Genomic DNA, 483,978 nt, shown 5'->3' with positions numbered 1-483,978 from the left:
ATATTTAAGATCCTAAATTAAGTGACCTGATTTTCAAATGTTAAACACCCACTACTCCTGAAGTAAATAGATGCTCAGCACTCCCTAAAAATCAGGCCAGTAATATCTACGAGAAAAACTAATTAAAAACGTGGCCAAAAGGTGCAAACAAGGCTAATGGGAACGTTTTGCTCACTCTAGCAAGTGGCAGATCCATCTGGCATAATCTATAAGTATTTTAATTAATACACTAGGTTACTAAACTGCATTAAGGAACAACATACAAATAGTTAACTATTTGAACACTCCAGCAGCGTTCTTGAGATGACAGTTTGTTTACACAGCCCTTAAATCCTCCTCCTCCCCAAAAGCCGATGAGAAGGGGGGAGGGTGTCTGTGTGTGTCTGCCTAGAGGCCAAGGGGAGCGCAGGGGGGTGGCTAAACCTGATGGCTGTAAACAAGGCTGTAGAACAAGTCCAGCACGTCCCTTGCGAACGGATCCTCCCCAGTCCTCCACTCCGCCCCCTTGTAGTCAAATAGAAATTGAATGTGTATGGACAGTGCTGCACCAGGCCCCTGCAACTCCTCCCTTCACTCCCACCATACTCCCCTTGCTACTGCCGTTTCGTGAACGAGATCAATCTTGTGTTCGTGTTCTTTGTTTAAACGCGAATATGCAAACAATTTTATCCTGGACCTTTCGAAATGGGGAAGGGTCTTCCGGATCATTTCTCTACAGCTATTAAGCCAAACTCCTAGCCCTGCCCGCTAAAGGGTGTTAGACAGACTTGCCCTCGGGATATTTTTAAAAACCATTTGCCTTTTTTTGAGATGTAAAACGCACAGGATTTGTTAGAATGGTTCTGGGGGAAAGAGAACGAATAGCTTCAGTGAGCAATATGTAGGGATTTGCCAGAGTCCAAACAGTTGATGTTGGGGGAAGGGGGACGTCTTGGACGCCCACCAATAAAAACAAACCAGAACCCACAGCTAAAATGCCCACGATCAATCACCCACCCCACCCCTATTTTCTCAGCTTTCAGTGGCAGGATTGCCGCTTCCCCCATCTCCAATTATTGCTGGTGTGCCACCCAGACCGGACATGCAAGGAGTTACAAGGGGTGGGGAAGGCTGAAAAGAGTTCACACACACTGCACCTCCAGCATATCAATCATTTGCAAACACAGCTGCAGTGTGCAGCTAGACCCAGGGATCCCCTGCTAGCTGTCTCTCCTGCCAGTTCGTAGGCATTCACTTGCCCAGGCACCACCCCTGTTTTCCTCTTAGCAACACGCCTCAAGCGCTTGTTTGTGCTTCCACCGGCCGTTAAGCACTTTACGTACACGCTGCAACCTAGGCAAGCTCGGGGTGGAGCTGCGCAAAAAAATCCGAGTGTAGGCGAGGGTTGTGCATGGAAGTCACACAGAATAACTCGCCTGGAGTTGGGCCAAACCAATATTGTGTAAATGCAAAAAATGTAGGGGGAGAAGCAAAAAACAGCACCGACACCCCATGCCGATGCGTTCCTCCTTGCCTGGCATGCAGCATGTTGGTTTTGCATGTCGATGCAAGGGTTTGGAAGGAAAAAATATTCGTTGATGCACACACCCCCTCCACAGTGGCTGCTTTTGGACTGCTCCATGTCCTGTACATAAGGGGGTGTGGACTGGAGAAGTACTAAAGAGTCAGCAAGCAAAATCCGGAGGGTGGTGTGTTTGTTTTCTCGGGGCTGTGCAACTAGACAGTCTCAGCGGCAAAGAGCGTCCGACGCGACCTCCCTGCTTCTCTCCCTTTCTCCTTTTGTCAAACACACCCACTGTCCTAGGCAGTTGTTATTCTGTGGCGGTTTGCACCGGGATAACAATCTGCTACAGAAGGAGGCGAGATAATCTCTTCTAGGCAGCAGCCTAAAGCTGGTCAAGCTGCCCCCCAGCCTGCAGCAGCTCAGCCAGGCTATGCACTGTAAAAGGGCTCTGGTCAAGAAAAAAACAGAGCGGATTGTGAAAAGGTAGAAGCAGCAGGAAAGCCCCTTCGGCTGGGGGGAAACCGCAGTGCTTTACAAACCAGCAACGAACAAGCCAACCCAGAAGGGGGGGAAACGCTAAGAAGAAGACGACGACATTGAATTTGCGTCTTTGGTGGTGGTTGGCAGCTGTCCAGGGCTGCAAAGAGTATGTGAGAGGGTTACTATGTTGAGAAGAGAAGAGCTGATCACGTGTGGCACAGGAGCCAGGGGTGCCCCCTGGGAGCCTGCTAGGGCTGGGAAGGAGGAAGAGGTCCCGGAGGCCTACCAGCAGCAGCTGAAGGAGGGAGCGCCCCGGAGGGGCTGCAGCAGAGCTCGCTGGCACCACAGCTGGCGTGGAAGGACCCCCACCTTCTCCAGGAAGCTTTTGGGAAGTAGGACGCGCGCCCATTACCACCAGCAGCAGCAGCATTGCAGGGCCTCCCAGCGGTGCTACCGGCCCACCCGCCCCAGAGTGCTCCTCTCTCTGCGCCCCGTCAACATGATGGGCAAGCGAGCCCCGGGCATGCGGGCCCCCCGCAACACCAACCAGTTCCTGATGCGGGAGAAGTACCAGCTCATGCACCTGCGGTCAGACTCGGTGGGCACCGAGAGCGGCGGGTCGGACAGTGAGATGAACCCGCTGGATATGGACTCTTACCTGGGGGTGCTAGAGAACTCCCGGGGGGCGCTGATGGATTTTGCCGAGGACTCTCGCTCCTCCTCCTGGTCTCCGCCCGCCTCCTCGGCCGCCACTGACTCTGAGCCCTCTTCGCAGCAGCAGCTGCGGTTTTTCGGTGGCGGCTTGGCGGACGTGCACCAGGAGGAGAGCTTGCAGTACTTCCCCTCCGAGGACGATGTGATCGAGAGCGAGACATTCATGGAGAGGGACTTCCACGAGTTCTGTAGCAGGATTGCCTGAATTGGGGGGGACCTATTTATTTGATACAATTACCTCCTTCCTCCCCTTGCGTTTTATACTTGGCTGGGTTATGCGGGTGATCGCATCTCCGGGGCACAGCTGGATCCGGTCGGGCTGGGTATGTGGATTCTCATGAGTAAAATGGTTTTCCAAACGTTAAGTCCATCTATTGGCATTTGAACTCCGCAGCCCGGGGAGGGGAGGAGGTGGCGGGGCATTTTGTCCCCCGGGGGAAAGGGATATGGGATTACATACTAGGCCTTGTTTGTTGGAGCGCTTTATTTATTTTACCGCCACCCTTTTGCGTTGTTGTCAAGGGGGGCCAGGTCATTTTATATTTAAAAACAAAAAACATGCTCCGGATTGTAAATAAAAGGAACTTTTGTAAATTAAAACAAATCGACTGTGCGAAGCGTTTGTGCTCTATCTGGGAAAATGTGTCTGTGGGAGGAGGGTGGCTCCTGCGTAGCTATGCGGAGTGTGCGCCTAGCGGAAGGAAGAAGGGAGGAGGAGCGCGTCTAGTGCAAGGGCGGCGGGCAGGATGGGCGTGCGCCGGTTTAGCGCAAAATCCGAGAAGCCACCGCAGTAGCGGTTTGTTTCTCCTCCTGTTGACAGCAGAGGCACAAAACACACTCCTTAGAGGTGGGATGGGACAGAGGACGGACGTAATCCGCTCCCAGCTCAGTGCAAGGGGCGGGCCTCAGTGCGGGAGGACCTTGCCTGGTAGCCACCAAGAGGGAGCCTCTGGAGGTTGCAGAGTACATGGGAATATGAGCATGGCTACAATAATCGCATTCATCATACTTAAGGTTAAGATTTTGTCACGGTTATTTTTAGTAAAAGTTAGGGGCAGTACACAGGGTGGGGGGGAAGCTCACAGCCTGAGCCCTGCTGCCCAGGATGGACTGACCGCCTGAGCCCTGCCACCAAGGGCTTTACTCCGCTGCTGGTGGGGGGAGAGCTGAAAGCCCATGGTCCACTGACAAGGACAGACTGACAGTCTGAGCCATAGGTGCCGACTCCGTGGGTCCGCCGGGGCTGGAGGACCCATAGGGAAAAATTGGTGGGTGCAGACAGCGCCCCGCCCCAGCTCACCTCCGCCGCTGCTCCGCCTCTTCCCCTGAGCATGCTGCATGCCCACTTTTCCCCCCTGGCTCCCAGCCCTTGCGCTGTGAAAGTTTTGCAGGGGCACGTGCTGGGAGGAGGGGGAAAGAGGTGGGGCTGGGGTGGGGATTTGGGGAGGGATCCGATAGGAGCAGGGAGGGGGTGGAGTTGGGATGGGGACTTTGGTGAAGGGGTTGGAATGGGGGTGGGGCGGGGCAGGGATGGAGTTGGGGCAGGGGGGTGTGAGCACCCACTGGTGCCAGGAAAAGTTGGCAGCTATGGCCTGAGCCCCACCACCCACGGCTCACCCTGCTGCTAGGAGGGGGTGGGGGAGCTGGTAGCCTGAGCCCCACTGCCTGAAGGGGGAAGCTGCTAGCCAGAGCCCACCTGCCTAGGGCAGACTGGCAACCTGAGCCTCGCTATCTTTTTGCTCAACCAGGGCAGGACTCAGCTTTTTTTTTTTTTTTGCTCTGCCAGCAGGCACCTGCCCCCCCCCCCCCCCCCAAGTGTCCCAATATTTTTTTCCCGTCATCTGGTCACCCTAGGGCAGACTGACAACCTGAGCTCTGCCGCCTAGGTGGGGGGAGCTGACAGCCAAAGCCCTGCCACCCAGGGCGGACTAGCAACCCAAACCCCACTGCCTGTAGCATTGCCAACCCTCCCAGTTTGGCTGGGAGTCTCCCAGGATTGGGCTCTATCTCCCGGAGACTACTGAAGCCAATCCGGGAGATTTTAGTCTGCTAAAAGTCCAGCGGCGCAACAGGGCTAAGGCAGGCTCCCTACCGGCCCTGGCTCCGTGCTGCTCCCGGAAACGGCCGGCATGTCCCTGCAGCCCCTCATTGGAGGCACAGCCAGGGAGTCTCCATCCGCTGCCCCCGCCCCGAGCACCCACTCCTCAGCTCTCATTGGCCGGGAACGGGGAACCATGGCCAATGGGAGCTGCAGGGGTGGTGCCTGCAGGCAGGGGCGGTGTAGAGTTGCCTGACCACCCCTGAGACTAGGAGCCACTGTCGGACATGCCGCCATTTCTGGGAGCCACCCTGCCTGGCTGGAACTTGCACCCCAAGCCCCCTCCTGCACCCCAGCCCTGAGCCCCCTCCTGCACCAAAACTCCCTCCTGGAGCCTGCACCCCTCACACTCCCCACCCCAACTCCCTGTCCCAGGCTCAGCTCTGAGTCCCTCCCACACCCAAACTCCCTCCCAGAGCCTGCACCCCCCTCCTGCACCCTTACCCCAGGCCCAGCCTGGAGCTCCCTCCCACACTCCAAACCCCTCAGCCCCACCCCCCAGCCCAGAACCCCCACACCCTCCCAAACCTCAACCCTCCTGCCCCAGCATCCCACCAGTGGGAGATGACAGACCAAGCCCCGCTGCCCAGGATGGACTGACAGCCCAAGCCCTGCCACCCGGGTGGAGGGAGCTGACAGCTGGATCCTCACTGCTCAAGGCTCATCCTGCTGCCCAGGAGAGGGGCTGACAGTGAGAGCCCCACCGATCTAGGGTTACCACCTTTGAAATGGAAAAAAAAAGGCACCCACCCCCACACACAAGGCAAGTCTGACGGAACCCCAACCACAAGGCAACTCCACAGCCTGCGCTTCAACAGCCACTTATAGTAATTAGAGAACGAACACATACAGATAAGACTGATAACATCATTTTCTTACTTAAACTGCAGAAGTGGGAACACTGCCCATCTTTAGCTGGACACAGAAACCTTTAACATTAGATATCCAAGTGTATTGTGATAATGCAAATCTTTAGAGCCACATAAAAAAAAACCAGCAGATTAAATTATTTTTCTAGCAACTGGCAAATCCATTAAAAAAAATGGCCAGGTCGGTCAAATACAGGCCAGGTGGTAAACCTTCGCCACCCAGGGCTCACCCTGCCACCCGCTGACAACCCTATTTCCATCGCCTAGGACTGACACTCAAAGCCCTGAAGTTGCGGAGGTCACCAAAAAAAAAAAAAAATCACAGAATCCGTGACCTCCATGACAGACTCGTAGCCTTAATCATACTGAATGTGAAATGGTGAACAGGCATTTTACTGTGAGAGTGAACCACAAAACCAGACCAGAAACATTATTGATCTTATTTATATCATGAGCCAGGGGGAGCAGGACTGATGGTAACATGGGGGCGGGGAAAATAAAGCAATAGATATCTTTGCACTCTCAGATTCCAGCCATGAATAGTAGGGAGGAATGAATGTCTACACATCCCCTCTTCCCCATTCTCACACAGGGGATCAGATGTGAGACATATTTTAATAAAATATGACAGAGAAAAGACGAGCCCACATGTCAGACAGAGGATCTGTCATACCCCAGTCCATTTGCAGCTATTAAAAATATAATAAGCACCAGCAGCAAATGGGGACTCTAAACAGAAAGAGTACTGGATTTTTATGATTAATAAATATTGCTTGTCTAGACCCTTTTTACATCTAAACACAAAAAAGAAAACTTTTACCCACACACCAGCCCACATCTTGTTTTCTGGCTCCTTAAGGATAAAATGTTTAATTAACAGTGCAGTTAGAAGTTAAGAAAACAAGAAGCAGAGCTGGCCTTCTACAAGAATAACATGGAAGACGGAGGCATCTACAAATTTTTGGTGGGGGGAGAGGAGAAAAATGAGATTAATCAATTCTACATGTTACTGGAGATCAAAACTCCAGGAGGTTTGGAAAGCTTTTCCTGAGTTCTTCCTTGGCATTGCACAGCTCAGTGCAAGGCTCAGTGCGCAGGCAAGAATGTTCAGTAGAAACACAGCAGCAAAGGTAAACAGTGTAGCCTGATTCTGAAGCTTTTTATTATCCCCTTCATTTTAAAGAGGGCAATCATAGCAAAGTGGCACATTGGGCATGAGCTACTGAATAACTTTAGCACCACAGTGTAATTTTTTGTACTCTATATAATTAAAGTATTATCATGCCTGCCTTAAGTGCTTGATAGCAGGCTTTTAGTCCTACTCTGCTAGATACTAAGGTGATAGAAATACCTAGAAAGATACTTTAAGGATCTCTGCACACTTAAAAAATGTAGACACCTAGCAAACGAGAAAAGTTATTTCAGTTTTCCAGGAATGGGTTTGTTAGGGGGGTGTTGTGTATAGCCCTATCCTTCCAAACCACAAAAAATATACTTTTTTTTTATTATTATTATTATTTTGGCGTTGATCCTGTACCTCTAAACTTAGGGTAAACTCCCACTGAACTATATGAAAAAAGCATTTAGAAAATTTAAAAATATATATTGAAGACAATGTCTGCACCCTTTATGTTTGTTCCAGTATTATGAATATAGTTGTTCAACACCTTAGTACATGCATACTTAATCTATCACAGTCTATTTGTTCATAGATTCACTGGGAGACATTTGAAGCTCAGGGTTTGTCTGTTCGTGAATGGCACCTTCCTGTACTTGGAAACAGTTTGGGGCTAATTTTTACCATCATATTTACTAGGTAAAATAAAACTAAGTAAATTCTTTTAGAATCTTAACACATCAGTTGTAGCTCTGTAAAGTATAATTTATGGTAATGGGATCTCTGTGTTTTTGTCTTTCCCCAAAGCTGGGCTGTCTAATTTCAGGAGCGCCAAAATTACTTGATTTTTTTTTTTTAAATGAAGCATGGGCTGTGGCTGTAAGTTAAGGCCCATATACAGTCAACCTCTTGATCCAAAGCACAGGTCTAACTGATAATGGGAGGTTTGCAATAAGACCTTGCCTACAGTGGACATTTGTCCCCCTTCAAACATGAGTGGTCAGTCACCATTGTAGTTGCACCTATGCAAATCTCTAGTGTAGACAAATCAAGCTGCAATGTGCATCAAAAGAAATTAGTGGCATGAACAGACTTGATCTTCAGAAAGTTTATATTTTATTGGCTAATCCAGAACTGCAGCAACATGTTCAAACGAATGATTTGATGTATGGTTTTTCCGACTTGACATTTAAATGGTATGATGAAAGCTCACTAGTAATATTTACATGAAGGTTTGCTCTATTATTGTTTTATAGGGTGGCAAAACAATCAATGTAAATTATATTTATGTTTCATATTGCAGTTTTTATCTATTGAAAACAAAGTATAATTGGAATGCAAATTAGTAGAACAGTGTAAAGAAATAATTACAGGCCACATATTGCCTGCCAGAATTACAGAGGTGGATTCACATTAATAAAAGAGGCTCTCTGTGTTCCCATCACTAATCAATGGAACATTTGCTGCCCGCCCTCCCCAGCCCTGGGCTCCCCCCCCGCCCACACCCCCTGCTGCCCCAGCTCTGGCCCCCACCCGCACTCCCCTGCTGCCCCAGCCCTGGGTTCTTCCCCCCCCTGCACCCTCTGCCACCCCAGCTCTGGCCCCCACCTGCACCCTCCTGCTGCCCCAGCCCTGGGCTCCCCCCCGCCCACACCCCCTGCTGCCCCAGCTCTGGCCCCCACCTGCACCCTCCTGCCGCCCCAGCCCTGGGCTCTCCCCCGCCCACACTCCCTGCCGCCCCAGCCCTGGGCTCTCCCCTGCCCACACCCCCTGCAGCCCTAGCTCTGGCCCCCACCTGCACTCCCCTGCTCCCCCAGCCCTGGGCTCTTCCCCTCCCCCCCCTGCACCCCTTGCCGCCCCAGCTCTGGCCCCCACCCGCACCCCCTGCTGCCCCAGCCCTGGGCTCTTCCCCCCCACCCGCACCTCCTGCCGCCCCAGCCCTGGGCTCTCCCCCAAAGAAGGAATTGGGGGGACTAAATGGACGGTGCACCTCTCTATCTGAAGCCTAGCAAGGGAGGTATGTGGATCCCACTAGAATTTAAAATGAAAAGTAAGGGAGGGGAGGCTCTGGACCTGGGCAGCTTTAGATACAGTACCAGGCACTTAGGAGGATTTCCACTTCTGAGCCATGGAAGCAGAAATTGACTTTTCCTCTCCAGATATAGCTAATATTCAGAAAGGGAATCTAGCACCTGCCTTCCAGATTTGAACACCCTCAAAATTCAGGAGTGCTCAAGCTCAATTTGGGCAGCTGTTACTTCATTTCCCCCAAATCAAATATACTGATCCACTGTAACTTGCTGTAGAAAAAGTAGAATAAATTGAGCAAGAAATGCTTCCCAGTGGTTATTAGGAATGGAATTGCTATTTTCAACAGCCATTGCTTTTTTTTTTTTTTTTTTTTAAGTTTTAGTTTTATTTGTTTAAAAGGAAGACCGTGATAGTGCATTCCCCATAGAAACAAAGAATGGAACAAAAGAATAATAAAGGCACCTCAACTTTTCCTCATTTATGTAGGACAGTCTTATAATATGCATCCAGATATCCTCCAGTCACACAAGCTGAAAATTGTTCCACTTTACTGCAGTTCTGTAACCATATGGGAACCAATCCTGTCTGTGTTCTGTGCACATCCAAAATTCCTGCTGAATGACCCGCCCTGGGAGCGAGTTACCAGTGACCCAGGGCTGGGGCAGCAGGAGGGTGCAGTTGCGGGGGGGGGGAGGGGGAGAGCCCAGGGCTGGGGTGGGGGGGCAGCCAAAAAATTTTTTGCTTGGGGCAGCAAAAAACCTAGAGCCGGCCTTGTTCTTTTGACTGTTCCTTTTAAATTTCTGTTTAACTAGCTTCCTCATTTCTGGGTAGTTGCCCTTTCTGAAATTACATTATACTGTTGTTGGCTTCTTTGGTATTTCCCACCCACCCCTCACATCCTGAGAAAAGTATATTAAATTTAATTATAATATGGTCGCTATTAACAAGCAGTTCAGCTATATTCACTTCTTGGACCAAATTCTGTGCTCCACTTAAAGACTAAAACAAGAATTGCCTCTCTCCTTGTGGATTTCAGGACTAGCTGCTCCAAGAAGCAGTTAATTATGATGTCTAGAAACTTTATCTCTGCATCCCATTCTGAGGTGACATGTACCCAGTCAATATGGGGATAGTTGTAATCCCCCGTTAGTATCAAGTTTTCTATTTCTATAGCCCCTTTAATTCCCTAGAGCATTTCACAATCACCATCTTGGTCAGGTGATCGGTAGTATATTCCTACTGCTATATTCTTATTATTTAAGCATGGAATTTCTGTCCATAGAGATTCTGTGGTACTGTTAGATTCATTTACAATTTGTACTTTATGCTTTCTTTCATATATAGTGCCACTCTCCCACCAGCACGATCTACTCTGTCATTCCTATATATTTGGTACCCTGGTTTTACTGTGTCCCATTGATTATAATTGTTCCACCAAGTTTCTGTGGTGCCTGTTATATCAATATCCTCATTTAATACTAGGCACTCAAATTTACCCATCTTAGTATTTAGACTTCTAGCATTTGTATACAAGCACTTATAAAATTTGTCACTTTTTAGCTGTCTGCCTTCATGTGATATAATTGAATGGGAGTCTCTCATTTGACTGTTACTCTTCAGTTCCTATATGTACTTTATCAACTTCTATCCTTTCCTCTTTACTAAGACAGAGACTCCCCATTAATAGATCCTCCTTTAAGGGATGTCTCTGTCCAAACCATGTGCTTCTGTTGGATTTCCCCCAGCATGTAGTGGGTGCTAGGCTACCACAAATAACCTTTAATCTTAAGGTTTGAAAGTACTTTACAGGCTGAAATTCAGCAAGTTACACAGTGAATCACTGGCAAAACTGGGAATAGAAACCAGGAGTTCTTACCTCATAAAATCACTAATCTGACTACTAGCCAGCAATCCCACCCACATTCACAAACTTCTTGACCACATTATTTCAGTATGTATCATTACCTAGTTGTTGTGCCTCTTCCCAATTTTCCTCCTCTCATACACAAATTTAGAGGCAAAATGTTAAGGTAAATCACAAAACTACTGACAAGTTTTATAAGATGTAGCACGCGTACAGGCACTTTTGAGTCTGAATAGACAAGTTTCAGCTTGTTTCAGTCTTTAATCATTGTACTTTTACTAGGACATGCATTTTGCTCTGATATTCTTCCTCTTGATAACTGGTTTGATTATTTTAGTATTTAGTATGATCAGAAAATCAAATTTGTTAATTGGTGAGAAAGACATTAAAGATGGCAAGTTGTTTAAATTTCCAGTCTCACTTCCTCATTCCCATTTTTCAATGCCACAACATTACTATTTTTTTTAAATATTCAGGTTCCAAGCACACATGAGCTTTATTATAGAGCTCCTGAACATGATTTTGTTTTTGAACAGAAGATGTTATGGGCTTCACCATTTTGAATGCCAATTAAAAATATCACAAGAATGTGGAATTTTGTAAAGACTATAATTGGGAGTTCATTGTAAAATATCTATATACCTAATACGAACCCTATGCACCCATTGTATTCAGTGGCAAAATGGGAGCAAAGACTGAGCCCTACATCAACGATGATACGCTAAAACAACATTAAGGGCTCAATTGTGGCTTGCAAACTTCACTGTCCTTGCCTGCCACTATACAGGGATGGTTGGGGACCTGCTCAGTCCAGGCAGGGAGAATGGTCTTCGTAATATCAAAAAGTGAGCAGAGCTTCAGCTTCCTTAAGCATTAATTCAAATTGCAAGAAGAAAAGGAGAGGGACAAAAGAATACACTACTACTATATTCAATCCATTATAAATGCAGAAATATTACTTGTAATCACTCAAATCATCTCAGCAGAAAAGTTCAACACTTCCCACCCAAATTAAGGTAACAACATCAGCACAATCTCATATTGTGCAAGAAATTTAATAAATATTTAGCTTAAAGAAGTAATTTTAAAAATGCAAGTACCACAAAAATATATGAATTTCAAAATTTTCTGAACAAATCAATAGCCTATGGATTGATCAAAAAAAATTCAAATTTAAAATTTTATTGAAACACACGATGTTACAATGTAGTTTATATTAAAAAGGACTTCCTTCCTACAGTACTATTAAAATTCAACCTTATGAAAAACCATATGTTGCTGCCGCATTAATATCAAACAGACCCTGTTTTTAATTTATATAGACTAAGTTAAATTCCTTCTACTCCTACTCCCAAAAAATTAAGGCGATATACACGTATAACATTTAAAAACCCACTTAATTTGAACAGTGCTATTATTCCAATGGGAAATGTTAGGACATCAGTATCTCATTAGTTATTTCTAGGGCTGTCAATTAATCGCAGTTAACTTCAAGCAATTAACTAAAAAAAAAAAGACTTGCGATTCATCACACTTATAACAATAGAATACCAATTTAAATTGATTAAATATTTTGAATGTTTCCCTACATTTTCAATATTGATTTCAATTACAATACAGACTACAAAGTGCACAGTGCTCTCTTTATATTATTATTTTTGATTACAAATATATGCACTGTAAAATGATAAACAAAAGAAATGGTATTTTTCAATACATCTCATACAAGTACTGAAGTACAATCGCTTTATCGAGAAAGTGTAACTTACACATGCAGATTTTTTTTGGTTACATAACTGCACTCAAAAACAAAACAGTGCAAAACTTTAGAGCCTACAAGTCCACTCAGTCCTACTTCTTATTCTGCCAGTCGCTAACAAACAAGTTTGTTTACATTGACGGGAGATACTGCTGCCTACTTCTTATTTACAATGTCACCTGAAAGTGAGAATGGGTGTTCACATGGCACTTTTGTAGCTGGCGTTGCAAGATATTTACATGCCAGATATGCTAAACATTCGTATGCCTCTTCATGCTTCGGCCACTATTCCAGAGAACATGCTTCCATGCTAATGATGCTCGTTAAAAAAAAAGTGTCAATTAAATTTGACTGTGCATGCTTTTAGAAGTCTTAAAAGAGCAACACTCCAATGTGGAAACTACAATACCCGCACCACCAAAAAAGAAAATCAATCTTCTGCTGGTGGCATCTGACTCAGATGATGAAAATGAATATGCGTCAGTCTGCACTGCTTTGGATCATTATCAAGCAGAACCCATCATCAGCATGGAAGCATGTCCTCTGGAATGGTGGTTGAAGCATGAAGGGACATATGAATGTTTAGCACATCTGGCACATAAATATCTTGCAGTGCCATGCAAACGCGTGTTCTCACTTTCAGGTGACATTGTAAACAAGAAGCAGGCAGCATTATCTTCTGCAAATTGTAACCAACCTTGTTTGTCTGAGTGATTGGCTGACTAAGAAGTAGGACTGAATGGACTTGTAGGCTCTAAAGTTTTACATTGTTTTATTTTTGAATGCAGTTTTTATTTTTGAATGCAGGCTTTTTTGTACATAATTCTACATTTGTAAGTTCAACTTTCATGATATGATTGCACTACAGTACTTGTATTAGGTGAACTGAAAAATACAATTTGTTTTTTACAGTGCAAATATTTGTAAAAAAATAAATATAAAGTGAGCACCGTACATTTTGTATTCTGAGTTGTAATTGAAATTAATATATTTGAAAATGTAGTAAACATCCAAAAATATTTAAAATAAACAGTATTTTATTGTTGTTAACAGCATGATTAATTGCGGGGAAAAAATTAATTGCTTGGCAGCCCTAGTTATTACATTTTAACTAGACCAATAATGAATTATGACTTAAGGACAAATACTTAAATAACTAGCTCTATCAATCAAACCTCACCTTGTTCCTAAAAATATTCTTCACTGAGAACAGAAAGCCTTCAATTCTAAAAAATATAAAAAGAGCCTAAAGTTGACCATGACCAGTTTACACATCTTTAGAAGTGTTAAAAGCTGTCTCCACTAGTGTTCAAAAATATTAGTTAAAACATGGTAGGTAACAAAAGCTTAAACTTTTTTTTTTTTTAAATTCTAGACCTGGTCTGAATCACTAGAGTAGGCCACACCAGTTTAACTCCCACTTTATTTCAGTGCAGCATGTCTACCTCAGGGGGTTTCACAGAAGTAATAAATGTACTAGTTACACCCGTGTTAATTTTAATAATATAGACAGGGCCCAGGATAGTTTTTTCTGCAACTCCCGGCCCTAAGCCTGGAATGGGGGCAGAAGTGAATCAAGTATGTGAGACCAGATACAAGATTACTCTAGGATGATTCTTCTTCTAACCAAGGTGGTGCCAGAGGATCATGAATCTCAGGTTGCTAAAGGTCAGGTGAAAAATAGGAATTCAGATCCCTTTCCTCACCCCCACCAAAATTCCAAGTAAATTCCACATCTGCATATTGTTCAAATCTATAGTGTGAAATTTGTAAATGTAAAAGTCATAAATAGGATATGAAAAGCATGGACAAACATTACAGACAAACTTCCTGTTAGCCATAAAACATGACAACTATTATGCTGCTTAGATTTCACAATTTCAGTTTAATGTAGATAGATCAGAGGTCCCCGAACTGTGGGGTGCAGCCCCCCACCGGCGGCAGGGAGGATCATTTGAGGAGATGCAGTGGGGCCCAGGCCAGTCCCCACGGGGGGTGGGAGCGCCCCACTCCCAGTTGTGCTCCAGCCCCGCCCCCAGCTCCGTGCCCGGCTCCACCCATCCTCAGCCCCCAACTGCAGCCTAGCCGCAGCTCTGCACCTGGCCCTGCTGCCAGCCCCAACCCCAGCCTCAGCCTCGGCCCCCTTACCTCTGTCCGCCCCCCACCCTCGGGAGCTAAAAATGGGGTTATGAAGCCTGAAGGAGATATTTTGAAAACAAAACAAAACCAAAAAGAGTACAGACAAGACTTAATTCCTTAGTCAATAAGATCTAAATGTGTAATGTGCCTATGCTGGGTTTTTTGTTTGGGTTGGTCTGGTTTTTTATTTTGGTTTGGTTGTTTGCACTCATGCTGCCAGAGGAGTGCAAACTCCGAGCATAGATGTACTGCACTGGTGTGAGCCATGAAAAAACTAAGGAACACTTTACGCCTTGGCATTACCTTACCTTTGCATTAGTGCAGCTACATTGATGTAGCTGTACTAGCATGGAAAACTAGCACAGGTAAGGCCTTAGGATTATGACCTCACAAGTATCAAGAATTTGACACTTGATTAAATGAGGGAATGCTTTTTATTCAGACTGTTCCTTAGTTTTGTTTGTTTTTGTGTAAATTAAATAGTAAATAGTACACATAGTGAGAAAATAGCTCTTTGCCACTCTTACCCCTTGACTTAAAGGCTGAGAAAATTCCCAGTATACATTTCCGATGATCAAGACTTCACATATCTGATATTTCTAAGAAAAAAAGAAGCAGAAAAAAGCCTTAAGGAATACCCTTTGTGTCTTCTCTGTTTGTCATAAAGAAAAAAAGGCACAAACCCATTTTTCCCCCTTGGCAGGTAACCTTTAAACCAGGGGTGGGCAAATTATGGCCCACAGGCCAGATCCAGCCTGCCAGCCATTTTAATCCAGCCCTCGAGCTCCCGCTGGGGAGTGGGTTCTGGGGCTTGCCCCGCTCCAGCTGGGGAGCAGGGTCGTGGGCCGCTCTACGCAGCTCCCGGAAGCAGCGGCATGGCCCCCCTCCAGCTCCTATGCATAGGGGCAGCCAGAGGGCTCCACTCTGCATGCTGCCCCTGCCCCAAGCACCACCTCCGCAGCTCCCATTGGCCAGGAACCGCAGCCAATGGGAGCTGCAAGGGCGGTGCCTGCGGACAGAGCAGCATGCAGAGCCGCCTGGCCATGGTGCTGCATAGGAGCCGGAGAAGGGAGATGCCACTGCTTCCGGGAGCCGCTTGAGGAAAGCGCCGCCCGGAGCCTGCACCCCTGAGCCTCTCCCCATGCCCCAACCCCCTGCCCCAGCCCTGATCCCCCTCCCGCCCTCTGAACCCCTCAATCCCAGCCCAGAGCACCCTCCTGCACCCCAAACCCCTCATCCCAGCCCCACCCCAGAGCCCGTACCCCCAGCTGGAGCCTGCACCCCTTCCTGCACCCCACTCCTCTGCCCCAGCCCGAAGCCCCCTCCCACACCCTGAACTCCTCATTTCTGGCCCCACCCCAGAGCCCGCACCCCCAACCAGAGCCCTCACCCGCTCTCACAGCCCAACCCCAATTTTGTGAGCATTCATGGCCTGCAATACAATTTCTATTTCCAGATGTGACCCTCGGGCCAAAAAGTTTGCCCACCCCTGCTTTAAACACTGCATACATTTGGCAGAGCATGGGTATGAAAATCTCATCCACAGATATTCACAAAGATTTGCCAAACAGTGCAACAGTAGAGGTACTGTTTTTACAGCATACTAAGATGCCCTCATGTATCCTGATAGATCAGAAAGAATCCATATATGCAACATCTTGGTGTATGCCTTTTAGTATCAGGCATGTGCTGTATATTCCTGAATCACACATACCGGGCCAGAGTTTCAGCTGGCCCTTGCATAGGCATGGAAGGAGCAATGAATGTTTTCTTGAGTTTAGAGATTATTCCCTGCTAAGAACACCTTGGAGGCAAGGCACTCCAAAAGGGTCAGGGAGGAGGTGGGGCCATGGAACTACCCCACCTTGCCAGTGGTCAGTGCAGCCAGGCACTGTTGTGCACGCCACTCTGCCAGGCAAGGGAGCATATGGTGCTTCTCCTTAGGGATGCATGCAGTATTGCCAGCTCTATGCTTTCAAAAATCATGAGACTTTTCAAAAATAATAAATGTCTGGGTTTTCTTATTTACCATCAGGTTTTTGAAGCTTTAGGGGGGAAAACACCCTGGGCTGCCCAGAGGATTCAGGGGGCCTGGGGCAAAGCAATTTTGGGGGCCCCTTCCAAAAAAAAAGTTGCAATACTATAGAATACTATATTCTCGTGGGGGCCCCTGTGGGGCCCGGGGCAAATTGCCCCACTCTGCCCCCACCCCTCCTGGGCGGCCCTGAAAACACCTGCCCTAAGTCCCACATTTGTAAGGGTATTTAGGCGTTGCCGCACTTGGTGGTGCAACACCTAACTGAGTTAGGAGCTTGGGTTTAATTTCCAAAAGTGATTTAGGCACTTAGGAGCCTAAAGCCCAGTGGCTGTCTGCATGAGCTTCTAAGGGTCAAAATCCAGCCTCAAATACACATGCAAAAATGTGTCCTTCCCAATGGCGCTTGCAAGGGATTCCTCTTTCTATCACCCTCAGGTTGGGGTCACTGCCATTCTATCCCTCTTCATTTCCCACTCCATCATTATCCTCTGGACCCCCTTAGTCTCCTTCTGCGCCACTTCACTCTTCTTCCAGCTTCTCATGTTACTCCATTCTCTAGGGTTGCCAGGTGTCTGGTTTTTGACCAAAGTGAATAAGGAAAAGTTATTTACTTGTTCCCATAATATAAGAACTAGGGGCCACCAAATGAAATTAATGGGCAGCAGGTTTAAAACAAATAAAAGGAAGTTCTTCTTCACACAGCACACAGTCAACTTGTGGAACTCCTTGCCTAAGGAAGTTATGAAGGCTAGGACTATAACAGGGTTTAAAAGAGAACTGGATAAATTCATGGAGATTAAGTCCATTAATGGCTATTAGCCAGGATGGGTAAGGAATGGTGTCCCTAGCCTCTGTCTGTCAGAGGGTGGTGATGGATGGCAGAGGAGAGAGAGAGAGAGAGAGAGAGAGATCACTTGACCGGAATGCCTGGTCGAAAACGGAACCTGGCGGCTCCGGTCAGCACTGCCATCTGGGCTGTTAAAAGTCTGGTCGGTGGTGCTGCAGGGCTAAGGCAGGCTAGTCTCTACCTGTCCTGGCACCGTGCTGTGCCCCAGAAGTGGCCAGCAGGTCCGGCTCCTAGACAGGGGGGCCACACGGCTCTGCGCGCTGTCCCCGCCCCGAGCACTGGCTCCGTACTTCCATTGGCTGGGAACTGTGGCCAATGGGAGATGGGGGGCAGTGCCTGCAGGCGAGAGCAGTGTGTGGAGCCTCCTCGTCTTCCCCCCTCCCCCCGCCTAGGAGCCTGACCTGCTGGCCACTTCCTGGGCACAGCACAGAGCCAGGGCAGGTGGGGAGCCTGCCTTAGCCCTGCTGCGCCGCTGACCGGGAGTCCCCGAGATAAGCCTCTGCCCCAACCCCGAGCCCCAACCCCCTGCCCCAACCCAGAGCCCCCTCCCGCACCCTGAACCCCGCATTTCTGGCCCCACCCCGGAGCCTGCACTATGGGTTAGAGCCCTCACCCCCTCCGGCACCCCAACCCCCTGCCCCAGCCCAGTGAAAGTGAGTGAGGATGGGGGAAAGTGAGCCACCAAGGGAGGGGGAATGTAGTGAGTGGGAGCAGGGCCTCAGGGAAGGTGTGGGGCAGGAGGTGGGGCCTCAGGGAAGGGGCAGGGCTAGGGTGTTCGGGTTTGTGCGATTAGAAAGTTGGCAACCCTACCATTCTCCTTAGTCTCCTCCTGCCCTGCACATCTCCCTGCCCTCCCATTCCCCTGCAACCCTTATATCAACTTCCTGCTTCCCCTCTTAGGCCATGTCTACACCAGCGAGCTTACAGTGACAACTGTACCGATGCAGCTGTGCCACTTTAAGATCACTCATGTAGCTGCTCTATGCCATAATTAACCCACCTCCAATGAGCGGCGTTAGCTATGGATATAGCGCTGTCCAAACTGGCACTTCTGTCAGTGTAACTTATGTCGCTCAGAGGGATGTTTTTTTCTCATCCATGAGTGACATAAGTTATACCGACAAAAGTGCTAGTGTAGACATAGCCTCAGTTTCCGCATCCACCTTCAGTGTCTCCAGTGCCCCTCACAGTCTGTTTCCTAATAGTGTCTTGTCTAGCCCTGCAACCACACAGTGGCAGCCGTCTGGCCTGCAGGCAAGGCCGGCTTTAGCAGGTGCGGGGCCCCACGCCGGGATGCAAATTGTCTCGTGCCCTCCCCCGCCCCAACTCTGCCCCGACTCCGCCCCCTCCCTGCCCCATTGGATCCCTCCCCAAATCCCCGCCCTGGCCCCGCCCCCAGCCCCGCCCCTCACTGCCCCATTGGATCCCTCCCCAAATCCGCGCCCTGGCCCCGCGTCTTCCCCAAGCACGCCGCATTCCTCCTCCTCACCCCTCCCTCCCAGGCTTGTGCTGATCAGCTGTATGGCGGCGCAAGAGCTGGAGGGAGGGGGGAGAAGCAGGACGCGGCTTTTTTTTTTTTTTCCCCACTCCGCCGGCAGCCCCGGACGTTGCGGGGCCCTCTTAGGCGTCGGGCCCCATTCCGGGGAATTGGCCAAATCGGCTTAAAGCCGGCCCTGCCTGCGGGTATGGCTTTGGTCTCAATGAAAACAGCTGGAAATGGTAGGGCTGCTATATTGAACATCTTGCTGGCTTGGCTTCAGCCCAATTGCCAGTAAATAGACATGGTGGCCATTTTGAATAAGAGAAAATTAATGAGTTGGTAGCTTTTCATTGCATTTTCATGAGACAGGTAAAACACATCTCAAAATCACTAGCCTTGAAATAAAAATTGCAAGAGATGGCAACACTGTCACATTGAGAATTGTTACCAGTTCTCCCACAGCTAGTTTAGTATTCATCCACGCAAAAACTCTGATAGAAGCATTAGTGTAAACCAAAAACAGGCTTAACCACTACTCCATAGTCTAACCCTGAACAAAGCAGGCCTGCACTAGTGCTTCCACCTCCATACAACAACACTTTGAACCAAATTCAACCTTGGCACAAATGCAACTCCCACTGAAATGAATAGGAGCTGTGTCTGCACATGTCAGGGCTGACTTTGTCCCTTTATGCCTGAGGCTTTCCTTTGTCTGTGTTTCCCAAAATCCTACACTGTTTTTTTTTGTTTTGTTTTTTGGCAGAGGATTGTTGATGAAGGAGTATTTATTAAATAAACTATAAAAAGCTTGTATCTTAGAGGTTTGCACAGCAGTTGTCTGTACCACTCCCATTATGGACTGGCCTGGCCATTCAGCTCTTTGCCACATCTCAGTGGAGTGAAAATAACTGTGAGTGTTAGGAAGCTGATAGCTCAAGGTGGAGACTAAGGGCTTGTCTTCACTACCCGCCTGGATCGGCGGGTAGAAATCGATCTCTCGGGGATCGAATTATCGCGTCTCGTCGGGACGCGACAGTCGATCCCCGAATCGACGCACGTACTCCACCAGCCCAGGTAGGAGTAAGCGCCGTCGATGGGGGAGCCGCAGCGGTCGATTTGCCGCTGTCCTCACAGTGGGGTAAGTCGGCTCGGATACATCGAATTCAGCTACGCGAATTTGCGTATCTTAAATCGATCCCCCCCCGTAGTGTAGACGTAGCCTTAGAAACAGATCTGGGCAGGAAAATGTTTCCTTTGAGAATAAACTGATGCTTACACGAATTATTTTTTCTTGATTTATTCCTCACAAAGTAAAATGATAACTACAGTAATCAGGAATTAATCACTAATCACTCCATCCCACATACAACATTTCACAGTTGACTTGCTGCTTTATGTAAGGGTGGAGTGACAAAGGAAAGGTGGATGCAGTAACCGGTACTGGCTATTTTTGGCATCATAATACCAGACTAGCTGAGCGAATGATATGATCTGGTACAGCAAAATCCAATGTTTCTCTGACAAATATGCATTTAAAAATGGTTGCTCAAACTAGCTCATTTTTATTTATAATAAAAAGTCTCTTATTAAATGAGCTAATTTGTGTTAAATTAATTTATATTGAATAGCACAATTAAATCTTTAATTGCTACTGGGACTACAGAATAGATATTTGTGTAACCAATTTTAGAGGTAAGGAAGGTTCAACTTCAATAATTTTGATATTTCAATGATAGCTGTGCTTTGCTTTCAAATACTAAATAGGCAAAGATAATCATACGCCCAAATGTAACCTCTGCTGGGCCTGGTTTAAATGCATAACACAACACTTCCATCATCTGTAACAGAGAAAGATAGAGTCTGACACACAATTTGGCATGAGCACTTATCTATTTTTAGGGCTGCACGACTGTGCAGGACCTACTGCAGTATGTGCATACAGAACAGAAATTGGAACCAAACTACATTCTGATGTAGATGTTTTCAATATACTGAGAGTCTGAAACTACTTTGTCAAGGAAGTAGTGGAATAAATGCAGGGAAAACAGAAAAAGAAAAAATGTCACCACCACTACATTTTTACTATTAGTAATATTTAGTCAATACCTGAGGCCAGAATTCTCCTCCAGCAGGAAACAAGTAACTTCTACTGAATTCATTGGGAGTTACTTGTAAGCTGGGAGGTTGGGGATGGCGGTGGGAATAAGGCCCCTTAAAGTGCTAGCAAAGTGGACTAGCTATAAGTGTTAAAGTGTTAAGGCCTCCGCGGGAGGAGGGGCTGGCTTGGGGGGGTGTAGGGGGGAAACTGCCCCCCAGCACAAGCCAGCAGAGCGGGTTGGGGCCGGGTTGCTCCACTTCCTGCCGCCCGGTGAGTGAAGGGCAGGCCCGACCCCACACTCACAGGGCGGTGGGAAGTGTAGTGACCCGGTCCCAACCCACTCCGCTCTGCTCCCCTGGCTCCCAGCCTTGGAGGGCAGGGGGAACCGCCCCCCAGCACTCACCAGTGGCGCAGAGCGGGCTGGGGCCGGGTTGCTCCACTTATTTCCGCCGATGAGTGCAGGCCCGACCCCTGCTGCAGTCCTCAGGGGAGTGGGGGCAAGGCTGGGGCAGAGCAGGGCAGGAAGAGGCGGGGTGGGGGCGGAGCAGGGGCAGGGGCTTTGGGGAATGGGTGGAGTGGGGGTGAGGCTGCGGCGGAGCAGGGGTGGGGGCAAAGGGGAAGAGGCGGAGCAGGGGCTGGAGCAGCATGCAGCTGCGTAGGGCACCAGGAAATTTAGGGCCCCAAATTTCCTGGTGCCCTACACAGCTGCTTACTTTGCATATGGGTAGGGACGGCCCTGTATGGCCTCATCTATGCTATAAAAGCTGAGCTGGGAGACCAAGTTACCACATGGTAAATCTCCTAACATGCCAAAAACATAGTTTCCTTAGTTGTCATAGTTCTTTAGTATTTCAGATTACTTTTTTAAACACACACAACCTTCAGCTAATGTCCTTGTGATGGGGTTCAACTCACCACTGCAATGCCTCCTGCTGGCTGTCCTGGGGATTAGTTCTGTATGTCAGTGCACCCTCTTCTGGTGATGTCTCGCCATCATCACTTTTGCTCCAGGGACCCATGTCACTCCCAGGACCGCAGCATCCTCTTCAATGACACAGCCCCCGACTGTGCCACACTCTGTGCTCCCCCCTTCCGGGGGAATGTCACAGTCCCTTAGTCCAGCCACTTCCTCAGTGGTGAGTGGGGGCTGGGGGGGGAGGGGGACCCAGGCCTGCCCACTACTCCAGGTCCTGGCCCAGGGACCCTGTAGATGGCCTCTGCCTGCGACACCCCCCTCTGACTCCTCAGTAGATTTCCCTGGGCCACTTCCCCGTGGCCCCAGCACTCTCTTTGCCCTTGCCTCAGGGCCTCAGCCTGCAGCTCCCTGCAGCACACCAGGAGCTGCCTTTAGCTTCCCAGGTCTCTGCCTGCAGCACTGCTCTGTCTTCAGCCTGCAAGGCAACCCGTCCACCTTCCTCCTTAAGCTCCAGGGAATGACTGAAGCTGCTCTGTACTGCACTTGTTCTTATATGGGCCTGCCCGACCCTGATTGGCTGCTCCTATAAGCCCTTCTGTGATTGGCTGCCTCCTGCGCAGCCTCCCTAGGGCTCTGTTAACCCCTGGGAGATCCCAGTGTGGAGCAGGCGCCCCATCACAGTCCTGGATTTAAAAGTCATGTTATGCATATGGAACAGTACACCATTAAGTCCAGAGCCTTATCCCTCAAGAAGAGCCATATAGTTAAGGAACAGGACAGGGAGTCAAGAGATGTGAATTGTATTCCTGGTTCCTCTATGTATGTGATCTTGGTCAAAACCAATTAACCTCCATACTCCACTTACAGGACTTCACATGGTGAGGAAGATTTTTTTCATAACATATTTTGAAGTAGTGTCTTCTCTTGGTGCTGACTAATACAGCTCTTCAGAACCTCCTACATCATGTTACTTTGGTTCACAAACAGAGGCCTGGTCTACACTGCAAGTTAAGTAGTAAGCTGTCTTTCGTCAATCTAGCTGTGGAAGTGTCTTCACTTAAATTTGGCTCCCATTGACGTAAATGCCTCTCTATGCCGATTTAGTAACACTACCTCCCCGAGCGGTGCAGAGTCACAGTTGATATAATTAGGCTGATGCAGTGTCAGTGGCTTTCAGGAGCCATCCCACAGTGCCCCACACTGACAAAACAATCGATACAAGCACTCCTGGTGAGGCTGAGCATCGCCAAGCATACGCACACACAAGCGATTTTATAACTACAGTCGCTGTATGCTGACGTAAGTTAGGTCAACACAATTTTGTAGTGTAGACATGGCCTCATTAGCTTCCCACTAATGTCACCATGAATAACTTTTATTTCCAAAATATCTGAGCTTTGCTTCCATCCCCCTCCTAATCTTTTTGGCCATTAAAAAAAAATCACTGTATTACTTATATTAAAATAAATATCCTTGAAACCAAGAAATCAAGCTGTAACATCACATTAGCAGGCGAAAATATCAAGAAAATAGCACAGTTCATCTACCTTGCCAGCTCTACATTGGCAAACAGAGACCTCAAAAAGGAAGTGACATCAAGGATGGGAAAGGCATCCACAGCATTTACTTAACTTAATAATTTATGGAAATCAAAGATAAATAGCATTAGGAAAAAAGCTGAGAATTTTCGATGCAAACATAACCTCACTGCTAGTATACAGCTGTGAAGGCTGGAGATCTACCAAAACAGTGTTAAGAAAAATTTGATGCCCTTGAAAATAAGTGCTGTTGTAACAATTGGGCCTACAAGTATACCTGAATTGTAAGCTTAACTGTAAGAAAGTTTATAAAGTGTCACAATAAACAATACCAGTAAGCATTAATGGGTAAAGGTGCAAAAGGAAAACAAAAAAAGACTAGATTAGCTTAAACAAAAAAGCCCACTAATATAACTTAAGAACTGTGTAAAACTCAGGCCTGGTAAACCTGAGAAATGTGGAACCAGTCATTAATGAACCCAAACTGGTGTGCTGGAAATTAGGCCTAAATGAAGGACAAAATAAGAAGATGGGCTATTACGCCCATCACTTCTTTTTGGGGAACTTAAAAAATGACTTTTAGGGGAAAAGTTGGCTACCGCAACCCTAGCTGGCTGAAAGACAAGAAAAAGGGAAGGTGTGAGCTTCACCATCATGGCTGCCACCCCACCATTTCCAGGAACCCCATGATCCAGTGTGACACTATTGTGCCTTCTTTGTCCTGGATCCTGAGAGATGTCCTAACCAGACTGGGACAGAGAGAGAGAGAGACCCAGAAACACCAGTTCTTCCCCTGGCTTCAGCTAAATCCTGAACATCAGCTGGGTTGTGAGATAGGGTTGCCATGGCTCTCCCACTTTTTGAAAGTGGACTTGCCTGTTTTTGCTGTGGGCAACAGCCCCCCCCCCCCACCCTGCCCCTCCTCTTTCCCCCCAGGCCAGGCCGGCAGCTGGAGCCAGGCCAGGGAGCCCAGGCAATGGAGGGCGCCACACTGTGGGAGGGCCAGGGGTGGAAGGGCCGAGAGCAGCCCCTGGCCCATGTCCCCGCCCAGGGCAGGTGGAGGCTCTGCAGCTCTTACCATGGCTGGGCTGTGGCTCTGAGGCCCCATTCCCCGGCCGGAGCCGGGTTGGGATAAGAGCCATATGGGCAGCTGTGGGGAGCTGCAAACCCCCCACCTGCCCCGGGCAGAGGGCCCACAGGGCAGGGACACAAGCCCAGGGCTGCTCTCGGCCCCCCCACCCCATCCCAGGCTGGTGGAGGGTCCGTAGCTCCCGGCCTGCTCCAGCTTCTGGCTTAGCTGGGGGCAGGGCCTCGGGTGGAAGGGGTGGAGGTCCTGGCCCCCCCACTTTTGGGAAGGCTCCTCCAGAGCTGCCTGGCAATGTATCTTTTTCCTTCCCCACTTTATTTCTTCTTGTTCCTATTTCTCTCCTTCTTTCTTCTGTCTAATAAGAGCCTGGCTTAGCCCGCCAAGACTGCATATTTTACTATATTGCTATAAGCCGGTTGCCATAAAGGCAGCCCTAAGCAGTCTGATACTGATTACAAGTTTGCCAGGTCTCAGAGTGGCTGATAAGACCATGTGCTATGCCTGTGTATTTCCAGCAGTGAGGTTGCAAGTGAGTCAATACTAGAGACAGAAGCTTCATTTTTTATTGTTTGCCTTCCCCTTTTGTGTCTTGTTTGTCTTGTTTTTTCTTCTAGGAAGCAGGAAGAAACTTTAACAGCAGCAGCAATGACAGCTCCAGCCCATTTCAACTAACCACTTTTCTTTTCCCGAAAAGGACAATTATTGCCATCTAAAAGACCGTCAAACAAGGGGAATTTTCCTTCTACAGACTCCCTCCGACTAAAGGGAAAGGGAACAAGGAATGTTGTTAAAATGAAACCCTTACTTAATATTTTACATTTCAAATGCTTTAATTGTTTTTCTTTTATTCCTGTTTCTTTAGTAAAAGGGTAAAAGGATTTTTAATAATGTGTTTGCCATAGTATTAAGCACAGTACTAATGATGACAGTGACAGGGTCATGTTAACACCTTTATTCCATCTAAATTAACACAACTGTGTCTATTAAAGATTCTGGACATTGGTTGGAAAAACTTCATTACCAACAAAGAGATCTGAGAAATCACCAACCAACAGCTTGCTTCCACCTGAATCAGAAGGAAGCACTCAACATATTTGGGACATGTTTTCCGAATGCCAACACACAGACTCCTACATGGAAATCAACTGGTGCGAGGAAACAAGGGCACCCAAGAGAAAACTCACAAAGGACTCTTAGCAGGGAGGCATTCTCAACATCAAAGAGCAGATGGAAGCAGCAGCAAAAGACAGAGAGGAATGGAAGAGACTAGTTTCCAACCTGATCACCAACATTGTCACAGGAAGAATGCATTAAAGAAAAGTTAATGTATTTCTTGAGAGCGTGGTATCCTCCATCTCACTCAACTTCCCATCACCCTAACGTGGACAGCCCTTGAAACCAAGCTCCTCTTTTGGCTGTTATCTGGATCAGGACAGGAAGCAGCATTGTAAGCTTCTGAAGCATTGCCTTGCTAATGTGCTCCAGCCTGGCCTGAAGGGTTTGCATCTCTAGTGGTGAGAGGGTAATTCTACCTCTATGCCTAGTTAGTCTATGCTCTCTCTGCTGACACTGCCAATAGTAATGGTGTTTTGGGATGTGAGCATCTGTCTACAAGGAGCTGGGCTACGACCCATCAACTCAATTCACTATATGCTGCTGAAAAACATGACCTACACTTAAAACTCAAGGTAAAAGGCTCAATATATCCCACTTGAACCATCCAGTCTCCTGACTGTTCCTATACTGACCAACAGAATGTGACCAAATGCCAAAAATAAGATGGTGAGAAAAAAGGGAGGGTTTGACACGACTGTATCACGCTGCTAAGGAGGAAAAGGTTTCAGCTTTACATTGGAATAATCCATATCCTCTAAAGGCAGATTGTGCCTTTTTCCATAAGAGGTACTTTCCATTTATGTACCCATTTTGCGCCATTGGCAATAGCTGCTGAAGTTTTAAATTAGTTTACTAGTTTCCCATTACAGTAGCAACTGTGAGTGAGGCCTGGTCTACACTATGACTTTAATTCGGATTTAGCAGCGTTAAATCGAATTAACCCTGCACCCGTCCACACAGCGGAGCCATTTATTTCGAAATAAAGGGCTCTTAAAATCGATTTCTGTACTCCACCCCGACGAGCGGAGTAATGCCAAAATCGATTTTGTCAATTCAAATTAGGGTTAGTGTGGCCGCAATTCGATGGTATTGGCCTCCGGGAGCTGTCCCAGAATGCACCATTGTGACCGCTCTGGACAGCAATCTGAACTCGCATGCACTGGCCAGGTAGACAGGAAAAGCCCCAGGAAAATTTGAATTTCATTTCCTGTTTGCCCAGCGTGGAGAGCACAGGTGACCACAGATACCTCAGCTCATCAGCACAGGTAACCATGCAGGCTGATAATCGAAAAAGAGCACCAGCATGGACCGCACGGGAGGTACTGGATCTGATCGCTATATGGGGAGGGGATTCAGTGCTAGCAGAACTTCGTTCGAAAAGATTAAATGCCAAAACTTTTGAAAAAATCTCCAAGGGCATGATGGAGAGAGGCCACAATAGGGACTCAGATCAGTGCCGCGTGAAAGTCAATGAGCTCAGACAAGCCTATCAAAAAACAAAGGAGGCAAACGGTCGCTCCGGGTCAGAGCCGCGGACATGCCGCTTCTACGCCGAGCCACATGCAATTCTAGGGGGGGCCGCCACCACTACCCCACCTGTGACCGTGGATTCCGGGTCGGGGATAGTCTCATCAGCTACACCTGAGGATTCTGCGGATGGGGAAGAGGAGGAGGAGGAGGAGGAGGACGACGAGCTTGCAGAGAGCACCCAGCACTCCGTTCTCCCCAACAGCCAGGATCTTTTTCTCAGCCTGACTGAAGTACCCTCCCAAGCCTCCCAAGCCAGTAGCCAAGACCATGACCCCATGGAAGGGACCTCAGGTGAGTTTACCTTTTAAAATATAAAACATGGTTTAAAAGCAAGTGTTTTTTAATGATTAATTTGCCCTGAGGACTTGGGATGCATTCGCGGCCAGTACAGCTACTGGAAAAGTCTGTTAACGTGTCTGAGGATGGAGCGGAAATCCTCCAGGGACATCTCCATGAAGCTCTCCTGGAGGTACTCCAAAAGCCTTGCCACAAGGTTTCTGGGCAGTGCAGCCTTATTCCGTCCTCCATGGTAGGACACTTGACCACGCCATGCTTGCAGCAAGTAATCTGGTATCATTGCCTGACAAAGCCTGGCAGCGTATGGTCCCGGTGTTTGCTGGCATTCAAGCAACATCCGTTCTTTATCTTGCTGTGTAATCCTCAGGAGAGTGATATCGCTCATGGTAACCTGGTTGAAATACGGGAACTTAATTAAGGGGACAGAGGTGGCCGTTCCTACTGGGCTGTTTGCCTGTGGCTGAAAAGAAATCCTTCCCTGCAGTTAGCCAAGCACGGGGGGGGGGGGGGGGGGGATTGGCCCTGAGCTTTTCGCATTTGGCTAGCAGGGATCTTCCCTGTTACCAGCCACGCGGTCGGGGGAGGGGTACATTGATCATCCCAGGGAATTCATGGCGGGAGGGGAGGGCGGGGGGGGGTTAGTTTGGTTTCTGCAGGGATCTTCCCTGATACCTGCCACGCGGTGGGGGGAGGGATAAAGCGATCATCCCAGAGAATTGGATGGTGGGGGGGTTAGTTTGTTTTCTGCTGCTGAAGGTTAACAGGAAAACCGCAGCAGTCAACAGGCTTTGCTTGGTATGTGGGAAAGGAGGGCGCAGAAGCCGATGGATTTGGATTTGGATTAGGTAGGGACAATGGCTTACCATGGCTGCCTGCAAGCTGAATTCTGTTGCCCGGACCTGCGTCTGTGATCTCTAACACCAAAGCCACAGGCACTCAATATTAAGATGGAAAATGCGACCTTGTACTGAAATTACATGTGCTATGTAATGTGAATAGTGTTTTTCACCATGAAAGAGTATAAGCATTGTTCTGTAAAATGTATCAGTTTAAAAACTTCTCTCCTTTCTTTCAACCCTCCCTCCAGCAGCTGCAAATTTTTCAAGCCTCCCTCCTCCGTCCCGAAGGCTATCTCAGATAAGGCGGCGTAGAAAGAGGACGCGAGACGACATGTTCACAGAAATAATGGAATCCACCCGCAATGAAAGAGCTCATTTGAATGAGTGGAAGGACACTGTATCTAAATTTAGGAAAGATGCCAGTGAACGTGAGGTCTTGTGGGACGCTCGAGATGAGAGGTGGCAGGCTGCAATGCTGGGGCTGCTGCGTGAGCAAACGGACGTGCTCCGGCGTCTGGTGGAGCTTCAGGAACGGCAGCAGGATGACAGAGTGCCGCTGCAGCCGCTGTATAACCTCCCTCTCACCTCACCATGTTCCATATCCCCCTCACCCAGACGTGTAAGAACGCGGGGGGGGGGGAGGCTCCGTGCACCCTCCCACTCCACCCCAGTGGACAGCCCAACCAAAAGGCTGTCATTATATTGAATTTGTTCAGTGGCCTTTTACTTCCCTCCTATCCTCCTCCCAAACCTCACCCAGATTACCTTCTTGGTTCTCTCCCTATGTTTATAATCACTTAATAAAGAATACATGATTTTTAAACGATAGTGACTTTATTTCCTTTGAAATATAGCTGGGGGAAGGGGGAGGGTGGGTTGCTTACAGAGAATGAATGAGTCAATAAAGGGGGCTGGTTTTCATGAAGGGAGAAACAAACAGAAATTTCACACTGTAGCCTGGCCAGTCATGAAACTGGTTTTCAAAGCTTCTCTGATGCACAGCGCTTCCTGTTGTGTTCTTCTAATCGCCCTGGTGTCTGGCTGCGCGTAATCAGCAGCCAGGCGATTTGCCTCAGCCTCCCACCCTGCCATAAAGGTCTCCCCCTTACTTTCACAGAGATTGTGGAGCACACAGCAAGCAGAAATAACAATGGGGAGATTTCTTTGGCTGAGGTCAGAGCGCGTCAGTAGCGATCTCCAGCGACCTTTTAAATGGCCAAATGCACATTCTACCACCATTCTGCACTTGCTCAGCCTGTAGTTAAACAGCTCCTGACTCCTGTCCAGGCTGCCTGTGTATGGATTCATGAGCCATGGCATTAAGGGGTAGGCTGGGTCTCCAAGAATAACTATTGGCATTTCAACATCCCCAACGGTCATTTTCTGGTCCGGGAAGTAAGTCCCTTGCTGCAGCCCTTTAAACAGAGTAGTGTTCCTGAAGACGCGAGCATCATGAACCCTTCCCGGCCAGCCCGCGTTGATGTTGGTGAAACATCCCTTGTGATCCACAAGTGCTTGCAGCACCATTGAAAAGTACCCCTTGCGGTTTATGTACTGGGTACCCTGGTGCTCCGGTGCCAAGATAGGGATGTGGGTTCCATCTATCGCCCCACCACAGTTAGGGAATCCCATTGCAGCAAAGCCATCCACTATGACCTGCACATCTCCCAGAGTCACTAGCTTGTGTAGCAGCACCTCAGTGATTGCTTTGGCTACTTGCATCACAGCAGCCCCCACAGTAGATTTGCCCACTCCAAATTGATTCCCGACTGACCGGTAGCTGTCTGGCGTTGCAAGCTTCCACAGGGCTATTGCCACTCGCTTCTCAACTGTGAGGGCTGCTCTCATCCTGGTATTCTGGCGCTTCAGGGCAGGGGAAAGCAAGTCACAAAGTTCCATGAAAGTGCCCTTACGCATGCGAAAGTTCCGCAGCCACTGGGAATCGTCTCACACCTGCAACACTATGCGGTCCTACCAGTCTGTGCTTGTTTCCCGGGCCCAGAATTGGCGTTCCATGCCTATAACCTGCCCCATTAACAGCATGATCTCCAAAGCACCGGGTCCCACGGTTCGACAGAATTCCATGTCTATATCCTCATCACTCTCGTCGCCGCGCTGCTGTAGCCTGCTCCTCGTCGCCTGGTTTTCCAGGTTCTTGTTCAGCATAAACTGCACGATAAGGCGCGAGGTATTTACAATGTTCATGACTGCTGTCTTGAGCTGAGCGGGCTCCATGCTTGCCGTGGTATGGCGTCTGCACTGTTCACCCAGGAAAAAGGCGCGAAACGGTTGTCTGCCGTTGCTTCCTGGGGAGGATATACCCAGAACCACCCGCGACAATGTTTTTGGCCCCATCATGCATTGGGATCTCAACCCAGAATTCCAATGGGCGGAGGAGACTGTGGGAACTATGGGATAGCTATGGGATAGCTACCCACAGTGCAACGCTCCAGAAATCGACGCTAGCCCCGGTACATGGACACACACCGCCGAATTAATGTGCTTAGTGTGGCCGCATACAATCGAATTTATACAATCTGTTTCCCAAATTCGAATTATATAAATTCGGATTAATCCCGTAGTGTAGACATACCCTAAGTGGCAATTAAGCAGACACGAAACACTTTAAAATCAGGTCTTATACATACAGTTCTTACTATACCACAAAATGTTCACTCACTGCTAGATTCTTTGAGTATGAGTATTCTCACATTGATGTGACTCCATTGTCTTCCGTGGAATTCCTCCTGATTTACACCACTGTATGAGAGAGGAGAATCAGGTCTATGTTGTACAGCTATCCCTAGTGCAAAACTACTACACACTGGTTGCCATTCCGTTACAAACTCAGGGCCAGAAATACCCCATGGAAATACTACAGGAAGGCTAATGTTATTGGAAAAGCTCCAAGCTCCCAAGATATCATATAGTCATGATGGCTCGAGTTAGCCTCCATGGAGAGCAGAGACCAGACCCTCCAACCATGAATACGCCTAGGTGCAGCAGTGTCTCCAGGCCCTCCCATCTTATCTCTCCTCTGGGGTTTGAATCACAGAGCAGGAACCAACAGGAATCACTACTAAAGGGGACACTATAGGTTTGCCAATTGATGATGCCGCAGAGACAAACTCTTCTACGGTACTATCCCTACCCACTCATACATCCCATAGCCAGAGAATCTCAACCGGGGTGTTCAGGAAAATGGGTTTTGAAGAGGTAAGAGAAAAAGGGAATAACGCTACTTAGGGTCAGCTCTAGTCCCTGTAAAATAGTATTGCAAAAGTCAAAGCTGAGCACTTTCTTAGGGATCTGCATTTATACCTCTCTATGGTATATCTTGAAAAAGTTGGTGTTTCTACCCATTTTAGGTTTAATCTGAAAGCAGGTTTACAACATATTAAGCATTTTAAAAAACTGAGATAAGATATCTCTAGGTGGGTTTTCCTCTGTGCCATCATATTATAAACATTAACATGGAAAGTATGGATAATGCAGTCTATAAAACTTGTATTATTATTTAAACCAATGAACGGTTGAAGTCAACTGAGAGCTTTTAAAAAAGGCTTAGCTTCTGTACCGCTTTGTATTTGGTTATCGGTTTGGTATAACAGACTATTCTAAGTCTGTTTCATACACACATCAGTGCCTCTATAATTAGCTCTGAACTGAATTTGTCTGCCTCTTCTACCTATTTCAATGTGAATGGCTCATCCGATCAAGGGAGGCTTTTAAGCTGATACTCAGGCTGCTGCCAGGACTCAATGATGATAACAAGGCTGGACAATTTAAAACCTTTCTATTGTCTCTGCTTCAGGCCCAAGTTGGCACCCCACTGAGATCCTTCCTCATTTGCCTAGCCTTTATGGTAATGTAACAGGCATGGCTCATCACAAACAATGCAACATTTTTCTACTGGGACCATTTGGACACTACTATTTGCCTAATTATTGCTCTATTAATTAATTCTATTGGCAGCCATGGATCCTTTGGTGACATAGACATTTTCCTGTGTTTGGTCAGCTAAGTGGGAGGATTTGTGAAACCTAATAGGTTAACAATGAGTTAAAACAGCAGCATAACCACCATCTGAAACAGAAAAGTTGAGTACTTGGCTTCTGTTGAGACTGCTAAAAAGGGTGCCAAATGCAACAATGTGTTTGTGTTGTGGACACTGCTCCAATAGAAACTAGACTGAGAGAACCATCTTATTTACCTAGATCATAAAGCCTACAACTTTCAGTCATTACCAACCGGGTCTCAATTATAGGCACAGCTCCATATCCCATTACTAATGTTGTAGATGTGTAGTAGAGAAGTAATTGAGTCTACGATTTCCATATTTAAAATATGTAACAGGAAAGCTCTGGGAAGATTCTGTCCATGTTTCTAATCAAGACATAACCCAAGAAGAAGCCCTTCCTAAACTTTCCATCCCAAGTTGTATATTGGGCCCACTGCATGCTGGGACAGGACTTTAGAAATTAACTTGTGTGAATATAAACAAGTTAAAGAAAGCAGATTAATACAATAAATATCCTTGGATACCTCGCTGACCCATCATTTAGGATTCCTACCTTTTCCAAAGTTTGCAGTACTACCCTGTTTTGTCTGGTCCAGCCTACAGGTTGCAAGGCCAGTTTTCAGGATGTTTAAAAATAATGTTAACAAGTCCTAATGTTACTTTTTGCCCCACAGGACAACAGACCAATCATGGAAACTTTGCCTATGGGATGGGGATGGGGATTAGCCAGAATGATATGCTACCAAGCCAGTAGTTCTATGAGCTACAGACAGGACCCAATCCTGGTCTTAATTGGTGACATTTTGAATTTGGCCATCGAAATTTCTAGGACCCTTAAAATTCTAAATATGTCTTGACAGTCAGCTAGAAGGCATTTGAATAACTAGCTTTGGTCATTATCTATGGAGTTAGAGTGTATTGGATCACAGATTTGCAGTCTAAAGATATTTAGTAGACTGATGGAAATGGGTTAAATGAGTTATTACCAGGGCCGGCTCTGGCTTTTTTGCCGCCCCAGGCAAAAAAACCTCCGGCCGGCCGCCCCCCCCCCCCCCCACGGGGGTGGGGGGGAGGGCGGCCGGAGCCGCGGGGGGGGGGGGAGGAGGGCGGCGAGCCCCGGCGGGGACTCCGCTCTCCCCCCGGCAGCCGGGGGGAGGGCGCCGGGGGGGAGGGTGGCCGGAGCCCTGGGAGGAGGGCGGCGAGCCCCGGCCGGGGCTCCGCTCTCCCCCCGGCGGCCAGAGTGCAGGGGGCAGGGCGGCGAGCCCGGCCGTGGCCCCGCTCTCCCCGGCGGCCGGAGCGCCGCGTCGCCCCCCTCCAGGTGCCGCCCCAAGCACAAGCTTGGGGGGCTGGTGCCTGGAGCCGGCCCTGGTTATTACTGACTATGCAGTGTTGTTGTAGCCCTGTTGGTCCCAGGATATTAGAGAGACAAGGTAGGTGAGGTAATATCTTTTATTGTACCAATTCCTGTTGTATTTTGTCTTTGTATTTTGTCTTTAAAGAACGACATCTGACTTGGCAGAGTATAAATAATAATTCATAATGTTTTGATGATGGGGAAAGTGAAGGGAAAAACAGAGTAGAATTAATGTTTGAGGAACCAAGAGAGTGGCTTATCAGATCCTTACCCTCTTTGGGGATTTAGGAAAATACAGTATGGGGGCTTTTTTGTATGTAGAATTACTATCACATGGATATTAAACAGGAAGTATTTATACTGTACACACTAGCTTGGTATTTTACAAAGCGTCACTCTCAAATGGGTAATAAGAAACCCCCCCAGTTTTTAATAAAGTAAAACAACAGAAGGAAGTGTGCTGCAGTGGCGCAGGGAGGCAGAATCCTCAGCTGCCACACATAGGATCCAGGAGTTGGGAGTCCACACCCTGTCTCAAAAAAAACCCAGCTGCTTCTATGGAAATGTGGGCCAGGGAGCTTTGCATTGTTTAATTTAATTTTTCTGGCCCCTCTTGTCCCCATCCTTTGGCTTTTTCCAGTGGGGCAGTGAAGGAAGGAGATCTCTACCTGGATTGTTTTTCATTCATTGTAACAAAGCAAGGAACTTTATCTGCCTGCTACTAATAATCATAGTCACAGCAGGATATTGCTAGGCTGCACTGGAAGTCAGTGCTAAATAGAATATATTGTTACTGTTTGTACCCAGTAATAAGTGCTGCATCACTACATCAAAGAACCTGTTTATATTAAATTAAGCCCTTTGGCCAAAATATTGTAAATTTTCATTAGAACACACACATTTAAACAAAGGACCTTTCTAATCCATGGCATGCCAAGATTCCAGCTGTGAATTTGTCAGCAATCACCCAGCAGTAATACCAAATTTAATAGGGACATACAGTTGAATCTGTGTTTCTTGGCACATATCTGCAGATGGAGAAAATCTAGCTAAGCAATTGTGCTAGATAAGAGGGTAATTAGGAAAAAACCCATGCCAATTAACCAAATAACCTTACAGGATAGCAGTATTTAAACCCGTTCTCCAGCAAACATCCCAAGTGTCCTGTTTAAGTGACTGACAATTAAGTCGATTATGTTATATATTTATAAGAGCTTTCCTTTCTGTCTGTTTCTGGAATTATATATAAAGTGTTCTTGTGAGTATTGTCCAAAAGTGAACACCTGTCCACAGTAGGCTAAATGGTGTATTTTATATATTAGCTAATACATTTTAACTAACATGTTTTAAACCCCTACTGTAGACAAAGCAAATTGTACATTAACACACTTTATAAAAAAAAATGTTTCTTGCATTTTCATCTGAATACACAGGATTCAGAAGCAAAATGCTGACAGTATAACCTTCATTATGGTTAAGTAATCTCTCTCCCCCCACACACACTATAACCTGCAGTTTCAATGAGAATAATTCAGATTGTCCTTGTTCTGTCTTCATGGCAAAGACCTACGCTTAGTTCTTAAGACAAGGTGCAGACTTGTATCTTGCACTTCTCACTTCTTCCCTTTGAGTCTGAATATAATATAAATCTTGGTTCTGAAGCAAGTACAGATAACATATCCTTCCCAATGCCATTTGCATTTCCATTTGTTCTGATAATTTCCTTTTTTTAAGCTTCTAATGCATTAGTGAAGAAGCACAGAATAGTGCAAATACATTATTCTAAAATCAGGTATTTTTAAACAAATGCTACAGAGTTTCAAGCATGCTGCATTGAGCAGATCCATTCCTCTGACCTGTTTACATCTGGGTTCCCATCTCCTTCTTATCCCTGGTGTACAACTGAAACTTGTCTCCTTCAGTCCAATATCCAGTTCCTCAGGGACATGCAAGTGTAACTAACAAAAACTAAACAAAATCATCAACAACTTCTTAAATATAAGGCCCAAATCTGCCCAAATCTTGGCTTTGGAAATACATTTTTCCTGCTAATATTTATGTTATTTATTCATCCATCTATTTTTATATGCAAAAAGACTCTTATCCCACCCTGACAAAATATTAAAAATACAAGTCATGACAGAAATAACCATTAAAAAAACTCTAGAAAAACACCAGATCCCACAAAACAGAGCCCATCTGAAGAAAGCATATCTAACATCCCCATCCCTGAAGTCTCCACAACCTTCTTCACAACCCATATGCTTCTGTTCTTTCCAAATGTCAGTCCAAAAAGACAGGCTTTGCAGCATGCCCTCTAGCTCAGCATATAACCTTCCTGTTTTACAGCCATACAAAATTCCTGGACTCATCACAAATGTCTATTTATTATTTTGTGAATTTGGTGCTGGTATAAGATTAATAGTTTTAGATATTGGAGTTCTGATTCCAATGGACTAGATACAGTATAGGCAATGGTAGTGAAAGTTTACTCAGTACTTCTCTCTTGATCTTGACTGTTGGGGAGAGTGGGGAGCCCAGTCTCCAGACCACTCTGTCCTCTGCTACAGCTAGGTAGTTAGTTATCCATTATGGGGGTGACTTTTGGGATGTGGATCCATATCTATGGCCCTCATCATCATCACATCTCACAACTGTTAATGTTTATGCTCAGAACACCTTGGTAATGAAGATAAGTATTATCCTCATTTTACAGATGGAGAACTGAGGCACTGGGTATTTTAAATGACTTGTCCAAAGGAATACAGGAAGTATATGGCTGACCCAGGATTTGAACCCTGATCAGAGTACCAGTCTAGTGTTCTATCCACTATTATTTGTTTGAATTACGTAGATGCCCCAGTCATAGCCCCCCATTGTGTTAGGTGCTATACAAATTCAGAACAAAAAGATGGTCCTTGCTGCTCCAAAGAGTTTACAATCTAAATTCTTAAAGAATAAGACAGCAGACCACAGGTGGACCAAGAAAAAGGCAGAGAAGCACAGCACAAGCACCAATGAGACAATATTAGTCAGCACTACACCATCCTTCTTCCCCTATCTACTAAGCTATGAACTGAAACCACGAAGGTCATGTATACACTACAAACTTTGGTCGACACAAGTTACCTTGGCATAAAGCTGCCACAGTTAGTCTATCACTTGTGCGCATGCACACTTGGCATATTGCATCAGCGCTGCCTGTACTCAGCAGTAGTGCTTATGTTCATGCACAGTGTGGTGCACTATGGGTAGGTATCCCCAGGTGCAACCTACCACCATCGAGTGCACTGTCTTTTGGAATGTTTTGGCAATCCATGGTTAGATAGAAATGAGTCATGCAGGGGTGAATGGGAGCAAGGGGTCAACTTTCCAGCATGAAACGATCTCCATCCCATTATGTCATCTCTATCCCATAATTTTTGCGCTTTTTTTAGAAATCCCATGAACCCATGCAAGCCTCGTCATTGCCATCTCTGACAGAAGCATGGACCCAGGGACAACACTACCCATACATAAAGTACGCAGCTATGTAGGGCACCAGGAAATTTGGGGCACCAAATTTCCTGGTGCCCTGCGCAGCTGCATGCTGCTCCAGCCCCGCCTCTTCTCACCCCTGCTCCACCCCCACTCCACCCCTTCCCCAAAGCCCCCGCCCTGCTCTGCCCTGCCCCTGCTCCACCCCATCCCCGCCTCTTCCCGCCCCTGCTCTGCTCCAGCCCCTCCCCTACTCCCCTGAGGACTGCAGCAGGGCTGGGCCTGCACTCACCGGCGCAGCCTTCTCCTTTGTATCTTATTGTCAACTGCTACCAAGGGATAGGGCAAAGAACCGTCTCTTACATAATCTCCTTACATCCTGATGCCCTCTCTGAGAATGAAATTAACATTGAAATGCTGCACCGCCTTATGTAATGGAAAAGTTGTATAGAATTGAGAGAATTTTTTATTAATTTCTGTGGGCTGTTCAAAAATATAGAAAAAATATCAATCACTGTTATGAAATTCTATAGGATGGTTTTTAAAAACTACATAAAGTTATTTTCTATTAAACTCAGTTGTAAAAGTAATCTCTATGCAATGTTATTTTACAGAGCCCTACTGGTTTAATCCCTACCAAATTCCATTGGAATTTCAAAAAACTGTAGAAAGGATATGACTGTCAATTCAGTAGGTACAGTAATCTCTATTCAATCTTATTACATTTCTACAGAGCTCTGTTTAATCTGTTTCCCAAAAGGGTGTGGGCCACAGATTTATCTCTCTAGAGTTTCAGACCAGCCCTGACAGGTATTAAATATTTACATTTTGAATGTGGTTGTTTGTTTTCCCTGACTTGACATGGCTTTTTTAAAATGCACTGCTGCACTTTTGAGGCACCCGTTTCAAAATGCTGCATATCCTGAAATTTATACAAAATATATCCCCACAACATGTATTTCTCTATCCAGCTTTGTTCTGTCTTGTTTTTGCACAGTGAGTTTGTATTGCTGAAGTATGAGGAAGTAAAATAAGACTAAACCGTCCTAATTGCTCTGGGAGTCATTTCTGTTGCAGAGCTCCCTCCAAGCTCCAAACTCTAATGCAGGTAATCACTTAAGGCCTCACTATCACTATCTTAATGTACCAATATATTAATGTACTGTACATGCAGCCAGTACACAGAATAAGAGCCTGTTTTTGCTTCCATTATCTTCAGTGGGAGCAGGATTAAGCCCTAAATCTTCCCTTGTGTTATAAAATTACCAATAGTGCAGCTCAGTGGTTGTTCTCACTCATTCCTCCCACTCTTTGGAAGAGAAGGAAAAGCAGATTCCTCTTATAGTGATTGGGAAGGATAAGCTAAAGGCTTGTGATGAGTTAGAGTCAGCATTTTAAACATGTTGAACATACGTATTTTAAGTTTCTAAATAAGGGGTTGCATACTTTTGTTAAAAATTTAAAAAACCTGAATATATCTTAAGAATGTAACTAGGGTAAAACAGGATTGTAACCACTACAAAATATATCTCCACTGACCATAAAATACTGGTAACTTGAGACACATGTCTAATAAATTGATTGTAATGTAAGAAATCGGTATGGCCCCTATTCTGCAAACATATACCTAACTACCCTTATGCCTTTGAGTAGTCCCGTTGTACTCAAGCATTACCATTTTTCAGAGTTAAACTTTAACTAGACATATAAGGTTATTTTTTAATGAAGTAAATTCCATCCTGTGTGACAGAAGGTAATGAGCTGTCCTTTCCTTTATATAGTAAACAACACCTTTTGTAAGAGTAAGCCTTTTCCAAAAGTCCTGTAACCTTTTGCATTTAAATCACTACTGTAGATGAAGGATTTACATTTGTATGTCTGTTGCTGTTATAAGGCCCCACTTTTTGACTGTTTACATCTACTCTTGGTCTACCCTACAGAGTTAGGTTGCTCCCCCTGATGTAAGTCACCCACAACACTGACCTAATAACTCCACTTCTGCAAGAGGCATAACGCTTAGGTCGATGTAGTTAGGGCAACGGAGTGTCTGTGTAGATGCTGCGTTACTTACATCACCTTTTGGCTGTCAGCCCCGCGCAGGGCACACAGCTGGAGCCCCAGCCCCGGGGGGGAAAGAAGGGGGCTCCAGCTGTCAGTGCCCCACGCAGTTAAGTCGGTGGAAGTGCTCCTGGTGAGGATGTGCACCACTGACAGAGAGGATGTAGTGTGGACATGAACCACCGCAGTACTATAATTACTGCAGTGACTGTAGGTCAACCTAACTTAGGTCATTATAATTTTGTAGTGTCGAAAAGGCCCTAAAGTGTAGAAGTAAAGCTGCATTCCATCTGATCAACTCTAGAAACCACTGTTCCAGAACAGAAGGGTTGATTCTTTATGGAATTATCACTGTTTATAGTACCTGCAAAGTAGCTTGTTTTACTTAAGAAAAGCAAAGGAAACTTAAAGAATTACCTAAATAAATAAATATGGAACTAGACATAGAAGCTTCTCCTTTCTTGTTGTTGCAATTTAGTATTGGTTTAAATACTGGGATTGGGGATGGCTGAGCCTCATGGAGTTAAAAGGTGTGTAAGGCCTTCAAAATATATTTGTGGGGGGAGAGGGTTCAAGAGTTTGCAAAAAACTAATTTGAATTCATAATATTTTTTTCCTTTGCTTTAAGCATCTCTGTTTTTAAATGGAAAATTCATTTAAATTAAAAGGGGTTTCATACCAAACGAGAAGTCTGTGCTATGTATTATGGACAAGACCCTTCCCAAGAGCTAGGTTGGCACAATGGGTTCCAGGTGTATGCTATATGGAATAAATACACAGATTACATCAATTAGTATATTTTATTTTGCTTCTCCACTTCTTTTTTCCCAGAGTTTCTCCTACTGAGAACACTAGAGATACAGTCAAATTTCCAACCCACACTATTCCAGTAGGTTTGGAGTTACGCAAATAAAGTTTGTCCATGCATAACTGGAGTAACAACATAAGCTTAGGACACGAGATACATTCTTACATTTTTGCGGTTTGCATAGGCTCTTTCCATATTCTCTCTTTAATTAATCTCATGTCACTAGCTTTTCACTTTCTCCCACTAGTTACCTAATAATTCCATTTTCCGTTATGAGCTTAAAACATGAAACAAAGCAGAGTTTTAGGATATTGCTCTACAGTAACCACCACATACAATAGGGATTCTCAACCTTTTTCTTTCTGAGGACCTGCCCCTCCACCCCCCCCCCCCCAACATGCTATAAAAACTCCATGGCCCACCTGTGTCACAACAACTGTTTTTCTGTATATAAAAGCCAGGGCCAGCATTAGGAGGTACCAAGCAGGGCAACTGCCTGTGGCCCCATGCCATAGGGGCCTCCGCAAAGCTACATTGCTCAGGCTTCGGCTTCCACCACAGGTGGCAGGGCTCAAGGCCCCAGGCTTCAGCCCCATGCAGTGGGGCTTCAGCTTTCTGCCCTGGGATCCAGCAAGTCTAATGCTGGCCCTGTTTGGCAGACCCCCTGAAACGTGCTCGCAGCCACCCAGGGAGCCCCGGACCCCTGGTTGAGAACCGCTGATCTACAGTATTAGTTTAGCACACTCTATTCCTCACGCATTGAGATCTGTTGGAAGTTGTTAGACTAAATATTCATATTACAAAATCTGTAAAAAAAAATATATGAAGGGTGAGACTAAAACAAATAAATGCACAGTTCACAATTCAGACTAATACATTGCAAGCAGGTGCAGAAAGGTAATTAAAAGAGGTTTTGTATTGTGCTTAATCCATTAATTTGCTTGCTGTTGTAATGGGTTTCTTATAACAGTAAGTTATTTAGTATAGCTTTCTAAATATAGCTTTTTTTTAACTGAACAAGAGGAACACCACAAAGGAGACAGGACAGAGTAAGCAACATTTTAGGAACGGCAAGCAAGGTTGCAATTAGTCATCAAGTTAGGCTGTCTGCACCCTAGTCTTCTTTCTAAAAAAATTGCTTCCCACCTTGGCTAACACTGGGGCAGCTATACTACATGTTGCCTCTGGGGTAGTGCTAGTGTTTGCACAGCCCCTGGTGTTTTAGCCATGTGGTCTAACACTACTCAAAGCCCCCCCATACAACACTGTGGAGAAAATAAAATGCTGGTGGCTCCTGCTGATACCACTGGTGGAAAGCTTTTCAGAAAAATATCTTGTGTAGACAGCATTTAATAAGGGTAAGGAAAATAGCATATCCTTAAACAAAACCATCCAAAACAAAATAGGTCTCACACACACATACCTGAAACTGCTTCCTGAGAGAGACACCTTGTGTACACTGGTATCAGAACCATTTTAGCTACTACTGCTTGATGCCATCAGGATTCAAGGATACCAGAATCATGGAAGATATTTATTTTTGTCATACGACTATACTTTAAAACAGTGGTATACACTACCAAGAGAGGCGGGTGAGATGGAGGGGGAGGAGGCAGTCTATCACATAGCTCGGTAGTACAGTTTTCAGGTGGAAAAAATCCCTTTTCCTTTGTTGGCATAGAATGGTGTCTTGATGACAACGATGTATAAGAGCTATCATTGCTCTACTGTGTACATGGTATTGTATGCAAGTAACAAAATAATGAAGAAATAGTTGGTGACTGTCTCATATACTAAAATCTAAAAAAACAATCTTCTTCCTCCCCCCCCTTTTTTTGCCCCCTCTTACTTTCTCAGCTTGCCCTCTGCTTTTCCCATTCCCTTTGTGTGTGTGGGGGGTGGGGGGGAGGGATGACGACAACTAGCATTTCTATAGCACATGCCATCCTAAGGGCTTTCAAGCCACCTCACAAATTACACTGCTCTACAGCCAAAATGCTTCTGAAATAAATGTAGTCAAACTTTACTAATTCTGGGTCACTGAGAACGAAAATGATGCTTAAAATTGTTGATTGGCTCTAGTTTTCAAGATATGCTATTGGGTCAGTATATACGACCCTTGACTTGGGAATTCATAGATTCATAGATTCTAGGACTGGAAGGGACCTCGAGAGGTCATCGAGTCCAGTCCCCTGCCCGCATGGCAGGACCAAATACTGTCTAGACCATCCCTGATAGACATTTATCTAACCTACTCTTAAATATCTCCAGATATGGAGATTCCACAACCTCCCTAGGCAATTTATTCCAGTGTTTAACCACCCTGACAGTTAGGAACTTTTTCCTAATGTCCAACCTAGACCTCCCTTGCTGCAGTTTAAGCCCATTGCTTCTTGTTCTATCCTCAGAGGCTAAGGTGAACAAGTTTTCTCCCTCCTCCTTATGACACCCTTTTAGATACCTGAAAACTGCTATCATGTCCCCTCTCAGTCTTCTCTTTTCCAAACTAAACAAACCCAATTCTTTCAGCCTTCCTTCATAGGTCATGTTCTCAAGACCTTTCATCATTCTTGTTGCTCTTCTCTGGACCCTTTCCAATTTCTCCACATCTTTCTTGAAATGCGGTGCCCAGAACTGGACACAATACTCCAGCTGAGGCCTAACCAGAGCAGAGTAGAGCGGAAGAATGACTTCTCGTGTCTTGCTCACAACACACCTGTTAATACATCCCAGAATCATGTTTGCTTTTTTTGCAACAGCATCACACTGTTGACTCATATTTAGCTTGTGGTCCACTATAACCCCTAGATCCCTTTCTGCCGTACTCCTTCCTAGACAGTCTCTTCCCATTCTGTATGTGTGAAACTGATTTTTTCTTCCTAAGTGGAGCACTTTGCATTTGTCTTTGTTAAACTTCATCCTGTTTAACTCAGACCATTTCTCCAATTTGTCCAGATCATTTTGAATTATGACCCTGTCCTCCAAAGCAGTTGCAATCCCTCCCAGTTTGGTATCATCCGCAAACTTAATAAGCGTACTTTCTATGCCAATATCTAAGTCGTTAATGAAGATATTGAACAGAGCCGGTCCCAAAACAGACCCCTGCGGAACCCCACTCGTTATGCCTTTCCAGCAGGATTGGGAACCATTAATAACAACTCTCTGAGTACGGTTATCCAGCCAGTTATGCACCCACCTTATAGTAGCCCCATAAAATTGTATTTGCCTAGTTTATCGATAAGAATATCGATAAATGGCAGTGGATGGCAGAGGATAAGTGAGTTATAAAGGGAAGGGATCTCAATTTAAACCAGAAATGACTAAAATACATCTTTGACTGGATCTATGAATAAATCTATGACTGGGTTTGGACAGTACTTGCTTTTTAGGCAAAACAATGAATGATGCAATCTGATGCTGGTATTGCGTCATACATGATATGAATTGCATCATGTTATTCCTAGACGTCATGGATTATGCAATCATAACGAAGCTTACATCACTCTGCTGAACAAATTGCCCTATATCAGCTCTAGAAATCATACAGTGTCGTGCTCTCTTATTTGTCAGTGTTTGATTTTGCAAAGGGACACATTTCTGTTTAGCCAAAGTGAGCATAGATGCCTCGTACTTGTGTGAACAGTGCAGATAACTTCTGCTATGTTTGTGGTGAAGTGACTTTTGCATCACAAAAGCGCAATATAACCACTATGGTTAAGAAAGCCTATCACCTTTATTTTGGCTGCAAAATTGGAGATCAGGACAAGAGGTGGGCCCCACACATATGCTGCAACACTTGTGCAACAAATCTTCGCCAGTGGTTGAACAGGAAAAGGAAATCTATGCCTTTTGCAGTGCCAATGATTTGGAGAGAGCCAACAGATCATACCAGCAATTGTTACTTCTGCATGGTGCCTCCAGTTGGGAAAGGTGTGTCAAAGAAGAAAAAGTGGGCTGTGCATTATCCAAACATTCCATCAGCTATACGCCCAGTACCCCATGGAGAAGGACTGCCGGTTCCTGATGCACCAGAATCATTCTCACTTGAGTCAGACGAGGAAGAGGAAGAGGATGAAACTTCTGGTCCTGAACCATCAATGTCACAGGACCCACATTTTCTCCCATCCTCCTCCTCTGAACCACACCTCATAACACAAGGTGAACTGAATGACCTTGTCAGGGATTTGGAACTACCCAAGAGTAAGGCAGAGCTGTTGGGCTCCAGACTACAGCAGTGGAATCTCCTGGCAGGTGATGTTAGGGTTTCCATGTTCCGTGACCGTCAAAAGGATCTTGTCCCATTCTTCTTCATGGAAGGTGATCTTGTAGCCTGCAACAACATCGATGGTGTGATGGCAGCCCTCAACATCGTTCACGATCCAGATGAGTGGAGACTGTTCATTGATTCGTCGAAGACGAGTCTTAAAGCTGTTTTACTGCATAATGGCAATGTTTTGCCATCAATTCCAGTTGGTCATGCAGTCCGTATGAAGGAAACCTATGACAACATGAAACAACTTTTTTGGTGCATAAACTATGACCAACATCAGTGGCAGCTTTGTAGCGATTTGAAGGTTGTTGCTCTCTTGCTTGGTCTGCAGACTGGATACACGAAGTACTGCTGTTTTCTCTGCGAATGGGATAGTCGTGCAAGATTCCCACTACATCAAGAAAGATTGGCCACTCCGACAGTCATTAGAGCCTGGGAGGAAAAGTGTTCAGCATCCACCACTTGTTGAATCAAGGAAGATTTTGTTACCACCTTTACACATCAAGCTGGGTCTGATGAAGAACTTTGTCAAGGCCATTGACAAAACACAAGCAGCTTTCAAGTACCTCCGTGGAAAATTTCCAAGGTTAAGTGAAGCTAAGATAAAGGAAGGTGTCTTTGTTGGTCCTCAGATTCGTGAACTTCTTCGAGATGATGCATTTGACCATGCACTGCGTGGCAAGGAAAAGACGGTATGGAAAGCCTTCCAGTTAGTGGCAATAAATTTTCTCGGAAACAACAAGGCAGACAACTACAGGTTGTTGGTGGAAAACCTCCTCAAGGCATACAAAAGCCTTGGTTGCAACATGTCACTAAAGTTACGTTTTTTGCACTCTCATCTAGATTTTTTTCCACCGAACTGCGGAGCAGTGAGCGACGAGCACGGCGAGCGATTTCACCAGGACATTGCAACAATGGAGAAACGCTATCAGGGCAAATGGAGCCCATCAATGCTTGCAGACTATTGCTGGACAGTGACAAGAGATGCTCCATTTAATGAATACAAGAGACAAGCCAAGAAGCGCCGAGTAGACACTGAATAGGACTAAACTATGTACATAATAGTTTTTTGCCTTTTGTTTCATAATAAATTTTATTTATATAACCCTTTTGCTGATTTTTAAAGTGTTACATAAACAGGACAGGTGAAATATTCTCATGTAAAGCAACCATAAACACATGAAAAGACCTAGGTTTACAATTTATGATTAAAACTCTACTATCTACACAATATACATAGACATAAAATGTAAAAACTTAAATATCTTAGAAACAGTAGCCAATCAGTTGTTTTAATTGTCATATTTGAATTCAGCACATCAAAATACATAATAAATAGCACATTTTATCTCTGAAGCAGACGACTTCTCAAAAATTGTAGACCAGTGTTATGGATCCAGGGCTGCTCCCAGTGATTTCAATGGCAACATTCCTACTGGATTTCAGAGGGGTCAGAATTATACACCTGTGTATGTATACAGAAATAATTTCAACAATCTCTAAAATACAGCTACCTGTGCAACAGGAAACATTGAAACTGTTCAACATTATGCAGCAACACTACATAAAAAATGTAGGACAGAAAGTGAAGAGGAAAATCATATCCAATTCAAAATGCAAAGGGAAATTAGGTCAGAAGTGGCTAACAATTTGTCCTGGACACCAGTATAACATCTCTCTAAGTCCTACAAAAAGTGCCACGGGATCTTTAATGACCACATATGGACAGGTGTTCGATTTTCTCTCTTATCCAAAAGCGAAGCTTTCAACAGCACAGAAGACATTTTGACAAATGGTATACATTGCTATATGAGGCGTGGTTTTCAGCAAGTTTGCAGAGGACTGAAGGAATTTATTTTGCCTAGAGAGACTTAGCTAGAGCTAAACACAGTAGTTATTTTGCAAAATCCTTAGAAGAGCCTTAGGTGAATTCTTGGTGCATGTTTCAGCTGATGACACAGTAGTGTGAAAGCTTTAAGATTTCATATTTTTCACTGGAGAATTCAGACTGAAATGCTGCAATACACAGGTATCTGGGTGTTTAAATTACTGTCTTTGGAGGGCATAACCCCCTCTAAATACTTTCATAGCCCTGCAGGAAATCATTAGTCCCAGCTGATCAGAAACTATTTCTCATAGATGATAGGGCTTAAAGAGAATTAGGACAGTGCTTATTCTTTTAGGCTACTACCTCAAAAAAGAGGAAATTGGCCTTTAAAATAAAGTTAAAACAAAGCATCAGTCTAAAATGAGAGGTTTTGAAAGTATATTTTCTAATATAGCTTGCCAGATAAGATCATAACCATGTACAGATGTTTGTTGATCTGTGCGAGCTAACAGGTTTTAATTTTAACATTTTTATAACCAAGACTTATAGAGCAATGTCTGTTAGTATACATGAACATGTCCTCTGACTCTTCTACCCTCTCTCTCCTAGTTATTGGTCATTGCCTAGACAACAATGTAACCCTCTTTCAGAAATGGCATACTTTCAAAGGTAAACTTGATGATCAAAATTTTTTTTAATCTGCTAACACACCAAGTGCTGGTATTTGGTGTTAATCACACCGATGTCAAATCCAAGTAATAGAATTATTTACTAATTCCCCTCACAATTAAAAAAAGACAATGACCAGAATACAGGTTTCCCTTTCTTATGTTTTGCTACCAAAGCACGTTTCACAAAGTGCTTCCTTTTGGCTTGACGCTACCTATGTGACACATAACATAAACACACACAGTATGGACTTGCATATTTGGTACATCCCTAATGCAATGGCAGAATATGATGGAATGCTCGATCCACAGTTGTGGTCTGGATCAAAGGAGTAGAAAAGAACATCTTTGGGAATTAGTTTGCCTATTTCTGACAGACTTTACAAGCGACACACACACACACACACACACACACACACACAGAGAGAGAGCAGGATTTATGGCTATTGTGACTAACAAATAACCTAAAGTGAATCTCAAATAAACTGGTGGGGTTTAAATTTAAAAAAAAATCTAAAGGATGAGTTGCTTTCAATTAGAGAAAGTGGGTCAAATTTTGCCTCATTTATACCTTTTAAGACCTTCCTTAAAGGCTGCAGGATCAAGGCTTTAATTTATTGTTCAATTCAAATTTCAGCTGAAGGCTAGATTTGGAGAGCATTAAGATATTTGCTGTTTCAGACTGCACCTGCAAACTTCTCTGATAAAGTTAAATGTCACACACAAAATAGCCCTGTTGAGGTATTCCCTGAACAGAGGCCCTCTGCTCAAAAGCTGCTCTGTCTGTTACGCTCTCCTCCCTTGCAATTACTGCAGTTCGCTACTTGTCTGTATTCATAGCCCATATGCAAGCCAGCTAAGGCAGGGCATTTTTAAGACACATAATGTGTTATGTCCTGTTATTTCTGGAGTCATAAACAAAGCAACTTCATAAATACCCCTGTATGAAATACAGGGTAAATGAACCCACTGAAATAAGCCCTTACATACTGGATATCTGTTATGGGATCAGATTTGTGTGGTAAAAAAGGTGCTGCATCACCAGTGGTAAAATCATTTAAAGACAGAATCGAGGGGAAAACTTTGTATTGTATGCCCAGGCACTGTGCAGCAGTGGACAGGTGAGCCCAAGGGACTAAACCCAGCCAAGCAAGTGTAAGTGGCCATCCTATATAAACACACAAGAGTACATGTGAAAGACACAAGGACAAAGGCCATGTCCCTTCAGTCACCTAACACATTGGGTATATAATACAGGTAATTGCATTTATTTAAGTGTCACACTGATTTTATAAAATGTTTGCAACTGATGGATAATATCCTGATCTGTGTGGCTGCTTATCCCTGCTATCTGCACTTCTGGAACTTTAGAAAACTATTTTTAACAACATGTTTCTTTAACTAAAGTTAGCCACTTAAATTATCTGTGGCTGTTTTTAGATAAGATAGCTCAGTGCTCCCCATAACTGTACCTTGACATCTTTTCAGAGGCTGTGACTGTTGTGGATGTAAAAGAGGGCTCAAGTGTGTGCAGAAGCTAACTCTTAGCTTGTCTTTCTGCAGCTGTCTCTCTGCTGCACTGCCAGGAAAAAGCAGAATGCAGTGAAACCGGACACCAGATTAACCACCGTTGAGTGATCTCAATAAACTGTGAAACAGGAAACCACAAACATAAATGCATAGGAGTAGTCTCCAAGAAAGGGAAAGGAAGGCTTCCCCAAGAACATATTTAGGCACCTAAATAAGTGGCCCAATTTTCCAAAGTGCTGAGCACCCAGCGCAGTGTTGCCAACTCTAGATGTAGTGGTTTCTTTAAAGTCCCAGCTCCGAGAATCATATGACTACATGAGAATCTCAGCTTTCCATTAAAAATGTTTCAGAGAAAAGCTTGAACTCCGGAAGGAAAAATCTAATCTATTAATCTAAGGACCCCAAATTTTATTTATTAAATCATTGTTTTAAAATCAATTTCATTATTTATTAGGGCCTGATAATGATTTCTGACTGCTTGGGTTTGGCAATATTGGGCGGGGAGGAAGTATTTAAAAAAACTTTAATAAGCAATATGCTAGGTGAGTGGCAGAAACCACTGATGCGGTTGACTTAATGTACCCTTTCTAAACACACACATATGAAAGCTTATTATATCTACTTTAAGATGAGGTATGATATGGAGCTGTCAAGTGGTGCCGTTACCATAGAGATGGGAATAAACAACCACACCATGAACATGTTAAAATGATCACTTGAAATATTTGCATTAATTTCTGTTAGTTTAATGACTCCATGTTTCTTGGAGCAGTTCCTCCAAGCAGTTGCTCCAGCTTCTGGGAGGTAATGCAGCCCCCCAACCACTTCATTTCTTGCTCCTCCTTTTATGAGGATCAGCCAGTTAAGCCTGTAGGGCTTTTCCCAGGTGCAGGGGCAGGGCTAATCAGCCAGCCAGGTAGCTGCCAGCCTCTGACTTCAGTGGAATGGTATCCTTATATCTTCACAGACAGTCATGGCATCTCTGATGTATACTCTGCTTTCTTTGTTGTGTGCTCTTAGCTTATGGAGTTTTTCAGCTTGAGCTTTCAGCTGATGCCTTAATTCAGTTTTGTCTGTTCTTCCCATTGTTCCATCAGCATGGAAGAGGGACATAGTTACAGGTCCTACCTGGGTGAATAAGAACAGTTGCCATTGAACCATCACCTCTGAATCTTGCTAAGAACAGGGGTCTGCGGAAAACAATTTCTGGATTGATAGTTGCTGTGATAGTCCCTGCCTTGCCAGATTTAAATTTTGTCTTCTTGACCATGTCCACAAATAAAGTGCCCCTCTCACAAACCTCACCATTTGTTCATTACCATCATCTGCTGCTGTCAATAAAGACTCTTGTACGTCTGATGTTACATGCAGTCCAGCAGATATGTTCATAAGCACCTCTGGATGTGACTCATGGTCAAATGGATTTGTCATCCTGTTGATGACATGGTTGGAAAGAGCTGTAACATGCTTTTCATCCCTCTTCAGTGCAGAAGCAATGACTTGCGTACTTTGTCTTCACTACTTCTTGTTAGGCCACTTCTTTCTATCATAGCTTTTGCCTATTCATAATATGAAACGGTGTATTGTCATCTCTAATACTAATACTAACCTGTGCATAAGTGTCACTGAATTAAACTACTTTCTAGAATATTTTAAAGGCTAGTACTGCATGCATAGGCAATTACAAATTAAAACCTTCTACCAGGCAGACTAGATGCTACATTGTACGTACAAAAGCTTACAAATGGAGAAGCATTACATTAGAAATTCACATACATTTATATCTATCCACTATGCAGTATACACCGTGGTACACACTCTACTGCTACTCGTGCAGAGTGAGACTATCTGATCAACAAATTTCAATTGAAAATATAGAAAACTATTATAATCACTTGTGAGATACTTTGACAATAAGAATATGCAATTTGAAAACATTTCATATTATTATATTACAAAATGTTGATATTTGCCATTTTTGCCCCGCACTAAACAGCTTCATAATTTCTGGGAGGAAAAACTTGCCCATGCAAAACTAATAAAAATCTTTTAATTCATTGTTGTTTGGTAGCTTTCACTAGTAAACACCACATTAAGGTGTTGAAATTAACTTAATAAAAACTGTGGTCATAGTCACGTTGCAGTCTTTCTGGAACAGGGCAAAAAACTGACATTTTCTTCTTTTGGGTACCATTATTTCATTTTGCCTACAGGCTTATGTCACCACTTGATAGCTCCATATCATTCCTCATCCAAACATACATAGCTTTCAAATTATATATGATGTGGGTGTGTGTACGGTGGATACATTAAACTCCAAAAATATGGCCCTTTTTGTATAATTGCCACCTACCTACTCTACCATAGTTCAATGGAAGTCCAAATAATTGTTAATGAAGATTATTAGAATGAGGTTGAATGAAACTGGGTGTATGATGCACTCATATTGTTATGTTAGGGCAGAAAGCCTGGTCTCAGAGTGGGTAGTGAGATAACAGCTTCTTATGGATTCTCTCATTTTCATCTAAACCAATGATATGGAGCAGCATTGTGTACTACCACCTTAGGCTGACATTAACAAACACAATGAAGAGACCACTTGTGAAACCACTCCCTTCTTTCTGCAGCTGATCCAAGCACCCCCTTTCTGTCAATGAAACAATGGAGGGGATATCTGCAGTGGCAGTTCAGGGCAGTGCTTGGCACACAGACAAGAGGCAGGAGAGCTAAAAACTAAGTGAGGGGAAAGTGAAAGGGAGGTTTTTAAAAAGATCTCTCTGAAATTTAAAGCAGAGAAGGGGAATTAAGAGCAATGAAAATGGGTTAAAAGATTAATCTACCAAAGTATATGTGAGAACCAATGTATAAAGCTTCAATTTACCAGCCTCCACTCTCTCTTACTGTTTGTTTAGTTGTTGTAGAGATTACTAATTTATATTCTTATGTTGAGATTCCAGCTGCTCCAGTCATTCCAAGTTTCATGTGACTGGGGTATCAAAATATATAATTACTTTTAAAGCTCCAACTTCACTGCTGCTTGTTCCAGTTTTAGGTCAAGATGGTAGTCCTTACGAGCACCCAAGAGTTCTCCTTGATGCTCCCTACTCTGAGATCTCTCCTGAATAGTGTCTGTTGCTATTGGCATTTCTGTTCCTGCTGCTCATCTCTAGTCGGTTAAATGTTGGCAATTAGCCCTCCATATTTGTCTGAGGGCATTATTGTTCTTCTTCGAGTGATTGCTCATGTGTATTCCATAGTAGGTGTGCATGCTCGCCACGTGCACCGGTGCCGTAAGTTTTTCCCTTAGCAGTACCCGTAGTGGGGGAGCCCCGTTGCGACCCCTGGAGTGGCGTCTCTATATCGTGCCATAAAGGGGGCTGCACACTCCCCCCACCCTCAGTTCCTTCTTGCCGCCAGTGAAGGTAGTCGGAACTTTGTGCTCCAGCATTGCTGTAGTATCTATCCTTAGTAGTATGATCTTCGACCGTAAATAGTTTTCTATAGTTAGTGGCCTGGCTCGGGGCATGCCCCGAGCCCCAGGCTTCAAGTCATGCGACTCCTGTCGCAATTCCATGCCCAGAAGCGATCCATACTCTCAGTGTCTTCGCTGTCTGGGCGAGGCTCACAGAAGTGAGCGCTGCAAAATCTGTAAGTCGTTCAAGCCCCGGACTAAGCACGAACGAGATATCCGACTCTGGGCCCTGCTTATGGAGTCGGCATTGGCCCCGGCACCGGCGCGCCGACCCGACCCAGCGCCGGGCACCGCATCCTCGGTGTGGAGCAAAGCCCCATCCACCAGTCGGCACCGCTCCCCCACTAAGAAACAAGGCAAGACCAAGCGGCGCCGAGACAAGGACAGGGGTGAGGCCGGACCCGAGTTGGGCAGCCCACGATCCCTCTCGGGACCCAGACCTCTGACTCGCGTTGAGCGGAGTAGTCCGGCCCCGTCCGCGCCTGCCTCTCCGGTGGTGAGGATGCCATTGACGCCGGAGGCAGCTCAGGCAGCGTGTGATATCCTCATCCTGCCGGTGCCAGGCGTGCCGCCCGAGTCGGGCCCCCGGTCCCGAGGGAAGCCGCCGCTGGGCACTCACCAACCCTCCCTTGCCAGGTCGGAGGTTGATGTCCGGGCTCGATCTGCTGGGCCTTCCCATAGCCTGCGGCAGATCTCCACTCCGTTGACTCCACTCTCCGCTCGTCACCTGAGAGCGAGTCTCTGGAGTCTTCCTCTGCCCAGAGGGGTCGCAGGCGCTGGGACAGAAAGCGTTGACGCTCCTCTTCCACTCAGAGTGATAGCAGATCTCGACATCATCGGCACCGCCACTCATACCACGGCGCGCGCCATACTCGGAGTGCATCCCGATCGGCACCGGCACCGAGGCGTCGTAGCCACGGTCGCCGAAGGGATTCCAGACATAGCTCCTCCGACATGTACATCTCCTCATCGTCGAGGTCCAAATCCCGCGTTCGGGGCCGACAGGGCAGGGACCGGTCCAGCCACTCATACGGCACTGTGCGCTCCTCGGTAACTTTGGCCTCGGCTCCCAGCTGTCCTTCCCTGGGCCGCATTGTCCCTCAAGAGCAAGCAGCTCTCCTAGGACCTCAGACGGCCCAGTGGCAAGGGGCGCCCTGGCAAGGACAGTGGTGCCAGTGGGCACCGTGGCCCCAAGCGCCCGCACCGGCGAGGCCCCGTTCAGTGGCTGGGGCGTCCCAGGTCCACTTTGCATCCCCGTCTTGGCATCGAGAGCAGTCCTTGGGTACCGAACCACCGGCACCGCACCCGGACCCAGACGCAGAGTGCGACCCGATGGTACCACCCAACGCCCTAGGGGCGGTACCGGTCGTCTCGTCAGCACTGGACGAGTCCATAGCGGCGCCGCCCCCTCCTTCTCAGGAGGATTTTAAGGCTCATCAAGAGCTTCTCCGACGCATAGCCGCAAATCTCCAGCTCCTGGCTGAGGAGATGCAGGAGCCGTTGGACACTTTGTTTAATGTCCTGTCCTCCTCGGCACCGGGCCTTGTGGCCCTGCCGCTTCACCAAGGGGTAGCCAATATTTCTGTCGAGCTCTGGCAAACCCCTGCCTCTCTTCTGCCCATTTCTAAGAAGGCAGAGCGGAAGTACTTCGTGCCAACAAAGGGGCATGAGTACTTGTACACTCATCCTGCCCCGAACTCACTGGTCGTGGCGTCCGTCAACCACCGTGAAAGACACGGCCAGCCCGCGGCCAGCCCGCACCCACCCCCAAGGATAAAGACGCCAGGAGACTAGACACTTTTGGGAAAAAAGTTTATTCTTCTGCGAGTTTCCAGCTCAGGGTGGCAAACCATCAAGCACTCTTGAGCAGCTATGATTTTAACTTGTGGGGGTCTCTGCCGAAATTTGAGCTTTCCCTCCAAGAAAAGGACAGGAAGGAATTCAAGGCTCTAGTCGACGAAGGTGCGGTAGCAGTGAAAGCTGTGCTCCAGGCAGCGTCGGATGCGGCCAACACAGCAGCTCGTTCGATGGCCTCGGCTATCTCCATGCGACGGGCGTCGTGGCTCTCGCTGTCGGGGATGTCCGTGGAATCCCAGTCCCTCATGCAGGACCTGCCCTTTGACGGAAAGGCCCTGTTTGCAGACCAAACGGACACTCGTTTGCACGGGATGAAGGACACCCGCACCACCCTGCAGACTCTCGGCCTGTATGTCCCGCCAGCCAAGGACAAACCCAGGCCGCAGCCCTCGGCTCTCCCCATAAGGGGCAGATACGAGCCCCCGCCTAAGAGGCCTAGGGACCAGAGGCGCAGGTCACAGCACCAGTCCCATTCGGCCCCACGCCCTGGCCCCTTGAAGGGCAAGAAGCAGGGGAAAAGGCGTTTTTGACTCTTTGCGGGGGGCCACCGGGCCTGTTGCCAGGGAAGCCCCCCAGTTAATAAAGTTGGGTTTTGGCAACTGTTTATCTGCCTTCCGAGTGCAATGGTCCCGTATAACGTCAGATATAACGGTGGGTCCTCAGTACCATCTCCCAGGGGTACATGCTGCAGTTCGATTCACCCCCACCCCGCCATCCTCCGTCCCGTGATGTCCCCGGAGATCCGGAGCACGCCCTCCTTCTAAATCAGGAGGTGACGAGCCTCCTCACCCTGGGCGCGGTGGAGAGGGTACCTCACGAATTCCAGGGCAAAGGGTTTTACTCCGGTATTTCCTGATCCCGAAGGCGAAAGGCGGGCTCAGGCCCATCCTCGACCTGCGGAATCTCAACCAGTTTCTGGTCCGCTGCAAATTCTGCATGGTGTCCCTGGCCTCTATTGCTCCATCCCTAGACCCGGGGGATTGGTTCGCAGCCTTGGACCTCCAGGATGTGTATTTCCATATCCATATTTTTGAGGGCCACAGGCGCTTTCTCCGCTTACTGGTAGGGAGAGACCACTATCAGTTTACGGTCCTTCCCTTTGGCCTTTCCACGGCCCCCAGGGTTTTTACCAAATGCATGGCGGTAGTGGCAGCCCACCTCAGGAGGAACGGATTGCAGATCTTCTCCTACCTGGACAATTGGCTGCTCAAGGGCAGGTCTCGGTCCCAGGTGCAGGCGCAGATGAAATTCCTGCTAGATACCTGCACGAGTCTAGGCCTAGTGGTAAACAAGGACAAGTCCACGTTAGTCCTGGTTCAGCGCACACACTTTATAGGAGCGCTGTTAGACTCGGTGGGGGCCACGGCCTCCCTCCTCCGGGACAGGTTCGAGACGCTCAAAGGTCTCATCGCCTCGGTCACGGCCTTCCCTGTGACGACGGCACGGGTGTGTCTTCAAATCCTAGGCCATATGGCAGCATGCACCTCAGTGATGCGACACGCCAGGCTCAGGATGAGGCCCCTCCAATTCTGGCTGGCCTCCCAGTACTCCCAGTCCAGGGACAGCCTGGACAAGGTTGTCACGTTGCCACCCAATGTAGTGGCCGACCTGCAATGGTGGTCCCTCCCGAGCAACATGCTTCACGGTATCCCCTTCCGGGAGACCCCACCCTCACTAGATCTGCTGTCGGATGCCTCAGACCTGGGCTGGGGAGCCCATGTGGGGAGCTTCAAAACCCAGGACAGATGGTTGCCCTCGGAATTGTCCCTGCACATAAATGTCAGGGAGCTCAGGGCGGTACGCCTGGCATGTGTGGCTTTCAGCCAGCACCTAGGGGGAAAGGTGGTCAGAGTCCTCACGGACAATACGACCGCGATGTATTATATCAACAGGCAAGGGGGCACACGTTCCGTGGCCTTGTGCCAGGAAGCCCAGCTCCTGTGGGAGTTCAGTATAGCCCACAACATCTATCTGAGGGCTTTTCACCTGCCCAGCAAGCGCAATACGCTCGCGGATCACTTAAGCAGGGTTTTCTTCCAACAGCACGAGTGGTCTCTACACAGGGAGGTGGCCAAGAGGCTCTTCCTGGAGTGGGGCACTCCCCAGGTAGATCTTTTCGCCACCGTCCAGAATCGCCTCTGCCCTCGGTTCTGCTCCAGGGTGGGAGAGGGTGAAGGGGCGATATTGGACGCGTTCCTAATTCCATGGTCGGGCCACCTGTTCTACGTCTTTCCGCCTTTCCTCCTGATAGGCAAGGTCCTACAGCAGGTGAAGGCAGACACGGCGCCGATTATCCTGATAGCCCCGGATTGGGCCCGTCAACACTGGTACGGGACCCTCCTGCAACTTTTAGTGCCCCCCCCCCAACGCAGGCTGCCGCTTCGACCGGACCTCCTCTCCCAGGAGGGAGGATGTCTCCTCCACCCCAATCTGACCGCGCTTCACTTGACAGCGTGGCTGCTCCATGGTTAAACAAGGAGGAGGGGAGGTGTTCTGAGGATGTTAGACAGGTTCTGCTTGAGAGCAGGAAACCGTCCACACGATGAACCTACCTGGCCAAATGGTATCGGTTCTCCATGTGGGTGAGGGAGAGAGGCTCCTCCCCCTCCTCCGCATCTATCCAGCTCATCCTCAATTACCTCCTGTACCTTAGGACCCAAGGGCTGGCGCCCTCCTCAGTCAGGGTACACCTTGCAGCCATTTCGGCTTTCCACCCCCCGATGCAGGGCCACTTGGTGTTTTCTCACCACATGACATCCTGGTTTTTAAAAGGGCTGGATCGGGCATTCCCTTACGCCAGACCCCCGGTCCCGCTCTGGGACCTGAACCTAATCCTCTCCCGCCTCACGGGTCCCCCCTTTGAGCCCTTGGCCATGTGTTCCTGGTCCCACTTATCTTGGAAAGTGGCGTTCCTGGTGGCTATCACCTCAGCTCGCCGGGTCTCAGAGCTTAGGGCTCTGACCTCTGAACCCCCATATACAGTCTTCCATTGGGATAAGGTCCAGCTCCACCTGCACCCGGCTTTTCTGCCAAAGATAGTCTCGGCTTTTTGATCAGGACATTTTCCTCCCAGTCCTCTGTCCTAAGCCCCATTCCTCCAATGAGGAAGGACGCCTGCACATGCTAGATGTGCGTAGAGCGCTGGCTTTTTACCTAGACCGGACCAGGCCATTCCGGAAATCCCCTCAGCTTTTCATTGCATCGGCCGAGCGCATGAGGGGGCAACCGGTTTCCACCCAGCGGATCTCCTGCTGGATCGCCTCGTGCATACGCACATGTTACGACCTGGCAGGGGTTCCCCCGCCTCTTATAGTGAAGGCTCATTCGACGAGAGCTCAGGCCTCATCGGCTGCCTACGTGGCTCATGTCCCTATTCAGGACATCTGTAGGGCTGCTACATGGTCCTCTGTCCACACCTTTTCATCGCACTATGTGATCATCTCCCAAACGTGGGATGACGCTGGGTTTGGTAGGGCAGTGCTCCGCCCTGGTAACCCTTAAATTCCTACCCACCTCCATCAGGTATAGCTTGGAGTCACCTACTGTGGAATACACATGAGCAATCACTCGAAGCAGAAAGGACAGTTACCTGTTCCGTAGCGCGTTCTTTGAGATGTGTTGCTCAGGTGTATTCCACATCCCGCCCTCCTTCCCCTCTGTCGGAGTTGTCTGGCAAGAAGGAACTGAGGGTGGGGGGAGCGCGCAGCCCCCTTTATGGTGCGATATAGAGGCGCCACTCCAGGGGTCGCAGCGGGGCTCTCCCACTACGCGTACTGCTAAGGGAAAAACTTCTGGCACCGGTGCACGTGGCGAGCACGCACACCTACTGTGGAATACACCTGAGCAACACATCTCGAAGAATGCCAGTTACGGAACAGGTAACTGTCCTTTGCCAATCCGTGTGTGGCTCCTCCTGCTGCTGTTCTTCCTTTCTTCTGTCTCTGCTCTCCAGGGCAGAGAGGGTCACAGGAGGATGTTGGAGAACTGGCCCAGTGTCACGACTCTGACTGGTCTCCTCCTCTGTTTTCCAAAACTTGGTCTACTAACACATTCTGCTTTAGGGTGCTTCTGTGTGGCTGACATGGTTGCCTGGGGAGGAATCTAGTGGAGTCTGAAGATCAAATACAACAGTATATCTTCTAGCCAGTTAAAACGCACCTGCAACATTTTTGCTGGCTGACCCTCAATGAGGCACAGGGTGGATAAATTGTCTGATTTTTTATAAAGGAATTTTTTTTGGGGGGGGTGATGGCCCCTTTTTTGGCTGAAAACTCCACTTCCTTGTGGAGAAGTAAGATGCCCATCAGCAGGGGACAAGGATTTTTGGAACAGCAGTGTGGCTAACATTCATATTGGGGATGGAGGTGGTGGGGAGACCCCCCAAAAAGATAGGAATAATGGGGTCTTTGCAGGGCCCTCCTGGCTTCTGCCCCCACTGAGCTGAGAAAGTCACATAGAGGCCTTGGTGCAGTGCTCACCTGGTGCTTTTATTTACAGGTTGTGTTCCCACCACCTTTCCATCATACACATAGTACCCTTCTTACAGTCCACCAGCAGGAGAGAGGGCGCGCGCATCCATCCCTCCATCCCCCCAACTCCTCTCCTGGCTTCCTTCCCCTGGGGCTTTTATCCAGCCCCAGTCTGATGAGGCAGCAGCTGTTCCAGCTTCCCCAATCAGGGCCAGGTGGTCTACCCAGCTCCAATTCACCTCCCTTAATTGGAGCTGGAGTGACAGAGGGTTGGCTAAGCAGTTTTCTGCTTAGCACCCTATCACAATAGGGCTTTCTGGGGAATCAGGAACTAGAGCCCCCAAGAGACAAGAAGAGGTTTATGTTTGGAGAGACAAAAATTTCCCCCCTTCAAAGAATGATTCTAGGTTTCTAATAGAGAAAGATAAATGGGTGAATGGGAACCCCAGTACAGAGAAGTGGGAGACACTTGCCCAGAGGGTATGTGAGAGCAGGCAGATATTCCAGATCCCCAGGTCTCATGGATATTAGACTCTGATCTGTTTTCAAGGTGGATCTCTAGATCACTTCGGCAGTTCGGGCAGGAGTCCGAGCGGTGCTTTTTTTTTTTTTTTTTTTGTGTGCTTGGGTGCGGCAGGGGGTGCACGATCAAAAAAGTTTGGAGACCACTGCTCTAGATCTCTGTGCCAACATGTTTCTCTCGCAGTAACGACTGTTTCTGTCTGACCACCATAATACTACGCTTTTTTACAGAGGGAGTAGATTGTGATCATCCAGAAGGGTTAACACTAGTGCAGCAAAAGCTTTACCCATCCCAGGACTGTGTATGTTTTTGCCAAAGTGTTGTTGGCGCAGGGAGGAGGAGACTGGTCCCTATACAAGAGAATAAATGCTATTGCTGGATCATCTAGACAACGCAGGTGAGGTTTTAGTGCTAGTTTTTAAAATCTAACATCAGTTACCTGCAATAATCAAAACAATAAAATGCTAAAAACAACCTTCCTTTAAGAGTCACTTGGCAGAACTGGCTTTCCTTTGAAAAAACAAAAAAACCCCAAAAAACAGACACTGCAGCCAGAGCAGGAGATATGATAGACAGTGACCTTTTCTGCACGGTGGAGTTAGCTACTTCAGTTTGTAAACACTGAAAGATCTAATTTTCACTCACTGATGAGCCCATCAGTCAAATGCCAGCAAAATATTACAGACCCCATGATGTAAAGTCTGGATGCTAGATTAATAATTGCTTTTAGAGAGTGCACCTCGCTTAAAGTAACACAGTAAAACCTGGCATATTATGTTATATTGCAGCCTCTGATACTCAGTTCACATTATTGTTCATTTGGACTAATAGCATTTTGTCTGGCTTATAACATCTGTGGATGTAATGTTCATTGTGGATATAAAATGGCTGTTTTCCTTTTCATTAGTACTGTGTGGCTTCATGCATGTCAGTAATATCACATGTGGTTATATCTTTTCATCTTCACCTAGCGGCCTTGCTGATTATTGAGAACTCTATGGCATGAAGGAAATGCAAGATGGTATTCTCAACAACAATCATGCTGAATTACAGGTCACTAATGCAAGCCAGCCTATTTCCTTGCTTGAAATAATGTGTCTATAAATGCAGCCTTGCAAAAATGTCACATGCCAGCCCAGGTAAAAAAAATCTACTTGCCTGTCCTTTACCACGATGATAGCAACGAAAGATTAATTCCATTTGCTCATTTAAAAAAAGGCTACTCATTCTATTGAAATTTTGAAAGAGTGATACAACATCCCATATTACTGAGTGAAATTAACAAAAGGACTTACTACAGCATATTTGAATAGAAAATTAAAGAAAATTAAACACCAGAAACATTGCTCATAACCTTCAGTTAACATGCTCTTTAGAGAAGGGGAATGTTCACTTCTCACAAACAAATCAGGAGCAGCACATTATACTCAGTCACAACCATGATATTCTCACACATTCTGAAGCCTGGCTGGCTGAGCAGCAGGCTGCCATTTTAATCTCTGGGGCAGATCACTTTTTAAAAACAAATGCAAATGGATATGTGGGGCAAGAGATCTCATAAACTTGAACTGAAACCCTTGCCAAAAACAGCAGGTCATGTTACACAGGCAGCATACAGGGGGTGTCTGTTTAACAACTTGTCTGTTTCAAGAGATAACATGGAGATCTTCTCTGAAAAGTCAACTGCTATTACTCAAGGTTGGACTTTGTTACTGAAACAAAGAATCAACAGAGTTGCTACCTGCTGCTTAGCTCCCCCTGCCTTGTCAAATGATTCTGACAGTTAAGGTGGGGGTGGAGTGAAGGGGTGTATGTGGTTAATTTTTGAGAGCAACTGAAAACATCATTTTTTTAGAAGCTAAGGGTCACTTTATCTCTGTCTGAGAACTAATGTGGTTGGGTGAAGGGACTAAGGGCTCCCCCAGTCGCCTTCTCGAGCGCATATGACTGTCTGTGATCCCTGAGTACAAGGCAGGTGACGCTAAGAACAGACAATTTCCCAATACAAACATTTAGAACTTGCATTACTCACTTCCTAGGTTGCCTCACTTCCTTCCAATGCAAGGATTACTGTGAGGGCCAACTGCACTAACCTCCGAACTCAGGAGCCCCCGTGGTTGGGGCACCCCACTAAAGCTAGTGTTATGTTCACTGCTCATGCTCCACTGTCATATGGTGTGAGGCATTAGTTTGTTCTTGTGGCACATAAATTCCCACATCTCCTGATTCAATAGGTTGCAATAGAGGGATCAGGCTGTCTCTCCCCTAACTGTAGCCTTGTTAAATCAGGAAGAGTGGGAAGCTGCAATGAGGGCCAGCAAAACCTTCATCCACTACCTCCTCTGACGAACATGCATGCATGAAATTCTAGGTACATTACTTTGCTGACCCCTGCAGCTTGCAGGGCATAGGAATTTAGGGCAGGAGGGGTAAGTCACACATAGTCTTACACCTTGCAGACATCATGGCCCACAACTGAAAGACTAAACAAGTTTGGCTTGAATTGTTGACTGCTCTTTCTATATGGTGCTTAAATTATATAGCACAAAACACACTCTAACCATAATTAATTTCCTTGAGGTTGAAGTGGAGGAGGGGACAAAAATAGGCAGATTATAAGGGGAAAAGGAAGTGAGACAAATGCTTCCAACTTTAACTTGTCTATGCTGATTGGTTGAAAAAGCTGTTGCTACACAGACAAACTCAGTCTCCGTGCAGTACCTAATAATCACACACGTCCTAGCTGACTAAAATGCATATTTCCTTTCTGTTGTACAAAGCAGCAGTGTGGGAAACTCTACTTGATTTGAACTACCCAGTGACTAGTTTCCTTCCTTGATTTTTAAAAATGTTTTTATCTAACACATTTGCCTGAAAACACATTAATATATTAATTCAAGCTCTATCTACGTATAAGCAAAACCCTTGAAGTATGGACCTTTTACGTCAACCCATTCAAAGTTATCTTGCTTTAGTTCTTGTTTCCAGAGCAACAGAAGAATACATTTCAAATACCTGCTGATGTATTATCAGATAAAATTCTTTTGAAGCTGCTTGATCACTGGAAGAGGGAAAGAAAGAAGACAGGGCCAAGAAAAGACTATTTCAAAGCATTCTGAATTGAAATTAGCAAGCAGACAAAACACAGGCAAGTAGCTTAGCAAATGCACTTCAACGACTCTTTTATGAAATCAGCTCTCCCTATTTCATGTGACACACACATAGTAAAACTGGCACTGGTACAATTGTTACCTGAGTGCCTGACATTGCTGCTGCTTCCCCTATTCTGTTAGTATATTTGCGGAAAGTCAAGGGTATGCCTTGGCTAGCGAGGGGAGGGGACACATTGCTGTTGGTTCAGCTATGAAATGGAAAACCTAACACACTTCCTCTTCTGCTCCTAATCAAGTAAGACTCAGAGTGTCTGAATGTTGGACAAACAACATAAAGATCCAGTAAGAGGCCTAAATGTATATCAAGAGAAATACAGATGTCTGAGGCTGTTTATATGAACCTTCAGAAGGGTCATGAGAGTCACTGGTGTATTTTGATCTGACATGAGGAAAACATTCATGTGACTAAGCCTGGGCAATGTGACACAAACTACATGGAAACCAGGGAATAAATGAATAAGGATGTCTGGATAAATATGATCAATCACCACACTTCAAACATAACAGTATTAGGGAGTCAATTTTCAGAGGTGGGAACATAATGTACGTATGACAACCAATGATTGCATGTATACAGATATCAGTCATGAGTGGGGTTTGAATCAAGATCTCCAGCACTGAGGGCCCAATCCCATTGCAGTCAAAGGAAAGACTTTCCACACAGCCCTTAACCTAAAAAGAGTAGTAACCTGCCTGCCAGTAAGTAGCTTAGTCACCGGGGCCCACAAAGCAAGTATATGAAAGATGCACCCAGTATGCATGTACTGCACCTGGAAAAAAAAACATATATAGAACAATAAAATAAGAAACTGCATGTGCAAACAAAACACTTAAACTCTCCATTCAATAATGTTGCTACTAGTCCAAATTCTGCAGTCCTTACTTAGGCAAAATTCCTCACTGAGCTAACTCTACTTGGGAATTATAATTGGATAAGGACTGCCAAACTGAATCTTCAATAACCCTATTCTAAGTTACAGTGTCAGGGGCCATTATTGTACAATATTATGGTGTTTTAGATGGGCCAAATTCTGCCCTTGCATGTACATGAGACTCCCTTTGAAACCAGTGGAATCCATATGGTTCTGTGAGCAGAATATAGCAATAATCGTGGAACTAGATGGTGCAGGTTAGTCCCTGAAAAAATATGTGCATGTATTTTTAGTGCTTTCTCCATTTGGAAGTATTTTGATCAAATGTAAGCATAAATCCTTAATGGAAAAATATAATCTGAGCCACACAAAAACCTAGCTATAGCCAGTTTTCAGGGTAGATGAGCTGAAAAATCACTCAGAGACCTGTGCTAGGAAGGAAATTTTGCAGAAATAAAAGTTTAAGTTAATGTTGGAGCAGGAAAGAATTCTGAATGCCTAAGCGGAGTGTAAACAGAAAAGTAAACAAAAATATCCTTCCTTTGCAAGGGCTAAATCCAAATAAATGGAAGCCTCCCTCTGCAAAGGTACAAGACATGGCTTGCTGCATCCTAGTTCGAAGAGTGTAAGTTCAAACAATGGCCTATTTCAGCCTAATTCTGAACTACTATCTTGGCATAATGTTAGAGGATACTGTGTTACTGAAGATGCTATTCTAACAATGAGGTGTAAAATGGAGGTCCTGACAGGATCTCATGGCATCTTCCACAGGAATAGGTATCCTGGCCAAATTCCTATTGATTAAACTCTGCCTACCTGGAAAAAAACCCCAAACTAAACCAACTAAATCGTGTAGCTTCAGCTAGAAAAAAACGTTTACTTCCTGACTAAAGCGATATGTATGAGTTAAACCTGTTTCCCTTTACCCCAAAGTTGGCATTTGTAATGTATATATTGTTTAATCAATAGGTCGAATGTTTGGGTAATAGGCAGCATATAAGGATCAGCTGTTTATCTACATTTCTTGAAGGACTTTGAAACTTGTTTTTGTCTTTAAAATTGTTTTTGTAAATGATCTTCATTCAGCTGCTTGCAGTCTTTAAGGGCCTTATGCCTGTTGACATAGCCTTGAATATGATAAAATAATATAATATTCCTAAAACAAATGGTAAAGCTACCTGTTCCTAGCCTGTAGGTCCTTGACTGTGAGAGGGTTTATATATTCTGGTACAACTTGCAAGTAAAATAAATAGGTTACCCAATTAAACATTAACCTTAGGATTGATATGCTCACAATGCACTACAGTATGTTCAGTACTGGCAGAAACAGCTATCATTCAGTTTGCTAAATGCCTTATCCTAATATTTCCCTACCCCTTCAACCTGCATTAATAACTGCATTGAAAATATGCCTCTTTGTACTTTTTTTCTACTTGCTTCTTAGTTACTTTGATCTGGTTAAAAAAAAGTTTAAGAGGTACCATCTGTGTTAAAGAAGGGGAAAAAGCTTCAGTTTATAATTCACGTTAACATAAAATATCGTATGGGAGTAGGGCTGGCTCCAGGCACCAGCGCCCCAAGCATGTGCTTGGGGTGGCACCTTTCAAGGGGTGGCATTCTGGCCCTTTGGGGCGGTACTTTTGTTTGCTTCGGCGGTGGCACTCCCCCCCCCCCCTTTTTTTTTTTTGCTTTGGCGGCAGCACTCCGGGCCCCCCCCCCTTTTTTTTTTTTTGCTTTGGCGGCAGCACTCCGGGCCCCCCCCCCTTTTTTTTTTTTGCTTTGGCGGCAGCACTCCGGGCCCCCCCCCCCTTTTTTTTTTTTTTTGCTTGGGACAGCATAAAACCTGGAGCTGGCCCTATATGGGAGACTCAGACATCACACTAGGTTCTTCTCAGTAACATGGCACAAATGATAGTGCGGTGCACACTACAGAACTTTCAGATAATCCTCCTCAAACTATGGAATCTTATTCAAACCTCTGGTTTCCTTTCTACCTTCCCTACAACCAACTTCTTCACTCTTTCTCAGCATCTTGCTCAGGGTCCAACTGACTGCCATATTTGGGGTCAGGAAGAAATTTCCCCCCAGGTCAGATTGGCAGAGATATTGGGGGTTTTCCGCCTTTCTCTGCAGCATGGGGAACAGGTCGCGCACAGATTTAAACTAGACCAGGGATCTCAAACTCAAATCACCACGAGGGCCACATGAGAACTAGTACATTGGCCCGAGGGCCGCATCACTGAAACTTTTACATACAACGATACAAAAGTATAGTCAAAAATGAAAAAAATGAAGAGTAATATAGTATGCTATTAAAAGTCAATGTATTAACTTTGTTAAAACTGTAATGCAAAGAGGGGTTTTAATAAAATATAAACACCTGTAACTATTCCTTATGTGGTCAGTAACACTGATGATGATCTACACTAACAGTCTATCAACATAGCTGTAATGGCAGGAACTTTTTAAAGTAACTATTCATACAAAATACATTGCCACTTTTAACAAACATTCTTCCCAGCTACTCACAGCAAAGAATCATACATGCTGAACTTCATACCTTAGACTGCTCGTAAAGTCCATGAGGCCCCGCCCCTTCCCTGCCTCTTCCAACCCCTTCCCCAAAGCCCCACCCCAACTCTGCACCCTCCCTGCCCCTATTCCAACCCCTTCCCCAAATCCCCACCCCGACTCTTCTCCGCCTCCTCCCCTGAGCGCCAGGGCCGTAGCAACAAAGAACGTGGCCCCCTCCGAACGGTGGCCGCCTCCGAACATATGTCCGGGCGGGGCCCCTTACAATGCAGAAACTGGAATGCTGTATTTATTTTGCCACTTTTAGGGGCCCCCTTCCTTGCGGGGCCCCCTCCGGTCGGAGGGTACGGAGGGCGCTCGCTCCGCCTCTGCTGAGCGCGCTAAGTCCCCGCTCCTCCCCTCTCTCTCCTGGAAAGTCCTAAGCACTGCCAAACAGCTGTTTGGCGGCGGGAAGCGCTGGGAGATAGATGGAGGAGCGGGGACCTGGTGCGCTCGGGGGGGGGGAAGTACAGGAGGGGGGCCCAGGGAGCTTGGCTGCCGGTGGAGTCAGCACCTATGGCAGGCCACAGGAAATAACTCCACAGGCTGCCTGTTTGAGACCCCTGAACTAGAATAAAGAATGGATTATCAGTAACTTGAAGTCTTTAAATCATGATTTGAGGACTTCAGTAACTCAGCCAGAGGTTATGGGTCTATTACAGGAGTGGATTGGTGAGGTTCTGTGGTCTGCAATGTGCAGGAGGTCAGACTAGATGATCATGATGGCCCCTTCTGGCCTTAAAGTTTATGAGTCTATCTTATTCCTTCTTCTAGAACCTTAACAGGCCCTCAGTGGTATGAAAGGATTTTCTTTACTACTACTAATAAAAAAAAATCCTCTCTCCATAGTCTTGTTCCAGCCCCTCTGACAATACATATTTCTCCCTAAGCTATTTGTCTAGGAGTGGCTTCATCTTCTTTCATAGTAATATAGTTGTCACTGTGATGGTGCTTTACAGACACTGGACCAGATGAGAAGAGAAACATCTGTGGAAGATGTATCATAGAGGGGCTATAATGGTGGAAAGCAGCTTTAATATTCCCAGGCTGGGGGGTGGAGCCGAGGGGTTTGGCGTATGGGAGGGGGCTCTGGGCTGAGGCCGGGGTTGGGGTGTTGGAGGGGGTACAGACTCTGGGCTGGGCATGCAGGTTCCAGGGTGGGGTCAGAAATGAGGGATTTCAGGGTGCAGGAAGGAGCTCCGGGCAGAGGGTTGGGGTGGGAGGGGGAAGGGCTCTGGCTGCGGATGCAGACTCGGGGGGGGGGGGGGGGGCTGGGGATGAGGGGTTCAGGAAGGTGCTCCGGGTTGGGACTGAGGGGTTTGGAGGCCAGGAGGGCTGGGGCAGGGGGTTGGGGCCTGGGAGGGCGTCAGGGGCACAGACTCCAGGCAGCACTTACCTCAGGCGGCTCCTGGAAGCAGCGGCATGTCCCCCCTCCGGCTCCTACATGGAGGCGCGGCCAGGCGGCTCTGTGCACTGCCCCATCCGCAGGCACCGCCCCCGCAGCTCCCACTGGCCATGGTTCTCAGCCAATGGGAGGTGTGGAGCCGGCGCTTGGGGTGGGGACAGTGTGCGGAGCCCCCTGGCTGCCCCTACGCGTAGGAGCCGTAGGGGGGACATGCCGCTGCTTCCGGGAGCCATGCGGAGCCACGGCAGGCAGGGAGCCTGCCTTAGCCCCACTGTGCCGCTGACCGGACTTTTAATGGCCCGCTCAGCGGTGCACACGGAGCCGCCAGTGTCCCTTTTAGACCTTGCATTCCGGTTGAAAACCGGACACCCGACAACCCTACTAGGGTTCAGCAGATCAAGAAGAATCTACAGCTGCACTGTTACCCACTTAACCACTAGGAAGGCCTGCTAATTGCAAGATAGATAGTCAGACCTGCTGATTTCCACAGATAAAATCCTGCAGAAGCTGGAAGCCTTTTGACACCAGAGGGAAGATTATTTATCCGAACCTTAAAACGTTTTGATAAAGAATATCACTCCAGCAAAAATAAATAGATTTTTAAACTGTATGCAATTGAGCAGGACACTTTAAAAATCATGCAGCATTAATGGAAATAATAATGATAAAATGCAACCAATCCTCTGCTAAACTACAGCATGTGGGATTGATACTGATTTATTATCCCAGTACTTACCATTATAAATAGTCTGACTGTGGCCACGGGGGAAATGAATTTCTACAGAACAGAGATATTCCAAAACTTGCCAAGGTGGTGATTGACTAGAGGAATTCTTGGGTGGCGGGGGCTAGAAGGAAGCTGCACACAAAAGGTTTAGCAGCTGCAGCCTCAGCTATACTGGTTCATAAAATAACTAGTAACAGAAAATGCAAACCACAAATATATAGAGGAGGAGAAGATACATGCCATGGCTTGAAGTTACTAAACATTCCATGCCAGGAAACAGAAATAATGGAAGTTATTGCTCGTAGGAGTGGAAATCACTTGGCTCCTGTTCTTACAAATAAATCATTTAGTATAACCTATACACCAGCATATTGTGCTCCAAAACTTGCCAACCCTATTGATTTTCAAGCCATTCTGCATTCACTCTAGCACCATTATGATTTAAGCTGATTTAACAGAGCTTTAACACTATTGGTTTCCTTCACTGAACTCTGGTGCAAGCATGATGAGTTGCTTAAGTACAACATCCTGAAGATAAACAAGGGCACTGCATGTGTAATACTGGGTTCTAAGGCAGCTGACAAATGCTAGTTCTGTACACCTGATTGGCTGATCAGGGGGTGTGGGGAAAAGGAAGTGCTTGAATTGTCACAAAGCCAGGCCATGAGCTGCAAATGCAGAACCCAATGGAAAAAGGAGGGGAGTTAGTGAAACACCAGCCATCAGTAAGAAGGGAAGGAAGTTTAGAAAACAAATACAAGCCCCTTGAGCCGCCTCTCTTCTAGCCAAACTTTTTTTCTGGCAGTGGGAAGCAACAAATCAATTCTGTTTTGCTCCAAAGGGCAGTTTGTGTTTAATTCGTTGGTGCTGTTACAAATGAGGCAGGAAAATCTGGGAGCTGGAGTTCTGTCTCTGTGCCAGCGTTTTGGTTGGCAAGCAAATTTTAAAACCTGTGTGAAAATAACATAAAACATAGCTGCCCTTGTGTGACTGCAGCCTTTGAACAGAAATTGGCACCTTCCTCACTCATTCCACATCCTTACAGAATTTCTCAAGGGGCTTAACTTAGGTAACAGATTTTGGGTAATTCTACAAATGCATTTTTTTCTCTTCTCGTCTCTTTTAATAGATATCGAGATATCTCCCCAGTTCTCACCTTTACGTTGCCATTCTCAGTGTTTCTACTGCCCATAAAGACCATTTCTATACTAGAAAAAGGCTAGCTCGTGTGTTAAAATTCTAGTGTAGATGCGGCAGTTGTAGTTCAAACATACGAACTGTTCGAGATAAAATCCAAGGATGAGCACAGGGTTTAAAATCGACCAGCTAACACATTAAAACTTCAGCTGCCTTGGTCTATGTTAAGATTTTAACATGCTAGTTAACATATTAAAAAACACCTTTTTTTGCAGAAAAGACAAAGCTGAAGTCTCCTGGTAGAACTTATCAGTAAGTTGCATCACACTGGATGTGTTGGAGTGTGAAGATACCCAATTTCATAGTGAATGGCAATAGCCCCCTAATGACAATTTATGAGAAAATTGACAATGACTAACCTCACTTTTCTCACTTTCAGAAGGCTCTCTTAGTACAGAGTAAAACAACAGCCTTTCTAGGATGACAAAACTACAGCTGTCATCTTCCTTCTTAGTACAAGGCACTGTACCACACTGAGGATTTTTGCTGAGGATAATGTATTTACTAGTGTTGTTAGGTAAAAAGCAAGTCCTTACTCACCTCTCCAGCACCCGAGTTCGTGCGGAGTTGGTATGGGGCTCACAATCTGTCAGAGACCAGACACCAATTCGTTGATCAACGGGCTCACACTATCCTTAGCTTAAAAGGCTTCGGAGTAAGTGTGGCGAGTTTATTAGAGGTGAGCATCAATATTTATACACAGAAGTAAACAAAGTGATTAACAGATCATAATGGTCATGCATAATCAATCAAGATTCTACAGGATAAAACAGGTTAAAATGTAAACTCAAAAAGACAAAAGGGGAGATGGCTACTTAAGGGGAGGGTGGTGTCATGAGTAGTTAGCAGGTCAGAGCTTTGATTAAAACTTTCAGACAGAGACATCAAGTCTGGGTTAAGTTTAAGCTCATCAAAAGTTCAGACTCAACATTCCTCCATTTGTAGCTTTGGGATAACTATTTACCAAAAGCTACACCTCATTTTAAGGAGCCAAGGGCCGCTTGGCAATTTCAGCCTGGGCCAACTCGAAGAGAGTAAGGCCTTTGGCTGAAGTAGGAAAAGAATAAACTGACCCACATGAGTCTATGAGGGAGGGGACACACTGAATACAGCAACACAGTATTATAAGGATTACTATGGCCCCAACAATACCCACCAAGAGTTTTTTAACCCACCCAAATCCAGGCAGCCAATTCCATAAGGCTCCCCACCAATCATAAGGTGGCTGGCCAGAGGAGTAGTTCTTAGCCATTTCCCTTAGATGTTTGGTACGTTGAAAAGTGTCAGGGTAGGTGTCATTTACAAAAACACAACATTCTTCATTTATGAGGGCGCAAGTTCCTCCCTGGGCTGCTAACATTATGTCTAAAGCCATTCGGTTTTGCAAAGCTAACTGGCGCAGCTGGGACATTTCCCCGGCCTGATTCTCAAATAGGGTCACAGTTTCATTGGTTAAAGATTCTAGTAGTCCCTGTAGACGGATGACACCACCCCTCAAGCTAATGAGACCAGCCCACCGCTGCCACGACAAACCATCACGGATATTAATATCTCTGAAGGTTTCACGGATGTTACGAACGTGGGGAAAATGAGGGGGAGTGAGGGAGATGCGAGAAGGCGGTGTTAGCCACGCTAAATAACATGACCCTGCCCAATCAGGGGAGAGAAAGTAATAAGCTTTGGGCCTGCACACCCAGTATGTTCCATACAGTGCGTTTCGGGTATTCCATTTCTCAAAGTAGGAGGTAACCCACCACCCGTTGGACCACTGTTCCCCTGGTAACGCAGAGGGGTCGTTGTGCGAACTGCAGAGGCACAATTTGGTAGTGGTGTTTTCAAAGTGCAGTGTAGTACTGCTTGAGCAGTTGTAGAAGGCAATCGTATATCCCTTAGCAATTAGTTGGACACCCTCGTGATCTGAGCAGGGCTTCTTAAAAGCTGACTCTTAAAAGCCCACCCATGAAAAAGTTGGATCGGGGTGAGGGATCCACATATGGGATAAGTGGGATGCGCAAGGCTTGAAGCCAAGATTTTTACTAAAGGCGGTGCCATTAAAATACATGTTGCATTTACTTGTTCCCACAAAAGTTGACCCCTTTTCTTTAACAAAACACAGTGATCCTGTCTGATTGGTTACCCTGAGATATCTGTTAATTGGCACTCCTGTTTTGTCCCACGTAAGATTGTGTTGGACTGGATCTTTTACTCTAGCCGGTGGCATCCAAGTCATATTAGCAGTGGTCAGAGGAATGGGTGTGAAGGGGAGTCCCTGTTCTGCATTTACTGGAAATTGAGTACATACCCAGCAATTACTTCTATTTCCTAAAATACGAGTTTTAACCTCGTGGGAATATCTAATAAAAGCATTATCTTCATAAGCAGAAAATAAACTAAAAAGGCATAATAAAAAACATACAGTTGTCAGAATAAAAGGTCCTCTCATTTTTTCCGAGTCAATTTAAGTCTGATGTCTGAAAGAGGTAAGCTGGTCCACTGGTCAGAGGCAGTGTCCTCAGTGGTGGCAAGAGCTGCTGGTCCATCACTGTGGTCCACTACGGCTGGCTTGACGTGGGAGTGGTGGATCCAGGATTTGCATCCTTCCAGGAACACTGCAGTCTGGGTTGTTAAAAGAACCTGGTGGGGTCCAGTAAACCTCGGCTGGAGGGTGTCGCCACGAACGAACTTTTTGGCCCAGATGAAGTCCCCTGGTTGGAACGGGTGGATCTGTTCTTCCAGCGGCACGGTCTGGGAAAACTGCGAGGCTTTCCAAAGGGTACGGAGGCGAGCCTGTAGGGAGAGAAACTGGCACGCGGTCATATGATCCCCTCCCAATAGTGAAACATCAGCATGTGGTAGCGCCCCGCCTTTGAAAGGGGGGTGTCCATAGAGCAGTTCAAAGGGGGATAATCCCAATACACGGGTTGGGCGAGTACAAAGGTGAAACAGGACCAAGGGAAGTACCTGAGGCCACTTTAACCCTGTTTCCTGACAGTATTTAGCCAATGTAAGCTTAAGCTCCCTATTCATACGCTCAACTTTCCCGCTAGACTGGGGGTGGTAGGGTGTATGAAAGGAGTGTGAAATGCCCAGTCCTTGTTCTAAACGGCCAAGGACATGACCAGTAAAGTGTGGTCCGCGATCTGAGTCAAGCACGAGAGGGATGCCAAAACGGGGTACAATGTCTCTAAGGAGAATCTTCGCCACTGTGGCAGCAGTACAATTAGCAGTAGGAAAAGCTTCGACCCATGAAGTCAGAGGGCAAACCAAAACAAGGAGGTGCTTTTTCCCAAAAGCCTTTGGCATATCTGCAAAGTCAATTTGAAGATGTTGAAATGGAGCAGCAGGCGGAGGTCTTCCACCCTTAATTTTGTTAAGAGGTGGAGCAGGTCCATTACGCTGACATGTGCTGCATGCTTTCACTATTGACAGGCAGTAGGGTTGAATGCCTGGAGCATACCAAAAGCGAGCGATGGTGTCCACAAGGGCGTGCGTGCCGTAGTGACCCCCCTTATCATGGTGCCAGCGAACTGCCATGGGGTATGTGGAGCGAGGGAGGCAGGCTCGGCCATCCGGCATAAGCCAGGTCCCTTTGACCAGAGTGGCTCCGAGGCTCTCCCACGACTGTAGTTCAGCAGCGGGTACTGGTACGGGGTGCGGTGGAGTAAAGGAGGAGGTTACAATAGCCAACGTGGGCATGGCTAAGGGTAAGACGGCAGCCGTCTTGGCGGAGGCGTCAGCCAGGGCATTCCCACGGGTGACGGGGCTATCATCTTTAGTATGGGCCCGGCAGTGAACTACAGCCAGGACCGAGGGTTCTTGGAGGGCGTCCAAAAGCTTGTGGATGAGGGGGAGGTGCTGAATGGGTTTACCGGCAGCTGTCTGGAAACCTCGAAACTTCCAGAGGTGGATGTGACAATGCACAACTCCAAAAGCATACTTGCTATCAGTAAAAATAGTAACGGTCTTACCAGCGGCCAACTGGCAAGCTCGGGCCAGGGCATAGAGTTCGGCGGCTTGGGCTCCCCAGTTGCCTGGCAGTGAGGCGGCCTCTTGAATGTCCCATTCAGAGGTGACTGCATAACCGGTGAAACGCTTGCCATCAACATAGAAGGAGCTTCCGTCCGAGAAGAGGATGCAATCAGGGTTGTCCAGTGGCACGTCAAACAGGTTGTTCCTTATCTGTAAGATGCTATGAACTACTTCCACACAGTCGTGATGATCCTGGAGGACTGGCAGGTCAGGAAGCAAGGGAGCTGGATTAAGGGGCCCACACCTTTCAAAAATTAGGTTAGTGTCTTCTAAGAGTTCGGCCTCTAGCTGTTGCTGACGATGGGCCGAAAAGACTTGGGTTGTGCCCCTACGCAGAAGGGCTGACAAGGCATGAGAGGTCCAAACCGTGGTAAAATGACCCAGGGTCAGGCTCTTTGCCTTTGTGATCAGCAGGGCAGCTGCTGCCAGAGTCCGGGTGCAGGATGGGGTTCCCTGAGTGACAGGGTCGATCTGCTGAGAGTAAAAAGCAAGCGGGAAATGGTGGGGCCCGCTCAGCTGGGTAAGGACGCCACTAGCAATTCCTCCCCTCTCGTGGACAAAAAGGTGAAAGGGTTTGCTGTAATTGGGGGGGCGGAGAGACATGGAGGAGGCCACACTGTCCTTGAGTAACTGAAAGGCTTGGATCGTGTCTGGGGACCACTGCAAAGGGTCAGGAGCAAGGTTAGCAGTGAGTCGGTGGAGCGGTTTGCTTAACTCCCCGCAGGACGGCAACCAGGGGCGACAGAAGCCAATTAATCCTAAGAAACCTCGAAGTTGTTTCTTGGTGTTTGGCAGAGGGCAGTTTTGGATAGTCTTTATGCGGACTGGGTCCATTTGTCTCCCCTCTGGGGTTAACAGGAAGCCCAGATATCGGACCTTCTGTGAGACCCACTGAATCTTGTTAGGGTCTACCTTGTGGCCTCTGGTGTGTAGGTATAATAAAAGTGCCTTACCATCGATGCGGAGGGCAGCTTCTTCGCGGTTACCTAATAGGATGTCATCTACGTATAGGACTAACGTGGATCCCTGTGGACTGGTGAAGCCTTCCAAGTCGTGGCGGAGGCATTGGCTGAAAATCATGGGGCTGTCTCTGTATCCTTGAGGAAGTCGTTGCCAGACATAACTTTGTCCCTCCCAGGTGAAACCAAAGAGATACTGAGAGTCTGGGTGCACAGGAATGCTGAAAAAGGCTGATTTTAAGTCAATAACAGTGAACCACTCAGCATCCCAGGGGATTTGGCTGATGATAGTAGCTGGATCAGGAACTACTGCATGAAGAGGGACCACATACTGATTAACAACCCGTAGATCCCGTACAAAGCGCCAACGAATAGGGTCTCCGTCCTTTTTAGGAGGCTTTTTGACAGGCAGTATAGGGGTGTTACAGGGAGTGCGCTGAGGGCGGACTAGCTTTTGTGCAATGAATCCCTCGATAATGGGGCGGATGCCCTCCCGGGCTTCCAGCAACAGGGGGTATTGAGGGACTGACGGGGGGGTTAAGGAGGGTTTCACTTGAATCCTTACTGGCTCTGCCGAAAGGAGCAGGCCAACATCAGTGTCAGAAATTCCCCAGAGGGTTAAAGGCAAGTCAGTGAGGTCAGGGGAGAGAGGGGGGGGGGGGTTTCCCAATTACCCTGAGTTGGGGCCGAATCTCCTAACACTGTCATCAATAATCCTACCCCTTCAGGAGTGCAGGTTAAAGTAGCCTCAAGCTTACAGAGTAAATCCCGGCCCATCAAAGGGATCGGACAAGCTGGGGAAAAAAGAAAACGGTGAGAAAAACATTTATCAGCATAAATAACATTTAGAGGCAAAGTGAGTCCCAGAGACTGTGGGTTGCCCTCCACCCCAGTTGCAGTTTTAACCTCAGAGGATAGCCAGGGAGAGGGGGCATGATTTAAAAGAGAGAAAGTAGCTCCAGTATCAGTGAGGAAAGAGACAGGCAGTCCTTGGACTGAAAGGGTTAGACGAGGCTCTTTGCTGAGAGGGGAGAAAGTGAGGAAGGAGCCGGCTAAAGACATTAAGGAAATAAGACCATCACATTGTTTGCCTTCGCCCCCGAGGTACCGTCATTGAGGAGGCTGAGTTTGCTGCAGCTGCTGCTGTTGCCCGTAGTTGATCCAGGCCTGAGGAACGGGCTGGGCTGGTGGTGCAGGGGCGTATTCGTCCCTGGTGTAAGTATCTGCGGATGCGACCGGACCCTCTGGGCGTCCCCAGGGGCATTCACGTTTAAAGTGACCGGGCTGTCCGCACTGAAAACAATTTCCTGGTGGCTGGGGTTGCCAGGACCCTCTTCCCCGAGCACCCTGAAATCCCCTGCCACGGCCACGGCCTCGAATACCACCGCGAAAAGCTAAAGCCATCAACTTATATTCTTCCTTTTTCTCTTTCTTTTTACTACTTTCCCTTTCTTTCTCCCATGCAAAATCAGCTACGTCCAACACTGAAGTGACTGACTCACCTCCCCAACCAGAGCGAAACTTTAAGAAATAATCCCTTACAGGGGGCACTGACTGATTCACAAAAAACGAAATAAGAGTAGGGTGGTCTGCTTCTCTCTCAGGATCCATCTGAGTGAACATTCGGGCCCCCTCCAATAGCCTCGACCAGAACTTTCTGGGTGGCTCATCAGATTCCTGCCGAATCTGCATGAACTTAGCCTGATTAGGCGAGCGACGAGCCATTTCTTTGAGTCTCTCTAACAATTGCTCTCAAGCTGTTCGCAGCTGAGTCAGCCTTGGCTGACTCCAGTCTAGGGGATTCCAGCCAGCGGCTTGATCCCGCCTATCCATCCAAGTGGTATTAACCGCATCGCTATCCCCCCCATGTCCTTTCTGCCATCCACAATCTACTACGTTCCTCTCCGGTCAAAACTCTACTTAACAACTGATCTACATCCGTATAAGTAGGATTATGACTTGAAAACAATCTTTCTAAAAGTTCTGTGATCTTTCGGGGATTTTCCCCAAAGGACCCTGACAACCGTCCCCACTCTTTCAAGTCCCATTCTAGCCATCCTTTATATTCCACAATATTAGTATGTTGTAACTGGCCATTATTGTCCACAAAAGGTTGGTCGTGCACCTGTAAAGGCATTTCTCTACTTACACCTTTATTACTCACAAAAGGTTTGGTGGAGGCAGCCTCTGGGCTATCCTTAGGGGAGGGATATGCATCCTGCTGCATTTGCTTGATCTTTTGCCTAGTAATTACTCCTCCCGAGGTGTGCCCTTCCATTTCCCCCTTATCCCTCTGCAGAGATTCCGATCTGGAGTCCTGCAGATTCCCCTCTGCGCTCTGGAGAGAGTCCCCCTGCGGAGGAATAGGGGCAGGCGCAGTGGGGACCAACTGACGAGTCAAAACACGCCGTGGTTTACACCCTTCATCGAAATAACATGGAGGGGATTCACTCTCGGGAGAATACCTGACTGCCATAATTTTTAAAGATTTCCACAGCTCTGCTGCTGTGTCCCAACAAAACCAGTAACATAACTGTTCCGGATGGTCTTTTTCGATCTGGCTCCTTACTCCTCTTAAGGCAGCCTGTTCGAAAGAGCCATACGAAGGCCACCTCATCTCCGGGTCAGCCAATACCGCGGTATACCCAGTCCAATTCCTTACACACAGTGTGTACAACTTCCTCCTAGACATTCCTGTCTGTACTGGGAGTTTCCCTTCGTTCCATAACTTATTTACAATCCCCAGCAGACTCTCAAGAGGCACGCTAGTCCCTTGACCCATGGTGTCTGACAGGAGCCCTCCAACTGGCGTTTATCCTGCTGTCCAGTACACGACCCCTCAATACTGAATTGGCTGGGAGAAATCTCCCGTGGCGCCTGCCAATTCGTATATGAGTGGTCCGACCACTGGACAGAGGAACTGCACCAGAAGGAAATCCCGGACGAGCCCCCAAATTGTTAGGTAAAAAGCAAGTCCTTACTCACCTCTCCAGCACCTGAGTTCGTGCGGAGTTGGTATGGGGCTCACAATCTGTCAGAGACCAGACACCAATTCGTTGATCAACGGGCTAGTGTGGCCAGTTTATTAGGGGTGAGCATCAATATTTATACACAGAAGTAAACAAAGTGATTAACAGATCATAATGGTCATGCATAATCAATCAAGATTCTACAGGATAAAACAGGTTAAAATGTAAACTTAAAAAGACAAAAGGGGAGATGGCTACTTAAGGGGAGGGGGGTGTCATGAGTAGTTAGCAGGTCAGAGCTTTGATTAAAACTTTCAGACAGAGACATCAAGTTTGGGTTAAGTTTAAGCTCATCAAAAGTTCAGACTCAACAGTGTCATAGTTATAAAATTCTTTAGAATTTGCTGGTTATTTAAACTGCATGTTGATAAATCTGCAGTACTGAAATACCAAGTTAAAAAAAAAATCTTTCTTTCCAAAGGAGAATATTGGCAGCTTCTGTAGACAGATAATGAGGCAATTCCTAAGATGGTATGCTCTCAACTGATTTTACAATGACACTTCATTTATAAGTCCTTTAGAATGTGTGTGAGGGACGGGGGTGGTGGGGATATGGGAGGTGGGGGATTCAGAATACCATTATATAACACGGAGCTAGAAGCTATGTCCAAGCAAGAATTGGACCCTCCCTCTTCAGCTGTCACATGCTACCTCCTACCCTGTTTTGTTTTCTCCTTTCCCCATCTTCCACTACAGCGATTAAAACCTAGGGACTGTACAACAAATCACGTGGACTGAACTAATAATGGGAGGATTTTATTGTAATGTTTTGGTAGTTTTATTATCATTAACTGCCTGACTTATAGTCACTAGACTCAGGTTTAGGGAATAATATAGAAATCTTGAAAATTTAGCCTGTTGCATATTTGTCTTTGTGCACAGAGCTCAGATGCAATAAAGCCAATTTAAAAGTGAAAATCAAACAGGCTGCTTGAAAACGTGTTAAATCCTCAAGATGGTGTTAGATGGCTCCAGGCACAGAGATGCTTATGCACAGCAGCTCTGAAACACTCATAGCTGAATCTTTTCATGCTAGTGCCTCCATATTTCCAGTCTGATCCCTGCAGGGACTGGCAAAATTTGAGAAATCAATAAAAACAACTGGCTTTAGGAGTTGGAATTTATGGCTGTGGAAATGCTGATGGCGTACTGCATCATACTAGGCTCACTATTTCTAGCAGCTTGGTGGCTACCTCCCACCCCCCTCCTGCTTTTCCAGTCTGGTTGCTGCTTTCTCGACATCTGTTTTCCTTCTGCATCACAGTTCCTACGGTGAAAACTGCTCAATGGTGCCATCATGAGGGAGACATTGGTACATCACCCCACCAACTTCCCATCAAGTAAAATGCTTCCAACTTTGCAGGAAGAGAAAAACAAAAGATTGATATCTTAATATTGACAAAGAAGAGGTGTTTCTAATGAAACATCTGAAGTTCCCATATCTAACAAGTGAACACATGTAATATAGTATATATTTGACTTAAAAAATAATGCAAAAGGAACTACATGATCAAAAGAAAAGAGGAGGGAAGAAGTATTATAATAAAGGGGAAAGTGTCCAAATAAAGCCTCTGAACATCCGTGGGCCATGTCTGTAATGCTCAAGTATGACAAACTATAATGTGAAAAATACAAGATGTGGTTTAAGATGTTGAATTGTGCCCTTTTCTTCATTTTAAAATAAGCCAAATCCTACATCCAATGTGTCATTAACACTTGCTAGGTCAGGCTTTTTTTCTGTTACCAGATTTTAATAGTATGTGGCTCTGTACAGCACACTTCACAACTTAATGAGTTGGGTGTTAGATTCAGGTAGGGCAGCCATTTTGTGCTCAGCAATCACTTTCATGCAGATCTGTATATAAACATCTGCATTTACAGGGAAAAAGAGTGCCACTGGATTTTATATTCTTTCCTAAAAAGCAACAGAGGGTCTTGTGGCACCTTTAAGACTAACAGATGTATTGGAGCATAAGCTTTCGTGAGTGAATGCCCATGTACATGCTTCTGACGAAGTGGGCATTCACCCACGAAAGCTTATGCTCCAATACATCTGTTAGTCTTAAAGGTGCCACAGGACCCTCTGTTGCTTTTTACAGATCCAGACTAACACGGCTACCCCTCTGATACTATATTCTTTCCTGTAAACCAACAGAAACTGGTAGATATGACACTCCAACAGAAAATGAAATCCTCTCTCAAATCATCTATTAACCCTCATTCCTTCCAAGAATTTCTCTTCTAACTTCAAGTTATCCAGCACCAGCATGCACATGGCGCAGATGCTTGCACTTACAAACAGCCCCACTGACGTCAATAGGGTTCTCTGCAGGTATCCTCTATCCTGATCTGTTTGCTGGATGGGAGCCTTCAAGTAAAAGTTCTTAAGGGCAGGGACATGTACTAAGGGTATGTCTACACTACGGGATTAATCCGAATTTATATAATTCGAATTTGGGAAACAGATTGTATAAATTCGATTGTATGCGGCCACACTAAGCACATTAATTCGGCGGTGTGCGTCCATGTACCGGGGCTAGCGTCGATTTCTGGAGCGTTGCACTGTGGGTAGCTATCCCATAGCTATCCCATAGTTCCCACAGTCTCCTCCGCCCATTGGAATTCTGGGTTGAGATCCCAATGCATGATGGGGCCAAAAACATTGTCGCGGGTGGTTCTGGGTATATCCTCCCCCCTCTCCAGGAAGCAACGGCAGACAACCGTTTCGCGCCTTTTTCCTGGGTGAACAGTGCAGACGCCATACCACGGCAAGCATGGAGCCCGCTCAGCTCAAGACAGCAGTCATGAACATTGTAAATACCTTGCGCCTTATCGTGCAGTTTATGCTGAACAAGAACCTGGAAAACCAGGCGGCGAGGAGCAGGCTACAGCAGCGCGGCGACGAGAGTGATGAGGATATAGACATGGAATTCTGTCGAACCGTGGGACCCGGTGCTTTGGAGATCATGCTGTTAATGGGGCAGGTTATAGGCATGGAACGCCGATTCTGGGCCCGGGAAACAAGCACAGACTGGTGGGACCGCATAGTGTTGCAGGTGTGGGACGATTCCCAGTGGCTGCGGAACTTTCGCATGCGTAAGGGCACTTTCATGGAACTTTGTGACTTGCTTTCCCCTGCCCTGAAGCGCCAGAATACCAGGATGAGAGCAGCCCTCACAGTTGAGAAGCGAGTGGCAATAGCCCTGTGGAAGCTTGCAACGCCAGACAGCTACCGGTCAGTCGGGAATCAATTTGGAGTGGGCAAATCTACTGTGGGGGCTGCTGTGATGCAAGTAGCCAAAGCAATCACTGAGGTGCTGCTACACAAGCTAGTGACTCTGGGAGATGTGCAGGTCATAGTGGATGGCTTTGCTGCAATGGGATTCCCTAACTGTGGTGGGGCGATAGATGGAACCCACATCCCTATCTTGGCACCGGAGCACCAGGGTACCCAGTACATAAACCGCAAGGGGTACTTTTCAATGGTGCTGCAAGCACTTGTGGATCACAAGGGACGTTTCACCAACATCAACGCGGGCTGGCCGGGAAGGGTTCATGATGCTCGCGTCTTCAGGAACACTACTCTGTTTAAAGGGCTGCAGCAAGGGACTTACTTCCCGGACCAGAAAATGACCGTTGGGGATGTTGAAATGCCAATAGTTATTCTTGGAGACCCAGCCTACCCCTTAATGCCATGGCTCATGAAGCCATACACAGGCAGCCTGGACAGGAGTCAGGAGCTGTTTAACTACAGGCTGAGCAAGTGCAGAATGGTGGTAGAATGTGCATTTGGCCGTTTAAAAGGTCGCTGGCGATCGCTACTAACTCGTTCTGACCTCAGCCAAAGAAATCTCCCCATTGTTATTTCTGCTTGCTGTGTGCTCCACAATCTCTGTGAAAGTAAGGGGGAGACCTTTATGGCAGGGTGGGAGGCTGAGGCAAATCGCCTGGCTGCTGATTACGCGCAGCCAGACACCAGGGCGATTAGAAGAACACACCAGGAAGCGCTGTGCATCAGAGAAGCTTTGAAAACCAGTTTCATGACTGGCCAGGCTACAGTGTGAAATTTCTGTTTGTTTCTCCCTTCATGAAAACCAGCCCCCTTTATTGACTCATTCATTCTCTGTAAGCAACCCACCCTCCCCCTTCCCCCAGCTTTCTTTCAAAGGAAATAAAGTCACTATCGTTTAAAAATCATGTATTCTTTATTAAGTAATTATAAACATAGGGAGAGAACCAAGAAGGTAATCTGGGTGAGGTTTGGGAGGAGGATAGGAGGGAAGTAAAAGGCCACTGAATAAATTCAATATAATGACAGCCTTTTGGTTGGGCAGTCCACTGGGGTGGAGTGGGAGGGTGCACGGAGCCTCCCCCCCTGCGTTCTTACACGTCTGGGTGAGGGGGATATGGAACATGGTGAGGGGGGAGGGAGGTTATACAGCGGCTGCAGCGGCACTCTGTCATCCTGCTGCCGTTCCTGAAGCTCCACCAGACGCCGGAGCATGTCCGTTTGCTCACGCAGCAGCCCCAGCGTTGCAGCCTGCCACCTCTCATCTCGAGCGTCCCTCAAGACCTCACGTTCACTGGCATCTTTCCTAAATTTAGATACAGTGTCCTTCCACTCATTCAAATGAGCTCTTTCATTGCGGGTGGATTCCATTATTTCTGTGAACATGTCGTCTCGCGTCCTCTTTCTACGCCGCCTTATCTGAGATAGCCTTCGGGACGGAGGAGGGAAGCTTGAAAAATTTGCAGCTGCTGGAGGGAGGGTTGAAAGAAAGGAGAGAAGTTTTTAAACTGATACATTTTACAGAACAATGCTTATACTCTTTCATGGTGAAAAACACTATTCACATTACATAGCACATGTGATTTCAGTACAAGGTCGCATTTTCCATCTTAATATTGAGTGCCTGTGGCTTTGGTGTTAGAGATCACAGACGCAGACCTTCAGCAGCAGAAAACAAACTAACCCCCCCACCATCCAATTCTCTGGGATGATCGCTTTATCCCTCCCCCCACCGCGTGGCAGGTATCAGGGAAGATCCCTGCAGAAACCAAACTAACCCCCCCGCCCCGAATTCCCTGGGATGATCAATGTACCCCTCCCTCGACCGCGTGGCTGGTAACAGGGAAGATCCCTGCTAGCCAAACACGAAAAGCTCAGGTCCAATCCCCCCCCCCCCCGTGCTTGGCTAACTGCAGGGAAGGATTTCTTTTCAGCCACAGGCAAACAGCCCAGTAGGAACGGCCACCTCTGTCCCCTTAATTAAGTTCCCGTATTTCAACCAGGTTACCATGAGCGATATCGCTCTCCTGAGGATTACACAGCAAGATAAAGAACGGATGTTGCTTGAATGCCAGCAAACACCGGGACCATACGCTGCCAGGCTTTGTCAGGCAATGATACCAGATTACTTGCTGCAAGCATGGCGTGGTCAAGTGTCCTACCATGGAGGACGGAATAAGGCTGCACTGCCCAGAAACCTTGTGGCAAGGCTTTTGGAGTACCTCCAGGAGAGCTTCATGGAGATGTCCCTGGAGGATTTCTGCTCCATCCCCAGACACGTTAACAGACTTTTCCAGTAGCTGTACTGGCCGCGAATGCATCCCAAGTCCTCAGGGCAAATTAATCATTAAAAAACACTTGCTTTTAAACCATGTTTTATATTTTAAAAGGTAAACTCACCTGAGGTCCCTTCCATGGGGTCATGGTCTTGGCTACTGGCTTGGGAGGCTTGGGAGGGTACTTCAGTCAGGCTGAGAAAAAGATGCTGGCTGTTGGGGAGAATGGAGTGCTGGGTGCTCTCTGGAAGCTCGTCGTCCTCCTCCTCCTCCTCCTCTTCCCCATCCGCAGAATCCTCAGGTGTAGCTGATGAGACTATCCCCGACCCGGAATCCACGGTCACAGGTGGGGTAGTGGTGGCGGCCCCCCCTAGAATAGCATGCAGCTCGGCGTAGAAGCGGCATGTCCGCGGCTCTGACCCGGAGCGACCGTTTGCCTCCTTTGTTTTTTGATAGGCTTGTCTGAGCTCCTTGACTTTCACGCGGCACTGATCTGAGTCCCTATTGTGGCCTCTCTCCATCATGCCCTTGGAGATTTTTTCAAAAGTTTTGGCATTTCGTCTTTTCGAACGAAGTTCTGCTAGCACTGAATCCTCTCCCCATATAGCGATCAGATCCAGTACCTCCCGTGCGGTCCATGCTGGTGCTCTTTTTCGATTATCAGCCTGCATGGTTACCTGTGCTGATGAGCTGAGGTATCTGTGGTCACCTGTGCTCTCCACGCTGGGCAAACAGGAAATGAAATTCAAATTTTCCTGGGGCTTTTCCTGTCTACCTGGCCAGTGCATGCGAGTTCAGATTGCTGTCCAGAGCGGTCACAATGGTGCACTCTGGGACAGCTCCCGGAGGCCAATACCATCGAATTGCGGCCACACTAACCCTAATTCGAATTGACAAAATCGATTTTGGCGTTACTCCGCTCGTCGGGGTGGAGTACAGAAATCGATTTTAAGAGCCCTTTATTTCGAAATAAATGGCTCCGCTGTGAGGACGGGTGCAGGGTTAATTCGATTTAACGCTGCTAAATCCGAATTAAAGTCATAGTGTAGACCAGGCCTAAGATAAGGGCATGACCATAAAAACACATACTGACTGAAATGCTCACTATTGTGAGTAGTTCTATTGAAAACAGTGGGCCCACTTGTCCTAGAGGACACTAGGTGCCGTAGTAAATGTTTGAAGGACCCTTGTCACTTCCCTCCCACACCCCTTTTTAATATAATTATTACTAGATAAATTCTTACCCAAAGTACAGTAACTTTATAGTACAGTAATGTCCTAGTACTGTATTGCATTGTCAACAAAGAGGTGGAGCCCAACTCCTGGTTTTTAATCCGATTAGCCATAAGCACACACATGGTCTACACAAACATTAGGAAAGAAGGGTCTGCCCACTCAGCCACTCTCTTTTGGGGAGAAAGCAGTAACATAATTCAGAGCAGTGACTCAGAATCTTTACCATCAAGCCGCACATTATTCAAAGCAAGTGAGCTTAGGCCCCTACCTTCATGTATGCTAGAGAGAATATTGGCTATATCGACAACCATAAATGTAATTCTAAAGTATAGGGAATGTCTCAAGTGGATGATCATGCTTTTTGTGAATGTAGATTATGCAGATGTGGAAAGCCTGATCTTAATTGACCCTGGAATGACCCACAAGACTGCACAAGAACAAAATGGGGCTTGGACTCAAGGGGAGCCTTCTTCCTCTGCCCCCCACCACCTCCATTCTGTCTCGTCACATGTTTCCCTTTTGAGTCCCTGTCTCCCTCCCATTTTATTTTCCTCAGCCTTTCACCCTGCACTTCCTTGAGGCCTGTTATTCTTTTCCCCCCACTCTGTCCTTCTCACATGCCTGCCAGACCCTGAGGCAGCCAGCGGCACTCACTCATCTCCTCCATTCTCAGTCAGTCCACACTAGCTGGGCATTTCTGGGTCTGGGAGAGGTCATGGAGAATAGAGGAAAAGAAACAAGCTCTCTGCCTTCAGTGGTGCTGGTGCCACAGCGGCCTCCCCACAGTCCGATAGTTCCTCCATCTTATTTTAGACCAAAAAAAAAAAAAAAAAAGTTTTGTTCTTTATGTACATTATTTTCCCTGGTAAATCTAAGTTGTATTAGGTCACAAATCTTTGATTACAATGGACTCAATTTTGAAATCCTTACACAGGTAAAACTCTCACTTAAATGTCTGATGCAGGATTTAGCCCCGTGTGATTAGTGGAAAGTTTTACTAGCGTTTAGCAGATGGCGGATGCTGTGGAGCCAAAGCTATGAATATGAGAGATGTGTTGGAAGAGAGAAGCCTGTTTCTTCCAAGATACAGTGCAGTGGTTTTAAATTGTGAAATTAATTTTGAAACATTGCTTTTAAGTGCATGAATACAGAGAATAAAAGCTAATTAGTGAAAAGGCAGAAATGGCAGTTAGATATCTTATTCCTGTTGGATGTCAATAAGTTAGGTGCCTAACTGCCTTTTATGCCTTGGATTATCTCCCCCTGCAACTTTATACCCATCCCTGCCACCCCACAGAAGGAGGTTCACCCTGCAGTCAGTTTAAAAAGCAAAGACAACGGGGCTTTAAGTAGCTATAACAGAGTTACCAGGGTTTTTGTTTTGAGTACCAAAAACTGCTCAGTCTCTATGCAGGAGGAATGCTGATTTATTGTAACTCTCCTAACTGTCACTACAGACAGAAATATGACACTCATGGATGTCACCTCTCACTTCGAGAGGCTTATGTTCAGAAAAAGAGTATGAAAGTAATATAGCTAAATTTGATAGCATCAAAAATGTTGGTAGAAAAATATCTTATTTCCCAATTTGCTTTGTCTTCTATAAAACACTGAAGTGTAACGTAGTTTTATAGTACAAGTAGAAGCAGATCTTTCCTTTGCCACATATGCTTTGCAGAACTGTTGATGCTTTCGGCTTGCTTTTTAAATTTGTGTTGCTTTTTTGTGTAGTTTATCATAGCTTGAGGGCACAATCCCCTTGACTTCACTCCTTAAATACTAAAGGTTCAATTTGTTCTTTATTGTGCTGTTGCACCGACATCTCCCCTTGCAGCAGCATGTCTTTCAGTCTAAAGTAAGATGACAAACCTATGGTTCTTTTAAAGACTATTTTAACTCGTTGGGGTAATTCTTTCCTTTGGGACTTAAGTAGATGTCAATTAAGTTGTATTTTTGGGTTGTTATGTTTTATAATGAACATGGACTCAGATGAACTTTTAATATAAACAATGTCTCCCCCTTCCCCCCACCAATGCACTTACGGTCAGAAAAACAGGTCTATGACATCTTCAGTCTATGTACAGTCATCTCTGCTTATCATGGTGACAAGGAGAGTTTTTACTTTAACTTAATTTTTGTTAGTTTTGCAGAGTATGGTTATATTCTCACTGCAGAGTATTTATTATTGGTGAAGATGCAGACCTGGAAAGAATCCATCTTGACTTTCAGACCACTTTTCAGAGTGTCTGGTTAGCTATAGTTAGAAAAAAAATCTTGATTTGACTTAATTAAAATGTAGTAATTGTTTAAAAAACAGCTAACGATGGATACCTAGTGGAACAAGCAACCTCAACTGTACGTATGTAATATTCCCGCACCTGTTGCCCAATGTCATCGCTCCCCTTGTGATGTCTCATTCAACTCCACATGGCAAAGGTCTGTCAGTTCTTCAAATAAAGCAGTAAGAATGCCTCTGGCATTATACTAGTCAAGGATGGTCTAGGCATGCTTGGTCCTACCTCAGTGAGATGGACTAGATAAGCTCATGAGGTCCCTTCCAGGCCTACACATCTATTATTCCAAAAGACAGTCTATTATTCTAATATTCTAGTACAGGGGTCGGCAACGTTTGGCACGCGGCTCGCCAGGGTAAGCACCCTGGCGGGCCGGGCCAGTTTATTTACCTGCTGACGCGGCAGGTCCGGCCCCCATTGGCCCAGGACGGCGAACCGCGGCCTGTGGGGGCCGCGATCGGCCGAACCTGCCGCGTCAGCAGGTAAATAAACTGGCCTGGCCCGCCAGGGTGCTTACCCTGGCGAGCCGCGTGCCAAACGTTGCCGACCCCTGTTCTAGTATTATTCTAATACGTTTGCTTGAAAACTAAGTACTGAGCATTCTCTCTCTCAGGTGCTTGACTGGCAGTTCCTTGCTCACAGACTCGGGGCTAAATGATTGTGGGGATGAAAAGGAATTTCCCCCCAGGTCAGATTGGCAGTGACCTTGAGGGCTTTTCACCTTTTTTTGCACAGTTTGAGTATGGGTTACGTGCCAGGATTATCTGGGTATATAATTTCCCTGCCATTGCAGAGATCTCAGGCATTGATCTCGGTCCCTCCTATTCTCAGCTTGCAACATATAATTGTCTAGTCTTCTGTAGGTTGTAATACTTTGGGCTAATTTCAGTTGTTGGGTTTCTGGCCTTAAACTCTATGACTAAGGCCTGGTCTACACTAAGAAATTAGGTCAGCATAGTAATGGCACTTAGGGGTGTGAAAAATCCACACCCCATAGCGACACAGTTAAACCAAGCTAGCCCCTGTGTAGACAGCGCTAGGTTGATAGGAGAATTCTCCCATCAATCTAGCTACTGTTTCTCGCAGAGGTGGACTACCTATGCCGATGGGGGAACCCCTCCCATCAGCACAGGTACAATCTTCACTTAAGTGCTACGGTGGCACTGCTGCAGAGTTTTAAGTGTAGAGAAACACTCAGTAGCAGATAGTGATTCTGATAAAGGAAAACAAATTTCCATGATCCCCTCGCTAGTGAATATAATTATACTTCACAGAATAAATTTAACATAGCCCTTTTCTAGGATTACATTTTGTCTTTTTTTTTTTTTTTTTAAATAAAGCAAGCTAGTTATCTAAAGCATCAAAGGAACTGACCAACGCGCTGAAGTTACCTATAAAGATATCTTCCTAGATATAAAGCTGAATTAAATAAGTGGAGCAGAATTACAGCAGGTAAAACAGAAAACTACTTAATATTTTTCATAAAAACTTCAACATGGGAGCTCCCAATAATGCTTACCCATCATGGCCAGCCCCAAACAGACACATTGACATATGTTGTAAAGACTATGTATTTTTCCTATTCCCTTTAAAACTTATCTGCTCTTAAAGTTTTGCTTTGCCCTTTTTTCAGTCACAGCTTCAATTAGATTAGAAAGCTATTTCAACTCCTTCACATTTAGCCTTGTAATTTAATGCCAAACTTGTGATACTCTAATAGGCTTTAATTTTCGAAGAGCAGGTCTTCATTACTTGGACAGTTTCCTTTCTTTAAGGTGTCATGTTTGCCTCAATTTCTAGATGTCCATCACAATCACTAGGTGCTTCTGAAAATCTGGGCCCCAGGTTCTCATCCTGATTCTATCACTGACTTGTGCACTCTCTCTCTCTGTGCTTCTGTCTAAACCTTGTAGCAAGTGTGGTCCTGTTTCCTCTGTGAGCAGGGTCACACTTCAATTAAGATTGATGGAGATGACTGATGAGAACACCATTACCATGCACTCCTTACAAGGCACCTGAAGGATAAGAAACAGCCATAATTCAGTACCAACAACTGAGAGGATGTAAAAGTTGGAAACACCAGAGATCAAAGTGCAAGATAAAAAAATGGCATCTCAAAACCAAAAATGTCCATATTCCACTTTTTGTTTTTCCAGCTTGCCATCTTGTTCAGATTCAACATTTTGCAAATAACGCCATGTACAAGTTAAACAAATGTAACAACCACCTCTCTGTAATGGGATGCAAGGAAGATGTAGAAAAGTCCAAGTAGTACATCCTTGCAAAACAAAACAGCTCTCTGCCCCTGGCCCAAACTAACCAACCAACCAAAAAAAACACAAACCAAACCCAAGTAAGGCCTAAACTGTTTCCATGTCCATTAAGTACTAGTAGCATTGTGCGAAGGGGACCACCTATCAGAGTGATCATTGTAGTTGCTCTGACCAACATGCTGCCTATTGCCTGAAAGGCAGCATCTGTGTCTGGATGCTAACGGAGAAGTAACATGCCTGCTCAGTGGTTTCTGACTCTGTGGTAATCAGCTCTCCACAGCTCACTGTAAAAGAAGCTGCACACCTTCTTAACTGTTTTCTTGATAGCCAACTCCAGCTGTGGACTCTGAAACTGTTGATGTGGCATATGTGTAGACTACTCCCATGCAGCGACCATAACATGCCTGACTTGTTCATTATTGATTCTAGTTATTCAGTAACTTACACACCCCCACCTCCAGGCATTGCAGTATCAAACTGCCTCCCAGGTACTGTGTGCCATATAGTTAAAAACAAAGAAACAATATTTCTTTCCAGCTGTAGGAGAAATAGCTTGGTTACTTCCTAGGGTTTTATTAATTTGTTTATATAACTGGGTGTGTTGTGTTGTTTCAAGAAACTAAGGGGAAGCCAAATCAGAAGAACATTTTGCTTTTATTTCTGAAAGCAGGCATGGAACCTATTCACATACTTTATTCTCATGTAACTATGAGCCATGATTCAGTCCTCAGAGCAGCTCATTTTACACCACTCTGGAAATATATCCCAAGATGGTTTACCCTACCTGCCATCTTTATAAGTAATTTGTACTCTGGAAAAAAGTGTCTATATTGCTATCTTTCCAGAATGCACAACAATGCAAGATAGAAGAAGTTAGAAATAGATATTTGTATGTCAGGTGATTTAAATCTAGCATGGGATATATACATTCCCTTAGTGGAAAAACCACTAACAAAACTCTTCCTTTTACCACAATCTCACACAGAGTAGGAGATTACTTAATTTAGACTTTGAGAAGAGAAATATTGTTGTATCTTTGCCTCTGCTTGGGTTCTTTGGCATACTTGACAATGCTTCTGATTTTTTTTGCTTTAACTCATCCAATGCCAGATTGTCTCTTGGCCTCTAACATTCCAGCCAGAATAGGCTGGCTTGGCTCTCCCTTTAGTCTATCACTGCCACTGTTTAATAGGCCGCAGACCTTCAGCTGTCCCTTATCTTCTGTCAGTCCAGAAAGAAGCTAGGAATTGAAACCAAAGCATTTGTCTCTAGTCAGAGCACAAGGATGCTCTATGTCTCAATTTTCACTATATTAAATGAGTTAGATTCCTGATAGTAATTTGAAATTCCTGAAAAGCAGCCGCTCCTCTTAAAAACCTATGTTCTATATAATTGTATGTGATGTATCATCACTCAAGAGCAAACACAACCCCACCAAAAGTGGTCTTAAAGGTTTATTAATCTGTAAGACTTATTTTAAAAATGGAAAGGTAGGTTTTGTGCAAAGGATTAGAAGTCCGTACATACTTTATAAACCTTTCCAGTTACTTACACATTTTCATGAACTTCCTGTACAATTTTTTACTTTGATAATTACAGTAAATATTTTGAACGTTAGCAAAAAAAAAAAAAAAAAAAAATCTTAAAGGCCCTGTATCTTGCTAAACTCAGAATGCCAATCCCACAAGTTGCTGACAACCTCTATGTTAGGAGTTGAATGCTTTCAACTCCCATCCATTTCAATCACAGCTGTAGATTCTCAGTCCCTTGCAGGACTGGACCCAGAGAACATAAAAAAAAATAGCCAAATACAATCTACATTGCATTAAACATTAAGAGTATCTGATAAAGCAGCAACATTACACTTGAACCAATTTTCAAAAAGAGATTATATATACACACACACACACATATATATATTTTTGAATTAACAGATATCTCCACATAACAATAAAAGTGCAACTGTACAGATAAAAATGGCCATATTTACTGACCTGTTATCTCGACAGCTGTTCAAAATTTGAAAAGTTTCTAACAGTTTATTTTCAGTTCAGCTGCAATATTTTTCCCTGTTAAACCTTTGAAAGACCACAAGTCTGAAGCCAGACATTTTCATTTTGTTGTAATTCAATACACATTTATCAAAAAACATTGCTGGCTAGCACTGTCAAACTTATTGTTTTGCTTTAACTTTTCTTCTTGCATCCTTATGTTTCTTCCGGCATTCCTGGAAATATTAAAATGTTAAATGGCATTAAATGCAGTTTATAAACTCAAAAATTGCTCTTTTAAATCTGCTTTGCTTTTATATTTAACAGAAATTAGCCAGCTCTGGCAGATATAAGGAATCAACAGTTTAAGTGGACATCAAACACAAATTGTACATATTATACAGACAGTTAATTTTTATTTTACAAAATTCCCTGGTCTTGGTATGATATTAGGCCATTCTGAAAGTCCAAATAATTCATTTTTATTAAAATGAACAAAATAAGCCACTTCTTTTAACAAGCAACTCCTCCCCTCCCATCATAATGAACTCTCTCAATTGTTACTGAATTACAGCTTTAATCACTCACCTCAAGTAACAATCTACGTCTGTTTTCCCAATTATCTTTTTCTTCATTGAGGTTTGATGATCTGCAGAATAGCTTAGGACCATCTACACAAGAGATACATCGGAACAACTTTGAGCCAGGTTAAACACAACTTAACTGTTTTCTTTCTTATAAGCTTTTGTTTGAAAAAATTGTAGTAACATTATGAATTACCGTATATTCTCATTCATAAGCTGAATATTTTTCATTAAAAAAATGACGCATCAAAGAGCGGGGGTTGGCTTATAAACGGGTCTATGCCAAAATTTGATGATTTTAAAGTCTATGGAATCATTAAATTGAATATCTAATACATTGTCATTTTGTTTACCTGGAGAGTCTGCAGGCATGGAGCCCCTCAGCTCCCTGTGGCCGCGGTTCGCCGTTCCCAGCCAAGTGGTTCCCACAGCTCCCATTGGCTGGGAACGGCAAACCGCGGAAACCGGGAGCTGAGGGGCTCCGTGCCTGTGAATGCTCCAGGTAAACAAACGTCCAGGCCCTCTAGCGGCTTACCCTAACGGGCCAGGAACCAAAGTTTGCCAACCCCTGAAATATAGGGTCGGCTTATGAAAGGGTCATACAATTTTTTATATTTTTACCTAACCATCTTGGGGGGGGGGGGGGTCGGCTTATAAAGGAACGGGCTAATGAACGAGTATATATGGTAATTTGAACTTGTGTATGGAAAGTTACCAGGACAAGCTATTTTGAATTTATAAGAGAGACATTGTTTTAGCTCAAATTTTAATAACAAACCATTGGTGAAAATATGGACTTGTGTCTTTTTTAGATTTATTCACCTTAAACCCTGCTTCTAGCAGTCTATTTATAATGCACCTAGCAAACCACGTAGGTGCATTAACCATACATTTTTAAAAAACCCAAACATGTCCCAAGACAATGGAAACTCCACACTACGCAATCCTTTCAAAAAAGCAAACTTACGTCACTTTCTCCAATAATGCTTGGGTAAGTAGGAGAGCCTTGCAATTGTTCCTCAAGCAGATGGCTGGTTTTACAGCGTAAAGTGCCTTAACGGTTCTCAAAATGTAGCTTTAACACAAGACTTACTAATTCTTTTTAGGTGACACATCTGAGGAACTGTCCCACATTGAGATGTCCCACATTAGAGGTTTTTCAACAAATTGATCAATTAAACAGTAATAAGTCACCAGGACCAGATACTGAAATACTGAAACATTCTAATTAATCCTTATACCACCCCCTATGAATTAAATATTATACGAATATAATTTGTTACAATGCCTCTTTGTTAAATTCTATCATCCAGTAGGAAAAATTTGGATAAGTTCAGTTGTACCTCTTAATCTTTCATCATCTTTGGAAAAGAAGAAAAATCTACTCGTCTTCATCTGCGGTAAAGACTGAGACCTGGAAAGATAAAGAAATTTTAGTCTCAGACAGACGAACAAACACTACTATCCCATTCCAAGTGCCAAAAATCATCCTCCATGAAAGCAAATCATTTTCTAAACACTTAAGCATTTTAAAGAGGAGAGGCAATTATTGATTTAGTCCTAAGTGGAGCACCTGGTCCAAGAGGTGAATATACCTGGACCGCTTGGTAATAATGACCATAATATAATTAAATTTAACATCCCTGTGGCGGGGAAAATACCACAACAGCCAAACACAGCAGCATTTAATTTTAGAAAGGGGAACTACACAAAAATGAGGAAGTTAGTTAAACAGAAATTAAAAGATATATTGCCAAAAGTGAAATCCTTGCAAGCAGCCTGGCAACTTTTGAAAGACACCATAATAGAGGCTCAACTTAAATGTATACCCTAAATTAAAAAACAGAGAACCAAAAAAGTGCCACCATGGCTAAACAACAAAGTAATAGAAGCAGTGAGAGGCAAAAAGTCATCCTTTAAAAAGTGAAGTTAAATCCTAGTGAGGAAAATAGAAAGTATCAAACTCTGGCAAGTGAAGTGTAAAAATATAATTAGGAAGGCCAAAAAAGAATTTCAAAAAAACAGCTAACCAAAGACTCAAAAAGTAATAGCAAAAGAATTTTTAAGTACATCAGAAGCAGGAAGCCTGCTAAGCAACCAATGGAGCCACTGGACATTCAAGATGCTAAAGGAGCACTCAAGGACGATAAGGCCATTGCGGAGAAACTAAATGAATTCTTTGCATCGGTCTTCACGTCTGAGGATGTGAGGGAGATTCCCAAATCTGAGCCATTCTTTTTAGGTGACAAATCTGAGGAACTGTCCCACATTGAGATGTCATTAGAGGTTTTTCAACAAACTGATAAATTAAACAGTAATAAGTCACCAGGACCAGATGGTATTTACCCAAGAGTTCTGAAGGAACTCAAATGTGAAATTGCAGAACTACTAACTGTGGTTTGTAAATCAGCTTGTCTACCAAATGACTGGAGGATAGCTAATGTGACACAAGAGGTGATCCTGGCAATTACAGACCAGTAAGCCTGACTTCATTACCGGGCAAACTGGTTGAAGGTATAGTAAATAACAGAGTTGTCAGACACATAGATGAACATAATTTGTTGGGGAATAATCAACATGATTTTTGTAAAGGGAAATCATGCCTCACCAATCTACTAGAATTCTTTGAGGGGGTCAACAAGCATGTGGATAAGGGGGATCCAGTGGATATAGTGTACTTAGATTTTCAGAAAGCCTTTGACAAAGTCCCTCACCAAAGGCTCTTAAGCAAAGTAAGCTGTCATGGGATAAGAGGGAAGGTCCTCTCAGGGATCGGTAACTGGTTTTCAAAATGGAGAGAGGTAAATAGTGGTGTCTCCCAGGAGTCCGGGACAAGCACTATTCAACATATTCATAAATGATCTGGAAAAAGGGGTAAACAGAGGTGGCAACATTTGCAGATGATACAAAACTACTCAAGATAGTTAAGTCCCAAGCAGACTGCAAAGAGCTACAAATGGATCTCACAAAACTGGGTAACTGGGCAACAGAATGGCAGATTAAATTCAATGCTGATAAATGCAAAGTAATGCACACTGGAAAACATAATCCCAACTATGCATATAAAATGATGGGGTCTAAATTAGCTGTTACCATTCAAGGAAGAGATCTTGGAGTCATAATGGATAGTTCTCTGAAAACATCCACTCAATGTGCAGCGGTGGTCAAAAAACCTAAGGCCTGGTCCACACTAACCCCCCACTTCGAACTAAGGTACGCAAATTCAGCAGGCAGGCTCCCCCGTCGATGCCGCGTACTCCTCTCGCCGAGCTGGAGTACCGGCGTCGACGGCGAGCACTTCCGGGATCAATCCGGGATCGATTTATCGCGTCTAGACAAGACGCGATAAATCGATCCCAGAAGATTGATTGCCTGCCGCCGAACCAGGAACTAAGTGTAGACCTGCCCTAACAGAATGTTGGGAATCATTAAGAAAGGGATAGATAATAAGACAGAAAATATCATATTGTCTCTATATAATCCATGGTACGCCCACATCTTAAATACTGCGTGCAGATGTGGTCGCCCCATCTCAAAAGAGATATATTAGAATTGGAAAAGGTTCAGAAAAGGGCAACAAAAATGATTAAGGGTATGGAACGGCTTCCATATGAGGAGAGATTAATAAGACGGGGACTTTTCAGCTTGGAAAAGAGACGACTAAAGGGGGATGTGATAGAGGTCTATAAAATCTTGACTAGTGTGGAGAAAATAAATAAGGAAGTGTTATTTACTCCTTCTCATAACAGAAGAACTAGAGGTTACCACATGAAATTAATAGGCAGCAGGTTTAAAACAAACAAAAGGAAGTATTTCGTCTAACAAAAGGAAGTATTTCGCCAGAAATGTTGTGAAGGCCAAGACTGTTACCAAGTTCAAAAAAAGAACTTGATACATTCATGGAGGACAGGTCCATCAATAGCTATTAGCCAAGATGGGTAGGAATGATATCCCTAGCCTCTGTTTGCCAGAAGCTGGGAATGGGTGACGGGATGGATCACTTGATGATGGCTTCTGATGCTGGGGTGGACCTGGGGGGGGTGCCAAATAAAAGGATTTTTTCCTAGCTGCCACATAAATCCTGATATTCAGTAAGTACTTAATAGCCACAAAATATAAAACCAGATTTACATTTCTTTGCAGTTTTCACTTTCAGAGGCTTCTGGCTCATCATCTTCCTCTGAGCTGCTGTCCTGGAAACGAGGATCCTCTTGCCATGCTACTCTTGCAGGTCTTATTGTTTCAATTATGTAGGGCTCTGCAATAGTACCACCAAAAAATCTCATCATTCCCCTGACTACAAAGTGAAACTTCTGTTTAGATAAGTGTGAAATATCTGATTTGGAAAGGACCCTTTTTGTGCTTTCAGAAGAATATGCAGATTTTCCCTATCTTTCTATAAAAACAACAAGGAGTTCGGTGGCACCTTATCTTCTCCGGTGGCACCTATCTTTCTATGTTTTACATTTCCATCCTCAAAATCTACAGTCAGTATCATTTTGGCTTAAGTAGAGAACAGCAGATCTCCTTTGAAGCCAGTCAATGTTACTCCTTATTGGCCAGGGAGATTGCTGTTAAGTATCCTGAGGATAAGCATAGTGCCTAGGTAGAATTCTCAGCCTTTGCGGATCTGTCAAAGAAGAGAAAAGGACAAGAATACAACTGTTTTCCCTGTACGATACAACACACCACCCAAAACCAACAGCATAAAATTCCAAGTAGAAAGCAATTCTTTACATGCAGATTGTGACGCTGGTAGACCAGCTCACTTGTATGTAGTGTTCAAGATAGATGTTAGATTTGTAAGAATATATTTAGATTCTATATAATTCTTGTAAGTTGCTCCACACATTAATCTTACTTGTAATGTCTGTATACCATGCTATAAGGAAATATTCAAGTTTTGCTTAATTGTAAAAATTTGCTTTAAATTTTGCTCAGATCTGTCCATGAGTTTTGTTTAATCTGTTTGACAGAAGGATGATTTCATACAACCTGGTGTGTCATCTTATTAAATATAATCTTAAGTGATTCAAATGTTAAAACAAATAAATGCCAGTAAAAGCAAATTATTAAAAAAAGTTCTAGAATCTGCAATGTTACCTTCTTTCACAGCTGACTTGTTCATATCATCACCAAAAAAGGAAAATGTGAAGCCACTAGATTTTTCTTCTACATTGCCCCCAACATTAAGTCTTAATATATGCTGGTCAGCCAGAGCTGATTCTTCCACATCATCATGTTTGTCCCAGGGTATTATTTCACTTTTTTCAGCTGCACATTTTGTTGATCCAAATACCTCTTTTAAATCCACAGCAACATCATAGTATATTTCTTTAGATACTTCAGGCAATTTCTCTGCCTCCTCCCTTTTCTTCTTTCTTTTAGCTTTACTGGAATTATATTTATTTAAAAAAAAACCAATTATGCACTGGAAAAACATTTGAAAGGTATGGGGTTTTCTTTTGGCTGATCTTTGAGGATTATTTGTATTACTTACAGGAGACCTCCTATCCAGGGAAATATTTGAATCCACTAGCAAGTAGTTTGCTTTTCTGCATTCCTGTTTTCTCGTAATTTCAGTTTCTGGTAATAGGATGTCCTAAGAGTTAAAGGATTACATACCAGTCTCATCAATTTGAGCTAATTTTTCAACTATTTCCTCTCTCCAGATCATACAGATAAACACAACCTACAGAAGGGAAAATTTCACGTTTGACCTTAAGAGACTGGTGACAATTCTGATCTATTGCTAGCATCATCACTGCTGTACTAAAAGGAATCTTTATAGAGTCTACATTTTACTAGGGGTGGGGAGACTTGCAAAGGGGACAGCAGAATAAGCAAGGAGTGTGACAGTATTTGGCCTCCAAATACTTTTGAAAATCAACCCTCAAGGGGAAGAAAGTTTGTCTTACAACTATCAAGTGATGAGAAGATATTACCTCTCTTTTTCTGTAGTATCTGTTTTCCTTTCAAAAACTGCATGGTCTTGCCTTGTGGGGTCATAGCGTAAGGTATTAATATCTCTGTATGAATAAGAGGAAGAAGAATTTAGCAATACTGTAACTAAATGTCTAAAATAAAATATAACCTCACTGACAAGTGCAATGACATTTTTGGCTCATCTTATTCGTGTTCACAAGCAGATTGAAACTCACTATTGTTTTTATACAGTAAAAAAAATTATTAGCATTAGGAGAGCAGATCAGCGTGTGTTACAGTCTGTACTGTGAAGAGAAAGATTCCACACAGCACTCTTCACATCAAATTATTCAAATATTCAACATTAAACACCTGCCCATCATTCTTTAGGAAACAAAGTTAATACACAGATATGTTTTATCATTTGGAGATTAACTGAGTTTATGGTTATTACATCCAGAGATTCAGATTTCTCCTTAACTTCCAAATATACCAAAAATGGAGATTTTTTTTCCTTTTTAAAATTGAAAATGTTCTTGAAATTAGCTAATGAAGTCCAAACTTTAGATCAGAGGAAAATAGCCTGATTGCAATATTCCATCCAGCCTAAAGACAATATAAAATATTCAACCAAATATTCTGTTCCCCACACAGGCCTCTCTTGCCCTGTGAAATTAAAAGTTGTTAATTTATGCTATTACAGAAGTTAACCCAAACAAAATAGGTGATTTGACTTCTGTCAAGCAAAAATACCAGGAAAGGAGGCCATTGAATCTGTTGAGAATATCGTTAGGAAATACATAAAAATCTTTAAGATTCATACAATTGTAAAATAAGCATTGTGACACAGTTGCCTACCAAACCGGGCTATACGCCAATAATGGAAGTTGGAATTGAAAATATACTATTTGAAAAATACCTCAACACACCACCATTAAAAATAATCATTCTTGTACTAATTCAGCCCACAGATGGATTGCTCTGCCAAATGTATGGATTAAAGATACAGATAAGAGTTCAATTTTTGAAATGTATTATTAAATGCACTGTATCTAGAAATTGTGGCTTCCTTGGACAGTGAAGGTTAGAACATGTGGGATGGAGGTAGAGAATCCACTCCTAACACACAGAAGAAACATCCCAACAGTAGTAAGGACAGGCTATAAATGAGACTGTATGTTTTTACAAAACACTGCTGTCTAGGGACAAATTTGATGTTGATGAAGAGCAGAAATGGCAATTGCGTGCTGCCAGTAACATCCATCGCAGTCTCCAGAAATCAAAGTCTAGTCTATTAACCCACTATTCAACTTTTCAGTATAATTAGCCATTTTGAGTTTGTCTCTTTTTGGAGGGGAAAAGAAAATAAGGAAGCACACAAATGTGGTAGATTTTAAGCTGTTTGGGGGCAGGGAGATCATTTTATTAACCCATAAATTCTCATGCACAATGGCACTATATAAATAATGATTATCACCAATAATATCTATTGTCACACTGGGATGGAAAGCCTGAATTCAAAGGGGACTTTCCATGCACGTGATAAGGTGCTAAAGCAGGATCCATACTTGAATTTTTTGGTATTTGTTGCCAGTTTGCTTGATTTAGGATGTTCTAGGTTGATCTGCAAGAGACTTCCCAATATCTCCAGGTTTTTCTTTTTCTCAGCAGCAAGTTCTCCTTCCTCATCTGTCTTCACTTTCTTTGCCTCTTCTAGGAAAAATATATAAAAACCGCTATGAAATGACTCCTTGAAGCATTCTTCCAATATTTAGACCACTAGGAAGTTAGTTAAGAAGCTCACAGAATTTTACGTTAAAAGGTGTGGGCCATGTTCTCTATTCCTCCTTATTTTAAAACTTTTTAAACAATCCATTTTGTTTTCCCCTCAAGTTATGGTCAAGCTTTGTTTATGAGGAGGTATGGGCATTAATTTGACACGAAAGATAAAGATTTAATCATTTTCTGTCTCATGATTTTCTTTTATTTGATAATCATTACCCAGCCATTGTCATTTAAGGCCGTTAAGGGACATTTCTTGGGTTATAGACAAAAATATCCAAGTGAGAAGTAGGATTGGCTGAAAATTTGAGGTTTTTTTTTTTAAACAGGGTTGGTTTGTTTGAAATGTATTTGTTTTGTGTTGATTGGGTTTTTTTGTTTTGTTTTTTTGCCAAAAAATTTTCTTTTCAGGAAAATATTTTTGCAATTTTCAACCAGCTTAATTGACAACACTCCCCCTTGTGGTTATTGAATAGCATGGTACTGCAAGATACATAAAATCCAAGTATACCCAAGGGATAAAAAAGCAATAAGCAAGGTTACTCTGGTTAATGGTATCCCCTTATCTTGTGAAAGATGCAATACATTTATTTTGGTATCATCCTATAACAAATAATTTTTTTAAAATGTTGACCTTCTAACAAAGAAATACACCCCCACATACACCCCAAACTAGAGTTTCCAGTAGCTAAATGGGGCATTTTATAAATATGTTCTCTAAATTACAGACGGCAGTACTACTTACTTTTACATTACCTCCCCATGAGGCTAAATCCAGAGAAGAGAAATGTGTAATAAGTAATTCTAAATATTCAAAAACTTACACCCATCATGCCTCTCTATTATTACTAATTAGTTGGGACTACAAATTGCTATGGAAGAGCAAGCCCTGGAAAATAAGAGAAAATGTTTACCTTCCTCTTCACTGCCACTTTCAAGGAACCGAGCATCCATACGAAATCTTTCATCTGTGCCAAAGCGTGATTGTAAATGCATGAGCTACATTGATAACAAAACAAAAAAATTAAGATTAAATGTATGCAGTCCAGCAACTTTATAACAATCAGACAAGCAGTAACAGTTTTAACTTGAATCATGGCCATGAGTTAACATAAGCTTTCACTGTAGAGGTTCTCAGGAGAAAATTTTTTAGTGACCTCAGAGTGCGGCCACCAACTCTTGCTAGTGACTGTTCTCACATTTTTTCCTAAAATACTTAATTAGCTTTAGGAAAAGCAAATAAATATGCACATAGACACATCCAAATCATTGTAATTTATTCATTGCTAGCTAGTAAGTCTGTTGTGAAAAGTGATATTAAACATACAAGTATCACTTTTCACAACGGGCTTACTTAGCCCTGGCAAGCCTGGGGACAAATTAAGCCCTGGATGGGGGGCCAGGGGAGGCAGTGGGGGGCTAAAGCCTGAAGCCCTGCTGCCGGAGCCTGGGGCCTGCTGCCACACAGCCAGAGCCCGGGACTGGAGCCCGAAGCCCCGTGGTCAGAACCTACTACCCCACCACCCCAGGGCTAAACCCCAAAGCCTGAGCCCAACTCCCCTTGGGAATGTGGGGAAACTCACTGGGTGCCTGCTTCTCCAGCGTTGTGCCCTAGGTGTCTCCAGAGGGGGGGCAGGGCCCAACCCCCGCTGGTCACCCAGTAACCAACACCAAGGCAGGGCATCCAGGAGCAACAAGGAGGGGCCGCTACTTGGCCCCTGCCCTTCCAGCCCAGGAGGCTGTGGCCACAAGAAAAGTCCCTGGTGGCTGCATTTGGCCACGGTGGCCACATTTGAGAAACTCTAATAAATCTCTTTTGAAAATACCATTTGACTTCAGCTTGGGAGGTTTGGGAATGAGCAGTTACATCATGGAGAAAACATTATTTCCTCTACATCTAAATGGACTTTTCCAACTCAGGTATTACCATAACTTTGCCAACACCATCCTATTCAAGTAACTGCAGATATTATTAAATAGGTTCACTAACCTTCTCACCAGCTTTGCCTTCAAACTGGGGTTTGATTTGGAATCTGTCATCTTCACCTGCAGCATCTTGCTCATCGTCACTGCTCTCAAACAACTTCCCAGAAATTTTACTAGTAAATTCCTTAATTGTTTAATAACAAAAAAGCAAAACAAACTGAGGAAACAGTTATAATAAGTAGTTCTAAGAACACTATCAACTACTACCCACTTGTTTTGTATTACTTTCCCAATACAGCTGGAAGCCAACAATCTTTCATGATATCGCATTTACTTCTACTAATTACTGATGTCCATGAATCCTTGTAAAAAGATGTTACAGCTGCTTTACATGTTCTGAGACAATTCTTTGGTAATTTTATTTTATAGTTGTGATCATTCAAGTGTGGCAGGAGCACATTTCTGTATACAGTAACCGCACTTTTCCATATGATTTTATCCTATAAGTTACTGTGATGCTGAGACAGCAAGAGTTAAGCAACCAGCAGGCTGGGTGACCTGAAAGCAACTCTTAAGGACATATTAGAAGGGTATTGAAATAGTAAATATGGTCATTCCTTGTAGATAGTTATTAAAGCCATGTCAAGTTGACTAGAATCCTTGATATGGTTAGAGAATCAAGAATAAATACTAATCATATTTGTCTATTTAACTATATCTTGTTAGAAGTTTAACAATGTGATCTAATTAGCTGTCTATGTTTCATACCTGAATTCTATTGATTCAGAGATCAAAAGGGGGAAATTATAATTTAGATAGGACTTGTGATATAATAATGTTATTGGCCACACTTCTCTTTGAAATTTGTAGTAAACTACCTGTGAACTGTTTGATAGTTAATTGCCTTATGCTAATAAATATAACTAGTTACCGTTGTATACCTAGGAAACACAGATTAGCTTCAAAGCAACAATGTACATTACCTGTTCTTCATTCAAGGAAGGCCAGCTGTGATCATTTGCTGTCAAAAGGCTTATTCACTTAACTTCAGCTATAAAGAAAGTGTTGGGCCTGATCCTATTTTATCGCAGATCTGTTTAAAACTTTGACAGGGAAAGTCTAAGCCTACAAGAATGAGGTCTCTAAGTCTACTCTCGATTAAGCCTGCAAGTCTCACGGAAGCATTTGAACAAACTCTGCACATGGACTGCCTATTTGACTATAGGCTTTTAAATTGACTACAGAAGGATTTTTACAAATCAGCAGCCTCACTATCTCTGCTATGAAACTGATCTAAGAACTTTGTTCATATCTCTATGTATATTGATCTTTTAACCATAGCAACTTTTTCTTTTTATTAATAAATCCTCACTATATTAGACTTGGCTGTCTGGGTGGGAACCAAAGGGGACTGTATTTTGGCTTCTTGGTAACCAGTAAGGTATTATGGACGCTGTATGGTTACTGGCTTGGTGAAATGTCATTATAAAATAAACCACCAATTGTGGGGATCATCTGCCCTATTTGCAGTTTGCCCTGAAGAAACATTCTCAGTGTAGCCCCTCCAGGCACCATGGGCACAGTTACACACTTCACATTCTTGCAACTGTGTATCTGCTTAGTATTTGTGAAATACCTTTAATGAAGGTGTTTCACTGGTGATGCAGATGACACTTTACCCTCTCAAATCCATATATTCAATAAAAACAGTTTGATACTTATTATGAAGCAATATTTCATTTAAACTTGCTTTTCTCTAGGTTTCATAGTGGCCGTTAGGCTTTCATAAAAAAGTTAATTTGGATTTTGAAAAATGTTATTCTAGGAAGGAGTTTTAGAACCAGTTTTTAAGTAACAGCCTCCACAGACTGCCTTTTGCTTTATGAAATCTACAATACAATGGAAGTTACTTGACAAATATAATTGAAATGATAAAAGTCAAGAGAAATGTAATGCAGTTGTAAGTGACACTCAGCAGCAGCAGCCAAGAATGTCACAGCCAAGTCTTCCAGAATAATTATGGCTCCCCATCACAGAGTTTGGGCCACTGTACAACAACTCACAATGTGGAGCAAGGACCCCAATGTAGTAAACTAACCTCTAAATAGAAGTAAGGAAAACAAAGGGATGGGAGGGAGAAAGGGTGTTTTACACTGAACATTGACAGTGGCCCTAATTTTAAAACACCTTTGAAAAAGAAAGAAGCTTTCAGTTCAGGCTTTAAAAGTGGATAGAATGAAAGATGTCAAGGGAGAGGAAGTTCACTCTCATCAAACGCATCATCAGCTGCTGACCTACTGCATGATGGTGGAACCCCTGAAGAGAGGTGGTGTTACAAAAGATATTGATTAAGTGAAGTTCTCAAAATTTACTCAAATTCTACACCATCAGTCATTTTAAAACCCAAGAGGGCCAATTTAAAATGTATCCTCCGCTTTATAGGTAGTAAATGAAAAGGATCCATGGCAGATGTAATTTTACCACAGTTGCTCAATTAATAAGCAAAAATCCCTCTGCATTCTGAACAGTGGGTAACATAAAAGAATATGCCTATTGTTCAGATAGCAAAAGCCCATTTTCGTCTAGTATACAGTCAAAATCTTACACTACAGTTAAAAACAATAAAATACATTTCTACTCAGTTACCAAAACCAATACCAAATTAAAACAAGGCTCCAATAAATTGGAATGCATGACAGGCTTGACATTCTGACTTATTTTAAGAAGCATAACCTAGCTCGTGTATTTCAGTGTCATTATTTGTTGGTTTTTGAGTTACATTATTTGGGATGGAGTGAGGGCTAGTGGTTAGATGATAGAATCTTGAACTCCAGATTTCCAGTCCTTTTTCCACCACTTGCTCTCTGCACAACACCGGGCAATTCAAATCTTTTCCTTTTATTTAACTGACAACAGTGGGAAGTGGAGTTCTAGCATAACCACATGTAAGCCTCTCCATGAGACCATTGCTCATATGGTTTGTGAGTTGTGATATTGTGTGAAGAATGCACGGCAATCAATTTATACAAGTTACTTTATCTAGTAGAGTGCCTGATTTTTTCAGTTTCCAAAAAGATACTCCAAAATTTGCATCGTCTTTAATTTATAAATTCATGTTTTAACTCTACGAATATGCACCACTTATTTTGCGTCATCTATTTTATATCCATTAGTACAAAGGACAATATTCAAGATTTGATCTCAAACTCTGAATACGAGTAGGTGTTGCTCTTCAGTACAATACATACTAGCAAATTGGGTAGGTGAATGCCCTCTCAGAAATTAGGCTGGACTTGTTTCTAAGCCACTTACTTTTCCAGGCAGATTTCCTATAGTCGCTTCTTCCTTAGACTGCTCTTCTACTTCAGCTTCACTTTCTCCATCTGAATCAAATACAATGTGCTTATGTTTGCTTGCTGACTGGCTTTCCTGGAAAAGGAGAGACATTGTTAAGTTTAACATGCCAAATATTGGTTATATACCGTGGGAACTACTGCTGGGCACATTTACAACAGTAGAGAATGTAACACTGGTCTACAATTTTTGAGAAGTCGTCTGCTTCAGAGATAAAATGTGCTATTTATTATGTATTTTGATGTGCTGAATTCAAATATGACAATTAAAACAACTGATTGGCTACTGTTTCTAAGATATTTAAGTTTTTACATTTTATATCTATGTATATTGTGTAGATCGTAGAGTTTTAATCATAAATTGTAAACCTAGGTCTTTTCATGTGTTTATGATTGCTTTACATGAGAATATTTCACCTGTCCTGTTTATGTAACACTTTAAAAATCAGCAAAAGGGTTCTATAAATAAAATTTATTATGAAACAAAAGGCAAAAAACTACTATGTACATAGTTTAGTCCTATTCAGTGTCTACTCGGCGCTTCTTGGCTTGTCTCTTGTATTCATTAAATGGAGTATCTCTTGTCACTGTCCAGCAATAGTCTGCAAGCATTGATGGGCTCCATTTGCCCTGATAGTGTTTCTCCATTGTTGCAATGTCCTGGTGAAATCGCTCGCCGCTCACTGCTCCGCAGTTTGGTGGAAAAAAATCTAGATGAGAGCGCAAAAAATGTATCTTTAGTGACATGTTGCAACCAAGGCTTTTGTATGCCTTGAGGAGGTTTTCCACCAACAACCTGTAGTTGTCTGCCTTGTTGTTTCCGAGAAAATTTATTGCCACTAACTGGAAGGCTTTCCATGCCGTCTTTTCCTTGCCACGCAGTGCATGGTCAAATGCATCATCTCGAAGAAGTTCACGAATCTGAGGACCAACAAAGACACCTTCCTTCATCTTAGCTTCACTTAACCTTGGAAATTTTCCACGGAGGTACTTGAAAGCTGCTTGTGTTTTGTCAATGGCCTTGACAAAGTTCTTCATCAGACCCAGCTTGATGTGTAAGGGTGGTAACAAAATCTTCCTTGACTCAACAAGTGGTGGATGCTGAACACTTTTCCTCCTAGGCTCCAATGACTGTCGGAGTGGCCAATCTTTCTTGATGTAGTGGGAATCTCTTGCACGACTATCCCATTCGCAGAGAAAACAGCAGTACTTTGTGTATCCAGTCTGCAGACCAAGCAAGAGAGCAAGAACCTTCAAATCGCCACGAAGCTGCCACTGATGTTGGTTATAGTTTATGCACCTCAAAAGTTGTTTCATGTTGTCATAGGTTTCCTTCATATGGACTGCATGACCAACTGGAATTGATGGCAAAACATTGCCATTATGCAGTAAAACAGCTTTAAGACATGTCTTCGATGAATCAATGAACAGTCTCCACTCATCTGGATCGTGAACGATGTTGAGGGCTGCCATCACACCATGGATGTTGTTGCAGGCTACGAGATCACCTTCCATGAAGAAGAATGGGACAAGATCCTTTTGACGCTCACGGAACATGGAAACCCTAACATCACCTGCCAGGAGATTCCACTGCTGTAGTCTGGAGCCCAACAGCTCTGCCTTACTCTTGGGTAGTTCCAAATCCCTGACAAGGTCATTCAGTTCACCTTGTGTTATGAGGCGTGGTTCAGAGGAGGAGGATGGGAGAAAATGTGGGTCCTGTGACATTGATGGTTCAGGACCAGAAGTTTCATCCTCTTCCTCGTCTGACTCAAGTGAGAATGATTCTGGTGCATCAGGAACCGGCAGTCCTTCTCCGTGGGGTACTGGGCGTATAGCTGATGGAATGTTTGGATAATGCACAGTCCACTGTTTCTTCTTTGAGACACCTTTCCCAACTGGAGGCACCATGCAGAAGTAACAATTGCTGGTATGATCTGTTGGCTCTCTCCAAATCATTGGCACTGCAAAAGGCATAGATTTCCTTTTCCTGTTCAACCACTGGCAAAGATTTGTTGCACAAGTGTTGCAGCATATGTGTGGGGCCCACCTCTTGTCCTGATCTCCAATTTTGCAGCCAAAATAAAGGTGATAGGCTTTCTTAACCATAGTGGTTATACTGCGCTTTTGTGATGCAAAAGTCACTTCACCACAAACATAGCAGAAGTTATCTGCACTGTTCACACAAGTACGAGGCATCTCTGCTCACTTTGGCTAAACAGAAATGTGTCCCTTTGCAAAAGCAAACACTGACAAATAAGAGAGCACGACACTGTATGATTTCTAGAGCTGATATAGGGCAATTTGTTCAGCAGAGTGATGTAAGCTTCGTTATGATTGCATCATCCATGACGTCTAGGAATAACATGATGCAATTCATATCATGTATGACACAATACCAGCTTCAGATTGCATCATTCATTGTTTTGCCTAAAAAGCAAGTACTGTCCAAACCCAGTCACAGATTTATTCATAGATCCAGTCAAAGATGTATTTGAGTCATTTCTGGTTTAAATTGAGATCCCTTCCCTTTATAACTCACTTATCCTCCGCCATTCCCAAGTCAAGGGTCGTATATACTGACCCAATAGCATATCTTGAAAACTAGAGCCAATCAACAATTTTAAGCATCATTTTCGTTCTCAGTGACCCAGAATTAGTAAAGTTTGACTACATTTATTTCAGAAGCATTTTGGCTGTAGAGCAGTGTAATTAATTCACCTATTGTGTTTTCTGGAAAAAAATCCCATGACATCCCAGTATACACCTTTTTGGACATATCCTAAAAATCAATCTGGCAAAGAAGATAGGCGCTGCTCTCAAACACGATTCAAACCACAGTAACATCTTAGAGAACACATACTGGAGATACTTATTAAACCAGTATTCTTTCAGTACTGTTTTACTGTTCAGAGACAAGTTGAAAGCATACTTACCAGGTTCAGAAGAGCCCCTTGAATAAGTTTCTTCTGTAATTCTCTCTCTTTCTGTCTCTCTTGTAGAGCTGCCAGCCTCTTCTGATTATCCTGCAGTTGTTTCTCCTTTTCATCTGACTCACTTGAGATAGCAATAGGAATGCAAAACTCTTCTTTACTTTTGTGAACACTTTTCTTATGGTTCTCACTTTTCTGAAATTTAGAGGCTGAACCTTTACTGCTTGCATCCTTCTTTGGTTTCTCAGCAAGAGATTCTGGGCTTTCCAATTCACATTTAATGTGTTTCTGTGCGACAGATAAAACACTATCTGTGTCAGTGCTTTCCTCCTCGCTTCCAATGATACTAGTTGTGGTGCAGTCCTCACTGTCTCCTCTGTTTGCTGTTTGATCTTCTGCATGAGAATTCAAGTAGTTATTCTCTTGTAATGAAGGTGGTTTCCAAATAGGCTTTTCACTTCCACCTTCTGAGTATTGGGAATTTGACACCTTCTTGAGCTGGTTGCTGAGAGTATTTTGCTTCTTTTTCACACTTCTGTCTTCAAGTGAACATAATATGGAACGAGTAGACTGTCTGGGAGCTGAGTGTTTCCCATAACAAGAACAGTTTGGTTTTGAAACCTCTTCTAAAGATTTCTTTTTCAAATCAACAAGACTTGAGGAATTCTGGTTATATTTTCTTTTACAGCTGCAAGAACCTTCCTTGCTCATCTCCTCAAAATTCTGATTGTCACATAATGACCCTATTCCTCTGAAAGGCTGAAATTTCAAACTGGAGGTATTTTCCATTGGCTTCTCATCATCAGCACTCTCCTCTCCCTCTAAAATGGCAGCAACTATATCTTCAGGATTAATAGATGTTTTAGTTGTAGAGTCAATTTCATAAGTCTTTGTACTATACTTGGTGTTACTAATATTACCGTCAGTTTTGCACTGACTATCCCTCCGCTTGCCTTCTATATCTCCTTGTGAAGATTCAATACTTGTAGTGGCTAATGCTTCTAACTCATATAACGTAAGATCTAGGCGGTAACAGTTTTGCATCATGTCTTCATAATCAGAGTCAGCTTCAGATTCACTTGCTTCAGGCTCTGAATCAGAACTAGTAGACCCAGACTTGCTGTCAACTCTGTTGTCCTGTAGTTCAGAAGCCCGGACTTTTGCTGTTTTGTTATGCACTGCTTTTTTGTTATTTTTTTCTCTTAACTTATCTGGTGACAACACAAAGGAATCATTTGCAGAATCAAAGCTTTTGTTGTTTTTGAAAGTTTCATTCCTAACAGTATCCTTCCTTTGCATTTTCACCAGCTCAGAATCTCTTGGAATTTTAGTTTTCACACTGTTTTTATCTGGAGTTTTAGTCACAGCAATAATTTCATCTGTATCTGCTGAATCATAATCCGTGTCATTTTCAATAGTCTTTCCTTGTCTGTTACATCCCTTACTCACTTTCTTCATAATATTTGGATTAGTTAAAGACCAGTGAGTGTTGTATTTTAGCTCAAAATTATCCCCCACAACTTCCAAATGATCACTTTCAGATTCAACATTTGTTTTAGCTTTCTTTATTTCCTTTTCTTTCTCTATCATAACCCTGATTTCTTCTTCAGAATCAATATCACTGTCTGAAATGCTGTTTGTATTCCTGTTAGGCTTAACACCAGATGCCAGGTTCTTATCCAGAAATAATTCTTTCCCTTTCACGTCAATACTATTAAGACTAGGTGTCTGAAGTAATTTAGACAGACCAGTTGATTTGGAGTTTGACATTTGGACTAATTTTGTTTGTGTTAAGTTTGCTTTTTTTGATTGCAAGTGGCGACCTGGTGTTTTATTTAAATTTTCACTACTCTGTATCCTCATTTTTTTAGGTGTTTTTTTAATTTCAGGGAACTCTCCTCGTCGTTTCTTGCTCATGCTGTCATCTCCACCTTCCAACTGCCAAGTGAGCTTCGATATGGGAACTGTGTCAGTCAAGTCTTGCTCCAGCTTTCTAAGGTTGTGGCAATATTTTGATGGGTCATATTTCATTATGTTATAGTCAGAGTTAAGGAATAAAAATAAAACCAAGGAGGCTTCCACTTTTCAGCAAGTAACAACTTAAGTTATAGGAACAAGGACAATACATGTTGTCACAGTTACTGGACTAACTGCACCTCTGAACCCTCCTTGTTCCTTTGAGTGCAGCTCCTTTAGATCTCGAGCTTCACCCATCACCCCCCTATAGGGGAGGAAGCACAGAATTCTCCGTCTCTCAGACCAGGCTTTGGGATGCAGTCCCCTGTGATCAACTGTGACTATGTGAACAGACCTTATGTTCACCACCTGGTAGTTTTCTTCCATTTGGGAGCAATGACAGTGGTGTCAATTAACCATTAGCCCTTGTAAAGCAAATAATATTTTATAACAAAAGCATTAAAAAATATCTTAGAACAATAAAGCAGTGTATACACATGCCTGCCTCTCCCTAAGGCTTACTATTCCCTGGCTCTGGGAAAGGCCCAACTCCTTATGAGAGCCTCTCTGTGTGTCAGCCTGTCTCTCAGCCATTGAGTATTGACCCCACCCTTTCCCTCCTGAGAATGGCTTTTAACTATTTAGTGTCCTTTTGATCTCCAGGCTCCCAGCCCAGCAAAACAAGGCTTGCATCTTCATTGGAGACAAGATATAGGATCCTCTAAGCTCATAACTCCCCCTCCGCCCCGCACATTGTGCAGTTGCCCTCCAGTGTTTGCTAGGAGGTTATCTGTAATTGTTGTGCTGCTTTCCTTGCTTTTACCCCTGCAACCTCCTATTAAGCTAGATCAAAACATTCCTGCAGATGAGTCTTATAACCCAGTATACAATAACTTCACCTTACCGACCAGGTCACGTACATTGTTCATAAAATTATTACATCTGAGTATTTATATAGCAATTCCATATCCATCACAGATGGTTATTTTTAAAGCTATGTTTTCTGAACTTTTTAAGTGAGTTACATGCAACCTGTAACTATCCATCAAACTGATGCAAGTTTGTTGCAAGATTTAGGATGAAGCCACCAAGTAATCAAGCACCGGAGGAACACTTTTCTGTTTTTTAGCAAAAACATATTTAAGGTGAGTCCATTTGTTTTTTGCACTCTGATCCTTTCCATAATGGCAAGAGAACGATTTGGAATTCTAATCATTAGCCAATATATACCCATTCTTTGCCAAGCGTAACATTTTAATTACCTCCACATAAGAAAGACAGTAACTGCACTGTATTTTGTATCACTAATATGAAGACTGTTATGCAAATACCTCCTTCCCCCAATAAAGATGGTAAACAAATGGAGAGAATAATGGAACTGTTTCTATGATCATTCAATGTTTACTCAAGCAGTAGGAAAGGATATTTTGCTTTTGTGTCGACCCTTAAGGTGAAGGATGGGTAAAACTCTGCCAAATTTACTAACGACCCAATCCTGTAAGAAAGAAAAATATACAATTATATCAGAGTGAAAAAAATTATATCAGAATGAAAAAAAAAAAAAAGGGGATTAAATGTATCACAGTAAATAAAAAAAAGGTAGTGCTAAAACAAAATGGATTCTGAATTACAGGAATACTAATACAGTAACTCCTCACTTAAAGTCATCCCGGTTAATATTGTTGCATTCCTGATCAAGTAGGGAACACGCTCATTTAAAGTTGTGCAATGCTCCCTTATAACATTGTTTGGTAGCCACCTGCTTTGTCCACTGCTAGCAGGAAGAGCAGCCCGCTGCAGCTAGCTGGTGGGGGCTTGGAACCAGGGTGGACCGGCAGCTCCCCCCCCATCAGCTCCCTGCTCCCCTAAGGTCCCTGTGTGGCAGCCGCCCAGCAGACTACCACTTGCCGGCAGTTCAGTCCCTCCCCCCACTGCCATGTGCTGCTCCTGCCCTCTGCCTTGGAGCTACTCCCAGGAGCCTCCTGCTTGCTGTGCAGGGAAGGAGCGGGGCTAATGTCAGGGTGTCCCCCTTCCCCCACTCCTGTCCCCCGCTGCCCTTTCTCCATATATGGACATGACAGGGCTCAGGACGGAGATAGCTTGCTGGCCGCAGCTACTGTCTTAACTTCCTGATCTACTTAAAAAGGCAATGTACTTAGAGTGGTGTCAGCCTACTTAAAGGGGCAATGCGCATCTCTCTCTCTCTTTCTGCCATGCTGTCTCCCCCTCCCTCCATTCATGCTGCCTTGTAGAGTGTGAGGCTATAGTAACAACAATGTGTTAACCCTTGAGGGCTCAGCAGAATGCTAGATCATCATTTAGCAGTAAGGCATTCCCTGGGAAATATCCCACCCTTTGACTTCACCACTTCAACTAAGCTTCACAATCATCATTGCTGAGTACAGTATTAAATTGTTTAAAACTTATACTCTGTGTGTATGTGTGTGTGTGTATAACCATGTGAAGCGAATCCAATTTCCCCATAAGAATTAATGTAAATGGGAGGGTTAGGTTCCAGGGAATTTTTTTTCACCAGACAAAAAACTTTTTTTTTTTTTTTTTTTTTTTATATATATAATATATATATATATATATATTAAAAAAAAAAAAAAAGTTTTTTGTCTGGTGAAAAAAAATTCCCTGGAACCTAACCCTCCCATTTACATTAATTCTTATGGGGAAATTGGATTCGCTTCACATGGTTCACTTAACGTAGTATTTTTCAGGAACATAACTACAACGTTAAGCGAGGAGTTACTGTAAAAGGAATCTGGCCATAGCTAGCCTTTTTGTTCTATTATGTGTCACATTCCTGTATTAAACTACTATGCTAATTTCTTTCTAGAAAGGAGGGAACATCTCAAATGTTATATTCTCATTGTCAGGTTACCGACAGACTATCGTAGAGAGACCAAAAAAAAAAAAAATCTGATTTAACTGAAGAGACACCAACCATTAACTGACTCTGCTCTCACAGCAGCTAAACAGAAAACCCCAAGATCAAGCTGAACACTAAAAAGGAAACTTTGAAACATCTAGTTAAATGAATACTTGTTTTACTTGCGTAAATCTTGATGTAGTCTCACTTAAACTTTATCCTCTCCCTACAATATGGGCTCTAAACCTGCAACAATTTATACTCGTACTCAATGCCAAGCATTGTGAATAGTCCTACTGATCACAGGGCCCAAAATGAGTGTGTTGTATAAGGCAGCTCATATACAAGATTTACATGTTTTAGAAAAGCTAATTCTAGACATTGCTATGAACTTTAAATGACGACAATACACATACGCAAAGATAGCCAGCTCTATCCCCTCCTAAAAAACAAACTGGTATCTATGCTCATATTTTATAAGGATTATAAAATTGAAGCTTATTTTGTACAAGTCAAAGCTACTCTGCCACCTTGTATGTATTGTCTCCTGTAATCAAATATACAAATCTGAAGTAAACTTAATGTGAAGGCAGCTTATTAGAAAGCTAAATAAAAGGGTGCCTGATGCAGTTCTCTTAACTCAGCAGAACGGATACCCCACAACACCTTATGATCCGGTACTTCTGTTCCTGGCACTGCTTTCATATGAAAATTCACAACTCCAGCTTTATTCAGTGATTCCAACAGATTTCCCTTGCCATCCGCATGTGGCTTTTCCTTCTTCAACCTTGCTTCTTGTCTCTCCTGTGCCAATCTGTATCAGACAGTGCATGGTTTAAGCTTGCCATGACATAAAAGCAAAAATAAAAAAGTATCTGTGTGTAAAGCCATCATTAGTGATGGATCTCTTACACTTATGGACAACCATTCACTCTGAGCCAATGTGAAACATATCAAAGATATGTTTTGCCAATTCCCATTAAAACCAGGAACAAGGCTCCCACCCAGCTAACTTTTTAATAAAGATGAATATAGCAGGTATGATAAGCATGCCGCAAACGTACCAGCATGCTAGCAGTTTCAATGAAAAATAAATAAACATTTAAAGCAGCTAATGGAGAACATATAGGAAAAGGGTAAGGGAAAACTGCAATGTGGGCAAAACAACAAGTATAAAAAATACAAAACACTGTAGTACCCAGACTATCTTCTTAGAAGTTATTTCTTTATTATTAAGTCTGTTAAAAATCCCATTTACTTGGATTTGAAGGGAAAGCAATATCCAGTGGCTTCTGCAGGTTCATTATAGAAGAGCATTCTTTAATTAGAGCCCTCTTACAAACAAGCTGTCAAAAAGTTTACTTAATACAGTATTTGACAAATATAAAGGTAAAAACTCAGGCCATATACATTTAAAGTTGGTAGGATGAATTATTCAAACACTGGTTCATTTGTAATTTGCACAATTCTAGAAAAATGATCTATCTATCTATATATATATATAGGGCCCTACCAATTTCACGGCTGTGAAAAACGTGTTGCGGACCTTGAAATAAGCCTTTCTCCATGAAATCTGATGTCCCCTTGTTCCTACGAGTGCCCCAGCAAAGGGGGCTTCTAGCTCTGGCTGGGCAGGGGAGGGACAGGACTTGTCCCTCCCCTGCACAGCTGCTCAGGGTGTGGGGAGGGAGGAAATGATCAGACCCACCTCCACCTCCGGGAACATCCTATGGCTGCAGGAAGCTCTGCGGTTGCTGCCTTCAGAATCCAGCTCTGAAGGCAGCTCCTTCAAACAGGTTTGTGACACCCTCCCCCATCCCCTTTTGGGTCGGGACCACCACGGTTACAACACCGTGAAATTTCAGATTTAAACATCTGAAAACGTGGAATTTACCAATTTTCAAATCCTATGGCCGTGAAATTGACCATAATGGACCATGATTTTGGTAGGGCCATATCATATATATATATTTGACAATATTAGTGTGACCAGACGTCCCGCGTCCTGACCGATCTCTGGTCGGGACGCAATTTTTGTCCCGATATTTTGCGCGGCCGGCAGCACTCGGCTTTTTTTTTTTTTTTTTTGGGCCCCCCCGTGTCCCGATATTTTCTTCATCTCATCTGGTCACCCTAGATAGTATGTGGCAAAGTAGTTTGACAGCAACAATATACATTTGTATATTAACATTACCTGTGCAAAAAGCTTTCTTTGGCCAATTCAATTTGTAGCGTTCCACCTTTCCACCTTGTTTTATTTAAAATGGACATACCTAGGAAACAAGCATTAGACAGAAAATGATTATTGCCCACATATATAATATTTAAGAAATGTTTTTAATCATGTCTCTTTTTGCTATATTTTATATTTTGGAGCATTATGAGACTGATCCTGCACCCAATTAGACTACTCTGTTGATTACGGGTAGCAAATTTAGGATCTAATATGGAAAGCAAAAGATATTTTCAACATCCAAACCCTATTTTGACTAAGAGTAAGTTAGCCAGTAATAAACAAACACTGAAAGATCAAATAGCTCATTCCAAATAAGGATTCAAAAATTCAGATACATCTACATTCTTAGGCCAGGTCTACACTACCGCGGTAGTTCGACAGCTGGCAATCGAACTTCCGGGTTCAATTTATCGCGTCTGGTCTGGACGCGATATATCGATCCCGGAAGCGCTCGCCGTCGACTGCGGTACTCCAGCTCGGCGAGAGGAGTACCGCGGAGTCGACGGGGAGCCTGCCTGCCGCGTGTGGACCGCGTCTGAACCGCGGTAAGTTCGAACTAAGGTATGTCGACTTCAGCTACGTTATTCACGTAGCTGAAGTTGCGTACCTTAGTTCGAATTTGGGGGTTAGTGTAGACCAGGCCTTAGGTTCCCTTCACACTCTATCCAGGCCTTTCACACTATCTTGAAATAGGATTTACTTTTCTTTCCCTCCTTCCCAACAGATCCTACAAGCACTGGCAGACACATTGGCAATACTGAGAGATGGAGATTGGGAGGGAAGTCCTTATTCCATATAAAGAGATTAAGGGAAGCACAAAATTTTAGGCTGATTCTTAATTATGTTTAAATAAGATGGCCTACCCCTAAAAAGAAGGTTTCCCTTGTCCTTTTTCAAAGGTACATTATCAACCCCCGTCTTCGGGTGCAGATGACTGTGCTGAAATAATCTCAACTGGTTGACTGCAGATTACACAGGAGTTGAAGTTTTGTAATGTTCATCTGCCTACCAGAAAAGATTGGGAATCTGTATTTCCATTCTAAAAGCATTAAAACTGACCTCCTTAAGGAAAATAAACTTTGCTTAACCCATCATTCTTTATTCCCTTTAGTCTCAGTCAATTCTAATGTTATATACAAGAATCAATGTATCAAAGAGAAGAAAATATGTTTAAACTCATTTTCTAAACCTTCTCACTAAGGCCAGGTCTACACTACCGCGGTAGTTCGACGGCTGGCAATCGAAGTTCCGGGTTCGATTTATCGCGTCTGGTCTGGACGCGATAAATCGATCCCGGAAGCGCTCGCCGTCGACTGCGGTACTCCAGCTCGGCGAGAGGAGTACCGCGGAGTCGACGGGGAGCCTGCCTGCCGCGTGTGGACCGCGTCTGAACCGCGGTAAGTTTGAACTAAGGTATGTCGACTTCAGCTACGTTATTCACGTAGCTGAAGTTGCGTACCTTAGTTCGAATTTGGGGGTTAGTGTAGACCAGGCCTAAGGGGCTAACATATGCACTTCAACCTCTCTCCCCCTCCCCCAACCCACTAGGCTATTCTGATAAGACCATTGCCTCCACCCCGTAACATAAAAACACAGATACTTCAATAAAATACATTATTTTGAAGAGCATCTTCCATAAACATTGATTCCTAAAATAACTGAGCTAAATAGAATTGAAGAATGAAATAGCAAATGGGAGAGGGAAATTAAGAGGTATAGATGAAGACAAAAAAGCTATGTCCTCTACTTCAATGGCGGTCTGAGCAGGTAAGTGCAGGTTCAGGTATTTGTTACATCCTTAGTTTACAGGGATTAAAATAAACTGCAACAAATATAATTTGTGTACTTACATCTTTTAAGATCTGCTTCAGAAATGCCAATGTTGATATAAGCAAAAGTTTTCATAGGGTTCCCTGGTCAATAATCAGAAACATTTGGTTACTTTTGTATATAAAACTGTAATTTTTTGTTTTTAAAATTGAAGCATGTGTTCTCTACAGATGCTTAAGGAAAAGTAGTAGTTTTGACATGGAAGTTGTTTTTCATTACTAGTTGAAGTAAAGAACAGTTGCACTTCTAAAGTGCGAAATGAAAATATTACCCTGGTCATCTTTCCTGATAACAATTTCCGTATCTGTAACATTTCCAAACTTGCTGAATCTTTCCTGCAGTTCAGCCTCAGAAACTGTATGGCCAAGTCCTCCAACATATAAACGTTTTAAAACTTGTTTTTTCTCCATATTAAAAAGTCAGACTGTCTCATTTAGGATGTATGTTTTATCCTTCTGTAAAAAGGCAACAAAAAAAATCAGTATTAATGGTTTTGGTGGTTCTGGGGCGAGCTGCACCTGTGATCTCTTTCTCAGTCACTCGGTGGGCACTTCCAAGTGATGGCCCTAAACCTGCACTTCTCTCAGAGTGGAATCCCACAATTCAGCCCACTTTTTGACATGACTACCAGCCCTTGTTTCACCAACCATATTAACTCAACAAATCCAACAGGACTTGGTCCCTGCTATGAAATCTTCTCTGGGAGTTGTGACCCATGGTAAAAGCAGCTTATTCAAAACAGAATAGGATTTATTTAACAGTCGGAATATGTCAAGTAGAGAGAATGAGGTTAAAATAACGAAAGTCCACTAAAAGGGCTTCTGATGATCCCAATGGTAAATTGATCTAGGAGCATTTGCTGGATCGTTAGGTTTAACACTGGGATACTCAGTATAAGTGACCAAGAAAACCCACAATTGATAATACTATAAATTCTTCTGACATATCAGTTCCTAAGCAGACTGTATTTGTAAGAGTTGTTTTTGACAAACATCCCATAATTAATCAGGTGCTCAATTTGACCCACCTGTTCATCTTAAACATTTTATAGAACATTTAATAAGTTTAAAGACATAGTATCAGAAAGCACTCCTCTGTTCCTTTTGTGGGAAAAAGCCCAAATATTTTTATAACACAAAGGAAAACAGCTTAAGTATCTTACACTATTGTTCTAATTAACAGCTAAAATGACCATAACTGAAAAACATGAGACGAAAAGTATCTTTCCAGTTTGTTTATATTGTGCATTCAACAGCACTCTGTATGATAAATCAGTCAATTCCATCATTTGTGTGTGGGTCTTTCACAGAACAGTGGAGAGAAAAACAAGTTAAAGAATAGTAAAATGTAACTGGAAAACAAAACAAACAAAACCTACCATCAGGAGCCTCAGGGCAGAAGCAATACCTGAATTACTTTTAATTCTCTTGAAAAAGGCTAGATTTCAGATTAATATAGCAAACGAATTACCTGAATATTATATTAGATTACTTTGCTATGAATTTATTAGCACTAGAGTAACTAAAATTAGGTTCTAACTCCATATTTAGGCACCTAAACGAAAGTGAGCTGATTGTCACATATGCTGGGCACTTATGGATAACCCCACATTAGTAACAATAGTATTTGTGGGTACTCCACACCTCTGGAAATAAGGCCACTTGTATTTAGGTGCCTAAATATAAGCATATTGGATCAGATAATGGTCAATCTAGACCCGACTCCTCTTATAGTGGCCATCACCGGATGCTTCAAAGAAGGTGCAAGAAACCCTGACAAGAGCAATTGATTATTGAATATCCTGCCCATTGGAGAAGTTTCTTTCTACAACCCTTGGTTAGAGAATGGTGCTCTGAAGAGTTAATGTCCCTACCAAACACTACACTTAAAAAAACCCCACACTCATATAGGGGAGGATGGTCTCATTATCACTAGAAATATCCTATTACTTTTTTCAACACCCTGGAGAAATGTCAAATCCTGCAACTTATTTCAAAGAGTCTGCTAGGCTAATAAATGCACCAAATAAAAAAAAAACTTTTCCTTTTATCAGTTTTTAGATTTGCTGCCATTCAATGTCATGGAATGTTCATTATATTCAGACCGCCCAGTGTTGACACATGCAGCTACTAACAATAAAAACTGTGTTTTTTATCATTTGTGTTAGAAAAAACAGATATGTGTGCGTGTGAGAGAAAACTACACATCTATCCAAAACTCACAGATAACACAACCTTCAGCTGTACGAGTTTCGCCGCATTACCCCCACTACATTGTGACAAATTTGAACTGGAAAATAAAAATCAGTCTGGGAATAGGGAGGGCGGGGGAAAGAACAGAGACTCGGGCCCCCCAAGCCCGGGAATAGGGAGGAGCGCAGAGGGAAAGACAGAGACGGGGCCACCCACAGTTCCAGGACGGAACAAGGCCCCCAGACCTCTTTCGGTCTCGGGGGCTTTTCTACCGGGATTTTTCTCTAAAGAAAAAAGAACAGGAGTACTTGTGGCACCTTAGAGACTAACAATAAAGAGCCTCCCAACGCGGGCCCCAGACTCCTGACCAGGACACCGCAGCAGCCCTGACCTCCGAGCTAAAGACTCGACCACCCGCCGAGGAAACCTCCCGAGTTGAACTACACGGATCGTGGGCGGACACGCAACGGGTTCACATACCGCACATGTCCAACCAGGAAACGTAGCGACTCCTTCCTCACATACACGCTTTTTCTGGATACGTCTCTATTCGGCTCCCCTCCCCCCCGCTTCCGGGACACACTGGAAAACAAGGTTCCTAGAGCCTATAGCCCCCACTACTTCCGTCAAAGCTCCATTCGCATACGGCAGCCGCCAGGGGCTCACTGTTTCTGGCCGACCGGGTATAGTTGGCACACAGCTCTGGCTTGCGCAGACTGTGCTCGGGCTCACCCACAGGGACCAGAACGCGGGGGTATCACTCAGGGCAGCGCCCGGAAAACAAACAAACAAACAAACAAAGGCCGGGTCTCGTTGCCCGGAGGCTCGGAGTTAGAGACGAGTCGGGCGTGTGACTGGCGCCCTGACCGGCTGTGTGCGTGTGGCCTGGGAAAGGTGCCGTGCGCTGCTCCGGCGGCCCGGTGGTATCGCCCGCAGCGCAGCGGACGTTCGTTTGGGCGGGCGGTTCGAAGCGCCGGCTCCAGAGCGGAGGCCGCGCGGGTTCCGAGCTTACCGCGGCCTCAGGGGACGGGGTAGCAGGTGAGGCTGGGCTCGGCCCCCTGTGGTATTGTTATCACGCTCCTTGCCGGTAGGAGTCGCGTCGTCCCCTCTGTCCTCCCGCGGAGGCTGGCATGGGGGGAAGGTTTGTTGAACTGGGGCTGCGGGGGCGCATTTGTAGCGAAAGAGGCGCTGGGGCTGCAGCAATTAGGTGTCTGGAGCTCAAGCAATTTTTTTATATGCAGCAAGCCCTGAGGTGCTGGGGCTATGAACGGCCAAGCCCAGAGGTGCTGGGGGCTCTGCCCAGGCCAGTCCTGACACAAATTAACCACTGGATCACAGGGTATTTAATAGTCGGTTCCTCCCTCACACAATGAGGAATCTTACAGTTGGGGAGGGCGTGCCTCCTCCCTCCTGGTCACATAGGGTGCCTGGTGCCTGAGGGGGAAGCAGAGTCTGATCAGCAGGGGACAGACCTGAACCCTTCTCTGTCCCACTATCAGGAGCCAAGCGCAGTGTTCGGAGAAGAGTCTGTTGCTGGAGGGAGCTGGCTCTGTTTCTTCCCTTTGGACATCGGTCTGTCCCCCTGAAAACAAGCAACCCACGCAAAATGTCTGTGGGATTTCCCTGAGACACTGGGGCCTGTAGCCTCCCCACCCCCAGCCATTTGTGGTTTTGGCTCCCAAGGCTGGGAGCTAGGCACTTATATATTTTCTTTTGGGTTTATAAGATAAGAGATTCCTACCTTTGATGATCTGTGCATATCTGATAGTTATCTGAATATATAATAGATTAACATCAAAAAGGAAAATGACCAGCCCTGGCCTGTCTGGGTGCTGTGTATTCTAGGAGCAGTGTTTTTAGACTTAAACATTACAAATCGTTTAGAGTAAAACACTTGAAAATCAGTTATCCTATTTCCTGCAAAATTTTGAGTGGTAGGTCATTCTGTGATCACACCCCTTGAAATCGTGCAGGGAGGACAGTGTAGGTGTTGGAGAGCAAACCCTCAACTTCAGGAATTTGTATCAGATGGTACATGAAAGACAAATATTTAGACTTAATAAACATACATGCTGATAATGATTTGGAAACTTGGGCATTTAAAAACTAATTGTGGTTACTTTTCTTAGAATAAACATGTACATTGTGTTTTATTCTCATTTTGAGTCTTTTGTTTTAAAGAGACGTGATCGCATAGTCTCAAAAGTGCATACTTATATCTGAAATACATTGTGTGCTGTACACTGATAAAGAAAATCTTTGTCATTTAAACATAAGCAGAGAACATACACATCTGTTTCTGGAAAATGTAAACATTAAACTGTTTTGTTGTATTTTCAAGCATGATGTGCCCAGTTTATTTCTGGTGTGTAACTACATTAACATCAGAATTAATTCACCTACTGTGTGTGTTACTTCTGGTGACCTTGCAGCCCATATGAGAAGCAAACACAGGTTGGCAGGCAACACAAATGTTTTGGTTTAGAGAGTGTTGTGCTGTGTATAGGAAACAAACTGTTGGTAAACAGCGCTATTAATATGGATTCAGTACAAACAGGAACATATGTAAACAACAAAGGACTAGGTTTGAAAGAACACAATTGAGATAAAACAATTAAAAATTCCAATAAGAATAAAATTCACAATTTTTATCCATATTGAGTTTTGTAATCTCTACAACCATCTTTCAAATTTATAAATCCTGAATTTGGTGTGTAAGAAGCTGACAAAATCTTTAGTTTTCCAGAAACTGAAATTGCTTTTGTATATGGACACTTCCATTGTATCTTTGTTGCCAACTGCTGATTTGATGGACAATTTATCATAAGAGTCCAATACTGAAGTAGTTTCTTCAGTTCAGAGACTACTTAGAGCTGTGAACTGTTGAAATCTCAACATTGTTGCCATATTTGATTTAGGTCTCCTATCAGGTCCTACTGCTGATTGAAATATTTTGCCACAGTATAGCAGCTTACTGTGCTTAACCCCCACTCCCTTCCCCTCCTTCTGGGTGAAATCTTGGATCTGTTGAAGTCAATCACAAAACTTCAGTTGACTTCAGTAGACCCAGGATTACACCCCTGGACTTGGAAACTACCATGAAATCTGTGTATTTAAATGAGACCAGTATTAAATTCAGTGGAAATTAAAAGGGTCATAGGGAATTACCAATTATTTCCTACAGGGTTGTGTATTTGTTGCATTAGGTTTTATTATCCCCTTTCACGAAAAATTCTGTATGGGGAAAGAACACACAAAGTTAGAACCCTCATCAGGTTGTCATCTCCTCCACTCCCTTGTTACTCTGTGTTAGCCCAACTCATAAGGTGGCATAGGAGTTGGAAGCTGTTGTATGTGAATTTATTATGCTTTCAGCAGGATTAACTACCATCTGTTGTTGTTTTTTTTTTGCTTATAAAACAAACACCTAATGACAGCATGCAGCCTAGAAGGAGCAGACATTATGCTTTGATGTGTCCCTAATCGCAGAATGTTCCAATCCCCAATCTTAGAGTGATTCTAAGGGTATGTCTACACTACGAGAGTACTTCGATTTTAGTTAATTCGACTATGTGGAATCGATATTACTAAGTCGAACGTGTGTGTCCACACTAAGGACAGTAATTCGACTTTGTGAGACTTTGTGAGTCCACACTAACGGGGCAAGCGTCGACATTGGAAGCGGTGCACTGTGGGCAGCTATCCCACAGTTCCCGCAGTCCCCGCTGCCCATTGGAATTCTGGGTCGAGCCCCAAATGCCTTCTGGGTAAAAAAGTGTCGAGGGTGCTTTTGGGCGCCTGTCGTCACCCGTCCGTCACTCACAACCTCCCTCCCTCCCTCCCTGAAAGCGCCGGCGGGAAATCAGTTCGCGCGCTTTTCTGATTACTGACAGCGCGGACGCCACAGCAGTGCGAGCATGGATCCCGCTGCGACCATCGCTGCAGTTGTGGCAGTTCTCAACGCTTCGCAGCTTCTCCTCCACCTGTACCAGAGGCAGCTGCAGATCAATCATGAGAGGAGGCTACGGCACCACCGTGACGGCATGAAGTTGGACACTAGCTCCGACCTCTCTGAGAACATGAGACCCAGCGCCCAGGACATCTCGCTGTCACTGGGTCTTGTTGATACTGTTGAACGGCGATTCTGGGCCCGTGAAACAAGCACGGACTGGTGGGACCGCATAGTGCTGCAGGTCTGGGATGAATCCCAGTGGCTGCGCAACTTTCGCATGCGGAAGGGGACTTTCCTCGAACTGTGTGAGTTGCTGTCCCCTGCCCTGAAGCGAAAGGACACCCGGATGCGGGCAGCCCTGACTGTCCAGAAGCGAGTGGCCATAGCCCTCTGGAAGCTCGCAACGCCAGACAGCTACCGGTCCGTCGCTAACCACTTTGGTGTGGGCAAGTCTACCGTGGGGGTTGCTGTTATGCAAGTAGCCAGGGCAATCGTCAAGCTACTGCTATCTAAGGTAGTGACCCTGGGAAACGTGGAGCTCATCAGAGATGGCTTTGCCGAGATGGGATTCCCAAGCTGCGGTGGGGCTATAGATGGGACTCACATCCCTATCCTGGCACCGGACCACCAGGCCAGCCAGTACATCAACCGAAAGGGCTACTTTTCCATGGTGCTGCAAGCACTGGTGGACCATCGGGGACGTTTTACCAATATCTATGTTGGATGGCCTGGCAAGGTTCATGACGCTAGGGTGTTCAGGAACTCTGGTCTGTTTAGACGGCTGCAGGAAGGTCTTTACTTCCCGGACCACAAAGTAACTGTTGGGGATGTGGAGATGCCTACAGTCATCCTCGGGGACCCTGCATACCCGCTAATGCCCTGGCTCATGAAGCCCTACACTGGCGCACTGGACTCAGGGAAAGAACTATTCAACTACCGGCTGAGCAAGTGCAGAATGGTGGTGGAGTGTGCTTTTGGCCGTCTCAAGGGGAGATGGAGAAGCCTACTCACTCGCTGTGATCTCAGCGAGACCAATATCCCCATTGTGATAGCTGCTTGCTGTGTGCTCCACAATTTGTGTGAGAGCAAGGGGGAGACCTTTATGGCGGGGTGGGAGCTTGAGGCAAATAGCCTGGCTTCTGATTACGTCCAGCCAGACAGCCGGGCGATTAGAAGATCCCAGCGGGACGCGCTGTGCATCAGGGAGGCTTTGAAAGCCAGGTTCCTGACTGAGCAGGGTCTCCAGTGACTGTTTACTTTGTGGACACAGATGCTGAACCTGCCCCCGTTTCTTTACCCAGTTACTGTTGACTATCCTTCCAAGTTACATACCCCCTTCCCCACCTTCCCAACAAATAAAATCTGTTCCGTTTTGTTAATGAACAAGGTTCTCTTTCTTACTGTTTTCGCGGGAATGTTTTAAACCGGGGACGCAGACTGTGGCGGGGGACGTGTTTAGTGTTTTGATGCAAATGATGCTTCTAAACTCCGGGAATGACAGGCTCCGCAGTGCTGGATTGGTTGTTTCAACGCAGCCTGCCAGCAGTCCTGGGCGGGACTGCATGTATGTGTCAGCCAAGTGACTTTCTGGCAGGGGGCGGAGGGTAACAGATCCCCTGCTGCGTGGCTCTGTGATCCAGGATAAGGATCGCGGCATAAGATCTCTAACTGCCCTCCCCCGCCACAAAGTCACAGATCAACCCCCTCGCACCCCAGAACATGAAAACCGCCTCCCAGACTGACCAGGGTAACTGGTGACTGTACTGTGTATGTGTCCTGATGCTGGACCTGCCCCCGCCTCTGTAGCCTGCTACAGGTGACTGTCCTGTCCAAGTAACAAACCCCTTCCCCCCCCTTCAGACAGAATCCCCTCTAAAAGACACTCTCGGAAACAGTACTTAACAGAAACATGTTTTATTAGGAACCGCACATGAAAAGGGGGGGGAGGAAACTTGGACGTGGGCTATTGTGAGATGGGTAGGAAAGGACTTTTCAAACTTTGGAACGAGAGCCTTCCATTGCTGCAGCAGTGTGCAGTGGCCGACTGAAAGTTTTAACGGCCCTTGCCGCCCCTCCTTCTTTGGACTTTTGGTGAGGGGGGTGTGGGACTTGGTGGCGGGGGAGGGCGGTTAGAGATAGACAGCAGCAGGGCTCTGTCCTCCTGCCTCCGGTCTTGCAGAACATCCACTAGGCGCCGGAGCGTCTCCGTTTGCTCCCTCATTAGTCCAAGCAGGGTTTGAGTAGCCTGCTGGTCCTCCTGGCGCCACCTCTCCTCCCGTTCCATGACTGCTCTGTGCATTTGTGACAAGTTCTCCCTCCACTGTGTCGTCTGGGCTGCCTGCTCTCGTGAGCACTCCATAAGTTCATAAAACATGTCTTCACGCGTCTTTCTCTTCCTTCTCCTAATCTGCGCTAGCCTCTGGGAGTGTGATGCCAGGCTGGGTTGGGAGACAGTCGCAGATGTGTCTGTGGGAATGGAAAAAAGGGAGTAAATTCCTGAGACAGATAAATGAAGTTGCTAACAAAGAACATAGTCTTTCTCTGTGAACAACACCATGCACTGGACCTTTCACATGCGCACTCAGGACAAGGTCGAATTTTCGGCCCTCGCCTTGACTGCCTGGGGTCCTGCAGTTGCGATCAGAGAAGCGTTGCAGGACACCTCTACTTCTGTTGCAGGAAAACATGGTAAGCCGTAGACTTGTTGCAGCTTAAAAATGTAATAGTAGCACTGGGCTCCTTTCGCACTGAATGCAAGGCCACTCTCTGCTGGCAGCAATCAGGGAAGCATGAGCTCTGCCCCTGTCCCACCACCTCGCGGCTGTCCCCGGGAAAGCTCCCTGTATGCTGCCCCTCTGCCGCCTCCACCGCGTGGCTGTAAAGCAGTCCCAATACTAACATTCCCCTCCCTAATTTAAAGCAGGGCGTCATGTGTGATATTACACTGATGAGGATCTCGGAGACCGAGAGGGGAAGGATGCTTCGTGAGACCATGCAGAGGCCAGGGCCGTATGCCGCCATGCTGTGCCGTGCAATGATCCCGGACTACCTGATGGACTCATGGCGTGGGAACGTGTGTTACCACGGGGGACCGAACAAGATCGCCCTGCCGCGGAACCTCATGCGCATGCTTGAGCGGTACCTCAAGCTATGCCGAGCTATCCCAGGAGGAGACTCTGTCCATTCCCGGGCACATTGACCGTCTTTTCATTTAAGTGCAGCATAAGGGACTACAGAGTGGAGCGTCCTGTGGTGGCCTAATCATGAATATCCGGACATTATTTGATTTTCTATACATAGTTAGGACTAAATAGTTGACTAAGCCAACTAAATCATGAACAACAAATTACTAATATAGTTAATATTCCTGTTTTGTTATAAATAAAAGTTTCTATGTTTAAATGAGTGACTGAAAAGCCCATTCTTAACAATATAAATATTCCAGTTATGTTTAAATGAAATGTTGAGATGTTTAAAGCACTCACTGCTTGATCCTTCCCCTGATTCGGTGTCCGGGGTAACGGCTGTGGACGGTTGGTAGGGGATCTCGGTAAGGGTGATGAAGAGCTCCTGGCTGTCGGGGAAATCAGCGGTGCAAGCGCTGTCGACTGCCTCGTCCTCCTCATCTCCTTCCTTATCTTCCCCGTCACCTAACATTTCCGACGAGGAACCGGCCGTGGACAATATCCCATCCTCGGAGTCCACGGTCAGTGGTGGGGTAGTGGTGGCGGCCGCACCTAGGATGGAATGCAGTGCCTCGTAGAAACGTGATGTGTGGGGCTGGGATCCGGAGCGCCGGTTTGCCTCTTTGGTTTTTTGGTAGCCTTGTCTCAGCTCCTTGATTTTCACGCGGCACTGCGTTGCATCCCGGCTGTATCCTCTCTCTGCCATGGCTTTAGAGATCTTCTCGTAGATCTTTGCATTCCTTCTTTTGGAGCGCAGCTCTGAAAGCACGGACTCATCGCCCCACACAGCGATGAGATCCAAGACTTCCCGATCAGTCCATGCTGGGGCCCTCTTTCTATTAGATTGCACGGCCATCTCTGCTGGAGAGCTCTGCATCGTTGCCAGTGCTGCTGAGCTCTCCACGCTGTCCAAACAGAAAATGAGATTCAAACTGGCCAGACAGGAAAAGGAATTCAAATTTTCCCGGGGCTTTTCCTGTGTGGCTGGTCAGAGCATCCGAGCTCGAAGTGCTGTCCAGAGCGTCAACAGAGTGGTGCACTGTGGGATAGCTCCCGGAGCTATTACCGTCGATTTCCATCCACACCTAGCCTAATTCGATATTGCCATTTCGAATTTAGCGCTACTCCTCTCGTTTTCGAGGAGTACAGAAGTCGAATTTAAGAGAGCTCTATGTCGAACTAAATAGCTTCGTGGTGTGGACGGGTGCGGGGTTAATTCGATGTAACGGCGCTAAATTCGATATAAACTCCTAGTGTAGACCAGGCCTAAGAGGGGTTTCTGTGGAGTCTTAGGGGAATCAGTTTGTTCCCATTTCTGATAGAACGATAGATTTTCCACTTCAGTATGGGCCTGATCCTGTGCCTGTTGAAGTCAATGGCAAAACTCCCACTGATTTCAGTTGTGCAAGACTCAAGCCATTTGCTTTCCTCTAAACCTCATAGAGGGGACTGTATGGCTCAGTGTCTACAATTCCTTTGATTTTAATATTATTCTGTAGCTAGTTTACCATTAAAGTTTGCCAAATATGTATTTCTTAGTCAAAAACACTAGGATCTAAAATATTTAGATTTCAGAATTGGTAAGCTGTGTGAGCTGAATCATGTAATTTTTAGAAAGGGAAGAGAGAAACTTTAATATTGTTGTGCTATATATTTTCATAGTTTTTGAATCAATAAATAGGATCAAACATTAATAGTGTTAAAATGAATATACTTATTTACAAAATTTTATTTCATTTTAGTAACATTGAATCTGAGAAATGGAGAGTGACATTTATCAAGTTTATGAAGATGAAATTCATTCTTTGGAAGAAGAAATTGAACTGTTAACTCAAAAGTTTGAAAACAAACAAGAATCTACATTTTATACTGATGAAGAGATACAAATATCAATGTATGCATTTTATATGTTCAGATTAATCTTGGTTTATGAATGTATGTTCAGCATTGTTCTTTAGGTTTAAATGTCCACTCCCATTAATGTTGTTTCATAAAGTAAACATTTTAGCAATAAAAGAATCAGAAGTATTGAGAAACGCACTTTGTATTTTAGAGGTGGCTAAAGTGTAGCCTTCAGAAGTTTACAATGTGACCTGTGGCTGCCCCCTTTAATACGAGGTACAACCTGTGGAGGTCACAGATTCTATCATGCACTGCTCTGTTGCCTTCTCTCTGTTGCATGCTGCACCTCTATATTAAAAATGAGGATAACAGTGATTTGCTATATCAAATTTGATGTGGCTTTTGGGATCCTGACAAGTTGCTAATTCTTTGACTCTGATTTAAATCTATAATTACAAAGTAAAATAATCTTCACGAAGCAAAAGGGGTTGTTTTGATTATCATAACTGGAAAAATGCAGATAAGCTGCCAAAACTCATTTTACTGAATGCTCCTGTGGCAATGTGAGTGCTTTCCATAACCACTAGCCTGTTGGTATATGGCAGGGAACATAAAGTATTTACATGGAATAGAACTTACATGAGTAGTGCCACTGAATTCAAAGTATAACTGAAATCATAATACATTTCTGAACCACCTTCACATGTCTACATGTTAGAGCAACTCTTTTTAAAAGCTTTCTCTGTGCCCTGGTGATTGCTAATGGATCTTTTCAATTCTAGAAAATCACTCCAAGGAGAATCTAAACAACATGAATCTGCACCAGATCTGAAAGCTGAACTTGATTGTTTAGAATCTGACCTCTCTTTTTTAATGAAATTTACTGGCATTTGGTTCACAAATTACTCCAAGGAAACAGTGGAAAAAAGTAAGCATTTGTGTGCCTATTAGTAACATTATTGCAAGCATTTTGTCACAGTTTGCAGTTGCAGATTATAGTTCAGCATTCAACATTTGCAGAAAAGCTTGTGCTCTGAAATGATAAAACACTAGCACAGTAATTGCTGGTAAATGGAATTCTGTGATGTTATACATACTGCCAAATGATTCTTGGTTTTACACTCAATGGCATTACAAGGTTATAACAGAAGACAGAATGTTGCCTATATATATATATATATATATATATGGCTGGAGATACACTGAAGATCTAATTTGAACTTCTAATCAGTTTGGTAGGAAAGTTTTTCATTTACATGGTTAAATGCATGATTTATATTGTGTACAACATACATTGCCCACTCTTCAAATTTATAGCTTAATATTGTTTTTGTTAATGGGGAGACAGAATAATTATTGAACGTGATCAGAAATCTAAAATATTTTAACCTACTTTCATTATAGCTGGAAACAAAACTATACAGAAGCACAGATTATCAGGAAATTGCTATTCACTGCCTTTTCAGATGGAATTTCAACTTCTAGAAATACAGGTAATGACGAGATATTTCTATTGGGGGGAAAAGTACACATCCATAATTATTTGGATTTGTCATGATAGAAGAAAAACTGAACTTTTGGAATAGTTACTGTCACAGTCCTGGCTGAGTCCCCCTGGTGGACAGCCACTGATCTGTTATAATTGGGTCCACCTTTGAATCCTATATGCATCAAATCCAGCTGGATCTGCAGAGTCTAGTCACTGCTTCCATTTGAAGGTCTCCTAAGACATTCTCCTGGTTAGGCCTCTTGTCTGGCACCCTTACTGGGATGAGAGTCTCTGCAGTCCAACTGTGATAGGACCCAAAATTAATGTTGAGACCTTCCTAACTTCTTCAGCCACTTTGCACATTCTTCCAGAGTTCCACCTTGCTGTGGTTGCTCTGGTTTACAGTTTCTTTGTCAGGGACCACATGGTTGTTCAAGCAAAGAAAACAGGCTCTGCAAAGAAACTACTTAAAATACACATTTTACTATTAGTGCTCTGCCTGTCCAGGGACATTCAGATTTAAACTGGATTAAGTTACAGCAAACTAATTCCACTTTACTCCTTAATGAAACCATCAACAGGGGTGTGTGTGCATGGGTGGTAGTGGTGGATACGTTTATTTTATGCACATTGATTTCATACCTTTTAGGTGATTCGCCTTAATTTTCCTGAGTGTCCTCATGTGGACATGCCCTTAGCATAAAAGAGTTACAGATCTATGCAAAGCAATAGATGCCTGAATGCAATCCTGCCCTTAGAGTCCTTACCACTCCTGAGAGTCCTTGAGTTTGATCAGTGTCGTTGGAGGTAGACAAAGCCTCTCCTGCCTCCACTCCTCCAGTTGTGATGTCTGTTTGTATTAATGGGATGGTTTGCTTGCTTGGAGAGCATGTCCGTTTTAAAAGCAGTCTCTGACACCTTTTCTGTTTCTGTCCTCCGGCTGAGAATATTCCTTGCTCCAACCTTCCTGTTGGCTGCTGGGCAGAGTCTTGTTAAAAGTCAACGATTCTACTGAAAGCAACCCAATTGCTCTTCCAGAGTGGAGCTACTTAGGGATAGTCCACACTGACAACGTTAAAGCGCTGCCTTCTGTGGTCGCGGCGCCACGAGGGGCATAGCTACCAGCGCTGGGAGGATGGCTCCCAGTGATGGTGCATTGTCTACATTGGCGCTTTACAGCACTGCAACTTGCTGCGCTCGGGGGGTGTTTTTTCACACCCCTGAGCCAGAAAGTTGCAGCGCTGTAAATTGCCAGTGTAGACAAGCCCTTAATGTTGATAGTCCCTTGATGGCCCTATGTCAGCTTCCCAGACATAATCCGTTCCTGCTACAAAATGGAAGTTGTAATGAACACCAAAGATGACAATAAATGTTATTAATGAAAAATTAATTTGACAGATATACTATCAGACTGTCATAGATCGATCTTACATATACTGATCACTATATGTGGGGTCGGGAAGGAATTTTCCTCTTGGTCAAATTGGCAGTGATCTTGTGATTTTTTTTCTTCTTCCTCTGCAGCCTGGAGTGCAAGTTAATTGCCAGGATTATGTGAGTATATCTCACTTAATCAATTTGCTGCCACTGCAGGGGCCTCGGACATTGATGCACCTTCTATTCTCTACCTGTGGCATGTAATAGTTTAGTCTCCTGTGGGCTGTAATAATTGATTCTAATTTTGGTTGTTGGGTTTAGTATGCAGGTGCTGTGTGCTGTTATGGCTTGTGATAAATAGGATATCAACTAGATGATATCTAGAAGAAGGTGGTTCTTTCTCGGATTACATTTCTGACTCTACATTTATTTTCCAAATTTTTGGCATATTATATCTTTGTCTGTTACTGTCTTAAACAGGGAATATAAGTGCCATTAATATTAATCAGAAATAAGCACATGCTTCAAGAAAAAAAGACTATATTGTCCTCTTTAGGGAATTATACTGTTTCAATACATTGTTTTTATTACACACAACTTAGTGTGTTAATTTCTGTAAGCATCAGTTATTAGACAAGGGGTAATTGTTTTCAAGTTTTTTTTCTGTTGTATTTTTGCTGATGCTCCAATGTCTTCATTTTTTGCTGAGGATATACTTACCCTCAGATATTGTTATTCAGTAAACATACTTATGAATATGTAAAAGAAAAATGGTTTAAGTCTACTTGAAGAGAGACACAAATTAGTTTTGAAAGATTTGGTCAAAAATAACTACAAGGAATTGAGTTTTGACAACTTGGAAGAAAATATGTAAGTTTATTAAGTAGAACAGAGAAAACTAGCCACTCAGATGTATCTGTGAGGTGAAGAGTGATTAACATGCCAGAATGAGGTTGGGAGGAAATGGTTTCTTACAAAGTCCTTCAGATGTATACTTACATGAAGTAGTATCATATACTCAGTCTATTTGATGCACTTGTGAAACCAACATGGTATATTCAGATTCTGCAGAGCCAAAGCTTTCATTTAAAACATATAAGTAAGTGTTTAGCTTTCATAGTAACTTTCCAAGTGCTGAGTGAGTGTAACTGATACATACTGGTGGTGTCCTCAGTTTGCAGACAGTGTGAAACTATGATGCTTTGAGTCAAGATCTTCCTTGCCCCCATTAATTTCATTAGAATATTACTTCGCACACTTAGTAATGTTTTACATGTCATCATTAACTATTTAACTGCTGTTCATTCTATCAGCTGTGATAGGGAAGTGGTGGGTGAGAATGAAGCACACAGAGGAATTTAGAGTTGTTGCATGAAAAGAAAGAGTGAAGATAGAGAGAAACAGGGAAAGGAGGATAGGAAAAGGAAAGATCTACAAGACAGAAATAGCTGTGGTCCTGGGCTGAAAATATTTTCCCACTGAACAATGGTGAATGCAGTTTAACAAAGAATAATATCTGAAAGTTGAATTGCCATGTAAAGGCAGTATTCTACTTTTGATCTTTGATCAATCATTCCATTGATATCAGTGGATTGTGGACTTAGGGTAGAGTGTAAGCCTAAATTTATGAAGCAGCATATGGACTATAGTGCCAACCCCAAGAGTTCATAAATGAGTCAGGACCTCCAAAATCATGATTTAAAAAAAAAAAATTGGGTTCTCTTTATTTGTCTTTTTGTTTTTTAATCTTTAGAGTGAACTTGGGTTATGTTTTTAAGCTTTTCCCCTTAGCCATGACGCTTGTAAGCTTAACTTTTTTTAAAAGAAAGCGGAGATTTTCATTTAACCCCAGGAGTCCAAGAGTTGGACTTCTAAGAAAAACACGAAGTATCATCGAGGAGTCCTTGTGGCACCTTAGAGACTAAGAAATTTATTTGGGCATAAGCTTTCATGGGCTAGAACCCACTTCATCAGATAGCTTATGCCCAAATGAATTGGTTAGTCTCTAAGGTGCCACAAGGACTCCTCGTTGTTTTTGCTGATACAGACTAACACGACTACCACTCTGAAATGAAATATCATGAGACTCATGACAAAATCACAAAAATTGGCAACACTGGTTTAACTACATGTGGAATTTGGCCCTCTCCAAAAATGGGTATGACTCATTGCCTTAATGGGTAGAAAAGTCTCATAATATATAAAATCTTAAGGTAAATGTAAGAAAAATGTGAACATGTTTTAGGAACACAAGAACCCTACATATTAATGAGAGACATTACTAATCAGCGTCAATTATAAAGCCTTATATTAATCTCCTAAAGCTATGGCTTGGCTTGAGCATTGCCTTGTTTACCCTAAAAACAAAGGAGAATGTTTCTGCAGAATTTAAGAAAGTGAATCTAATTGTTCTTGAGCTACAGATAATTAAAATATTCTGATTAGAAATTTTTTACTTTTCTAACATTTTCCTCTTAGTTCAAAAACAGTTTGGTTCTCCCCCTTCAGACTTCTGATATAAGCAAATCTTGAGCCATAATCGAGACCCTAAGTCTGCAAGCACCAAAGCACATATGTAACTTTACTCACAATTGTAGACCAATTGACTTAAATTTAGGACTGAATCCTACAAAACTATACTCAGCTGAGCAGTCATCATTTGTGCAAAAAGATTCACTGAAGTCAAAGGGTCTACTCACCTTAGTTTGTTTTTACAGAATCATGACCTCATTTAATGCATTGTGAAGTTAACATATTGAAGTGAAGATGCAGAATTTCATGTTAATATTCTAATAAAATTTCAGGTTAATATTCTAATAAACAAAAATTCATGTTGATTATGCACTTTAAATCTATGCCATTAGATGGCAGTATTTCACTATTTACTGGCTGATTATTGAATTTAAATGACATTTTTTTAATCAGAGAAATTGTTATTTTTATGTGAATTTGTTTTGTTGATTCGTTATTTCCTGAAAAAAAAAACACACAAAAACCTGTGTCAAAATTATAATTTAAAATGCTAGCAGAGAGAGATTAATTTTCTGGCTTTGTTTTCCCCTCCCTTTTGCATTATACGTTTTAAGTTTCTGATATTTCATGCCTTTAAAAATATGGCGCTATATAAGCATCCGCTAGCATAGAGCAAATTACACATACAGACTCTAATGTGTATAGCACATATCTACTTGTACAGTCATTAAATACAACACAAATATATGGTCTTGTAATATGATAGAGATTTTACATAAGTCAGGAAATTTAAAGCTGTGGTTTCCATAGCAATTATAATTCAGCTTCCTTGCATGCACTGTATTACTATGTATTGTGTTACATTTGAAGATTTTATTTATAATGTGACTGGATTACATTCACTGTGAGAATGCTATCTATGAATTATTTAGTTACAGTAGTAAAATGTCAACACAACATTTCATGAACACACATTTTGCTTTTCATTTCTATTTTTTTAAGAAATGGACAATGCAGCATGCTTACTATGACGTTCAGATTTTTGTATGTGACTAATGTGTGTACTAACTTTTTTCCAAAAGTGTAGTTCAGAATTTTGTATGTAACGGGGAATTGAAAAAAATCTCCCCTCCCCCCCCAAACTAAAGAAAATATCCTATTGTGTTTTTGGTATGTTGGAGGTTCTATGAAAATATTTCTCACACTGCTATTTGGCTACCTCAGCAGCATAAAAGAGAGGCTGTGTGTGAATTTTTGTGTGCATAACAACATTTGTTTAAACAAGGAATTGTTTGGATTTTTCAAAATAAAGGTGAAATAATGGTAGTCTTGCGATTAAGGCACAAGATTGGAAGTTATGAGATGGGGATAATCCTGGTTTTGCCACAGACTTCCTGTGTGATGTTATCCAAGACACTTAGGTCTCCAGCATGCAATGAAAACACTGAAGTCAATGGGGGTCTGCATGGATGGAGGGGTCTGCCCATATTTCTCAATGCAGGATTGGGTCTTCAGTCCACAATTTTAAAACTTGGAAATTTTGCCATAACTTCTGTTCCTTAGGCTCTCCACCTGTAAAATTAGGATGATAAATGTTTTACTTCCTAGGACATTGATGTTGGGGAACAGATTTACTAATATGTGTAAAGTATTCTGAGACCCTTAGAATAAAAATATAGCTCTAATCCCCCTGCTACTATTCCCCCCAAACCCTTTTTCAAGGAATGCCCAATTAGATACAAATAGACCAGAACTGGATGAAAGATAAATTAGGATTATTTTTCTTCCTCCTGTTTTGGGGATATATAAAATGGCCACAGCATAGATTTCATCTGATTCCTTTCATCTTGCAACTTAATGAGTTAAATTCTTTTGTTTCCCCAAGTTCTTGATAGAAATCTGAAAGTTTTACCACAGCAAAGGATTTTTACTTCTGTCTCTAGATTAAAAATAAAAATAAAAAAAAAGGCCTGTACTGGTGCTAAAAGTCATTAACAATGAAAGATGGAGTCCCAAGTGCCGAAGCAGAGATCCTTTACAGAAAGATGAAGTTTGACATAAAAATACCATGAGATTCTGCTGTATTGTACTTAAACTCTCTCCAAGTACATACGCAATTTTAGCTTTATACTAACTTTAAACTCTACCACGTCAAATCTCAAGAACATTGAGGGAGTGGTCAATTAATTAAAAATTGCCTTTTTCCAGAGGACTTTTTTTCCCTTTAAACCTTTTTCAGTGGACCACAAGATGGCGCCTGGGTATAAAATGGTAGTGTCAGTTTCCTGGGATGCCAGTTTTCTATAAAGATACAATTGCTTACATCCAGTAACTGTGCTAGCAGCTTGTCTGCAGCTCTGTGCCCAGATCTGAGCCTTCTGCTATATGTTTTAATTGATTTTCTTTCCTTATGGTGCTTATTCAACTTCCTGAATTTTATAAAGTATCTTGGCAAGCCTCCTCCAACTCTAGTCATGGCAACATTGGCAATGTCCCTGTCCAAGCAATGCTACAGAATGTCATGATATGTTTTCACTTGACTCCAGCATTCCCATTAAATTTGTTTTCTCTATCTTACCTTCCCATGAGTTCATACTAGCTGGAATAGGAAAAACAGTATTGCATGCCCCAGTGCAATGAGAAGTATTAATGCTGCCTGTTTCATGATGTCTTTCCAAGTGATGTGTTCTAACTTCTAATCTTTCCACTGTCCTTTCCCAAGCTAACTGCTCTGACATGTTTTAAAACATATAATACAAATAATTATATACTTTCTCACTGTCTCTGTGAAAGCTAAAATTGCATACACTGTTTGAGATTTTAATTTGGAATACACATTAATGACACTTATTTCAGCAGGTATATTTGTATACACATATTCTTGTGAAGTAAAATGAAATTAAGGCAAAATGGATGTCATAAAATATAAAACAAATTCAAGAAATAAAACACAAGGAGAACTATAGAGCAAACAAATGATTTTCTTATTCCTCTCTTTAGATCACATTACATTATTTTATTTATTGAGTGGTTGGATGACAAAGTTTTGTTTGTTACACCAGGAATTCTCAACTTTTTTCTTTCTGAGCCCCCCCCACAGCATGCTATAAAAACTGCATGGCCTATCTGTGCTACAATAACTGGTTTTCGGCATATAAAAGCCAGGGCCAGCATTAGGGGGTAGCAAGCAGGGGAGATGCCTGGGGCTCCATACCACAGGGACCCCTGCAAAGCTACATTGCTCAGACTTCGGCTTCAGCCCCAGGTGGTGGGGCTCAGTACCCCGGGTGGCAGGGCTTTGGGTTTCTGCCATGTGTTATGCTTATAAGAAGCACCACGGGATCTTTTTCGGGGGAAAAGGCAATACGCCGCTTTTATTGAAGATACAACAATTAGCATATGCATTCAATCACACACCACACACACACTGTCCCACGAGTCGATGTTATAGTTACTAGTCCAGAGTCCGGATCAATCTAGTGGCCAGCTAGGTTGATCATGGGTAGGGAGGAGCCAGGTTCCATCTGTCACGACACGATGCTCCAGGGAAGTCTTGGCAGGACGAACCTGAAGTTTCATGGCAAGGCACCCTGCTTATATAGTGATTTTCCTTCATTGGGACCAATGAGTTTTGCACTGTCATGCTTTAATCAATTGTTGTTTGACGAGTGCTTGTTTTCTTAAATTGTCCTTCTCATTCTTTATCACAGCTATCCTGTCCCCATTGATAGGTGCCTGTCTTATTTTTAGAGTCGTCAATCTGCCCTCCTCTGACATATCAATAGGGGTGTGTTACAGCCTCCTGGCGCCCTTGCGTCTGTCTCCGGTTCCTCCCTCGTACATCTAGTTCAGCAATAGCCTTCACATGCATCTCTTAACACATATATTCCTCATGCACACACAAAACAGAACTAATTTACACAGAACATTTTAAATAGGAACATCAAGTTGCAATGCACAAGAAAACAATCATGGCATTCTTTTACTTATTTTAAAATGCTAGCCCTACAACAAAGTAGTGATCTTAAAACCATCTGTTATTGCCTTGAAATCAGCCCAGACACAGATTCTGGCTAATGCATCTTTACCAAATGGCCCATTAGGTCATTCCTTTCTGCTATTCAAAAAGGGTGGCTGGCAGGATATAATCAAATCATACACCAATACATTTAATACATGCTACATTATTATCTCATTATTCTTTATCCTTCATTCTAAATCATACAAAATACAAACATAAAATCCTACTACTAGACATGGACCCCAGCAAGTTTAAAGCTGGCCCTGCTTGAGGGACCCCCCTGAAACCTGCTCGTGGACCCCTAGGCCACGGACCCCTGGCTGAAAACCACTGTGTTACACAATGGTGGGGTTCTGTTTGTTTATTTGTTAATATTACTTGTTGAAGTCATGCTGGGGGATGAAGAGAATGGGACAATAATAGATTAAACAGAAAGCAACGCCATGTTATGAAGCATACAAGCACCATCATCTTGTACTTCTTAAAAATTGCCATTTCTCTTCAAGGGAGCATAGGTATTATTCCAATAGGTTGTTACCTTTGTACTATTTATGTGTGTCATCAAAGATTTTTCATATAAGTAGACCTCACTTTAAAATCTGTGTTTAAGAACTCCTGTAACTAGCAAGTTTATGTATAATTATAAATTAATCTGCATTTTTTCTTAATAATTTCTCCAATCTAGAGTAATGAAAGCATATCTGCTGCTGTTACTGACCTCAGCATTATAATGGAATGTGGTGAATATTCGGATTTAAGCAAGTTTGTGTCCAGGTAAGGTTTTTGTCAAATAAATTATTTTTGTATGGTTGATATGGATGGTTCATTGTACAAGAGAAAGTATTGAGTGGTTTGATTCTTTGGATTTGCTGAAAAAGCTGTGTCATTTTCTTTGCTTGGTAACGTTGTAATCAGTGGCTCTTAAATACCTTCAGATTACTGGGTTTGATTCAGGAATTAATAGAAGCAATTCTATGGCTTGTGTCATGGCAGGCGGGCAGATTAGGTTATCATAGATTTTTTTAAGGCCAGAAAAGTACCATATGAATAATAATAATAATAGGATATCTCCATTAATTATTATTATTATCTCCTAGAACTGGAAGGGACCTTGAAAGGTTGTCAAGTCCAGCCTCCTGCCTTCACTAGCAGGACCAAGTACTGATTTTGCCCCAGATCCCTGAGTGGCCCCCTCAAGGATTGAACTCACAACCCTGGATTTAGCAGGCCAATGCTCAAACCACTGAGCTATCCCTCCCCCAAATTATGAAGCCATATTAAAAACGGAATACATATTTTTGTTGTAATGTGTTTTAGAAGCTAAGCTTTGTATTGCTTAGTCTAGAGATAATTTAACTAATTTCAATTAATATGTAAGAAACCCTTTCATGGACTGCTTTTCTGTTCCAACATTGTTATACATGAGCAAAATGTGTGTGATTGTATCTCCCTCTAGTGATTGACCCTCATAAAGGATAGGAGTCTGTTTCTTATTCCTAGCTAGTTAAGGACAACTGGTCAAGCAGTCTTGTGCAAAGGGACATGTGGTTATCTCAATTTGCATATAAGCTGTAAACAATGTCCTCAGCAAGAGAGAAAAGGAAAGAAGATGAAGAAAATCTGCATCTCAGCACACACAGGTGACAGAAAACAGCATGTAGCATCTTTCCTCACTAGACTCTGTTTCCTTCTGCTCAGCTGGATAGAACTTTGAGGGGGCTGAACTATAAAAGTGAGGGGCAAACACCGCAAGGTGTATCGCTCCCTGTGCATCTCCTTCTTTGTACCCTAGAAGACAAAAGAAACAGCCATTGGACTTTGGGAGAGGGGTCCTGCCCTGTAAAGTTTGGTCAGTAATTCTGTTAGAAGGATGTGGTAAGAACTTCACTTTGAATCAAGTATAATTTAAGTTAGGCCCTAGGAAGTGCTTTAACTTTATTTTTCTTGTAACCATTTCTAACTTTTATGCCTCATTGCTTGTACTCATTTAAAATCTCATTGTAGTTAAATAAACTTGTTTTATTCTTTAATTGAAACTAATCCAGTATGTTTAAGTTAAATTGTCTGGGTAACGCTATTTAAGGTGGCAAGTTGTTGTGTATTATTCCCTTAAAGGGACAACAGATTTAATATCTCTGGACTGTCCAAGAGAGGGCTGCTCAGTACAATACATATATTTTTGGAAAAATCCAGGACTGGTAGTGTATTGGGGTCACTCTGCAGAAAGAACCCAGGCTGGTAAAAGCCAAAGTGTGACCAGAGTGTGGCTGGCAGGCTGCAGTTACATACAGACATTTAGGGTGTTGTTTGCATGCTAGCAGGCTGCTTGTAAGTGGTCCAGGTGGTAGCTACTGCAGTAAGGCATTGTAAGGCGCCCAAGGTGCAGAGCAGCCCCTCACTTGGTTGGATTGCACCCCAGTATGTCACAGTCATGCTACCAGCCCTGCCTACAATGGTCTTTTTTTAAACAAGTTCAATATTTTTGTTGAAGTGACTTGTAAAGTATAGTACATATTTATCACTCTTATCAGAGAGGTGAGAAGTAAGCAGAGGCACCACTGGCATTTGAACCCACAATCTTCCATTTACTAGACAGTTGTTTAACCAGCTAAGCCATGGCATCTAGTGCTACCATCCTCATAGGTCAGGAATGTGAGGCTTACTACTGGTATCACGTAACCTGCCATGGATCAGATGCTTGGTGACTAAACCGGGAACGCCACTACTCACCAATTGGTAGTGGTGGGGTTGCCAGATACCCATTGGAATGAAAAACAATATCCACAAAGGAGTAATTCCATCTGGTGCTGACTCCTTGCAGACAGTTCTTGGTTGAACAAAAGCTGGGGAGAAAACTCTGAACTGAATTCACTGTGGAGAAAGCGTCAGGTGGTTGGCATTGCAACTCAGTTCTGCTCTCTGGCATCTCTTGCATTGGTGCTGGCTTCCAAATATCTTGGTCTTTCATGCCTTTTTGATCCAGTCAGTATTACCAGGAGGGGGGATTTGGTCCCAAGGCAAGCCTCTGCCTCTTTATTTTTCTGCCTAGGTGTATGTGCCAAAGGTTTGGGTATGTTGGTTGCACTCTTCAAACTTGCTTGCTGGAATGTGAGGACAGTTTGCACTGTGAGGATGACCTCAGTGAGGTCAATGGCCCTAGAAAGGTTGCCATCATTGACCGAGGGCTGGAGAAGCTTGACATAGACGTAGCCACTCTCTCTGAAGTCAGACTAGTTGATGTAGGCTCTCTATGCGAGATGCATTACGCCTTCTTTTGGCATGGAAAAAGCAAACGACTATCACAAACGTGGGATGGTTTTGCAGTCAACTCCTTAGCACCCAGGGTCGAATGTCCCACTGCAATATGAGGATGTATTATATCACTAAGAATATCTTCCATAGGCAGCTTTGCCAATATCATTACCTATGCCCCAGCACTTTATTCCACCTTTCAAGAGAAGGACTTGTTCTATTAGCAGGTAGACAGTGTCACCAGCAAACTACCACTGGGCAAGTGACTATATCTATTGGGATATTTCAATGTTAGAGTCCCTCTCATCACGAGATGTGGTTGCTATGCACTGGCCACCATGGAGTAGGAAAAATGAATAACAATGGGCAAACAATGCAGGAGTACTGTGCATTGCCTATAACTACTTCCAGGGTAGTCATGGCCAGAAGGTCTCCTGGAGACATTCCACAGCTGGCCACTGGCACCAACTGGATTTAATTGTCACCCACAGAAAACACCTACAGGATATTCACCATACTTACAGTTTTTACAGTTCAGACTGTGACACAGACCATGCTGCAAAATAAGGTTTTCACTATTCCATTATACCAAACAAAGCTTTTTCCTCACACATTAACATCAACAACACAAAAGACCACGGAGGATGTCTTCAACTCACTAAAAATCTCCGGGAAGCTGTGTCCTGCATTCCACCTCCCCTAGTTGCTGATGCAGCGTGGAACACACTTAGACTGAATATCCATATAGCTTCAATCCTAGCTTTTGGTAAAAAGAATGTACAAGATAAAGATTGGTTTGCAGCATATGCTGAAAAAATGCTTCCAGTTATTGAAGCAAAATGCACGGCATATCTCCACCACACATGAACCATTGTCTAACCTCAGAGTGGCCAAGAGCTCATTGCAGTGAAGAGAGAGACAATGAGCTCAATCATACTGCCTCAGTCTGTATGAAAAAATACATTTTTTTTCAGAATTGAGATCTAAGAAGTATGTATGATGGAATCAAGAAAGCAATAGGTCCTTCAGCTAAGAAGACTACCCCATTCAAATCTCTTAATGGAGACATACTTATTAAGACAAGCACACAGATGCAGTGCTGGGTGGAACATTATCACAAACTCTATCCATGTGCAACCACTATTTCTGAAGCAGCACTAAATGCGGTCCCCAGGCTCCAGACCATCAAAGAACTTAATATAGAATCAAATGTAAATGAGCTTGAAAAGGAAATTACCTCCTAGCACCAGGAAAGACTGCAGGAAAAGATGGAATTCCAGCTGAAGTACTGAAACAAGGAGGACAAGGTGAGCTGAAACAGCTGTACAATATCTTGCTTACCTGTGGGAAGGAAGGAATGATACCACAAGACGTGAACAATGCCAACATCATAATGTATGAAAACAAAGGAGATTGGAGTGAGTGCAAAACTACAGCACATTCTATAGAGCAGGGGTAGGCAACCTATGGCACGCGTGCCGAAGGCGGCACATGAGCTGATTTTCAGTGGCACTCATACTGCCCGGGTCCTGGCCACCGGTCCGGGGGGCTCTGCATTTTAATTTAATTTTAAATGAAGCTTCTTAAACATTTTACAAACCTTATTTACTTTACATACAATAATAGTTTAGTTTATATATTATAGACTTATAGAAAGAGACCTTCTAAAAATGTTAAAATGTATTACTGGCACGCGAAACCTTAAATTAGAGTGAATAAATGAAGACTCAGCACACCACTTCTGAAAGGTTGCCCACCCCTGCTATAGAGGAACAACTACAGGAATTTCTGTCCTTAGTGTTGCAGGCAAGGTGCTCGTACGAGTCATTCTCAAAAGACTAATTTTTTGCTGGATATATATATCCAAAGAGTCAGTGTGGCTTCTGTGATGGTAGATAAACTATTGACATGGTCTTCGCACTAAGGCAACTGAAAGAAATGTGTCAAGAAAAAGTGAAACCTCTCTATGTGGCCTTCATAGATCTCACAAAGGTTTTTGACCTGGTCATCAGAAAGGGAATTTCCAATTGCTAGAGAGTATTTCTTGCCCCCAAATTCTCTTCAGTATGATTTGATCCTTCCATGATTGCATAAACTTAGGCTACAGTCCACTATGATGTTGATCAATCTGGCAGCTTTGAAATCCAGAGTGATTTCAAACAGGAATATGTTTTGGAACCGACACTTTTTGGTATATCTCTGTGCTGCTTTGTTGTGTTTTCTCATCTAGCACTGAGGATATCTATCTCCACACAACATCAGATGGAAATCTCTTCAACATTGCATGTCTAAGATCAAAAAGCAAAGAAGAGAACTTCTTTTCGGTGATGGCGCAGTGCTCATTGCACACAGTGAAGAGGCTCTCAAGCAAGTTTGCAATAGCTTTGTGCTTGTTTGTGATTAACTTGGACTATGTATCAGTCTAAAGACGATAATGGTTATGGCACAGGATGTGTTGACTGGACCAGACGTTTCAATAGCTTATGTCATGTTAGAAGTTGTTCACAAGCTCTGCTATCTGTATCAGATAACTTATCTCTAGATGATGAGCTTAATTCTTGCATCGTAAAGGCAGCTACCTCATTCGGCTGACTGACCAAATGTGTTGTATGGGATAATAGGAAACTAACATTTGAACACCAAGATATGTGCCAACTACACTGTGTTCTGAGTACGCAGCTGTATGGTGGCGAGACCTGGACCACCTACAGCAGGCATGAGAGAAGGCTAAACACTACACCAACAGTCTTCATCATATTCTAAATCAGGGGTTGGCAACCTTTCAGAAGTGGTGTGCCGAATCTTCATTTATTCATTCTAATTTAAGGTTTCGCGTGCCAGTAATACATTTTAACATTTTTAGAAGGTCTCTTTCTATAAGTCTATAATATATAACTAAACTATTGTTGTATGTAAAGTAAATAAGGTTTTTAAAATGTTTAAGAAGCTTCATTTAAAACTAAATTAAAATGCAGAGGCCCCCGGACTGGTGGCTAGGACCCAGGCAGTGTGAATGCCACTAAAAATCAGCTCGCGTGCCATAGGTTGCCTACCCCTGTTCTAAATATTAAGTGGGAAAACAAAGTTCCTGACACTGAAGTACTTGAGAAAGCAAAATTGTGTTTTTGAACACAGATGTCTCTGTGGGCTTGATCTGGATGGATGATAGACATGTTCTAAAAGATCTCTTGTATGGAGAACTTGTGGATGCTCCAAGGCCACTGGACCAATCTAGGCTCAGGTTCATGAACGTTTGCAAGAGAGACTTGAAAGCATTCAACATGAACACTGTAAACAGAAAAGATTCAGCTAGCAACAGGCCACATGCTGTGCTGGACCAGGATGTCAAATAGGCTGAAGAAGGGTATTGAGGGAAAGAAAAGCGAAGAGAATAAAGAGGAAAGCGCAGCAAGTCTCAAGCACTAGTAGTGGGCCAGCATCTTCCTCTGGATCAGTCCCATACCTGGATCAGTCCCATGTACCTGCACTATTTGTGGCAAGGACTGTTGCTCAAGAAGTGGACTCTGTAGCCACTTACAATGCTGCAGTATGACACACAGTAACTGAACTGTTTTGGTGCTTACACCATCATATTTAGAGACAGACAGCTGCCATGAGATCAGGGGGGTTAGAACAGAAATCAGAACCATTTTGTTTATCTTTAAAGTACCTCTGTGATAAAATGTGTAGTGTAAGTAGTTCATGTTAGAGGTAAGTGTAATGAGTCTAGCATTGGGCTAAACTCTCCCCACATCTTTATTAAGATATCACAGTCCTGATGCTCAGTATGTCTGCTCTTGCACTGTTGAACTTTGCCTGAGCACTTGCTGCTAGTTATTCTGATATGTGCTATACTTATTGTGTCACACACACTGACGGGGGGGCAGGTGAGCCGGCGGCGGGGGGGGGGGGGGGGCTGAGGAGGCGAGCGGGCAGGCAGTGGCAGGGGGGCAGGTGAGCTGGTGGTGGGGGAGGGCTGAGGAGGCGAGCGGGCGGGCAGTGGCGGAGGGGCAGGTGAGCCGGCGGCGGGGGAGGGAGGCTGAGGAGGCGAGCGGACAGCGGGGGGTGAGTAGGCGAGCCAGAGGGGTGGGGGGCTGAGGAGGCGAGCGGGTGGGCAGTGGCAGGTGGGGCTTTATACTTGGGGGGTGTGAGGAGGCGAGCGGCGAGTCAGTGGCTGACCTGTTCTACTGATCTTGTCTCTCATAAAAATTGGTCCTTTTTGCTGCTTTTCTCTGGGCTGAGGGTTGTCCCAATGCTGCAAAGAGGGTGTTCCCAAAGGAAGGTGCTTGCTTCTAACCCCTGAGGCCATCAGTATGTCTGCTCTTCTCTAGTCAGCCCACTTGACAAGTTTAATTGTCCTTGGTCTGGCTCCCATCCCCTCTCCAAGGGTTGCAGCTGTCTGGAGGTGCCTGCCTTCCATGCCTGCCTCATTCATTTAACAGGGCAATTGATTACAAAGTGGGGGGAAGATCTTATTCTACTTCTAGCAAAAAGACATTTTTCTTTTACCTTAATTATACTACCTTAGGGGCCCGCTATAACATATTACCAAGGTTCAATACCGCTGTTTCGACGGGGCAGCGCTGGGGAAGGAGGGTTTGTTTTCGTGGGGCGGGCGCTGCTGGGGGGGTGTTGTTTCCGCGGGGCTGGGCGGTGCTGGGGTGGGGGTGAGGGGTGTTTCGGGGGGGCTGGGCGGCGCTGGGGTGTGTGTGCTTCGGGGGGTGGGGGGCGGTGGGTTTCGGCCCTCAGCTGTTTTCTTTGGAGTAATATGGCCCTCGCTGCTTTACGAGTTGTGCAGGCCTGAGCTCTTTCACTAATCTATTTAGCTCCCATTTGAACCCCGTTATAGTATTGGCTTTCACAACATCCTCTGGCAAGGAGTTCCAAAGGTTGATAGTGCGTTGCATGAAAAAATACTTTCTTGTGTTTGTTTTAAACCTGCTACTTATTAATTTCATTTGGTGGCCCCTTGTTCTTGTATTATGAGAAGGAGTTAATAACACTTCCTTATTTACTTTCTCTATACTACTCATGATTTTATAGACCTCTATTATATCCCCCCCAGTCGCCTCTTTTCCAAGCTGAAAAGTCCCAGTCTTATTAATCTCTCTGCATACGGAAGCCGTTCCATACCCCTAATAATTTTTGTTGCCCTTTTCTGAACCTTTTCCAATTCTAATATATCTTTTTTGAGATGGGGCGACCACATCTTCACGCAGTATTCGAGGTGTGGGCGTACCATGGATTTATATAGAGGCAATATATTTTCTGTCTTATCTATCCCTTTCTTAATGATTCCCAACATTCTGTTAGCTTTTTTGACTGCTGCTGTACATTGAGTGGATGATTTCAGAGAACTATCCACAATGACTCCAAGATCTCTTTCTTGAGTGGTAACAGCTTATTTAGACCCCATCATTGTATATGTATAGTTAGGATTATGTTTTCCAATGTGCATTACTTTGCATTTATCAACATTAATTAATTAATTTTAATTTATCAACATTAATTAATTACAGGTAGGCAAGGGTCACGGGAAAAGCAACAAGGAATTGGATAGGACAGACCTTGGCTGTTGAAGTGAGGACCCCTGAGCTGGAACCTGGAGTAGAGGGTGGGCCTGGGTTCCCCTACCAGCCACTGGGGAAGTGGTGCAGACTACACAGTGGAAAGTGGACTGCCTGGGGCAGTTCGCCTTAGAAGACTTTGAGGACATAAGGGGAGGACTTTGGGGACCTGGCCATGGGGCCCAGTCACAAAGAGGAACCTGCAGCTCCTGGAGCTAGAGGGGCAGGAGAGAGAAGACCTTGGGTGGAGAGACTGCTAGAGGAGGGCCCAGCTAACCCCAGAGTGGCCAGGAGGAGGTACCTCTAGCAGTGAGTAGACCACATGACAGGGAATAGTAATCTAATTTATTGCATAAATTACCCTTTCAAGGTTTTTTTTTTTTGACACTTTGAGAATGGCTTCAACTTTGTTTGCATTTCCTAACTAGTTAAACTTTGACTCTGTCAGTAGAATGCAGCATTTTGTGCTGTATCTACAACACATCTGTATTATATTAAACTTTGCATGGGCTTAGTTGTGTGGGTGGATGTGTAGTGTGATGGTGGTGTTCTGTTGTGGTTTTGTGTGTGTGTGAGAGAGAGAAGGGGAACCCCATGAGACCATCATTCTTGCTACAGCTGTAAGAGTAATTTCTTGTTTTTATATCTGGTGCAAAAAGTCATGAGTACTGTGCTGAGTTAATTTTTTTTCTTTGAAAGTGGTTAAGGGATCCTGTTTCTTTTATAATGGATTTTGTTTCTTACATACTTTTTGTTTTTACTGATTAATACACTTTTGTAAAAGTGGTATAGAAATTGGATAGGTACTATTTTATTGTGGCCTGATAGGGAGTTACTGTGTTGTTAAATGTGTCTTCTGTTTCTTGGATAACTTCTGTGTCACATGCACAATAGCTTTTGAGATCAGTTCTTTCTGTAGTTAATGGAAATTTTTTTTAATCCACTCTGGTTCTCTACTGATAAATTCTTTCCAAAATAGTCTTAAATTATATGAGCTCTCTTACTGATCTAGCTATTTCTTTGAAAATTGTTCTTTGTACTTAAGGATACACACAGGATTTGGAGTTACCATTACAAAAAACACAACAGTGTAGTGCCAATACTTCACATCGTTATTAAGCTAACCAATAAATTGTTGTTTATATTGTTGGTCTATCAGAAATCTCAAGATTGCTCTTCTTTCATCCCATCATCCATCTGTATTTTGTGAGCCAGTGCCATTTTCAAAGTGCTGTCTGGAAGCATGGAGGAGGCATTGGCAAGCACTGTTATCCTCATGGTGGTAAATATGAATAGGTTGTTGCACAAATACCTGAATTTGTTCAGTAACTTAAGGAACAGGGCCTCTTAGGAGGAGGCTGAAATCGAGCAACACGTCTCCTTGATGTTTTCCTAGAACGACTTCACTTGGTGACATGCTGCTTTTTGTGCTCTAGCAATGATGGGTGGGACCGGATTGTGCTGTAGACCTGGGATGACCAGCAGTGGTGGCAGAACTTTAGAATGTCCTAAGACATTTTCCTGGAAATCTGTGCAGAGTTTGCCCCAGAGTCTCAGCAGCAGAACGCCTAGATGAGAGCTGCCCTCAGCCTGGCCATCGTCATTTGGAATCTCCCTATTCCTGATGGCTACCTGTCAGTAGCTAACCATTTTGGTGTCAGTGGATCAACCATCTCATGGACTCATAGACTTAAAGGCTTGAAGGGACTTCACCCACTCGTTCCTATAATAGACCTATAACCTCTGGCTGAATTGCCGAAGTCTTCAAATCTTGATTTAAAGACTTGAAGTTACAGAGACTCCAGCATTTACTCTAGTTCAAACCAGCAAGTGACCCATGTCCCATGCTGCAGAAAGGAAGATGAAAACCCCCCATGGTCTCTGCCAATCTGACCCGGGGGAAATTTCCTTCCCAACCTCAAATAGGGAAATCTGTTAGAGCCTCAGCACGTGGGTGAGACTTATCAGACAGACATGTGGGAAGGAATTCTCTGTAGTAACTCAGAGCCCTCCATGTCTAATGTCCCATCCCTAGTCGTTGGAAATATTTGCTAATAGAAGATGCAGATGGGCCATGTAACATTGTAGGCAACCTCATCATACCATCCACTCCATAAACTTATCAAGCTCAGTCTTCAAACAGTTAGATTTTTTTGCCCCCTCTGCTCCCCTTGGAAGGCTTTTCGAGAACTTCACCCCTCTTAGTTAGAAACCTTAATCTAAATTTCAAGTTTGATAAGCAACAGGACCAAAAGAATGCCACCATAGCTAAACAGCAGAGTAAAAGAGGTGGTTAAAGGCAAAAGGGCATCCTTTAAAAATTGGAAGTTAAACCCTACTGAGGAAAATCAAAACGAGCATAAACTCTGGCAAGTCAAGTTAAAAATATAATTAGGTTGGCCAAAAAAAGAATTGGAAGAGCAGTTAGCAAAAGATGCACGCTAACATCAGTTTTTTTTAAGTACATCAGAAGCAGGAAGCCTGACAAAAAATCAGTGGGTCACTGGATGATTAAGGTGCTAAATGAGCACTGAAGAAAGACAAAGCCATTGCAGAGAAGCTAAATGAATTCTTTGCATTGGTCTTCACTGCAGAGGATGTGAGGAAGATTCCCATACCTGAGCCATTCTTTTTAGGTGACAGATCTGAGGTAATTGCGGTGTTGGATTTACAATCAGAATTAAAATTGGAGAAAGCCAAACCAAAGAGGAAATACTTTTCTTCTTTATCCAATAAAGATTCATCCATGCCTCTAATCCAGTGGTCACCAACCGGTTGAGGTCAATTGTGGAGAGTCTCCCAGTCGATCGTGATCTCCGGTGGTGCGGGGGGGCTGCTGCTAAGGCAGACTCTCTGCCTGCTCTGGCCCCACTCCCGTGGCCAGGGGAGGGGGGCGGGGCAGGGGTCTCCGCGCACTGCTCCTGCCTCCAAGCACTGCCCCTGCAGCTCCCGTTGGCCAGGAACAGGGAACTGTGGCCAATGGGAGCTGCAGGGGCAGTGGCTGCAAAGAGGGGTAGCGCGTGGAGTCGCGTTGGTCCCTTCCGGGAGCGGCGTGGTGCCAGGGCTGCCTGAGGTAAGTGCTGCCTCCTTCAATGGGCAGATTCTGAATGTCTCTGCAGCATTAAGACCCAGAGTAGCATGAGTACAGCTGGACCAACATTTCTCACCCAATCTGCAGCGTCCTGGAGCCAGCCCCCCATACCCCATCCTGCACCCCAAGCTCCTGCCCCAGCCCTGAGCTCCATCCCAAAGCCAGCGCCCCATACTCCCTCTTGCACCCCATACCCCCTCCCGGAGCCAGCCCCCTGCACCTCCTCCTGCACCCAAAGCCCCAGCCCTGAGCCCCCTCCCAGAGCCAGCACCCCGTACCCTCTCCTGCACCCCGTACCACAACTTCCTGGAGCCAGCCACCCATGCCCACTCCTGCCCCAGCCCTGAGCCCCTTCCCGGAGCCAGCACCCCATACCGCCTCATGCACCTCAAGACCCTGCCCCAGCCCAGAGCCTCCGCCCTTAGCCAGCACCCCATACCTCCTCCCACACCCGATACCCCCGTCAAGGCTGATTCCCCAGTCTGGCACTTCGAGTGCAGAAGATGGGGGCCTGCAAGCACTCTAAAAATTAATACTTGCCACTCCAGGCTTGTATTAAACTCCAAAGGTTACAGCTTCTCTCTGACCTTGGATTGGTAGATGCTGCCAGCACTCAATTGCAGAACCCCTTTGAGAGACCGGGAAAGCTCACTTGGGAATTCCTTCCTGTGGGGAAATCAGCTGTTGCCACCAGCTAATTAAATGACGTGCACAAACCTCTTAAGACACACAAATCCAATTCTGTTCTTAAAAAAGGTAAATTTTATTTAAAAAAAAAAAAAAGGGAAAGAAAATATATGTGGGAACTCAGCTATTGCTAGATTTTAAAAGAGCAATTACAAGGATTAAGCACCAAGAATAGTTTTCTTGAGGTCCAGCTTAAAGGTTACAAGCAAAACAAAAGCACTGGGGTTATCACAGAGGAATCCACAAGCCATAAAGAAATAAAAGGGATACACCTACTTGCGTCTTCCTAGACATTTCCTAATCTACTTAAATATCTGGGGTTTTGAATAAGTAGTTTGTAGGTATGATACTGATGATTTTTTCATACCTGGCCCAAGCTTTTCACCATTGCTGCACTGTCCCCCTCTTCCTGGGAGCACAACCAGAGACAGACAAATGGGAATTTTTTTCTCAATTTTTAAAAGTTCTAGCCTTCCCATGGGCTCTTTTGGTCAGGTGCCCACTCACTTCCTTTTACCTATGCATAGCAGTGAGACTTTTAACCCTTTACAGGTAAAGCAAATAGAGAACAGCTACTAAGAGGGATTTTATAGCTAGCTGGCTGGGTGTCCATAAAAGGGAGCTACCCCCCCTTCATTTCTTACACCCTCTCTCGGAGCCAGCACCCCATACCTGAAGACCCAGCCCTGAGCCCCCTCCTTGAGCCAGCACCCCATACTGCCTCCTGTACCCCATACCTCCCTCCTGCGCCCCACCCCCCTGTGTCAGCCCTGACCCCCCTCCCTGGGCCAGCAACCCATACCCCCTCCTGTACCCCATCACTGTGCCACAGCGCGGAGCCCCCTCATGCACTCAAACTCCGTCCCAGAGCCAGCACCCCACACCCCCTTCTGTACCCCATACTTCCTCCTGCAACCCATCCCCCCCGCCAGTCCTGACCCCTCCCACAGCCAGCATGCTGTACCCCCTCCTGCACCCCAACACTCTGAACCCAGCCCAGAGCCCCCTCCTGCACCCCAACCCCTTGCCCCAGGCTCAGCCTGGAGCCCCCTCCCACACTGCGAACCCCTTGGCCCCAGCCCAGAGGCCGCACCCCCCCCCCTAACCTCAACCCTTTGCCCCAGCCCGGTGAAAGTGAGCAAGGGTGGGGAAGAGCGAGCAATGGAGAGAGGGGGGATGGAGTGAGCAGGGCGGGGCTTTGGGGAAGGGGCAGGGCCTCTGGGAAGGGGCGGGGTTGATCCTGGGTTGCCCTTAAATTAAAAAAGCGATCTTGGGCATAAAAAGGTTGGAGACCACTGCTCTAATCAGGATAGTGGAGGACATAATCACTGGAAAATGACAGCACCCCAGCAAAGATCACTGCTTCAGCTAGATATCCTCTGCTGTCCATCCTGTTTTTAACACAGTCATGCCCCACAGTGAAAGGTAGACTATTATGTTTCCTCTTTGGGTGAAGAGACCAGACATGCTCTCGGCCCCAGTAGGTTATCAGTGCTTGACCTGTGTCACTAGCCACACAGAATGGGAGCCAGTTCCCTGCAGTCTGAGGTTGTTGTTTTTTATTTAAACTGCTACCAGCTCCTCAATTCTGTGAAGATATATGGCCTGGACTGGTCTCCACCAAGGAATTCTGATCTTTTTTTTTTTACTTGTCTTACTCTGATCATACTCTTTTAATTTTTTTAAAATGTCACTGCTTCCAAGTATCTTGGCTTTATTCCTTTCCCTATTGTTCTCCTGAATGACCTGTTACAGGGGGTCCCGAGTATACGTCGGGGCTGTGTTCCTGAAAAGGGTGACGGGTACTGAAACGATGGATACCAGGGAATTTTTCCACATAAGAAATAATAGCCTGCTTCCACCCCCGCCCTGCCTTTTCCTGCCTAGTTCTGCCCCCTTCTCTGAGTGTGCCCCCTCCCTGCTCCTCCCCCTTCCTCCTGAACGCTGTGGGAAGCATCCAAAGAAAAGCCACGCAAAAGGTGAAGGGATGGATATGCGGATTGGGACCATGTGAATTGGAATACATTCCCCTAATGATGAGCAATGGATACACAAAATGACAAATAAGAGGGAGATGTATACCAGGGACCCCCTGTATGAGGAAACTTAATGGTCTATTTTAAACAAAATTTATTGCTTTGACTACAATTGGTTGATGACAGTACTAACAGTTTGTGGTCTAAACTGTGAACAACATGAGTGAATTTAGCTCTTGGTGCTGATTGTTTCAATAGAAAAGCAAGTTCATTTTTCTTACCTGTATTGTAATTGACCCTATCTGTACATATTCCTGTTCAATCTTTCCAAGACAAACCTTCTGATATCATGAAGTTGTTAATCAGTTGGAAGCATTCCTCACCAGTGATGCAGTTTGTTGCAGCAAAATTTTTCTTTTGCACACAAATAATTTGAGCACAGTTAGTTCTGTAGGTTTGTCAACTTGGATTGTGAAATCAGTGCTATTTTGCATCTTATAAAGTAATTCTGTTTTTAGCTTCAACCATATCTCCAATAAGACATTTCACTGTGTGATTCAATAGGGGGATCATCTGTATGTTGTTGGGAGCTGCTTTGCTGTTGACAATTCTACACACCTTTCCACAGCAGCAGGAGAGACTGTTCTCAATTGTGTGGCTTTTCTTTACTCCTGAGTATTCTTAATGCTGCTGTAATTAAGTATTAAGCACCTTTTGGGAAGTGGTTGTAGTTATTACACATCTACGTTTTAAGTTCTTGCAATAGCCTTTGGAAAAACTTCTGGTTAGCTTTTCCAGGTACTCTGTATAATTCATCTTAAATGTTGTTGAAGTTTAAATGGCATCATGTTTTCTTTTGATAAGATATAAATGTACTGAGGGCAAGAATCGTCACTATATTCTGATTGTAAAACTATATTTTGTATTGCCCTGGATCTGTTTCTTTTGTACATTGCTTTTGTTTCTAACTTGTCTTAAGTACTAACATCCTGAAGTAAAAAACTCTTCTGATTTAGCTGGTATGAGCAAAACTTGCTGGCTGTGTCCTCTTCCACTTGTATTATGCATATTTGCAGGACATACTTTCCGAATGACAAACTTATCCATGTTGAAATTTTGGGTGTATAAATGCTATTTAGCACGATCAAGTTTACTTGCTGCTATTTATCTAATGCCAACCTAACAAAGCCAAAAGTTCAAGAAATTTATTTCTTCCTCTCTCACACTCTTACTCCCTGACACTGTGGCCTGGTCTACACCACGAGTTTAGGTCGAATTTAGCAGCGTTAATTCGAATTAAGCCTGGACACGTTCACACGACGAAACCCTTTTTTTCGACTTAAAGGACCCTTTAAACCGGTTTCTTTACTCCATCTCCGACGAGGGGATTAGCGCTAAAATCGGCCTTTGCGGGTCGGAATTGGGGTAGTGTGGACGGAATTTGACGTTATTGGCCTCCGGGAGCTATCCCACAGTGCTTCATTGTGACCGCTCCGGACAGCACTCTCAACTCAGATGCACTGACCAGGTAGACAGGAAAAGCCCCGCGAACTTTTGAATTTCATTTCCTTTTTGCCCAGCGAGGAGAGCACAGGTGACCACACAGAGCTCATCAGCACAGGTAACCATGATAGAGTCCCAGGATCGCAAAAGAGCTCCATCATGGACCGAACGGGAGGTACGGGATCTGCTCGCCATATGGGGAGATGAATCAGTGCTAGCTGAACTCCGTAGCAGTAAACGAAATGGCAAAATATTAGAAAAGGTCTCAAAGGCCATGAAGGACAGAGGCCATAACAGGGACGCACAGCAGTGCCGCGTGAAAATTAAGGAGCTAAGGCAAGCCTACCACAAAGCCAGAGAGGCAAACGGAAGGTCCAGGGCAGAGTCGCAAACATGCCGCTTCTACGCGGAGCTGCATGCGATCCTAGGGGGTGCAGCCACCACTACCCCAACCGTGTGCTATGACTCCGTCAATGGAGAAACACGCAACAGGGAAGCGGGTTCGAGGTACGAGGAAGATGAGGATGAAGATAACGTAGATAGCTCACAGCAGCAAGGAAGCGGAGAAACCGGTTTCCCCAACAGCCAGGATATGTTTATCACTCTGGACCTGGAACCAGTAACCCCCAAACTCACCCAAGGCGTGCTCCCAGACCCTGAGGGCACACAGGGGACCTCTGGTGAGTGTACCTTTGTAAATATTACACATGGTTTAAAAGCAAGCGTGTTTAATGATTAATGATTAATTTGCCCTGGCAATCGCGGCCAGTACAGCTACTGAAAAAGTCTGTTAACGTGTATGGGGATGGAGCGGAAATCCTCCAGGGACATCTACAGAAAGCTCTCCTTCATGTATTCCCAAAGCCTTTGCAAAAGGTTTCTGGGGAGGGCTGCCTTATCCCGTCCGCCATGGTAGGACACTTTACCACGCCAGGCCAGTAGCACGTAGTCTGGAATCATTGCATAACAAAGCATGGCAGCGTATGGTCCCGGTGTTTGCTGGCATGCAGACAACATCCATTCCTTATCTCTCTTTGTTATCCTCAGGAGAGTGATATCATTCACGGTCACCTGGTTGAAATGGGGTGATTTTGTTAAGGGGACATTCAGAGCTGCCCGTTCCTGCTCGGCTGAACAGAAATGTTCCCCGCTATTAGCCACGCGGTAGGGGGGAGGGGTGAAGTGATCATCCCAGAGAATTGGGTGTGTGTGTGGGGGGGGGGGGTAGTTGAGTTTGTGCTGCATGTTAACCCGGAAACCTCAGCCCCTCCTTTTACATTGCAAACCCATTTTAAATGGCCAACCCAAGGGGTGCTTGGTATGGGAAATGAGGGTGCTACTGTTTGAAACCATTCCCACATGTTAAGAAGGTTAAAAAAGCCAAAAGACTGTGGCTTACCATGGCTGCCTGCAAGCCGAAATCTGTTGCCTGGCACTGCGTGAGTGATCTCTCACACCAAACCGGCAGGCCCTCAATATAAGAGGAAAAATGCGACCTTGTAACGAAAGCACATGTGCTGTGTAATGTGAACAGCAAAATTTAACGTGAAAGAGTGTACCCATTGTTCTCTAAAATGTGTCTTTTTTTAACCACCTCTCCCTTCTCCTCCACCAGCTGCAAATGTTTCTCCTTCACAGAGGCTAGCGAAGATTAGAAGGAGAAAATGGCGGACTCAGGATGATATGTTCTCGGAGCTCCAGAGGTCCTCCCACGCTGACAGAGCTCAGCAGAATGCGTGGAGGCAGTCAATGTCAGACTACAGAAAAGCACAATATGAACGAGAGGAGAGGTGGCGGGCTGAATCGCGGGATGAACAGAGCAAGTGGCGGGCTGAAGATGATAGGTGGCGTCAGCTTGCAGACAGAAGGCAAGAGTCGATGTTCCGGCTGCTGGAGCATCAAACTGATATGCTCCAGCGTATGGTTGAGCTGCAGGAAAGGCAGCAGGAGCAGAGACTGCCGCTACAGCCCCTGTGTAACCAACAGCCCTCCTCCCCAAGTTCCATAGCCTCCTCACCCAGACGCCCAAGAACACGGTGGGGGGGGCCTCCGGCCCCCCAGTCACTCCACCCCAGATGATTGCCCGAGCATCAGAAGGCTGGCCTTCAATAAGAGTTAAAGTTTTAAACTGCAGTGTGTCGTTTTCCTTCCCTCCTCCCCCACCCATCCCGGGCTACCTTGGCAATTATCCCCCTAGTTGTGTGATGAATTAATAAAGAATGCATGAATATGAAGTAACAATGACTTTATTGCCTCTGCAAGCGGTGCTCGAAGGGGGGAGGGGAGGGTGGGGTGGTTGGTTTACAGGGAAGTAGAGTGAACCGGGTGGGGGGGGGGCGGAGGGTTCATCAAGGAGAAACAAACAGAAGTTTCACACCGTAGCCTGGCCAGTCACAAAACTCGTTTTCAAAGCTTCTCTGATGCGCACCGCGCCCTGCTGTGCTCTTCTAACCGCCCTGCTGTCTGGCTGCGCGTAATCAGCGGCCAGGCGATTTGCCTCAACCTCCCACCCCGCCGTAAATGTCTCCCCCTTACTCTCACAGATATTGTGGAGCGCACAGCAAGCAGCAATAACAATGGGGATATTCTTTTCGCTGAGGTCTGAGCGAGTCAGTAAGCTGCGCCAGCGCGCTTTTAAACGTCCAAATGCACATTCCACCACCATTCAGCACTTGCTCAGCCTGTAGTTGAACAGGTCCTGACTACTGTCCAGGCTGCCTGTGTACGGCTTCATGAGCCATGGCATTAAGGGGTAGGCTGGGTCCCCAAGGATCACGATAGGCATTTCAACATCCCCAACGGTTATTTTCTGGTCCGGGAAGAAAGTCCCTTCCTCCAGCTTTCGAAACAGAGCAGAGTGCCTGAAGATGAGAGCATCATGTACCTTTCCCGGCCATCCCACGTTGATGTTTGTGAAACGTCCCTTGTGATCCACCAGGGCTTGCAGCAGCATTGAAAAGTACCCCTTGCGGTTTATGTGCTTGGTGCTCCGGTGACAAGATAGGGATATGGGTTCCGTCTATGGCCCCACCACAGTTTGGGAATCCCATTCAGCAAAGCCATCCACTATGGCCTGCACGTTTCCCAGAGTCACTACCCTTGATATCAGCAGGTCTTTGATTGCCCTGGCAACTTGGATCACAGCAGCCCCCACAGGAGATTTGCCCACTCCAAATTGATTCCCGACTGACCGGTAGCTGTCTGGCGTTGCAAGCTTCCACAGGGCTATCGCCACTCGCTTCTCAACTGTGAGGGCTGCTCTCATCCTGGTATTCTGGCGCTTCAGGGCAGGGGAAAGCAAGTCACAAAGTTCCATGAAAGTGCCCTTACGCATGCGAAAGTTCCGCAGCCACTGGGAATCGTCCCACACCTGCAACACGATGCGGTCCCACCAGTCTGTGCTTGTTTCCCGGGCCCAGAATTGGCGTTCCACGGCATGAACCTGCTCCAATAACACCATGATTTGCACATTGCTGGGGGCTGTACCTTCTGTGAGGTCTATGTCCATGTCAATTTCCTCATCACTCTCGTCGCCGCGCTGCAATCGCCTCATCGGCTGGTCCTGGTTTTGTTTTGGCATGTCCTGGCTCTGCATATACTCCAGGACAATGCACGTGGTGTTCATAGTGCTCATAATTGCCGCAGTGATCTGAGCGGGCTCCATGATTCCAGTGCTATGGCGTCTGGTCTGAAAAAAGGCGCAAAACTATTGTCTGACGGTGGGAGGGAGGGAGGGGCGAGTGACGAAATGGCGTACAGGTACAGGGAATTAAAATCAAGAAAGGTGGCTGTGCATCAGGGAGAAACACAAACAACTGTCACACAGAATGGCCCCCCCAAAGATTGAACTCAAAACCCTGGGTTTAGCAGGCCGTTGATTTCACGGAGGGAGGGGGAAGCAAATGAATACAGAACAAATCTATTTTTTACATCTTAAGCTGGCAGCCGACGGTGCAGCATGACTGATAGCCCTCGGCATCTTCTGGGTGCTTGGCAGAAAATACTGGGCGCTTGGCAGAAAATAGTGTATTACGACTGATAGCCGCCATCATCATTGGGAAGGCAGCAGAATATGACTGGGGGACATACAGAGTTTCAGCCATCATCTGATGATACCAGTCGTAATACACCATCTACTGCCAAAAGGCAAGGGGCTGCTGCTGTGTAGCAGTGCAGCCCCACGTCTGCCAGCCCCACGTCTGCCAGCACCCAGAGCGCCGATGAAGGCTACCAGTCATACTGCACCGTCTACTGCCAAAAGGCAATTAGCTGCTGCTGTGTAGCAATGCAGTACCACGCCTGCCGGCACCCAGATGACATATGGTGACGGTGAGCTGAGCTGAGCGGGCATGGTATGTTGTCTGCACAGGTAACCCAGGTAAAAAGGCGCGAATCGATTGTCTGCCGTTGCTCTGACGGAGGGGGAGGGGCCTGACGACATGTACCCAGAACCCCCCGCGACACTGTTTTGCATCATTCAGGCATTGGGATCTCAACCCAGAATTCCAATGGGCGGCGGAGACTGCGGGAACTGTGGGATAGCTACCCATAGTGCAACGCTCCAGAAGTCGACGCTAGCCTCCATACTGTGGACGCGGTCCGCCGACTTAATGCACTTAGAGCATTTTATGTGGGGACACACACAATCGGCTGTATACAACCGATTTCTATAAAACCGGCTTCTATAAATTCGACCTAATTTCGTAGTGTAGACATATCCTCAGAGATAGATGTAGTTTTCATTTTTAGAAGGTACACACTATACATTTTTAAAGTGATTTATTTTGAAAACTTTTCAGATTAGTTTTACAGCTATATCAGAAAATGGATGATTGTTTGGTTATTTCATTTACCAAAGGTAATTGAAGCAGATATTTATGAAGTTATTGGGAGGTGAACTATCTCCAATTCAACAGGTTAATCATTAATATTTGGAGGATTTTCTTACCATGCCCTTATTAGGAGGAGAATATCACCAGACAGACATTTAAATTGTTTTATTTAACTAAAACAACAACGTTATGTATTCTGGATATTTTTCTTCAACAGCAGACATAATATTTTAACAAAACAAGAATATGAATTTTTGAATTTAGTTAAACATTCAAGTTTTTTAAAATCAGGTTTGTTTTTGTAAAAATTGTTTTTAACTAAAGTAGTTAAATGAAATATTAAAAAAAAAAATTTAATCGACTATCTCTGCCCGGTCAACATGAGAAACTTTAAATATTGGCTTCTGCAGCTAATTCATTTGTCTTCACCTTCATTTTCGTGTTTGTTCATCATCTGGAAAAGAAAAACAAGCTTTCCTGCTTTTTCAGGTCCCAAACGATTTCTCAATTTGGAATGAATTAGTCCAAAGGAAGAAAATATTCTTTCTACACCGGCAGAAAAAGCTACTGCTGTTAAAAGTGAGATTATCACTTCAACAGTCTCTCTGAATCCAAATGCTTAAGTGACTTCCATCAGTTCAGTAGTGTGACTTTCTTTAAAACATCATCAGCAAACATATATTTCTTGAATGTTTCACCCTTAGCTCTGAAGTTTATTATAGTTGGCATTATGGAGGGATGATTCCTGGATGTCCATGTAATAGCCAGTGAAGGTTTGATCCTGGTACTGAGTATTGAGAATATTTGCAAGAAAATGAGCAGGAGATAGTTCTTGTCCCATTTGGTTTTTTTTAATGCTTGTAATTTAACTCTGTCATTGCATATTTCTCTTTTTAAGATCTCACTAAGTTCCTTCCAAATTTCAACAGCGTCAGCAATAAAACAGCTATTTCCCTGCATTTTGTTCAGGGCTACAGAAATAGGCTTCAGGGTGTACTCAGCATGTATTCAACATTTCTCTTAAGCCCAATGCTGAGAACTCTGGCTGTGACCGTACCATCTATTTTTTCATGATTTTGTTCACAAACTCATCAGATTGGGCCAATTCTTGATATAGTGCTCAAAACAGTACACTACTGAGTTCCATCGCATGTCTTGTGGGAAAGTTAGCTTGGTTCCTCCCACTTCTTTCAGAGCAGCTGCTGCAAAATGGTTGTTACAGAAATATTTTGCAATTTCAACAACATTAGCCTTTATTTCTGGAACACTGAAGTCTGGCTAGGAGGTGCATCAAGTGAGCACTGCAACCATATGTTATTAGCTTGGGACTTTTTTCACGCTCTTCTAAATAATTTCTTCTCATCTTGGATACATTTGTAGCATTGTCTGTGACCAAGTTGAGTACTAGACATTTGAATTTTTTTTCACAGTTTGTTATAGCTTTTACTGCTACTTCTTGTAAGTATTCTGCTGTGTGTGCATTTCCTGATGTATCAATTGTTTCTGTAAGGAAGACATTCCCTTCTTCTGTTGTCACAGAAGCACATACAACAGGATCATTGTGGACATTGTTCCACCCATCAAGACTCAGGTTAACAATTTTACCCTCTAGACCTTTTGCACACTGCTCAATTTCTCTTTCATACACTTTATCCAGCAATTTGCCTGAGCCATCTGCTCTATTGGGTGGACTGTATCCTGGTCTTAATGACTGAACCATGTTAATGAAGTGTGGGTTCTCAATCACACGGAAAGGAGAGTTTGTTGCATAAACAAACCGGGCAATTTTTTCATTAATTACCTCTCTTTATTATCTGCTGGTTCTTATCAGAAACTTATTTATGGTTGTTTCTGGATGATGGAGATTTTTTTTTTCTTTTTGGTACAGGTGATATACTGTGGCTATGTGACATACATGATGTGACTGAAAAACTATCATTGGCAGATAACTCTGAAACTATAGAAAATGATGGTGATCTTGAAGGTGGATAGTCTTCAGAATCTTGTATGTTGAGGATGGATTCTCCTAAACAAAATAAGTCAATGCAGTTATTTAATTATTACCATACTGCCATAATACCATACAGTATTACTCATTGCATTCACTGACACTCAGTAGTACTTTAAAGGTGAAATTGTAAAAGGAAGATCTGGCTATTTATTTTTTATCACAACTGCATCTAAAATGAAGTACTATAGAATAACAACTATATTTTTTGCTCATTCATGAAATTCAAGAATAGTGCAGAAGGAAGACAGGCAGTCCTTAAAAGAAGTATGAAATAAAAAAGTTTACCAACCTGAAGATCCTGCATGTTCAGACATGTTCCTTTCATCATCTTTAACGCAGCTTCCTCCTGAGAAGGAACACTTCTCATGATGTTGTTTCATTCAGGCAACCAGGCCTTCCATTTCTTTGTTGCACTGTTTGCATTTTGCACGCATGCCTGTCTTGCCCACAGGTAGAGGAACTTCATTAAAATATTCCCAAACTGGGTCTCTTACGGCCTGCTGCCATTATAGGTTTTCCCTTCTAGTGAGAGAATGGTATGGTAGATCTCAAATCAGTGAAGGATACACTCAGAAAGACCTCAAGACTTCTGGAATATGCTGCTCAAACAGTGTCTCTTTTGTTTCTACTGCGTGTCCCTCCCTTCTCACATTTATCTCCAGACTTCTTCTCCTTGTCCACATCTATTCCACCCCCAACAATTTTCTATTCATTGAACATTTTGAGACTTTGCACTTTTAGAGAGAGGTAAGGGATTGACTCTGTGTACACAAATTTGCAGAGAGACAATAGGGTCGAGGTCTGTTATTTCTCACCTCTATATATTTATTTATTTATTTAAAAACATTTTTGCTGTTAACAGGCATGTTCTCTCTGGAGAAACAAATCCACAGTTTGAGAACTGCAAAACTAAGCATCTCTGATGGTATCTTCTAGACTGAGCACTGAATCTCATTGGGTAGATAGAAAGATTAACGTAAATAATCTATAGAGAAGCCCCTGGAGCCCCATAAAATTCGGTCCCTAATCCATGAACAGGGCCGGCTCCAGGCACCAGCACAGGAAGCAGGTGCTTGGGGCGGCCAATGGAAAGGGGCGGCACATCTGGGTCTTTGGTGGCAAGTCCCTCAATCCCTCTCGGAGTGAAGGACCTGCCGCCGAAGAAAGAAGCGGCACGGCAGAGCTGCTGCCGAACTGCTGCCGATCGCGGCTTTATCCTTTTTTTTTTTTTTTCCCCCCCCTTTCGCTTCGCCGCTTGGGGTGGCAAAGAAGCTGGAGCCGGCCCTGTTCATGAACTATTGGAACTCATTTACAAAACTTTTCTTAAACATTACATGACTATATTCTCATAGTATAGAATTAGAATTTATAATCCCTATTCCATGATGAGATAGCTTTGAGCTATAACATATCTTAATAAAATCTATCTTTAGATAGGTTTTTTCCTCAAAAAGCATTTTATCAAAAAAATCCGATTTAAATAAAAAAAATCTGTTTATTTTTGTTTTTTAATATTGTTTTTTATCCACCCTGGTACCACATATGTATTAACTACATATGCTAAACAATCCATTCCACCTCAGCTATGATGCTGAGAATGTTTCCCAGACCTGAAGAAGAGCTCTGTGTAAGCTCAAAAGCAGTGGCTCTCAAACTTTTTTACTGGTGACACTTTTCACATAGCAAGGCTCTGAGTGCGATCTCCCTTATAAATTAAAAACACTTTTTATGTATTTTACACCATTATAAATTTTGGAGGCAAAGCGGGATTTGGGGTGGAGGTTGACAGCTCACGACCCCCCGCTTAATAACCTCCTGACCCCCAGTTTGAGAACCCCTGCTCAAAAGCTTGTCTCTCTCACCAACAGAAGTTGGTTCAATACAAGATATTACCTCTCCCACTTTGTTTCTTTAATATTGTGGGACTGACAAGACGAACAACATTACATACATCTTATAATGTAGGTGGGCTTGGCAGAATTAGATTTTTTAAAAATAAATTTCAATGGATAATATCAATGTTTATTTTTAAGCAGTTCTAGATTTTTATCATTTTAAATGTTTGCTGTTTTGCAAAATTACAAGGGGCAGACAATAGGTCGTCATTATCCAATGACAGTAGATGTTGTGATTCAATAAGTTACATCACATGCCAAAATGTACAAAATAGGTATCCTTAAACTCTTAAGTTTTCGAGCAGCGTTTTTCGTACTTTGCCGATTTATAAATATTTATTATCTATGGAAATATATTTTCATCTGTTTGTGGGCGTATAGTGAAATCAACGTTTACTAAGATTTACCCATAAAATTCAAATCCTTCCAAGCCTAAATATAAGCTAGTCAGAACCAAGATAAATTTAGATCTGCATACAATGACTGAGATATATATTTAAAAAAAGTTCAGGGTTTCATGTCAACAGATGTTTAAGCCAGACTGGAAACATGATGAGCATCTTGTGGTCTACCACTGTGTTCCATTGTCAAAAAATTTTACCTAGCTTGTGCTTACTGCTAATAGAAGAATGCAGGCCTTGCAGCAAAATATTATATCATCTCATTTGGCTGTTTTACACCTATTGTTCTCAGTGAGATTAATTCTGTCTGAAAGAAATTCTAGTTAAAGTTGAGATACAGGAAATTTAAGAGAACCCCAAGCAGCAATTAGCATTTTCTCATTTTTTTGACTGTAAGGGTATGTCTACACTACGAAATTAGGTCGATTTTATAGAAGTCGATTTTTAGAAATCGATTTTATGCGGTCGATTGTGTATGTCCCCACTAAGTGCATTAAGTCGGCGGAGTGTGTCCTCACTACCGTGGCTAGCATCGACTCACAGAGCAGTGCACTGTGGGAAGCTATCCCACAGTTCCCACAGTTTCCGCTGCCCCTTGGAATTATGGGTTAAGCTCCCAATGCCTGATGGGGAAAAACATTGTCGCAGGTGGTTTTGGGTACATGTTGTCACTCTCCCCTCTCTTACTTGCTCTGTGAAAGCAAATGCAGACAATCATTTCTTGCCTTTTTGCCTGGGTTATCTGTGCAGACACCATAGCACGGGAAGCATGGAGCCCGCTCAGCTCACCGCTGCTGTTGCGAGCATTGTAAACACCTCACGCATTATACTGCAGTATGTGCAGAACCTGGCTAAGAGACGGCAGCATGAGGACGATTGTGATGAGGACATGGACACAGACGTTCCCGAAGGCATGGGCTCTGGCAATTGGGACATCATGGCGGCAGTGGGGCTGGTTGATACAGTGGAACGCTGATTCTGGGCCCGGCAAACAAGCACAGACTGGTGGGACCGCAGTGTTGCAGGTATGGGATGCTTCCCAGTGGCTGCGAAAGTTTCGCATGCGTAAGGCCACTTTCCTGGAATTCTGTGAGTAGCTTTCCTCTGCCCTGAAGCACAGGAATACGAAGATGAGAGCTGCCCTGACTGTTGAGAAGCGAGTGGCGATAGCACTATGGAAGCTTGCAACGCCTGACTGCTACCGGTCAGTCGGGAATCATTTGGAGTGGGCAAATCTACTGTGGGGACTGCTGTGATTCAAGTAGCCAATGCAATCACTGATGTTCTGCTATCAAGGGTAGTGACTCTGGGAAATGTGCAGGTCATAGTGGATGGCTTTGCCGCAGTGGGTTTCCCTAACTGGTGGGGCGATAGACGGAATGCATATCCCTATCTTGGCACCGGACCACCTTGCCAACCAGTACATAAACCGCAAGGGGTACTTCTCAATGGTGCTGCAAGCACTGGTGGATCACAAGGGATGTTTCACCGACATCAACGTGGAGTGGCCGGGAAAGGTGCATGACGCTCGCATCTTTAGGAACTCCGGGCTGTTTGAGCAGCTGCAAGAAGGGATTTACTTCCCAGACCAGAAAATTACTGTTGGGGATGTTGAAATGCCAATAGTTCTCCTTGGAGAGCCAGCTTACTCCTTGCTCCCATGGCTCATGAAGCCATACACAGGCAGTCTGGACAGTAGTAAGGAGCAGTTCAACTATAGGCTGAGCAAGTGCAGAATGGTGGTAGAATGTGCCTTTGGACGTTTAAAAGCTCGCTGGCGCTGTTTGCTGACTAGGTTAGACCTCAACGCAACCAGTATTCCCATTGTTATTACTGCTTTCTGTGTGCTCCATAATATCTGTGAGAGTAAGGGGGAGACGTTTATGGCAGGGTGGGAGGTTGAGGCAAATCGCTTGGCTGCCAATTTTGAACAGCCAGACACCAGGGCGATTAGAAGAGCACAGGTAGGCGCGCTGCGCATCAGAGAGGCTTTGAAAACCGGTTTCATGACTGGCCAGGCTACGGTGTGACAGTTGTGTGTGTTTCTCCTTGATGCAAACCCGCCCCCTTTGTTGATTTTAAGTCCCTGTAAGCCAACCACCCTCCCCCCTTTGATCACAGCTGGCAAAGGAAATAAAGTCACTATTGTTTTGAAACCATGCATTCTTTCTTTATTAATTAAAAAAAAAAAAAGGGAGATAACTGATAAGGTATCCCAGGTGGGGTAGGGTGGGGTAGGGAAGGATAAGGCCACATTGCTTATTGTGGCCACACTACAAATCAAATCTGTTTGAATCACAACCTTCTGTTGCTTGGGCCATCCTCTGGAGTACAGTGGCCGGGTGCCCGGAGCCTCCCCCCCGCATTCTTGGGCGTCTGGGTGAGAAGGATATGGAACTTGGGGAGGAGGGCAGGCGGTTGTACAGTGGATGCAGCGGTGGTCTGTGCTCTTGTTGGCTTTCCTGCAGCTCCACCAGATGCCTGAGCATGTCCGTTTGCTTCCCCGTTAGCCTCAGCTTTGCATCCTGCCTCTTCTCATCGCACTCACTTAATGCTTTCCTGGACTCTGCCACTGAATGCCTCAATGCATTCAGCTCTGTCCTATCAGTGCGGGAGGACTGCATGAGCTCGGAAAACATGTCATTGCGTGTGGTTTTTTTCGCCGTCTAATCTGCAATAACCTCAGGGACGGAAATGGTAGGGGGAGCATAGAAACATTTGCACCTGCGGGGGGATAAAAAGGGAGAGTAAAATTTAAGATGATACATTTCTGAGAACAAAAGAGAGATTCTTTCACAGTGAATCAAGCAATTCACAGCAGACAGCACATGTGCTTTAGGTACAAGGTCGCATTTTTCCTTTTATTTTGAGTGCCTGCTGGTATGGTAACACATCACACACGGCTGGGCAACAGAACTTGGTTTCCAGGCAGCCACGGTAAGCCAAGGGGTACGCGGGTTTGGCTTCTAATGCCTTGATAAAATGTGGGAATGTTTTCAAACTGCAGCGTCCTCCTTTCCCATAGCAAGTGATGCCGGTTGGGTTTGCCATTTAAAAGGAGGGGCTGTGGTTTTCGGGTGAATGTGCAGCACACACCTCCTCCCACCCCTCCGCGTGGCTATTTGGGATGATCCCTTCACCCTCCTCAGGGATGATCCCTTTTATCCAAGTGGAAACAGTCCAGCGTGAACGGGGTCCTTTTACTGTTCCCTTACAAAAATTCCCCTATTTCAACCAGGTGACCATGAATGATATCACTGTCCTGAAGCTAACACAGAAAGATATAGACCAAATGTTGCTTGAATGCGATGAAAACCCAGGACCATTCACTGCCATGCTTTGTGCTGCAATGATTCCAGACTACTTGCTACTGGCTTGGCATGGTAAAGTGTCCTACCATGGAGGACGAAATAAGGCAGTCCTCCCCAGAAACCTTCTGCAAAGGCTTTCAGAGTACCTCCAGGAAAGCTTCATGGAGATGTCCCTGGAGATTCCCGCTCCATCCCCAGACAAGTTAGCAGACTTTTCCAGTAGCTGTACTGGCCACGAATGCATCCCAAGTCGTCAGGGCAAATCAAACATTAAACACTATTGCTTTTAAACTCTGTACTGTAGTTACAAATGTGCATTCACCAGAGGGGCCTTCTCCGTTTTCAGGGTCGGGGATCCCTCCATGACTCCAGGGAGATGAAAAGGTCCTGGCTGCTGGGGAGAACGGATTCACCGCTTGCCTGCCACGCATTCTCCTCCTCCTCCTCCTCCTCCTCTTCCTCATCCACAAAATCCTCCTCCGTGTTGCGTGAGACTCCCCCCTTGCAGGTGTCCACAGACAATGGTCGGGTAGTGGTAGGGTCCCCCCCTAGAATGCCATGCAGCTGATCATAGAAGTGGCATGTATGGGGTTCTGACCCAGAATGACCGTTTGCCTCCTTTGTCTTTTGGTAGGCTTGCCTGAGCTCCTTGACTTTCATGCGGCACTGCTGTGTGTCCCTGTTGTAGCCTCTGTCCATCATGCCCTGTGCGATTTTGGCATATATATTAGCATTTTTTCTTTTTGATCGGAGTTCTGCCTGCACAGATTCTTCTCCCATACAGCAATCAGATCCAATGTCTCTCATTCGTTCCATGCTGGAGCTCGTTTGCAATTCTGGGGGGACTTCATGGTCACCTGTTCTGCTGAGCTTGCCACGCTGACCAAACAGGAAATGAAATTCAAAAGTTCCCGGGGCTTTTGCTGTGTACCTGGCTAGTGCATTGGAGTTGAAAGTGCTGTCCAGAGCGGTCACATTGGAGCCCTCTGGGATAGCTCCCGGTGGCCAATACCATCGATTTGCGTCTGCACTACCCCAGATTCGACCCAGCAAGGTCGATTTTAGCGCTGCTCCCCTCGTCGGGGAGGAGTACAGAAATCAATTTTAAGAGCCCTTTAGGTCGACGGAACGGGATTGCTTGTGTAGACGCATTCATTATAAAATCAACCTAACCCAGCTAAATTCAACCTAACCCTGTAGTGTAGACCAGGGCTAAGTAAAGTAAGGTATTTTCTGCCCCAACCAGACACTGTGCTGGCTCCATTATTGGTTGTTACACATAGGGTATGTCTACACTACGAGGGTAGTTCGATTTCTCTTAAATCGAAAATGTAGAATCGATATTGCAAAGTCGAACGTGTGTGTCCACACTAAGGACAGTAATTCGACTTTGTGAGTCCACACTAACGGGGAAAGCGTCGACATTGGAAGCGGTGCACTGTGGGCAGCTATCCCACAGTTCCCGCAGTCCCCGCTGCCCATTGGAATTCTGGGTCGAGCTGCCAATGCCTTCTGGGTAAAAAAAAAAAGGGTCGAGGGTGCTTTTGGGTACTTGTCGTCATCCGTCCGTCACTACCGCCCTCCCTCCCTCCCTGAAAGCGCCGGCGGGAAATCAGTTCGCGCACTTTTCCGGTCAGTGACAGCGCGGACGCCACAGCACTGCAAGCATGGATCCCGCTGCGACCATCGCTGCAGTTGTGGCCCTTGTCAACGCCTCGCAGGTTATCATCCACCTTTCCCAGAGGCAGATGCAGATAAACCAGGCGAGGAGGCTACGGCACCGCGGTGAGGGCCTGAAGTCTGAGAGTAGCACAGGCCTGTCAGAAAGCACGGGACCCAGCGCCGAGGACATCACGGCGACAATGGGTCATGTGGATGTTGTGGAACAGCGATTCTGGGCACGGGAAACAAGCACGGACTGGTGGGACCGCATAGTGCTGCAGGTCTGGGATGAATCCCAGTGGCTGGGAAACTTTCGCATGCGGAAGGGGACTTTCCTTGAACTTTGTGAGTTGCTGTCCCCTGCCCTGAAGCGCAATGACACCCGGATGCGAGCAGCCCTGACTGTCCAGAAGCGAGTGGCCATAGCCCTCTGGAAGCTTGCAACGCCGGACAGCTACCGGTCTGTCGCGAACCAGTTTGGCGTGGGCAAATCTACCGTGGGGGTTGTTGTGATGCAAGTAGCCAACGCAATCGTTAAGGTACTGCTCTCAAAGGTAGTGACCCTGGGAAACGTGGAGGTCATCATAGATGGTTTCGCCGCGATGGGATTCCCAAACTGCGGTGGGGCTATAGATGGAACTCACATCCCTATCCTGGGACCGGAGCACCAGGCCAGCCAGTACATTAACAGAAAGGGCTACTTTTCAATGGTGCTGCAAGCACTGGTGGACCATCGGGGACGTTTTACAAACATCAACGTCGGATGGCCGGGCAAGGTTCATGACGCTCGCGTCTTCAGGAACTCTGGTCTGTTTAGACGGCTGCAGGAAGGTATTTACTTCCTGGACCACAAAATAACTCTTGGGGATGTGGAGATGCCTACAGTGATCCTTGGGGACCCAGCGTACCCGCTAATGCCCTGGCTCATGAAGCCCTACACTGGCGCCCTGGACACTGAAAAAGAACTCTTCAACTACCGGCTGAGCAAGTGCAGAATGGTGGTGGAGTGTGCTTTTGGCCGTCTCAAGGGGAGATGGAGAAGCTTACTGACTTGCTGTGATCTCAGCGAAACCAATATCCCCATTGTTATAGCAGCTTGCTGTGTGCTCCACAATCTCTGTGAGAGCAAGGGGGAGACCTTTATGGCGGGGTGGGAGGTTGAGGCAAATAGCCTGGCATCTGATTACGCACAGCCAGACATCTGGGCGATTAGAAGAGCCCAGCGGGACGCGCTGTGCATCCGGGAGGCTTTGAAAGCTAGGTTCCACAGTGAGCAGGGTAACCAGTGACTTTTAAGTTTCTGTACAGAGAAGCTGAATCTGCGACCGTTTCTTTACCCAGTTAATGTTGACTATCCTCTCCAGTTACAGACCCCCTCCACCCCCTTCCAAAAAAATAAAATCAGTTTTATTTTGTTAATGAACACTGTTGTCTTTATTACTGTTTTCGCGGGAATGTTTGAAACCTGGGACGCAGACTGTGGTGGGGAGCGGGTGTAGTGTACTGATGCAAATGATCCTTCTAAACTCCAGGAATGACAGGATTCGCAGTGGCGGACTGGTTGTTTCAACGGAGCCTGCCAGCCCTCCTGAGCGGGACTGCGTGTATGTGGGGGCTATGTGACTTTATGGCAGGGGGAGGAGGGTTACAGATCCCCTGCTGCGTGGCTCTGTGATCCAGGACAAGGACCGCTGCATAAGATTTGTAACTGCCCTCCCCCGCAACAAAGTCACAGTGCAACCCCCCTCCCCCCCCCCACGCACAGAACATGAAAACCACCTCCGAGACTGACCAGGGTAACTAGTCACTGCACTGTGTATGTGCCCTGCTGCTGGACCTGCCCCCGCCTCTGTACCCTGCTAAAGGTGACTGTCCTGTCCAATTACCAAGCCCCTTCCCCCCCTTCAGACAGACTCTCCCTCAAAAGAACATGACTGAAACAGTAATGAACAGAAACATATTTTTTATTAACAACCACACATGAAACTGGGGGGTGAAACTTGGACGGGGGCTTGGGTGAGGCGGGCAGGAAAGTACTTTTCAAATTTTGGGGAATGACAGCCTTCTGGTGCTTGAGCAGTCTGCAGGGGTGGAGTGAGAGTTTTCACGGACTCTGCCGCCCCTCCTTCTTTGGACTTTGGGCGAGGGGGGTATGGGACTTGGTGGCGGGGGAGTGCGGTTACTGATAGACTGCAGCGGGGCTCTGTCCTCCTGCCTCCGTTCCTGCAGAACATCAACAAGGCGCCGGAGCGTGTCTGTTTGCTCCCTCAGAAGTCCAAGCAGCGTTTGAGTCGCCTGCTGGTCTTCTTGCCGCCACCTCTCCTCACATTCCATGTGTGTCCGGTGCATTTGGGACAAATTCTCCCTCCAATGGTTCTGCTGTGCTGCCTGGGCTCGGGAGCAGCCCATTAGTTCTGAGAACATGTCCTCTCGCGTCTTCTTCTTCCTCCGCCTAATGTGCGCTAGCCTCTGGGAGTGTGATGCCAGGCTGGGTTGGGAGACAGTCGCAGATGTGGCTGTGGGAATGAGAAAAAGGTAGTGAATTCCTCCGAAACATAAATGTAGTTGTGAACAAAGAACATAGTCTTTCTCTGTGAACAAGACCATGCACCGCACCTATCACATGCGCACTCAGGACAAGGTCGAATTTTCGGACCTCGCCTTCAGTGCCTGGGGTTTTGCACTGCCGATCTGGGAAGCGGGGCAGGACACCGTAATCTCTGTAGCAGGCAAACATGGTAAGCCGTAGACTTGTGGCTGCTTAAAACTTTAGTAGTACCACTGGCCTCCTTTCACATTGAAAGCAATGCCAGTCTCTGCTGCCAGCAATTTGCCAAGCATGAACTCTGGCCCTGTCCCACCCCCTCGCGGATGTCCCAGGGAAAGATCTCTGTATGCTGCCCCTCTCCCGCCTCCACCGCGTGGCTGTAAACCAGCGGTTACAGTTCTGTAAAGGAACTTGCAAGCAGTCCCAATACTAACAGTCCCCTACCTAATTCAAAGCAGGTCATCATGAGCGACATAACTATCATGAGGATCTCGGACAGCGAGAAGGAAAGGATGCTTCGCGAAAGCCTGCAAAGACCAGGGCCCTATGCCGCCATGCTGTGCAAGGCAATGATCCCGGAGTACTTGCTTGTCTCCTGGCGCGGGAACGTCTCCTACTTCGGAGGACCCAGTAAGGCCGCTCTCCCCAGGAACCTGATGAACAGGCTTTCCCATTACCTGCAGGAGAGCTTCGTCGAGATGTCCGTGGAGGATTATTGCTCTATCCCCGGACATATAGACCGGATTTTCATATAGCTGCAGTGGCAGGGACTAAAGAGTGGAGTAGCTTGGGCAGCAGAATCATGCACAACCGGACACTGTTAGATTTTTTTTAAATAGTTGGAACTGAATACTTAAGCGCCCAGGGTAAAGAAATCATGAAGCACACATTGTTCTTATTCTTAATATTCCAGTTTTGTTAAAAATAAATCTTTAGATGTTTAAAGCACTTACCGCTTGATCCTTCCCCTGAATCTGTGTCCGGGTTACATGCTGGGGAGGGTTGGTAGGGGATCTCTGTAAGGGTGATGAAGAGCTCCTGGCTGTCGGGGAAATCAGCTTGGTAAGCGCTGTCGACTGCCTCGTCCTCCTCATCTCCTTCCTCATCTTCCCCGTCCGCTAACATGTCCGAGGAAGCGGCCGTGGACAATATCCCATCCTCAGAGTCCACGGTCAGTGGTGGGGTAGTGGTGGCGGCCGCACCTAGGATGGAATGCAGTTCCTCGTAGAAACGGGATGTGTGGGGCTGGGATCCGGATCGTCCGTTTGCCTCTTTGGTCTTCTGGTAGCCTTGTCTCAGCTCCTTGATTTTCACGCGGCACTGCGTTGCATCCCGGCTGTATCCTCTCTCTGCCATGGCTTTAGAGATCTTCTCATAGATCTTTGCGTTCCGTCTTTTGGAGCGCAGCTCGGAAAGCACGGACTCATCGCCCCACACAGCGATGAGATCCAAGACTTCCCGATCAGTCCATGCTGGGGCCCTCTTTCTATTCTGGGATTGCACGGCCATCTCTGCTGGAGAGCTCTGCATCGTTGCCAGTGCTGCTGAGCTCGCCACGATGTCCAAACAGGAAATGAGATTCAAACTGGCCAGACAGGAAAAGGAATTCAAATTTTCCCGGGGCTTTTCCTGTGTGGCTGGTCAGAGCATCCGAGCTCGGACTGCTGTCCAGAGCGTCAACAGAGTGGTGCACTGTGGGATAGCTCCCGGAGCTATTAGCGTCGATTTCCATCCACACCAAGCCTAATTCGATATTGCCATGTCGAATTTAGCGCTACTCCCCTCGTTGGGGAGGAGTACAGAAGTCGAATTTAAGAGGCCTCTATGTCGAACTAAATAGCCTCGTGGTGTGGACGGGTGCAGGGTTAATTCGATGTAACGGCGCTAAATTCGACATAAACGCCTAGTGTAGACCAGGCCATAGTTACTGACAGCCTATTCTAAGACATGCTTCCCATACTAATTTTAACCCAAAATCAATACTAAGAGTACAGAGTGTCAAGCGGTCTGGAGTGGCTCACGAGCGTGAGTGCCAACCTCAGTGCAGACTGTCCAGGAACATGGCACAAACTCCAAACTGGTTGCATGTTCTATAGTTAGATTTCACCAATGAAGTAACAAGTGTGAACTCCTAAAGCACTATAACTGCCTTAACAAGGAGTCACAGACAGTCTCCTTGGGCACTCTGGTTTATCATGCCACCCAGGGAAGCTTGTCTGTGTGATAGATGGTCCCTTACACTAAAAATCGCAATAATATTCAGGTTACTCCCAGTCCCAAAGGACCAGTCACTTATCCCAGGTCAATTGCATCCCAGGTCAATTTCCCCCCAGGTCTCTCACCGAAGAAAATGCCTGTAGCCAATCCTGTAGTAAACTAACTAAAGATTTATTAACTAAGAGAAAGAAACATGAGAGTTATTTACAATAAAATATAATAGAAATTTCTCTAATAAAACAAACTCTATATTTCCTTTAGGGCTATCCCAAACTAAACATCTGGGGACTCCTGACTTATGCTTAGAAATCTTCACACGTTAGAGTTCAAGCAGTATAGCGATGACATTCCTTCTGGTCAGGGATTTTTATTCCCTTCCCTGCAACATTCAAACAGGTGTGGCACCTGTCTCCTCTGTGTATACGTGCACAGGCAGTCAGCAAAGTCTTAGTCCTTTGATGCTTTACAGTGGCTCATTTGATTTCAATAAGCCTTCTTGGGTACAGGACGAACACTTAACAATAATTAATGCGTCTTTCCTGTTTGGTGAGTTACACAGTTATAGAGGTATATCAAGTGTTTCTATTATTAAACTTTATACCATGGGCTACAGATGTTACAGGTAAGATCAATACATGCAGCATTCTACAAGTATTTCATCAACTCTAAACACATTCTTATCAACTTAACATCTATTTTAACAATGCTAACACAGAGATATGCCAGACAGGTTTCCAGCTATGCATTTGTCTGTGTTCAGTGAGGCCTGGAGCCTTGGCATGGGCAGACACCTGGTCTGCTAATGTCACACTGAGATATTATATATTCCATTGATGTTTTTTATGGAATTAAGAAATTTTGAGCAGTTTTATTAAAAACGTAATTATAGATAGCAACAGAGGGTCCTGTGGCACCTTTAAGACTAACAGAAGTATTGGGAGCATAAGCTTTCGTGGGTAAGAACCTCACTTCTTCAGATGCAAGTAATGGAAATCTCCAGAGGCAGGTATAAATCAGTGTGGAGATAACGAGGTTAGTTCAGTCAGGGAGGGTGAGGTGCTCTGCTAGCAGTAGAGGTGTGAACACCAAGGGAGGAGAAACTGCTTCTGTAGTTGGATAGCCATTCACAGTCTTTGTTTAATCCTGATCTGATGGTGTCAGGAGGGCAGGAGTCAGGGTTCAGAAATATGAAAACTAATATATATTAAAATAAAAAATGACCATACCTAAAAGAGATGATGTAATGCTAAAACTATATACGTTTCTTTCTTATTTGTTGATAGTATGTTCCTTGAGTCCCATATTGTCTGTTTACATCTTATTAGCAGTAGTACTACAGAAATTTTAAAAACGAACATCTCGATCCTTCAATGAGCACTGCAGAGATACCTATTACCTTAAATTAGCTTGTATGTGGAGGGTTCTTCCATTATGCAACTTGTTGCAAGTTTTGGGCTTAAGAAACAAATGTAATGAATTTAGCTATAAATTATTTAGCAGAAAAAACCCATGTCATATATACTCATCATAGATGCTTTTTACCAGAACTGCCTGAAGGCACTACATAGGTTGTTCTTTTTTTTCCTACAGTGCCGAAGAACGAGGAAACCTTTTGCTATTTTTCAGAAGCCTTTCATCCTTTGCTGAGTGGTGTGAACATCGCAAATGCACCTTCAAACATTTCAAGGTAGTGTGTGACAAGACATTCTGTATATTTCATCCCTTATCATTCCTAAGTGTTGATATTAATAAGAGTTTTATGATAAAAGGGCAAATTGAACATAAGTATTACTCTCCATAGCACTTTTCAGAAGAATAGAAGAATCTTAATTTTGAGTAGAACTCACTTTTTAATTATACTACTATTGAACTTGAAATTGGAGGAGAAAGAACATTATCCAAAGGTTTATAGACTTACTGGCTGTTTTGTGTCCCATATGTACAAAAGACAAATTCTTTATTAATGTGTCATTTAAGTTGATTTTGTCATAGTATTTTTCATATTCTTGTTCAGACAAATTGCAGTCTGATTAAATCAAGTGTAAAAGCATCAGTGAAATTTAAAATACTGTGCCGACTGCAACCTTCATGTGAGTGGGTCTTCCTCTGGCTAGTTGAAAGAAAAGGGGTGTTGCCCTTTTGCAGCAGGTGTGGAGAAGGGAGAAAATTTATTAGGATGGACAAGAAGGTCAGGAAGCAGTTGGGGCCAGGTCAGGAGAAGGTCACTGGATTGCCTTTCCTGCTGACTGGAAGGGGTGGGGGCGGTATTTATACTCCGTGCAGACATAGTAGACCCTCTTTACCAGGATCAGGATGCCAGCATGACTGTAAAAACATCAGTGAGATAGGAAATACTATATGTATCTGCAGTGTTTTTTGAAATGTAGGGCATCTGATGTTTTCAAGTGGTGAAAATAAGCCAATCTTTTAGTAGGTAGTACAACTGAGATTTCTTTTCAGAATAACTAATGCAAAATAATATGTCAAAATAAAGCAATATTTGTAGGCTACGTCACATCTAAACACTGCTTCTCAGCTGTGATGAGCAATAATTTGGATTTGAGCCTCTCAATCTTTTCATATCTCTGGAAGGCAACATTCACATTCGGAGCTGTTTGATATAGGCAGGGGAGCAATTGTCCCTTAATTTTAATTGGAGGATACAATTAACTTTAAACTACAGTGTTCTTCAGCTAGTTTACTTCTCGCCATTGTTTTGTATAATTTTTCATGTAAATAATAATTTGTTCCTTAGTGGTGTTTCATTCATTCTGCTGTAGTTTTATTGGGAAGAACAGTGATTTAAGTTTTAAAAAATAAATCAATTGGCAAAATATGTACTCAGCATACCATCTCAAAGCAATAAAATTTATTTACTTATTCCTGGAATTTTTGTAAAAAACATTAATTTCAAATGTTACCTCTTGTAGCCCAAAAAAAAAAAAAAAAAAAGCCTTATACAAGATGTGACTGTGCAGTAGTGGACCTCATATAAAAATGTCATGGGATTTACCCGTTCAAATCCATTAGAACTGTAATGGCATAAGATGTCATGCTACAGTTTTTTGGTGGTGGTGGTGGTTGGCTTTTTTTAACTAAAATTTAAGGTATCAAAACATGGGTCGTTCTGTAGCAAAATATAAACCAATTTGTTTCTGTAATATTTTTTATTTTTCAGAGGTCTTAGACAATAAAAATATAGTATAAGTAATAGTAAAAACCAAAAAGTCACAACAGCAATTTCAAGGTCTGAGGTCCTATAAATGCTGTTAAGTACTGTATTTGAAGGTACATAATATTGTTGTAATAGCATAGTTATAGCAGAGCTTGATAACTATTCAAATAGCTGTCTGTAATGCCAGTGAAAAAGCAAACAGAAAATAACTTATCTAAACAAAAACAACATGTTCATTAAATGAAGAGATAGCAAATTAAGATTTATTAATGGAGAATGTATCTGAGGAGGGCTTGTGTATGGTAAGGTTAACACTAGTTTGATATTATGTGGTTCAAGAGAGAGTAGGGGCTTAAATTCATTAAAAGGTCCAAGAATTGCTATGACTTTGCTATGAAAGATGTGCCATTGAACAGAATTGTGAAAGTGAACTCTGATCCTGTACAGTTTTCTTACAAGCCATGGCACTTTCATGGTAATACAATTTTACTTTATTTTTTTATCCGTAAGGTTTTAGTTGAAGTTTCCAACTGTTTAAAGGATGTTCTGCCATTGAATAAAGTTGTGTGATGGCTTTTAGGCCACGAGAATATTTTTTTCTTGACTTAGAAAATAGCCTGAACCCTCTTAGAGGTATTTCTATTTGATTTTTCTTATTTTTTATTAGTATTCATAAGTGTGCTAGGCATTTGAATGAACACACAGTGCTTTTCCCTTGTTTTTTTTATTTCAACATGCACAACTACAGTAGGCATATGCCAAGGTCATTTAACTAACTTATCAACATTTTTTCTTAGCCCCAAGATGACAAATAGATATCATCGTAAAATTTTTAAGCTATAAAAATAATTATACACAAAGAACATTACTCGCCTTCTTAAATACTTCCCTAAATCAGTTTTGCCACCTCTTTCTTATTACTTCCTTTCCTGAACAGTCATTTTCTCTGAATTAACCTCAGTTCAACCTAAAATCTGCTGTGTACCATTACTTTTTTGTACATTTAGCATAATTCTTTTTCTCCTTTAATATCTTATTTTATGATTACAAACACACTCTTTTACATCACTGTTCTGTATTGTTCCTCCAGTACATTCGTAGAGGGTTTTGCTCATGTGATGCTCAACTCCTTTGTTTTTGTTGCTCTTTCTAACTCCTGTTAAAGGGTTATGTAGAAAGCTTTCAATCATTGACTTTCCTCCAAAAATCAACCTGACCTCAAAATTCTATCATTCAGTCTCTTAGTAATAGAATTAACTGACCACACATGGCTAAAATATGATCTAGCCTCCCTAGTTAAACATTTTATGTACAGTAAAGGCTGTTGATATTATCATGCAAGTTCCTTGCTAGTATTCTTCCAGCTACTGCAGAATCCTTCATAGGTATGCTCAGAGGTACAGTGCAAGAATGGCACTGCACGTGCTAACATGGTGGGCCATTTGCTACTGGTGATGTTGTGGTAATTTTATCGTGCTCAGATATCTTCTGTCCACCATGAAATACTCTACCCTTTTCTGTTTTCAGTTGTAATGTAACAATGGAGACGATCTGTAACCCAATTATTTTCTGATGCGTAGGGAGATTTCCTAACTCTGTCCTGGAGCAAGAATGTGGTGGGTAAAGATTAATATAATCTTTTATGATATGAAAAAGAAATCTTTGCCATCACTAACTGATCTTGCAACTGAGTGATCATGCCACCCTGAAGTGCTCTAATCCCTAGTATCACTGTACACACAGTTATTCCTGTTCCTCTTTGGGGTCTTATATGAAGAAACAGAAAGAAGGAGGTAGGGGAAGACATGAGGGCATATGGATCATTGATGCTAGGAGCTGCAATGATGCTTTATTGGTCCTTAGTTCATGTGTGTAAATTCCATGACAGCAGCCATTAAGTGTGTAAACTCTATGAATATAGTAACTTTCTACAGTAAATGTCAGTCATTCCAAAATCTATTTTGAAGTTAAAAAGGGGGCAGGTTTGAAGATAATTACAACTTATTATGCAACTCTTTTAAAAACACTGGCAAAAGTGAACTTTTCTCTTCCCATGTTTGTAACAGTGTTTGAATAACGATAGAGCTGCATGCATTCTTATTTTAAGTTGATCATTTTTAAAGCTTAAAACTTAACATTTAAAGAGATACTGTCAACATGATGTATTTTAAAATTGACTTTTAAAAATTTCTGTTACCTGACAAAGCACCTTGCACAATGTAACTATTGCTTTTTTCCCCCCTGACTTTTTCTGTTACACTGATATTTTAAGGGACTTCTCATAATCAATTACATCTTTACTAAATGACTATGCATGGAAATAATGAAACTGACTATTGACAAAGTGTTGTCAAACACAAAGAGAAAACAATTGTTTGTGTGTTTTTGTTTTTTGTTAATTTGCTATTTTTTAATGTTAAGTGTTATGATATAAGTTGACTGTGGCCCTTTACCCAAAAAGATTTTTGAGCTGTTGAACATATTGTCATCTGAAAGTAAGATTTTTTTTCTATTATGCCTAGAAAGACAGGAGAGACAATTTGTAGATACAAAAAAAGTATGTCTCATGTATGAAAAATCCAAAGTTCATATGGAAATGTTGGTCCTACATTTCCTCTTGGAGCCAGCTTTCAAAATAATTATTAATTTCCTTGTGAATTAACTCTTATATTTTTCCAAAGCATACAGTTCTGTTTGAAAGAATATTTTCATTAAAGGTTAGTTTTAAAATAGATAATTAAGAGACACTAGTAAAACATGTAAGACAGACCTATTAAGCCAATTTCATCTCTGATATAAGTGCATTGACTTCAATGGAGTTAGATCACTGATTAATTTGACCCATTTTGTTCAAATGAATTAGCAGAATATGAAGAAATACTTTTTTTGACCAAAAATGTATTGTTCACTAAAAAAGTTTTTGTAGTTTTTATATTTAGGCACATGGTTCATTTAGAAGTCTGGTAAATATACATATTAAAAATTTGGAAAAAAATCTTTTAAAAAACCCTGACATCTCACTAAGATACTACCTCAGATCTTACTCCTTTTGAAAGCCATTTTCTCTTCTTAGTCCCTGAATATTACATGCAAAAGACTTTATTAATGAACATCTTGAATAATAAGGAACAGAAAAGATTTTCTTGCTTCAATTCTTGGAGTTTATGATGCAAAATATTAATGTTAACTAATAAGTAGTAAACATAACAAATTGAACACTCTTTATCCATCAGTATGACAAATGTAATGATTCTACAGTTACTTTCTTTTCTATGAAAAAAATTACTAGAAGAGGATTAAGAAAAACATACTTTTTGGGGACCCTTTTTACTTTCCCAAGCATGATTAATGAGTATAGACCTGTTAAGAGACTTAGAGGACCACTTGTTCTTGACAACATTGTGATAATTTTACCAGACATATAAGGAATGTTTTCTGAGATAGGAGAGACAGGAAGAGGTTCAAAGGTGTCACAAACAGTCAGCAGAAAAAATGATAATTTGACTGCTAAGATATATTTTTTTGGCTTTATTATTAATGCACCTAGGGGCGGGTGAGCAGTGGTTAAAATAGTACTATTAGTACAGAAAATAAAAAAGGATACACCTACATTAAAAATAAAGATTGATACAGTATTCAGTTTACAATAGACATCTTAATCTATGGGCCTTGATATAGCATCACCATTTTGTCTGTTGTATTACATTTTGTATGAATGTTATGACCAGATGACTTTGCACAGTATCACATTGAAGCCTTTTGTTACAGGTTCATATCTGGAAATAATGACAGTGTTGCTTATGGTGTGTTTTATTGTAGTATGAAGGACCACTCTGAAGATGAGATTTTTGTTTTGATGATTTGCTGGAGGGCAATAAAATATTACTAAGTGGGAGACATTAAAACAGTGGTTCGGAGGGCAGTTTTTTATTTGTTTCAAATGTCTGATAAGGAATTTGGGACAGTCAGCTGGTTGGGTTGCCACAAGTAACCAGTTTGTTTTTAGTAAATGCCGCAAATATGTGACAGTCTCCATACAAATATTTCCTTTGAGGTTTGAAGTAGTCACAGGTGGTTTTTGTTAGTTGCTCATTTATAGAACTTTCTGTTTTAAGAGCCATAATAATTTCGTATTACTAGACTGGAAGGTCAAGCTTGATTGAATTTTGTACACAAAAAATGTATATTATTCATGGATGTTATGTAGTTGGTAGGACTGTATTTAAAACTGTTAAGTGATATATGAACTGATGATTGCAGTAAAATGTTAAACTGACACAAAATGCAATGATAGTTATGTAGTCAGTGTCTGATTTTAAAGCAAGCAATCAGCAATTATCACAAGAAAGTACAGAGCAGTATACTTGGTTGTCTTCTCAGCGAGTTTATAGCATGTGAATAAATTAATAACATAAATAGGCAGATGCAGTTGTTTTAAAATGACACTGTCAAACATTACAGTTCCAAAATTTAACTTAACATAAGAATGTCGTAATCTCATAGAGATTGTTCTCCAGATTTTAAATATGTAAATTTAAAAGTATATAACTATCACCCCCACCTCTGAAAGAGGAATTACTTTAAGTAGAATTTTGATAAAAACAATGTCTTGTAAGCCCTTGTCTCTTAGATTTTAGTCACCAGTGTAGCTACACCACTCTATCATCACTAGTACAGACTCACTGCACCAGTCCAGTGCATCTACACGAGGGGTTTACACTGGTGCCACTACATCAATGGCTAAAATCCTAACATAGGCAAGGCCATCTGCTGCTGGCACAGAGCATATACAATTTAAAATAACAAGATCTGCTCTCAGCTATGCTGACATACAGTAACTCCTCACATAACGTTGTAGTTATGTTCCTGAAAAATGCAACCTTAAGTGAAAGGATGTTCAACTAATCCAATTTTCCCAGAAGATTTAATGTAAATGCGGGGGGTTAGGTTCCAAGGAAATTTTTTTGGGGCAGACAAAAGGCATTATATACTGTACAGTACTGTAGTGTACTGTGGTGGGGAGGTGCCCCTGGCTTACCCCTGGGGCTCAGGGCTGGGGTGCAGGGTCTGGGAGGCAGTTAGGGTGCGGGAGGGCTCTCAGGGTGGGGTGTGGGAGGAGGCTCAGGGCTGGGGCAGGCAGGAGGTGCAGAGCACTTACCTGGGGCAGCTCTTGTTTGGTGCAGGGGGTGTGCAGGTGGCTCTGCGCAGCGCGGCACCGCCCCCATGGCCACAATTCTGAGAGCCGCGATTCTGGGAGCTGCCCTCCTCCTCCCCCTGGCAGGCAGGGCCACCTGGAACGCAGAGGCTTTAGGGGCTGCCGGGCCCTGGGCTAAGGGGGCCCTGGGACCCTGGCCTGCAGCTCTAAAGCCCCCTTTGGAATGTGGCCCTGCGAGCACAGGCTGGAGGACTCAGGAGGAGCAGGGGCAGCCAGCGGCTGGAGAGAAGCGGCGCTTTCCCCTTCAAAGCACCACTTCTCTCTGGCCAGCTTTGAAGGGGAAAGCGCCGCTTCTCTCCGGCTGCTGGCTGTGCAGCTGCCCCTGCTCCTCCATGGGCCGGAGGACTCAGGAGGAGCAGGGGCAGCCGTGCAGCCCGCGGACGGAGAGAAGCAGCGCTTTCCCCTTCAAAGCGCCGCTTCTCTCCGGCCGGCTTTGAAGGGGAAAGCGCCGCTTCTCGCTGGCTGCGTGGCTGCCCCTGCTCCTCCTGAGTCCTCCGGCCCATGCTTGCAGGGCTGCATTCCGAAAGGGGCTTTAGAGCTGCAGGCCAGGGCCCAGGGCCCTGCCAGCCCCTAAAGCCCCTGCGTTCCGGGTGACCCTGCCTGCCGGGGAGGGGGGAGGGGAAAAGGGAGGGGGAGGCAGCTTCCCTGATCGCTCCCTCCCTCAGTCACAGAAAGTCTTAAGTGCTGCCAAACAGCTGTTTGGCGGCGGGGGAAGCGCTGGAAGGGAGGGAGGAAGGGAGGGGGAGGAGGTGGAGAAGAGGAACTTGTGCAATGCTCCCTTGTAAAGTCAGCCAAACGACATTATAAGGGAGCATTGCACAACTTTAAATGAGTATGTTCCCTAATGGAGCAGCGACGTAACTTCAAAGCAACGTTAAGCGGGAGGACGTTAAATGAGGAGTTACTGTATCTTAACTGATGCTGCTGGACTAATAAGGAAGAAAAAAATACTTTCATTAAAAAAAGCCATGGATTACAAAAGAATGATTGGTCAAAAAAAATCAGTAGATTAAGAAATCTGTATTCAGCTTCATAAGAGATTATTAGAAATGAAGGGGAAACAAATACATGATAGAGTTTTCAGAAATTCCTTAATTTCCAAGCCCGTCTCCTATATTACTCTAAGGCTTTTGAGAGCTAAACTACACTGTGTTGGGGACGATAAATTAAACCATATAAAATTACATACACTAGTATTTCAGAGACTATCCCTTGTCTTCTTGTAGCATTTTAGCTTTTTTGAGAGAATATTAGGAGATTAAATTAATTTACCTGCTAGTTTGTGGTACAATATATAAATAAATCTTTAATAATGAACGTTGAAGAGCATTTTTAAGAAATATTGGTGATTCTTTCTAATATGTATAAAAACCTGTTTTTTCATAGGAAAGCAATCCTAAACCAACTTTAATCATTGTTCTTTGGTCCTATTAACGTATGGAAAGAGCTTTCTCTACTAATCAAGGTTTGGAATGAGAGCAAGATACAGTGCGCCTGCTACATATACAACATTATTACTCTTATACTGGTTGTTGTTAAGATGGATCTTCTTCCTGTTATACATTGGCCACTACTAGGACAAAGAAATGCTTTTCTTTTTTCCTTTTGGCATCAGCTTGACTTGAACTTGGAATATAATGGTGGCTGCTGTGGGGTGGATGGTTTTATTTTTTTATTAAAAACTTTAAAGCCTAGGAGTTTCATGACTCAAGAGTAATTTTTTTTAAATGGAAAATGAAAATCAAGTGTTCTAGCTGCTAGTTAATTCATCAACCCCAACAAGAGTGATAAATTTAATTTTCAAAATGTCAGGGGATTTAAAAGAAATAAAAATGAAACAATACTGGTGCAAGTGTGATTGTGATTTTTCTTAATTATGGATTCAAGATAAAAAAAAATCTTCTGGCTTATTTTTATTTTTTAAATAATTATAATAAAATAATCACTTTCTTCTCCAAGAAAATTAAAACCAGCCAAACAATTTTTGGTTTTGACACTACTAAAAAGCCTATTAGGTTTCAATTTTCATAGGTGCATACTAACAGTACCTCAGGCTTTTAATGTGCACATAATAATATTCAATTCAACTATATTCGTTGCTCAGGTCAAGCACTGTCATATTATTGTTTAATTAGACTGGAAATAAAAAAAAGTTGTTACTGTAAACTGGCTTATATTACTAAGGAAAAACAGTGATTCCAAAGTGAAATACCTTTATGTATTTGAAATTTAAATAACTATACAAATAAAAAAAATAGTAGCTATGAAGTTGAGAACTTTTCATATTTCAACAAGCTCCTTTCATATACCACTTGTCCAGGAAAAATAAGTCTAGTATTAGTGATTAGGTTTTTTTGTACATTTGTATTTATGAAGCAGCTAAGCCAAATGAGGACTGTGCAAATTTCTATTGAAACAAACAAAAACAGAAAAAGAAAAGTAATCTGAAATTGTGTATTTGTGTTAAGTCAGAATCAATATCTTTAGGGTGTAGTTATCTTTATTTTAATCTGAACTGTCAGTCAAAAGCCCCCACCATTAATATGAGACTGTCCCTTTGTATTGCTTGCATCTGAAAAAAGCTAAAAGGGTAAAACCATGTTGGTAATATAATTGTATTAGTTTTTCACACTGTTTTACAATTTAAGATAGAACCAACTTTGCATTTTATTCCTAAGCATTTTAAAGTTTTCTGTGTCTGTTTTTTACATTTTTCCAGTAATTGAACTATGGCTTCTATTCTAAAAAGTGACATTGTAAAAGTCCATCTTTATTTTTTCTTAGTGCGTTCCAGTGAAACTTTCTTGGTTTACCAAAAGAAAAAACAAAGTTCATCTTTTCGAAGCCTGATCTGAATTCAATGATTTTCCTGACCAAGACAAAGACTTAGAGTGAACCTGTGCTTTTTACAGGTCATGGATTTTAATCAGTAATTTAAATGATTTGAGCCAGATTCTAGTTGTAGTTACACCAGTGCAAACCCATTGCCTCCAACTTGCAATTGAGTTGCGTGGGTGACTGACTCTTGGAACTTAATTAGCAATTCTGCTGATGTGCAAGCCAGAATAACATTCTCACAGCTGTGTTTGCTTTGCAGTGTTAGTATGAATAAAGTAATTAAAACTTACAGCCTGATCCTGCAATCCTTATTCATATGAGTATTGCAATTAAACCACTGAAGTTAAAGGAATGATACCTATGAGTAAAGGATGCTTGCAGAAGTAAGTGTTGCAGGGTTAAGCCCATACTTTTGACACTGTCCTAAACTTACATGAATCTGAAAGTACAGGTGGTATTGGGTCTGCCAAGTGAGCAGATGCTGTTTTTTTACATAGTGATTTTTCAGACTAGAACTACATTTTTAACATGATTAAAAGTTCATTAGGTATATAGAAAAACATAATTAATAAGGGAAAGGATATAGTCATTTAAAAAAGGAACAGGAATGATCATCTGTTACCATACTTAAGTTTTTAGCATGTATAATTAATAGGTAGCGGTTAATAATATGCTCCTACAGGCAGTGTTTTCAAGCAAGAAAAAGCATTAGGATGTTTTGCCAAGATGATTGGGTTGCCTTCCATTCTTATCTCATCCATACGCGAACGGATATAACGTGTGTTGTTGGATTTGCAGAATGTGTCATCTGTGATTGAGGTTATGTTGTTAAACTGCAAAACAAAACAAAGATAGTTTGAAAATGTTTCAGCATCAAAACCTACATGAAAGTATCTGAATCTTACCAATAATTAATTATGTCTCTCATTTTTTCTTGTTTTTTTTTTATTTTGTTGTTTTTGAATTTGACTCTTAAGTTTGTTTGTTTTTATGTCTTCTGAAGGGTTTATTCTATGAGTGCAGTTATTAACCAGTAATTTTACATTGGTACTGAAATCCAGTACATTTTGTTGACAAAGGGTTATTCTATTGCTCGTTGTGGCCGGTGACTGCCCTTAAATAAAGAAACAAACAGTGTTTATAGACAAAGTAGTGACAAATTCCAGCGTTACACTTACAATCAGCCACCAAACAGCTAGGAGAACTTCTATTTTACTTTATTCTGAAGAATTATTTGAAGTCTCAACTACTTTATTGCTTTTTAATATTTCAAAGATAGGATGAGCACATGTGCTATGGTGCTAAATATATTTAGGTACATGTTTGTACTAATGTTTAGTTTTCAGTGGAATGTTTTTGGGCGATGGTAACACAACAACAGTGTGAACCAAATTGAAAACAAATAATGAAAGAAAGCAAGAGTGGTCTTATTTTAGCTAAATCATTGTCTGTGCCCTTTGTTGTACAATATTAAAAAAATATTTTGAGACCTGAAGGTGCAGAACACGCAGAGTCTCTGGTAAGTTAAGAGGTACAGATTCCAGTGTGTTGTGTGCTAGATAGAGATATGACAAATTGGTCTGCTTCTGTAGAAAAAAAGGAGAAAAAAAATTAGTGTTGATTTTCCTTGATTACACTGTCAGTAGTTCAGTCCCTCCTATACCTGTCTACATGGGCAGCAGGTATAATAGGCCAGAAGAGACTCATTCTCCCCTGGTGCTGCCGCTGGACCCCCGGTTGTGGGGTTTGGCAGGAGAAGCTTTTGCTTTATTATGCCCCATGCAGGTTCCGGATTGGCTGAGGAGGCGGTATGTGGTATTCAGCTTCCTGGGTTCATCAGTAATCTCCCTGGACTCCAGAGAGATTACTGATGAACCCAGAAAGCTGAGTAGCACATACCGTCCCAGAACCTGCATGGGGCATATCAAAAGCTTCTTCCGGATGAGACGCTTTTCCCTGGGGTGGCTTGGAGTATGGGGAGGGGGAAGGCGCAGTGGGCGGGTGGGGGGAAGCTCAGGGCTTCGGCTGGCCTGGGGCTCCTCCGATCAGAGGGGCGCTCGGGTTTCTGGCCGTGGGGGGGAACAGAGTCTGGGGCTCCACCTGCAGCCCATGCCTGTCTAACAATAGATATCAGCATTTTTCTTCTGAATACATACCTTGGCTAATATATGTCCATAAAGCCATCCTGTTTAAATGTTCTTTTGTTGGAAGTACTGTATGTAATATGCTAACACAGTGGCTCTCATCTTTCCAGACCACTGTACCCCTTTCAGGAGTCTGATTTGTCTTGTGTACCCAAGTTACACCTCACTTCAAAACTACTTGCTTACAACATCAGACATAAAAATACAAGTGTCACAGCAAACTATTACTGAAAATTGCTTACTTTCTCAATTGTGCCATATAATTATAAAATAAATCAATTTGAATATAAATATTGTACTTAGTTTCAGTGTATAGTATGTAGAGCAGTATAAACAAGTCATTGTCTGTATGAAATTTTAGTTTGTACTTGCTTAGCTAGTGCTTTTTATGTAGCCTGTTGTAAAACTAGGCAAATATCTAGATGAGTTGATGTACCCCCTGGAAGACCTCTGTGTATCCCCGGGGTACATGTACCCCTGGTTGAGAACCACTGCCCTAACATACTAAGAAATTGCTTGAACAGGATTTATTACATTTTTGAGAGATTGAAAAATTTAATAAAACAAGTTCTATTAAACTTCAGGCTTTAATGGCATAGCTTTATTTAAGAGTATTTGAATATGGCTGTGACTAAAATATCCTCTAATGTTAACCTTTCTTGTGATTGTAATGATATTTTGTTGTTGGTTGTTGCTCTGTTAATGTTTTCCCTCACTTTCCATAACCATCCTTGTAGCTGAATACCAAGGTGGGCTATGTCCTTCTTGCGGTGAAGAATTTTGGATTGTGACTGGTGTGAGCAGGTGTCATGGTGCTTTCAGTGACTTCTATTTTGAGTAATCTCTTTTTGCCATATATCAACATGTTTTTCTGGGTTGCTGTGCCAACAACCTGACATACAAATTCACAATTAGAACCAAATCAAGCCCTGTTTAGTTTAGTTACGTAATCACAGCTTATTATGTAACACTGTAATAGCTCTCCATAGCTACAGAACTATTTCCATACAAAAAATTTAAGGTGAAGTTAAGGCTACAAGTATTTTTCACTAAAAGCCTTATTGGGATTGTTAGGATCCTACTAGTAAACCTGAAGATGCTTAGCTCCATGTTCTCACTTCTCCTACCTGCATTTCCCAGACTCTTAGGATACTCCTCAGAATTCCCAGTATTAGTAGTTTACTCAGTCCCAGACAAACCAAAATAAGCTACTCAGGCCTGGGATGAACCAATGGAAGCTCATTGAAGATTAATAGGCCTCCTGAGTCATGGGGGTAGGGAAAAATTGTCCTCTCTTGCAGATAATCAGAACTCGCATGTATAATGCTGGAGGAGGGGGGTACTGAATAAGATCACAGGTAGCTGTAGGAGACCAGGGTGTCATTTCCCTTCTTTTCGTAGATCATCTGAGGTGTGCAGGAAGGACATTTCCACAGGAAGTATCACAAGGTTTGGAGAGGCTGTTGGTCCTCCTCAAATCTTTTAGTATAAAAACTCTTTTAAGAGTGTCTTATTTCAGGAGCTCCTGTCCAATTCACTTCCTAGTGTGTTAAAAAAAATTAAAATTCTGCCTTGGCCCCTGATCTGACCTACCAATTTGGAGGCCAGATGTACTTTTTTATGTGGATTTTAGAAGTGAGGAGGGGCAAAATTTTATTTAAAATTAAACTAATTTGAATCATTAACAGAGCATTGCTGTTATTCCATATACCTTAAATAAAAAGCATACTGTTTTAAAAATCTGAAAAACCTCCTATACCTATGCTCAGAGGCTTACAGTAAAGTTTACAAATATTTAAACACTACATCTATAATAATGGTTATTTATCTAATTTTATGTAAGTTACTCCAATTTTTATAACCTCTGTTACTTACCTTGAAAGCATTTGCTCTGATACCTCTGCTCTTAATTCTGTTGTAGTTTGCATTAAATGTAATTAGCTTGGGGGGCAGAACTGGAAGTCTTATCAGTTTATTTTCAGCAAGTGAAAGTTCTTCTAATAACAGAAGCTTTGAAAAGGCACCGTCTTCAATTTCGTCTATCATATTTCCAGTTAAATCAATTCTTCTTAACGTAGCTTTATATAAAGGAAACAAAACCTCGAATATTACATTTATTTTTCGTGCTGTGTAAAACGCAGTAAAGCATAATATACTCCTATTATAAGTGGCTCTTGTAGAAATGCTTATAAATATGATTGCCGAACACTTTGCATTATAAGTCCCTGTTTTCAGTTTCTTATAACTTTTAAAAACTTTAATTGTTTGGGCTAAAATTCTCCACAAATGCCTTAGGCTGAAAAACACAAAACAAAACAAACAGTTCAGCCAAGAGCAAGGCTAGGGAAAAATAAGTAGTTTTTCCCAGTTAAAATTATATACATCTAACCATTTCATTGAGAAGCTCTAGTGTCTCCATCCTTTAGAGGGGAACTTGAAATTTGGCACAGAAGTTGCCCGTTTTTTAGGGATATGCCTCTTGTCCCTGTGAAAATCCATCCAAATGTGGTCAAGATATAAGCATCTGAAAAACTCTCAGTTCACACATATTCACTAGAGGTTTGTAAAGAGGCTAACGATTAGTGACTGATCCACACAGAGAATAAAAGCCTACTACTTTTACTGGTTACTTGTTAGCTCAAGTGATAAGAGGTTTGTGCTGTGGATCTAAGGGTCCTGTTCCAGATGACCACCTATGTGGGGGGTCAGGAGGGTGCCACTTGATGTAGTTTCTGTTTTTTCTGTTTGTTATTTTAAAAAATCAGGAAATTACACTGAAGAAAACTGTTCAAAGAATAGTAAGATTGCCAAGTTAAACATTCAAGGTTTGGAAATGCCATAATAGTAGCTGCCTGTGTAACTTTAATTCAGTCCCCTTGATGTGTATGTTCACTTTAATTGAACACACAGATTCCAAGAGATTTATTCTATCCCCAGATAGGGTGAATATAAGTAAAAAGGCATGTGAATTTTCAACAAACGTGTCCTTCCAAATGTTAATTAGTCATTGAGGTTAAATAGGTAAATAAAAACAAAAGCAGTTTTTAAAGTCTGACAAAATCCCCTCTCTTTTCTCTCTACACTGTTGGCCTTAGAACTGTCACCATTTGATTAGTTATCTAGCTAGTATCTCTTTCAGCCAAGAACATACTTGAATTTCTACAGTAAAAGATAAGCATAAGAAAAATTAATAAATAAAATAAACTTTCCAGGCCTCCTTCATATTTCCAAAAGAATCACAAAAAGGAGCAAGCCCAGTTCTTAAGACAAATGCTTTTAAAGTCACTTTCAACAAAGAAGAGAATAAATAATACTGCATATGAACAAAGAGATGGACTTGACAATGTAACAGAAATCTTAACTTGTAGAATTTCTTCACTTTTGAGAGCTTGGTATTTAATTTAAACATTTAGCATTGCATTAATGGTGACACGCTTAACTTTAGTTAAGATCAGGTTTCTCTGCTGTATGTTCCTACTAATTAGATAGGGAGAGCAGGGCAATCAGCACAGAAAAAGGTTTGAAGTAATAAAAGTGTATATTTTCTTTACCTCTGTGAATTCCTCTTGATACTTTCTGGTTCCTTTAAGACAACCCAGATTGAGACACAACACTACTTATGTGGTTCATGGTATTTGTGAATTAGGGTAACCAGACATCCCGATATTATCAGGACTGGGAGCTTTGTCATATATGTACAACTATGCCCCCCCTCCCCCCCGCTCTCCTCCGCCCGCCATAGGTTGGGCTTAGCTAGGTTTTCAGATTTGCTTTTACAGTTCCTTTCTAATAGTAGTGTGTTATATATAATACATATTAATGCAATGGTGGAATTCAACAATGAATATGAAATGTATCTTGTTTTGGTATCCCCCCCCCCCCCCCATATGCAAGGAAGAACTTAACTTTAAACTATAAGCACATATCACCTAATTAAAAAGATTAAAGTCTAAATATGCTTACGAATATCAGCAAAATCTGAGACTGCCACTCTCTTTATTTTGTTGAATCGTGCATAAAGATAGGCTGTTTCCTTTGGCAGAGGGGGAATCGCAATAATATCAATTTCTTCACAGTATACCGATCCACTTAAACACACACACAGCAGACAAGTGGGCAAATCTGCAAACAAAGAATTTTATTTTCTTGTATCAGTAGAAAGCTAAAAGATTGGCAATCAATCTTTAAACTAATACAAAAAATAGAAGTTAACTGAGTTAAGGTTTGTCTTTCAGGATTTTATATATTTGTTCTCAAGATAGTAGGGTCAAAAAAGACGTCATAGTCATCAAATCCTTTCTCTTAGACATTTCTTGTATGGAGAATTGCACTTTTCTACTTACATATTCTAGCTTCCTTTTTTTAATCTATTCCTGAAGCACCATTTATCAGAGTTACTCAACTATGTTATTGAATTGATTTGAAATGATTACAGCTGTATAAGCATTCAGTATAACTGATTGTAATGTCACTTGCCTTCCTTAAGAACGATTGTTTTCAAAGTGGAAGTTACGTTAGAAAAAAAAATCTTAGAAAAGCAAAAGCGTTCACGTGAACCAGTCAGAGAGTGAGACCATAAATTACCCTACATCTTATGAGCATGGCCTGTGTGCTCTGTGCAAGCAGTACATAAATACTTCAAGTTCCTTGGATCCTGTGGCAGATTAGAAATTTCTGGCCAGTTTGATTTACATTGAAAAAGATAGGCAATGAATTAATTTATTAAATTAAAAAAGTGAAATTAATATCCCAATACTTTATTAATTGTTTTTACTTTGTCACTGCTGTTTTAATTTCCATTGTGCCAAAGATTTTTATATTAACATAACTGCATTTTAGAAGTTTGTATGGGAAAGTTGAAGGTTTTGTTAGTTGAGTAGGGAAATACTTGAAGCTTTTGGCTCGTTGGGAGACATTTTGGGAAATGAGGGAAATGTCCATTTACTGGCTGTGTCTGCTAAAATAATTAGCAGTGAAATACTTAATGTTGGTGTTTACTTTATTTTTAGGCTTCAGACAACTCATTTGATGTAATGGGGCAGTTTGTGCCTTTGACCTTTTGTTTCAGATATTCTGCAGGCTCAGGATGAAAACTATCAATTTCTAATTGTTTCATGTTTTCAAGGGCTGGGAAGAGATGTATAAGAATAGGACAATATTTGGATTCTGGAGCACAATTCTGCAGCAAAGTCAGAAGGCAGCAAAGGATGCTAAGGCAAATTGCACATTCATGAAATCATGGAATATTCAGGCCTTGCCTCAAAGTTAATGTTGCAGCTTTGAATTCAATTGTGCTACAACTTTTGTTTGTTTTAATTTCTAACTCTTTGTGGTATTGAAACCTTTAGTCATCTTTCACATATATCTGGGTATGGCACATAGGTGGTACTTTTCTTTTTGCTATCCACCTAACAAAGAAGATCCTTCTAGAACAATTGGCAGTTTTTGATACCCATAACTAATGAAGTCTTGATGAAATGGCTGCTAGGTATGGGCAAGCTGAGAATTGGTAAGCCTTCAGTTATTTCTTTCCATTGAGAGATTCCTGAGGTTAATACTGGACCCCATTCATTAGCCTTGCATTCAGTCTTTTGCCTGTGATTTCAGGTCTCTACCCTTAGACTCCAATTGCTCAATTTGTTTGTGAATACAGGAAATAGTGAAGTGGTTGGAGAAGCATTGTCATCAATATACCACCAACATTGCATGACTCTTTCATTGGAGTTGGAGGGTGCACTAGCTTTGCTCACTGTTGGATGAGAACTAATTGGCAGATGATTCATTTCAGAGAATGTTGGTTGGCTGGGGAAATGTCTGTAGATGGTGGAGGCTATAATTGTTCCTTGATTAAAATGTTTTTAACTTATGGTTCTTGTTAAATTATTGTTTGATCCTGGATTTCTAGATAGCAGTCGTACCCACGAGTGGTTTGTTTTATTTTATTTATTTTTGATAAGGATATGGGGGTTTGAGGTGGGGGTTTTATTATTTTTTATTTTATTTATTTTTTCCTTTCACATGTGGACCACATCATGGTTAATTACAGAAAAGCTATTTGTGGGGATACAGTTGAAAACTACTGGGAAATTTGAGCTAGTGGAGAATGTAGCTGCGGAAACCTTAACCATGATTAACGTCTAAAGCTCTGTCAAGTTAAGCTCTCTCTAGCTACAGTACAGACATATTCTGCTCCTCTCTGAAGTTAAGGTGCTGAGAGCAGATCACTCTCCATAGAAGTCTCTCTACTTTTTCACTTCACCCATTGTCTGGCCATGCCATAAGAAAGACAGCAGGAAATGGATGTGGTGTAATTAGACTACAATTTTATTCACTGAAGATATCTGAAAGAACCCTGCAATAAATTGTATAATGCAGGTCATGATTATTTCCGTAATCACTTCCACATAATCCACAACCTGGTCCCAACCATCCTGTTGTGGGGCTAGGAAAGGAGAGAGATTTTCATGCTGTTCCAGATGTAGGAGTCCCAACATTCCCTCTTACACAGGTCCCTTAAGGGATCCTTTCTTTCAAATTCTTTGCCAGTTCATTTTATCTGATAACTGTATCCGTTCCATAATGATTATCTACACTGGACATCTGGCACAATTATTACTTACGAAGTTGTGACATTATAACCTAAGTCCCGCCCCCAAACTCAAACACACACACTCTACTGGGTCCCAGACCTAGTGCGAGGAAGGCAAAAAAAAATTCACCCCACCCTGTCTTGGCCAATCTGGTGGTGAGGGAAAAATACCTTTCCAGCTCACTAAGAAAAAGGGCGACTAGAGTAATGCCTGTGGCCGGCCGTATAGAAATCCAATTCTTTTGCAAATGTTATGGGTGGGTGAGTGGGAGCTGCCAGCCTGATCCAGGTTAAAAACAGCTTCTCCAGGGCTGTGTGGGTTCTAAACACGCTCATTACATTCCAGTCTGCAGAAAGGGCAGTGACCCCTCCCCTGACCTGTCCCTGTTCCCCTCACCTATTGTTGAGAGAGAGCCCTTAAAGGGTAATACCTCTTTACGTCTCGCCATCCAGCCAAAGACTCACCACATACAGGCTGCGGTGAGCGAATTTCACTTCAACATGAATTAGTCGACTTATTTTTGCCTGATTGTCTAGTTCATATTATTAGCTTTATTATGCTTTCATTTGGCCATTCAATATGTGTGTTTTCCTAGAGGATGTGATAGGAGCATCAGATAAACTGGTCTGCATGTATTCAGAATGTATCTGGAGCTTCTTTAAAATTTCCACCCCAGAGTTAGCAGAAATCCCACCGAGCTCATGAAAACCTTGTTTATAAATGAAAAGATGAATGCTATATGCAGTTGTCCTTCACTGAACTCTTTTTTTTTTATGTGAAATATTTTATTTTAGAAAGCTTAATAATGTAACTTTTCTATAACTTACTTGTATCTTTGGTTGGTGGTACTTTAGGTACACTCTCATCTCTCTGCAGTTCCAGCTGTATGTTAGAGTCAGGAGAAACAATCATGCCATCTTTTCCCTTTAAGAACAAAGGTAATAAAAATGGAGTGTTCATTAAAGGCAAGCCATTAAACCAAACCATTAAAGGCAAACTTAAATATTGTACTACAGTTTAAAATATGCTGCTTACTATTCTTATAATGAATACTTCTCACTGAAAGAAATTAGAGAAAAACATTGTTTATTTCATGCATTTGGACAGCATTTGATATATACCCAGTTTCCCCTTTTGTTTGTGAGTTTCGCACACAGAGAGGAGAAAGAGAAGAATTTCTAAAATAGGAAAATGTTATAAAACAACAAATAATGAGGAGAAGGAGGAGATTATGGAACAGGAGTATACCTGAAACTGGTCTTAACTTAATCTTAGAAATTGACTAGATTTCAAATTGGCCTTAAACATCAGCATTCAAAAGACTATTTGCAAATAGATAACAATCCTAATACACTGAGACCATCTATATACATAAATAGTCTCAGTCAAATAAAATACACTTCTGAATAAAAAGTCAGTGAGAATTTTTCTCCTGAAACATTGAACATGCTAATATCTTTTATCAAGTGTATGTAAACTTTACTTTCCAAACCTATCCCCTTGCAGATATTTGCTCCAGTTCAGCAAGGTACTTTAACCTGGTGGCTAAGTGTGTCATTCCCTCAATAATGACTAGCTGACATAGAGGAAGACAACGTATTATTGCTATTAGTTACTCCATTAGCTTAGGTGGTAGAGGTCTCTGTATTGTATGTAATGGTTCTAACTCTGCTGATGACCAGAGTTTGGGCCAGTGTGGTTAGCCATTCTTAAATTTGTTTTTCCCTTTGCTTTTTTAAAAATATAGGAAATTAAACCACAAAATACAATACTAAAGGAACATTAAGGTTGCAGAATGAAGCACCCAAAAGTTAGGAAATGCTAAAATTAAGGTTGCCTATGAAACATCAGTTGTGCCCCGTTGTGTGTATGCATTATGATATGGTCTTTTAATTATATGATCACATACTAGTTTTTCTACCGGACTCCTGCCTTATTCAGTTCACAGGATGGTCCTTCGCTGGCAGTGAATCAGTTTGTACAGGGAAAGGAGACTTGTCTGAAAACCGGCTGCTTCCTTTGTTGCAGAAGTTGGAAGGTGTGTACCTATTCTGGGTACTGGGATGGTAAGGCCCATCACTTCAACTGAGGCGGAGGACCCACAAAGCCCAGTCAGCAAATGATTACAGGGAACAAAACCTCAGTCTTGAAGTATTACTTTGGGTACAAAATTAACTTTAGTGAGTTCCGTGAAAAGAGAGTAAGTTTGGTTAGCACCTAAGTTCCAAACTAGTTATGAAATCTTTTGTATGTTAACAGTGTTTTCCATAGTTCCATATTCCACTGTTCACATGGCACAGTTGTAGCCGGTGTCGCAAGATATTTACTTGCCAGATGTGGTAAAGATTCATATGTCCCTTAATGCTTCGCCCACCATTCCAGAAGACATGCTTCCATGCTGATAACAGGTTCTGCTCGATAACGATCCAGAGCAGTGTGGACTGTCGCATGTTCATTTTCATCATCTGAGTCAGATGCCATCAACAAAAGGTTAATTCTCTTTTTTGGTGGTTTGGGTTCTGTGGTTTCCGCATCAGAGTGTTGCTCTTTTAAGACTTCTGAAAGCATGTTCCATACCTCATCCTTCTCAGATTTTGGAAGATACTTCAGATTCTTAAACCTTGGGTCAAGTGCTGTAGCTATCTTTAGAAATCTCACATTGGTACCTTCTTGGCATTTTGTCAAATCTGCAGTGAAAGTGTTCTTAAAATGAACAATGTGCTGAGTCATCATCAGAGACTGCTATCACATGAAATATATGGCATTATCTCCTGTAAATGTAAACAAACTTGTTTGTCTGAGCAATTGGCTGAACAAGAAGTAGGACTGAGTGGACTTGCAGGCTTTAAAGTTTTATATTGTTTTGTTTTTGAGTGCAGTTATATAATAAAAAAATCTACATTTGTAAGTTGCACTTTCATGATAAAGAGATTGCACTACGGTACTTGTATGAGGTGAATTGAAAAATACTATTTCTTTTGTTTATCATTTTTACAGTGCAAATATATGTAATATAAAGTGAACACTGTACCCTTTGTATTTTGTATTGTAAAATGAAATCAAATATTTGAAATATAGAAAAACATCCAAAATGTTTAATAAATTTCAATTGGTGTTCTATTGTTTAACACTGTGATTTAAACTGCGATTAATCATGATTAATTTTTTTGAGTTAATCGCGTGCGTTAACTGCGATTAATCGACAGCCCTACTTGTATACTGATAAAACTGCATCCAAAGTAGATAGTTTTGCTGGTTTAATTATACCAGCAAAACCCACCTAGTGTTAAAAGTTTTCCTGGCATATTTATGTTGATTAGGAGTGTGTGGGGGGGAAAAAATCCTACCACTAGCTGACAAAGCGATGCTGGCAAAAGCCATAGTGTAAATGCAGTTACATGAGCAAAAAACCTCATTTGCTTATATAAACTCTATCTCCACTAGCCAATGTAGCTATACCAGCAAACCCTTTCTAGTGTAGACAAGGCCTCGGTTTCAGTCTTGCTGCTGCTGTTTTCTGGTAAGTAACCTCTTGCAGAGCCTAAGACTATGTCTACACTACCGCGGTAAGTCGACCTACGCTATGCAACTCCAGCTACGTGAATAACGTAGCTGGAGTCGACGTACCTTAGGTCGAGTTACCACGGGGTCTACACTGCGGGGGGTTGATGGGAGAAACTCTCCTGTTGATTTATCTTACTCTTCTCATTGGGGGTAGAGTACAGGGGTCAACTGGAGAGAGATCTGTCAATTTGGTGGGTCTTCACTAGACCCGCTAAATCGACTGCCAGTGAGTCGATCTCAGAGCGTCGATCCCGGCTGTAGTGTGCATGTAAGTTCCCTTCAGAGAAGAGCTCATTAGTGGTTTCCACAGGAGGCAGGAAGTTTATCAGCAAAACAGTGAAACTGTTTATATACAAAATACTGTCAAATACACAAGTTTTATTTTACTTAGGTGTAAATTGCAGCAACAGTAGATACAATATGTTCAGATGGAAATTGAATTTAGAAATATAACAAACATATAAATTTAAAATTGATGTTGCTTTGACACTCTGCCCAGAGTTATTAGGTGTGAAGTCCATGATCTCTGTTGTACCTGAACTAAGAGTTTTTTGGAATGCTGCCTTCATAGTAATGTAAATGTAGTGATAGACCTTGATCTAAGAGGTCTGGGTGTTTTTCTTTGAACAGTCGTTGCTGCATAACTAGTTAATTTGCAACTACATAAGAATATAGAATTTTATGATACATCAAGTCTGAATTACATATACTTTAAAAAAAAAAATCTTTGTGGGGCAAATCTTTTACTTAGCAACTGGCACAAGTAGTTGGAGAGAGTGCTGAAATGATGTAGGACAAGCAATTACTGCCCAACCAGGCCACACAGTAGCTGTGGAACAGCAATGCAGGTGACAGTTTATCGCAGGGGTCGGCAACGTTCGGCACGCGGCTCGCCAGGGTAAGCACCCTGGCGGGCCGGGCCAGTTTTATTTACCTGCTGATGCGGCAGGTTCGGCCGATCGCGGCCTCCACTGGCCGCGGTTCGCCGTCCCGGGCCAATGGGGGCGGCGAGAAGCCGCAGCCAGCACATCGCTCGCCCGCGCTGCTTCCCGCCGCCCCCATTGGCCCGGGACGGCGAACCGCGGCCAGTGGGGGCTGCGATTGGCCGAACCTGCCGCGTCAGCAGGTAAATAAAACTGGCCCGGCCCGCCAGGGTGCTTACCCTGGCGAACCGCATGCCAAATGTTGCCGACCCCTGGTTTATCGTAATGGCTGCAGTAGGCTCCATGGCCTCTTACACTGGGGCAAGTTACAAAACATTCAATTTGTGAATATCTGGAGGATGAAGTGTAATCACTAGCAGCCAGCATGGATTTACTAAGAGCAAATCATACCAAACCAGCTTGATTTCCTTCTTTGACAGGGTTATTGGTTTGGTGGATGTGGTGGACATAATATACCTGTACTTCAGCAAGGCTTTTGACACAGTCCCACATGACATTTGATAAGTAAGCTGGAGAAATGTGGGCTCAGTGGGAGTACCATTAAGTGGATACAGAACAGGTTAAACAACTGCAAAGAAAGAGTAATGATTAATGGAATGCTGTCAGGTTGGCAGGAGGTTTCAAGTGAAGTTCCATAGGGATCTTTGCTGGGTCAGGTGTTTAACATCTTTATTAATGAGCTGGATGTAGGAATAGAAAGCATACTGATCAAATTCACTGATGACACAAGGCTTGGGGGAATTGCCAACATTTTGGAAGATAGAGCTAAAACTCAAAGGGATCTTGATAACTTGGAGAAATGGGCTATAGGCAACAAAATGAAATTTAACAAAGACAAAGGTGCTACACTTAAGGAAGTAAAACCAAATGCACAAGTACAGAATGGCAGATAACTAGCTTGGCAGCAGCACTGCTGAAAAGGATCTGAGAGTTGTGGTATATCAGAACCTCAACCCGAGTAAGCAATGCAATGCTGTTGCAAAAATAATAATAATAAAAAAAGGGCAAATGCAATTTTAGGCTGCACTAACAGAGGCATAGTATGCAAATCACCATGGGAGGTGATAGTACTGGTCTACTTGGCTCTGGTTAGGCCTCAATTGGAGTATTGTGTCCATTTTTGGTCACTCGTGTATAGAAAGGATGTAGAGAAACAGGAAAGTATCCAAAGGTGAGCGACCAAAGGGATGGAACGCAAGTCATATGAGCAAAGGCTGAAGGAACTGGGTATGTTTAGTTTGGAAAGAGGAGATTGAGGGGAGATTATAGCAGTCTTCAAATACTTGAAAGGCTTGAAATACATAAAAAAGATGGAGAAAAGTTATTCTCTCTTTGCCAGACAGGGGAGGACAAGAAGCAATCGGTTCAAACAACAGCATAGCAGATTTAGATTAAATCTCAGGAAAAATTCCTAACTGTAAGAACAGTAGGACAATGGAACAGACTGCCTAGGGAGGTTGTGGAAGCTCTTTCACTGGAGGTTTTCCAAAGAGGCTTGATAGCAATCTGTCTTGGATGGTTTAAACACAACAAATCCTTCATCTTGGCAGGGGGTTAGACTAGATGACCCTTGCGGTCACTTCTAACCCTATGGTTCTGTGATTCTAAGAAAGATCCTTGACTCTACTCCTATATTTTGTCTTCCGTCCCTTTTGCACATTAGTCCAGCTGCCAAAAAAGACTGAAGCTATGGAGGTACAGGCAAGATTTGCACATAAGTATTTAAAAAAAATTGCCTTTTTACATATAAAATCTGGTGCCATCTGACAACTTTCTCCTCCCTCTGTAAAGTCACTGACTCGCCACTCTAAAGCACGTTAAGGGTCACTCCATATAGCTGAAGGTTTATTTTAAACACAAAGAAGTAGTGCTTGTATCGTGGTTGTCATTTGTTACTTGCAGTGAGTTAATAAGTTTCATCATATTTATTCACTTCAGAGAATTTTTATAATCAGTCCAAGCCATAATGAATTAAAATTGCTGATATGAATAACAATGACAGTGAATCACAACTTGCAATGTGAATGAAATATTGATATCTTTACATACATCTTAAAAACTAATCTTCAAACCTTTATGAACAGAAATAATATTATAATAGAAAAAAATTATGGTGTTACACAGATATAATGAACACATCTTAAACTGCTGAGTTAGCATTCTTCTTTTTTCATTACTTGGTATCATTCTCTGTCCTGGAGTTTACATGAACCAGTTTGCTGCCCCTATTCCTCCTATTTTTAAGTCATTCTTTGAAACTTTCAGATGTCTTTCCTCTTCCGTAAATAACTTAATTGGCCCCATCCACACAATAAGCAAATTTATATTGGGCCCCTATCTCCTTTGTTGCTGTCTCTGATGCACAGAAGGCCCCCCAACTGTACCTTTCTCCGTACTACTCTTAAAAGAGCTCTGGCTCAGTGCTTTGCTCCTCTTCCTGCTCCCAACGTATGAAAATAGTAGTGGCCCAATCTCTGCCCTGCCCTTTGCCTCCATTTTTCTTTCTTTGAAAAATGTAGTGTCTCAAGCTACTCCATTCCTCCTCTCCTTCCTCTTCAAAATAGTATCTAGGCTATTATGCTTTAGGCCACCCTGTTAAAGAAGCGCCATGGTAGGGCTAGAGTTCTCCTTGATCCTCTCTTCAGACTTAACTGTTCCAAAAAAAACAGAAAACTGGAATCAGACCCACTGACAAAGCTGAACTCCACACTGAACTGTCTCATTTTGTTGGCTGGCAAGCCCTGCCCCCTTCGTTCTGAGTGTTTGCTTTTAATTTTTAAGTGATAGAATTTGTTTTGATCAACAATTATTTTCTTTTGTAGAACGTAAAGCTTAGTTGACTCTGTAGGTAAAACAGCACATATGTATATGCAGGTTTATGCAGATAAGAGTTAATTAAAATGTCAATCCTTTTTGATTTTTCTTTTTTTCTAAATTTAGTATTTGTGTTGACAGAGTGGAGTTGTGCATCCAAAGATAGAGCTAATAACATATATTATGGTTTCAATTAATAAATGTTATAATCAGTTTCATCTCAATGCTTATCTGAACAGAATACTAAATTCACTTTAAAGAAAGGCTTTACAGTGGTGATACTTACACACTTTTAGTAAGGGTCTGTTAGCATTTCTGTTAAAAATCACTATTTTCAGTGGTTTATAACTGAGTTTAAATACATTGCTACAGATTGAAATTGGCCATATGAAACCTAGATTTTCAATTGGGCATGTACAAAAGTATTAGGCCAGAAAAAACTGTGGTCACATGTTTTGATTAGGTTCAGTGGTAGAAATAGTCAGGAAGCAAATAGTCACAAATTATTGGGCCTTTTAAAGTATTGATCTTTTTTACCTTTTTTTTTTTTATTTGGAATTTTGGAACATATTTAGACATACTTGTAGCACATAAGGAACTATTTTATTTTTTTGTTGCAAGGAAATATTTGTCTGTGGAAAACTGTTTTGATGGAAATAATGACCAGCTGCATTCCTAACACTTTACTATGCAGAGTGGCCTACAGTAGACTTTCAGTTTAATTATATGCACTGTTTATATGGACTTTGATTTGGGCATTTGAATCAGTCAAGTACATATCTACTGACATTTCCTCCATTTACATATATGCCTTCTCATTTTGCTTTTTGGTCATGAAGTAGTCTCCCTCTTATCAAAATAATTTAAAAAGTACATATCATCTGATGCTTTGCCTGCTTATATTAAGCTTTAGTCTTTTCAGTAATTTTGTAAAGGCTGTTGACTTCTTAGGTAGCTATCAGTTGTTCATACATCTAGTTTAAGTGGTCTCCAGTCCTTTCGTTTGTGTAAATCAATGTTTTAATTGCAAAAAAGACAACTATTCTTTCATTACTATGGTAACCAAATAAACACCTGATATAGAAATGATTCACACAAATTTAGAATAAAGCAAAGATCTACTGTATGCTTTAGGTTAACAGCTGAACTATTTGAAGAAAGATGAAGTGAGAGGAATTAATGTAAAAACAAGTATGATAAGACTTGATTGTATAATTGCTGCAACCCATAACCTATACTGATTGACTAGAGGTGGTAGATGAATCATTTCTAGCACAAATAACAGAAATATCCAAAACACAAGATCTGGTAATAATAGGGGACTTAACTATTGGAAAAGTAATATAGCAAAACACAAAATTTCCAATAAGTTTTTGGAATGTATTGTTTCAGAAAACAGACAAAATAACCAGGGGAACAGCCATTTTAGACTTCATTCTGACCAACATGGATGAATCGGTTGCACATCTGAAGGTAGAAGGCAATTTTGGTGAAAGTGATGGTGAAATAATGGATTTCGTGATTCTAAGGAAAGCAAGAAGCGAAAGCGGCACAATAAAGATTCATAGATAGAATTCAAAAAAGCAGACTTAACGAATTTAGAGAACTGGCAGGTAAGCTCTCATGGGAAGAAAATCTAAGGGATTTAAGGAGTTCAGGAGATCTGGCAGTTTCTCAAAAAGGCAATATTAAAGGCATAACTGCAAGCCAAAATATGGAAAGAACAGGTTAAAGAATATTTAGATAAGTTAGATATATTCAAGTTGGGCAGGACAGATTAAATTCATCTGAAGGTGCTGAAGGAACTAACTGAAGTAATCTCGGAAACATTAGCAATTATCTTTGAGAACTCATGGAGGTTAAATGAGGTCCCAGAGGACTAGAGAAGGGCAAACATAGTACCCATCTTTAAAAAGGGAAACAAAAAAGACCAGCAGAATTATAGACCAGTCAGCTTAATTTGGACACTTGGAAATAAACGTACTGGAACAAATTATTAACCAATCAGTTTGTAAGCACCTAGAGAATAATAGGGTTATAAGGAATAGCTATCAGGGATTTGTCACAAACAAATCATGCCAAACCAACCTAATTGTCTTCTTTGACAGGGTTACTGGCCTGGTGAACGGGGGGAAAGCAGTAGATGTGGTATATCTTGAATTTAGTTAGGCTTTTGACACAATTCCACATGACATTTTCATAAGTAATCTAGTGAAATATGGTCTAGATAAAATTACTTTAAGGTGGTGCATGAGTGGTTGAAAGACCATCCTCAAAGAGTAGTTATCAGTGGTTTGCTGTCAAACTGGGAGGGTGTATCTAGTACGATCCCATAGGGGTAAGTGGTTGGTATAGTACTATTTAATATTTTCCTTAACGATTTGGATAATGGAGTGAAAAATATACTTATAACCCCAAGCTCAGAGGGGTTGCAAGCACTTCAGAGGAAAGGGCTAGAATTCAAAATGATCTTGACAAATTGGAGAACTGATCTGAAATCAACAAGTTAAAATTCAGTAAAGACAAGTGCAAAGTACGTCCCGAAGGAAGGAAAAATCAAATGGGAAATAACTGTCTAGATAGTAGTACTATCTGGAAAAGATCTGGGAGTTATAGTGGATCACAAATTGCATGAGTTAACAGTGTGATGGAGTTGTGAAAAATATTCTGTGGTGCATTAACAGGAGTGTTGTATGTAAGACATGAGCGGTAATTGTCTCGTTCTACTCAACACTGGGGAGGCTTCAGCTGGAATACTGTGTCCAGTTCTTGGCACCACACTTTAGGAAAAATGTGGATAAATTGGAGAATCTCCAGATAAGAGCAACAAATGATAAAAGGTTTAGAAAACCGGACCTGTGAGCAAAAGTTTAAAAAAATAAATAAAATAATAAAAAAAAAATTGAGAAAAGAAGACTGAAGGGGGACCTGATAACAGTGTTCAAATATATTAAGGCTATTATACAGGATGGTGATCAATTGTTGTCCATGTCCCCTGAAGGTAGGACAAGCAGTAATGGGCTTAATCTGCAGCAAGGGAGATTTAGGCTAGCTATTAGGAAAAACTTAGTAATTATAAGGGTAGTTAAGTTCTGAAATCGGTTTCCAAGGGAGGTTGTGGAATCCCCATCATTGGAAGTTTTTAAGACCAGGTTGGACAAACACCAAACAGGGATGTCTACATCAGTGGTTCTCAAACTAGGGCTGCTGCTTGTTCAGGGAAAGTCCCTGGTGGGCCGGGCCGGTTTGTTTACCTGCCGCGTCCACAGGTTCGGCTGATCGCAGCTCCCAGTGGCCACAGTTCGCTGCTCCAGGCCAATGGGAGCTGCAGGAAGCAGGAGTAGTCTGAACAGAGCTATGAGATTTGTATTTTAGGTTGACACTTTGCACTAAATCTTCCTTCCTTTTCTTGAGTATATCTCTTGTTAAGTACCTGACTTCCTGGGCATCAGGATTGACAGCAGCATCACTCACAATTGGTCATTAGGGGGTGCTGAGGATTGATGTAGTGCACTCTTTCTTCTCTATCCCCCTCAGCCCATACAAACAGAGTATTAATATTGCAATGATTCCCTATTGTTGCTTGGTAGGATACAATCACTCAGAGCTATTACAGACTATAAGTTAAAAAACAAAAGCTGTATTATATTACAATTGATTGTGTGCCAGCTTGAAAGAACTGCTATGGTTTATGATATATTACATGTATGGTACATACTTTCATGAAAGTGTTTCAAATACTACTATAACATCAAAACAAACAAACAAAAATCCTGAATTAAGTCTAACTACATGCTGATTTTCAATCTTTGGCTCACCTTGTTGTCTGTTGGACATGACATATCCTTTTGAGATCTCTGAAATACCTGGGCACACCAGGGTAAGGGATCTAAGAATGGTGTGTCAGCCATCAATTTTGTGATTGCCTATATCTCTGGGTTTCTCAGACCCTTAATGAAAACCATAGTTAAGAATGCTTTTGTGATTTTATTTTTGCTTTGCTTCAATTTTTAAGTGATCCACCTTTTCCCTATCATTACAAGAATTTTCTGTAAAATGTGTATACATGGATCTGACAACTAATTCATTCATAATGCTTGCCAGGTTTTTAAAAGATTATATAACTAATTTATAATATAAATGAAATACCTTTTTCTTTATTGCATCCTGGGATTTGTCTTCATAATCTTGTTTAAACAGTTCTTCGAAAATGTCTGTATCATACTCATAAAGATTGAGTGACTCTTGTTGAATTGGTGGTACTAACTTCACCAAAGGCATAATGAAAAATAAAAAAAAGATAGTCTGCAAAGTCGTCATTTTAGCAGAGAAAATGAGTCTGGCTTTTTCTGAGCTGGAGAAGAAATGGTAGTGTTGACTATCGAGAACACTTTCTTTGTGACTGGAAATAAAAATGCAATCTGTCAAAACAATATTTAAAGCCTAGAGGACTTGTTGGCAGGGATTTCTAATGCATAAGAAACAGGGATCAACTTTTAACTCTTGGTATTCTTTAATTAGATGTTAGCCCTATAAAAATCTGCACTTAACAGCAAAAGATATATTAAGAAGTAATAAATAAAAGCTTACTAGTTTCCAAATAATGAGGGCAATGCTGACCTCATTGCAGTCATATTTAGCAAGATATCATATTTATTTCATTTTTGTTTGATAGCCAGAAAATTTTGTTAAACAGTATTTGAAATATTTGGCATGCATGTGGTTAAACTGTTAAAAACAAAAAGACTGAATCTTATTTAGAAGTTCAAAATAATGATTTTCAAAGCTAATTTAAATTAAGAAATTTGTAGTCTTTTGTCTATGGAAACTTTGGATTTGAAAATGAACAAAAGAAAAATGCGTATATATTTTTTTAAATTGAGAGGACGTCATTGTTTGTACCCTCACTGAAAAAATCAAGAAGTAATAAGTTTCTAAGTAAACTTGAAAGGTTTCTACTGTACTTTCCCAATGAAATTGATATGGTAGTTACTTTAGTTAAAACTGTTTTAGATGAGCTGTGGATTAAGATGTTTTCTTAGAAAAGAACACCTACCGTTGTAGCAGAGTTTGAGTTCTCCTGTGATTTTCTTCAGTATAGATATTGTTATCTATGCATTAATCCCACGTGGCTGAATAAGAGAATAAAGCTGTGGTTTATTTCCAAGATGCTGAAACGAATACTACTTCAGAGATTGCCAGCCTTAAAACACTTCCCATGAGGTAAAGAAGGCTGTGCTAGCATTCTTCTCCTGGGTGAGAGGTAATATTCTGGAGCAGGGGGTTGTACTCAGACTAATTTTAATAAGTGGTAAATCTGTCTAGTTCATCTAACTTGAAATATTACTTACTAAAACTGGTCATATTCAATGTGTATTGCTCTACCATGCCTAATCATTTCACCTCTTTTAGTAAATAAAATATTAATTTATTAAATGAAGACCTATATATCAAGTCATATGTTTTTCATTTTGTCTAATATTTTAGCTAAGAGACAAAGCAGCTGCTTTCTGATTTGAGACAAAGATAGGCCCAAACATATGTATTCTATATTAGTCACATTTATGAACAGTAAAATGTTGCATTACAACTTGTATTTAGAGATGGTCCAAGTTTTAAGCATGAAATGCAAGTTTGTCAGCATTAGCAGATTCAGACTTCTTCGGTACTATCCGTTTTGTTACTTTCTCCTAGTGATATTAGGGGTTAAACACAAAAATATACAACTTATTTGGTTTTAGGATGCTATATCTTATAATTTGCAGTCTGTTAATTCAATAAAGTATGTATTTTCAGTGACTTCTTAGACAACATGTTGGAAAGATGTTTTTACAATGTATGTTTGTTTTGGGGGAAATTCTGTGTTAGTAATTTAGGAATTTTTAGTAATTTGCATCAAGGCTTATGATTTAGATATGAAGTAGGAGCACCAGTTTTCTAAATGTCTGTTGCATACCTTTTTTTGTCCTTTTAATTGTTATATATTTTTGGCAGTCAAGATAAATGGGAACCAGATGACTGACTTTAAAGTTTACAAAGTTGCTTTTTTGAGTCTTTAAAAAACATACAGCAAAAAAAAACATATTTGGCAAAATACAAAGTTATATTCCCCTTTTCATTTAGACTACCAATTTTCTTGGAAGCTCTATCAATTGAGAATATACCACTGAGCATAAAGGGTGAACCTGTTGGGGATGTAGGTGACATATTTTTGTAATTACTTTATTGTTAAGAAACCAGATGTTTGTCCTGAAGCTCTCACTGGGGAAATGAATATTTTTATATGCAACATCTGCTGCTTTTAAATTTCTGCAGTTTATAGCCATTCACCACTCAGAAATGTGATTTGTTTTGAAAAAAAAGTCTGTTGACTTCTTTCTATATGCAAATGAGGCAAAATGGCCTAGATATGATCTCAGTTGTCATACCATAATCACATTCCTAGTATGTTATGAAACATAGGCTGGAGTCGGAGCATCTTGAATCAGAATCGCTTTTATAACACACAGTTGAAATAACTTTCAGGCTGAAGTCAGGGATCACCTTTAATCCCGTTGTGGCAGGTGGACTTTGTTGTATTGTCTTGACCTCATAGGTTAATGGGCCGGATTGGGTTCCTTAGCATTCTAAGGTAGACTGCTGCTAGTGGACCACTCCATTGATTGCCCTGTAGGAGATAACAATGTTGGCTCTTCAGTAATCAATATGGTGACTCTTAAAGGCCCTCTCCCTTTACTCCACCTTCACAGTTCACCTTGGTATACAGATGATCTGCAACAGAAAAAGTATGATGTGCAGAAGCTTAACACAGTAGCTGTGGAAATTGGACTCTGAATTGGAACAACTGAAAGTAAAAAACATTTATTCCACTGTAGGTTTATGTGCTCCCAGTGCACTTGAATCGGAGACTTTTGCTAACAATACAATTGGGGTGGTGTATTTGCCCTGTACATCTTCATGCTTGCAACTAAGGGATTAAGGGGCAGGACCACCTTGACTCCTTCTCATTTCCATCTCACCAGCTGTGCTAAGGGTTGGAACTTCCCATTCTTCTTCAAGCAATAGTCCCTATATGTATTCCACACATGCATAAGCATGCGCACCATGCATCTGAGTCCAGAATTTTCTTCAAAGCAATGTCCATTGACCTGCATATGCGCAGCAGCTCTCCTCATGCGCCCAACTTAGGGTATAAGGCAGTTTGGTTGACATGTCTCCAGTTCCTTCTTACTACTGCATGGCCTGAGTTGGAATTGTGTCCTCTGTTGCTGTTGCTGGACTTGTAAAAATTTAATTGGAAATAATTTATATCTTAAGAATTTTAGTTAGTATAGAATTTAGTACTGAATAGCATACCTCCCCCCGCTACCTCTCAGCTGGGGGGAAATCCTCCCGGTCCTGGGACTATGCCCAGGGTCCTGGTATTCAAAAACTGCGTCTCCTGCTCTCGCTCCTTGTCCTTCAGCGATGAGCATCACCGATGCCTGTTCTGTCTGGGGGCGGCACATAACTCTGCTAAGTGCAGTATCTGCAAATCCTTGCCACCCAGAACTAGAGAGGTCCATGAGCTCTGACTGAAAAAGTTGCTAATGGAAGAGGCTATGATGCCCCACTTGGACCCGGGCCCAGGAGACCCCTGCCCCCCGTACATCGGCCTCAGCTGACCAGCAGTGCCCCTCCAAGCATGAGCCTCGAAGCAGAGCCCTTACCATCGATTCCCAAGGACTCATCACACAGGTCTCCCCATGAGAGGAAGAGGTACTCGCATGGGCATAAGGACAGAGCCCCACAGTGGACTGTTCAAATCTCCAAGCCAGTCCAGATCTGGTGAGATGTCACATATGGAACCCACAGAACTGGCTCTGCCAAAGAACCCCAACCTGGAGGATAAGGCATGGAAGAAGAGGGATCTGCTGGTTCTGACAATGACTGCGGTACCAGCGTGCAAAGACAGACACTCGCTAGTCCCATCCACAAGTGCAGGTCTGGATGCATCATTGCACTGCCTCATTTATCCATAGACCATCTGACTAGCTGAACCGGGCCTGTCAGGTCCCTCTACTAGAACTCCTCAGATTTTGGGCCGTGCGGAGATCTTTGTAATGCCACGGGATATCTTCTTCCTCTATCCGCAGTCTACACTCCTTTCAGACCCTGCCCTCCTGAGAGATGTCCTTACTCCAGAGGAGGGATCGGTACTGTTGTCTCAGGAGAGGCCCCCTCTGGGCTGGAGCACCTCGGTAGCAATGGTACTGCCATTACCAGTGGAACTGTCGGAGGAGTCAGAGGAGGTAGCTGCACCAGTATCTCCCCAAAGGCAGAGGAGCCCTGGCAGACAGCCAAGACATTACTATCCCTCTGGCTATGACCCTTACTACAGACACCTCATATTGATTCCCGTGGGGGTACCACAACTGGTGCATCCTTCCTTCTGGCCTTTTTGGGGCCCTTGGGACCCCTATGGCAGGCACCCGGATCCCTCTCAGGAGTCGTACCACTCCTCCCCTTCTTCTCAGCCAGTTCTGCTGATTCCAATGAGAGCCTTCTCATCATCCCTGGATGACGCGGTCACTTCTTTGTTGCCTTCTCCATTGGATGACCACTGTCAATATCAGGAGTTGTTGCAGAGCATCACTGAATCCCTCTAGAGGAGGTCCAGGACCCTCCACATAGACTTCTGGACATTTTACAACCACGGGGACTGACCAGGGTGGCCCTCCCAATCAATGAGGTCATATTAGAACCAGCCAGAACTGTTTGGCACACACTCCCAACTTGTGCCCCTACACAAAAAAGAGCAGAAAGATGCTATTTTGTGCCAGCTAAGGATGTGGACATCTTGTTCCTTCTTCGAGTGATTGCTCATGTGTATTCCACAGTAGGTGTGCGTGCTCGCCATGTGCACCGATGCCGGAAGTTTTTCCCTTAGCAGAACCCGTACTGGGGGAGCGCCGGTGCGACCCCTAGAGTGGCGCCTCTATACCGCGCTATAAGGGGAGCTGCGCACTCCCCCCACCCTCAGTTCCTTCTTGCTGCCAGTGAAGGTAGTCAGAACTTTGTGCTCCAGCTCTGCTGCAGCCTTTCTACTCGACCTTAGTGGTACCGTTCCTGGAATTGTTTCTTCAGTTGTTAGAGTGGGCTCGGGGCATGCCCCGTGCCCCAGGCTTCAAGTCATGTGACTCCCGTCGCCGTTCTATGCCTAGGAGTGACCCACACGCTGAGTGTCTCCGCTGCTTGGGTGAGACTCATATCAGCGAACGTTGTAAGATCTGCAGGTCATTCAAGCCGCGGACCAAGAAGGAGAGAGACATTAGACTCTGTGCTCTCCTGATGGAATCGGCGTTGGCCCCAACTCCGGCACGCCGGGCAGACTTGGCACCCACCGCTGCATCGTCGGTGCGTAGCGAGGCCCCCTCTACCAGCCGGCACCGCTCCCCCTCCAAGAAACAGGGAAAGGGCCCTACCTCTCAGCAGCGCCGAGACAAGGAAAGAGGGGAGGCTGGTCCCACGTCGGGCAGCCCATGGTCCCCCCGGGCTCAAAGCCTCCGACTCGTGTTGAGCGGAGCCGACGCTGGAGGAGATGCAGGCTGCGAAGGACATTATGAGTTTGCCGGTTTCAGGTGCGCAGCCGGTGACGGCTCCCCGGTCTCGGGGCAAGCCCCCATTGGGTGCCCATCAGATTTCTCCTGCGGGTCACAGTTCCTGCTCCGAGCGCCGCTCCCTGCACCGTTCGGCGCGCAGCAACCGATCGTCCAGCAGCTTGCGCCCTCCCTTGACGCTGACCAGGCCATCCCGGTCACCACCCACGCAGGAGTCTTGGGGACCCTCTACACCACCTGCCAGCGAGCACAGGCATCGAGAGAGGCGCCGGGAATGTTTCCCTTCGCGATGCGACTACCGCAGCCGTTCTTGATGGGATAGACGTCGTCATTCTCGTTCCAGTTCCCGCTCAACTAGATGTCGCGCTCGGGAGTCCCCTCGTGATGACTCGGCACCGGAGCTCCTGCCACCGTCATGGGTACCGAAGTAGCACTTCGGGCGGGTACTGGTCCTCGACATCGAGGTCCAGGTCCCGAGGGAGGCAACATCGCAGGCACCGCCACTCATACCGTTCCAGTGAGACTGTGTGCTTGATGGTGACCTCGGCCTCGGCACCCAGCTGCCCATCCCCGGCCCGCGCAGCCCAGCCGGGGCAACTACAACCACGGGGCCCGCAGCCGGGTCAGTGGCAAGGGGCCCCGTGGCAGGGACAGTGGTGCCAATGGGCACCGTGGCCGCCGATGGCCGCCCAGATGGGGGACCGCTCGGTCACCGGAGCGTCTCAGGCCCCATCAGCCTTGTCCGGCCGTCTAAGAGACAGATTGGCGGGCCACGGGTCGGCGAACCTGCGCCTGGACTCTGATCTGGGGCCCGACCCGCCGGTACTGGCTGAGGCCCACAGCTCCGTGCTGGCCCTTTCCCCGGCACCGGACGACACCATAACGGCGCCCCCGCCATCAATCCCTCAGGAGGACTTTAAGGCACACCAAGACCTGCTAAAGCGGGTGGCATCCAGCCTCCAGCTGCAGGCCGAGGAAATGGAGGGCCCTTCCGATTCCCTCTTTAACGTGTTGTCCCCCTCGGTACCGGGCCGCGTGGCTCTGCCCCTGCACCAGGGTGTAGCTAACATTTCCAACACCCTGTGGCAAACTCCTGCCTCCTTGGCCCCAATCTCCAAGAAGGCTGAAAGGAAGTACTTTGTGCCGGCCAAGGACCATGAGTACCTCTATTCCCACCCGGCACCTAACTCGCTTGTGGTAGAGTCGGTAAACCACAGACCGCGACAGGGCCAGCCCGCGCCTACCCCCAAAAATAAAGACGCCAGAAGACTGGACTCCTCTGGTAGAAAAATTTATTCCTCGGCAAGTTCCCAACTCAGGGTAGCCAACCACCAGGCCTTGCTGAGCAGATATGACTTTAACTTGTGGGACTCTCTGCCTAAATTTGAGCCTCTTCTCCCAGACCGGGACAGGAAGGACTTTAAGGTCCTGGTGGAAGAGGGGGCGGCAGCGGTGAAAGCGACCCTGCAAGTGGCTTCGGACGCAGCCGACACTGCAGCCCGCTTGATGGCTTTGGCGATTTCCATGCACAGGGCGTCATGACTCCTCCTGTCTGGACTGTCGACGGAGGCCCAATCCCTCATGCAAGACCTTCCATTTGATGGGAACGCACTCTTTGAGGACCAGACGGATGTCAGGCTGCATGGGATGAAGGATTCCTGTACCACCCTGCAGACCTTGGGCCTCTACGTCCCTCCAGCTAAGGACAAGGCCAAACCGCAACCGTCGGCTCAACCTGCGAGGAGCAGATACGAGCCCCCGTATAAGAGACCAAGAGACCAAAAACGCTGGTCTCAGCGAGACCAAATCAACCTTAGTTCCAGTTCAGCACATAGAGTTCATTGGGGCGCTGCTGGACTCTTCGAGGGCCTAGAGAGATCTCATTGCCTCGGTCACGGCTTTCCCGGTGACAACGGCAAGAGCATGCCTTTGAATTCTGGGCCACATGGCAGCATGTGCGTACGTGGTCCGCCATGCCAGACTCCGAATGAGGCCCCTCCAACTCTGGCTACCTCCCAATTCTATCAGGCCTGGGATGGGCTGGACAAGGTTCTCACGGTTCCGTCCCCGATACTGGTTTCCCTTCAATGGTGGTCTTGCCCAAGAAATATGCTGCAAGGGGTTCCCTTTCGGGATGCCAGCCCGTCGGTAGACCTGGTGACCGACGTGTCGGACCTGGGTTGGGGAGCCCACACAGGAAACATGCAAACCGAAGGGACGTTGTCGATCCCGGACTTGTCCCTTCACATAAATGTCAAAGAACTCAGGGCAGTACAGTTGGCGTGTGTGGCCTTCCACACGCACCTTCGCGACAAGGTGGTCAGGGTCCTCACGGACAACACCGCTGCCATGTACTACATCAACAGGCAAGGCGGGACTCGCTCCCTAGCCCTTTGCCGGGAAGCCCTGAGCCTATGGGAGTTCTGTATAGCCCACAATATCTCCCTGAGGGCCATGCACCTCCGGGCATCTGCAATACGCAAGCAGATCGCCTCAGCAGGGTCCTCGGAACTCCCCTGTACGGTCTTCCGTAGGGAATAAGGTCCAGCTTTGCCCACACCCGGCATTGCTTCCGAAGGTGGTCTCCGCCTTCCATATGGATCAGAGCATCTTTCTCCCTGTGCTCTGTCCAAAGTCCCATTCCTCCAATGAGGAATGCCGCCTCCACACGCTTCATGTACGTAGAGCGCTGGCATTTTACCTGGATCGGACCAAACCGTTCCGGAAATCCTCCCAGCTTTTTGTTGCCTCAGCTGAGCGGGTGAAGGGGCAACCTATCTCCACCCAGTGTCTTTCCCGCTGGATTACCTCATGTATACGCACGTGCTATGACCTGGCAGGAGTTCCTCCGCCACCAATTGTTAGGGCACACTCAACCAGGGCTCAGGCCTCATCAGCTGCCTTTGTAGCCCATGTCCCTATCCAAGACATTTGTAGAGCGGCCACTTGGGCCTCAGTTCACACGTTCACTTCGCATTACGCGATCGTCTCCCAGTCTAGGGATGACGCCGGGTTCGGCAGGGCGATACTCCGTCCCGGTCTATTGTGAACTCCTACCCACCTCCAACAGGGATAGCTTGGAATCACCTACTGTGGAATACACATGAACAATCACTCGAAGAAGAAAGGACAGTTACCTGTTCCATAACTGGCGTTCTTCGAGATGTGTTGCTCAGGTGTATTCCACATCCCGCCCTCCTTCCCCTGTGTCGGAGTTGCCCAGCAAGAAGGAACTGAGGGTGGGGGGAGTGCCCAGCTCCCCTTATAGCACGGTATAGAGGCGCCACTCTAGGGGTCGCAGCGGCGCTCCCCCAGTACGGGTACTGCTAAGGGAAAAACTTCCGGCACCGGTGCACATGGTGAGCACGCACACCTATCGTGGAATACACCTGAGCAACACATCTCGAAGAATGCCAGTTATGGAACAGGTAACTGTCCTTTCCCCATCCTGCCACTAATTCGTTGGTGATACAAGTGGCTACAGAGGGAGCTCAGCCACACTACCAAAAATCTGCTCCGACAGATAAGGGGTCAAGGAGACTGGACCTCTTAGGTAGGAAAGTTTTCTTTTCTGTGGGCCTCCATTTTTTTATTGCTAATTACCAAGCCTTATTAGTAAAATATGATTTTAACACACATACTAGTCTTGTTGAATTTAAAGACAAGCTACCCATGGAAGACTGAGCCCGGTTCCAGTCCTCTCCGGATAACGGGAGTTGGTACAAATGTGGCTCCACAGGCTGTGATTTAGGCCACTGATACAGCATCCAGATCTTTATCCACAGGACTGGTCATGCAAAGTGCCTTGAGATTTCAGTTGTTGGGCTTCCCTAGAGAGATCCAAAATACTATCCAAGACCTCCACTTCGACTACTCCAACCGTTTTAATGAAAAGACCGATGAATCTCTACATTCTCTAAAAGACTCGGGATCTCTGCGATCTCTGGGGACTTAAACTCCAGTCCCCTAGAGGAAATACCGGAAACAGCCCTTTCGACCACGACTACCCCCTTTGCGTATCCCAAACTCCCAGCATCCACCTGAACCTCTTCATAAGTGACAGAGGATTCAGAGGTCCTGTTTCTCGGCTCACTCCACCTCTCCAACCTTTCCCAACCACAGGCCAGAGGACATTTTTGACATACACGTCAAGAACCATGTACCACCACCGCTGCCACCTACTTCTCCTCCTGTCATCTTTGGAGGCGGTCTTACTTTCTTTGCCCACAGTTGGAACAAGATCACCATGGATAGTTGAGTTCTGGAGATTATCTATCAGGGATTTCCATAGAGTTTCTCTCCTTCCCTCCTCACAAACCATCTTCCCGATTTCCCCTTTGGGGATCCCTTTCACTAATTGATTCTTCAGTAGGAGGCGGAATCCCTGTTACTCTGGGGGGTGGGGCGATAGAGAGCATCCCACCTCAGTACCAGGAGAAAGGCTCTACTCACCATATTTCCTAATTCCCAAAAAGCATGGAAGGCGGAGACTCATCCTGGATCTTTGGCAGCTCAATGTCTTTATCCAAAAGTTGAAATTCATGATGACAACACTGGTGTGACAGATTTCTGTTACCAATCTGCCTGAGGTGTCAGGTGATCAGGCTGAGGCCACAGGATCTTTTGGGGAGGAGATGACGAAACACACCAAGTGTCTAAGTTTTAAAGCTTTATTAATAAAATAATAAAATAACAGCGGAGAGTGATGGGTGCTCCCCACGTCACTCAGAGGAAGGAAGAAAGAGTTAGTGCCCGAAGCCCTAACCCACTTTCATACTCACACACACACGACCCGAGGCTGGCTAAGCCCGGGTGTAACGTAAGAAGAAGAGGGGGAGGGGTGGATGGGAGTTCTTGCCCTGGGCCCAGGTCGTCCGGGGTCCGCTGCAATCTCCGGCTTGCTTTGGCTTTCGGGAGAGTTTTTAAGTCCTCGGGTCCTTTGGGGGTGTTGTCGTCCAGGGCCCTCTGTTCCTGGTGCTCTTTGTACCAGTCCTAAGCAGCTCGCTGTGGCCTCCTCAGCTTTCCAAAACACACCGGCTGCAGAGACTTTGTCCCTCCACCTCCCCCCCGTTGGCTTTCGCTGTCTCATTCGCTCTCCCTGTTCTCACGGCTATCTCTGCAGCCTGGCTCAACTTCGTTCTCCTCTTCTCACCGCTTGTCGCACCTATGACCTTGGACCGGGGCCAGTGTCTTATCTTCACACGGAGCTAGCTGAAGTGTTGAGTTAACCCGTTCTCTGCTTTTTTCCTCCTTCCCCCTCTTGGCCTCTCGCTCCCTGCAAGGGAATCTTCCACTCACACCTTTGACTTTCCCCCCCGTCCCTAAAATGCCTTGCGATGCTTACAACTGTGTTAGCAACATACAATGCTGATCTGCTTTCCCAGGGGACTCCCTGAGGGAGGGAGTTCTTGGGCCTCCCAAGAGGTGACACTGGCACGTATAATCCCCTCCCTTCAGGAGGGAGTGTAGTTTGCAGCTCTCAACATGAAGGATGCTATTTTCCTGTGGACATTCATCCATCACAGAGGAAGGTCCTACGTTTCATGGTTGGCCAGCAGCACTACCAGTTCCACATCCTTCATTTTGGACTCTTGACAACATATACGGCATTCCTGAAAGTTTTTGCTGTGGTAGAGTCCCAGATTAGATGTCAGGGATACACAGAATTTCCATACCTTGGATTACTGTCTCCTTGTGGGCCAATCCCGCCAAGAGGTTATATCAGCAACAATTTCTTCAGCAACTCCTTGCCACCTTAAGTGTTTGCATAAATGAAGGCAATGTTTTGTCACTTACAAAGACAATAATTTTATAGGTGCACTGCTGGACTCAATGTCTGTGAGAGCATTCCTCTCCAAAGACAGATTTTATGCGATGACCCACATGATCTCTCTCATCACCTGCAAACCTCGAACTATGGGACATCGGTGCCTCTCCCTGTTAGGCCACATAGCCGTGTGTACCTCTGTGACATCTTTCCCACAGCTCCACCTGTGGTGCTCACAAATTTGGTTCCACTTGAACTACTGACTGAGCAGTGATCGTAGACTCCCAAGTCACCGTTCCCTCCAGAGTTCTCACTTGGTGAGCCAACCCAAACAAAGCCTCCCATGCTTGATGGATGCCTCCCTTACAAGATGGGGCGCTCACTTGGACTGCTACACTGCTCCGGTACATGGAGCCCCCGAGAGGCCAGGCTACATATAAACTTACTGGAGCTAAGAGCAATCTGCCTGGCGTGTGAGGCCTTTCTTCTCTCAGACGCTCACTCCACGGGCAGATAATGTCAGACAATATCACCACAGTGATATATATATAAAAACAAACAGAGAGGAGCAAGGTCTCGTCCCCTCTGCCTGAAGCAATCAGACTTTGGAACTGGTGTATCAGAAATCATATCACCATACAGGCTACATACCTCCCAAATGTTCAGAACTTCCTGGCGGACCTACTAAGCAGAAGCTTCTCTGCAGACTATGAATGGGTGATCCATGACACAGTCTTTACCACCATATTCGCACAGTGGTCCCGGGGAGCCATACACCAAGACTCTGAGAGAGATGTTCTCCTAGGCAGATGCCCTCAGATACACCTTTACTCCCATCCCTCTACTACCACAAGTTATATGGAAGATCTGGTGTGACAAAGCCACGGTCATCCTCCTAGCACCCAACTGACCCAGACAATTAGAACATAAGAATAGGCATACTGGGTCAGACCAAAGGTCCATTTAGCCCAGTATCCTGTTTTCCGACAGTGGCCAATGCCAGGTGCCCCAGAGGGAATAAACAGAACAGGTAAGCATCAAGTGATCCATCCCTTCGTCCATTCAGCTTTTGGCAAACAGAGGATAGAGACACCATCCCTGCCCGTCCTGGCTAATAGCCATTGATGGTCCTATCCTCCATGAATTTATTTAGTTCTTTTTTGAACCCTGGTATAGTCTTGGCCTTCACAACATCGTCTGGCAAAGAGTTCCACAGGTTGACTGTGTGTTGTGTGAAGAAATACTTCCTTTTGTTTGTTTTAAACCTCCTGCCTATTAGTTTCATTTGGTGACCCCTAGTTCCTGTGTTATGAGAAGGAGTAAATAACACTTCCTTATTTACTTTCTCCAAACCAATCATGATTTTATAGACCTCTATCATATCCCCCCTTAGTCGTCTCTTTTCCTAGCTGAGAAATCTGTTTCATTAATTTCTCCTCAGACGGAAGCCGTTCCATACCCCTAATAATTTTTGTTGCCCTTTTCTGAGCCTTTTCCTATTCCAATATACCTTTTTTTTGAAATGGGATGACCACATCTAGATGCTGAATTCAAGATGTGGGCATACCATGCATTTATATAGAGACAATATGATATTTTCTGTCTTATCATCTATCCTTTTCTTAATGATTCACAACGTTCTGTTCGCTTTTTTGACTGTCGCTGCACATTGAGTGGATGTTTTCAGAGAGCTATCCACAATGACTCCAAAATCTCTTTCTTGAGGGATAACAGCTAATTTAGACCCCATCATTTTATTTGTATAGTTGGGATTATGTTTTCCAATGTGCATTACTTTGCCCAGTCACCCAGTTTTGAGAGATTCTTTTGTAGCTCTTCATAGTCTTCCTGGGACTTAACTATCTTGAATAGTTTTGTATCATCTGCAAATTTTGCCATCTCACTGTTTACCCCTTTCTCCAGATAATTTATGAATATGTTGAATAGGACTGGGCCCAGTACAGACCCCTGGGGACACCACTCTTTACCTCTCTACATTCTGAAAACTGACCATTTATTCTTGAAAATCTAAGTACACTATATCCACTGGATCCCTCTTGTCCACATGTTTGTTGACCCCTGCAGAGAATTCTAGTAGATTGGTGAGGCATGATTTCCCTTTACAAAAACCATGTTGACTCTTCCCCAACAAATTATGTTCATCTATGTGTCTGACAATTTTGTTCTTTACTATAGTTTCAACCGGTCTGCCTGGTATTGAAGTCAGGCTTTCCAGCCTGTAATTGCTGGGATCACCCCTGGAGCCCTTTTAAAAAATTGGCATCACATTATTCACACAATTCCATTTCACAGAACCCCTAACGATGTCCACATGCCCTCCTATCAAGGTCTTGTATTTCAGATCTCCTAACTCAGGACGAGGGGAAAGTCAAGCACCCCAACCCAAGCCCACTCCACCTCAAGACCTGGCGTTTGGATGGGTGGTGGACATAGAATGCTCATGCTCCACCTCTGTTCAGGAAATCCTGACCCAAAGCAGGAAGGATTCTATTAGACTCTATGTAGCTAAATAGCAGTGCTTTTCAGCCTGGGCGCATTGCTACCAGCATGCACTTGATACTGTGGTCATTGTAGTTATCTTAGACTGTTTTCTCTTCTTAAAGACCTCAGATTTTGACCTCAGTTCACTGTGAGTAAACTTAACTGCAATTAGTGCCTTCCTCTCCCCGATGGAAGGATGTTCTATCTTGACACTCCTAACCAAGGCTCGATTTATGAAGAGCTTGATCAGAACCTTCCCACCCGTCATTAAACTTATGCCTCAATGGGACCTTAACCATGTCCTTTCAACACTCACAGGCCCACCATTTGAACTACAGGCGAAATGTGCCATGACCCACCTGTCCACGAAGGTGGCATTCTTAGTAGCCATCACTTCAGTGAGAAGGATCAGTGTGCTGGGAGCCATGATGACAGACTCTCCTTATACAGTATTTCACAGGGAGGCTTTCCTTAGGTTACAACCCACATTCCTCTCTGAGATTGTGTCAGAGGTCCACATCAATCAATCATCACACTTACCTGTATTTTTCCAAAAACCCCATGCTTCCACCGCAAGACATCTGCAGAGTAGCAACTTGGAGTTCCATCCATACTTTCATGTCACATTACGCTCTAACTCAAGCAGCAATGGTTCAGAGGAAGAGTTCTAGGACATAAAATACTGTATGCTAAGGGCTTCAACTCAAAGTATTAGATATCAATATTAGACATATCTGCTGTGTCCTTCTGGAAAAATTTCTAGGAGTGCTAGCAGTGTAGGCAGTTCAGGGATTAGATATGCTGAGTTTTTTGGGGGAATGTATTGTCTGGCTATACCGAAAGAATGACAGGAGACATTTGACATGGGTTTTATTAGGCCGCAACTTTATTATTTGATGTCTGGGACTACCCGGCAGATAAAAGTGTACAGTGCGGGTAACCCCATGTTTATTCTGTAACTACCTTTTTCCATCCAAGTCCCTCCAGCAGATTTATTGCCAGGACCGTACCATACCTGGCGGGGCATCCACAAGCTCCCCCCTCTTTTTCCATCCAGGTCCCTCCATTATTGCCGGGACCTTCATACCCGGGGGCTCCCACCAGCTCTCCCTCTTTTTCCATCCAGGTTACTCTAGCAAATCCATTGCTGGGACCTTACCATCCACCTCCCTCGTAGGAGGGTTAAGGTGAGCTATAAGAATGGGGGGTGGGGATGGGGTGGAATTGGCTCCCTGCTGTACCAATCATAGGAGTCCCCAACCACCCCCCACATTCGTTCCTTTAATGAACACCTCTTTTAAAGTCCTTTTTCCAGCCATTTATCTAGTCACTGTATACCTTTCCTATGGATTACCTGCACTGGATATCCGCCTTGCACTTAAATAATGAGTTGCGACATGTAACCTAACACCCTTTATGCCATATATGTAGAGAGCTCTTCCTGAATCTGCTGTGGGGAAGGCGAAACCCCCCCAACTATACCCAAACCAATATGGTGGTAAGGGAAAAATTCCTTTCCAACCCCCGTAAAAAACGGATGGCTAGCGTAATGCCCACAGCAGGTCTTGACCAAACCTGGTATTTTACCACATAAAGGGAAGGGAGGGTGGGTCCTGTGTCAGACTGCTCTGTGTAAAAGGAAGCTTCAGGTGCAGGGCTGCCCCTTTTAAACCCTGCATTCCTAGTGGATGAGTCAGCAACCACGCTGTCCCCTTTGCAACAGTTTTCATCTCCCTCCTCCCCCAGCCATAAAGCACTGTTTCCTTCATTCGGCCAGCCAGCCAAATACCCCCTGCTTAAAGGTGCAGGGCGTTCATTTAAATAACAATCTCATTGAAGATATGGAGATGAGGAAGGGATGTTAAAGTGGAGGTCTTGGTCTAAGAAAGCTCTAATCTTCTCTGATCAGGAAGCTGTTTAATTTCTAGGATTCTGGGCATCTTTCAAATCCATGCTCATGAGGAGGCTCTTTAATGTTAGAACATCTTAACAGACCTTTGCAGAATACCATTCAAGTGGTCAGTAATCAATAACACCATAGTTAGAGCAGCAATTCGGGGCTGTTGATGACCAGAAAATCACTTGTGTACGCTCTCACTTGTTGCTCCAAATAGACATAATATGCTCATGAACAGCTCTCTATGCAGTATATTTGAAGATGCAGTTTTGACATTTTATTTAATCACTTATCATTTGTTGTGATGACAACAAAACTTTGTGGGTTTTCTCAGGTGCTGTACGCCTCTGTGGAGAGTTTGGTCAGGCTCAACTGGACCCTGACTGAACTGGTCAGCTTTGGGCGAGGGGTACGTCAGGGGTGTCCACTGTCAGGCCAGCTGTATACTCTAGCGATCGATCCCTTCCTCTGTCTCCTCCGCTGGAGGCTGACGGGGTTGGTGCTTCGAGAGCTGTAGTTGCGGCTGGTCCTGTTGATGTACGCCGATAATATACTCCTCGTGGTCCAGGCTCCGGGTGACCTAGTGCGGGTGGAGGCCTACCAGGCAATCTAGTCGGTGGCCTCCTCTGCCCGGGTCAACTGGGTCAAGAGCTCTGGCCTGATGATTGGGGACGGGTGGCAGACGAGCTCCCTCCCACCCGTGCTTCAAGCCATTCGGTGGAGCGTGGGTCCACTGCTCTATCTTATCACCCACCTCTTGGGATTTCCTTGAGCGGGTCCTGCGAGAGGGTGCTCCCCGCCCGCCCTTCAGCCCAGGCCCTCCAGACTTTTTCATTGGGCCCCTGCCCCACAAGCCCCCTCAGCCCCCTCCCTTCCATAACCCAAGCTGGCTGCGTGCCCTGGAGCCTGTTTGTTTCCAAACTGCTCCAAGAGAACAACTTTACACGCTCATGCTCCACATATTTCACTTTCTCACCCTTGTGTCCCACCCCGATACCAAGTGGCGGGATCTATTCCCACCTGCAGAGGGTGAGGAACCCCAGTGGGCCAGCCTATATTCCACCCTAGTTCCACGGCTTGCCGGGGATATCAGTTGGCGGCTCCTTCAATGGAGCTGTGAGCACGAGTGTGTACCTGGCGCGGTTCACTCCCATCCCTGACGCCTGTCCCTTTTGTGGCATGAGGGGAAACCCTGGTACATGCCTATCTAGAATGCAGCCCCTATTTTGGCTCTTCCAGAAACTCCTGTTGAGGTTCTGGCTGCACTTCTCCCCGAACCTTTTCATATTTGCGCAGCCTGTCCATGGCCCCACGAAGTTGCGGGATCTCCTCATCAACCTCCTCCTGGCCCTGGCCAAAGTGGCTATCTATAATCCCAGGGGGAGGATGTTTGACGGGGAGGTGCTCTGTGACTGTGGGGCCTATTTCCTTTCCTCCCTTGTCTCACGTCTCCGGGCAGAGTTCCTCTGGGCGGCGTCCGCTGGCTCCCTAGATAGCTTTGAGGAGCAGTGGGTGCTGTCCGGGGTTCTCTGCTCGGTGTCCCCTTCTGGATTCCTAGTTTTGAACCTGTGACCTTTACTCCCTGCCCTGTTATTTCTTAGTTGTCCCCGTATTTAGTTGAGTCCTGGGTCCAGTGGCTCCTCCCACATGGCTGGGGGAGGGGCCTTTAGAAGCGAGCTGCTTGTGGATACTATGGGTAGTATAAGGAGACCTGGAAAATCTACAAGAAGCAGTAAATATTCTGCATTTATCTAGGCAAGTTCAGAACTTTTTCACTTGGTCTTTGTTAGAGCTGACTTAGTAAATTGTTTGATCAGTCGTTATTTGTTCTGCTCTGGACACATTTGGTTATAAAAGTAGAATGTGGGTTCCTTCCTGCAAATCTGAACAAACTTAATTATTGCTGTCTAATTGACCAAAGCTTTCTGAAGAAAATCTACAGAAGGTAACTAAGAAGCTATACAAGGTGGATAAAATTAAATGATTTAGATTTAAAAATAAAACCAGATTTTTTTTATTTACATCAGATTTTTTTAAAATTTATGTTAAATACAGGTATAGTTAAAATAAATATTTAAAATTAAATTTGAAATCTACAGTCTGTGTTAAGGTCTAAACTTATAAGTAGTCAACACAATCTTTTAAATTAAATACAAAAATCAATATTAAGAAGAACATAATTGCTGCCAAGTTTTCAAGAACGTCAAACCACTGAACTGGTGGAAGTCACAGGTCAAGTACCTGGATCCAGAGATTGAAGTACTAAACCAGCTTTTGACAGCAGAGAAAATATTTTCTTCATTTCAGTTGATTCAGCTAATTCAGAACCATGACTAGTTTATTCAAAGTTAAGAAACCACTTGGGAGTTGAAAAAATAGGAAAGCTTGTTTTCTTCTTCCAATCCATGAATAAAAACTAGATGTGAAAGGCACCCAATTTAGTGTAAAACCTATACTTAGTTGGAAATCAACATGTTTGAATGGTTATTAAATGGTTTAATGGTTTCCTTTGGGAAAATAACTAAAAAGTACAAATGCAAAACACAATTAAAATCAATTATTTAAGTCAAGGATTCCTGCTTACTGATTTAAATCATGATAAAAATTGGTTATTTAAATCAATCCACCCTGTGCAAGTCTAAATTGCCAACTGTCACAATTTTATAGAGTCTCTTTTATTAGGTTTGATTTTTGTTCCTCCTCAAAAAAGCTTTTCTCGATATTCTGATGAGTGTCAATATCCTTGTAGACTTGTGCCCTTATTTAAAATGGTCATTTTTCCATTGCTTTCAGTGGTATTAAAGTTACAGGCTGCCTTTAAATAAGATGGCTTCCATTTCCCTACAGTTTTGCAGGTGTTCATGGAGGTTGCTCCAATAAAGATGACAGTCTAATTTTCCAGTGAACTGAAGTCAAGTGGCTTTCAGAAGCTTCTAGCTAGGCTCTGTGGTTTGGAGACTGCACATGCAATTGTAAGGGGATGAGGTTCAAAAGTATGCAGGAGCAAAACAGGTATACACGGCAATGTTGGTAAACAAGAGGGAGGATGAGGGGTAGGAGACTTTTAGGGGAGAAAAGGAGGGAAACTACAGGTATACATGAATGTGGAGTGGCAGACCAAGTGTGGGAGACAGAACTGGTGGAGCCAAGAAGGAAAATGGGAGAGAGAGACAAGGGAGATATTGAGGAGGATGGAGAGGGGAAATAAGGCCAACTTCCTGCACCCCAGGGTTCAGAAAGCAAGTGGAGACCCTTTTTGATCAGCCAAGAGGAGGCCTGCAATTTTGTGTTAATTTTTTGTATGAGTAACGTAGAATTTGAAATATGAAATTATTATACACAAATTGGGGGTATGCAGTTTCCTTCCAAAATCTCAAAAGCTCTCACACACACAATATATTTTTTTTAAACTGGTCACATGTTTTTTGGGGGGTCTGATTCATGTTTTCTGAATGCTTGGGGTTGGCAATACTGGAGTCATGGAATGTTCTTTTACTTCAGTGACTCAGATTCCTGTCAAAGAGCCAACTATTTCCATTTAGGAGATAACGGAATCGGTTAGTTCTAAGTAGAGTTTCTGTTTTGTCTGTGTGTGTTGGTGACTCTTCCTCACAGAGAAGACCACAGCAGATACCCTATATAATTTCTCCCTTTAAACAATTTATTAATCCCAATTCATATTTGAAGCCCACCTCTGAAGCAGACCTTTGTGAAGTTTTGGTCCAACATGTGATGTCACCGATGATGGCAGCAATTCATATAGGAGGACAGATGTTTTTATTTTGGGGATTTTACCTTAAAACCACCTCAGACTCATGCATACTTGTGTGTTTATTAGCTTTATATTATGGTAATATTTATTTACTACACTATATTCCTGCTTTTTAACAACGTATTAGAAGATTTGTTGCACTTCACTTAGAACTCTTTTAAATATTGTTTTCCAGCTGCTTAAAGACCTTGGCTTTTATCTTGTACACATTCTGTAAAGGATAATATTGGCAAATACTGCAGTCAGAGCAACATTGTACTTGGAAGGAAGAAGTGTAGATTATTACTTAGTTTCTTGGTGCTTGATAGACACTGTGAGTCATTCATGTAATACATACACAAATAAATCTACTGTATTCTGTTAGATCCACTCATAAACTTGTGGGATAGCCCTAGGAACATACAGTATCAAAATCATTTAGTTGAAGCAGGTCATTGAAATTTGATACCTTACTAAGTTCATACATTTGGCATAAAACATTAAACCTCACTCAGCATCCCTTTTATATGAATTTTTGTGAGTAATTGCAGAAGTTATTAAAATAACATGATTTTGTCATAGCAGCTGGCCAGTGATATGGTTTGGAAACGGCAATGCATATAACAGTAGACGCTTTGGATACAAGTACTATACTTAATCAGAATAACTAGTGTAAAGTATTACATAAACAATGAAATGCCCAAGTACTTCAGAAGACTAAGATGCTAAATGTAGCTAGAACTGAACTCATAATGTTGTTTTTTAGAAATCAGCTTAAGCATGTTTCTTCATTCCTTTATTTTTTGTTTCTGAAATACAGCTTTTCCCTCATTAACAGTGTTGGTGGTCTGATTAGTTCAGGCCTTAGTTCTTATTTCCAAATCTCTGGCTACGTCTTCACTACAGGGGGGGGTCGATTTAAGATACGCAAATTCAGCTACGCGAATAGCGTAGCTGAATTCGACGTATCGCAGCCGACTTACCCCGCTGTAAGGACGGTGGCAAAATCGACCTCCGCGGCTTCCCGTCGACGGCGCTTACTCCCACCTCTGTTGGTGGAGTGAGAGCGTCGATTTGGGGATCGATTGTCGCGTCCTGACGAGACACGATAATTCGATCCCCGAGAGGTCGATTTCTACCCGCCGATTCAGGCGGGTAGTGTAGACCTAGCCTCTGTAATGCTGAAGTTATCCTTCTACCACATAAGAAAAAAATCCAAAATTGCAATATTTACCCTCCCCCCCAAATTTGTAAGTTTTTTTTTCCAGATGCACAGAGTTTAATCTTGCCAAATTCACTACTGTAGTGTTTATTGATTGGCATGCCAATGTTTTTTATTAATACATTGATAAAATATATAGCAGATAGAATTTTAATTAGGATTAGATGTTGGAATATATATGGACCGGCTTAGTCCATTTGTGCTGGTTATTTTGTTTTTGCGCTTGTTATAAGGTGTTTTTATTCATTTACATAGCCCTTTACAAACTAGGACCAAGTTAGCAAAGGACCATTAGTTGTCTGAATTATTACCAAAATGCTGACAAGATGGTAGCGAGGTTGTGGATGGTTAGATTACCGGAACAACAGCACAGATGTGGATGGGTGGGACAACAGCACAGATGGTCCCAAAACCAATATATGTTCAGATGCAGGTTTGTTTTGTGAAAGTTTCTTCAAAGTCTGAAATGTTTATACAGAAGATAAAGGAAGGCAATCAAACAATATATGAAAAGTGTTATGTACCATACAAATAGTCGGTAAAAGTGTATATGCACAGTAGCATATATAGTGAATAACCAAAACAGTCTGTGGGAGCAATAGCCTATGTCTCCCTCAGAAAGCAATCACAAAGGAACCTTTCTTTGGAAAAGGAACCTCTTCCATGAAGATGGGTGGCAAATATAAATATAATGAAAAATTCTGGGGAACCTAGAGGTCAAGTTTTCTGTGGGGGCCCTATACCTTTAGAATGCTAGTACCCCTTCCTCCCTTTGTGTGAAGTAGCCCGAGTCTAAGACTTTCAGGGCATGCTGCGAAGCTCATCTTTTTACGAAGGAATTTTGAGAATTCACAGAGAAAGGGAGGGAATTGTTGGAGGACAAGGGTGATTTCAGATTCGAAGGTGCTGGGTTTGCTGATTGTACATTTTGTTGAATTATACTCATGAACCTAAGTTATATTGGGGTATTATCTGTGATGTATTTTTAAGTAATGGCTACAGTGCCTAGAGTGTATGGGCAGGCATCTTTTTTTAGCATTTTGTAAATCCAAATAAATATTAATGCTGACCAGTATAGGTATGTCTACACTGCAATTAGACACCTGCAGCTGGCACCAGCTGGCTCAGGCTTGGGGTAAGGGGCTGTTTAATTGTAGTGTAGACGTTCAGGTTCGGACTGCAGCCCGGGCTCTAGGAACCCGCGAGGTGGGAGGGTTCTAGAGGTCGGGCAGCAGCCTGAGCCCATACGTCTACACCACAGTTAAATATCCCCTTAGGCTTAGCCCCGTGAACCTGAGTCAGCTGGCATGGGCCAACCGCAGATGTCTAATTGAAGTGTAGACCTACCCTTTGTCATTCTTCTGAAGGAACAGCTTCCCATTGAGCTCCTAAAGCATTGCCACTAGTGGTAACACTTAAAAGGTCTGTTTATACAAGTTTTGAAATTAAATGCTTCCTGTATAGTGCTGTAGCAGTTGATTGGATTTTATTACTTTGTAGTGTGGTCTCACTTCCCGCACATTTTGTCTGGCTAGCACCAGGTCAAGACTCAGCCCAAATACAGTAACTCCTCACTTAGGCCAGGTCTACACTACCGCGGTAGTTCGACAGCTGGCAATCGAAGTTCCGGGTTCGATTTATCGCGTCTGGTCTGGACGCGATAAATCGATCCCGGAAGCGCTCGCCGTCGACTGCGGTACTCCAGCTCGGCGAGAGGAGTACCGCGGAGTCGACGGGGAGCCTGCCTGCCGCGTGTGGACCGCGTCTGAACCGCGGTAAGTTCGAACTAAGGTATGTCGACTTCAGCTACATTATTTACGTAGCTGAAGTTGTGTACCTTAGTTCGAATTTGGGGGTTAGTGTAGACCAGGCCTTAGTCATCCCGGTTAACGTTGTTTTGTTGTTATGTTGCTGATCAATTGCTGTTCAATTAAAGTTGTGCAATGCTCCCTTATAATGTCTTTTGGCAACCGCCTGCTTTGTCCACTGCTTGCAGGAAGAGCAGCCCGTTGCAGCTAGCTGGTGGGGACTTGGAACCAGGGTGGACTGGCAGCCCCTCTATCAGCTCCCCATTCCCCTAAGTTCCCTGTGCAGCAGCTGCCCAGCAGGCTACCAACTGCCGACAGTTCAGCTATCCCTCCCCCCACTGCCATGTGCTCCTCCTGCCCTCTGCCTTGGAGCTGCTCCCGAGCCTCCTCCTTGCTGTGGGCCGGGGGGAGGGAGGAGAAGGGGGCTAATGTCAGGGTATCCCCCTGCCCCTGCACCCCACTTACCCCATCTCTATAGAGCAGGGGGGACACACGACAGGGCTCAGGACAGAGGGCGCTTCCTGGCAGCAGCTGCATCTCAGCTTGCTGATTATGTACAACTTGACAAGGCAGTGTACTTAGAGAGGGGTCAGCGTACTTAAAGGGGAAATGCACATCTTTCTCACACACACACACATGGTGTGTGTCTCTGTCTCTGTCTGCCATGCTGTCTCCCCTTCCTCCATTCGTGCTGCCTTGTAGCGTGTGAGGCTACATTAACAACGAGTTAACCCTTGAGGGCTCAGCCAATTGCTAGTTCATCATTTAGCAGTAAGGCATTCCCTGGGAAATATCCCACCCTCTGACTTCACCACCTCAGCCAAGCTTCACAATCATCATTGCTTTGTACAGTAAATTGTTTGTTTAAAACTTATACTGTGTGTGTGTGTGTGTGTATATATATATATATATATATATATATATATATTGTCTTTTGTCTGGCAAAAAAAAAAAAAGTCCCTGGAACCTAACCCCCCCATTTACATTAATTCTTATGGGGAAATTGGGTTCGCTTAACATCGTTTTGCTTAAAGTCGCATTTTTCAGGAACATAACTACGACGTTAAGTGAGGAGTTACTGTACATTGATTCAGTTGAAGATTTTTGGTTTCAAGCCATCATTAGAGTATTTTAAAGAATGAATTCCCCTCAGAGGAAAAAGATAGAGAGGAATAGTCATGCAGTATGGGGTTTGGTGGAAGAAGATAGGATGGTTGAGTTGAATGCACAAAGAAAAGACACCTATGTTGATAAAAGCCAATTAGGAATAAAGCAGGATCTATAGAGAATGTTTCCTATGGCTTTTCCAACCAAGAGATTATGAAAGTGCTTAGGGAGTATTCTGAGGGTTATTTAAAGCCAAAATTGTTGTCAGTTCTTATGGGACTACAAGCCTGTCTTCCCTTGTAAAATCTGCTTGGATGAAAGCAAATTTAAATTAAAGTTAATATTATATGGTTTAAAGGTAAGATGAATATCTTTATCACAGCACCTTCAAGTGTCATCACGCTCTGCAGACAGCAGAACTTTTACCTGTTAGATTTCTATCTAGATACACCTTTGCGAATATTGTCCAGTTTCCTGCCTTTCAGAGTAGCAGCCGTGTTAGTTTGTATCCGCAAAAATACTCCAAAGAGAGACTGCTGAGCTGGAACTGATATGCAAACTAGACACAATCAACTCAGGGCTAAATAGGGATTGGGAATGGCTGAGCCATTACAAACATTGAATCTATCTCCCCTTGTAAGCATTCTCACACTTGCTTCTTATCAAACTGTCTGTACTGGGCTATCTTGATTATCACTTCAAAAGTTTTTTTTCTCTTACTTAATTGGCCTCTCAGACTTGGTAAGACAACTCCCACCTGTTCATGCTCTCTGTATGTGTGTATATATATCTCCTCAATATATGTTTCACTCTATATGCATCCGAAGAAGTGGGTTGTAGCCCACAAAAGCTTATGCTCTAATAAATTTGTTAGTCTCTAAGGTGCCACAAGTACTCCTGTTATTTTTCCTGCCTTTGTAATCTCTGCAGTTATTTCAAATCTAGTTTTTGCTGCTTCCTGTTCTACCTCTGATGTAAGGGCAATCATTTCATTCTAGAATATACTGTACTTAGTAAAGCAATGTCATCAGTAAAGTCAAGGTAGTGTAATTAGTCTCCACTAACCCATTTTACACCATCCATGATGCCTTTTATTGCTCACTTCATCACCCAGTCTATTACTAATGCAAAGAGAATTGGTAATAGCACACACCCTTGTCTAACTCCAGGCACAATATTGAACCATTCACCTCACTCAGCCAGGCCTATATCTGATCTTACTACGCATCTATTTCCATCATATAAACTCCTTATTATGTTGCTAGCTTGTCTGGTATCCCATAGCTTCTAGCAATATTCCACAGGGTCTCTCTGTGAACACTGTTGAACACTTTCTAAAAGTTAATTAAGATGGGTTTTTGCCAAACAGTAGCTTTTTCAGTGATCTGTCAGAGTGAATATCTGTTCACGACATGATCTTTCTCAATGGAACCCTGCTGTTTTTTCTTGTAATATTTCATCCATTGCCCTTTTCGTTCTATTCAGCATAACAGTAGCCAATACTTTGCCCAGGACTGGTAGCAGTACTATGCCTCCAGTTCATGCACTAAGAACACCCTTTTTTGGCGATGTCATGATAATACCTTCTTTTCAATGCTGTGGCGCTACTTTCACCATATTATGTTACAGTTTTGTTTGCCACTCAATCAGAATTTGGCCTCCCACTGTTAACACCTCTACTTGAATTCTGTCAACCCCAGGAACTTTCCTGTGTTTGAGGGCTTTGATGGCTGCTTTAATTTCATCAGGTGTTATTGGTCCATCTTCTATTTCTAACTTGGTATTGGCACTTCTCTTGAATCTGTGAATGATTGTCAGCTCTGGACAGCTTAATATGGAGTGGAAATGTTCTTTTCATCGTCTGGCATGTTCTTCATGCATTTTTAACATCTGTCGATGAGAGTCCTAGGCTATGTCTTCACTACCCGCCGATCCGGCGGGTAGCAGTCGGTCTATCGGGGATCGACTTACCGCGTCTAGTGAAGACGCGGTAAAATCGATCCCTGATCGCTCTGCCGTCGACTCCGGAAATCCACCTCGGCAAGAGGCGGCAGCGGAGTCGGCGGCAGCGCGGCAGCGGTCGACTTTCCCGCGTCCTCACCGCCAGGTAAGCCGACCTAAAATACGCAACTTCAGCTACGGTATTCACGTAGCTGAAGTTGCGTATCTTAGGTCGGACCCCCGCTGTAGTGTAGACCTAGCCCTAGAAAGGCCCGAGACCTGTGAAAGTCTGTTTTTCCTGTGAGATCATTTGCTATTCTGTAGAGCTGGATGAAATCTCTCCTCTATGCTGCTGCTTCTGCCTCTGCAGCCTTTTCCTAGCATTCCTCTCTTGTATGTCTGTCTTTATTTATTTTATATTCCTACAAGATTAGGAAAAGCAAACCGCACTTTTGGAAAGATTAACAACATCTGGTCAAACATAGGTCTCCACTTCAAACTAAAGGCTAGATTATACTATTTGATTGTACTGAGCATAGTACTATATGGAGCAGAGGCTTGGCCAATGAGAGTGGTTAACAAAAAGAAATTGAAGGCTGCCTATCCAAGAAGGCTGAGTAAGATATTACACATTCACTGTAAAGACAAAATAACAAATGCAAGAGTAAGGGAGCTCACAGAGCAGGACATATTAGAAGATATCATTAAAGAAGGCTCAGATGGTTGGGACATGTACAGTGTACGGAACATGAGAGACAAGCTGAGCAAGCATTGAATTAGGTACTGGAGGGAGGAAAGAGAAAGCGAGGAAGGCCAAGAAAGAACTGGCGGAAGACAGTGACAGAGGGTATTGAATTCACTGGCATAACCTGGGAAGAACTACCACAATTATTGTGATTGTAATCCTTGGAGGAACTGGACTTCTTGATGTGTCAGTGGCACAGGAGGAGCTAAGGAGGAACTTATAAAGTACAAGTTCCAGGGGATGTGATAAACTAATTTCCCAAATGGATAATGTATGTCTTTAATGAAGCCAGAAAAAGATTCAAAAAGATCTACAAGAAATAAGGGTACACAATAAAGGAGTTACATATGTAAGCTTCTCAGCAGGTAAGTTGGAAATATTTCCAAGGTTCAATGAAATAGTTTAGTTTTGTGTCACCACAAGGGCCAAAAGTTTGGAAACTGATAGGCAGCTGCAACAAGGCCCCATGATTGAGTGAGTACCCTGCAAAGGTTTCTGGTTCCAGATTTTTTTACAGCTGCAGACATTACTGATTGAATGTCAAGAAAAGAAAAAAAAAACTTGACTTCGTTTATGTTGCAAACAGGGCCGGCACCAGGCACCCAAGCACGTGCTTGGGGCGGCACCTGGTAAGGGGCGGCGGGAGGAGCGCGGCTCGGCATTCCAGGGGGGGGGGGGCGCTCCGGCGGCGCTCGGTGGGGGGGGGGGCAGCGCTCGGCAGGGGCGGGCTCCGGGGGGGGGCGGGCTCCAGCGGCGCGGCACTCGGCTGGGGGGCAGCGCGGGGCTCGCGCTGGGGGGGGGGGTTTCCGGCGGCGGCGCTCGGCACGGGGGGGGGCGGGCTCCGGCGCGCGGCAGTCGGCGGGGGCGGGCTCCGGCGCGCGGCGCTCGGCGGGGGGGCGGCGCGGGCGCGGCGCTGGAAGGGGGGTTCCGGCGGCGCTCGGCAGTGGGCGGGGGCGGGCTCCAGCGGCGCTCGGCGGGGGGGGGGCGGCTCGGCGCTCGGCTGGGGGGGGTTCCGGCGGCGCTCGGCACGGGGGGGCGGGCTCCGGCGCTCGGTGGGGGGGGGGCAGCTCGGCGCTCGGCTGGGGGCGGCGCGGGGGGGGGGGCAGCGCTCAGAGGGGGGCCGGCGCGGCCGCTCGGCTGGGGGGGGGCTCGGGGGCGGCGCTTTTTTTTGCTGCTTGGGGCAGCAAAAAAGCTAGAGCCGGCCCTGGTTGCAAATAGAAATATTACTCTTAGATGCTCCTACAGCATATAATAATCAGATATCAAATTATCTGATGCTTACAAGCCCAAACTAGCCAGAAATAAAACAATGTTCTGCCATTTCCCTACAGACCCTCACCCAAAACATGCTCTCCCTTTTAAATGGATAAACTAGTTTTGTACTGGTTGTTATGTTCTGAATTTACTTGTAATTGTCATGTCAATCAACCGTCTATTTAATTGTTAAAAAAAATTACTAACAACTTTCTGCTTTAAAAAGCTTTGTTTCCTTCCTGTGTTCACTCCACTTATTTATAACCATACATTAATTTGACATCTTTTCCTTTGTTGCCTTTAGTGTTTCATTCATAAGAACATAAGAACAGCCACATTGGGTCAGACCAAAGGTCCATCTAGCCCAGTATCCTATCTTCCAACAGTGGCCAATGCCAGGTGTCCCAGAGGGAATGAACAGACCAGGTAATCATCAAGTGATCCATCTCCTGTTGCCCATTCCCAAATTCTGGCTAACAGAGGCTAGGGACATCATCTCCACCCATCCTGGCTAATAGCAATTAATGGACCTATCCTCCATGAATTTATCTAGTTCTTTTTTGAACCCTGGTATATTCTTGGCCATCACAACATCCTCTGGCAAAGCGTTCCACAGGTTGACTGTGTGTTGTGTGAAGAAATACTTCCTTTTGTTTGTTTTAAACCTGCTGCCTATTAATTTCATTTGGTGACCCCTAGTTCTTGTGTTATGAGAAGGAGTAAATAACATTTCCTTATTTACTTTCTCCACACCAATCATTATTTTATAGACCTCAATCATATCCCCCCTTAATCATCTCTTTTCCAAGCTGAAAAGTCCCAGTCTTATTAATCTTTCCTCATAGGGAAGCCATTCCATACCCCTAATCATTTTTGTTGCCATTTTCTGAACCTTTTCCAATTCCAATATATCTTTTTTGAGATGGGACGACCACATCTGCATGCAGTATTCAAGATGTGGGCATACCATGGATTTATATAGAGGCAATATATTTTTTGTCTTATTATCTATCTCTTTCTTCATGATTCACAACATTCCGTTCGCATTTTTGACCGCTGCTGCACATTGAGTTGATGTTTTCAGAGAACTATCCACAGTGACTCCAAGATCTCTTTCTTGAGTGGTAACAGTTAATTTAGACCCCATCATTTTATTTGTATAGTTGGAATTATGTTTTCCAATGTGCATTACTTTGCATTTATCAACATTGAATTTCATCTGCCATTTTGTTGCCCATTCACCCAGTTTGAGAGATCCTTTTGTAGCTCTTCACCGTCTTCCTGGGAATTAACTATCTTGAGTAGTTTTGTATCATGTGCAAATTTTGCCACCTCACTGTTTACCCCTTTCTCCAGCTCATTTATGAATATGTTGAATAGGACTGGGCCCAGTACAGACCCCTGGGGGACACCACTATTTACCTCTCTCCATTCTGAAAACTGACCATTTATTCCTAGCCTTTGTTTCCTATCTTTTAACCAGTTACTCATCCATGAGAGGACCTTCCCTCTTATCCCATGAAAGCTTACTTTGCTTAAGAGCCTTTGGTGAGGGACTTTGTCAAAGGCTTTCTGAAAATCTAAGTACACTATATCCACTGGATCCCCCTTGTCCACATACTTGTTGACCCCCTCAAAGAATTCTAGTAGATTGGTGAGGCCATGATTTCCCTTTACAAAATCCACGTTGACTCTTCCTCAACAAATTATGTTCATCTATGTGTCTGACAATTTTGTTCTTTACTATAGTTTCAATCAGTTTGCCCAGTACTGAAGTCAGGCTTACAGGCGTGTAATTGCGGAGATCACTTCTGGAGGCCCTTTTTAAAAATTAGCTATCCTCCAGTTATTTGGTAGACAAACTGATTTAAATGATAGGTTACAGACTACAGTTAGTAGTTCTGCAATTTCACATTTGAGTTCCTTCAGAACTCTTGGGTGAATACCATCTGGTGTTTTCCTTACATTTTGTTTTTCACTTCCTGCCCTATATTTTCTTTTCCCAGTCTGTTCTTTGCTTGAAAAGGGATAATTTCCCTTCCACATCCTCAACCCTAACATGTGAGATGCTACAGTATTTCCATATACTGACAATAAAAATGAAGTTGGAATAATGTCATTAGTCCTGGTAACTATGTCACAGAGATTTGCTTTACTCGTGTATTTAGCCTGTCTTCCTGAGTCTGGTATGACCCATGTCTGATGAGTTGGAGGAAGAGGAAAAATCCAAGAATGCTCTTAAAAAAATTATGCAGTGCTTCATGTGTAGAAGGGGTCAATTCCTGTTTCCTCTAGGTCATGAATGTATGCCTGGAACTGTGAGTTTATATTACCTTTTATTTACCTTCTAACTTGCATAGGTTACTAGAGTTTTAAAAATTTGGTACAATAACTTTTGAGAAGAGAATGGTAAATGCACACTTTATCATATATTTGTGTGTATGTGTATTATAGTAGATATGTAAAATCTCCACAAGTGTCGAAGTTAATGTTCTCACATTAGTAATATAAAGAAGTTGTTAGCTGCTTAGAAGCAGCTTTGGGATGCAATCTGGTACAAACTCACTACAGCTTCCTTTCATGTTCTTTGCATAGGAAATTTATTTATTTGCTTGCAGAGTACAATTTAAAAACAAATATAAAAAGGAAACTGATTCAAATTATTACATATTTCAGTGGAATGTGAATATATTAAAAGCAATCAGAAAAGTTGAAATAAAAAACATCTGTTGGATGTGAAGGAAATTCTTTCCTATGTGACTTTTTTAATATATCAAGATATTGAAGTCACAAAAACTAATGCTTAATCGTTTTAGAAGGACTTTAAAAGGATCTGAACGTTTTTATGACTAAAGGAAAGAATGGAGACTGTAAAAAATAAGTTAATTTTTTTTTTACTGCAACAGTGTTCATGAACAATTGTTGCAAAATTTCTATATTCGTTATTTTTGCTTCTAGTTTTAAGAACTTTGTTCTGGTAAAAACATTGTTTGAAAATTTCATGTTTTTGATTTAATTGGTTCAACACATTTAACTATGACTACAGGCTATCAACATTTTCTAAAAATACGCCATAATAAAGTCAAACTTGCTGTACTGTTGAATAATAATGAAAAATAACTACCTAGCCATTATAAATCTTAAAGTATTTTACAAAGGTGGTAAAGTATCATTATCCCCCTCATGTGATTGAAACGAATAAAGCATAAATCTACAAAGTGACTTGCCCAAAGCTAGAAGCAGAGCCTAGATCTCTTGGTTCCTAGTCGAATGTATCCTCCACATCATGCAACAGCTTCCTTCAGTTACTAGAGTGAAACCTCTTGAAGCAGCCCTGTGATGGCTTTTATTATTTGTTGACTGTTATAACAGGTAGCATTGTAATGCAGATTTTGTTTTACACTTTCATTTGAGCTGGGGTTTTTTTTTAAATAAACTCACATAACCATCTGAACAAACCAAAACACTAAAGGCAAATGTATCAGAAGCAGAAGTCAGCTGTTTGAATACTACTTTTAGTCATTTCTTTTGCAGTAATTTGTGAGTAAACAAAAGCTTTTCTTTCCTGGCCATCTTTTCTGGTTGTTAGCTATACATGTCATGTTGCTGGATAGGTCACTGGGTTGTCACAAAATCTAGTGTAATATATAGTGAAAAAAGAAGAATGCTTGAAGGGACTACAAATTTAATACTTGTGAAGACAGAAATAAAATTAGCAAGTAGTCATAGGGAACATATTTATGTGTATATATTCTCAAGAGAAAAAGCATGTGCTAATACTGAGAAGCCATGTCAACATGTTATTACTATCGAAGTTAATAATCAATCTCTTGAATTTGTAGTATCCAGCTATGCACACTTTTTAATATTCAAAATTCAATTTATATTTACTGTTGGATTTACTGTAGGTATAAAACACAAAATTGAAACTAAGTTTTATGTTAGTCTTAAAGTGTCAGCAGTTTGAGGAAGCACGTACAATGTTTCTAACTATGCTATATTTAAGTGGTCTTAATGTTCGTTAAAAGCTGTGGCCAAGATTTAAAAAAATGGCTGCCAGAAGTTAGTAAATTATATGTTTGTTAATATGTCCTTTAAAATAATTCAAAAGTATGTAATGTTGGCAAATTTTTAATCCTAGATTTAAAGAATTTATTGTATGTATAGATTTTTTTTCTATATGACTTCAAAAGAGCTTTTTAGGTTGATAAATATGTTAAGAAAGGTAATAACAAAGGAAGACAATTATGTTATGCTATTAATCTGTGCTGTTGCCAGAAAGATGAAAGGGGCAATTATCAGGTGTAAATTTTTAACAGTGAGAGGAATTAACCATTGGAACAATTTACAAGGGTTGTGGTGGATTCTCCATCACTGACAATTTTTAAACTAGATTGAATGTTCTAAAATATGTGCCCTAGGAATTATTTAGCGACTTATCCATAACAGAACAAAGGGGTTCTCAGGAAATTACGGATAGATTTAGCAAAGTAGAAGATCCAAATTAATAAAGATGAAAAAGCACCTCAAAATATTCTTAAGTATTCTACCTTACATAATCACAATTCATCAGTTTCATCAGAGGTAATATACAAAACTCCCCATGGCAAAAGCATGTATACTGAATATTTGTAAGATGGATGTGTGAAAGTAGCTCAAGGTCTATCTAGGTCAGTATGGGAATAAAGTAACACAGATATACCAGAATCCAACACACAAATTTCATCACCTACGTAGAGGGAGACCCTACACTAGAATTCAAAGTGCCTGAAATACAACAAAAAGCATGAAATGATTAATTCCATTAAAATAATTTGAAATAATGGATAGGTAGAACATAAATATTTTTCATGTGTAGAGTTTTCTTAAATAACAAGCAAAAACATATCTCAAAAGACCTGGACACTGAATCACTTGATGCCCACAATAACTGATCAACTAAAGCCTGTTTTTATAAAGGAGATGCACTGGTAGATTTACAAGCAAAATATATTGGGTATCTTTATACCAGGGGTCGGCAACCTTTCAGAAGTGGTGTGCCGAGTCTTCATTTATTCACTCTAATTTAAGGTTTTGCGTGCCGGTAATGCATTTTAACGGTTTTAGAAGGTCTCTTTCTATAAGTGTATATTATATAACTAAACTATTGTATGTAAGGTAAACAAGGTTTTCAAAATGTTTAAGAAGCGTCATTTAAAATTAAATTAAAATGCTGATCTTACGCCACCAGCCTGCTCAGCTCGCTGCCAGCCTGGGGTTCTGTTCACCTAGGCCGGCAGCGGGCTGAGTAGGGCCTGCGGCCGGGACCCCAGACCTGGGGGGGGGGTGTTTCAGGGGTCAGGGCAGAAGGCTGGGGTGTGTGTGTGTGGGGGGGGGGTTCAGGGATCAGAGCAGAGGGCTGGGGTGTGTGGGGGGTGCAGGGCAGAAGGCTGGGGGTGTGGGGGGTGCAGGGCAGAAGGCTGGGTGTGTGGGGGGTTCAAGGGTCAGGTCAGAGGTATGGGGGTGCAGGGCAGAAGGTTGAGTGTGTGTGGGGGTTCAGGGCAGAGGGATGGAGCTGTGGGGGTGCAGGGCAGAAGGCTGGGTGTGTGTTGGGGTGTGGGGGGTTCAGGGCTGAGGGGTGTGGGGGGTGCAGGGCAGAAGGCTGAGTGTGTGTGGGGGGGTCAGGGCAGAGGGCTGGGGTGCTCGGCTCGTGGGGGTGCTCCCAGCCCCCTGCCCTGAGCGGCTCAGGGCAGGGGGCTGGAAGGGATATGCCCTGTTCCACCCCCTTCCCCCAGGCTCCATCCCTACCTCTCTCTGCGTCCTCTACGGAGCTGTGTGCACGCTGCCGCTCTTCCCCCTCCCCCTCGCTAGGGCCATCAGCTGATTGGCGCAGGGAAGGAGAGGACGAGGGGCAGGAAAGCACCAAGCTGGGGGAAGAAGTGGGGGAGGGGGGAAGCTTGGCTGCCGCAGAACCAAGCTTCTGCCTCCTGCCCCCGCAGGGAAGAGCGGTGGGCGGGGGGGCTGAGTGGGGCTAGGGGCCGGGACCGCGTCAGGGAGCTGCATGCCACTCAAAATCGGCTCGCGTGCTGTAGGTTCCTGACCCCTGCTTTATACAATTCATAAGGCATTATAAAAAAAAAATAAAAAAAACTTATAAGATTAAAATTTTCTAAAGTTTTAGAACAAATATGTGCATTATGCATCCAGTTGAAAATGAAAGTACAGACACATATGGCATATGAAAGCACAGAGGTGTCTGAAAAATTAAAAAGGCATAAAAACACACAGCTGTATGGTTTAAACAGGGCTGAAAGTAAACACCTTTTTATGTCCAATGAACATAGCATTATTCTTATTTAGTTAGTTTTGTATATTTTAACCACCAGTGCTGCTTTTCTAAAGGATAATTTGTGAAAATTTCCTGTCATACATTCTCTTATGAAACAAAAGCCAGTTTTCTCCAAGTACTGTTTAAAAGAACAAAATATGTAGTGTGTGCTTTTGAATGTATAATGGCACAGAAAGTAAAGTAACATAACTTATTCATCTATGGGAAAAAAGGAATAAGGAATAAAACCTATATCAATAGTTATTGTGCAAGCTAGATCAGAAAATATTTTTGTTTTTTCTCACGTCTTTTTAATGTTGCAATGTTTTATATGACAACTGCTATTTAATGAATTTTCTCTCTAATTCTAATGTTGCAATACTGCACTAAATTGAAACTATTAAGAAACTACTCATTGTGCATTTTCTTTTGAATTTAGATGATACAGATACTGTACAAATGATGCAGACCAGTTTCACAGTTAAGGTCCTAAACATTTTTCTCAAATTAAGAGCATTTTTATGCTTTCAGTTGTGTTAAACCAAAACCACTCCGTATATATTTAAAATTAAAATCAACAAAAATATTTGCAAAAAGTTTAGCCCAAATTGCAAAACTAGCATAACCAAGTTCTCTTCTGAGTTGGAATGTGAGTGAAAGGGAAAGGGTAATGATTGGTACAGTTAAGGATTAGTTCACTCACCTAATAATTAGTTGCCAGGAAAAGGTTAGAAAGCACTGTTGTATATACTTGGAATCTGATTTAACCACTATTGAGCTGATACAGAAAAATTCATACTTTCCTTGTACTTTATAATTACTTCATTAAAAGTAAGGATGAAAATAGTCATCTTCTCTTTCTCCTTCTTCATGACCATCTTCTGTTTCATGACCATCTTCTGCTTCATCATATTCTTCTGGTGTTAAAAATCTGCGGACAACTGGAGTTCTCAGTTGTGTTGATTGGCTGACACTACCTTTTTGTTCACCATAATAAATAATGCGTATGTGGGGAAAGCAAAAGAATGCATATGTGCTTATTGGAGCTGTAAGCTTATTTTGGTCCATCCGAATATAGGTTAAATGATTGATATTCCTTGGATCAATGGAAGGACACATCAAAGTAATATTTACAACTGTAAAAGAGTGAAAAATATTAGTTTAAACACTGAAAATATTAAGAGAACTCAGATTTCTTTAAAATCCACTTTTTTTCATAGCTAGAAATAGGAATAATACCCACCCATGCAACTGATGCAAAATATTGCTATTATTCCACCTCTTGACTTAAATTAGAGTTCCATATATGGAAAAAACAATAACAGAAATAGCTTTTGATCATGTAGAAGGGGGAAGGTTTGTGGTGTTAAAATGGCCTAGAATAGATTATTTTAATGTAAGGGAAATGTACTAATAGTTGCCTCTTTCTATATAAATGTTTATCAAATGCCTTTACTACAAACAATTTTTAAACAATAAGCTAGACTTGTTAGTTGATTTTTATTAGAGGAAGCTGGAGCAGAGTCTGACAGAGAGCCTGCTCGGAGGTGATAGGAAGATGGCAGAAGTACAAATCTTCTGGAGTGTTTCCTCCATTGATTGTCCAAGATAATTAACAATTCAGAGCATTCCTTGGACAAGCTGTGGAACTAGGGCTACTATTGAGCCCTATGCCCCAACTGTTGGGACCCTCCAAGAAGGGCAGGCCGAGGTAACCTGCATCACAGCAAGGCAGAAACCTCCTTGTGTTAGCAAGACTGAATATAGCCCAGTAGTGCTGGTGTTGAGTTTAGGTTAAAAGTCAGTAAGTCTTTGAGTAATAAGCAGAAAAATTATGCAAAAGTAATGCAAAAGAAAAAATGTTACAGATATAGAAACACCTCTCTCATTTTTATAAAGGACTAATAATAATCAACGTACATTCAATGTCATTGTCTTCAATATACAAATGCTGCAGACTTCTTGGAATATAGAATGCTTGCTTCAGCTTGTTGTGTCCAAGATTGAGTTCTACAAGGTTGGAAAGGTTAAAAACATTATATGGGACTTCCTGCAGGTTGTTGTGTGACATTCTTAGAGCAGTTATTTTTGGAAGTCTATTGAAATAGTTTTCTGGAATGTAAGAAATTAAGTTATTTTCGAGAGAGAGATATATAAGTGAAAATGGGAGATCAGGAGGCATAGTCTGTAATCTGTTGTTACATAGGTTGATCTGCATTAGATTTTTCATATTTGAAAAGTATTTTCCTTTGAGTAGGGAGTCATCAAGATAGTTATTGCAGAGATCAAGCATGGTCACATTTACTAACCCTTGCAGGGCATTTCCAGGTAATCTGGAAATCTCATTGGAACTGAGAAAGAGTCGTTCTAGAGAGCTGGGAAGAGGAAATGGAAATTCATCCAATTTATTGTGTTCTAAGTGAAGTTGCACAAGATTTGAAAGTTTGGCAAAAACACCATGGTCAATCATATGAGATTTAATTTTGTTATGGCTAAGGTTAATTTCTCTCAAGGCAGTGGCATTAACAAAAGATTCTGCAGTCACAGCTTCAATGTAATTATGCTGAAGATAGAGTTGTTGGATGTGGGAAGGAATATGTGGTATCATCTTAAGTTTCCGATGGTCACAATAAATTGATAATGGAAAATTTGGTGGGCAAAAGCATTCTTGAGCACACTTGGCTGGAGTAGGAAAATGAGGAACTACATATTCTACACTGGGATTAAAATGAAAAATAGGTGGGTATTCATCATCTGGCTCTTGGTCATATTCATCCTCAAAATCATAACCTTCATGCTGACAAATGACCATAGCTCCAAATAGAAGAGGGATAATTGATAGTTGACATAGAAACCTCATTTTTTTGTTTTCATGTAGTACCCTGTTGAGAAGAAGAAACAAAATTCATAAATAGATGAAACTATATTTAAATTCAAATATAAGAAAAAAGTGTAACTATTTTTTAAATGAGGAAAAAATAATTATTGCAGGGAACATAAAAATTTAGTTTGTATAATTACCACCAAAAATTATTCTTTCAATTTTGTATTTTCTAAGGCACCTATTAACGTGGCCTTCAAACAAGTGAATTGCAATCTTTCCATATTTTTTTCCCTCTCTGGGGCCCAAATCCTAAAGCCCAGGTCAAGTGTGGTGCTAGAGGGTTCTATACCAACTGGGGGCAGGAAAAAGGGAATTTTCTTTCTCCTCTTTTTCACTCTACAGATTGCACAGACATAGTGTGGGGGGGAAGGCGCTCTGTACCCACTATTGCAGCCTGAGGCTATGTCTACACTACCGCCGGATCGATGCTCCAGAGATCAATGTACTGGGGGTCGATTTAGCAGGTCTAGTGAAGACCCACTAAATCTATGGCAGAGCGTTCTCCGGTCGACCCCAGTATGCCACCCGGAACAAGAAGAGTAAGGTAAGTCGATGGGAGAGTGTCTCCCATCGACGCAGCATGGTGTAGACACCGCAGTAAGTCGACATAAGCTACGTCGACTTAGGTCGACTTACCGCGGTAGTGGCGACATAGCCTGAGAGTTGCACTGGAGTCCATGGGCATTGCATTCCTTTCAAGGTGAAGAGGGGAATTTGCTAATGGAGGCACAGGCCTCAGCCCTAAAATTCTGTTTTAAAGTGATGTGGGTGGAGTTTCTATGGAGTACAGTAAACATCCTGATGTTCTAACTAGTTCCACAGACTGTTGGGTTTCCTATGCTTGTTGGAGTCTGTGGGCAGTTTTTACTCCACAATCTGAATGAGGGAATGGGCATGCAATATAAATAATTAAGAAAATACAATTATGTCTAATACTATTTTGGTAGTTTTTAACTAACTGCTAACTTTTAAAAAGGAAACTTTTCATAGGCTGAGGAATGCTCAAAGATGGTGAAAGAATACATTTAAAACAAATGTACATTTCTTTATGGAATAAGCAGTCAATCTATGCAATTCATTGTGACAGTTTTGAGACAAATATTGGCTAGATTTTAAGACTATATACCTTAATTGCTATGAAAAACATTTACAGCTATATTAGAAGGATACTGCTTCCGAGTATCAACTGACCACCTATCAAGAAGGGATTTCCCCCCCTCACATGTAGCACAGCATAAATTAATTCTAATAATAATATCAAGCTCTTAAATAGCACTTTTCATCCATACATCTCAAAGAGGAACAAAGAGAAGTGACTTGTCCAAAGTGCTAGAGTCAGGAAAAGAACTCAGATCTCCTGAATTCTAGTCCAGTGATCTATCCACTTCACCACACTGCCTCCAATTAGCTATGGTTAAAATATTCAAACTTATCTGATTCCATATATACACATTTAAATAAGTGGCCTGATTCTAGAGGTGCTGAGTAGCCGCACCTTCTGTTGGTAAATGAGGATGCTGGGTACTTGTCAAGACTAGGACTTTAAACAGCTTTCTGGTGACCATCTCACTGCACAATAACTCAAGGTCTTTAGCTGCAATTCTGTACTGCTTCTGGATGAGATACAGAACCTTTTCATATTATTACATGCAGCAAAAGTTCCATAGCATCATTTCCAGGTAACTTGGAATTCTGTATAATGCTGAATCCATCCTGACCCCAGTTGGAGGTTAATGTTGGATGCTACCAGGCATTGTGGTAGCAGACATTTCTTATGCCTTCAGTTGATTCAAACAAATCATGAAAGTTAGAGATGAAAATAGTATTAAATCATCCAGTCTATTTCTGTACAAATTCAGAATGGTTTCCTAAGGCACAGTTCCTGCTCTTCTCTCCAGTCTAGTTGTAAAAGTCCTAAGTTAAGGGTTTTTCACCACTTGGAAAACTATCCCTAAGTCTTATCTGTCAGGATCTCAGGAAGATTTTCCTGGTAGTCTATTTTTTCCTCTGTCAAAGAGCTGGTTGACACAGCTTTTGTAACACTATAAATATATGGGTTATATATTTTCCCTTTGTTTGGGAACTGTCATTAATGAATTGAACTCACAGTATCAAAGAACAAATATTACATATTACTTACATAGTACAATATGCTGGAGTTATTAATACACATTATAATACTGCACTGGAAATACATCTTAAATTGTGAATGAAATGAGTTAATTGCAGAAAAAGTGTGAGTGTAACATTGTCCCTGCAGGCATAATAGTTCTTGACACTGCAAGTAATGAAAAATACTTTATGTACAAGTGGCAGGCAAAAATTGATAGGAGTTTATATTGTCTGCTTTTTGTGACATTTTGAGTTCTATTTTGCTATTACTGTAATGTTTGTATTTAAATGCCCATTTCAAAAAGGAAAAAAAATCCAGTTGTTATTACTGCATTGCACAACTGAGTTTTCTGCCATCCCACAGGTTTAAAACATAGCCAATCTGTAGATTATATCCCAAAAAACTATGCTAAAAGAATGTTCAAGTTGCAAAATTAAGCATTTAAAAGCTTAGTAAGTGCCAGAATTAAGATTGGGTTAATTTGTCCCTTTTGTGCCTATGCATTATGATACAGTCTTTAATTTCATGATCACAAACTGTTTTCCACAAAACCTCTGCCTGACTCAGTGCACAGGATGGGTGATACTCACTGAACGGGTAGCTATTCACTGTTTATTTCTATTCTAATCATTCAACATGTGGCCCCAGGTGTTATTTACTGGATGCCATCCAAACTCTGTACAGAATACAAAATTATTAATTTCCTCGTGGGCTTTTCTATGGTGCTTTCATTGTATCTTAGTTCTTCACAGACATTAATATATCATCACAATGCCCCCGTGAGGTGGTGGTATTATTGCCGTTTTACAAACCAAAATTGTCAAAAATGTCAGCTAATTTTGGATGCCCAATTTAGGAAGCGCCTGGCTTGATTTTTCAGAGTACTTAATATTTTATAACACTTGATATATTCAGAGCAGAACTACTGATGTCAGTTGCAGCTGTGAGTGCTCTTCACTTCTGCAAATCAGACTTCAGATGTTTCACGTTAGCTACCCAAATTTCAAGTAACACATAGTGGTGGCCACCTGTGAAAATTTTGATTTTCATGCCTTGCCTGGTGATGCATAGCTCTGGCACGGGCAGGGAGAAAATACAGTTCTCCAGGGTGGCATTACACTGCCTTTACTACAAAACTATCCTCTCTTTTCCTGCAGTCTCAGCGTCCTTCCAACATCTGCAAAAAATGAGGCGGGATTCTACTGATAAAAGCTTCATTCACACCACAACTCTGATTAATTTCCAGAGCATGGTCTATTCTGTGCACTGAATGAGGTGGTGTTCTGTGGAAAAAATTTTTATGTGATCACATAAATAAAGGCTGCATCATAATACATATGCACAAGGGAGGCAATTGCATGCACAGCCTTATTTCTGGCATCTCATAACTTTTAAGTAGTTGATTTTGAAACATTAATGTTGTAATGTAATTTTTAATGTAATTTCATAATTTTTTGAAGAAACTTAAAAACTGAAAAAACAAAAATTTCATCATATTGACCTTCAACGTGGGTCCTCAGGAAGGTTGGCATCTTTAGATTAACGGTGGAACTGTATACCACTTGAGTAAATTGTAGCAGTAGAAGGCCATTACTGTCTGTGTGGGTCTGCCACTAGTGTGGGAAGGAGACGTACACTTTGCCAACAGCAAATGAATGGGTTAAATTCCGAGTTTTGGAGATGTCTGTGCTCTAGTGGTCACAGACACTCTTGCCCCTGACTCCTTCTGCTGTGATATTCCTACCAGCTCCTGTCCCCTCAGCTCCCCACCCCCAACTGTCCCCTCATGCCTCTGGTTTATTCCTGTCCCATCTTACCAGGCTCCTACCTCTATCTAGTCTCCCTCCTGCTCCTGTCCTTGTTCTCAGCTCCTGCCCAGGGTTCCCCATCTCTTTGCTGTTCTTTCCCTTTCTTGTTCCTATCCACTTGACCAATCTTCTGCCCCCTCCTGATTCTAGCTCCTGCCCTTCTCCCCGCTCTCTGCATTTCTTCCACTCCATCCCCTGTTCCTCACCTCTCTGTGTTCAAATCATGCAGCTTCTTGCTTCCCTATGCTGCCTGGGTTCCAACAGGGATAGGAATGAGAGTAGAGCTCTCATTCCTGTGCTCAGCACCACAGTGGCCCCTGGTGGCTAGGAGGAACAATTAGAGGGAAAGTCTTGCTCTGCCTCCAGCAGCGCAGGGGGTCTGCTCAGGCCATTGGCCATTTATTCCTCCTGAAGAAGATGTGAGAGGATGAAGAATGCTCAGTGCGTATGGAATCTTAAGAAAACTTAGCTGCCAAAGTTTTTACTGCACGTGTGTGAGCTGAGATTCTTCAGAAGTTCATAAATTGTCCAAATTTGGACAGATTTTCACAATGATGGCAAAAGGCAAGTCCCTAGCACCAGGGCAATCCTTTTCCAAATTTCAAGTCTCCCCCACAAAGCATGGAACTGCTATAGCTTCTCAGTGAAATGATTGTAAGAAATGTAACCTGGGAAAAATAACATATTTTCCCTAACCTCATTCTCAGAAACAGCTGAACCTTAAGACCTGAGACAAAAACAAAACAAAACAAAAAGACATCCAAGATGGAAAACTTGCAACATTTTATAAGCAACTGAAAACAAAATCTTAAGGTTAAAACCAGAGTTGGCAATTTCCCAGGAAAAACTAGTTTAGGAAAGGGCACTGGTAAACTGGGTTTAAACTGTGAAACTGGGGAAAATAAAATTATTATTAGAATATACTAATGAAAATAACTGAAATATATTTAGCAATTTGATAATAGTTTTGCAGTATATGTAATATTTATATAATACTGAAAACTGAAATGAGCCATGACATGTATAACTTCCTTGAGAAAGTACCAAACCAAAATGTATACAGACTAGGGCTGTCAAGCAATTAAAAAAATTAATTGCGATTAAAAAAAAATTACGATTAATCGTGGTGTTAAACAATAATAGAATACCATTTATTTAAATATTTTTGGATGTTTTCTATATTTTCAAATATATTGATCTCAATTACAACACAGAGTACAAAGTGTACAGTGCTCACTTTATTTTTGATTACAAATATTTACACTGTAAAAACAAAAAAATAGTATTTTTCAATTCACCTGATAGAAGTACAGTAGTGCGCAGTCTGTTTATCATGAAAGTTGAACTTACAAATATAGAATTATGTACAAAAAAAACTGCATTCAAAAATAAAACAATGTAAAACTTCAGAGCCTACAAGTCCACTCAGTCCTACTTCTTGTTCAGCCAATCGCTCAGACAAACAAGTTTATTCATATTTGCAGGCCGCTTCTTGTTTACAATGTCACCTGAAAGTGAGAACAGGCATTCACATAGCACTGTTGTAGCTGGCGTCACAAGATATTTACATGTCAGATGTTCTAAAGATTCTTATGTCTCTTCATGTTTCAACCACCATTCCAGAGGACATGTGTTCATGCTGATGACGGGTTCTGCTCCATAATGATCCAAAGCAGTGCAGACCAACACATGTTCATTTTCATCATCTGAGTCAGATGCTACCAGCAGAAGGTTGATTTTCTCTTTTTGGTGGTTCGGGTTTTATAGTTTCCACATCGGAGTGTTGCTCTTTTAAGACGCCTGGAAGCATGCTCCACCTCTCGTCCCCCTCAGATTTTGGAAGGTACTTCAGATTTTTAAACCTTGGGTCAAGTGCTGTAGCTATCTTTAGAAATCTCACATTGGTACCTTCTTTGCGTTTTGTCATATCTGAAGTGAAAGTGTTCTTAAAACAAACAACATGTGCTGGGTCATCATCCGAGACAGCTATAACATGAAATATATGGCAGAATGCAGGTAAAATAGAGCAGGAGACATACTATTCTCCCCCAAGGAGTTCAGTCACAAATTTAATTAACACATTATTTTCTGAACGAGCATCATCAGCACAGAAGCATGTCCTCTGGAATGGTGGCTGAAGTATGAAGGGGCATGCAAATGTTTAGCATATCTGGCATGTAAATACCTTGCCATGCCAGATACAAAAGTGTCATGTGAACGCCTGTTCTCGCTTTCAGTAAATAAGAGGTGGGCAGTATTATCTCCCATAAATGTAAACAAACTTGTTTGTCTTAGTGACTGGCTAAACAAGAAGTAGGACTGAATGGACTTGTAGGCTCTGACGTTGTACATTGTTTTGGTTTTGTGTGCAGTTATATAACCAAAAAAAATCTACATTTGTAAGTTGCACTTTCATGATAAAGAGATTGCACTAAGTACCTGTATGAGGTGAGTCGAAAAATACAATTTCATTTGTTTATCATTTTTACAGTGAAAATATTTGTAATAATAATATAAAGTGAGCACTATACACTGTATTCTGTGTTGTAATTTAAATCAATGTATTTAAAAATGTAGAAAAACATCCAAAAATATTTAATAAATTTCAATTGGCATTCTATTGTTTAACAGTGCAATTAAAACTGCGATATTTTTGAGTTAATTGCATGAGCTGCAATTAATCAACAGCCGTAATACAGACATTCCAACGTTCAGTATTATATTACATATATTAGCATGACACCTACTGCAGTTTTACTTTTTATTTGTACAAACCTAAATTAATCTCTAAATCTATTGCCTTATGTAACCACACTTGGAATATGTAACTAAAAAAGTATAATATGGAGTGTGTTAATGATACAGTTTTAAAAATAGAAAATGTCTTGAACTGGAACTAACTAGTTTTTCACAGGGCAGTAGAAGCCATGATTTTGCCCTGGTAAAAACCACCTCTAGTGAATCACATGCCATCCCTGGTTAAAACTGAAAATACCACAATCTGTATGCACCAAACGAATTTAACTGCTCAAAAAACTATAATTAAACATATTTTTATTCCGGTTTACCAGGAGATTTTACTTTTTTGAGGTATAGTCACCTGTAAAGTTTAAAGTTTTTTCCTGTCCTTCTCTACTCCCCGTTGATTAATTAAAATTTTTATAGTGATAAATTATTATCCTGCTGAAATCATCTGAGCAATAATGTAACACAAATAACCACAGGAATAAAAGATTTGTCTAGGCCATATTTTATGGACAGTAAGGAAGGAAGGCAAAGCAGAGAAAAAATAAATAAATTTGGCAGTAAAGAGGCTTTGAGCTACATCAGCAGCTACAAAAACTGTTGATGTCACAAGTCAATATGGGGATTTCCCAGACATAGTTGTTAATAATTATAATTTCTTCAATAATAATTTCAGGGTTTATTCAGTATTATCAGTTAGAGTCTAAAAAAGAATGAAGAACTGATACTTCTAAAAGTTGCAGAAGGCATTAGTTGTTAGTTGTATCTTCAACAGTGAAGTCAGCCAAAGTTCTTGTTGCTCTTCGTATTCCTGGAAGCCTGAAGTTGTGGAGTCAAGAACATTTTTTTGCCTTCTCAAAATTGAGAAAATGTGCTACTATCCAGTTCAAGTCACGTTCTTGCAGGTTAAAAGATTTCAATCTGTGCTCCAGTACTAGAAAATTCTAAGCATTCAAATAATTACTTTAAAGTCTATTATTTTGAGAACCCTATACACTCATGAACATTTGTGCTTGCTTGAACAATAATATTGCAGATATATAGATGAATCAATTGTTGAATAAATTATCAAAATTGAGACAAATCGTAGTTGAAGGGGTATTGAATGGATGCTTGAAAGAGAATTGCCATTCCATTCTAAATATACCTGATGTGTGGTGTTTTTAAAGGCTAACAGGTTTGGGTCTGTTTAGTAGTTAGGTATGTGACCACCTGAAAATACCGGAAGCTCTTGTCTTTCTGCTTCTCTTTGATAGCAGTAATGGGGATAACCAGATTTTTCCAAAGTGAGATTGTCTCGTAGAGGTGGAAAGAATAGTGGTTTAATTAGGCCACAACTTTATTACTTAACTCATCTGGGAACTACCCAGCAATAATTAGTACACTGCAGGTTATGATTGCTTCCCTAATCATTTTGATCCAGTGAAAGGCTGCTCTTCCATCACTGGGACCCCATTGCCCTTCTCTTGTACAAGGGTTAAGGGGCTGTGGAAATGGGGTTGTCTTCTTGCTATAACAGACATTAGGAATCTCAACTCCATTCCCCAGCTTTTTTAGGGGATGCCTTCCCCTAAATCCACTTCCAATTCTGGTTTATCAGGGAACCAGACCATGTACAGAATGAGTATTTGCCTGATGCTTGCTGTATTGTGACAACTTGAACCTTCCCTCCTCACCTACCCCACTGGGTGCCTACGCTGAGATGGGGAAGGCAAAACCCCCCACCCCATCCTAACATATGCAATGGAACATTTCCTTCCCAGTACCAAAAAAGGAAACTAGAGCAGTGCTCACTGCAGACCAAAAAACGTAGTCCTTCTTTGATCCCTGGATGGGATCATTGGTGTGAAAGGGGTCTCAGGCTGGAGGTATATGGTTCATATACCCTCTCCCAGATGTACAGGTTTCAATGGCTTACACTAATCCTGCCAGCTTGCCCACCAGTTCAGATGATATCTTTCTCCCCTCTCAGCCTCTCCCTTTTGGAGTTGGAAGAGGGGACCCTTAAAGTCCCGCTACTCTCTTCCCACCAGTCCAGACAGTCCCCCAGTCTTGAGGTGACAGGTTACATTCATGAGACCTTACTGACAGTGTAGTAGTCACCACCCTGTACCCACCTGCATGCTGTCTTCATTTCCTTCTCCACCCCACTTACTAATGTTAAGGATTCCAATACAATATTTGGTTACATTTAGCGTTTTTTCTTTAGTGCTCCTCTCACCCAAAACAGTTGCTAGCAGTCTTTTTACCTTTTCCTTTTCTGCCTGGTCTTCAGGAGGAGGGAAGTCTAGTTCATTCTCTCTACGCTCACTGCAGCTGCTGGATGGAATAAAGTTAATCCCACATCCCTTTCTCTGTCCTTCCCCAGCTTTTCTCCTGTTATGAGGAGGGCCTCTCACATATCTTCTCTCCTATAGGGTTTAAGTGATTTCTTTGCATGACTCGTATGTTTTCTTCACACAAAAAGCATCCTGCTATGAAGTGCTTCCAGTGTTCATCTGATATTTTACCCAGCTTTACAATGTGCTTTTAAGGCTGAAAACAATTTTCAAAAACAAAATGTTTCAAGAACACTTTTATACATTGTGTAAAAATAGCTAAAATATTTGTATGAAACAGATAAAAGCTGAGAAATAAACAACTGAAGGTATTATTTATGGAAAATGGACAGGTTGAGTATTGGTACAACACAGTGTTAGATTATCTTTTTTTGCTGCTAGTTGATGATTATTTGATTTCTAATTTCATCTAGACAAAGCAGATAATTATAACTGTGATATGAACCAAAAGTGCACCTTAAGAAAGGGACACTTAGTTACTTTATTTTTTGTTTTTTTAGGGTGAATGAGGAAAGTCGTTCTGGATAAATCACCACGATTGTTTTATTGCATTAGATAGTTCTAATGACGCACTTCATTTTGCTTTTAGTTTGATGAGAGAACTACATTACTACCAACCCCAAGCAGTCAAAAAATGAGTCTAACCCCCAAATCATGAGACTGACTTCAAAATAATGAGATTTTTTTTTAAATGTTCTTTTTACTTGCCTTCTAGCTTTTGAGCCTTTAGAGTGCACTTGTTTCATGTTTTCAAGCTTTTCTTTACAACCATGAGGGGTAGACATTTAAAAAAAAAATTAAGATGAGGCTTTCATGCAATATCATGATTCCAGTATTGGGGACTTTAAAAAAAAAATTATGTATCATGATAAAATCATGAAAGTTATCAACACTGGAAATAGCATAAAGAAGCTATGTATATTAGAAAAACTGAACTGAAAAAGGAAGCTTGCAAGAAGAAAATTATAAATCCTATGTACTTTATTATTAAATATGCTATAACTATTAGAAGCACAGTCACTGTACTACATTAATTGCCAAAGAGTATGGTGAACTACATGGGTACTTCAAATCTTATAAAAAAAAATCTGAGGGGTTGATTTTGTGATTAATAAAAAATAATTCAATTTAAATCTCATTTTATTGATCCAGTTTGTAAATTGTTTTTTGTTGTTTAAAAGTTTTGTTTTTGATGCAAGTCTATGAATATGATGGATTGATGGAGTAGCTGCACTTTTTTACCAAAGCCAAATGAAGCACATACACACACTTGAAACATGCTCCACGTAAAGATATATTCAAATTACTTTGAAAGCATGCAATTTAAATTATAATTCCATACCTGATTAAATTTTTCTCTAGTTCCCAGATAATGGTTGTGTTGCAAATCCTCTAGAGATAACAAAATACTCAAGATCTGATATGATGCTCTTAAAATCTACAATGGAAAAGGACTGTGTCGTTTTGAATTGTAGTAAAGCACTGGACTTGAAGTGTAATTTGCTATAGAAGATTGCAGGGTTGATTAAAATTATGTGTTCCTTTTTCTTGCACAAACTATCTTGGATACAAATAAGGCTATATTTTGTGACCCTGGTCAAGTTTATGTGGTTTGATCTTGTTCTCTCTTTACTTTTGGTTTGAGGTGAGATAGGAATTTCCTTAACATGAAGAGTGAAGAGGGGATTAAATTTAACACTATGTACTGAAAGCTGTTTCAGTGATCATGCTAAACACGTTTTCCCCTTTTTTTCTGTTTGTTTACTGTTTGGAAAGTCCAATAAAATTAGGCTGGAATCTAGTGTTTCCTACATAAATTTGCTAATTTTATTATTTTAATTAAGGTTCCATGAAAATTTTTATTACTGCTTTATTTTACAGTCAGATTGCAAAGAACTAGAAAAAGATGTACTTCAAGCTGAAACTTAGTGGTGGCTTGAAGGTGACTTATTTTCTTAAATCACCTTTGGCTTGAGTTTAGGTCACAATGATTGTAATACATGAAATGTGGCCTTATTGACTATCTCTATTCACATCATGAGAGTTGGTTAGATTTTTCAGTCTGTATTCTGATATGAACTCTCAAACACAAAGAAGTTCTTTTTTAGTATTACATAATGTATTGGGAGTTATTTACTGTTTATTTTTTTGTGAACTCAGAAACTGCTGATTTGAAACAGCAGAGGTCTGTACTCTGCAAAATACTCACATATAACCACCCTGAGAAACTTCAAGATATAGAGGAACAAGTTGTTCAATGGATATCATAACTACCTAAAGAAGTAGGGTAGATCAGCATGGGTGAACTCTGAATTGGCAATCAGGGATGGGACGGGCCCTGATTTTGATGTAAGCCTGAAAAGAAAGGAATGTCTTTGATACTACTTGCTTGTACATTCAGGCTCCATTTATACCCATTTTCCTTCTCTAGCCCGTATTCTGAGCCTATAAGCCCCAGGAGTTCCCTTTCTCTACAGAGTATACATGGCTCATATGAAGAGGCAATGGCCTTCTGTATAGAGATGGGAATGAATCTTCTAAGAATGGGTAGGCAGCTCACGATCCCAGAAAGGGGCAAAATAAAACAGTTGCTGGGGGTAATACTATGGGGAACTCTCTTGGAAGGATCAACAAACTTGAACTGAAAGGCTCCCCCTCTACCAATTTGGCATTGGAATCTGTATGGGAAAGACTGAAGAATTATTTCAAGCCACAGAGTTCTGAAACCTTCAGCCTACATCTTAAAGGGATCCTGCTTTATACTTATGAGAAAATAATGCCACTCCCTGCAGTGCCAACTTTCTACCTCTAATCTGAAATCTGTTGATCCCAAGACCAAGAGCAGAGATTACTTGATATTGTCAGCCTCTGTATCCAAAGCTAATCTATGGGGCAGGTGTTCCTCAATGCCATGTCCTCTGGAACAAGTTTAAGGAACTGACCATGGGGAAAGACTTTATAGCAAGAGCCAGAAAGCAGTTCTTAGTTACATCAGAACCTACTGCTTTGAATCCAAGCCCACTGGATCTGAAGATTAGACAAAAGACCAGTTCATATCATAAAAAGAAAGATTCTCCACCTTCCATCTTGCCAACAGAATGCAGGGGTGGTTACATCAGATTACGTCAGATCCATCCTTCCCAGAGCTCAGTTCCATCTTATTTGTGCAGGAATAGCATTTTAAAAATAGAATAGGTTCCAGTCCTGTAAAAGGACAGTTCCCAATCACAGTCAAGAAGACATATGATGGACATTTGCATTTCTCCAATTTCTCCTCCACTTACAACTTTTTGAGGTTCTCCAAGCAAAGAACTCTCACCTTTCTTGGTGTTGCAACTTGGACTTTTGTTGTCACCTTAGCTTTCCAGATCAGCGCTGAGATCAGATCAGAAATCCAACTCAGATAAGGAACCACACCATAAGGGAAGACCTTTGATAAGGAGACAGTATGAGGAGGAGCCTTATCAACAAAAATTTTATCATCAGGGTCTGAATATGGCATTCTGACCAAAATAGCAGGTTCCACTGTGGATAAAACGGCCTTATTGACCCTCTGCAGGGCTCTCCCATGACATACAAGCCTATCCAAGAAAACTATCTCCATCACCATAAGAGAGGTGTTTCAGCCTCCAGATCCAAAGATGTTGTATTGAACGATAGGATGTAAGACAAAGATAGATCTCCTGATATTCCAGGTACATTGTCAGAAGAGGAGAAAGCAATGTTGATAGAACATACATAAGAAACACACCTGAAGTTTGAGGGTCAGACCTCCCAGATTACAATGTGAGGTTGTCAATGCTTCTGTCCCCTTCAGAGGATGTAGTTCTTTTTCATCAACTGACAGAACAGATTGTAGCCATGCCATCAATAGCTATGGAGGAGACTTCACACCCAGTTTTGGACCTCTTGGGTTCATACTCCAGAAGCAGCATTATTTTGCCTTTATTGGATGGACTTTTGCAACCTGCCAAATCCATTTGCTCCTTTCCTTTGTCAGCTCAACCGATGTTGAGTAAAGCTGATAAACTTTATTAACTACCCTGAGAAGGATTTTCTATGTTCCACACACACACAGCTCTAAATTTTATTGTGGAGGAAACCACAAATCAACATTCAAAACGGGGCATATTGCATTCAACTCCCTCTGGCAAGGAGGATATGAAGATGGATGTGCTGGGAAGAAAAACATTTTCCTTTGCCATCTTGAGAATGAGAATTGTGAACTATCAGGCTCTTATGGCCTGATAATCATATCACCTCTGGTATTATCTCAGTTTATTAGCGGTTTTCTGGGTGACCACAAGAGACTGGTTACTGCCATTGTTGTTTGGCAGAATATGGTGAAACATGAACTGAGAGCAGTTTTTGACACCTTTGACACTGCTTTAGCAATATCTCTTAGGAGATATGCTTGGCTAAGAGCCACAAGACTTCCTTCAGACACTAGAGCAAAATTTGGAGGACCTCCCATTTGAGGTAGAAGGCCTGTTCTGTTCAGACACTGATAAGAATGAAAAATGCCAGAACTGCTATGTCTTGAGGAATTTTCAAGCTTCTTAGAAGAACTGGGGTATCACCTTGTAGGTATCAGAGACAAAAACCTATCTCATCTTGTCTATATGCTTTTCACAAAGGCTTAGTTACCAGAAGTATCAAAATCCATAAAAATATCAGTAGAAAACAAAGTCATATAAAGCCCATTTTAAGGGGAAGCAAACCCCAGTCTCCTCATCTTCTGGGCCACAAATGCGCACTCAAATTTGATGTGATGCTCAAAAGTTGCAATCCATTACCTTCAGTTCCTTTCCTTACCCTATTTGGACAAGGTAGTTTTATGACCACATCTGAAATTTTTAGCTAAGGTAGTTATGGGTTTTATATTAATCAGTCAATCGACTGACCCATATTTTTTTTCTGAAGTCATGTGGTAAACAAGGTGAGTCCTGATTGCATACCCTAGATGCAGAAAGAATGTTAGCCTATTATTTGGGTACGGCTAAAGGATGTAGACATTCTACGAGTCTAATTGTTGCTTATTTGGGCAGTAAGAGAAGTCAAGGGGTTACTATACAGTCTCTAGGTGGGTTAGATGTATGCATTCAGGAGTCTTATAAATTAGCATTAGCCCCTCTCCCACAGGGAATTAGAGCCCATTCCACAAAAGCCAAAGTGGTATTTGTAGCTTTCAAAAGGCATGTTTTGCTTACTGAGATATGCAGGGTAGTGACATAGGGGTTTATTCATACTGTTTCTAGACAATACTTTTGAGACTTGGGGCATCCAGGTCAGATGCTAGATTTGGCAGGCAATTCTTAAATCCTTGTTTGATTAGGATTCCAGGTCCTTTGATCCTTATGGGATTACTGCTTGCTAAACTATCCCATGAGTGGGAACATGTGGAGGTGACTTGAAGAAGAAATAAAGGTTACTCACTTATAACAGGAGTTCTTCAAGATGGACTCTGCATTCCCCACCTATTTTCCCCTCTGCCCCGGAATTCCAATAGCTGATAGGATTTGGGGATGGAAGAAACTGAGGTGGTTGGAGTATCACACCTCCTTTCACAGTCTTGTTAGCAAATGCTGAAGGAAGGAGGGGTGCATGAGCATTCGAACTGGCATGTCTAATTATTATTCGAGTAAGCGTCACCTTGTCGGTGCATCCCATGAGTGTGAATATGCAAAGTTCATCTTGAACTCCAGTTACAGGTGGGATAACCTTCATGCCACCCTAAAAGAAAAGAATCTGTTTGTTTTTGTTTTTTCTCTATTTATTCTCCATATTCTTGGATTTGGGGGCCCCCTGACCTCTTAGGTGCACCATCTTCTTCTTTTCCCCCCATCTTATGTGTTTTTTGCCTCTCTTGATTTGACCACACTCTCCTTATTTTCTTGTTTCTTGCAACAGCAGCACTGAGAGAACCAAGGTGGTCTGTATTTACACTGCATCCAGTGGCTTCCCCAGGAATTGAAATGGGGGGTGTTCAAATTTACGGGGGGGGGTGTCAGGGTCGATGAGGGGTGAGACTGTGAGGGTGAAGATGGGCTGTATGGCACCATAGTAAAAACTGAAAAATGTTTCATGACCATTTTATTAGCTATAACTCATGTTTTAAAATCATCACACAAATTAAAGTTGGCTACTCAAGCCTTCTATGAAGCACTACATCTACATCCTTCTTGGTTTCTTGTTATAATTTTGCACAACTCTGTTAATGAACTTCTTGAATGCAATGCGTTCATCTTTGGTGGCTTCTCGTGTGTCCGGTACGTCCATTCTTTCAGTTGATATGCTCATTAGTTCATTCACATGATCAGGCAGAAGGCGACTTCTTTCAGAACACAAAATTCTATTCAATGATGAAAAAGAACGCTCAACTGTAGCTGTTGTGACTGGGAGTAGCAAGAGATGAATTCCTACTTCTTTCATCCCAGGAAACAGAACACGAAGATCGGGTCGAGCCACTAGTGATGATAAAAAAGAAGTTGAAGTCAAATCTTCATTCCTTTGTCGTATGATATTCCACTCTGTGTTCAAATTCTCTATTCTGTCCTAGTCACATGGCAGCCCCATTGCTGGTAGTGCTCACTCCACTCAACTGTTGGTGTTTTATAGGACAGGCATCTGTAAAACCTACGTAGAGGTTGAGTAGAATCTAGAAGTCGCTGTTGTAGATTTTAAAGAATCAAGTCTGTGTACTTTTTCAGTTGTCTTAACAAACACTTCTTGTCTTCTTCACTTAAGGATTCAATATAAATGCCTTCATTAGTCAACTTCTGGACTGAAGTCTTTGCTTCTTCCAGTACTTTTTCAATGGGTAGATCTCTGATTGATCCAAATGTAGCTTTTATTTCTGGACAAAGATCTACTACTGTTGTAGCAGATGCCTGAATGGCACTGTTTAATGACCCAACTGGTTTCAACAGTAGACTTACGAGAGAGAGAATGGCAATAGTCTTCTCTGAACGTAGTAGCAAAAGAAATCCACCAGCCTCACTACTTAGATCCATCCCATCTTGGTAGATACTTTTCAAAGCCAGTAATAACGGCTGGAGTAATTTTAAGACAACAGCCAAGGATCGCTCATGAGAAAGCCAGCGGGTTTTCCCAGGTTGGACTAATTTGAACTTCAGTCCCAGTGTATCTTCTATATTTTCCAAGATATTCAGTCTTTTTGGACTCTTGCTGAAAAAAGAATATAATGAAGCCATTAAATTTATAGCTTTTTTAATGTCTTTTGAAGATTCTGCAGCTTGTACTAGTGCTAGTTGGAGTAGATGGCCTCTGCAGCGTGTATAGGAGAGCTTAGGGTTACACTTTTCTCTGAGCAAAGCTTGTACTCCACCATGTCTTCCAGAGAAGTTTGCAGCTCCATCAAATGCACAAGCAGCCATCTGTTTGGGGTCCAATTGACAAGCATTTAACTCATGTGGGTTGTCACAGATGCAGCCGATGTGTCTTCTATAACTTGAACATCTAGAAATGCATCTACTGGCCTACCGCTGACATCAAGATAACGTACACAATGACTTAATACTTGATGCCCATTTGCATCAGTGCATTCATCAGCCATGTATGCAAATTTTTTGAATGTGGTGAGAGAGTTCTTCACTTTTTCAACTGTTGAGTCTTTCACTGTTGCACCGCATGCTTCTAGCCAGTCAGTTGAGTTTCTTGCAGAAAGATAGTGAGCATTTGCTGGTCTTGTTCAGAACCAGTGTTCAACTTCAGGATGAACAAGTGACAATGCACTTAACATTGGCCTCCAGTTTGTAGTGGGTGGTATCTCTTGCTTAAATAGAAAGTAGGATGCCACAGCCATGTTTGTTCGCATGAACTGTGTTGTGTCTCCAGCATTCCTAACAGCCTCATTAAGTACTTCTAAAATTGGCTTTGAAAGTGGGCTTATAAGGCTTTCTGCATGTTGATACACTCCGGAGGCCTGGTGTTTTGCAGACTTTTCACGTAGTTTGTCAGTATTGGCTTTGCTGATCGGTTTCACAAACCAAGCTCCTCCACTTTTACCAATTATAGCATTGGGAAGCTTTCCTTCTTCGTAAGCTTTTTTGCCAGAGGTGAACCAGTAGCCATCTTTTGTAACTTCAATAAATGGGAACACTTTGACCGACAAACATCGGGAACTGCCTTTAGGTTTTGGAGACACTGTTTCTTCAGTAGGTAGCTGTATTTGTGCTTCGGGCTGGTCGGATGTAGATATACCATTTGAACCTTCAGATGACATGTAGATATATTCTTGGTTCTTGATGTGTTCTTTACCTTGGTTAGTTTTTGAGGCCTTTGAGTGGAAAAATTATTGTATTGTTTTTTGTCTTTTCATTTTCACTTTGACCTGCAACATATAAAAGAGATATGAATAAAGTAAATGTTTTGTTAGGATAATGCAAATTTAACATAAGGATTACACCTTAGTTACACCAAAACACATAACAGGTCTAGATTTCTAAAAAAATGTATTTAATTTAAATTGACTTTTGAAAAGTAAGCCCTCATGGGATAAGAGGGAAGTCCTCTCATGGATCAGTAACTGGTTAAAAGATGGGAAATAAAGGGTAGGAATAAATTATCATTTTTCAGAATGGAGAGAGATAAATAGTGGTATCCCTGAGGGGTCAGTACTGGGACCATTACTGTTCAACATATTCATAAATGATCTGGAAAAATGAGTAAACAGTGAGGTGGCAAAATTTGCAGATGATACAAAACTATTCAAGATAGTTAAGTCCCAGGCAGACTGCGAAGAGTTACAAAGGGATCTCACAAAACCGGGGGACTGGGCAACAAAATGGCAGATGAAATTCAATGTTGATAAATGCAAAGTAATGCACATTGGAAAACAGTCTTAACTATACATACAAAATGATGGTGTCTGAATTAGCTGTTAACACTCAAGAAAGAGATCTTGGAGTCATTGTGGATAGTTCTCTGAAAACATCCACTCAGTGTGCAGCAGCAGTCAAAAAAGCAAACGGAATGTTGGGAATCATTAAGAAAGGGATAGATAATAAGACAGAAAATATCATATTGCCTCTATGTAAATCCATGGTACGTGCACACGTTGAATACTGTGTGCAGATCTGGTCACCCCATCCCAAAAAAGATATATTGGAATTGGAAAAGGTACAGAGATGGGCAACTAAAATGATTAGGGGTATGAAACAGGAGGAGAGATTAAAATGACTGGGAATTTTCAGCTTAGAAAAGAGATGACGAAGGGGGGATATGATAGAGGTCTATAAAATCTTGACTGGTGTGAAGAAAGTGAATCAGGAAATGTTATTTAATCCTTCACATAACACAAGAACTAGCAGTCACCCAATGAAATTAATAGGCAGCAGGTAAACAAAAGGAAGCACTTCTTCACACAACATAAGTCAACCTGTGGAACTCTTTCCCAGGGGATGCTGTGAAGACCAAAACTATAACAGGATTAAAAAAAGAACTAGATAAATTCCTGGAGAATAGGTCCATCAGTGACTATTAGCCAGGATGGGGAGGGATGCAACACCATGCTCTGAGTGTCCCTAGCCTGCTTGCCAGAAGCTGGGAATGGGCAACAGGGGATGGATCACTTGATGATTCCCTGTTCTGTTCATTCCCTCTGAAGCACCTGGCCTTGACCACTGTCGGAAGACAGGATACTGGGCTATATGGACCATTGGTCTGACCCAGTATGACCATTCTTATGTAAAAATTAATTATAATAATAAAAATGTTTTGTACAGAAACTCCCCAACATAATGACCTCTCAAGATAGCAACGATGTGAGATAACATCCTTGGCAAATAATGCATTTTAAAAATCTTGGCCTACTAGGATTCCCAGTCACAAATCTAGCATTCTGGAGCAAAGTCACTAAAATATAGTCCAACAAACAAATGTTTATTTAATATACCCCCCCACACTTTTCCCTCCACTGCACCCCACTCACCGGTGTTGTCCTTGGTCAGTGGAGACTCAGAGTTCAGAGGTGCTTTCACGTGAGTACACCTCCCAGGTGGGGGGCAAGAAGGCACCTTGCTCGTTCCTCCAGCTGCTCACTGTTCGCTCTGGCCACTGCTGTTTGTTGTGCCACCGTTCACTCCACCACTCTGTTGCCAATGGCCCTGCGCAGTCACCTTCTGCTGCCACTTGCCACTGTGACCTCTGCGAGTTGGTCTCTTGAGGTTCCACCCAGCTCTCAGTGATTTCAGCTGAGCTCTCGGGGGGGGGGGGGGGGGAACCTTGCTGCTAGTGCAGGCTGGGCCGTCTCTTCCACAGAAACGCTGTCCCACAGCAGGACTAAGCACTTAGACCTGATTATCAGTGATTTCAGCTGCAGTGGTCACTTAACAGAACAAAAGACTATCTATGGAGCCTAATCAGCTCTGTCTTTAAACAGTGGAGAGGGGCAGGTCCCCACCCTCTCTCTTGATACCCTCAATCAGCACAGGCTAAGTACAGTTCTACTGCCCTTTACTCATATAATAAGAACAACATTTCATTCCCCCCCCCCCCCCGCATTCAACTGATTTGTAACCCAGCCCCAACCCCAAAATCTAACACTTGGGCAACACTGCTCTGTTTGCTGGATACCTAGGTAGATTAGGTGTGAATGTAAATACAATCTGGTCCTGAAGCCTTTCCCTCCAGCCCCAGCTCATCACTAGCTGTCAGGGAGAGCTCATTTAGACTTCGCTTACAAATCATCATTTGAAATTATTAGGTTGGCCAGCATCACCGAAATGAATGCACTGACATTGTCATAAAAAACAACAGCTGTATAAGGAAGCTAGTCTATGTTCATACTTTTCAAATCTATTATACTTTTTCAGATACATGTATTTTATCATACACTGTATATGCTTTTAAAGTGTGTATTAATGTTTCAATTTCAATTCAAATTTCCAAACAGTCACTAAATTGGCATGTAACTAGTTCACAAAACTGGGGGGGGGGGGGGGGGGTTGGGAAAATTCAGGTGGGGTGTAGGGAAAACACTGACTGCATCTGCTGCTTAGCTGAAGAATTGAGCAGGGTTGGAGCGGAGTCCCATGCTCAGTGGGTTATCTCCTTCGACTGCAGGCTGACTGGGGGGAAAGAAGTGGGGTCTGAAGCTCCTCCCACTGTCTCAGACCTGCAGGGAGGGCTAAACGGTGCCCCAGACCTGCAGGGAGGGCTCATCTTCTCCCATTAGCCACTTTGAGCAGCATTTGTAGCAGCATTAGAGGAAGTTCTCCCCTATCCGTGACCTGTATTAGACCACCAATTGGCTGGAGAAATGATTGGCACAGAGCTGAGACTCCCAGTCAGTCCCTGCTCTGCTCCATTCTTTCTAAAGTTGATGTTTTTAAGAAGCTGTGAAGTCCAGCTTTATCCAGATGTTAAATGTAAGGTGGGATCTTTGTTACCATCCTTTTCATAGATTGTGTTTTGGTTTTTTTTTTCCTGATCTGTTTTTAAACGATAACTTTTAACATGTAGGGATTTTGTAAATTCTCAAGTGTGTGTGCTGATAGCAAGCCTAACTGCACTGAGATTTGAGAGCTAGAAAATTAATCCCAAAATGGACGAAGGTTCATGAAGAGTAGAAGCTCAGTAACACCACTAATACAAAGAACTACACTTAGAGAATTCTCTGTGAGAGCTTTGGTTCCCCAAGGGGTCATGCTATACCACATCCTTCCTAACAAACAACACTTTCTTAAATTTTGAGAACAGAGTTCAATTTAGAACGATAGGTATATGTCTAGGATTAATAACTTTAGGAAACTCTTAGTGTATATTATGTACATTGTTTCACTGTTCAACATTTGCTTTTGCTCTCTTAATTTATATGTCATTTCGTTTCACAGGCAAAGATTAAATTTCAGATTTGCAGATGTTAAAATATGCAAGATTGAAGCTGTTTGAATGAAAGGGTGGGGATGATTTAACTTTTTTGGCAATGACGGTACCAATTTGCAGTAATGAGCATCTGGTTTTGAAAAAGCAATCTTACAGCAGATGTTTTTGTTTTAGTTTTCTACAAACTTATTTCCATGTTAGGAGCTTTAAAAGAGAGCACAGTAGTGAAATTATTTTATTTAGTTTTCTTGGACATAAAGATTTTTTGTTAAAGCATGGTTAAAGCACAGTTGTTGAAGCTTGACTAGTCTCCATATGCACAAGATATTTAAGCTTGAAACAGTGTGATTTAAAAATTGTCTGATATAGTTTAATATGTCCATAGATGTTTCAGATGTGTTACTATTGCATTGGAAGTGTATGATGCATTTTTGTTGATCTCATCAGCTCCTTGGGTGTTATGATATGTATGGAAATGTCTCATATGAAGTTTAAATTATTATTTTTAATTTCAAATGGCAAAAATTGAATTCTTAGCCAAACCAAAGTGCCCAAAAACAAATAGCTGCAGATAAATAGATTCAGAGGCAATTCAGAATCTAGTGTCGTGCTTCTGAACTGTAGGTTGCACAAAGACAATAAATGGGGTAGTGAGGTGTTGGGAAAATTTAGTTTAATTCTTAGACAAATAAAATTAAATGTCCAGAATAACTTTTGAGTGGCCATAACCTTCAAAGTTTCTGAGTTCAAATGCATTAGTTGTAGAAATAGTAGTTGCATTATTTAAACTTATCATTATCGTCAAAGATACATATTTTATTCTTACTTTTATAGTGAATGTAAGCAGGTCATGAAAATTTTTGACTTTGAATAAGGGGTCACCAACCTGAAAAGATGAAGAAACCTGATGTAGTGCATTAAAAATAGGACTCGATATCACGAGTTGTTCATAAATACACAGGCCAATGACAAAACATTGTCCTGCATGAAATTAAATACTGAGTGGTGATTTGAGAGCTTTGCCCAGTATCAACCTAAATTCTTACCATCCCCACCTGGAAATGGACATTCCATAGTCAAGTAAATTGGCCATTTAACAAATCAAATGTATATACGAGTGAAACTGCACAGTTTACAGACAGCCTCCCATATGAATAATTAAACTTTTTAAAAACATCTCTTTTCCTTCTCCGGTAATGCTGGCACTCTTCCAAAAATGAAACAAAATGAGGTAGAGTCATGTTTCAAGATCAGGCTTTTTTCAAAAGCCACATACTTAGAAATAGTATTTTTCTGTAAACCGTTCAGGAGACCAGCTAACTGCCTCATCCAGTCCACACACTAAATAAGTTGCACATGAATGGCTCTTCTGGGTTTCTGAGCAGGCACAAGTTCCAGAGACTGCATCTTTTAGAAGCAAGGCCTTAGCAGCATTTGCGGGTATAGGAGTTGGAATTCCAGCTCTATTCTTAGGATAGATATATTAATCTTTCCAAGAGAGGGTGGCAGAAAGAAATAGCCAAATGGATTGCATCTAAGGGAACCAATAAGCTGTCTGTGTAAAGGCCTAAAAGCCAGTCCATTCAAATATAAAGTCATTGCATATAAGAGGTTCACAACTTCCAAATATTGATTATGGTTATCTGGCCTTTAACATAATAGACATCTAAGCTTTGATGCAAATAAATCCCCTATTCAGATAGCTGCATCTGAAACTTTACCTTGCTAAGGGCCTGTTCCAGCTCACATTCACATCAATGGCAAAAGTTCTTTCCCAAAATGGTTTCTGGGAAAAGAAACAAAAAAGACCAATCCCCTAATTTGTTCACTATGACTTTCCTTGATGGTCCTTTCATCCAAGGAGATGTCAAAGCATTATTTTTCCATCTTAACTGCTAGTTAATTGGAGAAAAGATGACATTCTGGGGACCTACTGCATTGTAGGAAAGGGAGGGCATTTATTTGACAAAGTCATTGAGAATAAATCTGATGAAATTCAGGATGTCCTGTGAAATGTGTGATATCTGAAGCATGTGGTGGTTGCTCCAAACTCTTGTTTGGTCATTCATTATTTAGGACTGACAATCTCAGAGCTTGTTTGCAGCTGTTTTGTACCTGGGCAAGGTAGCCATTTTTATTGTACTAACTTCTGTTGGTGAAAAAGACAAGCTTTTGAGCTTATATAGAGCTCTTCTTCAGGTCTGTGTAAGCTTGAAAGCTTCTTTCTTTCACCAACAGAAGTTGATGCAATAAAAGATATTACTTCATCCATCTTGTCTCTAATTGCAGAGTTTGACTTACAGGCCTATGCTTTCCTTTTGGTTGAATAATTTAGTTGTTCTTCGAATGCTTATGTCAATTCCATTCTAGGTGTGTGCACGCCCATGTGCACAGTTGTTGGAGACTTTTGCCTTATCGGTATCTGTATGGCGGGGTGTGGCCCCCTTGAGTGCCGAACTCATGCGTTGGTATATCAGGCGCTGCCTGCCCTACGCCTCTCAGTTCCTTCTTACCGCCCATGGTAAGTTGGTCGGAGTGCCTCTTTCCCTTGCTTTGCAGGTGGTCAGTGGTTTTTCTCCTACTCCTGAACCTTGTGTTCCAGCTGTATATAGTTTGTTTGTAGTAGATTAGTTAGTAAGTAGCTGTTAGGTACTGTAGTTAGTCAGGTAGTGTCCCGGTGGGATTTTGCCCCATGTGGGGCATGCCCGGGTCTCTGGGTTTTAAGCCCTGCTCTGACTGCAACTGGTCTATGCCTGTTAGAGACCCACATGGTAGCTGTTTGAAGTGCCTGGGGGAATCCCACGTTAAAGAGAAGTGTCGCATCTGTAAGAACTTTCGTCTCAGGACACAGAAAGAATGCAACATTAACTTGAGGGCCCTACTCATGGAGGCCGCTCTTCGCCCAGCCTCAGAGCCGGCCCAGCTGGACGCAACGCCCAGCACTTTGACCTTGGTGCATAGTGCAGCCCTGGCACCGGGCTCTTCCCAGCACCAATCCCCTTCGCCGGTACCTAAGAAGAAGGCTAAGAAGAGAGACCGAGCAAGCCGGATCAAGGGGCATTGGGCAAACGACCCTGCTCAGGCCACCTGCCCATGCCGGAGCTGCAAGGGGGCATGCCCCTAAGGGGACCTACTACACCCCCAAGGGATCCGCCACCGATTCCGGGGATCCACGCTGATGGCGCAGTCAATGCCCTCTCAGCTCCCGGCCCAGAGAGCAACGGACTCTCCCGCCGCAGTCAGCTCCACGTGTGGCGATGGACCTGGTGAAGGCTCCCTATGAGGGCAAGCCAGCTGTGAAGGCCTCCCAAAAGGTGAGTGAGTGCCGCTGGTCTCTGGAGCCAAGGCAGAGCCCTTTGTCACCATGTCCTTGGTCTCCGCATCAGCCCAGGTCACCGGTTCGCTGCTACAGGTCGCCGGCACTGTGCTCCCTGTCCACCCTCCCGTCAGGCCTCACCTAGAAGGAGGCCCCAGTCATCTTCATGTCGTCGGTCAACGTCACCGAGACCTCGGGGACGCTCCCCAACTTGGAGCTGCTCCTCCTACTCCCGGCACCGGTCGGACCATTCCAGGCAACGGTAATCTGTGGTGACAGTTAGCCGCCAGACCCAGGTGTCGACGGCCCTGCCCTGGTCACCGGAGGAGGAGGACTTCTGCGACATGGAGAAGGGAGTTCAGCCCCTCGCCTAGACAGCATCATTGCCACTGGGCTCCAGAGGATGCATCCACTGCAGTGATGCTGACCTGGCAGCAGGGCCAGTGGCCAGCACAACGGCCTTACTGGAACACCAGTGGTGTACTGGTTATGCTGATGCCCCCGTCTCACCAGTCCTCGGTTGCCTTGTCCGGACAAACCCCAGTCGGCACTGGGCTCAATGCAGAATGTGCCAGCAGGCGCTGTGGTGGAGGAACAGGTGCCCACCCTGAGATCCCCTTCCCCTGCGGGAGAAGATGCCCTGGGCCCTCCCCCGATCGTGCAGTCGTCGTCGTCCTCTCCAGACGAGGCAGTGGTGGGGTCCTTCTGGGCTAGCCCACCAGATGACTTTAGGGAGCACTAAGCACTGCTCCTATGGGTGGCCACCAACTAGGGCCTTGAGGCAGAGGAAATGGCGGAGCAATCGGACATGTTGTTCAATGTGCTCTCCGTGTCCTCCTCCGCACGTGTCACACTCCCGGGGCACAAAGGGGTCCTGAACATTGCCAAAGCCGTCTGGCAAAGTTTGTCCTCCATCCCACCCACTTCCAAGGACATATTCTTGCCAGTCTTCTGCCCAAAGCCTTACAAGTCTGAGGAGGAACGTAGGTTGCACTCTCTGGATGTCAGGAGAGTGCTAGCCTTCTGCATCGAGAGGACCAAGCCATTTTTCAAGTCAACACAGTTGTTCGTCGTGGTGGAAGATAGGGATGAAAGGTCATCCAGTGTCCAACCAGAGAATTTCTTCTTGGATCACAGCCTGCATCTGGTTCTGCTATGATCAGGCAAAGGTGTCTCCTCTGGCGGTCATAGCAGCCCACTCAACTAGAGCACAGGCATCGGCGGCGGCCTTCCTGGCCCATGTGCCAATTTCTGATATCTGCAGGGCTGCCACCTGGTGCATACGTTCACGTCACACTACGTGCTTACCCAGCAAGCCCAAGACGACACTGGCTTCAGAAGAAAAGTGTTACAAGCCGCACATCTGTGAACTTCGAGCCCACCACCAGGGATTCTGCTTGTGAGTCACCTAAACTGGAATCAACATGAGCAAGCATTCGAAGAAGAAAAAATGGTTACCTACCTTTTGTAACTGTGCTTCAAGATGTGTTGCTCATGTCCATTCCATTACCTGCCCCTTTGTTGGAGTTGCCAGCAAGAAGGAACTGAGAGGGTGTAGGGCCGGCGGCGCCTGAGATACCACCACATGCGTGCGGCACTCAAGGGAGCACCACAGCTGGCCCTATGGATACCGCTAAGGCAAAAGTCTCCGACAATTGTGCACGCGGGCGCACACAAACCTAGAATGGAATGGACATGAGCTACACATCTCAAAGAGCAAAAGTTACGAAAGGTAGGTAACCGTTTTTTTGATTGCTTCAATATGTTTTTCAATGTGGTAAAAAATCATATAGGAACTTATTTAAAAATATCTGGAACTTGTTCATTCTTGTCACATTAAAAACCAGAGATGGCTAAGTGTGTGTTTGTTTACTTTTTATATTTATGTTCATTTTCTCTATATAGCACTGAACTGCTTGTAATTACTTGCATGAAACATAAACAAGATTTTTAGAGAAAATACACATGGATTTGAGGAAATGGAAAAGCAGCAGGTATGAATGAATGAGTTTCCCCCTCCCCCCCATTCTAGAATTACTAAAGTTTTGTAATTTGTAGCTCAGAGGATATAGAAAACATTGTATGTATATTTAAAATCTCTGGATCAAATCCTGCCTTCTGCTGTATAAACTGAGTTAGGAAAGATGGTATCAGAAACCTTTTTATCTTGCAAGCAGCAGAGCAGGTTCTGTCCTACTGCTTCAACTATTAGAAGGTATAACCAGCTAGCACATAGACTTTTGTTGTACTTCCCATGCCTGTTTGACTAGCTGTTCAGCTGATGTTAAACTGTTAACTGTGTGTAACCACTGCTCGTGCTCAAACGAGTATTGGGCAACATCTTCTGGTGCCCTTTCCTAAATTGTCATGCACTGCAGGCATAGTATGTGTTTTGGAAATACACACATGGCACTGTTATGCCCCAGTGTCCTGTCTGGCTCTCCCAGATAAGGGTAGGATTTTGCCAAGTGCTTAGGTTTGCATCAGATGTTTCTGGTGTTACTGTATGCTCTGATACAGCTTGGGGTTATACCTACTTGCTGTACCAAAAATGTTGTTAAAGGTATCTATTACATAAGCTTACTTCTTCAAATTGTTCATCTTTCTTTCTTTCTTTCTTTCTTTCTTTCTTTCTTTCTTTCTTTCTTTCTTTCTTTCTTTCTTTCTTTCTTTCTTTCTTTCTTTCTTTCTTTCTTTCTTTCTTTCTTTCTTTCTTTCTTTATCCAAGCAATAGAAAGTATGTTTTGGCTCATTGTTCAGCATTGGACATAGGTTTCTAGGTTCTAGGACAGCTGAGATTGAGTCTTTTTGTGAGAGTAAAACAGTCATTACTTAAACAACAAGGAGTCCGGTGGCATCTTAAAAACTAACAGATTTATTTGGGCATAAGCTTTCGTGGGTAAAAAACCTCACTTCTCTTTGAAGTCTGATTCTGAAGTTTTCCAGCAATGCCCCTCTGCCATGTACATTGGCCAAACCAGACAGTGCCTACGCAAAAGAATAAATGGACACAAATCGGACATCAGGAATGGCAACATACAAAAGCCAGTAGGAGAACACTTCAGTCTCCCTGGACATTCTATAACAGATTTAAAAGTAGCTATACAAAATAACTTCAGAAACAGACTTCAAAGAGAAACAGCAGAACTAAAATTCATTTGCACATTTAACACCATTAATTTGGGCTTGAATAGGGACTGGGAGTGGCTGGCTCATTACAAAAGCAGCTTTTCCTCTCCTGGAATTGACACCTCCTCATCTATTATTCGGAGTGGACTACATCTACCCTGATCGAATTGGCCCTGTCAACACTGGTTCTCCACTTGTGAGGTAACTCCCTTCTCTTCATGTGTCATTATATAATGCCTGCATCTGTAATTTTCACTCCATGCATCTGAAGAAGTGAGGTTTTTTACCCACGAAAGCTTATGCCCAAATAAATCTGTTAGTCTTTAAGGTGCCACTGGACTCCTTGTTGTTTTTGTGGATGCATATAACACAGCTACCCCCTGATACTTGACACCAGTCATTACTTAGAGAGAAGTCATTACAACTTCTAGCAGGTATTGCATTGAGAAACATGGGCGGTTATTTTGAGAAGAATCACATGCCTAACCTCCCATTTAAAGATGAGATTCTACAGTAGGAACCATAATCCTAACAAAAAGAAAGAAAATGGAACTGAGGCAGGAAAACAATACTACTTCAGGTTTAAATCTATTGAAGTAAGGAAGAAAGTGGTGCCTACAAATTTAGATAATTAGTTCATCCTTCCCCCAACTACTTCATCTTTTAAATACTGTATTGCTGAGGGTATTTATAAATCCTTGGTAATAGCTAAGTGCTTCTTACATGAAAACTAAATAATGTTGTGGCTATCTGCCTTATTTCAGAGAATTTAGACTAAATCCTTTTATGTGGTGTGTGGTTGCATTCGTGAGAAAGAGAGCATAAAAGACCTACTTCCATCTTCACAGATAGGATTGATCTTAGTACTGAAGAGTGTGCCAGAGAGAGAGGCTGGGTACTATGCAAGCCAGCAAAGCTTGCCCTTATGGAAATATAGCAACCCAACTAAGGGACATATGTGTCTAGTCCCCTCACTGGCTAGTGCATATTTATTTAGCTCCCTGCATGGAATATACATTTCTGAAAGTATTCTTGATCCTCTTGTTTCTCAGAATGTCTTAGCTATGCAGGAAGAAAGACAAAATGCAATGCATATGATTTAATTGGGCTGCAATTGTATTCACTTAACGTATCTGGGAATACCTGGCAATAAATCGTACAGTGCAGGTCATTATTCTTTCCTTAATCGTTTCCACTTATTTGGGAGGGCTGCTGTCAGTCTTCCCCCTTCCCAGCCTGGTCCCAGCCCATTGCACCACCACTCTTCCCTTGTATGATGGTGACGGGAGTCTGGAAAAGAAAGGGGGTTTCTCCCCAGTGTATCAGATGTTAGGAGTCCTAACCCCCTCTTTTCCAGCTTGGGTGGAGAGGATGCCTTCCTCTAAATCCACTTCCAACTCCTGTTTATCACGGAACTATATATCCTCTGTGATAAGTACCTGCACTAGCCACCTGCCATCTATTAAGTTATGACATCTGGACCTAACCTTCCGGTGACGTTATCTAATTAAAATATAACCATATAGATCACTGTTGCAACCACTGTTACATATTTGCAGCAAATATTGTACAAAGGTTGTCGAGTGAAGTGTCTATTAAAAGGTTATGTTTTGCTGGTTATGATTGTGCTATCTGTATGCATGTATCATTTTTGTATGTGAAGTTATAAGTATTGGCTCTATACTTGGATTTAAAATGTTTGCTCCTGTGGTAACGCCCACAAGGTAGCTAGCCAGCACATCTTGGAGGAACTGTTCAAATTAAGTGGGTCATCAAGAAACACTTGGTTGACAGTGGACCATGGGAGACGCTGAGTGGACTGTCATGTAAACATGCTGTCTGGAGTGTAGGTAATGGCTTCCTGCAATGACTGAAGGAAATTGGGCATGAACATGTGACTTGCCCATGTGACTCCAAACTCCATCTTGTTGCTGTGATTTTCCACGGTAAGAACAATGGGATGCCCTCCACATGGCAAAAGCTATAAAAGGCCCTGAAAATGCCTCCATTTTGTCTTCAATCCTGCTTCTTACCTCTGGTGGAACCTTGCTACAAACTCAAGCTCTCAACAAAGGACTGAATGACCCATTCAAGCTGTGGATGTACTCCAGAGACTTGACTTAAGCCAGCAGTTTATTCCATCACTGCTACAAGCCTGAACCAAGAACTTTGCCATTACTGTATGTAATTGATTCCTTTAACCAATTTTAACTCTCACCTTTCTTTTTATAAATAAACCTTTAGATTTTAGATACCAAAGGATTGGCATCAGCGTAATTTTTGGGTAAGGTTTAAGTTATATATTGACCTGGGTGTGTGGCTGGTCCTTTGGGATCAGAAGAAACTATTATTTGATGTGACTGGTTGTAAAGAACCACTCGTCTCTGAACCCAGTGTTTTGGTGGTGATATAAGAACTGGAATGCCTGAGAAAACTGCCTTTATGTTTTCTTGTTAGCCAATGTGGTGAAACAGGAGTTTACTTTTGTGGCTGGTTTGATATATCTTATAAAAGAATAACCACCAGTTCTGGGGTTGTGTTTGTCCTGTTTCTCAGCAGTTCGTCCTGAATTTGGCATCCTCAGTTGTGATCCACTAAGGCATGGTTACACTTCCTACCTATGTCACCAGGTCCCTGACCTGCTGTGGAGGAGGTGAAAAAATCTAATTGGTGACCATGCCTTGGCCAATTTGCCAATGAGGGAAAAATTCCTTCTTAGCCCCAAAAGAACATAAGAACATAGGAATGGCCATACTGGGTCAGACCAAAGGTCCATCCAGCCCAGTATCCTGTCTACCGACAGTGGCCAATTCCAGGTGCCTCAGAGGGAGTGAACCTAACAGGTAATGATCAAGTGATCTCTCTCCTGCCATCCATCACCAACCTCTGACAAACAGAGGCTAGGGACACCATTCCTTACCCACCCTGGCTAATGAATTTATCTAGTTCTCTTTTAAACTCTGTTATAGTCCTAGCCTTCACAACCTCCTCAGGCAAGGAGTTCCACAGGTTGACTATGCGCTGTGTGAAGAACAACTTCCTTTTATTTGTTTTAAATCTGCTGCCCATTAATTTCATTTGGAGGGAACAAGTAAATAACTTTTCCTTATTCACTTTCTCCACACCACTCATGATTTTATATACCTCTATCATATCCCCCCTTAGTCTCCTCTTTTCCTAGCTGAAAAGTCCTAGCCTCTTTAATCTCTCCTCATATGGGACCCATTCCAAACCCCTAATCATTTTAGTTGCCCTTCTCTGAACCTTTTCTAATGCCAGTATATCTTTTTTGAGATGAGGAGACCACATCTGTACGCAGTATTCAAGATGTGGGCGTACCATGTGGGCATATAAGGGCAATAAGATATTCTCTGTCTTATTCTCTATCCCCTTTTTAATGATTCCTAACATCCTGCTTGCTTTTTTGAGAGCCCTTTTTAAATATTGGTGTTACATTAGCTATCTTCCAGCCATTGGTACAGAAGCTGATTTAGAGGACAGGTTACAAACCATAGTTAATAGTTCCACAATTTCACATTTGAGTTCTTTCAGAACTCTTGGGTGAATGCCATCTGGTCCCAGTGACTTGTTACTGTTAAGTTTATCAATTAATTCCAAAACCTCCTCTAGTGACACTTCAATCTGTGACAATTCCTCAGATTTGTCACCTACAAAGGATGTCTCAGGTTTGGGAATCTCCCTAACATCCTCAGCCGTGAAGACTGAAGCAAAGAATTCATTTAGTTTCTCCACAATGACTTTATCATCTTTAAGTGCTCCTTTTGTATCTTGATCGTCCAGGGGCCTCACTGGTTATTTAGCAGGCTTCCTGCTTCTGATGTACTTAAAAAACATTTTGTTATTACTGTGACATTGTGCAGTCTATATGGTTTTATAAAAATATGGTAATGAGTGAATATAATGTAACTGGAATATGCTTCATGCAAAAGGTCTCTTGTAAGGTATCATTACAAAGCTTATAATCTACTGAGTGTGATCATCCTATTTGTATAAATGTACCACTCTTGTATCTGGGACTAGAAATATGAAATATAACTCTGAGGGCCTATTGTAATTATGCAAAGTGTGGGCCATTAATGGTGGTTTGGAATCTTAATGGCTCCCATCAACCAGGACAATTGACTGGGGCTCTGTTTGCAAGCAAACCTTCCTGTGAGTCAGGCTGGGAGGAATGAAGGCTTGGGGTCTTATAGTGACATGTGATCATGTCACATGAACTGGAATCCATCTTTAACCTGGTGCTTTTCCAGTGAGGGATGGTGGAAACCCAGAGAGAGACAAAGGATTCCTGCCTTATGCAAAAGATATATAAAGGGGTGGAACAGAACAAAGAGAGAGAGCATCATGAAGAATCCCCTAGCTACCACCTGAGCTGGAACAAGAGCTGTACCAGGGGAAAGAATTGTGCCCAGGCCTGGAAAGTGTCCAGTCTGAGGAAAAAACGCACCAAAGCATCTCTGAGGGTGAGATTATCTGTATTCAGTTTGATTAGACATAGATTTGTGTGTTTTATTTTATTTTGCTTGGTGACTTACTTTGTTCTGTCTGTTACTACTTGGAACCACTTAAATCCTACTTTCTGTATTTAAGGGCAGGTCTACACTAACCCCCCAAGTCGAACTAAGGTACGCAACTTCAGCTACGTGAATAACGTAGCTGAAGTTCGAAGTACCTTAGTTCGAACTTACCTTGGTCCACACGCGGCAGGCAGGCTCCCCCATCGACTCCGCGGTACTCCTCTCGCCAAGCAGGAGTACCGCAGTCGACGGCGAGCACTTCCGGGTTCGACTTATCGCGTCCAGACAAGACGCGATAAGTCGAACCCAGAAGTTCGATCGCTCGCCGCCGAACTACCGGGTAAGTGTAGACCTACCCTTATAAAATCACTTTTTAACTTATTAATTAACTCAGAGTATGTATTAATACCTGGGGGAGCAAACAACTGTGCATATCTCTCTATCAGTGTTACAGATGGCGAACAATTTATGAGTTTACCCTGTGTACGCTTTATACAGGGTAAAACGGATTTATTTGGGTTTAGACCCCATTGGGAGTTGGGCATCTGAATGCTAAAGACAACACACTTCTGTGAGCTGTTTTCAGGTAAACCTGCAGCTTTGGGGCAAGTAATTCAGACCCTGGGTCTTTGTTGGAGCAGACGGGAGTGTCTGGCTCAGCAAGACAGGGTGCTGGAGTCCTGAGCTGGCAGGGAAAACAGGAGCAGAGGTAGTCTTGGCACATCAGGTGGCAGCTCCCAGGGGGTTTCTGTGATCCAACCCATCACAATTACCTTTTGAGTTTTTGGCTAGCTGTTCTTCAAACTCCTTTTTGGCTTTTCTTATTACATTTTTACACTTAATTTGGCAGTGTTTATGCTCCTTTCTATTTACCTCACTAGGATTTGCCTTCCACTTTTTAAAAGATGCCTATTTATCTCTCACTGCTTCTTTTACATGGTTGTTAAGCCACGGTGGCTCTTTTTTAGTTCTTTTACTGTGTTTTTTAATTTGGGTTATACATTTAAGTTGGGCCTCTATTATGGTGTCTTTGAAAAGTGTCCATGCAGCTTGCAGGGATTTCACTCTAGTCACTGTACCTTTTAATTTCTGTTTAACTAACCTCATTTTTGCATAGTTCCCCTTTCTGAAATTAAATGCCACAGTGTTGGGCTGCTGAGGTGTTCTTCCCACCACAGAAATGTTAAATGTTATTATATTATGGTCACTATTTCCAAGCAGTCCTGTTATAGTTACCTCTTGGACCAGATCCTGCGCTCCACTCTGGACTAAATCGAGAATTGCTTCTCCCCTTGTGGGAGAGGCAATTAGGGCACTGCCCACTGCAGATCATAAAAAAAGTAGTCTTCCTTTGATCCATGGGTGTTAGAGGGTGCTGCTGACTTATGAAAGAGTTCCTTCCAGAATGCACAATGTATAAATACCTCCACCTCCCCCACCTTGTCTGAGCACTTTCTGTTCCTCCTTTGGCTGGGTCATTTCTAGGCTGGTTAGCTGGCTGTTTCTGTTTATTTTATTTTATTATTTATATATGCATGCATGCATGGCTTAGCTGCTTAGGCCAGGGGGAGGGTTGCGTAAATGTTTTCCACCTTGGGCAGCAAAACACTTTGGGCCATTCCTGCCCTTTGGCTTGGCTCTGCTCAGGTAGGTCCTTCCTCTTGTCCCAGTCCCCTTTTTCCTGCCTCCTGGACAAAGATCCACCGCATTCAGTAGCAGTGAGCATATTACATGCTTTTGTTGCTCATTGGGATAGGAAAAAGTTATACCGTTAGTAAATATGGGAAACAAAGCTTTATGTTTCTGTGTTAGCTTATGCATTAGTATAATTAATTAATAACTTTCTAGTTATTTAAAATTTACTTTCTTCCCTTTCCTATTTTGTTAGAATAATTTTATAGACGCAGTGTCTCCTTTATGCTACAAAAAACTTGTGGTGCTAAGGATAATAGGAGGAAGAACAATAAGGAAAAATATGAGTAATCAGAGGAAAAAATATGGAAAAATACTTGTACTCTTAATTGTATGTAGTAGCTGAGGATGTAAATATTTAAAAACATCAGTATTCAAAATAGCAAACTACATTATAGTGAAATTCTAAAGTTCTGTCTGGTAAATGCTAGTAGTCCGACAACTTAAAAGCTACATGGTGTACTTTTGTTTTAAATTGTTCACAGATTGGCAGGGTTTAGCATTTGAAATTATTCCATAGTCCTTCCATGTGGAAATCTCTTAATTGGCTGTGAAAAACTTCCTCTTCAGCAAACAATACTTACCCTACAAGGAAATATCACTGTGAGGGAAGTATAAAAGCATGGCTTTGGTCAATGACAATTAAGCCTAAAACACTTCATGCATTTTTCTTGCACTGTATTATCCCTTGCAGTTTAACAGATCAATAGCAATGTCATCTTTAAGAGTAATTGCTGATCATATTAATAGATAAATGGTCTGGCCCCAGCAGTTTTCTCTTTTTTTTTTCTGTGGGGTCCCATGCGGAGCGGATAAAGCACACGACCAATGTGGTTGCAAGCTGAACTCTGAATCTGTTTATTACAAGCTTTCTTTTAAGTCTTTCTAAACATTACATAACACAATTACGCTACAATCACCCATCTACCGATTGGACAAGAAGGAGAATCATGTGTTCATCACATGCCCCACACCGATTGGTTCAATTGTTCTTTACATAAGGCCTCATCTTATATAACCACCAGGGGGCCTTACATAAGGCCTCATCTTATATAACTTATATAACTCCCAGACCTGAGGAAGAGCTCTGTGTAGCCCAGGGGTTCTCAAACTGGGGGTCGGGACCCCTCAGGGGGTTGTGAGGTTATTACATGTGGGGTCACGATCTGTCAACCTCCACCCCAAACCCCGCTTTGCCTCCAGCATTTATAATGGTGTTAAATATATTTAGAAGTGTTTTCAATTTATAAGGGGGGGTTGCACTCACAGACTTGCTGTGTGAAAGGGGTCACCAGTAAAAAAAGTTTGAGAGCCACTGGTGTAGCCCCAAAGCTTGTCTCTATCACCAGTAGAAGCTGGTCCAATAAAAGATATTACCTTACCCATCTTGTCTAACGAAAAGGGAGACATTATTCTGTCTTGTGTTTTCTGAAGTATAGGGGAATAAAGCTTAAACAAAACTGGCAGTGATCCAGAAAGAGAAGAAGGGGAGAGGTATTGGGATAGTTGGATATTTTCCTCTTCTTTGCTTACCTCCATAAATTGGAATGAGTCAAAATTGGGTCACTGATATTTCATAGGATGTCATAAGAAAGGAACAAGAGAGAGACTATAGCAAAGAGGAATAGTGAGAAGGATGTCATTGAAAAGAAATTGTTTTAAGAGGTCTTGAGTTCAAAAAAGAAAGTCAGGGAGTTACAAATAACATGGGCTGGGCAATCAAAGGTAGTGGCAATGATCTCTTTGGGAGCACTTTACAAGATTTCAGGTTCCAGCCACTAACTTTTGCAGAGAGATTTTTCCACACCTATCACTCTCTTGAAACTAGGTTAATGGGTGTCCCCTTTGAAGCAACAGAAGCTTTATTTTCCCTGGGTGATCAACGGATAATGTCAAGTCCATTATCTGGCTATACCGGAAAAAGGACAGGAGACATTGGATATGGTTTAATTAGGCAGCAATTTTATTATTAGATGTCTGGGAGTATCCAGCAGACACAAGTGTACAGTGCAAATATCTCTGTGATTATTTCAATATCTACCTGGGGGCTTCTGTCAGCACCCCCCCCCCACTTTTCCATTCTTGTCCCCAGCCAACTCGCTGCTGTGACTTTACCATCCCCACCCCCCTTGAATGAGGGTTAAGGTGGGTTATAAGGGAGTGATGAGTAGGCTCCCTGCTGTACCAGCCATAGGCGCCCCAAACACCCCCTGTTCCACTCCTTTAACAAATACTTGCTTTAAATCCTTTACCAAACCATGTATATGATCACTATATCCCCTCCCTATGGACTACCTGCACTGGACATCCACCACAAAGAGGCTCCAGCAATTAGCTTAGCTTCTTCCCGCCCCGCCCTCACATACCCAGCTGGGTTCTCAGACATCTCCTAATGCCCCCTTTAATATCAACCAAAAATGTGTCTGTGCCCAAGTTTAACAAGTGAACCCCATCCTCCCTGAATACTAATGGTGCCATATGCTATATCAGGATGTGAAGTTACCCGACCCCTCTGTGATCCCTATGAATTTGATCACCTCCCTGTTCATATACCTCCTAGCCTTGTGAACCTGGGCACGGGGGGTGCCTCATTGCTCTCTGCCACACCCTGCATTGCAGCGTGTCCAACCATAACATTTTTTCTCCTGGAAAAAATTCCAGGATTTGCCTCAAGTCCCTCTTAGCAGTAAGCATTAAGGCTACCCCTTTACACCTTCCCAATTTATTTTCCCCAAAGCGCACCACAATTATATCTCAGAATGGTAGCCCTGTTAGTCTGTATCAGCAAAAACAACTAGGAGTACTTGTGGCACCTTAGAGACTAACAAATTTATTTGGGCATAAGCTTTCGTGGGCTAAAACCCACTTCATGCATCTGATGAAGTGGGTTTTAGCCCATGAAAGCTTATGCCCAAATAAATTTTTTAGTCTCTAAGGTGCCACAAGTACTCCTCGTTGTTTCACAATTATATCTGGTGCCCACTGGCAGACCCCCAGAGTGTACACAAGTGGCATTAGCTGGTCCCATATCATGTCCCTCCTTCTGTGCCAGCTCCTTCATCACTGAGCCTCAGCTGTGAACCCTCAGACAACCTAGACGCCGTCTATGTGACCAGTAAACAATGCTGTGCCCACATATCCATAGCACTGTCTATGTGGCCCATCCTCCCACGTCTGCAATGAAAATATAATGTAAAATTAACAATGACTCCCCGTCTGGGGTCTCGCATACATTCTGTATGCTTCCAAATGCCAACGCCCAATTGCCTGAAGAGCCCTAGCCCCCATACCGAGCTAGTCCGCTGCAGTTGCCGCCTGGTCTGGGGGGAAAAGGGCAAGCCTGGTGGGAGAAGCCCCCTTATCCACTCCCTTCTCTTCTGGCCCCTGGGGGATGAGTCAGTGTCACCACACTGATCTGCTCTGCTTCTGCAGCAGAGTTTGTGTGTGTCTATCTCCCTTTAAAGCGGTATACCCCTTCCCTCAGCAAGCCAGACAATGACCCACCCCCAACTTAAGGTGCAGTGCCGTCATACCCCTGGACCACCTGTTTGCCAGTTTAGGACAACAGGAGTGATGATGAATTACAAAACTTAATTAAATTAGGCCCCAATTCAACAAAGCAAATAAGCGCATGCTCAAGTCCAACCCTGTTCAGCAGAGCACTTAAGCACATGCTTAACTCTAAGCATGTATTTAAATCTCATTGACTCGAATGAGACTTAAGCATGTGCTTTAAAAGTTTTGCTGAACTGGAGTGTTACAGCTGTAAGGTTATTACTTCCTTGCATTTTATAATGGTAGGTGAACATACTGTAAATAATATGCTATCAAAAGGAGAATGAGAAGAGTAGTAGCTTTAGTTGCTCTGGTCAATATTTCTTTTCTCCAGGATAAAAGCATTGCATCTTCCCATCTCTCTGGCAGCATAATAGTTAATAATTGTAATATTACATTTTGTACAGAACTGTTCACATTTTATAAACAAACAGCAACAAGTCTGTCTGTTGGCACCATATGTTGTTGAGCTAATCTTTTATGGGATGTTTTTCAAGGCTTATGTTAGCCAGCAAGTTAAAGAGAGTTGAAGCACTGGATAATATTTCTTTTTCAAAATGTTTGCTACTTTGGGAATTTTTTTAAAGAATTTATCAGCTTTTCTGCTTGTTTTTATACTTAACTTTCACATGCTATAATCAGTCTCAAGTGATTCATTGAGCATGTAACGTGAATGTTATTAACTTCTTACCAGATTATTTGAGACACTGGGATGTGATACGTGGCACATGGAGTTCAAGCCAACTTTTCATTTACTGCAGAGCTTTTCCATATGTTTCCTGTTAGCAGCTTCATTTTCAAACCTCAAGTCTCCCCAGAAAGGAACAAAAAAAAAAAAAAAACAGCAAAAAAAGATTTTTTAAGCCTTTTTGAACAAAACAAATGTCGAAAAATGGTATGTGCTATTATGCTTTCATTCATTTCAAGTAATCATTACTTTTATTGTCATACATTTTTTAAAGTTATAACAAGGGAAGCACTATATAACTGTATGTAAAAATTGTCACACACCTATGTCTTTTCCTAATTGTGATGTGGTTTATATTTGTATCTCTCTCTAAATACTACATTGTATTTTAATTTAAAATAAAATGTCATTCTTCAGTCTTCAGAGTGGTAGTCGTGTTAGTCTGTATCAGCAAAAACAACGAGGAGTCCTTGTGGCACCTTAGAGACTAACAAATTTATTTGAGCATAAGCTTTCGTGGGCTAAAACTCACTCCATAAGATGCAACAATGAAAAATACAGAAAGCAGGTATATATATTACAGCACATGAAAATATGGGAGTTGCCTTACCAAGTGGGGGATCAGTGCTAAAGAGGCTAATTCAATTAAGGTGGAAGTGGCCTATTCTCAACAGTTGACAAGAAGGGGTGAATATCAAAGGAGGAAAATTACTTTTGTAGTGCTAACGAGGCCAGTGTAATCAAGGTGGAGGTCGCCCATTTCCAACAGTTGACAAGAAGGTGTGAGTATCAGTAGAGGGGAAAATTACTTTTTGTAGTGACCCATCCACTCCCAGTTTTTATTCAGGCCTAATTTGATGGTGTCCAGTTTGCAAATTAATTCCAGTTCTGCAGTTTCTCACTGGAGTCTGTTTTTGAAGTTTTTTTGTTGAAGAATTGCGACTTTTAAGTCTGTTATTGAGTGTCCAGGGAGATTGACGTGTTCTCCTACTGGTTTTTGAATGTGACAGTTCTTGATGTCTGATTTGTGTCCATTTATTCTTTTGCGTAGAGACTGTCTGTTTTGGCCAATGTATATGGCAGAGGGGGATTGCTGCCACATGATGGCATATATCACATTGGTAGATCTGCAGGTGAACGAGCCCCTGATGGTGTGGCTGATGTGGTTGGGTCCTATGATGGTGTCCCTTGAATAGATATGTGGACAGAGTTGGCAACTGGGTTTGTTGCAGGGATTGGTTCCTGGGTTAGTGTTTTTGTTGTATGGTGTGTAATTGCTGGTGAGTATTTGCTTCAGGTTGGGGGGCTGTCTGTAAGCGAGGGCTGGCCTGTCTCCCAAGGTCTGTGAGAGTGAGGGATCGTCCTTCAGGATAGGCTGTAGATCCTTGATGATGTGCTGGAGAGGTTTTCGTTGGGGGCTGTAGGTGACGGGTAGTGGCGTTCTATTACTTTCTTTGTTGGGCCTGGCCTGTAGTAGGTGACTTCTGGGTACCCTTCTGGCTCTGTCAATCTGTTTCTTCACTTCAGCAGGTGGGTATTGCAAGAATGCTTGATAGAGATTTTGTAGGTGTTTGTCTCTGTCTGAGGGATTGGAGCAAATGCGGTTGTATCTTAGAGGTTGGCTGTAGACAATGGATCATGGGATGTGGTCTGGATGAAAGCTGTATAGTGGTCAGTAGGTTTCCGGTATAGGGTGGTGTTTATGTGACCATCGCTTATTTGCAATGTAGTGTCCAGGAAATGGATCTCTTGTGTGGACTGGTCCAGGCTGAGGTTGATGGTTGGGTGGAAATTGTTGAAATCCAATGGGTCCGGATGATGAAGATGTCATCAATGTAGTGCAAATAGAGTAGGGGCGCTAGGGGACGAGAACTGAGGAAGCATTGTTCTAAGTCAGCCATAAAACATGGCATACTGTGGGGCCATGCGAGTACCCATAGCAGTCCCGCTGACTTGAAGGTATGAATTGTCCCCAGATCTGAAATAGTTGTGGGTGAGTACAAAGTTCAACCACCAGGTTTGCCGTCACATTATCGGGGATACTGTTCCTGACGGCTTGTAGTCCATCTGTGTGTGCAATGTTGGTGTAGAGAGCTTCTATATCCATAGTAGCTAGGATGGTGTTTTCTGGAAGATCACCAATGGATTGTAGTTTCCTCAGGAAGTCAGTGCTGTCTCGAAGATAGCTGGGAGTGCTGGTAGCGTAGGGCCTGAGGAGAGAGTCCACATAGCCAGACAATCCTGCTGTCAGTGTGCCAATGCCTGAGATGATGGGGCGTCCAGGATTCCCAGGTTTATGGATCTTGAGTAGCAGATAGAATACCTCTGGTCAGGTTTCTAGGGGTGGGTCTGTGTAGATTTGTTTCTGTGCTTCTTCAGGGAGTTTCTTGAGCAGATGGTGTCGTTTCTTTTGGTAACCCTCAGTGGGATCAGAGGGTAATGGCATGTAGACTGTGGTGTCAGAGAGTTGCCTAGCAGCCTCTCATTCATATTCCGACCTATTCATGATGACTACAGCACCTCCTTTGTCAGCCTTTTTGATTATAATGCCGGAGTTGTTTGTGAGGCTGTGGATGGTTTGCATTCTGCATGGCTGAGGTTATGGGGCAAGTGATGCTGCTTTTCCACAATTTCAGCCCATGTACGTCAGCGGAAGCACTCTATGTAGAAGTCCAGTCTGTTGTTTCGACCTTCAGGAGGAGTCCACCTTAATTGAATTAGCCTCGTTAGCACTGACCCCACAACTTGGTAAGGCAACTCCCATCTTTTCATGTGCTGTAATATATATACCTGCTTTCTGTATTTTTCACTCCATGCATCTGATGAAGTGGGTTTTAGCCCACGAAAGCTTATGCCCAAATAAATTTGTTAGTCTCTAAGGTGCCACAAGGACTCCTCATTGTTTTTGCTGATTCTTCAGTCTCTAGAACAGTGAGCAAGGCTGAAAAAATCTAAAAGAAAGACATTGTAAATATTTCAATGAGAAATTCCCACAACTCTTCAGTTAAAACTTTTGATCAGAATTCATGCTTCTGTTACAAAAAGGGGGGTTTCTTCCTAATTATTTTTGAGAGGACAAACTATAAGGATAACATTTGTGTAAACCATAGACAAGTTGAAAAGTGTTTAGAAACTTTGGAAAGGAAGAAAGAAGATTAGGAAAAATAAGGACAAATGGTCATGGCTCAGAACCTGTAAGTGAATACTGGATGTCGAGACACCCACTGTTCAGTTTTAGTTTTCTGGCCCACCTTCCCTTAGACATTTAAAATAGCTTTTACTGATGCCAATGAGCCAATAGTACCCATAGCTTCTGTTAAGAAAATTAAGTAAGCTACTTGGATATTGCCTCCAATCACGTAAAATATAGGAGGGAAGAAGTCCAGCTCTCTTGCATAGTTTTTATAGTTTAAATTTAGAACAGTTGCAAAATTATTTAGTACAATATTAGGTATGCCTTTTAAGACTGAAGTGGAAGATCTATTTAATAATTTAGTATACCAGAAGATATCACTGGTTTCAGAGTAGCAGCCGTGTTAGTCTGTATCCGCAAAAAGAACAGGAGTACTTGTGGCACCTTAGAGACTAACAAATTTATTAGAGCATAAGCTTTCGTGGGCTACAACCCACTTCTTCGGATGCATATACTTCTTCGTATATGCATCCAAAGAAGTGGGTTGTAGCCCACGAAAGCTTATGCTCTAATAAATTTGTTAGTCTCTAAGGTGCCACAAGTACTCCTGTTCTTTTTCGTATATGCATCCGAAGAAGTGGGTTGTAGCCCACGAAAGCTTATGCTCTAATAAATTTGTTAGTCTCTAAGGTGCCACAAGTACTCCTGTTCTTTTTGAAGATATCACTGTTACCTGAGATTTTAATTAAATATGAAATATTCACAAACTCCTAGATTGTAGTAGGGTCAAAAAATCCACTCGAATCATCAAATCTGACCTAGGTCAGAGTAGATGCAAGACTATTGCTAGATAATTGCTGGTATTGTTCACACTGAATAACATTTGTGACTAGTATTTAACTACTGAATATCAAATACTGTTTTATTTAATTCAATCACTGTGTGTATGTGTGGATGGGAGAAGTTTCTTCTTAGGATCTATGTGGCAGATCTGAACTTTTTTTTTTAACCAAACATGTTTGTGGAGATAAAGGAGAATGAGTATAGACAAAATAGTAGTAGTTTACAGAAGTATTTTCCAAACATCCAAAAGCTGAACAGCCTTTATGAAACCAATCTCACCCATCTTTATGAACTGTTAGAAGTCTGAACATCTTAATTATAGGTCTTCCAGTCCCCTGGGTAGTCCTTGGCATCCGCCACGCTTTGGGAAATGTTGGTGTATATCTTAATAATATGGTACTTCCTCTACTTTTTGAGGCTATGTCTATACTTACGGTTGCATGTAAAGTACATATACTATATACTGCATGCCCCTCTAGCATGGATATAAATAGCAGTGTAGACAATGAGGCACTGTGTAGGCAAGTAAAGACACACTGAAATCTTAGGGTGTGTACCCTACATGGCTCTTGACACTCCCAAGCAGTGCCTCCCATGTTTATGCTGCTGTTTGTAGCAATTTAGTGTCCTGCTGCTGGAGCCTTTCTCTGCTGCAGGGAAAGGCTCTGGCAAGGGGAAGACAGTGGGGAAAAAGCTCTGGCAACTCCCCATTGCTGTAGCCTTTCTCCTCCACAGGGAGCTGCCAGAGCCTTTTCCCACTTCAGGGAAAGTGTCTGGTGGGGGGAGCATAGGGAAAAGGTTCCAGCTACCGCAATGTGGACACAACCGGCTTTTCACTGCAGCATGTAGCTACACATCATACTCTACACACCATTGCCAGTGTAGACAAGTCCTTACATGCTTTCATTAGCAGTTAAATAGTTCTGTTGATATCTAAAGTATCATCTTTGGCACATGAGTTAGCTCCCATTTAAATAAATTAATGCTGCTGTTTCAGGCTCTCTACAAACTCAGGCAGACATCTCTGTGTTGGTTACACTTCATACTTTGAAGGTTTTTTCCACAACTAGAATAATTAGACAGTTTTTTTAAATTGAAAGCTGAGACTGAAGAACAAATGAGAGAGTTGTCCTTGCCCCACTTCCACCCTGCTAGTCTTCATCCCCTTTCTCTCATGCTTTAGGAGGCAGTGGCTTACAAAGTGCAAAAGTATTTTCAAATTATCAACAAAACCATCTCTGATGGATAGGGCTTTGCCATGTAAATTTGTGAATACTTTAAGTTGGTCTGACAATTGGGATGATGATTACTGAGTGACTATATTGATTAATCTCAATAGGAGACTGTCTGAAATATAGGCAGGAAGGAGAAGAATGGCCCCAGATAACCACCTATCAGCAAACACTTAAGAGTGGTTAAGGGACAATGCCAAAACTGTTAGCTTTGATTATTCTATCCTTGGTCTCCAGCCAGCCTACAAAACTAGTTTGACCAGGAATGGCTAGGACCCATATACAGAAGGTCAAAAGATCTCTGACAAGATAAAGAGGGACAAGAGAGGGGTGGCAAGTGTTTGGGGGGGGGGCAGACTGAGACAGGACCTCTCTGCGGGGGGGTCTGTGAAGAAGTTAGGCATGCACAGTTTACCATCAGGAGATGGTAAATCTTTAGTTAAGATGGACATGTTTGTCATATAGGCAGTTATTTTAAAATCCATTTTTTTCTAAGACCTCTGTTCTTACTACAAAATCAATAATGCTTTTGTTTTAAGATGGATGTTTTGTCACTATACACCACTGGTCACAGACTCCTGGAGGGAAGAAACCAGGTGTTCAAATCAGTTGAACCTGCGAACTTAATAATGATGGATACACCACAGGTTGCTCTAGCCCATCTCCTTTTCTAAGAGTGGGAGAATTGTGAAATTCTGCCCCAAGATAGGTAAAAGACATGAGGCTTAACACCTGAGAAAGTGTGCTGTCCCCACAAAGGGGACAGAATTGCAGCTCTCCCTGTACAAACCCGACTGAGAGATAACATGTAGAACCGAGAATATTACTTTTACTTTTGTTGTAATCAGCGGCTAATTAGCTTCATTATCCTTATGTGGCATAGAGCACTGTGTTTCAAAAACCATGCAGTATTATCAGCTAAATCGTGCTTTTTTAACGTATTGCTTTAGATATAGAACTCCTGTTGCCAAAAAAGTGCTCAGGCACTGTATGTCAAATAATATAATTTTAAAACCTGTTATTTTTCCATAATGGACTGTTCCTTTAATCCTGAAGTCAGGTACTTACGAGGAACAAAGGGAGTGGCATGGCTGAAGTTGGTCTTAATTTTGAATGGTCTTGATTTTATTTTTTTAATCATAAATTAGTTTTAGTCATAGGAGTTTGGGTTTCAAAACGTATAGATTTACTTTGTGTTTGTTCTTCCTTTTAAGATAGATTTGAAATAAATCCTTGTCACTGCATATAACACATGTGATTTATACAAATTGAGTGTACAGTATTTCTCTGGTTGTGTAGGTTAGAATCAAGACTTTACAGTATTTTGAAATAGGTATTTAAAAATGTGTAATGTTTTATTAAAAATGTGTAGTTACTTGATTAATAATAATAATAATAATAATACCTAGCTCTTCTATAGCATTTTACATCAATAGAACACAAAGCTCTTTACAAAGGAGGCTGATCAGTATCTGTATCCCCATTTTACTGATGGGAAAACTGAGACACAGAGGCCAAATGACTTCTCAAGGTCACCCAGCAGGCTCATGGTAGAACTGGGAATAGAATCTTGGTCTCCTAAATCCTGGTCCAGTACTCTATAATGACTACGCTAAACTGTCAAATGAACTTAAAGCCTTTAAGTGATGTATACTGTTTTGACTGCTACAGTACAGTTGATTATAGGTTTTTTTACTGCATTAACTTATTTTTCTCAGGGCAGGTCTACACTACCCGCCTGAATCGGCGGGTAGAAATCGATCTCTCGGGGATCGAATTATCACGTCTCGTCGGGACGCGACAATCGATCCCCAAATCGACGCACGTACTCCACCAGCCCAGGTAGGAGTAAGCGCCGTCAACGGGGGAGCCGCGGAGGTCGATTTGCCGCCGTCCTCACAGCGGGGTAAGTCGGCTCTGATACGTCGAATTCAGCTACACTATTCGCGTAGCTGAATTTGCGTATCTTAAATCGACCTCCTTTCCCTCCCCTCCCCCCCCGCCCCCCCACCGGTTGTGAGGTGGTAGCCTCATTCTCTACAGAAATACTGCTTTGCTTGATATACTGGGATTAGGCTGCCATCCTCTGGTGGAATTTTGGTAACTGTTGTGCTGTAAGGAATTGTTAAATTCAAAGAAAAAAGAGCAAAGAAAAAGATCTATAGTCCTTTTACAAGGCTGTTTTAGGAACACAGTTCTTTGTAGAAAATGTTTGCTACAAGATAAATTTTTATGGAGTTTGGTGAATACGGGACTGAGGATAACTGATTGTCAGAAATATATTTAAATAAAAGTGTGGATGGGGGAGAGATTCCTGTGTTTAAACAGATGTCCTGCTGGCAGGGTCCAATAAAGTATCAATAAAGATAAAAAGGATTTGCATCAGGCATGCTTCGGCGTTTTCACATGTGCTTACAGCTGTGGACCAAACAAAGGCTGGGAATGCAGTTTCCTCCCCACTTTTCTGTATTTTTCTGCTTTGCTGTAGATGGAATTAGTCAGGAATTGGTTAGTTTCAAACATTGCTGGTTTTGTAAGTTGGGTCCTGAGTAGTTCATGGGCTAGTGTATAGTAAGCTGCTAATTAGAAGTGCGATACATAAAGGCAATTTATCCTCTTGGCCCTCCAGGAATTAATACTAGAGGTTTGCAGGTGTTTGGCACTACTGAGTTTTGGGTTTGCGATTCTTCTTATATGTGCAGAGATAAACAGATTATCATATGTAGGTTTGTAACAGAGTGGGATAAGTCTGGGTGTAATTGTGAACTCAATTTTTTTTATTGTAACCTTCATAGTGTATTGTGACCGCCATTTGGTATCATGTGCTGAACATGTGCTTAAACTTATCCAAGGTTATTATGGTGTATTTCAGTCAGCTACCATGCCCAGGAAAGGGGTTTGACATCTCGTTGAAGTAGGGCTGGGCATTTGACATGTTCAAAAATAATTGGTCAATTGACTGTCGCATATTGGTTAAATATTTTAAAATGTCAAAATGGTTGAATATTTTATAGCAGTAATTTATTAGAAGAGTAACAATAGTAACAACAAAGAGTAAGACTTCATGGTCTTCAATAGGCTTTGCCTTATAGAGACTTATGCCTAATTACAAAAAACAGGTTACTTAACTGAGTTATGTTAACTCAGAAATACTTGAAACTTTCTACTAACAATAGGAAACAGAAATTCTGATACTAGTTCATTCAGACCTGTGTTCCATCTAGTCGAGGTACTTAAGAAAAAGTTGCAGACAAACTTGCATAAAACAGATGTGGGGTAATCTGCCCTCTACATTATGTTTCCTCCTAACCCCAATAGTTACTTTAGTATAAAATAGAAGATTGGTTTACTCCCTGAAGTTTGAAGTTTAATATTGCTTCCACATTTTTTTAACATTAACTTTTACAATTATGGATATTCCTGTAATCCATGTAAATGTCCATTTTCTTATTAAACTTTCTTGCTAAACTTTGGGCCTTGCAGCATCCTCTAGTAATGATTTCCACATATTAATTACGCCTTATGAGAAAAAAAGTATTTCCTTTTGTGGGTTTTGAATTTGCCACCTTTTAATTTCTTTGAATGTCCCCTTGTTCTTGTGTTGTGAAACAGGGAGAAAAGAAGCACCTCATCTACCTTCTCTGTACCATTCATTATTATTTGTGGGGCTGGTAGCAACACCTATTATTAAGGCTGCCTAACACATCTCATTATAGGACCCTGGTTTAAGTTGCTTCTAACATTGCAAAATTTTAACCGCTTGGGCTAAAATATCCCATGCTGGGTGTCTGCCTCAAGCTGATTGATTGATTGATTGATTGATTGATTGATTGATTTTCAGCTAAAACATCCTGCTCTTTCAGGGAACGACGATAGGGAAAAATTCATTGTTTGCCCGTGTTAGAGTGACCTTTTATTTGAAAAGCTATAGTGGGCTTGAAATTTGGTGGGTGGGCACCCTTTTAGTCAGGGATGTACTCTCTGCCATCCCTGTGAAAATCTACTCTGGTTTTCCCAAGTGGTAAGCCTTTGAAAAATCAGAATTAGCGCATGCTCAGCAGAGACTTCTTAGAGTTTAACTAAAATCTCTGAAGATTCTGTCTGCACTGGACATACTCCAGCCCCGGGCTGAGCAGAGCTTGCCCTGTATTTGCAGCTCTGGATTGCTGTGGGATGTTCAAGGGCTGGGTCTGGGAACCGGAACTGAAAGTAGGGAAACACTCTCTTCTGTGATATAAATACCTCTTCTGCTGGACCCAGGGAGCATGGAGGAGGTAGCTGCTTGATTCATATCCAGAGGGTACAAGGGACAGGGGAAGTAGATTGGATTAAAGAGCCTGGGACTGGAAGCTGGTGTGGGGGACGGAAAATGGGAGTTGGCATGTTGGGGAGACGGGCTGTGATCTGAGGAGGATAATGAGGGCCTATGAGCTGGGGGTGCAGTGGGACTGAGATTTGATGAGCTGGGGGTTGGAAACTGGGGCTGCCTCGGCAAAGTGACAGGAACTTGGAGCAAGGGGGAATGGAGTTGGGGAGGAGCAGAGACAGATCTGATGAAAAACCAGAGTGGAGGTGAGAACTGGGATTTACTGGGTAAGAAGACTGGGATGAGGATCCAGGGGTAAGGAAGAGAGAGAACTCTAACAGGCAGGTTGGAGCGGATTGGTCAGAAGAGGTCAAGCATGTGGGGAGAAGGGAATTAGGCAGAAGAGTCTATGCCAGGGATCTCAAACTCAAATCACTATGAGGGCCACATGAGGACTAGTACATTGGCCCAAGGGCCGCATCACTGAAACCTTTTCATACAACAATACAAAAGTATAGTCAAAAATGAAAAAAATGAAGAGTAATATAGTATGCTATTAAAAGTCAATGTATTAACTTTTTAAAAATCGTAATGTGAAAAGTCAGTGCTAATTTTGACAGTCTTTTCATTTTTGGCCCCTTAGCTGGCAGCGTTTTGCATCAACCAGTCTTAAGGGCTGTGAAGAAAGGTTAGAAGCCCTGGTAAAATCCCTGCGTCGTTTGCATTCCTTCCGAATCTTTCCCTCACCACTGTGCCTGGATTAAGATTTCAGCTAGGCAGTGACAATGAATATGAGATGCAATTTGCCTACAGACAAATCCTGCTAGGATTGTGCTGTAGGTGAATGTTCAGCCACTTCAGCTTTTCTCTTCCCCCATTGCATCCCCAGGATGCTCTAATCTAAGTACTCCCTATTTCTCTACTTTGGAGCTACTATCGCTCTTGCAGTACATTTGCTAAAGGAATCTTAAACACTGATCCAGAAAAAGAGGAAGCATTCCCCAAGAGGGCCTGGTCCTTCACATGAAAATTACCCTAAGCAGGGTTTTTCCACTAGCAGCAGAACCACCAAGGAGAAGGGGAGAGTCCCCCTGGAGGCGGGGGTATATCAGCAAACGTCTATGCAGAATGGCAAAGATAGATAGGCGGGGGAGCAGCTCGAATCTCTTTCATGGAAACCTGCAAATCTCCGGGCTGGATTTACCTTTGACTGTCCTGCAGGAAGCACATTGGTTAAGTGTTGCATTAGGGTTAAGAGAGGTAGAGAACTCTCGCAGCCTGTTTCTTCATGTGGATTGAGGTAGGGAAAATCCTGCCCTGGATTTCTGGGACAATCTGAAATGGCCTCTAGGGACTGTTCTAGGGTGGAGAATAACTGGATTTCGGAGGCCATCTGGAACTTTGATTCTGCTTACAGCCTAGAGAGGAAAGTAACCTGAACTGGACTTTTGGCCCGTCTGGAATGGACTGTGTGCTCAACCCTGGTTAAAGCTGCTACGCAGCAGGTTGTACAGATGCCCTATTCCAACCCCTTCCCCAAATCCCTGCCCCGGCCTCCATCCCCAAGCACGCCATGTCCCCACTCCTTCCCCCTCCCTCCTGGAAAGTCCTAAGCGCTGTTTGGCGGCGGGAAGCGCTGGGAGGTAGGCAGGGGAGCGGGAACACGGCATGCTTGGGAAAGGGGGGGAGGGAAACTTGGCTGCTGGTGGGTGCAGAGCACCCACTAATTTTTCCCCATGGGTGCTCCAGCCCCAGAGCACCCACAGAGTTGGCGCCTATGGCGGGCCGCAGGAAATAACTCCTCAGGCTGCATGTTTAAGACCCCTGGTCTATGCCTACTAACCACACCCTCCCTCCATAACCTAGAATGGAACCCAAGATTCCTGAGTTTCACACTTCCTCTGCTGAGAGAAATTATCTGTGTAACCAATGCAGAAAGTGTTTCATCCCACTGTAGTGCTGACCCAAATAGAAGATGACAGCATAGTGCTGTCAGTTACTTAGGGAGCTCAGGTGGCAGCAGTCCATGAGGATGAACCATGTTGGTATCAATATGATGCCACATGATGTAATTTGGTTTTTTTAGTTTGCTTTTTTAACAACCTAGGAAATTGCACACAAAAGCTATGTTAAAAGAACATTATTAAAGTTGCAAAGTCAAGCTTTCAAGGTTAGAAAATGCTAGAATTAAAGTTGTCTGTGCAACCTTAATACAGTCCCTTTGTGAGTATGCATTATGATACAGTGTTTAATTACCTAATCACCCATTATTTTTTTAAATTTAAGTCTTTTGTTATGTGCCTGATGCAGTTGGTGAAATTTTGCTGCCTATGTTTTGCAGGTCAGACTAGATTGATCATAATGGTCCTGTCTAGCTTTAAAATCTATTAATTTAACTCACCTATATTTCTGTATTTGATTGATTCTATTTAGAACAGTATTCTAATAAGCAGCTGTTTAAATGGTTTTCTATCTACTTTATTTAATCTATTTTAGTATTTTTATAACCTGTAGTGGTATTTAAGTGCTTTAAATGATGCCACGTTAGTGACAGCAGCAAATGTCTTAAGCACCATCACCTTGTGGTAGTTGGAAAGAGAATAATATACATAAGAAATCAATCCCACCTAAACTCTTACCTACTTGTAATCTTTCACACTTGTATCTTAAATAGTCTTCATTCCTGTAGTCCTTTATATGAAGTAGCCTTAGTCATGTTCATGTAGGGAGCGTTAATGAAATCACTAAAACTTTGTAAAAAGCAACAGAGGGTCCTGTGGCACCTTTGAGACTAACAGAAGTATTGGGAGCATAAGCTTTCGTGGGTAAGAACCTCACTTCTTGCATCTGAAGAAGTGAGGTTCTTACCCATGAAAGCTTATGTTCCCAATACTTCTGTTAGTCTCAAAGGTGCCACAGGACCCTCTGTTGCTTTTTACAGATTCAGACTAACACGGCTACCCCTCTGATACTAAAACTTTGGTGGCCCCTAATAGGAGAGAGCTACGAGGAGGGAAGGAGAAGGCCTGCTTTCTCCTCCTGCTTCTGCCACTCTGCCCCCGCTCCAGTTCCTTATTCCTGCCCTTATGCCTACCAACACTGGCTCCTTCGAAGATCTCTTAAAGGCGATGAGTTGGCTATTCCCTTACTCCTCGTAGCACTTGACTGGTTTGCCACTCACGGAAAACAGCATTTTTACTTGTAGTAGAGTGCTCAACAGTTGGGAGTGGTGTGGAAAGGCTAAGTGCTGAAACAGCACCCACAAACCCTTTGTCAGCACTACACCTAACAGCACCCACCAACATCACCACTCTCAACAGCAGCTGCCACTTCTAATATCCCAAGCCCAACAGGGCCTACTCCCAGAAATTCCTACCCATTACTCCTCACTGAAAACTAGCCAGAGTTTCTTGTTTTGACCCATATTCCACAAACTTTTCTGATCACAAAAATTGTGCAGTACAATCAGAAAAGACTGTGGGGTTAAAGTCAAAACAAGAAATTGTGCTGAGTGGAGAATGTTTAGAAGACTTTATCTAAAGACTTCTAGATAACAAAGTGAATAATCTTTTAGAATATCATCTCAGAGAAAAAAGTGAGAGGGAGAGAGTGGTTGAATTTCCTTGCACTATTGCTTGCATACAGTACCTTTCTTCATCACTTTCCACTAGAACTTCAAATAAAGAAAACACGGGACTTGGTGCTTTAGTAAAAGAAAATATAGAATTAAATTATCTTCAATGTGTGCAGAACTGGAACAAAGAATAATACAAGGAAAGCCTAAAAAGAAATATAAGAGTTTACTTTGAGATTCCTACAGAAATTATACGTATCAATATTTATAATTATGTACTGGGAGTATGTTGCAAAAATAATACTTAAAAAAATAATAAACTGAGTGGTAAGTGATGATGTATATGTTATCAGTATTCCACTAAGACGGGATAGACCAAAGCATGACAAAATAACTTGGTTATTAACATTTTTATTAAAAGACTTACATTTCAGGGTAATCTTTAAATTCATTTAATTTATGATGAATATGAGTAACAAATATACACTAAATAGATATATAAAATATCCATTTTATACAGTACTGTCAGTATTTCATATTTTGCATGTTATCCAAGATAAGCAGTTATGTCAATTACATTTACATTATACACTGCTTATATTCAGCAATGTTGGAGTACTTTTAGATTATTAATTACTATTAATGTGGTTTATGTAATGTCAAAAATGTAAAAGAAGCATATTTAAAATAAAGAACATGATTACAGTTTATATATATAAAATGTTACTATTTTTGTGCTGCCCTACAGAGATTTTAATAACCGCTCCTAATAAGCTTGAAGCAGACGGTAAATTTTGAATGCTGCCTTTTAGTATTCAGAGAGCATACAATTATGTTGGTAGCAAAACATTGATGGACATTTTATGGTTAAGAGTTGCAAGAATAAATACTAAAAAGTTAAGAGTTTTAAAGGTCTTAATTCTAAGGTATCAAACCCAATTTCATTTAACTAAAAAGACTAAATATAATCTGGTTTAGTGACATTAGAAGAACTGGACCAACATCAAATTTGAAATACCATACCTTTTTAATTGCTCTTAGCCAATTTATTTTACCAGTGAAAAATCTGACATACTACATCTGATATTTTTTGTTTGCAATTTTTTATGCATTCTATATACACTTTTTAAAATAAAATATTTTCAGTACTGAAAAAAGTCATTATAGAAAATTTTTGTTTTTTACTTAATGCTTTTCATTGCTTCTGTATTGGAAAAAAACAAACTAAGTAGATTTAAGTAAACAATTTAAAATCTGTAATAGGAAACATCAAAGTACAGTTTCCAGTTCAGTTTCCAAGAGGCCTCCTTTCCTTGAAAATCAAGGTTTTTGCATAATTTACTCAAAAATGTAAGTTTAACATTATCAAATAAAACAAAGGACTGCTAAGGTATATTGTGTTTCTAATTTACAATCTCTAAATTAGTGTAAATATTTTGTAAACTGGTTAAAGGGTGTAAAATTTCCCTTTTACAACAGATTTCAAGTATTGTAAAACCAGCAACATAACATGTCTATTTAAAGATAGTTTTGGAATATGCAAACTTCTGTATCACTATCAGTAATTCCCAAGCTGCACGCTATTTCTGCCTAAAATACAACGGAACGTTGCAGGTTGAACTTCCCAGTATTTCACAGGGTTGTTGAATAAGCTAATGCCACTGTATAATGTCTTCTTCGTGCTTCCTCCTGTTGGACAGAAATCATTTACGCCCACTTTTGCAATATTATTAGAGTGAAGGAAGACAACCTGTAGGAATAAGAAAGAGAAAAATATGTGATAACATCTAGTTGATAAAGTAGGGAAAAAGCATGCTGATGCAGTCACTGACAAAAAAAAATATAATTTGGATTTTCTGTAGAGCAGTTGGATGTAAGACCCTATAGTATCAAGAGTTGAAAGTCAGGTGGTAATAGGTCACTAGAAAGGGGATTTTTCCATCGTTTTGCAAAATTGTCAGATTTAATTTATTATCCTGTTATCACAGTGCTTTGACTATATGCATAACATACCCATATACCTTTTCCTTTAACATGTGCATTCACTAGTATGTGTATTGTATTAACTGTAAACAGCATAGAGACTTAGGCCAGGTCTACGCTAGAAAAAGTATAGCTACATCAGTAAACCCTATTAATATAAACACAGCTTATACTGGCAAATAAGTGTTTTTGATGGAATAGCTTATGCCAGCTCAGCAAAAGAAATAAGTAATTCCAGTAAAACCACTTCTATGCTGATATAACTGGATCTACACTTGGGCTTTTGCCAGTATAGTAATGTCACAAAAAGCACCATCCCGCCATAGTTTCTAGTGTTGACCTGGCCTTAGGCCTAAATCTGTTTCTCACACTACCAGCCTGAGGCCTGGTCTACACTATCCGCCGGAATCGGCGGGTAGAAATCGACCTCTCGGGGATCGATTTATGCGTCCCGTCAGGACGCGACAATCGATCCCCGAATCGACGCTCTTACTCCACCAGCGAAGGTGGGAGTAAGAGCCGTCGACGGGAAGCCGCGAAGGTCGATTTTGCCGCCGTCCTCACAGCGGGGTAAGTCGGCTGCGATACGTCGAATTCAGCTACGCTATTCGCGTAGCTGAATTTGCGTATCTTAAATCGACCCCCCCCTATAGTGTAGATGTAGCCTGAGTAGCTAGCCTGGTCCTGAAGAATTTCAGAGAAGTTAAAGGTAGCCTTGCCCCCAGAGGAGTGAAGTTATTTAAAACACACTACTTGAACCCAAAGGCGTTAAGTGAACTCTGTGGTGCTAGCATTCCCTAAACACATCTCCCCAAGCTCTGCGCTCTGTGCCAAGGTGTACATCAGCTGAGTAGTTTACCCACATGTACCTCTCCGTCTAAACCTCCTAGGCAGTGGAAGTACTCTGGAAATTGTACTTGCATTGGGAAACTTCATATTCATGGAGGTGAGAGCATTTTGTTTTGACATTTCTGAAACAAAATGTTTGTTTTTTTCAGTTTGTAACATCTTTTTGTTTCAAATTCCCTTTGCTTTTTTAAATAAAAAACATAAAAATGTTAAAATGAAAATATTTCATTTTGAAATGTCAGTATAAAAGTTTTGTTTGACCCAAAATTATTTTTTCGACTTTTCAATTCACCAGAAATAACAAAAAGTTTTGGTTTTGGTTCAACTTGAAACTATTTTTTTCATGGCTTTTCAGAATTGCCAGAAAACCAAAAAATTTATTTGCATAGATCTGTATGAGCTTGTCTACGGGGTGAGTTATTCTGGAATAACAACGAGGAGTCCCTTGTGGCACCTTAGGGTATGTCTTCACTACCGGCCAGATCGTCGGGAAGCGATCGATCCAGCGGGGATCGATTTATCGCATCTAGTCATCCACACAGGGAGTTAATCAGGAATAGCTATTCCACTTTAAATTCATACCTTGCCTTAATCTAAATGAACTTCTCTGTGTAGACAAACCCAAACTCATTTTATACCATGAAAGCTCAAATGTTTCAGATAGTCTTCATTACTTGAGCAACATATAGTGCGTGAGTGAGGTTCATGAAATTTTCTACAGTGATTTGCTGCATTAAGGAACAACAAATTCAACTCAGCAATATAACTATAGTGTCATCTAACTTGCCACTTAGATGCCAGCATTTATAAGATGGCAAAATGGTTAATATACAGTGAAGATGTGCAGCTTCTCTTAATGTAACATATTTGGGCATATGCGTGTGTTACATTTTCCTTAAAGAGTAACCTTTAATTCACAGTAGATAAAAATAAATTTATCTTACTAGAGCTAATATTGTATTAATTTCAGCAACATCTACCCTTTTATTAAATAACATTTAAAAATGCATAGCTTGTTTATACGTTAGAGAGCATAATCTTAAGCAACATGTTCTAAAATAGTATTCATAATTGTATTATAACCATGATTTAATAAAACAGGAAATATACATCAGTATTCATGAACAAAAAAATCAGGGTAGATAAAAATTGATGTAATTTAAAGAACAGATTTTTTATTTGAATTTAAATTAATTTTTCTTTAAAAACTATTTAAAATTAAATTTTATATTATGACAGTCTATATACATGCTTGCTACCAAAGTGTTACAGAAAGTCAAATGACTGAATTGGGGAAAGTCACTGGCTAAGCACCTAGAACCAGAGTTTAAGTGTTGTCAGCTTTTGAGTGCTGTGTAGCCTCTTTTGCAGATGAAAAGAGAATATTTTCTTCATTTCAGTTTATTCAACTAGTTCATTTCAGCAACTAGTTCATTCAAAGTTAAGAAACCGATTTGGAACTGAAAATGCAGGAAAGCTTATTTTCCTCTTCCAATCTAAGAATAAAAACTGGATGAGATCTATTGGTTGCAAAATCTTGAAGGATATGGTAACCAGAAACAATCAGTTCAGTCCACTATTTACAGATAACACTTCCTTTGTTTAATAAATTAGCTATTTTTAAATGCAAAATATATTTGGATAAATTTCTTGTATATATTAAGCACATTTAAAGTAGTTAAATATAAATAATAATTTTTAAAAATGATGTTTTTGTGCATTTTCAGTTGAATTCCAGTTTCCATACAAGTGGAGCTTGATACAAATCGCAAAGAAAATGAATCATCTAGTAAATAAGAAATGCTTTATTTCCAATTTTCTCACATAGCAAAAAGTAAAAATTAATAATCTGAGTAACAATTTAAGCAATATAATTGGTGACATAAATGTGTAGAGACATAGTATAGTCTCCTGGTTAGCAAAAAGAAGTACCAAATTTAGTGTGAAGGCTATATTTGGTTTCAAATCAACATATTTTAATTGTTGTCAATCAATTAGGTTAAACCTTTCCTCAGAAAAAGAAAAAAATGATTAAAATTGGTGATTTAAATTCCTTTGATTTAAATCAGTCTACCCTGCAAAAACTTTAACATACAGTTAACCTTATTCCTTTCCAGAACATTTAGTTTAGTGACACTCAAAATTTTGAAAACAAGGAAATGAACAGTTAAGCTGGCTAACTGTTTCAAAAATGTATTTGTAAACAGGGAATCGTCAATGAATGGGTGTGTTTTCTGGTTGGGTCCAGAAGGGATTGGTTCTTGGCTTTACTCTATTTAACATTTTTATTAATGACCTGGAAGAAAACAAAATCATTAGTGATATAGTTGGCAAATGAAACAAAAATTGGGAGAGTGGTAAATAATGAAGAGGACAGGTCAACGATACAGAACAATCTGGATCACCTGGTAAGCTGGTGTCAAGTATCAGAGGGGTAGCCGTGTTAGTCTGGATCTGTAAAAGCAGCAAAGAGTCCTGTGGCACCTTATAGACTAACAGACGTATTGGAGCATGAGCTTTTGTGGGTGAATACATGCATCCGACGAAGTGGGTATTCACCCACGAAAGCTGATGCTCCAATAAGTCTGTTAGTCTATAAGGTGCCACAGGACTCTTTGCTGCTGGTAAGCTGGGTGCAAGCAAAGTAATATGGGTAAATGTATACATCTAGGAACAAAGAATGAAGGCCATGCTTAGACAATGGGGGACTCTATCCTGAGAAGCAATGACTCTGGAAAAGATTTGGGGTTCATGGTAGGTAATCAGCTGAACATAAGCTCTCGGTGCATCTCTCTGGCCAACAGGATAATGCTGCTATTGGATGTATAAGCAGGGGAATCTTGAGTAGGTGTAGAGAGGTTATTTTACGTCTGTATTTGGCACTAATGCTACCACTGTTGAAATACTGTGTCCAGTTGTGGTGTCCTCAATTCAGGAAGGATGTTGATAAATTGAAGAGGGTTCAGAGAAGAGCCCAGGAGCATGATTAAAGGATTAGAAAACATGCTTTAAAGTGATAAACTCAAGGAGCTCAACATACTTAGTAGGGTTGTCAAGTGATTAAAAAAGTTAGTCGCAATTAATCACATGGTTAAACAATAACAGAATACCATTTATTTAAATATTTTGGATGTTTTCTACATTTTCAAATATATTGATTTCAATTACAACACAGAATACGAAGTGTACAGTGCTCACTTTATATTTATTTTTGATTGCAAGTATTTGCACTGTAAAAAAACCAAAATAAATAGTTTTTTTCAATTCACCAAATCAAGTACTGTAGTGCAATCTCTTTATCATGAAAGTTGAACTTATGAAGATAGAATTATGTCCAAAAAAACTGCATTCAAAAATAAAACAATATAAAATTTTAGAGCCTGTAAGTCCACTCAGTCCTACTTATTGTTCAGCCAATCGCTCAGACAAACAAGTTTGTTTACATTTGCAGGAGATAATGCTGTAGCTTCTTGTTTACAATGTCACCTTAAAGTGAGAACAGGTGTTCTCATGGCACTGTTGTAGCTGACGTTTCAAGATATTTACATGCTAGATGCGCTAAAAATTCATATGTCCCTTCATGCTTCAACCACCATCTAGGGGACATGCGTCCGTGCTGATGATGGGTTCTGCTCGATAATGATCCAAAGCAGAGTGGAATGACGCATGATCATTTTCATCATCATGAGTCAGATGCCATCAGCAGACAGTTGATTTTCTTTTTTGGTGGTTCAGGTTCTGTAGTTTCTGCATTGAAGTGTTGCTCTTTTAAGACTTCTGAAAGCATGATGCATGCCTCATCCCTCTCAGATTTTGGAAGTCACTTCAGATTCTTAAATCTTGGGTCAAGTGCTGGGGAGGGATAGCTCAGTCGTTTGAGCATTGGCCTGCTAAACCTAGGGTTGTGAGTTCAATCCTTGAGGGGGCCCCTTAGGGATCTGGGGAAAAATCAGTACTTGGTCTTGCTAGTGAAGGTAGGGGACTGGACTCGATGACCTTTCAGGGTCCCTTCCAGCTCTATGAGATAGGTATATCTCCATATATTATTATTATATTATTTAGCTATCTTTAGAAATCTCACATTGGTACCGTCTTTGCGTTTTGTGAAATTTGCAGTGAAAGGGGGACATACAATTCTCCCCCAAGGACTTCAGTCACAAATTTAGTTAATGTTTTTTTTTAATGAGCTTCATCAGCATGGAAGCATGTCCTCTGGAATGGTGGCCAAAGCATGAAGGGGCATACGAATGTTTAGCATATCTGGCAAGTAAAAACCTTGCAATGCCGGCTACAAAAGTGCCATGCAAATACCTGTTCTCACTTTCTGGTAACATTGTAAATAAGAAGAGGGCAGCATTATGTCCTGTAAATGAAAACCAACTTGTTTGTCTTAGCGACCGGCTGAATAAGAAGTAGGACTGAGTGGACTTGTAGGCTCTGAAGTTTTACGTTGTTTTGTTTTTGAGTGCAGTTATGTAAAAAAAATCTACATTTGTAAGTTGTATTTTCACGACAAAGAGATTGCACTACAGTTCTTGTATGACAGGGGTAGGCAACCTATGGCACGTGGGCTGAAGGCGGCACGCGAGCTGATTCTCAGTGGCACTCACAATTCCCAGGTCCTGGCCACCGGTCCGTGGGGCTCTGCATTTTAATTTAATTTTTAATGAAGCTTCTTAAACATTTAAAAACCTTATTTACTTTACATACAACAATAGTTTATTATAGACTTATAGAAAGAGACCTTCTAAAAGCATTAAAATGTATTACTGGCATGTGAAACCTTAAATTAGAGTGAATAAATGAAGACTCGGCACACCACTTCTGAAAGGTTGCCGACCCCTGTTGTATGAGTTGAACTGAAAAATACTATTTCTTTTGTTTATCTTTTACAGTGCAAATATTTGTACTAAATGTGCTGGCCACCGCTTCCCACAGCCCCCATTGGCCTGGAGCAGCAAACCGTGGCCAGTGGGAGCTGCGATCGGCTGAACCTGTGGACGCGGCAGGTAAACAAACCGGCCCGGCCCGCCAGGGGGCTTACCCTGGCGGGCCGCGTGCCAAAGGTTGCCGATCCCTGCTCTGACTGTTCTGCCTGATGAGCAGATTTGGCTCACTCCTGATTTTATTTTTGTTCATGTTTCTGGTAAACATGGCCTAAATTTAACACACAGGCTTAACAAGGGAAATAAAAAAAATCAGCAGTCTGAGGTATCTGACTTACTATACTTTAAAAAAAAGAAGTAATGCTAGTGATAATTTTACAGCCTTAATATGTCTTGCTAGCTATCAGGGCTAGAAACAAATACTCTAAACTGTTGGTAAACTTAGATTATTGGCTTTGCAGTAGAATAAAGTCATGGACATGGCAGATTGTGAAATATTAGACCTTAAAGTTACATCATTCTGATTGCCATCTTGCTTTTCTCCTCCCACTTATGCAATATTGTATTGCATATGAAAGCATTTTGGATTCTGATTACTGTTCTAACCTTGGCGTGTTCCTAAATTCCAAACCTTAAACCTGCATCATTCATTTCACTTCGATTTCCCCCTCTACACTTCAGTTTCAACTTGATTTTAATAGGTAATCTCATAAATTTGTAGGTTTGGAAATAAATGTTTTTCAACATGGGAATGAAAATATTTCAGTCCCAGCCTGTGTCTGTGTACAAGCCTCTGTTACAAATTTACTTATTAACTATTTGCCCTGTTTTGGTGGGTCAGTGGTCAATTGTTGTCTTAGATATTACTTTACCACACAAAATACCTTTTGGGCTGTTTTTTCTTTGCAAAGAATTGCTTATGTTGAGTGATTCTGCTACTTGCATTTGGTTATCCCTTCAAACACATATATTATTTCCCATTTTTCTGTTTACTCGTGGAGGAATTCTGGGCCAAAAAATTAAAAATTAGGCACCAAAAAAAAATTCTGCACACAATATTTCAAAATTCTGCAAAATTCTGCATATTTTATTTGCCAAAATAACACAATATAATCATGCCAGTTACAATTATTTTGGTAATTTATTTCAAAATATCTGTCAGCAGGTATTTTCTGTAACAATATAGACCAAAAAAAAAAAAAAAAGGTTCTGGTAATTTTTTTTTTTTGACAAATAGATTCCTTACGAGGCATATTAACACAGAACGTTGTGTAATTCGTTTAAATTACAATACAGAACTGTATTTCCTGCACCTGTCAGAAACAGTGCAAAGGCTTGGGGCAGTCAGAGGTAACGGAAGAGCTGAGCGGGAGAGAAGGAGCCTGGGAGTGAACCTGGAGGGTGTTGGGTGTGGGTGGGAGGTTTTTTTTTTAGAGGGGGGTGGGATTGTTAGGTTGTTGGGAAACCTCCCTGATGCAGACCCTGGTTGACCCCAAGCCTCTCCCATTCAGTCAGGCACATCTTCCCCTGTCCCCTTACCCCTCATCTCCATGGGTCTCTGCTGCCCCCATCCCCAGGCTCAAAGCTGTCACCCCATTAGCTCCTGAGCCCATGCTCCAATCTGTCCCCCCCACTAGCCATTCTGAACCCCATCTGTGTCCTCCGAGCAGCCCTGTGTGCCCTACTCTGTCCTAACCTGGCTCCACGGGCAGGGTTCTAGGGGAATTCTGCAGCACTGAGCATAGAATTTTGTATTTTCCCGCATAAAAAACATTTTGCCTAAGAAGTGCTGCAGTTCCGCCTTTTGCCCACTAGAGGCCGCTGTGGCACTAGAACAGCCGGCATGAACGCAGCTGGCTGTTCTGGCGCCAAGGAAGCCTCTGGTGGGCAAAAGGCTGAACTGCAGCATTACTTAGGCAAAATGTTTTTTATGCAGGAAAATACAAAATGATGCGAGACAAATGAATTCTGCATGTCCGCAAATGCGCAGAATTCCCCCAGGAGTATCTGTTGTAAGAACAGTATCCAAGATACATAATTGTTAAAGTAATTATCTTCCCTAAGCAGCATAACAAAACAAAAATAAAACCATCTGTAGTGGTATATTACCTGCAGATATTTCAGATCAGGTAGTCCAGGAGGAACCTTTTTCAGTTTGTTGTTTTCTAGATGTATTTCTCGTACATTTGGTATACTGGAAAAACTTCCATTTTCCACATCTTTGATTTTATTGTTTCCCAGTCCCAACCTAGAAATAAAACAAGAAAGCTTAACTGCTGATGCATGGTGATTTATAACAGCATTGCTGAGCATCCTTTTCAATCAAGTTTTGCACACAGGAGTATACAGGAAAAAACTAAAAATCAGAAAAGGAAAAAATGTTAATTTTGCTATAAAATAAATCAGCATTGGTCTATGAAACTAATCTGGAACAGAACATTTGCCCAATTTAGCTCCACTTAAAGGGCAATATTTGGTCAATTGTACATTAGTTATTCAGTTGGTATGCAATAGTTATTCTATCAGGAGCAAACATTAAAACAAAACAAAAAATCCGCAATATTTGTATAAATAAACCATACTCTTTACATGGACACCATCATAGGACCTAATCACATCGGCCACACCATTAGAGGCTCATTCACCTGCACATCTACCAAGGTGATATATGCCATCATGTGCCAGCAATGCCCCTCTGCCATGTACATTGGCCAAACCGGACAGTCTCTACGCAAAAGAATAAATGGACACAAATCAGACGTCAAGAATTATAACATTCAAAAACCAGTCGGAGAACACTTCGACCTCCCTGGTCACTCAATTACAGACCTAAAAGTCACAATTCTCCAACAAAAAAACTTAAAAAACAGACTCCAATGAGAAACTACAGAATTGGAATTAATTTGCAAACTGGACACCATTAAATTTGGCTTGAATAAAGACTGGGAGTGGATGGGTAATTACACAAAGTAAAAACTATTTCCCCTACTGTCACTCACACCTTCTTGTCAACTGTTTGAAATGGGCCATCCTGATTATCCCTACAAAAGTTTTTTTTCTCCTGCTGATAATAGCCCACCTTAATTGATTAGTCTTGTTAGAGTTGGTATGGCAACACCCATTTTTTCATGTTCTCTCTGTATATATATCTTCCTACTGTATTTTCCACTGCATGCATCCGATGAAGTGGGTTTTAGCCCACGAAAGCTTATGCCCAAATACATTTGTTAGTCTCTAAGATGCCACAAGTACTCCTCGTTCTTTTTGCTGAGACAGATTAACATGGCTACCACTCTGAAACCTGTCACATTTAAACAAATAGTATACCCAATCAATATGTTTATGCACAATGAAAAATAATATTTTTTTATATTTGTTATAATATAGACACAGTATCAGGAAAAATTAAAATTTTTATAGAACTAAATTTAATCATCTTCAGCTTAGTGTAACTCTTCATATCCCCAAAATTCTCAGGAGTAGTTACTGTACCTCACTTTTATTTTCTACTTTCAGATTTCCTCTTCACATAAATTGTCACTCACACTTTAATTTAGTCTCAGGCAGTGACAAGCTGCAGGGCTAAAAATATTGTTTCAAAATGTTATGGGGACAAAATTGAGGAAGGGAAGGACAATGTAAAGCTCTCTTCACTCCCCTCTATTCTAGTTTCTTACACTGAATTGGAAGCCTTGCAAGCAGCTCCCAGCTTAGGTTTCTAAGAGCAAATTCTAAATTCAAAGTTACTCAGCCACTTTTTCAGAGTACCAGCTGGGCCTTGGAGAGGAACTCTCCTACTTATACTCGCCTGCCGTTTTCCCATGCACTCTCTACTGGGTGCCCTAGTTCCTCCTGTACTAGATGCTGCTTTTTCCCCTTTTCCTCCCTTGTGAAGAACTGCATGACTCCAGCCAGCTCTCCACTTTCTCAGTACCTTGCTCCCCACTTCTTAAAGGAGCAGAAGCTCAGAGGCTGCTTTATTCTTCACTCACCCTCACCCTCCTGAGAGGGGAAAAGAGTACCAGGAAACATTTATGTTGAATCTGCTGAGCAGAAATGTGCCAGCAAAAAGCAATATGATGAATCTGCTGCTGCTTTTTCCCCACACTGCTCAGGAGGGCAATAGGTTTCCAGCAGAGGAGATAATCGTGTCAGTTAGGAGACAGTTGGGAGCAGTGATCATGGAGGCAGGGTATGTGGGGATCTGGGAGGAGGTGGTTTGAAGTTAGTTGGTGGAGTAGATTGAACCAGCCAGGTATTTAGAGGCTCTAGAGTCTGAGCACCTGAAGCACTTAGAGTACTTGCTTGAACCTGGTGTCTCCTGGCATGCTCCTAGGCACTCTGTCAAGACAAAGGGCTGGTCCACACTAACCCCCCACTTCGAACTAAGATACGCAACTTCAGCTACGTGAATAACGTAGCTGAAGTGGAAGTATCTTAGTTCGAACTTACCGCAGGTCCACACGCGGCAGACAGGCTCCCCCGTCGACTCCGCGTACTCCTCTCGCGGAGCAGGAGTACCGGCGTCGACGGTGAGCACTTCTGGGATCGATCCCAGAAGATCGATTGCTTACCGCCGGACCCGGAGGTAAGTATAGACGTACCCAAAGACTGGTGTACCATACAGCACTCCAAAAGGTGACAAATGTAAATGTTCTTCTATCGTGTTTTCCCTCACCAGTAACATTAAAGAGGCCACAGTTTGGACATCATTGTTCTAATGTAATTACAAAATTTATGTTTTAATCTATTTCACTATACCGTACCCTATCCCAAAAATGATGGAGAAAATCCTGGAAATTTTGACATTCTACCAAGTAGTGCTTCTTGGAGGAATCATTCTACATATTGCATTTTACCTTTGAAGATCTTTGTACCGAATAAAATCCTCAAGTTCAACTGCAGTAATTTTGTTGTCATCTAGATGAAGCTCTAGTAAAGAGGATGGTAACCCTAAAGGGAAGAAAAATCAATGTAATTTAATTGGTTAAAATATTTATATTTATTAAATTCTCGACAACTTCCTCCCTTTTTATTTTGGGGAGGGTTGGAAAGGTGCTGGGTTTGCTATCTGGATCAAAAAATATAAATGTATGTTCTGTTTTTGATTTTTCTAGACTTCTTCATTTGTAGTTTAAATTGATAGGGTTTGTTTTTCAGAAGAATTGTTGACCTGAATATTTGTTTTTCTCTTTGAATGAAATCAACAAGAAATGGATTTTGACTAATTATCATTGTTTGTTTTTAAAAGAAATTAATATATTTATCTTACCCTAGATTAGTTAAATATTCTGGCAAATTGATTAGATATTTTTATAAGTATTTTAATTATAGTGTCCAATATTTTTAGATTTCTGCTTTCTTTCTTTTTAATTATTCTTGTTGGATTTTTGTTTATATGGTCAAACTCTGCCACCTTCACTGATATTGAGTAATACTTTACTCCATGAATAATCTCACTGAAATCCACGTATCTACTTGTAAATAAGGGTGAAAGCATCAGGCCTATAGATGGTACTGGATTGTGCTGCTGTTCAGGTTTGGGAATAATCTACAGATTCTCAGACCAGAGGAGAATCATGCCTAGCATGGATTAAATGTTTTATTAGGCACAAGGGTGCAAGATCACATTTGACTCATAATCATAAGCCTAGGCATAACTCAATATAGCAAGGACATGTGGTTTTGGAGGAGTTTCTGTGTTTTGCCTATCTGAAAAGTTAAGTGCTCACAAAGAGGCATGATCAAGGAGGAATCATATCCAGTAATTGTCCTCCATGTGGAATCAAAAGCTTGGATTTTTAATGCTTCAACTTCTTGAGAAGCATCTCTGTTAACAAAAAAAATAGGTTAAAATTTGAATGGAAAGGAAGTATTACTTGGAAAGTTGATCATTATGTAGGTTACTTGGAAGAGGAATAAAAAAGAAAATAACTGTTATTTCAGATTGACTGACTAAGTATCTGTGGCAGTTTTCAGTTACGACACTGGCTAATTCCCAGGTATTCTTAGACCTGCATGGTTCTTAAGCGTTTGGGAGAGGCTGCCAGAGGAAAGTTAAAGAAGGGAGTTGCAATTTGTTGGGAGGCCTGGCCCAGTTTGTTCTCTGGGCTAGGCTGAATTGCCCCTCCTTGCTGTTGGTTTGTTGTTACTGTTTCTGCTGCTTCTTGACCTTAATGAAGGTGGCACACACCATCTGGACAGAGTGGGACAGTGGGAGAAGTGAATCTCCTCAACTACTGAGAACAAGAGAGAGTGTCTACCAGTGCTCAGTACCAGCATGCCAAGGATGAAAAAGGCAGATGGGAAGGATGGGCAGCTACTTGTGATGGAGTGGAGAGAGAGGAACAAATTTAGAACCCATTGGATAGAAATAATTATTTTGAATATTGTAATGTTGTACTACAGAAATTCAAAGAAAAATAATAGGTATGAAATCAGGTTATTCAGGAGAACATTGGTGTGGGGGGAAGATTCTTATTGTACATAGCACACATCTGAAAGTCCTATAGATTATTCGGGCATATCCTTATTAGAAAAAAGAACCCATACCTTTGGGAACTGAGGTCAGTTTAGCTTCTGCAATTCTGATGTGATAGACTGTCACGCCTTCAAAAGAACCTGGTTCTATTCCATCATTGTCCAGAGGATTTGCGCTCATTTCTGCCAAAGTAAGTAGTTTATAATTAAACTAATACACATTGCATGTTAATTCTAGTATGTCTAATTATACAGGGCTTACTAAAAGCTACTCTGCTTTCACCTCACTTGTAATCATTCTGACTGTTTTGGTAATTTGATTTAAAAAAGTATGGTTTACATCACTGAGTTTTAAAATTTCTGTGCTATAATTCAGAGGAGATTGTCCTGGGATTATGCAGTTTGTGCATACTTCTTTTTAAATGGCAAATCCCTGCCCCCGAATTCTACATTGCAAAACAGTCTAGAGTTCCATGGAATAACCTCACTATGACCATGGATTATAATTGGAATTTTGAAGTGGCTACTGTTGGCTATGCAGTAGCAGTTGGATGCTGCCTGTTGGCCTCTTTGGAGAGGTACATGTCTCTCACAGTTTTGCCTGAGTAAGGATTGCACGTTTTGACCTGCAAAGTTACCAAAACCAGACCCACTTAGCAGATACAGTTAGGTAGATCTGAATTTCAGTTATGTAAAGCAAATAAAAGATGCTTTAATTGATGATGGTGTGTCAAATTTCCCCCACTATAGTTATCTTGCTTTAAAGAGGAACTTCTGTATAAGGAAAATTTGAACAGAAACTACATGTAGGAAACAAAAGTTGCCAGTAACTGTATATTTGCATTTTTGAATCTGAGCCTTCCTCCCCCTCCCCCCATCCTGAGTTAGCTTTTCTGTTTTCTCCTGCGGTGAAATCCATGGCATCATAATCAGTTGTCCATGAAATGTGACGTCTCAAATTCAGTGATCAACCTTCATAGAAAGAATAAGTAAAGAAGCTGAGCTGTGAGGGAGCCTACTCATTTGCGGTTGTAGCTGAACCCAAGGTTTTGGCCAGCTGCCTCACAAGACCATTAATATTTGGATGTAGATGAATTTCTTTCTGAATTTAGCTGTTTTTCAAGAACATGTAGCAGTTTAGCATTTTCACCAACTTGTGTTAGTAAAATTGGCAAAATAACATTTTATTTAAAAAGCTAATAAAACTTCTATAGTATTTCCATAGTGATTTAGGACCCAATTATGCAGACATTCTGTATAGAACTCTCATGCTCTTGGAGTTGTGTGTGTAGAATAGCTATGATGTCTGTACTGTATTTACTAGCACGTTCGCCATATTGCTTAATGCGATCCTGAAATACTCTTGTCAACTGGTGACATGCAGTCATTTTAATACTGTTCCAATAAAATGGACTTACCCAAAACATGTAAAGCCTTCATTCCTTGAAATGCTTCCTTTTGTACTTTCTTAACCTTATTATCATGAATCCGTAGCTCTGCTAAATATTTTGGCAGATTTGCTGGGATCTCAGTTAGCTGGTTATGGGACAAGTACAATCGTCGCAACTTCTTTGTTGATTGAAAGGCTTTTGGGTGGATCTTAGATATTTTGTTGTTGTTCAAAGCCAGTGCCTAAGAAAAATGTGAAAAGTAAGAAAACAGTATTAAAATCCAATAAAAATCCAATATATAATCATGCATTTGTGAGGAGATTGGTAAATATTTTTAGTAATTACATATTATTTTATGGAGTAGTAGAAATGTAGGGCTGGAAGGCACCTTGAGAGGCTTCCAGCCTCCTGCACTGATGCAGGACCAAGTATACCTAGACCATCACTGTCAGGTGTTTGCCCAACCTGTTCTTAAAAACCTCCAATGACTGGGATTACACAACCTCCCTTGAAAGCCTATCCCAAGCTTATCTACCCTTGCCATTAGAAAGTTTTTTTTTAATATCTAACATAAATCTCCCTTGCTGAAGATTAAGCCCATTATTTCTTGTCTACCTTTGGGTTAACAAGGAGACCAATTGATCATCATCCTTTTACCAGTCTCTTTATAGCAGACCTTAATGTATTTGAAGATTATCAGCCCCTGCCCTAGTCGTCTTTTCCCCAGGCTAAACATGTTGTTTTTTTAACCTTTCCTCATAGTCAGGTTTTCTAAACCTCTTATCATTTTTGTTGCTCTTCTCTGGACTCTCTCCAGTTTGTCCACTTCTTTCTGAAAGTGTGGTGCCCAGAATGGGACACAATACTCCAACTGAGGTCTCACCAGTGCTGAGTAGAGCGGGACAATTAACTCACATGATTTAGATGCAACCCTCCTATTGATATACCCCAGAATATTAGCCTTTTTTACAACTGCATCACGCTGTTGACTCACATTCAACTTGTGATCCTACTATAATCCCCCTATCCTTTCCTAGACAGTTATTCCCCATTTTGTAGTTGTGCATTTGATTTTTCCTTCCTACGTGTAATACTTTGCACTTGCCTTATTGAATTTCATTTTGTTGATTTCAGACCATCATCTAATTTGTCAAGGTTGTTTTGAATTCTAATCCTGTCTTCCAAAGTGCTTGCAACCCCTCTCAGCTTGATGTCATCCACAGATTTTTATAGCATACTCTCCAATCCATTATCCAAGTCATTAGTGAAAATATTGACTAGAACAAGACACAGGACAGATCATAGGTGGACTAGATGTGTCCATCTAGTTTGACAGTGAACCACTGAGAACTACTCTTTGAATTTGGTCTTTCAACCAGTTGTGCATCCCTTTATAGTAATTATAGACCACATTTCCCTAGCTTGTTTATGAGAATGTCACGTGTGTCCAAAGCCTTACTAAAATCAAAATATATCACAGCTACAGCTTCCCACATCTACTAGGCCAGTAACCCTGTCAAAAAAGTAAACTATGTTGGTTTGGTATAATTTGTTCTTGAGAGATCCACACTGGCTATTCCTTATAACCCTATTATCTACTAGGTGTTTACAAATTGATTGTTTAATGATTTGTTCCAATATCCTTCCAAGTATTGAAATTAGGTTGAGTGGTCTATAATTCCGCTGGTCCTCTTTGTTTCCCTTTTTAAAGACAGATACTATGTTTGCCCTTCTCCAGTCCTTTGAGACCTCACCTGTCTCCATGTGTTTTTGAAGATAATTGCTAAGTGTTCCAAAATTGCTTCAGCTAGTTCCTTAAGTACCCTAGGATGAATTTCATCAAGACCTGATGACTCGAATACATCTAACTTATCTAAATATTCTTTAACTTGTTCCTTCCCTATTTTGTCTTGTGTTCCTTTCTCCTGGATATTAATATAAACTATGTTAAGTATTTGGTCATTATTAACCTTTTTAGTGAAGACTGAAGCAAAGTAGGTACTAAACATCTTAGCCTTTTTGATGTCATCTGTTATTAGCTCTCCTTCCCTGCTGAGGCAGAGGATGACCTACATTTTCCTTGCTCCTAATGTATTTAAATAATGTCTTCTTATTGCCTTTTATGTCCCTTGCTTGGTGTAATTCATTTTGTGCCTTAGCCTTTCTGATTTTGTCCCTACATGCTTGCACTATTCTTTTGTACTCATCCTTAGCAATTTGTCCATGCTTCCACTTTTTGTAGGATTCCTTTTTGATTTTCAGGTCATTAAAGAGTTCCTGATTTCTAATTTAACAAACTTTGAAATGAGAACTTATTTACTAATAATTGAATGCATAAATGCATATTTCAAATAGCTTTTGTTTAAAAACATCTTGCATGTTGTATGTTTTACTTAATCATAAAATCCATAAAAATTTAATTACTCAAAAAATGTACCTAGAACTTGAAGCTACCACAAGAAGTAAGAGAAAAGTGCTCTTGGGACGCACCAAAGGTGAGTGATTGTGAGAGAGAAGCTGATCTCATATTCTCATGATTGTTAAAGCAAGCTGTGCAATCAATATTTTGCTCCTTTTGCTGATTGTTTACTGTTCAGTGTAGTAAGCAAAATGACATGTCTACTGATGGGGATAAATTGTATGATTTCTGCTTTTTTCTATATTCATTGTTTCAAACATAACATACCAGTGATGCTGTAGTCACATTTTTGAAGACCATAAGCCAGTACAGCTAAATATAGTTGGGAAGGCCAAGTAATGAGGAAAGAGTTAGATTTGTTTTCCAATTGGCATCAAAAAGTGCTGCGCCCACATCTTGGACTGGCAGACTGTCTCCATCTTGATTTGTTTTGTTCTTTTATGTTAATTTTTCATTTTTTATAAAACAAATATCCCAACTTAAATTGCTATCTTTCAACACCAACTTTCAATTCCCCATGATTATTGTGGGAGACAAAAAGTGCCCTTGGTAAATGTGGAGAAAGGAGGGTGGGCGTATTGTGGAAAGTCAAACAAAGAGGGAAATAGGCAGTATGTTATAGAGATTTGAAGGTTAAATCTTGTGATGTACTGAGAGTCCTCTACTCATGTTTTAGTCAAAGGATCCTGAATGTGCTCAGCACCTTGCAAGAACTGAAAAAAGAGCAAGTAAATAAGTTGTATGAGGTATAATATGGGAAAATTAGGAATTATGGTAAAGAGGAGGAATAAAATATTTTCTCCCCACTGTCATGATCTCAGTCCTTTTCAAGACTTCTAATTGTCTCTGTCTCAGTACTGCTCCCGGAGAGGAGGTTGATGTATTCAAAATGGTTTATTAATGAAAATCTGCCCAGCCAGAATTAAAAGGAATGAGTAAATTGTATATAACAACAAAAACATTTCATTTGTCTTACTTTCCATTTTCTTTGAACTCTGATGTACTTAAAATTATTTTTCTGTTCATTTAAACAAAATATCCCTCCTTTGGACAGGTCTCTTAATCTTGCTTTCTCTGTGCTCTTCTAGAAATCATTGCCTCACTAGTTGAGGGCCTGCCATGTGACAGAGTATGATCAATACATTGTGTTACTTGAGATTATTTTGCACGTCAGATTATACTTCTATATTTCAGTGTCTTGACTGTTCATGTTTCTACTTTCCACTGCTTCAGAGAGTACTGATGAAATGTTGTTACTGTCTGTGACGGGATTCCCGGGGTGCAGCCTGGGACTGTGGGATGGCTGTGCCCCCTTAACTCTCTCTAGCCTGGGCTGTCTCTCACAATGCCTTGCTAGTGCACCCTCCAGGTGCTGTTATCGCTCTGTGAAACCACATGTGGAGACCCACACCCAGCTAGATTGCATGAATGCTCCCAGAGCCACTCATGAATCACACAGAGAAAGGCACCAGAGCCGAATCATAGAATATCAGGGTTGGAAGGAACCTCAGGAGGTCATCTAGTCCAACCCCCTGCTCAAAGCAGGACCAATTCCCAACTAAATCATCCCAGCCAGGGCTTTGTCAAGCCTGACCGTAAAAACCTCTAAGGAAGGAGATTCCACCACCTCCCTAGGTAACCCATTCCAGTGCTTCACCACCCTCCTAGTGAAAAGTTTTTCCTAATATCCAACCTAAACCTCCCCCACTGCAACTTGAGACCATTGCTCCTTCTTCTGTCATCAGGTATCACTGAGAACAGTCTAGATCCATCCTCTTCGGAACCCCCTTTCAGGTAGTTGAAAGCAGCTATCAAATCCCCCCTCATTCTTCTCTTCTGCAGACTTAAACAATCCCAGTTCCCTCAGCCTCTCCTCATAAGTCATGTGCTCCAGCCCCCTAATCATTTTTGTTGCCCTCCGCTGGACTCTTTCCAATTTTTCCACATCCTTCTTGTAGTGTGGGGCCCAAAACTGGACACACTACTCCAGATGAGGCCTTACCAATGTCGAATAGAGGGGAATGATCACGTCCCTCGATCTGCTGTCAATGCCCCTACTTATACAGCCCAAAATGCAGTTAGCCTTCTTGGCAACAAGGGCACACTGTTGACTCATATCCAGCTTCTCGTCCACTGTAACCCCTAGGTCCTTTTCTGCAGAACTGCTTCCTAGCCATTCGGTCCCTAGTCTGTAACAGTGCATGGGATTCTTCCGTCCTAAGTGCAGGACTCTGCACTTGTCCTTGTTGAACCTCATCAGGTTTCTTTTGGCCCAATCCTCTAATTTGTCTAGGTCCCTCTGTATCCTATCCCTACCCTTCAGCGTATCTACCACTCCTCCCAGTTTAGTGTCCGCCAGCTCCCAGCACTGTACCTCAGGAATATACCATCTCAATATGAGCAGTGCACATTTATTAATTGGTTCACCACTTCATCAATGGAAAGTGGATATACACTAGCCTCTGCAAACTTGAGCAGATTACCAAACACTTCAGGCAAACTCCTTGGTAAAGATAAACAATTAAATAAATTTATTGACTACAAAACATAGATTTTAAGTGATTATAAGTGCTAGGCAAAAAGTCAGAGTCAGTTACCAAAATAAAATAAAATACAAGCACGCAGTCTAAACTCTCAACCCTATTAGACTGGGCAACATTGAGATGAAGCAGTTTTTTTTCACCCCACTGGATATTGCAGTCCTTAATATACAGGTTTGTCCCTTAAACCTGGGCCAGCCTCCTGCTGGAGTCTTCAGTCTTCTTCTGAGTGTCTTGGTTGCTTGCAGCATAGGTGGGGGCAGGAAAAAGGCCAAGCACGGGGGCCCTGTTTATACCCTCAGTCCTATGTGCTTGGGGAATACAGTTACAGGCATGTCTGGTGGGCATTGTTTAGTCTCCAGTCAAGGTTGAGCAATTCCCCTTGTGTGGCCTCATGCAGGTGAGTCATTGCATTGTAGCTCCCTTGTTGGACAATGGTTGTTGATGGGTTGTTTGACACCCTGCCCGTGCATTGGTTACTTTCCTTGCTGCCTTCTCTGGGGAGCTAATATCTGTCTGATTCCCCAACTTACAGCATGTTTTAGTGATAACCATATAACACAATTCTTATCATTTCATATGCATTGATGATACACATATATGGATAGAAAAATGACTTTCAGAAGATCATAACCTTTCTCATGATACCTCACCTGGCCTGCTTTATATGCAAGATCACAATTATATATAAATGAGGGATATAGGGGTTACAAGGCACTCCCCCAAGGTACAGAATGTCACATTGTCACTTCATAGTAATTATGAGAAAATCAGACTTGATCTTTTCCCCGTCAAAATAAGGAAATAGATTGAGGGATTTGGTAGGAAATTCTGCTTTTAAAGTATCATTTGCTGCCATTTGTGGCTTTGCTAAAGAAACTAGTGCTCTGACAAGTGGCATGAAGAAAACAAACTTTGTTCTCAATAAGAACTCTGTAGGTCTTGCTAAATGGTCTCACGTGAACTGACCTGAAAAACCAAATCTTCTTTATTATCAAGAGATTATGAGCTTTCAACTAGTGCACAACTAGAGATGTTTAGTAAGGCTAAGGTGATTAGTAAGGCTAAGATTTAGTCATGGGGATTTTTAGTAAAAGTCATGGACAGGTCACGGGCAATAAACAAATATTCACAGCCCATGACCTGTCCATGACTTTTACTATAAATATCCCTGACAAAAACTTAGCAGTTCCTAGGGCCCCCGGGGACTGACTGCTAGCCCCTGCTTTGGTGGCAGGGGGTGGGGGCAGTCAGGGACCACTGCTGCTCCAGCGGCTCCCGGGGCCAGTGGCACTGGTCACTGTTCGGGCAGCCCTGGGGCTGCTCCAGCAGCGGTCAGTGCAGCTGCCCCCGGGGCTGCCCCAGCAGCAGCTGGTGCAGCTGGCCTCAGGGTTTGCTCCAGCAGCCAGCCCCGGGGCCTCCCTAGCAGCCTCCTGGACGTCTCACCCTGGGATCTGCCCCAGCAGCTGCTTGGGCAGCCCTGGGGTCAGCCACACCGGCAGCTGCAGCTGCGGAGGTCCCAGAAAGTCATGGAATCCATGATTTCTGTGACCTCTGTGACAGACTCGCAACCTTAGTAATGGCTCCTGATTTATCTCTGTGTTCTGACACTGGAGGTTAGTATCAGTTAGTGTTCACTTAAATAAAATAATAGTGTGTTCTTCGTTAACTTCCTGTAAAGTTCATACTGATTACATTTTTGTGTCTGGATGCCAGGCATTTCAGAAGTAGACACTAAGTGTGGCAACCACTAAGGTTGTATAATACCTATTTTCTCTACTACCAATGAATCCACAATAAGTAAAAGCTCTACTGATAGACTGTGGAGTAAATTAGATTTGCTAAACTTTCATTTGTTGTTGAGAGACCAAGTGCTGTTGGAAAGGATTTTTTCCATCAGTCAAACCTATCTATCCTGTATTTATTACCATGAAATTGGGGGGTCTCTTTTTAAGGTACTCTATGTTGGTCAGTTGACTTTGACTTGACTTGACTTTTATTTTGACTTGAGGTGTGGATTTGTTCTTTTCTTTTCTTTTTGTGTATGGTGGCTGTCTGTTACATCTAAAAACTGAATTAAGAGACTATTAAAGAAACCAAGATATGCTGCATGATCTGTGAGGAGATAGAAGATATGGGAAAAAAATCTCAAATATTTGTGAGATAGGAGGGATTTTGCAAAAAGCATGTGATTTTTATTTTTGTTTACGATAGTTGTTTATAACAGATTTTCCTGATCTAGACCTCCCAGTCACCCCAGCCCATCCTATTTTGCTTGCACTGCTGGAAGGGAGTATCAGGTACAATCCTGTCATATTGATATATTCTAGTTTTAAAGTGTCATTTTCTCATCATAATTTTTAATCATTTTCATATTATTTTAGTTTAGTATGCTTGCCTATATCTTAAAGAATTAATAAGGCAGACAGGATTTTCAAAGGAGCTCAGTGTTGGCCTTACATTGTTTCATTTGAAGTTAATGGGAGTTTTACCATTCACTTCAATGGAAGCAGAGTTAGGTGAGTGCTTTTGAAAATTCCTCCCTGACATCTGCTTCACATGTGGGATTAAGTTTATGGCTGTTGGTTACAGTTCTTAGATGGGGAGAGTGGGAAATTTGTCTTATAGTCAGTTAAAGCTGAGAGAAATTTCTCTCTGGATACTTAAAAGCTTAAATGTATTTTCCCTGCCCATGGCATGTGTCTGGATGTTGTGAGCTCCATGTAAACTGACAAGATTGCGGTCTGTAATGTGTATGCACCCAGAGTTGAAGACATCAAAATATTTTATTCTAATTCATCTAAATTATTGTAGAAGGAAGGACATAATTTATATAAATAAATAAAATCTCTGAGTTGCCTAAATAAGACTGAATCAGAAAATAACAAACTTACATAAAGTGATGTGAGTCCTTTGAGATCATTTTCCTTGACCTCTTTAATTTTGTTGTTTTGAAGGTCTATCATGCGAGTATCAGGTGGAATATTGCTTGGTATTGAAGTCAAACCTATTTAGTGTTAATGATAAACAAAAATATATATAAATACCTACTATGTTGATATACAGTAAACTATTAACTGCTAAGTAGGACAATACAATGAGAATGTAAATATGTGGTTTTTAGCTCTGCATCGAATACATATGTTGTTACGTCAGTTTAGCTTATAATTTTAGCTTTTAAAAAAAAGTTTCATATTTATACAAAGCTCAACATCAGCCCACAATTCCATTGTTTTCAGTATTCCATTGAAACAGTTTCTTTTTAAAACAATAAAATTCATCTGTCATTTTCCCAAAAGTTTGTAGCATCCTGTTAAAGGGTAGGCACCAGAAAGTGAAAATGAGTAGGAACTGACTGTATAAAATAAAAAGTTAAACTGACTAGTCTATTTTCAATATCCAAGCTTCATAAAGAACAAAAAGTAAACAATAATACTTAAACACATTTCTAATTCATAGATCTCAAAGTGTTTTAGAAAAACAGATAAGATTTTTTCTCCATTTCACACATGGGTAAACTCTGAAACAGAGGTCACAGTGAGTTAGAATAGAGCCCAGCTCTCTTGACTCCCATGCTGGTACCCTTCTATACAGGACATTTTAAAATAACAAGATTTATCTTGACTTTCACTTTCAGTAAAAAATAGTTTGTTAGGGTTACTCAAAATAAAATGTACACATCCTGTTTGCTTGTTAAACTAAATGGTTATGGTTAGAAAAGTTACAATAAAGTGGCTTCAGGGGATTCAATAATTCAGTGGATCCATATTATGTAGGATCAGTTTACAAGTCAAAATCTGATTTTTAAAAAACGATTAGTAATCTCTACCTTAGATTTGAAATTCAAAAGTGGTCTTTATTTCTCTTTGCTAACTATTGTTTTATAAGGCAGAATTGAATCTGGCGTGTTCTTCCATAGTACTTTGTGTTCTTCAGAATTAAGAGGAGTAAAAACTACTATTTGTCAGTAAAGTTAGTAGATATGACTTTAAATACAGAGTGGAAGTTACATTGAGGAGAAGTAAAGTGGGGTGTGGAGGGATTTTTCATGGGCCTTCTGCATTGCAATGAATTTCACCTTGGATGTTTAGATTTATCATTTAAAAAAAGAACACATTTAAAAATCGGATCAGTCCCACTTTTTGTATTTGGAAATACCTGAGTTCAGGGTTTAGTTTTGTTTTTTGCTGCTCCAGTTAATGATCTTATTTGGTTGCTAACTGTCATGAATAGGCAAATTCTGAGTATTTCTAATTGTGCCTTTTTAAACCTGAGTTTGAATCCCAAAATAATTTAAATTAACTTGAGCGATATATACTTCTGTATTAAACATAAAATGTAAGTTTAGAACAACAGCATGCAATAAGAAATATAATCTTATCCTCTGTAGAAAGCTCACTGTCAGACCTGGTTTGGCCTCCATCCCATTGCACATATATTATATGAGACAAAGGCTATTGCTTGCAGCTCTGGACCCTCTGTTCCTCTCTCCCCACTTCCTCCCATCCAGGGTCTGGAGAAAGGTCTATCAGGGAAGGATGGGAAACTAAGCAGGAACTGACAGGAGATTCCAGATAGGAGAGAGTTCAGACCATGGCCTCAGGAAGGCAATGGGGAAGAAGAGGGTACAGCAGTCCTACGGTAGAGTCCAGACAGCTGTACTTGTTCTGGGGGAGGAAGGTGTAATTAATATGGAAAGGGCTGAAATAAAGGTTGTGGCATTCCACAAGAGCTCTCCCTACTACCTGGTTCCAAATGGCCTGTTTTTAATGACATGTGCCATAATTGACAAATGTATAATTATTTTAAATATCAAATCTGTTTTATGGATCTTTTCTAAATGTTTGAATTTAATAAAACAGTTTTGCAACCTGTAACAGGGCCCCCAACCACAATTACCCTGTTACAGATTGCAAAAGTTGTTTATTTTGTTCAGATAATGAGGAAAACATCCGTAAAAATAGGTTGAGAATTGTGGCATGAGAAGAGCAGATGTCATGGCAGAGATGGGTGTAGGAGGTGGAGAGGGTGAGAATGGAGGGAGGTCCATGGGTGAGGCAAATGTCACCAGAGATAAGGAGAGGGATTCGGATGTGGGAGGATTTGTGTTGGCAGGAGGAGTGGGCAGATCAGGATGGAAAGCAGAAGAGTAGGCAGAGCTGGTGGAAATGATAGAGGGGTGAGGGTAACACGGGAGAGGAAAAGGAGTCAGTGGAGGGAATGGGGAGGGGGGATTTAAAAGAAAAACCTTTTTCTTTAAGAATGCCCAATTTTGTTATAAACTCAGGTTAAAACAACCCATTGGCATCCTTGAATTATGTAAATCCTAACAACAAAGACTTACACAGATAGAGACTGTGGTCATTAATTTTAGAGACTGTGATCCTTATGTACTATATTATATATCTATGAATCTTACAGTGTTATTAACATATTTTCCCTTGGTCAAAATGTCATCATTATGGTTATGCTATTCAGTCTTAACCTAAACAAAAAAATGATATTCTTTCCATGCTCTTGCATTATAATTTCCTTGTGGCTGATTTGTGGCTTCTTTGTCTCTTGTCATCCTTTTCTGTTGTCATGTGATCTACCGCTCCGCAAATCAAATACTTTTTAGAGATAAACTTTTACGGGAGAGAGGAGTAGGGACTTGTCTAATACAAATACAAGACATTGAACATTTGATACAGGTCATATTCTGTCCTCATATACTTTGGCACAATTTCAATTGAAATAAAGGAAATATGTGAAGGCAGAATGTGTGTCTCTGAAAATTTTAGGAACATAAGAGTTCTTATGTTTTGTGGGCATTATTCTCTCATCGTTGGATTGAAATAATCTTGTTTACAGATGGGAAAGCAAATCTTTGTCTAAATAAAATAGCATTTTATAATTAAGGAAACGAGTTTTATGTAGTCTAAATTGCTTACCAACTTCAACTACATTGATACAAGTCAACCCTCAAACAAGGAGGTTGCACTGATTTTAATTACATCAGTTTCTAAACTGGTGTGAACAAATCGGTATAAGCTGTGTGTGTAGACAAGGCCTCAGGGAGAGAATTTCATAGATGATATCCTTTGGAAATCTGACTGAAACAATCTAGTAATAAAAAATTAGTCTCCTTGAAAATGAATACTACTTTATCCCTCAAAACATGATTTGTTTCATAAGTTCATAATTCATGGAAGTGCAGAATTCACGTTCTTTAAAAATTTTCCAAAGAATAATTCCCATGATAAACAGACATGCAGATTTATTCTTACCAAGATCAGAGCAGTGGACAACTCTCATATAACACTGACATCCAAAGGGACATACTGGAAATATATCAAAAGGAACTTGTGGAGGAATTGGTCTTCTAGTTGGAAATAAAGAGTTATCATCGTCATTTTCATCTTCCATATCTTGCAACATCATATGCTTTAATGTAAAGTGTGAAAGGCCAATGAAATGTTTAGCAGAGCACAAACCCAAGAAGAGAAGCAACGTATATTCTTTCATGTCTTCTCACGGAGAATAACTAATCTGGGGGGGGGGAGGAAAGAACAAAATATAGCCAAAGTTAGAGAATGTAGAACTGCAAATAACTTCTTCATACTTCTAGTTTAATTAATCTCTTGTAACACTCTTTGGCCATAGCCAAAAATGATTCTTACAAAGAATAAGAATGAAGTTGCAGAATAGTTGATGCTTATGCAACAGTGAAGGAGTTTATTGAGCTCAATTAAAAGGTCACTTGATAATGCACTGAAATAGGGTTTGAGTGTAGTACAGTGGGCTCTAGACTTATGAGACACATGTTGTATGTGAGTTTTGTAGCAAAACTTGTTACAAGTTTTTAGGATATGATCCCAGTTTATTAATCATCTGATGGCTGTTAGCATTAAAATGCAGTATATTTTAAACAGATTTACTGTTCCTATTGCATTTAGAGGGATGGGAAATATTTATATTAGGTATAAAATGCATCCATAAGAACATTCTCTGATCATGTGCTCAAATTTGAGGGGGGGGGGGAATCTACAGTTGTAAGTTCTCAAACTCAGGATCAACTTGCCTCTTGTCTTAGGTATTCAGATCTAAAGATTCTTCTTTGAGTGCTTGCTCATATCGATTCCAATTAGGTGTGCGTGCGCCGCGTGCACGATCGTTGGAAGATTTTTACCCTAGCAACACTCGGTGGGTCGGCTGAGGCGCCCCCTGGAGAGGCGCCCTTATGGCGCTGGATATATGCCCCTGCCGACCCAGAGCCCCCTCAGTTCCTTCTTACCGCCCATGACGGTCGTTGGAACTGTGGAGCGTGGCATAGCTGATCTCCACTTCCCTAGCTCTTTGCTCGTTTATACCTGTAGATAGTAGTTATAGTATAGTTGTTAGTAGTTTCTAGTTATAGTTAATAGTAGTTTTGGTAGTTAGTGTATATAGTAATTGGAGGTAAGGGGCTTCTCCCCTTTCCTCCTTCCCAGTACCCGGGTCCATGCCTAGGTCTCCGGGTTTCAAACCCTGCTCGGCCTGCCTCAAGCCGATGCCTACGGGAGACCCCCACGACTCTTGTCTGAAGTGCCTGGAGGAATCCCATCAACCAGATAAGTGCCACATTTGTAAGGCATTCAAGCCTCGGACAAAAAAGGAGCGGGACTTTCATTTGAAGCAGCTCCTCATGGAAGCAGCACTTAGCCGGGCATCCTCGGCCCAGCGCCGTCGGTCCGAAGCACGCCTCCGGTGCCGGATCGACCCGGCACCGGCAAAGACTCCCGACACCGGACATCTCCGGCACCGCTACCAGCGTGGCACCGCTCGCTGTCTCCAGGAGCCAAGAAGCAGCACAAGCAACCTGCTGCTCCTGTACAGTTGCCGGCACCGCCGATACCCCCCTTGGAGCAGCGTCCCGTGCTGCCCTGCAAAGGCTCCAACTCTGGCGCCATCAAGTCCGGTGCACATAAGCTCCCCGGTGCGCACCGTGGTCGAGCTCGGCCTGCCTTCCACCCCAGAGACTTTCTCCACTTCTCACGACCTGATCGTGCTCACTGAGCCGGGACCGTCACAACCTTCAGTACCGCCGGTGTGGGCTGTTCCATCGATAGGCAAGCCCTCCATGATGCGCCCTCCATCGCAGAGTGAGAAGGGTCGGCACTGATCTCGGTCCTGGTCCAGGTCACTGTCCCTATCCAGGCGCTGGTCTCTGCCACGGCACCGCTCGCAGTCCCGGCACCGATCACCATCTCGGTGCCAGTCGTACTCGCGGTGCCGCTCCACCTCAAGATCTCCTTCCCGGTACTGGTCCAGCTCCCGGCACCGATCCCGGAGTTGTTCCCGGTGCCGCTCCGCCCGTAGATTTTCTTCGAGGTCCAGATCTGCCTCCCGGCACCGATACGACTGTCGGTCCCGGTCCAGGTCACGGTACCACTCGAGACCACGGCGCCGCTCTCCATCTCCGCGGCACAGGCCAACAACGCATGACAGTGCTACGCAGCATGAGCGATCGGCGCCACCTTGGCCTTCCCTACCCAATTCGTGGTCTTCCCAAGCGGAGAGTGGCTACCATGACCAAGACGCGTACGGAGCTAGCCAATGGCACGACGAGGGTCAGGATCCTGCTCAGTGACCCCCACAATGGTCCTTTTGGACCCCTTGGGCATACCATCAAGCCCAAGGTGTCCCATCGGGAGCTTCTCGTTCTGCCCACTCGGAACCCCGGGTCCCAGAGGCCACTGTCAGTCGCCCCCCCTAGGGGGCTCGGAGGCGATGGCCCTACCCGCAGCTCAGGCCCATGCCCCTAGCATGGAGGACCTAGGGCAGCCGGACCCCTCCCCTCCCCCCCCCAGCAGGACTTGCCCCAGGACCCATTAGTCCCGGGCGTATCCTCCTCGTCCTCACCTGACGAGGCGGTGGTGGGCATGTCCTCCTCTGGCCCACCACCTATAGACCTCCGTGCGCACCAAGACTTGCTTCGTAGGGTGGCACAAAACATGAACCTCCAGGTGGAGGAGGTGGTGGAGGTCGACATCCGGTGGTGGACATTTTATCTGCTGATGCCCCCACGCATATAGCCTTGCCGTTTATTCGGACCATCCAGGCTAATGCCAATACAATCTGGCAGTCTCTGGCGTCTATTCCTCCCACTGCCAAGGGGGTGGAGAGGAAGTACTTGATCCCCTCCAAAGACTACGAGTACTTGTACATTCACCCCCAACCGTGCTCCCTCGTTGTACAGTCTGTTAATGAGAGGGAAAGACATGGTCAACAAGCTCCCGCGCCTAAATCCAAGGACGCTAGATGCCTGGATCTATTCGGGCGCAAGATCTATTCGACTGGTGGCCTACAACTCAGGGTGGCTAACCAGCAGGCCCTCTTGAGTCGGTATAACTATAATACCTGGAACTCGATGGGGAAGTTTAAAGAGCTGGTTCCTCAGGAGTCCAGTGAGGAGTTTGGGGCCTTGCTGGAGGAGGGCAAGAAAGTAGCCAGGACATCCTTGCAGGCCTCAATAGATGCGGCAGACTCGGCGGCTAGGACTCTAGCCTCGGGCGTAGCTATGCGCCACATCTCGTGGCTGCAGGTGTCCGGTCTTCCACCGGAGCTGCAGCAAACAATTCAGGACTTGCCTTTTGATGGCCAGGGGCTATTTTCAGACAAAACTGACTCCAGAGTCTGAAGGACAACCGGGCCATCATGCGCTCATTGGGCATGCATATCCCAGTGATGCAACGTAGGCCCTTCCGACCCCAACCGCAGCGCACCTACCCTAACCCCCGGCCGAGACAGGACTTCTCCAGAAGACGCAGCCGTGGTGGTAGGAGGAGGCAATCTGGTCCTCAGACCGGCCAGAACCAGGGCCTCCCCAAACCATCGGTGGGGCCCAAGCAAAACTTTTGAAGGTGCGCCCGAGGGCGGAGCACCAGTCTCCTTTCCGGATCCTGTCCCACCTTTTACCAACTGCCTCTCCTATTTCCTCCCTGCGTGGTCCCGCATAACGTCAGACCGCTGGGTCCTACGCACGGTGGAAAGTGGATACCGACTTCAATTTGTTTTGTCCCCCCCCTTCCCATCCTCCCTCCCCGTCCCTCTTCAGGGACCCCTCTCACGAGCAACTCCTTCCACAGGAGGTGCAGATGCTCCTGGCTATCGGAGCTATAGAGGAAGTTCCAAGGGAACTGAGGGGCAGGGGGTTTTACTCCCACTACTTCCTAATCCCCAAGGCAAAAGGTGGGCTATGGCCCATTCTGGACCGGCGCGAACTCAACAAATTCATGGTAAAGTTGAAGTTCCGCATGGTTTCCTTGGGGACCATTATTCCTTCCCTGGATCCTAGAGACTGGTACGCTGCCCTCGACATGAAGGACGCGTACTTCCACATAGCGATCTACCTACCTCACAGGCACTTCCTTCGCTTTGTGGTCAATCAATGACACTTCCAGTTTACCGTCCTCCCCTTCGGCCTATCCACGGCACTAAGGGTATTTACAAAGTGTATGGCTGTCGTAGCTGCCTCGCTCTGTCGACATCGGATCCAAGTGTTTCCGTACCTTGACGACTGGCTCATTTGGGGCTGCTCTGAGCTCCAGGTGCAATTTCATGTTCGATTCACCATGAGCTTGTTCAGACAGCTGGGTCTGCTTCTCAATGTCGAAAAGTCCACTTTGCAGCTGACCCAAAGAATAGACTTCATCGGAGCAGTCCTGGATTCAAATCTCGCCCGGGCGTGCCTACCGCAGGCCCGCATCCAGTCCATGGCGACCATCATCCAGGGCCTCCGAAGCTTCCTGACCTCGACAGCACGCACGTGCCTCGGTCTACTGGGTCACATGGCATCTTGTATCTTTGTGACCAGACACGCCAGACTGCGCCTCCATCCACTTCAGGCCTGGCTCTCAACTGTATACTGCCCAGACCGGGACAGCATGGGCACAGTGGTCACAGTACCGCCGGAAGTCTTAAACTCCCTGAACTGGAGGCTGAACCCCACCTCGGTATGTAAAGGGATGCCATTCCATGCCCCGCAGCCCTCCCTGGTCCTAACCACAGACGCATCATCTCTGGGGTGGGGCACACACCTCGCGGACCTTCGCACACAGGGCCTTTGGTCCACACAAGAGATATCTCTACACATCAACGTATGGGAACTGAGAGCAGTACGCCTGGCGTGTCAGGTGTTCCGCAAACACCTTCAGGGCCGTTGTGTCGCAGTCTTCACAGACAACACAATGGTCATGTTTTACATCAACAAACAAGGGGGAGCACGATCATCCCCCCCTGTCAGGAAGCCATTCGCCTTTGGGAATTCTGCATAGCCCAGTCGATTGACCTGGTGGCGTCGTTTCTCCCAGGAGTCCAGAACACCTTGGCAGATCGCCTCAGCAGATCCTCTCTGGCTCACGAGTGGTCGATTCGCCTGGATGTTATCCATTCAATTTTCCGGAACTGGGGATTTCCCCACATAGACCTTTTCGCCTCTCGCGAGAATTGGAAGTGCCAGGTGTTCTGCTCTCTCCAGGGGCGCTCCCTGGGCTCCCTGTCAGACACCTTCCTGATACCGTGGAAGGACCACCTGTTCTACGCCTTTCCTCCATTCCCATTAGTCCACAAGGTCCTTCTCAAGTTACGCAGAGACAAGGCCCGCTTAATCTTGATCACCCCAGCGTGGCCCAGGCAACATTGGTACACCACTCTCCTTGATCTGTCGGTGGCCACACCAATTCCACTCCCGTTGTGGCCGGACCTAATCACTCAGGAGCACAGCCGACTGTGTCATCCGGACCTGCAATCCCTCCATCTCACAGCATGGATGCTGCATGGCTAACTCAATCTGAGCTACGTTGCTCCCGCTCGGTGCAGCACGTACTCTTGGGTAGCGGAAAGCCCACTACTAGGTCCACCTATCTAGCCAAGTGGAAGCGTTTCTCCTGCTGGTGTGCCCTGAGCAATACTGCCCCTCTGGAGGTGCCAGTACCTACCATCTTAGACTATCTCTTGTCCTTGAAACTGCAAGGCCTGGCGATTTCATCCGTCAAAGTACACCTAGCAGCGATTTCGGTGTTCCACCTGGGTGAAAATGGGCGCTCGGTTTTCTCCAATCCCATGGTCAGCAGGTTCCTCAAGGGATTGGAACGTCTGTACCCACAAATTCGGCATCCGGCCCCTATGTGGGACCTCAACCTCGTCCTATCCAGACTCATGGGTGTCCCGTTCGAACCGATGGCCACTTGCTCGCTCCTGTAACTTTCCTGGAAAACAGCTTTCCTCGTCGCTATCACCTCGGCGAGACGCGTGTCGGAACTTCGAGCCCTCACGTCGGACCCACCGTATACGGTGTTTCATGAGGACAAGGTACAGCTGCGACCACATCCCGCCTTCCTTCCTAAGGTGGTGTCTGCCTTCCATGTTAACCAAGACATCTTCCTTCCGGTCTTCTACCCGAAGCCGCACGCTTCTCAGCGAGAACAACAGCTGCATTCCCTAGACGTTCGCAGGGCCCTCACCTTTTACATCGAACGAACGAAACCTTTTAGGAAGACGATCCAGCTGTTCGTAGCGGTGGCAGACCGGATGAAGGGCCTCCCGGTCTCCACCCAGCACATCTCGTCCTGGATCACATCATGCATCTGTGTGTGCTATGACTTGGCTGGTGTCCCAACTACGCACCTCACTGCCCACTCTACTCGGGCTCAAGCTTCCTCCTCCGCCTTTCTGGTTCATGTACCCATACAGGAGGTGTGTAGGGCCACCGCCTAGGTAAGGCTTGGGAGTCACCTAATTGGAATCGATATGAGCAAGCACTCGAAGAAGAAAAGACAATTACTCACCTTTGTAACTGTTGTTCTTCGAGATGTGTTGCTCATATCTATTCCAAACCCGCCCTCCTTCCCCACTGTCGGAGTAGCCGGCAAGAAGGAACTAAGGGGGCGCTGGGTCGGCAGGGGCATATATCCGGCGCCATAAGGGCGCCACTCCAGGGGGAGCCTCAGCCGACCTACCGAGTGTTGCTAGGGTAAAAATCTTCCGACGATCGTGCACACGGTACGCGCACACCTAATCGGAATGGATATGAGCAACAAGTCTCAAAGAACAACAGTTACAAAGGTGAGTAACCGTCTTTTCCTGGTAAAAGCCCTGCACTTATTACTATTGTTACAGTGGTATATAGGGAAAGAGTCGATCTTGTATGTGACAAAGATCCAAATTGTATAGGTCTGTATTGTTTAAAATCGGAAACTTAAATTGTACCTGTAAGTTAACTGTAAGCCAATTCCCATCACTGGGAACAGAAGTAATATTTTTATTTGTGTTACAGGAGCACCTATAGGCCCAAACCCCAAGATAAGGGCCCCATTGTTCTTGGGGCTCTACATGGACAGAGTCATAGACGGTCTGCCCTGAAAAGTTTACAATCTAAATAGATAAGACTTATTGTTGTAATGTATGGCTGATCCAAGTGCAGTCCCATGTAGTAATCCAATGCAGAGGTCCTAAAGATGTTGATCAGTTGGGCTATATCCACATCAGAGGAATGGTCAGACATATGCAGATTAAAAAGTATTTTTTACATTACTACTGCTATCTAGGAATCCAGAAACACTCCCAAATTTCAGACCATCTCAACAAAATGCATATATCTCACTGCAAAAGCAGGGACAGATGTTAGTTCACCATGCCTGTTAATAATATCTAATAAATAATTTCTGGGTTTACCTTGTGCCAGATTGCTCTCATCCAATCCCCTTGACTAATCCTTGGGAAAGCAGGGAGTCTGCACCATTCAGGCCTGAGCCTTGAATCATCTGTGAATTAATGCCAGTGCAATCCAGATCTCTTGACAATTTCCCCCAATGCACACCATTTAAATTGAACACATCGGGTGATCAAATAGAACCCTGTGAAATTGCCAGTAAGGCTGATGAGCAATTGCTCAGCAATATCTTTTCATAATTCTATTTAAGGTAACATTGCAACTACTGAATTATCCCAGTTAGATTCTTCAAGCAAATGAACAAAACATTGTGGCCAATAGTATCAGACTGAAGACAGCTCTAAAATAATCAGCGTGGACACCTAACCTCTCTCCAAGACTGGAAGAAAGTAATCAACGATTGAAGCAAGTGCAGTCTCAGTTCCATGCCCAGAGGAAAATCGTATTGACATGGATCAGAGAAATTGGAGAGTTCCAGATTGTTTCTCTACAGCCTTCTTAATAACCTGCCCATAAACAATAATTGTCAAGGTTGTCACTATCCACATGACTTCCTGAGCATGGCTAAACTGCTTGCCTAAGGAGAGCTAATCCCTTTTCCCAAAGAAAACATTAATGAACAGTCAACAGTAGGTCCAAAACCCCTTATCAGAGTTTATTAATAACAGGGGAAATGGTTCCATCTGCTAGAGATGTGGCTGAAACTCCTCCAGCACATTAGAAATCTTGCAAGCAAAACTGGCAAAAATTAGACACTATGTTAGGAATATAGGAATTATCAGGAATATAGAAATTGCTTCTGACAGTATATATTACCAGATGCTTCATATTAGACAATTATGGAATATGGGATAAATTTGATTTGTCCCCGCCTAACATGGATCAGCTACCATGGATGTAGCCAGTGTTGTTAGAATCCAATCAGTTATGTTCATATAGTCACAGTGACTAAGGAGCAAAAGTTCTTTGCAAATAGAAACTGTCTGGTTTAATCAGCCACCTAGAATTTTTTTGCAGTTCAAGACTTTCTAGATGCTACAGTGGAGGTGAAGAAAGTGCTTTTCTCTTGTGTCTCAGCCATGGCATAGGATTTCAAAAACTCTCTCTGCTGCAATCAGTCAGACTCAGAGTATGATATTCACCGCTGGCTCTTTGATTTCATCCTTACATGCTTGCTCTCTCTCTAAACCCTTCATCCCCCCAGGTGATCTGTGAAGATAGTATATACAGGTAGGGGAATTCAGCGGACAAAAGACAATCATATTTAGTCACTAGGCTGTTAATAGAGTGGCCCTCAGATATATGGTAAATCTCGCATAGAAAATTCAAACCTAACTGGGTCCACCAATCTGCTTAGGTGGATCTAGGAAAGAGGTACTCCAGTCCAGGAGCAAAGATAGCTTTGACTTGAAACTGAAGAAGGCAGCATGGCTCGTTGTTTAGAACATAGCACTGAGATTCAGGAGGCCCAATTTTTGCTCTAATTGTCCACTTACTAGGATATTTAGACTTAATTTGAGGAGCTGGGTGTCTGCTACTGTATTCTATGTAGAACACAAGAGGCACTGCTATAACCTTTGTTATGCATATCCTGTTTATAAGATAATCTCTTTTTGGGATGTCATAGAATTCTTTTGGGAAATGTTGGGTGGATGTAGATCCTTGTTTGATTGCTAAATTAAATGTTTGTCAATTTATGGCTAAAGATTCTCTTGATGCAGGCACTTTGACACTGTTACTTCTGTCATTTTCTAGTTCTAGCTTTGGGAAAGTGAGTGCACTCACTTATACAGGTGTGTTGCTTTGGCTTATGCTAAATTCCAGTTTTGTGTTTTTGTTGTTTTGCATTGTTGCTTTTAATTTACTTATATGAGACCAGTGGTTTTTTGTGTGTGTGTGAGGCAGGATGGTCCAGTGGGTAGGGTGCTAACCTAGCACATGGGAGGCTTTGGTCCTATTCCCTGCTTTACCACAGCTTCCTCTGTGACCTTGGGCATATCACTTAGGCTATTAACTCGAATTGATTTCATGGTGAATCTAGGCCTTAGTGTCTCTGGCCTGGCTTTTTAAATTTGCGGGGGGAGGGAAGTAGAGGGGGCTGTGTGCTCCAGCACCAGGCAGGAAGCTAGAGGGGGCTGTGTGCTCCAGCACCAGGCAGGAAGCTGATGGGGTGCAGAAAGCATGCCCAGCACTTAGACACACTGCAATGGTAATGTTTTCCTTGCACACCCTGAAGGTCTAGAAGATATTGTGCCTCTACAAACTCCCCTTGGGACGCAGTTGAGCCTCTATGATTTGGAATTCTAAAGGTTGTCTGTTTTATCCCAAACCTCAGGTTGCCAGATAACATACAGAAGAGATCAACTCTTCTTTTTTATGCATTTGTTAGTGTGGTACAGTACTTGGTATTTCTAGATTATTACATAAAGTTTATGATAAACTCTTAATGTTATTTTAATGTGACTAACACCATTCAGATGTAATAAAACTTGGATTCAAAATTCCTGTGTAACAGTACAGTAACTTCATAATATTAAATAGTAAATGTGCATTACAAGAGAAAATATAATAAATCAGTTTGGGGGCATAAAGATTATTTGAAGGCCCTGGTAAGTATGCATAGGTTCAAAGAAAAACATTGAAATTACTCTATGGTTGGATTCCAGCAGCAGAAATCGGCAACATGTGATTGTTGTTTTATTATAAGTCATGACACTGAAGGAGTTAACAGGAGAGTAGTCAATACTTAGTCCTTTTAAGAGCCATGTTTAGAAAGAGCTGCTGTTAAGGTAGTTTGATGAAGGGAGGCAAGTTTCCTAGAGCATTGTTTCTGAAAAGGAAATGTTTAAATGAGCCAGGAATAAAACATTGGTTTTGCTTGAAGACAGGCAGGGAAAATCCTTGTGTTCATTAGTATCACAAATCATTACTCTGTGCAGAGCTTTTGTCCAAAGAAAGGCAAGATAATAGCTCCTTTGACCGCTATATTTAAAAATAGTTTGGCTTCTATTAGTCATTGTTCCTTCCCAAAAATAAATGGTTTTATATTTTAACTCTTTGTGTTTCTTTGGACTAATGCCTAAGAAAAATAAAATGTAACAACTTTCTGAATAAGAACATCTAAGAAACTAAGGCATGATCTGGAAAATACAGCATTATGTTAAAGATACACAGTGCAACTATGAGAAATACAATCTTAAATAAAATAGCTGAGATATTGGTTTTTAATTTATTGATTTTGAATAGTCTACTTTACTTGTACCTTGAAAGTTAGATGAACATTAATCTGAGCATTTATGCTATTTTCACTTATTTAAACATCTATTCTGTTCACTTTTTAATGTTTGTTTTTAAATCATTTTCTGTTATACTTGATAAAATAAATTTTTCATTAAAATAACTTTTAGAAGTATATTAATTGTAAGTAATGATTATAGAACAGGGCTGTGCATAGATTAAAATAATAAGGAAAGATTTATCATATATTGCTTTAAATATTTACGTGACAAAATAAATCACTTCTCTTCTTTTTATAAGGTTGATTACTGTTTGCTTAGCCAGCTAGAGCACTATTGCTTTTACTCCATTTGATTCTAAAATTTCAGTAAACTTGAAAATATTTGAACTACAAAGTATATTATGAAAAATATTTTTACTTTATAAATGATTTAGTACTGCAAAGCACTTATTTACCTAACAGTGTTATCTTCATATAGTAATTGAAAATATGTTGCTTAATTCTGTACTGCTGTTTAAATGTGAATAGATACAAAAATGTAACATACCTGGTAAATGTGGCAGTCCTTCCAAAAGCAGTGATAATCCACCTAAGAGGTTTATTTCAATTTTTTTAATTTTAAGAAAGTATTAACAAACTTGTGTTGAGTGCTGTGAAATTGAGAGTGAGCATTACAAGGAAAAATTCAACTTGAAAAGTTCCTGATCTGCCTGTCACCCTGGATGATACTTGAGTAAACTGCTTCTACAGATTAGCCCATTTTAGTACTGAGGAAAGACATTAAGACTTGTTACTACTCATATGGTTTTCATCACTGCTTGTATCACAGCCAAAACTTCTAACTTAACTCTAGACGTCTAGTAGAAGACTTGGTAAAACCTGAAGTTTAATAATGGATGGCACCTGGCCATTGGAAGTACAGTGAAGTCCATTCAAATCCATTCTTGATATCAGAACAAACTTTTTAAAAATAATTTTTCAGTGCATCATTCCTTATAGAGTTTGGGCATTTACCAAAATGTGAACACACATCCATTCAAAGAATAAATAGTGATGATGATCAGCAAGTTACCAAATCTATTCAAAGACTAAAACTGTAAAATTAATACACTGCTTATTATTTTACGTAATTGTATATAGATAAGACATCTTACTTACAGTAAATACCTAGCAACAGGCCAAGTGTACACCAGACTTTCTGATTAAAAGCCTACATTATATTATTAAATACAAGTAGGGTGACCAGATGTCCCGTTTTTATAGGGATAGTCCCGTTTTGGGGGACTTTTTCTTATATAGGCACCTGTTATCCCCCCACCCCCTGTCCCGTTTTTTCACAGTTGCTATCTGGTCACCCTAAATACAAGTAACAAAGTGTATGCTTTGTTTAAAACAGTAATTTTTTTTAGCAAGTTTCAAGGATGATGGTCATTAATGGGAACATTGGAATAAATACCTATTGCTTATGTTAACATGACTCCAGTCTTTAGTTGCAATATGTAGTTGGGGGGAGGGATAGCTCAGTGGTTTGAGCATTGGTCTGCTAAACCCAGGGTTGTGAGTTCAGTCCTTGAGGGGGCCACTTAGGGATCTGGGGCAAAAATCAGTACTTGGTCCTGCTAGTGAAGGCAGGGGGCTAGACTCGATGACCTTTCGAGGTCCCTTCTAGTTCTAGGAGATAGGTATATCTCCAATTATTAATGTTATAATCATGATTGGAGCTATAAGTTTAAGCTAGGTCTGTGAAAAATAGAAACGCTTTACATTATTCATACTACGGCATCCATACTAATATAGTTAGAAGCAGGGTTATATGCTGCTTATCTTTATCAGATTGTCTATTTAAAGTGATATGACACTAATGTGAGTTGCCTATACTGCAGCTTGCATAGTCAACGTAATTAATGGCTTATGTGTCTAGGTTTAGGACAAATTCAGGATTTTCATTTATCCAGTTTTATAGATGTTACTTTGTCATTACTAATGTAAATAGCGCTTTTTTATGTTACAATTCAGATAATCTTGCAAGAGGAAAAAAAGATTAACAATTCTAGTTCCTTTCCATCCTGATAAAATGTTTGGATGGCAAGGAATTATAAGTTCATGTTGATGACATGTTGATAAGGTTACAGATTTGTTTCAGTAGCACTAGTTATTTTGTCTACTGTATTTTTAAGGGGGAAAAGAAGCAGATATGCTACACTAACATTTCCAATCTGAAGTTACTATACTAAAGAAAATAAGGCTTGTGTTGCTCATTGCATTGTTCTTTTTTGTATGTTCCAGATTGACTAGGGTAGATGAGTTATACACCTATTATGGATCGGTGTTTCCCAAATAGTGAAATTACTTTCATTAACAATCAATGTCCCACACCAAAAGTTCAAAGATACTGCTTTTAATATTTCAGATGTGTAGTTCTAGATTTCAAAATGCTATCAGCATTAGAACAACCTTCCTAAGGAAATATGTTGCCTGTGTATTGAATGACTTTTTTTGCATCCATTTACTTGAACAAATTTGGATAAAATTGCTGTAATGAAGTCTGTCTTGTCCCTTTAATAGTAAAAAGGAACATTGTGGAGGTAGTAGTTTGGATAGGAGGAATGTAATTGCATCTTTCCCCCCCTTTAATAATAGAGGGTTGGGTAGGGTGATTCTAGTTGAAATAGTTTCAAAATTAGAATTTAGAACTTAAATTCTAAAATAAAATATTTTATAATCACCTTTGCAGTCAGCTGACTGCCAAATTCTGAACCTCAGATTCTCTATATTTTATGCAATTTTTGATGACATCACAAAAATGTAGTTCAGGGAATCCCAATATGGCAAACTAGGCTTTGGGAACTTAATCATGTTCTTTCAAAAATTCACAAAATCTTTTACAATTTACTATAAAACTAACTAATATTGCAGAATTCTACAGCAAGGACACTGTCTCTACTTTACTTTGTGGTTTGTTTTACAAGACATGTAATAAGCCAGCACAGTAGGACAGCATAAATGTTTTGAATGCAAGCTTGAATAGCCAAATTTATGGGTTGCTATTAGCAACTTATTTTCTTGATAATGTTCAATGTACCTCTGAATGTTTAAGTTACAGCTGCAGTTCACATCAACAGATCTCTTAGCAACCTGCCTAAGAATATTATTTATACTGCAGAGAGCAGAATCACTCACTTCTTAGCAATGAATAGTAAAAGCAGTTGACTGTAATGGTTCAGTAGTTCAAAAGGACTTTGTAGATATATTTATTGATGCTGTTTACCTTGCACAAGAAGTTTCAGATACATAAATAAATTTTCTTGGCTCTTCATGAGCAACTAATCTCCCTGCTATGTACAAGTTTCAGTTTTTCTGACTAAACAAAATTACAGTAAAATGCCAGTTTTCTACTAGCTTGTTAACATCTGAATTCAATTACCTACTGTTTCCTTAATCTTTAACTTTATATATTGAAGGAAGCAGCCTCACATCCAGTGGGCATTTTTCCATTAGCTTACTCCTCTCATTTAGTACTGCAATTTAAAAACGTTGACTCAGCTGTTTTATATTCTGACAACTCAGAAGCTCTAAATAATGTTAATTGTAGAAAATAAATGTTGATTTCCTGAACCACAGTTGTCATTTAACAACTGTAGAGAAAATGTTACCTACCTTTTTAACTGCAAGATTTGAACTCTTGAAGTGAAAAGTGATCTTGTTGCACTTTGTTAATGTAGTAGTTAAAGTAAATTGTTTCCCAGCATCAAATTTCATTACATTGCTGAATATCCATTTTATGAACAAGGATTTATTTATTTTTTAAATATCCTGGTGTAAAACTAGAGATGTGAAAAAAATAGTACCTCTGATAGTCATTATGACTCTTTGACCTTAAGTTACATGGAAGAGACGGTTAGTGTAGAGGAATTGGCTCCTAGAAGTTTCCTAATCAAGGATGATTTTTTTTTAATACTGCCTCAAAATGTAGTCCATATTTTTAATCACAAATGAGATTATCAGACAGTCAGACGGTTGCTTGGCTTGTTCTTAAGCAATTAACTTAATTTATTAATTTCAGTTAATGACATAGCAGGCTATTCATATAAAATTGGTATATTCTTTAAAAGAAATGCTACTTTTATGAATAGACTAACTTCTGATTGGATGAAGCACAAACCAAGACCAGTATATAATGCAATCAAAAGACAGCTTTCTAGTGTTGAGAAATTACATAACTGCAGCTGTGGCATAGAAACTTTGTTGGACACATTTATTTGTTGTATAATAAAATCAGCGCTATAGAATGTGGCCATGATGAATATTTTTTCCTTTGAGAGTGACGATATTTGGTTACTGGATATGTATCATTAGAATTATGTTGTCATATGTCCTTAAAACCTTCCAGTATGTTTGAATTTTGTCTTTTTTGCAAAGCTTGTATACAAGTCTTAGTGGAAGGCAAAATAAGTTTTCATTAATGTCCACTGTTTATAAAGGTGGTTTACATGAAAATGATTAATGTAACTCTTGACTATACAGATTCTCTCTTGGAGACTAACCATGGCATTTTAATAACATGACATATTCCTTTTTTGCTGAGAAGCCAGTACATGTTGAATGCAGTCATATGTTTTGGTTTTAGTTAAGTTCTGGGCTTTCTCAAGTTTGACCACACTATTTGCACTACTTGAATATGGAAAGTTTATTCTTCCACTTCTGTGGTTCATCTTGATTCTTCACTCTCTCTCTCTGTGTAGATGTGCAAAGTCATTATGTTTGTTTAATTTTATGTATACAACAAACATAAATTTATTGCATCAACACTTTATGTATGTGTTAATGTACTCAAACCTTTTTTCTGAAAAGTTGTTTTAGCATCTGACTTATAAACTAAAATATCTGAAACCAAAAATAAACGTGGTCTCACTGTACAGCCTGAAGCCTTTCATCTCTACCTTTAATTATCAACATGTTGAAACTAAATAGTGTATGATTAGTATCTTAAAATATGCCTGTGTATTGTGTTTTTGAGCATGTACGTAAGAGCTGTAAACTCAAGTGTACAGTAACGTGCCCACATGATTTTCAGACATATAATTAACCAGAACAAAATGTTTTCTTCTTTAATTTTTAAGTGTTAATGAAAAGTGATAGTTTTGCAGAGTGTGGTCCACTGGTTAGAGAGGGACATAGGAGTCCAGAGACCTAGGTTCTATTTTTTCTGTTGACATCCTGTGTGGGTTTAGGCAATGTATCTTAGATTCCCCAAGTGTAAAATGTGGCTATTGGTCTTTTAAAAGTGCTTTGACAACCTTTAGTGAAAGGCACTATGTAAATGCATATTTGTATTATTACTTCTACAGAAGGTACAGGATGAGCAGTGGCAATGCAAATTGTCAACAGTCCCCAACTGTAACTTGGAGAGACCAAATACAGAGGTCTGTAAGTAGTTCAGTCTCCATGCCTAATCAGTTGCTGGTCTGTCTGCTGATACTGCTTACAAACTTTCTCATTATGAGAATTTTTTTTGTAATATGGATACTTGTCCACTATAAATGAACTGAGAACACAATCATGCTCACATAGATAATTTAATAGTTGTAAAGATCATGTCTACATGGGACAGCAATGCACACTAAAGGAATATGATTTCTAAAATGCACTAACATGTTGCGTACTAATTTGTCTGTGTAGACCCTGCTGGTGCACACTAATAGTTCCCTCATGCACTGTTTGAAACAGTGCTACATTAAAGTACCAAGTAGTGTACCTTACAAATCACATTCCATTAGTGTGCATAGCTGCACCCTGTCGACGAGCCCTGAGTAACTACATCTTTTGACCTGGCCTGAAGTCAAACCACCGACTTACTGCTGAAAGGCTCCACAACCTGTGTCAAGCTACTGAGTCTTCCAGTTACTAGATTCTAGGAAAAGTTTTCTGTTTTGAAACACAAAATCAAGCTAACGCTGCACTTCCTTGTTAACAAAATAAACTAATTTAAAAAGTAAAACTCTCACTTCCTAAATATATGTATGATGTTCTTGCCATATCTTTTTTTGCGTCCATGATATGACAGGGTAGTTGACAATGGATCTGTCTACATGAGTCTTTGCTACAAAGTCATCTTGCTTTCAGTTCTAAGGGCAATATTTAAAGCTATTTTTTATTTGCATTGGCTTGGAAGTTTTAAGAAAAAAATATGTCTATTCAAGCCCGTAGATACTTCCATGATTCATTGTACAACAGCAGTAAAATAGATCAAAGCCTTTGCTTAGAGTAATGTTAAAAACACTTGTTCATCAAGCTACAAGAGATGCTTAAATTCTCTGTTTGCAATCAACCAATTTTTCATTCTGGGGCGTGTGAAGGTGACGCTTGGGGTGGTACTATATGGTCTCTTAATGAGTGTTACGTTTTTTTCCTCTTAAAAATAAATTAGTATGTTAGAAGCTGGCATCTCTAAACTTAAAATAGTTATAGTTTCCATTCCATTTGTGTGAAATGTCATTAAAATTACTTTTAGAAACAGCAAAATGTCAGACTTATAACTTGGCATTGTTGTAAACATCATTTATTGCAACTTGCATGTTTGTCTCCAGGTTAATGAATTTTGTCAAACCTGTTACGTGTTTTTGAAGAAGCTGAATTTTTACATTTCTTTCAGAAGGTGAGCATGTAACATTTAGTAGGTTGCCTTGTAGGATCTCTTCTAAACCAAATTTGTTGAAAGATACATGTTCTTATTATGGAAAAGTTTACATATAACTTCAGGAAATATTAATAATACACAGGAAGGAATTACCTCACTAAATTCATTCTCTGAACTCTGTTTTACAAAGCATATGAATGTTCTCACTTAGATACGTGTTCTCAGAACAATAAAATAAATTATAAAATGCTTGGTCATGGAGAATAAATGAAGAGAGTTTGGGCAGTACACTATCAGCCTAAGTGACAGAGTTCCATAAGATTAGTGCTTCTGGTTTGACATCTGCTAGATGAATAAAAGAGCAATTCAAAACTCAACAACAAGTTCCCAAAAGACATAAAAGGTATTCCTAAATCTTTTATTGGCATACAGACAGACAAATTGGAGGATTGGGCCAAAAGAAATCTGATGAGATTCAACAAAGACAAGTGCAGAGTCCTGCATTTAGGACGGAAGAATCCCATGTACTGCTACAGGCTGGGGACCGACTGGCTAAGCGGCAGTTCTGCAGAAAAGGACCTGGGGATTACAGTGGCCAGGAAGCTGGATATGAGTCAACAGTGTGCCTTTGTTGCCAAGAAGGCTAGCGGAATATTGGGCTACATTAGTAGGAGCATTGCCAGCAATCAAGGGAAGTGATTATTCCCCTCTATTCGGCACTGGTGAGGATAGATCTGGAGTATTGCGTCCAGTTTTGGGCCCCCCACTACAGAAAGGATGTGGACAAATTGGAGACAGTCCAGTGGAGGGCAACGAAAATGATTAGGGGGCTGGGGCACATGACTTATGAGGAGAGGATGAGGGAACTGGGCTTATTTCAGAGTGGTAGCTGTGTTAGTCTGTATCAGCAAAAAGAACGAGGAGTACTTGTGGCACCTTAGAGACTAACAAATTTATTTGAGCATAAGCTTTCGTGGGCTAAAACCCACTTCATTGGATGCATGCAGTGGAAAATACAGTAGGAAGATATATATGCACAGAGAACATGAAAAAATGTCAACTGTTGTCAACTGTTGGAAATGGGCCATCCTGATTATCACTACAAAAGTTTTTTTTCTCCTGCTGATAATAGCCCATCTTAATTGATTAGTCTCGTTATAGTTGGTATGGCAACACCCATTTTTTCATGTTCTCCATACATAAGAGACTGGTAAACCTGTAAAAAATATTCACTTTCTCCATCCATTCCCGATACATTTTTCTTCAGCTTAAAAAATAATGGTTGAGTCCACTATAGCCTTAACAGATATGAATTGTTTAGTTCAGGTAATAGAGGCTCATCATTTTAGATCCAGAGGATTCTAGGTTCAATCCCTTACTACAAGTGACCCACCGTGGGATGTTGCATTACAGCTGTATTCCAGCATGTCTATAAGCTTGAAAAATGTCACAAGGGAATATAGAAAAACTTCTAGATTTAACGGCCTATATAAAAGGTAACACACAATGCCAAAATAGATTGTTAGAGATCTTTGTATATTTTTATAGACTTTTTAATGTCAGTATTTTAAGTTTTTGGTTTCCCTATTTTGGTCACTATAAAAGTTTGCTAGAGCAATTTTGAATGGATTTTCATACTTACAAAAATGCACAAAATAATATGTTACTTTCACCACTCAATTGGCATCATTCATGTAATCTGAAAGAAACATAAATTCAGGAGTACATATTAAATGTGTGTATGGTTTGGAAAATAAAATTCCTTGTTGCTTTATATAAACTATTTGATAGCTGATGGCACGTATTACTGAAGGAATAATTTCCATTTGTGTTGCTAACAGTGATATTAAACAGTTTTGATATTGGTCAGCAAGTATATGTACAATGAGTAATCTCTGAAGAGGTGAGCGAATTATACCACTTTTATAGTATGTGAACAAATTATTCTTGTTGCAATAAGACTGTTTCATGGTTTTCAGGATAATGAATGTGAAATGCATTATAAATACTGTGAGTAATAAACTGTCTCTTCATCCCACATAAAATAAAATAATAAAATATCCTTTGCTCAGAAAGTGAGAGAGCAGTGGATTAAACAGACCATTTTCTGGGACTGTAATTGTTCCCCTGATGGATAACATTTGCTAACACAGTAAATTTGAGAGATGCACTTTTTAAGCTATTGAGTAATAATGCAACTCAAGTACTCAAAGTAAATGCCTGCTAAATGATGTAACAACAGTATGCTTAGTTCTATGAAGAAGAAAATATGTGGTTGTTTTTTGCCTTGTTTGTCTTTTGCAACATTGATGTGGAATTCTTTTTATTGAGTAGGGCATTTATGAAGAGAATCATGTGTTCTGGTGCTCAAAGCTTATTTGGGTAATACAGTGTTTTGTGATTGCCAGGAGATAATGAGTGATGTGTCCCTAAATATACTATGTATTAAACCATTTTTATAGGATGGAAACTAACTTATGATTTTGAACAATTGGGTTAAATATTACTGATATAAATTATATTTTATTAAGATGGTGGTGTCTTACAAGAGATGCTGAAAATGCTTTAGATGTCTTTCCCCTCTCCCCCTCCCCCCCCAAAAAAAAGATGCCTCAGGGAGTTAAGCACCCAACTCCAACTAACTTTCAGTAGGTGGTCAGTTCCAAGCTGTTTTAGATGCATTTGAATATCGCATCTTTATTTTATTATAGTGTTAGATCTACCCCAGAGCTTACTGAAGAGAAAAGGAACAAGCAAGTGTGGAGGTTTTGTTAACTTTTTTAAAATCTGAAAGTATGTTAAAATGTAGCAATGACTGCAAGTCAAGTTATGATTGTAGATTGAATAATGTCTCCAAGTATGAGACATTATTACTAATTATGACTTCAACATATAAGATAAGATAAAAGGGCTAGTTGTTCTACTACTTGAACTGTACTGATTTGAAACCTTTATAGCTAAAGTGGTGCAACCCCCTAGTGTGGACACAGTTATACCAGTATAAAGGTTCTTTTCCCCTACCAGTGTAAGGGCACGTCTTCACTACCTGCCGGATCGGCGGGTATCGACTTATCGCGTCTAGTGAAGACGCGATAAAATCGAACCCTGATGGCTCTGCCGTCGACTCCGGAAATCCACCGCGGCAAGAGGCGGTAGCGGAGTCGATGGCGGCGCAGCAGCGGTCGACTTGCCGCCGTCCTCACAGCCAGGTAAGTCGACCTAAAATACGCCACTTCAGCTACGCTATTCACGTAGCTGAAGTTGCGTATCTTAGGTCGACCCCCCGCTGTAGTGTAGACCTAGCCTAAGTGTACTCGCTGGGTATAAACACAGTAGGGGTTGTACAAATTTAGCTATTTTGATTAGGACCAGGCCTAAACATCTGTCATTAGGTGGATTAAGTTGCCCGTTTCTCAAGCTTATAAATTGTCCAGTCTATACCCTGCTGATCATAGTGCTATGTATTCTGTCAGGTTTATGGTGATTTCACTGGCTGACACACATAGAACCTCTATAAGATTTCCCAAGTAACTACCTGTTTATTGGCATGTAATTTCTTTGTGCACTACAGAATTGCCTTCTTTTTGCAGTAATGCCTACCAAAATCAGTGGATATGAAAGAGAATGCCTTCCCCCTCCTGGTTCATTGTGGGACATATTTGATCAGATCAGCATGGGGTAGATGACACCTGGGGTCCTCAGAAGAGAGGGGCAGGCTCAGCTGCTCCAGAGCCGCCTTCTCTTACCTGTCCCCCAGATCACACATGGAGATCCCGCCTGACCGGGAAGTTGGAGCAGCAGAGGAGATTTCTCCATCTCTCTGTCACCCATTAACTAGGCTATGGCGGGGAAGGGAGAGTTGATTGTCTCCTTCACTATGTATGAAATCATCAGGGGTGGGCATGCAGCAGTCTTTCTGTGGTATTTGCTTCCCGGAAATCTAATGGAGGTTTAGTTTCATACACCATTGTTTCCAAGAGGCTGTGGGTCTGATTGATAACAATTGATAACGAAAGAGGAATTTTTCCCTTGGGGCAAGATTGCAAGGTGTATGGTGGATTTTTTCACCTTCCTTGTAGCATTCTGGAGGCCCGATTTTAGTTTTAATGAGGAGTGAGGACAAGAATTTAAAAGCTGTACATTTATAAGTGGTAATTTTCTTGCAGCTGGTGTCCAGTGTGCATGTGAGGCTTAGAGGGATCAGTTCCCAGAGGTAAACATGAGACATGGGAGATAACTAGTGAACAGATATATAAGCTACAGGTGTCTACCACATGAGCAGATGGAAATTGTCATAACTGTGAGGAAGTGTGATGACTATTGTATACCCATGATACATTTAGCCTAAGCTGCGCTATGTACAATATTGGTTGTATATTTAGGAATGTTTATAATAGTTTGGAAATTATTTTAAAAGTGAGTTCCCATATTTAAAAGAGCATAAAAATGGATGATTATGTGGGTCTGTGAAATAGTATTCTAGGGGGGGGAAAGGGTTTAGGATTGTAAATGGGCTTATGAACATATTAATGGGTTAGAATGTCTATACCTATAACTAGTAACCTTGATGGGAGTTGTGCATATCTACACACAAGATTTCATAATTGAGGATTTAATATGTGGGGGGTTGGGAAACTGACTTAAAAAGGTGTAAATATTGGTATTTCCGTACCCGTCCACCCTTTTTTTTAGATTAGCTACTGGAGTCCTTTTTCCACTTCATTTACCTGAAAGGAGAGTTGTAAGCCACAGTTTAAACAGTCTACTAGTTAAATTACAGAACTTGGGTGAAAGTGATTCTTTACTAGTGCCTTCTGAATTTAGGATCTAATAACACTGTATTTTTAATTCATTAAATCTGTATTTTACTCATTTCTTTATCATATTAATTTATAGGCATTTCTATGGTGCTCAACACTGTAGTGTCTAAATACCTATTTTAATTTATATTAATTTCTATCCTCAAATGCCTATTCTCGATTACATTTTGTGTAGTACTGCTTTTTTAGAATATGGACTATTTTGAAGAGAACATTTCTATATTTCTTAAAATTATAAAATCTTACAAATTGCTTAGATATATTTAATGTTAATCTACAAAGTGGTATTAATCTGCAAGTATTTTTATTCCAATAGCATAATGAGTACACATACAGAAAATTGTAGGCTTTGTATGTAACAACACTAGAATAAATTTATACCTCATTGTGGGAACTTTTCTTCACACATACTGAAGAACCTGAAAGCAATTCATAGGGAAAATATATAAGAGCTGATTTGTGTTTTCCAAGACGAGTCTTCTCAGAGAACTAATATCTGACCACAACTGTAGAAATATTGGCTATTCAACTGCACTGTAGAGCAAAACAAAAACGTCATTGTTAAAATAGAAAAAGGAGAGATAACACATTAGTCCAAGAAAAATCTGTTCTATCTTTATTTCTTTTAAAGCACTTTCTTCAAGAGCTTAGGGTTGTCTGTCCCATCAACTTTCACTTTCTAGCCTCCATGTCCCCTTTTGTTAAAAATTTTCACTGCATTTAAAGGGACACTGTCAATTTGATTTTTATTTTTACATTGACAATATAATAAAAAGATTCTGAAAGTGCACCTTTAAATTAGTCTTTCTTTTATTTATCTGCTTCCTTTTTTAAAGTAACTTGATAGAGGTTTGCTTTTAACTGCTCCCATGCTGGTGTTTTTGTTGGTGTTTTGCACCAATCCAGGAACAAACATAGGCCAAACACACTAATAACAGACATGCTTAGTGTGACGGGGCCTCTACTCACTGGATCTCCTTCTGGCCGTTCTGGGGAATAGTTCACCAGGTTGACACCTTTACCTGCAGTTGCACACCGTTCCTCCGCCTCTGTCTGCTGCCCCTCTCTCGCTCCAGAAGCTGCTGCTATCTCTTCGTAACCTAGCTCTCCAGCTAGGTCACTACTGTGGTTTCCCATTCTGGCGTAGGTGGAAAGTCTGTTCTCACAAATAGGTTCAGGCAGTCTTTCTATTCACTGCCTTGCCGGTGCCACTTTTCCAGTGGCTGGTTGGGGAACCTGGGCCCATCCTTTATTCTGGGTTCAGGCTCAGGGACTCTCTAGTCAGCAGTCAAGGTCTGTTGTACTGTGTACCTTGCTGCATTTCTCTGAGCCCTTTTCTAACCTTTTGGCTCTCCCCTCCTTCTCTGAGTCTACCAGTTTCACCACTCCGTCCTCCCAGGGAGTAACTGCAGGCTATGTGCCTCTGCAGCCTCAAACACTTCCTCCCCTTCCAGGGAGTGACTGCAACCTTTCCCAGCAGCCCCTTTCTGCTGTCTGCTCCCTGGCTTTATGGAAGTCCCACCTGTTCCAGCACAGGTGAGCTCCTAATTAGGGCTTTTCTCTCAGCCTTAATTCCCTCCAGTTTGCTGCCTGGATGTGAGGACTTACAGAAAAGTCCAAATTGAACATGATGCCCAGGTTACAGAGTGACAGACAGGATGGTGGTGTTGTCCACAGTGATCAAGAAAGGACGTAGCGAAGAAGGCCTTCTGCTTCGATTTATATAAAATCACTCAGTGTTTGAATATAAATGTAGGGAGAACATTGTCATTGAATTTTACCTTTGATAATTGTAGAAGAGATCGAAACATAGGTTCTTAAACCCAAACGAGGTTGTAGCCATACTTGCTATTTTAACTTTGCAAGCTGTTTGGTGCTTAGAATGATGTAATAAAGCTTCATTTAATGTTTGTAGAACATATAAAAAGTTCTATAAAGGGGGGAGGGATAGCTCAGTGGTATGAGCATTGGCCTGCTAAACCCAGGGTTGTGAGTTCAATCCTTGAGGGAGCCATTTAGGGATTTGGGGCAAAAATCTGTCTGGCAATTGGTCCTGCTTTGAGCAGGGGGTTAGACTAGATGATCTCATGAGGTCCCTTCCAACCCTGATATTCTATTATTAATATACCTAAATACATTTTGATCAGACTTTAACATACCATGTCCTGTTGCTTAGATGGAAAAAGAGATCTGTTGAATACATTTATGAGAATTCTGTGATTGACATCCTCACTATTTCTAGACAGAAATTTTGATACAGTATATTTTATAATAGTTTGAGCCTTGCAGAAGTTGTTGACCTCATTGAACCAGAGATCTTATTTCACACATCCTCTGTTTTTTTTTTCCATTCAAAATGTTTTGATGGTGCCAAAGGAAACAAAATTACAACTTTTACCCTTGGGATAGTGAGCACTGGATTTATTGTTGGCTAGCTGCAATAGAAGGATAATGTTACTTAAGAAATGGTCACAAGGATGTGTAACACATGTCGAAAGGAAATGGGAATGTACATGTTTGGGAACGAGTCTGACAGGTAAGTATATTATCAGTGCTTGGTTTTGTTTGATTTTCAAACAGATATTTCATATTTTGCCTAGGGCTGTCAATTAATTGTAGTTAATTCACGCGATTAACTCAAAAAATTAATCACAATTAAAAAAATATAACAATAGAATACAAATTGAAATTTATTAAATATTTGTGGATGTTTTTCTACATTTTCAATATTGATTTCAATTACAACACAGAATACAAAGTGCACAGTGCTCACTTTATATTATTATTTTTATTACAAATATATGTACTGTAAAAATGACAAAATAAATAGTATTTTTCAATTCACCTCATACAAGTACTGTAGTGCAATCTCTTTATCGTGAAAGTGTAACTTACAAATGCAGATTCTTTTTTTTTTTGGTTACATAACTGCACTCAAAAACAAAACAGTGTAAAATTTTAGAGCCTACAAGTCCACTCTGTCCTACTTCTTATTCTGCCAATTGCTAAGACAAACAAGTTTGTTTACATTGACGGGAGATACTGCTGCCTGCTTCTTATTTAAAATGTCACCTGAAAATGAGATCAGGCATGGCACTTTTGTAGCCAGCATTGCAAGGTATTTACATACCAGATATGCTAAACGTTCGTATGCCCCTTCATGCTTCGGCCAACAGAGGACATTCTAGAGGACATTCTTCCATGCTGAGGATGCTCGTTAAAAAAATGCGTTAATTACATTTGTGACTGAACTCCTTGTGGGAGAATTGTGTGTCTCCTGTTCTGTTTTACCTGCATTCTGCCATATATTTCATGTCATAGCAATCTCGGATGATGACCCAGCACATGTTCATTTTAAGAACAGTTTCACAGCTTTTCACTTTCACACTTTGACAAAATGCAAAGAAGGTACCAATGTGAGATTTCTAAAAATAGCTACAGCTCTTGACCCAAGGTTTAAGAATCTGAAGTGCCGTCCAAAATCTGAGAGGGACAAGGTGTGGAGCATGCTTTCAGAAGACTTAAAAGACTTAAAAGAGCAACACTCAGATATGGAAACTACGGAACCGGAACCACCAAAAAAGAAAATTAACCTTCTGCTGGTGGCATCTGACTCAGATGATGAAAATTAACATGCATTGGTCCGCTCTGCTTTGGATCGTTATCGAGCAGAACCTGTCATCAGCATGGATGCATGTCCTCTGGAATGGTGGTTGAAGAATGAAGGGACATATGAATCTTTAGCGCATCTGGCTCATAAATATCTTGTGGCACCGGCTACAACAGTGTCATGAGAATGCCTGTTCTCACTTTCAGGTGACATTGTAAACAAGAAGCAGGCAGCATTGTCTCCTGCAAATTGTAACCAACCTTATTTGTCTGAGTGATTGGCTGACCAAGAAGTAGGACTGAGTGGACTTGTAGGCTCTAAAGTTTTACATTTTTTTGTACATAATTCTACATTTGTAAATTCAACTTTCATGATAAAGAGATTGCACTACAGTACTTGTATAAGGTGAATGGAAAAATACATTTTTTTTGTTTTTTACAGTGAAAATGTTTGTAATAAAAATAAATATAAAGTGAGCACTGTACACTTTGTATTCTGTGTTGTAATTGAAATTAATATATTTGAAAATGTAGAACATACAGGGGGACATACCAGAAGCTGGGCTAGAAGAGAGCTAATATCCGTAGCATCTTTCTAATCCATGAGTATTTCTTCATGAAAGATGCTGTTGACAGGTTCAGCCCTTCTCTTTTTCTTGTTCCCCATGATCCTGGGAACTATGCATGCCTCCGTGTGTTTCATCTCTATATGTACTGGCCTATTGACATCATGCCCTCAACCAGTTCACACTGAGACATAGATTCATAGATTCTAGGACTGGAAGGGACCTCGAGAGGTCATCGAGTCCAGTCCCCTGCCTGCATGGCAGGACCAAATACTGTCTAGACCATCCCTGATAGACATTTATCTAACCTACTCTTAAATATCTCCAGAGATGGAGATTCCACAACCTCCGTAGGCAATTTATTCCAGTGTTTAACCACCCTGACAGTTAGGAACTTTTTCCTAATGTCCAACCTAGACCTCCCTTGCTGCAGTTTAAGCCCATTGCTTCTTGTTCTATCCTTAGAGACATGGCCCTCACTGCCCCCATCTCCTTTTCATAGAATAGCAGGGTTGGAAGGGAGCTCAGGAGGTCATCTAGTCCAACCCCCTGCTCAGAGCAGGACCAATCCCCAACTAAATCCCCAAATTGCTCCCTCAAGGATTGAACTCACAACCCTGGGTTTAGCAGGCCAATGTTCAAACTACTGAGCTATCCCTCCTCCCCCCAAAAAAACTTAAAAAGCCAGGCCAGAGACAGTAAGGCCCAGATTCCCCTCTTCCACTCATAAAGGATGATATGTAAGAAACTTTGCACCATTTTCTCGTAAATGCTTTTCATGCTTCATTAACATAGACCTTTCATACACCACTATTTGATGTGCAGTGTTTATTATATTGCTGTATTGAGCTTCTGTTAACAGTGAGTGCTATTTATACAAAATTCCTTCATGGTTTTTAGTTATGTAAACAAATGGGAACTAGAATGAGATCACTGAATACATTTTTCACTTGAGACATGAGCAAGATTTGATCCTACTTTAAACTGACAAATATTTTATAAGAATTTTATCTTTGTATTTACATTTTTGACAGCCACTTTTCAATACCTCCATCTTACCAAAATCTAAGAATTTGCCATACTTTCTTTGTGTCAGATATTAGACAGTTGAGAAATGTACTTAGCAACCAAGTGTGAATGAAACAGAAATGTCAGCTGCAGGTTTTATTTGTTGGTAATTTAATTTGTTTAAAATAACTGCTAAACATAGAAAGTCAACATTTATACAGTGTAAGGTTTTGTTGGCAAATTGCAAATTCTTCTCTTACTGCATCAACTATGAAAGAGTATTTTCTTATGTCTGTTTCAACTGATTAGATGACATTTGCATATGGCATAAATTGACAAAGAGCAATGTGGAAAAAATTGTCATTTAAAACACATTTTAGAAGTTCATTCATGTCTGTAAATAAAAAGGGAAATATATTGTTGGCAGAGGAAATCAGGTGCTCATACTTCCCTTGTCTGATCTTTTCCTTGTTTAACAAAGGGTATGTCTACACTGCGAGAGTAGTTCGATTTTACTTAAATCGAATATGTGGAATCGATATTGCAAAGTCGAACGTGTGTATCCACACTAAGGACAGTAATTCGACTTTGTGAGTCCACACTAACGGGGAAAGCGTCGATATTGGAAGCGGTGCACTGTGGGCAGCTATCCCACAGTTCCCGCAGTCCCCGCTGCCCATTGGAATTCTGGGTCGAGCCCCCAATGCCTTCTGGGGAAAAAAATGTGTCGAGGGTGGTTTTGGGTAACTGTCGTCATCCAACCGTCACTCCCGCCCTCCCTCCCTGAAAGCGCCGGCGGGAAATCAGTTCGCGCACTTTTCTGGTCAGTGACAGCGCGGACGCCACAGCACTGCGAGCATGGAGCCCGCTGCGACCATCGCTGCAGTTATGGCCGTTGTCAACACCTCGCACCTTATCATCCACCTTTCCCAGAGGCAGATGCTGAGAAATCGGGCGAGGAGGCTACGGCAGCGCGGTGAGGACCTGAAGTCTGAGAGTGGCACAGACCTGCCACAAAGCATGGGACCCCGCGCCGAGGACATCATGGTGGCAATGGGTCATGTTGATGTTGTGGAACGGCGATTCTGGGCCCGGGAAACAAGCACGGACTGGTGGGACCGCATAGTGCTGCAGGTCTGGGATGAATCACAGTGGCTGCGAAACTTTCGCATGCGGAAGGGGACTTTCCTGGAACTTTGTGAGTTGCTGTCCCCTGCCCTGAAGCGCAAGGACACCCGGATGCGAGCAGCCCTGAGTGTCCAGAAGCGAGTGGCCATAGCCCTCTGGAAGCTTGCAACGCGAGACAACTACCGGTCAGTCGCGAACCACTTTGGCGTGGGCAAATCTACCGTGGGGGTTGCTGTGATGTAAGTAGCCAACGCAATCGTTGAGCTACTGCTCTCAAAGGTAGTGACCCTGGGAAATGTGGAGGTCATCCTCCACATGGCTTCGCCGTGATGGGATTCCCAAACTGCGGTGGGGCTATAGATGGAACTCACATCCCTATCCTGGGACCGGACCACCAGGCCAGCCAGTACATTAACCGAAAGGGCTACTTTTCAATGGTGCTGCAAGCACTGGTGGACCATAGGGGACGTTTTACAAACATCAACGTCGGATGGCCGGGCAAGGTTCATGACGCTCGTGTTTTCAGGAACTCAGGTCTGTTTAGACAGCTGCAGGAAGGTATTTACTTCCCGGACCACAAAATAACTCTTGGGGATGTGGAGATGCCTACAGTCATCCTCGGGGACCCAGCCTACCCGCTAATGCCCTGGCTCATGAAGCCCTATACAGGTGCCCTGGACAGTGAAAAAGAACTCTTCAACTACCGGCTGAGCAAGTGCAGAATGGTGGTGGAGTGTGCTTTTGGACGTCTCAAGGGGAGATGGAGAAGCTTACTGACTCGCTCTGATCTCAGCGAAACCAATATCCCCATTGTTATAGCAGCTTGCTGTGTGCTCCACAATCTGTGTGAGAGCAAGGGGGAGACCTTTATGGCGGGGTGGGAGGTTGAGGCAAATAGCCTGGCTGCTGATTACGCCCAGCCAGACAGCCGGGCGATTAGAAGAGCCCAGCGGGACGCGCTGTGCATCCGGGAGGCTTTGAAAGCTAGGTTCCTGAGTGAGCAGGGTAACCTGTGACTATTAAGTTTGTTTACAGAGAAGCTGAACCTGCCCCCGTTTCTTTACCCAGTAAATGTTCACTATCCTCTCCAGTTACATACCCCGTTCACCCCGTTCCCCCCCTTCCAACACACGTTTAAAAATAAAATCACTTGAAATTTGTTAATGAACACCGTTTTCTTTATTACTGTTTTCGCGGGAAAGTGTTGAACCTGGGACGCAGACTGTGGTGGGGAGCGGGTGTAGTGTAGTGATGCAAAGGACGCTTCTAAACTCCAGGAATGACAGGCTCCGCACTGGTGGACTGGTTGTTTCAACGGAGCCTGCCACCCCTCCTGTTCGGGACTCTGTGTGTGTGGGGGGGCTATGTGACTTTGTGGCAGGGGGAGGACGGTTACAGATCCCCTGCTGCGTGGCTCTGTGATCCAGGATAAGGACCGCTGCATAAGATCTCTAACCGCCCTCCCCCGCCACAAAGTCACATAGCCCCCCCCCCACACACACACAACATGAAAACCACCTCCCAGACTGAGCAGGATAACTAGTGACTGCAATGTGTGTGTGCCCTGCTGCTGAACCTGCCCCCGCGTCTGTACCCTGGTAAAGGTGACTGTCCTGTCCAATTACCAACCCCCTTTCCCCCCTTCAAACAGACTCTCCTCTAAAAGAACATGATGGAAACAGTAATTAACAGAAACGTATTTTTTATTAGCAACTACACATGAAACTGGGGGATGAAACTGGGACGGGGGCTTTGGTGAGGCGGGAAGGAAAGGACTTATCAAATTTTGGGGAATGAGAGCCTTCTGGTACTTGAGCAGTCTGCAGAGGTGGAGTGAGAGTTTTCACGGACTCTGCCGCCCCTCCTTCTTGGGACTTTGGGTGAGGGGGGTATGGGACTTTGTGGCGGGGAAGGGCGGTTAGAGAGAGACTGCAGCGGGGCTCTGTCCTCCTGCCTCCGGTCCTGCAGAACATCCACAAGGCGCCGGAGCGTGTCCGTTTGCTCCCTCATTAGTCCAAGCAGCGTTTGAGTCGCCTGCTGGTCTTCCTGCCGCCACCTCTCCTCCCGTTCCATGTGTGATCGGTGGATTTGGGACAAGTTCTCCCTCCACTGGGTCAGCTGGGCTGCCTGGGCTCGGGAGCAGCCCATAAGTTCCGAGAACATGTCCTCCCGTGTCCTCTTCTTCCTACGCCTAATCTGCGCTAGCCTCTGGGAGTGTGATGCCAGGGTAGTTCGGGAGACAGTCGCAGCTGTGGGATGGGAAAAAGGGAGTGAATTCCTCAGAAAGATAAATTTTTGGTTGAACAAAGAACATAGTCTTTCTCTGTGCGCACTCAGGACAAGGTCGAATTTTCGGCCTTCGCATTCAGTGCCTGGGGTCTTGCAGTGCAGATCAGACAAGCGGGACAGGGCAGCGGAATTTGGGTAACAGGCTGACATGGTAAGCCGTAGACTTGTGGCTGCTTAAAACTTTAATAATAGCACTGGCCTCTTTTCACGTTCAAAGCAATGCCAGTCCCTGCTGCCAGCAATCCGGCAAGCATGAACTCTGCCCCTGTCCCACCCCCTTGCGGCTGTCCCAGGGAAAGATCCCTGTATGCTGCTCTTCTCCCGCCTCCACCGCGTGGCTGTAAACCGCCGGTTACAGTTCTGTAAAGGAACAGGCAAGCAGTCCCAATACTAACATTCCCCTACCTAATTCAAAGCAGGTCACCATGAGCGACATCACTCTGATGAGGATTTCAGAGACCGAGAAAGAAAGGATGCTTCGGGAAAGCCTGCAAAGACCAGGGCCGTATGCCGCCATGCTCTGCAAGGCAATGATCCCCGAGTACTTGATTGTCTCCTGGCGCGGAAACGTTTCCTACCAAGGAGGACCCAATAAGGCTGCTCTCCCCAGGAACCTGATGCAAAGGCTTTCCAATTACCTCCAGGAGAGCTTCGTGGAGATGTCCCAGGAGGATTTCTGCTCTATCCCCGGACATATAGACCGGATTTTACTGTAGCTGCACTGGCAGGGACTAAACAGTAGAGTGCCTAGGGCAAACCAATCATGCTAAACTGGACATTGTTAGATTTTTTTTCAGTAGTTGCACTGCCAAGGACTGAAACGTTAAGCGCCTAGGGCAAACTAATCATGAAAAACCCATTGTTAATATTGTTAATATTCCTGTTCTGTTAAAAATAAATGTTTACATGTTTAAAACACTTACTGACTGATCCTTCCCCTGATTCTGTGTGCGGGTTAACGCCTGGGGACGGTTGGTAGGGGATCTCTGTAAGGGTGATGAAGAGATCCTGGCTGTCGGGGAAATCAGCGTTGTAAGCGCTGTCGACTGCCTCGTCCTCATCTCCTTCCTCATCTTCCCGTCCACTAACATCTCCGAGGAACCGGCTGTCGACAATATCCCATCCTCAGAGTCCACGGTCTGTGGTGGGGTAGTGGTGGCGGCCGCACCTAGGATGGAATGCAGTGCCTCATAGAAACGGGATGTCTGGGGCTGGGATCCGGAGCATCCGTTTGCCTCTTTGGTCTTCTGGTAGCCTTGTCTCAGCTCCTTGATTTTCACGCGGCACTGCGTTGCATCCCGGCTGTATTCTCTCTCTGCCATGGCTTTTGAGATCTTCTGGTAGATCTTTGCATTCCGTCTTTTCGATCGCAGCTCGGAAAGCACGGACTCATCGCCCCACACAGCGATCAGATCCAAGACTTCCCGATCAGTCCATGCTGGGGCCCTCTTTCTATTCTGAGATTGCATGGCCATCTCTGCTGGAGAGCTCTGCATCGTTGCCAGTGCTGCTGAGCTCGCCACGATGTCCAAACAGGAAATGAGATTCAAACTGCCCAGACAGGAAAAGGAATTCAAATTTTCCCGGGGCTTTTCCTGTGTGGCTGGTCAGAGCATCCGAGCTCAGACTGCTGTCCAGAGCGTCAACAGAGTGGTGCACTGTGGGATAGCTCCCGGAGCTATTACCGTCGATTTCCATCCACACCCAGCCTAATTCGACATGGCCATGTCGAATTTAGCGCTACTCCCCTCGTTGGGGAGGAGTACAGAAGTCGAATTTAAGAGACCTCTATGTCGAACTAAATAGCTTCGTTGTGTGGACGGGTGCAGAGTTAATTCGATGTAACGTTGCTAAATTCGACATAAACTCCTACTGTAGACCAGGCCAAACTTATTTGCAATACATGAAAATACTGTATGACTGAGAATCAAAACTCTCAAATTCTCTCAAGTTTGTAAGTATACTATCTATTACATTTTGTAAATTAACACGTATAGTATGAAATTCACCTTGCCATGTTGTCGCCAAGGCCAACACAAGGCTCTTTGCTCTGGACTTAACTATCTTGAATAATTTTGTGTCATCTGCAAACTTTGCCACCTCACTGTTCACCCCCTTTTCCAGATCATTTATGAATATGTTGAACAGCACAATTCCAGTACGGATCCTTGAGGAACCACACTATTTACCTTTCTCCATGGTGTATGCTGACCATTTATTCCTTCCCTTTGTTTCCTATCTTTTAACCAGCTACTGATCCTGAGAGGATCTCCTCTCTTATCCCATGACTGCTTACTTTGGTCAAGAGCCTTTGGCATGGGACCAAAGACTTTCTGAAAGTTCAAGTATACCGTATACTTGTCCACATGCTTGTTGACTCCCTCGAAGAACTGATGTGGACACAGCAGCAAAATGATGACAGACACATGCGTGGAATTAATACCAGGCCACAACTTTTATTAGACTTGAACACGGGGTGGGGCGCTACCTGCCCATCACCCATACTCTCCTATACCAGGCATTTAATTCGTTCCAGTGCAGGTGTTACAGGGCTCCTTACCATATAACCCATAACTGGCGCCAGGGTTACAGGGCTTCTTTTCATATAACTCATAACCTCAGCCTACACCCCAGGACTCAGCTCTCTCTGAGTCTTAGCACCCTCCCCAACCCTGTGAGGGGGATAGAGAGTGCAGCAGGGTAGGGACCTTGGCTTGCAAAGGCCACAAGGTCTGATATCAGCCTATGAGGGCCTTAAGGTCTCACCCTATCACATGAGCCCAAGGCCCTTCACCAAAATGTCAGGTCTTTTACCTCTGGGAACCGTTCATTTTATTCTTTTAACCACACTGGAAGCCATCCACGGGGGGGGGCACCAGCAACTTGGTTGCTTTACAGCCAACCACTCCACCTGGTACCACAATACCTGCCCAATCCATGCCTGCACGTGCCTTAGCTGTATGTCAGCATCTCCATCTGGCAGATGTATTCCATCATCCCTGAAAACTTTTGGATGATTTTAATGGATGTCCCTGTGCTGTATCACTGAATCCCCTTTCTCCAGGAATATCTTGTTGACCCCGTTATTTACTTTTTCCTAGCCTTCTCCACCTGGGCTGAGTCTGCTCCTAGCCCTTACCTGTCAGTGAGTGCAGAAGTGGCATGAGCTGATCCCACTGCATAGTTCTTCTGCATGCGAACCACTTTGGTCTTGGAGCCCAGCTGAGATCCAGCTGACATCCTGGCTGCCCTCTTGTAGGCCCAGTGCACTATAGTGGGCCCGCAAATCCAAACCTTGCATACACTCTGGATAGCTTCTGAAACAAATAAACATATTGGGTTAATTACGTTTTCCCATTCCCTGACATCTTTTCCTTGGTGCGGACGTAAGTCCTGTAACACCTTGATTTCCAGTGCCTTTAACCTGGTCTGTTTTTGAGTACCTTAAGCACAGGGATATCACTCCTGCAGACCATTCTGGGACCATTCTGCAGCTGCCATAGGCACCAGCTCACTTTCAAAGCGCCAAAGAAGGCAACTACAAATGCCACCTTAAATAACATGGCCTTCCTCCCGCAGCCCCAGACAGAGCCTTTGACAGCTTTGTAAGGGTTTCCGATGTTAGGGGTAACCTGTTGTCCTTCTGACGCCCACCCCTCCTGGATCACTTTTCTAAGAGTTTCTTTACTATGAAATGCCCACATGGGATTGAGAAACCTGCCAACCTACTCCAGGAGGACAGGCCCACTAGACAGCAGAGATAGTGTAAGGACTTCAGCCTTGGTGGGTCAAAGGCACCACATATTGCACCACCACCTGTGAATATATGGGTCATCCACAAGGAAGCCCATCCTCGACAGTCCTATGGCTGTCATGAACCAAGGTCCCAGAGTTGTTGGGGCATTGCCCACAGAACCCTGATGGCCAAGAGAGCAAGTTCCCAGAATCTGTTGTCCTGAAATCAAGAGAGCGTTGGTAACACCATTATCCATTCCTGGAACATGCGCTGCATAAAAAAGGATGTTAAACCACAGGCAGTATAAAATGAAGGCCCTCACCAGCCTCATTAGTCCTATTTGACTGTCTATTTACAATATGGACCATGAGTTGGTTGCCACACCAGAAAGGGACTTTCTTGTTCTGAAAGGTTTTTTTTCTCCCCAACTAGTGACTTCCACCAGTATAAGAAAAAACTTGAAGAAGGTGGTGTTTTCTGGACACCTCTGTGCACACCACTCACCTTGAAAGTTACCCCCAAAACCTATACCTTCAGAAGTGTTGGATTATACCTGCAGCTCAGTCTTGAGCAACCAGTCTGAACGCCATATTGAAACATCCATTAACTCTTCCAGGAATCTTTCCCACACTTCGAAGTCTTCCTTCATTTCCCTTGTCATTCTGATAAAACAGTGGGGTTTTCGCACTGCAGAAGAGGCAGATGCCAGATTATCACAAAATGCCTGACAGGGAGCCACAACCCCGGCATGCCAAGTTTAGGTGCCCCAAGACCACCTGTAGTTCCCTCAGAGTAATTTTCTTTGCCCCTGTGAGAGCCATATCAGTGCCATGACCAATTCCAACTTCTTTGTAGGTAACCTAGAAACCCCGAAATGAGTCCAGTTGAATGCCCAGGTATGTTACCCTTTGGGTAGGGCCTGTGGTGAGATGGACCCTGAGTCCTTCAGCTATGTTCTGAAATGCGTGAAGCGTGTACTCACAATTACCTATCCCTAATCTTCTTGCACATAAAAAGACGTCGAGATTGTGCAGGAGACTGGCATGTATCGCGCGGTGCAATATGAAGTTGCATCTTTAGAAGACGACTCATGATACTGAGTGCCCCATGGGCATGGCTTTATCACAATAGTAGCGGCCTGAAATCCAAGCAAGTTAAAGTCCCTGGGATGCACTGGAAGCAATCAGAATGCAGAGGTGATGGCACATTTTACTGACATCGCCCCAGGGCCACACTCCCTAACCAAGGCTATTGCAGCATCAAATGACGAGTATCTCACTGAACACAGCGGGTGGTCAATATAATCATTTTACCAATGAGCCCCGGGGGTAGGACAGGTGATGGATAAGCCTATCATTTTCTTTTCTACCACACTCAGGAGAGACATGTGCAATTCTGGCATTGGAATGTATGGGAAAGGACCTTCCACTGTCCCTGCTGTCAGCTCCAAGATGATCTCTGCCCTTACTATATGCTCGAAGCCTTTAGCGTACTTCAAGTTCTCTGTCCAAGAGTGGCACCTCAAGCCCTCATATGGGATTTGAAAATCAACCAAAAATCCATTCCATAAATAAGCTGCATCTTTTTTTCCTTGGGTAGTCCAATAATAAATTCCATAACTCTGTATCTTAATTGGAGAAGGAGCCTTTTCCATGGTTACTGCCTCTCCCTGTAGCATCTCCTGAAGCACTGGGACCTTGTGGACCCTCTTTCCTACAGCCTTGTTTAAACCACCCTAATAGGAGGTTGTGCTATGCTGACCCCCACAATCCCTACTGCAGTGTTTGTGTCTTCCTTGGGTACAGAAACATTTCCCATCATTAATGCAAAGTACACATTGGCTTTTATATCCTTATTTTGAAAGCGAGGTTTTGGCCCTGGCAACCCGCTGTCTGGGAGTGCCAGCTGGTGGGATGATAAGGAGTCATATCTCCAGCCAAAGTTCCTGGTCTGTTTTACTCCAGGGTAAATCAGACTCCTCTGCTGCACTCTGTCTAAATTCTCTGTTATGCCTTAACCATGTTAACCCACCACATGTAGCATGAACCCTCACTATTAAGTCCTCATACTTGAGGATGGAAATATACCTTTTGGGGCTCCTCACACAAATTATACTCACGTAAACGCAAAAGCCTGCCGACAAGTTAGAGTATTTGTTACCTTAGGTCTCCCGGGTTTGTCTTCATCTTTTTTTAATGCTATTTGCCACCTCCACTCTCTCTGATCTTCCCTGAACAGCAAGGTAAATAAATCCACAAATTCCCCTTTCTAACCTTTTCCTTAATCCCTTTAGACCGATGCTTCCCAAGTGTAGTCTGGCTTCTCCCTGATTGCTTGGTAGGCTTCCTGTTTTTGATGTACTTTAAAAAAAATTGCTGTTTAGTTTTTGTGTCTTTTGCTAGTTGCTCTTCAAATTCTTTTTGGCCTGCCTAATTATATTTTTACACTTGACTTTTCAGAGTTTATGTCCTTTCGATTTTCTTCAGTAGGTTTTTCTTCCAATATTTGACAGATATCTTTTTGCCTCTGACTGCCTCTTCTATTCTATTGTTTAGCCATAGTGGCTTTTTGGGGGGGGGGAGGGGGTCAGGAGGGAAGGTGGGTCAAGGGAGTCCGCTTCCTGTTTTTTCTTTTTTGAGGTATACATTTAGTTTGAGCCTTTATTATGGTATTTTACAATAGTTTACATGCAACCTGCAGGTATTTCACCCTTGTGACTGCTCCTTTTAATTTCAGTTTAACTAGCTTTCTCATTTTTGTGTAGGCTTACCTGGCAGATCACCAGTTGCATATGAACTCACAGAGTGATAATGTGGCCAAAAAAGCTAATGCAATTCTTGAAAGTAGGAATAGGGAGGTTAAATTACCTGTATATTTGGCACTGGCGTGACCACTGTTGGAATACTGTGTCCAATTCTGGTATGCACAATTCAAGAAGGATGTTGATAGATTGAGAGCTCAGAGAAGAGCCATGAAAATTATTAGAAAACATGCATTATAGAGATGGACTCCAGAAACTCAGTTTATTTAGTTTAACAAAGAGAAGGTTAATGGGTGACTAGATCACAGTCTGTAAGTACCTACATGGGAAACAAAACTTGGATAATCAGCTCTTCAATCTAGCAAAGGTATAACAAGATCCAATGGAAGTTGAAGGTAGACACATTCAGACTAGAAATATATGGTACACATTTTAAACTGTGAGGGTAATTAACCATTGGAACAACTTACCAAGGGCTATGGTGGATTCTCCATTACTGGAAATTTTAAAATCAAGATTGGATGTTTTTCTAAAAGATATGCTCTAGTTCAGACAAATTAATTCAGGGAATGCTGTGGCCTGTGTTATACAGGAAGTCAGACTGGATGATTGCAATGGTTCCTTCTGGCTTTATAATCTATACATGTATTAGAGCTCAGTTGAATGAGCATGTGCCATTTTCTTACCTATCTTTCTGTGTCTGAAATTATGATTGACAACACGACAACCATGTTTTATTTAATCAAACAAGGAGAAGCCCGGTCATTCCCCTCTATGTCAGGAAGCAAGTATGGTTCTGGAGTTAGTGCATTACAGAAAAAAATTCTTCCATAGCCCCTCACCTCCTAGGACTGCAAAAATGCCCCGGCAGATAGTCTAAGCAGACAATTCTTAATGGATCACTAGTGAGAAATAATCATCTTCCATTCCCAGACCTATTTGCAATAGAGAAGAAGAAATATCTAAAATTCTGCTCCAGGGAAGACCTAAGTTCAGCATCCTTGTTGGATGCATTTCTTCTTCAATACGAATGATGTATCCTTACCCTCCTGTCCCTCTGATTCTGAGAGTATTAAGGAAGATCAGGCAGGATGGGATCACAGTTATCATGACAGACCAGACCCAGCCTGGACAAGGCAGTTCTGGTACCAGATCTGAAGTTACCATCAGCTCATCCACCGAGACCCTTACCTCTCCTGTCAGACTTAAAACCTCAGGACAATGGGAGCATCCACCCTACTCCTTTCAGCCTAATTACTGATTGGTTGACAGAGATGGAGAGAACATCCATGTTCTTTTGATGTCCAAAATATGTTGCTCCCAAGTAGAAAAGATTCCTCCAGAATAATTTTGGCAGCCAAGTGAAAGAAGTTGGGGCTGAACAATGTCAGTTATCACCTACTGACTTCCAGATTCCATCTTTCTGTCTCTAAAGAGTTCAGAACTTTCTTTTAGGTCTATCTGCGTGCACTTGGGAGCCATAGCCTCAAATTGCCCTCCCATCCAGAACATAGCCTTCTCCCTCCCAATTGTGACCAGATTCCTAAAGGGAATGCTTTCCCCCCAGTTAAGGATCCTCCTCCTGCCTGGGATCTTTATGTGCTCCTAACAGGCATAATGGGACATCCTTTAGAGCCCATGGCAACTTGGTCCCCATTGCATTTGTCTATGATTACAGCTTTCTTAGTTGTAATTATATCAGCCTGAAGAATGGGGAAATGCAGGTTTTTATGGAAGGCCCTTCATGGAGACAGCTTTTGATGGAGTTCAACATCTTGCTCTGGACAGACAGCAGTAGAAGGAGTGGGTTGTTTAATGTGCCACTATGCACAGGAGATTGAGTCTAGGTAAGTCGTCATGTACGGTATTCTGTAAGAACAAGATTACCCTTAGGTCCCATACCAAGTTCAGACCTAAGGTAGTAACTGATTTTCACTTGATCCATTTACCAGTTTTCTTCCTGAAACCACATTCCAATTAGCGAGAGGCCAGATTACACACTCTGGATCTTCTTAGGGCATTATCATTCTATCTACATAGAACCAAGTCTCCCTGAGACTGTTTGCTGCATGCAGATAGACTGAAGGGCCAGAGACTTTCTAAATGGTTACAAGCTAGCCATTTTAGATTCCCCCATTGCTGATTAGAACTCACTCCACTAGGGGTCAGACAGCTTCTGTGGCTTCTCAAAGCTAGCACAAAGTATGGCTGTGGCACTATGGGGAGCAGCTCAGGCTAGCCACCCAAGTACAATCCTGTTCAACCCCTTTTGAGTACATACACAGGTGACTAGCCTAAGCCACCACCTGTGCCGCCCTGGCCACACTGTTATTTTTAGTGCATTAGCTTGAGCAGAGCTAGCACATGTACATTTACCTGAGCTAGGAATCACACCTTCCAGCTGCTGGTAGACATACTCTCAGAAACATGTAGAGCAACTACGTTGGGTTTGGTCCATGCTTTTACGAGACACTTCCTTGGTAGAGGTGCCCAGATCTGGTGCTGCTTTTGACAGAGCTGCATTGCAATCTTCATTTAAATCGTCTCTGACCTCCTTATATCAGATCACTATTTATGTTTCACCAAGAGTGGAATATATACAGACAAATACTTGAAGAAGAAGAAATGTTTACTTACCTTACAACAAATGTGGTTCTTTTAGGTGTGTTGTCCATATATAGAGCACAATCCACCCTCCTTCCCTGCTGCAATGGAGTCCTATAACATATGGATTTTGTATGGGAAAAGGAACTGAGTGGCAATTTGGTCTGCTCTGCCCTTTATGCCCTCGGTATGGGGCCCAAGGATTCTCAGTGGCAACTAGGGTGACCAGATAGCAAGTGTAAAAAATCGGGACAGGGGGTGGGGGGTAATAGGTGCCTATATAAGAAAAAGCCCCCAAAATCGGGACTGTCCCTATAAAATCGGGACATCTGGTCACCCTAGTGGCAACAGACACTGCTGGCCAAAATATTCTGATCTCAAGCACAGTGGGGTGCCAAGAGTGAAATATATATGGACAGTGTATCTCAAAGAACCACTTACTGTAACTGTTCCATATCAAGTGCTAAAAAGATTACCCAGGCTTTATGCTGGTGAAGTGAATTTCACTCTAAAAGAGTAAACATATGTTTAGTAGTAGCTATGCTGCATGACATTATTTTGATTATTTAATTTTACCTATGATAGTGCCTCATTGTATGCTACTAAATTTTATGTAATATGTTTTATACAAATAATCTTAATATAGGACGTAATTACACATTGGTGAAATATTTGTTGAAAAATAGGAAAAGACAGTTTGAGTAATTTAAATACAATTTAATATAATTTAAATTATAATGTATATAGGTAAACAGGATATTATATTTGGTCTCATCTGTTTTTCCATGAAGTTTATAACTGTGATGTTTTTAGTATGTCATGGCAAGATTATAGCTGCTTAAAGGTATATTGTGAAATGACAGTAAAGTCCACTAAGTAAATAATTCTGTTTACAAGTAAATTTTCTATTAAATGATTTAAAATATGTTTCATATGGATACAACTTGTCATGGTTACTTATTTAGCTACACCACTGTCCCTTCTTCTGGTCTCTCCACCACAGGTGTCAGACCTCAGATCTTTTTCACTCCTGGGGAATTCTGCGATTTGCCCACTCTTGGACCAGGACCTTTGTTGCTGCCCTCTGGGTATTAATCATGACTACTTCTGCAGGCCCAGCAGTATTGGGCACTAGCAACCCCTTTTTCTCTGCATTCCTGTGACAGCATACATTTGCAATGATATAGAAACTGCTTCTTCAAAATAAAGTGTCATTTTTTCATTACTTAAAAGATAGAAAGCATTTAAAGCAAAATGTAACAACAGTGAAAGGCTTACACCATGTATTACTTACACCTTTGCAAGTTGGCCTCATCCCAGCTAACTCCAGCCCGTCCTGCTCATGGTGTGTGTTGCCTTGTCTCTCTCTCTCTCTCTCTCCATCTTCCCAACCTGTCAGCTTCTCCTAGCTCATCCAAAAACCTCTCCCTTTTCTAGAGTCTGCGTTTTTTGGATCACCTTTGATCACTACTCTCACCAGCCAGGTAGTTTCTTCCCATTGAAGAGAAATCTCTTCAAGGAGACTTCTCTTTGCTACTGTTTTGTTTTCTGTTGGTTTCTCCCCTTATCAACCTTTTTCAATTCCAGAGAGTCAGGCAGGTTTGTATCAACCAGATAAGCTGACGGAATGTGATATTTATTTAAAAAAAAACAAAAAAAACACAAATTTCCCAGTTCATGACAGAGCGAAACTTCTATTTTCCTTTAATTAAATTTATAGAAATATCTTTGTCATGTCATCAGGGACTTTCCAGGCCTTTTATTTGATCTGTGACAAGTTGACCCACTCTGCTTTTGGTCAGTGCTTATTGCTTACTAGCACTCCTTTTTCTGCTAAACTTGTGGTAATTTCCAGTGACAGCTGTTAGTGGAAATTGTGTTTTAACATTTTGCATTGTTCATTTGATTCACTGAACACAATAACAAAGACAGTTTACCAGTAACAGTGGAATTTAAAACTGTAGAACATTAGAAGGCTCAATTTAATTGTTCCTCCTCCAAGATTCCTGTACAGTTTAAAACCGGGGAGTATACAATGAGATGTTTGAAGAATGGTAATGAAAAACTGTTAGTTAGCAATGGAGTTGGAGATACTGCTGTTTTAGAAGTTATCTGAAGAATTATAAAAGGCTTGAAATTAGAAACTTGACAATAACATTTATTTCTGGTTCACAAAAGTGTTATAGAGGATTGCACATGATTTGAATGCTACATTAAAAAGCAATACAAAAAAGGCAACTCTGGCATGGTTCTCATAGTTTTATCATCACCATGATATGTGATAGTTGCTGTACTAGCTACAGAAAGTTAAGTATAATCAACATTTGTCACAAATACATTGTGAGATTAAGGGCTTGTCTATCCCAACATTTAATTCTCAGCAAACTGGGGTATGAATCTACTCTGCACTAGCTGCTGCAGACTAATTGTCCATGTGCATCTTGCTGGCATATATTATCAGTTCATTTATGTGCTTTGATTAGTTCCATGTCAAAGAGGACTAGATCAGTGGGTCTCAAACTTTTTTACTGGTGACCCCATTCACATCGCAAGCCTCTGAGTGCGACCCCCCCAATAATTAAACACACTTTTAAAATATTTAACACCATTATAAATGCTGGAGGCAAGCGGGGTTTGTGGTGGAGGTTGACAGCTCATGACCCCCCATGTAATGACCTTGCGACCCCCTGAGGGGTCCCGACCCCCAGTTTGAGAACCCCTGGACTAGATTAAAGCTCACAGACAAGCACTTAATTTTTGAATAGCAGTTTTAGATACTTGACTGAAAAACATTGCTTAAAATGCAAAATATTTTTATCATCTGATAATTCAGCTGCCTTTTGTTGAATTTAATAAGGAAGTACACAATATATGAGATTGTACTTAAGAGCACATAAGTCTTATTCATGATTTTAAGTAATAGCTAATTTAACAGTTGCTTTTACTGTATCTTTTACCTGAGTAAGAATAAATACAAAGACAAATTTAATATTGTTCTTAGTACCAGAGAAGTGTGCAAGAGTGTTAGTAACCTAAAGCTGACTCACCAATCTGTACCTTTAGGAAGGGTCCCCACATGAGGTAAATTGATGAGGTAGTAGTTTAAGTACTAAGTGCTTAACTAATTGCTGGGTGACTGAAGCTAACAGTTAAAAGAGAGGCAGGAAGAGACATCATTGAGGGGGATGGCTAGAAGGAAGGGCCAGAGAAGCCTAAGGTCTCAGAGAGGTGAGATCTCTCCCCAACTCCTGCCCTGTGCCTTGGTAGTATGTAAAGACTTATGCTCTGGGGAACAAACCTGTATAAAGCCCATTGTAAATAAACCACTTGGTGCTGAACTTCTCACTGGTGTGCATGATGACTGTTTTCAGTAAGAATCTAGGGAACCCAGCCCTGTGACAGGAAGGGACCTGCCCTGTACTATACATGCCTGCTTCAAACAAGGATGATTGGATTTTTCCCAATTCTCTGCCATTCTTCCCTTCCCACTCTTCCTCCTTCACTGAGGCTATGTACACACTACATCTTACGTTGGTATAAGTTATGTCACTCGGGTGTGAATAAGCCACCCGCCTGAACAATGTAAGTTACATCAACCTAAGTGCCCGTGTGGATAGTGCTATGTTGGCAGGAGAGCTTCTCTCGCTGACATGGCTACTGCTGCTTGCGGGGGCTGGAATAATTAAGTTGATGGGAGAGCTCTCTCCGGTCAGCTTAGAGCATCTGCACTAGCAGTGCTACAACAATGCAGTTGCAAGCTCTGTAGTGTAGCCTTAGGCTATTACACTAGCACTTATGTTGCTCAGGGGTGTGAAAAAAACACCCCTCTGAGAGACGTAAGTTACGCTGACAGAGCTTCTCCTGCCAACATAGCTACTGCTGCTCGTTGGATGTGGTTTAATTAAGTGGACAGGAGAACTCTCTCCTGTCAGCATTGAGTGGCTGCATGAGCTATCTTACAGCAGTGCTGCTGTAAGCTCGCTAGTGTAGACATGGCCTTAGTCATGTGCAGGGACCAGGTATAAACACAGTCCTTAGCTTTTAAGCATGAGGGATGAAATCTACACCCCAATAAAGTCAGTGGGGGTTTTGCCAAGTGTCCCCATCTATTTAAGTACATTTGTATTTATGTATATAAGTATTTTGAGGTTCCATACATACTTGTGCGCAGTCACTTTGAACATTCTGTACTTTGTACTTGTATTTAAGCACATTTTAAAGGTATTTAAAGCATAAGTAACTTTTTTATCTGCAAGTACTTTTTCAAAATAGTTTTTGAAACAATCACATCCCTCTCAACTGTTCCTGATTCTGGTTGGCCTCAGAACCCACAGTCCCAGGTTGGGAGCTACAGGCCCTGAGTTCTGGCTTTCTTGGCTTTTTTTTGTTGGCCCTGCTGTTGCACCAGCCAGGGAGAATGGTAGTCCCACCCCTTGATTTCTGATAGATCACTGCAACTGGCAATGGGGAGACTCGCAGCCCAGGCCCAGCCCAGCAGCAGTGGGGAGACTCGCTGCCCAGACCCAGCCCAGCAGCAGCAGAGACACATTGCATGGTGCAGCCCAGCCATGGTCTTCAGTAGGGCCAGGATTTTACCTGAGGCCCCCATGACTCAATGCCCAACTGTTAATAACTCTGGCTAGCAGAGCACTTCCCACATAACATAAATGTTATGCTGCACCCTGTAAAGTGGCTGATTCCCCCTGTTTTCCAAGAGGCATTGTTTCTCAAGCAGGCACAACAAGCCAGATTTTCAAAGGTTTTTAGATATCTAAAAAGGCAGATAGGCATCTAGTGGGATTTTGCAAAGCATCTAAGCAAGTTAGGTACCTGACTCCCATTGAAAGCAATGGGAATTAGGTGCCTCACCTGCTTAGGCACTTTTGAAAATCCCAGTAGGTGCCTATCTGCCTCTTTAGACACTTAAATATTTTTGAAAATCTGATCCAGTGTCTCTAGGACACTGGGTGGTGGTACGCTGTGCCATCCTCTGCTACAGGCCTTTCAGGCACAGTTTTGCCTAGCTTGGATGAAAAGTGAAACCCTTCAATAGCATTCATTACCAATGACCTATAACTGGCACAGGGACACAAATAATATTAATTAAAATTTAGAGAATTCAAAAAATGATTCAAATGGATTTGTTAAGTTTCTTGTAGAATGTTTTGGCCATTGAAAATAGAACAGCAAAGTGTGTACATGATTATTTGAGATGCAAACCTGTAATTTTGGCCATTTTGGCCTGAATGGCAATGAAATTTTGAAGAAATTGGTATTGGATACTTGTGATAAAGTTTTTGAAAGTAATCCCTGTGTGCAGTAACCTCCACACAACCAAAAATAGATATGATGCTGACAATGTGTGTTGTTACTTGAATAACTAGATACAAGTAAGCCATTTCAGTAGATGTTCTTGTGATGTCTGCATGACCTAGCTACTTCTAAAAGGTTGAAAACATTTATGCCACTATCTATGACTTCTGACAGTTTCTACAAAATCATGCAAAGAACTCCTGAGGATCGGAGAGAACTCTCACCCCACTAGCTAGAGTGGAGCTTTGGGGGTGGAGGGCTGGGAGCAATAAATATTCTCCCTGCGGTCAAGGAGGAAGAGTTCTCAACTGGGAGTAGCTGAAGCAGTGTTCACATACCCCCGCTCCTCCTCCCCTCTCCCGCCCTCTCGTATGTGAGAAGCTTTTTCCCTTCTGCAAAATATATATATATATTTCTTCTCTTGTTTTATTATGTTATGATGTTGTTCAGACATATTCTACAGTTAGATGTTAGAACTAAGAATACACTTGTTATTTAATTTCCCTAATGACATAACTGGTTGGGTAATACAGAGCAAAAGCTTGAGGAATGAATGAGTCTAACTTGCCCATGCTCAATATACATTGAAATATTTAGAGGAATCAGAGAGGCGATCCTAAGTCATTAATACTCCAGGGTCCAATTCTGTTCCTCTTTAAGTCAATGGGAGTTTTGCCATTAATGACAGTCCTTTATGAAAATTTTATTTTAAAAAAATTATCCACTATATTTCTAGTGGTATCCGCCAATTCCCTTTCTGCAGTTGGTCTCTGTATTAGAAGGAGTTGCCCTTTTTGAACATGTTTCCTAAAAGATTGAATTAGAATTGAAAAAATAGCCAGTTATGAAAATGTAATATATAAAATACTCGTCCTTTTCTCTCCTATCACAGTATGTAAGAAAATACATGAATGTACGTAAGGGACTTTTTACCACCTAAAATGATCAGATATTTCAAAAACCTTTTCATAATTTATAGTAATTCACATCTTTAAAATTCCTGTTTCTGGCCCCAATATATTAAATGAGATTTTCCGTGCACTCTTTTGCTTACAATTGTTTTAACAATACACAAAGCTCTGTGATAAAGAGGCTTATGTTTCTGGAACTTCTCCTTTGGGTAGATTTGTATGCTCAATATGTTTTTTGCGGATGCATTTTTAGCGAGAACTTCTCAACAGTGCTGAAAAACAACTTCAGTGTTGTCTTTTCCTTTTAAAACTTGAATAGCAGTGTTTTGATTTGTAATTTTTTAATATACTTTCTCTTAAGTCTAGACCTTATTTAACAATATATAATATTGTCATCCTCGCCAAAAAATTTAAATTGAAAAAAGCTCTGAAAATGTAGTTTGTCACTTACTTTTTGTTCACAGAACATTGTGTATTAGATACTACTGAGAAACCTAAAGGATTCAATGCGTAGAAATGCAAAAATATTTTAATTATTAAATAAAGTTGTGAAAAGTAGAACATTGTATAAAAAAAGTTAATCTGTATGTCATACCTGTATGACCATACTTAACCAAGCAAAATAACCAAAGCAGTTGTTTTTACAAAAAAGGCCACATACCACGCCAATTTTTACAAGCAGTGCATTATACATAATTTGGTTTGCAGTCAGGCAGAATATAATTGTGCTTCATGTATGGTCATCTAATTTTATAAGAGAAAAATTAAAAGAAAATTAACAGGATTCTATCTTCTATACATTAGTGGTTGTTTCATTTTAGAGAAAACAGAGTAATCTGCCTTGTGTATGTGCACTATATATGCTGTATATAATAGCTATTGATATTAAGTTTAAAAACAAAAAACTCTTGGTCCTTGACTGTTTATGTATGAATCCTATATTTGTGTACATTAATTTACATAGTGAATTTGCATAGTAAAAGTGGGAAATAATATCCATATGTTCATCTGCATCACCAGACCCGACTGCAGAATAATTTCAACTCCAGAGGAAGGGGTAAAAACCTGGATGTGCACATGTGACTTCAGACTCTTTTGTGTGCTGCCTACTACAACATAGAGGCCTTTTTTAAAGGGCAACCCTTGAATTAAGCTGTTCCATCTTCTCTTTCATCCATTCAGAAAAAGAAAAGATCATTCAGGATCAGCAGTTTATCTGGTAAAACAGAGTGGCAGTTTCTTATAGTATCCCTCAGAGGAGCAGGCCAATAGATTATTGAAAATAATTATCTGGAAAATAAAAGGTGTGAGTCTTTTATAATCATTCCCTACTGCCATCATAAAAATGGCCATACTGGGTCAGACCAAACATCCATTTAGCCCAGTATCCTGTCCTCCAACAGTGGCCAAAGCCAGGTGCTTCAGAGGGAATGAACAGAACAGGTAATCATCAAGTGATCCATCCACTATCGCCCATTCCTAGCTTCTGGCTAACAGAGGCTAGGGACACCATCCCTGCTCATCTTAGCTAATAGTGATTGATGGATCTATCCTCCATGAATTTATCTAGTTCTTTTTTGAACCCTGTTAATGTGTTGGCCTTCTCAACATCCTCTAGCAAGGAGTTCCACAGGTTGACTGTGCATTGTGTGAAGAAATACTTCCTTTTGTTTGTTTTAAACCTGTTGCCTATTAATTTCATTTGATGAGCCCTAGTTCTTGTGTTATGAGAAGGAGTAAACAATACTTCCTTATGTACTTTCTCCACACCAGTCATGATTTTATAGACCTCTTCCATATCCCCACTTAAACTCTTTTTCAAGTTGACATGTTATTAATAGTACTTGAAAAAGTCCCTTATTAAATTGCATATTTTTGCATGTGTGTGTATGTATATTTAACAGTATAAACTAAACAAATTAAGCAGTCTTTAGGTGATACACTAATATATCAATTGACACCGTTAGGAAAATAATAGTGTATGAACAGTGCTGAGACATCTTTTAACTAGGAGATCAGCTGATCTGTGTATCAGATGGAGAATAAATAATGTCACTTCAGGTAAGAAAATGGGTTTTGCAATGAAAATATATGGTGTTTGTTATTTGATCTTCTGTGGTTTCAGAACAACACTGGAATAGGATCTTATGCATGAAAATGCATATGGTGACAGCTCTCTTGTATTGATAAAATTGTTTTCAAGATGAAGATGTTCCAAACGTGAATCTTCAACCTCCTCCTCATCATCATTACTGTCATCATCAACATTGTCATCATTGACAATAGCTCTACAGATGCGTTCTGGAGGGACTGTTCTGTGAAATCATAAGATACATTTTGGCTTAGTTACTAAAGTGTACTAGTAAGCTCCTTCCATACAAGTTGTTCATTTTAGAGATACTGACTAAGAAGGTTTTTCTAAAAAAGGTTTGGATTTGATCAGCATTAAAAATAGATATAAATTACCCCAAAGGTAGTTATTTTTATTTTTAGTTCTATACTGTAGTGATAGTCTTTCAGTTCTGTCTGAATTAATAGATATATGCTACTTGAAGGTTCAAGTAGACATAATTGGTATATTTCAAAAATGAGTTTACGTCACAAATGATACTTTGTAACACAGTGTGAATGTTTCTTTTTGCATTGCTACCTCTTAATATAATTACTTACCTTTTATTAAGAAATTCTTGGAATACATTAGTTATTAGATAAATTCTTGTCTTGACAACATGGACAAGATTCTTAGCCCATGAAGCTGCTTTGTGCTGTTCAGGCAATGCGAACTAGCTGAAAAAGTGCCCTAAAGGAGCACTTGAGGATTCCCCTGGCAAAGGTGACAGAAAGTTGGTGTAGCCACTCTGAGATCACCTGCTTCATAGGGAGTGTGACAGGGCTGGAGGAGATGTTTCTGGAAAGTGCTGCACTCTGGTGATCCTTGGTTGCATGAGGAGGAATCTGCTCCACACAGCAAAAATTAGACCAGCCCTTAGACTGCTACAAGTTATGTCAGTAGCTAGTTTGGGCCTCCGGTCAGCCTTAGGATCAGAAAAGCAGAAAGGTGACTTAGAGACACCTTTCCCCCCCGCTTTCCTCTGCTGTGGCAAGCAGAGCACAGCTGTAGCTGGGGATTTGACCCCAAATCTTTAACAAACTGAGTACTTGGAGAATACTGGTACTTCAGAGTTGTACACTTTTAAAAACAGTATTGGGAGATTTAAACCACACTTCTTTTTTGTATATGGTCTTGGAAAATATTGCAATAGGGAATTCAGGATTCAGTCCCTTCTAACAATATTTAAAATCTATGGTTCATGGAAAATGTAGAGTAGGATGTTAATATATTTTAAAATATAGTGTAGTATTTATTAAATCCCTTTTTATATTCTCAGTTAACACAGCAGAATTGGTAAATACCGTATTTTGTTGTTGTTCAGCCTCAGAAAGCTTAATGCCTTCATTTCTGTGATTCCAAATGGTACAAACTTTAATTCATTGTGATCCAAAAATAACTCTCTCAAAGACCGATAAGCTCCATAGAATGACACTGGATCTATTCCATCATTGTTAAGTTTGTTAAAAGAAAGGTACAGATATTCCAGCCCTGGCTTCATGTGACCAAACACGTATCCGGGTATTCTCTCAATCTGGTTTCCTATAAGTACGAGGTGCAGTAAGGATTTTGGCAGATAGGAGGGAACGTGATATAACTTATTGTAAGAAAGATCAATAGATTCCAAATTCCTGCATTAAAGGAAACAAAAAGGGACATGTAAATGATAGAGTATACTATATAGTTTACATTGGACTCCATACAGAATAACATTCAGTTGGTGGCAAGAAGTCCAGCTGCTTAAGTATGGGAAAATATTTTTTCTGTGAGAGAGAGTTTCTGTTAATAGAAAGACATTCATTTTATGGTGTGTGGGCAGAGACATAATTATTTCTGGAAAAAAGATCAGAGTAGCAAAAATGTAAGTCAGAACTTCTCATTCAGGAGCCATTCTTATGCTTTTGTTGTGAGGGGGGAAAATCTGTAGTAATATGAGTACAGAGATAGGAAACCCCAGGGACTAATTTTTGCTTGATAAACATCTCAGATTTGCAATAGACTAGTATGCTATATTAGAAAACACCATTTTTTCTTTACAGTTAACAGCTCTTTTCCCATGGCTCCTATCCAGATGGTTAGGATAGGACCATGCTCGTTGGCCAAGGTGGCACTAAAATGGGCCTAATCCAGCAACCTTTACACACGTGAGTAGTCCCATTTGCTTCACTTAATTCAGTGTCCCATTGATACTGACATAAAGTTTGATTTTAAGTTTGTCTTCAGTGGGACTGCTTATATGAATAAGTACTGCAGGATCAGACCTAGGTACCTGAAGATAAGCATCTTTTCTTCAAAAAGTAATATCACCCAGTTACTGTTTATCTTCCATGTATTGTCATGACCCTGTCTGTTAACTCTTAGTTCTTCTTGTGATTTCTGTTTCTTTTTGAAGGTAAAGTAGGGGTGCTGGTGGACAGCAAATAGCAACCCAGCTTCAGACAGAACTTTATTGTCAGGGATGAGGAGAGGAAAAGTTCTATTTTAATCACCATTTTTAATGTGGATTGACTGATGTGATCAACACCTGTGATTATTTAGCTAATAAGGAATTTGGCTAGGAAGATATGAGATGTACAGTATTTCTTTGTAATATACTGTTTCTTTTTTATTGTTGGTATTCATTTTGGCTCTGAACAAAACATAATCTTTAGCCTTGAGATCAGGGTAGATAAAAAAATGATATTGTATATTTTTATTCACATTAAGTACAGTAATCTATTGAAAATTAAATTTGAAATTGACAGCCTATGTTAATACCAGGGCTGTCAAGCGATTAAAAAAATTAATTGTGATTAATCACACTGGTAAACAATAATAGAATACCATTTATTTAAATATTTTTGGATGTTTTCTACATTTTCAAATATATTGATTTCAATTACAACACAGAATACAAAGTGTACAGTGCTCACTTTATATTTATTTTTTATTACAAGTATTTGCACTGTAAAAAAACAAAAGAAATAGTATTTTTCAGTTCACCTAATACAAGTACTATAGTGCAATCTCTTTATCATGAAAGTTATACTTACAAATGTAGAATTGTGTACAAAAAAATAATTGAATTCAAAAATAAAACAATGTAAAATTTTAGAGCCTGCACGTCCACTCAGTCCTACTTCAGCCAACTGCTCAGACAAACAAGTTTGGTTACAATTTGCAGCAGATAATGCTGCCCACTTCTTGTTTACAATGTCACCTGAAAGTGAGAACAGGCATTCTCATGACACTGTTGTAGCTGGTGCCACAAGATATTTATGAGCCAGATGCGCTAAAGATTCATATGTCCCTTCATTCTTCAACCACCATTCCAGAGGACATGTATCCATGCTGATGACAGGTTCTGCTCGATAACGATCCAAAGCAGAGCGAACCAATGCATGTTAATTTTCATCATCTGAGTCAGATGCCACCAGCAGAAGGTTAATTTTCTTTTTTGGTGGTTCCGGTTCCGTAGTTTCCATATCTGAGTGTTGCTCTTTTAAGTCTTTTAAGTCTTCTGAAAGCATGCTCCACACCTTGTCCCTCTCAGATTTTGGACGGCACTTCAGATTCTTAAACCTTGGGTCAAGTGCTGTAGCTATTTTTAGAAATCTCACATTGGTACCTTCTTTGCATTTTGTCAAAGTGTGAAAGTGAAAAGCTGTGAAACTGTTCTTAAAATGAACATGTGCTGGGTCATCATCCGAGATTGCTATGACATGAAATATATGGCAGAATGCAGGTAAAACAGAACAGGAGACATACAATTCTCCCACAAGGAGTTCAGTCACAAATGTAATTAACGCATTTTTTTAGCGAGCATCATCAGCATGGAAGCATGTCCTCTGGAATGCTGGCCGTAGGAATGGTGACCTTCAGGCCATCCGAATATTTAGCATATCTGACACTAAATACCTTGTAACACTGGCTACAAAAGTGCCATGTGAACGCCTGTTCTCACTTTCAGGTGACATTGTAAACAAGAAGCGGGCAGCATTATCTCCTGCAAATTTTAACTAAACTTGTTTGTCTGAGCGATTGGCTGAAGTAGGATTGAGTGGACTTGTAGGCTCTAAAGTTTTACATTGTTTTATTTTTGAATACAGTTTTTTTTTGTACATAATTCTACATTTGTAAGTTCAACTTTCATGATAAAGAGATTGCACTACAGTACTTGTATTAGGTGAATTGAAAAATACTAATTTTAAATACTATTACTGTAAAAATATTTGTAATAAAAAATATAAAGTGAGCACTGTACACTTTGTATTCTGTGTTGTAACTGAAATCAATATATTTGAAAATGTAGAAAACATCCAAAAATATTTAATAAATTTCAATTAGTATTCTATTGTTTAACAGTGCGATTAATCGCAATTAATTTTTTTTGAGTTAATCATGTGAGTTAACTGTGATTAATTGACAGATCTAGTTAATACCTAAACTTACTATTTGCTATTAAATGTTCTATGAAGAAGTGTTCTGTGTGGCTTGAAAACTTCTCTCTCTCACCAACAGAAGTTGGGTCAATAAAAGATATTACCTCACCCACTTTCTCTCTATATACACTATTAAAATAATTTAAATTAAATTTAAAAAATATTGAGCAGTTAAGTTCGCTACCAAGTTTTAAAGAAAGTCAGATCACTGAACTGGTGGAAGTCACTGGCTGAGTACCTGGAACCAGAGTTTGTTGAAGTATTAAACCAGCTTCTGCCAGCAGTAGCCTCTTCCGCAGGTGGGGAGAGAATATTTTCTTCATTTCAGTTTCTTCAACTAATTCAGTTCAATGACTAATTCATTGTTAAGAAGCCAATTGGCAGTTAAAAAAGCAGGAAAGATTATTTTCTTTTCCAATCTATGAATAAAAACTAGATGTGAGAGGATGAGATCTACTAGTTCTAAAATCTTGAAGGACATGGTGACCAGAAACAATCAGTTCACTTAATTATCTACACATAACATTTGCTTTGTTTAATAAATCAGTTAGTTTTAAATGCTATAAAAAAGTTTTGGTAAATGTTTTTGTCTTATGGATCCTTCACTTTTAAGAAAGTTTTATTTAATTAAGGAAAGTAAAATGCTGTTTTTGCATTTAATTTAATTTTAACTTCTATCCAAACAGAAATTTACACAAATCACAATTTACAAAATTAATCATAGTCTATTAAATAAGAAATGCATTATTTGCCATTTTCTAGCATAATGACAAATATTAAAATTAAGAATCTGAATAAATATAAGGCAATCTATATAAAAATGTGTAGATATAGTGTATCCTCCTGGTGAGCCACAAAAAAGCACTTAATTTAGTGTAAAGTGTATATTTAGTTGCAAATCAACATATGTTAATGGTTACCAATCAATGAGAACCCATCTTTCTTTTTAAAAAAAACCCTAAAAAGTACAAATGCAAAACATGATTCAAATAAGATTAGTAAAAAACAAGGTGTCCAGAGTGCTGATTTACATCATGATTAAAATTGGTGATTTAAATAGCTTTGATTTATATCAATCCACCCTACTTGAGGTTTAATGAAATGTTAGCTTGGTTTGTGAGTGGAAGTGACCCATGATATCACAATGTTATTTTAAAAGTGATATTATATATTACTTAGATTGTGATAAATTATAATGTGGATGGAAAGATAATTGAATTTGTTAACATAAGAATGATATTATGGTATCCATGGATTTTTAAAAGAGAGCTTCTATGGGGTTTTTTTAAATGAGAGGAGCCTCATTACATGCTACAGATATTACTTTCACAGTAGGGTTTTCTAGTAGTAGTAGTAGTACTGGATAACAAAACAATTAAATCTTAACTTGGTACTTACTCTTGATTAATCCAAGCCAAAGGTGCTATCCTATTTTCTTCTAATTTGTTGTGTTTCAGCACAATGATGTTAATATTCCTGGTATGGTTAAAGCAAATTTCTGAAATTTCTTCTATTTGGTTATTTTCCAGATATAATTCCTACAAGTACATTTGAAAAAGAAAATTTGAAAAACAATATTTACATTTTTTCCTGTTGTGATTTAAAAAGTTCATTTTAAAGTGTCATTGGCCTCTCATGCAAAAACCACTGTTTTCCAGATATCAAAATAATTACCTGAACACGTCTGCATAATAAACTCAGTAGTAGTAATTGCGTGACTTGATTTTGGAAAAAACATACAGTATTTAAAAATTTAATATACTTTTCATTTGTGGAAACATAAATTACTTTGAAAGACAGATTAATAGAATAATAATTATTTTTAAAAAGCAACAGAGAGTCCTGTGGCACCTTTAAGACTAACAGATGTATTGGAGCATAAGATTTCGTGGGTGAATACCCACTTTATCAGACGCATTTAAATTATTTTTAAAACACCTTTGCTTGCTGTTGCATAATGAGTTTGTGGATGTATTGAATGCTAAGACTGTTGTAATATAATTCATGTTTTCTGGACACAAATTTGCCAAGAGGAATAAAAATATTTATTTAATATAGGAAAGGCATGACAAACTTGCAATAAGAATGAGGTATTAGTTGAGGTATGTGAACAGAGTTGGCCAAAACACAGGATTTCCAGTGCCCAGAGATTTAGATGGATGTCATTTGTGGTGGAGTTTGTATAATATAAGTAAATAAGTAAATTTCTGGCAATAATGACTTTGCAACCAATGACAATATGTCTTGAAACAAATTATTAAGCTGTAAAAATATCATCTGTGCTTTTCAGAGGTAGTGGAGTACATACAAAGAAGAAAAGGAATACATCTGGAAAAATAAAGATTTTTGGTCTTTTACCTCAATAGATGTGGGAAGACCTTGTGGGACAGTTCTAAATTTATTTCTTCCAAGGCGCAAATAAGACAGGCTTTTCAAAGGACGGAAAGCTAAAGGACTGACATTTGCTTCACTAAGTTTATTGCCTTCTAATTCTAGGGTCACCAAGTTCTTTAATTCTGTAGAAAATAAAATAATTGGTGATAAATTTTAATAAAGTAATATAGAATCTTGTACCATATTAAAACATGAGCTATGTTGTAACAATTTTTAACATTACTTAAGTCCATTCAAAAAAATGGGGAAATATATTTGCCTGAATGGGTCTTAGCACAGAAAACAATTTTATACTCCCATTCATAGGTTGTAAATTATTTTTATTTTCAAATTTCAGCCAATTACTGTACCATGTTCAAAAACTATACTGTAAATATAGTTAAATTATGAAAAATGCAACTGAAATGTATTGATAATACACAATTTGTTTACAGCCCATTACATAACTTCTTTATTGTCCTCCAGGAGAGCCATGCAATTTCCAGCATAGGATTATTGTTATTTTAATATTGTACTTTCAGAATAGGAAAATAAGGCAGGTGCAGGGAGCTAATGGTAGCACAAGCTCCTTAGTAATTCAAGACCTCAGGAGGGTGCATGGAGCAATATATTGGTGCTGACCTTCTGCACAGATGCCCAAAGATCTGTAGGATTCTCCCACAGCTCTCCAGTCATTCATTTGTTTAGTGGTCATGTTACTTGCACCCTTTGTAGGTTCACAGGTCCTTCCTCCACCTCAGTGTACAACTATGTGTTGAGAACTCTGCATGGAGTATCCTGTATCCCCCTTCCTAGGGAGTGGGTATTGTAGACCTTGATCTTCCAGATATATTTCAGAAGAACTAAATGTTGGCTACTATATGTAAACAAAAAATTATCATTTCATGACAAAAAGTTCTTCATTCTCAATTACAAAATATTAAAGTTCATAAACAAAAATGTTGAATAATTTCATCTAAGCTTTCTTCTGCTTTCTTGATGCACAGAGATCAAAACCTGTTCCCTGTCCCATGAGTATAAAAATATCCATACTGGTTCCACTGTACGTAATGCAGCAACACTGGGATGTAGGTGTACATACTCCCTGTGCAGTGCACAATCCAGTTTCCCTAGGGAACTTGAGCATTAGCACAGACTTTGCTGTGAAAAACACTGACATTCCTCAGAATTACAAGATAATTCAGATTTTAAAAACTCAGGTTTCATGCAGGTCTTCTGGGTTTTGTTGCTGTACAGACATCTGGAAAAACACATCTATTTATCGATCTAATGATTAAGTTTCTGTTATTTAACACAATGTCTCTGCCTCCTATAGAAATAAAAGATCCTAGAATCTTGCTGTAGTATGCTGCCTTGATTGGCAATGACTAACAAAAATACATTTAGATCCTGACTGGCAAAGATGGGTGCATGTGCTTAACTTTACTCATGAATGTAAAGTTCAACATGTGTATAAGTCTTTGCAGGATCAGTCTGTTACTCATATTTAACTTTCATTTTTTCCATCTACAATGGCAGATGAAAATTGGTCTCAAATACTCCAGATTTTGCTTAATATGCAAGGTCTCAAAATTCTATTCTGCATTTTGAGTTTCAAATCTAATTTCATTGATTCAATATTCACTTCTTAAATACCTTGTAAACTGTCTTCATCAATAGCATGGAGATGGTTTTCATTTATTTTAAGTTCTTCTAAAGCTGACGGTAATTCAGGAGGAATATGTACTAGTGCGTTTCCATCCATATACAAACGTTTTAACTTTTTCAGGATCTTAATTGGGGGGGGAAATGAGAATTCAGTTAACAAAATGTAAAATTATATTGTCAAATAACCTAAAATTGTAATTGCCATTTTACTAACCATGTTAATTTTGTTGCTGATGCTGCTGTTGGTTGTGTTAGGTAAGTTTCATAAAAAGCAGCAGGTTGATAAAATGGAGACTTGAGTCTGATATACACAGAACAGGTAAAGACTGGGTAGCAGTAGCGCCTCAACGCTGTTGTGGAATATCCAGTGTTTTGGTAAGAAAGGAGTTCTTTCTCTAAGTACTTGAACCATTGGCCTTTCTGTATAATCTACTAACAAGGGTGTCAGTTGTGAGGGTATGTTTTGTGATATGAACATCTGTCACCAAGAATTGGACTTAGTTCATCAACCTCTTTCACATGGGCCAGCCAGCCGCCATCCCAGCCATACTGGACCCCAGTCCTGTTACTAATCCTTGACTCATCCAATCACCTCACTTATCTAACCTTTTCATAATATTTAGGAATTCTTAGATACTTATAAGCCTTTATAGTATTTTCATATTATGTACTTAATCTACAGTAGTCAATGTTTTTCAGTAAATCGCCTCTAGGGCTACTGGTCCACTACAGTTCAGTAGACTTTTTGGCTTAGGAGTAGAGGCACGTGGCCTTTTTGCAGGTTGAGAGTTAAAATGATGTATAAGTTGTAAAGCGTCAGTGTTCTATGAAGAAGAGCTCTGTGTGTAAGCTCAAAAGCTTCTCTTTCACCAACAGAAGTTGGTTCAATACAAGGTATTACCTCATCCACATTGTCTCTCATACTGTGTGTGTCAATCAGATAAACTATATGTACAGCCAAGGATTACATAAGCATGATCAGAAAGTCCTTGATACCATTATGTATGGTAGCGCTTACCCTGGCTGACATTAAACATTGTCTCATCAGTTATCCTGTGGAGCTAAGGGGCAAAAGTCTCCTGCAGGCAAAAGAGTAAATATGGTAGTAAACATTTCAATAGCTGGGGGAAATTTTCCACTGACAGGACATTGAAGGGGGTACAATTTTAAATGAGCCTTTTTTGGCTATGACTTATGTTCCTTTTATTCTTTAGTGTGTTTTTTAGATTTTTGTATGTTTTATAAAATACAAGTACAAATAAAAATACTTTATAATAAAATGTGATCTTTTAAAAAAAATCTCATAGAATAAAAAGGGGGAAAATGTAATTCTGACCTATTTTATTTCACCTAACAGTTGAAATTTGTAGAATTTGTGAGAGCAATTGTGAGAGGTCTAAGGACACTGTTCAGTAGGGCATTTAAACCAATGGGACTATATACTGTATGTACTTAAGTGCTTTGCTGGATCGAGGCCAAAATCAGGGTCCAAACGCTTTTTTGCGACTACAGCTTACTATCAGAAGATTTTTATTATGGACAATCAATGCAGTACTAATAAATAATTCTGATATGTGGATATTGCTAATTAAATAAGTAACATAGATATTCAATCTTTTGCAAAGTTAGTCTTGGAAGACTTCAAACGCTCATTCTCCATGTAAATTATAAAGAAAATTCTACTTAGTGGCAGTTCTGCTTGTGTGTCATATGTTCTGTATTTATCTTCCCTGATATTTTGTTACTTAGGTAGTTTGTATGAAAACAGGATCCTGTTTTTAATAGTTTGCGTATTCCTCATAGTTTATTTCCCAATTTGTTCAGAGGATTAATGTTTTTGCAAACAAAAATTTAGGTTTACGCTTTGGTTTTTATTCAGTTAAACTAAGCAAAATCATGTTCTCAAATTCATTTGTACTAAGGGGACAATGGCACTAATGTCTTTTGTTAGATTACCATAGATGTAAAATTACTATCATTATGAAACCATCTTTAGGAGCACAAAAGCATTAGTGTTGGAGAGCTAATGTAATAAGAGAAATCATAAATTAATTTACTGTAGATGGGCCTGAACTTCTGAGGGCATTGATAGTGGAATATAAAGCCTTTAATCTCTAGGTTATTGGCTAGAAATCCAGCTCAGATTGGTATTTAGCATTTACTGGCTGTTAGCTGGCCTGTGTGAAATTAGCTGATGGTCACCATCCAAGTCTTAACTCAGGTGTCCTTGTAGAGCTTGATCCTGTGACACGCTGAGCATTCTAGCCCTGATCTAGCAAAACACTTAAGTATGTGCCTTAATTAAGCATATAAGTAGTCCCTTTGACAGCAATGTCATTGATCATGTGCCGAAAGTTAAACACGTACTTAAGTACTTCGCTAGATTGGAAATAGAGCGCTCAGCACCTTTCAAGATGAAGACCATAAAGAAAAACACCGCACTATCTGATGCCAGTTCAGGCACCCTTGTTAGCAGGCTAATGGCTGATCAAGTTCTAAAGAAAGAACATTAGAGGTGGTCATTCCAAGTTAGACAATGAGGCACACTGGTGGGGCAACTTCTGTGTTTTAGACATATAAAGAACTTCACTGTGCAGGGCTGTCAAGCCAGTGTACCCTTCAAAAGCTTCCCTTTCTATACTACTTTTCTTTAAAAGAGAGTCCAACTACTATGAGGTTTCTAAAAATGATATAAGAAGCACTTTATGATAATGGACAAACTATTTTTAAAAATCTCAAAACTGAAGCTGGTAAAATACCAGAAAAATATTAATATAATTGTTATTCAGTAAATAACTTTTTCAGTGAATAGTATTCGATCAACTATATAACTGGCTGAAAACTGCAAAAATGGTTTGTTGAAAATGGCAAAATTTGATTAATCATATATTCATTACATAGGGGTAGATCCCTAGCTAGTGCAAATTGTCATAGCTCCATTGACTCCAGTGAAGCTACAACCATTTACATCAGCTGATGATTTACCCAATAGTATTCTGCCAGATCTACTTCAAGCACAAATCAGTGACAGAGATGTTAGAAAGAGTATGCATGCTTACTTTGAACGCTTGTGGACCTATGCCTGGAGAAGTAATATTATTTTTACTTAGATCAAGCCTTTCCAAATTAGGAATCCCATTGAATGCTTCATCTGGAATGGAAGTGATGGTATTCCCTAGGACAGATAGTTAAAAATATATATATCTTAGTAATGTGTTGCATCTTATATGGTCTGAGTCAGGTAACTAGGTAATGTACAAGTACAAATGTATTTATGGAAATAAAGTCAACTGTATGTCTGTGTGTCTCAACACTAGTAGCATCTAAATTTTGAAAAGCAAGTTAGATTGTAGCAACATGGCACTAATGTCTTTTATTAGATTACCATAGATCTAAAATTACTATAATTACAAAACCATCTTTAGGAGCAGAAAAGCATTAGTGTTGGAGAGCTAATGTAATAAGAGAAATCATAAATTAATGTACAGTACATGGGCCTGAACTTCTGAGGGCATTGATAGTGGAATATAAAACCTTTTAATTTCTAGGTTGTTGCTTGTTTCTCAGGCTTACTTTGTTGCCTGATTTTTCAGGCTTAGTTGTAAAATGCCTTTAAATCTCTTTCTGTGATAAGAAACTAGTAGTATAAAGCATTTCACATTATAATATGCTAACATTAAAATTGTGGGTTTTGGGGAGGGCTAAATTTTAATTGATGAAGAAAATAATATAAAGCAAACTTATTTTCTTACCTTCAAGCTCTAAGCTTGTTAGCTCTGGATCAGTAATTGGTGGTATTTGTGTAAGTCTGGCATTAATGCAGCTTACTGTGGTGTCAGAAATGGAACATCCAGTTGGCAAAGGAGGAATTTCTGCAGGAGGAACAGGAATTGGGAATCGAGGGGGCATTCTGAAAACATCACCTCGTAAAATATGTTCATCCTCTTCCTCTTCCCCTTCTTCTTCTTCGCTTTTTTGTTGTTTTCTTTCTTGCTCTGGATGTTTGTTTTCCTTTCTTTTTTCTTCTTCTTCCTTTTCAATTTGTAGCTCTTCCTCTTCATATGCTCTTCTTTTTTCTTCCTCTCTCCTGCTTATTTCCTCCTCTACTTTCTGATGGGCTTCATAGTCATGTATTTTTTTCTCCTCCTGACTTTTCTTTTCTTTTCTCTTCCTGTTCTCTTCATCCTTTTTGTGAATTTCCTTTTCTCTCCCTTCAAGTTCTTCCTTCTCTCGTCTGAGTAACTCATCCATTTCAGCCTGGGTATGCAGTGATTTCAATAGCATTGGGTCACTAGGGTCACTGGGCTCTGGAGAAGCACCAGAAATTTCAGGTGTGTCATCCAGTGAAATATTTTGTACTGAAAATGAGCGTGTCCATGGTAGTGAAAGTGAGGGGGGGGGAAAATAAAATGGCAGTATAAGAGGAAATGAGAATGAAGTTAGCGTTAGTAACTATTATGCCCCCCCAAACATTATAAATATTCTAATTATAGAAGAAATAAATTCACACTGAGAATGTGATTTTAAGGAATGAAAAATGTATTTGTTATTTATAATCCTAATTATAATATATTATAAATTTGTTACACTAAAATGTTGAATGTTTGTTTTGTGGTTCTTGATGAATCCTTACTGTAAAAATGATTCAAATGTCAGTGTATAATACCTTTATGAGGGGATAATAATATTACAATCATTATGCAAATTCAGCATCTAATGAATTCTACTGAACAGAGCTGGTTAGTGGAGAATCCAGATTTTGAGTGAGTATGACAATAAATGGTTAAGCCTTTACAGCAGCTACAACATAGAATAATTATCTGTATTCTTTTTTGTAAAGGTGTTAATATGATAAATAGGAATGCATCAAAGCAGTCGCAAAAGAATTTGAATATAGGCTTGATTTGGTAGTACATTTTTGAACTGTTGCATTTGTTAATGTTATGTGCCTGGCCCAAGGTCCCAAATAGAAAAAAGTGTGCCTGGAGATGGGAGGAGGGTTTGCAGTAGCACTAGGTTCCCAGAACCCTTTTCCCTCACTGGGGGAGCAGCAGCTAGCTGGTACAGCTCTGGTTAAAGCTGTCTGGAGAGGGGAGGTTGGCTGGAGAGATACCGGCAGGGCCGGCTCCCGGCACCAGCTGAGCAAGCTGGTGCTTGGGGCGGCAGATTGTTCGAGGCGGCATTCTGCCCAATCCTAGGGCGGCACGGCCGCTTTTTTGTTGTTGTTGTTGTTCCGCTCTGGCCGCCCTGTAGGGGGCGGAGGACCGGAGCGCCCTGCAGGGCAGTCCTCTTCCTTCTTTCCCCGCCGACCAGAGCGGAGCCCTCACGGCAGGCAGCGGGAGGCGGCGCAGCGGGAGGGGCCGTGTGGCAGCACCCCTGCTGTAGCCCTGGCCGCCCTCTTCTCTATCTCTCCCGCCCGCTCCCTCCCCCTCCCAGCCGGTCCCCCTGCACCCGCACTCCGGCCACGCCGCAGGTTGTTTTTTTTTGCTTTCCGTTCTGGCTGCCCTGGTTTTTGTTTTTTGTTTTTTTTTCGCTTGGGGCAGCCAAAAAGCCAGAGCCGGCCCTGGATACCGGTATGTTGATTCATCTATTCTCCCAGATCCCTGTGAAGTTCAGAGCCATAGTGGAAAGATTGCAGTGCAATTTGTGCATGTACATATGCATGTGCACATGCAAACCATGCTAATTTGAATAAATCAAGTATAATTGTTGCTCTTTACATCAATCTTGCTACTAGCTTTACAATCAACTTTCCACCCATGCTCAACCCAGCAGAGATATAGAAAGAAAAAATATCACTACTACTGTCACCGTAAGTACAAAAGTTAAATGGTGTGCATTCTTGTGGGATAAATAATACTTTTATCTATGCAAATGTCACCAGTCCAGTTTCCCTCCTTTCTTTTCATCACCTGAAACCACAGGGCTGGAGGGTGTTCTTGCTGATATTCTGCCATGTTAACTGCTTCCTCTCACTTGGTCAACATGAGCCAGTACACGTTTTTATACGCTCACCACCCATTGTATTTGTTTATGAGTTCCATCTGCCAAAAGGAGGGCAGACTCAACTACATTCATAACTTTGTCTGATTCTTTATTTTAAAATAGAAATTCTAGTGATAATTTGAAATTAGTGTTACTCAAAAACAATAGTTTTAAAAATTGTATACCCTGTTTAAGAGAAAATATTTACTGAACCTTGGAAACTTGTTTTACTAAAACACATTAACTGGTATTTAGAACATCTTTATCACTTTGTTACTTTAAAGTCTGATAAGAAATATTGGTACTTGTTTCCTGAATGCACAACTAGACTCTCCACTATCAAGTTTAAGTGCAAAAGAGATGCTAGAGGTCTGATCCTTCTAGGTGGGGACCTTCAGTTGTCTTTGGCTTCACTGGAAACAATGCAGCATTCTAACAATAGAAAAGATGCTTTTCTATAGTGAAAAGTTTTGTGGGGGGGTTTTCAGTGTGGAGTGATGGATAACTTGGACATTTGGTCACACTTTCTATTAGGGTTAATTTTATAGGTAATATATCCAGGGTTAATAAATGATTAACGGAGGTTTTAATAAATGGTTGATCAGTTGTCATAGATGTTAGTGTCAAACAGGTTAATAGACTGCTTGTAACTACCACTTTTTATTGCTTTCTTCTGATGTTCTTATAATGATCTATAACACATACTACTCATGTGTCTAATGTGCTTTTATATCACGTAGAAATCATTTATTAACACTTTATAAATGGAACCTTATTTCTTTTTGGTATGTACTGTAAAGGAGTAAAGTTTATGCTTTTATTTCATTAGCTGAAAAAGCATAGGGATGATAGTGAGGGGAGGAGAAAATAGAATGGGAAAAAAATCAATAGAAAATATGGGGCCCTGATCCTTTTCCCATTGGAGACAGAGCGTATTTCCATTTGGGAGCAACATACCTTTTGAATTGTATTATGAAATAATTTTTGTTGATTCTGTAAAGAAAAATTGATCTGTACAGCTGCTGTTATTACATAATTTTGAACTTTTCTACTTTCTGCATTTTAAAAAATTGTTTGTTTCAAAGATTCCAAGGCCAGAAGGGACCATTTTGTTCATCTATTCTGACCTCCTGTTAACACAGGCCATAGAATTTCCTCCAAATAATTCCTATAATATATATTTTAGAAAAACAGTTAAATATGTATAATAAAATTGCATGAATCATTACTTGTATTTTATAGGTTATATCACTTACCCTTTGCCTTTATTTAATGTTTTGTTTGAGGTAGTTTTAAAATAGTAAAAATAACAAATAGAAAATTAAATGATGTATAAGAAGATAGTATGGTGTACTGTACCAATATCAGAGCAAACTGGGCAGCACTCTCCTTCAGGTATCACAGTTTTGTGACATGTCAGAGAAAGGCACGTAGTTTCATCACAAAGCACTTTTCCTTTTGAACAAAGACAAGTAATGCAAGGTTTGGGGGACCACACAGCTTTGTCGTACATAATCATCCCGTTAGCTGTACAGTGCCCTTTCTTTCCTAATAAAAGAAAAAGAATTAGGTCAAAAGCAAGAGATGAATTAAATAATAATTCTTTGATAGCTTAAACTGAAATACACATTATACAGTTTCATTGTTTAGATCTTTGATATATTTGATGTTAATAGTAAAGTGGTTGGGGAAGCCAGAGAATATGGCTAATGCTAAAGGCAAATATTTCAATTTACTGGATCTTCAGTAGATGCTTTTCAGCTAATTAATGTTTCTGGTGTTAAATGCTTTTATTGCTCTTAACCTGGAAATGAATGAATGATTTCTCTGCAGAATGTATTTATGTAGGAGAGTCTTAGTTTGGTGCTTGAGTACAGTATGAAAGAAGAATTCTTAAATATGTGTATTATTCTTTTCTGTAAAAATTACACCAGACATTTTTAATATAATGGGGATATTTCAAATATGTAGGTAAAATACTTTAGCTTACAATTTCACTCTGGATATCTGAGTCCTCAATAGTTGATAATGAACTGAAGAGAACATAAAACATTTCTTTTTAGTATGTATTTATAAAGCACCCATCACCATATTCTCTAGGAAGCAAGGGCATCAGAGTGACATTCACAAACCTCATCACTTCCAAACCAAGAGACTCCACTGCACATGCATCTATCTCCCTGTGGGGAAAGGATGAGAGAACAAACAACATGAAACAGATGTGTAGTCATGTTGCTTAATGCATGAGTGGAAAGCGTTCAGTTTCTAAGGTGATGAGCACAGTATAAGAACCTGAACAGAACAGGGCCAAATCCTTGCCCATTGAAGTGAAAAGAATGCCCATTGACAACAGCAGAATCAGGATTTAGCCTTAAGTGAGTTTAGTGTTTATTAAAACATGCCAGATCGACAGTTGTAAATAAAAATCCTTTTTCTAAAAAATGGTTTAAACATGGGCAGAATCTATATCAGCTACTCTCACATTGCCCTGCCACTGTGCCTCAGTCCTGACCTGGTAGGGTCATTAAGGTGGGAGATGGGATGGTATAGTTAATTATACATGTCCTTTTCGATCTTTGGCCTCTCTGCTCTGCCTACAGAGGGGACAATTAGCATCAATTCTGATGGTGGCTTTTATGATATGGACATCTGATGGGAACTGGTTATAGTTTCTATTCTTAATCCCTTCCATGTCTGAGAGTCTTCATGGAGAGATGTTCCCTGTCTGTGGCAACAGAAGGCTGATCAGAACTTTGCTCTGAACCAAAGCTTCAGATCACCCCTCAGGAAGAATTTTCCAGAATTCTCTGCCTCCAGTAGATAACCAATTCGTCAGGTTTTAAGCCAGACAGACATTTTTTTCTATGGTTTTGTCCCCGGCCAGTACTGAGAGAGAACTGGCTATCCTTTTATCTGGTATCACAGATGGGAAACACTATTTTCAAGAGCATGCTGCTCCAGACCTGCTGGTGTGACCTCATATGCACCAGCTGAGATCATGCCAGTGGGTGTGGAGTGACAGGCTCTTCAAAATCATGTCCTCGATGCAATGTGCCTCATATGCATTGTGCATTTTGCAAGGTCACATTGGTCAAGGTGGGCCCACACTGTTCCCAGAAATACTGGAAGGTCAGGTATTCTAGGGATGTGGCAGTGGCCACCCTAGCCTCCAAGCAGCATATGTAGCACACTGAAGGCCTTCCTTTGCAGCAGAACTTTCACACGATTTTTAAGATTTTTAACTAAATGTATCTGTTTCTTCAGTGGCTTTGAGGTTGTTTTCCTCAAAACAGTTAAAATGAAAAAAAATATTTTGGGTTTCTGAGGGTTTGAAAGACAGTACTCTCCTTCTCAGAAATGTCAGACAGAGACAGCAGGCCAAAGTGTGGGCAAGGTCCACCCCGGGATGGTTGAGCAAAGCGCATGAAAGTTCCTTTTGTTGAGAACAGGCCAGAATCAGTGTCATGGAAGTTTTTTTCATACCAAACATGGGACCCCTATTCCCACAGTTTGCAAAGCAAGCAGGAAAGTTTCACTGGAGACTCCTCAATCTCGGGGAAAGGCAAAGGTCCCCAACCCCTTAGCAACCAGCAGGAAGAAATTCATACTCCTAGCCTGCAGGTAGTCAAAGTCTGTGCTAAGATGTTTGAGAAAGCTGCAAAGTTATCCCCTCTTCCCACAAGTTGTTTTATCTGCACAGCTTCCTCTGCCATGAAAAGTGAAAACTTTCTGATTCCAATGAGCCATTTGTCTCCAGTGGCTCTGGCTCACTACTTTATTTTCTGTGGTCAGTCCCCACACAATCCAGACCAAGCAGCGGAGTAGTTTAGGTTGAATTGATTCACATCCTCCTCCCTGAGAGATGGACCTATTTCTACTTCCCATCCAGCCTCCATAGTCCCACAGGAGTCATAAAGTGGCTACCCTTTTCCTTATGGAAGCACGCAGGAGTCATGCCTACAGACTCCTTCCTTCCTTTCAGTTTCCCTGGTAATGTAGTCTCCCCCTCACAGATCCCTTCCCGCCTTTCTCTCAGGAGTTTGGTCCAGGGGACTGGTGAAGGATATTGCTCACAATCAGCAATAAAAGAGAAAGCAAAAAGTCTTAAAACCTTTTATAAGCGGTTTTAAGATCCTCTAAACAGAAAGAGAAGTCTTTAAAGCTGAGATTTTGAGATACCTCATACAGTTCACCAGACTTTGAAGAATTACATATAAATGGGGGTTTAACTTCATAGGTGCTTATACTTTTAGAAAATACAACAGTAAAAATACACAAACTCAAAGACCCTAACCTTGCAAAATTGTCTGACTGCTGTGTAAATCTTCCTCATTTGGTTTATGAGTATGTGAAGAAGGTGGAGTAGGAATTCCCTTAAAGTCCTATCTTGTATCTAAGGGCTATAAGGTCTTCATTTTTCTGACTAAGGTTAAGCCTTCTATGGCCTCCTTGTTAAAGGGCATAGTCATACCAGTTGAGGTAGTATTTCTGCCAAACCGATAAACAGGAGAATAAGATAATCACTCAGCCTGAACTTGGATACCGCAGCCTCAACCCTCAGAGCATTGGCTGCAGTCTTTTATTGTAGAAATCTATGCTCAACTGTGAGCTGGTGCCCAAAAACAAAACACACACAATAAAATTCTTCATCCAGGCTAAAGCTGTTCTTGTTTTTTGGGTTTCCCAAGTCTGGACAAATTACCCCTCCTATGAGGGCATGCTTCAGGGTAGGCCTTTATCTGGGAGTGAAGCACATCAGAAAATGGATGCTTCAGATAATCAGGGAAGGATATTCAATGAAACTCATTGTCCCAGGGACAAGTTTGTTATCCCAAATTAAATTAAAATAAATCAACACTATCAACAAGACTCTTCACAGCATCAGAAGATGAAAGGTGCAGTAGTCCATCTCCTACATACTGGAACTACGGAACCAGTTCCATGGAGAGACTGATATTCTGGAAAGGGTACAGTATTGTTTGTGGTACAAAGAGAAACAATCGCATGCAGACCATTCTAGATTTCAGGTCTCTCAACAAGTCTATAAGGAGATTGGTATTCCAGACGGAAACACTGAAATTTACCATTACCTTATTATCTTCCCAAAACTTCAAAATATTAAAATAAACCTTCTGGAGATATGATCAGGGAGACTCACCCAGAGGCATTAGAGTTTTTTCTGTGACAAGAAGCATTTTCTATACAGAGTACTCCTTTTTTGACTCATAACTTCTACATAGATATTCACAAATGCCTTACCACTTGTATCTTCAAGAGAAAGGGATATATGTCCACCAATGTCTGATAACTTTTCATCATGTTAGACAGGGCCCAGCAGCCATTGCAAAAACCTTGAGAAACATGGCTTTGAACAAACAAGTGGAAGCACCCATTACAATCCACAGAGAAGTCTACCATTTAAGTTATCATCCAAAGCCATCTTTATTTCAGAAGTGAGACAGAAGCAGATAGGGGGTGATTCGCCAAATATTTATCCTAAGATCAACTTTCTGAACTAGTTTTTCTCCTGTGTGGCTACCTGGCACAATTCTTGATTCACTTCCTGTCAGCAATTGGTTAATTCATTCTTAATATTACATAACAACTACCTAAGACTGGGTCCAGAGAAACTGGTCATCGGTATAAATGCCAGACCCCAGATAGTAGGAATATAACTGGACTCCTGCAAGGATCGTCTTTTTGTCCTGTGTTTATACAGCACCTAGCACGATGGTCCATGAGTAGGGATCCTAAGCACTTCCATAATACGGATAAAAAATATGATTGGGAGCAGATGTAGCCCAGAGAGGCATATAACCTGTTCCATGCTATGGACTATCAACCTCACTTCTCCATTTCCAGCAGATGATTCTTCAGAATCATGATGTGTATATAACTGCCAAGAAGGGAGAAAACCATCACTGCTTAGAGAAGTAGCCTTGATCTACTCCTTGGAACCCTACATCAGGTAGGAAAGTCAGGGTTGACTAGCTCAACAAGACATGCTTAGAACCCAGGGAATACAGTCTATATCACCTAGTCTTCGGTGCACCACAGGCCAGATTGGAAGCCTGTTGATTAATGTGTTTGCATGTAAGTCCAGATGGAAAGCCAAAAGAAGTACTACATGAGGAAGAGACATTCAAAAGCAGAGGCTGTTGTCCCCTTATTTCAGAACTGGGTTAAAAATCCTTCTTTATGCCATTTCCCCCTCAACCACTTGAGAGCAAAGATGTTAAAGAAGATTGTGAAGGAACAGGCCATAGTTATTATAATGACCTTCACATTAATCCTCAGAACTTGTTTCTCAGACCTGATTTAGATGAAAGTGGAACTTCCTCTCAAAGTCCACACATGCGCACACAGCATAGTGCAAGAGAGATTAATCCTGAGCCAATATCTAGTGTTACCTAACCCGTCATCTGGGAAGCTGAGAGAAAGAAGCAACAGTCGCTCATTCTAAGAAGGGTGATAAACACCCTCTTGGAATCTGAGGAAATTCACAAATGATCACTTGAGGTGTCAGTGTTGGCAATTACCTCTAATTTCTTTTCTGTTATTTTCTGAAAAAGGCCTGCACAGTCCACAGATTTATATCAATATTTTCATTAGCATAAGCCTTTATTCACTTGCACTCTGATCAGCTCAAACCACGCTAGCAGGAGAGGAAATTATCTGGGTCCAAATAGTGTTTGACTCTGAACCCTTCCTCATTCCACCCAGGTATCCATAATATAGCTGTTAGGGAGATACTCACTGCTAAGATCCTGACTGCACATGTCTATGTGCTCTGTAAGGGTCATTATATTTTTTTCATATACTCGCCTGTCAAGGCTGATTCCCCACTCTGGCACTTCAAGTGTCCAAGCCTGCAAGGATTTTAAAAATTAATACTGGCCACTCCAGGCTTGTATTAAACACCCAAGACTACAGCTTTTTCTGACCTTGGATGCATAGATGCTGCCACCACCCAAGTGCGAGAAACCAGGAAGGCACAATTGGGAATTCCTTCCTGTGGGGTACCCTCAAGCTCTTTCACCCCCCCTCCGGGGAAGAGCTGAGAAAGAAAACAAAGGAAATCAGCTGTTGCCACCACCTAATTAAACAACATATGCACAAACCTCTTAGGACACAAAAATTCAATCCTGTTCTTAAAAAAAGGTAAATGTTATTAAAAACAAAAAGAAAGGAAATACATTTGGAACTTAGTCTTTTTGCTAGATTTAAAAAAATAATTACAAGGATTAAGCATCAAGATAGCTCTCTTGAGGTCCAGCTTAAAGGTTACAAGCAAAACAAAAGCACCTGGGGTTAGCACAGAAGAGTCAACAATCCATAAAGAAATATAAGAGAGAAACCTAATTGCGTCTTCCTAGACATTTCCTGATCTACTTACATATCTGGGGTTTCAAATTAGAGTTTCTAGGTATGATCTGGTGATTTTTCATACCTGGCCCAAAGCTTTTTACAGCATAAGAACATAAGAATGGCCGTACCGGGTCAGACCAAAGGTCCATCTAGCCCAGTATCCTGTCTGCCGACAGTGGCCAATCCCAGGTGCCTCAGAGGGAGTGAACCTAACAGGCAATGATCAAGTGATCTCTCTCCTGCCATCCATCTCCATCCTCTGACAAACAGAGGCTAGGGACACCATTCCTTACCCATCCTGGCTAATAGCCATTAATGGACTTAACCACCATGAATTTATCCAGTTCTCTTTTAAACGCTGTTATAGTCCTAGCCTTCACAACGTCCTCAGGTAAGGAGTTCCACAAGTTGACTGTGCGCTGTGTGAAGAAGAACTTCCTTTTATTTGTTTTAAACCTGCTGCCTATTAATTTCATTTGGTGACCCCTACTTCTTGTATTATGGGAATAAGTAAATAACTTTTCCTTATCCACTTTCTCCACATCACTCATGATTTTATATACCTCTATCATATCCCCCCTTATTCTCCTCTTTTCCAAGCTGAAGAGTCCTAGCCTCTTTAATCTCTCCTCATATGGGACCCATTCCAAACCCCTAATCATTTTAGTTGCCCTTTTCTGAACCTTTTCTAGTGCCAGTATATCTTTTTTGAGATGAGGAGACCACATCTGTACGCAGTATTCTAGATGTGGGCGTACCATTGATTTATATAAGGGCAATAATATATTCTCTGTCTTATTCTCTATCCCCTTTTTAATTATTCCTATCATCCTGTTTGCTTTTTTGACCGCCTCTGCACACTGCGTGGACATCTTCAGAGAACTATCCACGATGACTCCAAGATCTTTTTCCTGACTTGTTGTAGCTAAATTAGCCCCCATCATAGTATATGTATAGTTGGGGTTATTTTTTCCAATGTGCATTACTTTACATTTATCCACATTAAATTTCATTTGCCATTTTGTTGCCCAATCACTTAGTTTTGTGAGATTTTTTTGAAGTTCTTCACAGTCTGCTTTGGTCTTAACTATCTTGAGCAGTTTAGTATCATCTGCAAACTTTGCCACCTCACTGTTTACCCCTTTCTCCAGATCATTTATGAATAAGTTGAATAGGATGGATCCGAGGACTGACCCTTGGGGAACACCACTAGTTACCCCTCTCCATTCTGAGAATTTACCATTCATTCCTACCCTTTGTTCCCTGTCTTTTAACCAGTTCTCAATCCATGAAAGGACCTTCCCTTTTATCCCATGACAGCTTAATTTACATAAGAGCCTTTGATGAGGGACCTTGTCAAAGGCTTTCTGGAAATCTAAGTACACTATGTCCACTGGATCCCCCCTGTCCACATGTTTGTTGACCCCTTCAAAGAACTCTAATAGATTAGTAAGACACGATTTCCCTTTACAGAAACCATGTTGACTATTGCTCAACAGTTTATGTTTTTCTATGTGTCTGACAATTTTATTCTTAACTATTGTTTCGACTAATTTGCCCGGTACCGACGTTAGACATACCGGTCTGTAATTGCTGGGATCACCTCTAGAGTCCTTTTTAAATATTGGTGTTACATTAGCTAACTTCCAGTCATTGGGTACAGAAGCCGATTTAAAGGACAGGTTACAAACCTTAGTTAATAGTTCCGCAACTTCACATTTGAGTTCTTTCAGAACTCTTGGGTGAATGCCATCTGGTCCCGGTGACTTGTTAATGTTGAGTTTATCAATTAATTCCAAAACTTCCTCTAGTGACACTTCAATCTGTGGCAGTTCCTCAGATTTGTCACCTACAAAAGCCGGATCAGATTTGGGAATCTCCCTAACATCCTCAGCCATGAAGACTGAAGCAAAGAATCCATTTAGTTTCTTCGCAATGACTTTATCGTCTTTAAGCGCTCCTTTTGTATCTCGATCATCAAGGGGCCCCACTGGTTGTTTAGCAGGCTTCCTGCTTCTGATGTACTTAAAAAACATTTTGTTATTTCCTTTTGAGTTTTTGGCTAGCCGTTCTTCAAACTCCTCTTTCGCTTTTCTTATTACATTCTTGCACTTAATTTGGCAGTGTTTATGCTCCTTTCTATTTGCCTCACTAGGATTTGACTTCCACTTTTTAAAGGAAGTCTTTTTATCTCTCACTGCTTCTTTTACATGGTTGTTAAGCCATGGTGGCTCTTTTTTAGTTCTTTTACTGTGTTCTTAATTTGGGGTATACATTGAAGTTGGGCCTCTATTATGGTGTCTTTAAAAAGCACCCATGCAGCTTGCAGGGATTTCACTTTAGTCACTGTGCTTTTTAACTTCTGTTTAACTAACCCCCTCATTTTTGCATAGTTCCCCCTTTTGAAATTAAATGCCACAGTGTTGGGCTGTTGAGATGTTCTTCCCACCACAGGGATGTTAAATGCTATTGTATTATGGTCACTATTTCCAAGCGGTCCTGTTATAGTTACCTCTTGGACCAGCTCCTGCGCTCCACTCAGGACTAAATCTAGAGTTGCCTCTCCCCTTGTGGGTTCCCGTACCAGCTGCTCCATGAAGCAGTCATTTAAAGTATCGAGAAATTTTATCTCTGCATTTCGTCCTGAAGTGAAAAGTTCCCGGTCAGTATGGGGATAATTGAAATCCCCCACTATTATTGAGTTCTTAATTTTGATAGCCTCTCTAATTTCCCTTAGCATTTCATCATCACTATCACTGTCCTGGTCAGGTGGTCGATAATAGATCCCTAATGTTATATTCTTATTAGAGCATCAAATTTCTATCCTTAGAGATTCTATGGAACATGTGGATTCACTTAAGATTTTTACTTCATTTGATTCTACATTTTCTTTCACATATAGTGCCACTCCCCCCCCCCACCCCCCCCCCCGCACGACCTGTTCTGTCCTTCCGATATATTTTGTACCCCGGAATGATTGTGTCCCATTGATTGTCCTCAGTCCACCAGGTTTCTGTGATGCCTATTATATCAATATCCTCCTTTATCACAAGGCACTCTAGTTCACCCATCTTATTATTTAGACTTCTAGCATTTGTGTACAAGCACTTTAAAAACTTGTCACTGTTTATTTGTCTGCCCTTTTCTGATGTGTCAGATTCTTTTTTATGTGAATGTTTATCATCTGATCTGGCCTTTACATTATCCTGTTCCATCCTCTGCTCCTGACTATAATCTGGAGATTCTCTATCATTAGACTCTCCCCTAAGAGAAGTCTCTGTCCGATCCACATGCTCCTCTGCAGCAGTCGGCTTTCCCCCATCTCCTAGTTTAAAAACTGCTCTACAACCTTTTTAATGTTTAGTGCCAGCAGTCTGCTTCCACTTTGGTTTAGGTGGAGCCCATCTCTCCTGTATAGGCTCCCCCCATCCCAAAAGTTTCCCCAGTTCCTAATGAAAGTAAACCCCTCCTCTCTACACCATCGTCTCATCCACGCATTGAGACTCTGAAGCTCTGCCTGCCTACCTGGCCCTGCGTGTGGAACTGGGAGCATTTCTGAGAATGCCACCATAGAGGTCCTGGATTTCAGTCTCTTCCCTAGCAGCCTAAATTTGGCCTCCAGGACATCTCTCCTACCCTTCCCTATGTCATTGGTACCTACATGTACCACGACCACCGGCTCCTCCCCAGCACTACACATAAGTCTGTCTAGATGCCTCGAGAGATCCGCAACCTTCGCACCAGGCAGGCAAGTCACCATACGGTTCTCCCGGTCATCACAAACCCAGCTATCTACGTTTCTAATGATCGAATCTCCCATTACTAACACCTGCCTTTTCCTCGCAACTGGAGTTCCCTCCCCCGGAGAGGTAACCTCAGTCCGAGAGGCAACCCCAGCACCATCTGGAAGGAGGGTCCCAACTATGGGAAGGTTTCCCTCTGCTCCCGTTAACTGCTCTGCTTCCCTGGGCCTTTCATCCTCCTCAACAGCGCAGGGGCAGCCCTGTCTCTGCTCTCCAGGAGAACAACAGGGGAAGACAGACAAAGGGGAAGTTTTTTTCACAATTTTAAAAAGTTCTAGCCTTCCCATTGGCCATTTTGGTCAGGTGCCCACTCCCTTCCTTTTACCTATGCAGGGAGACTTTTTAACCCTTTACAGGTAAAGCAAGTAGAGAACAACTACCAAGAGGGATTTATAGCTAACTGGCTGGCTGGGTGTCCATAAAAGGGAGCTACCCGCTGCCTTTCATTTATCACATCTCCAAAGGAAATTCAAAGAACAGTACACTTGCCCCTAAAAAAAATAAAAATAAAAAGCCAGCAGCTGCAAAGTAGCATATATCTTATCTGAGCTGGAAATATCTCTGCTTTTCTTCAAAATTTCTGTTTTGTTTTTGTTGTTTGACCACATCTGAGGTCAAGGAAAGTCTTGTCTGAATGAAGACTGAGTAAGAAATGAGTCAGGATTTGGCTTCTTCCTGCAGGTGTATATATTCAATTATTAATATTGCTTTCTATTTAAATTCAAATTTCTTAAAGGGTGGGGTTATACATATAGGGACAAAATCCCGCCTAGGCAATTTGCATGTGCTCAGTGATAACACGGGAGCAAGTAACTTTTCCCCTCTTGCTTGACCTGTATAAGGACCAGGCAGAATTGCAGTCCCTGTACCTCATCCTTAGTTCCTCAGGGATTCATGATATCCCATAGGGGGCAGAGAGGAGGTTGAACTATGGCCCTCCCTGCCCCTCTTATCCACACACCATACAGGACCAGCAATGCAAGGAGTAGGAGAAGCTGCACCCCCTTAAGTAGTGCAACTCTGTACCTCTCATTACACTGATCTACATTACAGGCAAGACCTAGCCCATAAACAAGAAACGAGAGACTGGAAAGTTGCCTTACAAGTAACGAAACATTTTACTTACTTATTTCATCCCTGTGTACATGATCTTACACAAAGGAATGCAGATAGCTGATTACTATTATTAATATTCTATTTGTGTCCATTCCTTTTCATACACGTGCTTAGTACAAATTGTCTTTGATTGGAGTAATGCAAGAGTGGTGCTTTGGAGCAACAGAAATGTAAGATTTTTTTCAACTTCTGAAGCAGAATTAATGATAGCAGGTCTATTATTTAATAGACACTTCCAAATCTGATCTTAACTAAAATTTTGAACTTTAAAAACTAGACTGAATAATAACTTGTGGTTGAAATCTTTGGCAGATAAGCACAGGATTTTCAATCTTTGGAAATTTGGTGCAAATCCAGTATTGGGTTACGACTAAAATAAGACCAATGGCTTTACCTCAACTTTTGGGTAAAAGTCTAAACAGAAATGGACAGAACTGGGGATGAAGGAAACCGCACATTATTTCAGCATGACTGATGGTCTCTGACAGAAAGATCAGAATGGTTTAAATAGAGTACATGCTATTTATGTGGTATTTTCTTCTATTTAATTTAAAGAATGTTTTCAAATGAAAGGTTTCATGTAAATAGTATCTATTATGCATGCATTATATTAGCACCCACTGAAATTACTACAGTCAGAGTTTTGTCAGCCTTCCCATTAAAACCTCCTATTTTCAAGCTTGTTTTGAGATGGTTAGTTCAGTCTGAAAGACGTTCCAGACCAAAAGTGAATTGTTCTAGAAAATGTGAATAAAAATTTTTTCTGCCATTTAAGTCGCAAGAAGGTTTCAAAAGTTCTCTGGGTATGCAACACATCCTGTAACACACAGAAAATTTTCATAATGTGAACTAGTGCTTTTGGATATGCAAACTGTGGTAGTGATTTTTGTGATGTTTGACTAGGACCTGGATAGAGACCACTAATTTAGTCCACAGAGTCCACCAAAAAACATCAGATTATTATGATTTGGGTCTGATTTTAACAAACATAAGTGAAATACTCCATTATTAGTTCCCTAAGGCAGCAAGTCCCTCCGCCCCAAATTACAAAATGATTTTTAGCATGGAGAATTTCTAGACAGGCATGACTAGATTAAAGAGTCAGTAAGTAGACACTGAAATAACATGCACTATTTTTATACAATATCAGTAGATTTTGTCTCTTCCTGTGTGATTATATTCAGCTTTTTTTAAATATCACCAGATTATAAATATGGACAAAGATTGGTGATCTTGTCTCTTAAGAGTGTGTTTTGTATGCTTGTGAGGATCAGTCTTTCCACTGATAACATATCTGACATTGAGTCTCATTTCTAATATTCTTTTGAGATTTAGAGCCATTATCTCAGAGCTATTAATTTATTTTATTAAATAAACAAATCAGAGTATACCCAAAACACTTAATTCAAGGAATATTTTAAGTATTAAGGTTTTTAACATTTGGGAAAATATCTGAAGTGGTCTTGAGTATTACGAATACTATTGCCATTAGGGCGCCAGTGAGCCATTAATTGACTTACCAGATATATTAAGAAAGGAGCTATGAACATTATTACGTGACCTTAAAAGCTATTTTGAGGTTATGAAAACATTAGTCAGGCTAAGGGAAAAAATGTATTAGGTAAAGTGCAGCCAGTGTGTGGAAAATTACAGAAAATATTACTCTTAAAGACACAGACATAGACATGCAGAAATGATTGTCATTAACAAGTTTCATGAACTGAACACAGTAAATTATTTTAAAAAAAAGTACTGAAGTCATTAGGATGATAAAACTTTTATTTTTTTTATTTAAGTAGGTGTGTCTGTTAGAGGTGGTGTTGATAGTATTGCCTAATATTAAGGTTTATATCCATATATATAAATGCCACTATAGTTAAGGTTGGCTCATGACATCTATTTAAAGATCAACCTTTCTAAGTCCTCTAAAATTGTCATGTTTAGTTGGATTTCTTTGAAACTGTTGTGCCTCAGGAGGGTGCCATTTGAGCCAGGGTTCCAAAGATATATGCTCAGGGGGGAAAAAGTTTTTAAAAAATTGCCCAGAGTTAGAGAGAAAACTATTGTTATGATGCAGGTCAAAATGGTCTCAATCTGTCAAGTTTTATCCAAGGTAGTGCGTGGCAACTACTAAATCTTTGAGGGACCCAAATTGAGAACGGTATTACAAAATGTACATTTTTATATTACACATGTGCTGGTACCGAAAAAGCTTAAATCTTGTAAGTGCTCTAAAATCTGAATTGTTTATTGGCTTGCTTTGAAATTTGGTGTGCCTCCTGAGAGCATTATATGGTGTTAGTGATCCAAATTTGGGGTTATTTAACCAATGGGTTCCTAAGTTATAGGGTCCCCCCCAAAAAGTTTCCTTTTGGTGTTTTGTACTGTTAAACTGAGAAGTATTAATGATTGGATGAGTAACAGACCTCTTGAGGGCTCTGAACTCACCATTCCATTAACATATCTAAGGATAAGTTAATGACAAACCTCCTCCTAAGACAAAAGAAGTTTTGGACTGAATGGCTGGATTCAGCCATTTGAGAGTCCACATGTGGCGATTTTATTTTGGGGGGAATGTAATCAAAGTATTTCGAGGGGGGAAATAATATGTGAATTTTTCCTGGGAGGGGAGGTGTGTTAGTGGAGAAGGTGATTGGAGGAATAGGAAAGAGGGGTTTGGGGCTGTAGCAAGGGGAGGGAGCTTATGGGGTGGGGGATAAATGGGGATGGATGGTAGGGGAAGCGAGAGAGATTGGGGGCTCAGGTGTGAGGGAGGCATGGTACCCCCCAGCTCTGCCAGTGCACTCCAACCCCTCTGCATCCTCAGCTCTGCCAGTGCACCTCAACCTTCTTACACTGCAACTACCCTGCAGCACCAGCTCTCCAGTGCACCCCAACCTGTCTGACCCCCACAGTTCTGCCAGTGCACACCAACCACCCTACACACCATAGCTCTGCCAGTGCACACCAAACTGGCTTCCCCATCCCCCTGCATTTCCCAGCTCTGTCAGTGCATCCCAGCTGCCCTGCATTGAACCCCAACCACCCTGAACCTCAACCTCCTTACACCCCCTGTGCTGCCAGTGCACCCCAACAGGTGCAAAGAACAGCTACCAGGATCATTAGAGGAATGGAGAACCTGCCTTATGAGAGGAGACTTAAGGAGCTGGGCTTGGTTAGCCTAACAAAATGAAGGCTGAGGGGAGATATGATTGCTCTCTATAAATTCATCAGAGGGATAAACACCAGGGAGAGAGAGGAAGTGTTATTTAAGTTAAGAGCCAATGTTGGCACAAGAACAAATGGATATAAACTGGCCATCAACAAGTTCAGACTTCCAATTAGATGAAGGTTTCTAACCTTCAGATGGGTGAAGTTCTGGAACAGCCTTCCCAGGGGAGGGAGTGGTGGGTGCAAAAAATCTAACTTGTTTTAAGACTGAGTTTGATAAATTTATGGAGGGGATGGTATGATCAGGTTGCCTACACTGGCATATGGCCCCTCTGTGGCTGCTATTAGCAAATATCTCCAATGACCAGAAGTGGGACATTAGATGGGAAAGGCTCTGAGTTACTACGGAGATGGGTGGTGGGTCTTGCCCATTTGCTCAGGATCTAACTGCCATATTTAAGGTCGGAAAGTAATTTTCCCCCAGGTCAGCTTGGCAGAGACCCTGGAGAAAGTGGGTATGGGTCACTTGCTGGTTTGAATTAGAATAAATGGTGGATTCGCTGAGGACTTCAGTAACTCAGCCAAAGGTTATGGACCAATTGCCAGAGTGGGTGGGGAGATTCTGCAGCCTGCAATGAGCAAAAGGTGAGACTAGATGATCATGATGGTCCCTTCTGGCCTACCAGTGCACCCCAACCCCTCTGAACACCCAGCTCTTCCACTGAAGTGAGGACGTTTGTGGATTACTTTGTGGTGTCTGACAGCTGTGATTATTATATGAGATCTATTTTTGCAACCTCTGGTTTTGTTAGAAAAGGGAAGAGCTGCATGTATATCTTCAGGATCCACTATACATAATTTCAATGAAGAATTGTGTGCATTCTATAATTAGCAGGGCACAGGGGTTTTATTACGAAGGGTATTAACAGTAGCAAGCTGGAATATGAGTCAAGTATTAGGGGGTAGCTGTGTTAGTCTGTATCTACAAAAACAACAAGGAGTCTGGTGGCACCTTAAAGACTAACAGATTTATTTGGGCATAAGCTTTCGTGGGTAAAAACCTCACTTCTTCAGATGCATAGAGTGAAAGTTACAGATACAGGCATTATATACTGACACATGGAGAGAAGGGAGTTACTTCGCAAGTGGAGAACCAGTGTTGACAGGGCCAATTCAATCAGGGTGGATGTAGTCCACCCCCAATAATAGATGAGGAGGTGTCAATTCCAGGAGAGGCAAAGCTGCTTTTGTAATGAGCCAGCCACTCCCAATCCCTGTTCAAGCCCAGATTAATGGTGTTAAATTTGCAAATGAATTTTAGTTCTGCTGTTTCTCTTTGAAGTCTGTTTCTGAAGTTTTTTTGTTCAATAATAGTGACTTAAATCTGTAATAGAATGACCAGGGAGATTGAAGTGTTCACTTACTGGCTTTTGTATGTTACCATTCCTGATGTCCGATTTGTGTCCATTTATTCTTTTGCGGAGGGACTGTCCGGTTTAGCCAATGTACATGGCAGAGGGGCATTGCTGGCACATGATGGCATATATAACATTAGTAGATGTGCAGGTGAATGAGCCCTTGATGGTGTGGCTGATGTGGTTGGGTCCTCTGATGGTGTCGCCAGAGTAGATATGGGGACAGAGTAGGCAATGAGGTTTGCTACAGGGATTGGTTCCTGGGTTGGTGTTTCTGTGGTGTGGTGTGTAGTTGCTGGTGAGTATTTGCTTCAGGTTGGGGGGTTGTCTGTAAGCGAGGACTGGCCTGCCTCCCAAGGTCTGTGAGAGTGAGGGATCATTTTCCAGGATAGGTTGTAGATCCACGATGGTATGGCTGATGTGGTCCACGATCTACAACCTCTCCTGGAAAATGACACCATAACTTCAATCTCCCTGGTCATTCGATTACAGATTTAAAAGTCACTATTATTGAACAAAAAAACTTCAGAAACAGACTTCAAAGAGAAACAGCAGAACTAAAATTCATTTGCAAATTTAACACCATTAATCTGGGCTTGAATAGGGACTGGGAGTGGCTGGCTCATTACAGAAGCAGCTTTTCCTCTCCTGGAATTGACACCTCCTCATCTATTATTGGGGGTGGATTACATCCACCCTGATTGAATTGGCCCTGTCAACACTGGTTCTCCACTTGCGAAGTAACTCCCTTCTCTCCATGTGTCAGTATATAATGCCTGCATCTGTAACTTTCACTCTATGCATCTGAAGAAGTGAGGTTTTTACCCACGAAAGCTTATGCCCAAATAAATCTGTTAGTCTTTAAGGTGCCACCAGACTCCTTGTTGTTTTTTTCTGGAATATGAGAGCAGTCTAAGCTTTTATTGTCTTCATGTACTCCAGATAAAGTGAGTGTGGTTAATGTCAGGTTTAACTGTGATGGTTAAGTTAAAGTGAGATGGTGTCCTGTGAGTAAGTGTAAGGTTGTTGTAAAAGGCTGTGAAATGGTTTTAAAATTGTATACATGTGGTATTCTTTCTGGGGAGTTGGATCTGGAACTTCCTGAATCTAGTAGTGCCAAGAGCTGGTGTGGGTATGTGCATATTGAGACATTGCTTAAAGAAGGTAGAGGAAAGATGGTGTGGGCAACCTTTTTATCCTTTAATAGTGTTAGTTAGGTGAGTGTGAATGAGTTGTAAAAGGAGGTAAAGCACTTGTACATTTCAGCAGCTGTGGGGTTGGCAAAGTAAAGGTGTGTGTGTTAATAGGGCATATTGGGGCATTGCTGAAAGAGAGCAGAGTTAAGTTTGCATGGGCAACTTTAACTGTGAATTTTCTGGTTTGCAGATGTTTGAGTTTTGCTCAACTCTACATACCACCAAGTAACCTTAACTCTCCATTCACATAATTTTTTACCATTGAATGAATATATATAGATATATATAATGTGTGTGTATAATTTAAATTTACAGTTGCATTAATTTCTTTTAAAGCAAAGGAAAAGCGTGGCCTACAGTGAGGAGGGTTTACAAGTATAGAGGTATAATGCAAAACATTATTGTTCTCTTCTTACCTGGTAAGACACTGTAACTGGATTCATGTCCACCCAAACCTATAAAAGAGTCAAAGACTTCTGTAATGCCATCATCAATATTAATAAGGGGAATGCTTGGTACTACAGCAACAGTAGTTGAAGTCTTAATCTGTGGTTGTCTGTTTGGTCTGTGGTATGCTGAGGAACCCTTTCTTGATCCTCTATAGCGCATTCTCCTTCTTTGCCTCCTAGGAATTTCATTTGTTTGATTTTGAGCAAAATCAATACACCAACAGATAAGCAGGAAATAATAAAGCAAAGATGCAGTCTGCATGTTTTCCCCTTCACAAGCAGTGTCCTAAAAAAGAAAAAGTGAGATATAGATACAGCTTTTTATAATATATGTCATGTAATGCAAGTTTATAGCACAGTTATCAGAAAATACTTAGACTGCTCCAGGGTGGAATTGATTTAAATCATGATTTAAATCACTAGTCAGGAAGACTCGATTTAATAATGGATTTCTTCATAAAAGTGCATTCTTGTTGGTTGTTATAACCTTAATACATATTCTTCACAACTCAGAGGTAGATGTAGGTTTCATTTTTAGAAGGTACACACTATACATTTTTAAAGTGATTTATTTTGAAAACTTTTCAGATTAGTTTTACAGCTATATGATTGTTTGGTTATTTCATTTACCAAAGGTAATTGAAGCAGATATTTATGAAGTCATTGGGAGGTGAACTATCTCCAATTCAACAGGTTAATCATTAATATTTGGAGGATTTTCTTGCCATGCTGTATTAGGAGGAGAACATCACCAGACAGACATTTAAATTGTTTTATTTAACTAAAACAACGTTATTTTTCTTCAACAGCAAACATGTAATATTTTAACAAAACAAGGATATGAATTTTTGAATTTAGTTAAACATTCAAGTTTTTTAAAATCAGGGTTGTTTTTGTTAAAATTGTTTTTAACTAAAATAGTTAAATGAAATATTTAAAAAAAATAATAAATCGACTACGTCAGCCAGGTCAACATGAGAAACTTAAAATATTGGCTTCTGCAGCTAACTCAGTCGTCTTCACCTTCATTTTGTTGAGGTCTGTTATTTCTCACCTCTATATATAATTTATTTATTTATTTATTTATTTAAAAACATTTTTGCTGTTAACAAGCATGTTATCGCTGGAGCCACAAATCCACAGTTTGAGAACTGCAAAACTAAGCATCTCTGATGGTATCTTGTAGACTGAGCACTGAGGCCCATTGGGTAGAAAGAAAGATTAACCTAAATAATCTATACAGAAGCCCCTGGAATCCCATAAGATTGGGTCCCTAATCCATGAACTATTGGAACTCATTTACAAAACTTTTCTTAAACATTACATAAATATATTGTCTCATACTATAGAATTAGAATTTATAATCCCTATTCCATGATGAGACACTATAGCTCAAAGATATACTTAATTAAAACTATCTTTAGATAGGTTTTTTCCTCAAAAAGCATTTTATTAAAAAATCCGATTTAAATAAAAAAAATCCAATTTATTTTATTTTATTTTTTTAAATCATTGATTTTTATCCACCTGCTCTCATATCCCAAAATGGCAGGTTGGCATGGACTCTTCACTTCTTGTAATTGTGACTCTCTACAGTTGAGCAGTACATTTGAATTCAAATATAGGCCTGGATACAGGGCTATTTTTATTTTTAAACAGATAAGCACTGTGTTCAGGCAGCACGGATATGAAAATCCTTTCCTGAATATGGAACAGATTTCCATATCCATACTGCTCAAATACATGTTCATTGCTCATCTAATAAGTAACTAGCTGTACATTTGGGGCTACATTTAAGTTGATGGTGGTAGTTCATTGTATTGTTAGAGAGAGAATTGTTAGTTTTCTGTTAGATACAAATCGTGCCTCCAGCCAAGGAAGGAGACAAGAGTTCATTGATGGCTGTAATTGAAGGAATACTTTCTCCAGCCCTTAATCACCACTATTGCTTATGGCTGCACGACCTCTTCACCTCAGGAATGACTGGGTTATTCACACATTGGCAAATCCACTTCTTTCTGTTGTGTCCCAAATCATCTTTAGTGAAGTACACAAGGACTATAATCCAAAAGGATTGTTCCATATTGAGTTGTCCCCTACACTACTAAAAACACATCTCAAAATGGCTAAAGATCATGGAGTTCCTACACTGAACCAGTCGTCAAATTATGTTTACTGTCGCCAACAAACAGGGTTAAAAAAAACCACTAGACATTTTCTGGAATGCAGCAAGCATGTCACACAGCTGTTTTTCAAGTGTGGAATGCACTCCAAAAAGAGGTACTTATGACAAGTATTTCACCAGCTTTTGTCTTCTGACTTGTTGTGACAACCTTGTAGATCGGGGTGGGCAAACTTTTTGGCCCAAGGGCCACATCTGGGTATGGAAATTGTATAGCAGGCAGTGAATGCTCATGAAATTGGGGGTTGGGGTGCAGGAGGGGGTGAGGGCTCTGGGGTGGGGCTGGGGATGAGGGGTTGGGGATGCAGGAAGGTGCTCCGGGCTGGGACCAAGCGGTTCGAAGGGCGGGAGGGGGTCAGGGGTGCAGGCTCCATGTGGCGCTTACCTCAAGCACCTCCCAGAAGCAGCGGCATGTCCCCCCCTCTGGCTCCTATGCGGAGGCAAGGCTAAGCGTGGCCAATGGGAGCTGTGGGGACAGGGGCAACATGTGGAGCCCCTTGGAGCACCGGAGCGGGACAAGCCCTGGACCCCACTCCCCAGCAGGAGGTCGAGGGCCGGATTAAAACATCTGGAGGACAGGATGCAGCCCCGGGCCATAGTTTGCCCATCCCTGTTGTAGATGCTAATATTATTATCCTGCAAAGATGAGAAAATGGGACCTTCTCTGATGAGGACTTGTGATTTGGAATACACCTTGCCACCTTTATAGACTTAATATATATGGAGATATACCTATCTCAAAGAACAGGAAGGTCATCGAGTCCAGCCCCCTGCCTTCACTAGCAGGACCAAGTACTGATTTTTGCCCCAGATCCCTAAGTGGCCCCCTCAAGGATTGAACTCACAACCCTGGGTTTAGGAGGCCAGTGCTCAAACCACTGAGCTATCCCTCCCCCCACTAAAGCTGTGGCATCCTTCCAAGAGAGGCTTAAAGCAACTACTTTCCTTTCTTTTTTAAGCTCTTCAAGCAGGGTTTGTATTTATCCTTGTGCCTTGTAAAGCACTGAGCACATTAGGGCTTGGCAAATAATAGATTATGATAGTTGTGCGGAAGGGCTTTATTTGTGTTTGGGGGAGACGTTGTTAGGAATTTTGTTCTGGCACTAGCTTTCTTTAGCCATACTGACCTTTTGTTCTTGTAAATGTAACTTTTAGTTAAATTCTGTTAAGTGTCCAGAGTCTTTTGAATATTAGTCATGGCCTTAAGATAAAAGTGTTGTATCACCCTAGGACAGTGGTCCCAAAACTTTTCACGACCGTTTCCCCCCTTACTTCTGTCTGCACACACCCCCACTGGGAGACAGGGCCAGGAGCAGGGCCGCTGCTTGAGGAGGGGAGTGCAGACAGGGACCTGGGGGCCGCGGCTGGGGTTGCAGCTGGGGCCGGGAACAGAGCCACGGCCAGGGGCCGAGGCAGTAAGTAGGTCTGGGATCAGAGCCAGAAGCGGAAGTCGTGGCCGGGACACGGTTGGGGGCCAAGGCTGGGAGTAGGGCTGGGTCTGGGGCCAGGAGCCGGGGCCAGAGCGGGGCTGGGTGGCCCTCCCTCCCTTACCCCTGTGGGGACTGTCCTGGGCCCTGCCGTGCCCCCCGTGCGTTCCTCTGTGTTCCCCCTAAGGGGGGATATGCCCCGTAGTTTGGGGACCTCTGCCCTAGGATCTAGAATATTTTTTTCACCTGAACTAGACTACATTTAAAACAGGATTCAAAATGGCAATATTTTGGGATCCCAACAACTGTGGAAAAAATGAAGTTCCTTTTAATATTTACAGTTTCACAAATTACAGTAGCAGCATCCATTTAAAATGCTGAAGTAGACATCTAGTACATTTAATATTAGGAAAGGTAAAGTTAAGTAGTTGATGTCTTTTTAGGTATCCATTTAATCAAAAAATATTTATAGGAAATTGCTGTGATTTTTTTGTGTTTGCACAGTATTAGTGATGAGATTGCTTGCATGACATCTTGAGTCAATGTCAAAGCATGAGAAATTTAGATCTTTTTATGATACAAAAACTTCTATATATACTGGAAGCCATAATCACATATTTACAGTACAAATGCATGGGCATTAAGTTTTCATACTCTAGTTCTTATAACATGAAGCACCCACAAAAACCTACATTTTCTGCTATTTTAATAGTCCTTTGTCTTAAACTAGATTTTGGTTTGTTATGTTGAGAGTATACATAATGTATGTAATTGTAAATAATACTGAGTTAGAGGATGTCACTAAGATGATTGACCATCCTTGATAGATGAATAATAGATTAGCTGTTGCTGTAATTTAGTGAAATTAAGTCAGCACATCCCTTTTCAAATAATGCCTTTATATTCGTGCATAGATAGATGTAAGATGTTGCCTCAGTCTCTTGATCTTAAAACAGTTTTTTAATCACCCAGATTTTTTTTCTGCTAATGTGTCAGGTCATTTTTCATACTGCAGGTTTTCCAAAATTTCCTTTTCTTGATACAAAGCATATGGTGGCTTCCATGTTTTTCATGCCACTCATAGCAGAATTTTCATATTTTGGTTTTTGTACAGGAAGTTAGTAGTAAATAATTTTTAGAACAGTAAATTTGTACTTACCTCTTTATAATAATCTTTGTTTAGCTACTTTCATCTGAGGATGTACGAGTACTTTAACAAACATTAATTAAGTAGGTATGCGTTATTCCTATTTTACAGATGGGTAAATTGAGGTACAGTGAGGTTACATGTCTCACCGAAGCTCATATACAGAACTAGTGGCAGAGTTGTGAACAGAATCCAGGCTATATTACACCCAAATGCCTTCTTCAATTACTAGATTTACACCCTTCATTATGCTGTATGCACTGTGGCACTGAATGTTGGTACCTTTTTCTTATGAGAAACAAATATTACTGAACATGCCAACACACAGAAACTCAAGAAATATCCTAAATGGTGCCTTTTTCAAAGCTTGCTTATTTCCTGGTACCTAACATTGCAGATGTGACCAAGGGCAAGCGGCCTAATCTTCTTTGTGATTTGTAATTGACTTGCATTCTTTTGACTGTCCATAAATCTGCACAGTAGATTACAGAACTATAGATGGGCCAAACTTCAAAAGGGTTGAATGAAAGAGCTGATTGTAAGGGGAAGCCTTGAGCATGTTTTTTCATGACATCAAGCACTCAGTGACATCTCTACAGTTAAATCTTTAGGTTATATTTAATAATACTGTGACTGTAATTACATTGTAGTTACACAAGAATTGCATTGCAAATAAACAGTGATTGTTTTGATAGCTAATTACCACTCATTCATTTAACCAGAGGTTTGCCTAAATTACAGAAATATTTATTATACATTTCCCATACTTTATGCATGTATTTTTATAATTCAGACCTATCAACTGCATTATATTAACTTTGGAATTATCCTTCGTTGTGTGAATGTAGTAGTAGTTACAAGTATCAAAGAGTAAAACTACACTGTAACTACAGTTTCTGTAAGGTAAGGTGAAACTAGTTTATATAATCAGTTTCTACTGATACATGTGAACTCAAGTGCTGTAGTTTAACATCAAGAACATTAATTTCTCAGTGCTGACTGAAAGTTTAATACTACATTTTTTTTCCAGCTAGAGTCCTTGACCAGTAAGATAAGAAAAGGCCACAGAATCAACTGGTACTACTCTTTGCACCCACTATTGACACTCTTAAATTAGCAAACATAAAATAATATTTAACATAGTGTTGTCAAATTTTAATCAAATGAAAATTAAAACAAAATTAGATTTGAACAATTAAAATAACTGTAAATCATTGCATATCACCAACACTGTGACTTGGACACCTAGTATTGATTTATGTTGAAATTATTATATTGTAATTGTTGCTTAATACACTAAACAATAGTTTTCCCTGATATAGTGTATATTTTATCTCTTGGGTTAATAGGACATATTTTCTACAGAAATGTTTAAGTCATGCTTGTATAAGATTCTTCATCCTCTCTGCTATTCACTTACAATGTGTAATTAATTGTTTGTCACTTATTTTGTTTTTCTTTCTTACTGTGTTCAGTCTTTCTGTTGTTTTGCCTTATGTGATAGGAAATAGTTAATTTCTAAACAAATGATCCTTTATAAACATTCCGCAGAGAGTATTATATACTTTCTTTATCTGACTCTATTCAGAGTAAGTTCAGAAATCTCTTTGAGTTAATCACTTTCTCTGACAATGCAGGAGGGTTAAAATTATTTCTGAACATTAACATACTGTTATTGAAATTAATTTCGTAGAAATTAATTATGATTAGCTATCCCAAGCATTCATATGGAACAAAGAAGCCCAGATCACCCAATACTGCATACTTTCTTATTTTAGAAAAGCTTTTATACATAGTATTTGCTATAAAGAACTAATCTTGTTAACCTTTAAACATATTTGCAAAGTATTAAACACCACACTATTAACATGTAGTTTAAGCCATTCCACACCATGCTGTAAGCAATAATTGAAAATGTAAAATGTATTTTACCTGGTAATCTAACCTAACAGTAGATTCTGCTTGGTGTCATTTAGTCTCCAGTTGCAAATGAAACAAAATCAGACTGATATCTTTAAAACAAAGAGAGCAACAGTAGGGATTGTTGAAATATGTTAGATGACTCCTTAATGAAGTCTGAAATAGCTTCTTTCCCTGGGGACAAAGCGCTGCTCTCTTCTGTGTGCAGAGAATCATCTAATAAGTTATTCAGAAAACTAAAAACCTCACTTTGGGAAAATGAAAAGCAGCAGAATGCATTTGGTCCTTAGGCTGACAAGGCACAGCTGGAAGCTCTCTGTAAATGATATGCTTATGTAAGTAACAAGAAAGTGCATTATTTTCAAGGGAACTGGAAAACATTTTCCTTTTCTTTAGTTCTACTGTAAATGTTTTGAATAATTTTCCAGGTGACATTATTTTACTGTAGATTTATTATGCTTAGAGAGACTGTATACCTATCCAAGCATAACCTTTATTTCTGAACATAGATCTAGTTTTTCCAGAATTCACATTTTTATCCCCACTTCCCTGTGTAGACTACTAAGATCTACGTGAAACAAACTTTTTCATTCAAGATTTAGCATAAAACTTGCCATGTTTTTTTTTCTTTTGTCCTTTTACAGCAACTGATTTCACCATAACTGCAACATGCACATGGAAAATAAATGACTGAAGCATTTTCCTTTTCTTTATTATTGTAAGGGTAAATTACATCCTGAAATATGACACTGAAGCACAGCTACCCAGAAGCTGCATTGATGTTAATACAGCAACCCAAACATGAAAGGGGGGTGGGGCATGATACATTACCACAAGTTCTTTGTGTGCCAGTGAGGCTAATTCCTTCCCATTCAGCTTGAGTTTTTGTAGACTGTCACAGCTTGGTGAGACTTTGGGTCTGCTTAGTCTCAGAAATGACAAATGTATCTACCAGATGGAGTTTACTGAGAGACTTCCAGGGCCTTTTAATCTTTTGAACATTTTTTGTTTGTTTGAAGCCACACAATGAGAAATTTCTAAGAAGATAGTTATGGAATGTATAACAATTTAGTTTGCCATAATTGCTAGTCAGCATGTGTATGATGAATAGATACTAGGAAAACATATTGCCTCTTCATACAGTTATTTCGGTTATATTGTGCTTTACTATACAATCACAGAGGGAAAACAATTATTAAACTCTATCAGTGTGTTTGGAGTTGTTCAAAATGTACAGGAAGAAATTATCCTTGCCCAAAGAATCTTGCATATTGTATAAGACAAAACAGTTCAGCAAACCCTATTGCAAGCAGGAGCTATAGAAGAACAAAAGGTTCTGTCCCTGATACTTTCTAATCGCCCCATCCACTCCCCCAATTGAATTCTCAGACCAATTCTAGATCTCAGAGCTTTAAACAGATGCATCAGGAAGTTTCATTTCAGAATGCTAACCCTGGCTCTGACTGGCTCTAATCCTGTCTACTCTGGATTGGTTCACTGCTCTCTATCACAAAGATGTGTACTTCAGTATTTCTGTAAGACCGTCTTATTGTAAATATCTGTTTTACCCTTGGTCTAGACCATTTCCAATATACAGTTTTACCCTTTGCCCTCTCTACTGTGTCCAGAGTTTTCACCACATGCCTGCAGCGTATTTGGGGAGATAAGGGATTTTAATTTTCACTTACTTAGACAATTGGCTCCTAAGGGCTCCGTCAGAAGAAGACATTCCGATCATTTGTTCTCTGTTTGGAATGCTGGGTCTTCTCATAAACAAAAGAAAGTCCCTTCTGTCTCCATCCCAAAGGATTTCTTTCTTTGGGGCAATCCTCAACTCCAGAAAGGAGAGAGGGCTTTCCTTCTGGAAAAGAGGTTTTGAAACTAAGCACCACCGTACAACAATCCTCCCAGAAGGTAATATATTTTTTTATATTTTTAGGCCTTCTGGTATCCACAATGTATATGACTCAATATGCCAGGCTCAGAATGAGGCCAGTTCAACGTTGTCTATTAAGGTGCTTCACACCTAGCATGGACAATATGGTAAAAATTCATCTGCCTCTAATGTGGTGGCTGAAACCACACAAAGTCCACAAAGGAGTTTTGGTCAACCCAGTTCCCCCTACATTAATAGTTACCACAGATGCATCCAAGATAAGAGTAGGGGAGCACATCTCCACAACCTTTTCTTTCAATGTCTTTGAAGCTTCAGAGAACATCTGCTGCACATAAACATGTTAAAACTTAGGGCTGGGCTGTTTTCCTCTCAAAGTGTTCTTCCACAAGTGCAGAATGCAGTAATTCATGTGGCCATAGACAATATGTCTGTAATATTTGCACAAACAGAGAGGAGCTCGTTAGTCTTAATCATGCAATGAGTTGATAAAACTTTGGGACTGTTATATCCTATACAACATTTACCCAATTGCCTTATGTGTAGCAGGAGAACACAATGAGATAGCAGATCAACTGAGCAGGGATTCCTTACAGATGTACGAGTGGTCTCTAAAGGAATTGGTGATTCAGAACATTTTCAACCATTGGGAGTTTCCAGGCATAAATCTATTCACGTCCGATCCAATATAAGATGCCCCTGCTTTTGCTCAAGAGTGGATTCAGAGAGTCAATAATTGACATATGTGTTTCTCCTTGATAAAGAAATGGGTCTGATACATGCATTTCCCCTCTACCCTAAAAAGTCCTAAAGAAAATAAGACAGGATTTAGCTAGCGTGATTCTAATTGTTCCAGCATGGGTGAGGCAACAGGGGACACTGGGTTACTCCTTTTATCCAACAGCAAATACAAGATGCTTCCAATAACAATGGTCTCACTGTCCCAGCAAGAAGGGAAGGTCTTCTACACAGATTCCCAATCATTACATTTGACAACTTGGGCAATAGTCCAGTGACAGATTTAGAAAAATCGTGCTCTATAGAAGTGCAACAAGTACTAATTAATGCTAGAAACTATCTACTAGAAAAAGTTACAATCTTAAATGGAAAAGATTTGTGTTATGGGTGTCTGATAAAAATGTTGACACAGTTTTAGCTCTTATGTAACTTATTTTAGAATATTTGTTCCATTTAAAAGCAATGGATTGTCTCTCTCTTCCTTAAAGTTCCATTTAGCAGCCATAGCAGCATTCCATACTCACATTAATGGAAAATCAATGTGGGTTTTTTGCATATGTTGATGAAAAACTTGTAAAGGGCTTATTGAATCTGTACCTACCAGTATAGGACCCTTTAAATGTAGTTTGAGCACAACTTACCTCTCCCACATTTGAATCTCTAGTGAGCTGCTCTTTATTTCATCTTTATTAAAGATAGCTTTAATAATAGCAAGCCCTTCGACTAGAAGAGTTAGTGAGCTAGATGCCTTGATGGTGGACTTCCCTTATACTACTTTTTATGAGGACAAGGTGGTTCTTAGTCAGTACCCTAAACTCCTTCCTGAAATTATTTCAAAGTTTCATGTAAATCAAAGTATTAATTTACCAGTATTATTTCCAAAACCTGGTACAAATAAAGGGGAAATCTAGGTTACATTCCTTAGATACAAAGAGAGCACTCTGATGTTACTCTGCCCCATGAATTTAAAACTTCATGTCCTTGCCTAAGTTATTTATCTTGTATGTGGATAACTCTAAAGGTCTGATCCTTCCAGCACAGTCTCTATCTAGATGGGTTAGACAATGTATTGAAGAGTGTTACAGAGGAGCTTACCTATTTTCTTCTGTTCCTCTTAGAGCCCTAGAAGCGTGACTGCATTTGTACTAAACATATTCTTCTTATTGAAATATGCAAAATGGCTATGTGGCATTTGAGTCGCACTTTTACGAAACATGCATTGGATCTGGCAGCCAGGTGTGATGCAAAGTTTGGCAGAGTGGTGCTCTAATAATTGTTTAATGAGGACTCTGCCTCCCTTCCTCTCTCTCTCTGTACTGCTTGCTAAACTATCCCAAGAATGGGAATATGCAGATGATGCTTGAAGAAGAAATGAAGGTTACTTACTTGTAACCAGAATTCTTCAAGATGGACTCAGCATTTTCTTACACCCTGCCTGCCTATCTTGCTCCTGTGGAGTCCTAATTTCAGTATTACTTGGTATTCCCACTTTAGTGGTGTAAGGAACTGAGGCGGCACTGGGCACCATGCCCGCTTCTATAGCCATGGCGTCAGAACACACTTGAATGTTGATAGTGGAGGAGGGGTGTGTGTGTGAGCATTCTAACAGGCACTGCTATGAGAAAGTTTGATTGTCTCAGCTACACCAGTTGGCGCATCCCAAGAGTATGAATATGCGGAGTCCATCTCAAAGAACTTCGGTTACAAGTAACCAACCTTCATTTGCTTTTTTCCGTTGTTAATTGCGCTCTGTTTTCTTGGTTGCTAGCTTAATTCAATTTATTCATATTTCCTAGCATCTTATGTATTCATGTGTTGTTCTTTTAGCTGTTCATCTCATTTGTGGAACCCAATGTCTGTTCACTTTGCCCTCTTCTTGGGACCAGGATGGCTCAGGGGAATAGGATATAGAGATATTCATTTTTAGGTCACCAGTTCAGATCCATCCAACATTGGTAATAACCCCCAAATTGTTCTTTTCTAATCTCTACTGAATAACCTTCTATAAAAATAAGCTGAAGAACTTAGTTTAGTTCCTAGTGGGTAGTTATCCATATCACATGTGGCACTAATTAGAGAGACAAGGTGGGTGAGGTAATATCTTTTATTGAACCAACTTCTTTTGGTGAAAGAGACAAGTTTTCTAACTTAAACAGAGCTCTTCTTCAGGTCCTGGAAAGATACTCAATTAGTGACACTGACAGTTTCAGTAGAGAGACACAGATTGAATGAGCATGGAGTTAGAATTGTTATCTTAACCCTGTGAGGTAGTTCCTTCAGGACAGAGTTTAGGTATGCTCGGCCTGCGTAGAAGGAAGCTTGCACTACAAAACTGTACCTATTTATTGGATAAACAAAGGACTTCAGTCACCATGTTAAATAGTCTATAACACCTTTCATGAGTATTTTTTTTACTCTAAAATTTAAAAAATGATAATTTTCTTGTTTAAGGTTAAATTCAAAACACTATTTTCTCTAATTTATTAAAATTATTATTACCCCTGCATGATGTATTAAACCATTTTTTAATATTTTTGTAGCCATCTTGGAATGGCTTTCTATGACAAGATGCTATAGGAACTTGCTGCTGCTGTTACTGTATTTGGGTATGAAGATTCCTCCCCAATCTCGGTCTAACAACTTAATGCTCCATATCTGCTATACAGTTCACTGTAACTACTAACAAAAATAAGTCATTGTGATTTATATAACATTTCTCAACTGTTCTTATGGTCCTATATTTGAGAACTTTTATAGGGTAGTGGTTTTTTCTTCACAAATTCTTTGACTACTTAAATTGTGTGTTGTGAAAACTTTTCAGTGGTTAAACAAAGTTTTTTTCTTTTTCCTATATTTTTAACTGCCAAAACTAAAGACCCTCTTTAGTTAGAAATCATTTTCTCATTCTGCTCCTATATTTATGGAATGTGCTGAATATGTAGTTTAAATTTCAAGTCTTTCCACTTCTGGAAGACATCAAATGTTTATACTCTAATTTTGGGGCAGACTATCTATCCTGTTCTTCCTAATATGTGATCCTTCTGCTGTACAACTCCATGTCCTAAGGCTAGTCAGCTTGCTTCATTTCTTTTATTCTATTATTAATAGAATTCAGTTGCCAGAACTAGGAATGCCACATTGATGTAGCAAATCTTCCATCTTAAGACATTCTAGGACTTATTCTTTTCCTTTTTTTACACTATTTTGTTTAATTTGTTTTTATAATAAATGAAAAAAATCAATATCAATGTAAATGGTTCCCAGCAGGGTACTAGCATGATATTTCCAGCACACATTTTAAAACAGAATTTAGTAATCTATTGGGTGTTTCTACACTACACACAATTATACGTGTAATAGATTTATTTTTACTCTAAATTGTGAGTTCTGCTTTTTTGCCTGATGTGTTGGTGAAAATGCTCTTTTGGTTCCCTGCCATTTTGGTAAGGATAGCATTATGTATACATTTCTGTTACTTGTGATGATGATTTATTATTTATTGAGTTTAATATATTGCCATTTTCAAAGGCACTTTACAGGCTACAAATTATGGGTTCAGTCCTCCAATACCATACTAAAGTGAGTAATTCTTTACTCTGCCCCATGAGCGATCAATCCTATGGAGTCTGGGGGCATCATTCAATACCATCTTAAAAAGCATATATCTAATAAAACTTTTTAGCAGCATATTGAATGAGGCAAGGTTCCTTCAACGTAATATTTTTATGCATACACAAATCCTCTTTCACTGTATTATAGGCTCTCAGGGCCACATACTATGCTGCACAAAATTCATGACTGGTATAGCTGGGAGTGAAGAAGTGGTTCTAAGTCACCTTTCCGCTTCTCCATATCCTGTAGCTGTTGGGGACTGAAACGGGTCCTGGCATAACTTGGAGCAGCCTGCAATACTGCTCCACCAACTAAGGATCAGATGAAGTGCAGTGCTTTCCAACCCACTATTGACAACAACCCATTTGTGGGTTTCAGGAACAGTCAGCATAAAGTGAGCTATGCTTAAGGAATCCTCACCACAACCTTAAAGACTGGTGAAACACATTGCCTCATTTACGGTGCACCATCCATCCTCCACACTAAATAAATTAGGGATCCTATGGAAACAATATGTGATTCTGTAACTAAAGACTGTAATAATGCATGAGCTCCAAGGGCAGAGTTAAAGCTAGCATGTTCAATCTTAACTTGGGTATTTTCCTTGGGATGCTTCACTTTGCAAATTTAATGTTCTTTAGGCATCATTTAACTCTGTTTAATAACCTACTGTACATGGCATAGTCATGAAAATTTTACTAACTTCATATGTATAGCGGAGGCATTGTAGGTTGAAGCATAATCTGGATACATTTCCTCATGAAAAGTACTATCCTAACATAGTATATTACTAGCCCTAAATGCTAAACAATCACAAGATTGAAATAAATGAATAATTTGGGGGGTTTTTTTATTGCCTCCAGTTGCAGAGCTCCTTATTTATTTATTTATTTATTTATTTAATGGAAGCTGAAATTTTCACCTAATTGCCTGATTCCAGGAGCCAGGGCTTCAAGAAAAATACCAAATACCATGAGACTCATCATAAAATAATGAGTTGGCAACACTGCTAACAAATAATCAAATCCTTTTTCTTTGTAAATAACTATGAAAAGATAATTTTGTATACAGAGAAACTGTTGGAGACCTGACTAATTCTCTGTTCACTATGTTGTAAATGTATCCTAGGATTGTAATATATTTGATTCTGCTTTCGTAAAACTAATCCTTAAAGATAAAAGAGTTATTCCACATTTGTTTCAGAATACACAGTTTGGTTTTTGTATACACTGATATATACAAACTTATTGACTAATTTTGAATGTCAAGCGCTCTTGCTCCTTTAGAAAAAAATATTTAGTCTGTATTTTTTCCATTTTCTTCTCCTTCAATTGTTGAACCACAGCATCTGAGTCTTTACTCACTATTTAGTAAGTTTCCATGGATAAGGGCTTTTGTTGATCTGGACCCATTAGAATAGCTTTCTTGGTTTTGCTTTTTGTGTAAAATAAATAACTATTGGTTCATTTGCGCAGTTAGGAACAGTCCATAGTAAGGGATATTGTGAAACCAGACCACCCTATGGAGCACTGAGAGACATTCTCCCTCTGTAAGGCAATATGCCTCCCAGAGTTCCCACCATCTGCTCCTAGGAGGGGAGTAGAAACAGCAGTCTCTGTGCTTCCTAGAGTGCAAAGTCTACCTGGCCTTCCTGTAGACTTCATGATGGGTGGGAGAGGCTGCTTCTCTTGTTTCCCTCTGCCCCATCCCACCACATGCTTGCATGAGAGACAGGGACACTGCTCCTATGTTAACATTTTTTAATTAAAAGTGATACTGCCAAATTTGACAAACTCAAATCTTGCTAAATCTTAGATTTTTATAACATGGCTTCCACAATAGGGAGGAAGAGAACTTACTACCCCTTCAAAATGATTCATGCAATTGTAATAAAATTCCAGCTGATGAGCTGGTGACCCCACTCATAAAAAGCATCTGAAGAAATAAAACTCATTTTTTTTCTATAACGAGTACAGCATCCACATTTTAAAGGGTTTTGGTACAGTTCTGTGGAATCAGCTAAGATATATGGCTAAAGTATGAAATTTCAGTTGAGTGTATGCATAACCAGTGGCTGCCACAACCATACACTTGTTATGCACAGGGTACATGATTGGCAGCAGGGCCACCTGGGAGGTGCGGGGGGAGGGGGCGCGGGACAATGCCTAAGCCAGGTCACAACACCTGAAGCAGGAAGCTGGGTTCAGCCCTGCAGGACATAAACTCATGGGTGGGTGAGTGCAGGGTTGACTTGCTATCCAACCCAGTGGCAGCTGAGTGGGTGTGGACTGTGTGGATGAGGTGTTGGGGCCTGTGGCTGCAGTTGGGATGGCTTTGTGGGGACTGGTAATGATGTCTGGGGTTTTCCCATCTCATGTGGTACATGTGTATACACATTAAAAATTTCAGGGGAGGAGGAGATATGTGCATAACACATGCTAGCCTTTGAAATCTTGAGCCACTGATTACAATATTACACTGCTCTACAGCCAAAATGCTTCTGAAATAAATGTAGTCAAACTTTACTAATTCTGGGTCACTGAGAACGAAAATGATGCTTAAAATTGTTGATTGACTCCAGTTTTCAAGATATGCTATTGGGTCAGTATATACGACCCTTGACTTGGGAATGGCGGAGGATAAGTGAGTTATAAAGGGAAGGGATCTCAATTTAAACCAGAAATGACTAAAATACATTTTGACTGGATCTATGAATAAATCTATGACTGAGTTTGGACAGTACTTGCTTTTTAGACAAAACAATGAATGATGCAATCTGAAGCTGGTATTGTGTCATACATGATATGAATTGCATCATGTTATTCCTAGACGTCATGGATGATGCAATCATAACGAAGCTTACATCACTCTGCTGAACAAATTGCCCTATATCAGCTCTAGAAATCACAGTGTCGTGCTCTCTTATTTGTCAGTGTTTGCTTTTGCAAAGGGACACATTTCTGTTTAGCCAAAGTGAGCAGAGATGCCTCGTACTTGTGTGAACAGTGCAGATAACTTCTGCTATGTTTGTGGTGAAGTGACTTTTGCATCACAAAAGCGCAGTATAACCACTATGGTTAAGAAAGCCTATCACCTTTATTTTGGCTGCAAAATTGGAGATCAGGACAAGAGGCGGGCCCCACACATATGCTGCAACACTTGTGCAACAAATCTTCGCCAGTGGTTGAACAGGAAAAGGAAATCTATGCCTTTTGCAGTGCCAATGATTTGGAGAGAGCCAACAGATCATACCAGCAATTGTTACTTCTGCATGGTGCCTCCAGTTGGGAAAGGTGTGTCAAAGAAGAAAAAGTGGACTGTGTATTATCCAAACATTCCATCAGCTATATGCCCAGTACCCCACGGAGAAGGACTGCCGGTTCCTGATGCACCAGAATCATTCTCACTTGAGTCAGACGAGGAAGAGGAAGAGGATGAAACTTCTGGTCCTGAACCATCAATGTCACAGGACCCACATTTTCTCCCATCCTCCTCCTCTGAACCACACCTCATAACACAAGGTCAACTGAATGACCTTGTCAGGGATTTGGAACTACCCAAGAGTAAGGCAGAGCTGTTGGGCTCCAGACTACAGCAGTGGAATCTCCTGGCAGGTGATGTTAGGGTTTCCATGTTCCGTGAACATCAAAAGGATCTTGTCCCATTCTTCTTCATGGAAGGTGATCTTGTAGCCTGCAACAACATCCATGGTGTGATGGCAGCCCTCAACATCGTTCACGATCCAGATGAGTGGAGACTGTTCATTGATTCATCGAAGACGAGTCTTAAAGCTGTTTTACTGCATAATGGCAATGTTTTGCCATCAATTCCAGTTGGTCATGCAGTCCATATGAAGGAAACCTATGACAACATGAAACAACATTTGAGGTGCATAAACTATGACCAACATCAGTGGCAGCTTTGTGGCGATTTGAAGGTTGTTGCTCTCTTGCTTGGTCTGCAGACTGGATACACAAAGTACTGCTGTTTTCTCTGCGAATGGGATAGTCGTGCAAGAGATTCCCACTACATCAAGAAAGATTGGCCACTCCGACAGTCATTGGAGCCTGGGAGGAAAAGTGTTCAGCATCCATCACTTGTTGAATCAAGGAAGATTTTGTTACCACCCTTACACATCAAGCTGGGTCTGATGAAGAACTTTGTCAAGGCCATTGACAAAACACAAGCAGCTTTCAAGTACCTCTGTGGAAAATTTCCAAGGTTAAGTGAAGCTAAGATAAAGGAAGGTGTCTTTGTTGGTCCTCAGATTGGTGAACTTCTTCGAGATGATGCATTTGACCATGCACTGCGTGGCAAGGAAAAGACGGCATGGAAAGCCTTCCAGTTAGTGGCAATAAATTTTCTCGGAAACAACAAGGCAGACAACTACAGGTTGTTGGTGGAAAACCTCCTCAAGGCATACAAAAGCCTTGGTTGCAACATGTCACTAAAGATACATTTTTTGCACTCTCATCTAGATTTTTTTCCACCGAACTGCGGAGCAGTGAGCGGCGGGCACGGCGAGCGATTTCACCAGGACATTGCAACAATGGAGAAACGCTATCAGGGCAAATGGAGCCCATCAATGCTTGCAGACTATTGCTGGACAGTGACAAGAGATGCTCCATTTTATCTCTGAAGCAGATGACTTCTCAAAAATTGTAGACCAGATAGCTATCAGGTTTTAATCCTCTGTGGAATAAAGCACTCAATTTTAGAAGTTAAGAAGCTATTTCAATTGACCAGTAATTTAGCTACACAGTTGGATATGTGTTTTTGGAGGATTTTTAGTTTATAAAAACATGTACCCATTCAGAATCATTTGTGCACATTTATTTATTTAGACAGGGCCTATTGCCATAGCAAGTTTTCTATGGGCATTGAATATATTTTAAAAATAAAATATTTTAAAATACACAGAAATTATAGTTTAATAATTTAAAAAACCCTAACAAATACTTCATGCTGACTGTGATGGCCGGCAGTTAAATCTCTTGCCTAATACTCATCAGTACTGAATACTATGCAGAAATCAGATTCCTTTCTAATCCTACTGCAAATAAAAGTCTGGAATTTTACTGCTTTTTACCTTGTTTAATACCACAGCAGTTGAAATCAGCTGATGTGCCTGAGTTAACAGACTTCCGGGTTCATTATAAAGGAATTGGAGGAAGGGCATTTTCTGTGAGCATATTTAGCAATCAGTTTACCAGACCTTGAATTTGTTGACTTTCAAGCCAGTCCTGGGCTTTTGCTACAAGTAGAGATGAATAGAGAGGTGGTGGGGATGGAGAAGTCATAGGTGCTTTGGGGACTGGGTCTTTTTTTTGTGACCTTTAATTTGTATTAATATTATTCATGTGCCCAGTGTCTTCCGTGCACACATTTAGAAACTGAAAGAAATAGATGCAACCCTGCATTTGCCCTGAAGTTCAGCAGACTTGGGCGTTGACTACATAGCTCATTAGTCTGCACCAGAGGGGTGTAAATTTTAGTGTGCACTAGCATCTTATGCACTAACTGGCCTGTGTGGACCCCGCTGGCACACACTTAAAGTTTCTTGGTGGATATTGTTGTAGTCCTGTTTCAAACAGTACTAAGTTAATGCACACTAGAGAACTTTTTGTGTGCTCCAGAAGGATCCACCTGGGACAGTTAGTGTGCAACACACTAGTGTGCGCTAGAATTCACTCTTCTCTGGTGCAGAGAAATGGACCATTTAGACAAGCCTTTGGGTTCTGCCATACCAGCAGAGGGAGTGAATACCATGGTTGCGGGCATTCTGCTAATATACAGTATCTCTGCATGTACATCTAAAGATTTTTAGAAAATGCACTTGCAAATTTCCATCACTGCACTGACATTGCCCAGGATTTTTTGTTAACATTTCCCACTGCTGTTACCACCAGCAGCAGTGTTAATATAGACAACACTGGCTTTCTAAGCTCTAATTGAAGTATAGCTTGTATGTTACTTGACTTCATATTTAACTAATGTTTCTGCATATTCTATATTAAATACAAAAATAGCATTTAATTAATGTTACAATTGTGATTTATATTGCAATTGTGCATTACTACAGCCAGGAAAATATATTTCTTGTCCAAACCCATCTGTTTTTGCACTTGTAATCTTACAGGCTATGAATTTAGATTGCATTGGGAAAAAAGAATTTTAGTATGTTACTTGCTGTTTCACTTCCCTTTTAAAAAGAATTGTATCAGATGAACTACATTATGTATGCTTTTTTCCAGTACCCTTTTCTTATTCTTTCTTAATAACAGCAAAAGTGTTTAACATTTTATGACACTGAATGGTTTGCTGCATTGCTTTGAAGATAATATGATTGTTACAGAATTATTTTTACTGATCTCATTTTTAAAAAAATGATTAGAGAGCCTCTGAAATGTGCTTTCATTTATATTTTCAGCTAAGCATCTGTTAGCTCTTTATAAAAGGATCTTAGTCTCTGATCTTTAATGAAACTCTTATAAAAGAAAAAACAGGGATCTGGTGATATAATCTTTTTAATAGTTAGATTAAGTGTAAGTTTCCAAGTCAAATATTTTATGAATGATTTTATGAGTCCAAAAATGTTATAATTAGATACTAAAATCTAAAAGACTATTTCTCCCCAGCCTTCGAAAAATACATTTTCTGAAGACTCTGACACCTCTCCATGTTTGATCTTGTCTTTGATTTCTTTCTCTTTTTTTTTTAAATAGAAAATCAATTTGGCTAACTTTGAAACTCCCAGTAGAGCAACTCTTTTGCTTAGGGATTCTAGTCAGTAACATGTGACAGAATACTTCATTTATCGCCAACTGATGAGTAAGAATATCAGCTGCATAATTTTTGACTAAAAAAATCAGACTAATAACCTCATCTTTTACTGATGAGAAACATTAAGTAATACTTGGATATATTTCCCTCAGTCATGTAACACAGCTTTTTCAGCTCAGTGAGTCCTCCTTAATAAATAAACAGTTCCGGATCAGGGTTGTTTTTATATCACTTACAATAAATAGGGCCTTGATGTTGGTTGGAACTTGTGGGTGCTACTATAATACAATTAATATATAATATCAATTTTAGATGTAATTTTTGTTATGTATTTGCTGTGTTGGTGAATTAATAGATTTGTTTCAGAAAGCCTCATATACATCAAAAGACTGCAGTTAGATAATACTGAGATTTTGCTTGACCTCTATTTAGGGTTGCCAGGTGTCTGGTTTTCGACCGGAACGCCAAGTCAAAAAGTGACCCTGGCGGCTCTGGTCAGCACTGCTGACCGGGCCATTAAAAGTCCGGTTGGCATGGCTGGCAGGCTCCCTACCTGGCTCCATTCAGCTCCCCAGCAGCGGCAACATATCTCTCGGCTTCTAGGCGGAGGGATGGCCAGGGGGCTCAGTGCTGGCTCCTCAGCTCCCATTGGTCAGGAACTGCAGCCAATGGGAGCTGTGGGGGTGGTGCCTGCGGACAAAGGCAGTGAGCGCACACCATGCAGAGCTGCCTTGCCGCGCCTCCGCCTAGAAGCCAGAGGGACATGTTGCCGATTCCAGGGAGCCCCCTGAGGTAAGCGCCGCCCAGAGCCTGCACCTCACACACCCTCCTGCACCCCAACCCTCTGCCCCAGGACTGAGCCCCCTCCTACACCCCAAATCCCTCATCCCTGGTCTCACCCCAGAGACCGCAACCCCAGCCTGAGCCCTCACCCCCTCCTGCACCCTAATCCTCTGCCTCAGCCAGGAGCCCCCTTCCACACCCAAACTCCTTCCTGGAGCTTGCACCCCCTCCTGCACCCCAAACCCCTCATCCCCAGTCCCACTCCAGAGCCCACACCCCCTCCCTCACCCCCGCCCCATCCCTGCACTCCCTCCCATACCCAAACTCCCTCCTGGAGCCCGCACCCACCCTGCATCCCAACCCCCTAACTCAGTCCAGAGCCCCCTCCCACATTCTGAACCCCTTGGCTTCACTCCCCAGCCTGGAGCCCCCTCCCCAAACCCCTCATCCATGGCCCCACCTCAACCCCCTGCACCCCAATCCCCTGCCTGGAGCCCCCTCCTGCACCCTGAACCCCTCATTTCTGGCCCTATCTTGGAGCCCACACCCCCAGCCATAGCTCTCACCCCTTCCCGCACCCCAAGCCTCTGCCCTAGCCTGATGAAAATGAGCAAGTGAGTGACGGTTGGGGAGAGCCAGCAACAGAGAGAGGGGGGATGGACTGAGTGGGGGTGGGGCCTTGGAGAAGGGGCCGGGCAGCAGGCGGGGCAAGGGTGTTTGGTTTTGTGCGATTAGAAAGTTTGCAACCCTACCTCTATTTGTCATTTGAATCTCTGGTTCAAACTGCTTGTCAGTTACCATTTATCACATCTATCATTTCTGGTTCCCTCATACCACATGTTTAAATGTGACAAGCAAAAGGCAGAATAGACTGGAGCCAACAATAGGTTGGCATATGAGCTTCTAACTGTCCTCGGCTTTGACATCTCTAAATAAAATTTGAAGCCAAGGCTATTTGCAAGGCCAACTCCACTCTAGTGAAGCCAAGATATGATGTTCTAAATAGTGTGTGTATAAAACAAATGGATTATGCCTTATACAGTCTTATGAAATTTTTAATTTGTGTCTGTGACCTTGGGGTAAGATAGAGAAACTTGTTGATTTACTGGATAGAAAGGATATTAAACGAACTGCACTGAATTGTATTTTGCTTGTGGAGCCAATTGTGAGCGTACAGTTTGAACAAAATAGGGACTCCAAGAGCCAAAGCCTATAAATTTTATAGACTCATGTTAGTATGGGGTAAGTCTGTAAGCTTTCTTGGTATGTATCCATAGGGAGTACATTTACAGCAATTCTTTTGCCATCAACTCCTGTCTATCTATCTTTGTAGTGTATATGGTATTTGAAAATTCCTCTGGATCAGCATAAAAACTACTAACATTGATTACATCATAGACTCCATCCACTGTTGATTGTAAAATGGCCCCTCAGAGTTAGTTGTGAGAGATGTCATACCCATGTCTTTAATTAGGCATGTATGTGCACCATGCTGAGATCATTTTGTGGCAGGCACATTGCACAGTGATCCTTTGAGAAGGCATTATATTGCTTGCACAACGTGAGCCGTGAAGTGTCCTGCTTTGATTATAAATTGTTCCTGTGAAAATATGAGCTAAAAATCTTGGGTTTGTATATGACCTAAGTGGAAGATCATTTCCACTCTTAATCCACTACTTCAGTTTCCCTTCTTCAAGGCCCCCAAATCCCGGTGATATTTGTTGGAGCTTGATGTCTTTTGTGACATCATGGGATGCTAGTTTACAGGGCTTACAAATCAATCCATTGTTTTTTTGTTTTTCAAGTCACGTATCTTTTTGTAAAGGAAGTCCCTTCATTCACTTCCCTCCCCTGCCTTACATACACATACTGCATGCCTCTATGCTTATTCATGTGGAGCAGTGCTGAGATGTGTTTCCACCTCCCAAATGGTTCTGAAAGGGAAAAGAGGCATTTCTTCTTTAAGTTATGGTCCCTATGTGTTCCACATGTGGGCAGGCATGCCTATTATACTCCCGAGTTCAGAAGTTCTTCAAAGTAGTGTTTGTTGGCCCACACATGTCAAGTAGCTCTCCTCGTGCTCCCGACCAACGGTATAAGGGCAGTGCGGGTCGACAACTCCACAGTTCCTTCTTACCACCTCATGGCCTGAGTCCGACTCATGTCCTCCTTCACTTCATTGCATAAAATATATAGAAAACATATGTAAACGGTAATAGTCTTAGATTAGTAGTGAATATTAAAAAGTTTATAGTATAGTGTAGAGTATTTTTTCTTCCCATTTGGGGAACCTCTCCCCAGCTCTGGGACTATGCCCAGAGCCTGGCATTCACAAATTGCCTCTCCTGCCCTTCATCCATGTCTATCAGTGATGAACATCAGCACTGCCTGTACTTTCTGGGTGAAGTGAATGTTTCTGCAAAGTGCAATATCTGTTGCTCCTTCCCACCCAAAACTCAAGAGCTTTGCCTGTGGAAGCACCTGGTGGAGAAGGCATTTTGGGCAGGGAGACACCTCCTCTCCCCCCGTACATCAACCTCAACTGCCTAGCAGCGCCCCTCCAAGAGTGTGCCTTGGAGCATAGCCGTCAACATCTAAATCCAAGGACTCTTCTTCCAGGGCTCCCAATGAGAGTAGAGGGCACTCTCATGGGCGCAAGGACAGATCCTCATTGAGGACTGATCTTAAGAAACATGCTTCCTCACTGGGCAAGTCCAGGTTAGGTGAGACATCACAAGTGGAACCTAAGGAACCGGTTCCGATGAAGACTCCCAGATCCGACGGCAAGATACGTAAAAAGGAAGATCTGCCAGTTCTGTCGGTCCACCTCGGTACAAGCATTAGGGTAGATACTCTCCAGCTCTATTTATGAGTGCTGGTCTGGACCTATCATTGGTCCATCTAAAGACTGTCCAGTCACTGTGGGTGCACCAGATCCATCAGACTTAACTGCAGGAACCCCTCAGACACCAGGGGATATTGAGACTTATATAACATTGTAGGATATATTCCTCCCTTATCCACAGTCTCCTCTTCTTTCCAGCCCAGTCCTCCTTATTCCAGAGGAGGAGTCTACATAACTGTCCCAGGAGCCCTCACACATCCAAACATCCAGCAGGAGTGCCCCGGTACTGACAGCACTGCCACTACTGATGGATTCTCAGACTTGGATGAATCAGAGGAGATGGCTGCACTGGTATCTTCATAGAGGCAATTGAGCCCCAATAGACTATCGAGAGGTTATGCTTCCCCTTCCACTGGGTTTGACCCAGCCACCAGGGACTGTGGGTACCTATTCCCTTGGGTTCCCTGTAACAGATAGATCCCTCTTTCTGGCTTTATTGGGGTCTGTGGGATCCTTATGGCAGTCAACTGGACCCCTCTCAGGAGTTGTACTGTTCCTCTCCCTCTCGCCAGCTGGTTCCATCGGTGTACAAGGAGGAGGAGGTGGAACTGGATCTGCAGGTATCAATGGTTTCGAAGGTGGCTTTTCATCATCCCCAGACAAAGCAGTCACTCCTTCTTTGCCTGATGACCATTGCCAGTACCAGGAGCTGTTACAAAGATTAGCCAGTGACCTATAGATCCCATCACAGAAGGTCTAGGACCTCAACACCGGCTCCTGGACATCTTGTAGCCGATGGGACCGAGTAAGGTGGCGCTGCCCATCAATGAGGTCAGACTAGAACCAACTAGAGTGGTATAGCACACTCCAGCTTCCTGTGCCCACATCGAAAAGGGCAGACACACAGTATTTTGTTCCTGCAAAAGGGGCTGAATTCTTATTCTTCCATCCTGCTCCCAACTCGCTGGTGGTACAGAAATCTGCTGAAAGGGCTAGGTCGCACTATCAAAAGCCCATCCTGGTAGATAAAAGCTCTGAGTCTGGACCTCCTGAGGAGGAAGGTCTCCTCCACAGGCCTGCAATTTTGTGTTGCTAACTACCAAGTGGTGCTAGCAAAATATGATTTTAATACGTATTACAGGCTTGCAGACTTCACAGACAAGCTTCCCAAAGAGGACAGGACCCCATTTCAGTCTCTTTTAGATGAGGGGAAGCTAGTGGGAAAGATAGGGGTGAGACCAAGCATCCCAATCCAGGCTCACTCCATCTCATGGCCTGGTTTTTGGATGGCATCAGAAATAGCATGCTCAGGCTCAGCCCTCATTTAGGTGATCCTTAACCAGAATAGAAAAGAGTCTACTAGAACCTGCTGTTGAGCCAAAAGGAGATGCACCAATATACTGCAGATACGGTAAGTATTCCAGTTCTAGGCTATCTCCTAACTCTAAAGATTTCAGATTTCTCTTTTAGTTCACTACAAGTACACCTAGCAGTGATTAGTACCTTCCTCCTTCTGGTGGAAGGATGGTCCATCTTTATTCACCCAGCTACAGTACAATTAATGAAAGGCCTGATCAGGACATTTCCACCAGTGCTTAAACCTACCCCACAATGGGACTTTTTCCATGTCCAATGCAAGCTCACTAGTCCAGCTTTCGAAACCATGATGACTTATACCATGGCACACCAGTCCATGAAGGTGGTGTTCTTAGCAGCTATAACCTCATCTATGAGGATCAGCGAGCTCAGAGCCATCATGGCAGACCTTCCTTATACAGTGTTTCACAAAGAAAGGGTCTCTCTTCAACTTAGACCACAAATTTCTTGCCAAGATTGTTTCTGAGTTCCACTCCAATCAAATGATACTCTTACCTGTATTTTTCCTGAAACACTACATTTCTTCTGAAGACAAGAAACTTCACTCCCTCAGCATCCAGAGTGACTTATTCTACTGCAGAAGGACATTCTGCCATGTTTGAAAAGCTTTATCTACCCATGGGTCTGGCTAGAGTATGTTCGTCTGACTAGAGCACAAAGCTGGCTCTGCAATAAGAGAATAGTATGTTTGAATGCTTTGAGAGACAGATCTGAAAGAAAAACTTGGTGAAAGTAAGATTCTGAGCGCTTGCTGTGTTTGTAGGCCATGGATTTTTCTAAAGCCCATTGAAGGTCATTTATTCATGAAACAAATACTTAATTTTTTTCTTGAGCATTATCTATTTAAAATATCCTTTTGACCCTTTGAGGATGAAAGTCAGTAGTTTAGACACTTTGTCGTAGTGTCAGTAACATCTCTTCCAAGGACAATTTTACTATTTTTAAACCATTGCTACCTTCATACAGTCACAATGTATAGGGTAGGGGTGGGATTTTCAAAAGCATTGGGCACTGGCCTACAATGAGCATTTCTGAAAAATCTCACCCTCTGTGTGTTGGGTCAAGTTCTACCTGGTTCCTGAAAACAGATAGAATGTACTCCACTTCTACCACTACAGTCAAGTTATCTAGGTGGTGAATCCAAGTTAACTGCTGCTTTTATCCCAGGCTAGCTGGTATGGTTGGGGCTTTGGGTTAGAGCCCGGGTTCCACTTTCACTTGATTTGGAAGCTCACCTACTTTACAGTGATTATGCAGGCTAAATCACTCAATTTTGACCATCTTGTAATGCCATCTCGTAATGCCTTTACCTGTGTGTCCAAAAGGACGGACAAGTTCTCCCACAATCCACTGGGAAAGAATCATAGAGCAGCTCATTTTATTTCAGCACAGAAGGAATATGGAATATGCCCCCAGAAGTCCTAGTGACATAGGGCTAGTTTACACTACCGCGCTACATCGGCCCAGCTGCACTGATACAGCTGCGCCACTTTAGCACCTTTGGTGAAGACACACTATGCTGACAGGAGAATGCTCTCCCGTCGGCATAATTACTCCACATCAACAAGAGACAGCAGCTATGTCAGCGGGAGAGCGTCTTCTGCCGACACAGCACAGTGTGGACACTGCTTTAAGTTGATGTAACTTACATCGCTCAGGGGATGGCTTTTTCACACCCCTGAGCAATGTAACTTACCTCGACTTAAGCGGTAGTGTAGACAAGCCCATACATAGGGGAGCACAGCACCAGTGAAGACACAGTATCTCTGGTAGAGTTTTGCAGTGTGGCTGTTCACACCTGAGCTAAGCTAACATCGATGCTCACCAATCATCTGGGCTAACTCTTCAGTGAGACATGCCTATTATGAGCAAGACTAATGTGCAGAGGGGGCTGTTTGTTTAGAAACTGGAGTGTGCACACACACAAACATGTAATGCCCTTCTGTGGCTGAAAGTGATGTGTTTTTCTGTGACATTGAGGAAAGGCCAGCAGGGCAGGGGCAGCCATCTATCTCCTGATCTCCTATCCCAGGGGTCGGCAACCTTTCAGAAGTGGTGTGCCGAGTCTTCATTTATTCACTCTAATTTAAGGTTTCACGTGCCAGTAATACATTTTAACGTTTTTAGAAGGTCTCCTTCTATAAGTCTATAATATATAACTAAACTATTGTTGTATGTAAAGTAAATAAGGTTTTTAAAATGTTTAAGAAGCTTCATTTAAAATTAAATTAAAATGCAGAGCCCCCCGGACCCATGGCCAGGGGCCGGGCAGTGTGAGTGCCACTGAAAATCAGCTCGCGTGCCGCCTTCGGCATAGGTTGCCTACCCCGTCCTATCCTATTGCCGGCTATGCATTTTATAGCGTGCATCTACATATAACACCAGCCAGAATGCACTCCTGAGATTGAAATATTCCATAATCATTCTTAGTTTTACACTTCTTCGTTATGTTATCATAGTGTACTTCATTCTCTTATGCCTCCTGTTTAGTGTGACACCTTAAGTGGATGGGGGAGATTTTATCCGAACCCATTATTTATCTATTTCTGAAATGCGGACGTGTTCTGATTTTGCTTTTACACACCCTGCTTTTTTTCTTTGTCATTGAACATTGTATTTTGCTAGCTTACATGAAAAAATGTCCTCAATCACAGGTGTTTGTATTATTGTTGGATCAGCCATTTGTTTCTGAATGGGTCTCTCCTCAAATTGCTGCTCCAGGATATAAAGCCATGAAATTACTATAGCTACAGGCAAATAACCCATAATACATGCAGAAGAGGATATTCTTTTTTATGCTTCATTATACTTCCACCAAGGTTTACAGTTACTCACAGAACAACAAAGATAAATGCATTCCAAATATAGGCAGCAATCTTTGTTCAAAAAACAGCTGAGGGCGCAGTCCTGCAGCCCTTACTCATGTGAGTAGTTTTACTGAAGTCATTTGAAGACCAGCATGATTGAGCACTGACTGTCTATCCAGATATTAGCAAAACAAAAAATATTTTAAAAGGAGAGTGGGGGAAACTTTCAAAAGTGCATGCATTTCCCTGGCAGAACTTGTTCTTCCTTTTGTTTTCTCCAAACAGTACTGCACATTTTGCAAAGTTAGAATGCAAAGTTTTTTCAATGTGTAAGAGATATTTTTTTTAATGAATTCTGTGTACTTCATTAGCAATTACAATGACACCACAATCGTTTCAATATTTGAAGAAATTAAATTGTTATGCCAGTTTTTGGCTGGAACTTGTTTTTCTTTGATCCTTCCACAGATTTGCCAAGAAAGGCAGTATTGAAAATCTACTTTAAATATAATGTTTTTCTCCTATAAAATAAGTGAATCTAATGAATTCTTTAAAGTGCTCTTCACTTAGTTGGCATGATTAATCATTACAGTTGGGAGCTATATGGACCACAGGTGAAGTTGGAATCCTAAACTGTGGTAAATCCTGGAAAATTACTGGATTTTAAATGGTTTCAGAGTGGTAGCCGTGTTAGTCTGTATCAGCAAAAACAACGATGAGTCCTTGTGGCACCTTAGAGACTAACAAATTTATTTGGGCATAAGCTTTTGTGGGCTAGAACCCACTTCATCGGATACATGAAGTGAAAAAATACAGGAGCAGGTATAAATACATGAAAGGATGGGGGTTGCTTTACCAAGTGTGAGATAAATATAACACACAAGGAAGTTTCCTGTTGGAGAAAATGCCTATAGGGAGAACAAATCCATAACAATCCAGCACAAAATGTGAGACCAAGAGTTGGGATTGGCAGTACACTTCATGTATGAAACCTATACCAGTTACTGCATTCCTTTTTGTAATCAGTGGTCACTAATTTCCTTAAAGAGCTAAAATATAGGAGGAGAACAGAGGAAAAAAGCTGACTCTGCAGAGAGACATAAAGAGAAATTAAAAACAGATTTCTGTTATTTTGTAAGTGCTCAAGTTACATTAGAGAGGAGTGCTGAGCCCTCTGTAGTTAAGGATAAAATAACTTTGCATTATGTCAATTGTGTGTACAGATAATATTCATTACATATCAAAACAAAACTATTAAAAGAATGCTTTGCTTGCAAAAATGCACTCAGAAGTTAGGGTATGTCAGAATTAAAGTTGCTTATATAACCTTAAGTGCGTTCTCTTGTGCATATAGTATACATTATGATAGTGTCTTCAATTACCTGATCATATACTATTTTTTCCATGAGACCCCCATCTTCTTTAGTGCACAGGATGAACAGTGTTCTATGATTGACTCAACTGCTCCATATTTTTTTTTAATCTTCCTCGTTCAATCTGTGGCCCTATATCTTCATTATTGCATACCATTCAAAGCATGCACTGAATAAGTAATTATTGATTTTCTTGTGATGTTCATTACTACAGTATCGTAGCACCTCTCAAATATCATTGAATTTATCTTCACAACACCGCTGTGAGATAGCAGAGTAGTATTATCTAGTAGTATTACCCTAGTATTATCCCTATTTTACAGATGAGGTACCAAGTCACATAGAAATGAAGGCCATAAGTTGCAAACGTGTCCTTTGGCTATCTCCAGTCACTAAGTCCACTTTGTGCTACTTATGCAGTGCAGATTCCATCCCACCTCTGCTGTTTTTGCTCACAATTTTCCTAGCAGGAGCGAAATGAGATTGACCAATTTCACGGTTAACCAAAAGGTGATTCTTCGAGGAGTGTCCCTGTGGGTGCTCCAGTTTAGATGTCTTGGTGCCTTGTGCTTCTAGTTGGAGACTTGTGATAGCAGTGCCCCAGTTGGCTGCACACACGTGGCAGCCATCTCGTGCCACTCCGAGCAGCTACCCCACGAGCGCAGCCAACCGCCACCCAGTTCCTTCTCTACCGCCCTTGGTTTCAGTTGGAACAACATCAGCGCCCTTATCTACTCTCATATTTCTTTGATCTCTGCCCTTTTCTCAATTAATTTTCCTCATTGTTTATCTCTCCATTCATTTTTCTTTCATTTTCACATTTTAAAAAAAAACTTTCCCGTTTTTCTCCACGCCTCAGGTGGGCAGCTACTGAAGACTGGGACCATTCCCATTCTTCATTCAGCTAGTCTCTCAGACATGCCTGGCTCTCCAGGTTTCAAACGCTGTCAGACCTGCAGACTCTCAATACCAGGACAAACAGCCACTCACAGTGTGTCCTTTGTTTGGGGGAGACACATGTTACCCAAAAGTGTCTCCACTGTAAGAAATTCACAGCACGGACAAGAAAGGCCAGGGACCTCCAATTAAAACTTTTAATGATGGCGAGATCCCTCCGACCCACCTCTGACCCCGTGTCCAGGACATCTCCTTGCAAGTCCTCATCTGTAGCTGCCTCTGATATGGGGTCCTCCGCAAAAATGGCTGCTAAGGACCCTGGTCCTAACAAAGCCACAAAAAAGCGGTCTCACGCCTCACCACACTGGGATTTGCCTCCAAAAACGCAATCCCCGACCGCAAAAACTGCCCCAGTACTGACAGCACCCAGAGCACCGGACCACGAGGCACCAGGACCATCCAGTACCGAGATGTCCTGAGGAGCAAAAGACCCTGTGCGGTCTCACTCTCATAGCAGCAAAACTAAGGGCTGGTCTACACTGGGGGGAGTGGATCGATCCAAGATACGCAACTTCAGCTACGCGAATAGCGTACCTGAAGTCGAAGTATCTTGGATCGAATTACCTGGGGTCCAGACGGCGCGGGATCGATGGCCGAGGCTCCCCCGTCGACTGTGCTACCGCCACTCGCTCTGGTGGAGTTTCGGAGTCGACGGTGAGCGCGTTCAGGTATCGATATATCGCGTCTTAACGAGACGCGATATATCGATCCCGGATAAATCGATTGCTACCCGCCGATACGGCGGGTAGTGAAGACGTACCCTAAGTCTCATAGCTCTGCATTGAGGGAACAGAAACCTCAGGCACAGAGCAGTGCTATGGTGCCACCTGCTACACCAATAAAATATGACAAATCTGCGACACCGACAACGCTCCCTCTGGTTCCCAGCCTGAGCTTGCAGGTAGGCAAACATTTTGAAGTGTTGGTCGAGGACACGAGAGCCCCACGTTCTCCAATTCCAAAGTCACCTCTAATTTCCAGCCCATTTGGGGACCACCTTATACCCTTTTACCCAGTCTGGAGAACCATCACCACAGACAGGTGGGTTCTGGAAATTATACAGAAGGACTATTCCATCCCCTTTCTTTCCATTCCACCTACCCACCCCCCTTCCACGTCCTCCTTCAGCGACCCATCTCACGAGTACCTGTTACAGCAGGAAATACACCGTCTCCTACAATTAGGTGCTATGGAACCAGTACCGGTTCAGCACAGGGGTCGGGGGTTCTACTCACATTACTTTCTCACTCTGAAGAAAACAGGTGGATGGAGGCCCATTCTGGCCTTACGCAAACTGAACAAGTTTGTGAGAACACAGCGCTTCAAGATGGTAACCCTAGAAACCATAATTCTGGCATTGGAGAAAGGAGATTGGCTCTCTGCCCTCAACCTACAGGATGCTTACTTTCACGTCACTATCCACCCGGCGCACAGGAGATTCCTACGATTCACTCTGGGCAACCTACACTACCAATACAAGGTACTTCCCTTTGGCCTCTCTACGGGTCCAAGGGTTGTTTCCAAAGTACTGGCTGTTGCAGCAGCACATCTACGCAAGCAGGGTGTGACCATATTGCCCTATCTAGACGACGCTCACATGGTGAACAAAACAAACAAATGTCTGCTTAGGTGTTCCCTTCCAAAAGGGAAACCTCATCAGTCACTGTAACCACGGACGCTTCTCTAGTAGGATGGGGGGCACACTTGGCTGACACCACCATCCAGGGCCAATAGTCTCTAGAGGAGTCAGATCTCCAAATAAAGCTACTGGAGCTCCGAGCAGTTCAAAACGCCTGCCATCATTTTCTCCCCCTGATCCGCAACAAAACTGTCCAGATTCTCACGGACAATTTGGCGACTATGTTTTATATAAAACACCAAGGAGGGGCCTGATCCTACCTGCTCTGCACAGAAGCAGTCTGCCTCTGGCAATGGTGCATCTCCAACAACATACACATCACAGCATCCTACCATAGTTCCAGCAATTGACATTATCTCTCTTTCTTACTTCACACAAACTTTTTGTAGTATTAACTGAAGATCAGTTCTATGAATATTTTTATATTCCTGTAAATCCTCCCCAGTCAGTATATATGATCTATTTGTTGGCCTGTATCCTTTACCCAAGCCACTTTTATCCCGTTCGAACATTTGACAGAGTTTATCATTAAATGTATATATTGGAGGTGGGTCCTTTAAATTGCAACAGCATATGTAGGGAAACCTGAAGTAAGGTTTATATTTAGTTCCCTGAGTATAGATCTTAATCACAGGTATTGCCACTGATAGCACTTTCTCAGCTTTTAAGTATTTCTATTCTGCAATAAATAAATAAAATAAAAATCAAGCTGTACAGCTCACAGACCTCACTCTCACCCCCAAAGTTTACAGTTCTCTTGTCAGTCCATTTCGTCCATACTCCCTATTTTGAGACCCAGATTTTTTGTGAAATTGGGAAGATTAGTTCCTGAAATAAAACACGAATACAGAATCCAAAGTGGCACATTGGAATGTGTGTGGCCCTTAGCAAATCAGACAGTGCTCTATTTCCTCAGAGATTAAAATCACTAGAGCTTACAAAGCAATATAATTTTACTTGGTCCATATCCTGCCATTGGTTCTTGTATAAAATTCCATTTACTTCAGTAGGCATTCCATCTAGATTAATGGCAAGATACAGCTCTTAGTCTGCAGGAAAATGATTTGAATGTAAATGCAATACCACAGTTAAGGTGCAAATTGTTTGTTTTTTTAATGATAGAAATCGGTATTACTAGTTTTGTATTTAGATATTTTGGGGGGGTGCGTTAGATAGAAATATCAAAATATAATGGTTACTCTAATGGGCCTTTCATATTCATGTACACTAATAGTAATGAGTTATACTGGTAGTGCAGTCAATTTGTAGGTAAACATATCAACTATTATGTGCTCAACAATTGTTCATGTACAGTCTTGAACATGAGAACTTGTTTTATTGAGGAAAAGAGTATTTTGGACCAGGATATTCTTTCTGAGAAGTACATATTTTTGTTTTCTTTTATGTACTGTGTTACTGCCTTAAATCATATCAAATAAAACTTAAATGAGAAAAATACTATGGGATGTTAACTTCTACCTGTTACAGGCAGAAGAGACCTCGATTTGACATCTCATCTGGAGGACAGATTGCTGTTATTCATATGAGCTGCTTCTTATGTCACTTGCTGTCTATTATGTTTTCTGAGAAGTCTGCACATTAGTTGGTTTTAACATTAGCTAGGAAATAATCAGTAATGAGATGCTTTTCCACTAAGAGACTGTCTGCAGATGGAGTTGTAAACTGATGACATAAATATTATGAATTTTTTTAGTTAAAAGGAACAGTTTGTTGGCTGCACGTTCAACCAGCTACTTAGGGAAAATGAAAAAGTCGGTTTGTGGTTTCCTTTTAAAGCTAAAACATAGTTCTTTTCCCCCATTGCTTCATTTTTTCCCCATTACAGATAATGGCATCTCCTCCTGCTGATCTGTTTGGGTGGGTTGCAACAGAATGGCAAAAATGACTTTTATAGCCATCTTGTAGTGTGTGTGGCATGGCAATTGAGGTTTAAAAAAAAAACTAAAAAGATTTTTAAAGTTTTGATTCTTTTACACAACTGGGATAAAATGTATTTGGTATTTGAAGCTGAATCCTGCCAGCAACTTCCATGGGAATAGATTTAGGTTCTTAAATTGGGTCAGAGATTTCAAATAGTTCCTAAAATTCCAAAACAATTTTCCCCAATTTAATGTTAAAAATGGGGCTCTCCATAATACCTCTCAACGATTATGAAAGGTGAAAAAAACTAAAGTATTTTAGTTACAGAAATGCTAAGTTAGTGTGCATGTGTAGCAGATATATTAAGGATGACTCGCAAAGGGGAAAATTGGCTGTGTTCTTTTTTTATTCCTTTGTGCTGTGCTATATCTTTACTCTACAACAGCCCACAAACAACTGCGAAGACCTGACTACCACTCCGGGGCCACTTGTTGGCCTCCACATTCATTAGGCTACATGCGAGACTGCATCTCAGGGTATGTCTACACTACGACATTAGATCGAATTAATAGAAGCCGGTTTTATAGAAATCGGTTGTATACAGCCGATTGTGTGTGTCCCCACATAAAATGCTCTAAGTGCATTACGTCGGCGGACCGCGTCCACAGTACCGAGGCTAGCGTCGACTTCCGGCGCATTGCACTATGGGTAGCTATCCCACAGTTCCCGCAGTCTCCGGCGCCCATTGGAATTATGGGTTGAGATCGCAATGCCCGAATTATGCAAAACAGTGCCGCGGGGGGTTCTGGGTACATGTCGTCAGGCCCCTCCCCCTCCGTCACAGCAACAGCAGACAATAGATTCGCGCCTTTTTACCTGGGTTACCTGTGCAGACAACATACCACGGCAAGCATGGAGCCCGCTCAGCTCAGCTCAGCTCACCGTCACCATATGTCATCCGGGTGGCGGCAGACGTGGGACTGCATTGCTACACAGCAGCAGCAGCTAACTGCCTTTTGGCGGTAGACGGTGCAGCATGACTGGTAGCCTTCATCGGCGATCTGGGTGCTGGTAGCTGTGGGGCTGGCAGCCGTAGGGCTGCATTGCACCAGCCCCTTACCTTTTGCCTTTTGGCAGTAGATGGTTTATTACGACTGGTAACCGTCCTCGTCGTACAGCAGTGGCTGTCAATCATGGGCACCTGGGCAGACATGCTCTGTCCTATCGAACTGTCTTGACAATGATGGCTATCAGTCGTAGTATACTATTTTCTGCCAAGCGCCCAGTATTTTCTGCTAAGCACCCAGAAGAGGCCGAGGGCAATCTGGGTGCTGGCAGACAAGGGGCTGGCAGACGTGGGGCTACATTGCTACACAGCAGCAACCCCTTGCCTTTTGGCAGTAGATAGTATATTATGACTGGTATCCGTCATCATCATACTGCAGTGGGTATCAGATCGTGCAATAGGCCTGAAGGCTAACTGCCAAGCGCCCAGTATTTGCTGCCAAGCACCCAGAAAATGCCGAGGGCTATCAGTCATGCTGCACCGTCGTCTTAAGATGTAAAAAATAGATTTGTTCTGTATTCATTTCCTTCCCCCCTCCCTCCGTCAAATCAACGGCCCGCTAAACCCAGGCTTAGGAGTTCAATCTCTGCGGGCGGGGGGGCATTCTGTGTGACAGTTGTTTGTATTTCTCCCTGATGCACAGCCACCTTTCTTGATTTTAATTCCCTGTACCTGTACACCATGTCGTCACTCGCCCCTCCCTCCCTCCCTCCTTCCCCTGGTCCTTCAGATACTAGTTTTGCGCCTATTTTCAGACCAGACGCCATAGCTAGCACTGGGATCATGGAGCCCGCTCAGATCACTGTGGCAATTATGAGCACTATGAACACCACGCGCATTGTCCTGGAGTATATGCAGAGCCAGGACATGCCAAAGCAAAACCAGGACCAGCCGAGGAGGAGGCGATTGCAGCGCGGCGACGAGAGTGATGAGGAAATGGACATGGACCTAGACCAAGTCACAGGCCCCAGCAATGTGGAAATCATGGTGTTCCTGGGGCAGGCTGATGCCGTGGAACGCCGATTCTGGGCCCGGGAAACAAGCACAGACTGGTGGGACCGCATCGTGCTGCATGTGTGGGACGATTCCCAGTGGCTGCGAAACTTTCGCATGCGTAAGGGCACTTTCATGGAACTTTGTGACTTGCTTTCCCCTGCCCTGAAGCGCCAGAATACCAGGATGAGAGCAGCCCTCACAGTTGAGAAGCGAGTGGCGATAGCCCTGTGGAAGCTTGCAACGCCAGACAGCTACCGGTCAGTCGGGAATCAATTTGGAGTGGGCAAATCTACTGTGGGGGCTGCTGTGATCCAAGTTGCCAGGGCAATGAGAGACCTGGTGATATCAAGGGTAGTGACTCTGGGAAACGTGCAGGACATAGTGGATGGCTTTGCTGCAATGGGATTCCCAAACTGTGGTAGGGCGATAGATGGAACCCATATCCCTATCTTGTCACCGGAGCACCAAGCCACCGAGTACATAAACCGCAAGGGGTACTTTTCAATGCTGCTGCAAGCCCTGGTGGATCACAAGGGACGTTTCACCGACATCAACGTGGGCTGGCCGGGAAGGGTACATGATGCTCGCGTCTTCAGGCACTCTCTTCTGTTTAGAAAGCTGGAGGAAGGGAGTTTCTTCCCGGACCAGAAAATAACCGTTGGGGATGTTGAAATGCCTATCGTGATCCTTGGGGACCCAGCCTACCCCTTAATGCCATGGCTCATGAAGCCGTACACAGGCAGCCTGGACAGGAGTCAGGACCTGTTCAACTACAGGCTGAGCAAGTGCCAAATGGTGGTGGAATGTGCATTTGGGCGTTTAAAAGCGCGCTGGCGCAGCTTACTGACTCGCTCAGACCTTAGCGAAAAGAATATCCCCATTGTTATTGCTGCTTGCTGTGCGCTCCACAATATCTGTGAGAGTAAGGGGGAGACATTTATGGCGGGGTGGGAGGTAGAGGCAAATCGCCTGGCCGCTGATTACGCGCAGCCAGACACCAGGTCGGTTAGAGGAGCACAGCAGGGCGCGGTGCGCATCAGAGAAGCTTTGAAAACTAGTTTTGTGACTGGCCAGGCTACGGTGTGAAACTTCTGTTTGTTTCTCCTTGATGAAATCTCCGCGCCCCCCCCCACCCACCCGGTTAACTCTACTTCCCTGTAAACCAACCACCCCACCCTCCCCTACCCTCCCCCCTTCAAGCACCACTTGCAGAGGCAATAAAGTCATTGTTACTTCACATTCATGCATTCTTTATTAATTCAGCACACAACTAGGGGGATAATTGCAAAGGTAGCCCGGGATGGGTGGGGGAGGAGGGAAGGAAAAGGACACACTGCACTTTAAAACTTTAACACTTATTGCTCGGGAAATCATCTAGGGTGGAGTGACTGGGTGGCCGGAGGCCCCCCCCCACCGTGTTCTTGGGCGTCTGGGTGAGGAGGCAATGGGACTTGGGGAGGAGGGCTGTTGGTTACACAGGGGCTGTAGCGGCCGTCTCTGCTCCTGCTGCCTTTCCTGCAGCTCAACCATACGCTGGAGCATATCAGTTTGATGCTCCAGCAGACGGAGCATCGACTCTTGCCTTCTGTGTGCAAGCTGACGCCACCTCTCATCTTCAGCCCGCGATTCAGCACGCAACCTCTGCTCTTCAGCCCGCGATTCAGCACGCCACCTCTCCTCTCGCTCATATTGGGCTTTTCTATAATCAGTCACTGACTGCCTCCACGCATTCTGCTGTGCTCTGTCAGCGTGGGAGGCAGTCTGTAGTTCTGTAAACATTTCATCACGCGTCCTTCGCTTCCGCTTTCGAATATTCACTAGCCTCTGTGAAGGAGAAACATTTGCAGCTGGTGGAGGAGAAGGGAGAGGTGGTTAAAAAAGATACATTTTAGAGAACAATGGGTACACTCTTTCACGTTAAATTTTGCTGTTCACATCACACAGCACATGTGCTTTCGTTACAAGGTCGCATTTTTCCTCTTATATTGAGGGCCTGCCGGTTTGGTGTGAGAGATCACTCACGCAGTGCCAGGCCACAGATTTCGGCTTGCAGGCAGCCATGGTAAGACACAGTCTTTTGGCTTTTTTAACCTTGTTAACATGTGGGGATGGTTTAAAACAGTACTGCTCTCATTAACCATACCAAGCACCCGTTGGGTTGGCCATTTAAAATGGGTTTGCAATGTAAAAGGAGGGGCTGCGGTTTCAGGGTTAACGTGCAGCACAAACCCAACTAATTCCCCTCCCCCACACACCCAATTCTCTGGGATGATCACTTCACCCCTCCCCCCCACCGCGTGGCTAGCAGCGGGGAATATTTCTGTTCAGCAGAGCAGGAAGGGGCACCTCTGAATGTCCCCTTAATAAAATTGCCCCATTTCAACCAGGTGACCGTGAATGATATCACTCTCCTGAGGATAACAAAGAGCGATCAGGAATGGATGTTGTCTGCATGCCAGCAAACACCGGGACCATACGCTACCATGCTTTGTTATGCAATGATTCCAGACTACGTGCTACTGTCCTGGCGTGGTAAAGTGTCCTACCATGGTGGACGGGATAAGGCAGCCCTCCCCAGAAACCTTTTGCAAAGGCTTTGGGAGTACATGAAGGAGAGCTTTCTGGAGATGTCCCTGGAGGATTTCCACTCCATCCCCATACACGTTAACAGACTTTTCCAGTAGCTGTACTGGCCGCGATTGCCAGGGCAAATTAATCATTAATCATTAAACACGCTTGCTTTTAAACCATGTGTAATATTTACAAAGGTACACTCACCAGAGGTCCCCTGTGTGCCCACAGGGTCTTGGGTGAGTTCGGGGGTTACTGGTTCCAGGTCCAGGGTGATAAACATATCCTGGCTGTTGGGGAAACCGGTTTCTCCGCTTCCTTGCTGCTGTGAGCTATTTACATCCTCATCTTCCTCGTACCCCGAACCCGCTTCCCTGTGTGTTTCTCCAGTGAGGGACTCATAGCACACGGTTGGGGTAGTGGTGGCTGCACCCCCTAGAATGGCATGCAGCTCCGCGTAGAAGCGGCATGTTTGCGGCTCAGCCCCGGACCTTCCGTTTGCTTCTCTGGCTTTGTGGTAGGCTTGCCTTAGCTCCTTAATTTTCACGCGGCACTGCTGTGCGTCCCTGTTATGGCCTCTGTCCTTCATGGCCTTGGAGACCTTTTCTAATATTTTGCCATTTCGTTTACTGCTTCGGAGTTCAGCCAGCACTGATTCATCTCCCCATATGGCGAGCAGATCCCGTACCTCCCGTTCTGTCCATGCTGGAGCTCTTTTGCGATCCTGGGACTCCATCATGGTTACCTGTGCTGATGAGCTCTGCGTGGTCACCTGTGCTCTCCACGCTCAGCAAACAGGAAATGAAATTCAAACGTTCGCGGGGCTTTTCCTGTCTACCTGGCCAGTGCATCTGAGTTGAGAGTGCTGTCCAGAGCGGTCACAATGAAGCACTGTGGGATAGCTCCCGGAGGCCAATAACGTCGAATTCCGTCCACACTAACCCAATTCCGACCCCCTAAGGCCGATTTTATCGCTAATCCCCTCGTCGGAGGTGGAGTAAAGAAACCGGTTTAAAGGGCCCTTTAAGTCGAAAGAAAGGGCTTCGTCGTGTGAACGTGTCCAGGCTAAATTCAATTTAACGCGGCTAAAGTCGACCTAAACTCGTAGTGTAGACCAGGCCTTAGTGTCTTTAGGCGTGGCTAATGACTACATATACCCCAAACAAACACAGTCTCTCCAAATGAATCACTGTGCTTCCACACGTACTAGACTTTCACAGATGGTGGAAAGATCTGTGCAGGACTCCCATTCTCACATCTGCTACCTTCGAAAATCCTCATGATGCACCTCTCTCTTGGGTTGGGAGGTGTATCTTATGGGGTGCCATGGCACAGGCAAATGGTCCTCACAAAAGATATCACTCCACATCAATCTCCTGGAACTAAAGGCAGTCCATTATGCATGTCAGTATGTTGTTCATGACATAGAGGACCACTCTGTCAGGGTAATGTTGGACAACAGGGCAGATACTTACTACATAAACCGACAATGGGGAAAGGATCCCAGGTCCTTATGTGAAGAATCGCTAACGCTGTGGAACTGGTATACCTCCCATCACATAGAATTCTCTGTGATTTATCTGCCAGACCTTCAGAACGCAATTCCGGACTCCCTGATCAGGAACTTCCATCAGGACCATGAGTGGGAGCTCAGTGACTCTATTTGTTTCATGGCATCTTCCAAATCAGGGGCCTGCCAAAAGTAGACCTTTGATCAGTACAACTTTGACCAATTAAAAATGTCACCTATTCTGCTCCAGAGGATGATATGGCCAAATTCCTTGGGAGATGCCTTACTAGTACCTTTACCCCTCTGTCCTAATGTATGCTTACCAACCTATACCTCTAATCCTCAGGACCTTGCTCAAACTGAGACAAGAAGGGGCAAGGGCTTTACTGATAGCACCCTTGTGGCGGAGACAAGTGTGGTTCTATTTAATCTTTCTGTGGCAATCCCTCTCTGCCTTCCCCTCATGGAGGATCTCTTGTCACAGAGCTCAAGCGCCCTGATCCATCCCAGCCTTTCATCTCTGAACCTGAAGGCGTGGCTCCTAGATGGTTCTCAGACATAGAGTTAAACTGCTCAGCCAAGGTTCAGTCAATCCTTTTGTCTAACAGAAAACCTATTACTTGTGAGACTTACCTGCAAAAGTGGAAACACTTCCTGGTGTTCTCACCACTCTTTTCAAGCCTCAGAAGCTCCCCTCTCAATGATCCTAGATTACCTATTGGACTTTTGCAAAACATGATACCATCACATGTGCATCCAGGTTGACACTGCCTTTGGTGATGTAGTCCTCCAAACCATCTTGGATTTGCCGCCTCAGCACCTGCCTCCACACTGAGAAATTGCTTGAGAGTCTCCTTTGATGGAGCACACAGCAGGAAATATACTCAAAGAAGATGGAAGAGGTTCCTTACCTATTCAGTAACTTGAGTTCTTAGAGATGTTTTGTCCCTGTGGGTACTCCACATCTGGCTCTCCTTCTTCTTGGCTGCAGAATCTTCCAGGAACTGGAATGGCAGCAGGTCCCTGCCTCCTTATATGCACTTGCCTGAGATTATGAGGCATTACTCTGCGCAGGTGCGGACTTGTGGACACAGCTATTTACAATTTCCAGTCACGAATGTCAGGAATCAGAGCCTGCAGCAGAGCCAGTCTCCAAGAATCTAATGAGCACAGCTAGCCTGTAGTAGCTTGCCTGATTGGTTACACCACCAGCTTAGTGGGAAGAGTCAACAGAGCAGCTCTTAAGCCCAGCAGCAGCTTGATGGCTGCTCAAAGCATTTGCCAATGGCTACGATAGCTTCTGCACCTAATTGTTCCTAGCCTTTGCTCCCACTTTGTTCCAGTCCTGCTCCTGCCTTGTTTCAGCCTTTTACAGCCCTGCTCCTTCCTTGGACCCAGCCTTGCTCCTCCCTTGGATCCCACCTTGCCTCACTCCAGGTAACCCGGATCAGATTCTTGGCTTCAATTTCTGACTTCTGACTCTAACTCTGGCATCCAGCCTCTTGACTGTGGCTCAACCCTGAGCTCCTATTCCTGGCTATCAACTCCTGTTCTAATCACTAGTCTTGACTCCTGCTCTAACCATAGCATTGTTTGTTGTTATTTTTATTATAAGTATTAAAAAATATTTCTCCAAACGGCAAAATTTAGATCTGTCTCTAGTAGACATTATTTTTGTGATGGATTTTAATATTCATCATTTGTCTATTGGAAACCCATACAGAAGTAAACCAAAATGAGACATTTCTTATTTCCCTTGAAATTAAATCATTAGTTGATAACTGTTGGACCCTTTCAGAAAATAGCATAAATTAATGTGAAATAGTATAGAAGAAATGAGTGGGAACATTATGAAGCAGAAGAAATTAGTTGAACTCCACAGTATACCACAAATAACATACCCAAGTTAGGAATAGTTGAATACTGCAAAGAATAATTGAAAACACACGCAGTGTATTAGAAATGCAGTGGAAAGAAGAAATTCCCTTCTGGTAGCTTAATGAAAACACCTAAAACTGCAAGAATGTTAAAAATGAGTACAATAAAAACATGTTAAAAGGGAAGGGAAAAAATAACTTTCCAATGTTTTGAATGTTCCTACCAGAAAGGAGGAGCAAATAACTAAATCCAAAGTTGCTCCCTGGGAATATAAGAACTCTGTACACAGAGTATCAGGGAGATGCTGTGTTTGTATTAGCTTAATTTTCAGCCTCACCTTGTATATTTTAACAGTTACATTTGTATGTATATCTTTATAATGGGTGTCAAGTATCAGAGGGGTAGCCGTGTTAGTCTGAATCTGTAAAAAGCGACAGTGAGTCCTTTGGCACCTTATAGACTAACAGACGTATTGGAGCATAAGCTTTCGTAGGTGAATACTCACTTCGTCAGATGCATTTATAATGGATACATCATTGTATAGTTTGGCACCACATGTGCTATAATTTGGAGGCACTTGAGTAGTATTAAAATATTGTTTTCCAGTGCATTATTAACTAGGATATCTAAAGTCACTCCCTCTATAAGAATGTCTTCCCCTTGTGATGGCTGTGTATTTATGGAGTCTTACATGGGTTTTCTGTATGAAGCACCAAAAAAATAAAATTCAGGGTGCTCTTGGAAAATCAGAATTGAATGCATAGTGCTTCATTATGTCTGCCTTCCACAGAGCATCAGAACTGAGTTGTATATTCTGTCTCATGACATGTTGATCTGGAGGCTATCATAAAGAGATGCATTTAAACTGAAATAAATATATTTATTAGCATGCCAAGCCCTCACATCTTTGGATAAAGGAGTGTTGGCCACTTTCCTGTATTTGCTGGTTTTCCTGGCTGCTTGCTGGAGTTATGATGTATCTGCAATCTAAACATTGAGAAATACGTTTATATATTCTTTATTTGCATTCTTCTTGGTTTAGTTACTACACTTTTCAGTTTTGCATCACTATTAAATTTGCTGAGGAAAAAATATTTAGAAAAGAGTTATCATTTGCTCCTTCTGATGCTGGCCACCTCACATTTAAGTAGATGTAAAATTTGTTACAGCTGAGATCAGAAAAGGACCTTAACTTGTTATCATTAGTTATGTCTATACTGTATAGTATCTGGCCTCTCTGTGGAGAAGAGTGAGGCTTGTGCGTCTTATTCTCTTACCTAAATATCACAATAGACTTTGCTTCTTCTCATGGCAGAAATATAAAGACTACAGTACCTCCCCATCCACTTTTTACCCAGTGTTCCATCTGCTTTGGCACCAGCAACCTTTCTGCTGAAACGAGCTAATCAGTGTTTGCTACCTCAGACTATAACTAGGAGAGAGTCTCCCAGTACCACTACAGTCTATAGTGTAGTGATGTATGAATATTACATGGCATTTCAAAGGCTATCTGATCTTATAAAAAAAATTAGTTACCTCACTTTTTATTTTTTTATTATTTTTTATTTTAATTGATGTAATCTGTTTTTCTGAAGACCAAAAGTCTGCTGAAAACCATGGAAACTGGCCCCACACACAACTGACTAATTCAGCATGAACTTCGCAGACCAATTTAAAAAAAATTGTGTGTTTGTATATTTAAACATAGCACAGTCACAGTGCATTATAGAGCAAAGAGGGAAGTGAAGAGTTCATGCAAATTATGTCTCAAATAATGGTTATTTGATTAGGATGTTTTATTTCCCATGTGGGGCCACACAACTGATTATTCAACCAAATGAGTTAATCCAAATTAAGCCTGAAATATCATCCCTGTATAAAGGGGAATATGATTTTTCAGGGCTCGCATAAAGTCACATATTCTACGTGGGCTGCTACTTTGAGAGAATGGGGATGAGGAGGAGACGTGGGGCTGGATTCTCCTCCCTGATACACTGGTTTGAATCTATGCTGTTACTCTAAATATAAAATTGGTGTGAGTAAAGGCAAATCCAGCCCTTGGATGTTTTAATTGCACACAGCCCTTCCTTATGGGTAGTGGCATGAAGTTGAGAAGTATGTAAAATATTCTTGTTGTTAGATTATTGTGACTGCTATAAAATAGCAAATAATTTTCCCAACAAAACTGGCATGCTTTCTTAAACATGCGCCTTAACCTTGCAACTCATCTTTAACTTGTGATCAGTTTTTAGCAGTTTGGGTTCTTGTAGCAATCTGTATAGTGTGCAGTTTACCTATCGTCACCCACTGATGTCTGGCTCCTGGAATACCTGGATAAAAGAAACAAATGAAGCATCACTTTACAGTTTCATCTTAGAATTTCCTTCCCTCTGCATAGTGCTACATTAGTATATAAATATTAAAATGTCTCATCCATAGAGAATTTTCAGTGGAAGGTGTGCATAGGTATACTGCAATCAGCACACCAAGTACATAGTGATATTGTGCTAGGATGTTAACATACTGTTTGTGGTCCTTGTACAGTACATGGGGAGGTGGGGGATTAGGAAAGAATTGATGTAGGAAAATGAGGACTCTTGGCAAATAAGGGAAGACCAGAAAGCAATTTCCAATAACCAAGGTAGGAAATTATTACAGCATGGAACAGAGTTTTAGTAGTGGGGGACAAAGGAAATGACAAATTTGGGAAATGTACAGAACAGTTGGGTCTGGCCAACATTTGTTCATAATGCAAATGAGATTACTTGAGTATATGGTAATATGTACATTATGGGTTGGAAATTTTCTTTTTAAAAAGGTTTTGCTACCTCTTTAATGCTGTAACCATTCTTAATATTGCAGTCCCTGTATGATTTTTAGTCCAGAAATTTACATACATTTCAAAGTAACTAGGGTTGTTTTTAATTACTAAAATGTTTTAGAATTGTCCCCTTGGATGTGTGAATTTCAGAGTACTTTTTGTTTTTATCAAAGGTAATTCAAGGCGACAAAATAAAACAAGCCAGTGTTTATAGTGCAGCTCTCGGTAGAGTCAGAGTTGTTGTTTTTTCTAAGTAATGAATTCCAAAAAAGGACTAGATTTAAGAAAACAATACTTTAACTCTGAAATCATCAGCATAGCAGCTGCCTAAATGATGCCACAATCCATAACTGATTATGTTTGTTCATTATTTTTATGTTAATAAAACTCTTGTGCCTGAACGTGCTCTGAACCATATCTTCAGTGTTTTTTACAATTATATTATTTGTGAAGCTCTTGAAAGTTACTTCAAACACTTGAGTGATGTATTGGACAAGAAGCTGCTGAATTTAGATGCTGCACAGAACCTCTGGTGGTGGTCTTTAATGAGGATTAAAACACATTTACGCCTGCTTAACTTCTGGATTAATATTTGTGTTAAAGTACTACCATGGGACAAAATATTCAAATCACTTGAATTGTGCAGCCATTTCAAGTGTAGTTAGTAACTTTGTATGCATTTGTCCTCTTTAATCACACTAAGACAGGTTAACTGTCTTGTGTATTAGTATGGCTCTCCAAATTTATTTTGATAAGAAGATGGATTTGACCACTAAGATTAGCATTGAATAGTTTAGAATATAATTATAAAAAACTTGCCTATAATCCTGAAGGGTTTCTGTCTTGTAGTATTCATATTTTGGGGGGGAAATCTGGGAGGAGGAGATAGCACTGAGTAAAAGGAGCAGTCTGGGGGTCAAGAGAACTGATTAAATTCTAGATTTTTCCACATGATATAATTGGGCAAGTTAGCTAGTTTCTATACCGATCAGTTTTCAAATCTGTAAACCGAGGATATTACTACTTACTTTTCACTTTGAGATCACTGGATGAAAAGCCTTTAATAAGTGGAAAGCATGATCATCTGTATTATAAAACTAGTGCTTTTTTACATTAATATAATACATAGGTCTACCATATTTATTAATTACTCCTAATCTATTTTATAAAAAATACACAATGTTAGCTTTGTTAGCAATATTTTATACAATATTAATTTTTGTGGTGTTTTTCCATAAGCAATTGGCTACACCTGTGATATATGGATCTGTTTGCATCTCAGACAGAATACCTTTGGTGGGGCAAGAAATTTCTCAATCTTTTTGAGCAAAATATTAAATAGTACTTGGGGATTAAATTACCAAAAAATAAAAGCATGAATTATTCATTTTGCAGTATTTTTGTCAGTCACACCACATAGTTGTGTGTATAGAAAAATTGTAACAAGAAAACTTAAATCTTGTTTCCCCCAAAAGTGTCTAAGATCTATATTCCTGTTGGCAGATGTTATTACTTATTACTGTATTTTAAGTAACAGAAGCAACTAGGTCATGTCCCCATTGTACTAGGTGCTGTACAAACACATAGTAATAGACAGTCTGAATTTCTTATAGTCCAAATAAATAAGACAGGTAAATTGTGTGAGAAAGGACGTATTACTGCCATTTAATATCATGAGGCACAGAGAAATTTAGTCACTTGAACATCAGGAACTAAATCCAGACCTCCTGAGTCCCGATTTAACTACAAGACCATCTTTCCTTTCTGAAAATTATTAGGTAAACAGTAAGCAATAAATATTTTTTCATTAGAAAACTTACCAAGCAACAGATATGTATAGTAAACCCAATGGTTATATTATGTATTTCAAACTTTCTTTATTTTATTAAATGCTGTACCTTGAAATCAGTCAGGGTATCAGCTAGCCAGCAAGCCTATTTATATCTTTAGTTTTGTCAATGGAAATCAATTGTTCATTTAACATAGTCACTGGACTGGTTATCAAATGGAACAGAAAGTTGTATTTATTAAAAGATATATACTATATCTATAGTATATATCTAATATATACTATATTTCTAAGATATATACTATAACTGAGATCTATTAGAAAAGTAATGTATTCATGATTTTATATAAATATTACAGCAACTCTTCTGCTTTGCTTTTATATTCCTGTTAAAATATTCAGTGCCTCATAAGTTTGAGTTTGTTAGTGTAAAATCTTTGGTTTCAGTTACATTTATAAATTCTTTATAGCCTCTCCAAATATTACCCACACTTTGTTGTAAAAGACAGCTTAAATTGACTATGCCAGCATAGCCTGAGAAAGGGAACAGCTGTGGTATTTTAAAATCATCTTGTTTATGAAAAGTTCATTGTTGATAATTGCAGGAGATGAAATTCTGGTCCAGTTGAAGTCAATGACATTGATTCTAATGAGACCCCAATCATTGGAGATAACTATGCATTTTGGATAATTTCCTAAGACAATAGAGTACATTTTAAAATGAGCAAGTGTACAGAGATAATTTTGGAACCATAGGAACGGCTGTAGGATCTGTTGAAATATTTTTAAGATCAGTGTAGGTATGTGTGTGTATTGGTGTGTAATTTTTCTTTTGCCTGGTCAGGAAGAGTTGTAAGAAAATGCTAACACTACAGTTGTTTCCAAGAGGGAGAGAAAGGAGAAATAGAAGTTACCAACTAGGTTCTTAATCCTAGTTTTCAGTTGTAGAAGGGAGTTGTCCATAAAATGTGTTTAAGAACAAAGCAATCTGGGAGTAACTTAATTTAAAAAAGAGATGTGACATCTTTTACACTCTTTGCCATTTTACTTTTTCTGCCATTTTTGTACCCTAAGGCCCTGTGATTCATCAGTTATTGCTCCTGTACCTTCTCATGTCTGAATCAGCTTGTCTTGTGGCAATGTATCCTCATTGTGACTGACATGTGCTGACTTGTACATATCCCAGTGGTATGCACATTGCATACCATTGGGGTATGCACAAGTTCATAAGTTGTGTGTACACAGAAGTTTCTTTCTATTTGTCGCTTATTTTTTTAACTTTGTCTTCCTCCCTATGCTGTTTATATTATCATCTCCTCTACTTCCAGACCCCTTGATCTTCTCTTCTCACCCATTTCTAATTCTCTCTCTGTGTCCTCTTCCCTTATTTTTCTCATCTTGACTTCTTTCTGCTTGGTAGGAGAACAGTGACAAACTTCATCCTCCCTCTGACTATTTCTCTTACTCTCTGCCCTTTTCCTTCAACTCATCATGTTTTGTATGGTAATAACATGTAGTGGATTTTCAGTGTCCGTCTTGTGACTTTCATAGGATTTGTCAGTTTTGTTACTTTAAATATTTTTTAAAACATAGATTATTGCTTGTATTCTAGAATATCCTTACAAAATATAAACTGTTTAATAATTTATTGTTTTATGTGGAATCCTTGTGGGTTTAGATACTGTAATCACTTCAGTACCAAATTAGTCTGTTGTGTTTTTCAGTGGAATTAATAACCGACAAGCTTCTTATTTTGAAGTATTTAACATAATTAGTAATTCATTCTTACTAGGTACAATGAAGCTAAAATATTAAGGGCCTCAAAGAGCATACATCCACTCCACTGCTAATGTCACACCATTATAGTAAATAATTAATTGAAAAAAACAGTCCCACCCTCCCTTTGGCTTCATACTACCTTTATTATTGTCCAGTTTGCTATTCCATTCATTTGTTACATCAACATCTGTGCCATGCATGCAAGCTTGAACTGCTCTTTTTGCAATGCATGTTCAGTTCCAGCTGGAATGAAGTAATTCTCTAAATGGGGGCAAATCAACTCAGAACAATATTCAAGATTATTCTAACTAAAGTTCTCAGTACAGCAGGGCACAAATGGTGGCATTTTGCTACTGTACTATGTTGTAAATTGTGCATAGCTGAAAGAGAGTTTGAGGAGAAATTGTGATTGCACTTTACAAAGAGAATGAAAGGTGTGATGGTTTCTTGCATTCCTTCTTCCCCTCATGTATGTGCTCAAGGTCACAGTCCGGTCTACAGTGGCACTCAGATACCATAATGACAGGTGTGGTATAGAAACGTGACTAGAATAGAAAAGCGTTCTTGAATTTTAGTTTGTAGTGAACATGAGTCATGATAAATCTTTCCATCAGTCATCACTGAGATTGAATAATACTGCTGACTGAATTTCAGAAAAAGAAAGCTTTAAGTATGAATTGGACTTGTACACATTAATGTTTCCAAGGAATTTTATATCTTCAAATCAGTCAGCATTGTGACTTAATCTTTTCTTATTTTTTCCCTAGACAAAACAAGCAAATTAACTTTTTACTATTATTAAATAGGTAAGGAGATAAATATTTTTTCAGTTTAATTGGACCTGGATTTTTCCAGCAACTTGATTCAGTTTAACCTGTAATCTGTGTTAGTTTAGATCAGGGGTGGGTAAACTTTTTGGCCTGAGGGCCACATCGGGGAATAGAAATTGTATGGCGGGCCATGAATGCTCACAAAATTGGGGTTGGGGTGTGGGAGGGGAGTGAGGGCTCTGGTTGGGGGTGCAGGCTCTGGGGTGGGGCTGGGGATGAGAGGTTTGGGATGCAGGAGGGTGCTCCATGCTTGGATTGAGGGGTTTGGAGAGTGGGATCAGGGCTGGGGAATGGGTTGGGGCATGGGGAGAGGCTCGGGGTGCAGGCTCCGAGCGGCGCTTATCTCAAGCAGCTCCCAGAAGCAGTGGCATGTCCCTTCTTCGGTTCCTACGCGTTGAGTGGCCCCCAACCCTTGGAGCGGGGCAATGCGGCACCCCAGCTGGAGTGCCGGAGTGGGGCCGAGCCGCATGGAGCGGCCCCGACCTGGCACCCTGGAGCAGGGCCAAGCCACATGGTGCGGCCCCTGATCCGGCTCCCCGGCTGGAGCACTGGAGCAGGGCAAGCCCCAGACCCCGCACCCCAGTGGGAGCTCGCAGGATGGCTAAAAACAGCTTGTGTGCCGTAACCAGCCTGCGGGCCATAGTTTGCCCACCCCTGGTTTAGATGAAATATGTGAGCCAAAGGTGTTAACATAATCCACTCACAATCCAACATTTAAACAGTTTTAAACAAGATTCAGGGTTAGGTATACAGAGACCTCAGCCTAATTAATACCTTGGCATACACATCATTAAAATCCATTTTAAATTCTATTAAAGATACAGAAAAGGAGGAAAAACAGAGCATATGAAATGTAAAGTATTAAATAAGGCTTTCTTTTTAACAGCATCTCTAGTTCCCTTTGCCTTTATCTGGAGAGAGTTTTTAGAAGTGTTTGACAGTCTTTAGCATTTTAAGTGTAGACATAGTCTCAGCTATACATAGACACTCACTGCAGTGGCAGGAAAGGTTCTCCCATCGCTGTAATTAATCAACGTCCCCAAGATGTGGTAGCCAGGTTGATGGAAGAATTCTTCCATCGAATTAGCTCTGTCTAAATGGGGGGTTAGGTTGGCGTAACTACTTCAATCAGGGTTGTGGATTTTTCACACCCCTGAGTGACATAGCTAGGTCAAACTAACTTTTCAGTACAGACCAGCCCTTAGAACAAGCATAAGCAAACTACAGCGCGGGGGCTATATCTGGCCCTACAGGCGTTTTTAATCCGGCTCTCGAGTTCCTGACGGGAAGCGGTGTCTGGGGCTTGTCCTGTTCTGGCACTCCAGCTGGGGAGTGGGGTCGGGGTCTTGCCCCACTCAACACGGCTCCCGGAAGCAGCAGCATATTCCCCCTCTGGCTCCTATGTCTAGGGGCAGCCAGGGGGCTCTGCACGCTGCCCCTGCAGCTCCCATTGGCCAGGGACCACAGCCAATGAGAGCTGCAGGGGTGGCACCTGCGGACAGGGCAGTGCGCAGAGATGCCTGGCCGCACCTCCGAGTAGGAGCTGGAGCAGGGACATGCTACTGTTTCTGGGAGCTGCTTGAGGTAAGCGACACCTGGAGCCTGCCCCCCTGATTCTCCTTCTGCCCTCCAAACCCCTTATCCCCAGCCCCACCCCAAAGCTCGTACCCCCAGACAGAGCCCTCCTGCCCTCCCGCACCCCAACCCCCAATTTCGTGAGCATTCATGGCCCGCCATACAATTTCCATACCCAAAAAGTTTGCCCAACCCTGCCTTAGAAGGTATTAACTGCCCTTTTGGGGAAAAGAGAAGTCAATAGAAATGGGCTGCAGCTGTCCTTCTTGTTGAAGTCTGACCACATTTCCTGTGAGACAAGACAAACACACACAAAAGGGAAGAGAAAAGAATAGCAAAGATAGAAAATGTAACTTCTGTCTGGTTTTGACTTTCATTTGCACCCTCACTGCTGGAAAAACACAAGTCCAGCACATGGTCCTATTCTGAGACTTGGCAAACTTTTACCAGCGTTGGGCCATTTAGGGCATTGCTTTTAGTTGCCTTTCTGGTCACAGGCTTACAGAAATATTGCAAAATATGCAGTCTTGGCTGGCTAAGAAGAAAAAAGACAAAAGAAAAAAAGAGAAGAAATAAGGTGCGGAAGGGAAAGGAAACATGGAGGGGAAAAGAAAATCTCAGGCCAGATGGTGTTTGGGATTTAGACAGCAGAGGTGGTAATGTCATTTGGATCCTTCCATCTGGCTCAGTCTGTTCAGGACATCTCTCAGGAGTAGGATGAAGAAGATTAGGGGTCCCAGGGTGTGGTAGGGGTGGCAGCCATGATGGTAAAGCTCACTACAATAGCCAATTTTTCTCCCCAAAGTTTATCTCTTTAAGGACCTCAAAAGGGAGTGATGGGTGGAATAGCCATCATTATGTTGTCCGCCTACTTTCTAACACATCAATATTCGTTTTCTTGTTTATCTTAACACAGTCTTTGAGTTATGTCGGGAGGTCTTTTTGTTTGGTCTGATTCAGTTTTTCTGTCTCGCTTTTGTACCTTTTCCCATCAGCAGTTGTTATAGCTTATTGTGACATCTGATGAATTGACACTTTTTTTTACAGTTAAACTCACAATTAGGGTAAATATGTAGGTCCAATTATCACAAGTCTTCAGAGATTTTTCTGTGTTGCCAACCAAATGCAGGGAGAGAATGCCTAAAGACAGTAGGGGAAGTTAGTTAATAACACTTCTATCAAGTATTATTATTACTGCTACATAACTGTATTGCAGCAGAAGCTAGATGCCCAAGCATTAAATAGACAAGACAGACAAAGAGATCACATACAAGCAAAGTGAATAAAGTGATTGTTTCCCAGAATTCCTCGATTTTTGTTTTTGTTCTTTTGTTTTGTGGTTTCAGTTTTTTTCTGATTCTTTCTCTGATTTCAAATATTTAGTAACCTATTATTTCATGACAAACACTTACATTTTACTGAACTAATGTTCATTACTTTGCTAACCAATTTCAATTCTGAGATGTAGGCCTGATCGTTAGAAGTGCTAAGCATCTGCAGGTCTTGTTGACCTCCTGTTGCGACGCTCAGTGCTTCTTTTGCTCATGTTAAGGAGAAGCTTTTACCAAGTTAAAACTTTGTTTGACAACTGTATTTGAATGGAATATAGTCATATACAGTATCAAATAAATGCAGATCACTTAAAGCTTTCCAGTTTTTCAGTAGGACCTACTCTTGTTCCCATTGAAGTCAATGAGGAGTTTTGGCATTTCATATCAGATCCTTAATTTTCAAGGGGTAATGATATTTAAGGCTTCTGACTATAATTCATAACCAAAGTAAGTGGAAGATAGTAGTCTGGGGAATATTATTGAAGCTGTCTTAAATATTGTATTGTATAGTACTATTGTTAAAGTACTGACACAATGCAGATTTCTACAAAGAACTGTATTGTCCACCTAATGAAGATGAAAGCCTTTTTCTGGTGTGCAGGATTAGCAATAGCTCCAGCACTGATATTTGTGAAGATAGGAAATGTGCTCTAGTTATTTAAGCATGGGACTGAAAATCAGGAAGTCGTGAATGGCAGTCATCTGGATCTGATATGACTAGATTAGTTTCTTAAAGCCAAATAATTCCAGAAGTTTTTTGTTTTTGGCATGGATTGCAAACTTCTCATTATGAAAATTCCCTGAAGGAAAGTTCTCAAAGCTTTGGAAACTTAGGCAATTATCAAATGAAGTGCACGATACAATTTTTTTTTTTTTTTACTTTCATCCATACATCACTTCTATAACAAAAACCCTTGTGCTCATATATATAAAAATATGTGTTTTAGGTTCGAATTACTGGGCAATAACTATCTTACTGGCTTTTGTGGTTAGTAAATATTGTCCCCATTTTTATAGATAGGGCAGCCAAGAGATATTAGTGAAGTGAATGGCCTAAGGCCTGAGAGGGAGTTAATGTCAGAAGTCAATGGAGTTATATTGATTTACACCAGTTAAGGATCAGGCCCTTGTCTGAATTTTATATTTTTATTGATACCTGGTTGTCACTGTCTGATCATGTAAATAGTCAAGCTGAAGTATCTGCACGGTAACAAATAACCACAAGAGTTCTTGTGAGGCGGGAAGGGAAGGATTTTTCTATGAACATAAATAAATGGCTCTTAGTGGAAACCATTTTTCTCTGTCAGATTTTTTTCAAAACTAGAATATTATATACACATCATGTTATACTATTCTGCATAGAAATGGAGTTGATATGTTCTAAGTTGTAACTTTTAAAGTTGAATTGGTGTATTTTAAAAAAACAAAAACTGCTTCAGACCACATTTTTAACAGAATACTGATACATTTATATTGAATTGTTTAAAATGTGGCCATCTGGACAAACTTTTCAGTACAAATTATAGAATAGCAAATTTGTATCATATTCTAAAATTAACCCTGTCCTCATATCTCCTCAAAATTAAAAGTTTCTTCCACCACCATTATGCTTTCCCCATGCCATCAGAAAAAGTCAAGGATGGTCTTGCAATGTTATCTATAAGTGAACAAATTTATCCTCTGGTACACCAACAGAGGAAGCAAACTCCTGAGTCAAATAACTCACAGTGAAAATGGCCTGCCTCCCATCTTCTCTTATTTAAACCAGCAGACTGTTACCTGGGGTGCTTAAACTGATTGGAATTGCTGGAATATTGCACAATGAAAAAGGCAGCCTTTGACTAACCAGGACCTAAACCTGCTCAGGCTTTATAAAGGCTATAAGCACTGGACATATAAGTAAGAATTATTTACATAAGTTAAGGTTGCAGGAGTTGGCCTTTAATTTTTCAGACTCTCATTGTCCCATTGACTTCAATGGTAATAGCTTTGGCACTTAAACTGAAATTGCACATTGTTATATTTAAAAAAACAGTTCATAGAATCATAGAATCATAGAATATCAGGGTTGGAAGGGACCTCAGGAGGTCATCTAGTCCAACCCCCTGCTAAAAGCAGGACCAATTCCCAACTAAATCATCCCAGCCAGGGCTTTGTCAAGCCGGGCCTTAAAAACCTCCAAGGAAGGAGATTCCACCACCTCCCTAGGTAAAGCATTCCAGTGCTTCACCACCCTCCTAGTGAAATTGTGTTTCCGAATATCCAACCTAGACCTCCCCCACTGCAACTTGAGACCATTGCTCCTTGTTCTGTCATCTGCCACCACTGAGAACAGCCGAGCTCCATCCTCTTTGGAACCCTCCCTCAGGTAGTTGAAAACAGCTATCAAATCCCCCCTCATTCTTCTCTTCTGGAGACTAAACAATCCCAGTTCCCTCAGCCTCTCCTCATAAGTCATGCGCTCCAGACCCCTAATCATTTTTGTTGCCCTCCGCTGGACTCTTTCCATTATTTCCACATCCTTCTTGTAGTGTGGGGCCCAAAACTGGACACAGTACTCCAGATGAGGCCTCACCAATGTCGCATAAAGGGGAACGATCACGTCCCTCGATCTGCTGGCAATGCCCCTACTTATACAGCCCAAAATGCCGTTAGCCTTCTTGGCAACAAGAGCACACTGTTGACTCATATCCAGCTTCTCATCCACTGTGACCCCTAGGTCCTTTTCTGCAGAACTGCTACCTAGCCATTCGGTCCCTAGTCTGTAGCAGTGCATAGGATTCTTCCGTCCTAAGTGCAGGACTCTGCACTTGTCCTTGTTGAACCTCATCAGGTTTCTTTTGGCCCAATCCTCCAATTTGTCTAGGTCCCTCTGTATCTCATCCCTACCCTCCAGCGTATCTACCACGCCTCCCAGTTTAGTGTCATCTGCAAACTTGCTGAGAGTGCAGTCCACACCATCCTCCAGATCATTAATAAAGATATTAAACAAAACCGGCCCCAGGACCGACCCTTGGGGCACTCCGCTTGAAACTGGCTGCCAACTAGACATGGAGCCATTGATCACTACCCGTTGAGCCCGACGATCTAGCCAGCTTTCTATCCACCTTACAGTCCATTCATCCAGCCCATACTTCTTTAACTTGGCGGCAAGAATACTGTGGGAGACCGTATCAAAAGCTTTGCTAAAGTCAAGGAATAACACATCCACTGCTTTCCCCTCATCCACAGAGCCAGTTATCTCCTCATAGAAGGCAATTAGGTTAGTCAGGCACGACTTCCCCTTGGTGAATCCATGCTGACTGTTCCTGATCACTTTCCTCTCCTCTAAGTGTTTCATAATTGATTCCTTGAGGACCTGCTCCATGATTTTTCCAGGGACTGAGGTGAGGCTGACTGGCCTCTAGTTCCCCGGATCCTCCTCCTTCCCTTTTTTAAAGATGGGCACTACATTAGCCTTTTTCCAGTCATCCGGGACCTCCCCCGATCGCCATGAGTTTTCAAAGATGATGGCCAATGGCTCCGCAATCACATCCGCCAACTCCTTTAGCACCCTCGGATGCAGTGCATCCGGCCCCATGGATTTGTGCTCATCCAGTTTTTCTAAATAGTCCCAAACCACTTCTTTCTCCACGGAGGGCTGGTCACCTCCTCCCCATACTGTGCTGCCCAGTTCAGCATTCTGGGAGCTGACCTTGTTTGTGAAGACAGAGGCAAAAAAAGCATTGAGTACATTAGCTTTTTCCACATCCTCTGTCACTAGGTTGCCTCCCTCATTCAGTAAGGGGCCCACACTTTCCTTGACTTTCTTCTTGTTGCTAACATACCTGAAGAAACCCTTCTTGTTACTCTTAACATCTCTTGCTAGCTGCAACTCCAAGTGCGATTTGGCCTTCCTGATTTCACTCTTGCATGCCTGAGCGATATTTTTATACTCCTCCCTGGTCATTTGTCCAATCTTCCACTTCTTGTAAGCTTCTTTTTTGTGTTTAAGGTCAGCAAGGATTTCACTGTTAAGCCAAGCTGGTCGCCTGTCATATTTACTATTCTTTCTACACGTCGGGATGGTTTGTTCCTGCAACCACAATAAGGATTCTTTAAAATACAGCCAGCTCTCCTGGACCCCTTTGCCCTTCATGTTATTCTCCCAGGGGATCCTGCCCATCTGTTCCCTGAGGGAGTCAAAGTCTGCTTTTCTGAAGTCCAGGGTCCGTATTCTGCTGCTCTCCTTTCTTCCTTGTGTCAGGATCCTGAACTCGACCATCTCATGGTCACTGCCTCCCAGGTTCCCATCCACTTTTTCTTCCCCTACTAATTCTTCCCTGTTTGTGAGCAGCAGGTCAAGAAAAGCTCTGCCCCTAGTTGGTTCCTCCAGCACTTGCACCAGGAAATTGTCCCCTACACTTTCCAAAAACTTCCTGGATTGTCTGTGCAACGCTGTATTGCTCTCCCAGCAGATATCAGGGTGATTAAAGTCTCCCATAAGAACCAGGGCCTGCGATCTAGCAACTTCTGTTAGTTGCTGGAAGAAAGCCTCGTCCACCTCATCCCCCTGGTCTGGTGGTCTATAGCAGACTCCGACCACGACATCACCCTTGTTGCTCACACTTCTCAATTTTATCCAGAGACTCTCAGGTTTTTCTGCAGTTTCATACCGGAGCTCTGAGCAGTCATACTCCTCTCTTACATACAATGCAACTCCCCCACCTTTTCTGCCCTGCCTGTCCTTCCTGAACAGTTTATATCCATCCATGACAGTACTCCAGTCATGTGAGTTATCCCACCAAGTCTCTGTTATTCCAATCGCATCATAGTTCCCTGACTGTGCCAGGACTTCCAGTTCTCCCTGCTTGTTTCCCAGGCTTCTTGCATTTGTGTATAGGCACTTAAGATAACTCATCGATCGTCCCTCTTTCTCAGTATGAGGCTGGAGTCCTCCCCTCTTGCGCTCTCCTGCTCTTGCTTCCTCCCAGGATCCCATTTCCCCACTTACCTCAGGACTTTGGTCTCCTTCCCCCGGTGAACCTAGTTTAAAGCCCTCCTCACTAGGTTAGCCAGCCTGCTTGCGAAGATGCTCTTCCCTCTCTTCGTTAGGTGGAGCCCGTCTCTGCCTAGCACTCCTTCTTGGAACACCATCCCATGGTCGAAGAATCCAAAGCCTTCTCTCCGACACCACCTCGTAGCCATTCGTTGACTTCCACGATTCGACGGTCTCTACCCAGGCCTTTTCCTTGCACAGGGAGGATGGACGAGAACACCACTTGTGCCTCAAACTCCTTTATCCTTCTTCCCAGAGCCACGTAGTCTGCAGTGATCCGCTCAAGGTCATTCTTGGCAGTATCATTGGTTCCCACGTGGAGAAGAAGGAAGGGGTAGTGATCCGAGGGCTTGATGAGTCTCGGCAGTCTCTCCGTCACATCGTGTATCCTAGCTCCTGGCAAGCAGCAGACCTCTCGGTTTTCCCGGTCGTGGCGGCAGATAGATGACTCAGTCCCCCTGAGGAGGGAGTCCCCGACCACCACCACCCTCCTCCTCCTCTTGGGAGTGGTGGTTGTGGAACCCTCATCCCTAGGACAGTGCATCTTTTGCCTTCCAATCGGTGGAATCTCCTTCTGCTCCCTTCCTTCAGATGTGTCATCTAGTCCACTCTCCGCATTAGTACCTGTAGAGAGAACATGGAAACGATTGCTCACCTGTATCTCCATTGCTGGTACATGGACTCTCCTCTTTCTCCTTCTGGAGGTCACATGCTGCCAAACTTCTTCACCATCCTTCTGCGTCTGCTCTGAATCTTCAGAACATTGTGGCCGTAGAAGCATCTCCTGACGTCTGTCCAGGAAATCTTCATTTTCCCTTATGCAATGCAGAGTCGATACTCGTTTCTCCAGACCTCGAACCTTCTCTTCCAATATGGAGACCAGCTTGCACTTTGTACAGACAAAGTCGCTTCTGTCCTGTGGAAGAAAGACAAACATGGCACAACCTGTGCAGGTTACAACAGCTGATCGCTCACCTTCCATATCACCTTCCTCTTAAGAGCTTCCTCAGCTGATGCAGTAACTAGTCAAAGAAACCCACAGATGAAAGCCTCAGTGCGCTCTTCCCAGGCGAACTCCCTCTGTTAGCCTCTGCTGTTCGCCGCTCCAGTTCAGTCCACCATTAAATAAATAGGAAGAGGAAAATGCAAAGATACTAGATCAATGTTTGTGTCATTTCAGTAGGAATATCTGATGCTGTGACACTATTTTTGCAAAGTAGACTATTTTCAGAGCTGGTGTCTGTGCCACTGCAGCTAAGATTTTGTCAACGCTTCCATGACACATCTCATTTCATCAGTGTAGTTTTGGCTTTATATTTGGCATTCAAAGGCTTGATCCCATATTCAGTTTATTTACCAGATACGGAAAAAATCTGGTTAGCTATTTTTTATTTTTGTTTCCAGTTGCTCTTGTAACTTAGAACATCTTTTTTTAAAACTGAATCTTGCCAGTAGTTCACAGTGTAAACTAATGCCTTAGGGCACTGCACTGTGGTAAAGCATGAGGACAATCAAAAACAGCATAGGATCAGGCCATGTCTCTGATACTGGTTGTCAGCAATTATGAATGGGAAACCAAAGTAATTCCCAGTTTCTCACTGTGTATACAGTGGAGACAATACCTCACATAGTTCTATCCAATTAAGGAGTGGTGGTGTTGAGCTATGGAGTCAGTTCTGTCCATTTCTTTTCAGAAAATGTGGAGGACACTCTAGAGGTGATGAGAAGAGAGTTGCATTGTGTTTTGGGGGGGCTTTGGGAGTTTTGGCCTGAGCTCTAAAATTTTCAGTGAACATTTAATAGTTTCAAATATTCTGAAATGATGATATAGTGCCCACAATCTTCTTATCAGTTTAGCAATGTAAATATATGGTGTTCTATGATCAATGACTTCTAGCATTTCTTCCACTGTTATTTAACTCCCTCTTAGGTTGTGGATTATCTAGTCCAAAATCAACTTTTTAGTATTCAGTGTGTGACTGGAGCAATGAAATTGAGCAGTGGTAATGCATGACATTTAGTCAATTTGCTGGTGATTGTTGTCTGTAAACAGAGTAGTGATTACAAAGAGAAAAATGTTACCTATCTGTAGCTAGAGTATATTCTATTGGGGAAAATGTTTTTAAAATCCTTATTTCTGATTAGCTAAAATTATTACATGACAAATAGAGCTGAATTCTTTTAGAAATTCATCCTATGTTATGACAGTATGATAAATTTGTATTTTGGGTAAACATACATACATTCAGGCACACATTTTAAAACAGGGCATTGTTATGTTGTATCTATGGTATACACTAGATTTCATCTGCACTGAGCATGCCCTGTCCTCTCACAGCTCCTGTGTCCTTATCGCACTTTGAGTACACCATCCCCACAGAGTAAATAATCATGCACCAAACCTAGGGCAGCAGGGGCTAAGTAGGGCTTTCCCTGCTATTGCTCCGCTTGCATGCTGGGGACTGCTGTGGCATCTGAACTTACTGCATGGAGACTCTTCCCCCTCCTTTCTCAATGCTTCCTCTGCTGGCACCCACGCACCATGGAGGAGGAAGGAGCCCGAGTCAAATGCAGAGAATGAGGAAAGGGGGAAGAGATGTGGGGTAGGGAATAAGAGCCTGGAGGAAGGAGGTGTAGAGCAGAAGCCTTGGTTGAGGCACTCAACATTAGGCAATTGCCTGAATTAATGTTGCTCATGCAACTTTAATTTGGCTCCATTGTGCATATGTATTATGATACAGTCTTTAACTGCATGATCACAGACTATTTTTACCACAGGACCCCTGCCTCATTCAATCCACAGATAGACTGTGTTCTGGAAACAAATCAGTGAATGAGGCTGCAGGAAAAAAAAGTTATCTAGGGGTTATTGTACTAACTGTAGATCTGAGTTCAATTCTGTCCTCCTCCACAGACTTCCTGTGTGACCTTAGGCAGTAGTGTCTCCATGCCTCCGTTGAAGGTAATAGTACTTCCCACCTTACAGGGGTGTTATGAGGTTAACATTCAAAAATTGTGAGGTATTCAGTTCCTATGATAATGGGGAGCATATATGTACCATAGTTAATTAGATGGATAGTCTGTAGCCCCCCACCCCCTGCCTTATTTGTGGCAGACGTTGGAAGATGCGTGGTAAATGAGGCGGAGAAATGCAGGAAAAAAAGCATGGTCTCATGGTTAAGGCACTTAAATGCCATCCTCTGTCAGAGTTCCTTTGTGATGCTGGACAAATCATGTAAAGCAAAATTTTCACAGGTGGCCATTGTGTGTTCATCATTTTCTGGGTGCCAAACCTGAGGCACCTGGGAAGTGCTGAACATTCACAACTGCATCTGAGGTCAACAGGAGCTGTGCTCTGAATATATAAAGTCCTTTAAAGTACTAAGTACTCTGAAAAATCAGACCCTATGAGTCTCACATTGGGGACCCAAAATGAGTTGATACTTTTGACAATTTTGGCCTTAACCTCTATGCTCCATGCTTCAAATTGGGGTAATAATACCACCTCAGAGGGATGTTGTGAAGATAAATTCATTAATATTTGTAAAACACTAAGATACTATGACGAGACCACCATAGAAAAGCCAGTGAGGAAATTAATAATTCTGTATTCAGTGCAGAGTTTAGATGCCATGCAATGTGTACATTGTTTCATATTTGGTGGGTCTGTCCCCAAATCCAACTCTTTTGTATCAGTTTCCTCTTAGAGAACTTCTCAGTGGTAACTACAGTAACTTGTAGTGTTTCTTCTAGGATTACATGTGGAAGGGGTAAACAAAGTCAAAGGATGAAACTGATTTATCATCCCCTGGTAGTTACACAATACATAGGCAATAGGATCCCACTGGAAAAAGACAGAATTAATGTGATGTTAAAGCTTGGATGATCAGCATAACAGATCATCACAGCAATGGAAAAACAGACATACTCAATATTTGGTTATTTTAAGTAAACTGAAAGATTGTCATTTTTTTTGTATTAACAATACAGCCAGCTTTGCCCACTGAGATTCCTTACTGACAACTGAATGTCATTAGAACTTGTAACATGTGCCAAAGACTTATTTTTTTTAGTCAATAAATGTATTAAATTTTTTAAAAGTCATTATTTACTAAGTTGTTTTAATGTGGTTTCTGAATTACTGTGGTGTTTTTTATATAATAGGAAATAACTTCAGTATCTCCAATGCTATAGTGTTGTAACACACTTTTTGAATGACCATCACAGTACATATTCATGAGTCAGAGTATTATTTTTCATAAATTACTGGGAATCTCCAACATCTTTATCAGGGTGTCAGAAAGTGTTGGAGAGAAGAATATTTCTCTCTCTCTCACACCCCGAAAGGAAAAACAAAGTGAAAAAGAAAACCAAAACCTAGCCTATGACTTGGAAGTTGTGCATTCAGTAGACATGTATTATGGCTCTCCTTTACTCCTGTCTTTTAGGACCTCTTTTTTCGTTAATTCTGTTTCTCCTCAGATTTTGAAAGTAAAACTTCAATATGTATTTAATTTATTTCCAGTATGCTATAATTAAGTGGCAGATATACAGTAACTCCTCACTTAAAGTCATCCCAGATGTTAAGTTGCTGATCAATTAGGGAACATGCTCGTTTAAAGTTGTGAAATGCTCCCTTCTAAGTCGTTTGGCAGCCACCTGTTTTGTCTACGGCTTGCAGGAAGAGCAGCCTGTTGCAGCTAGGTGGTGGGGGCTTGGAACCAGGGTGGACCTGCAGCCCTCCCTATCAGCTCCCTACTCCCCTAAGTTCCCTATGCTGCAGCTGCCTGCAGTTCAGCTGTGTCCCTCTCCCCACTGCCATGTGCTGCTCCTGCCCTCTGCCTTGGAGCTGCTCCCAGAGACTCCTGCTTGCTGTATGGGGGGAGGGGGAAGAGGAGGGCTAATGTCAGGGTGTCTCCCCCTCCCCCTGCTCCTGCACCCCGCTTACCCCATCTTCCATAGAGGGGGGGGGACACGAAGGAGGGAGCATCTAGGCAGTAGCTGCCGTCTCAGGAGGTCTCAGCAAGCTGATTTAATTAACAAGGCAGTGTACTTAAGCCTGGGGCAGCTACTTAAAGGGGAAATGCGCATTTTTTCTCTCACACACAGGGTGTGTCTCTGTCTGCCCTCCCTCCTTTCCTGCTGCCTCCTGGAGTGTTGTGAGAGTTAACCCTTGAGGGCTCAGTCAATTGCAAGTTCATTTAGAAGTAAGGCATTCCCTGGAAAATATCCCACCCTCTGACCAAGCTTCACAATCATCATCACTGTGTACCAGTATTAAATTGTTTGTGTAAAACATATATATAATTTAGTCTTTTGTCTGGTGAAAAATATTTCCCTGGAACCTAACCCCCTCATTTACATTAATTCTTATGGGGAAATTGGATTCGCTTAACATTGTTTCACTTAAAGTCGCATTTTTCAGGAACATAACTACAACGTTAAGTGAGGAGTTACTGTACATATGGTTACCATGTGATGAAGTGATATTAAAAGGAAATGCTTTTGTAAACACACAATGCTGTGTGCATTTGAGTATAAAGAATCCTTTTACAGCTTTACTGTAGATATACAATTTAGATCAAATTATGAAAATAGAAATTTTGTTTGAAATTCATAGGGTTACTAAAGAAATAAGGAATGTACATAGGGCAAATGTGGTGACACATGATATTTACCAGGACAGGAATTGTCCCTTGGCTGTATTTTGTCTATAAGCCAAAATAAGAACTCAATCATGCTTCCACTGAAGTCAATGGCAAATCTCACATTCATTTTTGGAGAAGGAACTGGTTATATTTGTTAGCAAGCACTCTTTCTATTAAAGTTTGCAGAACAATCCTCTTTGTGCTAATGAGAACACCAAGGACAGTTGGACTTGGAATAGGAATGAGCAGTAAAACTATAGAGGACATTTTCTGTCTGCACAAATGTCAGCTTTCTGGAGTAAAATATAAGGTGAGAATGTAACACCTCAACTCATACTGAGCTGGCTAGTTCTACAAGAAAATATTGCATTGCTTAATCTCACACTGGGATACACATGAAAACTGTGCAAGACAATCTAATAATAAAATCCATGTGCAACTTTCCTCCCTTATTTATTCATTTGTATTGGAAACAAATGTATAGTGAGGTTATTGTGACAAATCTTGCGCTCCTTATTGAAGCGAACAAGAACTGGAATCAATTGACTTGAAGTTGATCAGAGTTTTGGTTGAGCAAGGACTGCAGAATTTGATGTATTATGGAGACCCCCCACATACACTCTGGGGAAACTGGGACCCAGGTGATGCCTCCCCTTCCCTACCTTGCCCCTAATGCCTACCATGTGGCCTCGAGGAAAAACTGCAGAGAGGAACCATACGGATACTCCAGGTGATAGGCGCATGTATGTGTTTGTTTTTATTTCTCAATCCTTCCTATAGGCAAGAGATTGTGATCCCACTGCCACAGTATGATGACTTCACATCTGACAGACAAACTAACTTGTATTAGAAAACAGTTTTTACTCAAACCCAGCTATTGTCTAAATAAATAAATAAACTGGCAAAATAAATTGCTTTTGTTGTAAACTCTTTTCCATGGTTACCAGAGAGAAGGTACAATTTTCTTTTTTTTAAGGGAAACATGAATAGAGTTAAGATCTCAAAACTCGCAGTTGTCAAATTTATAATAAGTTATTTGATTAGCTTCTGTCCATTCCCCTGAACCCTCAGGGGCTTTGTAACTTGAGTGAAGATTATTGTGCTATTCCCTTTGTAAGCTGTTCTTTGAATCTGTTTAAACATGGATTCAAAATCTTTATTGTGCAATGTACATAATACAATTCAGCAGCAGAAAATGTTTGCTTAGGCAAAGTATTTTTATGTAAACTATGTTTATTTTAAGATGTAATTATTGAGTGGTAAAGTTTCATAAATCCATATTGTTTTGCAAATATAGTATTTTTGCACTCTCTAATTTAGTTGAAAGGAAAAAAATACATTGGCTTGTATCCTGATTTTCAATTCCTCTTTCATTCTACAAAATTAGAAAGTTCATGATTGTTTACAATCTCACTTGGTCCTCAAACTTTTAATAATATACTTTTCTTTAATAATTTTAATATGTTTGGATTTAACTTGAGCCGTTACATAAAACATTTTAGTCACATTTTAGTTTTGTTAATGGAGAAATACGAAACATATGTATTTTATGGCATGTGAACATACAGATTGTAAGATAAGTCTGCCTGCTGACTGCTGTCCTGTCTCTGGGTCTATCTAAGTATACCCCCGAAAGATGACAAGCCCCCAAGCTTTCACTGCTCTGCGAGTGGACTTGCATGATTCTCCCGCTCCTTGACTAGACCCTTTGTGTATCAACTGTGATTATCTCAGCAGGCCTGAGTTAGGTTCAGTACCTGCAGCTCTACCCTCTGGGAGCTGTGACCAGTGGTATATACAGAGGGACCATACAGCTTTTTCAAAACACAATATTCTTTATTCCTAACAGTAAGAACATTGCATAGTTTAAGAGAAGAAGGATTTTAAAACAATAGAACGATTGACATGCAGACCTATCTACCTTGAGCTTACTCAATGTTAGCCCAGCTTCTTCTGACTCCCTCTACAGACTTTCTATGTATATTGGTCTGTTTCCCCCAACAGACCCTTGATAACTGACACCTCTCTCCCCTACTTTATCCCCTGAGAGGAACTTTTTAAGTGTCCTTTTGCTGTTAGGCCCCCAGCCCTGGCAAAATAAGCCTTTTAACTTTGCTGGAACCAGGCAGGTAGACACTTCCCTGTTCCCTTAAGGATCCTTGCAGTGTTTTCCCCAGAGGTATCTGGTCTCTTGTCCAGGGCCGGCTCCAGGGTTTTGGCCGCCCCAAGCAGCAAAAAAAAAAAAAAAAAAAAGCCGTGATCGCGATCTACGGTGGCAATTCGGCGGGAGGTCCTTCGCTCCGAGCAGGAGTGAGGGACCGTCCGCCGAATTGCCGCCGAACAGCTGGACGTGCCGCCCCTCTCCAAAGTGGCCGCCCCAAGCACCTGCTTGGTAAGTTGGTGCCTGGAGCCGGCTCTGCTCTTGTCAATGTTTCATTTTCTGCTTGTTTTTCCTAATAGCCCCTTTAGGCTGAATGATGGAAACTTCCGTTACAGCAATTTGACATCATATAGCATACATGATATTCACAAATTAATATAGAGATGGCTCCACAACCATAGGCTGTGGACTATAATGCTAAAGTCAGTTATCAGTGTGCACTTTCATTATAAACAACATTTCATTATTAACTTGAAAAAAAAATCTTATTTGACTGAAGCTTCCTAATGTTCATGTTATGAGCCAAAGAGCAAATTCAAGCCACTTCTGTATAGTTGTGTGCTTTGGATTCTGATCTTTTATGTAAAATGGATTTGTAAAACATAATCAAGCCAGGCATGAAGACCTTAATGAGGACTACTGCTTTTTGCTGTTTTGAAACAAATGTCTTTTATATAATCCAGGAAATGATTTTTTTATAACTTTATGATCAGATTTTACTAGACAAATATGTTTGTACTTTGAAATCAAGAGAGCCTTGATCATTGGGGAAAATAATATTTAAAGAAAGAATCTGGGGTTTCTCCTCAAGGCCCCAAACCTGCACATGCTTAATTTTGTGCACATGAATAGTGCCTTTGGTTGCAATCTGGGAAGAAAGAGACCCAAGAAGAAAAAGAAGGGAAAGGAAAGGGGCTTAAGAGATAGAGGTCTTAAAAGCAGAGTAAGTACGAAGGGGGAGAGGGTAGTAGATAATATGGTGAAGAAAGTGGACCCTAATCAGAGAATAGGCTGTGATGAAAATAGACCTTGAAGGAACAATATGGATAGAAATCGACAGAAGGAGAAGGGTAAAAAGGAAACCACTTGAGAGATATAGTATGTTGTTGATATTTCTTGATTTAATTATGGTTAGTAGTTTGCATAATATAAAATAAATTATCACAGGCTTTGGCCTGGGATGGGTGACTGACACTTTTTGGGGTGCCCAGAACTGAGAGTCACCTTGTTGCTGCCTTGCTTTCAGCGAGAATACGACTTGCTGGTGCTTAACTGCCCCCTGACACCTCCAGTTTCTGAGGTCACATTTTTTCATCCTTGAGAGGCAGGAGGACCTTGTGTTGGCCAGTGGTGGCCTCTTAAGACAATTAAGCAGAGGCACGGCTAGGTTTCCAGTCTCCCTTAGTCAGAAGAATGGTGGCTATTATCTTTGATGTGAACAGCAAGAATCAGCAGGATTTAGTTAATGCTGTGTCAGACACGCAGAAAGGGATATGGAAATTACAGCAAAACCCTTTGGGAGGAGAGATTGTACTTCATTTTCATTTTATTATAAATCTACCTACCTATAATGTCAGCAAATAATTACTGCATTTTAAATATCTTAAACTACTAATCTGTTTAGGATTTAAATTCTGAGTGGTGAAAGTTTTAATTAGTCTAAACACTGGAAAATAAAAAAGCAATGCAAGTTTTAAGGAGCATGCTCTGCTTTTAACCAGTTACTTTACTTGGTATTGATGAGATGGTTCTCCTGATGTAATTACAAGCTATGATCCACAGGAAAATCCATGTGCACATATGCTGTTTAAGTAAAATTGCTCTTGTAATGTGTTTTATGATAAGACTAGCCTTGGAGCCTCGAAAGTCTCAAGGAAGCTTATTTTGTTTACATATTATAAATGTGTGGGAGAGTTCTGTACAACATACATATTAGCAATAGGAGGTTGAGGATGCTAGTCCTCACAAGAACCAAACATTAAGTTCTGAGGCCTGGCCAACACCTAAAACTTGGGTTGACCTAGGCATATGGCTCAGGGCTGTGAAAAATTTCATGCCCTACATGACATAGTTAGGTCAACCTAACCCCCATTGTAGACCCAGCTAGGTCGACAAAAGAATTCTGCTACAACCTCTTGAGGTGGTGGATTTACAAGAGCGATGAAAAAACCCTTTCCATCTCTGTGGTGTCAACACTGCAGTGCTATAGAAGTGTAGCTGCAGCTGTGCCATTGTAGCACTTGTAGTGTAGCCATACCATGAGTGTCAACCTTAATTCTGAATTTATTGTGAAACTGGCTGGTAAGGATGCAAAGAGAGAAGTGGGTGACATCTCCCAGTATAATCAATTAGCTGTAGGATCTAGCCCCCCTTCCATAATGTAAGACCTTAGTGCCTGTCAGCATTCTAAATGGTGCTCTGTTTCTGTTATACAAGTCTGTGGGATCTTTATTTTTTTAATTTATTAAAATTATAATTAGTATAGGTTATCATCCGCTGTACTCTTAGTTATAATTAAAACCCGTGTTTTCAAATATTTTATGTTCATGGTGAAAATCAAATGTGTTATAGTTTATTCTTTGTGAAAATTGGTTCTTACCAGGTGAGACAGATGAGCTGTGCTAAAAATAGGTACAGTTTTCTTTTTAAAGTGGTCAAAATATTATTTCTTAATAATTAAGTGAATTCGGAACAGGAGGCTATGCAGGGACACTGCCTGTGCTAAGCCTATGTCTACACTACAAGCATTACTGCGGCATAGATGCAGTGGTGCAGCTGCACCACTGTAGCGCGTCTGGTGAAGACGCTCTATACCAACAGGAGAGAGCCCTCCCATCGGCATAATAAAACCACCTCCACGAAAGCTGGTAGCTATGTTGGCAGGAGCTCTCCCGTCAACATAGTGCTGTTAACACCGGTGCTTAGGTCAGTGTAATTTACATCACTCAGGGGTGTGGCTTATTCACACTCTGAGCGACATAAGCTATACCGACATAACCTGTAGTGTAGATGAGCCCGTAGACACTTGCTACATTGAAGGAAGGGGTTTTTCTGTCACTGTAGTAAATCCACCCCCTCGAGAAGTGGTAGCTAGGTCAATGGAAGAATTCTTCTGTCAACCTAGCAGTGTCTATACCTGGGCTTAGGTATAGACCCCTTGAACAACATGGCTAGGTCAACCTGAGTTTTAGCATGTACTTTCTTTGTAACAACACCATTAGTTAAGGAAGAGTGTGTCAGATCAAGACCTCAGTGTTGTTTAAATGTTCCCTATTTGTGTTTAACATTTTCCATGTGTCTTATACTAAACAAATCCCTAAATCGACTGTATATAAAGTTGCTGACTATGTTAATTACATTTAAACTATAACATTCATGCTTCATTTTTTATATTCTTGTTTCAGATGATTTTAATTTAAAAGGCCTTGAGGTTTTAATCTAATCCAATATTTTCCAGTATTAAAAAAAAATCCCAGTCTGTACAAATTTTCTCATATATTCCTTTGTTTTGCTGATTCAGTAGTTCCGTTAGTCTGGAAACCTTAAACTGAATGTTGTGGGACAGAGCTTGTGTAGTCAAATTTCAAACTTTTGGTGCTTTGATTCTAATCTTTAATGCCCATAGCAGCATTCATACCACTCAGATTAATTGTGCGCCAGGATTTCCATTATAAAACACTAAACTGTATATAAAGGGGCAACACTACATGTGTGACAGAGCTGTAACTCCTGCATAGGGTTACCATACGTCCGGATTTTCCCAGACATGTCCAGCTTTTTGGTCCTCAAATCCCTGTCCGGGAGGAAATTCCAAAAAGCCGGGAATATCCGGGAAAATAGGGAGGGGTCGTGGTGCTTGGATCCAGGCTGGAGCCGCTGGGGCCGGTGGTGCTCGGCCGCCGGCCGGCACCACTCGTCCAGGGCTGGGGCGGAGCCACTCGGCCGGAACCGGGGCCCGAGTGGAGCCGGGCCGGAGCTGCTGGGACCGGGGCTGGGGGTGCTCGGCCGCCTGCTGGTGCCGCTCAGCCGGGGCCGGGCCGGAGCCGCTCGGCCGGAACCGGGGCCCGAGCCAAACCGGGCCAGAGCCGCTGGGACCAGGGTTGGGGGTGCTCAGCCGGGGCCAGTGCCCCGGAGCTGATGTCAGCAGCGGCGACAATGGAATCTTGTCCCAACAGCAATCACTCATGACAGCACGGTGGTCAGGCTACACCTGAGTTGCTTTGTCTTGTCTAATAGACTTGTGCTTTCAGCATCCCAGAAGTACTAGTTTAGCATTTTATTGTGTCCTAAGTGCTAGAAAAAATATTGCTTCAATATTTAGTGTTGGTGACTGATTACTTATGGGAAATATTTCCCATTTCTTCACTTTTGTGCTCATTTCCATATCTGAGAAAATAAGCATTTTGTTCTTATTCAAGATCTTTTTGTTTTCAAGCTAATTTTTTAGTTATTCTTTCAAATTTAAATCCAAAATTCTAAGAACCTCTCTATTACCAAAGGTAGTTCAGTTATTTTTTCCTGTGTATGCAGTCTGTTTAATAGTTACATAATGGGGGGACGGGACGCATCCCTTCTTAGTCCCCCATACTTAAATTTACTGTTACACCTTTTATGTAGTGTTAATCTGTTGTTTTAATTTATCCACCAGATTTTCTACTTTTTAACTTCCTTGTAAGGTGATCACATTTTATATCCATCATTGCTATGGCGGCTTATGTGTTAGCAGATTTCCTGTTTATTCTTTCCTAAATTGCCATCATTAGACATTGTTTGGTTGATTCTGGATGTGGTAGGATTTTCACTTCCTGCTTCCTTCTCATTGTCACTCCAGGAAGTCATCCAGTGGGGATTAAATAAATCATGATTTGAGTCTTTGGGCCAGGTTCTACTTTCACTTATAACCAGACGACATTTATGATTTCAGTTGGGTTACATGGATATAACTGAAGTGAGAAATAGGCCCTTTTCCTTTAGATTTTGGCATTTGTGGGGTGAGGTGGGGAATAGGGGACGACTCTCCCGCCCCAGCCCTGGGGCAGCAGTGGGGAGAGACATCTCTCCCCCTGCCCCCTCAGTCCTCAGGGCTGTGGCGGCAGGGAAAGATTCTATTGAGGGGCTATTGAGATATTAATGCTTTCTATTCTGTTTCTAATCCAAACCACCTGAACTTCTCACAAGATCAGAGGATCACACTGTAAAGTTTCCGCATGTCCATAATTTACTAAAGAAGCCTCTCCAACACTTGAGAAAAATTATTTGGCAACAGAAAATTATACCCTTTGTTACTTCCAAACAAGATGCCAATAAGAGGCCTCCGCTGGAGTACAGTGTACAGTTCTGGGCTCCACACTTTAGGAAAGAGGTGGGAAAATTGGAGAGAGTCCAGAGGAGAGCACCAAAAATGATAAAAGATTGAGAAAACCTGACCAATGAGGAAAGGTTAAAAAATTGGGCATGTTTAGTCACAGAAAAAGAAGACAGAGGGGAGCTGATAAGTCTTCAAATATGTTTGAGAACTGTGATCAGTTGTACTCTGTGTCCACTGGAGGTAGGACAAAGAATAATGGGCTTAATCTGTAGCCCGTGAGAGAGAGAGATTAAGGTTAGTTAGACATTAGGAAAAACATTCTAACTATAAAGGTTGTTAAGCTCTGGAATTGCTGTAGGTTTTTAAGAACAGGTTAAACAAACACCGATCAGGGATGGTCTAGGTTTAACACTAACCTCCCTGTTTTGTCCTATGATTACAGGGGTATTAACAGGCCACTTCACCTGGAACAGTCCCCTAGAATATCTGTGGCATACCAGAGCACAGTCCAGACCTGCAACCGTGAGAGCCTTACAATGCCTTGTAGCTCCCACCTAGGCCACTCACAAACAGCCTTCCAGCAAGCAAGCCACATCCTGAGAGTGTGTGTGTGTGTATAAAACTGCAGCATACCAGCCACAGTTAGGTTACACCTGGCTCTGACCAGCCTTGCTCATAATGCAGAGTGACCCCAACACCGCCCCTAGTCCTGGATTTTCCCCAAGAAATGTATGTCTTGTACTGCCCAACCCTCTTGTAGACAGTAAAAATACTTTAAATGTTAGACCTTGAAGGAAATAATATGCCAGTTTATTATCTCAAATAGTTATTCAGACACTTCAGTTTAAACACACTTGATTAGATAAACCAGTAAAATAATTTTATTAACTACAAAGAGAGAGATTTTAAGTGAGTACAACTAATGAGGCATAAGTCGGATATGGTTATAAGATATTTACTAATGCCTAACAAACTCTATTACGTTCAAGCAAAGTTTTTCACCACATGCTCCAGCAGATTACTGGCCAAACTCTCAGGTCAGGAACCATCTCCCAGAGTCCAATGACTGCTTCCTTTGTCTCTTCAGGCTCAGTGAATGCAATGGGTAGGGAAAGAGAGGAGGGGTGCCTTGGGATGTTTGTCCCTCCTTTTTATAGTTTCTGTCCCCCTCTTGAAAAACATTTCCAGCTGAGAACCAGGATCCAAAGAGTCTATATGGCAGGATATTCCCTACTGGTGTTTTCAATTGTTTGAATTCCCTTTGGCTTCCCTTCCTGCTTAATGACTTTGTCTACTGCTTTAATGAAAATTAAGCAGAGCACACATTCCTTTATTTAGAACAGAATTGTTTACCAACTTTTGTTTGGGCTGGTCTGTGGGGTTTAGAACATGTATTAATTTTATAACTTCACATACAGTGTTGCCACACATATTTTATCAGGACAATATTGACCAGTAAATTGTAAGTTTTCAAATGATACCTTACAAGGCATACTTTGTTCAAAGATTATTACAGTAGTGTATAAGGTGTGAATACAGGGGTGTAGTCTGTTACAATGTGTTAACTACTTATACTAAACAATCTCTCCCACTTTGTATTTAGCTGTGACACTCTGAGTACCTTCCCCAAGAAGACTTGAAGAAGAGCAGTGTAGCTCAAAAGCTGGTCTCTTTCACCAACAGAAGTTGGTCCAATAAAAGAGAGCACCTCTCCCAACTTGTATCTCTAATATCCTGGGACCGATATGGCCACAACAACATTGCTAACAACTCTTTCTGTGGCCAGTAAAGGAGCTGCATAGCTTTGTCCCACCCACGTATCAGTCCGTTACATCCTTTTTCCTTTGTCACATCCTACTGTCTTCTCTCTCTTTGCTCCTGTATCCTTCCCCTGCTTGAGATGCTGCACCTTTTCCCACATTAGCCTTACTTTTACAGCTTTTCATGCACCTTCCTCTTTCTCTTCACATGGTATACTGCCACAACTAAGAGCAGTAGAGATGCTCAAGCTGTTGCAGCCTCAATATAAACTAGAGGGAACTGGACAAGATTTGGTACTCACTCCTCATTTTGGTCTACCAGGTCCCAGATTTTTTAATCTTCTAAACATGCTGGAAAGCCTGTCTTTTTTCTCTCTAAAGGTTGTTGAGCATAGCATGGGTGAGGTGGATATATTTATGGGCAGTCCTTCCCTTCTGTTGTGGTTTTAATTTACAAGATAGGCACCCAGACCACAGAATGGATGCCCATTATTATGTTTTAGAAATTTGAAGAAATAAATAAATACTTGACTAAAAGCATGCTTTTATTTTTCTTTGAGTGATGGTCCCTATTGTATTCCACTGAGGGTTTACACATGCACACAATGCGTCCGGAGCTGGAGAATCTGAAAGTAGTGTCAGTTGGTCAGCGCATGCACCGTGCTCGCCTCATGGTTTCATCTGAGGTGATAAAGGGTGGGGCAGACCGACATGTCTCCAGTTCCTTCTCACCACTGCATGGTCTGGGTTGGAACTATTAGTGTCCTCTTGCATGTGATGCACCTTGAAAAGTTATATATAGTTAGTTTTATAGTGTTTTTGTTTGTACTGCTTTTCATAGTTTTTAGGAGTACAATAGGGGGTTTGTTTCCCCGTAAATACCCTCTCCTTTCTACCTCCGTACCACATGTGGGTACTGAACTATGCCAAAGACCCCAGGCTTTAAAAATCTGTGCCTCCTGCCTGCGTTCCTTCTCGGTCAGTGACGGACATCAATGCTGTCTCTACTGCTTGGGAGAAGCCAACATTACACCCAGATACAGTATCTGCCAGTCCTTCCCCAGCCATATCTGAGAAGGTCAGGCTCTCTTCTCTGGAAGCACCTCATGGAAGCTGCCATGTGACATTTGGACCCACGTCAGGGAACCTCCCCTGTACATCAGCCTGAGACCACCAGGAGTGCACCTCTGCCTACGGTTTCCTAGTCTGGCACCAGCGGTACCACCACTATAATTTTAATTAATGGAGATATCCTATCTCCTAGAACTGGAAGGGACCTTGAAAGGTCATCAAGTCCAGCCCCCTGCCTTCACTAGCAGGACCAAGTACTGATTTTTGCCCCAGATCCCCAAGTGGCCCCCTCAAGGATTGAACTCACAACCCTGGGTTTAGCAGGCCAATGCTCAAACCACTGAGCTATCCCTCCCCCCACTATGGAGCCCATGCTGGTGGGTAAGGAAGCATACACATAAGCATAGCAGTAAATCTTCCTCCAAACCTAAGAAAAGGAATGCTCCTTCCATGAGTTCCAGTCATGGGGAGAGAGCACACTCTGTAAAGCGCACAAACACAAGAAGAGGCCGCACAAGCCGCCGGATCTGCTGGTACCAGGTACCAAACCGCATACACCATCAACATTGGCACCCCATAAAGTACAAGATTTGCGCACTCCGGGAAGGACCACCAATCTGATACTGGTTCCAGGTACAGAGAAAGTACCCTGAACACCAGGGAGCTAGGGAAAAGTGCCAGATCCCCAGGAAGTGTTTGCCCTGGGAGAGCTGAGGTCTCCACAATTTCAGGGACCTTCCACTTCTTGGGAGACGATATCTGCCACTCAGGACATGCCACAGATGAGGCACCCCTCACCCCCTGCTCCAACTGTGTCCAAGTTTTCATCTTCGCAGGAATCGAATGAAGGGCAGGGACCACCCATCCCCTACTGCCACTACGAGTACCCAAAGAGGCCACCTACATCATGGCAATATCTTCCAGTCCTGCAGCCATGGAGCCACTGGTCCCCCCACCATGTGGCCCACTGCAGCACCTCCAGCTCCATCATGCTGGCCCTATTGGGGAGCCAGGCCCCAATACCCCACCTTCAGAACCTACCCGTTCCATGAGGGAAACTTCACTTGCCTCCCCATCTCAAGCACCTTCAAGTAGATGCTCAGAGCTGATGATGAAAGAAGAGCCGCTCAGTCGAGTTCTGATGGTACCACTGGAGCAGATTCCCATAGTCCTCAGCAGTGACTTTAGCATTCTCCTCTCCCCCAAATGACTTCCACCAGTTCCAGGAGATAAAGAGTGGCAAGAGAGCTTCCCCTGGAGAAGATCCAGGACACTCAGCATAAGCTCCTGGACAGCCTTCACTCATCAACGCCGGGTAGAGATGCTCTGCCAATCAACAATGCTATCCTCGAGCCAGCTACAATAGTTTGGCAATGGCATACAGCCGTCATATGTACACCTATCCCCAAGAGGTCAGAAAAACGCTATTATGTACCAGCTAAGGGGGTCTGAGTTTCTTTTCTCACACGACCCCTCTCCCCCAATTCACTTGTGGTCTGGGAGCAAAGGAACGGTCCAGACAGCAACACCCACACTCCACTCCATCCGATAAGGAGGGCAAGCATTGGATTTTTGGGGTCACAAGGTCTTCTCCTCAGCCAGCCTTCAATTCAGGATTTCGAATGATCAGGCATTACTTGCAAGATATGATTTCCTGAATTACAGCAAACTGGAGGAATTTGTTGAAAAACTGCCGCAGCAAGACCAGGCCCGCTTCCAGGTAATCTTAGAGGAAGGGAAACTGGTGTCAAGGACATCGCTTCAATCAGCTTTCAATGTGGCAGATACTTCATCTTGCTCTATGGCTACGGGCATAGTTCTGTCATGGGAATTGTGGCTCCATGCCCCTGGTTTCTCCAGGGAAATACAAAATACCATTGAAGACCTCCCTTTTGATGAATCAGAGCTTTTAAACCAGAAAACGGATGATTCCCTCCACACCCTCAAGGATGCAAGAGCTACACCTCATTCCTTGGATATTTACACACCTGTGCGAAAGTGTAAATTCGCTCGCCATCCATACAACGTTACAGGACATCCCAGATTTTACATCAGATACCTTACAAACCACCATGGAAGCATCAAAAGATTCAAAGATCTCACCCTCTGGGTCCACCTTCACAGCCTTCCTCTTCCCACATGCAGCTCTCACAGAAAAGATATTTCTTAGAAACTCTAGAGAACTGTCAACCACCTTGTCTACTGCCATACAACCATCCCACTCCCCTTGGGGGTCATCTAGCACTCTTTTTTTCCAGCTTGAAGTTGCAATAACAACAGACAAATGGGTGCTAAATGTCATCCACCATGTCTATATGGTTGAGTTCAGCATGCTACCTCATCCACAGGTCCCTCCACCCCCCGCCATGTCTCCTCAGGGAACACTCTCATACCAGCATTCTCACTCAAGAGGCGAACTCCTTACTACAAAGAGGAGTGAAAGAGCAGGTTCCTCCAGAATATCAAGGGGCGGGGTTCTATTCAACTTACTTCCTGATACCCAAAAAGAAAGGCGGGTGGAGGCCAATTCTGGACCTCCACCTTCTCAATCACTTCATCTGCAAGCCCAAGTTTTGTATGGTCACACTAGCAGCGATCATCCCACTAGAAGGCAAGTGGTTTACAGCTCTTGCTATGCAAGACGCCTGCTTTCACATGGACATTCATCTGGCCCACACATGGTTCCTGAGGTTCACAATCAGCTCACATAATTTTCGTACAGGGTTCTTCCATTTGGACTCAATGCTGCTTCCCAAGTCTTCATCAGGGTTTTCTCCGTCATGGCAGCTTACATCAGGCATTATGGGGTCCTTGTATTCCCATATCTTGAAAACTGGCTCCAGGTGGCACAATCCAGATGCGAAGCCCAAGCTTCAACTTCCATGTTAGTTGGCCTCCTTTCTTCCCTTGGAATCAGCATCAACATTAAAAAATCAATCTTGGAACTGACACAATCCCTAGACTTCATAGGGGCCTCTGTCCACTCGGTCATAGCACGAGCCTACCTACTGCGGGACAGGTTCCAGGCTCTGCAAGAGCTCGTAAACCACGTAATCAACAATCCATCTGTCCCAGCCAGGACTTGACTATCCCTCCTTGGCCACATGGTCCCATGCATGTACGTCACCATCTTCGCTTGGCTCCATCTTCGCTGCGTCCAGGTGTGGCTCCAGATGGTTTACTCACCCAAACCTCATGCTGACAGCCCCTCCCCCCCAAGTACTCTTTTCCCATCACTGATGAACGGACCCATGCCAGGTCTGTGTAGGGGTTCTCCCATTCTCCCCTCCTCCCTGAATAAGACGATCATCACCAATGCATTACTTGTAGGCTGGGTAAAGCACATGGGCAAATTACATGGTGCAGGGAACATGGACTCCTTGGGAATCCATGATGCACATCAACATTCTGGAACTGCAGGCTGTAAGGAAGGCATGCCAAGCATTTCTCCCATTCACCCGTTCCCATCATGTGCTTATTATGTTGGACAATGTTGCCACCACTGTTTGGTACATCACCAAACAAGGGGTCAAACACTCGACCGTTCTATGTTTAGAAGCAATCAACCTCTGGAATTGGTGCATCGCACACCATATCCTCTTATCTGCAGCATATCTCCCGGGGATTCAGAATGTGATTGCAGACTTGCTGAGCAGGCAGTTTGTGATCGACCACGAGTGGGAACTCCACGATTCCATGGTGTGACACATCTTTGACCAGTGGGGGACTCTGACCAGAGACCTCTTTGCCTCCCCTATCAACTGCAAATGCAGCACATGCTGCTCCAGTGGGTGGTCTCCACTCTCAGGGTGATGCTCTCAAGCTGCTCCAGTGGGTGGTCTCCACTCTCAGGGTGATGCTCTCAAACTCCCCTGGTCAGACCAGATCAACTATGCCTTCCTTCCTCTCCCACTCCTACCATGAGTACTCCACAAGATCAGATGAGCAAGAGTCATCCTGCTCGCCTCCGACTGGCCCAGACAGTTCTGGTTTCCCAACCTCCTTTGTATGTCCGCCCATCCCCACCTTCCCCAATCTACTGACACAGCATGATCAGACATCCCAATCCACCAGCGCTTCACCTCAAAACATGGTATTTGGATGGGCATCTTCTTTAGAATGGGCGTGTTCTTCAGAAATGCAAAACATCCTCTCCAGCAGCAGGAAAGAATCCACTAGGGGTTGTTACTGGGCCAAGTGGAAATGCTTTACCTCCTGAGCCCAATAAAAGGGACTTTCCCAAGAAGCAGTGGGGATTCCCCACCTCCTGTCACTGAAGACATTAGGTCTCTCCCTCAACTTTCTCAAGATCCACCTAGTGGTAATTAGTGCTTTCCACCCCCCTGTGGAAGGACATTCTCTCTTTATACACCTGTTGACTGCAAGATTTTGGAAAGGCCTCATCAGAACCTTCCCACCCATAGAATCCATCACTCCCCAGTGGGACCTCAACCTAGTTCTATCCATACTAATGAAACGGCCCTTCGAACCACTGGCATCATGCTTTATAGCCTTCCTTTCCACAAAGGCCACCTTCCTTATTGCTGTCACTTTGGCGAGACGGGTCAGTGAACTTGGGGCCATGATGGGTTTCTCCTTTCACAACTTTCCATACAGATAGTCTCCTTGTGCCTGCATCCCAAATTTTTGCCAAAGGTCATTTCCCAGTTTCATGTTAATCAATCCATTCACTTTTTCTTCCCAAAGCTGCACAACTCTGAAGAAGGACGACAACTCCACTCCCTCGATGGGACAAGACCAATCAGGAAATCCCCCAGACTGTTTGTTAGAATAGCTGAAAGAATTAAACGTCAGGCACTCTCCACACACACACTCTCCAAGTGGATTTCGGGGTGCATTACACTCTCTCAATTATCTGGTCTGCGGGCCCATTTTATGAGAGCTCAGGCTTCAAATATGGCCTCCTTCCATGATGTACCACTCTAGGACAGGTAGAGCAGCTACAAGGAGATCAGTACACACAATTGCTACACATTATGCCTTGGTGTAGGACTCAGCGGCAGCTGCCTTCTTCAGTCCAGCTGTCCTTTGCTTAACCCTTCCATCTTCATCCTTGCATCCTCCTCTGACTTAGATACTGCTTATTAATCACCCTCAGTGGAATACAATAGGGACCCATCCTTGAAGAAGAGGAGGTTACTTACCTATAACAGGAGGTTCTTAAAGATATGTAGTCCCTATCTGTATTCTACTTCCTGCCCTCCTTCCCCTCTGCACAGATCTGTTGGATTTGCAGTGGAAAAGGAACTGGAGATGCCCTTTATCACCTCGGATGAAACCATGAAGCGAGCCAGGGCGCATGCGCGGACTAATGGACATTACTTTCAAATTCTCTGGCTCCAGACACATGGTGCAGGGGTGTAAACCCTCAACGGAATACAGACAGGGACTACACATCACGAAGAACCTCCTCTTTTAAATGCAAATTTAGTCTGACTCTGGAGTGTTACCAAGCTTCCCCACAATTTAAGATGTTTTAATGTCAAGGAGAGAAATAGCTTCCAGTTTTGGCCCGTCATTCTAGAAGAGAAATTCTGTTATTTACATTTTATTGTGTTGATGCTCACATTTTAAGTATCAAGAAAAGATGAAACATTAAAACATGTTTAATAAACAAATGATCTGAGTAACCAACAACGAAATTAATACATTTTGTTGAATTTTCTTTCTTTTGGAGATTCACTACTGGGAAAAAAAAGGAGCTGTGATGGACATGCCAACAAACTGAGTATATTAATGAAGGTTTTGTTTTGTACATTTAATATACATTTTGCTCTTACATACATCTGATTTTGTCTAAACATTATTAGAGCTTTGCAATACACTTCAGTATAAATTTAGCACTTTTTAGTCTTTGTCTTTAATAGTTCTTAAGACCAATCGTAACTGGAAAAAAAGTATATTCTGAAGCCAGTTTGTATAGTTACCACCTTTACTGCGTGGTTATATTCTTATTTCCCTTTTTATTAACAGGCCAAATATCAGGATATTGTAACACTTCCTGAAGGACCGTCTGGAGATTACCTGGTTATAAGGAGCCCTGACCTTTCTGGGTAAGACAATTTCAAGATGCTTATTAGTATCTGTATTTAAAAAGAATTGAACAAAACCTGAAATTTGAGTTAATTGTCTCTAGAGCTGGAGATAAATCCAGCAAGAACTGTTTTTCAGTTTCACCTTTACACATTGAAAGGTAGTTTAATCTCAGAATTACACTGTTTATTTTATAAAGAAAAGTCACCTATCACCCTAGTGTATACCATGGGGTTGTGTGATGCTTTTCATAGATGCAACACATACAAAAATCTTGGGAGATGAAGCAAAGAGCATGTGGCGCAAGCCATTTCACTGTGGCCTTTCTGGGGATGACAACTATATGTTGCTAATTTATAGAGCCCTTAAAAAAAATATACAGCATAAAAGAGAGAGACAGAGATGGTAGGAGGCTCCAGTAGAATTTTAGATTTTGAATTACATTTTAAATAAGTTATACTAGTATTAGACTTCATCATAATCAGTTATAGTTGAAAACATCTCTGTTGCAATGTATTCCATTACAAATACTGTTTGTGAACCAGGGGCTGAATCCTGCTCATCTCATTGATGACGGTAATTCAATTCAGTCAATGGAGCCGTGTCAGTAATGTGAGCAGGATTTGGCCCCAATTCTGTACATTTAAGAGCTCTAAGAGTCCAGATGGGCCAAGGAAGCAGTTTCAAATCTCTTTGTAGCCCAAGTTCAAAGTTGGATTCAGTGCTGGGTAAAATCTAAGGTGTTCCCCTAAGATCTTAGCTCAAGACACTGGAAATCTCATATAATACCTGCTCTTGTAACATTTCTAATGATCTGGTACAAAATTCCTGCAAGGCTGATTGCATCAATCCAGAACCAGGAAGTAGGTATCTTCCACTATGGGACTGACCCACAAACAAACCCAAAATGAAAGGTTTGGGACCCTAAAATTCAAATCAAAAACATGCCCCTGCCACACATTATACCTTAAAGTGGAAGTGTCTCAAATTAGAGGTTGCAGTTTTGTTCCATCTTCGTTCTCTCCCGTGATACCCTGCCACAGTTGTGGTCAGAAGAGATACTGAGGCTAGATCCCTATTGCTATAACAGATGGGGCAGTTGGCAGGAATTCTCCACGGGGGCCTGGGATTCAGCAATGTCTTCCTGACCCTGGTCTGAGTGGTCCAGATTTGCCAATTTTCGATGTCATGCTGCAGGGCCTGTTTGTTTCACCTCGTGCACAAAGAGTTAGGAGGGTCTGAGGAACAGGTGATGTGTGGGGGTATCAGTATTTCATTGTGCTGTTGCTCAGTAGGAGGGGTAAGCTGCTTGAATTACATTTTGCTTTTGTAATAGTGAATAATTGATAGGGTCCTCAGAGGATGTGTGAGTGTTTATTACTTCTAATGCAAAAGAAGTAAATAATGGTCACTATGATTATTTGAAACATAGTTTTTCCCTCAGTTTATGAAAGTGATAAGGCATTAATTTGCTAACTTATACAGGGAAACCAGAACTACACGAAGTTGGAGGTGATCATTTCCCCTGTCCTCCAATCTTTCTCATTATACTACATTTAGATTTACCCAATCTTCTTTATTAGTTACTCCTGGAGGAATTCTGTGCCTAAAAATTCTGCACATATTTTAATTTGTCAAAATAACATCAGTTTCAATTATTTTGGTAATTTATTTCAAAATATCTGTCAGCAACTATGCCTGTTACAATACAGACAATGAAAAATGATCATTGACAAATAGATTCCTTACTAGGCATATAAATACAGAATTTTGAGTAATGCATTTAAACTACAATACATAACTTTATTTCCCACCCCCACCCCCCTCAGAAGCAGTGCAAAGGTTTGGGGGAGTCAGGTGTAATGGAGGAGCTGAGGAGCCTGGAAGCGAACCTGGAGGGTTGTTGGGAGCGACTGTTAGGGAGCTGCCCCCATACAGACCCTGGCTGACCCCTAACCTTTCCCATTCAGTCAGGCACATCTGCCTGTCCCCATGTACCCCCTGCACTCATGTGTGTCTGTGCTCCCACTCAGCCACCCATGTGGTCCTGCACCCCCTCAGGCAGCCCCCTCCCCCATCCTTGTGGCCCTGTGCCTCCACTCCCAATCAGCCCCTGCCCCAATCTGCCCTCCCCTACTAGCCCTTATGAACCCCAGTCTGTGACCCCCCCAGCAGCCCCATGCTGTCTGTCCCCCTCTATCCTGACCTGGCTCTACTGCCTTCAGGAAGGCAGCCTCTTCCCTTCCCTATTGCAGCTGGGGATAGCCCAGAAGCAGCTGCTCTGTTCTAGCTCCACTGTGGCCCCTGGTGAGCAAAAGATGTAACTGCAGCAACTTTCTGACAAGTTATTTTCTGCAGGAAAACAATTATGCATTGAAGAAAACTTTAGCATAGAAAAATACAAGCTACTTTTGTGCATTATTATTAAATAAGGTGCTTCCCAATATGCATGATACAGGTTTGAGTTAATGATTGTTTGGAAAATATATGTGGATGAAGAAGGGAAAGTTACACCTGTCCTGGATCTTCTGCCTAGAATACCAGTGCAAGGTAATGTGTCTGTAGTATATTTTAAATGTGTTTTCCCTATTACTGACTTTAAATAGTTTGTGTCCTGGACTCTCAATATAGCGCATGTTATTCAGAGTATGTCATACTTTGCTCATGCTCTAACTTGTGATGTGTGGCAGATCTAGCAGAACCTATTTTGACTGGTATTGTAGGAATGGCTGCAGACATGAAAGACCTGGCATTTTATTAGACCAGTGCATCAGTTTCAAAAACATTTGTATCATCCTAATAGGCATAAACCTATGTCTACTAAGTGTTCCCTGTTTTAAAAATGTGCTTGGTATGTAATGGTAATGCTTTTTGAAAGTAATGACAGCTCAGACCAAGAACAACTTTTGTTAACCTAGAGTCTGAACATTTCACCCCTGACCCCTTAAAACAAATTCTTGTCAAAGCTCAATTGGGGGGGGGGGGGGAGAGGAGAGGGAGTTCATCTAGCTTGCTGTGCTGCTTTAACTTCTCCAACAAATAACTGAAACTTTGGGCTTTTTAATTAGTTTTGCTCTCTCATACCAAATTTGTGTTAGAAAAAAAAATGTATGATCCCCTGACAAGTTTAGTGGCATTATTGTGTATTGCAGGGCATGGTGGAAATGTCAGTCAAAGAGAAGCAGCCTGTTTTCTCTGCTACCTATTTTATATGCCACTGGAGTCTGTCTCACTGAAGACACATTCCAAAAACATTTGATGGAGCTGCTTTGTGTTTGTAAATCTAACTGCCTTTGACTGTTAGACAGGTATTTATTTATACAGTGACTGTAATGTGTTACAGTACTTCCTCCTCTGCCTCAATTGTACATAGCTTCTACCTGCTTAATATCAGTCAATTTGGAAGCATGAGCTATCTGAAATCTGATGGCAGCACATTTGGTAGAGGAAAGGTTTGTGATAGTTGTCCAGAAACCACAATAATACTTTGTCAGGCTCTGTAGGGGTGTCTAGGAAGCTTGAGGAGATGCTGCAGCTTCCACACGCTATGTTTATTTTGTTAATTCATAGTGATAAAGCAATTTGTCTTAATGAAACATGAAAATTATTCAGATATGACCCCTTACTGCAAAGCAAGAAGTTCAGAATCCCTTTTCCTTGTAAGGGTATTAACCAAACAATTTTTAGTTTACATTCCACTGCTGTTCTAAAGCTTGAGAATAACCAGTCTGTTTTTCTAAAGACGGAGGCAAACAACTGGATACATAATTATTCCAAGCTTAATCTTGATGTATAAATTAGTCTAACAGAAATAAAGCAAAGGCTTCAAACCCCTTATTCAAATGATTAGATTAAGTGGCAAAGTGTGGAACTTACTTGTTCCTAACTCAAGCTGCTTGGCAGAGGGGTTAAATAATTCCAGTTACATTTTCCTAAAAAGGCACATGAGCCCAGTACTGTCGTTTTAACTAGGTTTTATGCCCCAGGACATTTGCTGTAGTTAGGACTTACTTGTATTTAATCTTTTCTTTTCTTGCAGCCCTGCAGGATAAGAAAGCAGCTGTTGAAAATGGACCCCAGTGCTTCAGAAATATGCTCCTTTTGCTGGGGATTGAGGCCTCCATTGAAAGTCTGATCAAATCAGTTGGCATGAAGAAATGAATACCACTTACAAAACTTATAACTGGTAGAAATTTGGAAATTCTTTTAATTGATATTGAGTTATGCAGTCTATAATTTTATTGAATATAAACATTAAGTTATTTTCCATTTAAAAACCATACCCATAAAACATGCTATCTGTACAATTATGGCACGTTATATATAAATTGTCATGACATGAAAAATAAATACAGCAATTTAAATACAAAAATGCCAAATAAAATAATTACAGAGTGAATTTCATTATAAATTTAAATTTCTGAATTAATGTACCAGAGTGGTTCTTCTGTCCTTAACATTTTCTAGAACAGGTTACAGAAACATGTGCTGTCAAATTCAAGTCAATAAAAAGTGGACGTTTCATTTCACAGCTCTATACAAAAAGTACAGTGATTTTAAACAGAGAGAACAGTGACATTGAAAGCAGAATAAAGTTGTATTTAAATATTCCTTCTACTCAATTAAGATAGAAGTACAGAAATAAATGATCAATACAGCCAAATTTAAGTTTGTGAAGAATAGTCGGATGGTTAGAAATCAATTTTGTGAATGCTAGTGAAACAGTACAGCTGCTGCTTTTTCTATAATGTCGATGCAGAATAGACATTACTACTTTCAAAGTGTTGCACTTTAATTACTGTTTATCATGGTTTGGTTTCAAAGCACTGAAAGCTTGCACCATCACTGAGGAGTATTGTCAACTTGATACTTTACACATGGCAAATAAATATGAAGCAGTTTCAAGACATTTCTTGCAACCTCATTATGCCCATCAGTTATTTTAGTATTAGCTCACTTGTAAATGTCTAGCATTTCTCAAAGGGGGAAAACAGTCAATTTTGCACTGGCGCTTTAAAAGTACTGCAATAGCCAGCGAGTTTCCATATAGTTAAGTGACCTCCTCATTTTACTTTTGGAGGCATTTAAACATTGGGAAAGCGATGGCAGGCAAGCTCAAAATTAATTGCTGATACCTTAAAAATGGTGTACTTGCATATATGTTGGGAGTAAATATTTTTCTGGGCTCAGGGGCCAAAAAGGCTATAATTTATGTAAACAGAGAACTCTCTTGCTAAGTAGTTTCAATTAAGAGTTCTTCTGCAAACTCAAGTACATGATTCTGTAAGTATGCATACACAACTACGATCTGGTGTACATTTTGATGGAGCAAGCAGTGTACACACATTTACATGCACACGTAAAGCAGAGTAAGGCTGGTAGATCTTGGATTAGACCTGCCTGTTTTAAAACAGTAAGCTTGTCAGTCATTACCAGAAAATATCAATCATCTATTTTGTCACTCAGTCTGTTCTGGCAAGGAATAACTGAACTGAAGCACCAATGTGTGTGGCTTGATTCAGTCTTCCTACCCCCACAGAACGAGCACGTGGTTGAGCAACAGAAGGCATTAAATGCTGCCAGACTGCAGTTTATTTCAGACATAGAAAAGGTTGTTTTGGGGTTCTGCTGCTAAGCAGGCAGAACTAACTAATACTACTACATCCATTTCACTATTTTTGTGTAATCCTGATTTTGTGCCAGCGAGTTTCCTCTTTAAAATACATATGGCAGCAAACTACAGTTAGATGCTTCCTGCATGTACATGGAAACTGAACTATGGTGTGTACATACACCAAGAGTGGAAAGTTACAGCATAAACCTGACCACAGTAAGTTTTTTTTTTCCTGCTGTAGATAACTCATCATCATTTTGACTAAAAATGACCAGCCCCTTTGAATTAAATGTGACTTTTCTTTTAATTCTCTGCTCAGAAGGTGATATTATTACAACACTGCAGCTAGCCACACAGCAAACTGCAATAAATCAACAACTAGGTCAGACTGCTGTGGATATAGCAAGTCTAATCTAAAGAGCAAACAACTGCACCCCAGAAAGGCACATTACTAACTGGTGGTAGATTTAGTGGATCAAAGTAACATGGTTCACTTCTAAGTGTTAAGCAATACTGCTGTATAAATAAGTTTTCATTAAGACTATCACCACTCTGGGCCCAACTGTCAAACGGGCCATGGTTTCACAGAATTGTACATTGGGTCCTGCCAATGAACACGGCGCCATTTTTTATGAAAGCCAATACTCTGAAGAAGTTCAAATAAAATACAATGAAACAAAGGGCACTAGATTCAAGCTCCCAATATAAATCTACTGTACTACTTTATAGGGAGAGGTAAGTCCTTGTTAAGACAACCTCCATATTTTGAAACTTATTACCATTACATACCTACTGTATACAGATAGCAGCATTTCAAGATGGGCTTGAATAACATCTCCTTGTACAGTCTTAGGGTATGAGAGCCCCAAAGAAATGTAAAGAAAGCTTTTCAACAGCTAAGAGAACCTGTAGTTCATTATACCACAATACCCACATTTCTGAATACATAGTTTCATCCCACTGTTTTTGATCTAGTTGAACCTGTTTCACTTTTAAACTTCACAAGAATCAGGGAATAGCACCTCATCCACACAAATCATCTCCAGCTTGGCAGAATGTGTTTAACTTGTTACCACACAAACTAAAGCCACTGCTAAATGTTGGTACAAAGTTAACTGACACCCACCATCAAGGAAAAGTCACAACCTACGATTACAATGAACTTTACAAGATAAAGCTGATACCATCTGTCAACCCTTTTCTCAAGAAAATGTCATTGCAGTCACAGCCTGATTCAAGAGCAGCCTTTGCTAGCTGCTGTTTAATGCACAAAAAAGTTGAGAAGCATCTGATTTAAGTCCAAAATCACATGGACAAAAATTGAGTATACGATTCCTATAGCTAAATTTGAATTAGGAAAGAGCTAATTCCTGATTCACTAATTTAGCAGGACTAGCTCGGTGTGGACCATTGGATCAAAGCCTGATATGTTCAACCAGCAAATAATTAAAAATCAAGGCTGCTTCCCTAGTAAAATCCCTAACCCTTAACCCCTTATTTTGTGAATTTCTACTTACATTTATACAAATCGTTACAGAAAGCTTTTTCAGACTGATCACAACACTTTTGGAAGCAGAGTCTGGAGTTCTCAATTTCACTCACTCTGCTTAAAATAGATTTGCACTAACATGCGAGCTCTACCTAGCCAGCACCAAAGAGCAATTATACAATTCAGTAGTGCGTTTTGTTTTTTAAACATTAAATTACATGGGCAGCAATTTATTTTGAATTAAGTTTAGTGCATGTTTAATGTGCTTAGTGCGGCTTAATTTTAAATTTGGTTTTATTAATGCAGGGAGTGGAGGGTTTGCTTTTGTTTTAAAATATTGAGTGTTAAAATGCACAAGGTGCAAGGCCATCCTGTAATTCTCATGTTAATGATCAGGCTTTCTGCATTAGTGCAATGTATCTGGAAATTCCTAACTCTGCACTGAAGAATAAATGAGAATTAATCCAGAACATTTCATTCGGTGCTTCACATAGTAGTCATTCAATTTTAAGAACATGGACTTAAACCTCAAGTTGATTTGTCATGTTGTTGCAGGGTA

The 483,978-nt window shown here is 42.2% G+C and overlaps 6 protein-coding genes across 8 annotated transcripts; 1 reads left to right on the top strand and 5 right to left on the bottom strand.

The window, feature by feature from the left end:
- Positions 1 to 90,199: 90,199 nt before the first annotated feature.
- NOL8 (nucleolar protein 8) lies at positions 90,200 to 118,158 on the bottom strand. The gene is made up of 17 exons (XM_065407480.1): positions 118,093 to 118,158; positions 115,692 to 115,875; positions 115,441 to 115,503; positions 113,549 to 113,627; positions 112,021 to 112,168; positions 109,903 to 109,971; positions 106,524 to 108,554; positions 103,547 to 103,663; positions 100,299 to 100,418; positions 99,223 to 99,307; positions 98,095 to 98,239; positions 96,547 to 96,630; positions 95,705 to 95,994; positions 94,733 to 94,859; positions 91,945 to 92,015; positions 90,606 to 90,688; positions 90,200 to 90,253 (listed from the first exon to the last, which is right to left on the bottom strand). The coding sequence occupies exons 2-17, from the start codon at positions 115,828 to 115,830 to the stop codon at positions 90,200 to 90,202; spliced, it is 3,705 nt and encodes a 1,234-aa protein (XP_065263552.1). The 5' UTR covers positions 115,831 to 115,875; positions 118,093 to 118,158.
- Positions 118,159 to 118,572: 414 nt separating this feature from the next.
- Positions 118,573 to 480,887, top strand: CENPP (centromere protein P). 3 transcript variants are annotated; one of them, XM_065408728.1, is made up of 10 exons: positions 118,573 to 118,650; positions 126,492 to 126,643; positions 127,374 to 127,519; positions 127,996 to 128,084; positions 129,605 to 129,634; positions 136,636 to 136,724; positions 172,494 to 172,590; positions 476,257 to 476,336; positions 478,775 to 478,866; positions 480,356 to 480,887. In XM_065408728.1, the coding sequence occupies exons 2-10, from the start codon at positions 126,510 to 126,512 to the stop codon at positions 480,475 to 480,477; spliced, it is 879 nt and encodes a 292-aa protein (XP_065264800.1). In that variant the 5' UTR covers positions 118,573 to 118,650; positions 126,492 to 126,509; the 3' UTR covers positions 480,478 to 480,887. The 3 variants fall into 3 exon arrangements, with proteins under 3 accessions (XP_065264800.1, XP_065264801.1, XP_065264802.1); XM_065408729.1 differs by having other exon boundaries at positions 118,573 to 118,699; XM_065408730.1 differs by lacking the exon at positions 129,605 to 129,634.
- On the bottom strand, positions 182,794 to 202,507 carry OGN (osteoglycin). The gene is made up of 6 exons (XM_065408731.1): positions 202,337 to 202,507; positions 191,693 to 191,789; positions 188,239 to 188,397; positions 186,151 to 186,353; positions 183,622 to 183,717; positions 182,794 to 182,964 (listed from the first exon to the last, which is right to left on the bottom strand). The coding sequence occupies exons 1-6, from the start codon at positions 202,505 to 202,507 to the stop codon at positions 182,794 to 182,796; spliced, it is 897 nt and encodes a 298-aa protein (XP_065264803.1).
- OMD (osteomodulin) lies at positions 236,913 to 239,624 on the bottom strand. Its single transcript, XM_065407525.1, has 3 exons — positions 239,608 to 239,624; positions 238,008 to 238,969; positions 236,913 to 237,223 (listed from the first exon to the last, which is right to left on the bottom strand). Exons 1-3 carry the CDS (start codon positions 239,622 to 239,624, stop codon positions 236,913 to 236,915), a joined length of 1,290 nt encoding a protein of 429 aa, XP_065263597.1.
- Positions 291,388 to 331,067, bottom strand: ASPN (asporin). Its single transcript, XM_065408727.1, has 8 exons — positions 330,966 to 331,067; positions 316,647 to 316,908; positions 313,272 to 313,384; positions 305,446 to 305,659; positions 304,100 to 304,210; positions 302,407 to 302,500; positions 299,657 to 299,795; positions 291,388 to 291,579 (listed from the first exon to the last, which is right to left on the bottom strand). The coding sequence occupies exons 2-8, from the start codon at positions 316,882 to 316,884 to the stop codon at positions 291,388 to 291,390; spliced, it is 1,101 nt and encodes a 366-aa protein (XP_065264799.1). The 5' UTR covers positions 316,885 to 316,908; positions 330,966 to 331,067.
- ECM2 (extracellular matrix protein 2) lies at positions 364,792 to 398,027 on the bottom strand. The gene is made up of 10 exons (XM_065408726.1): positions 397,733 to 398,027; positions 380,607 to 380,795; positions 377,015 to 377,569; positions 376,322 to 376,437; positions 373,251 to 373,386; positions 371,580 to 371,737; positions 370,620 to 370,759; positions 366,105 to 366,431; positions 364,972 to 365,005; positions 364,792 to 364,926 (listed from the first exon to the last, which is right to left on the bottom strand). Exons 1-10 carry the CDS (start codon positions 398,025 to 398,027, stop codon positions 364,792 to 364,794), a joined length of 2,085 nt encoding a protein of 694 aa, XP_065264798.1.
- Positions 480,888 to 483,978: the final 3,091 nt, after the last annotated feature.

The sequence above is a fragment of the Emys orbicularis genome, chromosome 7 (genome assembly GCF_028017835.1).
Source record: "Emys orbicularis isolate rEmyOrb1 chromosome 7, rEmyOrb1.hap1, whole genome shotgun sequence".
Taxonomy (NCBI): Eukaryota; Metazoa; Chordata; order Testudines; family Emydidae; genus Emys; species Emys orbicularis.
The sequence above is the reverse complement of the archived record's forward strand: the minus strand, read 5'-3'. Positions and strand labels throughout refer to the sequence as shown.

Excerpts from the sequence above, each read along its gene's own strand:
- NOL8 (XM_065407480.1), bottom strand. The coding sequence starts at position 115,830 with ATGGAGAAAAAACAAGTTTTAAAACGTTTATATGTTGGAGGACTTGGC. Across the intron at positions 113,628-115,440 it reads TGAAGCAGATCTTAAAAGAT|GTATGTCCATTTTAAATAAA; the intron begins GTAAGTACACAA and ends CTTGTTTCCTAG. Across the intron at positions 96,631-98,094 it reads ACAAATACCAAAAAATTCAA|AGATATTAATACCTTACGCT; the intron begins GTATGGATCCTG and ends TTATTCATACAG.
- CENPP (XM_065408728.1), top strand. The coding sequence starts at position 126,510 with ATGGAGAGTGACATTTATCAAGTTTATGAAGATGAAATTCATTCTTTG. Across the intron at positions 127,520-127,995 it reads CAAGGAAACAGTGGAAAAAA|CTGGAAACAAAACTATACAG; the intron begins GTAAGCATTTGT and ends CTTTCATTATAG. Across the intron at positions 478,867-480,355 it reads GCCTAGAATACCAGTGCAAG|CCCTGCAGGATAAGAAAGCA; the intron begins GTAATGTGTCTG and ends CTTTTCTTGCAG.
- OGN (XM_065408731.1), bottom strand. The coding sequence starts at position 202,507 with ATGACGACTTTGCAGACTATCTTTTTTTTATTTTTCATTATGCCTTTG. Across the intron at positions 188,398-191,692 it reads ACCACCAACCAAAGATACAA|ATTTGCCCACTTGTCTGCTG; the intron begins GTAAGTTATAGA and ends CTTTGTTTGCAG. Across the intron at positions 183,718-186,150 it reads TCAGAGCAAATGCTTTCAAG|AAGCAGACCAATTTGTCATA; the intron begins GTAAGTAACAGA and ends TTTTTTCTACAG.
- OMD (XM_065407525.1), bottom strand. Across the intron at positions 237,224-238,007 it reads TGAAGACAATGACATTGAAT|TTGTAAATATTACTTTGATG; the intron begins GTACGTTGATTA and ends ACTCTTTTACAG.
- ASPN (XM_065408727.1), bottom strand. The coding sequence starts at position 316,884 with ATGAAAGAATATACGTTGCTTCTCTTCTTGGGTTTGTGCTCTGCTAAA. Across the intron at positions 302,501-304,099 it reads ACTGACCTCAGTTCCCAAAG|GGTTACCATCCTCTTTACTA; the intron begins GTATGGGTTCTT and ends TCTTCCCTTTAG. Across the intron at positions 291,580-299,656 it reads CTGATCTGAAATATCTGCAG|GTTGTCTTCCTTCACTCTAA; the intron begins GTAATATACCAC and ends TTATTCCTACAG.
- ECM2 (XM_065408726.1), bottom strand. The coding sequence starts at position 398,027 with ATGCAGACTGCATCTTTGCTTTATTATTTCCTGCTTATCTGTTGGTGT. Across the intron at positions 370,760-371,579 it reads GTCTTCCCACATCTATTGAG|GAATTATATCTGGAAAATAA; the intron begins GTAAAAGACCAA and ends ATGTACTTGTAG. Across the intron at positions 365,006-366,104 it reads CTGAACAACAACAAAATACG|AACAGTCCCTCCAGAACGCA; the intron begins GTATTTACCAAT and ends ATGATTTCACAG.